This window comes from Sus scrofa, chromosome 1, assembly GCF_000003025.6.
Source record: "Sus scrofa isolate TJ Tabasco breed Duroc chromosome 1, Sscrofa11.1, whole genome shotgun sequence".
Taxonomy (NCBI): domain Eukaryota; kingdom Metazoa; phylum Chordata; class Mammalia; order Artiodactyla; family Suidae; genus Sus; species Sus scrofa.
Genome location: NC_010443.5, coordinates 232,332,075 through 232,819,661, shown reverse-complemented (window position 1 = coordinate 232,819,661; position 487,587 = coordinate 232,332,075). Strand labels below are relative to the sequence as shown.

The 487,587-nt window shown below is 39.1% G+C and overlaps 1 protein-coding gene and 2 long non-coding RNA genes across 13 annotated transcripts; 1 reads left to right on the top strand and 2 right to left on the bottom strand.

Moving 5' to 3' along the window:
- Window positions 1,086-279,988, bottom strand: LOC102167422. 3 transcript variants are annotated; one of them, XR_002336493.1, is made up of 5 exons: window positions 279,882-279,988; window positions 276,612-276,747; window positions 76,565-76,629; window positions 20,236-20,381; window positions 1,086-2,784 (listed from the first exon to the last, which is right to left on the bottom strand). It is a non-coding gene; the product is annotated as an uncharacterized LOC102167422 (long non-coding RNA). The 3 variants fall into 3 exon arrangements; XR_002336495.1 differs by lacking the exon at window positions 1,086-2,784 and adding an exon at window positions 16,434-16,660; XR_002336494.1 differs by lacking the exon at window positions 76,565-76,629.
- Window positions 235,523-286,353, top strand: LOC106509194. Its single transcript, XR_001306507.2, has 5 exons — window positions 235,523-236,767; window positions 239,956-240,075; window positions 241,427-241,563; window positions 275,472-275,661; window positions 279,048-286,353. It is a non-coding gene; the product is annotated as an uncharacterized LOC106509194 (long non-coding RNA).
- Window positions 314,896-463,703, bottom strand: TLE4 (transducin like enhancer of split 4). 9 transcript variants are annotated; one of them, XM_005660176.3, is made up of 20 exons: window positions 462,277-462,470; window positions 461,873-461,970; window positions 460,740-460,803; window positions 459,508-459,552; window positions 427,395-427,457; window positions 412,355-412,429; window positions 386,455-386,659; window positions 385,152-385,168; window positions 337,227-337,346; window positions 336,293-336,346; window positions 335,642-335,794; window positions 334,285-334,417; window positions 333,145-333,338; window positions 332,057-332,133; window positions 322,701-322,950; window positions 321,370-321,617; window positions 319,794-319,941; window positions 319,058-319,208; window positions 318,644-318,720; window positions 314,896-316,605 (listed from the first exon to the last, which is right to left on the bottom strand). In XM_005660176.3, exons 1-20 carry the CDS (start codon window positions 462,313-462,315, stop codon window positions 316,498-316,500), a joined length of 2,319 nt encoding a protein of 772 aa, XP_005660233.1. In that variant the 5' UTR covers window positions 462,316-462,470; the 3' UTR covers window positions 314,896-316,497. The 9 variants fall into 9 exon arrangements, with proteins under 9 accessions (XP_005660233.1, XP_020920825.1, XP_020920837.1 ...); XM_021065166.1 differs by having other exon boundaries at window positions 386,455-386,656; window positions 462,277-462,467; XM_001924195.6 differs by lacking the exon at window positions 462,277-462,470 and adding an exon at window positions 462,812-463,703 and having other exon boundaries at window positions 314,899-316,605; window positions 386,455-386,656.

Below are 487,587 nucleotides of genomic sequence, written 5' to 3'. Positions count from 1 at the left end.
TGGAATCTAAAATATGGAACAGATGATTCTATCTAAAAATAACAAACAAACAAACAAATGGGAGCAAAGCCCAGCCAAGAAGAGCAGACTTGTGTTTCCCTAGGGTGGGAAGGGGAGGGAATGGGAGGGATGGGCATTTGCGGGGTTTTGGGGATACAAATTGTTATATCTGGAATGGATGAGCAATGGGATCGTACTGTACAGCACAGGGACATGTGTGTGATTGGGTCACTTTGTTGTACATCAGATCTTGATGAAACATCGTAAATCAACAATACTTTAATAATAATAATTTTTTAAAAAAAGAAGATAAAAAAAAGACCAGCTGGACAGGACTCAAGTTGGGGAGGAAGGGCTGGGTGACACATGAACAGATCACCATCTTCCCACAATCATTCTCCAGCCAATGCCCATAAAACCCCAAATTCTTCCTAAAAGAACATACTCTCCAATTTCCTAATTGTTGGTGTGAATTTGTACACCTTCTTATTTTGTGGTCAATTTTGCAATGATGCCCTCTCTGCAAAACTGTTCTAGAGTACCTTGAATCCTTCCAGCCCCTGCTACCCTCTAAAACAAACCCTCAAATGCCCACAAGGTTAGGATACTAGAGAGACGTTTCCAGGGGTCAAGGATTTATATTGTACCTTCCTATGAATTCTGATTGAATATAAACACATTGGAGCAGCCATCACCTTACAAAGCCTTCAGACAAATGGCTGTTTATTTCTTAGATTAATCTGACTGATTACAGTCATCCCATACAGAAACCAGGAACTAAATATCTCACCCGAAAATTTACTCCTTCCCACCCCCTCATACACACACAGAAATACAGGAAAACAGCAAAATATAAATCAGAGTTGCTTTCAAAGCTTTGAAAAATCTGTGAAATTCATAGCCATAGTTTCTAGATCATATTTTTTAACCTGATTTGAGATCTTGCACTCATTCAAAACTGATGTGGTTAAAAAGAAAAAAAAAAAAAAACCCTTCTAACTTTCTTAAACTTGGAATTTAAAAAAAATAATAATAATCCAAATTTCTTCCAGTTTGGAAGAGTCTAATTTGCATAAATACCCCCACTCCCCACCTTACTTCTGACAGTGGAATTCTAAACAAAGCAATCAGGTTGGCAGATGAGTCAGATTTGCTTATTGTATTGTATGCATGCATGTTAAAAAATGGTGCTAGTTCTTTCTTGTTATTTATTGGTGTCAAGAGATACGATTTAAAAATTCTGCTATTTAATTTTTTTCCTCTCCTATGACAGGCAGATTGCTTCCCCCTACACCTCCTTGAGAGCTTACTAAATATTTGAGCATTAAGAAACCCTAATTTTTCCTCTTAAAACAAACCAGAAACATTTATTTTGATTTAATTTTTTTAGACAAAGAGAACCCTTTGATTTGGGGGCTTTCAGGTTTTGGAACAAAATGATTTTAGGTAAATTAGCTGCTAAAATTACTGTTATTATGCTTATAAAAGCTGCTAAAAATAATCAGTTCATAGGGCAAAAAAAAAAAATCATATACTACAGCATTTTCTTCCTGACAGATATTTCAGAAATTTGGCCTAGAATAGAATACATGCATTTTTAAAAAAGTTATAACAGAAATTACCATAGAAAATGACTATTAGAGCCAAAAATTTTTAATAACACTGATATTTACATAAAGCTGGGCTTTACAAACACTTAAAAAGACAAATGCCTAAAGTCAACTTGAGACATATCTGTCTGTCTTTGTGGCTAATTGAACTCAAGAAAAATAGGTAAGCAATAACAAGTGCCAAATTACAGTTGCTTTCTTTTCATTTTAAACATTTTTTGCTTTGTTGAGCAAATGCATCTCTTCCTGGATTGCATCCAGGCCATCCTCTACCTCTTCTCAATCCCCTTAAGGGCATCAGTTATTTAAACATGAGAAATAGAGCTCTTCAAAAAGACAAATCTTTGCTCATGTTTTCAAGCATGGAGGCAAACACTGGCAGCAAACATGAACAGCAATGAAAATAAGTCATTTGGAATTTACTTTCTTTTTCCCCACATTTAGAATCAGCAATATGTTGATTGGTGCAGTCACTACAGAGACAACCAAAGCAAGGAAGTGCATCCTGATGACATACACACATGGTCTTGTGTCTGAAAGGGATTGTCAGGGGTTGTTTTGCTCTATCCCCACATGCATTGCGGTTGGGTGGTCCATCTATTCTTCATTTCCAAAACATTACTTGTCTGCCTTTTCCTTCTAAATATACCCAAAAGTGGGGAAAGGAAACTTTGCCTTTTAAATTATTGCAACATTTCCCTATCTCAAGATAGAAGAAACTAATTTCTTACCTAAATCCCATTTTTGTCAATTCTAAGTCTGCTGAGTAAAAACATAAATTTGGTGAAATAAAACACTCAAGATATTTTTTTTAAGAAACATTCAACAGTCTAGTTTAATGTGGTTCCCTTAAGTTGTTTAAAGTTGCATTGTATTTGCATAATACTTTATAGCTTATAAGTATTATTTCATATACAATTTCATTTGACTCTACTGTAAACAGGCAGAAGGGATATTGTTCCCAGGTACAAATAAAGAACCTGAGCCTCTGAGAAATTCAATGGCTGGCTTTAAGAAAGTAACCACCTAAGTTCAGAGTCAAGACCAATATTGGCTCTTACCTGAATCCCAGGCCAGTACTGTCTACTCCAGCAAATTATCTTTCTTCCTAAGTCGCCTTTGGTGTTTCTTTCCTTTGAACCTTCTCAAACTTCTTACACTTTGGATAGTAAACCTGGAGCAGAATACGGAGGTTTTATTTATATAAAATTATTTATAGGCATTTATGTAGAAGAATGTGCATACTGCTAAATAATGGCCTTATATTTCAGCAACATAAAGCCTGTAGATATTTTTAACTTATCTGCATAGTAACTGTCCTTCAGTGATCAACAATCTTCAAACTGCATTTGTTTATTTTCTTTTCTTTATGAGAAATAGTGTCAGTGTGGATATGAATGGTGGTTTCTGGAGAAGAATGAGAGAGCTGTTGCTGAGAAGGCTAGTTTTGGTTCAGTTTTATCCTGTGTAATCAGAAAATATATATGTGAATATAGTACCTTTCTTAGGGTATATGTTTTTACGAACTCTCCTTGCAATGCCCTACAAAAAGAAAGGGATCCTTTAATGAAATGGAGATCCATCCTGTGCCTTCACAGCTGTCTTTCCATTTGGTGTGCAGTCAACTGTGTATTTAATACAAATATTGCTTCAGGATTTTCAGAGCAGATAAGGAGGCTGCTGATGTTAGAATGCCGTGCAGAGAGAATTTGCACGCAGGTAGGCCAGTGAAATTTAGCTTGGCGAATAATTACTATGATGATCATAATTAATAATTATCTTGTGCCAGTGGAGAATTGTTCTAATTGGTAATCTCTTCTCTTAAAAGTCCTAATATTTTATTTCTGCTTATTGCTAACTATCAAGTGGAATGCTAATGGAAATGAGGATGACTGGTATTGTAATAATTATAACTGTAATCACATTCACCAGCTAACCTCTAATTAAAATAAATCAGATGGCATAGTGAATTGGCTACATACAGTTGTGTTTCCAATAATATATCTTATTGGGAAAAAATTATTTTCTTTCACAGAAAGCCTTTAAAGATCAGATTAAAAATTAGGTGGATGTGGTGTATTTCTAAGATGTTTTCTGGAGTAATAAGTAGGTTAATTGCATATTCATCAGGTGATGGGGTTTTATGGTAAACACAGTTAGCATGTAATAAGTACTATTGTTTCTAATGGGATTATAATATTGTTACCTTGCAACTATATGCAGGTCATTCTTGGATGTTCAGCTAGTAATGAATATATGTGTACAAACCTGAAATTTCTAGACTAAACTCTGAAAATCAATCAGATAAAATTATCCATGTAATTTTTAAAACGTTGGGTTGTATGATTTGGGTAAGATAATTTTTTACTTATAATTCTGATTGTTTTCCAAAATAATGTCTACAATAAACAAGTATAGGATATATGTGTCCCAAATAATCATTTCAAGCTATCATTAATTATTCATCATTAAATAATGGTAAGAAAGCTGATAATACATGCATATATGCCTATATTCATGTAGATGAAAAAGAGGGCAGGACAATCTTTTGAAATGATAAATCTGAGTATTATCAAAATTCAATATTTTTAGAAACATTTTGTGCTGATCGCTCTTCTTCCATATCCCTGCCCTACATCAATTCTCATTTATCCAGAAGCAAACTTTTTCTATAAAGGGCCAGTTAGTATTTCAGGCTTTGTGCACAAGTCTTTACTGCAACTTATTACTATAGAGAAAGCATCCATAAATACATATACATAGCAACTACTCTATTACTATAAAGAAACCATCACATATGTATATCTATATAGGAATGGACATGGCTGTGTTCCAATAAATTTTATAAAAACAGGTGTCTAACTGGATTGGCCCACTGACCATAACTGATCAACCCTCAATAAGTTAAAAAATATTTATGAGGACTTTTATGCCAAGTACTGTACTAAGTACAAGGGCAGAGGAATGATTAAGAGAAATAAGGCTCCTTTCTCATCCAGTTTTCACTCTATTAAAGAAAACCCACATGTATGGCAATATGCTGGGGGATTTAACAGGGAATGAAATATTTTCCTTGCCCTCTGGAAGTTCAGAATTTTGTGAAGGAGTTAGATTCATAAATCAATGTTAATAATTGTAATAGAGTCTTCAAAGTGTCTTCAGAGCATTAGTAGAGTTGAGGTAAGAAGAGAAAGATTTCATCAAGGTAGTGTCATCTGAAGACTTTCAGCAATAGTTACATCAGGTACCATGTTGGGGGAGACCATAGCATGGTTGAGACCCATTGAGCATTCAAGAAGAACACTCACTATAGAGGTGAGTATTAATGATGATGAGCCTAGAAAGGTAGGTTTCACTGGACTGTAGAGGTCCTTAAGGGCCATATTAAAGACTCTGGGCTTTATCTGTGTTGACTGCCATGCAAGAAAGTAGAGAATCATAATATGTTTTATCCTTTAAATGGGAGCATGAGGTATGAATTCTCTCACCTTCTTTATCCATTCCTTTGTCAATGGACATTTACATTGCTTCCACGTCTTGGCTATTGTAAATAGTGCTGCAATGATCGCTGGGGTGCATGTGTCTCCTCCAATTATAGTTTTCTCTGGATATATGCTCAGAAGTGGGATTGCTGGATCATATAGGAATTCTATATCTAGTTTTTAAGGAACCAGTATATTGTCCAGCATAGTAGATGCACTAATTTACATCTCCAACAGTGTAGGACAGTTGTTGTCTTTTCTCCACACCCTCTCTAGCATTTATAGTTTGTAGACTTTTTGATGATGGCCATTCTGACTGGTATGAGGTGATACCTCATTATAGTTTTGATTTACATTTCTCTAATAATTACTGATGTTGCACATCTCTGTCATTTGCTTTTTGGCCATCTCTCTGTCTTCCTTAGAGAAATGTCTATTTAGATATTTTGCCAATTTTTTAATTGGGTTTTTTGTTTTTTGATATAAAGCTGTATGAGATGTTCGTATATTTTAGAGATTAATCCCTTGTCAGTTGCTTCTTTCACAAAGATTTTCACCAATTTTGTGGGATGTCTTTACTTTTATGGTTTCCTTTGCTATGCAAAAGATTTTAAATTTAATTAGGTCTCATTTGTTTAACTTTTTTAAAATTCTCATTTCTCTAGGAGGTGGATCAAACAGGATATTGCTGTGATTTATGTCAGAGTGCTCTGCCTATGTTTTCCTCTAGGAGTTTTATACTATCTGGCCTTATGTTCAGGCCTTGTGTTAGGCCTTACTTAATCCATTTTTGAGTTTATTTTTGTGTATGCTGTTATAGAATATGCTAATTTCATTCTTTTACAGGTAGCTGTCCAGTTTTCCCAAACCACTTATTGAAGAGACTGTCTTTCCTCCACTGTAAGTTCTTGACTCCTTTATATTAGTTGACCATGGTGCTTGGGTTTATTTCTGAACTTTCTATGCTGTTCCATTGATCTATATTTCTGTTTTTGTGCTAGGACCATACTGTTTTGATTACTATAGCTTTGCAGTATACACTGAAGTCAGGAAGCCTGATTCCCCAGTTCCATTTCTATTTGAGGTCTTTTCTTTTTCCAAATAAACTTTAAATTTTTTTTGTCCTGGTTCTGTGAAGAATGTTATTGGTAACTTGATAAAGATTACACTGAATCTGTAGATTGCCTTGGGTAGTATACTCATTTTGACAGTACTAATTTATCCAATCCAAAAGCACCATACTTCTTTCCATCTGTTTGTGTAACCTTAGATTGCTTTCATCAGCACTTTATAATTTTCAGAGTATAGGTCTGTTGTTTCTTCGGGTAGGTTTATTCTTAGATATTTTATTCTTTTTGATGTGATGATAAATGGAATAATTTCTCCAGTTTCTCTTTCTGAACTTTCATTGGTAGTATACAGAAATGCAAAATACTGTGCTAACTTTGTGTCCTGCAACTTTACCATATTCATTGATGAACTCTAATAGTTTTATGGTAGCATCTTTATGATTTTCTATGCATAGTATCATGTCTTCTGCCAACAGTGATAACTTTAAATACAAAGAAAGATATTAAAAGCAACAAGGGAAAAGCAATAAATAACATGTTAGGGAACCCCCATAAGCATATCAGCTGATTTTTCAGCAGAAACTCTTTAAGTCAAAAGCAAATGGCAAGGTATATTTAAGGTGATGAAGAGGAGAAACCTGGAACCAAGAATAGTCTACCCAGAAAGGCTCTCTTTCAGTCAGACAGAAAAATCAAAAGCTTTTCAGACAAGCAAAAGCTAAGAGAATTCAGCATCACCAAATAAGCTTCACAACAACTACTAAAGGAACTTCTTTAGACAGAAAAGAAAAGGCCAAAACTGGAAACAAGAAAACTACAAATGGGAAAGCTCACCGGTAAATGCAAACATAAAAGTAGGGAATCACCCATTAACAAACATGATATCAAGACTAGCAAGTGTAAAAAGAGGACAATATAAATGCAGAGCATTGAAAATCCATTTGAGGGAGTTCCCTTCATGGCTCAGAGGTTAACGAACCTGACTAGGATCCATAAGGATGCAGGTTAGATCCGTGGCCTCGCTCAGTGGGTTAAGATCTGATGTTGCTGTGAGCTGTGTTGTAGGTCACAGACACAGTTTAGATCCTGATTGCTGTGGCTTTGGCCTAGGCTGGGAGCTGTAGCAGCAATTTGATCCCTGACCTGGGAACTTCCATATGCCCTGTGTGTGGCTCTAAAAAGAAAAGAAAAGAATAAAGAAAATGCATTTGAAATTAAGAAATCAGCAACCAAAAACACTTCAGTACATATATAAACTGCCCTATCAAAATCCAATGGGAAGTGCAAACCAAAAAACTGTAATAAACACACACATAAAAAAGAAAAAGCAGGAATTCCCATCATGGCTCAGCAGAAACAAATCCAACAGGAACCATGAGGTTGCAGGTTCGATCCCTGGCCTCACTCAGTGGGTTAAGATCTGGTGTTGCCATGAGCTCTGGTGTAGGTCACAAACATGGCTTGGATCCTGCATTGTGACTGTGGCCAGCAGCTGTAGCTGATTTGACCCCAGGCTGGGAACCTCCACATGCCACAGGTGAGGCCCTAAAAAAGAAAAAGAAAAAGAAAATACAACATTAAATATAGTCAGTAAATCACAAAAGAGGAAGAGAAGAAAAAACTCCAATATTAACAAATTTAAAACAATTAAGAAAATGGCAATAAGTGCACGTATATCTATAACTACATTGAGTATAAATTGATTAATATTCCCACTAAAAACAGAGACAAGCTGAATAGATACAAAAACAAGACCTGTATATATGCTGCTTACAAGAGATCCACTTCAGACCTAAGGTTATATACAGACTGAAAGTGAAGGGATGGAAGAAAGTATTATATGTAAATGGAAATCAAAAGAAAGCTGGAGCTGCAATACTCACATCAGACAAAAAAGATTTTAAAATAAAGATAGTCACAAGAGGTAAAGGACACTCTATAATGATCAAAGAACCAATCCAAGAAGAAGATCGAACAATTTTAATTATATATGCACCCAACATCAGAGCACCACAATATATGTCAAATGCTAACATCAATAAAAGGAGAAATAAACAGTAACATGATAATGGAGATTTTAACACTCCACTTACATCACTGGGCAGATCATCTATACAGAAAATCAATAAGGAAACACAGGCCTTCAATGACACATTATATCAGATAAACTTAATTGATATTTATAGAACATTCCAACCAAAAACAGTAGAATATAGATTCTTCTCAAGTGCATAGGGAATTCTCCAGGATAGATCACATCTTGGTCCACATATCAAGCCTTGGTAAATTTAAAAATTTGAAATCATATCAAACAATGCTTCCAACAACAATGCTATAAGATTAGAAATCAATGTCACACACACACACACACACACACACACACACACGCACACACACACACACACACAAAAGCAAAAAACACAAACACCTAGAAGCTGAACAATATACTACTAAACAACCAATGGATCACTAAACACATCAAAGTGAAAATCAAAAAACTCTTAGAGACAAATGACAACAATACAATAATTCAAAACCTATGGGACACAGCAAAAGCAGTTCTAAGAAGAAAGTTTATGGCAATGCAATCTTATCTCAGGAAATAATAAAAATCTCAAATCAACAACCTAAACTTACACCTAAAGCAACCAGAGAGAGAAGAAAAAACAAAACTGAAAGTTAGTAGAAGGAAACAAATAATAAAGATCAGAGCATAAATAATGAAACCGAGAAAAAGAATATAGAGATTAACGAAACCAAAAGTGGGTTCTTCTAAAAGATCAACAAAATTGATAAACCTTTAACAAGACTCATCAGGCAAAAAAGGGAGAGGGCCCACATCAATAAAGTTAAAAATGGAAAAGATGTTACAACTGATCCCACAGATTACAAAGTATCATAAGAGACTACTGCAAGCAACTATATGCCAACAAAATGGACAAGCTAGAGAAAATAGACAAATTCTTAGTAAGGTACAACCTTCCAAGACTGAAGCAGGAAGAAACATAAAATATGAATAGACCTATCAAAAGTACTGAAATTGAAACTTCAATTTAAAAACTTCCAACAAACACAAGTCCAGGACCAGACTGCTTCATAGCTGAAATCTATCAAACATTTAGAGAAGAAATAACACCTATGCTTTTAAAAGTTTCCAAAAAATTGCAGAGGAAGGAACACTCCCAAACTCATTCTATGAAGCCACCATCACCCTGATACAAAAATCAGACAAAAATACAATAGAAGAAATTTGTAGGTCATTATCACTGATGAAAATAGATGCAAAACTCCTCAACAAAATATTAGCAAACCTAAACAAACAATATGTTAAAAGGATCAGATACTACAATCAAGTGGGATTTATCCTTGGTATACAAGGATTCTTCAATATCTACAAATCAATCAATGTGATATACCACATCAACAAACTGAAGAATAAAAACTATAGGATCATTTAAGTAGATGCATATAAAACTTTTGACAAAATTCAACAGCCATTTCTGATAAAAACTCTCCAGAAAGTGGGCACACAGGGAACCTACCTCAATGTAATAAAAGCGGTATATGACAAATCCACAGCTAACATCATTCTCAATGGTGAAAAGCTGAAAGCATTTCCACTAAGATCAGAAACAAGACAATGATGTCCACTCTTGCCACTTTTATTCAACATAGTTTAAAAATCCTCATATGGAGATCACAGAAGATAAAGAAATAAAAAGAATCCAAATTGGAAAAGAAGTAAAACTGCTACTGTTTGCAAATGATATGTCACCCATTTTGAATGTTTGCTTCCTTCCTAAATGCCAGACTGCATCTTCACTCCCTTTCCACAAAAAACAAGTAAAAAACCCAAAAAACTATTGCATACTCTTGCCAGTTGAGGAGCTGCATAACTTGGGGTTGTTGGGTCTTGAGGTTGCCTTCAGAAAGGAATCTGGCACCTGGACTTGTAGACTGTGATCTTTAAATTTCTGCATGCTTTGAGTTGCTTTTGAGCTCTGGAAGTATGATAAAAATTTCTAAGAATCACTGATAACATTTATCCCTTCAGAAAAGTAACAAACCAATGACAAATCATGGAAAACCACTCAGAAAAGCGACACAATATTCAATTTTAATAGGTTTGAATTCAGGTACCGTTTATTGATTGCATCTGTCCACATCATCAGATTATTTTTATTTCTTCTCTTTGTTCTCTGGGAGTTAAAAAGCCTAAAATATTACATTAACGTGGAAAATTGACCAAAATGGATATAATTTGTATCCTACAAATATATGGGGGAATGCCCTCCCAGAGAGAGACATATACTTAAATATTCATATGTTTTGTTTATTAAAGAGAAAAATTGGAAACTAACTAAATTTTAGTCATTGGGGGCCATCATTATATCTTACAGGGTTATTATAATTTGCTCTGAATTATAGTCTTAACTTTAGTCCCAGAAAGCCCTCCTCTTTCAATCTGCTTCCCTACTGTCCTCATACTCATCTTCTGATACTCAGATCTTACACCATTTACTACTTAGAAATGTTCTGCGATCCTCCACTTTTTCCCTTACCAATCACCACAGATAAAGTCCAAAGTATTTAATGTGGCACTTGAGGACCTCCACAATCCATTTCAAACTACCTTTCCAGGTTCATTGTCATTAATTATAAAATGGAATGATACATGAACCAGTTATTGAACAACATGGATGGATCTCAAAAAAACATGACATTAGGTAAACTAAGACAAATTACAGAATGCCATGTTTAATATGACATTACTTACATAACTTTCAAAACACACGATAATATTCTATTATTTTTCAGACATATAGATGAAAATGTAATTATTTAAAATTCATGAAAGTAATTGTCTTTGGACAAAGAGAATGTTAACAAAATTGAGAAGGACTTCAATCTTATCTGCAATATTTTGTAACTATTTGTTCCAATAAGATGTAAAGAAAATGTTAAAAAAAAATTAGCAGGTCTTTTTGGGATTATTATTTGATCACAGAGTTCTTAGAGGCAAGAAATACATTTTCAATCACTTAAAAAATAGTTATGTTTTGGAGTTCCTGTCATGGCTCAGTGGTTAACGAATCCAACTAGGAACCATAAGGTTGTGGGTTTGATCCCGGGCCCCACTCAGTGGGTTAAGGATCTGGTATTGCCATAAGCTGTGGTGTAGGTGGCAGATGCGGCTCGGATCCTGTCTTGCTGTGGCTCTGGCATAGGCCGGAGGCAACAGCTCCAATTGGACCCCTAGCCTGGGAACCTCCATATGCCATGGGTGTGGCCCTAGAAAGAGACAAAAAGACAAAAAAAAAATAGGTATGTTTTAAAGGTTTACTGGCTGATTTCAAGCCAATTTTGTGTAATGTATTCTCTACAATTTGTATTTATTCAATTTATGTGATTATATTTAAATATTTATATATATATCACTTAAATATTATTAAAATACAGTTTTTAATTAAATATTATTCAATTACAACTTCTTTACAATAAAACACTTTTAAGCTCAATTTTGACCAGGACTATTGACTGAGAAATTTGCAGTTTAGCCCAATAACATGGACAGTGCTTTGGAATCTACTGTTAAAAAGAAGACAACAGGCTGAAAATGGAGTGACTTATGCTAAGCCCTACATCACCAAATTGAGATTTAACTTAATTATAGATTCTGCTCTCCCAGAAATGGAACCTTAAATCACTCAGTCAGGAATCTCCTGGTCAGCACTAGCTAGATAATCTGCCTGAGAGACCTCTGCCATCCCCTAACAGAACAAAACCATAATAAGCAGCCCACTTTTTTGCCTAAGATAACATCCTTGTTCCTCCCTTCTGCCTATAAAAGTCTTGTTTTGTATAGCTCCTTGAAGCTCTTTTCTATCTACTAGACTGGATGCTGCCCAATTGAATCAATTGTTGCTCAAACTTGTAAAATTTTTTAAATGCCTTGGTCTATCTTTTAATACCACAGAAGTAGAATATTATCAGTACAATCAAGGTATATTTTGCTCCCAACTGAAAAACACAACTAGAGAGAAAATAGGCTGAGTACACCTAAAGCATCAGTCAATAAAAACACTGAAGTACTAAAAGCATCTGCAAAAAATTAGTATATGGTTGTATGACTTTATTTTTTCATTGAAATAATCATAATGGGGAAAATCAGAACACTGTACTTTCAAGTACATAGTTTTGATTATTTTTATGATTAAGTTTGAACTTCATATGATTTGTTGTTCCCCACAATCTTCAGGGTTTGAGGCATCTTAATCCAGACCTTCCATGCCTTTTGACTTTTCATCCTCACTTATGGAAAGACTCTTCTGGGCTTTTGCAGAGATCTTTGGAAAATGTCCTCTTGCTAGAAATCAACTCTCTCTGCCCTATATCAGTTCAATTTTTCCAGAGTCCAAAATCAGCACACAAATGTGGAGTGGGTTGTGCCCACAGGCACTGCAGGTCTGCACTCTAATTTATGGGGGGTTAGGGAGGTCTGCAGCACAAGGCCAAGAGGATTGTGGGAATGATGAACATGAACTAAATGTCCCATGCACACGCCAACTGAAAAGCAAAGAAGCTCTTCACCAAATGATGTACCCTGGGAAAAGAGAGATACATGAAAGGTCTGACTCCAGTGTGTCTGTTCCCCACATTGCTTGTTACCTCATGGAGCCTGCTCTTTGTTTTTCCATTGGAGATCATGCAGGAATCAACTGCCAAACATGCCTTACACCTCCATGCCATCTAATTATAGCCTGTAACACTCCTGAGTGCTGACAGTGCTGAGCTATTGACTCTTGACACTCTCTAAAGCTCTTAATTATCTTTTCACATAAGCCCCTTTCAGACCTGTCAACTTCTTTGTATTGTTTATGAAGGGGGAAAAAAAAGTAGCATATTAAGATTTCAGAACTATGCACTCAGAGGCAAACTTGCAGTTATACTTATGAGTGTGCTTGAATGTCTGTGTACTCATATGCATACAGACAAGTGAAGAGGGTTTCAGATTGTGGAATACAGCTCCAGGATGACAATTCTGATGCCAGCTTGCAATAGGGACAAGTAAACTTAATCAGGTAAAATGAAATTAACCCAAACCTTAATCAATCTGTCACAGAAGTCATTTTTAACCTTTTTCTCCTTTAGTGTTCAAATATACACATATATACACATGTGTATATATATATATATTGACTAAACTTATAAAATGTCTGAAAAAGTTTTTAAAAATTCATTCAAAAACTCACTAAGTTGTTAACACATTATGGCAGCGGGCAGTTTTAAAGGGACACTCATGCTTTGCCCTATTTAAGAAGTTATTTTTGTGACTTAAATGTAGAATTACCTAAAAATTATTTGCCCATATTCATACTAGAAAGTCAAATAACCTCGAGAGACATAGAAAAGTGGCCATTGCTACTAACTGACAACTTCAGATAAAGAAATTTCAGCTCAGAGAATCAATATGCCTAAATTCCTCTAGTAACTAGAGAAATAAGCCTGTGTTTCATCCTAAACAGGTTTAGGTTCTAAAATTAACATGCATGGCAAAACCATAAATAATTACAATTACCATTGAAATCACCATTGAATGTCATCCACGGCCATGGACTGAATGACTGAGATCTGGGGGACCTTCCTTCCCCGACTCCCATGCCAAATTCATATACTGAAGTCTTAATCCCTAACATGAAGTTATTTGGAGGTAGGTCTTTGGGAGGTAATGAGGTGCAAACGAGGGTGGAGCTCCAATGATCAATTAGTGTCCTTATCAAAAAAGGAAGAGACACCAGAGCTTTCTCTACATATACAGGATATGAGGAAGGGCCATGTGAGTACATGGGGAGAAAGCAGCTATCAATAAGGCTAAAAGAAGGTCTTCGCCAAGAACTGAACCTACCAGCACCTTGATTTTGGACTTCCAGCTTGCAAAATTTTGAGAAACAAATGTCTATTGTTTAAGCCACCCAGTCTATGGTATACTATTATTACAGTGTATGCTAATCAAGACATTCATGAAATATAATATAAAGATATACTATGTTCCATTAAGTCCAACATGATCTGTTGCTGGTGTTGTCTTAGATGTGGTCCCTGCTATCATTGCAACTGCCTAGTACCAGAACTGATTGCTAACTTCTTGGGGTAGATGATTGGCATTTTATCAGGGGGCTCTATAAAAAAAATCTGCAAACTCAAAAAAAAAAAAAAAAAACTCTTTAAATGCTAAGATGCTGACAGAGCATACAGGAATTGAGTCCAGCTGAAGTGGCAGGAGATTGACATTTCATAGAGCACCCTCCCTCTGGGGCATATCGTCACCCTCCAGCATCATTTATATTATTACTTCTCTAGTTCTCATTTTTCCCTTTGCTGATGTGTATAGCTGAAGTCAAGTAAGTTAAATGAACATACCATGCCCCTGTAGTGTATCAGGCCTTTGACTCTAATTTCAATCCTCTCTTCATGAGCTTTTGCATTCATCTCTGCCTTGTTGAGTTAGAGAAGGAAATGGAATAGAATCTGACATTAAAAGAACAATACAGCCTCCTCAGTTTTTCTCACTTGAACAGGAAAACAGTGAAACTTAGTAATGTTCAGCACTGAGCATAACAAATGCTTCAGGCCTGGAAGTAAAAGTGGGAACAAGAGAGCAAAAAGAACCTAGTGGCCATGAATTATGAAGAAAATATTCATCTAAAATACAGGATTATGCTTTTTGAATTGGGAGATAAAACTTTTTTTGACCACACTCACACATCCCAAAGCTCCAGGGCCAGGGATCAAACCTGTGCCACAGCAGCAACCCAAGCCACAGAAGAAACAATTCCGGATCCTTATCTGCTAAGCCACCAGTGAACGCTGAGAGACAACTTATTATTTGAAAAGGTTATCTCTAGGTTGATTATTTAAGTCCCACTTGAATGGTGAGGAAGAGCCTTAGTTCAATCAGTGATTGGCCTAAGAATAAAGTCTGGGTCCTTGGATGGCCAAAGTGGGGCACCGTGTACTGAGACAGCTGGCACAGTACAAAGAGCAGGGGGCCACACAAACCTAGGTATGAGCAAAGCTCAGACATTCACTATATACTGTTCAACAAGCCATCAAACACCCCGAGCATCAGTGTTCTCATCTGTAGATTTGGAATGATGGTACTTAGTTAACAACCTTGATTCAAAGATTAAGCAAGGAAATTTGTATAGAGCACTTCTAACACAAGGTTTGGCCATGTCAATTCTCACCTGATTTCATCAAAACCCTTGCTGGGGTAAAAGGGACACAGGAATTCTTAATAAAGTGAGAAAACTATCAAATGTTTCAACTCTGTAATCTTACAGTTACATTTAATATTGACTGAGAATAAAGATAAACTCAGTGACCTAATAATAACCACATTATGCTATAATGGGATTAAAATTATACAAATTATAAGAATGGGATATACAGGAGTTCCCGTCGTGGCGCAGTGGTTAATGAATCCGACTAGGAACCATGAGGTTGCGGGTTCGGTCCCTGCCCTTGCTCAGTGGGTTAACGATCCGGCGTTGCCGTGAGCTGTGGTGTAGGTTGCAGACGCGGCTCGGATCACGCGTTGCTGTGGCTCTGGCGTAGGCCGGTGGCTACAGCTCCGATTAAACCCCTAGCCTGGGAACCTCCATATGCCGCAGGAGCGGCCCAAGAAATAGCAACAACAACAACAACAACAAAAAGACAAAAAAAAAAAAAAAAAGAATGGGATATACAATTAAGGTTGTTTATGTTGCTTACATATAAAAAGCATCTATGAAAAGAGCAGCAGTCATATTCCAAGGTCAGTATTAGACTGCATTATCAATCTTCTCATTTGAGACATGATTATGGAATCAGTTTCCAGGTATTCTTTTATTTCTGGTTTGTTATAAGAAACACAATTTCTTAGCTTTAAAACACGTGTTGGTTTAAAGTCTTATCACTTTAATTGAAAACATATTACCTAATTTTAATCAAGGCAAATGGGTGGCAGTCCCATTGGATAAAGCCTTAGGATGTGAGTGGGTGTGCACCCACACTCAGGTACCAGAACACCCATGTGTATATTTCTCACTCTAACCTTTCTATGTCCCTTCAGGTTTCCCCTTCCTTCCCAAACAGATAATATACAGTAGACTTCAAAGAGGAAAGCTCTGCTACAGCTCTGCCTAGAAAAATTCACTCTTAGGTACAATTTTAGATTCTGAGTCAGAAAAGGAGAGGATGGCTCCAGGTGGGAGGTAGCAGTAGGGAGGTAAAGTAGAGAAGCAGTAAAGCTCAAAGGAACAAATGGTTGGGCGGAAAACTAAAAACCTTAGTGTTAAGGTTACGTCTGCCACTCAGGCATCAGCTCCCACCAGACCTCATTGGATGTAAAATGTACTTTCTAGGGCCGCTCCTCACAGGGTCACATCATCTCCAACAGTCTCACCTTCAATAAGCTGCTTCATGTGGCATTAGGTAATCTGGCTTTATTGGGAATCTAAAATAGGGGGATACATGACAATATATATCAGTTGGGATAATGGTCAAAAGAGATAAATGGTAGACATTTACTTTTCATCTCACAAACAGCTCTGTTAAAAATTATCTTTGTAAATCAGTGTTCAATAAAGCAATTTTTGTAAGTTCAAGAAGAGTTAAGTTTCTCCCTTTTCTCCTCTTGTCTCAGACATCATAGAACAGGAGCAAAGATAGTAAATTTTAGTTTGCCTTATCAGTGCTGAAATTCAACTTAATGAAAGTTACAGTGGTCTTTGTGAGTTGACCTCAAATCAAAATAGAATTTAAATTGCCATCTTTATCTAAAAACTTGGCCTAATCTATAATCAACATGTTTGCCAATGAATCAGTCTTGTTCAGGATTTGAGAACTGGCCATATTTGTTCAGCAATAATTATCTCCTTTAATTTGTTTACTAATCTGTGTTAATTACAGAAAAATCAGAAAATAAAGTTACACAGGGGAAAAAAATCACTAATCCTGCCTCTGGAGAACCTCTTACAATCAACTTCTGATTTTTTAATTCTAATTAGACAATATGGATACAAAACCATTCAAAGTGTTATGAAAGTCAAAGGTAAAATTATTTTGTTATGGAAACTGCAAACTATAACCAAATTTGATTTGATTTTTTGAGTATTAGGAAATCATTCTGTATCAAATTACCATTATCTTCCTACATTGATAAAGTAATTATTTAATAATAAAGGGCTGTTGGAATCCCCATTGTGGCTCAGCAGAAACGAATCTGACTAGGAACCATGAGGTTGCAGGTTCAATCCCTGGCCTCACTCAGTGAGTTAGGGATCTGGCCTTGCCGTGAGTGGTGGTGTAGGTCACAGACACAGCTCGGATCTGGCGTTGCTGTGGCTGTGGCATAGGCTGGCGGCTATAGCTCCAATTCAACCCCTGGCCTGGGAACCTCCATATGCCACGGATGAGGCCCTAAAAAGCAAAAACAAACAAATAAAAAAAAACATAATAAAGGGCTGCTTTTCTTGTTCTTCACAGACTAGAATAAAAACAAATTTATGTCCCCATTATTAAGTCATATAAATTAGATGTAATTTTAACATGATGATTTTCTCAATTCAGAATTTACTGTCTACACACATAATGACAGGAAGATATAACCCCGCATAAATCCTCACCACTCTGCCAAAAGACACACACTTTTGGTCAGGGGTCCTGTCATTTTGTTTGTTAACTTTGTATTACTTAGGATATAAGAAAGGATCATTGAATTGTGATTATGCTTTTATTACTCTATCTATCTATCTATCTATCTGGAAGTGGGCTTTATTACTCTCCCTCCTCAAATTTTAGTGCCATGATTTTTTAAATCTGACGTACAAGAAAGGTAGTGTTAGTAAAGCAAAAAATGACAAATAGTCTCTATTTCTTCCTTCACTTTGCTTTGGTTTCCCTCGTTACTTGACCTTGCCTTGTTCTTTTCTTCGCCCTCATTGTTTCTTTCTCCCTTCCTTTTCCTTCACTAGTACAAAGCCTATTAGAAGAAAATCCTTGTTTCTTCACATATTAAATTACATGATCTTTTCTGACTTTTACCTCTAATTTACTGCCACCACCAAAATGTATTGAGGGTATGCTCTAATCTTATCTTCTGTTAATCTCACAGAAAAAAAAAATGTTTGGAAAACACTGGTTTGGATTATATTAGGGAAAGAATACTGTGAACTGGAAAGAGTGGGCTCTGATATCAAAAAGACTTGGATAGTAAACCCAACTCTTTTGCTAACTAATCACTCAGGTGACTCAGGTGTCAGTTTAAATGCACTGATGCTCAGATTCCTCATCTAAATGGGTAAAGCACTTACTGGTTTGTTGTTCTTTCTGTTATTCATTATAAGAACCAGAGAAACTTTTCATGTGCCTAGATGAGAATCAGAGAAAGTTTTCATGAAGGGATTTCCCTTGATTAACTATGGTCACCAGAACTTCAAGGTAGAGGACTCATCTTCCCTTCTGCTGATGCTCTCCTACCGTGGGCCCCAACTTTTCCTGCTACTTCTGCTATCCGCTTGGCTCCCTCCTACATCTTCTGCTTTTGTCTCCTCTCTGGGTTCCATTATCCCAGCCTGAAGCTCTCCGGTTTGACCTAGGCACAATGATATGTCATTGAAGTCAAACAGAGCAAGATCCCAATCTGGACTTTGCTGTTTACTAGCTGTCTGACTTTGGCAAGTTATTTAAACTCTTTGAGTTACGCCTTCTTCAACTATGAAATGAAATCAATAACATCAACTTCTCACTGCTATTGTTAGATTTAGATATGATGACTACAAAGTGCGTGATACAGTGCCTGGAAAACAACACAGTACATATTGAAGAGTTGGAATTATGCCAGATTGTCTCTTAAAATGCCCACAAGTTATTTCAGTTATTTTATCTGAATCCATTGTTAACTTGCTGACTTACTAAAATAAATAAGAGAGGGAAGTGTCCAACTTCTTGACAATGACAGTCATGATAGTTTTATGTTAAGTCACTGAAAACTCTGTGCACACTTTTGCACAAACATGAGCAAGTCATATTAAATCCCTAAGGCTTTATTTCCTAAAGTGTGAGAACTAGCAACATAGGAATTATTGATTGTGAGGTTCATATTAAACTCATATTCACAGGCCTTGACCCAGACTTTTTGATTTAGAATTTCTTACAGGGGTCAGGGAGCCAGCAATCCGGAATTTGAACACAATTTTCCGTGAACTTTAATTTTCACTCAAGTTTATGAATACTAATAAGTGAAGGCCATTCACTAAGAGTGATGAATGAATTTAATTGGAAAGGTTCTCAGTGAACAGAATTATTCTCTGACCACATATATGCTTTTTTATTTTAAAAAGTTATTTAAAAATAAGGGAGACTGTAGCTAGCAAGTCTGTAGTCAACACTGTATATTTTTTTATAAAAATCTTAGCTGAAATGCAATTATGTGGTACTTGAAGGTGCTCATAATTCAGTGGTAGGATGCCTTTCATTCTTGTGCCAACCACCAACTCAGTGGGTCAATTTTCCTTAGTTCATGGTCCTGTCACATCATGGGTCCTTACATCCACACACCTTCAGTAACCACAGAATCATTTACTAAATAAAATACTTCTTCTCTTTTTTTTTTTGTCTTTTTTTAGGGCCACACCCATGGCATATGGAGGTTCCCAGTCTAGGGGTCTAATTGGAGCTGTAGCCACCAGCCTACATCATAGCCACAGGAACGCCAGATCCAAGCCACATCTGCGACCTACACCACAGCTCACAGCAACGCTGGATCCTTGACCCACTGAGCGAGGCCAGAGATTGAACCCACAACCTCATGGTTCCTAGTTGGATTCGTTTCCACAGTGCCACAATGGGAACCCCCAATACTTATTTTCTGAGGCTAACTCTTGATCATGAAATCTCTCCTGCCCGAGAGTTAGACCATGAGATTACTGTCCACACACAAATGGATTTGTGGTTCATATTTCTCCCAAAGGAATGACAAAAAGTTCATTAAAAAAGGGAAATCAGCAGAGGCTATGCTTTCTTACAGACCTTTTCATCATATTCCAGGAGCAACGATCTTTCAGAAAATACTGCTGGCCAAAACAAGCACTAGTGATCATGGAAGCATTCTTGTGTTGACCACTGGGGATGATGGCACCCCCTCTCCCATGTGGAGCCAAGCCAACTCATCCAGCCTGTGAGAAGACAAAGAGTAAAGAGAGTATGTCTGAATCTAGGTCATCCCCTGTTCTTGCATCTCAGAAGCACACCCATGCCCACCACCACCCAACATAAGCTTTTCTTAATGTCCTCAGGATATTTCTGAAAAATTTGGTCTTTCTATCCTTATTAACTGATACTTTAACTAAAATGGTCAACCTGACTGTATTATAAACTATATTATAGATAAAGTGTGAGTTTTTCTTCAGACCCTAATTTAGCAGACACATGCTAGCTCTTCACCAAGTCCATTTCATCTTCTCCCCAGCTGCATTTCCCGCCATACTTGCAAAGAGGTGCAGCCATGAGCCTGAATTCTAGCCAACAGAAACTGAGCAGAAGGTATATGCACCATGGCTAGAGCAGGTTCATAAACACCTCCCACTCTATACCTGTATGTTCGTCCCGTTTCCAATGGCTTCATAAGTAGCTATGTTCAAAGCCATGCATTAAAGTTGATAAAGCAAAAGCACAGAAGAAACCATTATTACTTGGAGAGCAGCCCTCCATAAGGAATACCTATCTTCTCAGGGCAAGAAACAAACTTCTGTTAAGTTAAGGCACCAAAATTTCAGGTTTATATGATATACTGCCTAGTTCTGCCTAATATACAAATCTATCTTAGAAATGTGTCACATATTGAAAAAACACCAGTTACAATCACCAGACAGTGAGTCCCCCAAAACATAGCCTCTAATTCAACTGCAATGAAACAGGATTTTAAGTATTATTACTGAAAAAAGAGTTCAGCTTTAAAATAAAGATAATCCTTGACAAGAATTTACAGAACACCTTCACACTGTCCTCAGGTAGAAATGACAGCATTCTCATTTTCATGGTAAAAGAAGCTAAGGCCAAAAAAGGAAAGTGATTATTTCAAGATAACCAAAATGACATTCAAAAAACAATGAGGGAAGCATTATATTTGCTGTGGGTTTGTAAGAAATGGCTTTTATTACGTTAAGGAATGTTCCCTCTATATACCCAATTTGGTAAGAGTTTCTATCATGAATGGATGTTGGACTTTGTCAAATGCTTTTCCTGCATCTATTGAGATGGTCATATGGTTTTTGACTTTTATTAATGTGGTGTATGACATTGATTGATTTACATATGTTGAACCATCTTTGTGAACATGGGATGAATCCCACCTGGTCATGGTGTATGATCTTTTTGACATGTTGTTGTATTTGGATGGCTAAAATTTTGTTGAGAATTTTTGCGTCTATATTCATCAAAGATATTGGTCAATAGTTTTCTTTTTTGGTGGTATCTTTGTCTGGTTTTGGAATTAGGGTGATGGTGGTGTCATAGAATGTCATTGGGAGTGTTCCTTCTTCAACCTTTGGAAAAACTTTAAGGAGGATGGGTATAAGTTCCTCTTTGTATGTTTGGTAGAATTCTCCTGTGAAGCCATCTGGTCCTGGACTTTTATTTGTAGGGAGTGTTTTTATGACATATTCAATTTCATTTCTACTTATTGGTCTGTTCAGTTGATATATTTCTCCTTATTCAGTTTGGCAGGCTGTAGGTCTCCAGAAAGATGTCCATTTCTTCTAGGTTTTCAAATTTGTTGGCATATAATTGTTGATAGTTTTCTCTCATGGTTTTTTTTTTTATTTCTGTAGTATCTGTTGTGACTTCTCCTTTTTCATTTCTAATTTTGTTTATTTGGATTCTTTCTCTCCTCCTCTTGGTGAGTCTAGCCAGAAGTTTGTCTGTTTTGTTTACCTTTTCAAAGAATCAGCACTTGCATTGATTGATTTTCTCTATTGTTTTTTGAATCTCTATTTTATTGACTCAAAATGACTGAAAGATTAAATATAAGATAAGACACCATCAAATTCTTGGCAGAGAACATAGGCAAAAAATTCTCTGACATCAACCTTACAAATGTTTTCTCAGGTCAATCTCCCAAAGCAACAGAAATAAAAGCAAAAATAAACCAATGGGACCTCATCAAACTGACAAGCTTTTCTACAGCAAAGGAAACCAATAAGAAAACAAAAAGACAACTTACAGAATGGGAGAAAATAGTTTCAAATGATGCAACTGACAAGGGCCTAATCTCTAAAATATACAAACAACTTATACAACTCGACAGCAAAAAAGCTAACACCCCAATTGAAAAATGGGCAAAGGACTTGAGTAGACATTTCTCCAAGGAAGATATACAGATGGCCAAGAAGCACTTGAAACAATGCTCAACATCCCTGATTATTAGAGAAACACAAATCAAAACTACCATGAGATCCCACCTCACACCAGTCAGAATGGCCATCATTAATAAGTCCACAAATAACAAGTGCTGGAGGGGTTGTGGAGAAAAGGGAACCCTCCTGCACTGCTGGTGGGAATGTAAGCTGGTACAACCACTAAGGAGAAAAGTATGGAGGACCCTTAGAAAACTATACATAGAGGATGGGATTAAGATGGCAGAATAGAAGGACTGGAGCTCAACTTCTCTCCTAAAAACAACAAAATTCACAACTAAAGGCTGAGCAATCTTCAACCAAATGGACTGGAAACCTTAAAAAAGGATATCCTCCTCCAGAAGACAAAGAGGAGGTGACATCAAGAGGTAGGAGGAGCAATTACATGATATAAACAACCCCATACCTCCTGGGTGGGAAGCCCCACAGACTGGAAACTAACTGGTTCACAGAGACTCACCTACAGGAGTGAGAGTTCTGAGCCCCACATCAAACTCCCACATGAGGGGATCTGGCACTAAGAGAGCCCCTGGAGCATCTGACATTGAAGCCCAGTGGGGTTTGTGTGCAGGAACTCCACAGGACTGGGGGAAATGGAGACCCCATTCTTAAAAGGCACACAGAGACTTTCATGTGCAATGGGTCCCAAGGCAAAGAAAAGTCTCCAAAGGAAGCTGGGTCAAACCTGACTGCAGTTATTAGAGGACCTCCTAGAAAAACAGGGGTGAATGTTGCTTGTTATGAGGGAAGGACATTGGAAGCAAAGCTTTTGGGAATATTCAGCAGGGTGCCTTTCTCTGGAGGTGGCCATTTTGGGAAAATCTGGCCCCACCCATCAGTCATCACTGAGAAGCCCCAGGGCAAACAACAATCCAGGTGGGATCACAGCCCCACCCCTCAGTAAACAGGCTGCCTAAACACCCCTCAGGCACACAGCTGCCTCTAACCCCATCCAGAGACAAAGCCCCACCCACCAGAGGGATTAGAATCGGCTCCACCTACCAGGGGGCAGGCATCAGCCCCTCCCATCAGGAAGCCTACACCAAGCCCCCATAGCATCTTCAGCCACAAGGGGGGCAGACACCAGAATTAAGAGAGGTTACAACTCTATTATCTATTAAAAAGGTCACCATGCCAAAAGCCTATAAACATGAAAAGACAGAGAACTATAACTCAGATGAGCGAGAAAGGAAAAACCCCAGAAAATCAGCTAAGTGATGAGAAGATTCTCAGCCTCCAGGAAAAAGACCTTAGACTGTTAATGCTGAAGATAATGCAAGACATTGGAAATAAACTGGAGGCAAAGATGGATGGATAACTTACAGGAAACACTGACCAAAGAGATACAAGATACAAAACTTAAACAAGAAGAGATGCAAAATACAATAACTGAAATCAAAAGTTCACTAGAAGCAGCTAACAGCAGAATACAGGAGACAGGAGAACAAATAAGCAAGGTGGAGGACAGATTAGTAGAAATTACGGATGCAAAACAGAAAAGGGAAAAAAGATTGAAAACAAATGAAGAGATTCTCAGAGAACTCCGGGACAATGTTAAACGCACCAACATCCATGTTATGGGGTGCAAGAAGGAGAAGAAAGAGAGAAGGGGACAGAAAACATATTCCAAGAGATAATAGCCAAAAACTTCCGAACATGGGGAAGGAATCACTCACTCAAATCCAGGAAGCACAACGAGTACCAGATAAAATAAATCCAAGGAGGAATACCCCAAGACACATATTAATCAAACTGACCAAAATTAAAGACAAAGAGAAAATCTTGAAAGCAGCTAGGGAAAAGAAACAAATAACATACAAGGCAACCCCAATAAGGCTATCGGCAGATTTTTCAGCAGAAACTCTTAAGGCCAGAGGGAGTGGCATGATGTACTTAAAGTGATGAAAAGAATAACCTCCAACCAAGATTACTTTACCCAGCAAGGCTCTCATTCAGATTTGAAGGAGAAATCAAAACCTTCACAGATAAGCAAAAGCTGAGAGAATTCAGCAACACTAAAACAGCCTCACAACAAATACTAAAGAAACTTCTCTATGCAGAAAAGAAAAGGCTGCAACAGGAAACAAAAATACCACAAATGATAAGGCTCACCAGTAAAGGTATACATACAGTAAAGATACCAAATCATCCATGCACAATTGTACCACCAAAATCACAAAACATGAGAAGAGGAGGGTACAAATGCAGGACACTGAAGATGAACTTGCAATTAAGAGAACAACAACTTAAAACAATCTCATATAGACTCTTATATCAAAACTTCAGAATAACTACAAACCAAAAATCTACAATTGATACACAAACAAAGAAAAATCAACTCAAATACAACACTAAAGATAGTCATCAAACCAGAAGAGCAGAGAACAAGAGAATAAGGGAAGAAAAAAGAGCAACAAAAACAAATCCAAAGCAATTAGTAAAATGGCAATAAGAACATACATATCCATAATTACCTTAAATGTTAATGGACTAAACGCCCCAACCAAAAGACATAGACTGGATGAATGGATACAAAAACAAGATTCACATATATGCTGTCTTCAAGAGACCCACTTCACTTCTAGGGACACATGCAAATTGAAAGTGAGAGGATGGAAGAAAATATTCCATGCAAACAGGGATCAAAAGAAAGCTGGAGTAGCAATACTCAAAGCGGACAAAATAGACTTTAAAATGAAGAATATTTTAAGGGACAAAGAAGGTCATTAATAATGATCAAAGGATCAATCCAAGAAGAAGATATAACAATTTTAAATATCTGCACACCCAACATAGGTTCACCACAATATATAAGGCAACTGCTAACAACCTTAAAAGGACAAATCAACAATAACACAATAAGAGTGGAGGACTTTGACACCCCACTTATGGCAATGGACAGATCATCCACACAGAAAAACCATAAGGAAACACAGGCCCTGAATGAAGCATTAAACCAGATGGACTCCATAGATATTTATAGGACATTTCATCCAAAAGCAACAGAATACACATTCTTCTCAAGTGCACATGGAACACTCTCTAAGATTTATCACATCTTGCTACAAATCCAACCTTGGTAACTTTAAGAAAATTGAAATCATATCAAGCATCTTTTCCAAACAAAATGCTATATGACTGGAAATCAACAAAAAGAAAAAAACTGCAAAAAACGCAAACACGTGGAGGCTCAACAACATGCTACCAAACAACCAATGGATCACTGAAGAAATCAAAGAGGAAATTAAAAAATACCTAGAAGGAAATGACAACAAAGATACCACACTCCAAAACCTATGGGATGCAGCAAAAGCTGTTCTAAGAGGAAAGATTATAGCAACACAAGCCTACTTCAGGAAACAAGAAAAACTCAAATCAACAAGCTAACATTACATCTAAAGCAGCTTGAGAGAGAAGAACAGACAAGACCTAAAGTTAGTAGAAGGAAAGAAATCATAAAGATCAGAGCAGCAATCAATGAAATAGAAACAAAGAAAACCATAGGAAAGATCAATGAAATGAAAAGCTGGTTCTTTGAAAAGATCACCAAAATTGATAAACCCTTAGCCAGACTTATCAAGAAAAAAGAGAGAGCAGTCAAATCAATAAAATTAGAAATGAAAAAGGACAAATAACAATGGACATTACAGAACTACAAAGGATCATAAGAGACTACTATATGCAACTATATGCCAATAAAACAGAAAACCTAGAAGAAATGGACAAATTCCTAGAAAAGTAAAATCTTCCAAGACTAAACCAAGATGAAATAGAAAAGATGAATGAATGGACTTCCAACAAACAAAAGTCCAAGACCAGATGGCTTCACAGGTGAATTCTATTAAACATTTAGAGAAGAGCTAACACCTATCCTTATGGAACTATTCCAAAAAATTGCAGAGGAAGGAACACTCCCAAACTCATTCTATGAGGTCACCATCACCCTGATACCTAAACCAGACAAAGACACCACAAAGAGACAAAAGACCTGTACTCTGAAAACTATAAGACACTGATGAAAGAAATCAAACATGACACACATAGATGGAAAGATATACCATGCTCGTGGATTGGAAGAGTCAATATTTTCAAAATGACTATACTACCTAAGGCAACCTACAGATTCAATGCAATCCCTATCAAATTACCAAGGACATTTTTCACAGAACTCAAACAAAATATTTTAAAGTTTGTTTGGAAGCACAAAAGACCCAGAATAGCCAAAGACATCCTGAAAAAGAAAAATGGAGCTGGAGGAATCAGACTCCCGGACTTCAGACTATACTACAAAGCAACAATCATCAAAACCATACAGTACTGGCACAAAGACAGACATATAGATCAGTGGAACAGGATAGAAAGCCCATAATTGAACCCACACACCTACAGCCAACTAATACATGACAAAGGAGGCAAGAATATACAATGGAGAAGAGACAGCTTATTCAATAAGTGGTGCTGGGGAAAACTGGACAGCCACATGGAAAAGAATGAAATTACAACACTCCCTAACACCATACACAAAAATAAACTCAAGATGGGTTAAGGACGTATATATAAGACCAGACACTATAGAACTCTTAGAGGAAAACATAGGCCAAACACTCTCCGATATAAACGACAGCAACATCTTCTCAGATCCATCTATCAGAGTACTGACAATAAATACAAAAGCAAACAAATGGGACCTAGTCAAACTTCAAAGTTTCTGCACAGAAAAGGAAACACTAAACAACACAAAAAGACAACCCACAGAATGGGACAAAATCTTTGCCAGTGAATCAACAGAAAAGGGATTCATCTCCAAAATTTATAAACACCTTCTGCAGCTCCACACCAAAAAAAAACAAACAACCCCATCCAAAAATGGGCAGAAGATCTAAACAGACAATCCTCCAAAGAAGACATACAGATGACAAAAAAACACATGAAAAGATGTTCAACATCACTCATTATTAGAGAAATGCAAATCAAAATCACAGTGAGGTACCACCTTACACCAGCCAGAATGGCCATCATCAAAAAGTCTACAAACAATAAGTGTTGGAGAGGGTGTGGAGAAAGGGAACCCTATTACACTGTTGGTGGGATTGTAAATTGGTGCAACCACTGTGGAAAAAAAGATGGAGATTCCTCAGAAAACTAAACATAGAACTACTATTTGATCCAGCAATCCCACTCCTGGGCATCTATCCAGAGAAAACCATGACTCGCAAAGACACATGTACTCCAATGTTCATTACAGCACTATTTTCAATAGCCAAGACATGGAAACAATCTAAATGTCCATCGACAGAGGAGTGGATCGGGAAGATGTGGTACATATACACAATGAAATATTACTCAGCCATTAAAAAGAACGAAATACCAGTATTTTTAGCAACATGGATGGACCTAGAAATTATCATGCTAAGTGAAGTCAGCCATACAATGAGACACCAACATCAAATGCTTTCACTGACATGTGGAATCCGCAAAAAGGAGAGACTGAACTTCTTTGCAGAACAGATGCTGACTCACAGACATTGAAAAACTTAAGGTCTCCAGAGGAGACAGTTTTGGGGGTTGGGTGGATGTGCTTGGGTTGTGGGGTAGAAATCCTGTGAGACTGGATTGTTATGATCATTATACAACTACAGATGTGACAAATTCATCTGAGTAATAAAAAAATAAAAAATAAAATAGTAAAAAGAAAAAAAAGAAAAAGAAAACTATACATAGAACTACCATATGACCCAGCAGTCCCACTCTTGGACATTTATCCAGACAAAACTTTCCTTGAAAAAGACACATGTACCTGCATGTTCACTGCAGCACTATTCACAATAGCCATGGAGACAACCCAAATGTCCACTGTAGGTGACTGAATTAGGAAGATGTGGTATATATACACAATGAAATACTACTTGGCCATAAAAAAGAACAAAATAATGCCATTTGCAGCAACATAGATGGAACTAGAGATTCTCATCCTGAGTGAAGTAAGTCAGAAAAAAAAAAGACAAATACCGTATGATATCATTTATATATTTATATTTTCCACAGAAAAGAAAACCATGGACTTGAAGAACAGACTTATGGTTGCCAAGGGGGAAGGGGAGGAAGTGGGAGGGACTGGGAGCTTGGGGTAAATAGATGCAGAATATTGCCTTCGGGATGGATCAGCAATGATATCCTGCTGTGTAGCACTGGGAACTTTATCTAGTCACTTATGATGGAACACATAATGTGAGAAAAAAGAATGTATACACGTATGTATAACTAACTGGGTCACCATGCTGTACAGTAGAAAAAAAATATATATATATACACACACATATATAATAAATGATAAAAAATTAAAAAAAAAAAAACAATGAGGGAAGGAGCTGGCATTCAGATCTTGGTCTTTTTTTTAAGTTTTTGTTTGTTTTTTTGTTCCATTTTGCTATTTTAGGGCTGCACACTCAGCATATGGAGGTTCCCAGGCTAGGGGTCCAATCAGAGCTGTGGCCACTGGCCTACACTGCAGCCACAGCAATGTGGGATCCAAGCCTCGTCTGCAACCTACACCACAGCCCACTGCAACGCCGGATGCTTAACCTGCATCCTCATGGATCCTAGTCAGGTTTGTTAACCCTGAGCCACGAAGGGAACTCCCAGATCTTGGTCTTTTGACCCTAGATCTAACTCATTGTCCCCCAAATAAATGTTGTTCTTTGTACTCTTGATGAAAGGTCTTACAGCCACTTCTCATAGAGAGAAAAATTAGGTCATCTCTGTTCATCAGCAGGCAGAGTAGAGAGCACCCCTATTTAATTTCAGAGTCTGTTTTTTGTTTTGTTTGTCTTTTTGCCATTTCCAGGGCTGCTCCCGTGGCATATGAAGGTTCCCATGCTAGGGGTCGAATTGGAGCTGTAGCCTCCGGCCTACACCAGAGCCACAGCAACACAGGATCCAAGCCGCGTCTGCAACCTACACCACAGCTCAGGGCAACGCCGGATCGTCAACCCACTGAGCAAGGGCAGGGACCGAACCCACAACCTCATGGTTCCTAGTCGGATTTGTTAACCACTGTGCCACGACGGGAACTCCCTCAGAGTCTGTTTTTAATTTGAATAGAGAAACTAGGAAGTTGGGAGTTTTCTTCTTCCCCATAAAAGTGGATGAGGCCCTACTTCTGAAATGGATGTTGTACATTTTGAAGTTTCCAGTACTGTCTTCGAATTCATTTGCTCTGATTTGAGGCTCCAAATTCAAACTTTGACTCTCAAATCATACTGAACTTTTTCCAACTACTATTCTGACTCTAAAGTGATTTCATTTCACTTAACCAGGTTTCCTGAGTTGAAATTACCAGCTTTGGAATCACTTCTTTGTAAGAGGTCAGAACAAATTTAAGCAATGAAATTTGTTTTGCTGAGAACCAGTAGAATGAATGTGGCTGTGTTTATTCCCTGATTTTGAACTCAGAAAAACATCCCTCAGTCTGTCATTGATTTTGTGTTTTCTATAAAACTTGAGCTGGCAAAGGATAAGATGTTAGTTTGTTTTGTTCCATAGACCTTTTTCTTTTAAGCCGAATAGACTTTCTCTCTATGAGCTGAATTGCTTCTCAGTTGACTCTAGGGCAATCCATCCCACTGGAACACCCAGCCTGGCTCTCAGTGTGAGAGCAGCCATGGCGTGCCAGCACTGTCATGATAATAATTTACAGCTGAGGTTGTTGCATTCCTAGCCCTTTTAATGTGACTGTGTATATAAGCATAAATATGCCTAGAGACAAGGGAAATACGTTCAATTATTTTATTGCATTGTTTTACAATATACATCATGTATCCCCAGGCATTGAAAATAGCCCAAGTAAAACAAAAATAAAGATAAATCCTGTGATCATCAAAACAGGGACCAAACCCAAAATATGCCTTGGTTTGTGGTCGGGTTGAAAATTACTGTCCTTTTCATCTTAAGTCTTTTTATGTTATATTTAAATTAATTACACATGGAAATATTTCTACCATGAGATATGGTGATGATTTCCTGAGAACAAAGCTCAGTGGAAAATTGTATATTTATTTGGGGAGACATTTGATGCAAAATTATGCTACCTTTTATTTGGTTATGACCTTGAAACCTAACAGCAAGAACAAAACTTTGCATGTGGTCATTTTCACTGTCAATTTTGGAAGGAAGAAAGGAATGCAGGGAAAGAAGGAAGGAAGGGGGAAGAAAAAGAAGCAAAATAATTTCAGTAATGATATAAAGATCAAATTTAGAAAATTATTATAAGATCCAAGGAATCAGGCTTACCAATCACAGTTTCCTTTCTCATTATTATATTATTTATCACTTATTAAGTATATTTAACTCACAATATTTTATTTACAGTATAAGAAAAACATGAATAGTTTAAATTCTAAGTGTAATATAAGCACTTAATTAATACCATGCAAATACATTTATAAAATATAGGGTCCCCACTTTGAAATGCTGACTTGAACCATATATGAGGTCAACATTCATTTCTAAGATAAAGAGATAATGCGAGGTACCCCCACAAAACTTAGCTCTACCGGAAAAGATGATCAGAGAACCAGCCTTAACACTGAATCACTGGGAAAATATACAAGTATTTCATTAGCATATGTCCTTAAATATCATAAGCAACAAAAAGAATAATAAGAATTTCTAGAAGCTTTAAAAGAATACAAGTGTACAATAACTAATTGTTGAGCAGATGAATAGAAGGATGAATTAATAAGTGGTTGAATGAAAATATATGGATTCTTGCTACTGGGTGGATCCACATCTATGCTAATGTCAAATGATGCCATAGACAGGAAGAGGTATGAGGAAATTTCCTACAAAGACCTTGTGGGAAGAGAAAGAAGGAGCCTAACAGTGATGGAGAATATCAGGACAGAGGTCTCAAAAATCTAAAAACATTTTGACTCACAAAGGCTATCTTTTGCTCCACTACATGACTCTAGAATGACATCCTGGGAAAAGAAGATGTCGTGGTACAGAGTGGCAGAAGAGGTGGAAGTCTAAAGAAGATGGGAGATTTGGTGAGTGTCATCATGAGAAATATCTATGGACCATAATGAGATAGGACTCCACACCTGCCAGCACAACTATTTTTTAAATAAATAGAACAAAACAATACTGGGAAATAACCCGCATTGGCAGGGATGAGGAGAAATTTGAGCCTTGGTACATTGCGGTTGAGAATATAAAAGCAATGTCTATAGTATCTAATTTATACTGTAAAAATAGGTATGGTGATTCCTCAAAAAAACAAATACAGAATTACCATACTATCCAGCAATTCCACTTCTGCATATATAGCCAAAAGAAATGTAAGGACCTGAACAGGTATTTGTACACTCAAAATTTCATGGAACCATTATTCACAATAACCAATAGATAGATGCAACCCAAGTGTTCATCAATAGATAAATAGATAAAATGTGGAATATACATATAACTGAATATTATTAATTTTTAATAAAGGAAGGAAATTCTGAGAAATGTTACAACATGGATGAACCTTGAAGACCTTATGCTAAGTGAAGTAAGCCAATAATTAAAGGAAAATACTGTATGATTTCACTTATATCAGGTAGATTAGTCAAATGCATAAAGACAAACAGAAAAACAGTTGTTTCCAGGGATTGGTGGGTGGTGAGAATGGTGAGATGGTGTTTAATAGGTACAGAGCTTCCTTTAGGGAACGTGAAAAGTCTCTGGAGAATGATAGCAATGATGGCTGCATGACAGTGTGAATATACTTAATGCTACAAAACTATATGCTTAAAATGGTTAAGATGACAAATTTTGTGTTATGTATATTTTATAATAATGAAAACAGATATATCCACAAGAGCAGAAGCATAATGGTTCAGTTAAATGCAATTATCCCAGAACAATCTCAAAGACTAGGATTTGATGACCTTGGTAAATGCCCATCCCCACTGAATCTTTCTGAATTTTTCTCTTGGGTTTTTCTATTTAACTGTATTTATTAAGAGAAAAACCCTAAAATTCTAATACATTATATGCTGATCCTTAAGAAGAAGGAAAGTAAAAGACTACTATCTTTAACATGAAGCAGGTAAGAAAGGTAAAAAATGCTGAAGGAATTGATAGTTGTTATTACTGCCAAGCAGGAAGGGAAAACTAAGACCTGAGTACCATGAAGAGAAAGAAAAAGCACTAGATTTCAATGGCTCTTCAGCAAGAATCCAGGAACAGCCTACAAGAGACAAAAGCTTTCTTAAATGATTAAGAAAAATAAAAGTGAAAGGAATAAAAAGGGCACTTAAGAAGCACAAAATAAAACGAAGCTTTTATCCACCAGCTTTTTGTTTTATCTCAATGGTGGCGTTCTCCTACAATGAATTACATTTTGATGCATTTGTTCAGATTGTCCTGATAGGACTAAAATTCTTTAGTTTCATGTAGTAGTCATTCAACAAACATAAACATATTGACTGTGATAAATATGTTAAGAAAGTTGAGAAAAAGTTAAAACAAACAGGAAACACAAGAAGGCTTTTGAGGGGAAGTTAGATTTCAATGGACCTTTGAAAATGAGATCTGATAGGTAGTTAACTAACAATCAGAATTCCAAAAAGAGGGGGGAAATTAGTGTGTTTTAAGAGCACAGAAGCAGGGTGGGGAGAGGATTAAGATGGCAAAATAATAGGACATAAAGTTCACCTCCTCCCACAAAGACATCACAAATATCTCTATATGTGCCATGATTCACTCATAAAATATACTGAACACTAGCAAAATGCCTTAGGTTTCTGATAGGACAAGAAAAACTCCACATAAACAGTAAAAACAATGAAAAAAAATAAGTGAAAAAGGAAGTGGGACAGGACCTGTGCCCCTAGAAGCGAGCTAGGAAAGAAGAAAAGTTCCCACACCCTGGGAAGCACTCCCACTAGCAAGGAGCTCAGCTGGGACAGGGAGGAACTTCAATGTCTTGGAGAAGAACAGAGCAATCAGTTTGAAGCAATTAAAACAGAAACAGCCCTCCACAAATAAATGGTCAGTGCTATATGCAGTCTCTCGGGATAGGCCATAATGGAAGATAATATGAGAAAAAGAATGTATATATTTTATATGTATGATTGGGTCACTATGCTGTACAACAGAAATTGACACAACACTGTAAATCAACTATAATAATAACAATAAACAAATTTAAAAATTAATAAAATGGTCAGTGCTACGGCACTCCACTCCCTGGCCCAAAATGACTGTCCACTGGTGTGGGTGGGATCTGGGAACTAAAAGTCAGGCTTTGGAGATCAGACTCAAGGAGAGAACTGGGGTTGGCTACATAAGGAAAAAACTGGGGTTGGTGGTTCAGATACAGCCTGAAGGAACTAGACTCTAAGTGACCATATTTGTGGGTGTAAGCTGAGGAAATCTGCACTGGCTTAGAGGCCAGGCACCACTGTTTTGGGGTATGAAAGGAAAGAGGTGGGATCCACCACTACAGCCTTCTTCCCTGCATGCACTCTCAGGTGGCAGGACACCACCTATATCAGTTCCAGGAGGTACTGCAAGTGACTTCTATTGGCAATGGGAAGGGTTACAGGAGCAGTTGCCACCCTCTCCAGCTATAGGGAGCAGTTGCATTAGCTCCCAGGAACACAACCATTGCCAGCTACAGGGAGTCATCCTGCTAGCTACCAGGCAATGGAAGTGGTCACAGGAGATGCATGATGACCACTCTGTTCCTGGAACAGTGCCATGAACTTCTGCTACTTCCCTCACAGACACCATCCCTAGCAGCCACCCCATTCCAGGAGAAGTAGTGAGCCACCACTGCTCCCATCACATTCTCTGGGTGCATGTGAGCCACCACTGAGAATTCCAGGATCTGGTACCAGACATTGCATCTACACAACTGCTGTCAAGGGGACCATAAACATAGAAAGTTAGAAAATATAAGATGACAGAGAAATATGTTTCAGACAAAGGAAGAATATAACAACACATAAAAACAACTAAATGAAGAGGAGATAGGCATCTACCTGAAAGAGAATACAGAGCGATAACAGAACTGATGATCAAGAAGTTTTAAGAAACATTCAACAAAGAGCTAGAAGATTTAAAGAACAAGCAAGCAAAGATGAATAATATAATACATAAAATGAAAAATACACTCAAAAGAATACATAGCAAGATAACACAGGCAGAACAAACAAATGCAGTGGAAGACAAAGTTGTGACATCATGGAAAAGAATAAAGAAAAAAGAATGAAAAGAATTGAGGGCAGTCTAAGAGTCCTCTGAGACAGCATTAAATGCACCAATATTCACTTTTATGGGTCAAAGAAGGAGAATAGAGAAAAGGCCAGAAAAAAATATATGAAGAGATTATAGCCAAAAAGCCTTCCCTGATATGGGAAAGGAAACACCCAAGTTGAAAAAGTGCAGAGTATCCCATACATGATAAATCCAAGGAGGAATACAGAGAGACACATACTAATCAAACTAACCAAATAAAATAGATAAAAATAAAAAATATTAAAAGCAAAAAGGGAAAAACAACAAATAACATAAAAGAGAATCCCCTTAAGGAGATCATCTGAGTTTTCAGCAGAAACTCTGCAAGTCAGGAGGGAATGGCAAAATGTAGTTAGGGTGATGAAGGGAAAGAACCTACAACCAAGAATATTCTATCCAGCAAGGTTTCCATTTAAATATAATGGAGAAATCAATAGCTTTATGGACAAGCAAAAGTTAAAATAATTCAGTACCACTAAATGAACTTTACAACAAATGCTAAAGGAGCTTCTCTGGGTTTGAAAGAAAAGGCTACAACTAGAAAAAAGAAAATTACAAACATGAAAGCTCACCAGTAAAGACAAACATACAGTAAAGGTAGGAAATCATCCAGACACAACTATGACATCAAAACCAGCAATTGTGAGAAAGGAGAATACAAAAGCAGGATATTTAGAATGCATTTGAAATTAAGAAACCAGAAACTTAAAAGTAATTTTGCATATATATAGAATGCTATATCAAAAACTTTCAAGAAGTACAAACAAAAAAGTACAACAGATACAAACACATTAAGAAAAGTAATCCAAATACTACATAAAGATAGTAAATCACAAGAGAAGAGAAAAAAAAAAGAGGAAGGGAAATAAAAAGACCTAGAATACCAATTCAAAAAGAATATTAAAATTGCAATTAGTACATATATGTAAATAATTACCTTGATTGTAAATGCATTAAATGCTCCAACCAAAAGATACAGACTGCCTGAATGGATAGAAAAATAAGATCCATATACATGCTGTCTACAGGAGACCCACTTAAGACCTAATAACTCATACATAGTGAAAGTGAGGGAATGGAAGAAGATATTCCATGCAAATATAAATCAAATGAAAGCTGCAGTAGCAATATTCATATCAGACAAAACATACTTTAAAATAAGGATGGCTGCAATAGACAAAGAAGGGCATTACCTAATGATCTAGGAATCAATCCAAGAAGAAGATGTAACAATTGTAAATATACATGCACCCAACATAGGAACAACACAGTATGTAAGGCAGGTGCTAAATGCCATAAAAGGAGAAATCAACAGCCACACAATAACAGTGGAAACTTTAACACCCCACTTACATCAATCAATAAAGAAATACAGGTTTTATATAACATGTTAGAACAGATAGACTTGACTGATATTTATAGAACATTCTATCTGAAAGCAGCAGAATATACATTCTTCTCAAGTGCACATGGAACAGTCTCCAGGATAGATCACATCTTGGGTCACATATCAAGCCTCATTAAATTTAAGAAAGTTGAAATCATATCAAGCATTTTTTTTCTGAATACAATGCTATTAGACCAGAAATCAATGTCAAGAAAAAAAAAAAAAAAAAAACGCAATCACAGGGAAGCTAAACACTACACTACTAAACAACCACTGGAGAAATCCAATAGAAGTCAAAAAATATCTAGAGACAAATGAAACAAAAACATGACAAAAAAAAACTAATGGGACACATCGAAAGCAGTTCTAAGTTTATAGCAATATAATCTCACCTCAGGAAACAGACAAACAAAAATCTCAAATAAACAACTTAATCTTATATCTAAATCAATTAGAAAGAAAAACAAACAAAAATCAAAGTTAGCAGAAGGAAAGAAATATAAAGATTAGAGTGGAAATAAATGAAATAGAGACAAAGAAAACATTAGAAAAGCTCAACGAAAGTAAAATCTTTTTTTGAAAAGATAAACAAAATTGATAATCTAATTTAGTTAGACTTATCCAAAAAAACAAATAGGGCTCAAATCTATAAAATTAAACATGTAAAAGGAAAAATTACAATTGACGCCAGAGAAATACAGTCATAAAAGACTACTCAAGCACTATATGCCAATAAAATGGACAACCTAGAAAAAATTTACCAACTTTAGAAAGGTACAAACTTCCAAGACTGAACCAGGAAGAAACATAAAACATGAATAGACCAATCACAGGTAATGAAACTGAACTGTGATTTTACCTTTCAAAAAAACAAAAATCCAGGACCGGAGGGCTTCATAGATGAATTCTATCAAACATTTAGAGAAGTAGTAACACCTATTCCTCTGAAAATATTCCAAAAAAAAAAAAACTGCAGGGGAGGGAACACCCTCAAACTCATTCTATAAGGCCACCATCACCCTGATACAAAAACCTGAGAATGACACCATAAAAAAAAAAATTACAGGCAAATCTCATTGATGAACATAGATGCAAAAAAATCCTCAACAAAATACCAGCAAACCAAATACAAAAATAAAGAGGATCATACACCTGACCAAGTGGGATTTATCCCAAGGATGCAAGTATTTTTCAATATATGCAAATCAATCAATGTGATAACACTACATTAACAAACTGAAGAATTAAAATCACATAATCATCTCAATAGATGCTGAAGAGGCTTTTAACAAAATTCAACACCAATTTCTGATAAAAACTCTCCAGAAAGTGAGAATAGAGGGAAAAATAGCCATATATACATACCCACAGCTAACATTATTCTAAATGGTGAAAAGTTGAAAGCAACACCACTAAGATCAGGAACAATACAAGGATGGTCACTCTTACCAATTGTATTCAACATGGTTTGGAAATCCTAGCCATAGCAATCAAGGGAGAAAAAGAAATAAAAGGAGTTCAAATTGGGGAGAAAAAAAGAAGTAAAACTGTTATTGTTTGCAGATAACATAGAAGATCCTAAATATGCTACCAGAAAATTACTAGAACTCATCAATGAATTCTGTAAAGTTTCAGGATACAAAATTAACACACCAAAATCTCTTGCATTCCTATACACTGACAATGAAAGTTCAAAAAACAGAAATAAAGGAAACAATCCCATTTATCATCATATCAAAGAGAATGAAATACCTAGGAATGAACTTGCCTAAAGAGGCAAAAGACCTGTAATCTGAAAACTCTAAGACATTGATAAAGGAAAACAAAGATGACACAAACAAATGGGAAGATACACCATGTTTTTGGATTGGAAGAATCGATATCATCAAAATTACTATACTAACAAAAGGCAAGCTACAGATTGATTGTAATCCCTATCAAATTACCAATGGCATCTTTCATAGAACTAGAACATAAAATTTTAAAATATATATGGAAACACAAAAAAACCACAAATAGCCAAAGGAATCTTGAGAAAGAAAAGTGGAACTGGAGGAATCAGTATCCCTGACTTCAAACTATACTCCAAAGCTATAGTAATTCAAACAATATGGTAGTGGCACAAACACAGAAATATAAATCAGTAGAATAGCATAAAAATCCCAGAAAGAAATCCATGCACCTACGGTCAGCTAATCTACAGCAAAAGAGATAAGAATATACGGTGGAGGAAAGACAGTCTTTTCAATAAGTAGTTTGGGAAAACTGGTCAGTTACACATAAAACAATGAAATTAGAACACTCTCTAATACCATACACAAAAATAAACTCAAAATGGATTAAAGACCTAAATACAAGACCAGATACTATAAAACTTTTAGAAAAAAACATAGGCAGAGCACACTTTGACATAAACCGCAGCAATATCCTCTCAGATCCACCTCCTACAGTAATAAAAATAAAGCCAAAAATAAACAAATGTTACCTAATTAAACTTTTGCACAGCAAAAGAAAGCATAAACAAAATGAAATGACAACACACAGAATGGGAGAAAATCTTTGCAAATGAAGCAACTGACAAGGTATTAATCTCCAAAATATATAAACACCTCATACAGCTTTATACAAAAAATCCAATTTAAAAAATGGTCAGAAGATTTAAAAAGACATTTCTTTTTTCCCCAGCAAATTTATAATTTATTAATTCTTTGAGAAGACTCTCCCCATGCCCCCATGAAATAGATTTGTTCATGAAACAGAAGAAAACTGTAGTTAATATTTCCTCAATTCTTTATAAAAATGAATATTTGGAATAAACACACACACAAACAGAAATAAAATTTTAATTGAAAGTAATAAAAAGTATTATTCTACCTTATACTGTAAAAAACTGAATCATGTATAGATGACTAGCTTAAGAAAATGATTTAGAATGTGAAGGAACAATTTTTATAGCATCATGGAGGTATAATTTACACATGATAAAATTTCCCATTGTAGGCATGCAGTTTGATGGCTTTTGTTAAATGTACACAATTGTGCAACCATAATAAAGCTATAGAATACTTTTACCACCCCAAGATTTTCCTTGTACCACTCTGCACTCAATTTCCATCCCCACCTCAATTCCTAGTCCTAGGGAATCAACAATCAACTTTCTATAATTCTAGTTTTAACTTTTATAGAAATGTTTATGAATTAAACAAAAATGTCTCTAAAGAAGACAGATGGCCAAAAAGCACATGAAAAGATGCCCAATGTCACTAACTATCAGAGAAATGCAAATCAAAACTACAGTGAGGTACCACCTTACACCAGTAAGAATAGCCATCATCAAAAAGTCTACAAGCAATGAATGCTGGAGAGGGTGTGGAAAAAACAACCCTTCTATACTGTTGGTGGAAGTGTAAGCTAGTGCAACCACTATGGAGAACAGTATGAGGTTCCTTAAAAAAATAAATATAGAGTTGCCATATGATCCAGCAATCCCACTTGTGACCATATATCTAGAAAATAAAAACAGAATTCAAAAAGATACATGCACGTCAGTGTTCACTGTAACACTATTTACAATAGCCAAGACATGGAAGCAGTCTAAATGTCTATCAACAGAGGACCGGATAAAGAAGATATGGTACATAAATACAATGGAATATTAGTCAGCCATAAAAAGAATGAAATAATGCCACTTGCTGTAACATGAATAGACCTAGAAATTATCATACTAAGTGAAGTAAGTCAGACAGAGAAAGACAAATATCACATGAGATCACTGATACATGGAATCTAATAAAAATGATACAAAAGAACTTAGAAAACAGAATCAGACTCAAAGATTTTGAAAATAAATGTATGGTTACCAAGGGGAAATGATGCAAGGAGGATAAATTAGGAGTTTAGGATTGACATATACATACTACTACACATTAAATAGATAGGTAACAAGGACCTGCTTACAGCACAGGAAAATCTACTCAATACTACGTAATAACCTATATGAGAAAAAAAATCTGAAAAGGAATGGATGTCTGTATATGTATAACTGAATCACTTTGTGTACACCTGAAACTATACAACTTTGTAAGTCAACTGTACTCCAATAAATTAAAAAAAAAAAAACACGAAGCGATAAAAATGCAAGCTTTAGTTAGAAAACAAACACATTTCTTTCTCTCTCTCTCTCTTTTTTTTTTTTTTTTTTTTTTTTTTGTCTTTTTGCCATTTCTTGGGCTGCTCCCACGGCATATGGAGGTTCCCAGGCTAAGGGTTGAATCGGAGCTGTAGCTGCCAGCCTACGCCAGAGCCACAGCAACATGGGATCTGAGCCGCGTCTGCAAACTACACCACAGCTCACGGGAACGCCAGATCCTTAACCCACTGAGCAAGGCCAGGGATCAAACCCACAACCTCATGGTTCCTAGTCGGATTCGCTAACCACTGCGCTACGATGGGAACTCCCTAAAAACATTTCTAAGTCCTATAAAACCAAGAATGTATTAATGAAGGTATTTTGGGAGCTGAGGGGAAATTTTCAATTCAAGTCACAAGCCTGAGGAACTGAGTATTATTTTCCACATAATAGGAAACTACTGAAGGCTTTTGAGTAGAAAATAGACTTGGTTAGCTTTAAATCTAGAGAAGATAACCCTGGCAGCAATGTAGATTATGCATCTGCAAGAGGGAGTAACTGGAACAAAGACAGAAAAAAAGGAAAATAATTCAAACATCCAGTAAAAACATAATGAAGGTCTCAACTAGGGCATGCAATAAGATTGGGATGGATATAAAAGACTCCTGCAACTGTGCCTTCTGAGTGTTTATGGAACTTTGGGAAACAAATACACTGAGCATGACTACCTGGTAAGATGGGATATAAAGTACACAAAAGGTAAAGTTTGAATTAATATTTTTTTATTATGAAACCATTCTAACTGCAGGAAACTACCTCCATGCAACCCACTACCATCTTCTGCTCATTCTTTTTTTTTTTTTTTTTCATCTCCTATTGTCACTACACTGATACCCCCTAAGCACTTATCAGTTTATAAGCACTGTCTTTCTAGGGGAATCTAAGCCATCTGCACTGATCAAAAATACCTGTGGTCACTTGTTTTAGAAGATGAACATCAGCAAGAACAGGACAGTGCCTGGGCTGCTAGGAGGTCCTGGCACAGGATTAAAAAGAAATGGGAACAGTTCCCTAAGAAAAGGAGGGAAGTCTGGAGAAAAGAGTTCTAACAAATAGGTGAGAAGAATCCTGGTTTTGGCTCCTTTATCTTTGCTAAACCTCATTCTCCTCACCTGTAAATACTGTCTTTACCTCAGAGGACATCTCAAGCAAGATTTTTTTTTAAGTGCTCCATAAATTTAAAAATGAAAAAGACCTTTGCAGGTTCGATCCCTGGCCTTGCTCAGTGGGTTAAGGATCCAGCACTGCCGTGAGCTGCAGTGTAGGCTGCAGACATTGCTCAAATCTTGCGTAGCTGCAGCTATGGTGTAGGCCAGCAGCTACAGCTCCAATTAGACCCCTAGCCTGGGAAACGCCATATGCTGCGGGTGCAGCCCTAAAAAGACAAAACACAAAAAAAAAAAAAAAAAAGAAAAAAAAAAGAAAGAAAGAAAATTAAAAAAAAAAAAGAAAAAGACTTGCATGCAAGTATTTTCATTGTTATAGGAGAGGGGCACTAGGGTTTCTGAAAGATCTCCACCTAGAAGAGACATAAGATGTGTTCATATCTTCTCAGAAGGCACAGGTAAGACCAGAAGTTCTGAGCCCAACCCTGGAACAATTGCAATGTGACAAGACTGCTCTGAAAACTGTGTGGTTTATTTCAGGCGATGGTTAGTAGTCTGATGCGGACATATTAAAGTATGGTAGTCTCTTGGCTGTCTGAACTAAAGCTTCAGACAGGGAATTAGACCATGTGTTTCTCATACCTCACATTCCATTATTCTAAGAAATGTTTTTCGCTCATCATGACTGAACAATGCTAGATGTCACTTTTTTTTTTTTTTGTCTTTTTGTCTTTTCTAGGGCCTTACCCATGGCATATGGAGGCTCCCAGGATAGGGGTCTAATCAGAGCTGTAGCTACCAGCCTACACCAGAGCCATAGCAACGTGGGATCCAAGCCACATCTGTGACCTATACCACAGCTCACAGCAACACCAGATCCTTAACCCACTGAGTGAGACCAGGGATCAAACCTGCAACCTCATGGTTCCTTGTCAGATTCGTTAACCACTAAGCCACAACAGGAACTCCAAGATGTCACTTTTAAATGGGAAGCCATACAGATTTCAAACAAACTAGAAAAGTAATGTCAAAAAAGTTTCTCTGTAAGAAGCTAAAAAAAGAAGAAAAATTTGAGTTTCCTAGGAGTTTTTAAATCTGGAGAACTTGGGAGATGAGAAAGTAAATTAAAAAAGTGGATATCACTTGTCCCATCTTCTTCTAGGAGAGATTTTTCCTAGGAAATGCTATGATTTGTATGCCAGTTTCAACGCATAGTGAGAAGAAGTAGATAGGGCCTGGCTTTGGAATCTGTATTACTACTCACTGGGTGTGAGGCTCTAAGCAAGTTCTTTATATTCTTTAAGGCCATGCTTGCTCCACTATAAACATCAGGTAATAATACACATCCTATATGCCTAATATAATAAGTACAGTGAAGTGAAGGAAGTATCCAAATATGTCTTAGTGGTATTCATATATAGCTTGTTGTATCTAGCAGACAGTTGGCCAAGCCTTCCATAAACACCCTGGAGCAGAGGCTAAAGAGCTTCTCATGGAAGAACCCAGGCTTATCTCACCACTAGGTTCAGATGGGCAAAGACACACCTGGTGAACTGGGGAAGCCTGTACAAACAAAATCTCTTTCTAGAGAAACCAACGCTCTTACTTCCTGGAATTAAAGACTCGTGCTAAATGAGATTGGAGCCGAGAACCAAAACAGCCAAACAATAGCAAAACAAAAATAAATAAGTAAGGGTAGTGAATACATCACATAATCATCAGTGATTTTGTGTGTTCTTTGTGTAAGGATATTTAAAATCTATTCTCTTACTGACTTCCAAGTATACAATACAGTATGGTTAACAATAGTCACTGTGCTGTACATTTGATCCCCAGAAGTTATCCATCTTAAAACTAGAATTTTGAACCCTTTAACCAACATTCTCATTTCTCCCATCTCCTGGCCCCTCACAACCACTCAATTTATACAGTGTTATATGTTAATCATATCTTAATAAAGCTGAACAGAGAGAGAGAGAGTGAGACAAAACAAACAAAACCCCCTCAGTCCATGGAATGGAGGATTGAGTAGGGGCCCCCAAAATCTATTTGAAGTGGCAATTAAGAGCTTCCTAGAGGAAAATTTACCTTCAGTAGCAATGGAACAAAGCACTTTGACCTGACTCACTAACAAATCCTGTCTTCTGAATGATGTCTGACATTCAGAGTGCCTCCTGACTTAACAAGAGGGGTGATGGGAGGGATTAGAAACCAAAATAAAATTGATTTTAAAACCCTATCTTATATCAGTTGAAGCAACTTGCTTTGTGATATTTTCAATATTGTTCAACCAACAAAAGAGAAATAATTTATCCCATTTTGCTATGGACAGCCATGTAGCTTCAGCATCACAAGGACTCCGAGAGCCAGCATGGAGGCTGCTAGTGGAAGATGGGGTGAGAACACAGTCGGTGGGGCCAGGAGGTTCCCTAACAGGTACCCAGTGAGTGCGGGCTCAACAGGGGGCCCAGGACCAGAAAGGTTGTGCCAGCAGGAGCCTCCAGGGCCTGGAAGAGGAGCGAAGTGCTGGGAAGTGTCCCTTGACCATGGTAAAGGAGAGCACTGTCCTGTGAGAAGTCTCTGCGTAATAAAAAAAAATTCTCTCAAATCCTTAATGCATAATAGAGTCAGCATTTAGAAATCCAAAAAGAAAATGTCACTATCAGAGATAAAAAGCCACAAAATGTTCACCATCATTTGACAGAGAATTTTGAGATTTTACTAATGTACGCAGTGACTGACTGACAGAACTAGATGTCCTTTCATAATTCAATGTTCCAAAGGAAGTTGGCCTGGTCATGCAGAACTGACAGAACCAGAATAACTAACACACGAAGAAACCCCACGGTTTCTGGTTCTTATGTTTCATGTGACCCTCAAGTTTAACTTCAAGTTTCAGATTTATGTGAACTTTAAAACAGATTCATGAGTTTCATTTTTAAGTCACTGTGATTTTCATGGGTTTCTTAAAAAGACATTAACAAATCACCCAGGGCTCATTTCAATCACACCCCACTCTTTTGATACCTCTGGAACCTGAAGAAATAAGGGAAGTTTGGGGAATTGTGTTTTAATGTATCTATATTTTGCCTGCAGACATGACACGGGCTGGGAGAAAGTAGTCAAGTTCACCATTATGTGACCACGGTTTTAAAGAACTCTACTTTTATTACAGTCATGCAGGAGATTTATGGGCTGATAAGACTTCATTGATCAAAAGCATACTTTAATTTAGTATTTAGTGTGAGAATTTGCAAATAAGCTCCAGATGTGTTTATGGGAGCCAGACACCATGGTAACCAGACTATAAAATAAACCTGCTTAGGTGATGTCTAGGTAAGGCCAAAACAACAGGTTGATTCAAAAATTTCAATTACCAGAGAAGACCTTGAAAAAAAAGCTATCAATTCATTGCTAAATTTAGCTGGCCAGTTTTATCAAAAAGAAATTTTGAATTATGAAATTTCTAATAAGAAAAATAGTATAATAAAATGTTAAATTTTGGGGTAGCCAGAGAATTGCATATAGCACAGAAACAGAAAATGTAAACAGCATAGCGATTTCCAAGAATGAAGCCAACAATTTCAGTAATTTCTAGAGAAGTAAACTAAATGAAAAAACTTATGAAAATTATTTAGGTAAATCTACAAACTGTTTCGTAGCAGCCCTTGATTAAAATAGCACTCCACAGCACAGGGCCAACAAGAGAGCATTTTTCTAAATCCAGATATCTCTTCCAGTCCTAGTTTTGGAGATTTAAAGAGTGAAAAGAAGATATTCACTTGCAGCGAAAGGAAATTCCTGTTAACTGGTTCTCTGCTCATTTACAAGGAGGCTCTACTCCTTGGGTAACATGTGTCCATGATGTGCTTGGTACTGTTAGCTAAAAGGTCCCTGTAGCACATCTACCCACATCTGCTATCATCTGCTGATCTGCATGCATTATAAGAACCAGTAGTATTTGTTCCCAAATCTACTTCAGCTAGTTTTAAAAATACTAAATATGAGAATAAAAGAATTGTTGTTTCTCTGAAAATTAAGTTGAATCATTAGTAAAAACTCAATAAAATGAGCTACTAAAAAAGTGTTATTTTAAGAGTTAGGAAGAAAAATTTAAGGTTTTCTCTTTTAAATTACTCTGCAAGTATCTTTAACTTCCCATTAATCTTTAAATAAGTCAAATGTGGAAAATGTATGTAATGGATTATGGACATCATTTAACCAATAAATATAACATTCTGATGATGCCAAACTTTAATCATGGCAACAGAAGAAATTTGATTGATGCCAAATAGAAAACTGAAGTATATTTGCCAAAACTTGTGTTAAAATGTGTAAGATGTGTGTACCCTGTACAATAAGATGTGTGTGTGTGTATATATACACACACGTATACACATGTTAATGTATGAATCATATTGTATGATTAGTCACTTTTTTCCTTTTTTTCTTTTTAGGGCCACACCTGTGACATATGGAAGTTCCCAGACTAGGGACTGAATTGAAGTTGCAGCTGTTAGCCTACACTGCAGTCACAGCAACACCAAATCCAAACCACATCTGCGACCTAAACCACAGCTTGCAGCAACACCTGAGCAAGGCCACGGATTGAACCCACATCCTCAAAGACACTAGGTGGGGTTCTTAACCCACTGAGCCACAGTAAGAACTCCATGATCAGTCACTTTAATTGGAACTTGTTGGCAGGTCAAACACTGAAGGTAATTATTTATATTTGCCTTTAGCAGTAAGCTTTCCCATTTGTAATTTTTTTGTTTTTAGTTGTGGCTTTTTTCTGTCTAAAGAAGTTTTTTTTTTTTAGTAGTTGCTGTAAAACTGGTGTGATGGTGCTAAATTCTCTTAACTTTTGTTTATCTGAAAAGCTTTTGATTTTTCTGTCAAATCTGAATGAGAGCCTTGCTGGGGAGAGTATTCTTGCTTGTAGGTTTTTCACTTTCATCACTTTAAATATGTAATGCCACTCCTATAGAGTTTCTGCTGAAAAATCTGCTGATAAACTTATGGGGGTTCCTTTGTATGTTATTTGTTGCTTTTCCCTCATGAATGCAACTATTTATAATGAGACAACTTCCATAGGATAATAATGCACCATCTTAAACTATCAGCATAAAATTGATAGAAATTCAAGAAATTTTTAAGACATAAAAAAATTGGTGTAACTCAAGTGATTTTTTTCCCAAACTAAAGGAAAAAAAAAATGGAAGGTGCCTGGGCAAGGAGAGTTTTATCCAACTTTCTTTCAACACATTATAGAGTAGAACTGCATACAAAGGTACAAACAAAACAAGTAAAAAAATACAAAATTTTGAGAAAATTGAAAGATGAAAAATAAAATGTCAGTAGAATAAAATTGAAGAAATTGAAGTATAGTATAATTTTGTGGACAGGTGAAAGCTCAAAGAACAGAGTTTGAGTATCAAATCTCATATATATATGTACATGTAAAACATTTGTCTTCATATAGTGTATTTGTATATATACATATATAATAAAGATGATATAAAATTCTAATTTATTACAAAATAGCATTTATAATATAGTCATGAAAGAGCATTGCATGCTACTTGTTCACAGAAACTCCTGGCTTTGGAATGGGATACTCAGAAGTCAATCAAGTCAGAGTCTCATAAAGCCTTTATCCCTTGAAACTAATGGAAAGACAAGAGCACAAAAAAAAAATCTTACCTCTAAAAGGAAAAAAAAAAATCTCAAAATTTTTTTATTTTACGAAATTCTTATATCTACCAAAATTTGATGATATTATGTACATAATTTTTAAAAAGCCTGTTGGATAATTTATTTGGAAAGTTACTAAAGTGAATTAGCAGAATCGGTATGCTACAATCTTTCATCTATTTTTAAATAAATGTGTATATAAATTTATGTGTGTATATATGCATATTATGCATACACATATTTATACATATATATAAATATAAAAATAGATAGATAGATAGATAGATAGATAGATAGATAGATGTAGAGACATGCATGCTGAATATTGGCAATTCCAAGGAGCAGAGACTGGTCAAGGATGTGAAGAAGTAAGGAGGAGGGAAATAATGAGCTTTGTATCAATATATCTCTCTATTATTTAACATATTAAACACATAATATTAGTTTAACTTTTTAAAATCCATTGTAATGAAATGAGTAGAATACAATACGGGTATTTCTCCAAAGTGACTGACTTGGATAAAATTGAGTTTCATATTTTGGGGTGGCAAGAAAAAATAGCTTTTACCCATATTTGAACAATTCCTAGGGTGTTCTACTGAAGCAATGATACCCTAGGCATTTCATACCAAATATTCTATTGATAACAACTTGAAAATCTGATCAAAATATTAAAAAACTATTTGAATGCAACGGAGAACTAATATTTCAGTGAAGAATCATGGTGTCATGATCCAAGAGGAAGAAAATCTTGCAAGTTGAAATCAGCATTTGACATTGCTTCTATGCTGGGAGTATCTTCCAAATTCCAAAAAAAAAAAAAAAAACGACTAAAAAGCTAAGCTCTTGAGCTGAGTGACCAAACTCTCAAAATCAGGGGCTCAGAAATGAGGATGGGGGAAATAGCTTTTAATTAGTGTTCTAAAGACAACATACTCCCTACTGGCAAGGGTAAACTGAAAATAAACTAATCTTGGCAAAGTTCAAACTTATCCTGAGATTATCTTAATTATTGATTAGATGAAAGTGAACTGGGATGGTTGGTATACCTAGCCAGCTAACCTCCAGACACAAATGAAATTTTTCTCAAGAGGAAAAATTATTAATTAGGCCTCAATAATCTCTTCAATTTTTCATATACAATGTCTAGCACTCAATCAAAACTAAATAGTGTATGAGAAGACAAGATGGTGTGATTGAAAATCAAAAGAAATAGAGAAACTATAGAACCAGACCTACCAGGCAGGGATGCTAATCAAACAGAGATGTCAGACAGGAGTTTTAAAATAGTCATGTTCATTATGTTCAAACATATCTAAAGAAAGAATTTCAGTGGAGAGCTGTCAGCAAAAAATAACTCTCTATAAAATAAATTACTTTTTTTTTATACTACATAATCTTGTGTGACTTTCAGAATCCTTTAACCATGTCAATAACTAGGAAAGCAATTAACCCAAACTTAATGACCCTTACAATTCTTTTATCACAGTATCTGTTTTCTCAGATTTTTTTTTAAATTTAGAGAACCCAGTATTTTATTAACAATATTAAATTCATATCTCCCAAACATTATAGTTCTTTGTGATCACTTTATATTTTGAAAAAAAAAAAGCTTTACTCTCTTAGAGAAGTGGCTCATTTCAGTACCTCCCTTCTCATTCCCACACATCTTTCAACCTGATCCCTTTCATTTTGAAAAATCCTTCTAATACTTTCCTAATTATAAGTATTATGAATGTAAGTGAGTAGCTACAGAAGAGGTATATACGCACCTCAGAGAATGTACTATTAAACTTTAAAAACTGAGAATTTAATGCAATAAGCAAGTGTTGAAAAGGCACAAAATTACATGAAAATAAATTAAAAAATTAAAATAAAGTATATTGTTTCTTCTATTTAACAACTAGGAGCTGCTTCTCTTTTATCTGTATTTGAAAAAAAATAATTATGTATTGATATTTCAGCTTTATATATATGTGTGTACATACACACTCATCATATTTATAATTCAATGGAACACAAACACACAAAAAGATGCATTGATATAGTTCACTTTTTTCTTCCAAAATACTCTTCTTTTGCCTGAAATCAAAGAATTTTATCAAAGAAAAGCAAATTCTAATATTATGAAGTTATGACATATTTAGAAGTACGGACTTCTTAAGAAATTAGGAAATTACTCTTTTCGAGTAAACTAAATGGGTAAATTTTAGAAAGAATCATATTTGAAAGAATACCTAAGTGGAAATCAACATTATCAAAGCAATCTTTGATAATAAATCTTATGTTATAAAGTTGCCCAGGAGATTTCTACTTTTTCCTTGATGCTGTTGTTTATGGCATACCAGTGCTCCCAGAGAAAAAGGTGCCATTAAATATAAAATATCTGTTTGTGGGCATTAGAGTGCTACTGTGACAGAAAGGATTGAAGGGCCCAGACTGCAGAGGAAAGGAAATAGCCTAAGATATTTGCTGACCCCTAGTATGGGAAGATGGGTTGGATAGGGAAGCAAAGGGTAGTTGATATGAGGTGGAGAGTACTTTAGTCAATCTCGTAAGTCTGGGGAAGACGAAACTTAGAGTTTAAGGATGCCAAAGAAACCAGGTACTAAGGAAACAAAATCCAGGAGAGAAGTGAGGTGCAGAGAACTAAAAGCCTGAAACTTGGAACTTATTTTCTTCTTGAGTTATTTGTTGATTAAGCTGAAGAAGGCTAAAGACTACAAGGCTAAGATAAAAATGTTTAAAGACATAGGGAATTTTAGCCACCCCTCTATAATAGGAAGCAAAAGGTGGAGAAGGTTGGACAGGCCTTAGGAAGTTCTACTACAGATGCACGAGTGGAAGAAAACCAAAGGTAGAATGGTTTTCACAAAAATTGTCAGCATGTTCTAAAATGATGTTGATTTGATCCAACCTTGTGCTACATGCCAGAGGATAAGATGAATCCTCTCTGGAAGCAGATAACATTATTCAAAGCCTCTACAATTTTTCATCACTATGTCTAACATTTAATCAGCTACCAGGCACACCAAGAAATAAGATGCAGAAAACCAAAAGAAATCAAGATACTGATAGATATTTCAAAAATAACTAATTCGTGTGATTTGGAAAACAGAAAATAATGTGAAGACCCTCAAAAGAGAACTTTCATGTATGAAAAAGAAATGGGTAGATTTTAAAGAAAAAGATTATACAAGAACAATTAGGAACTCAATACATGGTTATAAAAGCAAACTGATCACAAGTAAAAAGAGGTTTACTGAACTCAGGACAGTCAATAGAAAATATCAAAAAAATTACATATAAAAAGTGTAGAATTAATTTTAGGAAAATTACTGTAATGCTAGAATATAACATAACTTATTTTCATGTTTTGTCACCTATAACCACTCTACTAGCATCTATCAATAAGCTCTTCTGTTGGTTGCACCAAAGCCAATATGTCATCATCTAAATCACTCTGCTTATTTGTGTCATTGTTTAAACTGCACTTGTCAGTGACAGTAGCTAAATACATCACCAGCTTAGAAGACAAATTAAAGAAATTATTGACTAGGTGGAGACAAAATAAAAATTGGTTGCTGCAGATAGAGACTTTTAAGTTCCTAAGGTTAAATGTTTCCTAAATACCCTAGATTGCAGCACTGCAAAGTTAACCTGAATCATTTTACACTTGGCAATCAATAGCTCTTCCTAGCTAGACTGAGTATTTAAAAAATAAGAAAAAAAAAGGGGCTATGAAATTTGTCCAGGTAAAATAAAACAAGCTTCAAAATACTGAGTGCAATTTTCCTATTAAACTGGAATATCACCACATTATAAAAGGCTCTGATTTTCACCTGACATTCTACTGGTTGATATTTAAAATGAGTATTAAATAAAATTTAAGTGGGCATAGCAAACTTCTTCCTCGGATTTTTTTTTTTTAACAGCTGCACCTGCAGCATATGGAAGTTCCCAGCCTAGAGGTAGGCCTAAGCTCAGCCACAGCAACATGGGATCTGAGGCACATCTGCAACCTACGCCACAGTTTATGGCAACGCCAGATCCTTAACCCACTGACTGAGGCCAGGGATCAAATCTGCATCCTCATGGTTACCATGTCAGGTTCTTAATTTGCTGAACCACAACTGGAACTCCCCTCACACTATTTTTGCTATGGTATTTGCCTCCACATCAGATATCTGGAGTTCCCTTTCCTCTTCTATAACTCCATGTTCTCTTGAAATGATCTGAAAGTAGACATTTGTACTTGAGAAAGAACACATTTATGATTTTGAAGTCAGGGGCCCTATAACATATCTTATTTTTTTCTTTTAGTGAAAATAACTGACAATAGCTTTTTGTGTAGACAGAAATAAAAGGCCACACTGGAGTATATCATTAGTACCATTTGATAAAGAGGATGTACACAGAACAGGCACCGGCTAGGGAAAGAGCAAGATTAGTTTGCATTAACAAACAGAACTATACAATGTGGAATGAACTCCTCTGGGAAAGTGAAGGAAGTTTTCATCAAAGAAAGTCAGGAGTATTTCCAGGAGAGAAGAGGGTTATATGCAGAAAATTTCTCCTCCCTAAGATTTAGAGATAAGGAACTGGGTAGAAACTGTCACAGCTCAACAAATATCTAGTGGAAAGGAATAAAGACTTCAAATAAAGCCACTATTAAATTTTATGTATTGAGAAACATGATACCACTGGCTCTGCAACTAGAATATTTCACATCTGCTAGAAGAAGCTACTCACAGCAGTGAATGAAGAGAGGCATCAACTCCAGACATTGGACCACAACCAACCTGTGGGGACAGCACCAAATCACCAAGCCTCAGGATCATGACCCAGAAAGCCAGCCCTTCTACTTGACACACAGCTTCACTCAGCTAGCAGAGGCTCTTCCATCTTCCAGGGTGACTCAGGCTCCTCTGCCACCTATATAACTGCTTCTTACCATGGCAATAGTATCTCTGATGTATTTGCTGAGCATTAAGGAGAACAAATAGTGAAGTGGGACAATAAGAGATGAAAAGAAGATCAACAAGTTAAGAACCAGATCTTATATGGCTTTGTAGTCACCATATCAATTTTAGCTTTTATTTTGAGTGAGGTGGGAAGCCATTGGCAGTTTTGTGCATAGAAATGACATCATCCAATTTATATTTTAATAGTTATTCTAGCAGCTGTGCTAAGGATAAATGAATGGGGGGAATAGTAGAAGAAGAAATATCAATTTATAAGGTAATATACTAATAGAGGTAAAATATAATGACAGTTTAAAATAAGGTACTAGCAGTGAAGAGTCAAAACAATATTCATATTTTTAATGACTATAGCTTTTTTGTATATTATGCTACCTGATGTCTATCCTTACTCTCAATCATTTCTAGATTTATGTCAATGAATTTTTTTTTTTGCCACCCCAGAGCACATGGAGTTCCCAGGCCAAGGATCAGATCTGAGCCACAGTTGTAACACCACACCCACTGTGGTGAGACCAGTGATCTAATCTAAATGTTGGCACTGCAGAGACACGACCAATCCTATTGTGCCACAGCAGGAACTCTGAAATTTTTAAATTTAAAACAAGTTTTGAGCATTTTATTTGCATTTATTTATTTATACATGAATTTATTGATTACTACATATTAATTACATTTCCAGCTCTAGAGATTTTTCTTACTGGTTTTTATAGTTTTAGTATTGATTCTTAGGTAAATACATATTACCTGAAAATAATGATAGTTTCAACTTTTTGACAACATCAAGGTGACCACCAACTGAATAACATACAAAGAACTCAAAGAAATCATTATAAATATGTTTAAGAACTTAAAAATCTTTTAAACGAATCAAGTCATAGAGAATATCAGCAGATAATTAGGAAATGTTAAAAACAACCAAATAACATTTGGAATCAAAGTGTATAATACTAAAATGAAAAATTTGCTTAATGGTCATAACACTTTAGAAATCATTGAAAAATGCGTCAGTGAACGTAAAGATAAATCAATAAAAATTATCCAATCTAATGAAAAAATAAAAAATAATGAAATGAAATGGGAGCTTCAATGATCTAAGAGTTAGTATCAAGCAATGTAATTAATACATGTATAATTAAATACTCTGAAGGAGAAAAGAAAGAAAATATGGAGAAAAAAATACTGGAACAAATAATGTCCCCAAACTGTTCAAATTTTCTACTAAAAATGTAAATAAAAAGGGACTTCCTGTTGTGGTACAGTGGAAAAAAATCCGACTAGGATCCATGAGGATGCAGGTTCAGCCTTGCTCAGCAGGCCAAGGACCTGGCGCCACGAGCTGTGGTGTAGGTTGCAGATGCAGATTGAATCCCATGATGCTTTAGCTCCAATTCGACCTCTAGCCTGGGAACTTCCATAGGCCGCAGGGGCAGCCCTAAAAAGCAAATACATAATATGTTTTAAATATATATATATAAACAAAGAGACTCAAGAATCTCAGACATCCCAAGGTAGAGTAAACAAAAAGAAAACCCTAAGTGACATTCTGTAGAAGACAAAACTATGGAGACAGTAAAAGGATCAGTGTTTGCCAGGTAATAACAGTAGGAGATGAATAGGCAGAGAACAGAGGATTTTTAGGGCAGTGAAACTATTCTGTATGATAGCACAATGGTGCATACATGTCATTATACTTGTGCCAAAAAAACCCCATAGAATATACAACATAAAGAATTAACCCTAATGTAAACTAAGGACTATGGATGATAATAATGGGGTAATGTAGGTTCATTAGCTGTAACAAATGTACCACTCAGCTGTGTTGATAGTGGGACAGCTGTATATATGTGAGGGCAGAGGATATATCAGAAATCTCTGTACCTTTTGCTATGAACCTAAAGCTGCTCTAAAAAACAAAGTGTCAACTCCTAAGTCCTTATTCAGTGAAAGTACCAATTAAAAATTAAAGCAAAATAAAACACTTTCAAATAAATTAAAATTTTAAAAATTCATCAATAAATCTGCCTTTCAAAAAATGTTCTAGAAAGTTCTTTGGGTTAAAGAAAAATAATATCAGAAGGAAACTAGAGTGTACAGAAGAAATCAAGAGACGTGAAAATAGTAAATGTACAGACATACATACATATATGTATAAATCCGTATTTTTCTTCTATTAATATTTTAAACAATGTAAGATGACCGTAACACAAAGGAAGAGGAGAAATAGACCACACTGTGCTCAGAATCCAACTTATTAAAAGAAGAGGCAAGAGAAGTTCCCATCATGGGGCAGTGTCAATGAATCCGACTAGGAACCATGAGGTTGCGGTTTCCATCCCTGGCTTCGCTCACTGGGTTAAGGATCCGGCATTGCCATGAGCTGAGGTGTAGGTCGTAAACACTGCTCTGATCCCGCGTTGTTTGGCTGTGGCATAGGCCAGCAGCTGTAGCTCCTATTGGACCCCTAGCCTGGGAACCTCCATATGCCATGGGTGTGGCCATAAAAAGACCGAAAAAAAAAAAAGAGGCACAATATTAAGTATAAATTAATTATAATAAGTTAAAAATGCATATTTTGATTCTTAGAAAGCACTGAAAGACAGGCAAAATAAACAAATCCAAAAGCAAGTGGAGCAAAAACAAATAAATCAAAAAACAAGTGCTATTTGTTAAAAGGAAATAAACCACAAAATGATACACCAGGATCTACCCATATCAATAATTATGATAAACATAAATTGTCTAAACACTCAAAAAGCAAAGTTTGGCCGGAGAGATAAAATAAACATGACCCAGTTATACTATCTACAAGAGAAATAATTTATATTTTGTAAAAAATATATAGTTTTAAAATAAATGTATAGAAAAAGATTTACAACGCAGAGAGTAAACTAGAAGGCTGGAGTGGTAATGTTAGTATCAGATAAAGTAGATTTCAAGACAAAGAGTAACACTAAAGATACAAAGGGTACTTCACCGTAATAAAAGAATCAATTCATGAGAAAAACATAATAATCATAACTTAGTATGAGTCTGATGACAGAATTTTGTAATGTGTTAAGCAAAAATTGAAAAATTGAGAAAAACAGAAAAATCACAATTATAGCTGGAGATGTTAGCATCATTCTCAGTGCTAACAGAGTGAGATGCAACAACTGGAAAGTACATAAAAGATCTGACCTAAACTATCAGCCACCCCCCCAACTAATTATTTATAAAATAAGACCCCCACGAACTAAAGAATATTCATTCTTTTCAAGAACAATGTGAAGCACATGCTTGGCCATAAACAAATTCTATAAATTCCCAAACACTGAAACATTATAGAGTAGATTCCTTGACAACAGATTAATCTAGAATCAAAAAAATGAGCTACCTAGAAAGGCCCTAAAGTTAAAAGTACACCCAGAGGTTAAAAAAAATTTTAATTAAAAATATTTCTAATTGAGTGATAAACATATCAAAATTCATACAAAAGTAAATGAGAAAAGGAATGTTCTTTCTTACAGTGCATTGCCAACTAATAAAGTGATAATGATGGAATTAGAAATACCACCTAAGGCTAAAGGAAATTAAGGAGATATATGACAAATAAATGTAATGCATACTTGTGGGTTGTACTCTGGATTAGAAAAAAAAAGCTGTAAAAGATATTGATAGGACAAATTGCCTTTTGTAATAGATAATAATATTGTATCAGTGTTAAATTTTCAAATTTTGATTTAAGAAGTTAAGATTGAGAATTAAAATTCACCAAATGTTTTAAATTGGTGGAAGCAGTCACATAATTTTTCTTAATACTATTTAAAAACATTCATGTTAATAGAGTAACAAATTTTTAGTTATGACTTTTATACTGTCAAATCATCTTTGCATTCCTGACATAAACATGTATCATTCAACTAATACACAATTTGTTTCAACTTACATTATATTTAGAATGTTTTCTTCAACCCCTTAAATAAGATTGGCCTATGACTAGTAGATATGTATAATTCTGGTCTATATAGTGTATCAGTTATGCCAGCATGGCAGAAGGATTAGGAAAAGCTCCATGCTTTCACTGATCCATAAATTAAGTAACATGAAATTGATACTCTCCTTAAGGATTTAGAAGACTCTTTAGTAAAATCATTTGAATCTAATGCCATTTTAGGAATAATTTCCACATTTTCAACTTATCCTTTAGTCATTGTTCTATGCAGATGTTCTACTTACTTAAAATAATTTTATTTAATAGTTTCCTAATACTTCACCCATTTGATCTTTCAAGTTTTTGTGCAAAAATATACATAATATTTTAATTGTGTATCTTTTTATACTTACAGATATGTTTCCTGTTTCTTAAATATTGTTTTTTGTATCTTCTGCTTTTTATACTTGTTAATATTTTCCATATTTTATTCCTCTTTTAAAGTAGTTTTCAGTTCTATTTATCAATTTTTTATTTATTTGAAAGTTCACTAATTTCTTACTTTCACTTACCAATTGTTTCCTTAAGTTTTAGGATTATTTCTCCCTAATTTCTTAAGCTGAATGATTAAAACTTTTCCTCCAAGATTTTTTTTAATTTTTAACACAGTAATTTTCTGCTTTCTAATAAAAGAATTTCCTTGAATACTTTGGCCACAACACATAACTATTTACATAGCACCCTTTCTAGCCCAATAGTTATTTGGAGGATTGCATTTTATTTCCATGTGGACAGATTTTATTCTGTTATATTATACAAAAACACTGCAAATTCTAGATTTTTTTCTCTGCCTTATAGCTACATTTTCAAAGTTCTTATTCTTTTAATGTCTTGAGCTAAATGCTGGGATAATTTTGTGGCTCAATATTTCTGTTCAACAATTCATTCTCATGATGTGTCACTTCTGCTCTTGAGAGCATCAACTGAATTTTTGTTTATATTCATGATGATTGATATTGTTTAGATTCTAATTGTGCCTTTTCCATACAAAAATGTTCTTTCTTACAGAATTAAATATTCTGTCATCTGAATATATTAGTTATATATTTCTTTAACTAATAGTTATATTTCTTTTGTTTTTATACTACCTTCATTGTATTGGTCATTAATATTTCTATTGAATTTGGTGTTTTTATAAAATGATGTTCATTTTCTTTAAATTTGTGTTGTTTGTGTGTGTGTGTGTGTGTGTGTGTGTGTGCGCCTTTGTTCCTTTTAAATCTGACATTCCATGTTCACTTGCTGAGAGGGGACTACTTGCGTCTCTGTGTGTATAATGTACTTAATGTATTCTTTAGCTAGTGTTAGGGAAGTGGTTTATTCAAAGAGTCACACCTACTTGACTTCTTTATTCAGTTATTTTTTAAATTACTTAATGGCATCTTGTTTCCAAATTATTGTATTTATGAAACATCTCTCTTTCATAATTTCTAGAGATTTTCATGGTAATGAGCATGCATACATGCATACCCAGTCTTCCAGTTTGATTCATGCCTTTTATATAATGTTGTAATAATTCATTTATTCCAGTATGCAAGATTTCCATATATAATGCATAGAGTTTTTTTGCTGGTTGCTGGGATATAGAAAATATGTAAAGAACTTGGAGTTTAGGGATATGGAAAAATGTGTAAACAATTATAGAGTGTCATGTATGAAGATAATACAAATGTGCACAAAGTATATGTGGACCAATAATGTGTCAAGGAGGTGGTAGAGGGGGTATATTATTATTACTATCATTATTATTATTATTATTATTATTAATACTGTTTAGCCATGATAATTAAAACAGACCAACAGTTTTATTATTGTTTTCAGTTCTCCACAAATAGTATCAACAACAAAAAAAGACTCCTTGCACACACATAGGACAGACCACTCCCACTGTTCCCCCTTACTGAGGGCTCAAATAGGAATGTAAAACACTCTGCTTGGTCACATTGCTTTTCAGATAAAAAGTCACTGTAAACTTGGCATGTGAGGAAAGGTGGGGATGGAGAAAAGTTGAGAAACCTAAGAATCTTAATAACTAGACATGAGAATACATAGAGATGAACTGGTTGTTGAAGACAAGGAAGTGGGTGGTCTTGGAGGACTCAGAGGCTTTTGATTGGAAGACCAAAAACAGAAGACACAGATTCAGTGGGTGAAATGTATAATGAATATGGAATGCCTGTAGAACATTTAAGGGAAAGAACTACTTTCTAGTTCTATTAACAGATTCCAAAGTTCAAAAAGGAGATCTGGGTTAGAATATAAAGCTTACTTTATTAACACATTATAAATCAGAGATTCTCAGGTGTTTTAATGTGAGAATAACCAGAACTGCTTATTTAAAGAGGACACAAACAGGTGGAAAAACATACTGTGCTCAGGGGTTGGAAGAATTAATATTGTTAAAATGACCATACCACTCAAGGTAGTCTACAGATTCAATATAATCCCTATCAAAATATCAATGTCGATTCTCACAGAACTAGAACAAATAATTTTAAAATTTGCATGGAAAAACAAAGGACCCATAATTGCCAAAACAATCTGGAGTAAGAAGAAAAAAGTTAGAGGCATAATGCTCCCTGATTGCAAACTCTACTACAAAGCTACCATCATAGAAACAGTATGGTACTGCCATAAAAGCAGACACATAGATCAACGGAACAGAATAGAGAGTCCAGAAATGAACCCACATTAATTGGGCAATTAATAACAAAGGAGGCAATAATATACAGTGGGGAAAAGACACCAATATTTACAGCTTATTCTGCTACTGTTTTGGAAACAAACATGTCTTTATACCTTATTCTGCTAGAATAAGAAACAAACTAGAAATAAGCAACATTAAACTAGAAATAAGCAACATAAAATATTACCTTTTTACTAGAAAACAATCAGCAAATAAATGGTTACATTATTTATTTTGTTCACAAACTAAATATTTGCACACTTTAAATAAGGTCAAAGTACAAGTTACTGAAAGTCTGGGAAATGAGTACAATTACCTTTATACAGACAGCAAAGAGGTGAGCTTACCAGAATGTACTGGAAGGAATAAAGGAAGCATTTGGGGTAGGGGTGGAGAGAACATGAGAATTTTAGGGACAGTGACTTGCAAGCATGTGCAGGATTCGAAGTGAAAAATGTCAGTATTTTAGCTTTTTTATATGAAGCTAAAATTGTTTGCAGGAAGAATGTGAATTGCCTATAAATAAAATAACTGCTGCCCTCTCATTTCTCTTGCAAATATCAATAATGTCTCCATGATGAGAGAGAGATTCCCACCCCCTACAAATGACTGCTATACAGAAGGAAAGAGATGGATATTGCCAGTGACAGGAATTTGACACCCTGTTTTTATCTTCTTAGATACCTATTAAAATTATCAATGGATCAATTTCCTGTTGATTCAAAAAATAATGTTAAGTAGTGGGATTTGTCAACTACAGGAATTTTCTATCTGGGAAATGTGTTTCTTTGTCTCAAGAAATGGTAGTGCTGGAGTTAGTCTTTAAATTGAAAAGAAAATAATAGTGCTGGGGCAGGAGTTTGAAGATGTATTTCAAAAACTTATTTACATATTCCCTAAAGCAAGTGCCTATATTTGCAAAAGGAAGTAAGAAATACTTCTCGGGGGGGATACGTGGGAGGCTTTACATGTTGAATATCAAACCGACCTAAAATAAATGTACAGGACTCTTTTAAGAAGTTCAAAAGGGTTGTTTTCTAGCTACGCAAGGTCAGAATTTGTAGGAAAGACCACCTACTCACCCATTATTTGAATAGTGCCTTTTTTTAAATAGAGAACTACATCTGGCTATTGACTTTTCAATTAAAATACAATAGAAACTGAAGCTGAACCAGCAAAACAATACCACTGTAGTTGGGACATGGTGTCCATGAGGAAATCTTCATGGAATTGTACAATTCAGATATGAAAATAGAAAGCTAAAAAGGGCTTCTCTCCAAATTGCATTTAGGGAGAGGAATGGGGCTTGTTGGTGACCTATTCTCAAATTAAAGAAAATGGAAGAAACAGAGAAGAGGGGTTTGAGTTCTGAATGTGGAGAAATTTATTAACAAAATAATCATTAGATATTCAAGTATTTTATCAAGGAGAGTTATTACAAGTATGACAAAACCATAAACTCTCTATTATCCATTGTTAAAGCCTCAGGGGTATTTTTTTAAGAGGCAGAAAAAAACTTGATTGTCTTTCCATATTCCTTCTAGACAAACATTTTATGATTATTTATAGCAGTTATAACAAAGTTCAAGGTTTATTCCAAAGGCTTCTCTGACCTCCATCTCTGTAACAAGCCAGATGCCCTTCCCTCATCTCACAACCTTTAAATTTGTTTTACCTCATTCATTATGCACAGTGCATAGTCAGGGGCATCAATTCTCGCTTCAGAAAATCCCTCTTCTCCAGTTTTCCTTCTGTTTTCTACACCAGCATTACCTCCCTTCCCTCAAAGGCCACTTGCAGCTGGCAAGGGTATCAACATTCTTCTAGTCACTTGAAAATGAAATATTGAATTAGTTTTGATGTCTTCCTTCCTTTTTACCCATTGCTGCCATATATCATCTGAGACAAGGTCAATTTTCAGTTTTTCCTTCTTCGTTTTTTGTTTTTGTCTTTTTTTTTTTTTTTTCAATGGCCACACCTGCAGCCTGGAAGTTCCCAGGTTAGGGGTCAAATGAGAGCTGCAATTGCAGGCCTATGCAACAGCACAGCAACACAGGATCTGAGTTGCATCTGTGACCTACCTTGCAGCTTGCAGCAATGCAGAATCCTTAATCCACTGAGTGAGGCCAGGGATCAAACCTGTATCTTCAGAGAGCCAGTGTCAGGTTCTTAACCTGCTAAACCACAACAGGAATTCCCCTGCTTCGTGTATATTGAATTACTTGTCATTTTCTCTGTATGCAAGTAGAACTCCACTTCTTCTAATATGGAATTCTTTAAATTGCTATTTAATGGGTTATAACTCAAATCTCATTAGAGTAAGCAGTCCGAATGAAACCCATTCTATAGCTACAAACAAGGGCCTACTTACATCAAATTACGTATGATAGTTAAAAAAAAAAAAGTCACAGGATCTTAAATCATTTCACAATGGAAAAAGATATGTTTAAAGTCAGAAGTTGTAGATTGCGGTTTCATTCCTACCACAAATCAGTTTTGTGACTCTGAACTTCGGTGTACTTATCTGTACAATGACTGGCTAATAAGCTTCAACGGTCCCTTGTCTCTTAAAACCCACGTTTCTCTGATACAGGTTCTTGAAATTGGATCCATTAACTACTAATATTTGTTTTTCTGGCTCTTCTTTCTATAAAAAGCATGTTTCCTATTTTGGGTGCCCACTGTCTTCCAGTGACAACATTTTGTTTGTTTCTACTTTAGGGTTCTTCCTTGGTTTAGTTTGGTTTTCTTGTTGCATTATATTTCTCTTCTATTTTCTCTTCCCAAGCTGTGCAAACTCATACTGGGTTTGGGGCCCTTACCTGCACATTTATCTATCACAGTATTTACCACAGGGTACAGGGACTATGTCATACTCATATTCACATTGCTAGGGCCTAGTCTAGAGCTAGAAACAGAGATGGCTCACTAATTTCTTGTTAAAGGGAACTAGGCCAAGATGGTAAAGGCTATGGTACCAGAAATGATTGAGTCTCAAATGGATCCATGGCACTTCTACCATAACAAGAACAAAAAGCAGACTGAAAGACCCTTCTTTCCTCATGAAACTTTCACTGACATTTGATTTTGGATGATCATTCTTCTCTTCTTTCCAAATCATCATAACAAATACATCGTTGGGAGTATCAAAGGAGGAAACTGCAGCATAAAATCAGGAAAAATAATCATATATTCTCAAACTTGTTACCCTTATTTTTCTGAGTGTTTTTCTATACCTATATATAATCAGAGTTTTAAAATAAATCTTAAATTTATGTGACTTCTAGGTCTTCATATTTTGGGTTGAGATGAGTGACAAAAGAAAGTTCTACATTTTATTGGTTGATTATATTGTATTATGAGAAAAATTTAGGGAAATTCTAGAAGTTCGGTCTCTTGTTTTATTCTGAGGTATTACTTTTATAAGGAATCATGAACTCTTAGGGTTTGAAAGACCCCTTAGGAGTCTGGCAGTATGACATTACCTAAGCTGGATTATTGCAGAACACTTAAAAGATTTGGTGCGTGTCCTGAGGAAAATGTTAAATAATTTGAAAAGAAAAGAAAGAAATGAGAGTTTTTAAACAAAAAATGTTTGGGAAATGTTGATTTTTTTAAAATCAGCTTATTTTTCTTACCATAGTTCTCAGAGCCTTTAACATGAAAATATTCATGGTGAATTTCCAAGACTATACCAAAGATATAATTCAGAACTTTCATGACTCTTTGATTACAGAAACATTTCTTAATGAAATGTACATTAATATCTTTCAGAAGATTTTTCTCAAGAACAAGTTGGGAAACCCTGAGACTTTATCTATAAACATACATGATTAGCTTGTAGTAAGGATAGACTAGAACCCTGAATAATTAGATTCTCTATTCTGTCTACTTCCTATGATAGCATGTGTTCTAATAATAATCTATACTTCTCTCTGATGTTTTTTATACTGCTTTAGAGGAGAGCACAATACTCCAAAAGAAAACATGCTCTAAATCCCAGTCATTTCTAGATAATATTATAAAAATTTATACCCATTTCTAGTGTCAGTCCTCCTACTTGAAAAAGCAAAAAAAAAAAAAAAAAAAAAAAAAAGTGCTAAAATTAAAAAGTGTTAAGGATTTCTGGCAAATGACTTACAGCACTGGGGAAAAAATACATAAAATAACAAACCAACTCTAAGTAATATTTTATATACACATGTATTTGTGTGTATATATATGTGTATATGAAGCTTATAAATATCTCATTCCTATTGTAAAAAATAGATATGACTTCATGATTTTTAAATTTTAAATTAAATTTGGCAATTACAGAAGCAAAGAATAATTCTGTGGTTATTTTTCTCATCTCTCAGATATTTGTTTTTCATTATGTTGTAGAGACTAAACCAATTAACTTAAAGATTTTAAAAATATCCTTTAAAGACAAACAAAATATCAGACCAAAGTTTTGAGTTCAAGCTGTGGTTTGAGGCATCTTACTACTCTAAATTTGAATGTGCATCAAATTTCCCAAATGTGAATATTTACAAAATGGAATCACAATGGCTTATTGCCAAGAATTTAAAAAGAAATAAAGCAACTTTCTTTTTGCAATGGCAAAATGCTTAACAGCCAAAATTAATAAGTAAGGAAAGCTTTTCGCACAGTTCAAGAGAAATGGCAAAGAATCCACAGAAAGGACTCTGCTCTTCTTGGGCTGCAGAAGCCTTGCAGACAAGCTGAGTCAGAGACCCTCTTAGCCTTTCCTTTGATTTTGTTGAGTATGGGAGAGAGTTTACTTGAATACTGCTGACAACTCCTCCACATTAGGCAAAAAACAAAATGTAATGAAGAGATTCATTGAATCCTAGACCTAGAAGAAAATGTGGGAAGAAGAACATGTGAGGTCTTGATAATAAATCCCCATTAAGGTAGATCACTAAGGCCTAGTAAGATATGTTCAGGCAAATACTTGATTGAACCAAAAAATTCCCACCCATTCCTTGCTCTGGAATCTGAATACTACAGACCATATGAGTATATTGGCCAAAGTCCTAAGTTAGACAGACTCAGCCAAATAGAGTGGGGTAGGGTTGGGGGGTACGGAAAAGAGTTCTGTCAAAGAACAGCACAGGCAAATGCCATACATCACATCAGCTCTTCTAGGTGCTCTGTTGGAAAGCTTATATTTAAGAAATATTTACTGTGGGAACAGTATGTACCAGACAGTATTCTAGGTGTTGGAGATTCAGTGGAGAAGTAAACAGACAAGGTCCCCACTCTAAAAGAGCTTACATTCTACTAAGAGAGATGCTGCATAACCAATCTCAGACAGTGGGAAGCCACTCTGAAGAAAATGAAGAATGGGGTGACATGGTATGTGATTGGAAAAAGACCATCTGAGAAGATGGCATCTGAAATGACAACCAAATTGTCAAATTTGTCAAATAATTGTCAACTGTCAAATAAGAAGAGTTCATCCATGAAAGAATGTGGAAGAAAAGTATTCCAAGCAAAAGGTGGCATCATCTAAGCCCTGCCTGCAAATTATCTAAGGCAGGAACATAATGATGTGCTTGAGGTACACGGGAAAGGATGTTAGGTACAAGTACAATGAGCATGTGAGGGGAGGTGCAAGATGAGATGGATGAGATAGGTGGGGCCAGATCATGTGGGCTTCAATTACTAGGATTTTATTCTATATTATAAGAAGGTATCAGATGATTTTCTACAGAGGAATGAAATGATCAGATGTATCTTCTTAAAGAGACCATTTTGACTCCTGTATTGCTAACTAACAATAGACAGCAAGAGAAGTAGGGAAAATAAGTACAAAGTTATGGCGTAATTATTCTGAAATAATAGTTTAGAGACTTAGACTAAGGTGTTAATAGTAAAAATGTGGAGAAGAAGACAGACTCCAAATATATTTTAGAGATTGAATTGCCTGTAAAGCGATAGAATCAATTCGGGGGGGAGTAAAAGAGAAAAATAAGAATAAGAAATGACTACTAGACATTTGGTTTAAACAACTAAATGGATGGGGGAGGGAACTTTACTGATAGAGGATGACCTGGAAGAAGAATGGGTGTGTGTGTGTATGTGTATGTGTATGTGTGTGTTGGTGGGGAGAGGTTGTTTATCAAGTGATTTTTTTTTAATATGTTAAGTTTAAGATGCCTATCAACATTTAAAAGATGTCAAGTGGCACTTAGATCAAGGATCCTGGAGTTATCAGGGAAGTCTAGTTTGAAGATGCAAATTTGAAAGTTATTGGTGTAGAGATAGATATTTAAAGCCATAGACCTAAAAAAATTCACCTGAGGAAACGGGTGAAGGCAAGAGGGCTCAAGACCGAGTCTTAGAAGCCCAAAATATTTGAGTAATCATGAAGATGAGGAGAAACTAACACAGAAAGCTAAAAAAAAACAAAAGGCATTATCCACCCATCTGTGACCATGAATGGAAAGTGTAACAAGTCAACATAAAGTGGGTTTTTCTTTAGCCATGTTCACCACATTGGCTTTGTCTTCTCTAAGCAGTCTTCCAGTTTCTCTCTGAGCGGATGATCCTGGATTTAAGATTATATAGCCCTGGAATAGAGAGGGCTTCCTGGATGGAAACCCATGGCCCAATCTAAATTAGACTAGACACTTTGAGTACATCATTATGTCCACCTGGAGAAAAACACCACAAGTGCAAGAGAAGGAGGAAAAAAGGAGGGAGGGAAGGAGAAAAGGAAGAGAGGCTAAAACTCAAGGTTGGAGTACTTCCCTGGATTGTCCTTTTTAACAGCATTGTGTCTCTTTCACACTTGAGTCTTGCTCTATAGATTCTCTTAAGCTGATTCCTTCCAATTCAGTCAGCCACAGGAAGGCTCCCCTTCTGCCACACAGCCAGAGATAATAGCCAAGCATTTTCATGTGATCTATTGCTGTTACTGTTGTTGTTCCTGTGTTGATGTTTTTTAAGTTCTCATGTCCTTGGATCAATTTTCCAAAAACTAGTCAGCATCCATTTCTAAGTGCAGAAGCCTTGGGAAGAGGGTTAGTGAGACCAGACAACAGTGAAGCAGCTAATTTCTCTCTTTTGATTTTCAATACACACATCTGTTACTTTTCGGTCTATCAGATTTCATGCAGTCCAACTAAGATGTGATTTAACTAACAAGTACCCAAGCAAGAACGTATGGTTTACTCTTGTTCTCTGCTGTGATATTTGAGGAAGACTATGCAATTAGAATCTTATGATCATACTGATGTCGGATTAATTTTCTACAATGGTTTTTGAGGTGAAGATTTATGAAAATAATCCATTAGCTTTGACAGCCTCCATTTTCTTTAAGGTTCTTTTGAGGGTTGTCATGAATATTAATGTTTGTTGTTACCACTTAATTCTGTATCCCAGACCATTTCTTTCTCTGCAGCTTCCTTTTTGAAATTCACAGGGCAGTACTTTCTTACTGAGTTTGCCTAGAAGAATTGTGATTCTCAGGGCAACAGAGATGTTCTGTTTAATTAAATTTTCTTATTAACAAGGAGTTAACCCAAAACAAAGCAAACAAAATGGTGAAATGCCCCCCTTCTTATTTGAAAGAGTAATCCAGACAGTGATATTCCTGGCTGCCTCAGGAAAGCTTTTGTGTTTGATGCTAACAACAAAGGAGGAAGGGGGAGAAGGCTCAAGGCTCAGATAAGCCAGCATTTAGTGCTGTAGCCAAAAGGAATTACTCAGCCACAAAACAGAATACCCCACCACAATAGTTCAAACATTCAGGAGTTTATTTTTCTCCCACAATAAGAAGTCAGGAGGAAGGTCATTGCTGCTGTTGGTTCTGGGACTAAGCCTTAAGAGATCCTGCAGCTTCTCTTTTGCCCTTTGGAAGCTAGCCATCATGTAAAGAAGTCCTGTCTCCTCCCTCCTGCAGAACAGGCTTCATGAAGAGAGAGACCCTGAGGATGAGAAACCACATAGAGAGAGAGGCTGTATGGAGGAGACTAAAGGGCCCCAGACAACAGCCAGCACCAAATCCCACACGTGCGTGTGAGGCCATCTTGAATCCTCCAGCCCAGTTAAACTGCCCTAGTTGATCCTGTGTGAAGCAGAAATCAAACATCCCGCAATGATCCTGCCCCAGTTCCTCACTCACAGAATCAGAAGCAATAAAATGTTATTGTTTCAGGCTATTCAATTTGGGGGTGGTTTGTTATGCAGTAATGGAAAACAGAAACAGAAGGTTTGACTAAGTTCTTAGAGTGATTTATTTACCCTGGTAGAGCTCAGTCTTTTAGACAACTCTAACTCTTTACATTAGTAATGCCCATTTAGATTGCATTTAGTGTTATCAGACTCTACCAAAAGCTAGAAATCCGGGTGTGTGTGTGTGTGTGTGTGTGTGTGTGTGAGAGAGAGAGAGAGAGAGAGAGAGAGAGAGAGAGAGAGAGAGTAGGCTTGTGCACAAGACATATATATATTCTTTGAATAAAGATCAAATACTTGTTAATCTAGCAGTGAATGCCAATAGCAAGGGGAAAATAACGATAAAAATCCATGTGTTTATTTCACTTTTGTCTAACTTCCTAGTTTCGGGAACAAATAATTTACTTAAGGATTACAATCTTATTTATATTAGTAGCACTATCTGGCCTGTTTCTCTGAAACTTCTCTTCTGAAGGCTCTGCTCTGCATGAGGTAGAAATTCTATAAATAACACTGATGTTGACAATCAGGCCTTCATACTTGAACTTTTTCAAAATGGTTTCAAGCCACCAGCTAATGTCATTTCACTTTTTAAAACAATCTTATCAGGTAGAAAGTACAGATTTTATCATCCCCATTTTGCATATAAAGTAAATAAGATATTGGACACTGCAGAATGAAACTAAATATATTTAGCTACTTAACAACAGGCCTTGCAAGAGTAAAATTAGTCACACACCCAGATCTTCCCTTTTGAGTGTGGTACTCTTTCACACTACTGTCAGGAAACAGGACATGTAAGCATGCTGCTATATCTCATAGCCCTATTTGTGTTCCCAGGAGAATCAAATCCTTTATAGAACAACCTTTGTAAAGTAACATATGATGAATGTAAGCCTTTTACCTCCGTGGGAAATACCTATAAAATAGTTATGATCTTCATCTCAACACTCAGGGTCTAACATAGTTTTAGCAGCAAGCCAAATCAGTTCAGCCTTACAAAAAGCTTTCTGAAGCTATCAGGTCTGCCAAAATGCTGACCAGTCTTCTATCAGCAAATTTCAGTTTTACCTACTTAGAGTCACCCAATTTTCTGATCTTTCATTCTGTGCCACTACATATCCATGCAGCCATAAACTACCAGAGAAAACCCTGACCCCAAAACAAACACAACTCTGACACAGATTCCCAAAAAGGAAAGGAAGAGAGAGAGAGAGGATTAAATTTCCTTTGGACCCACTGCCTGATTCTCATTAAGCCCACCATGGTCACATGATTTAGACCATGGACTATATAAAAGTTCCGTTTTCATTTTACAACTATGGGGAAGAAACAGAGCGCTACATTTTGTAACCCAGATGTAATTAGGAAGATGCTCGCTTAAATGCAAAACTGAAGCTTGGTTTTTCACAACTTTATTAGACATATGAAGAAAAATGAGTAAGTCTGACTTCTATTAAGTTTGCTTTGATTTCTTTTAGGTCCTGGGAACGTAAACTAGTGTTTGTTTTCATGGCTGCCAATGTTCAAACCTTCCAAGTAATTTTGGATTCAACAACTCAACACATTAAACAGCTAATGTATAACACACACCATGTTCTCAGTCTGAAACCCACGGCAACTCCTAAAACATTTTAAGCTGTAGCTTTTGTCATGAAACTATTGTAAATCTATGTTTGAAACCTTGTTTAAATTTTGTTTAAACCTTTCTGCAGGAGGACACCCTTTTAGAAAATGGTTTCTGGAAGTGTTTATGTCAGAGGCATTCATTAAAGCTTAAACCATGGCCACTGATAGGAATTTAGTAAGGTGAATTGCTTTATTTCATTCAATTTGGAATCAATATTCCTCCATGGATTAACTAAGGTGCTAAGTGGAAAGAGAAGTCTTCCGATTAAAGAGAATGGAAACAAGTTTTCAATAGAATGCTACTTTTCTCCTTCTCTCCTAGTCCCCCTCACCTTCCCTTTCATGTCCTCCACTTTCTGCTATGAAGGTCAGATAACAGTGCCCAGGAAGGAAGCTGCTGTGAGAAAGGATGGTTGTAAGACGGATTCTCCAGAAGAAAATGGCAGAGGTTGATAACTGTTGAAATTACCTGACGGATACATGAGAGCTGTGTTAGCTCAATTTCCTACTTTGGGATATCTTTGAAAAATTCTATAATAAAAAGGAAAAATTGTTTCCTTAGGCAAAAAAGCTGTAACCAATTCACCAAAGCAGTTAATACTGGTAATGGTATCTGAATAACAGAATTAATGCTGTTTTCTATTTCCTACCTGATGAAGCATATAGTAAGTTTTGATGTCCCTCGATTTACACTGTCAAAAGCCACAGAAGATTTTAATGTCAAAATGACTTTTGAAGTCTATTGAAGACTATTTGACGCCCAAAGTTTGAGTAAAAACTATTTCATGTAGGTAACAAGGAATGTTTGTGTTTTGTTTTGTTTTGTTTTGTTTGAAGATCACCTTCTTAGTCTCGGCAGGAAATAAAATGCTAACTTATAATAACGTGTTCTAGTTATCTATTGCTGCAAAACAAACCGCCAAAAAATTTAGTGACTTAAAATAACCATTTCACTTGCTCCTGAATCTGTGGAGCAGGAATTTGGACAGCAAGAATGTCTCAGCTTCATGATGTCCAGGGTCTTATTAGCTGGGGTGATATAAACAGCTGAGAATGAACTGGACAGTCCAACTGTGGTTCTAGGTCTGGGGCTTTGCCCCTTACTGCTAGTAGGGCTGCTCAGTGCTCCTCTCTGTGGCCTCAACACATATCTAGCTGGATATATTTAGAGTGTGGAGGTCTGGAGGTAGTTGCATGTCTTACATGGCAGCAGGCTTCCTTAGAGAAAAAGAGGAAAATGTCAGGCTTCATAAAGCCCAGGCCCAGAACTGGTATTGCATGATTTTTGCTGCACACTATGTATCAAATCAATCAGAGGGGCCAGCCCAGATTTAAAGAAAGGGGTGTCGCCTGTTAATTGTTGAATCAGCTTGCCCACATAGGGCGACAAGGGATTGTCAGCCGCCATCTTCGAAGAGTATCACATATTGTATACCGGCTGGCACTGAAAGAGCTTTATACTCAAGACACATGTTAGATTTTGAATCTTGAGCATATTTGAAAACCTCATCATCTAGAGGCAACATATTCTTATTTTTAGAAGGTAACTAAAGGCGGGGAAAGCTTTTGGGTGGTGAAAGAGTAAATAACTTTAGACTATATAATAATACCCTTTATCATAAATTAAATAAAAGTTACCTAGTAATAAAGACAGAGAGCTTAACTCATACTACAATGTAGATGTAGGGGAAAATGTCATTTTTAAATTTAGTCTCTAATCTGGCTTGTTCCCCGAACACAAGCAGGGAAAAAAAACAAAAACAAACAAACAAAAAAACAAACGTATTCAACATGCAATCTGGCTTAAAGCAATAACCCATGACCTGCACAGTCACTAGGCAAAGTTCAGTCTCTTTCTATTCCTCTGTTTCCCTTCCTAAAGAGCATCTGAGTATGTGAGGAGAGAAGCATGGCATGTTTCCCTAGCACTGAAGGGACAGAGTCTTCTGGACTTGTGCTGGTCCTTGGCTATTTGCCTGATGGAGGGATTGTTTTGCTCTTCCTGGTCACTGTCCCTCCTTTTGGCCTGTGGTGCTGTCTGTAGTCCATTCTTTGGCTGTAAAAAATGCTCTGTATGGGATTCTCAAGACATCTTGGCCTTCCCTGACTCCTGCTGGCTACAGACCCTGACTCTGCTGAGTCCTCCCTCTGGACCAGTGAACCCTACGCACAGCTAACCCTGAGGCAGTCCATGCCTTTAATACAGTACCCATGCCACCTGAGAACTGAAGGCTGCCAGGAAAATCTACCATCAAAGACTCTCTGCCTTTGATAGAGTGGCACTAGGCCTGAGGCAGCAACTCTAAGGCCTGCTTGCAAGACTGACCCTTGGCTGATAGCTATGAACTTGGATCTGGGGAGAGTTCCTACCGTACTCTGACAGGAATGAATCAGTGTCTCTCTGTGCAAACAATATGGTTTATGCTGAACACCTGCTTTCTTTCTGGGAATCTGGAATTTAGGAACATGTGGAAAGAAGATGCCTTCATGACCAGTTTCCAAGAAAAATCTGGGGCACTTCTAAGTGTCTCTAATGTGCTTCCTAGAAGACAATGCTTTCCATGGCTGCTGGGGGAATCGAGCACAGATGCGTGATCTGCCAGGGAAGGACTCTTGGAAGCTCACATCTGGTCTCCTTCAAGCTTTGCCTTAGGTGCCTTTTCCCTTTGCTGATTCTGTCGTGTGTTCTTTCACCATAATAAGTCACAACTGTGAGTACAAATACATGCTGAGTTCTATGAGTCCTCCTAGCAAATCATCAGAACTGCAGATGGTCTTGGGGACCCCAGGCACAGGCTCTAGCGCCATGATTACCGTGACATGGTGCTGCATACAAAAACTGCATAATATCATCTAGGTTTCTCCACTTTTCAAGTGTTTGTCGCTTTACTTCAAAATCTTTATCTTTTCTTTTTTAATTTAGAAAAAGTGATAAATTCACCTTATAGGAAACAAACCCACTGGCCAAGTTTCCTTTGTCAAGCAGTTTTAAATAAAATATTGGATTTAGAAGATCACAAAAAAGGGATATTTCATGTTGCACATGATTCAATAAAAATGTTTTAATATATTGTCCCAAAGGTAAATTTTCTAGATGATGCTAGAAATAATAACTAGGCTAAGTCATCAGTATCACCTGGTCCACAGGGTCTGAATAATGTGGGTGGCATGAATGCCAAGAAAATGACACAAAAGTAAACTAATTAAGGACAAGCACATTCTCCATAATGGCAGTGGCCATGTCCCTGGCAGAAAATAGCACTGGGTAACAATCCCTTCTTTTTTCCCCCAGCTTTCTTGAGTTATAATTGACATGTGATATTGTGCAAGTTTAAGGTGCACAACATTTTGATCTGATACACTTACATATTGTAACATGATTACCACTAGACCATCAATCAACACCTGCATCACATCACATCATTACCATTTCTTTTCCCTGGTAAGAACATTTAAGATCTACTCTCTTAACAGCATAATCCCTTCTCCTAACTCACTCTCTCCTTACCTGCATCCCTTCACAATCAAGCGTCTACCCCCCACCACCTTATTTACCAAAACAAATAAATAAATAAAAGGACTCAGGCAAGCAGGCAGTATTTGATGTCCCACTAGAACCATCCAAACCTGAATTTCACCAGCACGTGAGGTAAAAATAGCTTGGCAAGGGTATTTCTGAGGAGGGTAGTTGTTCCCATGCAGCACAGTCTGATTTTATTATCAAACTGCTTTTGTTTGGAATGAAGGGCAATCCAAAAATAAATCAACTGGCTCAGAAAACACTGATGAAAATAACTTTGAAAGGCCCTGTCTATCGCTGGTCACTGTGCCTCAGAACTGAGCCTGGGGTCTCCACCTCCGTCTACGATGTCCCCTCCTATGTGACAGCAGCTTATATCTGCCGCCAGTGCATGTTTAATATGAAATTCTTCAAGTACCACTGCAAAGCATCCAGCAAACACACCAACTCTAAACTTAGTCTTACATATGTAGCCAGAGACATGGATAAATATAGAGACCCAGAAATACATACAGAACTCCAGAAAAACGTGCTCTCGGCCAGAAACATATTGTGAATATGCAAATATCTCGATGTCTGGTACCAAAGCTTTGCCCTTTAGCACTTGCCTAACTCCATCTTTCTCTCTCTTTCTCTCTCCACCATGGCCCCCCTCCACCAGTATCTTCCCATCTGTTTATTTTTTCCAAACTTTCATTTAAAAAAATATGGTATCACCTCTTAAAAATAAGAAAAATATGGTGCCACAAATACCACTGCCAGGTGTAACATATGATGCTGCTTCTGGGAGTTGAGGAACAAAATGTATAAAAGAGGCAGCATTCAAATTTTCCTACAAAGGTTACCGGAAATGGATTGCATCCATTTTGTCTGAACTCTGTTCGTTCCTGGTTAGATTTCAGGCCTACTTTGTACTTTAAAGAAATTGTATAATCCAGGCCTTGTCATCAGCTTTCTTAATTTATTTCCCTGAGATGACAGGCCTGGCAGAGGCAGACCTGCCTCTCAAATGTCTGGATTACAGTGTAGCTATGGAAACAGGTGTTAAAGTGCCTTGAATGTCAAGTTACACTGGTACTTTGCACATCGCGTTCTATATGGACGGCACATTATTTTACATGCTGACCAATGCAACTGCATCCTTCTCCCTGATTTACAGAGACTTTTATCACAGAGGAGATCTGCCCCAGTGAACCTCAAGGGAAGAGAATGAAGGTGGCAAATTTGTTGTGTCCTCTAAAGCTCTGACTGAAGTTCTCTATTCTGTCAAAAAAAAAAAAAAATGAAAATAAAATTCAATGAAATGAAACTGGATTAAATTAGATTAGATTAAAATAAATAAAATGAGAGAGAGGGAGGGAAATTAGAACAAATTTCTTTTCCATGGGCTAATATTTCCTTCCCTTGTTTAAAAAGGAGAAAAATGAGAAGAAGATTTTAAGAAATGATTCTACTCTAATTCATGTCCTCGTCTGTAACATTCATGAACACTTTCATTCCCAGCATTAAAGATTTAGTGAATTTCAGCATCATTATCTAGAAGTAGCTATTTTCATTAACTCATTAAAAACACTGCCTGCCATTAAATCTGACATGCTCAGAAAGAAAAGGAAGCAAAGAAATGGATGGTTCTGGAGTAGCCACTGGGTGCTGGCCCAGCGATCAGACATGAGTTATTGTATTTCATTTCATCTTTACAAACAGCACTGCAGGGGAGATATAATCCCTGTTTTATGGGAAAGGAAACTGAGACTCAGAGAGGTTAAGTAAAATGCTCAAGGCCTCAAGGTTATAAATGCAACAGCCAGAAATCAATCTGAGGTTTGTCTACAAAGCCCATGTTCTTTTCACTGAATCAACCTAGACAGCAAGTTTGGGGCATGTAAGGCCAAACTGGCATACCCTCTCCTTGGCATGTTTCCCCCTTCAGTTTAGCTGGTTTAACAAGACAAGGCTTCACATCTCTGCTCAGGTCACAATAATTAGGTGTGGTCCCCTGACACTGAAATCAGGTTGGCTTGGCTCCAACTTCTATATTAGCATTACTCAGTTGAAATTTTATCCAAACCTTGATGAGTTATTAAATAAAAGTCTCATTTAAATGGATGTAGAGAAACTCTACACTTTGGAAAAGAGTGGTGTAAAATCTAATGGATTGGTATTTGCTCCCTTTATAAATACGTATTGTGATTTGTGATGCATCACTGGCCTTGTGATAGGCAAAAACAGGAATTAGAGAAGGGATATCCCTAAATGTACCTCTATGTAAAATGAGAAGAAAAAAAATTTTTTGTGTGCTTCTGAAGGGCCGTGGTGAGATACATTTGTGTTTGACAGTGTGATCATTTGCATATACAAAATATCAAAGAGAGACAAATCTAAATGATTATAGGTGTCTATCTTGTGACTACATGGGAAGATGAGAAAAGAGTTTCAAAATAAGAGAACCCAAAAGAATAGAAAGGATGGTGGGAACTGGCTCCTGAAACCAGCAGCAACTGGAGAGGTTATAGCAAATTCCATTAAACTAATCTTGCTGTACACTTAGTGTTTCTTTTTCAAGTCTGTACTAATTCAAAGGAAAGATGTAAAGTAATATTACTCTTAGTGCACTCTGGCTGCAAGTTCCATTCTTCAAAATTCAAAAATTTCCATCCTGAGTAATTACTGCCACAATCCAGACAACGTGAATCCAGTTCAAAGATGCAACCAGGCCTCTCTAGAAGAGATACAGTTTGGAACACAGGGACTCTACTTGATTTTACTGAACCTCAAGTGAGTTCTTGGCTCACTGTACTTCTGTGCTAACAAGAATGCAAAAAAGCTCCAGTCCTCCCTTCTTGCTTTGCCTTTCCCAAAGGTCATGGTAACCACCAAATCCTCCCCCAGAAAATACTGATTTCATGCATTCCTTGTACTACATTTCCCCTCCTTCCATACAACAGAACCCACACCCCATCAGCACAAGCCATCAACATGTGCAGGTGTCCATCTATCGAGAAGTGATGAATACAGGCTACAGACACATGTCTCTGTATAATACAAGAATGTGACAAACCTACTTACAACTATAATCCCCTTGCCATTTGGTATCTGGAAATCAGCTGGTATCTAGAATAAATTTTCATTCAATTCACTGATACATATAAATGGAATAGATGCAAAAATGTATCTGTTTCATATTTCTTATAAAAATAAATATCTTGGAGTTCCCGTCGTGGTGCAGCAGAAATGAATCCAACTAAGAACCATGAGGTTGTGGGTTGGATCCCTGGTCTTGCTCAGTGGGTTGAGGACCCAGCATTGCCATGTGCTGTGGTATAGGTTGCAGACACGGCTCAGATCTAGCGTTGCTGTGGCTGTGGTGTGGGCCAGCAGCTGTAGCTCAGATTAGACCCCTAGCCTGGGAACTTCCATATGCTGTGGGTACAGCCCTAAAAGAGCAAAAAAAAAGAAAGAAAGAAAAAAAAGAGAAAAAAGAATTATCTTGTGATACTCTGAATAACATTTTGTTATTCTTAAAGATCACATGCTCTAGAACAATTATACTGATTGAGGATATGAGTTCTGAGGTAAAGATGATTTTAAATTCAGGACATAGAAGTGTTAAATTTGACTCCCCAGATCCTTTTTTTTTTTTTTTTTTTTTTTTTGTATTTTGAAATGAACGCACTTGATTTACTAGCCTGACTGACTAAGCTTTTCTATTTATCCTCTACCCTCCAGTCACCCTCAGGTGCTACTGTGCAAACCTTGTCCTTTAAACAGAAAAACACTTTGCTTTCCTGGTCAAATGGAGGGCTTCAGTGCATACTTCAGATGGCTAAAGTTTTCTGTGAAATGAAATATAGGAGCCATAACTCAGTTTCTCTGGCAATGAACCATAGAGGCCATTTATCAGGATGTGGCAGACATTTATCTCCCCAAATACTCCAAGGCAGATGGAAATAGCATCTAGCCTCCTGTCAGAATAAATAACCCAAATATTGCCCCCCCTCCAACCCATGAAAAGACCCAAACAGATCAGCAGCCATAGATCAGCTAAAGGCAAACCAAACCAGTCAGCTGTAAACCTTTGCTCCCACTGCTGTCTCGGCACAGCAGTCTCCATCCACAATGGGCCTGCATTCTGGAACCAAGGCCTTCTACCCTCTGGGCTTTTGCTCTGACCCTCCTAGTGAGGAGTCCAAAGCTAATGCTTTATTTTTTACTGTAAATTTCCAATTCTGTCCTCTCCTGACTTCATTCAGAAAAGGACTTTTTCCATTTTTTAACCTAAATACAAACATTTATTTCAAAATTACCTCCTCCAAAGGACAGTCTGGAATAAGCTGTTTCCCTCACTTCAAAGCAAATCAGTCATGTACACCTAAAAGAGGGGTTAAAATAGTAAATTTTACATTATGACTATCTTACCACAATTTAAAATCTTACCACAATTTTTAATTTTTTAATTTAAAAAAATGTCAAACTCTGGAATAGATAAAATTAGTAAGAATGCCAGGTTTTGGAGTTCCCACTGTAGCTCAGTGGTCATGAACCTAACTGGTATCCATGAGGATGCGGGTTCAATCTCTGGCCTTGCTCCGTGGGTTAAGGATCTGGCATTGCTGTGAGCTGTGTTGTAGGTCACAGACTTAGCTCTGGCATTGCTATGGCTGTGGTGTAGGCCAGCAGCTGCAGCTCTGATTTGATCCCTAGCCTAGGAACTTCCATATGCCACACCTACATAAAAAGAAAAAAAAAAAAAAAAAAAGAATGCCAGGTTTTAAAATGTTTGATTTTCCTGATTATATCACATTTATAATACACCTAAGTCCTCCAGAAGACAGGCAAGGTGGTAAACTAGCTTTTTTCCCCCCTATAATTCTGGCCTTGTTTTAAAGTTGTTTATTAAATCTCTGAGGCACTCAAAGCTACATAGTGATACTTTTAATTTATGAAATTTATAAATATGGCTAATTCTAGAACTTGAAGAGACTAACCTAAGCCAAAACAGACTAACTCAACAATTCTACTCAACCTTTCCTCGCTCCATTCCCAAAGAGGATTTTTTTTTCTTTTTGTCTTTTTGCCTTTTCTTGAGCCACTCCCACAGCATATGGAGGTTCCCAGGCTAGAGCTGCAGCCGCCGGCCTACACCAGAGCCACAGCAACGTGGGATCAGAGCCGAGTCTGCGACCCACACCACAGCTCACGGCAATGCCAGATCCTTAATCCACCGAGCAAGGGCAGGGATCAAACCCGCAACCTCATGGTTCCTAGTCATATTCGTTAACCACTGCACCATGACAGGAACTCCCCAAAGAGGATTTTTGATGTAAATTTTGCATTTGTATCTTTTAGCGTTTTGGGGGGTTTTTTTGGTGGTTTTTTTTTTTTTTTTTTGTAATGAGAAAATATTCTTTGGATTTTTGTGTCTGAGCTTTTCAGTTATTTTAAAACTAAAGTCATAAATGATCGAGGCATTTTCATTTGTGGAAAAATTTGGGTTTTTTTCTCCCAAAATTTCCCTTATCTTTTTTTAAAATAGCCTCATCAGGACTTAAGAATCCAACTAGTATCCATGAGGATGTGGGTTCAAACCCTGGCCTTGCTCAGTGTGTTAAAGGATCTGGTGTGGCTGTGGCTGTGGTGTAGGCTGGCAGCTGCAGCTATGATTTGACCCCTAGCCTAGGAACTTCCATAGGCCAAGTGTGGCCATAAAAAGACTAATAATAATAATAATAATAATAAAGCTAATACAACATTGTAAGTCAACTATACCACAATAAAATTTTTTTAAAAAATAAAAGTAGCCTTCTCAATACTCTAAAAGATTATTAACTCTTTAAGAAAAGAAGGTGATGTTAGACAGCCTCTGTAATGCCACCTTCCAGAGCACACTGCCATGTCCTTAGCAGGTGTTTATAAAAGCTTATCGGATCTATTTGCACTGGCAGGACAATTGAGCATTTCCAAAAAAGGGGTTTGGAAACACAGAAGTAAAAGCATTGTCCTAGATGAACTGGTATCCAGGTAGTAGTCAAACACTGTTCCTGAAAAGTGAAACATCCAGAAAGATGGCCAGAGGGCTTTGCCTAGCCAGATGCTTAAGCCTCTCTTTGTGAAGGGAATGAAGGGGTATAAAAAACAGCTTAAGCACATCTTCTCCAAGTGAACTGGAAGAAATTCGTAGGTGCCTAACTGTTCAATAAAGGAACCCCAGATCATTCTCTTGAAAACTAGATCCTGGGACATTTACTAAACTATTTTTAGCAGTTTGGGTTTTTTTTTATCCTAATGTACCTCTTAAAATTTAATATTGAGAAATGTGCACACACAAACATTCTGAGAAAAGCTTCTTTTAATATGAACTTTGCAAATCTAAAGAATCATTTGAAGCTGGATTTCTCCTGGAGAGCTAGATAATTCTTGAATACAACATGAGAACTGAAAATCCTTCAGTGGTCCTCCCATATCTGTAAGATAAAATCCAAGCTTTAGGCTCTGATTCATGTCCACCTCTCTAGCCTCTTACTCACAGCTCCTCCAATCTGCAGCTGTGTTTGCTTTTGTTACTTGCCAAGTAAGCCATCTTCTCACACCCTTGTGTCTTTGTACAAGATGCCCTTCTGCATGGAGTATTTGTCTCAACACTGCCATCTGGAACACACCTACACACAATTTAACACACACAATGGTCTGTGAGGCTTTCTCTGACTGCCTGATGAGACTCAAGGGACCTCTTCTTTACTCTCTCCATGGGCTCTGAGTGTGTCACAGCTATAGCACTTCGTGTGACAATTGTTCATGCATACATTTTTGCTCCACTCCCTCTAGATTATGTAGTGTCTTCAAGGCCAAGGGTCTTTCCTTGCTTATCTTTATATATCCATGAAGGAAGGGAGGAGGGAAGAAGGAAAAGACTCACAACTACTAGCACTAAACAAACATAGATCATTCATGTATTCACTTACTCTCTCATCCACCTGAGAGACTTCAGTCTAGGATGGTGTTCAGAGGACTTGGGAGAAAGTGCAACCTGATATCTTAAAGCCAAAAGATAAATCAGTGACTCACTGCTATCAAGGTAAAAATCAAACTAAAGGTCCAGAAACCCAGAAGGCAGTGAACAGGCATGAGCCAGGGCTGGATCATGAGTTTAAAGATGAGAACATTCAGGAGTTCCCACTGCGGCACAGTGGGTTAAGAATCCGCCATTATCTTTGCAGTGGCACAGGTCTGATCCCCAGACCATCACAGTGGGTTAAGGAACCAGCATTGCTGCAGCTGTGGCAACTCCTTGGCCAGGGAACTTACATATGCCACCAAAAAAAATAAAATAAATTAAAATAAAATAAGAGAACATTCAGCCAAATAGCCCCTTCTCTCTTCAGATGGGACATGTGTGGTTTTCAGTTTTCTGCAGTTCCTGCCACTCCTTAGCAATTCATCTACCCAGATTCATTTGATTATATTACCAATCTAGATTCTGTAGGTGTTTGGGTTTTGGACCTATGACCTAAGGGACTCACTGAATAAATGATTTTTTTGGAACTCATCAGATCCACTAGCTTGGATGCCAAGAATTTAGACACTTCTAAAAGAAAAATTGCTTATTACTGACAATGTTTTTAAACCACGGAGCCATAAAGCCTTTGGTAGTATCTCTAGCTTCATTTATCAAACCAGGCATTCTAATAGCTGCTTGAGGGCAAGGAGCACTTGATGACAAATGACTGGCAAAATACATAAACACACAGACACATGCACAGCCACCACCACCCTCACCACTACCACCACAAGAACCACAGGAACAAAATATACAGGCCCTTTTCCCTCATCACATTGATGTTCGTTATTTTACTTTCTCCAAAGCAAACTTCACAATTCTGAACTCTTACAGAGCTCCTGTACAGTAAGAGAAAGGGCCTTTTCTGGGTTCTCTATTAAGAATTACGATCCCACTGTTCAACACCAAAGTCAGCTGCTACAGAGGAGGTTGTTCATTTTCAAGCAAAGCTGAAAAGCAGTTGTATTTAGGGTTTTTTGTTGTTATTGTTGTTCTGTTTTTAAATGAGATGGTGTCAGAGTTCCTGTCATGGTGCAGTGTTAACAAATCTGACTAGGAACCATAGGTTGTGGGTTCGATCCCTGGCCTCACTCAGTGGGTTAAGGATCCAGCATTGCCATGAGCTATGGTGTAGGTTGCAGACGCAGCTCTGATCCCACGTTGCTGTGGCTCTGGCGTGGGCTGGCAGCTACAGCTCCGATTAGATCCCTAGCCTGGGAACTTCCATATGCCATGGGAGCAGCCCTAGAAAAGGCAAAAGACAAAAAATAAAATAAATAAATACATACATACATACATAAATGAGGTGGTGTCTATTTTTGCCTCCTTAAGGGCAGGGCTGGAGGAGATGGCCGAGAGCAGGAAGTCCTTGAAATCAATTGGCTCTATGAAAACAAAGGGGTCCAAGTCATCCTTCATTTGCTCTAACTATAATCCATTGGACTTGCATGCTGTGCTCTGTCTATCAAATCAAACCTTCCCCAAGGAAAACCTGATTCTTTTAGGCCCAGTCTGTGCTCTGACAGCACAAGCCACATGGCCTACTTCAATAAGTCCCCATTACTGCCGACTGCACTGCTTTCGGAGCCAAATCCCAAGGGCTCCCAAGATGGATCATTCAATCTTCTGAGTAATCAATCCCAAGAGCCTGCCGATCTGACCCTGCTCAGCTGAGCTGAGGAGTGGCCTGCCTCGTGGCCATGGCGGCCTTGGACTTGGGGAAGCGGCAGCAACACATATTCTCCAATTTCCAAAGCCTCTCCACAGATATTTGGAAAGGGCAGCAGGAAGGTGTGAAAAACAGAAGCAGGGGCTGGGGGAGGGGACTGGGAGATTCGATCCTAAACAGGTTTCACTTAAAAAAGGAAAATGGTTATATGACTCTTTGCAAAAACCTCACGCTCCACAGTGCCCTTTGGGGAAACTTGAACCTCCCAAATATGTTGTCAGACACTGAACCCACACCCAGAGTGTTAAGTAACACTGGCTCTTGGACAGAAAAGTGTCACCATTCCCTCCTCCTGGCTGGTGTCTTTAAATAGCTCCTCTTATTTACGGGTGTACATAGTGTTAATGTCCTTCAGTTGCTCTATTTTCAAGGATGGAAAAGCAGTTGCTAAGCATTTCTAAATGACAGCCCCAGGGTTCATTAAAAATATGGCAAACATTTGCTAAGCTCATTAAGTGCAATTTTTGTGTGTGTGTATCAGATTCCTCCTCTGCATGTTCTGCGTGACCAAACATCTATTAACCCTAATCCCATTGATGAGTCTGATACATTCAAACCGGCAATTAGACAAAACAAAAGGGATATTTATGGAGAGACTCCTAAATGGGCTTTCATATTGGTCTAAGCTGTTTCAAAACGACAGTTTAATTCCCCTCTGTTAATCCCTTGCTTCCAGAGCACTCCCTTTGTTTGATTATAGGCTGTCAGATTCAGGGATTCTGATTGAATCAAAATTTGAGGCAAACTAGAAACACATAATAATTATGCCATTTAAGCCCTGTTGCCTACTGTATAAGCAAACCAAGTGCTCTACAGATGAAGACTCCTTAAGCACAAAAGATTTCCAAATGTGCTGCTTGTACAATTAGATACCATAGAATCTGAATTAGGTGGTCATTGCCTCTGATCCTTTCGAAAATCCTCCATTTGATGAATTTGGTGGTAAAATACCGTGCATTAAATCTGTTGACTAGGCAAAAATATTTTAGGAAGAGCTCCCTCTGCTCTTCCTCCCCTCCACCCCATCGCCTCCCTCCTCAACCACAGCTGTGGACTTGTCTGACCCACAGTGGTTAATCTGAGCACCAGCTCTTATTTGGCCATTCCAGCTTTCCATTAACTCAGGGCCACGGGGGTGTTATTATTAGAGGCGGAAAGGATTCTGCATCACTTACATGGTGTAAAGCTGGACAAATAAACAAGTACTGACTATGGATGTCTCCCAATCACACTGGGCCTCAATTTTTGAATGTGCTCTTTCAAATAGCAAAATGACCCTTCTCTAGCTTGTAAAACCTCTCTTTGTTTTCCCTCAAAGAGAAGGAAACTCACCCAGAGGAGAGGACTTTTGACAGAGTTCCCCAGCAGTAACATCATTTTCAAGTGGCTCTTGACCAGCTGAGCTTTTTCAAAGTGTAACTTTTATAGCCACAAAGGATCATGTCTTATTTGGGTTCATTAAATTTCCTCTTACTTTGCAAAGGGCTGACCAAGCTCGCAGCTGCCGAGAGAGAGAAGCCAGCCCTTCATCATTCTTCAAGTTGATTCAGCACTGGTCAGGGCTCTATTTGAAAGCCCTACCCAGATTTAGACCTCATAATTTAGTCTCTGTTGGAAATGGGAAAAAGAAGAAGAAGAAGAATATCCTTGTTCTAGTAAGAACTAGATCTCCTTTGGCTACCGGTGAAAGTTGGGGTAGAGCCAGTGTTGGCAATGAGACACAAGCTGACTTATGGAAGTGTCGCCTGAGTGAGGTCAGGTGCTGAGGCTTACAGTGAGAAACTATCATGGAGCAAAGAGAAAATGAAAATGAATTTAACAAGAGTCAGACCGTTAACGCAGAAACCTCCTCACCTCCTTCTGCTCTCTCTCCTAGGAACTACATTTCCCAGCATTATCCACCTCTAAGATTTTGGGTTAGATGCTTCCAAGGAAAGCTTCCCACTTATCATTTGGAAAGCAAAGAGAAGCCTCTTCTCTCCAGAAGCTACTGTGGCCTCGGTAACTTGACGTCTCAGTGTCCTATCAAAAAATCACTGCAAGGTTGCCACAGCTTCCTACACTTTCAGATTTCTTGAGCACCAGCCATTCCCTCCAAGCCTAAGCTCCCAGACTTTCTCATGGAGATGCAAGCCTCTAATTCCTGTGTTAAGATACTTCCTACTTCAATTACTGGCTGGACCCTGACTGATACAGGTAATAGATGCCTGGAGCTAGGAAAGAGAGCTGGGCTGACTGAGGCCAGATCACTTTGAAGAATGGGATCTGAAGCTCAGTGTGGAGAACCTTCTACTTCATTCACGTGTGCAAGCATCTTTTCAACAAATCTTCATGGAACACCTACAAAATCCTAACCCCTCTGGCAGAAACCAGTGCTAAAGAGATAAGCTCCCTAACCCATAGATCTTACAGTAAAACAATAAAATGCTTCCTTTAGCATTTCTGCTAAAGGAAATGACGGGGGCAAAGAGCTACAGCTGCCATTTGCAAAGATACTAACAAGCAGAGAATAACAGGAATGTAATTAAGGAAAAAAAAATTAGTCGTGAACCAATGAGATTTAAATTGTAATCTCAGCTGTTTCATTTCCTAACCATGTGGCCTCAAAGCAGTCAAATGAGTTTACTCTCTGAGTGTCTGCTTCCCTGGTCTTATCTTACAGGATGGTTATGAAATTAGAGACAATGCACAGCAACTAAAACACAATAGCCACTCAGTAAATGGTATTTGAAACCCCACCACCACCACTAAACCCACTAAATGCTAAATTTCCTAAAAGCAGCTGTTTTACTGTCTTGATGTCCCAAGGATTTACCTAGCACAGTGACTTAGGTTTAAAAGATGTTCATGTATCAACTCATGAATGAATGATAGGATAAGTGAATATATGTATAAACTGTGTGGTACATAATGCATACTTGGTAATTGAACTATCTGTATTATAATTAAATACAATTAATATACTGTAGATAATGTACTAAGCTCAGTGGGAACAATAGGGAAGGAAGTCTTGGGGGAGGGAGAGTAGGAAGGGAGCATTTTCACTGAGATTTGAAGGATGCAAAGCAATAGGTCCTACCCCTTTTGGACATGAGGACACATCCATACAACCAGCTAAAAAGAGTTCCCTGGTGCCCCCTGCCTAGGCATTGGCTGGCCTCTCATTCCAGATGATAACAGAGCCTTCCCACCTGGGGTCAGGCTGTGCCTCCTGAGACTTCTCAGCAAGGGAAACCCACACATCACACAAGAACACCCTGTGAGCGACGCAGCCTCTCATTTCTGCTAAAGGAAATGAAGGCAGAAAGAAAATGATAATCTACAGGGAGTAACACCCACACAGTTATCACTCAAATGATCCCAAAAGGATCTGAACCTGACTGGAGCAGTGCTTCATAAACTTCCTTTCAAGGGGTTTGTCATCTTAGTAATTATAAAAGACTTTTATAGTCTGATTAAATATGTTATAATCCCTGTTCAATTTTCTACTTATTTTTAAACTATACCTATTGTTTCTCTTTTTCTAATTTTCTTTTCCTTCTTTTTTTTTCCCCCAATGCAGCTTTAATTCCATGGATTTTTGCCTCTTTTTTCTCTTTCCTATCTCTTTCTCAAAGCCCCTCTCCAAATGTCAATAAAATTCCAAGATCATTTCTAGGTGACCTCCTCACTTACGGCATATTTTTCACAGCCTTCTTTTGGAAGAGTCTCAGACCAATGCAATGACTGCAAGCCTTGCGAGTTCCCATGCTCATTCAATCATTCATTTGTTCACTCCGTAAGTAACAGAACTCTAGGTACTGATGATACAGCAGTGAGGAGATCAGGCAAGGTCCCTGCTTGTGGAACTTACCTTCTGATGGGAGCACACATATATGCTCTCTGGATATATTAAAAAATAAGTGAAGGGAATAAGTAAAGTTTGCCATTGGAAACTTCTCACTGCCCCATTTCCTGTGTTGCTTCCTTTACTCTGCTCACAGGCAAAACCTCTCTCTACCTGGATTCCCTATCTGGTCCTCAGTGGACACCCCCAGTCAAGTATGCCCACTCCATGATGAACCTAACCCATCTCACTCAAACTAAGTCAATCTGTTGTGCATCCTAAAACTTCTCAAATAAGGATATGTGCATGGTATACCAGGAGTGTGCAAAACCACAGGAAAAATTGACTGTATTTTCCTAGAGCATAAATAATCTATTTAGATGATAAATAGAGACACATAGAGCACAGATATAAAATTTTAGATATAACAAGGGAAAAGAGACATTGCGTACTTGGTGCTTTGAACTATGTATCAGAGTCCTCAACAGCAGTAAGAAAGACAAATGAGGACCAAAAGAGAAATCAAGACAGAGACAGAGGTGAGCTGGAGGGCAGGAAGGTGCACATTTGCTCTCCAGATCCCATCAGGAATCCTTTGAGAGCCATGCAGGATATTAGTTCCAAAAGACCTGGATCTCTAGCCTCAGACTACTAAGCTTCTCTTCTTGAAAGTACTCCAAAGGCTTCCTGTGGTGACCAGAAAACCATCTCAGTCTGCTCTGCACCATGTGCCCTTGCCCATCTCTCAAAACTCATCCACTACCTCTTCCCCTCTGTGTCTTTCTTTAGCCCCTGGGGGCTTCTTTTCTTTCTACCATTTTGCTCTCTCTTTAGGGTTTTTGCATGAGCTACTGCTGTCTGCTTGCCATGCTCCCATTCCACCCATTCTCACCCACATCATGTCTTCACATCAGGGTTAGGATCTTCTTTCCTTCTTGTCATTCACTTTTTTCTTAAATGACAGCTTCTCTGAGACATGTGATAACATTGATCCAAAGGAGCCTTCCAGTCAATTGCTCCAATGTTGCCCTGTTTTAATTCTCTGTATAGCAAGTATCACTATCTGGAATGATTTTAATTCACATTTGTGAATTTAATGTCTATCTTGTTCAATCTAGATTACAAGTTCCATGAAAGCAGGAATCTTGCCCGTCTTATTTCCTGACACATGCATTCCCCAAAGTGACTGTGATAAAGTAGGCACTACATTAATATTTGTTTTGACATTACAGATTGAGGTAACACAATGCATATGTCTTTCCTGTGAGAAAATGTAGGGAACTGTATTTTTAAAAAAGAGAAAAAGTGGTATGAATGAAGATTTGTTTCTCTTTCTTTGTAGTTTTCCATAGAACTACACCAACATAGCTCTTCATATGGGCAACTGAATTTATCTACAAATTCCCACGAAAGGTCCATGTACTGTCGGTCAACTTTTTAGACTTGTTTTACACATTGTCAGGTACTGAATATCTACAGATGAATACTGAATTATTTATATCTTGTAAAAAGTTACTAACAGTATAGAAAGTGCTCTAGTGGAGTTGTGTACAAATCATTTTGAGCATAAAAGGGACCAGCTAAGTCTGGTCTGGAGGAGTTGCAGAAATAGCACTAATATACATTCTGGATTTGCAGAGATAAGAAGAAATTGTATCAGCAAAGATGAAGGAAAAGTTCATTCTAGGTAGAGAGGCAAAAACATGTACAATAAAATAAAGTTTTCAAAGGTGCTGAGTGTTTTCCACGTGGTGGGAAGCCAAGGAGTAGAGAAAAGGGGATGGGAGATGGACCAGTGAAAGGTCTTTGCTATCAAGATAACAGATTTCGACAATCCTGTGATTATGAAAGAGTTATGGAGAGGTTTTAAGGGGGATAGTGCTAAGATCAAACATGTTTTAGAAAGGCAAGTGGAGGTTAGTGTGAAGAATGATCAGCCAATAACCCTGGAAAAAGACCCAAATCCACTGCACTGATACAAGCAAGAGATGATCAAGGCAATACACTGGATGGAGAGACATCAACCCAGAGGTGGAGGTGACAAGACTCCCTTCCTAATTAGATGTGTGTGGTGAGAAAATGAGAGAGATCATGGATGAATGGGGAATCTGTCATGGCGGTCATGGCAGGGACAGACCAGGAACATAGGAGAAACAGGTTTGAAGCAAATTCTCCCAAGTGCTAATCCAGCTGAATGTTACTCGTTCCAGCAGCCTTGGCATTTTATTGGTTGTTAAAGACCTCTAAGCCTTAGCCAGTGGGTATTTAAAGGCTGAGATAAAAGCATCATGACAGGCCAGCAGGGTATTTTCAAGACTGGGTGTCTGTCCCAGAATTCCTTTCAGTCACCCACAGAGACCGCTGTCTTCATTGACTGAACATGGGCCAAGCCTGCTGCCAACCACCACTAACACCATCCCCCAACATCCCCCCCTCATACATTATAAGTCGTTTCAATCCATCTAGCATAATGAGACCACTTTGCAATTCCATTACGATTTACTCTCAAGTTTAAAAGCTGTAGTCAAACCACCATGAACGAACAGCATTAAGGAAGTGCGGTGACATCCTTTAGGGTTCCACATGCTTCTCTGGCAGCCAAGCCAATCTTCTGAGCATACCTCTTACAGGGTATTTGCCAATAGCTTTCTCCAAGAGTATTAGTAAAAATCTATAGCTCCCAGTTGGATACCAAATGCAGCTGCCACATTCTGTGCTGGTGCCAGCAAAGTACTTCACACAGACAGACCGCTTTCTGAGGCTGCTTTATTTTTTGTCAGCCTTTCAAACCTCACTCCAACAAAAATCTTCTGTATTTAAGCTAGAAGCCACAAAACCAGAATAGGTCTTCTGGTCAAATGTGCCTTTTATGTGTCATACCACATTTCTTCTCTTCCCTTATTTATTTTTTTTAGGATGTAAAAAATGCAGTGGGCTTTTCCTGATGCCACTTTCATTACAGTTGCAACCATCCTAACAGAAGCACATCTGTTCACATGGAGCCTTCTTGGACCCAGAGAAATGCTGTTCCCAGTTCAATAACTGTATCTGCCTTATCATCTCTGAATACAGGCTGCCTTAGTTAAAAATTTCTGTGAAGCCACGGACACACTGTCAAAGTTTGATTAGTAAAATGAACCAATAAATCTCTTCTTTTTTCCAGCAATGCTTCGTGTAGTCCAATTCTCAGCCTGTCTTGGGTAAAGTTTGTATAGTTTTGAAAGAAGAGCCGTGAGCATTCTTCTTTAGCCCGGCACCTTCTTCCACCACCATAATGAAACTGAAGGTTATGGGTTTCCAGATCAAAGCTCTGAACTGGCAGGAAGCCTAGCTAATTACTCTGCTGGCACTGAGCCCCTTGGGAGATCAGATAGGCCTTCCTCACCTTCAATACAGCTCAGAAATGGGGAATTAAATACTGGATAAGGAACTGAGAGGAATCATTCACTGCAGACTGAGTTGAACAGAAGTATCTGTTGGAGAACAAGGCCCCTTGGCACCATATCTGAGGCTACAATTGACAAAGTAGATGTGAAACGCTACTGGGGGCAAATGGATTGGGAAAGACCTGAGGGACCTTTCCCATAATGCTAAACATCCCCAAGAGGGTATAGTCCAGAAAAATGGAGAAAATTTCCTCCAGCCAGTAAACTACCAAATCAAATATGTAAAACATTTGTATCTGAATCATAATACTCCCCTAAAAATGATTTTTAAGGGCATCGCTGGGTATTCCTTAAAGAAAACTCTCCAACATTCAATGAAACAGATGCTCTGTCCATATTTTCCAATGAGCAACCACTTTCTGTTAAGTGCTATGGGGTCTCAAAAAAATCACTAAGTCACAATGCCTGCCCATGAGAGCTTCACAATCTGGGGAGACAGCCAGCCAGCCATGTCATTATAAAAACGCATAAAGAAGTCTTTGGGAGGAAAGAAGATGGTAAAAATATGGGAAGACAGAGCATCTAGGTGTCATGCAAGAGGGGTAATTTGATTTGAGCCCTTAGTGACTGACGGATTATTTGAACTTTAGCTGACAAGGTAGGGAAATAGAAAATTGAAAAAAGAAAAATGGAGCTACCATTGTGGTGCAGCAGAAAAGAATCCAACTAGGAACCATGAGATTGTGGGTTCGACCCCTAGCCTTGCTCAGTGGGTTAAGGATCTGGTGTTGCCATGAGCTGTGATATAGGTTGCAGACGCAGCTCAGATCTGGCATTGCTGTGGCTGTGGTGTAGGCCACCAGCTGTGGCTCCGATTCAAACCCTTGCCTGGGAACCTCCATAAGCCATGGGTATAGCCCTAAAAAGCAAAAGTAAAAAAAAAAAAAAAAAAAAAAAAAAAAGAAAATTGAACCTGGAAAGAACAGTAAAAGCAGAAGGAAATACTGAGGAAGTTCAGGATATGTTGAAAGAATAGTGAACAGAACTGGTATATGGAACACATGCTTGAACCCTGTAAGGAATAGAAAATGGGAAATATAACAGGGAAGGCCAGATTCAACATCTGAGAATTGGGGGATTTCTTTTGTATGCAGTGAGGAGACAATGAATGGCTTTTGAGAAAGAGAAAAGGTGTGGCCAAATCCTAGCGGGAGGGTAACAGTGGGAAAGAGTGGGTATACTGAATTAGAGGGGTGAGGTTCTGCAGAGAGAGATAATACTCCAAGTATGAGGTAAGGCAAATCCGACAGTAACAAGATAGAGGAAAATGGTCAAGGTATGTGTAGTAGGCTAAATAAGAGCCTTCCAGAGATATCTATGCCCTAATGCACAGAACTTGTGTATGTTTTACCTTACATGGCAACAGGACTCTGGGGACTTGATAACAGAACCTGAGGTGGGTAGATTACTCTGAATCATCAGGGTGGGCCCACTCTGATGACAAGATTCCTTATATTAGGGAAACAGGGGAATCAGAGACAGAGGGAAAATGCTGCCCTGTTACCTTTGAAGATGGAGTAAGGGGCCATGAGCCAAGCAATTTGTGCAACCTCTAGAAGGCAAAAAAGCAGACTCTTCTTCGGAGCCTCCAGAAAAAAGGTAATCTTGCAGACATCTTGATTTAGCCCAAAGAGACCCATTTTGGACTTTTGCCTCTAGAAGTATAAGATAATAAATCCATGCTGTTTTAAGCCACAAAGTTTGCAGTGGTCTGTTATAACAGCAATGAGAAACTAATATGTGAGATACATTTTCCAAGTAGTATTAATAGTATTTATCAACTCACTGGATATGAAGAGTAATAAGAATGGAAAACTGAAAATGGCCTAAAATCATTGATAACATTAATTAAACCATTCACAGGAAAATTGGACAGAAGAGAGTATGGTGAAAGAGAATGAAATTTAAAAGGAAAGAAGAAAGCTTGGAATTGAATCTAGGAGAGCAGCAGAGTATTCTGTCCTTTAGAATGAGGTGGACAGATGCCTCAAAGGAGGGGAGAAAAGGGAACTAACTTCCTGGGTCCCACACTATGCCTAACACTAAGCTAGGCAACTCACATTACTCATCTTAGTAAAGAACATAAATTAATCATTTGGAAATCTTATAAAACTTATATCAGGGCTATTCACAACTTAATTTTAGGTAAATTCCTCAGCATTCTACGTATTCCTTCTCAGCAATGTCTGTTCTGAATTATTACCCTTGTTACTTGTGTAACTTAAATTTCAATTTCCCTTTGTCTTTCTCTTCATGCTCACCAAAAAGAGCCCATCAAAAAACCCTTTAAACCCATCTACTCTCCAACTCTCCGCTATGCTATGTCATCCTTGCCAGATCCAGCTCCTCGGAACCTGTTCCCTCCTACTTGGATGTTACAAGGTATCTCCAATTTCTCACCCTTTTGTTAGGTAAAGGAGCACACAATCACCTGCCCCTTCCCCCTTCACCATCTCTGAGACCCCGGGGGCATAAGTGAACACTCAGGCCTCCCTGGGGCCCCCAATTCCTTCCCAAGTGGCTTTTCAAAGAACGTTTCCAAACAAAGACCTTCCCTTCAAGAATAACACTTCCCACAGAGTATTCCATGTATATTTGTGATATGCAACCTCAAGTCTTTGTGGAATAGGGTTGAATGCAAATAAATATGCAAAATTCTTGCCTTGACAAGTCAGTGCCCAGAATTTCTGAGCACCTCTTAGGACAGAAAACTATCTATCCAGTAATCAGAAGATGTTCAACTCCTACTTTTTCTTCTGTTGGGATACAATTAAGTAAATTATAGAATCAACATACCATTGTAAAACTGATAAGATTCCTTGTTCACATCTTTTAAGAACTTTCCTTCCAAATTGCACTCAACTCTCTGAATAAACTGGCTGAGCAACTGTCTTCCTTGTAATGGGCTCAGCTGGGTACAGTTGCCTTATCCAACCTGCACCATAGGCACAGTGACAAGAGCCTGGGAGCTATCCAGGGACCCATGGAAATGCTAGAGACCTGAAAAAGAGTTATTGTCTCTAAAATACAAAGGGAAGATTGAAAATTGAAATTAATAAATGTTTAATCAAATGCCTATAAAAAATCTTATACTCCTCAGATTTACCAATCATTAAATTTAATATTTGCACAATTTCACTCAAACTTGAAAACAATCTGTAGCATATATTTTCTTACTCAGTGAGAATTCTGAATGCATAATGATCTCAAAAAAAAAATCAGTCGATCATAAATGAGTTATTCAATATGAAATAATTTTGAAAGTCAATTATAAAAATCTTATCACTTCATTTATAGCAAAATTTATATTTCACTTTGGATGTGGAGATATATTAATGTTGGATGTTGTGTAGTATGGAAAACCCCAAGATAAGATTCTTTATGAAGGCTGAATTATACTAAAATGTTCTAGCAGTTCCTGCCATGGTTCAGTGGGTTAAGAATCCAACTGCAGTGGCTCAGGTTGCTACAGAGGCACAGGCTCAACCCATGGCTTAGTGCAGGGGTTAAAAGGATCCAGGTTGCCAGTGTGGCTCATATTCAATCCCTCAACAGGGAACTTCCACATGCTGCTGGTGTGGCCGTGAGATTAAAAAAAAAAAGTTCTAATGGCTAAGAGCACACAAGCTAATTAATGTATGGTTTGTAATTGTGAAACCGTGCAGGATCCTGTGGGGTTTCTGGATACAAGCCTTCTTGTGTCCCCCATTTCTTGTTTATAGGGAATAAGCTTCAGCCTCCATGACCTTCTCTGAGTTCCAAAGGGCAGGTTCAGACAGTTGCTAATCAAGGAAGGAAGAAGATGCAGAAACAAGGGAGGAACAGTCAAGAAACAATAGAGCAGGCTTGGGGCAGGGTCATGGTGTCTCTCTTTTGCAGAACCCCCCCCCCCAACAAAAGAAAACCAGAGAGGACGACTACAAGAACCATTCCTGAGGCCACTTAACACCAACTTTGATGAAGAATGAAAGCTTCCATCTACCCTGATCCTTATCTGTGGCCCTATTTTTTCTTTCTTTCTTTCTTTCTTTCTTTCTTTCTTTCTTTCTTTCTTTCTTTCTTTCTTTCCTTCCTTCCTTCCGTCCGTCCTTTCTTCCTTCTTTCTTTCTTTCTGTTTCTTTTTCTTTCTTTCTCTTATTCTTTCTTTCTCTTTTTCTTACTTTCTTTCTTTTCTTCCTTTCTTTCTTTCAAGGGCTGCACCCACAGCATATGGAAGTTCCCAGGCTAAGGGCAGAATCAGAGCCACAGTTGCCATCCTATGTATGCCACAGCCGCAGTAACTTGGGATCTGAGCCACGTCTGTCACCAAACTACAGTTCATGGTGAGGCAGAATAATAGCTCAGGTAGTCAGTGTAGGAGCATGGGCTTCAAAGCATCCTTGGATATGTCTAGTAATTACCATTTGCAGCTTAAGGGCTCCAGGGAGTACCATCCCCACAGGCCTTATTTACTATAGGGAGTGTACCTACACCCAGATGGACATTAATCCCTAAGCTCCTGTGACTCAGTTTATAGGAAGGAAAGGGCATGATTCTTACTGGACATTTCTACCCTTAAGATCCCTATTGGACAAGGACTGATATAGGTAATTATGCAAGGCCAATGGGAGAAATCCACATCTTTCTGGACCCCATGTTGGTAACCCCCCTCATATTTAAGGGATTAAAAACCCCTATAAGACAATAGAGAGAGGGGGCTCTTTTCCCCAACTCCCAGCTGTCCTGAGAGCTATTTGCTTTCCTGTAATAAAGACTTTGCTTGCTTGCTGCCTGTGTATTCACAAAGTTCTCTCTTTGGCTGCATGAAAAAGAACCCAGATTCTGGTAACATCTTTCCACCATCAATGCCAACACTGGACCCCTGAACCACTGAGCGAGGCCTGGGATCAAACCTGCATTCTCATGGATACTAGTCCAATTCGTCTCCACTGAGCTACAATGGGAACTCCTCTGTGGCACTATTTTCTACTCCCAAACTATAAAATTATTTTATATTCTCTCCCAAAGGAGGGCATGGTCTTTAGGGTATTAGCCTGTTGTGGCCACCTTTGCCTGGCAGAGCAATAAAGCTATTTTTTTCTCCTTTGCCCAAAACTCTGTATCCATGTTTCTATTTGGCACCAGTGGACAAAGGATGAGTTTCAGCAGCAACTGGACCCATTCTCATGCCCAGTTTCAAACTTACTTGGAGTTTTATGCCACAGAAATGTACAGTCCAGATTTTTGAACAACTGCTTACATAACCCAAGGCCTCCATAAGCTGAGCACTGAGTATGCTGTTTGCTCCCATTCAGGGAACCCTGGTTCCCAGAAATGCATTTTTTCTGGAGTTCACTGGTATGCTGTGCAGCCTTCCGGAACCAGCCGTAGTTTTTGTTGCCACTTTAATTTTGCTGGTCTGCCTTCCTCTAGCACTTGGCAGCAGGAATGAGACATCCTAGTGCCCTGGGAATCTCCACCTGGAGGTTCAACTTTCTAGTCACTCCCTTGCACTGGCTTCTGTTAGGTGGCTGGCAGGTGTTCCTGTAGCCCCATCTCCTGTCTCTCCCCTTCCATGTATCTATTTTTTCAACACCCAAAACAGCAGAGCTTTTTCCCTTCTAAATCAATCTTCATTTTCTTAACCGACTCTATGTTCCTAAGGTGGTCTGAAAATGCCTGTTTCTATCAGAGGTTTAGTATTCTAGCCAAGATCTTGCCAGGCTCTTAAGATGTGTGCTGTTGTTTGCTCATTAATTCAGCAGTGGAGCACCTTCCATCTGAGCTGAGGAGAGAGTTCCCTTCAGATTTTTTTCTGGACTTAGTGTTTAAAGGTATTTGAGTTAGCTGACTATCTGTATAGTCATTCACATACAGAATTCCTAGAATAAAGATATTAATGTGACTGTGGCCTGGAAGAAAGACTCGCCCTCCCACTCCCCTCTTCCATTCCCCCCACCGCCCCCCCACCGACTCCTCTGCCTGCTCCATCTGCCACCTCCTCCTCTTCTTCTTCCTCCCCTTTCTTTGGTCTCCACCTCAAGTACTGGAAGAAAACAAAAGGGGGAAAGGAAGCAGCACTGTATGTCCTCTCAGGCCAATCAAAAGCATAAGCAGAGAAATGCCAAATAGCTACTACATTCGACTCACTCTTTTAGGAGCAGACAATCATAAATCAGGTACATATATGCATGAAGCAAGAGAGTGATATACTATGAAACACTGTGTCATAAATGAGGCAATTACCAGCAAATCCAGAAATGGCCTTCAGTGTGCTCCTTTTACGTGGCCAGGATGGCTGCAGTGGCCACTACTTCCCGATGGCATAACCGTGGTGAACCGCAGGGGGCAGTAATTACTTAGGGGTTTTATTCTTCTAATGCTATTGATATGGAAGCTTGTCTAGAGCTTGAGGATTGTTTTCTTGAGAATTCTATATCCTCTATCTCTTATATCTTTATAGTCTCTCTTTTCTTTAAATATTTGAAAGTTTATAAGCCTATTTTCTACAGGCAATCTATTCACCCCATAGGGCTTTTCAGAAGTGAGATTAGTGTAAGTGAATGGATAATATAAAATATGCCACGAATCTTAATGCAGTGTTATATTTAGAACTATAGGCAGACTCTCCAAATTATACTAATTTGCATTAAAATGCAAAATGGGCTTTTGTTTAAAGAGTTTTCATGCTCTTTCCAGAGAAAAATCTTTAGCACTTATTGAAATAGTTAAATTAGAAAAACCTTTAGCGACTCCTTCTAACACTGCCAAAAGATTTTAACATCTTACATAAAACATCCTAAAACCTTTCCCAAACCCTCAATGTAGTTCCCAAGGCCTAATCCAAAACTGTGCTCTTTTACCCATTTTATAAATCCCAAACTTGGCGACTAAAAAGAAAAGAAGATGCACTGAGGAACTGAATTACACAATGAAACAATCGATGTTGTTAAGTTCTGAATTCCATGATAAAGTAACCCTTCCTTTATGAGGAAATAGAAACACAACATCATGGCAGGTGTCATGAAAGAAATTTTCACTTTATACCCAAAGTTTGGAAATAACATATAATATCTTAAGTGTAGAAAGAGCATGTTAGAAAGGAAGGGAACAAATAATAGGATTTATTGGCAACGTTTTACTGCCAGTGGTAAAGCAGAAACAGCATTATCTACATTAGAAGTGCACTGTTCATAGGCAGCAAAGCTGCCAGCCCCTGTGGCCTTCAGGCTCAGTGATTCCAGAAGACTTGAGAGATTTTCCCAGTGGCCTGCTGAATCTGATGCTAGCAGGAATATCCTTCAACTTGCAGAGCTCTCATTGAAATGCATATCCTATTACAATGGAACAGCAAGTTTCTAGATCTTGACCAGGCTGGTATTTTGCTCCTAAGAAAAACAGAACAAAATGGTCCACAAAGGGGCTATTGATGTTCAACTGGGTCTAGCTAAAATCACAAGCTGCCTGTTAGGAGCAGATGATCAGCCTTGGTTTCCTAAGCATGCATGAGCACCAATCTATAAAGGACATGGGACCAAAGAAAGAAGGGGATGAATGTCAGTCTCTCATCATGACGCCTCTACAAAAGAGGGGCCCTGTGTCAGTGCTTGCTCTTGCCTTGAGAAAAATTAAACTACCCCGGGGAGTTTAAAAAAAAAAAAAAAAAAAAAGTCCTAAAATTTTCAGCCTCATTGCTAACATCAAATAACATTTTCTCTAGCCTTTGTTTTTTGCTCTTTGTCAAGCATCCTTGTTGAAGTAGCATTTCTGTGGTGTGCCAGGCAGTTTTACAAATATTATCTTGTGTCATCAGCCAATAAAACTATAAAATAGGCTTTTATATTCCTGCCATGAAATATAGAATTTGAAAAAGATTAAAAGACCTGCCCAAAGTTCACCACTAGTAAATAATGGGATCAGAGTAGAACCTGAGTCCTTAAAGCCAAGTCCCACATCCTTTTGTCTATAGCCCAACTACTCTCGAGGTTGGGGTACCAGAACACATGGAGCTGCATCAGCAATATTTGAGTCCCACCAGTCCTGCAGGTTATAAACTGTCCAAAATTTTTACAAGAAAATTTCCCCAGAGCTCCCATGGATCTCTCATGCTGTCAAAGAAAACATGAAAAAGCCTTGGATCAGAGTTCCAGCTGTGGCACTGGCCTTTCATGGGATCTTGCACAAGTACTTATGTTTAAAGCACCTCAGTTGTGTTACCTTCAAATCCCGGAGAATAATTGTGACTAGATGGGGTTCTCTTTATCCCTCTGTCCTTTTCCATTCTCACACCTGGTGTAGAGAGAGTTTGTAATATACATATTCACGCTAGGCCATAAGGCAGCAAATATTAGAGAGAGGTTTGTTTGTTTGCTTCATGCTTGAGAATGTGCGAATGCTCCAGATTATAATAAAGCAACTGTAAAAGTATAAGACAAAACAGAAATCTGAACACAACCTTTGAATTTAATGATGGTAAAAAACTGGTGTCAAAATTTCCAGAGGTGAAACACTTTTTTTTAATGTAAATTTCCTGGTTGTGATATTGTACCGTGATTACACAAGATGTGACTATTGGGGAAAACTGAGTCAAAGATATATAGAATTTTTTGTGCAATTACATATGAATTTATAATTATCTCAAATTTTAAATTTTTTGAAAATTTAGATATTATAATGCCATTTGGGTTATAATAAAAATTTAACTTTTAGAGAAAAAGAATGAAGTATTTGCAGATAAAATAGTTTAGAAATACGTATTTGGCAAGAGAAAAATTTTAAATGCTGTTTTCACATGAGATACCAAAATAAGATCTGATTTTTAAAAGAAGGAATTAAAGAAAATCACAGTATAAACATCTACCAAATTACTAAAAGTTCTATCATAATCCTAAAAATAATTCATGCCTTTGATCTCAGTGTTCTCATTTTTGTGAATCAATTGCAAACAAACATTATATACATCTATATGTATATATATGAATATACATATTTATGAGAAATGTATAGAGAGCAAATATAGAATCAATCTACAATCATTTGCAAGTATATCAAAATAAAAAGAAAAATAAGTGATATGTGAATAAAACAGTGCACAATTTTGTATCAATAGTATGATTAGAAATGTTGAAGAGCAAAAGCAAGCATATAAAAACATATTTCAACAAAAAATTTTTTTAAGAAAACACTGGAAATAAATGAGATGAGACTTGCTGGCTCAGCCATTAAGTAATGGCAACTTGCACTTTGGTTTCAGAGGAGAGGAAAAAAGCAAAAGAATATAGGCTCAAAATTAAATGTTATACGTGAATTATACTTATTCAGTCTTTACAACAGCCCAATGAAGTAGATAGTACTACTGGTATACCCACTGCAACGATGAAGAAACTGAAATATCAAGACGTGAAGTCTCTCACCCAAAATTCCAAAGATAGTAAGTGCCTGAGCTGGGATTCAAACCCTAAGCAGCCTGATTTCAGAGTCTACACTGCCAGACAAGATAGCTAATACTGGTAAGAGAAGGGTTTGCTCATTCTATAGACAGTCCTCTCAAGAATTTGAAAGACTTAAATCGTCTTCTTACAGTGCACAAAGGATATTGCATTGTAATTTAAACTACAATCTATTTATCAGATGAAGTAGAAATTTCCAATGGGAAGATGAAGCACACATACAATTAAGGACCCTGTGTCTCCCAAATCAATAGGAATTGATTGAAAAAAAAGCAATTGCCCTTTATCTGTTACAGTCAACTGCAGTGCCTCTTCTGCTAAATGGTAATGAGAAATGTAGATTGAACTCAATGGTTTCTCAGAAAATAGACACATTTCCAATGTGGACTGGCATGATGGAAACACAGGCAACCCACTTTATTTAAGTGCTAACTGTCTCTGGCTAAGTTTCCACTGCAGAGAAAATCAGATAAAGCATTTCCAGGAGGGAGGGAGGACAAGTTCCTTGTTCCCTACACTCACTGAGTCCATTCCTCTGCCTTGATTCTAAGCAGAGGAGTGAAGTAGGTTAAGCTTGTATCCAAAAATGAGGCCCTACATCATTTAGGTGTTGTATGACACTTGTTGGTTTTGTTTAATTTCTAGTTCCAGAGATGTCATTTCCTTTATGTTTTTGGCAGTCATCCCTTACTCACATAGAAGGCCCAAAGTTCCGAATATTTGGATATTCTCTCCTTCTTATCATCATGAAAATCTTGCTCACAGGAAATTTTCTGACCAAGTCATTTATCCCAGCCTATAACTGATTGATTAACTTTTCATATGATTAAATATTTTAATAATAAAATTTGGGGGGAATATAAAAGAGATTTCCAATTTAAAATATTAACCAACAGAGGACACATCCGTAACGGACTGCCAATGGTCAAATCTGTTCACTTTGATCTGGGTCACAAAATAAATAATGAACATCCATGAGTGTGTACTGTAAAAATAAAGTTGTATAAGTAAATAAATGGAGAAGGGAAAGTTTTTGCTATAAAAGAATTCCAATGAACAGATGTAGATGGAATGAGGGAAATAAAAAAAAAATCACCAATTCAGCAAACACTGCAGTAATAATGGCTTTGGGCATGAATAATCAATAGGCATTAAAATGGGTGTCAGTACCACCACTGATAAATAATAATTTAGGGGGCAAAAGGATGCCACTAAGGATATTGACAAGTCCCAAAGTATTTCCCTCAAGACATCTTCAAAGAGAAAAATAGTAACTTTATAGTGTAGAAACCTGGAAGACACCATTTTAACTAAGTCATCAAACTTATCACCAATGAGATATCAAGAGCATATGCCTCTGGATTATAGTGTTCTAAGAAGAATACACCACTTTGGTGATATTCTTGGCCACAATTCATAAATTTAATTTAATCATGAGGAAATATCAGAGAAATCCAAATTGAGTACTGGCCAGTACTCTTCAAATGTGTGAAGATCAGGAAAGACCAGAAGACTAAGGAACTGTCACAGATTAAAGGAGACCAAAGAGATGTAATAACTAGAAGGTATGTGGGATCCTGGATCAGACCACGGTCTAAAAAAAAATATTAACTGAACAACTAACATGGTAAGCAAATTGAATGAGGTCTATAGATTAGATGCATTGTGGCAATGTGAATTCCTTGATTTTGGTAATTATCCTGTGACTATGTTTGTTATATGAGATTTAACATTTGGGAAAGCTCAGAAATGGTACAAAAAATTCCTTATGCTGTTTTTGAAAAATTTTTAACTCTGAAATCATTTCAAAATAAAAAGTCAAATATTTGAAGCATGTCGAAGGAAAACTCTACATGAAAACTCCAAAGAAGAAAAATTAAGAAGACTGACATCTATAAACATTTATTCCCAAGACTGAATGTTATTATGCATGAAAGATGTTCACCTTAATTCCTGACCAAAAGAAGTAAAAAATTACTATTCATAACAATCAGAAAAAAAGTTATAGTAGTTTACATGGGATGAGTACTTACCATGCAGTAGACACCAGATACAGATCCTCATGTTTACTTCTGATAACTCTAGATACACTCAATAAATGCTGACACTCAAAAATGCTAAATTATTCCCAATAACTGGGAAGAAATTTAATGGAGGCGGGGATTGTGGCTTTCCTGTTTAGATACTGTGACCAGCACCAAGTTCAGAGCCTTGCACATAACAATGATTCAATACGCATATTAGCTAAATCAATGACTTAATAAAAAAAATATGTGATCTATGCATTCTTTGCATCATGAATAAGTGGCTTTGGCCACCTCTTCAAGATATAGGAAACCAATTTTCACTCCCCTATGACTGGCAATCTTTATTAGCCATTAAAAGACTTGTGATAGTCACTTCTGTACTATTAGGACTTTGCTTTACCTCCTTGCTGCATCTTTTCACATCCACCCAGAGGCCACTGGTTTCAGAAAACAGGTTAAAAAACATGGAATGGAGAATGGCATATTGCTCTTTGAGAGGCATAGTCACCCAAGGTACATTGTTATGAATAGGGGGCAAACAAAGGAAGAAATATGAAGGAGCTCATATTAAGGAGTCTACTTTTTTTCTTTTTAGGGCCACACCCACCTCATACGGAAGTTCCCAGGATAGGGGTCCAGTGGGAGCTGTTCTGCAGGTCTACACCACAGCCACAGCAATGCGGGATCTGAGCTGTGTCTGCAACCTACACCACAGCTCAGGGCAACACTGGATTCTTAACTCACCGAGTGAGGGCCAGGACCGAACCTGCATCCTCATGGATCCTAGTCTGAGCCACGACAGGAATTCTAAGGAGCTTATTTTTTACACGCCACACTACATGTTTTGATTCTCAAGAAACTGAGCAGTGATGCAGAACAGGAAGGTATTTAACTTCATTCAACAGAGCAAGCTTTGTCAGCCTGGAAGCTTGGAACTCTACAGATAATTCAGTCTGTGCAAGGAGATGTCTTAAGCAGGGCCTAGGAGGCGAAGAAGTCAATGTAATCTCATATGCCCTGAGAGCACTCTTCCCTTGCAGATGTGTAATATGAGACAAAAACAAAATTATGTTTATTCGAAACAAAAAATACCAGAAAATAAGGTAAGTATAATTTCATACTAAACAAACTTCTGAAAATGATTTGCTATAGGAATCAGAAGAAAATGCTATAAGGCTTTTTGACATTTTCAGAAAATATTTGAATTGCAAATCATCAAAACCAAAACAATCTCTCTCCTTCTTTGCAGCTGCATAGATAACTTTCTGCTTTTCTCTTTATGTCTACTGCATTCTCTTTTAGCCTTATGACTGTGTACTCCATGTAACATGAACATACAATGAAAAGAAGACAATAAGCTAAGATTAATTATTTATCATTAAAATAAGTAATTATAGTAGATGCAAGATATAAATTTTAAGCTAAAATAAAATTTTAGATAATAAAGTGTTGCACATAAGTCAATAGATTGGTCCAGTTTTTTTTCTTTTTTTTGCTTTTTAGGGTCACACTTGTGGTATATGCAAGTTCCCAGGAGACAAATCAGAGCTGGAGCTACTGGCCTACACCACAGACACAGCAACACGGGTTCTAAGCCACATCTGAGACCTCCACCAGAGCTCACAGCAACACCAGATCCTTAACCCACTGAGCAAGGCCAGGGATCAAACCCGCAACCTCATGGATACTAGTCAGGTTCGTACCCCATTAAGTCACAACTTGAGGAACTCTCAAGTTTTTCATTGTTAATGGACATAAAGGAGAGACTGATATTGCAGATAATCAAATAACCAAGGTGAAGACAAACATAAGAAACACTCTCCACATTTATGGAGGTAGGGAGAAGAAAATCTGTGAAAGAAAATGACAGATAATGAAATAAAACAATGGAGATCAAACCTATTAATTATGTATTTTCCAGAAGGGGAAAATGTGAATGATTGGAATAGAGGCAGAAATCCCAGATGAAGAATGCATCCTACTGCTAGTTTTGAAAAATGATTGAATATAATTAACAAAACTATCAAGACCATGAAACACTGTCACAGATTGGAGGATTTCAAAGAGACATGGCAACTAAATGTATTAAATCCTCGAAGAGAAAAAAAAATGGTGGAAAAACTAGTAAAATCTAAATAAAGTCCATAGTTTAGTTAATATATTGTACTAATATTAATTTCTTAATTTTGGTAACTATACCATGGATACATAAGATGTTAAAATTAGGCAAATCTGGGTTATAAGTATATGGGAATTTTCTGTACTATCTTTGCAATTCCTCTATAAATCTAAAATTATTAAAATAAAAAATTTTTGAAAATAATGGAATAATCAAAGGAGTTGATTATATTCCTGGAAAAAAATATTAAAAAGAATCCCCTCGTCTGTCTATTTTCAGGCAAACTTTAAATTATTTAATTGGGAAGATAAAAATTAAACACTGTAAACTTCCAGAGACAATAAAGCACTTAGCTCCAAAGACCTAAGTAAGTAACAAAGCATCACAACACTACATTTAAAAACTAATAGAAACTCCAGGAAAAGGATCGAAAAACAATTATGGTGGGAAACTTTTTTTTTTTTTTTTTTCTTTTTAGGACTGGATCTGCAGCATATGGAAGTTCCCAGCCTAGGGGCTGAACTGGAGCTATGGCTGCCTGCCACAGCCACAGTCACACCAGATCTGTGCCACAACTGCAACCTATGCCGAAACTTGTTGCAACGCTTGATTCTTAACCCAATAAGCAATAAGCGAGTACCCTCATGGATACTAGTCTGGTTCTTAAACACTGAGCCACAATGAGAACTCCTATTGTAGGAAATTTTATGTACCCCCTTTTGCAAGCCTTTTAAGTCTAAAATATATTTTTAACAATAAAGATATAATTTGAATAATATAGTTTTAAAAAGCAACAGAATACAAATATATAATAAAAATATATGATACATGTATTTGTATACAGATATAGATATATAGATATATATACAACATACATATATAAATATACATACTTTAGGTTTTCAAAAGATACACTTTCCAGTTGTCCATGAGATTATTTGTAAAATTAGAACATTAAGTTGCAAAATAAAAAAAAAAAAACAAAAAAAAACGCATGGGTCATAAAAGAAACCAAGAGGACAATTAGAGACTGTTAGAAGAGTGAATATAGAACTATATATAAATTTACATACTTCATCATCTCAAAATGTCTATCCGAGTTATAGTCAGAAATAAATTCAGGAGTTCCCGTCGTGGCGCAGTGGTTAACGAATCCGACTAGGAACCATGAGGTCGCGGGTTCAGTCCCTGCCCTTGCTCAGTGGGTTAACGATCCGGCGTTGCCGTGAGCTGTGGTGTAGGTTGCAGACGCGGCTTGGATCCCGCGTTGCTGTGGCTCTGGCGTAGGCCGGTGGCTACAGCTCCGATTCAACCCCTAGCCTGGGAACCTCCATATGCCGCGGGAGCGGCCCAAGAACCAAGAGATAGCAACAATAACAACAACAACAACAAAAAAAAAAAAAAAAAAAGAAAGAAATTCATGATTACTAATACTTTCATGATAGGCAAGTATATATTTGAAATAGCATAAAATTTATGATATTAAATAATTTTTTAATTTCACTATAAAAATCAGGATAAAAAGAATCCTTTTTTAAAAGGGAAAAAATTAATAAACATAAAATAGCTAAATAAATCCAAGTATAGTTTCTATAAAAAAAAACACAAAATGGTTTTAAAATGCTAATCAAATATAATAAATGATATAATAAAGTATATATTTATCTAATAAACATTAAGATAGAGGTTTAGAATATAGAAGATAATCTATGATTCTAAAACTAAGAATATCTTGTAGAATACTTTGGTTTATGAGAAAATATTGCCTAAAACTATTCCATTAAAAATTTAAAATACAAAATGACTATCACAGGGAAATTATTTAAAAGTTTATCTAAAAACTACTTTTTCAAGTATTTTTCCTAAAAATTACACAGATTTTCAAAAAACAGGTCATTCTTGTGCTATAAAAACTACTCAAATTTTTTATAAGCTAAGAAACCCTAAGGCCAAAACTAGACAGGAAGAGTGCACAAACACACACAAAGACACAAATCTTACTTATTAATATAAACACTTCAAACTGAATTCATTAGTACAAAAGAATTAGCCACCATAACTAAGTAGGGTTTATCCCAAGAATTCAGGCATAGTATTGGGAAATCTCTTAATATAATTATTCAAAAAATAAGCCTAATAAGAAAAAAGATAAATCATTTAATTTAGTCATTCAGATGTTTTGAAGGCATTCAAAAGTATTCACTATCCATTCCTTTTTTTTTAAATGTTTTTAAAACCTTAGAAAATTAATAATAAAAGAATATTTTCCAACACAATAACTTAGATAGACAATTCAGTAATACAAGGAGGTGGGTACGGGAAAGGAATATTTTTAATCACTAATAAAGGAAAATATATTTATTTATTCAGAGGGCCCAGTAAAATATACCCTATAACTCTTTGGATTAATAAATACAATAAAATATAAATACAATATAATAAAAATGAGATAAATATACATGGGTCAATTTTTTCAGACAAAAGATCAACAATAACATATCAACAAAATACACACACACAAGAAAACTATTCTGGGGAGTTCCTGCCCTGGCACAGTGGATCAAGAATCTGACTGTAGCAGCTCAGATTGCTGTGGAGGTATGGGTTTGATCCCTGGCCCACCTCAGTGGGTTAAGAATCCTGCATCACCACAGCTGTAGTGTAGGTCACAGCTGTGGCTGGGATTCAATCCCTGGCCTGGGAACTTCCATATGCTGTGGGTGCAGCTTTAAAATATATATATATATATATATATATATATATTTTTATATAACCACCTTAATTAGAATGTTAGATTGTCAATGTCAATAAAATTTAATTTTTTTGAGAAATATAAAAACAATTTGTGTAACCAAAATGGATATTCCAAATGTTTTCATTCATATCTCTGTCTATTAGGTTCTTCTCATCCTATTCTAGTATACAATATACATTGCAGACATACCTTGGGGTGGGATCCTGACTAAGGGAGATCCCATGTGCCCACAGCCATGGAAAGGCAGCTGTTCTCTGAGATTTAAACTACACAATTAACTACCAATAGCATTTTTATCGAGCTGGAGATCACAGGAACTTGCCAGGGACTGTGTAGGATAATGTGATATATCTTTCCTGAAATATGAGTTTTACTCATCATTTTGAAACATTATTGTTAGTGTAGTGGGCTGTAGAGAGCTGGATTTATTTAAGAAAACACCATACTGGGGAGTTCCCATCATGGTTCAGTGGTTAACGAATCGACTAAGAACCATGAGGTTGTAGGTTCCATCCCTGGCCTCGCTCAGTGGATTAACGTTGCCATGAGCAGTGGTACAGGTCACAAATGCGGCTCAGATCTGGCGTTGCTGTGGCTCTAGTGTAGGCCAGCTCCGATTAGACCCCTGGCCTGGGAACCTCCATATGCCACAGGGGCGGCCCTAGAAAAGACAAAAAAAAAAAAAAAAAAAAAAAAAGAAAACACCATATTGGACCAGTCTGATTTTGATGGTAGGGTCTTGAGGAAATGAAATGGAAGCAGACAGGAGAAAAAGGAGAGAATTAAACTGTTCTGAGATTCAGAATGTCCCTACTGAAGTTCTTGTTTTGGCACAGTAGAAACAAAACCGACTAGTATCCATAAGGATGCAAGTTCGATCCCTGGCCTCACTCAGTAGGTTGGGGATCCTGCGTTGCATGAGCTGTGGTGTAGGTCACAGACATGGCTCGGATCCCACATTGCTGTGGCTATGGTGTAGGCCAGCAGCTACATCACCAGTTCAACTCCTAGCCTGGGAACTTTCATATGCCAAATACACAGCCCTAAAAAGCAAAAAAAGAAAAGAAAGAATGTTTCTACTGACAGAGAGATGAGTCATTAGGAAAATTCCAAGGAGTAGGAGCATGGTATGGCAGGAGTTTGGTGTCTATGGGAGAAAAAGGTCCAGTAAGGAATTCAATTCATGATAGGATCCTGCAGCAGTTTTAGGACACAGCTGTCTAATATTCCATCCTGAATACTTTACTATAAAAGGCCATGATGTTAATCTCCATGCCATCTACCCTCACATCAACCCCACAACCCTGTCACCATCCTAAAATTTCAGTAAGCACCAGCTGACTACAAGAAATGTTTTGGGTAAGCAGTACTGATGGAAATTAACCCAAGTGCCTTTGCCCCACATACAGGTCAGTGTGGAGATGAGAGAACCCCTCAGAATAGGAGAAGCCCTTTAGAAGAAATAAGAAAAAGAAATCAGAACCACTATTTGAATTGAAGAGCATAAGCCTAGAAGAATCATACAATTCTTGAGGAGGCCTTAGACTTCCGTGTGGTCCAGGAAAACTGACTCAATTTTATATCAGTATCAGTGGACAAGGGGACAGGAATTGAAAATTGGACAGCATTATTTAATGGAGTAAGGTCTAAGGCTTTAGAATTACGAAGAAGGATAAATTTTAACATGTTGAACTTCTCACATATTCTTTTAGGCCTTCTCCCCATATCCACAGAAGAAAGTCCCTCCCCCTACACTGACGTTTGGTAGACATATCTGTGATATACTGAAATAGATCAGTAGAGCAGCACAGAATGACTTGATGTCCAGAGCAAGCTTTGCTTTCAACTTGTCTAAATATCTCAAAATATTCCAGAAACCATCTGGTCGATTTGGTGTGAAGATAAACATGTTTGGTGAATACATTTTAGCAATATCTATCGGGCACTACTCAGTGGGCAGAGAGGACCCTGGTGATGGGGTAGGAGAACACGTGCCCCTTAAGGAAGGTTCCCCTCAAATGGAGGTGAGTGCATCACAGCAGCCTGTAATACAGGCTGTAATACCATACAGGTGAGGGCAGTTCATCAAACAAAATGAACTCTTTTTGCTCAGGCCACACTCCCTCAGCAACCTTTTGATGTAATATAACACTATTCTGGCTTTCATAACAGCTCACCAACCATAGGAGAAAGTGTCACCTATGGACACGAGAGCAACAGTTTTTTTATCTGTTGGACTTTTCACTGTACAATAATAAATCCAGACTGATTTAATAGTTTCTGTGAATTCACACCACCCCTGAAAGACTGATACCCATCAGTGAAGCAGTAAAGTCTCTGAATCTGGAAAACTAAGAGCCACAACTAACTTTATCTAGATTAGATATCTCTGTTTTCTCACTTTGAATGATACATCCCACTACCATATGCATTCTTTCAAATTTTTAAAGGAACCCTACTAGCATGTCTATGTTCAAAGGGTTCAAAAGGGGAAATGAGGCACCTATACGAAAAGCTGAAGGTCCATTTAGGATGTCTTCCTTTCCTCTGTCAGTCACAGCCTCAGAAAGTTCATCTCGACTATGCAGCATTGCTCACTAATTCCCTGTTTTGATCAAATTCCATCCTTAGGGTAGAGCAGCAGTTCTCAAAGTGTAGTTGCCAGATCTTCAGCATCAGCGTCACCTTGGAAGTTTCAAAATGCAAATTCTTGGGCCTCACTCCAGACCTCTTGAATCCAGAACTCTGAAGACAGGGCCCAGAAGTCAGAGTTTTAGTGAGCTTTCCAGATGATTCAAGTGTGTGCATGCTAGAGTGTGTCAATTTGTGACGGCCTTCGGATTTTCTCATTAACTTCACTAATCGCAGGTGGCAAGAACACCACTCTCTAATATCAGAGTAAACCTGCCCTCCCCAAGGTAGTTTGCAAGCATAGGGTCATTAATTTAAACTGATTTGTCTTCTAATGTCATTTGTCAACATTAGTAAACCCAGTTGTGTGCCCCAATGGGAGAGAAAAAAAATCAATCACTACTGCTTGGTTGGAAGCTTTGGAAGCATTGTAATAACTATAATCTAGACGCCCAAATGATCCCTGCAGCTCAGCAGCACATCAAAATCTAGCTAGAAGATGAAAAGGAGGAGTTGCTAATTTTGAGAAGCTGTGAAGCGGACTGAAAAATCACTCCCTTACCTCTTCTGGCTTTAGCACCTTTATTTACTGAACATAAGAAGTGGAGCAATACATTAGTCTGAAAATAACAATTCTCTTTAAAAAATCAAGCATAAGCTCCTAGCTCCTAAATATCTTTAACTTGTCATTTCTGTGAAATGCACTTAAAGGAGTGGTTCAGTGTCTTAACTATTATGTGCTGCTACTGAACCTTAGAGGCAGGAGCAAAGAATGAAGAAATACTGTGCAGGGAAGTAAAGGTCCAGCTTGACTATCTACATTTGACTAAAGTGGTGTGACCAAGAGCAAGCATCATTTCCTACCAGCCTACCCCATTTCATACTGATGGACAAAACACTTGCAGTTGCAAATAAAGAAACGATTCTTGTAGACTTGTACTCCTGGTAGAAAAAAGAAAAGGGTATGTGTGAGAGAGTGAAGGGTGATCTATTGATTATGTAGCTGTCAACTCTGGATGGACATAACAGTGATCTGAGTGCTTAAACAATTCATTAGCAAGCAACTCTACTTCTCTTCTGGATCTCTTTTGACTACAGATCCATTTTCCTGCAGGCTTATCCACATGGCTATCCTGGCATTTCTAGGCTTCTATCCTCCTTCTGTGATGGCACTAAAAAGAGACACTGCTTTCCCAAGAGTTCCTAATACAAGTCCCAAAGTAGAATTTCATAGGTCCTGATTGCATCACATAATTGCCTCTCAGTGCAGGTAAGCTTTTTGATCATGCTTGGGTCAAAGTCCACCCCTGGAGAGAGAGGTTGGGTCAGCCTCACTGTGTCTGAACTGGGCCAGGACTAAAGTGCTGAAGCAGGCAAGCATCGAGGTTATAGTATTTAAGAAGGCACTCTCTGTTATTGACAAGTCTGTTCATGCACAAACCTGAGAGTGAGTGCCTCCAAACGGCACTCTAGGTGCCTCGCTTGCTCCACCCTAGTTCCAGTGGTCCAGCTACTCAGTTAGGTGGGTTAGGTTCCTCAAAGGAAAATCAGTCTGTCACTACCCAAAGGAGAGAAAGTAATGATGCATAGACTAAAAGGTAATAAATATCCACTCTAAGACTTTTACATGAGCCAAGGCAGGAAATTTGACCTGATTATCAGTAAGATCTTTCCTGCTCTAAGACACATAGTTCTATGATCTGTTCTTCATTATCACTACTTAAATGCAAGCAATTACCAAAGTCAAATTTCTCCAAAACAGAGAAAAAGAACAGCACACCCCTAAAGATGAGGCACCTAATATCTGGGCTACTTATAAAATACACCATATCTTCAACACTTCCTAGTCATTTGAAAATTAGATTAAATTCATCAACTTTCTTAATGGTAGTCATGAATGTAACAGAAGTAGACAGCCTAGCAAATGGATGGTTTGAGGATGATCTTTGGTCCAATGAAGACATAAGGCAAAACTGCAGTAAGTAAAGTGCTGTAATTAACATGACCATCATAAGGCAATAATTAAGTTGGGATCACAAGCATAAACAGAGACTTTCCATGGCAAACCAAGACATAAGCCACTCTAGTTTTAACACAGATTTACATGAAGTGTTGTGAGAACACAGAACCGGAGGCTTTAAATATACTCTCTAGAACTCAGTAAAGGCAGTTTTGGGGTATTTTTTATCTTTTTTTTTTTTTTTTTTTTTTCTTTTGCATTTTCTAGGGCCGCTACCATGGCACATGGAGGTTCCCAGGCTAGGGGTCTAATCGGAGCCATAGCTGCCGGCCTATGCCAGAGCCACAGCAACACAGGATCCAAACCGCGTCTGCAACTACACCACAGCTCACAGCAACGCCGGGTCCTTAACCCACTGAGCAAGGCCAGGGAATGAACCCGCAACCTCATGGTTCCTAGTTGGATTTGTTAACCACTGTGCCACAACGGTAACTCCAGTAAAGGCAGTTTTCATCAAGGTTTTGACCAGCAAGTGGACCGTCTAAAGTGATGGGAAAATATCTGATATCAACAAAAGCAAATGGATGGGAAAGAATAAAATAATAGAGTATACTTAAGAAACTATGAGTAGGTGAGGGTAGCAGCAATTTAAAGAAGAGAGAAGGAAATATATGTACATAAAAACAGGTTAGGATCAGATCAGGGAGAATATTAAATACCAAAGCAATAGAAATAAGAGCAAAAATAAACCAATGGGACCTCATCAAACTGACAAGCTTTTCCACAGCAAAGGAAACCAAAAAGAAAATAAAAAGACAACTTACAGAATGGGAGAAAATAGTTTCAAATGATGCAACTGACAAGGGCTTAATATCTAGAATATACAAGCAACTTATACAACTCAACAGCAAAAAAGCCAACAACCTTATTGAAAAATGGGCACAAGACCTGAATAGACATTTTTCCAAGGAAGATGGCCAACAAGCACATGGAAAAATGCTCAACATCCCTGATTATTAGAGAAATGCAAGTCAAAACTACCATGAGGTACCACCTCACACCAGTCAGAATGGCCATCATTAAGAAGTCCACAAATAACAAATGCTGGAGGGGGTGTGGAAAAAAGGGAACCCTCCTGCACTGTTGGTGGGAGTGTAAGCTGGTACAGCCACTATGAAGAGTAGTATGAAGTTACCTTAGAAAACTATACATAGAACTACCATATGACCCAGCAATCCCACTCTTGGGCATATATCCAGACAAAACTCTACTTTAAAAAGACACATGCGGGAGTTCACGTCATGGCACAGTGATTAACAACTCTGACTAGGAACCATGAGCTTGTAGGTTCAATTCCTGGCCTTGCTCAGTGGGTTAAGGATCCAGCAATGCCGTGAGCTGTGGTGTAAGTAGAAGATATGGCTTGGATCTTGCATTGCTGTGGCTCTGGTGTAGGCTGGCGGCTATAGCTCCGATTAGACTCCTAGCCTGGGAACCTCCATATGCCTTGGGAACGGCCCTAGAAAAGGCAAAAAGACAAAAAAAAAAAAAAAAAAGACACATGCACCCCCATGTTCATTTCAGCTGTGTTCACAATAGCCAAGAGCTGGAAACAATCCAAATGTCCATCGACAGACAATTGGATTAGGAAGATGTGGTATGTATACACAATGGAATACTACTCAGCCATAAAAAGAATTAAAATAATGCCATTTGCAGCAACATGGATGAAACTAGAGACTCTCATACTGAGTGAAGTAAGTCAGATAGAGAAAGACAAATACCATATGATATCACTTATATCTGGAATCTAATATACAGCACAAATGGACCTTTCCACAGAAAAGAAAATCATGGACTTGCAGAATAGATCTGTGGTTGCCAAGGGGGAGGGAGAGGGAATGGGGTGGTTGGGAAGCTTAGGATAAATAGATGCAGACTATTCCTTTGGAATGGATTAGCAATGAGAACCTGCTGTGTAGCACTGGGAACTATGTCTAGTCACTTATGATGGAGCATGATAATGTGCGAAAATAGAATGCATACATGTATGTGTAACTGGGTCACCATGTTGTATAGTAGAAAAAAAAATTGTATTGGGGAAATCACTATTAAGAAATAATAATAATATAAAAAAAGGCAACCAAAAAAAAAAAGAATTTTCAGTATTCAGAAGGCAATAAGGATGAAAAGAGAAGTGACATGGCTGGCAGTGTGGCGAGGGATACCATAATCTTAAATTATTCCAGGACATGTATCATTTTCATCAGAGAAGTAAAATGATCATGATCACCTAAAGAAAGGGTTGCAAACTTACTGCCCTGGCATCTGGTTGAGTCCACAAATTTATTTTGAGTGACTAGTGTGATTTTTTTAAAGTAATGAATTAAAAAACAAATTTGGGAGTTCCCATCGTGGCGCAGTGGTTAACGAATCCAACCAGGAACCATGAGGTTGCGGGTTCGATCCCTGGCCTTGCTCAGTGGGTTAAGGATCCAGCGTTGCCATGAGCTGTGGTGTAGGTCGCAGACGCGGCTCGGATCCTGTGTTGCTGTGGCTCTGGTGTAGGCTGGCGGCAACAGCTCTGGCTAGACCCCTAGTCTGGGAACCTCCATATGCCGTAGAAGCAGCCCTAGAAAAGGCAAAAAGACAAGAAATAAATAAATACATAAATTTGAATAATTTAAGTATGACATTCTAGCTTAACCATAGACCCTGCCATTCCCAATTGCCTACACTGAATAGATAAAATCCATTTCTCTGATAGGCCTTGAAGACATCTGTGTTTGAGGGAACATCTCAAAATGAATATTTGCTATTTTGGCTTCGGGTTATTTTAAAATTGTTATAGGGATAACATATTTCTTTTCATTTCCACAGATTTAAAGAATTCACAATGTCTTCATGAGAGAGTTTATTAACTCTAAGATGACAGAAGTCAAGAAACAGAGATTTGCAAAATTCATTTCTGCTGATATATTTAATGTGCTCTACTTTTACAGAGTATGATACAGAGAAAATCATTTCAATGGAAGAAAGAAGAAAGGGAGGAAGGAATTGGGGGGGGAGACAGAAAGTAAAAGAGGGGAGAAATAAATCTGAAAGTAAATTCAATACCTCTGAAATCTAAATGTAATGGATTGTATTTGCCCAGATAGAAACTCCACACAGATGGAGTTTGGATAGCACCAAATACACAATATGTATACCACAGGATCCCTATAAAACACATAAAAATAGATGCAAGTATGGCATAAATAAGGAGAGAGGGGTGGAAGGCAATCCTGTCTCCCCGATTGAGGAATAGAGTGAAAAAAAAATCACTTATCTCAGAATTTCAATCTAGGAAAAATAAAAAGATGTCAACCCCACAGTGTGGTGGATGGATGCAGAGAATAATTGGTCAAGGAAACAAACATATGTCATCAAAAAGACCCCGTGAGCTCAAGAAACACATTTCTGCACACTAAGATAAATCTGAATGCAGCTCCATATGCTGACAGTGTGGCTATTGAGTTTCAGGAAGCACCCCTGGTGTGCTAAGAGATCCACAAAGATGCCTCAGTAGCAGCTGGACTCCCAGCATCACCAATGGTGGTCCCAGGAGCCTAGGCTACATAGGAGTAAGGGCGCTCCTGGGCTTCTGCAACCCAGGCATTTGGGGTCAGAAAGGGGCAGATCCTCTGGTTCAGGCACGCTCTGATGCTCCAGTTGAAATGGCCATAAAGGAAACCTTCTCCTGCCCTGAAATAGCTATTGAGTTCTCGATTCTGCTCCACATTTATTTTTCTTTCCCCGGCCATCTGACAATTGTTTGGTTTGAGATGCTGGCTGCCTGCCCTTTCCTTGTCAAAGCACTGCTAAGAGAAAGCTCCACACTATAAATCTTCTTGGGTGGGCCCCAGGACTGTTACCTACACAAGCTGAGACATCTCACAAAAGAAGGCCATTCTTAAGTCCTAGGAGGGCTGTCAATGGATGTGGGGACTGAGAGAAAAAAAAAAGCAGGGGAAGGGGAGGGGTTTAGAAAGGAAACTTACAGCTGGGTCACTGAATGTTAAGGAGCAAAGAAACTATAGAAATCTAATCCCTATGCAACTGAATAAAGATGATTTTCCCAATGTTGCTCAATCAATCATCAACAGGCCTGGTATTAAAACTGGAGGGAAACGCTTGTCTCTAAGTTGAATGGAGCAGTGTGTTTGGAAAAGGGCATTATTCTGGGCATCATGGCAGGCCACTCAAAACTGGGTGAGTTTGGCTAAGTCACTGACCAAACCACCCCCCTTCCCCCACGCCCCAGTGTTTCAATGTCCAGGTCTTGGAAACAGGAGTCTTCAGTTATGATATCCAAGGCTACTTTTAATCCCCAGATTCCAGGACATCTTACCAGATATACTGTGCTCCTCCTAACTTTTCTCCAGGCCCCACCATACACATACACACACTTCCATCTGGGTATTTTCAAATAGAGTCCCCTGCTTGATTTTTTGTTGGACTGTGAGTTGTATCAGAGGCATGTGACATTTGCTCAGTGGATCATGGGGAACCATGAACTTTGTACGCTTTTAAAGGGAGGTCAACAGGGACCTACTTCCCGAGGATATGGCCTTCTGTGAGCCTCATCAGTTTATTCTGCAGCTAAAGGGCTTGAATTATCTCAAGCCTCTTGCGGGCTGAGTTGTTGTAGAGTTTGCCCAATGGCATTAAACTCCTCTATTATATTTGTGAGTAGGTAAACTCAGTGCCCTCCCTTATTAAAAAGGTAGGAATGGGATGTTTGTCCTAAATCCTAAGTGTACATTTGCTAGCATTTGCTTCCATCATCTCCACCTCCTCTTCCTTATACAACTGCCTCTGAAAAGACTCGCAGTAGTAGTAATAGTAATCCCTTGCAGGGATAATAGTGATACTACTAGTCATTAATATCTAAATTATTTAGTGGTTAAAATGATAAAACAAATTCACACCTGTAAAAAGCTGAGAACAGTGCCCTGTCTTTCTCTTGTAGGTACTGTGTGCTACAAGCCTAGAGGGGCACCTATATTCTGAAAAGGAGCAAATGATACATGTTATTAAAGAGAGGTGGGCTATGTGATCACAGCAAGTCTGCCAGAAATTTAGGAAAGCTGGTGAATCTGTGACCGTGAATCACAGGCTTTTAAAGAAAATGTGAAATACTCCTTCCTGTCAAGAAGGTGACAAAAGGGCACCAATCAGACCACTGAAAGAGTCAAATTTGCAGACAGATTAAATGCGCTAGAAAGGGAGGACCAAGACAGCCCAAGGGATTTAGAAAGAAAATAATAGGGCCATGTCCTAGATTCAGTCAGAGAGCTAATGTACAAAATCTAGAGAGGTCAAGATGAAAACAGTTATCTTGGCTGAGACTCAGAAACTAAGCAGGGCTGCCCCATACAGATGACTAGGCTGAGCACTGCACAACTCTGCAAGGTACCACTAACCATTCACACAGGAGTCACCATGGATTTATTTATTTATAATGACAACTTGCTAGTAGATGGAAGTCAAGTGTCATAAAGAAAGGTCAGCTTTTTCCTTTTTCTAATCCACTCAAGATGTATAAGCTGATGGCAGCCTTTGGCATCAGACAGGTAAAAGGTAAGGATTTTTATCCTCAATTACAATAAGCACCCTTGCCTTAGTCAACGGCCAGTAACTGCAGAAATAAATATTCAACCTCACAAAAAAAGAAGAGCTATGCAAATTATAATAATGAGATGTAATTTTTATTTATCAACTGGCAAAGATGTAAATGACTGTTAATACCTTAATGCTGGTGAGAGTATCGAACACAGGAACTCTATAAAGTGTGGCAGGAATACAAATTAGCATAACCTTTTTGTAAAGCACTTTAGCAATGTATATTATAATCAGAAAAGTACACACCATTTGACCTATAACTCCAACGTAAGGATTAGCAAGAAATGCTCCCACTGAAATACACACATATATCAAATACATATAAGCATATTCACCACATTATTACTTTAATAGTTTTTTTTTTTTAATGGAGCTATATACAAAGCTCATTTGCCAAAAAGTGGGTCAATCCATTTTGGTATATCTGTACCTTAGACCACATACCCTATCATAACACAAAAAAGGTGGTTACTCTGAACATGTGCTGAAATGAAAGAAATAGTTATACTGAGGAAATACTAATAAGAAATATTTAAAATGCTGCCAAAAAGTGTGTACAGTTTGGTCATCTTAAAGGAGAGGGAGATGGATGGAGGAAATAAGGGAAAAGAAGGTAGGAAAGTTGGGAGAGAAAGTAAAGGAGGATATAGGGTTTCATATGTCTAGGGAAACTTCTGTAAGGAAACACAATAAACTGTTAGGAATGGTTATCCCTGAGGAATGGAAGTATAGGACATTTTTATTTTCTGTGCTTTTTATTTTCTCATTTCCATTCTTTGCAACAGAAAAGTGGCAATTTTCTTAATACCTGTGTGTTACCTGTGACTTGCTATTTCCTTTGCAGAAACACTCTCCTACCCCAGGTATTTGCACAGCTCCTGCTTTACGTCACTCAGGTCCCTATCCAAATGTCATTTGTCTTAGATGACTGCCCTGACCCCCTAAATAAAATAAGGCATTTCACTAGGCTCTATCCCTCCATCCTGCCTCATTTTTCTTTATGGCATTTATCAAGGCCTGATACTATATATACTAACACATAGTTATGCTTGCTTATTGATTGTCTCTCTTTTCCACTGAAAGTTCTATGAGGGCAGGGGCTTTGCCTCTAGGGTCTGCATGCCTCTAAGTTACTTTAAGCTACTTGAGTACATCTAATTCAACCAGTCACTAGGGTTAGCCAAAGCCTAGGTGCTGAGAATGTGCAACCAAAGGGTAGCCAGTCAAAAATATACAGATGGGAAAGCAGATTGCACTATGATGAGAAAGAACCAGTCTCGGCCACCACAAGCCCAACTATAACTTTCCACCATCATCAACCAAGGCTTTGCTATTCATTCAGAGTGAAGGGCAGGAATGAGTTTTAACTGTGAAGTTAGCGTCGTGAATATGAGAAATAAGTTCTCTAGGTATTCAAGATATGTAGGTGAGCTAAAAATACATTCAAAACACTTCCTAACCCAGTGCATAAGCAGAATCCAAGAATCCAGTGAGTGCACTTACCTGTACCCAGAACAGCCTGCAAAATTGAGCCCTGCTCAAGCCAGGCACCCAAGAGAATTTCTATTTGTCTGACGCCAACTAGAAGATGGAGTTCTGCCTCTAGAACTCTAGGTTGGCCTAGAGACGCCCTTTCATATGAGGAATGCTGGAGCAATCTCAAATAACAGAGAGCTAGGACTTCCTTGAGCTCATAAAAAGATAAAGCCTTCTCTGGTACTGAGCAGAATCATATTGGAGCCAGAGGCAAAAGGGAAAACCAATAATGCTGATCTTGTCTTTATTTAAAATGTTTACTTTCTTCAACATGAATATACTGCATTTATTTTATTTTGAAAAATAATGCATTCAAATATTATTAATCTTGATTATTGAATGTTTTGGCATTCTCTTAAATTCTGTGCCCCAGGTAAGAATCTTGCTTACCCCATATTACTCCTGCCTTACTTTTTGATTTCTCCTTTGCTAGTGAATGTTTGCTTAAAACTCTCTTTGCATGTGATAAAGAATGTGCTCTGAGACTTGCTTTAATTGTACCAGGTAGTACTGTCGTGGGACAGCAGCTAAGCTTGTGCACCACAAGCTTATCTAAAGTTATCTACTCTTCAAAAGAACCATCAAAAGAACCATGAAATTCTGCATGACCAAACTGGCTTAGGTCAGTTCCTGAGATCCTACCTACCAACATAGCTGGCAGAAAGTCAGCCTTCATCAAGAGGACAAACACTTCTGCTATTAAAGTGAAGGAAACAATCTTCAGAGCAACTTACTCACTTGCATGAACCACTACAAATGCTCTGGAAGAAGACCTAGCAATTTTAAATTGTAATTCTATCATGTTTTTTGTTTGTTCATTTAAATAGGCTCCCCCAGGAGTTCCCGTCATGGCGCAGTGGTTAACGAATCTGGCTAGGAACCATGAGGTTGCGGGTTCGATCCCTGCCCTTGCTCAGTGGGTTAATGATCCGGCGTTGCCATGAGCTGTGGTGTAGGTTGCAGACCTGGCTTGGATCCTGTGTTGCTGTGGCTCTGGCATAGGCTGGCAGCTACAGCTCCGATTAGACCCCTAGCCTGGGAATCTCCATATGCCACGGGAGCGGCCCAAGAAATGGCAAAAAAAGACATAAATAAATAAATAAATAAATATAAATAAATAAATAAATAAATAGGCTCCCCCATTTATAAACTTCAGGCCCCTCAAGGCTTGGATCCATCACCAAGCCATGCCATGGACATACCTATTTTCAAGCTAACCAATAGTTGGACATCCAGGTTTACAAACATAAAAGTCTGCAGAGATTATTTACTTTACAAAATAATATAAAATGTCATTCTTCAGCTATCTAGTTCCTATCAGTGCATTTAAACTAATTCGACTTACATTGATTCTGTACCAACTTTTTAGTACCGTTTATTATCTAGTAAGGCATAGCTAGGAGTATATGCTTAACTGATACAGAAACAACCAGGTTGAGTCAGTGCAGCAACATGGACAACTTGGAGGGCATTATGCTAAGTGGATTAAGTCAGATAGAGAAAGATAAATACTGTATGATATCACTTATCTGTGAAACCTAAAAAATACAACAAACTAGTGAATAAAACAAGAGGATTCACAGATAGAGAGCACAAACTAGTGGTTACCAGTGGAGGGGGAGGAGAGGCAACATAGGGGTGGGAAGTACAAACTGTTGAGCATAAGACAGGCTCAAGGATACACTGTACCACATGGGGAATATACTCAATATTTATAATAATGGAGTGTAACCTCTAAAATTGTATAAAATTATTTTAAAAATAAACCTAAAAAGAGACAACTGGTTGAGCATTACAAATTACTGTTTTTTGTTTTTTTTTTTGTTTTTTTGCTTTTTTTTTTTCCCACTGTACAGCAAGGGGGTCAGGTTATCCTTACATGTATACATTACAATTACAGTTTTTCCCCAACCCTTTCTTCTGTTGCAACATGAGTATCTAGACATAGTTCTTAATGCTATTCAGCAGGATCTCCTTGTAAATCTATTCTAAGTTGTGTCTGATAAGCCCAAGCTCCCAATCCCTCCCACTCCCTCCCCCTCCCATCAGGCAACCACAAGTCTCTTCTCCAAGTCCATGATTTTCTTTTCTGAGGAGATGTTCATTTGTGCTGAATATTAGATTCCAGTTATAAGTTGATATCATATGGTATTTGTCTTTGTCTTTCTGGCTCGTTTCACTCAGGATGAGATTCTCTAGTTCCATCCATGTTGCTGCAAAGGCATTATGTCATCCTTTTTTATGGCTGAGTAGTATTCCATTGTGTATATATACCACCTCTTCCGAAGCCAATCATCTGTCGATGGACATTTGGGTTGTTTCCATCTCCTGGCTATTGTAAATAGTGCTGCAATGAACATGCGGGTGCATGTGTCTCTTTTAAGTAGAGTTTTGTCCGGATAGATGCCCAAGAGTGGGATTGCAGGGTCATATGGAAGTTCTATGTATAGATTTCTAAGGTATCTCCAAACTGTTCTCCATAGTGGCTGTACCAGTTTACATTCCCACCAGCAGTGCAGGAGGGTTCCCTTTTCTCCACAGCCCCTCCAGCACTTGTTATTTGTGGATTTATTAATGATGGCCATTCTGACTGGTGTGAGGTGGTATCTCATGGTAGTTTTGACTTGCATTTCTCTTATAATCAGCGATGTTGAGCATTTTTTCATGTGTTTGTTGGCCATCTGTATATCTTCTTTGGAGAAATGTCTATTCAGGTCTTTTGCCCATTTTTCCATTGATTGATTGGTTTTTTTGCTGTTGAGTTGTATAAGTTGCTTATATATTCTAGAGATGAAGCCCTTGTCAGTTGCATCATTTGAAACGATTTTCTCCCATTCTGTAAGTTGTCTTTTTGTTTTCTTTTTGGTTTTCTTTGCTGTGCAAAAGCTTGTCAGTTTGATGAGGTCCCATGGGTTTATTTTTGCTCTAATTTCTATTGCTTTGGGAGACTGACCTGAGAAAATATTCATAATGTTGATGTCAGAGAGTGTTTTGCCTATGTTTTCTTCTAGGAGTTTGATGCTGTCTTGTCGTATATTTAAGTCCTTCAGCCATTTGGAGTTTATTTTTGTGCAGGGTGTGAGGGTGTGTTCTCGTTTCATTGCTTTGCATGCAGCTGTCCAGGTTTCCCAGCAATGCTTGCTGAATAGACTTTCCTTTTCCCACTTGATGTTCTTGCCTCCCTTGTCAAAGATTAATTGACCATAGGTGTCAGGGTTTATTTCCGGATTCTCTATTCTGTTCCATTGGTCTGTCTGTCTGTTTTGATACCAGTACCACACTGTTTTGATGACTGTGGCTTTGTAGTATTTCTTGAAGTCTGGGAGAGCTATGCCTCCTGCTTGGTTTTTGTTTCTCAGGATTGCTTTGGCGATTCTGGGTCTTTTGTGGTTCCATATAAATGTTTGGATTGTTTGTTCTACTTCTGTGAAAAATGTCCTGGGTAATTTGATAGGGATTGCATTGAATCTGTAGATTGCTTTGGGTAGAGTGGCCATTTTTACAATATTGATTTTCCCAATCCAGGAACATGGAATATCTTTCCATTTCTTTACATCTTCTTTGATTTCTTTGATTAAAGTTTTATAGTTCTCGGCATATAGGTCCTTTACCTCCTTGGTCAGGTGTATTCCGAGGTATTTGATTTTGTGAGGTGCAATTTTAAAAGGTATCGTATTTTTGTATTCCTTTTCTAATGTTTCATTGCTGGTATACAGAAATGCAACTGACTTCTGAATGTTAATTTTATATCCTGCTACTTTGCTGAATTTATTAATCAGTTCAAGGAGTTTTGGGGTTGAGTCCTTAGGGTTTTCTATGTATAGTATCATGTCATCTGCATACAGTGACAGTTTGATCTCTTCTCTTCCTATATGGATGCCTTTTATTTCTTTTGTTTGTCGAATTGCTGTGGCTAGGACTTCCAAAACTATGTTGAAGAGCAGTGGTGAGAGTGGGCATCCCTGTCTTGTTCCAGATTTGAGTGAGAAGGCTTTCAGTTCTTTCCCATTGAGGATTATATTTGCTGTGGGTTTCTCATAAATGGCTTTGATTATATTCAGGAATGTTCCCTCTATACCCACTTTGGCGAGGGTCTTGATCATGAATGGATGTTGGACTTTGTCAAATGCTTTTTCTGCGTCTATTGAGATGATCATATGATTTTTGACTTTTCTTTTGTTAATGTGGTGTGTGATGCTGATTGATTTGCATATGTTGAACCATCCTTGTGAACCTGGGATGAACCCAACCTGGTCATGGTGTATAATTTTTTTGGTATGTTGTTGGATTCGGTTGGCTAAGATTTTGTTGAGAATTTTTGCATCTATATTCATCAAAGATATTGGCCGATAGATTTCTTTTTTGGTGGTATCTCTGTCTGGTTTTGGAATGAGGGTGATGGTGGCCTCATAGAATGTCTTTGGGAGTATTCCTTCTTCTTCAACCTTTTGAAAGAGTTTAAGGAGGATGGGCACCAGATCCTCTTTATATGTTTGATAGAATTCACCTGTGAAGCCATCTGGTCCTGGACTTTTATTTGTAGGGAGTGATTTTATGACCTCTTCAATTTCATTTCTAGTGATTGGTCTGTTCAGTTGGTCTGTTTCTGCTTGATTCAGTTTTGGCAGGCTGTAAGATTCTAGAAAATTGTCCATTTCTTCCAGATTGTCAAACTTGTTGCCATACAGTTGTTCATAGTATTCTCTTATGGTTTTTTGTATTTCCTGCTGTATCCGTTGTGATTTCTCCTTTTTCATTTCTAATTTTGGTTATTTGGATTCTTTCTCTCCTCTTTTTAGTGAGTCTGGCCAGGGGTTTGTCAATTTTGTTCACCTTTTCAAAGAACCAGCTCTTGGTTTTATTAATTTTCTCTATTGTTTTTTGAGTCTCTATTTTATTGATTTCTTCTTTGATCTTTAGAATTTCCTTCCTTCTGCTGACTTTAGGACTTTTTTGTTCTTCTTTTTCTAATTCGTTTAGGTGGAGGGTTAAGTTGTCCATTTGGGATCTTTCTTCTTTTTTGAGAAAGGCCTGGATTGCTATAAATTTCCCTCTGAGCACTGCTTTCGCAGCATCCCATAGATTTTGAGAGGTTGTGTCTTCATTATCATTTGTTTCAAGGTAGTTTTTCATTTCCTTCTTGATTTCCTCATTGACCCATTGGTTTTTTAGTAGCATGTTGTTTAGTCTCCATGTAGTAGGTTTTTTCTCTTTCCTTTTCCCATGGTTGATTTCTAATTTCATGGCATTGTGGTCAGAGAAGATACTTGAGATAATTTCTATGCTTCTAAATTTATTGAGATTCGCTTTGTATCCCAATATGTGGTCGATTCTTGAGAATGTTCCATGAGCATTTGAGAGGAATGTGTATTCTGATTTTTTTGGATGTAGTGTCCTGAAGATATCAATGAAGTCTAACTTTTCTACTGTTTCCTTTAGGATCTCTGTTGATTTATTGGTTTTCTGTCTAGAGGATCTGTCCATTGATGTGAGGGGGGTATTTAGGTCTCCTACTATGATTGTATTCTCATCAATATCTCCCTTTACGTCTGTTAATATTTGTTGTATGTATCTGGGTGCTCCTATATTTGGGGCATATATGTTGATGATAGTAACATCCTCTCCTTGGATGGATCCCTTCATCATTAAATAGTGTCATTCTTTGTCTTTCTTTATGTCTTTTGTTTTAAAGTCTATTTTGTCTGATATGAGCGTTGCGATTCCTGCTTTTCTGTCATGTCTATTGGCGTGAAATATTTTTCCCCACCCTTTCACTTTCAATCTATATGTATCTTTTGTCCTAAGGTGAGTTTCTTGTAGGCAGCATATTGAAGGTTTTTGCCTTTTTATCCACTCAGCCACTCTGTGTCTTTTGATTGGGGCATTCAGTCCATTGACATTTAAGGTGATAATTGATCGATGATTATTTATTGCCATTTGAAGCTCGTGTTCCAGTTGATTCTATGGTTCTCCATTCTTCCTTTCTTTTTTTTTTTTTTTTTTTTTTTTTGTTGGATGGTCTCCTGTTATTATCTGCTTGAGTGTATTTTTTTTTTCATTTTTTGCAAATGCAATATTTGGTTTTGGCTTGTGGTTGCCCTGTTTTTTAAGTATGTTAACCCCTTCCCATAATTGTGTGTTTTAGCCTGATGGTCCTGTAAGTTCAAACACTTCATTATTATATTAAAATTAAGAAGAGAGACATACATACAAACAAAAAGGATTATTTACCTCCTAACATCCCTTGCCCACATTTTATGGTTTTGATGACTCTTTTATTTTTTTCTTTTTAATTTTATTTTGTTTGAAGCATGTTCATGATTAAATCTGTATGCTGGCTTATTTGAGTGACTGCTCTCTGATTGCGGTTTCCTCAGTTCTTCCTCCTCTTCTTCTTTTTTTTCTTTTCTTTTTTCTTCCCTTTCCTTCCTTTCTTTTTGGTTTAGAGAAGCCCTTTCAATATTTCCTTTAACCTGGGTTTTGTGTTGCTGTATTCTTTAAGTTTTTGTTTGTTGGGAAAAATTTTTATTTCCCCTTCTATTTTAAATGATATTCTTGCTGGATAGAGTATTCTAGGTTGCATATTTTTTCCTTTGAGCACTTTAAATATCTCTTGCCATTCCCTCCTGGCCTGTAGTGTTTCTGTAGAGAAATCAGCTGATATTCTTATGGGGGTTCCCTTGTAGGTAACATTGTGTTTTTCTCTTGCTGCCTTTAGGATCCTCTCTTTATCACTAACTTTTGCCATTTTTATTATGATGTGTCTTGGTGTGGGTCTGTTTGGGTTCAGTTTGTTTGGGGCCCTCTGTGCTTCTTGTATCTTGAATCCAGTATCCTTTAGATTTGGGAAGTTTCCATCGATAATTTCTTCAAATATATTTTCCATTCCCTTATCTTTTTCTACTCCTTCTGGAATTCCTATTATGCATAGATTGGCCCACTTTATATTATCCCATAGGTCTCTTATATTGCTTTCCAGTTTTTTGATTCGGTTTTCTGTCTGTTGACCAGATTGAGTGATTTCCATTATTCTATCTTCCATATCACTGATTCGTTCTTCTGCATTATTCATTCTAGTTTTTACTGCCCCCAGTTCAGTTTGCATCTCTGCAAATGAATGTTCTAGTTTTTCTTGGCTCCTCCTTATATTTTCTAGTTCCTTTCTGAGGGTATGTGCATTATTGTTCATATCTTCTCTTAATTCCTTCAGTATTTTCACTATTTCTCTTTTGAACTCCAGGTCTGTCTGACTGCAGAGATCTGTTTCATTGTTGACTGTTTTAGGTGAGTTCTCCTGTTGGTTTGACTGGGGGTGGTTTCTCAGCTTCTTCATCTTGCTTGTTGTTTTCTTTCTCCTGAGGGAGTTGTACTCTCCATGATCAGGCAGTGTTTGCCTTGTCACTGCCGTGGAATATTTCCTGAGGGCTGGCGTTGTTGGTCAATCTTTTTTGAGGCAGTGTGGCTTTTCTGGAGTGTTGATGGGGCTAACAGTGTTTCTTTGAAGCAAAGGAGGACTTCCTGAGGGTAGACAGGACTGGGAGGTCCACACCACGATGGTAGCCGATTTCACTTGGTCATGCAGAGCTTGCTCTGGTGTTTTTAGGCTGTGGGGTTCTTGCAGGGGGTTGGCGGTGTTGGGCAGCTGCTCCTCAGGAGTGCAGCACCCCCTGGGGGCTGGAGCAGCTATCTGGGTCACTGAGAACCTAAGAGGCTCTTCCCTAGGGCAGCCCAACTCAAAAGGACAGCCTGAGAATGTAGGCAGATCTTTTCACAGTCTGGCCGAGCTTGTTGCAGCTTTTCTGGGCTGCAGGGGCTCTTCCAGGGGGCTGGTGGTGCTGAGCAGTTATTTCACGGGAGTGGGGCACCCCCTGGGGGCTTGGGCGGGTATCAGGGCTGTTGGAGACCCAAGAGGCTCCTCCCCAGGGCAGCCCGACTCAGAAAAACCGTCTGAGATCTTTTCCCGACTCGGCCAGGCTTGTTGCAGCTTTTCTGGGCTGCAGGGGGTCCTGCCTGGAGCTGGCAGTCCTATGCAGCTAATCCACTAGAGCACCCCCTGGGGGCTTGGGCGGTAGCAGGGCCGTTGGAAGCCCAAGAGGCTCCTCCCCGGGGCAACCCGACTCAGAAAAACCGTCCAAAAATTATGCCAATCTATTCACAGCCTGGCTAAGCTTGTTCTAGCTTTTCTGGGCTGCAGGCCTTTTCTCGGGGGCTGGTGGTGTTTGGTGCTGCTCTGAGGAAGTGTATCCCCTCCAAAGGGCAAGCAGGCCTGTGTAGGGACAGCCCCTGTGGTGGTAGGCTTCAGGCAATTGTTGATGCCAGCCCTCCTAGATGGCAGGCAGCCCCAGGTCCGGTGAGAGCGTAGGGAGTGGTGGGGGTGGGGGGAGGGGATGCACTGGGAAGCACAGCTTTCAGCTAGCTAGCGGGCCTGTAAGCTTGCTGTGGCGTGGGGGGTATTCTATGGGGACCCACCCCTTCTTCTCTCCCCTCCCCAGCACGGGCGCGACCAGGCTCTTCTCCCAGGTTCCCTCTGATGCAGCTTTCCACTTCCCCGCTCCTAGAGTATTGTTCCCTACCTCTGTGACAGCTTTGTTTTCTAGTCTCCCAGGCAGTCTCTGCCCTGTCAAATGGTTTCTAGACCTCCCAAGCAGTTTCCGCTCTGCCCCGCCCCCCCAGCCCGGGGACTAACCTCTGGAGCCGAGGTCTCGGTGCCCAGCCCCCACCCAGGCGTCCCCTGGCCCTTTCTCGGGGACTAACCTCTGGAGCTGAGGTCTCAGTGCCCAGCCCCCACCCAGGCGTCCCCTGGCAAATTTCTGTTAACTTAAAACTTTATGGGAAAAAAAACTTCAGCTGTCCAGTTTGAAACTTTTCCTCTTTGTTGTTGAATTTTTAATGCAGAGATTAGCCAAACTGGTTATGCAAACTAGTCTAGCTAAGTATGGATTCTCTAGAAGTGTAAAATTCCAATTGCAATGCCTGGACAGATTACAGGACTCAATACACAATTCAAACAACAAACATTTAAGAAGTCCACTATGTGTGAGCATGCTATCAGGTTCAGACAAGAAAACATTATTCAAAATAACGGTGAGGTTCTCCTCATTACTCCAGACATGTCATGTTATATAAGCTGCTTCTTCCTTGGTAAGATGGGAATGGTGATATTTGTCCTGATAACTCACTGTTTCAAACAGAGGATCAGTTGAAGTCATAATTTCTATTCTTCTACCCCCACCTTCATGCACTCTCTCCCACACTATTCTCTAGGGCTCTGCACCCTGGTGCTTCTCTTTTGCCAGCTCCCTTTCAACTGCTTTAGGCCAACAGAAAGCACTGGCAAGAGCAGTGGAGGAGAGGAGAGAGATTGAGGGATTTCTTCCCTCCTTTTCCTGCTTCTGAGCCATCCTCTACCAGTGGTGTCATTTTACAGTGACACCTCCTGTGTGGAATATGTCAGGATGCCTCTTCATGATGCCAAGTGTCACTGGATGCTGGCAATATTCTTTCCACCCTTTGCCCCTCAGACATGAGGGATAAATGCTCAGCTTCCAGCTGCTACTATCTGGGCACCTCAAAGTCCGTCATTTAATGTGCATTCTAATCCCTTCCTATGCCCCTGTAAGTAGTCTCAGCTTTCAATCTTCCTTGTTTAAACCATCTGAGGGAATTCTGTTTCCTACTGAGATCCTGACTAACATATATGATAAAGTTCTTTTTAAAATTTAAACAAATACAAAAGGTAAGGGAATGGTTAAGATAAATAATACCACCAGTGAGTCAGCCTTATGCAGAAAGCACTAAGCAAACATCAGTCACAACAGAGTAGTTTGTGAGGCCTTTCACTACCTAACTCATTTCAAACATGACATCCCACACTTGGAGGCCTTTCCTTAGTTCCAACTGTGCTTTCATCATGATTCTGAGCTTAATTGTGAACATTCACTGCGTGTTGAAATCTGGCCATGTTAAATCTACATTTATTTAATTTACTCTTCAAAAAACATTGAAACTAGAAGTTTCTGTTGTGCCTCAGCAGAAACGAATCTGACTAATATCCACGAAGATGTGGCTTTGATCCCTGGCCTCGTTCATTGGGTTAAGGATCTGGCATTGCCATTAGCTGTGGTGTAGGTCACAGATGCGGCTTGGATCTGGAGTTGCCATGGCTGTGGCATAGGCCAGCATCTACATCTCAGATTCGAACACCAGCCTGGGAACTTCCATATGCCTCAGGTGCAGCCCCCCCCCCCAAAAAAAAGACCAAAAAAGTATTGAAAATATATTTTAGGAAGTTACACATAAATTAAAAGTAGTAGGTGTCTACCAATTTGAATCATATTATGCCAGGTTTAACTGATATATTAAACACTTTGATAACCTCCTATAATATGTGGGAGGAGAAATATTTACAAATTATGAGACATGATTAAATAAAATTATATTTAATTATATTCAGATAAATACTAAGTATTTATAATTGACTCTTCTAAAAAATTGGCTAAGTATCACTGAAAATGTTTTCATTTTCTGATATTATTGATCTTGCAATATTAAATAAGCCAATGAGAGAATAAAGCCCCAAACAAGAAACTCTTTCTTCAACGAATTAGAATTGACTGTAATTTCTTTTTAAAAAATCATAATGCTTTTTAAACAGCATACTTACTTTTGAGTCAGAATTTATTATTTGGTAAGCATGTCATTCTTTGGAATATTAACATTTCTCTATTTTAATGATGTTTATAGAACTGCCACAAATTTGCCTTCAAGGATTTGTGGGGTTTTTCCTTGTTTACATTTTACCTATTTTTAAATGAAATTATACATAGGAAAATCTTCATTTCCCACTTGTCTGGCTAGTGGGATCTGGACAATCAAAATATACCAGTGGAGTTCCCATCGTGGCGCAGTGGTTAATGAATCCGACTAGGAACCATGAGGTTGCGGGTTCGGTCCCTGCCCTTGCTCAGTGGGTTAATGATCCGGCATTGCCGTGAGCTGTGGTGTAGGTTGCAGACCTGGCTCGGATCCTGTGTTGCTGTGGCTCTGGTGTAGGCCGGTAGCCACGGCTCCAATTCGACCCCTAGCCTGGGAACCTCCATATGCCGCGGGAGCGGCCCAAGAAATAGCAAAAAGACAAAAAAAAAAAAAAAAAAAAATATATACCAGTGAGAGGATAAGTCAATGCCACATAAAGTGGTTGTAACAGGGGAGTTCCCATCATGGCGCAGTGGAAACGAATCCAACTAGGAACCATGAGGTTGTGGATTTGGTTCCTGGCCTCACTCAGTGGGTTAAGGACCCGGCGTTGCTGTGTGCTGTGGCATAGGTTGCAGACATGGCTCGAACCTGGTGTCCCTGTGGTTGTAGCATAGGCTAGCAGGTGTAGCTCCGATTCGACCCCTAGCCTGGGAACCTCCATATGTCACATGTGCAGCCCTTAAAAGCAAAAAATAAATTAATTAATTAATTAAATTAAAAACTAAAAATTAAAAAAAAAATAAAGTGGTTGCAACAGTGCTCGGTGCCAGACTAATACCTAATAGTGTTGGTTATTATTGCTTTTCCATTAGCAAAATTCATTTACTGGATCAGAAGCAAATTTGCCTTGAGGTCAATGAGTTCTAAGTTTCAAGGAATTTTTTTTTTTTTTTAATTTTAATTTTTTTTTTGTCTTTTTTTTTTTTTTTTTTTTTCCGCTATTTCTTGGGCCGCTCCCGCGGCATATGGAAGTTCCCAGGCTAGGGGTCGAATCGGAGCTGTAGCCACCAGCCTACCCCAGAGCCACAGCAACGCAGGATCTGAGCCGCGTCTGCAACCTACACCACAGCTCACGGCAACGCCAGATCGTTAACCCACTGAGCAAGGGCAGGGACCGAACCGCAACCTCATGGTTCCCAGTCGGATTCGTTAACCACTGCTCCACGACAGGAACTCCCCTCAAGGCATTTCTTATACTCAAACCTGAGAGCGACAAAAGTCACCAGGAGCTGTAGCACATTCTAGGTGGCAGGGGAAGCCAGTCTCTAAGAGGAAGCATTTCTGTGAAGTCATTTCTGGTCAACTGCTTACAAGGACATGAAAAGCCAAGAGCCCTAATTTCTGAGGCACTAAACATGTGTTGCAATTTCTCTTCTCAGTTTAAATAAATAATCACATTCTTACCTATTTTTATCTGGAATTCTGTATCATTTGTCTTAAACACAGTCTACCAAACTGTATAAACTTCAGACCAGGGATTACCCAGGTCACATTTCCCGAACATAATCTGGTCCAGAAATTTGGTTCTTACAAATTATTTCATGAACAGAAAGTTTTGTTGCCAAGGAGTAATGACTTTAAGACCTTATCAGTGTCAGGAGTTCCCATTGTGGTGCAGCGGAAATGAATCCAACTAGTATCCAAGAGGATGCGGGTTCGATCCCTAACCTCACCAGTGGGTCAAGGATCCAGCCTTGCTGTGAACTCTGGCTGCAGCTGCAGCTCGGACCTGGTGTTACTGTGGCTGTGGCTCAGGCCAGCAACTGTAGCTCCAATTGGACCCCTAGCCTGGGAACTTCCATATGCCACAGGTGCAGCTCTAAAAAGAAAAAGAAAAAAAGACTTTATCAGCGTCCAACAAGAAAATTCATATAACTGCAAAAGGAACATGACTCAGAAGGCTTCAGCTTTTCAGAGAACAGTGTTGGTAAGAGGAACACCGACCAAAGCCACAGAGTGGTGTGAGAACTTGTCCTGGAAGAGGCTGTGGGCACCGGCAGGGGCCACCAAGAGAAAGTGAGAATTTATATTGCCAAATACAAATTCCTCTTGTGTTGAAAACCTTAGTTTAAACGAAGATATAAGCTCTTGTGGGCAACCTGAATATGTCTGGAACAGCATAAGCCTTGTCAGGCTAGTTCCTGAAAATATCTAAATACTCCTACTTGCCTATTTATAATTCACTTTTTCATCACACTCTGATCACGACAGTGCTGACAGTCAATAGCATTTTGCAATTTCTAATTTCACAAGTGAATCAGAGACAAGGAAAGGTAATGTGATGTTATTGAAGAGTTAACAGATACAGTGAAATTTTTAACTCATTTTCCTCCTCTGCTTCACTTCCCACACACATTAAGTAAGTAAAGGCAACCATTCATTTTCAAAAATATTGTAAACCTGTCAAACTTTCAGTTAGTCATTTATTCTGTATGCATGTCCTACCATATTGATTTCTTTGTGTTGCTTTATCCTTAGCTTTTAAAAAATAATAGTGATGAAGAAAACGATGTTATTTATTTCCAAATAAATACTCAAACATATGCATATACTTCAAAAATAATGGACATATGTGTTTAAATTAAAATGAGATGTGGGGAGGGGGGAGTCCATGAAAATACACAGACTAGCAGGCACTGTAAGGTCTATCTCGTTATGTTTGCCAAACTTTGAAGTCTGGGCGAGCTTCCCATTTCTGTGCCCGCTGGAAATTCTGTAAGTAGCTGATTCATGAGACGATGCCAAGTTTCCAAAAATGGAGGAAGGAGATTAGGTTCTGTGTAACACAAATACCATGATCCCATCAATATGATCTAGCTGCAGTCCCTCTGTTTGTATGTCTAGCATATGATTAATACTGTATTTCAAATCTGAAAGAGGAGGAGATAACAGTAACATACACATTTTAAAAAGCTATTAAAAAGAGGAGTAGGAAATCCAAGATTTGCTAATTAATCATCTGGAAAGACAAGACACTGTCTCCTTGCATCTGTGCTAGTCTTCCTATTCAGTTGTGTAGTTTCAAACAATTATCTGTTGATGAGATGAGGTATACGCAGAAGATCCAGAAGGAATCCTCTCTGACGTCTTTAAAGGCATGGCTCCTTTCTTAATTTAGGAGAAGAAACTGTTTCAACTAAACTGCAACTGGAGGTAATATAAATTAAGCATACCCAGCTGTCTTTACTTTTTACAAAGAGAATGCAATTTGAAAAATGATAGACTTGCCTGTCTACATTTTATTTCCAACTTACAGATCTGTAGTGAGCTACTGGTTTAGCATCACACTTTTCTCTCATATTTGTCACTAACAATGGGTAATAAATCTAGTGGTCCAGTATTCTCTTGCAACGTAACAAATCTGGCGACATAAACCAACAACCATTTTATTGTGCTAATGGATCCTGTGTTCTATGAATTGGGCAGGGCACAGTGGAGTAATTTCTCTGTTCTATGATGTTGGGGCCTCATCTGGCAAGATTCAAGCAGCTTCAGGTGACTGAAACAGCTGGGCTAGAATCCTATGCAGGCTTCTTCATTTACAAGTCTGCTGCCTGAAGAGGGATGATTCAAGGCTGGGCATAGATAGGACTGTCCCGTGGAGTGCCTACAGGTGGCCTGTTCATGAGGCCTGGGCCTTTTCACGGCATGGAAGCATCAGGGTAGTTGCTTTTTACCAGGTGGCTCAGGGCCCCAAGAGTAAATGCTTCAGCAAACACAACTTCCCACGACCTAGTCTCAGAAGTCACATAGCATCGTTTCTGTTGTACTCTGCTGGTTGAAGCATTACAAGCCCAGCTAGATTCAAAAAGAGTAGACATGGATGCCACCTCTTGATCTAAGTGTCAAAGAATTTGCAGTCATGTTTTAAAACTGACACATTCATGCAATGTGCTATACCTACTCTAAATGTAGATAGAGTAAGGGAAAAATCATATTTATTAAATATCTGTTACCTGCCACACACTATTAGGAGTTTTAAATTCATATTTACTCTTTATAACAGCTCTATGAAGAAATTATTAATAGCCCCACTTGACGAGTAAGGCAACTAAAACTGAAGAGTTTTATAGCTTTCGGGAAAACATAGCATTGTACAATGTCTTGGTCTGTGTAATTTCAAGGTCTGATACTTTCTCCCTATTCTTACTTTTGTTTTTTTAACAATTATTTTCCTAATGAAAAACAACCTTGGTTTTTTTGACATGACACCAAAATCTCAGACACCAAAAACTACATAATTTCAATATACTTAAGATACTTATAAACAAAAAGGCTGTTTGTTTCCTATATTGCTATAACACATTACTACAAATGTAATGGCTCAAAACAATACATTTATTATATTACAGTTTTGGAGGTCAGAAGTCCAAAATAGGAGTCTCTGGGCTAAAATCAAGGTGTTGGCAGACTAAATCCCTTTCAAGGGCTCTGGAGGAATATCTGTTTCCCTGCCTTTTCCAGCTCCTAGAGGCTGTACACATTCCTTGGCTCACGGCCTTTTCCTCCATAGTCAAAACCAACAATGGCATCACTTCAAGCTCTGCTTTTGTTCCTAGGTCTTCTTCTCTGACTCTGACCCTCCTGGCTCCCTCTTTCTTTTATAAATACTCATGATGACATTTGGCCCATATGGATAATCCAAAACATTGTCTCATCTCCATACTCTTAAATTAATCACATGCAAACTCCCTTGTGCCATATAGGTAACATATTCACAGGTTCTAGGGATTAGGATATGAATGTGGGGGTGGGGAGGAGGTATTCTGTCTACCATGAAGACACAAATACAGTGTAAGTACACATTTCACCTATATTCTCCAATGAACAGCTCTATATTCTGTCCTCCCTCCCCTGAATGTGTTGTGTCTTCCAATTATCAGGCTGTTAATTACAACATTTCCTCTCTTACATCCAAATTAACTATCTCATCAAGCTCACTAAAGCCATTCATTCAGCATCCTGGAAGCTGCAGGCAATCTCTCCCAGCTCCACACTTTGAGCACCATCACAAAGAACAGTGCATTTGCTCTGCTGAGTGCAGTATCTCCACTGTCCCTCCCTCTCAGATCTCTGCATGGACAGACACACCTGTATACCCAAGCAAACTTAACAACTCATGACATTCAACTTAGATTTGCAGAGGTGAAGTCACACTTCCTGAGGGGTAAAACATATCTGATTTTGCCCAAGAGTCAGTGAGGAAAGGCGAAAGAAATTTCAGATGGGGTGTCGTGTCTGAACAGGACTGGTAAGTTTGTGCCCTCCTCCACATTCACCACCATCTCTTGTCAGGTTGTTGTTTTCACTCCTACCCCCAGCTCTAATAAGGATTAAAAACATGGTGAGAAGTCATAAGGGTGAATCGTCAAGTCCCAATTTTCAAGCCAACATTCTCATTTGTTCAAGCTTAGCATTTAACTGCAGGCCATGACTGGAATTTATTAACTTACTAAAACTGATGTTCTGAGGTCTTCAGCCATTGTATGGTGACTGTTTGCTTAATTATCCATGTCTAAAGAGTGGCTTTGGCTGATTTGTGATTCTTTCAGCTTTCTAGGCCTGTGCAGCCCTCTGTTCAGCAAAAGCACAGGTCATTGAGTACTTACTGAGAAGTGTCCTCCAGAAAAACCTGAAGGACTCACCAGCACAAGCCTGGTACATCCTACTCTCACAAAATGTGTGGCTGCTGGGGCAAAACCAAGAATTCACTCTGTGAGGGCAGTGAAGGGCTCAGAAACCCCGGCAAACATAAGAGAGAAACAGGGTAATTTTATTCCAATTATACTCTTAGTGCCATGATGTCACAGCATAAATTTGTACTTTTGCATGCAGCTCATGCTGGTGTGATGACAGCTCTTAAAATATTGAGTGATTGTGGGCCCGTCAGCATAAAATTATTCTAACATGGTGCCTTTATTAGTGCTTCAATAAATGCCATTCTTCTTGTGTTCCGAGGTGGCATTTGCAAATGAGCTAATTTCTCTGCAGTAAAATAATTGTGTTGCATTTATTTTGCGGGGGAAAAAACAGTGCTATTACATAAAGGGGGCTCTTTTTCCATCAAAGCCACATACGCTGTAGTTAGCCAAGTTTAAAAAAGAATGCATTAACTAAATGACTAGGTAATTATTTAAATGAACTTGCTGCTTTAAAAAGCTGTAGATGGGATAAACACCTTAAAAATCCCTTGTTATTTCAAAAAGATATGGCAAATTAGTCAGAGGAGTATCCATGCACCAAGTCCAGAGGAAGGTGTTTGCTGATCACTGACAAGCATCTTGGGGTTGGATATGGGTCACTTGATCTCATGCTACACTGCCTTCATTCTCCAGAAATAGTGGAATGGGGAGAAGAGGGGAAAATAGGTATCAGTTGAATCTGACCCTATGCATCTTGCTGTCTGCATCCTCTGGCCCAGAATCCTAGGATCCTATCATCACACTAGGGAAATGACCCATTCATGTGCATCACTGATGGACGCTGCCCACCCATACTAAGCAAGCAGTGAGCGCTACACTCAGGGAGGTCTCCTGCAAATCAAGCATCAAACCCCTTCCCTTAATTTAGGAGACTGCATCAAAATTAAGAAATAATTCAATACATGTGCTAAGTTCTAATGAACCAACAATAGACACTCTGATGTTACTTTTCTACCAACTAGCAAAATTTTTAAAAAGGGAAAGAAGGAAAGAAAGGTGAGAGATAGAGGAGGGGAATGATCAAGAGCAAGAACAATAAAAATAATAAGAAAAAAAGATAAATAGGAGGTGAAAAAATACAGAAAAATAACCTGAGAAAATTTTCTCAGAGAAATGACTGAGAAATAGGAAGTTGGATTTTGAGCTAAAAACCATGCAAATCCCACTGTAAGGACTAAAACTTACTAAATGAAGTAATGAGGTTTCTCACTTCCACACTACTGTTAAGACCTCTGAAGTTCTTTTCATTCTTTCCTACATTACACCTTGTTCCTCCTTTGGCCGGGCCTGTGAACTAAACAAAAGAATAGGGCATTTGGCTTTCAGAACAATTTATTTTATTTAAAGGAAATCCATAAATCATAAAAATTTTAAATGGGAATTAAATAATGCTAGGTATCTGCCATATAACCAGGCACCAGGTTAGATGATTTGCACTTATCCGTTCATTTACCCATCCTACCACCTTACAAAGTAGTTCTCAATAGCTCTGCTGAGATTTCTATAGCCCTAAAGAACATTTTCTTACAACTTGAATTTGCAACCAGTTAAGAGGTCACACTCAGACCAAAATATCAGCTTTTCAAGTGGCCTGGAAAGCATGGCTCATATGTGAACCTTCAGCACATTTCCTAACTCTTCACCCCAAGTCATACCTGGTCACCAGCAGGATAACCAGAGGCCCCCATGGCAGGGGCAGCTGAGGGCAGAGAAACTGGCAAGGAAGCAGATGTAAAGAGAGAAAGAGCTTGAGGCTGGACACACTCAGTTCCACTACCAAATTGACCAAGCCTCCAAACCTCTTTCTCATCCCTGAGGAGGAAAGAGTGAGGGGTAGGGAAAAGTGAGAAGTCTCGTTTCATAAGCTGACAATTTCCTCTTTCTGAGAAGTAGAGTGGGAATCCCTTTTATAGAAGCATGAGGAGAAGAGAAGGCATTGTCCCATTAAAAAATTCCCATTTTGCAAATATGAAAACTGAGATGTATAAGAATTAATTTTGCCCAAGCTTGTATAGCCAGTAAATAGAGAGATGAAATTAGTCTGAGCCACTTCTGACACTAAAGACTATGCTATTATCCACTACAGTGTGTTATATTTTTAAAAGCAGAAATAATATTTATAGGACAATGGGAATAAGTCAACCTTCTTCACAACTGAGAAAAAAAAAATGCTTCTACTTTCAACATCTCCATTTCAGGCACTCATAGGCTTTAACGGTCTAGAGATACAGTGTCCAAACATCATCAGGGATGACTTCCCGTTCCTAAGAGGCAAAAAGCTGCTTACATAATCACTTCAAGCAGAATTTAACTTTTGTGTCAACCATACTTCTCACGAATTATTTGGCAATGTCTGGAGACAAACCTCCCACAACAAAAAGTTATCTGGCCAAAAAGATTAACAGTTCTGAAGCTGAAAAAACTTGGAAGTAGAGAAAGCAGGTGGACAACTATAAGGCATGATTTGGAGAAGCAGGAGGCATTTAAATCAATCTTCTCCAATGGCTGACCAGTATAAAAATTCCACAATTAGAGAATGTTTGGGTTTGAGCTATGAAATCTTGAAAAATCTTTACTTAAATTCTCTCTAGGAATAAATGCAAGCATATATATTGTTTTTAATGTGAAAGCCAGCTGAGAGAAAATGAGATACCAAAAAGGAGGGAGGAAAGGAGGAAGAAGCTGTGGCAAGCCCAGACAGAAGCTGCTTTGAGTCTTTGGAGAAATAGCACAAGGACCCTACTTCTGGAGGAACAGGAAGAACAAGTGAAAGATGAGAAAAATGTGCCTAACATTATTTTTCTCAGGGCTGATCCTCACTCCAACAACAAAAACAGTAACCCCAACTTCCCACTCACCACAAAAAAATAAATAAAAAATCAATATAAGGGGTTTTCAGAGGACTAAGTTGTATTTACCTATGAGCTGGGAAACAGAATATGATGTTTTGAAACCTGGTTCATCTGATTTTGAATCTTAGTACTGCCATTTTTTTTTTCCTGTTTGATTCTGGGAATGTTATTCAAACTACACAGGCCCTAGTTTTCTTATCTCCATATTTATAGTCTCAATACCACTAAATGAAATTATTGTACAGACTCGACAAGATACTTTGAGTCCCTGGCCCAAAGCAGAGGCTAGCAATTGTTTTTATTCTACTGCTCTGACAAGATAGTCAAATTCTAGAGCAATTAAGATCCCTGCTTAAATCTTCTGTGGAATCACAGAAGGTACAGATAAGGTTAATAGGCCAAGTGAAGCTAACCCTGGGCAAGTGTCAGACTTAAAAACACAAAGACATGTGGATTTTTATCAGCTATTTTCCTCAAAGCCCCCTGAGACAGGAGGGTAGCATTGCAAATAGCCCCAATACGGGGTATAGCTCAGGATTAGACCATTTGACTGCAAATAGCCTCAATTAAAAAAGATTTTTAAGACAGAGTTGAAACTCTACCTAATGATTTGTAAATTGTGTTGCTAAACAGGAAAAAAAAAAATCTCAAAGTAACAGGCAATTGTAACAGATTCTAGACTGACAGGACTGAATCCATGTCTGTAACACATATGGTAATCCTGAGAGCGAGGTTTTCCCTAGTAGTCTGACCAACATAATACTTCTCAGAGTGTTAATTTCAGAGGAGTAGAGGGACTTGAGATGAAACTTACTTTACACTCCAAGTATATCACATAACATATTGAACAGGCTTAAATTAAGTCATCTTTCTTCCTTATGCTTCATTTTACTTTACTGAAAGAAGAATAAAATCTCATGAAGATGTCATATGGATTAATGAGAGTCCCCTTTGAATAATGTGAAAGTTATGTCATTTTTTTATCTGTTTTTTTGACATCTCACTATAGACATAGGGACCTACCATGGCCTCATTGTTCTTATTTGTAAAATGAAGGCACTGGCTTGAAGAATTCCAAAGTATTGTGATCCAGGAATCTGAAGCATCCCCAGGGAGTTTGTAAAAAAGGCAGCAATTCAGGACCCATCCAGAACTACAGAATCAGAATCTTTACCAAGATCCCAGATCAAATCATATGCAATCTCAAGTTTGAGAATGACTATTCTAAGGCCCATTCCAGCCTTGTAATTGTATTAATCCATGAGTTATAAAAATTAAACAAAACAAAAAATTACCAAATATGGGGCCAAACACTGGCCACCATAAAAAAGCTAAAACATATTCCATCTCTCCCTTGACCTCACTTCTAGGATTTCCTTGATGCCTTTTACCTGACACTCCGCTAGGAGTTAAGGATCCTGATGGTGGCTGAGTCAGCAGGGATAAGAAAGTTAAGAAATATTTAAGTTGTTCCTTTTACTCTTCTGTACCCAACATTATACAAATGTGGCTGTAAAATACTCTGTTATATGGGCCCATCATGCCCATGCTGAGAGAGGCAGCACAGCAGAGGAATAAAAAGGGCTGACCACCAGTCCGATGATCTGCTTGAATTCCAGTTCTACCACTGACAAGCTGTGTGACTCAGAGTTATTAGAGCATCTCAGTCTGCTCATCTGAAAAATGGAAATAATAAGGGCCCATTTAATAACTAATGAAATACATCAAATTTTAGAAAATCCTCTACCAGATTCTGGTCCATGTTAAGCACTACATAAATCATCCTTGGTTAAATAAAACCCACCAACGTATAAGAAATGTTTCCATTTTCTTTTCTTCTTTTTGCCTTTTTTTTTTTTTGTTTTAAGGGCCACACCCACAGCATATGAAGGTTCCCAGACTAGGAGTCAAATCAGAGCTCTAGCTGCCGGCCTACACCACAGCCACAGCAATGCAGGATCTGAGCGGCATCTGTGACCTACACAAGCTCACGGCAATGCAAGACCCTTAACCCAGAGTGAGGCCAGGGATCGAACCCACAATCTCACGGTTTCTAGTCAGATTCATTTCTGCTGCACCATGACAGGAACTCCTGTTTCCATTCTGTTGTGTTGCTTTTAACAACAGGGAAACCAAGTTTAGCCAACACTATCTTGTGGTAAACTTCTTGATCAAGGCATAGGTCTGTTCTTAGCATTTTGACAAGAAACTGATGATTTTGCTAATTTTCTCTTCAGATATAACATACAAATAATGGAAATGGCTTACAATAGTATGTGTGCACTTATTTAATAAGCACAACCTTATGAGATAGACAGATATGATTAGCATCCCAATGTTACAGATGAGAAAAATGAATCTGTTACTCACTTAAGGCCACATGTGGAGAGTGGAGAATTTGAAATCAGGCAGTCTGGCTTCAGAATCTGTGTTCTTAGAGACTATTCTATACACTATATATGAAACACTGTACCATGCTGCCTTTTCATCCCTTCTGGTTTTAATATTTACAACAGTGATATCTGTCTTAAATTGATCCTAAATACCATATTCCTTAGGGAAAGAGATGGTTTCCCTACTTTTCTCTGTGTAAAACCAAATGAAACATGGCCATTAGTTAATAGCTTACTAAATTCCTAGTAATAACAATGACATAATATATTACCAAATTCTAATGAAATCACAGAAAAGACAACATTGAAAACATCCCATCCCTCCGAAGTTCTCTTGAATGTGACTGCTGCATTTATGCTACATTTTTTTAATGAAATATTTACATTAGGTGTGCAACATATTTGAAAATCCACTTGGATAAATTATCCCAAAAGCTAGTAAATAACTCTTTTATGCTTCTTTGAAAAGATCAGAGCCAGTGGCCAATCTTTACTGTCCTAGAGAGAAAAGGAAAACAACAAAATGATGCTGAAATGGCACATGGGGGCTCTAAAGTTACAATAGAGATGTTTCTGATCTTGTTATTCATACTATGTCATAGGCAAACGGCTTAAAAACAGGCAAGGGAGCATTCGGGCATCTTGCAAACACAGGTGGATCTAGACTCCATCAAGGATGGCTGCAGATGGGAAACTGGGGAGGAGGAGGGCAGCGGATGTTCAGGGCGCATGCGCCACAGGGCACGCGTCCGAAACCTGGGTGCACCTGGTTGGAGAATTTGTGGTACCTCCCTCATGACTTCAGGCCCTAACTCCCAGTCCTGGATGCCTTCTCTGTGGTATATTACCCCTCTCAACACACTTAGCATTGGGAGCCTGAATTCCCACTTGCTCTAAACACAGTCCAAAGATGCTGTCCATTATCTCCTCTTGTGGGAGGCAATAGAGCCTTTTTTTTTTTTTTTCCACTTTTGCTTTTTGGGGCTGAATTTGTAGTATATGGAAGTTCCCAGGCTGGGGGTCATTCGGAGATACAGCTTCCAGTCTAAGCCACAGGCACGGCAACGCCAGATCCGAGTTGCGTCTGCGACCTACACCACAGCTCACAGCAAAGCTGGATCCTTAACCTCCTGAGCAAGGCCAAGGATTGAACCCGAGTCCTCATGGATCCTAGTTGGGTTCATTACTGATGAGCCACGATGGGAACTCCAATAGAGCCTATTTAAAACGCAGCCTGGAGACACATGTTCAGGTTCTAGACCTGCCACTTGCTACCTATATGACAGTGAGAAGCTCCTTGACTTTTTTAAGCCTCTGTTTCCCTATTGGTAGAAGGAAAATAATAGTTTCCAAATCATAGGGTGACTGTGAGGATCATCCCAGCTAATGTGCATAAAGTGCTAAGTGAAGTGCCTGGGGTGTGGTAAGCACTGGGTAAATGTGAATTATTCCTGCCTAATTAGTAGTACATCCCTCCCCTTGTACTTCTTTTTCTCCAACGCAGCCACACAGAGCAGAGCAATTTGCATAACGTAGGTGCTCAGAAAATTTTAGAAAGACACACTGGCACATTTTTTTCAGGCCTTTTTCTCGGACTCATGATTTGCAAATAATTGTCACAGATCCAAGGATCAGCCTCATTCCAATCACTTGGGAAGCTTTTTAAAAATACAGATTCTTACTTACCCTTCTAATTCCCCTCCCCCAAACACAAGATTCTAATATTGAATGTCTGAGGGTAGTCACAGGAAAAAAACCCTTAAAGCAAAACCAACCAACAACCAAGCAAATTCCCCATGTATCTGAACTCTGGGCCCAGATGCTCCTCTCAGCAGAGTTGTATTCTTTCCCATCTTATATAACAAGATGCTAACTTGCAGCCTAACTCTGAGAAGTAGCTGTGAGGGCTGGAAATGTAGGAGGAGGTAGGATAATAAGGGATAAAGAGTTGGGGAAGTGGGGAGAGCAGGAAGGAGAAATCTTCCATCCCACCAGTGTCACCAAAAGCACTTCTCATACCAGAGGTGCCCATGCCCTATCTGAACCCTACGGTGACACTCCTCCTAGTCAGAATTGGTCCTGAGGGCCACACTTGGTGAAGAGTAGAGGTAAGGATTCCATCAGATCTTAAAGAGTGCAGCTTTACCAGACAATAGTAGGGACCCTCCCCCAGAAAAACCCTGAATGAATACAAACATAAAAGAAATTCTGGGTGCAGTTCCCAAGTATAACTGGCTCTGACTTTCTTCTGCAACTCTGGCTCTGGATTCTGCTCTATCCCCATTCCCCACAGGCTGAAGGGTCCTAAACTGGCAAAAATGACACCTGGTACTGTCCTTTACCCTTCATCTAGGCACAAAAATTTCAAGCTATGCTTCATGCTTATGTCTGACAGAATACTTCTCAACTTTCAATCCTTCACAAGCTAAAGCATTCCTTGGCATGAGGGAACTGCTAACCAAAAACAGTATAAAGCATATAAAAAAGTAGTTCAAAAGTAAGGGATCACCATGAGAATTCAGAGCAATGTCTTCCCATAAAATAATAAATTTATTTCGAGTAACAAGAAAGTGCTTTAGAATTTCTATATGTGTTTACAATAGGAGTCAAAAGGACCTGTTTCTAAGAAACTATATCAGACACGGAGGTAAAAACCACAAACAACAAAAGCAACGACAAGTTACTTTTTTCGGAAATTCAAATTTTAGAGTAGTAGGCAAACTCTAGATTCAGGGAAAGCATAAAAAGAGATTTAAATGGTTAGAGAAATATAAGAGATATGGAAGACAGGGAAGAAAGGGGAGTCACTTAAGTTGAAAAGAGCATCTAAGAAGACTAAAATATGGAGACGGCATTGAGGCTTAAAGGAATTGAACCATTAATGGAATAATGGAAGACAACTATTTTACCTAAAAGCACTGCTTTTGAAGATTGAAATGTTTTGCCAAAAAAGAGAAAATTTAATAAGATACCATGCCTAGACATACATCAACATTTTTTTCCACTTAACATATTCCTCATTCAGCCTGTGTGCACACGGATACATGGGAACAGTTACCACACATAAACACACATACATGTAGAAATAAGCAAAAATCAGGCATTTGCTTTCTCTGTAATACTAAAGAAAAAAGATAGCAAAGCAAAGAATATTCAATTTTGAGAGATGGTGACTTCAACTCAAGTTTGTTTGTTTGTTTTTCTTTTCAGGGCCACACCTATGGCATATGGAAGTTTCTAGGCTAGGAGTTGAATTGGAGCTTCAGCAATGCCAAAGCCAAGCCACATCTGTGACCTAGGCCACAGTTTGCAGCAATGACATATCCTGAACCCAGTGAGCGAGGCCAAGGATCGAACCCGCATCTTTATGGACAATGTATCGGGTTCTTAACCCGCTGAGACACAATGGGAACTCCAATACAAGTGTCTTATCAAGTCTAAAGGAAACAAAAAGAAAAGACAAATATGCAAGAGATTAGATAACAGACCACTATACACGGTTAATGAAAGCAGTACTCAAACACATATTCTAGCTTCAATAGATGAATTAAAGTAAGTCTTACAATTTTACTAGAGTAATTCTAGTACTAGCTCCAGATACTTTCAGTTTTTCTGACTATAAAGTTCCCATGAACCTTGATGTCATTTCAGGACTCTCAAATATCTGTATCCTAATAATAACAAAAATACAAATTAAAGTGCTAGACACATTATATTCATTATAGTAAATCTTCACCCAAATGCTGAGGTAGATTCTATTTGCTAACTTGCAGAGGTTTTTGTTTTTTTTTTTTTTTAAATCAATCCTTAAGAAAATTAAATAACTTCCTAGATGTACTCTGTTAATAAGCAAAAGGGCCTGTATTTAATTACAAGTGCTCTTGCTTCCAAAGCCAAGCATTTTCTACTATCCTGTTCTAGCTGGTCCTGCATGTGCAAGCCTGGAAGTTTGGAGTGGGGATGCCTGTGATTCAGCCTTGGGTAGACAGAATGTCTATAACTAGGTGTCGACTACTACAACAAGAATAAGTAGGCTATGTATTATAGGGCTGAATTAACCATACTTCTGGCCTCTGTAAACTTGATGCATTAACATCTTTTGTAGGTTCAGATTCATGAGTTGGATATAACTTTTTCTGGACAACCCAATAATATGCCTAAACCACCCTGCCCTAGCCTCCTGTCTCCTTCCCTATCTCCCTTAGAATGAGTCTTTCCTGGGGTGGGTGGGGGAAGAGGGGGGTATGCTTTTCAAATACAAACCAATCAATCCACAGTCTACTTTCTTGTCTGACTCTCACAGCCTGGGCCACTATATACCTGCTGAAATCACTCTAAGGGCAAGTCCCAGGCAATGAGGGATGGCCCCTATGTCCCAGAGTCCACTGAAATTATTCAAACTAGGCAATCCCAAGTTACCATTTGACTGCATTAATCTTTTACAGTTATATTTTTATAAACTAGAAAAAGTATATGATTCCCACCTGCTAGCTGTATCATGTCCAGGGTATTTAATCAGAAGTAAGGTATTTTCTCTTTGCAGTTTCACATTCACAATTAGATCTATGGCATGAATATTAATGAACCAAATACTGGATGTTACTCTCCCAATTTTACCTTGGTACAATGCACATATAAGAGGCATTAAAGTTAAAACTAGGTCATGAGCAATTCCTCAAAATGATTGGGAAATTATTGCATCGGTATATCAATCTGTGACTGACTGTCCCTTATCCAAGGAACAGTAAAACTAAAGGGAAAATGTGCATGACCCAAACCGGAAAAGATAAAGTGTGTCCCTCTACTGAATCAAACTGGTGGTCTCAGAAACCAGAATGAGAGAGGAAAGGTAAGGAAACTGTGTCTGGGCTGCTTTCTTTTCACACTCCTGGAGCCTTGAGTCTTATTGGTCTCAGCCTGAGTGTTACAAAATGTCCAGGAAAGGAGAGATGCTTTGCGGAACCAGGACTTGGAGCAGTTGATTCCTTTAAGCCTCTGATAGGCCCCAGGAAAGACCATGCACTCGACTAAGTCAAACATTGATCCATAAGCTCTAAGAGCTGTTTCAGTGCAACTTTCGCCACTTTCTTATTCCAGGAGTCTAGACATTTTTGTATTGTGTTGTATGTATTGTATTGTATTGTATTGTATTGTAGTTGAGAGTCTCCTATAAATTTGAGGTATTTTTTAATAAAAAGAAAATATTTGAATACCAACACTGTTGCATCATTCTAGTTCCAGTTAGCAAAACAGAAAAAAAAAATCATTTTAACAAAAAGAACTTAACATAAGAAATTATAAGCAGAAAAAAGTATAAAAGCAACACTAGAATATCATAGAAGTAGTCATTTTTGGAGAGTGAAAATCAGCTCCATATTTCATTAGTTTTGAGACACTGGGTATGTTACTTAGCATCCTAAAAAGGCCTGATAATATACCCAGAATTAGCCAAACTGTGAAGTTTGAAGGGAAAGTCCCTACCACAGCCCTCCCTTCTGACACCAACTAAAAGTTTAGGAGGCTTCCAAAACTACCCTCATTGACTGACCACATGGTTGAACTCTGTCTCTAGGTCAACTGATACCCAGTTACCCAAAGTCTCCACCCTAAATGCATAGTTTGTCTTTCTGATGTGGCCAGCCCCACCCTACAACTCTCAGGTGTGGTCATCTCCATCCTAAGATCCAGTATGGCCAAAATCTGGACTAAGCAAAGACATTCCCATCAGCTATCACACAGATTACATTCTAGAAGTCAAGACAAAGGCCAGACCTGTCTTTAAACAGTCAAATTCTGTACTATACGTAATACCTGGTAGACAGAGTGATTATGTATATTGGTTTCCCCAGGATGGTCCCAGTTTATTCCTAATGTCCTGGAGTCATATCCTTAAAAATGGAAAACTATTTCACTCTTAAAAGTGTTTCAATTTGGACAACAAACTATGAGGCCATCTTACTCAATGGCATAGGTAATATTAAAAATATTTATCAACTTGTACAGTTCGAACATTAACCAAACAGAACAGATACTGGCAGCAAACAAGATGCTATAATAAAATTACACACTGGTGAATATCATAGCTTGCTCATCAGGGTGTTATGAGAATTAAGTAAACATGTGCCCATAAAATTTAAAAACAGTGTAACTAGCAGACCTCTTTTAGAGTGAATAATATTTAATGCCTACCAAGCATCCATTTCCCATTTCCAGTTTCTTAACAAAGCCCTAATTTTAGTTCGAATCCATGACCCTTTTACACTCAGGACTTTTGAGCCAGCAGAAGTTGTCCAATCTCCAGCTCAATGGATAAATTCTAATAAGTATAGGCCCATGCTTTTCAAACCGTCTTGCCATTAAAACCTCCTGAGAGCACTTAAAAAATCCTGATATCCAGGCCCCACACACAGAGATTCTGACTTTTTTGGCCTGAGAAGGGCCCAAGTATTAGTATTTTGAAAAAGCTTCCCTTGTGATACTGAGCCTTGAGGGCTGAGAACCAACAATGTAGCCCAATCAGAGACATTCCATGCCCCTTGCTGGGGGGTGGTATGGGAATGGGCGTGTGACACAGCTGCAGGCCAATAAGACAGGTGTGACAGAGTCTTCCTCCTGCTTCTAGAGGAATTTCCTATAATGTCTGTAGATAGGAATTAGCAGTACTGGGACCTAACTGCTTCTGAGTATCATCCTAAAACCATAAACAAATGCACCCTTAGGATAAAGTTGATGGTTTGGACATACAAGCAGAAAGAAAGAAGCTGGGCCCTAGATGGCATGGTTAAGCCACTAAATCAGTTAATTCAGAATCCCTCCTTCCTTTGACCCACAGTCACAGAAGCCAAAATATTTCCTTGCTGAGTCTGGTTTGCTGATTCAGCTCCCTACTTCTCTTGTGTTTTAATTCATTCATTTGCAATTATTCTCTAATCACTCCAATAACAATATAGGCAGATTAACATGATGTCTACAGAACATACTTTATTCTATTTGATAATAATCCATGCTTTAAGTTTTTTCCAAATTTTATCCAACAGCATAGGGTACACTATTTAGAATTCCTAATGTACTTATAAGGCAGAGACCAGAAATAATTAGTTCATAAGTAACAAGCAATATGGGAAATTACTAATACTTTTGTGTTCATTTAATAAATGAGGAGTTCCCATCATGGCTCAGTGGAAACGAATCTGACTAGGAACCATGACGTTGCGGCCTCGCTCAGTGGGTCAAGGATCCAGCATTGCCATGAGCTGTGATATGGGTCGCAGATGCAGCTCGGATCAGGTGTTGCTGTGGCTGTGGTGTAGGCTGGTGGCTACAGCTCCAATTAGACCCCTAGCCTGAGAACCTCCCTATGCCGTGGATGCAGCCCTAAAAAGACAAAAAGACAAAAATTAAAAAAAAGTTTTATCCAGTGCAATAAGCCAAGAAAAGGAAATAAATAGATCAGAAAGAAAGAAAGAAAACTTCCCTTAAGTGCAAATGACTGATTGCCAACATGGAAAAACTCCAAATTCTCTACAAAAAAAAAAAAAAACAACGAGGAGATGGAGGCTTACAGCAGGAATTGCCTAGGTCACATAGCTACTGATTTGCAAAACTTGGACTATACCTAAAATCTATTGATGTACTTCTTGGTATATTTCTGCTCGCTCTCTCCATAATTCTCTTTTCAACAGTATGTGTATAACTTTCTTCAGACATTTGATAACAACGTAGTGGTTAAGATTGTGGGTTCACAGAGTTCCCATCATGGCTTGGCGGTAACCAACCCAACTAGTATCCATAAGGATGCAGGTTCAATCCCTGGCCTTGCTTGTCAGGTTAAGGATCCTTGTGGCATTGCCACAAAGCGTGGCATAGATCGCAGATGCAGCTTAGATGGCATTTCTGTGGTGGAGGCCAGCAGGTGCAGCTCTGATTTCACCCCTAGCCTGGGAACTTCCATATGTTGTAGATGTGGCCCTAAAAAAAGAAAATGTAGGTTCTCATTCAGGGCTTAACTATCCACATATAAATCCTAGTTTCACCACTAACTAGCTGTACATCCTGGAGATGGTCACTTAACCTCTCTGTTTTTAAATTTAAAAACCTTCATCTGGAGTTCCCATTGTGGTTCAGCAGGCTAAGAACCTGACAGTGTCCTGGAGGATGTGAGTTCTACCCCTGGCCTCACTCAGTGGATGAAAGATCCGGTGTTGCCACAAGCTATAGTATAGGTTGCAGATGTAGCTCGGATATGGTGTTGCCATGGCTATGGCATAAGTCAGAGGCTATGGCTCCAATTCTACCCCTAGCCCAGGAACTTCCATATGCCACAGATGTGGCCCTAAAAAGAAAAGTAAGTAAATAGAAGAAAAGAAAAACCTTCACCTGTAAAATGATAAAACATATTTCACAGGCATGCTGAGGGTCAAAAGAATTTATATGAGTCAAGGACCTAGAAAAGTGCTAGTCATATGTGTATTAGCTTTTTATTTTTATTTTTTTTTAAGGTCCACACCCAAGGCTTATGGAGGTTCCCAGGCTAGGGGTAGAATCAGAGTTACAGCTGCTGGGCTATGGCACAGCCACAGCAACATGGGATCCAAACTGTGTCTGCAAACTATACCACGGGTCATGGCAATGTCGGATCCCCCACCCACTGAACAAGGCCAGGGATTGAGCCTGCAACCTCATGGACACTAGTCAGATTTGTTTCCACTGCACCACAATGGGAACTCCCATATGTGTATTGGCTATGTGTTGTCATTATTTTTACTCTTAATCCAAGGGATGCATTTAACAGAAAATATGTAATTGCAAATATTATAAAGAAGTTTTGTTACCTATCTCCCTCAGCCTTTACTTCTTACCTCAAGAGAGGAATCTTGAAGTCTTGTATCTTCCAGAAAAGCCAGGCATATTACAAGATGTCTTACAGCCATATTCTCCCTTGCCCACATTTTTCAATAAAGAAAAAAAATCAAAGTATAAAATAATAAGAATAGGAAATGTGAACAGGAAAGTGATCTACAGGTATTTGACTCAGAGTGGATACATAGTACATTAATCCCTTGCTACCACCCTGATTCCACTTATATTTTCCTGCATGGTGCTTGGTATGCTTTTCAGAGAACTTTCTCTCTGGTCATTTGATTATTATTGAGCCTGAAGCTACTGAAGCCAGAAGTCAACCTTCCTCATGTGGAAACTCAAAATATGTGAGTTCTGACAATGACGGTAAGGGCTATCCTCCACCAAAGTATCATTCATTTGGGCTAAGACACTGGGTCATGAGGAACCCTAGGAATTTGCAAAACCCCTGTCCGGTCAGCAAATTTAACACTTGTCAACAATTAACACCGTGTATGAATTAGTGTATTTTCCCTACACTAAAACTTTTTCCCTAAGGCTTCTACCTTAGTGTCCTGGGAATGGGACAAAGTATAATGTGAGAGAATACAAAGGATCATAATTCCACTAGAATAAGGGGAAAAAAAAACTATATAACTCTAGAATATGTACAAGGGATGTCTGAGTAAGGCTGGATGCAGGAGGGAAAGCCAGAGGGGAGGGGACAGTGCCTACAAAAACTAAGAGTGGAAAAGGAAACAGCACACATTTCAATGATCTCTCAATATAACTGAGGGAAAAAAGAAAAAAGAAACATCTCTCATTTAAGCAATTTGTCCAGGACCTCAGGGACAGTCCCTAGTCACAGAGGCAGCCAATATCTATCAGTGAGTGAACACACTCCACGAGCAGGTCTCCACGAATTGGGAGAACTCCCACAAATCCTTGTGGAAGGGCTGCTCCAGCTCCTCGGAGTCTCATTTAAGGCTCATGTAATCATTTTTCTAATGCTCCCTGGGTTTTTTCTAGCCCACATTGCTGTCCTTCACTGTAAAAGCTTGGCTCTAGTGCTCATCTTCATGCCGAAGCCTTCATGATTCAGTTATTTTCTTTTCATTGCTCTTTGAGCCTTGTCCCCAGGGAACTATGCCCTGGAATGGACAGGCTTTCTTACTCATCATCTTGCAACAATCTTATGTATCAGTAAGTAGGCAGGCTGCCCCTTCGCTGAGCTGGGCTGATGATCTAGTGACAAAATTAAAACACGCTCCCTGCACTTGATTTCTTTCTTCACAGAGAGTAGTGACATCTGCCAAGAATGCATCTTGCGTTTAAAATGGTTTCCTAACTAGTCCTTCCATTCAACTTTGCCCATCGAGAGAAGGCACTAGGTTTGGAGACAGACCTGAGCTCCCTTATGAAATCCAACACTAGCCCTCTCCCCTCAGGAAAGCCACAGACCCTCAGACCCTCCATCTATAAAATGGGTGTAATTGCACCTACACCTCAGTGTCATTGTGAGGATTCGATGAGATCATGTTTATAACACAATTTGGGGGACTCATTTCCATTTGACACGTATACAAAATGAAAACATTTTAGCCAACATGGAGGTCAGTTTTGCACCCACCGAGACCAGCAACTCCCATTGAGTAAACAGCACCATCCCCACCAGCTGGTTGGAGCAGGGATGGTTTCTTTCCAGTTGGGCAAATCATATTATAAATCACATTTTCTCTGCCAGGAATTGGAAAGCAGAACCAATTCATTTAGTTATAGGAAGCTGTGCTAAAAGGTCATAAAAATATGGGCACGGAGGCCACTATCATGGACTAACAGATGAGTGACCAGAAAAAGCAGCAGATAGGCAATCAAAAGAGAAAGAGAGACAAAAGCTGAAGTAAACAATACACATAAAAAAGAAGAGAAAGAAATTGGGGAGCCCACCACCTCTATGACCTAAATCAGTATTAATAAATATATTTTAAGCTTCTTTAAGAACATTTCTATCGCAATCATACAAACTCCAAAACACATTTCCATGCCAGGCAGACTAGTATTAACTTTGCCACAAAAGATAAGACATATCGGTGTTGCCCTATGGGCTAGGGGAGAAGAAATCAAATTGGGTAGTGAAGGAAAGTGGGCTATTTTGGGATTGTACCCCAAAAGCAAAAACAGGAACCACAGCGAAGACCCACAGGCATTACAGTTCAAAAACATCACACATAATTCCCCTCCTCACAGTCACTGCTCTCCAAAGAGCCTTGGGTTCAAAGTCTCAGCTTCTCACACAGACATGGACTAGTTTTGAGGGCCGTGGTGGGGAAAATATCAATCAAGCCATTCTTTGGTAAATGTGAGGGACATTAAGATGTTGGCGAAGCCAGTGGTTTGTTATTACCATCAGTACTAATGTATGCGTCTACAGGATTCCTCAGATTAGGGGAATTTTATAAAAATAACACTATATTATTATATATTATAATGAGAAAGAAAACGTGTGGGGGAAGCAATTTTTAGAAAGTATTCTTATGGGATGTCAAAAGGAACAAAACTGATCAAAAATTGATGAAAGAAGGATAGCCATGAAGTTAGGGTTCTAGGCTCTGCCATTTACTAGCTTGGTGATCACAAGCAAGTTACTTTATTACTCTGTGCCTTGTTTTCCTCATGGGTAAAATGGGGATAATACTAATAAACTACTTACCTCATAGGGTTGTTTAAGCAATTAGATGAGAACTATATAGTAGCTGGCACCTAGCGCGCCCTCACCACCCTCAGTACATTTAGCTGCGATAGCAATCTTTAGCTGGGGTTTCCCTGCAAGTGACAATGAGATGAGGATTTTCACTTATCTGAGAAGTGATCTCAGAAAGTACCAATCAAGGACTGTGGAAGTGAGACAGAAAAAGTAAGGAAGCTAATACAGGGTACATTCATGAGCAGTTAACACTGTGGGCAACTGTGGTTCAATCATAGAAATAGGTAAACTGCCCCTCCACCACAGCACTTCAGACAAAGGGAAGGAGAAGATACTTAGGGGACATTGGAGCCATCTTATTATCCAAGAAATGTCACTATAGGGCATAGTCCAACCTTCCTTTGATTAATTCTGGCCAGCATTCGTGTTGGGAGAAAGAAATATTGAAAACTATAGCTTTGGGGTTAGAAAACATAACTAATAAAAATTCCAAGCAACCCAGTTGTTTCAACAAAGCATGTCCAATCCAATGGGAAATAAATCACTAAATGAATTTCCAGAGGGAAATTATTATCCCTTAACTTTCTAAACACATTCAAGTAAGGCCTCCTCAATGTAACTTGGCTTTTACCCAGGCTTTGACAACAATGGGGTCATCCTAATATTTAATGACCTTTATTTCACTGGTCTTTCATCTCTCCTTTCAAAGTTTTGTCCTGTTTTTCCATCCCTTTATTTCTGGGTGGGAGGTCTCGTACTTGTTCCTGAATCTGTCAGTTGACAACTCATACCTGCTGCAGAGCACCTCCCTGATGATCTCCTGGCCCTTTTCCACGGGAAAAACAGTGATATCTCTCCCAAAGTGTCTCTGGATATCTCCAAAAGTCCTTATCTCTAGGCTCCAGTGCAGATGAGAACTACATTCCCCAGAATCCCCTTTTCTGTGCACTTCTTCATTAACGTTTGCCAAGGAGAGGAATTTGAGCAAGATTTCAAAGCAGAAGCAACTATTCTTGGGAAGTTGTGAGAGTCAAACTGGGCAACTTTCACAGACCCACTTAGTTCTACTCTGAGAGCTAATCTTGTGCTAGTTCTTGAATTTTGCTTTGAACTCTGGCTTTTCCAGGTAAAAAATCAGTGACTGTTTCTCCAATTCCCAGCCTGAAGCTTTCCAGACCCTAACTCTCCAACTCTGCCCACATTCACTTAACTCCCTATTCCTGCAATACTTGTTTGCCAGTTTTCCTGCTGGGGAAAGCAAGGAATATGCCACCTTATCAGAAGTAGTCCCCAGTCATTCTCTTTGTCTCACCTAATTTCTCCTCAGCATGTCTCACTGGCATTTCCCTTGTTCATGGAATTGTTTGCTTTTGCCCATGGATGCCCCACCCCTTCACCACAAGAACACAAATGGGAACTTTTGGCTGTTTTTCTCACTGTTATACCTCCATTGCATGGCTTATAAGTCCTACCTGTGAGTAGAAGTTCTAATAAGATTGTAACTGTAAAACTGGTAAGATATATAAGAATAGGAAGGATACTGCTACCTGAAAATCCCACTAAATATATTCACATATAGAACAAAAACCAGTATGATTTTTACTTCCTTTGCAAAGGAAGTATATGTGTTTTCTGAGCATTTGCTACAGACATACCAGGAACTGTGCTAGCACTTTTACAGAAATTGCCTCTTTTGTTTTTGCCTATAAAATAAAGTTTCTGCATCATGTGTGCCTAGTTTAATGGAACAGTCAATTCCATTCAGCAAATTCAGACCAGATATCCTATCTTGAATTTCAAGGTCTTTTTTGTTTTATTTTATTGGTTGCCGTACCCGCGGCATATGGAGATTCCCAGGCTAGGGATCCAATCAGAGCTGCTGGTCTACACCACAGCCACAGCAATGCCAGATCCAAGCCGCATCTGTGACCTACACCACAGCTCATGGCAACGCCAGATTCTTAACCCACTGAGCAAGGCGAGGGATCAAACCCGAAACCTCATGGTTCCTAGTTGGATCCACTTCCCCAGCTCCACAATGGGAACTCAAGGTTTTATTTGGCCTTGGCCCTGTTATCTGTAGCCAGGACACAACTGCAGACTCATAGAAGGAAAAACGGACTATCAGAATCTCCTGGTGGAAGTAGAGGATCACAGTTTAACATTCTCAGAGTTGAAACTCAGAAGCTTGGAGTTGAATACTTATAGTTAGCATCTGTGTCTATCCTGATGATCTTAAAACCCAGAATTTTTGGTTGGCTACTAACCACAACAAGAATGAAATAATACTAAAACACTATTGTGACAAAGTACCTGAGATAAGCAATAAAGGTTCACCTAATTTGTAAGTGACCTCCTTTTGATGAGCTCCTTTGCATATTTCATTACTGATTTCCAAAGAACTGTGGTTAGTTAAAGAGTGCAATGTTTACCTATTCGTGGCTTCTCTGCTTCTCCCTAGACACCTAGGACTACATTTTCCTGGATTCTTGAAGGTAAATGCAGTCACATGACTGGTTGATGAATGAGAATGACTTATACCCCTTCTGGTCAAGGCACTTAAAAGCAGGTGTGCTTTTCTCTGTCCCTCCCTCAGGGAGATCCTGGAAGGAAACCATGTTTTTGAAATGGCAGCAACAGAAGACGGTCAAGCTCCTTCATCTTATTTTATTTATTTATTTTCCTTTTTTAGCCACACCCCTGGCATACAGAAGTTTCCAGGCCAGGATTAAATCTGAGCCACAACTGCGACCTACACCTGGGGCAATGCTGGATCCTTAAATTGTTGCGCCAGGCCAAGGATCGAACCAGCAATGCCACAGAGACAAGCCAGATCATTAACCCACTGCACCTGTGCAGGAACTCTGACAAAGCTCCTTCAGCCTGGATCTGAGTAGGAGTTCAGAGCAAAGCCTTCCACTGTAGATGCATGAAGGATATCCATGTAGGATATATGGAATGAATGAAAATTAAATCCATTTTTAATTTTTAAATATTTAAATAACTTAATATTATTTAATTAATAAGCAACTAAGCTGTAGAGACTAATCTGTTATTATAGCATAACCTAACTTGTCCTGACTAACCATCTACCCCAAAATGCTCTTTCCTCACGACAATTTCTACTGACAAGGGGATAATGCTTAGTGAAATTCCAGGTAATGATTTGGAAGGATAATGCACTTTTCTCTCAGGTGTTCCAAAGCACTTCATATGGATTGTCTCTTTTATGCATATGGCATTTCTGTGATAAAAGCTGGAATGATCATTTCCACATGAAAACTAAGGTAAAAAGAAGTGAATTGATTAACCATGGATAACCACAATTCTTTGGAAAGAGCTAAAAAGAAAAATCCATATGGACTTATTCCCAACGTCAGGACTTTTTCATTCACAAAACAATCTCTTGGGCTTTTCTTCTGGGCTAGCATCCATTTATTGCCTCTTATAAAGCCCCTTACCAGAATACCACAGTGCTAAAAGAATGGGGGAAAAAGTATAATAGCTTTTTGGATATAAAACCTGAAGTAATCATATTGTATGGCATGTCTGTGGCCTTAATGTAAATTATTTTTTTCTTTTGATTCCTTCCCCTTCTGCTAATAGCATGCCCTCCAGAGTAATCAAGTTACCCAGCCAACTAAGCTCTTGCATTACTAAAAAGTATTACTCAAAAACAGCATGCAACCACTAAAGCTTTTTCCCCCTTCCTGTGAAAAATGTAACACTGGCTCAAAAGGAAAGCCATTCTTGGAACCAGTTTGGAGTTTGTTGAGTTTTTCCTTCCCCTCAGCTCATACTAACAATTTAAAGGTTGAATAAGAGTCAAGAATTATACTCAATTCATTGTCAATACTCACTATTCAACTTCTTATGACCCTTTAGAAAAAAACATATATATGAATTATGAACATATGTCTATATTCAGATATAAACTCAGATGTATATATATGCTTTTCTTTAAATTTTCCAATAGAAGCCTATTTTAAAAAATAAAATCACATCAATTTTTTAAAGTTTTATGCTTTTCTTTAAATTTTCCAATAGAAGCCTATTTTAAAAAATAAAATCACATCAATTTTTTAAAGTTTGAATAAAAGTAAATAATAGGCTCTTACATGGAGCTGTTAACTTGAGTTCTAGCCAGTGGAGCATGGGTCAATCCTGGATGGAGTGGCCAGATACAGAGATCTGGTGAACTTCAAGAACCTGGAGGATGGTGAAGCCTTTGTACTGGAAGCAGCCTGAGTTCCTGAGCTGCCACGTGGAAAAAAAGCTACCTGTCAGATCCATCTAAGCACAGATATCTGTGTTGGGCTGTTTCAGTTATTAAAACACTAATGCTGGGTTAAACAGAACCAGAACTCACAGAACCTTCCAGAGTCTGTGGAACAATCCCTGAATAAAACAGAGCAACAACACACAGAACCTTCTGGAGTCCACAGAGCATACACTGAGTAAAAAGGAACCAGAATTCACAGAACCTTCCATAGTCCACAGAGCAAACTCTGAATTAAACAGAACCAGAACACACAGAACCTTCCCAAGTCTGCTGCACAAAGTCTAAATTTAACAAAGGCAGAACCTTTGTTCTGAGTCCATGGAACAAATTCTGAATTAAATGCAACCAAATGCAGAGAACATTACAAGACCAATGAACAAACTGAATTAAATGGAACCAGAATGCACAAAACCTTCCAGAGTCCATGAAACAAACTCTAAATTAAATGGAACCAGAACTCACAGAACATTCAGGAGTCTGTGGAACAAACTCTAAATTAAACAGAACCAAAACACACAGAACCTCTAGGAGTCCACTAAACAAACTCTGAATTATATAGAACCAGAACTCACCAGAAGGCTGTGGGCTCCTAGAACCTTTAGGAGTCCGCCATGAATGTTTGGAGCTCATGGCTGGTCACCGCCGCTGTGATGGGCTGTCCTTGCCTGTCCTCACAGCCCAGCTGCTCTGAGCCCCTGACAGTGCTAAGGCTGCTGACCAAATGCCTCCACTGTTTTGTGTTACTGCCTCTCACTGTAGAGGAGGGGTGGAGCCAAATCCTCCTCCTCCTCCTCATGGACCACCTGAGACCCACTGGCATCACCTGGATCTTGTTAAGTGCAAAATCCTAGGCCTCAGAGAGTGAACTGTTAGAGAATCTGCATTTGACAAGGTTCCTCAATTACCCAAAGCTAACATAAAAATTACTCCAAAACATAGATGCTAAAAAAAATAAACATTTATGATCTTGCACCATTTCTGAGGGTCAGGGAACAGCTCTGGGGATGGTTCCAGATCAGTCCTTCCTAAGGCTGCAGTAAGATTTAGCCAAGGCTTGCCTGGGGATGGAGGGGCCCACTCACACCCTGGCCAGTCAACTGGTGTAGCCTGAGGCAATAGTACAGCATGGGGCCTCGCTACCCACAGGACAATTCAAGTATCCCTACAGTGTGGCAGCTGGGGCCCCACAGTAAGTGCCCCAAAAGAAGCAAGAAGTCCCAGTGCCTCCAAAGTCACCTGTGTCATTACCTAAGTTGGCCCCACTCAAACTGGGAGGGAAGATCAGGGCCATGACTGCCAGGGGAAGGCTGTAGACTATACCCATTACAGTTGGAGGAGGACTAGCTTCTCCCCCAAGCTCACATCCCTGACACATGGGGGATGGGGAGATTTTTGAGATGTGCTGGTGGCATGGTGCCTCCTTCAGGGCCATGGGCTGCTCACACTGGCAAGTTCCTGGAAGGCCTCACTCATCCCCCACTGCAGAAGACACTTAGGTAAACAGACCCCAACTCACAGACCCACAGACACCAGAGGTCTTTGAACAGCGTGGTGGCCAGTGAGCAGCACTGTCTTCCAAGGGAGTTGAGACAACTTGGCCTCCCACCCATGTCTCCCATTCCTCCATAACCCATCAACACTTGGTTTTGTCCAATTTCTATTTTTACCCATTTGGTAGGTGTAAAATGGATCTCATTTTTTCATGTGAATTTCCAAGATTACTAATAAGGCTTATTAGCCATTTAGATTTCCTTATGTGAAATGCCCCTTTTTCTACTACATTGTTTCTTTCTTAACCACCAGCATCCTTCATATATTTTGAATATTAATCCTTTGCAGTTACACGTGTTACAAATTTTTTAAAATGCTAATGCTGGGTAAAACCACCCGATGCTAAGGGAGAAGCAAATTGCTGATTAACTCTCCCCCCATGAGCATTCAAGTCCTGAATAATGATTACTTGGCCTCACTCAATAGCTATAGTCTTGGAACAGACTTTTCTTTATGAAAAATTAGTATGAGAATGAGGTGCCACTTCTACTGTATAGCCAAGAACAGCCCCTTCAGGGATACTAATTCATGGTAGAAAAGGATTTAAAAGATCTGCTAAGCTGCGAAAATTTAAGGCAAATAGGCAATCCTGGCCAGTGAAAGTTTGTGTGCAGGTTGTACATATGAAAATGGGTATGTTTGTTGCTTAATTACATCTGCCTTTCCTCTCTATGTGCAACGAGGAGACCCTTGTTGAGATGTGCCAAGGTGGTCCTATGCAGGGGAGCAAACCAGGCTCCCGGGGAAGAATTATTCCTGCACCTCAGGAGGTTGAGCTGGGCTTTTCTCCAGCGTGGCCCACTGACACTGTGCTAAGCATGATGGGGAAAAGGCTTGTGCATGTGAGTGTGATCTAAAAGAGCAGTGTCCTCAGAGCTCAGGGGAACACTCTGGGGTGATGGGAAGAAAAGAGCTAAATCAAGAGTATCATAGCAACCACAAATAAATGTCCTGCCATCACAACGTGCAGGGCCAGCTGTAACCTCACGTGGCAGAGACCCAAGCCACGGCATTAGTGGACTGGTCACATTTCCTGGTTTTCTCTCACTTCCTGGCTTTGTCTAGCAGGACTAATCTTCTTCGAACTAAGTTTCCTAATATTCCTGCCCAAGTAGGGTGTTTGTAGGAGGCTTTGGGAAACAACATGACTTACTGTCACTGAGGGTAGGTGAGTGCTTGAGCAATAAACTGAATAAATAAAAGTGAGGTGATTGTGTTTCTATTTCAAGCTAGTAACATAGACCGTTCCAGATACATTATTGTCATTGATTTCTATCGAATGGGTCATTTGTCTTATTGTCTTTCTCCAAATGGTTTAAATGTATTCCCACAACACCTGCAGGTTAAGCCCGAGATTTCTGGGAATATAGGAAGCAAAGCACACTGCCTATCTCTGATAAAAATGGACCAAGAAAATAATAATGAGAGCTCGGAGAGCAAGAAATCTGCATGTGCTAGTCTGGTTCTTTATGCTTCTTACTTATATCCCAGCATGCTGCCTATTTGAAGCCCTCTCACAGGACATTTGCAGGATCCACTACGTTGGTTGTTCCACAAAAGCGAGAGTTCTGCATTGCTTAATGATCTAAAAGAGTTCAGTAAATATTTACTGAACAAACAAATGAATCTAGTGAGCAAATGGACATGAAGATATCTAAACACTACTATAGGGTTAAAGATTGATGAGGATTAATTTCTGTCCATTGAAAACACTACTGGGGAAGGAGAAGTTTCCTCAGAGAGGACTGGTGAAAGGAAGGAACACATTCATACAAATACAGGGGGGAAAAAGTTTGTGTGATGGAGGGCTTCAGTATAGGTCCCTATGAGCTAAATTCCAGCACATTAAAGACACCAAGGAGACAACGCCTTAAGACCTACTCCAGATTGTATATTTTCCCCCCTTTGTGGGTTATCCAGCATTGAGTAACACGTGTCCAGGAAGTAACACAGATCATGGGGAAAGATGTTTTCTTCTATTTTCTCCATAAGTTTAGGAGTCACACTGTCAATGAGGCTTGAGGTCTAAGTTTTATTATGACGTCTAGAGTATGTGAGAAGAAATACAGCTATTCCAGTGATGTAACTTATCCAAGGATGCTTGTAGCTGAACTTGTAATAATGGTTTAATTTCTTCCAGAGTGACTGAAAGGTCAGGGTAGGCTCTACTTACTAGGAAAGAGGAATATTTTATCTTTGATGTTTTTTTTATTTTTTGCCCTATCATTGAAGTTTTCAGGACTTTATCATTTTTTATGCTAATGTTGAGAATGATCTAGTAAATCATCTATGTCTTGCTACTCGTAGTATGGGAAGAGTTTTGAAAATTTTTCAATTTTTGAAAGAATTTTGAAAAGGCACAGGGTTTCTCTGGTCTGAAAAGTTTATAACTAATTCAGACAAAAAAATGGGAATGCTTTCTACAAAAGTGACAATTTCAAAGGACAGGCGTTTGAAAAACTGAAAGAGCTACAGGCTCCAGAAATCTTGAGTGGGAAAACAAACACATTTAGAAGATTCACCCGGCAGGGCTAGATTCTTACTACTGTAAAAGTAGAGGTAAAAGTTAGTAGGCAACAAAGTTTTACAATTTTTATGCATTTCCTTGTTAGCCAAACACCATTTAAATGTGTGAAAAGCAATCTTGCCAAAGAATAAACTGGTAGTGATATTATTTTCCACAATTAGCATTACTGATATTAAGAAAACTAAGTAGAATAAAGTCAACTACATTATTTTTAAAGAAAATAATAATTGAAAGATTAAATCACATAACAAATTTTATTTTTTTTAATAATAGTCCTACTCCATCCACGAATTTTGTTTTGTTTTTTTGGCCTTGCTCACAGCATGCAGAAGTTCCCAGACCAGGGATCGAACCTGTGCCACAGCAGTAACAAGACCAGATCCTTAACACACTGAACCACCAAAGAATTCCATCCAAAGCTTTTTTGACTCATATGGAATGGATTTATCCAAACAATAATAAATAGGACTGACATTTTAAGAAATTATTAACTATTATTTCCTCTTAGTATTTGTCCACTCTAACCAATCCAACTCAAGAAGCAGAGTAGGCAAGAGAGAAGCCCCCATGAAAGGTTAGGTGGAATTCCTATACCTTATCAAAGTATGAAGCATACAGCTGGACCTCAGTAAAATGAGCCATTTGATGCCATGACTGTCATTTTGTAATTAGTATGGACTTTCATCTCACAGATGATTCTGTTCCCTTCTGTCTGTCTCATTTTACATTTTCCCATCTTCTGACTTGGGTTTCATCTCCACTTTCTGAACTCAAGTTTGGTTTTTAACTCGATGACTGTGGTTGGCATATTTTGTTTCTTTCTTTTGCTTCCAGTTTTTGTTTGCTCTCAGCTCATATCCATTTGCTTTCCATCCCCTGCTATGTTCCCTTTCCAAGTTTCCTTGACAAATGACTTTTGCCAAGGCCCAGCAAGGTAGACTTTGGTTGGAGATTAAAGATGGGATAGAGGAGAAGCCAGGTAGTCTCAATGTCTCTTTCTGTCTCTCTCTGTCTCTGTCTCTCTCTGCCCTACTTTGGACAATTTCTAAAAGGGGCTTCATCTCTTTGGTGAGTCCAGTTCCTACAGTTCCCATATTATTTCCTAGAACTTTTATTATTTTAGCTTTCCTATTTAGACCTATCATTGGATAGGTCTAAAAACATTTTTTTTTTTTTCCCTGCAGGAAAAATACCTATAGAACGAGATTCTACATCTTAATATATATATTTTATTGACTCAGTACCATTTATTGAAAGGACCACTGAAAGGTCCAAAAAGTGACCTTATATAGGTAGGTCACTTTTTGGACTCTATTGGGTTCATTAATCAGTCTATCTTTATATCATTATCACACTATCTTAGTTATAACAGGTTTGTGATAAATCTTAATCTGTGCTTATTTAGTCCTAAAATTTTGCTCTACTTCTTTGAGATCAATTGCTCTTCTTACCCCTTTGCATTTTCATATACATTTTAGAATCAGCATGACATTTTCTGTGATGGGTGGGAAAGATAGATAATAGATTAACAAACAAATCTGAAATTACATTGAATCCATAAATCCATATGGGGAGGACTAAGGTCTTTTTAATATTGAGACTTACATATATGAACATGCTTTATCCTTTTATTATTTTTGGTCTTCTTCATGTCTTTCAATAAAGTTAGTTTTAGTGTAGAGGATTCCCACATCTTCCAATAGATTTATTATAATTATTTGATATAATATTTTTATCTCCTAATTTTTTTGCTAACATATAGAAAAATAACTGATATATTTGTGACATTTTACCCAGTATTTTGCTAAATTCACTTTTTAAAAACTTTCTGTCAGGAGTTCCCATCGTGGTGCAGTGGAAACGAATCTGACTAGGAACCATGAGGCTGTGGGTTTGACCCCTAGCCTTCCTCAGTGGGTTAAGGATCCGGCATTGCAATGAGCTGTGGTTCAGGTTGCAGATGTGGCTTGGATCTGGCATTGCTGTGGCTGTGGCATAGGTCCCTAGCCTGGGAACCTCCATATGCCACATAGGCAGCCCTAAAAAAACCAAAGACGAAAAATAAATAAATAAATTTCAATTATTTCCAAATGTTAAGTTAATGTTGTATTTTTGGAATAAACAACTTAGTGATGTATTAGCTTTTCCATAGGTCACTGAACTTATGAAATGTTTCTGCTTAGGGTTTCTGCATTTATGATTTATAATTTTTATGTTTTGTTTTCTTTTGTCCAATTAGGTATCGATATTGTATGCTGGCCGCATGAAAACTATAGGGAAGTTTTCTCTTTTCAATTTTTGGACAAGTTTGTCTAAAACTGATGTTATTACCTTCTTAAATATTTGAAAGGATTTGGAAGTGAAGCCATCTAGACCTGGAGACTTATTTGTGAAAATGTTTGACTGTGGATTCAATTATTTTTTAGGTGGATTCAATTTTTTTAATTGGCATAAAACTTTTCAAATATTCTATCTTTTCTTAAATCAGTTTTGGGAAGTTGCAGATTCCTACAAATTTATCTATTTAACTTGAATTTTTGTATACATTGGGATAACCTGTCATAATACCCTATTAAGCATTTTAATGACTTTATGATCAGTCGCGATGTACACTTTTTGACTCCTAACATTGGTAATTCATGTTGCTCTCTTTTTTCTTTATCAAGTCTTGCCACAGGATTATGATTTTTTTGTTTTCTTTAAAGAGCCAAATTTGATTTTGTTGACCTTTTATTATACATAAGTTGTTTATTTTATTAATTTCCTCTATCACTTTTTTACTTCCTCCTTTAAACCATCTTTGGTTTTAATGCACAGACTGAAAGCTATAATTTCCTTCCTAAATATGGCTTTAGCTGCATCCCTCAAGTTTCAATATGTGATGCTTTTCTTAATAATTAGTTCAAAATATTTTCTAATTTTATTGTGATTATTTTTCTAACCTTTTGGGGATTTCAAAAGAGAACTGATTAATTTCCAAATATTTGGATATTTTTAAGGTATCTTTTTATTATTCATTTCTAGCTTCATTCTACTGTGATCAGAGAACATTCTCTTAATTTCAACCCTTTGATAGTTTTTGAGACTTACTTTATGGCCCAGGATATAGTCAATTAGGATACTGTTCCATATGTACCTCTTTCTAAATATATTAATATCAGTATCTGGATCACCTGGCAATTTTTCTTGAATACCAGACATAACATATTTTTTTAAAAAGGTAGAAAGGAAGAAGTCTGAAATGATTCCTTCAGAGATAGTTTACTTTTTACTTTTTTCCAGTCAGGCAACTGGGTGAGGGGGTAGATCATCTTATTCCAATCAGGGATTTAGATGATTTGAGATTTGGTGTCTGTTTTTAAAAGATCAAGTCTATTTTGAGTATATCCTTACACCCAAGGTTTAGCCCTTTTGGAGACATAATTTAAAACCCGGGGCACTTATCAGAAGTCCTCATGTAGAAGAGCTATGAACTTAAATTCTTGTCTTCTGAGCACCATGAAGATGTCAAAAGCTCAATGCCTCTTCTTGAATGTATAGTTTATCCATACCTTCAGAAAGAATTTGTGTTTGTTTGTATTCTGGCATGAGCCTGGCAACACGTACAAATTGGAATTTCTCTAACTGATGAGTTTTTCTGGTCATATTAGTGATTGTGCTTTTTTTTTTTTTTTTTTTTTTGGATTTGGTGGGGGTTTTTTTCCAAACACTGAAAAGACTCAGGTTTCTTTTCTTTTTGATTTTTCTTGCCAAAGATAAAACAAGCATGTTTCCCTATGAAGGACAGATTTTTTTCTTAAGTTAGCAAATGAAGGTGCTAACTTCAGCTTTACATAGAAGATGATCACCTGCGATCCAATTCTTCTTAAGTCACAAGTGTGGTCTCCTATTTCCACATATGGACCTTTAAAACCTAGGGTCTAGCTTACAGGATTCAGCAGATGCCCTCAAGGCAAAAACCATCTCCAGTTCTTCCCTACCTCCATTCCTTTTCATTGACTCTGAGTTCCAGTTATTTCCTATACTTTAACCTCAACTCAGTTTGTTTTGTTTTGTTTTGTTTTTTGCTTCTTAGGGCTGCACTTATGGCATACGGAAGTTCCCAAGCTAGGAGTCGGTCTGAGCTGCAGCTGCCAGCCTATAGCACAGTCACAGCAATGCCAGATATGAGCCACACCAATGACTTACACCACAGCTCATGGCAATGCCGGATCCTTAACCCACTAAGCACGGCCAAGGATCAACTAGTTGGGTTTGTTTCCACTTAGCCGCAACAGGAACTCCCAGTAAATCTTTCCCTAAAAAAAAATTTTTTTTAGAGTTCCCACTGTGGCTCAGCAGTAACAAGCCAGACTAGTATCAATGAGGATGCAGGTTCAATCCCTGGCCTCAGTAGGTTGGGGATCTGGCATTGCTGTGGGTCACAGATGTGGCTCAGATCCTGGTTGCTGTGGCTGTGGCATATGCTGACAGCTGCAGCTCCAATTAGACCCATAGCTGGGGAACTTCCATATGCCATGGTGCAGCCCTAAAAAGAAAAAATTTTAAAAAGATATAAATAAAATAACAATTAATAAATAAATAAGGATTTTGTAAAAGCACATAGTATTTTTTGCATTCTCTACTATGGAATAGAATTACACCCATCAGCTATTCATAACGGTTATGGGAAAGGGAAGAGAAGGAGAGTAGAGAAAAAAATTACTGAGTATTTATGTTACTTGGTATTTTTCATATACATTTTATAAATTTGGGAGAGAGGAAAAGGATCAAGATGGCAGAGGAGTAAGACGTTGTGCTCACCTTCTCCCACAAACACATAAAAAAAAAACCACATCTACATGTAAAACGATTTGGACAGAACATCTACTAAACACTGGCAGAAGAAACTAAACCTCCAAAAAGGGCAAGAAACTCTCAACTTTCTTGGGTAGAACAAAAGAAAAATAGAAAAAGAGAGAGAAAAGGAATCAGGATGGGACTAGCATTCCTGAGAGGGAGCTGTCAAAGAGAAAAGGAGCCCACCTCCTGGGAAGCCACCTAACCAACGTGGATATCAGCCAAGACAGAGGGACCTCAAAGTCGCCAAAAAAAGCACAGCAGCTGGCCTGAGGAGGGCAAGGTAAAGAGAGAGCTGCACAGATCATCTGCACCACCACCCATGGACACCACAGCCTGAGTAGCTTGGGCAGGGGCTGGGCACTGAGACTGAGGCTCCAGAGGTCAGTTCCAGGGACATACTAAGGGGCTAAGGAGTGATGTGCCACAGGTGGGGGAGAAGTGTGCTATGGGCTGGGGAGTGGAATGCCACTGCAGATGGAATCCGGGAGGAGGTCTACGCCCACAGGAGAATCAAGGTGCCACTACTGGGGAGGGTGAGAGGATGAGAAGTGGACTGCCATAGCAATCTCCCTACGCACACACAGGCTCTCAGAGGGCGGGGTGCCTCTGGCACAGGCTACGGGTGGCAAAAAGCCACTTGCTCGGGCTATGTGAAACCAGGTGCTTCTTGTGCATGCTATGGGTGGCCAGGCACCTCTTGTGAAGGCTAAGGGCAGCTGGGGGCTAAGAGTGATGTTGTGCCTCTTGCGTGATCTACAGGCAGTAGAGATGGACCATGGGGCTTGTCTTGGAGGCCAGACAGAGGCATGGCCTACCACCACTGGGGGCCTATGAGTGGGTTCCACCTGTGGCCCCAGTCTACTCAGGGGTCTTCAGAAAAAACAGGACAGTGCAACTGAGCACCACCCATTGTTCCTCTCACTCCCTTGGGAACATACCCGCCCTGCTGCTGCCACTGCCAAATGATCTGGGAAATACCCAGACACTCAATCACCATCAGTTCCCAAGACCCTGTGACTAGGAGCAGCCTGTGCAGGACCTCCAGCATGGGCTAAGCAAGACAGGGTGTTTCTTGCATGGTCTATTGGTAAGGGGTGCAAACTACTGCAGTTATCTCTTACTCCAGAGGTGGGCATGGCCCACCACCACTAGGGGTCCCTGAACAGACACCACTTGAGGCCCCAATCACCTCAGAGGAGACCACAGAAGCATGCATTGTGATCGAACATCACCTACTGTTGCTCTCACTCTCCTGGGAGTATACCCGCCCTGCTGCTGCCACTGCCAAATGCTTTGGGCAGTGCCCACATGCTTGATCACTGTCCCTTCCCAGGATCCTAGGAGCAGCCTATGCAGCACTTCATGTGTGGGTTAAGAGGAACGGGGTGCTTCTTGAGTGGTCTACGGATGGTGGGAGCAAACAACCACAGTTAGCACTGACTCCAGAGGTGGGCAGGGCCCATTACCACTAGGGGTCCCTGAACAGGCACCACTTGTAGCCCCAGTCACCTCAGAGGAGGGCACTGTGATTGAATACTACCTGTTGTTGCTCTCACTCCCCTGAGAACTCATGCACCCTGACGCTGCTACTGCCAAATGCTGTGGGCACCTCGTAAGTCTTCCTAAGGCTCATTACCACTTCCCAGGGCCCTGCAACTGGGAGTAGTCTACACCACCTTCCTGCATGTCCTTGCTGATGTTAAGAATCCAGCAACCAGGCACTGACTACTGACTACTAGCCCTACCCATTGCCTCCTTCTCTCTGTAAACACACTCAGCACCCTGGGGATAACAGCGTGCTCACACCAAAGAAAGAGAAAGCAAATATCCAAACTCTCATGCCAAAAATAAATAAATTGTAACCCCCTCCCATAAAATACAAAGGGATGCTCTTGTATAGAAGTAGCCTTACAAGACTACAGTTTGGCTTCCCTAAACTCACAGAAAAAGAAAAACATAAGCAAGATGAAGAAGCTCAGGAACCATTCCCAGTTCAAAGAACAGAAGAATTCACCTGAAGCAGCAAACAATGAAACAGATTGCAGTCTGACAGACACTGAGTTCACAAGGGAGACAGGGAAATACTGAAGGAATTAAGGCTGAGTATCAAGGAATTAAGAGTGGATATGAACAGTAACACAGATTTCTTTAGAAAAGAACTAGAAAACACAAGGAGGAACATAGAAAAACTAAAAAATTCATTTGCAGAGACGCAAACTAAGCTAAAGGCACTAAAGAGTAGAATTAATAATGCAGAGGAATGAATTAGTGACTTGGAAGATAGAATAATGGAAATCAATCAGGACAGCAGACAGAAAACCAAAAGAAAAAACACAAAAGCAATATAAGAGATCCATGGGATAATATAAAGGAGGCCAATCTATGCATAATAGGAATTCCAAAAGGAGAGGAAAAAGGAAAGGGGATTGAAAATGTATTTGAGGAAATTGTGTCTGAAAACTTTCCAAATCTAAAGGAAACTGATATCAAGACACAGGAAGCACAGAGGGCCCCAAAACAAATTGAACCCAAATAGGCCCACACCAAGACATATTATAATAAAAAAGGCAAAAGTTAAGGATAAAGAGAGGATTCTAAAGGCAGCAAGAGAAAAATAAAACATTAATTATAAGGGAACCCTCATAAGGTTATTAGCTGATTTCTCTATAGAAACACCAAAAGAGAATGATGAGATATATTCAAAGTTCTGAAAGGAAAACATTTGCAGCCTGGAATACTCTATCTAGCAAGGATATCATTTAAAATAGAAGAGAAAATAAATAATTTATCCAACAAACAAAAGCTAAAAGCAATACTAAACCCATTCTAAAAGAAATACTGAAAGGGCTTCTCTAAATTAAAAAAAGAAATAAGAAGAAATAGGATCAAGGAAACCACAGTTGGAGAGTAATCACTTAGATAAGGCAGTATACAGACCTAAAAGGAAAAAAAAAAGTACTGTAAGAGTGAACATAAATACAAGGAACAGCAAAAGGACAAATGTGAAGATGTTAAAAAAAGACTTCAAAATCAAAGAATATAGGGAAGAAAAGTGAGAAAATCTAGACTCTTTTTTTATAAAGTGTTTGAGCCTATATGACTATCAGGCTAAAGCAAACAGATGTAGGAAGGGGGTTAACATACTTAACAGAAAGGGCAACCACAAATAAAAACCAAACATTATATTCACAAAAACTAAAAAGAAAGTACTCAAGCATAAAATAAATGGAAGTCATCCAACCAAAAAAGAAATGAAGAAATGACAAACATAGAATTCACTGAAAAACAAGGTTTAAAATGGCAAGAAATACATATATATCAATAATTACCTTAAATATCAATGGACTGAATGCTGTAATCAATAGACACAGAGTGGCAGATTGGATAAAAAGGGAAAAACCTACAATCTGCTATCTAGAAGAGACTCACCTTAAGGCAAAGTAGACATGTAGATTGAAAGTGAAGGGATGGGAAAAGATATTTCATGTCAATGGAAAAGACAGGAAAGGAAGAGTTGAAATACTCGTATCAGACAAAACACTTTAAAATGAAGTCCATAAAGAAAAAGAAGGACACTATTTAATGGCTAAAGGATCCATTCAAGAAGAGGATATTACAATTATCAATATACATGCCCCTAATAAAGGAGCACCCAGATACATACAACAAATACTAACAAAAATAAAGGGATAAATTGATGAGAATACAATAATAGTAGGAGACTTTAACACCCCACTCACATCAATGGACAGATCCTGTAGACAGAAAATCAATAAGGCTAAGACAAAAAAAATCCTAAATGACACAGTAGAAAAGTTAGACTTAAATGACATTTTCAGGACATTATATCCAAAAAAATCAGAATACACATTCTTCTCAAGTGCACATAGAACATTCTCAAGGATCAATCACATACTGGGGCAAAAGCTAACATCAACAAATTTAAGACTACAGAAATTATTTCAAGTATCTTCTCTGACCACAAGGGCATAAAACTGGGAATCAACAACAGGAAAAGAAATGAGAAAAAACTAACTACATGAAGACTAAACATCATGCTACTAAAAACCAATGGGTAAATGAGGAAATTAAGAAGTAAATTAAAAATACTTTGAGAAAATGATAATGACTACACAACCATTCAAAATCTATGGGATGCTACAAAAGCAGTGCCTAGAGGGAAATTCATAGCGATACAGGCCTTACTCAAAAAAGAAGAAAAATCTGCAATGAACAACTTAACCCACCACCTCAATGCATTAGAAAAAGAAGAACAAACAAACCCTAAAGTCAGCAAAAGGAAGGAAATCATAAAGATCAGAGAGGAAATCAATAAAAGAGAGATTCCAAAAAATGGTAGAAAAAAATGAATAAAACCAAGAGCCGCTTCTTTGAAAAGGTAAGCAAAATTGACTCACCAAGGAGAGGAAAAACCCAAAGAAACAAAACAAGAAATGAAAAAGAAGAAATCACAATAGATACTGAAGAAATACAAAAGACCATAAGAGAATACTATGAACAACTATATGCCAACAAACTTGACAACCTAGAAGAAATAGACAAGTTTCTAGGGACTTGCAGCCTGCCAAAGCTGAATCAAGATGAAATAGAGCAACTGAACAGACGGATCACTAGAAGTGAAATTGAATGTGTAATAAAAACACTCCCTACAAATAAAAGTCCAGGACCAGATGGCTTCACAGGAGAATTCTTCCAAATATATGAAGAGGAACTCAGCGTTTCTGTCATGGCATAGTGGAAACGAATCTAAAAAAAAAGACAAAAGATAAAAATAAAAATAAAAACAAAGAGGAACTTATACCCTCCTCCTTAAACTTTTCCAAAAGATTGAAGAATAAGGATCACCCTCAAAGACATTCCATGAAACCAACATCACCCTAATACCAAAACCAGACAAAGACACCACCAAAAAAGAAAACTATAGACCAATATCTTTGATGAATATAGATGTAAAAATTCTCAACAAAGTTTTAGCTAACCAAATTCAACAACATATAAAAAGATCATACACCATGACCAAGTGGAATTCATCCCAGGTTCACAGGCATGCTTCAACATATACAAATCAATCAATGTCATACACCACATTAACAAAAGAAAAGTCAAAAACCACATGATCATCTCAATAGATGCAGAAAAACATTTGACAAAGTTGAACATCCATTCATGATAAAAACTCTCACCAAAGTGGGTATAGAGGGATTACACATTAACATAATCAAAGCGATTTATGAAAAACCCACAGCAAATACAATACTCAGTGGAGAAAAGCTGAAAGCCTTCCCACTAAAATATGGAATAAGACAAGGATGCCCACTCTCACCACTTTTATCCAACATAGGATTTGAAGTCCTAGACACAGCAAACAAACGAAATAAATTAAAGGTGTCCAAATTGGAAGAGAAGAGATAAAATTGTCACCATATGCAGATGACATGATGCTATATATAGAAAACCCTAAGGACTCAACCCAAAAACTACTTGAACTGATCAAAAAATTCAGCAAAGCAGCAGGATATAAGATTAACATTCAGAAATCAGTCACATTTCTGTATACTAACAAGGAAATATTAGAAAAAGAATAAGAAAATACAATACCTTTTAAAATTGCACCCCAAAAAATCAAATACCTGGGAATAAACCTGACCAAGGTGGAGAAAGACTTATATGCTGAGAAATATAAAACATTAATCAAGAAAATTAAAGAGAAGTCAAAGAAATGGAGATATTCCATGCTCCTGGTTTGGAAAAATTAATATTGTAAAAATGGCCATACTACCAAAAGCAATCTGCAGATTCAGTGCAATCCCTATCAATTACCTATGACATTTTTCACTGAACTAGAACAAACAATCCAAAAATTTATACAGAACCAAAGACCCAGAACTACCAAAGCAATCCTGAGGAATAAAAACCAAGCCGGAGATATCACTCCCCCAGACTTCAGGCAATATTACAAAGGCATAGTAACCAGTGTGGTACTGGTACCAAAGCAGACATATAGACCAATGGAACAGAAGAGAGAACCCCAGAAATAAACCCAGATACCTACGGTCAACTAATCTTTGACAAAGGAGGCAAGAACATAAAATGAGAAAAAGACAGTCTTTTCAACCACTGGTGCTGGGAAAATTGGACAGCCACATGTAAATCAATGAAACTGGAACACACCTTCACGCCATACACAAAAATAAACTCAAAATGGCTTAAAGACTTAAACATAAGACAAGACACCATCAAACTCCTGGAAAAGAACACAGGCAAAACATTCTCTGACATCAACCCTACAAAAGTTTTCTCAGGTCAGTCTCCCAAGGCAACAGAAATAAAAGCAAATAAACTAATGGGATCTAATCAAACTGACAAGCTTTTGCACAGCAAAGGAAACCATAAAAAAAAAAAGACAACTTATGGAATGGGAGAATATAGTTTCAAATGAGGCAACTGCCAAGAGCTTAATCTCTAAAATATACAAACAACTTATTCAACTCAACAGCAAAAAAGCCAACAACCCAATTGAAAAATAGTCAAAAGACCTGAATAGACATTTCTCCAAAGAAGATATACATATGGCCAAAAAGCACATGAAAAAATGCTCAACATCAATGATTATCAGAGAAATGCAAATCAAAACTACCAGTGAGACACCACTTCACACCAGTCAGAATGGCCATTATTAATACGTCCACAAATAACAAATGCTGGAGAGGGAGTGGAGAAGAAAGGAACCCTCCTGCACAGTTGGTAGGAATGTAAATTGGTACAACCACTATGAAAAACAGTAGGGCGGTACCTTAGAGAAGTATATATAGAACTACCATATGACCTAGCAATCCCACTCTGGGCATATATCCGGACAAAACTTTCTTTAAAAAAGACACATCCACCCACATTTTCACTGCAGCACTATTCACAATAGCCAAGACATGGAAACAACCTAAATGTCCATCGACAGATGAATGGACTAAAGAAGACCGTGGTATATATACACAAGGGAATACTACTCAGCCATAAAAAAGAACAAAATAATGCCACTTGCAGCAACAAGGACGGAACTAAAGACTTTCATACTAAGTGAATTAAGTGAGAAAGAGAAAGACAAATACCATATGATTTCACTTACATCTGGAATCTAACATACGGCACAAATGAACCTTTACACACAAAAGATACTCATGGACTTGGAGGACAGACTTGTGGTTGCCAAGCGGGAGGGGGAGAGGAGTAGGATGGACTGGGAATTTGGGGTTAATAGATGCAAACTATTGCCTTTGGAATGGATAAGCAATGAGATCCTGCTGTATAGCACTGGAAACTATATCTATTCACCTATGATGGAGCATGATAATGTGAGAAAAAAGAATGTATGTAAGTATGTGTGACTGTGTCACCTTGCTGTACAGTAGAAAATTGACAGAACACTGTAAACCAGCTATAATTGAAAAGATAAAATCATTTTTAAAAATTTAAAAATGTAAAAAAAAATAAATTTGGCAGAGAAAGTTAATGAGACTTTTGCAAAATAACTGTAATATAGACAGAACGTCTTCAAAAATAGTTATGCAATCTATAAACTTCTGGAGGTACTTGCACCTTAAAGTGAGCTAAATTGCCATAAAGTTATATAATTGGCACACATTATAGTTATTCTTAAGAAAATAATGTTTAGGGAATTCCCATTGTGGCGCAGTGGTTAACGAATCTGACTAGGAACCATGAGGTTGAGGGTTTGGTCCCTGCCCCTGCTCAGTGAGTTAACGATCCAGCATTGCCATGAGCTGCGTGAGCTGCAGTGTAGGTTGCAGACGCAGCTGGGATCCCGCGTTGCTGTGGCTCTGGTGTAGGCCGGTGGCTACAGCTCCGATTCAACCCCTGGCCTGGGAACCTCCATATGCCGCGGGAGCGGCCCAAGAAATAGCCAAAAAAAAGAAAATAATGTTTACCTTCATTTTTTATCAAATGTCATCAAATAGACAAGCCATATGAAATTTAGTGTTTTATAAGTTACAAAAGTGTGACTGAGGTCAGTGTTTATTATATCACTCACTGCCTTCAAGAAATTTTATAATGGCCCTGAGCCAAATTGACAAGCCAGCTATGACAACAAGGTTTGAGCCTTATGTTGTGTATAATTATGCACTCCTTTTATTTGATCAGGATAGTTTATTTTTTTTGTCAATTTCACTTTGGTTTGCTGTGTTATAAGCTGCCTCAAATCCTCAAAGGAAAATAAAAGCAAACAGATTACTTTTAAAATGTGCATTGGACATAGCAGAATTCTGGAATTCAAAGTAAAAATTTTCTAAAATGTTATCAAGCTGAGAAATAATTACTGAACCATTTGTCTTATGGATCTTTCTGGGTCATATATAGTAGCCAGAAAATCCAAGAAAAAAGTGCCATAGTAATTACATTTGGTTGGGAACCATGTTATAATTAATATTCCCTTCTATAATAAAGTAAATATATCCTTAGAAACAAATGAAAATCACCTGTACCATGGTATCTGTCTCATTATATCATTCAACTTTGCATTAAGGTTTTTATTTTTGAAATATAATATTAAAATCAAATAACAAAAATAAAAATTTGTATAGACTATATTAACTGAATTTCTTGAAATTTTCTCTTTCTCTTAATAAATGTTGAAGTTGAGCCTCAATGAAAGTCAAAAATCTCAAACACTTTGAGCCATTATTTTCTCTTTTATGATAATTTTATATTTAATATAAGCAATCATGCAGCAAAATTGATATATTAAATAACATGAATCCATGTTGCAACTCCTGGGTTTTGAAAAGCAGCTTCACCATCCATTATAAGGGTCATTTTTTTGCTATTTACTTAACCTTCCCATTCCTCTGTTTTTTTAACTATGAAATGAAGATAGTGATAGTATTAATATCATGGGACAGCTCCAAGAATTAAAAATTTTAGTATTTGTATACACTGAGCAAAACTTTTGACACTTAGTGAGCCCCAAACAGTTATTAGCTATTATAATTATTAAGCATTTTTTTCTATTAAAAAGTATATAAATCATTAAACATCTACCAATAATCTTTGGAATTCTCTCTTAAATTAACCTACAACCTTTAGCATAATGACAAATTTTCGTTGACATAATTAGAAGTGAAGTATTTTTCATTTAATTTGGACTTCCTTATAAGGTGGTACAAAAACTTAGTATGTACTCATGGAAATAGTATAGAAGAGAAATCCTGTAGACTCAGCTTCCAATTCTGAATTAGACACAAATTTGGGCAGATTATGTAACTTCATTGTGTCTGGATTTCTTCATTTGCAAAATGAAAGTTATTGACATCTGCTTCTTCTTCCTCAAAAGATGACAGTAAAGGAATACACACACACACACACACACACACACACACACACACCTTTTGAAAAGAAAGACTGTTCTGATTCAAATGTAAGGGAGAGGAAATAACATTTCCTTCTAATTCCACTAGATATTTCATCTACATCATTTTATTTAATCCATACTGCAACCATATGAGGTAAATACTATCATTCCAAACTCGAAAGAAAAAAGCAGAGGCTCAAAACTTCTAGGCAGTTTGTCCAAATGTATGTAGTTATTAATCAGCAGTGCGAGTTTTCAAACTACATCTATCCCAGATGACAAATATATTAATTGTAGCTAATGAAGTTCACCACAGAGGAGAGGTGCTCAGGATATGTTTTGGGCTTTAGTACTTAATAGGGAAACCAGTGCCCTAGGTTGATTAATCAATTATTTTTTAGTTTCTACTCTATGATTTACAAATCTTCTTGAGACTTAAACCTTTATTAGCAGTTCATGAGACTAAGATTTTAGTGAGAAAGGACTTTAATTAAGGTGATAGTTTTTGGTTGTTGCCATAACTGCAGTTTAAGGGAAACGGAAACAAACTCATTGCTAACAAGGGTAGAGGTTGAGTTATTTCTCTAACTATCCCTAATATAAACCAATTAGTAACACTGCAATTTAATAAGTCAAACAAGGGTTTTTAACACTGAAGCACAACCATAGTTTCATGTTTAGAAGCTGGCTTGTGAGAAGCAACATAAAACCTCATGTCAAAATAACCATTCCCCCAGTCTGAGGAGACCCCCCCGCCCAATCCACATACCTCCATTGTAGTTTTCAAAGGGCAGGTGTGATAATAAAAACTCTGAGTGGAAAAATATAAAAAAGCAAAAAAAAAAAAAAAAAAAGAATTGCATCATTGACAAGGGAAAAATATCAGCCATAAGCTGGGGAGACAACAGCCTTGGATCCCCTTCTGAAGCAAACCCAGGTGAGAAAAGCAATTGGTACCAGCCACAGAGCCTGCTGAGTCCCTTTCTCTTGAGTCTTGTAGGAGAGCTCTTTGCTAAATCTTTTAATAATATCAAGCCTGAATTTTGTATTCTTCTTATACAAGAGCTTGAAATCAGTTTATTGTCTGACAACAGTGGTTGTATTTATCCCTTATTTCTCTGGGAAAATGGTTAATACCTAACGACGTTGATAGCTTCTAATTTTAAAGGGAAGGTTTGATAAAGACCACTATATGTTGGTGGAGGAAGGAGGAGGATGAATTTTGAGGCAGGCCAGCCCTGTCAGAAGCAGCATCAGTTTTTCTAATCCTGCCAAAGCAGACAACATGATTGTATATCCTCATTAATGCTGTAATTGGTAACAGGAATCTGTTTAAAAAATGCCGATTTACTTTGTAACAGAGGATTATGGCTGAATATGGAGTTTTTTATGGTCTGCAGATGCTTGTGAAATTCAAATATAAAAACTGTCAGTTAAACATCTCATGAAAAGCTGTACCTTATACTAATCCAAAGAAACACGAACAAGTGCTTGAGGGCAGGAAAATTCACAATACATTTCCGGAGCGAACCACTTACAGAAACATTAACATTCCTGGACAGGGTTGCTCACTGAGTTTCTAAAGTAACTTAGGAGCTATCAGGATTCAGTTCTTAACAGACTTCAACACAGTAGGGGGAAAATTGTCAGTCACCAGCCTCCAGTATTTATGAATTATTAATGTTGGCTTTCTGGGTATTTTTTTTCAAGTTTTGCTTTTGTGTGCATGTTCAGCTGAGTAATTCAATAGACTGATGGAGACATGAATAGATATGCTAACTAGCACCAGGGTTAACCTTTAAAGTTCGTTAAAGCTGTCAGCTTTCAATGAAATATTTTCACATTCCTTTTTTCCCTGTGAACTGGAATATAAATATTATTTGTACACTGGGATCAGAGGTGCTTGGAAGAAAAGAAGACTCCACCCTGGCATCATTTATTTAAAATCAAGACAACACAAATGGATTCATCAAGAAAGGCATCTTTAAACAAAATTTCTCATTTACAAACCATGCCACCAAAATAGACTCATGGCCTACCTTTACTACAGTATTTTCGACAACAACAACAAAAAAGTGATGACATGTCCCTATTACTTTGAAAGTACTCAGGAAAAAAAAAAGGATTGGGAGAGGAAAAGAATAAGATTTTTGGAGAGGGAAATGGAGATTAGGGTAGAACACCATAGATGTGTGTGGGTTGCAAAAGAAATAAAATCACATCTTACATTCATGGTAAAGATGGAATTTAAGGCTGGTAACAACCTCTTGTCAAAACAAGGATTCTTTTTGGAAAAACAGGGAAATGAGGGGGCCTGCAATTAAACCAACCATAGTTTTGAAAATCTTCAAAGATTTTATGTCAATACATGCTTGCTAAAGAAGCCTAAATAATAAAGCCCCATAATGAAGTCATCCTTGTCTGAAATCTTTCCTATTACTTGTTAACTATAAATTGATCTACTTTGTCTTTCTGAGATTCAGCTAGCATATGGAATCATCTGTCACCTGTTATCACATGCCAGCACACTCCTAATGACTGTTCATTTATTTCTAAGTCCTTCTTTTACTTCAATCCTGATCAAAACAAGAAGAGAATGGGAAATGAAATAGAAAAGCATGCTCCTTTTCAAAGTCTTTGAGTGGCCATCCACTTGCAAGGATTCCATTATTAAGGATACAGAATTAGAAGGTTACCCATTCTTAATGCATAATAATAAATGTTGTAATAAATTTACTACCTCAGCCTAAGTGGCTCTCGATTCTTCTTCAGTTTTTTCCTCACCACATTCCTTTGAGTTCATCAAGAAAGATATGTGAATGGTTTTATCAGACTTTGTAAAAATGAAGAAAAAAAACTTGAAGCAAAGAAATGTGGATTACTTAAATTACTAATACTCAACTCTTGAATCCCTCACCAAATCAAAGACAATCAGCTCATAGCTCTAATTTTCAAAGTAATTTATGTCTGCCAAGAGATGTCCCAAATTAGGGGCAGCCAAAGTATGGCCCAGATACCAACTATTTTTTCTCAGCATCTATGCCCTTAGGACCAAAGAAACCAGTTTTGAGTGCTTGGAGTTTACTGTTTACTTTTCCTTTTCTCCTTAAAGGCAAACTTTTTCTTTATTTTCTGAAATCTTTTATTACCATTTATAATATAGCAGTACATATCATCATTTATAATATAGCAGTACATATTGGAGACAATGTTTAAATTCTTAATGTCCTTTATTTGTTTTGCATTTCCAAGAACATGTCCTAAAGCATCCATCTACTTGGGGAAATGTGTTGAGGAGAGAAAAACAAAAATAAAGACTGATGTAATATTCAACATCTGACACACAAAATAGGATTTAGCAGAAAGTCAATAAGCTTAGAGCCATGCATTTTTTAAAAAAGAAAGGATTTCCCAAATGCTCTTATTTCCTCCTTTAGTATATCAACCAATCCTGGAGGACCCAGGCCTATTGAGTTCTGCTTAGTGTTGAGAAATTTCCATTTACACCTGTGAATGCAATGGCATGAAATCTCTTGCTCAAGTGTAGAAAGAAATCAAAATGTAGGTCGAAATAAAACAAAAAATTCCCCATTTCCAGCTTGGGGAATTAAATGAGATTCAAGTTTTCAGTCTTATGTCTCCTAATGTTCCCCCTCTCAGATTTTTGCCCAGGGAGGGTGATTTGTGCCATATTAGGGAAGAAATCTCAAAAAGAAGGGATCTTAGCTCTTTTTTCTTCATTTGAGAGTCAAGGAAGAGAAGATAGTACAGAGGAACCCATATCAACATAACATATGGCCACTCAGCCTAATAAGAAAAGCAGGCAGTGTTGTTGGAAAGCTAATGATCTGGGTGAATGCTTTTGATTCTCCTTCAAGACCCATGATGTGTGGGCATTTGAGCTGAAAGCCAGGCAGACTGATGTAGGGCCTGCTGTTCTAGGTGAGCAAAGTGACACCACAGTATAAGGTAGAACCAGTGACCTGGTCAGAAAGCTATATGCGAGACAAAGTAGAGAACAAGGGTCCAAAGCCAGAGAACACTCAAGAAACAGAAAAGGGCAGTGACACCTCAACCCATCACCACGGAGACACCTGAGCCTCTTCATAAGCCCAGGTACCATTCTAGTAAGGAAAATAAAGGGAGATAGGACCTAGGTAATTTTACCTAACAGGAGTTGAATACTTTGTTTAAAAGAATAGCTGAAAAATTTTTAATCAGACCAAACTTTATTCTAAATTTGATATTTTGTCACATTTCCCGAACTCATTCTCAAGTTTTCACCTGCTCTGGAACATAGCACAAAATGGTGATTTTAAAGGGCCAGGACCAGACCTACCTGAGGGATTATGAGGGTCTCCTGGGGAAGCATGCTGTGAGGGCAAGGAAACTGGTGGTAGAGGTCCCAGAAATAAACACCAGTAAGAACTCTCCCAAAGGTCACCATTTTGGCACTGAGACCCAGCCTCACTTGACACCTGCAACTCCCAGTGCTAGGAGGCTGCAGGCCAAACAAACAACATGATAGGAAACCAGCCCCATGCATTAACAGATAGGATGCCTAAAGACATCCTGATCCCACAGCTGCTTCTAAATACGCCTCTTGACACAGCCCTGCCCACAAGAGGTCCAAGATCCAGCTCAACCCACAAGTGGGCAGACACCATTCCCTCTCATCAGAAAACCTGCATGAGCCCGTGGACAAACCTCACCCACAGGGGACAGAAACAAAAGGAACTACAATCCTGCTGCCTCCGGAATGGAGACCACAGACACAGAAAGTTAAACAAAACAAGATGGGAGAAAATAGGTTCCAGAAGAAGCACCAAGATAAAAGCCCAAAGAAGAACTAAGTGAAGCAGAGATAGGCAACTTACCTGAAAAAAGAATTCAAAATAAATGATAGTAAAGATGATCTAAGATCTCAGAAAAAGAATGGAAGAACAGACCAAGAAGGCACAAGAAATGTTTAACAAAGAGCTAAAAGATTTAAAGAATAAACAGAGATGAATAATATAATAATTGAAATGAAAAATACACCAGAAGAAATCAAAAACAGAATAAATGAGAAAGAAAAACAAATACCTGAGCTGGAAGACAGATCAGTGGAAATCATGCAACACAGGATAGAATTAAAAAAAAATAAAAGAATGAAAAGAAATGAGTATACTCTAAGAGAACTCTGGGAAGACATTAAATGTGCCAACGTTTGCATTATAGGCATCCCAGAAGGAGAATAGAGAAAGAAAGGGCCTGAGAAAATATTTGAAGAGATAATAGTGAAACACTTCTCTACTATGGGAAAGGAAATACTCACTCAAGTCCAGGAAGCAAAGAGAGTCTCATACAGGATAAACCCATAGAGGAAAATGCCAAGACACATATTAATCAAACTGAAAAAAAAATTAAAGACAAAGAGAAAATATTAAAAGCAACAGAGACCATGCACCTACAGTCAACTGATGTATGACAAAGGAGGCAAGAATATACAATGAAGAAAAGACAGTCCCTTCAATAAGTGGTGCTGGGAAAACTGGACTGCCACATGTAAAAAAATGCAAGTAGAATACTTCTTAACACCATACACAAAAATAAACTCACAATGGATTAAAGACCTAGATATAAGACAAGATACTATAAAGCTCTTAGAGGAAAACATAGGCCAAACACTCCCCAACATAAACCACAGCAATATCTTCTCAGATGCACCTCCTAGAGTAATGACAATAAAAACAAAAATAAACAAATAGGACTTAATTAAACTTAAAAGTTTCTGCACAACAAAGGAAACCCTAAACAACACAAAAAGGCAACCCATGGAATGAGACAGGTTGGGGTGGGGGAATGCGCTGGGGATTTGGGATGGAAATGCTATTAAACTGGGTTGTGATGACCATTGTACAACTATAAATGTAATAAAATTCATTGAGTAATAAAAAAGTAGATGCAAACTATTATATTTAGAATAGACAAGCAAAGAGATCCTACTGTAGCATAGGGAGCTACATCCAATCTCTTGGGACAAAGCATGATGGAAGATGATAAGTGAAAAAGAATGAATATATAGACATATGACTGGGTCACTTTGCTGTACAGCAAAAATTGGCACAACACTGTAAATCAACTATACTCTAAATAAAAAGGGTTTGAGGTAAAAAAAATAATAATAATAAAAGCAATAGGGAAAGGCAAAAAAAATAACATGTAAGGGAACCCCTATAAAGTTATTAGCTGATTTTTTTTTTAGCAAAAATTCTGCAAGCCAGAAGGGAATGGCACAATATATTTACAAAGATGAAAGGTAGAAACCTACAACCAAGAATACTCTACCCAGCAAGGCTCCTGTTCAGACATGGTGGAGAAATAAAATGATTTACAGACAAACAAAAGCTAAGTGAATTCAAAATTACCAAACCAGCTTTACAACAAATGCTAAAGAAACTTCTCCAGGTGAAAATTAAAAGGCCACAATTAGAAAAAAATAAAATTACAAACATGAAAGCTTGCTAGTAAAGGCAAGCATACATTAAAAATAGGAAAACATCCACACATAACTATAAAACCAGCAACCAGAAGGAGAGCACGAGTATAGAACATGACAAATGCATTTGAAATTAAGAGACCAGCAACTGAAAATAATCTTGTGTGTGTATATATATAGACTGCTACATCCAAACCTCATAGGAACCACAAACCAAAAATCTATGATAGATAAACACACACATACACACAAAAAGGCAGTCTAAATACAACACTGAAGATAGTCCATAAATCTTAAGAGAAGAAAAGGGGAAGAGAAGAAAAATGACCTAAAATAACAAATCTAAAACAATTAACAAAATGGCAATAAGAACATATATATCAATAATTACCTTAAACGTTTTTATTTTGTTTTGTTTTTGCTTTTTAGGGCCACACCTGCGGCATATGGAGGTTCCCAGGCTAGAGGTCAAATCCCAGCTACAGCTGCCAGCCTATGCCACAGCCACAGCAACACCAGATCCAAGCTGCATCTGCAACCTACACCACAGCTCAGGGCAATGCCAGATCCTTAACCCACTGATCAAGGCCAGGGATTGAACCCGCAACCTCATGATTCCTAGTCAGATTTGTTTCCGCTGCACCATGATGGGTGCACCATAATTACCTTATATGTAAATGAATTAAATGCTCTAACCAAAAGATACAGATGGGCTGAATGGCTACAAAAACAAGACCTATATGTATGTTTCTTCTAAGAGATCCATTTCAGATCTAGGGACACATACAGACTGAAAGTGAGAGGAATGGAAATCAGAAGAAAGCTGGAGTAGCAATACTCATGTCAGAGAAAAAACAGAATTTAAAATAAAAAAGGTTACGAAAGACAAAGAAGGACGTTACATAATGATCAAGGGATCAATCCAAGAAGAAGACATAATAATTATAAATATATAGGCACCCAACATATGAGCACCTCAATATATAAGACAAATGTTAACAGCTATAAAAGGAGAAATTGACAGTAACACAATAATAGTGAGGAACTTTAAAACTGCACTTACATCAATGGACAGATAATCCAGACAGAAAATCAATAAGGAAACACAGGCCTCAAATGACACATTAGACCAAATGGATTTAACTGATATTTATAGAACATTCAATCAGAAAGCAACAGAATATGCACTCTTCTCAAGTGCACATAGAACATTCTCCAGGATTGATCACATGCTGGACCATAAATCAAGCCTTGGTAAATTTAAGAAAATTGAAATCATATCAAGCATCTTTTCTAATGACAACACTATGAGATTTTCAACCACAAGGGAAAAAAAACTGTAAAAAAACACAAATAAGTGGAGGCTAAACAATATGCTACTAAACATTCAACTGATCACTAAAGAAATCAAAGGGGAAATCAAAAAACACCTAGAGTCAAATGAAAATGAAAATACAACAATCCAAAACCTATGATGCAGTAAAAACCATTTTAAGAGGAAAGTTAATAGTAATATAAGCATACCTCAGGAAACAAGAAAAATCTCAAACAGCCTACCTTAAGACCTAATGCAACTAGTGAAAGAATGAACAAAATCCAAAGTTAATAGAAGGAAAGAAATCATAAAGATCAGAGCAGAAATAAATGAAGTAAAGAAAACAACACAAAAGATCAATGAAACTAACAGCTGGTTCTTTGAAAAGAGCAACAATATTGATAAACCTCTAGCCAGACTCATCTAAAAAAAAAAAAAAAGGAGAGGACTCAAATCGATAAAATCAGAAGTGAAAAAGGAAAAGTTAAAACTCACACCATGGAAATATAAAAGATCCTAAGAGACTACTACAAGGAACTATATGCCAATAAAAATGGCATATAATCTAATGACAACTAGAAGAAAAGCAAATTCTTAGAGAATTACAATATTCCAAGACTGAAACAGGAGTAGAAAATATGAACAGGGGAGTTCCCATCATGACTCAGTGATTAATGAATCCAACTAAGAACCATAAGGTTGTAGGTTCAATCCCTGGCCTTGCTCAGTGGTTTAAGGATCCGGTGTTTCCGTGAGCTGTGGTGTAGGTTGCAGATGCGGCTTGGAATCCAAGTTGCTATAGCTCTGGTATAAGCTGGTGGTTATAGCTCCAATTAGACACCTAGCCTGGGAATCTCCATATGCCACAGGAATGGCCCTAGAAAAGGAAAAAAAAGACAAAAAAAAAATATGAACAGGGGTTCCCATTGTGGCTCAGCAGAGACAAACCCAACTAGTATCCATGAGGCCGCACATTCCATCCCTGGCGTGGCTCAGTGGGTTAAACAATCTGGCACTGCCCTGAGCTGTGGTGTAGGTCACAGATATGGCCAGGATAGTGCATTGCTGTGGCTGGCAGCTACAGCTTCAATTTGACCCCTAGCCCAGGAATTTCCATATGTCACAAGTGTGGCCCTAAAAAGAAAAATAATAATGATAATAATAAAATATGAACAGACCAATCACAAATACTGAAATTGAAAACGTCATTAAAAAACTTCCAGCAAACCACAAGCCAAATCCAAACATTGCATTTGCAAAAAATGAAAAAAAAAAACCCACTCAAACAGAAAATAATCAGAGACCATCCAACCAAAAAAAGAAAGGAAGAATGGAGAACCATAGAATCAACTGGAACACGAGGTTTAAAATGGCAATAAATAATCATCGATCAATTATCACCCTAAATGTCAATGGACTGAATGCTCCAATCAAAAGACAAAGAGTGGCTGAATGGATAAAAAGGCAAAAGCCTTCAATATGCTGCCTACAAGAAACTCACCTTAGGACAAAGGATACATATAGACTGAAAGTGAAAGGGTAGGAAAAAATATTTCATGCCAATAGACATGACAGGAAAGCAGGAGTTGCAATACTCATATCAGACAAAATAGACTTTAAAACAAAAGACATAAAGAAAGACAAAGAAGGACGGACACTATTTAATGATTAAGGGATCCATCCAAGGAGAGGATGTTACTATAGTCAACATATATGCCCCAAATACAGAAGCACCCAGATACATAAAACAAATACTAACAGGCATAAAGGGAGATATTGATGAGAATACAATCATAGTAGGAGACTTTAATACCCCACTCACACCAATGGACAGATCCTCTAGACAGAAAACCAATAAAGCAACAGAGATCCTAAAGGAAACAATAGAAAAGTTAGACTTAATTGATATCTTCAGGACACTACATCCAAAAAAATCAGAATACACATTCTTCTCAAGTGCACATGGAACATTCTCAAGAATCGACCACATATTGCGACACAAAGCTAACCTCAACAAATTTAGGAGCATAGAAATTATTTCAGATGTCTTCTCTGACCACAATGCCATGAAACTAGAAATCAACTACGGGAAAAGAAATGAGAAAAAACCTACTACATGGAGACTAAACAACATGCTACTAAAAAACCAATGGGTCAATGAGGAAATCAAGAAGGAAATTAAAAACTACCTTGAAACAAATGATAATGAAGACACAACCTCTCAAAATCTATGGGATGCTATAAAAGCAGTGCTCAGAGGGAAGTTTATAGGGATACAGGCCTTTCTCAAAAAAGAAGAAAGATCCCAAATTGACAACTTAACCCTCCACCTAAACGAATTAGAAAAAGAAGAACAAAAAAGACCTAAAGTCAGCAGAAGGAAGGAAATTCTAAAGACCAAAGAGGAAATCAATAAAATAGAGATTCAAAAAACAATAGAGAAAATTAATAAAACCAAGAGCTGGTTCTTTGAAAAGGTAAACAAAATTGACAAACCCCTGGCCAGACTCACTAAGAAGAGGAGAGAAAAAACTCAAATAAACAAAATTAGAAATGAAAAAGGAAAAATCACAACAGATATTGCAGAAATACAAAAAAACCATAAGCGAATACTATGAACAACTATACGGCAACAAGTTTGACAATCTGGAAGAAATGGACAATTTTCTAGAATCTTACAGCCTGCCAAAACTGAATCAAGCAGAAACAGACCAACTGAACAGACCAGTCACTAGAAATGAAATTGAAGAGGTCATAAAACCACTCCCTACAAATAAAAGTCCAGGACCAGATGGCTTCACGGGTGAATTCTATCAAACATATAAAGAGGATCTGGTGCCCATCCTCCTTAAACTCTTTCAAAAGGTTGAAGAAGAAGGAATACTCCCAAAGACATTCTATGATGCCACCATCACCCTAATTCAAAAACCAGACAAAGATACCACCAAAAAAGAAAACTATCGCCCAATATCATTGATGAATATAGATACAAAAATTCTCAACAAAATTTTAGCCAACCAAATACAAAAAAATATAAAAAAGATCATACAGCATGACCAGGTAGGGTTCATCCCAGGTTCACAAGGATGGCTCATTATATGCAAATCAATCAACATCATACACCACATTAACAAAAGAAAAGTCAAAAATCATATGATCATCTCAATAGATGCAGAAAAAGCATTTGACAAAGTCCAACATCCATTCATGATCAAGACACTCGCCAAAGTGGGTATAGAGGGAAGATTCCTGAACATAATCAAAGCCATTTATGACAAAACCCACAGCAAATATAATACTCAATGGGGAAAAACTGAAAGCCTTCTCACTCAAATCTGGAACAAGACAGGGATGCCCACTCTCACCACTGCTCTTCAACATAGTTTTGGAAGTCCTAGCCACAGCAATTAGACAAACAAAAGAAATAAAATCATCCAAATAGGAAGAGAAGAGATAAAACTGTCACTGTATGCAGACAACATGACACTATACATAGAAAACCCTAAGGACTTAACCCAAAAACTACTTGAACTGATTAATAAATTCAGCAAAGTAGCAGGATATAAGATTAACATTCAGAAGTCAGTTGCATTTCTGTATACCAGCAATGAAATATTAGAAAAGGAATACAAAAATACAATACCTTTTAAAATTGCACTTCACAAAATCAAATTCCTCGGAATACACCTGACCAAGGAGGTAAAGGACTTATACGCCGAGAACTATAAGACTTTAATCAAAGAAATTAAAGAAGATGTAAAGAAATGGAAAGATATTCCATGTTCCTGGATTGGAAAAGTCAACATTGTAAAAATGGCCATACTACCCAAAGCAATCTACAGATTCAATGCAATCCCTATCAAATTACCCAGGACATTTTTCACAGAACTAGAACAAACAATCCAAACATTTATATGGAACCACAAAAGACCCAGAGTTGCCAAAGCAATCCTGAGAAACAAAAACCAAGCAGGAGGCATAACTTTCCCAGACTTAAAAAATATTACAAAGCCACAGTTGTCAAAATAGCATGGTACTGGTATCAAAACAGACAGACAGACCAATGGAACAGAATAGAGAACCCAGAAATAAACCCTGACACCTTTGGTCAATTAGTCTTTGACAAGGGAGGCAAAAACATAAAATGGGAAAAAGAAAGTCTATTCAGCAAGCATTGCTGGGAAACCTGGACAGCTGCATGCAAAGCAATGAAACGAGAACACACCCTCACACCATGCACAAAAATAAACTCCAAATGGCTAAAAGACTTAAATATAAGACAAGACAGCATCAAACTCCTAGAAGAGAACATAGGCAAAACATTCTCTGACATCAACATCATGAATATTTTCTCAGGTCAGCCTCCCAAAGCAATAGAAATAAGAGCAAAAATAAACCCATGGGACCTCATCAAACTGACAAGCTTTTGCACAGCAAAGGAAACCAAAAAGAAAACAAAAAGACAACTTTCAGAATGGGAGAAAATAGTTTCAAATGATGCTTAATCTCTAGAATATATAAACAACTTATACAACCCAACAGCAAAAAAGCCAACAACCCAATTGAAAAATGAGCAAAACACCTGAATAGACATTTCTCCAAAGAAGATATACAGATGGCCAACAAACACATGAAAAAATGCTCAACATCGCTGATTATAAGAGAAATGCAAATCAAAACTACCATGAGATACCACCTCACACCAGTCAGAATGGCCATCATTAAGAAGTCCACAAATAACAAATGTTGGAGGGGTTGTGGAGAAAAAGGAACCCTCCTGCACTGTTGGTGAGAATGTAAACTGGAGAACAGTTTGGAGATACCTTAGAAATCTATACATAGAACTTCCATATGACCCTGCAATCCCACTCTTGGACATCTATCCGGACAAAACTCTCCTTAAAAGAGACACATGCACCCGCATGTTCATTGCAGCACTATTCACAATAGCCAGGACATGGAAACAACCCAAATGTCCATCGACAGATGATTGGATTCGGAAGAGGTGGTATACATACACAACAGAATACTACTCAGCCATAAAAAAGAATGACATAATGCCATTTGCAGCAACATTGATGGATCTAGAGACTCTTGTACTGAGTGAAATGTCAGAAAGACAAAGACAAATACCATATGATATCACTCATAACTGTAATCTAATATCCAGCACAAATGAACATCTCCACAGAAAAGAAAATCATGGACTTGGAGAATAGACTTCTGGCTACCCAACAGGAGAAGGAGAGAGTGGGAGGGATCGGGAGCTTGGGGTTATCAGATACAACTCAGAATAGATTTACAAGGAGATCCTGCTGAGTAGCATTGAGAACTATGTCTAGATACTCATATTGCAGCAGAACAAAGGGTGGGGGAAAAATGTATACATGTAAGAATAACTTGATCCCCATGCTGTACAGCAGGAAAAATAAATAAATAAATAAATAAAAAACTTCCAACAAACAAAAGTCCAGGATTGGATGGCTTCACAGGTGAATGTTATCAAACATTTAGAGAAGAGTTAACACCTACTCTTCTGAAACTATTCCAAAAAAATTGCAAAGGAAGGAATACTCCTGCTATGAGACTGCCATCATCCTGATACCAAAACCAAAGATACCACAAAAAAAACCAAAATTCTAGGCTAATATCACTGATGAATATAGACACAAAAATCCTCAACAAAATACTAGCAAACTAAATGCAACACTACATTAAAAGAATCACGTACCACGATCAAGTGGGACTTATCCCAGAAATGTAAGGATTCTTCAATATCCTCAAATCAGTCAGTGTGATATACCACATTAACAGATTGAAGAATAAAAACCATATGATCATCTCAATAGATGCAGAAAGATTTTTTTGACAAAAATCCAAAACCTGGGAGTTCCCGTTGTGGCTCGGTGGTTAACGAATCCGACTAGAAACCATGAGGTTGTGGGATCAATCCTTAGCCTTGCTCAGTGGGTTAAGGATCCAGCATTGCTGTGAGCTGTGGTGTAGGTCACAGACGTGACTTGGATGCCATGTTGCTGTGGCTCCGGCGTAGGCTGGCAGCTATAGCTCTGATTCAACCCCTAGCCTGGGAATCTCCATATGCTGCAGGAGCGGTCCAAGAAATGGCAAAAAGACAAAAAAAAAAAAATCCAAAACCTTTTTTCATTAAAAAAAAACCCTTCAGAAAGTGGGCACAGAGGAAACCTACCACAACATAATAAAGGCTATATATGATAAACACACAACATTAGTCTCAATGGTGAAAAGCCAAAATCATTTCCTCTAAGATCAGGAACAAAACAAAGATATACACTCTCACCACTTTCATTCAATGCAGTTTTGGAAGTCATAGCCGTGGTAGTCAGAAAAGAAAAAGAAATAAAAGGAATCCAAATAGGAAAAGAAGTAAACTGTCCATGTTTGCAGATGACATGATACCATACATAGAAAATCCTAAAGATGCTACCAGAAAACTACTAGATCGCATCAATGAATTTGGTAAAGTTGCAGGATATAAAATTAATACATATAGCTCTTTCATTTCTATACACTACCAATGAAAGATCAGAAAGAGAAAATAAGGAAACAAACTCATTTAACACTGCATCAAAAAGAATAGAATACCTAGGAATAAAGCTACCTAAAGAGGACAAAGATCTACATTCTGAAAACTATGAGATGCTGACAAAAGACATCAAAAATGACACAAACAGATGGAAATATATATGATGTTCTTTGATTAGAAAAATCATTATTGGAGTTCCCATCGTGGCTCAGTAGTTAACGAATCCAACTAAGAACGATGAGGTTGTGGGTTCAATCCCTGGCCTTGCTCAGTGGGCTGAGGATCCAGCATTGCTATGAGCTATGGTGTAGGTCACAGACGTGGTTGGGACCCCATGTTGCTGTGTCTCTGGCATAGGCCAGCGGCTACAGCTCCAGTTAGACCCCTAGCCTGGGAACCTCCATATGCCACAAGGATGGTCCTAAAAGGACAAAAGACAAAAAAAAAAAAAAAAAAAAAAAAAAAAAAAATCATTATTGTCAAAATGACTATACTTCTCAGGGCAATCTACAGATTCAGTGGAATCGCTATAAAATTACCAATGGCATTTTTCACAGAACTAGAACAAAAAAAAATTTAAATGTGTATGGAAACACAAAAGACTCTGAATAGCCAAAGCAATCCTGAGAAAGAAAAACAGAGCTAGCAAAATTAGGCTCCCTAACTTCAGACTCTACTATAAAGCTACAGTAATTGAAACAGTATGGTACTGGCACAAACACAGAAATATAGATAAGCGGAACAAGATAGTCCAGAAATAAACCCATATACCTGTGGTCAACTAATCGATGACAAAGGAGGCAAGAATATACGATGGGGGAAAAAAATCTCTTCAATAAATGCTGCTGGGAGTAAGGATGGCAACATGTAAAAGAATGAAATTAGAACACCCTCTAACACCATGCACAAAAATAAACTCAAAATGGATTAAAAACCTTTTAAATATAAGACTGGACACTAAAAAACTCTTAAGAGAAAAAATGTACCCCAAACACTCTCTGACATAAACCACATCAGTATCTCCTCAGATCCATCTCCTAGAGTAATGAAAATAGAAACAAAAATAAACCAATGGGACCCTAATTAGACTTAAAAGTTTTTCTACATCAAAGGAAATCATAAACAAAACAAAAAGACAACCCACAGAATTGGAAAAAAAATTTGCAAATGAAGCAACTGACAAGAGATTAATCTCCAAAATATACAAACAACACATGCAGCTCAATATCAAAAAATCAAACAACCCAATCGAAAATCAAACCAATCAAAAACGCACTGTGACTCAGCAGAAACAAACCTGACTAGTATCCATGGGGTTGTGGGTTCAATCCCTGGCCCATCTCTGTGGGTTAAGGATGTGGCATTGATGTGAGCTGTGGTGTAGATGGCAGACAGCTCAGATCTGGCATTGCTGTGGCTGTGGTGTAAGCCAGCAGTTGAAACTCTGATTTGATCCCTAGTCTGGGAACCTCCATATGCTGTAGCTGTGGCCCTAAATTAAAGGGGGAGGCAGTAGATCAAAATAGACATTTCTCCAAAGATGACATACAGATGGCCAAAAAACACATGAAAAGATACTCAACATTACTCATTATTAGAGAAATGCAAATCAAAAGTATTATGAGGTACCACCTTACACCAGTCAGAATGGCCATCATCAAAAAGTCTACACACAATAAATACTGAAGCAGGTATGGAGAAAAAGGCCCTTACACTATTGGTGGGAATGTAAATTGGTACAATCACTATGGAAAACAGTAAGTAGGGTCCTCAAAAAACTAAAATTGGATCCACCATATGATCCAGCAATCCCACTCCTGGATATCTCTCTGGAAAAACACCATAATTCAAAAAGACACATGCAACCCAATGTTCATTGCAGCACTATCTACAATAGATAAGACATGGAAGCAACCTAAAAGCCCACCAAAAGAGACTAGATAAAGAAATTTTATGGTATGTATAGAGAATGGAATATTACTCAGCCATAAAAAGAATAAATAATTCCATTTGCAGCAACATGGGTGGACCTAGAGATTATTATACTAAGTGAAGCAAACCAACGACAAATATATATCACTTATATGTGAAATCTTTTTTTAAAATGGTACAAATGAACTTATTTACAAAACAGAAACAGATTCACAGACTTCAAAAACAAACCTACGGTTACCAAAGGGGAAGGTAGATAGGAGGGGTAAATTAGGAGTTTGGGTTAACACACAGTACTCTGTAATATTCACCCTCACCCCATACTTCTACACGCCTTATTGATAATCAACAAGGACCTCCTACTGTATCACTCAGGGACCTAAAGCATAGGACCCATAGCTCAGGGAAATCTACTCAATATTCTACAAATAACTTATATGGGAAAAAAAATCTGAAAAAGAAAGCGTATTATGTATAACTGAATCACTTTGCTGTACACCTAAAACACAATATTGTTGTGTACATCAACTGTACTCGACTATAAAATAATAATTAAATTTAAAAAGAAAATAGGGAGGTAGATGTGTAACAAAGAAAAGGAAAAAGAGAATTTTTAGTTTGAAAAAGCAAAGAGAGTCATTTCTTAGCCTAAATGTGTCATACTTTGTACACTTGACACAGTTTACACAATGGCATCACATGGATTATTACCTAAACATGCAGTCTTTCCCCAAGATCTATAGGGCCCAAGTCCCTCTGACTCACAAGACTCTGGACCTATCCATTTGGGCCTTCCACAGGTTTCATCCTAGTAAAAGCTTCAGGAACCTTAAGAGGTTAATCTAATCTGTTTGTGTTGCTATGTTGGTGGTGGCTTCTCATTCAATGTAAATATCTAATTATAGAGGATTGGTTAAACACATTTTGACTCATCTATGTAATGGAGAACTATTCTGCTTTTACAACTGATATTGTAGAGCAGCATATTTAATTACTCAGTACTATGTTAATTATAAGAAAGTTACATAAGGAGATAGTCTTATTTTTGTAATCTGTAGCACATATGTGTGACAGAACTGTCCACATGCAGATTCGCTGACTCGAGGTGCTTGGCTGGAGTATTTGTCACTGACAGCCAGGAGTCATATGAAGCAGACACACTAAGTGTATGATACGAACTAACTTAAGAACTTGGTTTGTCTTTTATCCTTTCACTCTCTTTGGCTTTAGAAACTTCAAAAGCTGCAAGACACGTAAAGTTTATCTGGATTATCTTGTCATTTGGAGCACTCAAGTGTCTGCTTCAATATGCCTTAGAATCACAACTGCCAAATGAGAGCGATACTTTGTGCTTCTCACATAGCTCCTTACCAAGGATCCCAAAGCACCAGAGAAGTGTTATTTCTGCCTTCCTTCACTTCTCTGAAGAAACTCAGGATAAATTCCTGGACAATTTGACTCATGAAATGTACCAATTAATCCAAAGCTAAATTTTGGATTCTTCTAAACAAGGTCATTCTTCTACAAATATATACATTTTTGTTCCTAGGTCATGCTTTCAAAAGATATAAAACCCACAGAACTATAAGAGGTATACAGAAATAAATAAAAATATGGTTTATCTTTAGTCTAAAGATCACATATCTATATACAAGAATAAGTATTTGTATTTGAAAAAAATACCAAACTTCTTGGCCTCTTACAGAGTACAATGAACATTTTTTTCTTCTTGCATCTTTGTTCTAGCCTTTCAACTCTTAAAAGCAGATGACAGTTCCTTACTATTTAAATTCGTAACAGAAATGTAAACCAGAGATAAATGATTTCCTTAAATATAAGTCTATAGCTGTGTGAGGCTCATTTAAATCAGTTTCAGTGATTTCTGGGTAGAAGTCATTCATTTTAGCCTCCATCTTCCACTTACCAGCATGAGGCATTCACATGGTATACATCTTGCCAAGCTACTCTGTAATCAGCGGCAATAATGAAAAGACCTTGATCTCCTCACCCTCGCCCCATACTGCTACATACCATGCTATTTTTCTTCATTATTTTAATTCTCAAATTATGATTTGGTCACACAAGTTTCATAAATGTAAATTCGTTTTATGTTGAAATCCAGGATATTTTGAAAAGAGTGAATCATCTTCATTTACAGTCAATACTTTAAGGCATTTATTTGGTAATTGCAGCAATGTATCTTTTTTTGGTTCGTTTTTGCTTCTCTGCAAAATTTACATTAGATATTTATTTATTCATATGCATAATTTTAAGAGCCTAGAAGACCAAAAAAGCCAAGAATCACTATTATTTGGACATGTTTAAGAGACCTAGTCACTAATTTAATGAAATAAATTACAATAGGTTTTATACATATTTGAATACAGGTTATATTGTAAAAACTGGGATTTCTCCCCAGCATCTGGCACTTTTTTGGTTATGTTTTTATTCTACACATTTAACTCTGAAATAAATAGGTTGCTACATACCACAGTAATTGTGGATGGACAGGGGTCAGCAGGAAACAATAAAACTGTCAACACAAACTAATGACAACTGAGCATGAGGTAGCAAATAGGACATGAGTGTTTTATGAGAAAAGGTCAGGAGGTTCGAGTCACGGGGAAGAAAGATGGGTTTTGCCATCCAAACTGAACACGCATTACAAGTTAATTAGGCTTCTAGAACTTGTTCCAGATGGTCGGAAAAATCACGTGGGAGACACATATATGCCAGCGACAGAGGAGTCAGGGATGAAACCCAAAACAAAGTCTGCTCTTGAGGAGATCAGAGAACAAGGAGAAGGTTAGGGAGATGAGAAAAGAGAGAGGTGGAACCTGAAGCATTAAGAGGAGATGAGGGCAACATAAAGCCAAGAGGTGAGGGCGAGAGCTGGCACAGAGGACTGGGAACTGGGTGAGGCACAGAGGTTTCCAGCCACTCCAGGTCTCCACTGGACATACACATTAGCTCTTCTTTACCTGCTCTGTGTGGCCACCCAGTGCAGATGGAGACAATCCCTAAACCCTAGAGCCAGATGTGGCACAGCACAGCAGACTCCCCAGCCACGTGAAGAGGTGTTGAGTCAAAAAAGGTATGTATTCTGTGTGTGTCTCAGTCTGCTGACTCAAAGTTATACTTACATTACACTTCTTAAGAATTCCATGAGGTCAAACTAATTGTGTATAGCCAACAAATTACAAAAAGATACATATTATGAAAAATGTTTATAAAAAGAGTACACATTCTATGTAAACTAAATTATTCAAAAATGATGCACTGTCGGAGTTCCTGTCGTGGCACAGAGGAAACGGATCTGGCTAGGAGCCATGAGGTTACCAGTTCGATTTCTGGCCTCACTCAGTGGGTTAAGGATCCAGCGTTGCCTTGAGCCATGGTGTAGGTCACAGACATGGCTCAGATCTGGTATTGCTGTGGCTCTGGCATAGGCCAGCAGCAACAGCTCTTAACAGACCACTAGCCTAGGAACCTCCATATGCCATGGCTGCAGCCCTAAAGAGACAAAAGACGAAAAATAAAAATAAAAAAAATGATGCACTGCAAATATTTCTTAATACAGTGTTGTGACTTATCACTACATTGGAGGCAGGACTGGGACTAAGATGAGGAAAATTAGGTGCTGGCTTTGGGTACAAACTTTAAGCCCCACTCCCTGCCCCCAATCTTAGTGATCAAGAGAAATTACATTTTAAAGTAGTACTTTTTCAAATATAAAAAATAATCTATCTATGATGAACAAAGCCTCAAAATGTCCATGATGAAGAAAATGCCAAAATTTTAAATAAAGATTCCATGCAGGACTCACTTCCCTCCCTCATCCTAATCCTGGTCCTGTCAAATCCTGATTACCCAGGGATTTTTTTCTGGCACTGCCATAAAGACCAAGACCAAGCATCTCACCCACTTCACCCTAGTTCCGGCCCTAGCATGAGGTCTTTTAGAAATGAATATGCCACTCTTAACCATCCTCTGTCCTCTTGTCTCCCTCCCTGTCATGTCCATAGCACTTCTGCAAAGCTATGACAGCTAAAGGGGCAGCTTTTAGACATCCTCAGGGGCCAGAGTCCCTTCGAAACTCCAGTTCCTGGCTGCTCTGTGCCCCAGAGAACTGGTGTCCTCACTCCAGAGATAGAAAGGATACAATAAGACTCTGCTGATTTAATATTACCTGAGGCCTGTGTTCTCTCACCAGCCCATCAGCTCCAGAGGGATTTGGCCCTCTGTGTTTACTCTCATTATATCACCAGCTTCCACCACAGTTCCCAGAGCCTGGCATGCATCCAAAAAACACTTGTTGGATAAACAAGGAGCTCCTCTGGATCACATGCAGAGGTGAATAAAAGCAACACCCAAAATAAAAGAAAAAGTTAAAGGCAGTTAGAGAAATGAATTAGTAGTGTTGCATAAACTGTAATGTAAAAGAATCTGGATTTAGAAAATCCAAATAGCTTAAAAAACAAATCAGCAAACATGGGTTTGGGACATCCATCTAAACCAGGAGCCCTTTGAGTAGGGATCCAGTAGGGAAATGGGCTTTGAAACCACAGAACCCTCAAAAGATCACCAACTGTATATGCATTTTTCAAAGTCTTCTTCAGATTTGGTTAACAAGCACCGTTCTAAAAACAAATGGCAGAGCTCATCTCAGAATGGACTCAATAAGACATTTTCCAGAAAATAAAATATCACTAATTACAATGCATCCCACTTCAACCTGGGGGGCTTTAAATCAATCTAGGGGATTTTCTGGTGGTACCAATGATATTGCTCTTTAAACTCTCTTACTATTCTCAAGCCAAGTATACCTCTGCCCATTAGTGTTCTAAAGTCAATTATTCAGCTCGTGTGTGACAACCTGGAGCCCTGCCAGAGATGGATAGCAAAATCACATCAACTACCAAATGGTAAAGCACTTTACAAGCAGCCATTGCCTCTGGCCATCTACCAACTTCACAGCCCTTGGAGGACAAATGTCCGCCTGTGACCTCTGACAATGTTTTCTTTACTTGACTGTTAGTACATTTTCCCCTCACCCGCTCTCCACTTTGCTGCCAGAGTTCCTGCACACTCAGACCTACAAGAATTTCCAAGTATATAAGATTTAATGATTGTAGGTACTGGCAGGAGTCTGGTCATCTAACCCAAAGGTTTCCACACTGAACCAGTAGATCAGCTGAATGTCAAATGGGTCGGATGGATTTTACTTCCAGCCCCTGCCACTGCTTCCACATCACATCAGAGAAATACCAGTGTTCTGTGTAATTATTGATTTAGGGAAAAAAAACTGTTTCCATTAGAAGAATGCACTCATTTTGCAGAGGAAGACAACGCATTAAGCCATTATATTACTCGTGTTTCTTAGTAGCATGATAGAATGCAAGTCAGGCTGCTTAAGGTGGAAGAAAGAGTTAAGGGACTTATTAATAAAATTGGCTTATTAATAAAATCGCAGGATCTGGGGGCTTACTGACTTCAGGTAAGGCTGGATCAGGATCTTCAGTACTGGTTCTATCTCTGTCATAAGGATTGGCTCTCTACATGTTACGGTACTTCTCAGCCTGGTTCTCACTGTGGCTGTCAGAGCTACCACAAGCCCCAGGCACTCGCCCCCAACACCTCAGAAGCTTCAACAGCTTAATTGCTCAATATCCCCAAATTAAATCCTGAAATTGAATCTCATTGTCCAGGTCTCTGTTCTATGTCCATATTGTGGGCAGAAGGCAGGGAGCATACTGATTGGCCAAACCTGAGTAACATGCCCACACCTAGAGCTAAAGCATTAGACCAGCCTTACAAGCTGTAGGAACTGAGAGCAAAGGGCAAGTATTTTCTCAGAGGAAACTCAGGGCACTCTTAACAGAAGAAAAGGGTGTAAAATAACGAACAGACTGAAATAAACAAACATACAGAAACTAGACGCCAGGAGTTCCCGTCATGGCTCAGTGGTTAACAAATTCAACTAGGAACCATGAGGTTGCGGGTTCAATCCCGGCATTGCCAGGGGGTTAAGGATCCAGAGTTGCCGTGAGTTGTGGTGTAGGTCACAGACGCGGCTCGGATCCTGCATTGCTGTGGCTGTGGCAAGGCCGGCGGCTGCAACTCCAATTAGACCCCTAGCCTGGGAACCTCCATATGCCACAGATGTGGCCTTAGAAAAGACAAAAAAAAAAAAAAAAAAAAAAAAAACTAGACCCCCATTATAAATGGGAAGATTAAATGATATGCTCAAGCTCAAAGTCAAATACAACTCAGGAGTAACAGAGACAGGATAAAAACTTGAATTTTCTTTTTTTTTTTTTTTTAATGGAATGTATTTGACCTGTATTTCCTCACCTCCAAGTTAGATGAATATATTCATTTTCTAGGGCTGTCATAAAAAAATACCACCCACTGGGTGGCTTAAACAATTGTGAGAAACCTATTTTTTCACAATTCTAGAGGCTAGAGGTCTGAAATCAAAATGTCAACAGGGCTGGTTTCTTCTGATGCCTTTCTTCTGAGGCCTCTCTCCTTGGCTTGCAGATGGCCATCTTCTCCCTTTGCCTTCCCATGGCCTTCCTTCTGTGCATGTCTGTGTCCTAATCTCCTCCTCTTACAGGGACACCAGTCATACAGGATACAGTCCCACCCCAATGACCTCATTTTAAGTTACTTACTTACTGAAGGAACCCAGTCTCCAAATACAGTCACATTCTGAGGCACTGAGGGTTAGGACTTGAACATTTAAATGTGGAAGAAGGGCACACAATTGCATCCAAATTGTGGGTTCATAACCAAGCACACTGCATGTATTTTACATAAATGAATGACAGTAAATGCCCAAGAAGTGCTCTCACACAGATATGGGTAAAGATGCACCCCTGCCCTGGCAATATGGGCCCAGGGGACATACATCTGCCTCTGGGCACTTTAGTGACTATATATGTACCAAGACGACCTAAATGGGTCAAGAAACTTTGTCGATCACAGATTTCACCAATTAAAGATTATATAAACTACACTTGCAGCAATTCTAACATTTTCTCCCAAGTAAACCACTGTAAAAAGTAGCAAGTTGCCCTGAAATTTTTATCAAATAAGATAAATCTTTTACACCATTTATACAAATGTCAGTTTCAACATTATCTTTTTCACACTCCTTATGCATAAAGCAATAAGGAATGGAAAGTACAGAGATTAATTTAGGTAACAATTACCATAATTCACAATTGCATTAGCACCTATTAAGGTTCATTGTTCTGTGGAAATTTTAATGATACATTCCTGAGTGAATAAAAGCAGAAGATGATTGGAAATAAAATTGTTTCTATGTATGCTGACAGGACTGCTGAGTGTAATTATACATTTCCGAGGCGACCTGTTTGGAGTTTACTCCATAATTTTATGTAAATGTTAAATAACTTCATGTGTTCTTCCTCCCGGGTTAAATGCTAATTTGTGTTATTCCAACAAGGGGTGTGCTGCAGGGTTATTAACGGACTTGATCTGCCAATGAAGCTGGCTTCTGAAAAATAGCTCTACACACTTCAAAACAATAGAGGTGTCTTTGGTTTTTTCTTCATTTTACATCTTATTGGTGGGCTGCCAAACGTTTAGTTCTGAAAACAGCTCTTTATTCTCAAAATCTGCAGCAAAAACCCAAGAAGTGAGAAATTATTCTCTTAAATATAATCAAGTTCATTCATAGTGTCGGTTTGCATCAACTTCCTCAGTCCCAAAAGAAAACAGGTAAAGAGAAAACCTTAAAAGACTCCTAGGTATAATCATATAATATGTAGATATACATGGCTCTCTATGTGCAGATTTCTCCCAATTCCTAGATAGAAACGAAAGCAGAGCCAGCACATAGTAGGTGCCTAAGTATGTGCTGACTGTTGGAAAACTCCCAAACTTTATAAATACTCATGAAACAAATGAGATAAAGTCTGATCAAGCACAGTAGACCTGTTTTTGCCTCAGCAGAAATGCTTGCCCTTATTGCCCCAAACTAACAGAAAATCAGAAATGACACAGATGGAAAGGGGGAAAGATATAAAAAGCGGCACATTCATTTCAAAGAGATGAAAAATAATAGCACTTTTTCCTCCAATTTCATTCTCAGATCCCAATGTGAAACAATCAAAATGTTCTGCTTTAACACTGTAAGATACATTGGAGAGGAGGTTGCAAAATATTCGAATCATTTGCTTTGGCCTCTGAGTGCCACCAGGGAGGAATTGTGCGCTGTGAGTTTTGAAGGATCCCGTGCCGTCATCTGGTAAGCAAACACACACAGTGATTTCTCTCAAAGACAGACAAGGCAGAAACTAGTTCTGGTCACCCATACTGCCCAACTCCCAGGCTCGTATCCTCTCTTCCACACACAGTCCAACCCCGGGGTGACCAGGCTGTAATATCATCCTTGTTTTTCCAGGGATCAGTGTTGTGAGGTAAAAAGAACAGCAGTTAGGGGTTCAGAGGAGTTAGTGTGAGTCTCAGCTCTCTTGTCTGAACTGTACCAGACCTTTAGCAAGGACACGGAAATGATCAAAACAGACTTTGTTATTATGAAATAGCGGCAAGGATCTGGTGATCTGGAATGGACTGAAAACACAGGGCAAAAAAAAAAAAAAATCCTATCTTTATCTGCCGAGGCTCTCCTGGAATTGGTTCAAATTTTGGTCACAGAAGAAACTGGGAATGGGAATTTGTAAGATGAGATATAATTAAAAGGCTTAACATTGATTTGAATTCTTAGAAACAATTATTAACAAAGCATTACGGAACTGCTCTGATAGCTATCCAACATTATGTGTATGTATATCTATATTGTCCAAAATTGGCATAACGTGTATTATGATTTGCTTTATTTGTTTGCACAATTTTTAGTTCCACCAAACTCTGGAGACTGATACACTATGCTTCACAATTACTCAGTCATATCAATGATTTCTCTTCCTCATATGTCAATATCTAAAGTGTCATAGCATCCATCTCTCTATCAGTACAAATGTTTGTCAAGTCCCATTCCTCAAACACAATGTCATCATGAGCATTGTCATCAAAATCACCATCAATAAACATTAACTGATTTTCCTCTACTAGGCAAAGGCTTTATTTCTAAAGGAGATTTTGTATCTATTTGCTGCAGACCAAAAATGACAATAAAGGTCTACAGTTGTGTGAACTCCAAAGATTGTTGCCTGAATGGCATTTAGGTTCCCAACTTGTATTTGACTTTCCTTTGTGAGATCCTATTTCTCCAAAATCTCTTTGCCTCTCTCCATTCCCAACGTGCTTATGCCTCCTGTTCTACTAACGCAAAAACATGTTTTATAGAGAGTTTCCTCCATCTCAAGTTTTGCCAACTTTATCCCAGTTTCACAAACACATATACAGAGATGTCACATGTAGTGATAACATGGCCTAGAGTAAGATAAAACATAAGCCAATAGTGGATAAATTTTAAAACAAGGCACTATTTTGGTGATTCAGATAGCAGATGTCAACTCAGAATACATAGTGACACATATCAGGAGGCAACTGCTGTTGAGAATTTAGGAACTACAAATAACTATTGAATCATTTCCCAAACAACTCACCATGCTAAAGAAAAAGTCAAAAATAGAAGTACATCCAGTACTTCAGTGTGCCTCCAAAGTTAGGGGCACTGATTATACTTATTTTTACTCTTAAACACTCTTTTCCTAATATAAGCTAATGTCTGTGTTTATTGCCACTAGACCTAAAAGTGTTCCTTCCTGTCAATATCTCTCTCTTTACCCACTTCATTTTCCAACAAAGTACTTAAATTCTTAAAAACTTAATAAAAATGTATTTTTAATCAGTCTGTCTTTCCCATTAGAACCAAGATGAATGAGTACAGGGATAATCTCTGCCTTGGTTATAACTGTACTTCCTGGACAAGAAGAGGCTCTGGCATGTAGCATATGCTTGGTAATATTTTTGAAAGAATTAGCTGAAGGATGCATACTACAGAGTGACAAAAGAATTACCTATATTATCACCTGAGGATATTTGGAATCAACTACCTATGAAAGACAGGGCTTGGGTGACCAAGCAGTCCCGGCCATAGGACATTTTAGTGGAAATAAGGGACATAATGGGACAGCTTAGTTGGTTCTAAGTAAACTAGAGAACTTAGGGGGGAAATGGTGAATTCAAGGCTGTGAACTTTCAGCATAAGATGTGGATAAGAGATCAGAATGCTTCTGTGACATCCCTACAAATACTCTTTTCTTTCTATAGACAAGGGCCAAAAATTCTTAAAAACAAATAGACAATCAAATCTTCCTAAATTACAAGACAAATTGAATTCACCACCCTAATGGGTTTCTTATGTTAAAGTTGGGACATAACTAAGAAAAGTAGGATCTGAAAAATTGACATTGGACACATGGATAAATTCTAGTGAAACTGAAGACCAAGAGTGGCCCCCGCCCCCCAGTTCTGCTGAGGCTCCTGTGCAGGCAGAAGCCCTTCCTCCCTCACTGAGGTCAGGATCCCCTTGCCCAAAGACTCTACATAACTTCTGTTGAGCTATTCACCTTGCAAGGGGCTGCTGATCCTTCTGGAGACCCTCATTCCAGACCCGTAACCACATTCAAGTCTCACCAGGCTCCAGAGCTATAAACTGTGAACCATGAGAAAACGAGAGTCACATCAAAATATTACCGGACTTCATCAGTTTACATAGAAATAAATCTGAGAAGCATGTATGGAAATGGGCTCAATGGGTATTGAATGAGGATAAAAGGATAATGATGTTGGACAAAACTGAAATCATTGATAGGGAGCTCAAAGCCAAGATCTTGGATACAATGCACCAGCTTGAACAGCTCTAAGAATCTGCTTGATTAATTAACTGAAATCTGGTAGCTCACACTAAGATGAAAACGCCAGGACCCCACTGGTGTGTTGTAGAAGACAGTCTCCAAGACCCAGGGAGATTGCTAGAGTGGCTTATGGTCCAAGAACTGCTCGTCCAACCCCAACTATATCCAAAACAAGTTCCCAGAAGACCCTTCACCAGAGCAGTGAGAAATACAATTGTCAAGGGAGCAGTAGCATTCTGGAAAAGCTCTTCAGTGGCTATTCTCTGTGGACCAGTAATGACAGTGAGAAAACTGCTGCTACTCAAATGGGCTCCCTGAATTCAATGCAGATGATGGCATCTAGGGTAGAAAAAGACAAGCTGAGTGTGGTTACAGTGACAGCTAGTTAGCTGAGGCAATAATTGAATAGTTTTACCCACTGAAATCTTTGTTGTCTGACTAATTTATCGCAGATCCTTAGAAATGATCTGATCAAGCCAGAGTTCTGGTGTGGTGAACAGAAATCTAATATCAATCACCACAACAGACATTTGCAGCCCCTCTTTGAATTTCCACACCTGAGCTTCCTTTACTTCCCTTCTATCTTATTTGGTGACTTAAGTCTTGAGTCAGCTTGGGTTCTATGGAAAAATTTTTTAACATTTTATTTAGAAATAATTAGAAACTAACAATAAAATTACAAGAGTAATTAAAGAACAACCCTATGCCCTTGACCCAGATTCTCATATTTTTAACATTTTGTCAGATTTGTTTTTTTCTCTCTCTCTCTATATATATATATGTATATATGTGTGTATGTATGCATATGTGTATATCTATATGTATATGTATATAGTTTTAAAAGGTAAGTATAATGATCTTTTTTCCTTAACATTGGAGAATAAGTCCTTTACCTCTCAGTACTTACAAATGTATTCCCAAGATAAAGATTTTTTTACATACTGAAGTTATCAACTGCAGTAAATTTATCACTAACAGAGAAATTTTATTTCATCTACTCTCTGTATTTCAATCCTGTCAATTACCCAATAATGTCATCTATAGTACATACTGTTTTCCCTGGAATACAGTATCCATCCAGTCTAAGATTACAGGACATATTAGATATTATCTCTCTGAGGTTCTTTTAATATTTAAAATTCTTCACCCTCTTTTTGAAGTTTTTTAGAAATAAATTTGAAAGGCCTTTTCATGGCCACCTTTCTCATCTTGGACTTCTTTCTAGAGCTTATTCACATTTAAACTTTGCAGGATGTTTTTAGATAAGGGCATCCTGGGTCTTCTAGGTCAGTCAGGAACAAATTCAGGCCACAAATACAAAAGCCAGAGTGCTAGAATTTGTCCAGGGCCTTTGCTGAACAGAGCATCATCTTGCAATGAAAGAAATCAGAGAAGGAGGGCCTGAAGCAGGCATGCTTTACAGGATAGGGGCTCTGCAAAAACTCTTGCTGCCAGAGAAAACAAGCAAAAAGGAGCTGTCGACTCTAGTAAGGCTTCACCACATGGGATGGAAAGTTTGAGCCCAGGGCAAGGAAATCAAGGCCAGGAAACGATACTATACTTGACCTTGGCAGAGTAAATAATGAAGCTGTAAGTGTAACAACCCTGTGAATAGTGAGAAGACAACTATCAAAACACACACACACACACACACACACACACACATATGCATGCACAAAGCAGCCCTTATTTCTATCATTTCCAGTTTTCCATTGTATAAATATTCCCACCAATGCCCATTCCAGGATGCTAACAGTATCATACTGCTATGGAGCACTGGGAAGGTGTGCACAACAGCTTCTGCAAGCCAGCACACAAGTGACCTGCAACCTTCTTTTGCTGAGCTAATCCAATATATTAATATGGAGAGATAAAAACACATGGGTATGTGTGCATATAGGTATATATGATAGTATTATATGTATGTGTGTGTACATATCTATGTATTGTGTGTGTATATGTATATGTATACACACACCAGAAAACACTTCACAGAGTAAATCACTATGGATATGATTTTACACAATGGAACAGCAGTGCTCTTTATTACTGCAACTCAGGGGGTTATATTAGGATGGAGAGAAGGCCTTACACTGTGTTTCAAATCAAGATGGCGCATTAGGTTGGGATAGTGACGTGTGAGAGTTGAGTTGCTTTGTATAAAAATGGGAAAATACTTTATCTTGGTGGGAGGAGGGGATGGATGATGGGAGGGAGGAGGGATGTTGGCAAGATGGGGTCTGAATGGCCAAAAGTACAGAGTTGAGGGCCCTCGACGGCATGGCAGTGCAAAAGAGACTTCCAAAGAAAAACAAGCAAAGAGGCTTTTAAATATTGGACCATGGGGAGAGTTTGAACCTCTCTTCCACTTTGTCACTGACAGTGTCCTTAATAAGGTCTCTTTTTCTTTGCTCCCTGATGCTGCTTTGTGGAAGTGAATCCTCTAGGGGAAAGTGGGAAAGTGGGTGGCTGAGTTCTACGTCTAGGTTGATGTAAGGCTGATAAAGATTTTATGAGGAGACTGCAGTTGAGGAGAGAAGTCCTGAGAGTGTAATTCCTGGAAATTAGTAAAAATTCCTGGGAGACCTCAGTGAAGATGTTAAGGAGATAGCTCAAAGAGCCCATGAATTCATAGAAATATTGAAAAATCAAGAAAAAACTTTGTAAGGACTCTGGGAAATACTCAAAGGAGGTTTACAGCAATCAAGGAAAAGCTGGGGAAAAAAGGGGGGTGCAATTTAGAAACAGTAGAAGAGATCTGCAGCCTTTTTTTTTTTAATCTGCCCTTGCCCCGCCCCTCCCACGGAGGCCTGGAAGAAAGCAGCCCTCGCTCCCCAGGTGGACCCTGTTCCTGGTTTCAGAAGGAGCAGAGACCATAATCTCAATGAACTGTGTTGGTCTGTCCTCACCACCTGGGACTGCCTATAGAACCCACACAAGGCATCAGCCTATGTTTCGCCTAATTTGGAACTCAGTCTGTACAGAAAAGCAGTTCTCAGAGTCCCCAATGTGGCTCAGGGGTAATGAACCAGACTAGCATCCTTGAGGACGAGGATTTGATCCCTGGCCTCGCTCAGTGGGTTAAGGATCCCCGTATTGCCGTGAACTGTGGTGTAGGTCACAGATGTGCCTCAGATCCCTTGTTGTTGTGTCTGTGGTATATAGGCTGGCAGCTACAGCTCAGATTTGACCCCTAGCCTGGGAACTTCCATATGCCCTGGGAAGCCCTTAAAAAAAAAAAAAAAAAAAAAAACAGCTCCAGCTCGGTGAGGACATTCCTGGACTGTCCTTCTTGCACTGCATTCTGTGTAATTTCACCTGATAGAGCTTTCCGTTCATTAAATTTTTCTTCACCTGTGCTAATTTGTTGTTTAAATAAGCAAATTTTTTTGACACATTTTTCATTTCTAAAAATACTACGTTTGCTTTTAACATCTGGTTAAGCTATGTTTATAGTCTCATTTCTTGCGTAAATTTGTGGCAACTTTTATTTTTTAACATAGAGCCAGAGTTATTTATTACTATGTATCTGCAATATTTAACATCAGTAGTCCCTGAGAGTCTGTTTCTGCTTCACTTTTGTGCCTTATTTGGTATGTATTTGATGATCTTTGGTTGTGAGTTTTACTTGGTTGACATTCCTCTGTGTTTTTACCTTTGTTTCTGCAAAGAACTGGTGGCACGTCCAACCTTAGACTAATCCCCACTTGTCAGAGTTTCTGGTTTTACATAAGCAACTATGGGTCAGTTTTACTACTATATCATTATTAGCCTGAGGCTTAGTTTGCCTGATCTAATGTTGATATTAGTAACTGCTATTAGATAAATACACTTTTTTTGTTTGTATCACTGCTCTGGTTTTAGTGCACATATTTTTGCCTCTGTTTATTTAGAGGTGCTGAGATTTCCTTTATTTCCTGGAAGTTCAGTACTGAATACCAAAGTATGTATTATTTAGAATCCAGCTGACTTCTAGCAAGACCCTTGAGGGTACTTGCTTCGCTACAGCTGCCTTTGAAGCCTGGAGATCCTTTATCTATTCAGTCCAGGAAGGTCATTACCGATGTGCTCCTCGCTCCTCACCTATAGAGACTCTGACTCCCAAGCTCCTAGAGCACCTAATTTCAGTGTTTTGACACCCAAAAGTCCTCACTAGCTGTCTAATTATCTCCATCATTTACTTCTCTTTCATTTTCTAAAAATGCAGGACATTCTATAGTAAAACCATTAAGGTCCCTATTGAAACAGTCCAGTCTATTCCATCCAGAACCCTCTGGAAAAAAGATCAACCTTCAAAAGGACTTAGGCCTCTAGCACCATGACTCTTTGATTTCTACCTGCAACACTCTCTTTTTAGCAAAGTGTTTAGGCAGTCTAGGAAGAAAGAATCCAAAGTATCACCATTCACACACTGACTCTATATCCAAAATCACTGCTCTTGTTTGAAGGGCTTATTCTGAGTCAGCCCCAGAACATCCAATTCCTTCCGCATATTCAGAAATTTCTGCCACAGCTCTTCTCTGAAAATAACTTCCATCATGACCTTTCCAATTCACTAGTTTACCTAAATCTCAGTAATGATCATGTTCAAGTTCCTTTACTTAAAACAGTCTGGAGTTCCCGTCGTGGTGCAGTGGTTAACGAATCCAACTAGGAACCATGAGGTTGCGGGTTCGATCCCTCCCTTGCTCAGTGGGTTAAGGATCCGGCGTTGCGTGAGCTGTGGTGTAGGTCGCAGACACGGCTCGGATCCCGTGTTGCTGTGGCTCTGGCATAGGCCGGTGGCTACAGCTCTGATTCGACCCCTAGCCTGGGAACCTCCATATGCTGTGGGAGCGGCCCAAGAAATGGCAAAAAGACAAAAAAAAATAAAATATAAAACATTCTAAACCCCAATATAATTAGTGGGTATGGCTTTTTAAATTTTTGATTAGTGGTATTATTTGTGCAATCACAAGGAGAAACTTTAGGGGGGTGATGGCTATCCATAAATAAGTAAATATAAGCCTTAGTTCCAGCCCAGTTAAAACTCAAGTGCATAATTTTACCCTGGGTCAAAAATTCATTCCTGGTAGTCCATAAATTCAGAGGCACACAAGTAAATTTTTCAGAATGCTGGGAATTTGTGAATACTAGCAATTTTGTGAATTATATACTAAAAAAATTTTTATTATGCTTGCTCCTAAGAGTGGCATTGAAACTGGGCAACATAAGTGCCATATTATCTATGTTTAAGCTATATTGATCAGTGGGGAATATAGCAACATATGTGTAAAGATGAGATGGTACAGGTATAGATTCACTATCCAATAACATATTTACTTATCCCACTTAAGACATTTTAAAATATCAGAGCAAAATAAAGTTTATGTGAAAAATTAAATACTTCAGAATCAGAATAATTGTGTAAAAGAAATTTCTAAAATGAACAATTAACCCTGAAATTTAATTTGGCAAAGGTTTCTGTATATTTTTATAGTGAACAAAAATCTAAAATAGTAATATTCCCCCTTTCTTTTTAAGAGTAAAACTGGATACACAAAAATTCAATTTATTGTATTTTTTAAAATTCATAAGCATTATTTAAGTCTCTGCAATTTTCTTGCATTTTGCAAAGCCAGCATTTCTGTTAAAAAGACATCATATATTAACCTGAGACTTTTACTGTAGCTTCTCACTGGTTAAAAGCTTTCTGGAAAGGAATAGGACCTACAAGTTTGGTAACTTTATAAGCAAGAGTTAAAAAGGGTTGATTGTGATTCTATTTCAGTCTAAACATCTCTGTTGTCAGCTATGAAAATACAAAATGCAACTCAAATTCCAAAAAATCTATGATAAAATTTTTCCCCTACACATTCAATTGATTCAGTAATGTTCTTTTAGGAGAATGTTTTCTTCCTTCTCCTTGCTGCACTTAAACTTTTTGATGTTATGGTGTTCCCATCATGGCTCAATGGTTAATAAATCCAACTAGTATCCATAAAAACACGGGTTCAATCCCTGGCCTTGCTTAGCAGGTTAAGGATCTGGCATTGCCGTGAGCTGTGGTGTAGATTGCAGATGAGGCTCAGATCCTGTGTTGCTGTGGCTGTGATGTATGCTGGCAGCTACAGCACTGATTCACCCCTTGTCTGGGCAACCTCCATATGCAGCGGGTGCAGCCCTAAAAAGACAAAAAAAAAAAAAAATCTGATGTTAAATCAAAAAAAAAAAATCCAATGAATTTTTAAATCCTCTTCTATACCCACCATTTAATATATTATGTGGAGCACAGAACAATTATCAAGTCCAGTTTTTCAGAAGCCTTAAATTCATGTAATTTTACTCTTTTTAATAAGGAAAATTCATCAAATGTGATTTAAATTTTATATATTTGTAAGACTTCTTATATAAATAAATTCACAAAGCAAAAAATGATCATTGGCTTACAAATAAATCATGACCACCTTCTAAAGAAGGTTAATTAGGGTCACTTGCTATAACTCAGCAAATAGATATTCATCCATATTTCCCATAAGATACTTCTGTTGTATTCATATAAAGCTTGACTTTTGATAAAACTTCAAGGACTTTTCCAAGCTGAGCTTGGAAATCTCAGTATAAACCACTCTTTCTGTCCTCCATCTAATCACAGAGAGTTCTGGTTCTCAGGCCCACATAAGCTACAATATGGTTTTCTATTGTTGCAGCCATTTGAATGTGAATTATTTAACTGAAGCTCAAAATACCAAATGCCACTTCTTTTTTTCTCAATTACAATATGAACCGTAAGTGTTGATACACTGCACATGGTTTTACATTTTATGTTTACTTTACAGTCATTCATTTGATAATATATTAAGCTTGGGAATAAATAGTCAAATTAGGAAAAGCTTAAAACAAACTTTCAAAAATATCTCTGCTTCCTATATGAAAACACATATGCATGTGCACGCACACACAAATACATACCCAACTTAATCACAGTATATAATGTCAAATAACAAACTGTTTACTTTGATTACCTTTTATTTAGCTCTATCACATGCAGCATGATCATGAAGGTGGTAGTGAAAACTCAAAAAGACCATTGCTTGCTCCCTACAGAAACTCTCCAAATGAGACTGAGACAGCCCATTAACACCAAGTCAACATCCATCGAAGTATATTCCATGCAATTGTGTTGATAGATTTTAAATGGCCAAATGATCTGCAAAATACTATATCATCCAAGTTAAGTCTTTAGTTCTCGAGCTGTGATAGGCTAGTGTGTCCTGTGATTCTGCAGAAGTGCTTGAAGATACAATGTGTCCTAGTTTGGTTTTACTTTAACCCAGGACATCTTGAGTCTGAGCAAAATCCACTTTGGAAAAGAATGAATTCAATAGACTTTCTAGGACTATTGCAAGATTTAGATAAGATAATGCACATAAGTGCTTGTCCCTGTGCTTGGCACATAGAGGTGCTCAATAAATGGTTTTCTGATTAAAACATTAGATACTATTATGAAAAGTTGTACCACTGCACATTAACACAAGCAATATGTAAGGGTTTTAAGTGCCCCACACCTCATCAACAAGTGTCCTTTTTCTTTTCTTTTATTCTATTACTATCGCAATCCTAGTGGGAGTACAGTGCTATATCATTGCTGCTTTTACATTTCCCTAATGTCTAATGCTTTTAGGCACCTTTTCATGTGTTTACTGACCATCTGTATATCTTCTTTAGAAAAATGTCTTCAAAACTTTTCACATTTTAAAATCATGTCTTATCTTTTGCCTGTTGTACTATAATGATTCTTTAATGTTTTGATTAGTAGTCCTTTATCATATATGACTTGTAAGAATTTTTTCCCATTTAATGGGTTGTTTCACTTTCTTGAGAGTGTCCTTTTATGCACAAAAGATTTTAATTTTGTTCAAGTCCAACTGATCTATTTTTTCCTCTGGTTGCTGGTGCTTCTTAGAATCTTCTGATTTTATAGTTCTTCCTCTCACACTATCCAGTTGCTTCTAAATGAGATCGGTTATGCAAAGTCCCTGCCACAGCATCTGACACATCATAGAATTTCAATAAATTTTAGTTCCTTCTTTCTGTACTCAGGAAGCCAAGAAGAGAAGGAGCTTGGATGGGACAAATGGCTAGACTCAAACTAAGGAAGATATCCAAAACTAGAGTGAGGACAGAGGGAATAGGATAGTAGACTGAACTGAATGGAGCAGCTGATTAGGCACAGTGGGAAAGGACACTCAAAGCTGCCAAGCTTGCTTGGCCAGACATCTGGCAGAATGGAGTCAGGTTTTTGTTCCTTTGTTTGCTTGTTTTTTTATTGAAGTATAATTTATTTACAATCTTGTGATAGTTTCTGGCATACAGCAAAGTGATTCAGTTATATATACACACATATACATGTACTTTTTTCATATTCTTTTCCATTATGGTTTATTACAGCATACTGAATATAGTTCCCTGTGTTATAAATAGGACCTTGTTCTTTATCTATTTTATATATAGTAACTTTCAGCTCCTAATGCCAAACTCCTAATTTATGCCTCCCCCTTTTCCCTTTGGTAACGATAAATTTGTTTCATATCTGTTTATAAATAAGTTCATTTTTATCATATTTTAGATTCCTTTCACTTAGTATGATAATCTCAAGGTCCATCCATGTCCTGAAAATTGCATTATTTCATTCTTTTTTATGGCTGAGTAGTATTTCATTGTTTATATCTTTTTATGGTCAAGTAATATTCCAATGAGTGTGTTTGTGTGCATGTGTGTGTGTGTGTGTGTGTGGTATAATACACCACATCTTCTTTATCCATTCATCTGTTGATGGACATTTAGGTTGCTTCTATGTCTTGGCTATTGTAAATAGGGCTGCTATGAACACTGAGATGGATACATCTTTTTGAATTAGAGTTTTCTATATGTATATGCCCAGAAGTGGTACTACTGGATATATGGCAACTCTATTTTTAGTTTTTAGTTTTCCAAGGAACCTCCATACTGTTTTTCACAGTGGTTGTGCCAATTTACCTTCCCACCAACACTGGAAGAGGGTTCCCTTTTCTCAGAATGGAGCAGTGTTTAAGAGGAGTCACCTTGAGGTACAGACTGAGATACTAGGTAAAGTTATGGAGAAGTCAATTAGAAATAGAAAGCTGTGCTAAGGAATAAATAAATTTATTTATGCATGTAAATCAATGAAACTAGAACACACCTTCATATCATACACAAAAGTGAACTCAAAATGGATTAAAGATTTAAACATAAGATTTAACACCATAAAACTCCTAGAAGAGAACACAGAAAAAACATTATCTGATATAAACCATATAAATGTTTTATTAGGTCAGTCTATCAAAGCAATAGAAATAAAAATAATAATAAACAAACGGGACCTAATCAAACATATAAGCATTTGCACAGCAAAGAAAACCATAAAAAAAAAAAACTACACAATGGGAGAAAATAGTTGCAGATGATGCAATCAACAAAGGCTTAATCTCCAAAATATACAAACAACTTATACAACTCAACAACAAAAAAACACAATCCAATAGAAAAATGGGCAGAAGAACTGAATAGACATCTCTCCAAAAAAGACATACAGATAGCCAGTAGGCACATGAAAAGATGCTCAACATCACTAATTATTGAAGAACTGAAAATCAAAACTATGGTATCTGTCTTTGTGTTTCTGACATTTCACTCAGTATGAGAGTCTCTAGTTCCATCCATGTTGCTATAAATGGCATTATGTCATTCTTTTTTATGGCTGAGTAATATTCCATTGTGTATATATACCACATCTTCCTAATCCAATCATCTGTCAATGGACATTTAGGTTTTTTCCATGTCTTGGCTATTGTGAATAGTGCTGCAATGAAATCATGGACTTGGAGAATAGACTTATGGCCGCCTGGGGGAAGAGGGAGGGAGTGGGAGGAATGGAGAGCTTGGGGTTATTGGATACAACTTGGAATGGATTTACAATGAGATCCTACTGAGTAGCATTGAGAACTATGTCTAGATACTTATATTGCAACAGAATGAAGGGTGGAAAAAAAATGTATACATATAAGTGTATCTTGGCCCCCATGCTGTACAGCAGAAAAATAAATTAATTAAAAAAAATCAAAACTACAATGAAGTACCACCTCACAGCAGTCAAAAGGCCATTATTAACAAGTCAACAAATAAGAGACACTGGAGAGGATGTGGAGAAAAGGGTATCCTCCTTCACTGTTGGTGGGAACGTAAATTGCTACAACCACTATGGAAAACAGTAGTGAGGTACCTCAGAAAACTAAATATAGAACTACCATATGACCAAGCAATCCCATTCTTGGGCATATATTCAATAAAACTTTCGTTGAAAAAGATACATGAACCTGTATGTTCACTGCAGCACTATTCACAACAGCCAAGACATGGAAACAATCTAAATGTCCATCTACAGATGAATGGATTAAGAAGATATGGTATACGACACAATAGAACACTAGTCAGCCCTAAAAAATAATGAAATAGTGCCATTTGCAGCAATATGCATGGACCTAGAGATTACCATATCAAGTAAAGTCAGAAAGAGAAAGACAAATACCATATGATATCACTCATGTCTAGAATCTAATATATGGCACAAATCAAATGAACCTATCCACAGAAAAGAAACAAACTCATGGACTTGGAGAATAGGCTTGCGGTTGCTAAGGGGGAGGGAGTGGGATGGACTGGGAGTTTGGGATCAGCAGACACAAGCTATTGCATCTGGAGTGGATAAGCAATGAGTCCCTGCTATATAGCACAGGGAACTATATCTAGTCTTGTGATGGAACATGATGGAAGATAATGTGAAATAAAGAATGTTTGTGTGTGTGTATGACTAAGTCAATTTACTGTACAGCAGAAATTGACAAAACATTGTAAATCAACTATAATAGAAAAAAATGAAAATCTTAAAAAAAAAACAAAAAAAAACCTATGATACGACCCAGCAATCCCACTCCTGGGCATTTATCCAGACAAAACTGTAATTCAAAAAGATACATGCACCCCTATGTTCACTGCAGCACTATTCACAATAGCCAAGACATGAAAACAACCCGAATGTCCATCAACAAATAAATGGATCCTCAGTTGTTTTTTTATCCTCAGTTTAAGGATTAAATGAATTAATAGAAATAGCATACTTTGAGCAATGCTCAAAACAGAAATAGACTCACGGCACAGAAAACAAACTTACGGTTACCAAAGGGTAAAGGGTGGGGAGGGAGGGGTAAATTAGGAGTTTGGGATCAATAGATACACATTATTATATGTAAAACATATATAAAGTAGTTAATCAACAAGGACATACCACATAGCACAGGGAACTCTACTCAATATTCTATAATAACCTATATGGGAAAGGAATCTGAAAAAGAATGGATATATGCATATGTATATCTGAATCACTTTGCTGTATATCTGGAATTAACACATCACAGTAAGTCAACTATACCCTAATATAAAATAAAATTTAAATTAAAAAAGAAATGAAGACGTGGTACACATACACAATGGAATACTAGCCATTAAAAAGAATGAAATAATGCCATTTGCAACAACCTGGATGGACCTAGAGATTATCCTAATAAGTGAAGTAAGTCAGAAAGAGAAGGACAAATACCATGTGATATCACTAAAATATGGCAAAAATGAACCTATTTACAAAACAGAAACAGACTCACAGAAAACAGACTTGTGGTTGCCAAGGGAGAAGGGGGAGGGAGTGAGATGAACTGGGAGTTTGGGGTTAGTAAATGCAAACTATTAATTTAGAATGGATAGAAAATAAGGTCCTACTGTATAGCATGGGGAACTATATTCAACCTCCTGGGACAGACCATGATGGAATACAATATATTTTTTAAAAGACTGTATATAAAACATAACTCAAACTGACTGTCAATAATAAGTATATGCAAAATAAACAAAATGCTAATGAAAGTAGTATCCCTGATATCTCAATGCAATGGTCTCTATATTTAGACTTTGGTTTTTGCTCCTAATTCATACTGCCATTAATTTTACTCATAGATCAAATAAACTTCTTAACTTTTCAGTATGAAAAAATAAAATTAAAATTAAAAAACATAAAAATAGGTAAATATTTTAAAAGAAATTTATTTATGAATTTGAATTTGAACATAAATTCCAAAGGTCAGAAATGGAAAGTGATGTGCTATTTTAAAATCATGAATAAAATTTCATCCTTTCCTTGCTTCAAAACTGCCAGGTTTCCACTGCACTTAGAACACAACCAGGCATGTAATCTTGGTTCTGCCAGTAGATATACCCATGGAAGTTTTGGAAGTGAGCAGGCATCAAATGGGAAGATCATCTGGCACCCATGGGGCAGAGTGTGAGCAGGTTTTCCTGGGATAGTTGTAGAAGGTTTCTGGCATCCAGGCTCTAGTGTGCTGGCTGTTAAGTGGAGGCGGTGACAGTGGTGGTGTTTTACAAGAGTGATATGGAGGGGTGCTTTGCCGTTTTTTTTCCTGGCTGCAATGTTTCTCGCAGTCTCCCATAGATTCCATAAGCTACCTAATACCCCTTTCTGGGAATATTTATTATCCTTTGTCGATTAAATACCAAGAATGGATTCCATCATTTGCAACAAATTACCTGAACCAGTATTAAACTTCTCATATATTATGATTTAATTGTATTCTCTTTATGTATCTGTCTCTGCCATTAGACCTGAGAGTAGAGGTTCTCAGATGGGGGTGATTTTGCTTCATCCAAGTGTCTCCAGACATAAGATTTTTTTTTTTTTTTTTTTTGCTTTTTAGGGCCACACCGGTGCCATATGGAGGTTCCTACGCCACAGCAACAGCAATGCCAGATCTGAGCCACATCTGCAACCCACACCACAGCTCATGGCAATGCTAAATCCTTAAGCCACTGAGCAAGGCCAGGGATCAAACCCTCAACCTCATGGTTCCTAGTCGGATTCGTTTCCACTGTGCCGTAACGAGAACTCCTACAGACATAAGAAATCTTGATCAAAAGTACTTGAGGACCAAAACCATGCCTTGTTCATCACTGTGTCTCCAGGAGAGTGCCTGGCACCAGAAGGCATATGATACATCTTTGGTGAAAGAATAGAAGAGGACCAAAGGCAACACTTGATTGACAAACATTGTTTAGGGAGTGGTTGGAAAGAGCATATACATTCTCTTCATCTGATTTCAACTGATTTTTAGGTCACTCACAAGATTCTCTTCCTCCTCAGTCAATTAAATGTTCATGTCCCCCAGAATTCGCCCTTTGTCCCTCTTTGATTCTCTTACTCCCTCTTTTCCTATTCTATTTTGGGTCTTCTTCTGCTCACAGACTTCCTAAATAATCTTTTCCATGTGCATAACTCTCCAGTAAATACATATTAAAAGATCACAAAGTTTTATTTTCAGCTCAGACATCTCTCCAGGGCTCCAGAACTGCTGATTAGCATGTGGTGGTTCATGGACACCTTCTGACACCAAATACATGACATACACTAAATGTCAGCAGAGGCACAAGCAGAATCTCTTTCTCAATTCACTCTTTCAACAAATAAATGGCCAAAAACCCTGTTCCCCAGACCAGACAGCTGGCCTTCTATCTCTAAACACTTTAATCCTGACCATGTTTGTAAATTCTGCTTCTTAAATATTATAAATGATGGTGAATTTATACCCTGCTCTCCAGCTTTAAACCCCAAATACATTCTGATCTGGATCCTTTTCGCTCTTGCTTGACCAGCCTTTTTGTCTCCAGTGTTGCCTCTCTCAGTCCCTTTATACAGTCACCTGCTTGATCTTTCTACAACACATATCTTATATCTCTGTCTACCTAAAGATCTCAAGACTTCTCATCTGGATAAAATTCATATTCATTCTCTCTAAAACTCAAGGGTACTTAAGATTTTACCTCTACCTACTTTTCAATCCACCTTTATAACTATTTTCTTCCTCACTCTGAGTAGTTTCTTCCAATTCCTCTTAGCATATGGTGCTCCCACTCTCTGAAACACCCTTCCCCTCACATCTGCCCAGCTGCAGAAAGGCAGACATTTCTCCTTATTTTTTGTGATAATCAGTTTTATGTGTCAAACTAGCTTAACTCTAGTATGTAGTTACTCAAGCACTAATCTAGGTGTTGTGGCAAAGATATTTTATAGGTATGATTAACATCTATACTGTTAACTTTAAGTAAAGATTATCCTGGATAATCTGGATAGAACTGATCCAAGCAGTTGTAAGGCCTGAAGAATAACCGAGGTTTCCCCAAGTAAGTAAAGACTTTCCCCATGGATGGCAACATCAGTTCCTGCCCTAGAGTTTCTAGCTTGCCTTTCCTGATGACCCGTCCTAGAGATTTCATACTCGCCTTGCCAGGAGCCACAATCATACAAGCCAGTTCCTTGCAATAAATACCATTTTATACATAAATACACACAGACACTACTGGTTCTGTTTCTCTGCTGGATCACTGACTAATACACTACTCATGCCTCTATGGCATTCTGCACAAAGGAAGAATTATTTCAGCAAACACTTGGTGCTCTCCCATTCATTCATTCTCTCCCCCTCTCTCCCTCCCTCCCTCCCTCTCCTCTCTCTCTCTTTCTCTCTGTCTCTCCCCACCCCCACCCCCCGACACCTCCCTACCTCCCTCTGTCCCTCCTCTCTTCCCCGCTATTGAACTTACTCTTCCCCTCTATTGAACTTACTCTTCCCCATGGGAGAAGCACTGGCCAGTCTAAATAGTCAGAACCTGATATTCAATGACTTGTGTTTTAGTAAATTGCCAATTTACAGTTACTATATCTTGTAATTTGAAAAAAGACCAAAATCCCTTTCCCAATTCCAAGCCCAGTCCTACACATCCTGGAGGCACTCACAATCTGCTCTTTACAGCAAGCCTCTAGTCCTTGCCTATGGAACTGTTGGTTCTGAGGACCAAACATTCATTTGGCTATATGTAGTAATAGCCAGGACTGTCAAGTGCTACAGGCAGAATGTTTGTGTCCCCCCAAAATTCATATGTTGAAATCTTTAGGCCCAAAGTAATGGCATTGGGAGGTGGGGCCTTTGGAAGATGAGTAGGTGATGAAGAGAGAGTCCTCTTAATTAGTGTACTTACAAAAGGGTCCCCAGAGAGCCAGCTTTGCCATGTGAGGTTACAGTGAGAAGGGAGCCATCAAGGAGGAAGCAGGCCTTCGGCAGACAATAAATATGCTAGCATCTTGGACTTCCAGCCTCCAGAACCATGAGAAATAAATATTTGTTGTTTATAAGCTACTCAATCTATGCTAATTCATTACAGCAGCCCCAACAAAGACACCAAGCTCCAATGCAGGAACTAAGCCACTACTTCCCTTTTTGTTTCTCACACACTCAGAAGGAACACTCACTTATTTCGTGTTTCATTTGTTATGGTGACTGAGGTGCAGGTCAGGCCCTTATCCCTCTGTTCCAGTTCCTCTGCCTCTTGCAGGTGGTTGGCTAAGGCAGATCTAGATGGCAAGGCCAAGGAGAGTGGACTTGGTGATCAAAGACCTCAGCAATTGAGAATTATCTGCTTCTGTCAGGAATCCTCAAGTGGGCAGCCAAAGGGGGAATTATCACTAAAAGTACCCCACTGTGGATTTGGAACCTCATGCAGAATGGGCAGGGATCTGGTGGAGAGCAGAGATAGAGACTCTCATGCCATCAGTAAAGTCCTCTCTGGGTCACCTCACTCAGGACATTTAGGAGTTCCGGGTCTCACAGAGCTTCTGCCATAACCATGGCCCTGAAAAAGCAGGGCTCTTCAACAGATATAAGCAGGATCTCCTCAAAAAGGCATGCAGAACATGTGCAAATATAGGGATGCATGACATTTTTGGAGGGCTGGGCATGTGAGACACAAAGGGTATATGCTTGGTTTCTCCCACTTGTCCACCGCAGTGGTCTTAATGCACCAAGAAATGGGTGCTTAACAAAGGGATTTTTCTGCTGCCTCTTGAGCAGTTAAATCGATTCTGATCCTGGGGGATTAATTAAAAAACAAAAACAAAAAACTGAAAGAAGAAAAAGCTTTGGGAGTCCACAGAGATCCAGGTATGGGGGATTCCAACAGCCACAGAAAGCTAAAGGAATCCACAGCTACTGCAAGTTTGGGGGACAAGCACATGCAGCAAAAAGAGGTCTTCGCTACTTTTCAGAAGTATGAGGAAGAAAGTTCCAAAAGCAGTGGCTCAGGCGAGAAGCTTTGGCCTTATGTAAGGCTCAGGGAGGAGCATATGGCAGTATGTTGAAGCTCATGATGGAAAATTTTCCCAATTGAGTTTAAGTGAACATGTTGTATACTCCAGACAGCTGGCAGAGAGTAACTGGCATCCTGGCAAATCTAAAGACAAAATGGTTTTTTCCTTCATACTTTCTTTCTCTGTGTTACTTCCTCCACCAACTCTCAGCTTTGATCCATTGCTGGCTCAAAAAAGAGGGGAACATTGCTTCTATTTGTGAGATGCTGTGTCTGGGGATTATCTGTGAATGCTATTTATATGGGTCCATGGCTCTGATCAATCATCTTAGGATTTAGGTTGACTTTTTGACTCTTGGGGGGCATGGGACACATTAGAGTTCTGGGGCTGGATGGATCTGCTCAGAGGAAGAGGTGGCCATGGGTGCAGGTGTCCTGGGAAGATGGCACAGGCTGCAGCAGCCACACAGCCTCTCTGACTCTGAGCAGAAGGGGGAATGGAGAAGGAAGACACTTTAGAATTAAGTGTCCTGGTGTACAAGGGAAAGGGAATTTCTATTTGGATGTCACTTTTGAACTATAATTTCTTCTAGGAGTCTAGTAAGTGATCCATTGTTCACATCTGGGGAATCAATGTTGTATTTTGGATCCATTTCATAATCTCTAGGGAGCTATTTTGGCTAATGGGCTTGGGTAGAGTTTGAAATAAGAATTCAGCCTAAAAGTCAACTGGTCCTTTGAAATAATGTCCTTTTGTGACTCTATTTCATAAAAGCTGAATTACACAGTTCACTTGTGCCAGGAGATGACCCTCAGAGTCTTGTTGGGTGTTAGAGCAGTCCAAGAAAAGCAGGGCTGCCCTGATATGCTACTGGCCCCTTCCTTCATCCTCAGTTCACCATGGCCTTGAATATTATTCTAAAGGTTTGGGATGAGGTTGATTTCACTTTCAAACTCTAATTTCAAAAGACAACAGAACAGAAAGCTAAGGAGAATTCTGGAATACCATGCCACCTCTCCCCATGTTCATGCCTGGGGACCTTCTCTATTGCATCATATGGAAAAATGCTGGCAAAAAGAATTCTGTTGCTTTCTTCACTCACATCTTTATCCATTCACCCTGTGTGGAGGAAGGGGAAGTTGCTAGTCCCAGAGGAAAGAACTTGAGAGAATGAGCTTCATCCACCACTAGTTGTACTTACTGGGTTCACATTACCTGTCCCAGTGCCTGGGCCCAAGCAGGTGGCTGTGGGAGATGGCAGGAGATTTCCAAGCTTGCCAGGAGGAAGGCCATTATCACTGACATTGTCTAAAATTATCAGCACATGATGATAATAAAAAGCAGAGGACTTCTGGTCAATGTTATTAATGTCTTTAAATTCTCTGCAGACCATGCACTTCTCACTGGATGCATCACCAAGACGTATCACCAAGATGTACCACCTTGTCTTGGTATATCACTGAGGAGGGGTCTCCTAGGCTTCCCTCAGCCACCCCAAACCATATCCCACATCAGTTAACTTCTCAATCTCCCTCTCCACACTCTAGCTGACACCATCATCTGTTCTTTCTTCTGGACTTCTGTGAAGGTTTCCTCATGTCCTCTCTACATCCTCATTGCCCATCCATTCCATCCTCATCAAAGAAACCAGAGCAAGATTTTTAAATGTTTCTCCCATACCTTCCTATTACACTTAGAATGGAACCCAGCCTCTTAACCCTGAAAGGCCTGACCTCTTGGCTCCTGCCTCAATCTCAAACTCCATGCCTCCCTTTTGCCTCCTGTCTCCTAAGCTTCAGTCACAATGGTTGTCTTGGTGTGACTGAGCTGAAATAACAAAACACTAGACTGGTGGCTTAACCAACAGACATTTATTTTCTCATAGTGCTGGAGGCTGGAAGCCAAAGATCACAATGGTGGCAGGTTTGGTTTCCCCCATGACCTCTCTTCTTGGCTTGAAGAGGGCTGCCTTCTCAAGTGTCCTCACACCCTCACATGGCCTTCCTTCCATGCACATGTTTGGTGTCTCTTCCTCTTCTTATAAGGATACCAGTCATACTGGCTAAGAGCCCTGTCCTCATGACCTCATTAACTGTAAGTACCTCTTTAAAGGCTCTGTCTTCAAATATAGTCACATGGAGGGGTTAAAACTTCAATATACCAACTGGGGAGGACACAATTCACTCGATAACACTGGTCCTCCTGCCTGCCACAGGACCTTTGCCCAAGCTACACCCTCTGCTTGGAGGGCCCTTCCAGGTCTTTGCATAGCCACCTCTTTCCTGTTATTCATTATTCAGCCCAAATATCACCTCTTCAGATAGAGACTCTGGCGTCCTAATTAAATAGCTACGTCCCCCACTATGTTCCCACTAGCACATAGTAGATGCCTAATACACATGAATTAAAAGAAGCAAACAGAATGCCTTCAGAGTTAAACTAGTAAATCAATCCATAATGAGGTAAGTAAGAAAGCTTTCAAAAGTGAAAAATAAACTACAATTAGTGCCTAAAGATCTTTCTCTGGTGAAGTGAGCAGAGTATAGGTCCAGACCAAGTGGCAGGGAATTAGGGAGTAAAAATATTGACAAAGCTATTGCTGAAGCACCTTCCAAACAAATGGCAGTTGCTTATGCCACCACCAGCAGCACATGCATGTGCTGGGTTCCCCATCCTGATGATGAAATGTGGGATCAAACTTACAAATATTTATCAATTTTATGAGTAAAAGCACCTTGTTTTGATTTTCATTTCTTTAATTATGAGTATGCATTGAATATCTTTTCATTTGCTTATTAACCAGTTGTATTTCTTTTCCTGTCATAAACCTTTACCATTATTTAGTTTTATATATATTTTTATCTTCTACTTATTGATGCATAAGAACACTTTGAACCTAAACAAAATACGTTATCAAGCTAAAAAATATGCATGTATTCTTTGACCCAGGAATTATACATCTAGGAATTTAGCCCACAGACAGACTTGCCATCATGCACAAAAACATAACTGTAGTTTTGTTGTAATAGTCCTAGATGAAAGCTGTTTAAAGGTTAATAGGGATAGGTTATATAAATTATGTCATACATATAGACAGAACATTAAACAGCTGAACAAAAGATTACAGTAAATCTCCATGTTCAAAATACATTAAAATAAAAACAAACTGGAGAATAATAGTTATAGGTTGATTCCACTTGTGTTTTTCAAAATGTTATTTTCTAAACATAGAAAATACCTAAAACGAAACTAATAGTGGTTGGTAGTAACAGTAATAAAAAGGGAGTGAGTGAGAAAATTACCAACATTCCATTTTAAAGGTAAGTCCTCCTTTTAGGCTAAAATGGGTTTTGGGGTTGTCGTTTCATGTTTGTTTTTGTCTTGCTCTGTTCACTAGCACAGGCCTTGGAGAAGCAAATCTCTTTTGTCTCTCCATTTCTCTGCAGACACTCAAAGTTTCAGCAACTGTCCAGAGATTCCTCCACTACCCATTTCCTTAAAAATATATGATTTTTCTTCACATTTTTCTAGAATCGATCTTTACTCATCAAGAAGCATTATTTTTGCATCAGCCCCTCCCCTTGCCACACATTAAGCATAGCTGGGGTGAGGCTGTGTGCATCTTCTCATGGGACTTGCCAGTCTGCAGACAATATTCTGCCACTGAAGACACATTACAGGAATTTTAATTGCATGAGAGCATTTCCACAAAAAGCAACGGCTTACAGTGTGAAAACTGAGTGTGTATAGCCTGGAGACCTTGGAATTCTTGCCAGATTTAAAGAGGTTTCCACTGGAGTAAGCTGTTCTGCAAGTATCTGGCATCTAAAACAACTGCTTTTTTGGTAGTCTCTGTCTCCACTTTCCAGCTGTGCATCCCCAGAAAAGTATGACTTACTGCATCCAAGACACACTCCTCACACCCAGGACCTATGCTCAAGCCATTAAACCATGCTGGTTCCTAAGAGCATCTCTTCACCAGTAAACAAACCAAACACTCCATCGTATGTGAACATGCCGGGGGGAATGAATGGGGGCCCCAACATGGAATAAGTGGTCTCTCTTGCTGGGAATTATACTAACAAATACACTTGAGGCACAATCACGGAATCTCACAAAACCAAAGAGATAAAGGCATAAAAAATGTTTTGTCTTCTTTTTTTCTTTTTTACTTGCAAGGCTTAAAGAAGACAAGAATAGGTAAGTGGAACCTGTATGGCAAAGTATAACTTTGGAGTAGGTGTGGTTCAGGGTGTTGAAATTAAAGCAGCCTTACCTCATCTCCAACACCATTTTCCAATAGATGCTTCCAAATCTACTCTGATTAGAGGGTTAGCCTCATGTCCAATGAAAGAAAACCACCCCTCCCTGGCATCCACACCTCTCCTAGATTTCCAAACACTGAGAATAAGGCTGCCCATCTCATGTCTTACGCCATCATTGACAGGAGTAAGAGAGAGTCTTAGGATGCTTCTGGAAAGACCTCCACAGCCCATTGCTCTACAACATTCCAAGCCTTGTCCTCAATATCTACTTTGAGAACATTTAAGTAAACCTCATTGTGCTGTTTCTTCAGATGGATATCAGGTCCCACAAGAAGTCAGAACTCCTAATTTTATCTCTAATCTCCCTGGACTCTTTCTTCAACTATTTCTGTAGTTTCCTTTATGTCATCATGCCCAATTCATGGAATCTTTCAACACTGCCTTCTGGAAATCATGCTCAGTGATTACCTTCTTCTAGTTCTTCTCAGAACTTTCCTTTCACTTCTTGCTCTAAATGAACTGAGTCTTCTCTCAGGAAACTACTTGCCTTTCACCCAGCCCTCTGTGGTAGTGGCTGTTTTACCTTGCAAGACTCTTGCAATATCAGGCCTAGAAGTGTGGTAGGTGTCTTTCTGGTTTCATATTGTCTCCCTCCCACCACACGAACAACAACCACCACCACCCTCATCTCTGAATTTAAAACCATTAGTCTTTATTGATCACTGTTTCAACTTGTTGCAGTCACCTACAGACCCCCCAGGTTATTCTCCTAATACCTTGAAATTTTTAACTCCTGGCTCACTGCCATCTCTTCATCATATTTGGTGACTTTCTAACATTTCTAACATTCTAGACTCTCAGTTTCCTGATGCCCAATCCTCCAACTCTCAAATCCTCTATTCTTCCTAAACTACTTATGCCAAGGTGACACCCAAGACTTGTCATCACCAGCAAATATAACACCTCCAACATTGCAATTTCAAGCATTGTTTCTTTCCAGCTCATTCTTGCTAAGACCCCAACTCTAAGGAACTCTGGCTCCACTAGGAGCTATTAGGCATTAACCACATATTTTCATGGTCCCTGGGTCCCCCACCTCACCTAGTTTGTGATAGCCCATCATTATATTACACCTTTTCACATATTCTTAGCAATCTTGTCTCATAGTTTTCACCTGAAAAATCCCTAGGCCAGATTAAATCCTATCAGCTTTCTCTATGCACCCACAGAGAAGGTCATGACTGGAGAAAGCTACAAAGCTTGCTGACTAACATCATTTTAAATTCCTAACCAGGTCCTCAAAGAGGTCCTTCTTTCTGCCCATCAATCACAAAACATTTCCATAATCCATCACTCTCCTATTACCCTGAAAAAGTGGTCATCAAACTTGAGACCTGAGACAGAGTAAGCCTACCACAGATGTATATCTCATGACTTTTTCTTTTCTCTTAGTCTTTTTTGTTTTGTTTTGTTTTGTTTTGTTTTTCAGGGCTGTACCTATGGCATATGGAAGTTCCCAGGCTAGGGACTGAATCAGAGCTGCGGCTGTCAGCCACAGCCACAGCCACACCAGATCCAAGCTATGTCTGCGACCTATACCACAGCTTACGGCAACACCAGATCCCCGACACAATGAGCAAGGCCAAGGGTTGAACCTGTATCCGCATGGATACTAGTTGGATTAATTTCCACTGCACCACAACAAGAATTTCCACTCTCAGACTTCTAACACATTCCCCATCTTCACATGCAATGACTTTATTTCTACGCACGCGCGCACACACACACACACACACACAATATCTGAATATAGTTTTTGAAGCTCCCAACACTAACCTCCTTTGTTATCTGGAGTGGTGCCCTTGTGATTTCTTCCTGCTTCAGTGGGTGAACTGTTTATTCTCCTCTCTATAGCCAACCTTTCACATGTATACCAGACTCCATCTCCCCTCTCTAAGGTCACCCTAACTCCTGAAACTTCCTCTCCAAGCTTTCTCTGCATCATGAATTTCTCCCTCTCTACGGGTCATCTCTGTGGATGTCAAGCATCTTGAAGAAAACCCTCTCATGACCCCACATTTTCTTCTATCTCCCCATATACAAGAACATCCCATGAATATATGGTCTCCTTTCTATAAATTCACTGGGTACACTCCTGCCTCACAGCCTTTGACTTGATATTATCTCTAACTGGAAGATTCTACAAGGCTGACTTCATCTTCTCCTTAATGGTCTTCATCAAGTGTCATCTTCTCATGACACTTTCCCTGACTCCAGCCCCTCTGTCCCTTACTGATTACCAGTCCCCACCCCTCTTCTCTCATTTATTGCTTGGGATTCAGCCTTAGTTGGAATCAGGTAATAATTGACATTAATCAAACTAACAACATCTTTCAGGTAAGGCCACTGAGAACTCTTTCTGACCACATGTGAATTGTCAAGGCCTTTCTAAAGAAAATATGTATCTGCTATTCCTTCATCCTCTTTGTTTACAAAATTTGTGATGAGTCTTAAAACCAAGTGGCGGAGTTCCTGTCGTGGCGCAGTGGTTAACAAATCTGGCTAGGAACCATAAGGTTGCAGGTTCGATCCCTGGCCTTGCTCAGTGGGTTAAGGATCCAGCGTTGCTGTGAGCTGTGGTGTAGGTCGCAGATGAGGTGTGGCTGTGGCTGTGGTGTAGGCCAGCAGCTGTAGCTCTGATTAGACCCCCAGCCTGGGAACCTCCATATGCAGAGGGAGCAGCCCTAGAAAAGGCAAAAAGGCAAAAAGAAAAAAAAAAAAAAAAAAAAGAAAAAACCAAAACCAAGTGGTCATTTTGCAACTTTGTCCTGAATGATAATTAAATGTCATTGGATCTTAGGAACCGCAGATTTCTCCTAAGGCTACTTGAAAGTTTAATTCTTGATGTTCCATGTGGCTATGATTAAACTAAAGCCCAGATCTCTGAGAACTCCTCATCTTCCTTCTGTTCACTCACTCATTGTTATATTAATTCCTACCTGGCTAAGCCAGGAAGAAGGGAAAAAAAAAAAAGACTGTGGCATGACTTATCCTAAAAGAATCACCATGTCAGTGGTGTTAGAGGAATTCCTATGTCATTCAGGAAGTGCTCAAGTGCTCTTAAGCAAACCAGCACTGGCTGCAAGCAAACTCCCTGGCACATCATGTCACCCACAACACAGGAAAACAGACAGGAATGAATCAAGCTGAATCCAGCAGAAAGTGTTATGCAGTGTGATACATGGGAAAGGAAATAATCAGTCAAAGTGACATGACAGATGGATTAACCTTAAGATTAAAGAACATGCAATTTCTCCTCTATGCAGTGTCCAGGTAAAGAAGACGTCATACAAAAACGCCAGTGATTAAAGAATGAAAGAATCACAATTGAAATATTTGTGGATTTTCCCCATAATTAGAACTCAACTTCTTTGGCTTATGAAGATAGTTGCTCAGTAATAAGAAAAATAAATTCTCTGTTTAAAGGATGAAAAAAAGTAGATGGATTTTAAATACCTAGAGAGATCTAAAAAATAACTTAAATAAACAAATAAATAAGAACTCATTGAGGTTTCAAGTGCTGTGTGTGCCCCTGGGCAGAAAGATCTGACTTGGCTAAATCATTACATAGTCCATCATCCGTGTGTCATGCCACTGAAGGTGTCATGGAGAGAAAAAGAAATGTCTCTTCCTTCGTGTTGGCGGAGGTGAGAGAAATCAGTGTTCAGAACTGAAATAATAAACCCTTCACATTAGAAGAATGTCCATCTTGAACATTTTGCCCTTTTAGTTCTCTCATGTTAAAATAAAATAAAGAAAAAAAAAAAAAAAATCCTGGAGTTCCAGTTGTAGCACAGTGGTTAACGAATCTGACTAGGAACCATGAAGTTGCAGGTTCAGTCCCTGGCCTTGCTCAGTGGGTTAAGGACCTGGCGTTGCCGTGAGCTGTGGTGTAGGTTGCAGACGCGGCTCGGATCCTGCATTGCTGTGGCTCTGGTGTAGGCCAGCGGCTATGGCTCCAATTAGACCCCTAGCCTGGGAACCTCCATATGCGAGGGAGAGGCCCTAGAAAAGGCAAAAAGACAAAAAAAAAAAAATCCCTTAAATTTTAAAAAGAGGAAAATGTAAAAATGACTTGATGAGGAAGACAAAATCTCCTCTCCAGCACTGTATGGGAATATTCTGCACTTGTCAGAGGAGTCTGTTTCCCAGTCCTTTCCCCTCAGGGAGCGTGTGTTTCCCCAGCAGATATAAGAAAGACCTGACTCTCCCAAGGTAGCAAATACTCAACCGAGGCTCTGTTTGCAGTAGCCTGTAGGAAACTTCCTTTCCGTTATTGCACCAGATGAGCATTAGACTAATCAGAGCCCCTTGGGAAAGAAAAAAAAATAAGAGGCACCCATCCCCTAGAGCGAGGCTTTGAACTGCATTTACAGCCTTAATATAACCCAAGAGATTTCACAATCCATGTGGGAACCAAATACTTCTTATAATGGAATATTTACTGAGTTTATCATAGAGAAAAGGAGGACACATCTGATAAGCCGTATTCTTCCATCTATTGTGTTCGTTAAAGGTGCCAATGAGAGATTTCAAAGTAATTTTGTTTATTGTTGCTCGGACAAAGCACGTAATGTTCATCATAAGCAAGATGGCTATAAGTAGTATACAATTCTTGCTTCCTACTGCCCATGCGTTTGATGAAGATGAAGAAAACATGTGTCAAAGGCCTCCTCCTGCATCTTAAAAGAATTGACAAATCCTTACTTTGCCACCCAAGATTTGGTGTAGATCTTCCCCATTCTGTAGCTGAGTGAAGGATTTTATTAGGCCAAAATAACATGACACAAACAAAGCAAGTGCCTAATGAAAAACACAGGAGATGGCAAGCTGACTCTTAGAGCCCTGAGAACATTGAGAGTACCAGCCACATGGTCCTTGGCCTCCAAGAGACCAAAATCACCAAGACCATGGAAGGAAGAGTTTAAAATTCCTCCCATTTCATGGCACTTTTATCTGATTGGTGTGTCTTTACGCCTCACTTTATACTGAGAAAAAGTAGCAGACTCCTCATTTTATTACAGGCAGATATTCTTACTTCTGCTTTTGTTTTCATGAAAAGTTTGCCAGTACGGCACTGAGAACTCCTCAGCCTGCAACTGCCACCTCTTCTCCAAGGGATAAGAAAGCTGTTATCACTTCCATGCTAATAATAGAAAACTTAACACAACTGCCTTCTGATCTTTCAAACCACTTCAATACTTTGAAAAACAAAAAACAACCACCACCCCCCCCCCCCCGGCTCCAGGGGAAAAAGAAAAGAAAGATTACAGTCAAACAGATCTGAAAACAAGTATCTAACATTTTTATATAACAAGTAATTGTACTTTTTTCCTGTAATTAAAAAAAATATTTTTGCTCTCTCACTTCTGTTTTTTAATTATGAAGACACTGAGAAACCAGCATTATACCCAAGAAGCCTTCCTGTATTTCCGGTCCATCCCACCAGGCTACCTTTAAGATATTTCTTCCTTGGATATCAACTCTTATCTCAAAAATGCTATTATAAAAGAAGTTTGATTTATAGAAACATTCATGCAATGCATAAGGAATTTGCTAAAAAAGCAGATGTAAATTTTAAGGGTGTCTATCTATGATTCATATTCCAAGGAAGTATAGCTAATTGGGTCACACCAATTCTTTGTCCACTAGTATTAAAAATTCATATTGTATAAAAACATAGTCATGACACCATTTGAAATCTAGATGACACTTTTCCTCGTAGGACCTCAACATACCTGTAAATAAACAGATGCCTTTATTTCATCTTCATTATAATCCTATAAGCCAGAAGAGGTATAAATGCTAATATTATTCCTATATTATGAAGGGAGAAAGAGGAACCTAAAAACTCAAGCAGCATGGAATGAAATCAAAGCACCAAAGTTAAAATACTGTCTGGGAAATTTATTGAACTAAGGCTCCTCAATCATCTGTTGAGTTGGGGGTTTGTAATGACCCTCAAGTGGTGCTGAAAGCTTATGCCTCCAAAATGTCCTGAAATCCCCAGATGAGCACATTTGCAACTGTGGATTTTCTGGCCCAAAGAAGAAGCAGCTGAACCAATCGAATTAGAGTTCTACATGATCTGATTAGCTGGCCTCAGTGCTGCTCCCTCAGGGTTGTCCTGGATGCCGCCTGACTTAAGAACCTCCACCCTCACTGGCAGGATGGGAGGGGAGGAGGGGGGCTAGGAGAATCCTCAAGATCTAAGGGGGAAACTGAAGTGATCTGAATATTCACTTCTCATTCCCTTCACTCCTCAAATGTTACTGTAAATAAGTCAGAATACAGTATGAATGAACTACAAATTTTTTTTTTTCCTACTGGAAGGGACAGCCAGACTGCTTTACCCTGGCTAGCTGTGGTTTTTCAACTCAAATTTAAGAAGCAGTGCAGGTATGCAGTCATTTATTTTCAGCCTGCAAGTCTTTTTGATAAAAGAAGCCCTTTGCAAGAAGCATTTCTCTTCTGTCCTTATAAATCAAATAAATAAAAATAAAACTTTCTGCCAAGCCATATGCTTCTGTTCCTATCCTTCGACTGGCCTAAAATAAAAAAGATCACCCTTTTCTCTTCTTTTCCTATCCTTTTATTAAGAAAAAACAAAAACAAAAACAAAAGAGCTAGAGAATGAGAAAGAGAGTGAGAAATCAAACAACTGTCTAAACAAATCAATCCAACATTTCCAAGGGCTTTTGACCTGCGGCAATGTCAATTCCGTCTTTTTCCCCCCTTTCTTTCTTTGAATCAATATAACCTATGATTCTGATCGCTCCAATATGTCAGTGCCTGCTGAGGGCACATTTTATTGTTCATAAAGTTCCAGACGATAATGAAAAATAAGCAAGAAAACGATAAATTCATCAAAGTTGCGAGAATATTCGAGGAAAAAAGGAATTTCCTGAGGTAACTGTCCTTGACCTGGCTCTTTAATCGAGTGAAATTTCATCACTTTATCTAATATCATGCTTCATGCTTCAGGCACCCAGCAATTCTATTTTAGTGTGGTCTAATGGGCAGCTGACACATCCACTCAGCCCCAGACTGCATAATACGTGCTGACATACTGTGTGTGCAGCAAGCAGACTTATTTGGGTTTCACCAAGAAAAAAAAAATGTCATCCAGAAAAGCTTCTTCCTAATAATTTCAGATTTGGCTCTGTGGGCCTCAGTGGACTTCACTTTAAGAGGTACAGGGCCCGTGCCAGAAGGCAGTCACTAACTTGGGTAGCTGTGCGTATCTCACCGTAGGTGAGAGGTTAGAAAAGGTCTGGTTATAGTTGCCTGAAACCCGAATCTAGATAGTGTAATGAAGAGTGTCATTCTAACTGCTTTGCAGACGGCTCTTCTCAGAACCCCTGATTCAATTTGATATTCTGAGGTTAACGTACTGTATTGGGCCTGAAAATAGGAATGCACACGCAAAGCTTTTATACTTATTCAGTTCAGTAAGCATGGCAAACTCATCAACAGCTATTTGTACACTGTAGGCATGGTGGGACTTACTTTGATGTTCTGATATATGCTTGCTATTTTCCCCCCAGTATTTGGAATCAAAATGCATTTTTTTAAAGTAAGCTTTTGACATAGTAGCTGAGGATATTATCATATGAAGAACACACAATTACAGAAATTCTGTAACTTCCACAAATAAACTCCAAAACTTTATTGAAAATATAAAAAGAACTAAAGAGATACTATAAATACAGAGATCAGATTGGTAGTGGCCAGAGGGGGAGGTAGGGGTGGAGGTGGGGTAAAATGGGTGAAGGTGGTTTATTATAAAATAAACATTTCCTAGGGATGTAATGACCAGCACAGGGACTATAGTTTAATACCTTATTGCATATTTGAAAGTTGACAAGAGAGTAGATCTTAAAAATTCTCATCACAAGAAAAAAAAATTGTAACAATGAATGGTGACAGACGTTAACTAGACTTACTGTGATATTTATATATACAAATATCAAATCATTATGATGCACACCTGAAACTATATAATATTGTATGGCAATTATATCTCAATAAAAAGATAAGTATAGAAAATACATGACCTTGAACTGAATTCAGTACTAGAGAATGAAAAATGCCACCAAGAATATTATCAGAACAACTGACAAAACATCAATTGTAGATTAAAATATTATATCAATGTTAAATTTTGTAAATTCAGTAACTTGCTATGGTTTTATAAGAAAATGTGTTTTCTCTCAGAATTACCAGTGAATTAAAGGTATTATGGTCATTGGGGCAAGGGCCATGCAAACTAAGCTCAAAGCATTAAGGAAAATATAATCAGAATAAAGGATCTGTGGCAAAATGCTGAAAATTAGTCTTCATAGAAAGGCAAGACAATTCTTGTACAAAAATTCTGTCAAGTGGAGGTACAGCAGACCTCCCTCCCCCTTTGTGGAAAAAGCCAGTTTTGCATACATTTGCAAATTCATTTCCATATTTTTGATCTATAAACAAACCTTTGAATCAGTTGTGACACTGTGTGTTTCCCTCATTAATAACGAGTTAAAATTTAACATGTGTTCAATCAAAACAAAATTGGTCAATCTGGGCAAAAGCTATACAGTTCTCTTTAAACTTGCAACACCTCCATAAGTTTGAAATTTTTGCAAAATGAAAAATTTCAAAAATCACTATAAACAGCAAGTGGCACTGAGTAGGGACTGGTGCAAGGATGAACACCTGCTGTGTGCACATAAGAAGCAGAGATTTTCTTTACAGGAAACAGTGTGCTCAGTCCAGAATCATGGCAAGTGTAAGGTTAAGCAAGCCATCGTCAGTCTAACACCATCATGGTTCTAATCACAGTGAAGTTCTGAGATCTGCGGCCTCACTAGAAGTCTGCGGTGCCTGGGTAGGTCTCCCTAAATGTTATGCCTTACTTCATCTCACATCTTTTTTATTTAAGAAACTAAAGTATAGCTGCCCTACATTCACCAAAAAGATTAAATTTAACCTCAACTGGAGTAGGAAACTATTTTCTTGTGGGAGGTAAAAAGTCACACTGGGACTGGCCCTGTGGTTCTCATGGTCCATCTATGGAGGAGGGGTCTTTTGTCACAAAATACTAGTGGCTGCAGTTAAGGAAGAGGAGCATTTAGGCCAGAGTGGGGGGTGGGATGAGAGTTAAGCAGTAGAGGCAACAGTGGAATCTATCAAGGGTTAAAAGCAGGACATCTTATCAGGGATGAAATAAGGACATTGTTCTGTCTCTTAAATGCAATACTTTCCATTTTAAGAAGGAGTACTTTTAATACAAGTGCACAAATGCTCTTTCCCAGGGATTTCTAACTTTGCTTCCTCTAGAGATTAAGCAATAGGTACCAACCAAAGTACAATAACAGCTATCATGATAATAGCCCATATATTATACCTAGCCTTTATAATGGCCCATACACTCCATACCCACATCACATTACCCCCTTTTACCTTCTCAATTATCTGAGCCGGACAGTATTAACGCCATATTACAGATTAGTAAAGTAATTCAGTGAGCCTAAGTAACTTCTCTAAGGATGCCCAGAGCTACCTTGTGGCAGGGTTAGATTTCCTATCAGGTTAAGTCTTGTTCCAAATCCAGAATGCTAACCCTCTACACTAAACAACCTCTAGAACAGATTTGATGTAAACAAGCTTAAAAATTGCTTTATTAAAAGCTTGTTGAAGGAACAATACAAATTCGATGTTCACAATATATAGTACTGCCTGTGTTGTGGCCAAGTGTGATCAACCTTCTTGTGTAGCATCAAGAGAATGAAATAACCAGTTTAAATAAAGCACTTAGACTATTTAGAGCAAAAACACGCAAAGCAAGGTCATTTTCATAGATTATTTAAAGTTACTAAGAAAAGAAATGAGGAACTACTCTTTAATTTTCCATTTTGAAGATTTTAAAACTCCAGTTGGCAAGATCTCATACTTTCTAAGACTATAAAACAAAACTGACTGCCTAATTGTGAAAGATTGAAAATGCAGGTTTTAAGTAGTATTGTTTTCGTAATGGTAATACACTATTTCTCTACTAAAAGCAACAATTTTTCTATGTCAAAACATTCTAATTTAAATTGTTTTTGAGCCAAATCATAGCTAGAAGTATTCGAGATCTGATATTTTAAATAAATTAGTTGTATCTTAAATACTAATTCCCCTCTCCCATTTTCTGAGAACTCAAGACTCACTAATGAAGCTTTGAAAAGGTCAAAATGAACCCTTTAGTCCATTAAAATGGTAACGTCGGATGCTATTTCATTTGTTATCTGCCTAGTAAGTTCCTCACTCAGCTAACATTTACTGCTTCAGCCAACATTCATGGAATATGTTGATACTTGCCTTGAAGAAGCTTAGAATTAAAAAGCTAAGACACACTTGAACAGTGAGCTACAACAAAGGGCAAAATTAAAATCTCCAAAAGAGAATGTAATAAATAAATATCACTTCCTTTGGAGACTCCTTCTTCCTCATTCTGAAGTGTTTTGTGTGTATATCCATCACATGGCTCTGTCTCCTTCCCCAGAAAGAGCATGTGGCTTGGACTGATGAATCAAAGAACCCCAACGTTCCAGAAACAACGAGAGAACCTGGGTGGACAAATGACCCAAACGGAGACAATCAGTGCCCAAGGAAAAGAGACGTTGGTACCAGTGCTGTGGAACAGGGTTTCTTTCCTTCTGAGATGAAGAACTAAAAATACCACGTAAATCTGGGGCTTCCGAAAACCACTTTCCTATTATGCTGAGTGAAGGGTCTGTTTCAGATCAGAATCAACACGGAGGAAACCAGAGCCAAGAAATAAGACAGATCCCTGAGAACACTAGCTGGGCACTGCATTTAGCCACCTCAGCCACTGGATTTTTGGTTACATGAACTAATAAATACATCTTTTATTTCACCCGATTTATGTTATGTTTCTTTGACTGAAAACCCAATCATCTAACACCATGATTTCTCAAGGAAGTTTGAACTGTAAAACTTTATCCGTGTCTAACATATTAATTTACTCCACATGCTATAGGAGTTTATAGGAAAGAGCAATTATGTTCAGCTGTGGAAGGTACCCAAGGCTTCATAAATGGGGGATATTTTAGTTGAGCTAGGATTTTCCATGTAAAAGCAGAGTAAGGACATTCCAGATGAGGACTTAGTGTGAACAAAGACCTTCACAAAGAAATGTGAAAGTGTCTGTTGCATTTGTGGAACTCACTGATACAAAAAAAAAAAAAAAAAAAAAAAAAAAAAAAAAAAACCATATAAATAGAGGGAAGAAGGAGTTGAGGTGGGGAAGGTATTTGGAGCTGGATGACAAAAGATCTCAGAGTTCCCATCCTGACTCAGTGGTTAATGAATCTGACTAGGGACCATGAGGTTGCAGGTTCGATCCCTGGCCTTGCTCAGCGGCTTAAGGATCTGGCTTGCTGTGATCTGTGGTGCAGGATCACGGCTCGGATCCTGCAATGTTGCGGCTGTGGCAAAGGCCGATGGCTATAGCTCTGATTAGACCCCTAGCCGGGGAACCTCTATATGCCATGGGTGCAGCCCTAGAAAAGACAAAAAAAAAAAAGGATCTTCAAGCAGTTTAGACTTTATTACATAAACAAATGAAAGCCATTGAAGGCTTTGGAAGAAAAAAGAAACTTCACAATTTATCCTTTTTCTTAGGAAAATAATCCTGATGACAACCTAAGGAAATAATTAAATCAGGAAAGATTGGAGCAGAGGTCAATCCAGGACCTAGCAGCAGGTCTGGCGAGAGGTGTTCTGGATATAAACACAGGGCCTGAGCAGAGATAAAAGGGGACATATTCAAGAGACATTTTAGAAATAAAATTAATAAGGCAAGGTGACTAATGTTAAACTGTTGAATAGTAATATCTGCCAATAACAAATTTTTAAAAATTTTTTAAAAACTCTGACCTGATAAAGTTTTGATGAAACAGTTTTCAACGGTTCAAAACACCATCTTTCAGGCAAAGTGGAACTAACCTTTGAGAAATGCTTAGAAATGATCCAAAACAGGCAGATGTACTACGCTCATTCTAGTATCAGGAAGCGAAGAATTTTACTTCTAAGTTTTGACTTTATAACACATTTTAAACTGCAGACAAATGAGCTGGCATAATGATAGAGTCACAAAATGAATTGCAAGTTGAATGTTAAATGATGCTTGCTTCCTTTGGGTTTTTGTGTGGTCGGGCTTAATCTCAGGACAGCAACCAAATGTGAATGCAGACTGTCTTCACTTCCTTCCTTCCTTCTCTTTTCTTCCTCTTTCTCTTCCTTTTTTTCCCTTTTCTTTTTTTCTTCTCTTACGCCCTCATTATAATTAAATTTTTAGCTCAGTTTAGAAGGAAATTTTTCTTTTCATAATGGAAATAAATCACTTAGTTCTAAAATAGAAAAAGAAAAATCAGAAAAGCTTCCCATGGTTTTGGGAATGGGCTAACTTTTAAATTTTCATGCAACAAATATTTACTGAGCACTTTCCACATGGTGGGCAAAGTGCCAGCTGTACCTTTTCATCCAAGGTAGCCATTTTCTCCAAAGACGCAGTGCTTAAAAACTGTGCTTGAGGAATTGTGACTCTTCTAATTTAATAATTAGAATTTTCTCTTTCAGCCAGATTACACTTTTAATCATAATATGAAATTTTAGGATGATTTTCTTCACTAGATTGATTATATTATCATTTGAAATCAAATACGGAGTATAGATATTCCAGAAATTTCCATAATAATTTTCCCTAAGGGGCTACAAATGTTGATTTCAAGTTGTAACCCCTGGGGTGGGGAAAAGGAGGCCTCATAGCGTGTTTTAACATTCAGATGGATATTAATCATTAGTCATTAGTATATAGTTAGATATTGAACTTAATAGCAAACTATACTATTAGGACTGAGTGTGAAATAATGCATGCTCGTGTCAGGGGATGGGAAGCAGATGGTAACTTCAGGATGAGAGGTTTTAAAGATAAAGGGAAGGGAAAAGTGGAAAAATAATAGAAATCTAGTTATAAATTCCAGAAACCAGTTGGCAACAACAACATGAAGTCCACCTTCCAGAGTACCACATAGGCATTTTTCTGAATGTACCCAGATTCAATACCATTAAAAGGAAAATAAGATTTAATTTTTTCTAAATTTATAGCATCTTTCATAAAGGCCACATACTATTATTACTATCCCACATAATAATCTAGAAGTTTATACAGATTTTTTTTTCATCTTCAAAATGCAAAGAGGGGGGAAAATTAAATACTGTGACCATCTCCAAATCTCCCCATACAAAAAAAGAAGTTAGAATATTTGACATAGAGATATAGAGAAAGTTCATAAGTTAAAGATCAAGTGTAGAAGCCAACAGTGAATAAAGCATCCTTAAGGAGACCTCAGGCTTAGAAATGATTATGAGAAATTTGAATATGGTTTTCTTACAGATAAAGTTGAACATGGCTTAGCAAACAAAATATTAAGAGCAATTTCCAGTAAAATATGAAATTCTTCTAAATACTAATATCACACAAATGCATTAATTAAAAATAAAAGCTATATTTCATAGAAATCAAGGATACTTGAGTATTCAGATCTCACAGAAGAGTATGTTCTTATAATCTCCTTTTTAAAGACAATAACCAACTAATAATTTAACAAATGGGAAAGGGAAAGAAAAGTCTGTAACACATATTAAGCTTTCGCTTTTGTTAGCAAAACAAACATGGAGAGAATGTGCTTTTACCACATCTGCTTAACCTTGGAGACACACAGTTCTGTTCACTCTTGCTCTGGAAGTTTGAAATGGCAAAAACACTCATTTGCAGCCTGAATGAGTAATGCAATGATAACAGTGATATTTGAAATATTTGTGGTTTTGTGTAACATTTCCTCCAAGAATTACAAATAAGTAAAAAAAACTTTAAAAAATGGAAAGAGGACCGTCCTTAAGAATCACAGAGGAAAACAAGATTCAGTGAAAAAGTCATTTGTTTTGTAGTCTCATAGTGGGAAAGACAAGACCCAGACTTGTCTTTTGGCCAAATAACTCATTACAAATAAATTTCAGTAGGAGTCCTGTCGTGGCTCAGTGGTTAACAAACCTGACTAGCATCCATGAGGATGAGGATTTGATCCATGGCCTCGCTCAGTGGGTTAAGGATCTGGCAGTGCCAAGAGCAGATGTGGCTCAGATCCCACATTGCTGTGGCTCTGTGCTACAACTCTGATTCATCTCCTATCCTGGGAACCTCAATATGCCACTGGTGCGGCCCTAAAAGACAAAAATAAAAAATAAATAAATAAATAAATAAATAAATAAATTTCATTAAACATCAATGAGTTGTCATCTAGTTCTCCACTTCCCAGCTAGTTAACAATCATTATTCGGTAATGGTAAAAATCAGGGTTTGTTTGTTTATTTTAGGTTTATGTAGATTCCACAAAATGTTCACAGGATACAAAATGATTACCAAAAAGGCTTTTATATTGTCTCCTTGTTAACCAACATTTAAGCATAAGGGTTAGAGGGTGGTATGTAATGTGCTAGATAAAAAAAACATTTCAATAAACTAAGCCTAAATCTAGTTGTGTTGTATGTAGGCATACTTTTCACGTGTGTGCAGAGTATTAATCTTACGAACTATATATTTTTAGATAGTTAAGAATTTATAGTAACTACAAACCCTTTATGAATTAACCAGACCATCAGCCACAATGTCCAAAAAACCATTTTGTCATTTAAGAATCGACTAGAACATATTGCCTTGTCAGTTAACGATTGTGTAGGTTGAGCCCAAGCTTAAATTGTCTCCTTTAATTCTGGCTAAATGAAACAAACAAAGAAAAAGGAGATTTCCCCCAAGCTAATACACAGGCAGAAGGTAAAAGACTTCAGAACTCCAAGAGGAATGGCACACATTTTAAAAATAATATTGGGTTTTAAATTAAAATCTTAACTAAAGTCGGCTCTAAAAAATCAATGTGCTCTGCGTTGATGTGTTTCTGTGTTGGAAGGAAAATTCCAACACAGTTCTAAGTACACAGTAGGTGCTCAATAAATCACTGTTGATTGACCAAAAAAAAGTGACAAGAATCATGTTTTTCTAGAAATAGAGGGAGAGTGAAAGTTTTCTCTTTGTCTGAAAGTTCACTTTTTTCTATGTAATGTGGATGATCTAGAGAATGTGACTTTACAAGGGCAAGGAAGTAAGGAAACATAGAAAGATGTGAAACAGGGACTTCAGAATCGACAAAGATAAGAAGACCAGCTTCTCCTTTTCATGCCATAAATTTTTTTAAACTAAAGGTATTTTCTCTATCTTCTACCTAACATGGAGAATAAATCTGAGAAGGGTCTAAGATCTCCCTAATCAACTGGTCCTCATTATTCTAGGAAGTAGATGGATTAACAAGATGGCTTCCAATACAAAGAATGAAATAATGCCATTTGCAGCAACACAGATGGACCTAGAGATTAACATTCTAAGTCTGAAAGGGAAAGACAAATATTGTATGATATCACTTATATGTGGAATTTAAAATACAACACAAATGAACTTATGAAACAGAAACAAACTCACAGACATAGAGAACAGTTGCCATGGGGGAGGAGCCAGGGGAGGGATGGATTGGTAGTTGGTATTAGCAGGTACAAAGTAGTATATGCAGGATGGATAAACAACAATGTCCTACTCTATAGCACAGGGAATTATATTCAATATCCAGTGATAAATCATAATGGAAAATAATTATGAAAAATAATGTATATATTTATAACAATGATTTTGCTATACAGCAGAAATTAACATTGTAAATCAACCATATTTCAATAAAAGTTTTTTAAAAAAGAGGTGACTTCCAGTTTTGAGTAACTATTATTTCTTCATCCTCTGTATCCAAAAAGTAACCAAAATGAGGTCGCAATGGGAATATCTGTGGAATTCCCCCTCTGCTCCTTTAATCTCTGACTGAATGGCACCTAACAGTGCCCAGACACACACCACTGCTCCCTGTACTACATATAGCTTTGGCTGTATGTACAGAGGTATAACTCTGGAGAGACTCAAGTACAGAGAAGCTAAATGATTACTGTTCTAGACACCACAGAAGATTACAGATGACACTTCCATAAAAATGAAGGCATTTTTCCAAGAGCACTGTCCAAGTAGGTGGACATTATTTAAACATTCATTATATCCTATGCAAAACCACCAATGTCTTCTTATTTCAAAGCATCCCCATTAAAAGGGAATTAGACTACCTAGGAAAGAGGGCTGTGTGTATTTAACTTGAAAACAAGATTTGACAAGGTGACCATCTGCTTTCCCTTTCCCCACTTAACTACAAAAGGAATGGTACTTGAAGCCAACCAAAATAACCCAAGGAGGAACTGATACTATGACACACTCATTTTCTTCGCAAAGTGCAAAAAAACAGCCACACTGAAGAGCAGCACAGTTAGTGCCCCAGAGACTGATCTTCCACTATAACCACTTGGCTTAAAGCCAGTCACCCTGAAGATAGTGACATTACTCAAGCCATTGGTAAAGGCTTCCTCTGGGAGGGACGAATGCTCATTGAGTGACACCACATTCTACCAGCTTGCGTGGAATCATCTTCACCCAAAGTCAGAGCTTCTTCCTGCAGAGTTTTTTTGGCATGTATTTGTCATTAAATAAAAAATGCTTGAATGCAAATGTGAAGAAAAAGCTCCTTGTATGGAAAACACAGCAGACTGAATGTCCGAAGATCTAGCTCCAGGTAAGTCACTCCTTACTGTGAGATCCCAGGCAATCTAAATAACCTCTCTGAGTCTTAATTTCCTCATCTGTAAAATAGGGATGGTAATGCCCATTCTACTTATAGAATGTTTGATAAAGTTCATAAGATAACTGGAAACCAGTAGGTAAAATGTAAAGTACTTTTCAAATGCAAAGCATTAATAACAACATCAACAAAAACACATCATGGTAGACTTTAAGAAGAATCCCATAAGGAACCTCTCTACATCATAAGCAAGTACCCCATACAGTGTTAGGATAGTTTTCTAATTGCCCCTTCTTATTTAAGATCTGCTAAACAGCTTCCAAAATGCCAGGAGAATAGCCAAGTTGTCACAGAGAAGTAATTGCTTTCGAATATCTGCACTCGTGTAGACATGATTTTTGTAGGCATAAAAGTGAACTTTGTGTCCTTAAGTCTTTGGAATTTTACTTAGACTCAGTGAGCTTCCTTGTACTCTCCAGGGTGGGAGCCACATGAGCCCATTTAAATAAAAGCTAATTAAATTTAAGTAACATTAAAAAGTTAATTGCTCAGTCATACTAACTAACCACATTTCAAATGCTCAATAGCCCCAGGCAGAGAGCGACTGCCACACTGGACAGCACAGATAGAGAACATGTCCATAACAGAAAGTTCTATGGGGCAGTGCTAAGAGTGCATTAAAAAAATAAGGCTTTACTGAGAGAGAACTAGGGAATTAAAGATCCTAAGTGCTATCAAGTTCAAGGTTTGACTCAATTCTGTCTTTTCCTAAGGCTAGTGACTTAAACTCCCTAAGGCTCAGTTTTATTCATCTGTAAAATTGAGGAAATAACAGCATGGCTTTATAGGGTAATTGTGAAAATTAAGTGAAATAATATAGGTAAGCTATCTAGCATATTATACATACTCTATAAATGTTATTTATTACTGTATTTCATCAAGTCTGAGTGCAGAACTTTTCACATTTTAACATATCTCAGATTCGTTTGTAATTTACAGTCAGTGCCAAAAGAAACTTGGCAGAGGAGTGAGTTGTGACATGGATGTCAATGCCTGCACATGTGCAAATTAGCATGTGTGTAGAAGGTTACAGATTCATCTGAGTCTTACCTAAGCTAAGATATAAGCCTTGTTTGCATGGTACGTAGTTGAACCTTATTTTAAGTCTGGATCCCAATTGTCATTGAAAATGTCTTCAAAAAAGAGTATACTAAAATTTAACAGAGAAATAAATAATAATTGTCTTTGCAGAACACTGTCACACTCTACACAATACAATTAAAGGCAAGAGAAACTGCCAAATCTCTTGGAACAGGCATAGATTTCTCAGAACTATGAAGGGTTGATGATGTCTTTTCATGAATTCCAGTAATCACTCTGGTACCAGCATCCATCTTTCAGAAATACCCAGGTGATTCTTAAGAACAGTTTAATGTCCATTAATATATAATTCAATTAAGAGGGCAAAGTATAATGATGATTTTAACTACACAGAAATTGTTCATCAAGCCTGGAATACTGGGCTAGGCCTTGAATGTCTTTTGCTCTTAAATATGTTAAAGAGAAACAAATTATACAAGACAGGTTTTTTGGTGGAGTGGAGGAGGTTACTATAATGCTGCAGATACTGTCCAAACCAAAACAGACTCAGGAGAACATTTAGACTTTGAATGTGAAAGAGCTCAGGCTCAAGCCAAACTTATAAACTGAAGAATGTACGTCTATCAGGAAAAAAAAACAAAAAAACAACAAAAAAAAAAACTTCTGTAATTTTATAGCTGCTTCTGTTTTTCTGAAAAACTGTTACAACATCCATGATGTATACAACAACTTACGATATCTGGTATCAAAGAAATATGGGCTTATATTAAGAAGAGACATATGAGAAAAGAAGAGACAAATTCTTAATCTCCTCAACTTAGCTCTAGAAGACAGAAGGGTTTTTTTTTTTTTTTTAGTTTTATTGTTAGTAATACATTTCATCAAATCTGGTAATTTAGTTGAAAAACAATTATTTTTAAAGCAACTAAGGAGAGAAAAAAAAAACCTGTCAATTAACCAATTAAACTGATACCCTCCTATCATTTTATTTTACATTTATTGGAATGGTTTCTTAAAACTTCTTTTTACAGAGATTTATATCATTAATCACTCCCACATGTCCATAAAAAAGGAAAACATTAGCAAAGATGCTGATGATTAAGACGGTACAAAAAATTCTTCACCTAAGGAATACAACAGGCTTTTCTAGACTCCCAGGTCATCATGAGAATGTTTAACAAGGATTGGAAAACATCACTCACATATACCACTGAAATAGTTCCAGAGTTGGGGGTGGGGGTGGGGGGTGTGGCAGGGATGGGGCATTCCCCAAACAAACAGAGAAATAAATAATAAGGCAGTAGTCCATTAACAAGGTCAAGAACTAAAACTCATCTCCCAGCCTACAAGCCTGAGAATCTTGCAGCCTCCCCTACAGAAGCCATCCCAAAATCTGGTTAGTCACTTCTCTGACATGGTGCTTTTACAACAATAATATTTAGTGAGGTTTCTTTCCTCGATTTTAAAAGGTATTCTTGTTCATTGTAAACATTTCAGGAAAACAATAACAAGATATAAAGGAAAAATACATGTCCCGGAATCTCATCACATTGGTAGCAATTTGATGTATTTTCTTTCAGTCTTTTTCTGTGCCTTAATTACACTAACGCTGGTGATGCAATTTTTTTAGTATTGTTTTCACTTAGTATTTACCAAAGCCAACAGAATATTCTGAAAAACTAAAACTAAAAAGAATCCAAAAGGAATCACTTTTATATTCAAAGCCATTAATGTGTGTTTTTCCATACTATTTTATTGAAACATAAAAAATATCTTGAAAACAACTTAAAAGTATTCTGCTATTGACTATGAAATTTTCAAGGATGCTAATTTCTTGATCCATTTCAGACATCAGGATTTATATTCCTTCTTCAAATGTCCTTCATTTGGTTTACAGTCTGAAACACCAAGGGATCATAGTGGCCCAGTCCTCAATGAATCAAATGCACTCCCTCTGTTCTGTTCTGTTCTCCTACCATCACAGTAACCTTTTCTTTCAGTGTAAAATCACAGAATAATCTTTTTGCAAAAAAAAAAAAAAAAAAACCTTTAATAGTAATTAAACTCAATCTATGTAATAGGATCAATGCACATAATTCAACTGAAGTGATAACGATAAAGTCAAGACAAGTTTGCTCATGCTGAAGCAATGAAAACAGTATCAAAACTGACACCTGAGAAAATACATAAAGCCTTTGATGGTAAGATGCACCTTTACTTCAATGTGTAAAACTGTTGCCTTTGGAATGGATGGGCAATGAGAGTCTGCTGTATAGACTGGGAACTAAGTCTAATCACTTCTGATGAATCAGTACATGAATGTGTAACCGGGTAAACACGCTGTACAGTAGAAAATTGACAGAACACTGTAAACCAGCTATAATGAAATAAATAAAATATCCAAAAAAACACCATTTTAAAATCTATACTTATCAATTTATAATACTTATCAATTTATATGTGAAACTTTAACCCAGGATTCCAATCAGCAAAACTCACACTGCAGGAAACAACAGGTCAAACAAACTACTGTCTGGGAGTTCCCTTCATCGTGGCTCAGAGGTTAATGATCCATGAGGATGCAGATTCAAACCCTGGCCCTGCTCAATGGGTTAAGGATCCTGCTTTGCCTTGAGCTGTGGTATAGGTCGCAGATGCAGCTTGGATCCCGCGTTCCTGTGGCTGTAACGTAGGCTGGCAGCTATAGCTCTGATTCAACCCCTAGCCTGGGAACTTCTATATGCTGCGGGTGCAGCCCTAAAAAAGCAAAAAAATAAAAAGTAAAAGGAGAGACTTAGAAAACATTTTTCTTTTTGCTTTTTTTTTGTTGTTGTTGTTGTTTTTGTTGTTGTTGCTTTTTACGACCTCACTCGAAGCACATGGAGGTTCCCAGGCTAGGGGCCAAATCGGAGCTAGAGCTGCCAGCCTACAGGACAGCCACAGCAATGCAAGATCCGAGCCGTGTCTGTGACCTACACCAGATCCTTAATCCACTGAGCAAGGCCAGGGATCCAACTCACAACCTTATGGTTCCTATTTGGATTATTTTCTGCTGCACCATGGTGGGAACTCTGAAAATATTTAAAAACATATCAGTCTATTCAATGGGTTACTATATTCATGAGACAGTTGGAAATCTGAACACTGGATATTTAAAAATATTAGAGAATTACTATTAAATTTTAGGTGTAATAATGACACTTCAGTTATGTATTTTTCAAAAGAATTCTATCTTTTAGGGATACATTCCAAAACAGTTACAGAAGATGTGATATGAAATTGGGGATTGCTTCACAATAATCTGAGAGGGTAGAAGGAATGTGAATATGTGTGTGTGATGAACAGACTCTTAAAATAGCCCCCAGTAGTTCCTACCTTCTGGTAGTTACACCCATAAGTAATCCCTTCCCCTTGAGTGTGGGCTGGACTTGGTGACTTTTTTCTCAAGGGTAGAATTTGGCAAAGATGATTGGATACTTTTCTATGATTATGTTCCAAAGACTGTGACTCCCTGTCATGCTCACTCTCTCTTGCTCTCTTTCTTGTGGGCAGTCTGATGAAGCAAGCTGCCATGTTGTGAAATGTTCTACAGAGACGTCCACATGGGAGGCAACAGGGGGAAGCCTCCACCAAGAGTTCTCCTGAGTAACCAACAACCACTTGAGTGAGCTTAAAAGTGGACCCCGCAGGTAAGGTCTGAGGTAACTACCGTCTTGTGAGGGACCCAGCGCCAGAAGACTCACATAAACCCTAAATGGAGACTGTGAGATAGTAAATGTATGTTGTTTTAAAGTGCGAAATGTGGGGCAATTCATTTTACTCCAATAGATAACTAACACAGTATGTGACAAAACTGGTCAGGGTTTGCTGACTTTTGGGGTGAGTGTAAGTGTATGGGAGTTCACTTACCAGGCTTTCCACTTTTGTATATGTTTAAAATTCCCCATGATAAAGAGCACTTCAAAAGCAATCAGTGAAATGTGGTAATAACAATTCACTGCCCTTGCTGTGTTCCACCACTTAATGGCAGCACAGTTATCTTCCATATGGATACACTTGCCTGTATCTTCTGTTTTGCTGTGTTTCCCACTCTGATTTGTTTACTGGACTCCATAATATAGTAGATATTTACAGAGTGTCTGCTGAAGTGCTAATGAAAAAAATGGCCTAATGGACTGATTTTAAAATAACTAAGAAAGAGGTTCTTTTTCTTTCATTACTACTTCTAGGATTAATCTGGGGAGTGGCAACAGAAGTAGTGAAGATAATGGCAACTGAAGTAATGATTAAAAGGATGTATAAATAAAGACAGGGTGGGAGAAGGAGCTCTGACATTGGATTAATTAAAAATAGAGGGGGGCACAAGTGTTAGTTCACTTTCCAGGCTGTGGATTAATAGGTGTCTTTGTTTTTGTTTCCTTTTGTTTTGTTTTGTTTTGCTCAATCTGCCTGACTTTTGACAATTCCACTTGTCTTTAAACCTCTACCAGCAGGGCAAGAGAGAAAATGTGTGATGTAGTAGTCAGATATTTCCTCTTGTCAACACATGTAGAAAATGTTAAAGACTATGGAAACAAACAGAAAAAATTAAACATTGAGTTAATTAACACAAATTAAATATTGAGTGGGAATTCAAATTCCCACGGAGCATACAGCTTGCTGAGACATTAGAGGTCTAAGTTTATAAGGTCACATCTCGATAAAATTTAACAAGTGTTTTAGAAGAGATATAAAATGTTTTTTATCAAACCCACACGTAATTTTCTTATCTTCTTCTGACAGGGATAATTTTAAATTAGCTATTTGCCACTTTGTTCTCATAAAACGATTATAGGATGTGACTCACTGAGATCTAAATTATGTGAAAGTGCTAGAAAGAAATCTGCTGAGCATCAGCTGTGGAGGCCCAGCAACCATTCAGTCCTTGGGAGCAGCTATAATCCAGGCCACAAGGGGAGAAACTGTATATAAGTAGTTCATTATGCAGGTTCTGGGTGGGACCACCTGGATTTAAACATAAACTCTGTGTTTCAGTAAGAGTACAAGTTGAGGCAAATTCTTTAAGTGCTCTAAGCTTCAGCGTGCTCATCTAAGTGAGTATGATAATGTAGTTAACATCTACATATGTTACAAGGATCAGGTGAAACAGCACATGACTTAGCGCAGGATGGGGCAGGGTAATTACCCCTCCATAAATGAAAGCTGTTATTGCTGTTATTATCAAAACCAACAAAAGATAATCTTAGGCCCTTGGCTACCCAAACCCATACTTTTAGGTTGTATGAATGTGAATTTCTGTATGGAGTACAATAAACCTCCCACTCCTTTTCAGTTGATACTTGGATATTAAAACTAGGGAGATAAAGTTAGAAAGATGGGTTTATTCATATAATTTACTTCTTTATGATACTGCAATGTAATATACTGTAGGAACCTAGTGTCCTACTAAACTAGGTGGTTCTCAACCAGAGGCAGTTTGGCCCCCCAGTGGGGCCCAGGGGATGATTGGCAATTTGGGACACATGGAGACATTTTTTATTGTCATGACCAGGAAGGTGCTACTGGTATCTAGTGGGTAGAGACTAGGGCTGCTGTTCAGCATCTTTCAATCCACAGGACAGCCTCTCGACCGCCAAGAATTATCCAATCCTCAAGGTCAATAGTGCTAAGGTTGGGAAACACTGCCTAAGCTAAAACCAAGAACAGAATTCTCCTTTTAGTTGGCCTTTGAAGGTATGGAGTAAGCATTTAACCTCGGCTAAGACTGACTCTAAGCTCTTACTTTCAGCCAATGGAACTACTCGTGATTCTTTACTCATACTGACTGAGATCTCAAAAAGCATCTTCCTAATGCTATTAGCTAAAACAGACTTCACTTTCTGAGAAGAAAGAACAGATATTCCATGAATAAATAAAAATATCATACTGTTCCTTAATACTGTACTTGGAAATGGATGCATACATGGGAAGACAGGTTTATGCATATAATTTACATTATACATGATATAAATATCTGACATATAAATAAATAAATATGATGTACCATTTTACATTTCCCTATACCAAGAGTCTGTGGCCCAAACAACCAACACCACTGTATGTTTGGGGGCGGGGGGGAAAAGGAGGCAGTAACTGAGCACCTTTATGATTTCTTCAGTGGCTCTGATCTTCCAACAAACCCTCCTCTCCACTCCAATCAAAACACTTCTAACAGTCTCTGTGGACATTTCCACTAAAAACCAACAACAGACCCCCACCACCATCAGCTACCTCAGCACTTCACACCACCTATTATATTTGCAGAGGTGGAAACCAGAAGCCCTATTTTTCCACACTGAAAATATTTGAATGGGCTGTCAAAAAGCCTCTCAGAAATCCGCCCCATCCAACAGCAACAAACCCTGTGCAAACAAATCAAGTGGTGCAGAAATCCTTTGCACAAAAATGATAGGGGAGGCCTCCATGCTGACACTGTAGGCGAGCCAAGTTTTCATGTACTTGGATGGCTGACCTCCAACTTCTGACATATTCATTATATTCCAGCATGTCGGCTGCAGATTGCATTGAAGTGATGACAGCTACAAGACAGCCAACGAGGAATATGGCCATTCTGGCAACAGGTGGCCTTTCACTTGTACTGGGAAAGTTAATCTAGTTTATCACCAAAGTATATTATGTTCAAGGAGTGTCATGTTTTGAGAGCTCTACTGACAGATCAAATAGAGAAAGCATTCTTCCATGGAACGTGACATTGTGGAGAGACCAACCCTTTCAAACCACTTCATTGTTTATGCTTGGCTCAGGTCTGCTAAGTTACTTCGTTGTCTCAAGGTTTACATTACAGTTTCCAAATTATGGTTTGTGTCCCCTGTCAAAGACTGATGGAGGTATCCACAATCTCACTTTAAACAATCAAATGCTTCTACTGCAAGGAACTTTTAATGGCCCTAATTTGCCAACAGAAAAATATATTGAAGAAAAGTCCAGCAGTAAATGTATATCCATACCTATTCAAATTGACCATCACATTTCTGGGTGAATTTTCAAATTAAAGATGTTCAAAACCAGCTTTGCTTACCCCTATTCAAAATACAATTTTTATAATAATCATTGAAATGAAATCATAGCCAAGGCTCATAATGAAGAAAAAATGACCCCTGGAGAGTACTAACTTCTCTTTGGGTTTAACCTTGGATTTTGGCAGGAAATCCCTCCCCAACCTCTCTCCCATTCCCACTAAAGCCTCAGATAAATGATGCTAGAAGTAATATTTATTCAGTCATCCCATTCCATGGCTGCCTTCCAAGTTGGATGATTATGTTTTGCTGCACTTTGGACCTCATTTGAAGAACTCTTAACAATTCTAAAACATAGAGAAACAATCAAAATGCTCATGTGCCTGTGGAAAATAATTTTAATTTGCTTGAAAACCTAGCCTATTGGGTCATTCTTTATGAAGAGTCTTAGAGTAAGAGAAATGGAGTAACAACGTTTGTATTTTCTTCATCCTACATGAACTACTTTTGCCCAGGGACAGTACAAGATATTTAATCTCTAAAAGCAAGCCAGTCCTTCTAATAAACAACCACTCTCCTGTACTTGAAAGGATGGCAACAGTCCCACAAACATGTACAGAGAGGTTACCTATTCATAATACAATCATTAACATCCCATCCTAGCATTGTGGCAAGTACCTGTTTAGGGACTGGTCAAACTGGAACACACTTCAGACCAACAATCTCTGGTTACTAAACACTCCAAAGAAAAAGAAATGTTAACACATGCGAAAAATACTGAGAACTTTTCAACAATGACACGAAAAGTGACATGATTTAGTTTTGTTCTATAACTACTTCATCCACCTATTACTTAAAATATGAATCGAGTGTTTTATTTGATTTAATAAATCACACAGGAGTTCCCACTTGGCACAACTGGATTGGCAGCATCTCTGCAGCACCAGGACACAGGTTTGATCCCCATCCCAGCACAGTGGGTTAAAGGATCCTGCAAGTGGCGAAGGTCACAACTGCAGCTTTGATCTAATCCCCGGCCTGGCTTGGGAACTCCATGTGCCGCGGGATGGCCAAAAAAGAAAACAAATATAAAATATGAACAATCACACAAACAGCACTAGGTATGTGCTACACATTATTCTCAGTACATTTCACATATATTAAAATATTAATTCTTATGAAGATCAAATATTAAAATTTTTGATCCTCATAAAAATCCCATGGGGTAAATACTATTATTATCTTTTGTAATATAGGAAAACAGGCACAAGAGGATGAGGCATTCCAAGGCCATGGAACTAGTAAATGGCAATCCAGGTTTAAACTTAGGCAGGCTTACTCCAAAGTTGACGATATTAACCACCATCCTATGCTACCTCCACCCGTGGCATAATAACAATATAAATAATACAATACTAACAATATAAATTTGATGAGCCAGGCTAGACACTGTGCAGGACATCCTTAATAACTGCCACAACCCAAGGAGAAAGGTACAATTATTAGTCCCATTTTACATATGAGAAAAGTGAGGATTAGAGAGGTTCTATCATTTGTCTAAAAATCCGCAGCCAGATAATGGTGGTGCCTGAGCTGAATATTGTGATAAAGAGATGAGAAAGAAAATAATTCTATTTCTGAAGTTTTTAATAGTTTATAAAAGGAGATGTTCATTGGTCTGAAAGTACCGGGGAAATTTTTAGAAGTAAAATCTTTATCCTCTCTAGAAAAGGAAAATGAAACTGAAATTCTGGTTTGCTAGTCTTCCTCAGACATTAGAAGTCTATTCCTAAAGAACTGGGAAATTTAGTGGTTATTCCATTAAGTTAATAAGACTCTAAATCTTTAAAAATTTCCAATGCTAATTCACTTATGATAGAAAGGTAAAAATATTTAATCCTTTCACAAAGATAAAGTCATATTGCTTTTAAGAATTCCAGCAATCATAATTCTTCTTTTTAAAAAATAATAATAGTTAGAAACATAAGACAATTACTTGAGAAAATGCAATGATATCATGAAATAAATAATACCAGCAAATGTCACTGTTTTATCAGGAAGAAAATAAGGTTTTCAGGAGAAAAAATAGCACAAATTAAAAAACAGAATAAAATATTAAATTTAAAGGCCACGCAAATGCTGAAACAGCATGCAATCACTTAAAATTGTGTTTATAAAGATTTTTATGAGGTTGGTATAATATTTATTCATGTTAAGGAACCAAGTAGCAGAATGTCTGAATGTAGAGTATAATACAATTCTTCCTTAAAATTTTATTCATTTGGTCATTTATACACATATAAATTTCAGCTAGTAAATGCCCCAAAATATTAACAAAGGATATTCCTAAATGGTAGGATTACAAGTGGTATTTATTTTCTTCTTTATATTCTTTAGGTTTTTTAAACTTTCTACAATTCAGTGTGTATTTTATGTCATGAAAAAATAACACAAATTAGAATGCTAGGGGATAATTATATTACTCTGCACAGATCCCCACCTCAAACATCTATTGTGAACACTGTGCTTCCACGAGACCAGGTCACAACTGGACTGGAGACAGTTTCTCCAGATAGACTGAAATCTAGCTAAGAGGGCTATTTAACTGAAGAAAATAAGGGATAAAAGAACAATGGAAATCATTGCCAAAAGAGCCAGAAAACAAATTAAGTCAATGGAGGTGGCCAGATCAAATTTGGGCACACAACGGTATCTACCCACAGGTTATGTGGAGCCAAGTCTGGAGCCTAGAGCACTAGAGCAGAGTAGAAGGAAGTTCAGAAAGAGGACAAGGCATGGCAGGAACCAGAGGGGCTTCCCTTTGGTGCCTTGGGCCTTATTTCTGAGGTGGTCATGATAGTTTAAGGAAGGCACACAAGGCTGGACAGGCTAAATTGGGGTTCCCTAACACAGTCAGGTGAGCCAGCCACAAAATGGGAAGTACAAGTCACTGACACCCAGTACAAGGATAACCCCAAGCTCCCCATTTCCTGCAATAACATAAAATACAGCATAACTCTAACATCCAAGAGCCACCTAGACTCAGGCCTAGAACAAGCTTGGCCAATGCAATAGTCATAGCTACTCGCAGGATGCTAAAATGACATAGATTTTAGGACAACTCAAAAAGAAGAAAGAAGGAAAGAAAAAACCTGAGATTTAGAGATTCCAAAGAAAGAGTCATGTTCAAGTAAATTTCCCAGGTTACAGGAAATCCTGGGAAATTTCTGGAGAATACCAAAATTAACCTAGTTCAACAGAACTCCTAAGAACCAGGTAAGAAGACTATACCAAAAGTATAACAAAAGACATTGAGCTTGTCTAGATGTAGATATAGCTTCTCAGAAATGTAGTAACTTGTGACTACATGTAATGAATATGGTCAGATGGTCCAATTCTAATGAATATGGTCAGGTGGTCCAATTCTACAATTAAACTGAGATTCAGATAAAATATTTAACTTTATATTTTTATGCTTTGCATTTTTCATTTCAATTATTCTTTGAATGCAGTGAATTTACTTTGTATTTCTTTGTAGCCCATCCAACACAGATGATTATTAAAGATCTGATGTCAAATTAAAACCTAAGAATGATTTACTTTCCCAGTGAATTCTATAGATTTATTCCTGAGATTCCTCAAAAATTAAGCTAATTTTTTTAAAATGTGGGGATTAAAATATTTTTATTAGAAATGTTCAAAAATTGAAATAATTGGAGTTCCCATCGTGGCTTAGCAGTTAACGAACCCAACTAGCATCCATGAGGACACAGGTTTGATCCCTGGCCTTACCCAGTGGGTTAAGGATCCGGTGATGCCATGAGCTATGGTGTAGGTTGCAGATGAGGCTCAGATCCCAAGTTGCTGTAGCTGTGGTATAGGCTGGCGGTCACAGCTCTGATTGGACCCCTAGCCTGGGAACCTCCATATGCTATCAGTGTGGCCCTAAAAAGACAAAAAAAAATTGAAATAATTATTTTTATTTTATAGATAATTCAAAAGAAAATCTTTACTTTTTTTTATACAAGTTGGTTCATATTTTCACATCATTCATAGGTGTGATCTTTTCAAAAAATGTAATATAATACATTTTAGTTTGTTAGCTATTCAGAAAATCTATTCAAGAAATAATCACATAATTCAGTTTATTTCTTCTAATTAAAGCATTTTACTATTAAACTGCAATCTTATCTAATTTTCAATTAAAAGAGTGCACTATTACTTGGATAAGCAAGAAGTTAAGTTTCACCAATATGTTCTACTAAATTGTAACGACACACAAATAGGAAGAAAAGATAAAAGGACTAAGTATGATCCTTTGGTATTACAATGAAAAAATATTAGTTGATTTATTTTTAATAAAAACACCAAAAAAATTACGTAGATTTCAAAAAAAAAAAATCAACACAAAGAAAATGATAAAAAGACTATGTGTTGAGAGAGCCTCTTTTTATTGAAAACTTTTTCCTCTGAAATACTACCTTAATCTTAAATTCAGAAAACCATATACCAAGCTGTTCATGGCAGTCTTGTTTATAGCAATTTAGTTGACCACAACCTAAATATTAGCTATGGTTTGAAACACTAAGCAAATTATTTAACACAGATGGAATGGGATTAGTCAGAAAAAAAGTATGTTAATTATATTCTGCTAATGTATAAAATATTTATGATGATCATTGTATTTGTGGGATAATTATCCATAATATTCATAGACCCTTTTGCATAATTACCAGCTAGAGCAGCATTCTAGAACCTCCTATGGCTTGGTAAGATGAGAACTGATTTGGGATGGGCATCTTCGTGGTCAGTCCATGTAGAAAAACTTTGTTCTACAAATTCCCATAGCATGGAGAATGAAATACTGTCATAATAACAGTATCAAGCTCAATACTATTAGTTCACATTGAATAAGATAAAAACACTGGGAAAGAAGGAGGAAAATTTGCCATTACCACGAAAGAAGTTTTGAAAATTAAATAAATTCTAACTATAGTCCAGAGTCAGAAGCTCTTCTTTTTCATCACTCCACCCCTTAAGCCCTCTACAGAGCTAGCAGAAACCAGAAAAGGTTGGGAATCTTTGACCTTCATTGGACAGGTAGAGGTTATAAAATGGGCAAAAAAACAAGAGGATTCTCTAAACATCACTATTTCTATACTGAGGGGTAGCCTATTCTGGGAAACACAAGAGACAGGGAGAAAGGAGCACTGAGGGATGGGGAGAAAGTACTTTAAAGGAGCCAGCAATGGGCTGTGGAAAATGAAGAAGAGAAAGGGCAAACTCAGAGAAGGGACGTGCAAGAAACTCTGGACTGTTTTGTTAGTAGTTGCCTTAAGGTGACATTTGCCTTTGCTATGAAGACCTATGACTCAGATTTATTTAGATGTTTAATTGGCTCTTGGGTGACAAACATAACTCAGAAAGTCCTTTTGGATTTAAATCAAAATTTTTACGAAATTCACTTCTGGAATTTTCAGAATCTCTCCCTTCCATGCTGTCTCCCTAACTAGTGCTTTGGTATTGAGGTTCTTGTGTTAAATGAAGTAACCAGATATAATACTTGATCTATCTTTTTTTTTTTTTTTTTTTTTTTTTTTTTTTTTTTTAATAACAGATATAATACTTGATCTATCATCCACTCTCATCCTGCCCCCACTCTATCTCTTTAGGGCTTTAGTAATATCACTACCTAAACCCTTGCTTCTGGAGAAATGCTGGTGAGAAAATATTTTGCCCACGGAGTAGAATGATCCCTTTTCTCCACAGCAATTGAGAGATCTTGACCACACCCTTGGAAATGGTTAAGGATATCATTCTGTGAAGAGCTACAGTCCCCTGGGTGTTAATAAGTCTCTATCCATGGTTGATGGTCAAATCCCCAGTAAATACAATAAATTCAATATTTCTGAATTCCTCCTTACCACTCTTTCATAACTGAGAATAGCTAAAAAGAAAACAAAACAAAACAAAAAACCTGAGAAACAAAAGGAGGAGGAGGAGTAAATGAATTTAAAATGCCAACACAGCAAAATTCACACTACATTCAACAACTTAATATTCAGGTCAAATTGCATAACATTTGTTTATAAGCATAGAATGTTTTTCCACATAATAAAAGTATTTTCAGTCACACCAATCAATGTATAACTCACTTGTTCTTTTGTAATGTTATAGACTACTCAACTTCATTGTCAATGCCTAGGAAACTGGGAGAGGGGACAGAACAGGGAAGCTTTAGCAGAATATGTGTATATCTTTGAAGACCTACATAGTTATATGGTTAAACAGGCCATTTCCCCTTAAATCCTCCTGAATCCAGATGTTGGGAAATAGAAGTACAGCAGCAGACTTCAATATGGTCAAACAGCCGCCTTCTCACCTTATTTTACACGTGAGATATGTAATGAATATAAGATGAACAGGACAGAATTAGAGATAATTTTTTGAAGAAATTTTTTTCTCTTTTTAAATGGTAAGTGGCAAGTGTAAACTAGAAGGAAGTGATGAGACAACAAATTTAGAAAAACATTACAGCTCTATCTACATGTTATTTTATTTTATTTTATTTTATTTATTTATTTATTTTTGTCTTTTCGCCTTTTCTAGGGCCGCTTCCGGGGCATATGGAGGTTCCAGGCTAGGGGTTGAATCGGAGCTGTAGCCACCAGCCTACACCAGAGCCACAGCAACGCAGGATCCAAGCCGAGTCTGCAACCTACACCACAGCTGACGGCAACACCGGGTCCTTAACCCACTGAGTAAGGCCAGGGACCGAACCCGCAACCTCATGGTTCCTAGTCAGATTCACTAACCACTGCACCACAACGGGAACTCCCTACATGTTGTTTTAAAATTCTCTCCCTGGGAGGGGGGAAGACTAGAAGGAATTACATCCAGATAACACTGTTTTCTTTGTGTTTTAGGGTTCTGAGTAAACTTTCTATCTTCTTTTCACTGTTATATTTATTCCAAATTATCCATGCTGAGAAAATATTACTCAAAACATTTAATAGATTTAATAAAATTTAATAAATACTTGTTTAAAAACTAGTTTATATAGTGACGTGCATAGATTTTAAAAAAAAAATCGGTATTTAATTTTTTTTCTTAAAAATAACCAACATAGGAATTCCCATTGTGGCTCAAAAGTTAAGAGCCTGACATAATCTCAGTGAGGATGTGGGTTCAATTCCTGGCCTCACTCAGTGGGTTAAAGATCCAGCCTTGCTACAAGCTATGGTGTAGGTCACAGATGTGCCTCAGATCCAGTGTTGCTGTGGCTGTGGCTGGCAGCTGCAGCTCCAACTCGACCCCTAACCCCAGAACTTCCATATGCAACACATGCAGTGGTAAAAAGAAGGGGAAAAAAAAGAGGAAATTGAGATGAACTCTGCCTCTTGGAATGACTGTCTATGCAGTTTAAATGCAAACTTCTAAGTGGAATATATGAATTTTTTTGTTTTACTTTGTGTATATATATAATATAGCAAAAGAGGAGTTGCTAGAATTATTGGAGGATTCCTTTATGAGAATATAGTATAAGTAGGATTTTAATGGCCTTAAAGTCAAATGGTGGTGGTCATCCTACTGGTGAGATGCCACAGCTTTACCTTGGAATGTTCCTGAAGTATAACCACCAGGATGTCCTGACCTATATTTGTTGCCCAGGTATCATTGTTGGGCTGTTACCTCCAGAATTCTTTTTCACAGTTTGTGTAGGCAGCATAGTAAGTATCCAACCTCCAGAATCCTAACATTTGCTTTGTCTTAATTTTCTTCTTGTCCTTCTTGCTGTGATGTTTTTAATTCTTGGAGGTGTTAAGAAAATTCAGTAGAGCAAAGGAAGTAAAAATAAAAGGGGGGTTCATTAGAATGATCCCAGAGATGCTCAAGAACACAACCCCTTCCTTTTTCAATGTCATAGATCCAAACACCCAGAAAATACCCAGAGCAGTGATTTCAACACTGTTGTCTTTATTTTGCAACATTCAGGAGGCATAAAGGAAGGACTCTGTAATTATTTTAAGTCATTTTGTAGAAGTTTTAAAAATTGTCAAAACAAAATATTAGCATAAGATCTCAGAAGGCATTTCTAAGAGGAGTAGTAAAAGGAACATCATAAAATTAAATAGCCATTAAGAGACTAAATCAACAGACAGTGACTGGACCCATAGATAAAAATAGAACTCTGGAGTTCCCATGGTGGCTCAGTCGGTTAAGAACCCAACAAAGTATCTGTGAGGATTTGGGTTTGATCCCTGGCCTTATCAGTGGGTTAAGGATCTGGCATTGCCACAGGCTGTGGTATGTTGCCACAGGTCGCAGATCCTGCTCAGATTTGGCATTGATGTGGCTGTGATGTAGGCTGGCAGCCGTAGCTCTGATTAGACCCCTAGCCTGGGAACTTTCATATGCTGCAGATATAGCCATAAAAAGAAAAAAAAAAAAAAAAAAAAAACTTGTACAACCTTCAGAAGCCAACCTCTTCCTTATTTACAATAACCAGCCCATGAAACTGGCCTGCTATAAGTCCAACTTGCAGGAAGTTAGACTGCTATCTTTAGAAACAATCCTAGAAGCTAAACAATAACATCTGTAACAATCAGTTCAAAATGACTAGGACTTGATCAATAACCCACAGCTTCCCAAGTTTTTGCCCCTGCTTCCAACTCAGGACAAAACAGAGAAAGCCAAAAATACACCCCTAACCAGTTACCTGGGATGCCCTGCTTCTGGCTATCCCATCTCCACCTTCCCCAGGCCAACAACCTCAAAACAGGGCACCCCTGGAGCCTTATCTTTTTTCCACCACAAAGCTTTCCCACTCCTCTGCCTGCATTTGAGTCTCAGCCAAATGCAAATGATGGTGGCTGACTCCCTTGGTACAGCAAGCTCTAAATAAATACCCTTTGTTTTTCTCATTTGATTGGTTTTCATTTATTTCCACACTGTGGAAGAACTGCGAAAATGCCATGACCAACTTGTAGAAGACATAAAAAGGCAAAGTCATTTAGTTATTGCAAAGTGTGTTTTATGGCATTTATACCTAAATATGACATACAAGGTAAGAAATACACATAAACATTACAGAGCACCCCCTTAGAGGATCTCTGCAGTGTCTCTTTCTCACATAGTCTCTCATGCAGTGATCTCCAAGCATTTTTAATTCTGTATGACATTAATAAATTTTGACAAGCATTCCTGAAATATATTTATTTACACATTGTACATGTAACAAATTTAGACAATTTAGAGGATAAGATAAAGTGAAATAAAACTACTTTTAAACATTTGATGTATCATGATGACTTCACACTATCAGTAGCTAATCCCTTTGTTCACATGTCAAAAAGTTTTCTTGATAATTTCCAAGCTTTATGTCTAGTAATTTGATGATTAGATTGTTATTGCTGTTGTATATTAAACAGCTAAACATGAACTCATGTTAGGGGTGAGTAAAATGCCAGCTCTGCCATGTTCTTAATGCTTGCCTGTGCTTAATCATTGTTATTATTATATTTTATCTTTTGTGTCTCTGCCAGAATCTTCTCAGTCCACTTTCCAGCTAAAGAATGAAATGCAAACATGATAATATCCTCTATAAAACTACTAAAACAGGCCCATATAGGCTATAAGACTTTGCATGATGCTAGAAGCAAATAGTCAACTACTACCAACATCCAATCTTCTGTAGAACACTCCAAAATAAGTGTCAATCAATAAATTAAATATTAGTAAACTTAATTCATTTCTCATTTTAGTTAATATGGTAATAGCAAATTAACAGATAAATAGAAGTGCTAATATTTTCTTCTCCCTGCTCAATAGATACTCAGGTGGAGATAAGCTTTGTAGACCAGTTGACTATATTATTTCCCTGAATTTAAACAACAAACACTTTTTTTTTTTTTTTGCAAATAAAAGTGAAGAGGAAAGGAAATGGCAAGTGTATTTACATTTCCTTAGCTTAAACTGACATTAAGAAAGGGATTTTATGCATAACTTTTTGTGACTCTTAGCCTCTTGAGCTAAAGGAAAGAGTGGTCCATCTTAAGAATACAACCACAAAGCCATCAAATATTGGTTATTCCCCTTTCCCTGCTTTCCTTCCTTGAAAATTGGCAGCTCCAGAGTTCAATGCATTTCAGTATTTAGTTCATGTTAAATCAGCACAATTACCTTATAAAAATTATGCATCATAAGTGGTTTGGTAAGCACATTAGCTGATTCTCATATTACCCAGGAGGAGGTATGTCAACCAGATGTGCTGATAAACCTAAGTTCAAAACTTCTCAGTATGAACAGTCACTTATCTGCATTTTTAGTAACCATGTTTGCAGTTTCCTTCATTATTCATTACTGCTCTAAGCTTCCCTTATTTATTTCTCTTGGTAATAGAACTTAAACACCAATATTTCAGCCACTTTTAGAGTCATTCATATTATGCATATCTCTACTGATTACTGAACTTTTTTAAAAAAACTTTTATTTCCTTCTACCTTGATATATTTGTGAAAGTTCCATTATCATTATCTTTTTCTGCTAACAAACTCCATTTGCTTTTTTGCTATTATCTTTTCCTTGTCAGTCATAACTAATGGGGCAGAATCTTGTTTAATTTTTTTCCATCTATTCTATTCCTGTCCTGTCATGCTTTATGTATATATATATATATATATATATATATACACACACACACACCTTAAAATAAGTCAAAGGAACCAGTTCATTAAAAAATTATTTGAATGCCTCTCACAGCATACAGGCTTTCATTTTGGTGTCAGCTCAGATTCCTCATTTCATTCTAATTCTCCCAATCAGATCTTTCACCTCTCACAGGATAAAAGGAAATGTTTTAAAATCACCTTTCTTAAAGTCTGATACCCAATGTTATGACCTGTAAAACTAATGTGTATGATAGCTGGTCTTTAGTTAGCCATGGCAACTGAGGAAATATTGGCCTGTTATAATTAATTGAATGCTCTTGAAAGGAACCAGAACTCAAGGAGCACACAGCTCTTTACCTTCCACCACACCTGCTCCAATATTCGAGTAAATTATTTGCATTTGAGAGATAGTATCCTAAACTTTTCCATCCATTTTCCAGGAGACGTGCTAACAGGTATTAATTTAAGGGTGAAGGTCCAAAAGAGTAACCCAAAAGGTGGCACAGACAACTAAAGCCAATTCTTAGAAGTGGTTACTTCTGGCAAAGAATGCAGGATTGAGGAGTAGGAGAGATAGTAAAGTGACATTCAATTTCTACTGTGTCCCCTTCTGTACTGGTTTAATATATTATAGCAAGTACATATATTCTATAACTTAAGATGATAAAAAGAAAAGGACGTAAATGAAAAATAATCACCTGTTTAAGAACTAAAAAATAAATTAATTAATTGCCTGTGTAAGTAATTAGCTATTTCCAGCAAACAATATATATTAAAGTTATGGTCAAAGCACTTTGTTTCTGTGAGTTAAATACAGCTACATTTAAAGTCTATTAAATTTGTATTTTGAATATATTAGGTATACTTAAAATATCAAAATGTATGTTTAAGAGTCAAATATATCTTTTATACAGATTCCATATTATATCTTAAGACCTTTTATGACTGAAGTCTGAAGAGGCAGTAGTTAGATCTCCAGATGCTGGTTCTGCCTAGGCATTCAGTTCTCACCTATTGCACCCAGCAAAGAATGAAGGGGTTTATTCAGAACACTTAAACAAGCAGCTCTGGAGTTACTGGTCAGGGCAGAGTTGATCATTGCGATCATACAAGAAGCTGAAAAGTAGAGATCACAGTGAAAATGCACATTCTAAACCGTGATCTCCCAGTCTTTTTCCTGGTTGCCTTTCAGATGGACGGCAAGCAGACCCCTAACCTATCCACACTATAACTGAGCAGGGCCCTGTAGGCTCCTGGGCACAAAAGCCTTTCTGTGTCCCCCATTTCTTGTTTTAGGAAGTGGGCCTCATTCAGACTCCATGACCTTCTCTGAGTTCCTAGGGACAGATTCAGACAGTTGCTGATGAGAGAAGGAAGGGGATGCAAAGACAAGGAAAGAAAGTCAAGAAACTATAGTAGAGCCTTGGGGCAGGATCCTGGTTCCCTCTCAAGAGCTACACATAATAATATAGGCATCTTATATACCTAAGAAAAAAGTTATATTCCTTATGCTTCTTTTAGAAATGAATATTTTAAAACTGAACAGCTTAGAGTCCTTCCTTGTCTTTCTCCCCGGCTTAATTGTACCCTAAACATAATCACCCGTAAGCTAAATATTAGTCATCCTAAGCACAACTGCCGATTATTATCACGTGATGTTTTTCAGGAACTTTCCTAGTTTATTCTAATCTCTGATCAATATGCCCTTTCCCAAGTACTGTTACTCTAGGCAATAACCCAGAAGACCATCATCATGATCATGCTGAGATCTGACATCAGCTTTGATGACTAAGGTTCCCCCAAAGAAAGAAGATTGCATGTCTGCCCCAATCCTAATTCCTATCTGAAAACCTGTTTTTCTCCTTTTCCTAAAAAACTTCCTGCAATTCTTCCCAATAGGGGGCATATTGTCTTCAAGGCATTAGCCTGCTGTGGCCCCCATTGCCTGGAAAAGCAATAAAGCTATCTTTTTCTCCTTCTCCCCAAATTCTGTCTCCAAGTTTGTATTCAGCACTGGCAGACAGAAGCCAAATTTCAGCAACACTACTAGCAGGTAACTAGAGAAATGTAGATGACCCAAAGGCTGTATCAGAGAAGCTAAGTCAAGGCCACCAGTTGGCAAAGCCCCATCACATTCTAGAGCTTCCATTCACCCTGAATGCCAATGTTCTTAAATACGATCACCAGGGTTCACCAGCAACAAATATGAAAGTCTAACATCGAAACAAAAATATAAGAAGACATTTCAGAAAAAAAAGCAAGAACACTTTAAATATTATAGTTAAAATTTCAGGACATTGGGGAAACTCATATCTATGGAGCAAGAACAGAATACTATTTTTAAAAAGGAACATGGAGAGAAGGGAAAAAATCTTATAAACTAAAAATATAACAAAAAAAAAAGAATGATCTAAAAAAACTTAAACTCCTGTGCTCATTTTCTCAGACAGCAACTGGATGATACATTCCACCAAAATGAAGACACAAGCTAAAAATGAGAAGCACTTGTCAGAAAATTCATTTTTGTCCTGATTTACATCAATCTATCTAGTATTTTATGTACTACCTTATAGGAATGCTATCATACTTTACATGCTATTTTATAACTAAGTTCTCTCACAAAACAACTTATCAATATCCTATCATGGCAATCAGTACAGATTTACACATTTTCATCTTTTTTTTTTTTTTTTTTTTTTTTTTTTTTTTTTTTTTTTTTTTTTTTTTTTTTTTTTTTTTTTTTTTTTTTTTTTTTTTTTTTTTTTTTCTTTTAATGGCTGCACCCATGGCATTCAGAACTTCCCAGGCCGGAGACTGAATCTAAGCCATAGATGCAATCTGTGCCACAGCTGCAGCAGCAATGCCATATCCTTCAACCCACTGCATTGGGCCAAGGACTCAAACCTATATCTCCACAGCAATCCAAGCCACTGCAGTAAGATTCTTAACCCACTGCACCACAGCAGGAACTTCTCCATCATTAATTTTAAACGCTGTTGTAGTAAGGCTTAGAAACATTATTACTTATTAATCCCAATTGTATTTACATAGAAAAAACTACAGCATACACACTATGGAAATGGATTTAGTTGGGCCTCCTGGTGGTCTTCGATGTTTAGGTACACAGGAATCATTGCAATACCTCTGCCCCATGCCTTCTATGGTCCACACATTGGAAACCACTTTACAACAATCCCATTAGCAACAGGTAGGGATAAAAATCTCTTTGTCATATGTGTCATTTATTCACTCAACAAATACTCACTGAAGACTACTGCCTAGCCAAGCATGGTGCATCTTAACGTAACAGGACCTACAGGACAGCAAGGCACCATGAACAGCTTGAAGCGATGGAAATGGGGGTGGGGATGGAAGTAGAAAAATGAAAGCTAAAATAACAGCCAAGATGTTACCCATGTCAAACTTCTGTGACTTGGGCATTTTACTAAGGGCCAACCCTGCTTAGGATTGCACATAGCCACCCAAACAGACACTTTCTAGACTTTCTTTCTTCCTCAGAGGAGACAGGCATATGTTTGGATCAGGCCTGGTGGGAGATGTGCTGCTGCTTGTGTTAAGGACTTGGGTCAGAATGTCTGTAGCTCCTCTGCAACAGTTTTATGGGCCCTTGGTAGGATCACCAATATCACAGGAGGAATTTTTTATGCTTCCTCACATACCACTATTTTCTTCTTTGAGAAAATTTTACAAAGTCAAGTTGGGTGGAGAAGACAATGAGAGGAGAGTGAGGTAAAAAAACTCTCCTACTGATGACTGAGATTTTAGAAAATACTATCAGACCTGGCCGTACTCCCCAGACAAAATGCTTTCTACACAGACTTCTCAGTGAGATAAAATAACAAGAACAAAGCCAAAGTCAGAAGCAATATGGAGCAAAGAGGGAAGCATTCCTGCCTCACTCAAAAAGATTAAGCGCTAGCAATTCTGTAAATTCATCCTGAAAATGACATCTTTACTTTGATGAGAGACAAATATCATCTTAAGTCATAAGATGTATATATGCATATGCCCCCAGGATTAAATGGTTGAAAATTTTAAAAATCTGTAGCCCCATGCCTCCTTATTAATTATGTTGCTAAGTTTGATGACAACATGCCTTAATGCTTTTAGGTGACAAAGGGAAAATTACACTGAGGTGCATCAGGAGAAGGTGATGGGTAAAGTGTTGGGCTACCCGTAAGGTATAGTATATAATACAGTATATGATATAATAATTGGAACAATGTCCTGTGAGCCATAAAAAAATCCTGCCTATCCAATTCAGTTACCAGAGAAAAAGACACTGATGATTAGACTGACAGGAAGGAGGCAACATTTAATGATGCTCATTTGAACTGAGATCACTCAAGGAGTAAAAATATTTGTCCAGTGCAGTCAAAGTTCCATACCCTCATTCTCTTGGCCAATCTATCAGTCAGCCAGTTGACATATATTACACCAAGCATTTTATCTAATCCTTACAAATAAACCTATAAGCTTGGCTTAGGATCCCCATTTTAAAGATGAGGAAAGGAGTTCCCATTGAGGTTCAGCAGTAACAAACCTGACTAGTACCCATGAGGACACGGGTTCAATCCCTGGCCTTTCTCAGTGGGTTAAGGATCCCATGTTGCTGTGAGCTGTGGTGTAGGTCGCAGACGTGGCTCAGATCCTGAGTTACTGTGGCTATGGCCAGCAGCTGTAGCTCTAATTTGACACCTAGCCTGGAAACTTCCATATACTGCAAGTATGGCCCTAAGAAAGAAAAAGAAAAAATATGGTAAAGATGAGAAAAATAAAACCAGAGAAGTTGAATGGGACAACCTCAGGAAAAGCCCTTCCATCCTACTAGCTTTTCCTTCCCTGCCCCTTGACAATAACTGGCAAAGATTTCAAAGCTTTTCAGTCATTTTTAGGCATCAAAAGAGTTTCATCTCCAGGCATTGAGAAGTCTAACCCAGTTTAAATAAAAGCTTCCATCTTTCAACCAAGTAAGAACTTCTCCCCTCCTGCACCCACAATTTTACAGACCATGAGTGAAGAGGATTACTCTTAAATCCAACACCTTCCTTAACTACTCATGGTCACCTTACATCCTCCACAGTCAAGAGCAGTAGGTGAAATAGTGGTAAAGGAGTAAAAGCTTCTTTTCTTTGTTGATGCTTTTCATGGTTCTAGTTAATATGTCTAATAACCTCTATAGAGTAATCATCAAATTCTGGCTCTTCTATGGGGTTCATTGTACACTTCTCCAGATCCTCCTCAGAGACCTCCCATTATACCACTCTTCAGGGAAGGGAATGCACTTTCAGGCTGACCTCTTCAACTTCACCTTAATTTCTGCCCTCTGTACACTTCATGAAAACTTTCTGTTAGGGCTCCCTTACTCCAGCAAATCCTCCTCCAGGACAGGATTCTTCGAAAAGAGTTCACTCCTGGCCCTCTTGTTCATGGTCAGCTTGGCCTCCAGGAAACTGTGTGAATGCCTGTTCTATAAACCATTAAGGTATAGGTCTCTCTCTGTCTTAGCCTAAGTTCCCAAAAAGTGGGCCTAAGATGTAGGTTTGCATACAGGTGGTTTACTTGGGTTTATGATCTCAGGGAGCAAGAGATCAGGAGAAGAGGGAAAAAGAAGGAGGCAAAGCCAATACAGGTATATGTTTCCAAGCTGGCCATCATGAAGAACAAGGATGGGGATCCTGTCAGGATGGACTGCAGACTTTTAAGAAATGTATCTCAGAGCTGCAGGGTCACAGCCACAGAGGAAAAAGTAGGACGCATTTATCTACTGTTTCTCCTCCCCCTTTGGTCAAGTGTGGCCCCATTGGTATTAACTCCCCACAATTTCAAGCTGAGTGTAAGTGAATTCAGAGTCACTGTATCATAGGAACCCTAGGGCAGAAAGGAAAGGCTATGCAGGGCGGGCCTGAGGCCAGGCTCTCTCTCATTGTACTTGTACAAAACACCAGTAATGACTGAAGTAGGAGGTGAGGGGCCAAGAGAATTTTGTTGAAGTGACACCCTAAAAGTGCCCAACAGACTTTCTCTAACATCTTTCCTGGATGTTAAAAGACAAAAGTATGGCTCTTGTGCAAATATAAAATGAATATTTATCAAAGATGTCCTTTAACACGTGAAATAATGAGGTAATCAGTAAGATGTTAGAATCTGTTCAAAGGGGAATTCCAAGAGCAGATACATACTTAGGCCCTTGGGAATACCAGAATGAAAGGAGTTTGCTTAACTGATATCAAACTAGCTTCTTTGGAGAAAAGGAGGGAGGAGTCAATTGTATCTCCCTCAGACAAACTCTGTATCTTTATGTACAGGAATAATCTGCATTACTATCAACTGGCTATAATTTACAGACTTATGAAGTAACTCAAAGAAAATGAAAGCTGCAAGCCCCAGAAGGAGAGTGTTCTAGACAATGTCTAACTTCTATTTAAAAAGGCTCAGTTATCTTTTTTGCCCATTTCAAAATCCTTCCCCATTTTTCTTGACAAGGCCATCACAGGATACCCTAGCCTTTATTCTCCCATTTGCTCAACAAACATTCTTCTAGGAATTCACTTGTGATCCAACCCAAAGAACTAAAAGGTGAATCTCTAAGTCAGGGGTCAGCAAACTGAGACCCACAGGCCAAGTCTGACCAATAGACTTTTAAAGATAAAGTTTTACTAGAATACAGCCACACTGACCTAATGCCTATGACTACTTTCACCTACAACAGCAGAGCTGAAGAGTTGCAATGAGGACTGGGTAGCCCACAGCCTGAAATATTTACTATTTAGCTCTTCAAAGAAAGTTTCCTGACCTCTGTTTTAGGTCATCAAGCAAACAACAGTATTGTGAAATGTCAACTTTCCTTTCCATCAGATGACCCCTGCCTCTAACAACAGTTTTCCAAGGGCTTGAGGCCAACAAGGAAGCACAGGAGAAATATGTAGCATTTTTTTTCCTTTTTTTGCTTTTTTGGGGGGAGAGGGGGAGCACCTGCCACATATGGAAGTTCCCAGGCTAGCAACTGAATCAGATCTTCAGCTGCCAGCCTACACCACAGCCACAGCAATGAGCGATCCGAGTCGCATCTGCGACCTACATCAACAGTTCACAGCAACGCCAGATCCTTAACCCACTGAACAAGGCCAGGGATCGAACCCGAATACTCATGTATACTAGTGGGGTTCATAACCTTCTGAGCTACAATGGTAACTCCCATATCTGGCATTTTCTAATCCTGTTCATACCCTTCAGAGAATCCCCCTGTTCACTACCACACCACCTAACTTTGTCCTATGGAAACTGCAGCTGTGCAATGAGGGCCAAGAGTTCAAAGACTAGTTTTATCATTTCCTAATAAAGTCCACAAAGAAATGTTTGTCTTATAAAGCATATAAACCACCGTCTTCAATTTACGAGCCTTAATAAAATTCCAAGAGAACAGGAAATGTCTTGTCCCATCACTATCCCAAGACAAAGCTGCTGATACACCATTAGGGCTCAAACTCAAATTCAAGTCTGACCCCACTCAGAGAATGTCCTTGCCTGACTCTCCGGATAGGCGTGCTTCTTGGGGGCTCACATCACAGGAATGCCACCTACTTGCAGAGCCATTTTGCTGTTATTTTTAAAGACACTGGATGTGGCAAGAGCACTGAGGTGAGAAAAAAATGTTTTAGGCAGAATGCTTGATACCTCCTTGCTGCTTCCCCACCATGCAGATGGGGGAGGAAACATGGGTCGGCTTCCACACCAGCCTGGCAGAGGAAACAGACATCTGTCTCAGGACTGTATTTCTTACTTTCGATAGCAGCCAGGAGTGCTTTCTGATCCAAAAGGAAAAATGTGCCTCGGCTAAGGAATAGATTAAAATTCAAGCATATTGAAACTAAACTCTGATTTAAGTTTTTCTTTTTTTCTCTTTCTTTCTTTTCTTTTCTTCTTTCTTTCTTTCAAGAACTGCTTAACAACGACAATGAGAAAAGAAACTTCACATTTCTAAAGCACCAGATAGGATTTTTCTAATTAAGTCTTGGAGGTAAAGCATTCAGAAGCCAATTAGTGGAGGTAAGGGGTGAACCATCAAAACGTAGCATCTTCAACAATAATTCATCTGATCCCTTCCTTTCAACACACAGGAAAACCAGCATCATGCCTCCCTTTTTCTTTGGTTATAACAGGAGACTAAGAGGCTCAAGTTTTCATCTCTGATGGCATAGACAGGGACTGTCAATCTGAGTGTCAAGGCTGTTTCTTGAGCTGATGTTTGCAGACCATAAATTGTTTTCCTTCTTTTCTATGAAGGTCTTCCCTCTGGTTGTTTTCACTTACCAAGGTCAAGTGTCACATTTCAAGCAATTGTGATGATGTCTTGGTCCACTCTTTCTTTAGGCATTGTGCAGTAAAACAGTTGGTGGATACCATATATAGTTTGGTGTTCATGGCATATTGGGGAAAAGCAAAGCTTTGGGACTAATATTTGGGTTCGAATACTGGCCCTGTCCTTTTCTAGCTGTGGGATCTAGCACCAGTTGAACTTTATCTTTGAACTTTAGCTTTTTCATCTGTGAGTTAGGGATAATTATCACTTCCTAATTTTCCCGGTGAAATTTAAATAAGAAAGAGTAGGAAAATCTTAGCACAGAGCCTGACACATGGTAGGTATTTCAGTAAGTGTTCACTCCCTCCCACTCTATTCTGTTATACTTAGCAATTACCATGCTTCAGATAAATTTTATGAGTTTTGATATTGCTACTATTCAAAGATGCACTCCACTGTATCATTAATTTCTCCTGTCTATTTTCTACCCTATACATATCACAAATGCACTTGTGTTTCTCCTCAGTTTAACTGGTAACTTTTTGACCAAGTAGCGCAAAAGGAAACTCAAACTAGCTGCCTGCAACAAAACCAATCACTAGGGTTGGGTGTGATTTAATAATTGTTCTGTAGGTCTTGGTATTAAAATATTAGAGAGCACCTCAGGAGACAGCATGATATAGCTGAAGATAATTAGTAATGACTAGCATTAGAGAATAGTAGAACCTGGATTAAGAAAAGGATGCTGAGCTGTGTAAAAGTTAAGCACTCTTTTTGTGTGTAACAGACCACCAGCTGCTTTGGTGGAAGATAGTTTTAGAACAAAGCCCTTTAAAAAAAGTAAAAAATACCCTCCAAGTCTAGAAAAGATGTTGGCTTTTTATTTTGATTTAGATGGACCTTTTTTTTTTTTTTTAAATGAACTGCTGTTTGTTTGTTTTTAAACAGCACCAGTAGGATGTGGTTTCATGATGACTATAAAGCTCTTCAAGAGATTGAAAGTAAAAGTTACATGACAATTTAAAATTTACTTTCCTGAATCTTTCCAAACCAAATAATTTTGCAAATTACATTAGGGGTGGTATTTGCTGGAAACCAAGAATGTCCTTCTATACAATCCAAAATAAGGCACAGTCTCTGCCCAATATAAATATCACCAAAGACGTCTGCTTTCACATGCATGAGTGGTTTTATGGTATTTTTCCTAGTTATTTCTCCGGAAAGACCCTATTAACATTACCAAATAACTTCAGTCCAAGAAAGAAGTCAATCAAGATAACCTAAAGTCTGGAAACCTGGCTCACAGTTTTCCAATACAATCCGCAAAGTCTTAGAGCCAAGGAGACCAGAGTAAGATGACACTTCCTAGTTCTTCCCCTCTTGGCATCTGCCTCTAACAGGCTTTCTGCCATTAATAACTGTCATCATCGAAGATTTCCCAACTGCGTCCTACCCAGTGCAATATGTGTCAAAAAGGGAAAATTATCTCCTCATCAAGTGAGCTACCTTAATTCCAAGGATAAACAGATACATTTTCCAAGTTAAGAGGTAAGAAAAGTCTGCTGGCTCAAGGTGCTAACCAGTTACTCATTCTTTCCTAAATACTCATCGTCTTCAGAACACATATTTTATGTTAATATAAATGTATACAATAATACTTAAATTTCTATAGTGATTACTGCCAGTTGAAAATAAAATTCACAAGCATAAAACCACTAAAAATGTTAAGTTATAACTGTACCCCCAGCTCTCAAACAAATGCCTGGCACACAGAGAGCATTCAATAAATGTTTGTGGAGTTCATGACTATCCACAATAAATGGTATTAAGCCAAAAGAGGGGAAAAGATCATCCTTGGAGAGAAAGGAAGGGAAGATATGGAAAGAAAAAGGAATAATTAGGAAGTGAAAGAGAGTTTTGGAGGTAACCATAGAAACAATGAAAAAGTAAGAAATGGACATAGTGCTGCAATGGACATGCAGGTGCATATGTCTTTTTTAAGGAAAGTTTTGTCCGGACATATACCCAAGAGTGGGATTGCTAGGACACATGGTAGTTCTATGTATAGTTTTCTGAGGTACCTCCACACTGTTCTCCGTAATGGCTGTACCAGCTTACATTCCCACCAACAGTGCAGGAGGGTTCCCTTTGCTCCACACCCCCTCTAGCATTTGTTATTTGTGGATTTATTAATGATGGCCATTCTGACTGGTATGAGGTGGTATCTCATGGTAGTTTTGGTTTGCATTTCTCTAATAATCAGGGAGGTTGAGCATTTTCTCATGTGCTTGTTGGCCATCTGTGTATCTTCCTTGGAGAAATGTCTATTCGGGTCTTTTGCCCATTTTTCAATTGGGTTGTTGGCTTTTTTGCTGTTGAGTTGAATAAGTTGTTTGTATATTTTAGAGATTAGGCCCTTGTCATCAGTTACATCATTTGAAACTATTTTCTCCCATTCTATAAGTTGTCTTTTTGGAGTTTTTTTTTTTTTTTTTTTTGTTTCCTTTTCTGTGCAAAAGCTTGACTAGGTCTCATTGCTTTATTTTTGCTTTTATTTTTGTTGCTTTGGGAGACTGACCTGAGAAAACATTTGTAAGGTTGATGTCAGAGAATGTTTTGCCTCTGAACAAAATAATGCCATTTGCAGCAACATGGATGGAACTAGAGACTCTCATACTGAATGAAGTAAGTCAGAAAGAGAAACACACATACCATATGATATCATTTATATCTAGAATCTAATATATGGCACAAATGAACCTTTCCACAGAAAAGAAAATCATGGACTTGGAAAACAGACTTGTGGTTGCCAAGGGGGAGGGGGAGGGAGTGGGATGGACTGTGAGCTCGGGGTTAATAGATGCAGACTATTGCCTTTGGAATGCATGAACAATGAGATGCAACTGTGTAGCACTGGGAACTACGTCTAGTCAATTATGACGGAACATGATAATGTGAGAAAAAAGAATGTATACATGTATGTGTAACTGGGTCACCATGCTGTACAGTAAAAAAAAAATAATAATAATAATGTATTGGGGATATAAAAAAAAAACTCATCTCCATTAAAAAAAAAAAAAAGTAGACATAGCCAAAGAGGCCACCAAAAAACTGAGTAGGAGGAGCCAGAGAGATAGAGAAAAACCTCAGAAAACAAGAGGTTATGGAGAAGTAAACATCAGCCTATTTTAGAATAGGTACAACATTTCCCCCTTTTTCACCAAGTCTTCTTCCTTCTGAACAGTCTTCTTAATAAACAAATGGATCCATTTTCAACATTCTGATCCTTTGTATCAACACATTTCACATATCCATAATTCAACTCCAATGTTGAAAGAACAAAGAGATTAAAAGTAAGTGCAATAGAAACATGTTCTCTCATATTAAAAAAGAAAGCTGGGAGTTCCCATTGTGGCACAGCAGAAATGAATCCGACCAGGAACCATGAGTTGTGGGTTCAATCCACGGCCTCACTCAGTGGGTTAAGGATCCAGCATTGCTGTGAGCTGTGGTGTAGGTCACAGATGCGGCTTGGATCTGGTGTTGCTGTGGCTCTGGCTTAGGAGGGCAGCTACGGCTCTGGTTAGACACCTAGCCTGGGACCTCCATATGCCACAGGTGCAGCCCTAAAAAAAAAAAAAAAAAAAGAAAGAAAGAAAGAAAGAAAGCTAATAGATTGTAAATGATCAGACAGATGGATGACAGATAGGTAAGGATAAATATAGATAGTCAACGGAAAGAAAAAAGATACATAAATGACTTAGTTCATCCTTAACAGTGTAGATTTCATTTGACAGGAAGTAGCCTGAATACAGCAAGAGTGGTCCAGCAAACTATGCTGCCTTGCTGTTTGTGACCAGTCTTGGAAATCGCCCAGCAGCTCTTTTGTATCCTCTATTGGTTGAAATAGTCACAAGTCTTCCCAGACTCACTGGAAGAAGAATTAGATTCAACCTCTTGATAGGAAAATAGAAGGTCACACTGGAGAAGAGCATGGGGGACAAAAGATATTGTTGTGGCCTTCTTTGGAAAATACCATGTGCTGCAATGCCTTTCTGAAGCTCCAAGTAAGGTCAAAGGTCTGGAACCATTGTCTCTATAGACCTTAACTGCCTTTCCCTGGGAATGCTCCTTACTCCCAGGCTAAGAATTCTTCAGTTGCCCCAGACTTCCTTGCCTAGGTGGAGTTTCTGTACTCAATCATAACCATCTACTTAATTCCTCAATCTTTCAGTCTCTTGACCACCAGAGTCCGCATAGGGGTGGGGACTTTTTTCAGATATAGGTCTTATGGAAGAGAAATACTGTCATGAACCAAAATACCTCCTAAATACAAGAGCTTAAACTCCTCCCACTCCCACCCTTGAAAGAATTAGGCTCTCCTCTCCTTAGTGCCTCATTCAATAGCTCTTATGAGTATCCTTACAAAGCCTTAGTGCAAGGGTTTCATGCCTGACTAACTTCCAGCTCCATCTCCCATCTAGTCCTTGCAAATAGGGATGGTCTCATCAACCTATGTATCCCCTAACCATAAATAATCACTTCTGTCTGGAAAATCATAATGCTATAATGTAAAACATCAGGACTTAGAGAAAGAAAATATGAATTCCCATCTAGGTTCTTCAATGTACCATTAGGGTGACACTGGCCCATTCACTCAACCTCTCTGAGCCCCAGTTTCTCCATTATTAACAGGGGATTATGACAATGTGACCTGCCTAGTCACATAATGGTTCAGCACCCACTGAGATAATAAACTATAAAATTACAAGGCATTATTTTCTAATATTAGTTTCTAAATGAATAGAGATCTCTACCCCTTATTGCCAAAGCTTATAAAATCTCAGTACTTTGCACTCAATATTCTCTCTGCTCCATCAAGCATACAAGACTTGATATGCTGTTGACTTTAAATTTTTAAACAATTCTAAGCTACACAGGAACTCTTAAAAATGCATTTTAATGAACCAAGCAAGAGTTTAAAACATATATAAAGTGGCTGCTCCACAGATAATTTCAATTCAAAGCAGAAAAAATTCCTAAGTAGATAGAGAAAGGATTCCTAAGGATCATGGAAGAAATAAAAGGCACAGTGGAACTCTATGAAATTACTAAAAATATATCAAGCTCCTTCCCAAGATTTCACTTGGCATTTTGGATTTAGAAATTACCTTCTTGGGAGTTCCCATCGTGGCGCAGTGGTTAACGAATCCGACTAGGAACCATGAGGTTGCGGGTTCGGTACCTGCCCTTGCTCAGTGGGTTAACGATCTGGCATTGTCGTGAGCTGTGGTGTAGGTTGCAGATGCGACTCGGATCCCAAGTTGCTGTGGCTCTGGTGTAGGCCAGTGGCTACAGCTCTGATTCGACCCCTAGCCTGGGAACCTCCATATGCTGCGGGTGCGGCCCAAAGAAATAGCAAAAAGACAAAATGACAAAAAAAAAAAAAAAGAAAGAAATTACCTTCTTAAAAGGACTTGTCAAGAAAACATATCCTCAGCCCTCATTTAGTGTATACTACATTTTTTCAGAGAAATAAAAGTTTACCTTCCAGTCAATGAATATTTGCTACTTCAAAAGCAAGAAAAATTAAATCATGCTAATAGCAACTCCTTCTTCTTTCAATCCTCCAATCTTATTATTTTCACAAAACCAGAAGTTAAATATCGAAAAAATGGTGACATTACTGATTTGACAAAAGCTGAAACCAAATTCTGAATGTTGCACACTAACATAGAATTAGTAATGATAGCTCTCTGGGAGAATTTGCAACTCAAAAATGTATGCGAATATATGATGAATCAAATACAATTTTTGTATTCATTATCTCTAATGCATAGAAGTATTGGTTATAAATGTAACAAAATATAACTAAGAAAAATAGAGATTAACAAATATGTTAGACAGTTGATGCTGAAGATGATGCAAGACATTGGAAATAAACTGGAGGCAAAGATGGATAACTTACAGGAAACACTGACCAAAGAGATACAAGATACAAAACTTAAACAAGAGATGCAAAATACAATAACTGAAATCAAAAGTTCACTAGAAGCAGCTAACAGCAGAATACAGGAGACAGGAGAACAAATAAGCAAGGTGGAGGACAGATTAGTAGAAATCACGGATGTGGAACAGAAAAGAGAAAAAAGATTGAAAACAAATGAAGAGATTCTCAGAGAACTCTGGGACAACGTTAAACACACAAACATCCATATTATAGGGATGCCAGAAGGAGAACAGGGAGAGAAGGGGACAGAAAACATATTCCAAGAGATAATAGCCAAAAACTTCCCGAACATGGGGAAGGAACCACTCACTCAAATCCAGGAAGCACAACGAGTACCAGATAAAATAAACCCAAGGAGGAACACCCCAAGACATATATTAATCAAACTGACCAAAATTAAAGACAAAGAGAAAATCTTAAAAGCAGCTGGGAAAAGAAACAAATAACATACAAGGGAACCCCAATAAGGTTATTGGCATATTTTTCAGCAGAAACTCTTAAGGCCAGAAGGGAGTGGCATGATGTACTTAAAGTGATGAAAAGAATAACCTCCAACCAAGATTACTTTACCCAGCAAGGCTCTCATTCATATTTGAAAGTGAAATCAAAACCTTCACAGATAAGCAAAAGCTGAGAGAATTCACCAACACTAAACCACCCTTACAACAAATACTAAAGGAACTTCTCTAGGCAGAAAAGAAAAGGCTGCAACAGGAAACAAAAATACCACAAATGATAAGGCTCACCAGTAAAGGTATATATACAGTAAAGATACGAAATCATCCATGCACAATTATACCACCAAAATCACAAAACATGAGAAGAGGAGGGTACAAATGCAGGACACTGAAGATGAACTTGCAATTAAGAGAACAACAACTTAAAACAATCTCATATAGACTCTTATATCAAAACTTCAGAATAACTACAAACCAAAAATCTACAATTGATACACAAACAAAGAAAAATCAACTCAAATACAACACTAAAGATAGTCATCAAACCAGAAGAGAAGAGAACAAGAGAATAAGGGAAGAAAAAAGAGCAACAAAAACAAATCCAAAGCAATTAGTAAAATGGCAATAAGAACATACATATCCATAATTACCTTAAATGTTAATGGACTAAACGCCCCAACCAAAAGACATAGACTGGATGAATGGATACGAAAACAAGATCCACATATATGCTGTCTTCAAAAGACCCACTTCAATTCTAGGGACACATGCAAATTGAAAGTGAGAGGATGGAAGAAAATATTCCATGCAAACAGGGATCAAAAGAAAGCTGGAGTAGCATATCAGACAAAGTAGACTTTAAAATGAAGAATATTTTAAGGGACAAAGAAGGTCATTAATAATGATCAAAGGATCAATCCAAGAAGAAGATATAACAATTTTAAATATCTGCACACCCAACATAGGTTCACCACAATATATAAGGCAACTGCTAACAACCTTAAAATGACAAATCGACAATAACACAATAAGAGTGGAGGACTTTGACACCCCACTTATAGCAAAGGACAGATCATCCAGACAGAAAAACCATAAGGAAACACAGGCCCTGAATGAAGCATTAAACCAGATGGACTTCACAGATATTTATAGGACATTTCATCCAAAAGCAACAGAATACACATTCTTCTCAAGTGCACATGGAACACTCTCTAAGATTTATCACATCTTGCTACAAATCCAACCTTGGTAACTTTAAGAAAATTGAAATCATATCAAGCATCTTTTCCAAACAAAATGCTATATGACTGGAAATCAACAAAAAGAAAAAAACTGCAAGAAACACAAACACGTGGAGACTAAACAACATGCTACCAAACAACCAATGGATCACTGAAGAAATCAAAGAGGAAATTAAAAAATACCTAGAAGGAAATGACAACAAAGATACCACACTCTAAAACCTATGGGATGCAGCAAAAGCCGTTCTAAGAGGAAAGATTATAGCAATACAAGCCCACTTCAGGAAACAAGAAAAACTCAAATCAACAAGCTAACTTTACATCTAAAGCAGCTTGAGAGAGAACAGACTAGACCTAAAGTTAGTAGAAGTAAAGAAATCATAAAGATCAGAGCAGAAATCAATGAAATAGAAACAAAGAAAACCATAGAAAAGATCAATGAAATGAAAAGCTGGTTCTTTGAAAAGATCACCAAAATTGATAAACTCTTAGCCAGACTTATGAAGGAAAAAAGAGCACTCAAATCAATAAAATTAGAAATGAAAAAAAAGAAGTAACAATGGACATTACAGAACTACAAAGGATCATAAGAGACTACTATATGCAACTATATGCCAATAAAACAAGAAGACCTAGAAGAAATGGACAAATTCCTAGAAAAGTACAATCTTCCAAAACTAAACCAATATGAAATAGAAAAGATGAATGGACCAGTCACAAGAACTGAAATTGAAACTGTGATTAAAAAACTTCCAACAGGAGTTCCTGTTGTGGTGCAGTGGTTAACGAATCCGACTAAGAACCATGAGGTTGCAGGTTCGATCCCTGGCCTTGCTTGGTGGGTTAAGGATCTGGTGTTGCCATGAGCTGTGGTGTAGGTTCCAGATGCAGCTCGGATTCTGCATTGCTGTGGCTCTGGAGTAGGTTGTTGGCTACAGCTCCATTTAGACCCCTAGCCTGGGAACCTCCATATGCCACAAGAGTGGCCCAAGAAATAGCAAAAAGCCAAAAAAAAAAAAAAAATCTTCCAACAAAGGTCCAGGAACAGATGGCTTCACAGATAAATTCTATCAAACATTTAGAGAAGAGCTAACACCTATCCTTATGGAACTATTCCAAAAAATTGCAGAGGAAGGGATACTCCCAAATTCATTCTATGAGGCCATCATCACCCTGATACCAAAACCGGACAAAGACACCACAAAAAAAGAAAATCACAGGCCAATTTCACTGATGAACATTGATGTAATAATCCTCAACAAAATACTAGCAAACCACATCCAACAATACACCAAAAGGATTGCACATCATGATCAAGTGGGATTTATCCCAGGGATGCAAGGGTTCGTCAATATCCGCAAATCCATCAGTGTAGATCCATCATATTAACAAACTGAAGAATAAAAACCATATGATCCTCTCAATAGACACAAAAAAAGCCTTTGACAAAATCCAACACACATTTCTGATCAAAACCCTTCAGAAAGTGGGCAGAGAGGGAACCCACCTCAACATCATAAAGGCCATATATGACAAACTCACAGCGAACATCATTCTCAATGGTGAAAAGCTGAAAGAATTCCCACTGAGATCAGGAACAAGACAAGGATGTCCACTCTCGCCACTACTCTTCAACCTAGTACTGGAAGTCTTAGCCATGGCAATTAGAGAAGTAAAAGAAATAAAAGGAATCCAAATGGGAAAGGAAGAAGTAAAACTATCACTATTTGCAGATGACATGATACTATGCCTAGAGAATGCTAAAGACTCTACCAGGAAACTGTTAGAGCTCATCCATGAATTTGGCCAAGTCACAGGATACAAAATTAATACACAGAAATAGATGGCATTTCTATACACTATCAATGAAAGAGCAGAAAAAGAAATTAGGGAAGAAATCCTGTTTACTATCGTATCCAAAAAAAAAATACCTAGGAGTAAACCTACCTAAAGAGACAAAAGACCTGTACTCTGAAAACTATAAGACACTGATGAAAGAAATCAAACATGACACGCATAGATGGAAAGATATACCATGCTTGTGGATTGGAAGAGTCAATATTATCAAAATGACTATACTACCTAAGGCAATCTACAGATTCAATGCAATCCCTATCAAGTTACCAAGGACATTTTTCACAGAACTTGAACAAAATATTTTAAAGTTTGTTTGGAAGCATAAAAGACACAGAATAGCCAAAGATATCCTGAAAAAGAAAAATGGAGCTGGAGGAATCAGACTCCCGGACTTCAGACTATACTACAAAGCAACAATCATCAAAACCAGTACTGGCACAAAGTCAGCTATATAGATCAGTGGAACAGGATAGAAAGCCCATAGAACCCACACACCTACAGCCAACTAATATATGACAAAGGAGGCAAGAATATACAATGGAGAAAGGACAGCTTGTTCAATAAGTGGTGCTGGGAAAACTGGACAGCCACATGGAAAAGAATGAAATGAGAACACTCCCTAACACCACACACAAAAGTAAACTCCAAATGGATTAAAGACCTAGATATAAGACCAGATACCATAAAATTTAGAGGAAAACATATGCCGAACACTCTCTGACATAAATAGCAATATCTTCTCATACCCACTCTTGGCGTATTGACTATAAAAACAAAAATAAACAAATGGGACCTAATCAAACTTAAAAGTTTCTGCACAGCAAAGGAAACCTTAAACAAAATGAAAAGACAACCTACAGAATGGGAGAAAATCTTTGCAAGTGAATCCACTGACAAGGGATTCATCTCCAAAATTTATAAACACCTTCTGCAGCTCCATACCAAAAAAAAAAAAAACAAACAACCCCATCCAAAAATGGGCAGAAGATCTAAACAGACAATTCTCCAAAGAAGACATACAGATGGCCAAAAAGCACATAAAAAGATGTTCAGCATCACTCATGATTAGAGAAATGCAAATCAAAACCACGATGAGGTACCACCTTACACCAGCCAGAATGGCCATCATCAAAAAGTCTACAAACAATAAGTGCTAGAGAGGGTGTGGAGAAAAGGGAACCCTATTACACTGTTGGTGGGATTGTAAATTGGTGCAACCACTGTGGAAAAAAAGATGGAGATTCCTCAGAAAACTAAACATAGAACTACTATTTGATCCAGCAATCCCATTCCTGGGCATCTATCCAGAGAAAACCATGACTCACAAAGACACATGTACTCCGATGTTCATTGCAGCACTATTTACAATAGCCAAGACATGGAAACAACTAAATGTCCATCAACACAGGACTGGACCAAGATGTGGTACATATACACAATGGAATATTACTTAGCCATTAAAAGGAATGAAATACCAGCATTTTTAGCAACATGGGTGGACCTAGAAATTATCATGCTAAGTAAAGTCAGGCATACAATGAGACACCAACATCAAATGCTTTCACTGACATGTGGAATCTGAAAAAAGGAGAGACTGAACTTCTTTGCAGAACATATGCTGACTCACAGACATTGAAAAACTTAGGGTGTCCAGAGGAGACATTTTGTGGGGTGGGGGGATGTGCTTGGGTTGTAAGATGGAAATCCTGTGAAATTGGATTGTTATGATCATTATACAACTACAGATGTGATAAACTCATTTGAATAATGAAAAAAAGAATTTAAAAAATAAATAAATAAAAAATAAATGAAAATAAAAATACAAAACCAATATGTATGTGCGGTTAGTTTTCATACAGGAAGGTTTTCAACAGGTCTTAATTCTATCAAGGGGCATTGTCCTGTGCTCTATGGCGGGGTCAGCCTGCATCCTCAGGGCCCTCTGGACAAAGGATCAGGGAAGTGATGTGAAATGTGTCAGACAGAGACTCAGCTTGTCTTGTCTTGGTTTCTGCCCAATAGGGTAACACAGAAGGTGAGAAGACTTGAGAGGAAGGAGTTGGAAGGGTGTCACAGGATGCCAACAGGCTGAAGGAGGAGTTATAAATGGCCTGCTGAAATAGAGATGAATTCGCATGTCTAGTGGAAGCTGAAAGAGGAAGAGTTCAGCAGAGCACCTCAAAGAGCCCGGAAAAGCAGCCATGGGGAAAAGGTCTGTTTTTATTTATTTATTTCTTCATCTATTTATTTTTAGCTTTTTAGGGCCACATGTGGCACATGGAAGTTCCTGGGCTAGAGGTTGAATCGGAGCTACAGCCGTCAGCCTACACCACATCCACAGCAATGTAGGATCTGAGCCATGTCTGCAACCTACACCACAGCTCACGGCAATGCTTGATCCTTAATCCAGGGATCAAACCCACATCCTCATGGATACTAGTCAGGTTTGTTTTTGCTGAGACACAATGGGAACTTGAAAAGGTCTGTTTGAATCATCAGCAACTAACTAGGGATGACAGCTGTAGGCTCAGGGATAACAAAGGTGTCAGCCTAGAGAAAACCATAATATTCCCTCTCTCTCTTCCTATCTTTGACCTTGGCAAGGAACCAACAGGAGGGGAAAACTGTGCAACAGGAAGGGCAGGGTGAGCAGGGAGGGGTAGAAGGGAAGGAGTAAAGACTGGAGGACCAAGTCTGCAGCAGGTCAGAGCTGAAGGAAGGCAAACGACTGAACACTGTCACGTTCCAAGTTTTGATTAACATCTTTACCATGACATTCTAATTACTGAATTGAGATTGTGTTTGCAACCTAAAGTGACCTTGGAGTATCTTTTCTATAAGACTGGAGGCAAAAATATAAGGTCTGCCAGAGCTGACATCATGGGGCAGAAGAAAAATCAATCCCACTGAATCAAGCTTAAAGGTATGTTGGGTGAAAGACTGTAAGGCTGTGTTTGGTTTATGTCAAGAGTGAGCCACAGGGTCCTACTGTATAGCACAGGGAATATATTCAATATCCTGTGATGAACCATAATGGAGAAGAATATGAGAAAGAATGTGTATGTATGTATTTGCTGTATAGTAGAAATTAACACAATATTATAAATCAACTATACTTCAATAAAACTAAAAAAATTTTTAAGTAAATCTCATTAAACTCACCAGGTACACACTGCTGAAGCTGTATTTTCTACTCCTGATGACTGATTCACATTCTTTCCAATGTCTTGTCTACACTTAGGAATAGGTGAAATTCTTTCGCTTTCAGTCACTAGATCATGATTGTGGCCAAAAGAAACTGTAGAAGATGAGAACTGTTAGGGATCAAAGAACACTGGAGTCTAAAATATATAAGGTGGACCTGAAGGCCTAAGGGACATTTCATGCCTCCTTCCAAGTTTTTACTGACCATGTTGACTGAATGAGATGTGGCCACCCCAGCCACCCACTTCCAAAGCCCTCTCTTCTCTGTATCTTCCCTACCCAGATGCTCCAACTGAGTTGCCAAGAGCTGAGGATATATCACTTGCCCAGGCCTTCATATTTCATCTCCATGTATTTTTATTTTTTTGCTTTTTAGGGCCTCACCCACAGCATAAGGAAGTTCCCAGGCTAGGGGTCGAATTAGAGCTGCAGCTGCCAATGTACACCACAGCCACAGCAACCCAGGATCTGAGCCATGGCTGCGACCTACACCGCAGCTCATGGCAACACCAAATCCCCAACCCACTGAGCAAGGCCAGGAATTGAACCCACATCCTCATGGATACTAGTCGGGTTTGTTTCTGCTGCGCCACCACAGAAACTCCTCCATGTATTTTCATAAAATTTATCTATCATAAGAATCCTGATAAATAGCCAAAAGCCAGGATGTCTAGAGAAACCAGAGATGGAAATTGGTATCAAGATTTATAGACTGTCTAATACTTCATTAGCTAGGGGCCATTTCAGGTATAAAACATCCCCTAGGTTTTAAAACAAATGTCCTCCCCCTCCCCCTACTCCCCCAAATTAAAACATAAGAGTAGAAGCAGAGGAACAATCTCTGTATTCACCTAATATTTTTCAACTATTGAGCCCTGAACTTAAAATATAGAAAAAGGGTCATATATTATTATGTGAAAACAGCAATGGCAACTTTGCCTTGGCACTGGTGAGGCTCCTCCTTGACCAGCTGATATTAAAGGTAACTTGTTGGTTACATTATCGCATCATCCTCTCAGTCCACACCAATCCAATCCCAGTGGCCAGATCAGAGCTTCCCTGGCAGGGAGAGTTGGCCTCCATACTTCAGACTAAGTCTAACAGAGAGGAGAGGAGAGGAGGGTGGAGCAGAGCATTCCTGATGGATGCCTGAGAGGTCCTCCCCTCTGCTGACAAACCAAGTTCACCAAAAACCAAAGGAGATGTTAATGAGAGTATTAGAGCATGCCAAGAAAAAGAAAAAGAAAAAAAGGCTATATAGTTAATCTCTGAAAAAGCAAGAAGGACTAAGAGACCATCTAGGGGGAAAAATGAGAAGGACTGGTTGCCTGGAGAGGAAATGGATCAGGACCGGCTTGGGATAGAAACATTAAGACCTGCAAATGTCTCTCTTCCCTGGGAAGGCTCACCTGATGCTGCTTCCATCCACCACACAAATCTTCGGGTTTTTTAGAAACAGGTAAGGGTCACAGTTCAGCCTGGACCATGAAAGATTTTTAAACTACTACAACTCAACAAGAAGTTATTAAGCATCCACTTTGTACATGGCATTGTGCAAGGCAATATGCAGGCAGCTGCGATAAAGAAAACATGAAACCTACCCTCAGAAAGCTTTTGGTTAGGGTAAGACAAGAACAGAAATAATAAACATAAATATAAGGTAGTCTTTGGTGCATGCTATAACACAGAAAGCACAAAGGAGAAAGCAATTAAAACCAGCTCAAGATAGGAGGAAACAGAATATTGGGGAAGCCTTATAGACAAAGCCGCCTCTGGGATACACAATGAAGGGTATAAAGGATTTCAAGAGGTTGGGGAGTGAGGGAAGCAGAATGCAAGAGCCAGTCAGACTGCCATAGGATATCTAAAATATCAGCACTTTCAACCTGGATTGGACTAACCCATCCTAAGAGGCCAAATAGACAGAATTCCTGAAGATCATGGCACTGGGGTAGAATTGGAAACACGCAATGTATTGTCACTAGGGGCCTGGGGTAAGAACAGAGCAGAGCATCAGGCCCCACTCCTTCTCCAACCTTAAAAAGGTTGGTTGTCATGGATGCCTAGACATTTCTTTGGCTCGTATCCTTTCACTTACTCCCATTTCCGAATATTGTCTGTCAGCAATTTCCCAATAAGCTCAGTTTATCATTCCACTGCAGTATCCTTGGTGTTTTGGTAATACAGTCCTAGTTCAACCAGAGCTTGGTTCTGGGACTCTGATTTCAGTAACATTTGCAATTAAATCTCACACCAGATTCTAGGGAGTTTCAAGGGCAGGAATGGATCTCAAATGCTGTGTGAGAGCTATTACCATCCTGCTCAAATTATTCATTGCCAATGGAATAATTGGATACTTAATTTCATTCTTAATCTCTCTTTATTTGTTTTAAGGTAACCATGAGTGAAGATATGATATGCAATTTGGAATTTGCTGCACAGATGTATTCAAAATGCATGGGCTACTGAAACCCCTTTTAAAAGTGATCTGAGAAGGGATGCAGGCTGATTCCTTTGCTTTGGAAGGAAATGAAGTGTTTCATAGAACCATAGGCCTAAGGTCAGAGACTGATAAAAGATCTGAAAACTACAGGTGTCCTCTATAAACACGGTCACCCAGGCCACCTGTTCCGTGGCATGGAAGGGTCTATTATCAGTGATGCCTCCCTGCAGGGCTCTCCTTGGCCCTGTCAGGTTCATCGCCATTGTCCGAAATAAGCACGTTAATCGTTTAGTGAGTACATAGTTCAGACCCAATCATTTGAGGAAAATTCTCTGGAAATCGCCACCTTCAAGTCAACAACTGCAACATTTAAACGATTCCTAGTAATATAAGGACATGAAGACAGCTCCGCCTCCCTTTGCCTCAGTTTATTCCCTTCTGCAGCTGGGAGAAAAATGGTACCCACCTCAGAGCAGTGCTGTGAGGAGGTAATGAGTTAAGACCAGCAGAGCGCTTAGAAAACAATACATAGCATATAATAAGGACTCAGAAGCGTGCACACAGGATGAATGAATAAAAGGTCAGCCATCAATCTCTCTGCAGCAGCCTTAGATGCAGAATTAATACCCAGTGCACTGCAGGATGCCTGGCCTGAACACCACCTGGTGGTGAGGGCGGAGCAGAATCTGATTCCCCCCTCATTGAGGCTAACCAGCACACGCGAGAGAAATTGGAAGCCCTTCTAAAGAGAAAAGAAAGGCCTTCAGTAACAGCTTCAGTCTCACCTCATATCCAAAGCCACCTCTCTGAGCCGTTGCAGTCTCAACGACAGTTGAGAAGCAGTTACGAAGCTTATCAAAGGATCACTGCCCTGTCAATCTAGTTCCCGGCTTACCCTCATTTTAGGTGTGCGCATGCTCCGTGGCCTCCAAACGCAATCACGGGAGAGACACCGGAAGTGCCGAGAAGCCTTGCGAGGATTCACTCACGCTTTCCCTCGTTGCTCCAGGACAGAATTAGATGTGTTGGATTTTGTTATACCCTTTCGCTTGAAGGGACCACACATCATAAGCCTGCTCCAGGAGAGCAAACCTGATAGTCAGCATGTTCAGCCTGGGGATAGGATACTTTGATTTCTTCAGGACTTCTTCCCAGAATCTGGAGATGAAGATGTGACCACTGGACTCCGCGGTGGACGCTACACTGGAAAGGAGAAGAGGACCAAGCTCTGGGAGCTTCCACCACGCAGCCAACTCCCCCAGCTCTTCTGGCAGTTAACGCATTTGAACTTCATGACAGCCAATCATTAGAGAAACTTAGAGTTTGATGCTAACTTCTATTTCTGCATTCTTAAGTTTGGCTTTTAGCTATTATGCAGAACACGCGTGGTAAATCTTTTTAAAAACTATACAGAGACTAAGTCTGAGGGGGAGGCACCTGGGGAAGGGGTTTGTGTTGGTGCCTGCTGACTCATGGTGGGGGAGACATGTGTTTGTCCATTTTACAGACGAAGGAACTGAATCTCAGAGAGGCTAAATGACATCAGTAGATCACCCAGACACTACGCTTGCAAGCCAGGGGGATTAAAAATACTATCTGACTTTAAAGTTAAAAGCTCTCCCCAGTCCACTCCACTGACTTCCACCCCAAGGGCATCTGTGGTTCATGCAGGAACTAAACAAAAGCAAGAACAGAAAGTGATTACTGGAGCTCCAATGCAGGGGTTGGTCAAACAGAAGAACGAAGGCCGGAAGCACCTGGCCTGTGGTTAGGTGGTGTTCTGCTGCTCATTTCTGAAGCAGAGAGAAGAATTGCTTGAATTTTTCTTGTGTCTTTTTTGCCCAGTGTGAAGATCGATGGAGGCAGGAGATAGGCTAGCTACACAGTGGCAAGAGGAAAAAGCAAAGCAAGACTTTAGAAGTGAACCTGGGGGTGTTCTCTGTGCTTCTTCCTTCCAATTGGAGGACACTGTAGTTCAGCAACAAACAAGGGGAACTCGGAAACTAGGCAAGCAAAAACCCCAAAGCAGAGTCCACAAGAGTCCTGGAGAAGTCTCAGACGACTCTGGCCAGGTCAGAGATGGGAGTGTAAACCCCCAAATCAGGCAGCCTTGGATGAGGAGCCCTGGCAAGGGAGCCTCTTGCTTCCCAGAGGTAGAGAGTGAGGAGAATGAGCTGGAAAACAGATAATCTGAGCAGAAAAGAGCTTACAGTTATGAGTTGTTTGTATATTCATATATTACCTTCATCTATGTATGATTTTCCTCTGCTAATTGAATTTCTTTCTGTAAACTTGCATTTTTTTTTTTTTTTTTTTTTTGGCTGTGTCTGGGGCCAGGGATCAAACATGTGCTATAGCAGCAGTGACCTGAGCTATAGCAGTGACAACACCAGATCCTTAACCTACTAAGGCATCAGGGAAGTCCTATAAACTTGGATTTAGAGTGCTGATAAAAAAAATTTTCTAATCCCTGCCTATCTGGAAATGGAAGAAAAGATAATACACCTGAACTTGAGGCTGGATAGTGGTTCTCAATGGTTCACCTGCCCTGGCATGATCCAGTAGAGATGGTACTCAATACTCTTTGCAAATGTTGGGGTTTTTTGCCTAGCATGGGGTCCTGGACATGTGCCAAGGCCTTTCTCCCCATGAAGTGGCAGCCTGAGCTGCAGAGGAGACTAAGGCTGCAAAGCTGATGAGTTATTTGACTGCTCACAAAAAGTAGAATGCTACATAGATTCATGGAATAGACTCAAAAAGTTATGAAATGTGCCACATTCAAATTCAGAAAATTTTCTTCCTAAAGAAAAGGGAATAAGTCATTAAAGCAGTTTTTTGTTTTTTGTTTGTTTGTATTGTTTTGTTTTAAAAGAACTCATAACAAAAAGCCCAGATGAGAGGCTGGTTTCTTCTTGTAGATGCTTTTTCTATTTCTCTGTGTTATTAGAGGTTAAAGCTGTTAGGTATGAAATCTGGCCTACTTCACAAGCTGGAGGTCTTGCCTTAAGGGATCATAATTATTTTATTTTAGTTCCAACCTTCTGTGGTATCATAGCTACAGTGTAAAAAGGGAAAATGTCTAGACTTGAGATTTTTTTTGATGACATTAAAAATATACAAGGTATAACCTATAAAGTACACAAGGTATGAACTCTAAAATGTGAGGGGAAAAAGACATGTCAAAACTATGGTAAAATGTAGGGGGGAAAAAAACGAGAAAGTCTTGATCTTGTGCAGACTGGAATACCATTTTCATTCCTTTACCATTTCTTCAGAAAGTGTTTTGTTTTGTTTTGTTTTGTTTACTGTTCTTTCAGGTTATTCATACAGTCTGTTAATGTCAAAGCAGTTAATGTCAAAGCAGGGAAAAACAATGTTATATTGATAACATTTCATCTATTCAGACCTATGATGAGTCTTTGAGCCCATGGGTCCCACTTTATGTAACAGATATATTAGGTGAAAATTTGAAGAAATTTGGGCACAATATTATAAATGGGTAAGGAAATATCACTATTTAAAGTATTTAGTTATTCAATGAATGATTAGGTGTTTAGTAAATTATTTTTTAAAGAGATCTTTTTTTTTTTTAAGGTCCGTACCCGCAACATATGCAAATTCCCAGGCTAGGGGTCAAGTCAGAGCTATAGCTTCAGCAACACCCAGATCTGAGCCACGTCTACAACCTACACTACAGCTCATGGCAACGTTGGATCCCTGACCCACTGAGCAAGGCCAGGTATCAAACCCACATCCTCATGGATATTAGTTGGGTTCTTAACCCACTGAGCCACAACAGGAATTCCTAAAGAGATCAATCTTATTGTAGAGGTGTTATCACTTTAGATATATATGAATTTTCACACGCTGAGATTTCCTACAGTGGGCAGGACTGTGTTTTTCATCTTATTCTGATTGGGTTTTTTTTTAAGAGCCTCATACAATTTTCACTGCTAGTATAAAACATAAGTACATAAGGCCTGATCCTATAAGTGAGAAGAGGGTAAACCGAGGGTAAACCAGAGAATAGTGGGGTTAACTCACCCCTGATTTAAATTTTAGCCTAATAGAATGAAGTCAGTGTAGCTGCTGACTCAGAAGAGAGAGGGACCACTTGCTCCCCTTTGGGAGGAAAGGCTGAAGTTCCTTAATGTCACACAGAGACACCAAGATCCACCTGCAGACCAGCCTATGCATTATTTAGAATATAGGTTCAGTTGTGAATAACAAGGATACAAAATAATAGACGTTGCAAGAAAACATACTTCTCACACATAAAAGACACATTAAGACTATATGGAGGCTCTTCATTTATCTGGGAATCAGGATGCTTCTAAACTTTCTCTGCTCCATCACTGGGAAGTAGCTGCCGTCCTCATTGTCCAGCATAGAAGACCAGCAATCATTCCACTTTCCCAATAGTGTTAAAAAAGAAAAACTGTGGGAGTTCCCACTGTGCCACATTGGGCTAAGGATCCAACTGCAGCAGCTCAGGTCACTGTAAAGGCATGCGTGGGTCAATCCCTGGCCCCTTGCAGTGTGTTAAAAGACCCAGCATTGCCTCAACTGTGGCTTGGATTCAATCCTTGGCCACGGAATTTCCATATACTGTGAGTGTGGATATTTTAAAAAAACAGGAGGGGAGGGAGGAGGAGGTAGATTGTGGAAGGAACTTCAAGTTGTTTTCTAATTATCTAGTCTCCCTTGCCAAGTAATGGAAGCCACTTGGGCACCTGGAATAAAAATTCCTTTCCCAGTCACCATTGCAGCTAGAACCTCTCATAATGGGAAGTGAGAGAAGAGAAATATGTGGCTTTCTGGCTATGTCATTAAAGGCAGGGGTGATATACCACCTCTTACTCCCTTTCCTTCATCTTGGGCAGCAAAGTCAAAGGCCAGTGGGACACATAATGGAGCCATTACACCAGCCTTGCACTGTCTATTAAGACTTTTCTACATGATCTTTCCAGCCCAGGTCATTTAGGTCTGTTAAATTCTGCTAAAACTAAGGTCTTCCTAAGACACCAACTTAAGGGAAGTTTCATGAAGTGAAAAAGGTCCCTATTTTCATTTATTAGGGTCCAAGAGTTAGCCCCAAAGTCTCACCTTTGCCCTTTCATTTGCACATTGAATAAGCCTATATGGAGTATCTGCAGTGTTCCAGATGGTGTTCCAGGCCTTTGAGGCAATGCAACATGAATGTGCCTTGATTCTTCCCTCAAGGAGCTTACTATCAAATAGAGGAAGAATTAAGGGCACAAATATGACTGTATGCTGGTCGTATGACAGGCACTGCTGTAGCTGTTTTCACCTCTTTTATCATTTGCATCTCACAAAATTTCTATGGAATCTCATTTTATGGATGTAGTCATCACAGCTCTGAAGGGTGATAGAGTTTACTCAGGGAAATACCTATAACAAGTAATGGAATCAACATTTAAGTTTCAATTTCTGACTCATAAGCCAACCAGTGACCAAGCTGCTTCTTGGACATACATTCAAAAAGCAAGGCTACAAGGCTCCATGTGACAAGACTAAGGACTTCAAATGCTTCAGCTGATGTGGCACTAACTCTTCTTGAGAGGTCACCCAGCCATTTTAGTTTTCTCAATGTCATATGTGTCCTGGACCAAGAACAAATTCATTCTTCCCCCTCTATAAGGAAGAGTAAACCAACCTAAGGTCACCAAACCTAGATCATAGGCACAAAAATGTCACTTTCTAGGTCCCATCACTATGACTACAATCTGCATTTTATCTTCTTTTCTCATTGACTTTCCCTGCCACCCCTCAAAAAAATTCACTGGAAAATTCCCTTCTTGACCATCATTTTTGTCTGCTCATCCACTTTGGACTCCAGCCCTTTTCCCTCTGGACATTTCTCTATATATATTCCACATGTATAAAATAGCTTTGGAGCCTGTATCCTTCTTCATCCAATAGGCTATTATTCCCATTGACCCTAAAGCATATAAATCATCCTGTACAGACATTTATAGAATTGTTGTGTCATCTCTTCAATCATATCACACCTTCTGCTAAAAGTAGCCAGCTCTTACATCATTTTCAGAGGTAATTCAATGTTCAAAATCCCAAACAACCAGAAAGTCTAAGTGGGATGAAATTTTTTAAATCAGTTGAAGCCTATATATGTCCCCAAATTATAATGCCAGCTCGGTATGATCACCCAACACATGGGCAAATCCTGGCTTACCTAACCATTTTAAGGGCAGTAAGAACAAATGACAAGCCTTTCTTATATACCAGGGGCACTTGTACCAGATAATTATCTAAACTCAGCCCAGCAGAGTTCTTTGCCAGCAGTAGCTATGAAAAAAGGGGCTGTGATCCCTTCTATTATTTATGGTAAAATAATCCAACTGATGAAACTAACAGCCCCCAGATGTCACTGCCTTCACAAAACAAAGACATTTCTTGCTTAGGTCATCTTCTAATTAGGTTTTCAGTGGTCAGCCTTCATGAGGTGATTTGGGCATACAGGCTCCTAACACCTGGTTGGCTTCTCAGAGTGGATCCCCTGCATTTGTTCCAAAGCAAGGGAAGTGGCAATGTTTGGACATTGTGCTGCTATTTTATGGTCAGTTATCTTTATCACATCATGTGCCCTTGTCCAATTTCCAGAACCCAGACCCTATAACCCAAACCTATCTGCAAGGAAGGTTGGGAAATGTAGTTTTCCAGTGTGCTCTGAACAAGAATGGGACTGGAAAACAAAGGGCCAGCCTCTGCCCCACCCCTGGGAACAAGACTTTGAAGACTGGATGTTCCCAGGTCGGATGGTTGGCACATATTTTCTTACTCCCCTGATTGCCTGGATGCAAATATGCTCAACACATATGAGGCCCCGGCACTCTGACATAAATAGAGGGGCATATCTTGGCCATGAATTTGCAACTGCTGGTTGCTGTGTTTTCAAATAAACTTGGGTTTCTATTGTTATCCCTACCAGCCATCCCTTATCCACCCCACTGTTGGTGGGAATGTAAATTGGTGCAATCACTATGGAAAAGAATATACAGGTTCCTCAGAAAACTAAAAATAGAATTACTATATGATCTAGAAATCCTACTCCCAGGAATATATGGGGACAACTGTAATTCAAAAAGATACATGCACCCCTACATTCACTAAAGCTCTATTCAGAATATCCAAGACATGGAAACAACCTAAACATCCATCAACATATGAATGGCTTAAGAGGTTGTGGTACATATATACAGTGGAATACTACTCAGCTGTAAAAAAAAAAAGAACAAAATATTGCCATTCACAGCCACATAGACACAACTAGAGATTATTATGCTAAGTGAAGTATGTCAGAAAGAGAAAGACAAATACCACATAATATCACATATGTAGAATCAAAAATATGGTACAAAGGAACCTATCTATGAAACAGACTCATAGACAGAAAGAACAGACTTGTGGTTGCCACTGGGGTGGGGGGGGACAGAGAGGAATGGACTGAGAGTTTGGGGTTAGTAGATGCAAATATTATATAGAAGAATGGATAGACAACAAGGTCCTACTGTATATAGCACAGGTAATTATATCCAAACTCCCGGGATAGACCATGATGGAAAAGAACATTAAAAAAAATGTGTATATAGACACACACACATGTATAACTGAGTCCCTTTGCTGTGTGGCAGAAATTGGCACAACACTGTAAATCGACTATAATTAAAAAAAAATTTTTTTTGGAGTTCCCGTCGTGGCTCAGTGGTTAACGAATCCGACTAGGAACCATGAGGTTGCGGGTTCAGTCCTGGCCTTGCTCAGTGGATTAAGGATCCGGCATTGCCCTGAGCTGTGGTGTAGGTTGCAGACGCGGCTCGGATCCCATATTGTGGTGGCTGTGGCATATGCCGGGGGCTAGGGCTCCAATTTGACCTGTAGCCTGGGAGCTTCCATATGCCATGGGAGTAGCCCTCAAAAGGCAAAAAGACCAAAAAAAAAAAAGCTTTTTTTTTTAAAGAAAGAAACCATTCACAGTTATTTGCTGTAGGCTTTTTGTTTTTGTCTTTTTGCCATTTCTTGGGCTGCTGTCGCGGCATATGTAGGTTCCCAGGCTAGGGGTCGAATCGCAGCTGTAGCCTCCGGCCTACACCAGAGCCACAGCAATGCCAGAGCCATCACAATGCGGGAGCCGAGACGCGTCTGCGACCTACACCACAGCTCACGGCAACGCCGGATCCTTAACCCACTAAGCAAGGCCAGGGACTGAACCCGCAACCTCATGGTTCCTAGTCAGATTCGTTAACCACTGCGCCATGATGGGAACTTCGCTGTAGGTATTCTTAACAACTGGATAATTTCACAAACCAGGCCCCTTCGTAAAGAAGAGGTCAAATAATTGAAAAAGGCACAATTATTCATTTTGGATGTTAGAAAATACCAAAGGGCTTATGCTACTGTTTGTGTTGTAGGTTAAACAACTGTTTCATAAATGGCTCTTTTTAGGAGGTTAATGGTATTATCTAAAGCCATGGGAAAAGCAAATACATTTCAGGGAATTTATAAACATTTATTTTATCTTACCAGATAAAGAGATTTCATATAAAACCTAATGCACCCACTTGGCTATACACAATTTATAGCAGATGAAGAGTTTGAAACACTTTCATGTAAACAATCATAGATTTTTTTTTCCAAAGGTTGCTAAAAGGCTGTTTGACACTCTTTGTAAGTGGGGAGCATCTCAGAGTAAGAGCTGGTTCTGGATAATATCAGAATTCATTTCCTACTAACACAGCAGCTCCATTAAGCAGGGTTTTCATCTCTGAAGCCTTTACTTTTATGTTATGTTTACATCATTGACACCTTCTCTTACTGAATCCCTAATATAAACAAAGACTGTAATAAGCCCTAATGTATTTTAACAAAATTTTAAGAGATGTGGCTATGGGATGAGGATAACCAAACGTAGGAGAGGTTAAAGCAAAATTTTTATAACACCTCCATGTCATGTGACAATGACAACTCTATAATCAAGTCCAGGAGAGAAACATTTTACCTGTGTTTATTCATCAATTAGAATTTGATAAACTCCAAATGTCTTCTGACCAGCCAAATTCTCTAACACAGCCTTTCAACAGAAAATTAGAAATTCAGCCCTGTTTGGAAGAGAGACAGGAAAATAAATTTACTTTGCTCCGTAACATTAACAAACTCATGGAAACTGTGAGTCTCATGAACCACAACAGTAAATGCTACAAGAAAAGCAAATTTATGTAATTTACCATCTTTATGCAATAAGCATAAGAAGGTGATCCATCCATAACCAAAACATTGCCTGATCTTGTTCAGATGAAATGGGTTACTTGGAAGCGTGTTTAGTAACTGTTTGACCAACCCAGATAGAAGAGGTGGTTTCTGATTAACTTTCATCTCCATGTTTTTATTCTCTGTGTGGCTTCCTGGTGTTCCATCACAGAGATGCATGAATTCCAGGGAGCAATAGTGATCCTTCTGGACTGAGGAAGGCTGATGTACTCGAGAGCTATGGCTTAGATAAGTGCTACTCAAAGTGTGGTCCATAGACTGGTGCCTCCCATGAACTCATCATTATCAATCTCCAGTAGAAATGATTGACAAGTTGAAAATAAGTGTTTACTACTTGTACAGCAAAGGACATTGCTGGAACAGCCCAGGGGATGATTACTGAATTTGTCTCACAACACGTTTTACAAAAGAATAGGTTAGTGACTAAAAACAACAAACATTTTACCATAGATGCTTTGAGAAGCACTGGCCTATGGGTGTGGTTAAAATGCAGATTTTTTAAATTTTTTTTAAATTATTAGAGTACAATTGATTTACAATGTTCCTTCAGTTCCTACTGTACAGCAAAGTGACTCAGCCACCCATACACACCCATTCTTTTTTTTTTTTCTTCTGGATCACCAATCCTGGAGATTCTGATTGAGTAGATCTGAAGTGAGATCTGTGAATCTTCATTTCTAGCATGCTTCCAGGTGATGCTGATACTACTGATCAGGACCACACTTTAAGTAGCAACTGTCTTGATCCATCAAAATGCAAAATATTCCCCACTATTTGTTGTTCATGATTAACAAACCTAGATATTTTAGTTTTGTAGCCCCAGAAGGTACCATCTTTAGATGTTTATATTTAACATCTTTCATGCTTTTCAGAGAATGCCAGAGTTACCATTTGCCATCCTCAGAGTGTTCAAACTCTTCAAAACCTTCCCATGTTATCACCTTCTAACCCTCAAGGACTGGCACAATTGTGACATTCTCCTGAATTTTTAGAGCTTCCTCTTTTACTGTTTGAAAGCTTTGCCAATGTGTTAACAGTCTACACATTCTGGGTTTCATAACCATAGCAGGCAATGCCTTCTGGAAATAGATGTGAATTATAACCAAATCTTAAGGCACACTCATAAAAGAGGGGAAAGGCTTGATCTCTGGTACTGAAAACCAACAGTGCTTACCATCTAAGCTGCTCAAGTAAGTTTCTAACAGCTCACCTGAATTTTTTTGTTGCAGTTTCTAGAACACCAGCCAATCCAAGTTCTCTTCAAAATGAACAAAGCCTAGCACTTAAGAAATTAACTGCTTCTGAATGCAGTAGTCACCTTCTCTCCTGTGAATATTTTGGAAGAACCCAGCAATTCCTGGGCCTCTTCAAGACTTCCATCAGCATCACTGCCATAGAAATGCAGAAGCTTTCTACAAGGCAATTCCATTGCTAAGTCAATTATCACAGGATGTGGCAGGCTTTTAGAGAGATTAAACTGCCCTTTCTACTGAAAGAAAATGATGAATTCTCAAATGGGACCCCTCTAATAACCCATTTGCTCAGCTACAGTGTACTCCTGTTGGCCAATTATCTAGTTTGATCCACATTGTTTGAATAAATGCCTTAGAATTCTGGGAAAGGATGCACAATTCAAAAAGCTGCTTGGGCATGGAAAAGGGGCCAGTGTCCTTGGAGGGAAATGTTCTCAAGAGTCTGAGAGAGTGAAACCAAATCTCTAAATCAAAGCTATTTAAAGAAAGTTCTGAGTGACTAAGTTTTAAATTCTGAGTGTATCTCAATGGCAGTGGTTCCTTTACTTGGTTTAGCTGCAACTAAATATCAGTGTGTGCACTACTGTGCCTTAGCTCCTCATCTGTAAAATGGGGATAACAATATTACCCACCAGTTCCCTGGTGGTCTAGTGGTTAAGACTCCACACTTTCCTTGAGTTCAGTTCCTGGTCTGGGAACTGAGATCCCACATCAAGCCTCTGTGCACTGAGGCCAGAATAAATGAATAAATAAATAGCATCTACCTCATAAAGTTGTGGTAAGGATTAAATATCCTTGAATTTATAAATGTCAAGACTATAAAGTAGTCCCTGGGACAGAAGTGCTACATAAAATTTCCCAGGATCTCATAGTTACAAATCATCTTAATAAGCTGGTGCACACCCACCACACCCCACACCCACTCCTGGTAAATTTTATCTTTAGCCTAAATATGAAAATATACTTGCTAGGGTACACTGTTGAGAGTATAGGCCAACCCTGTCCAACAGAAATACAATATGAGTCACACATGTAATATTAAACATTCTTAAAGTAAAAAGGAGGGAAACTAATTTTAATATTGAAAAACATAGCTCATTATATTCAAAATATTATCATTTCAACATTTCATCAATATAAAAAGTATGAATGAGATATTTCACATTCTTTTTCCCAATGTCTTCAAAATAGGTTTATTTTTACACTTACAGCACATTCCAATTTGAATGCTAGATTTTCACTGGGAGTATTTAGTAAGTATTTAGAATTCATAAAATTCACTTTTGAAGAAGTGCTTTCAAACATACTTGAAACTTTTCCAATAATTGAAGTGAGTTTTCTCATAACTGAATTTAATATTATTCTGTTTAAAATTAAATTCAGTTAAATTATAAATTCAGTTCCTCCATCACACTAGCCACATTCCAGGTGCTCCAGAGTCAGGTGTGACCAGTGGGTGCCATATTGGATAGCACAGGTGCAGACTTTGAAGACAGGCCTGGCACTTAATTACATGGCCCCAGGCAAGTTATATGACCTTTCTTATCCCCAGTTTCCTGATTTACAGTTTACAAATTTACAAAAGGAGAAAATATAGTATCTACCATAAATTATTCTCTTTGGTATTTGAGGTAATATATCAAAAATGCACAGCAGAGTGACTAACAGATTGTAGTAGGTCTTCAATGAATAGTGACTGTTTTTTCCTGAGTATTCAATTAAGAAACAATTGAAACATCAAAAAAAGCTTAAAAAATTATACAGTGAATCTCCATATACTCATTAACTAGATTCTACAATGGTTAACATTCACTTCTATTTGCCTAACTGCATTTCTCTATGTATATCCACTCCTGAGTCACCTTACTTTCTCATGTATTTCAAATAAATTGCAAATATCAGTACAATTCACCCCTCAAACTCCAGCATGGATATCATTAACTAAAATTTATTTTTCCTTTTCTTCCTTCCTTCTCTTTTTTTCTTTCTTTTTTCCTTTCATTATTTATTTCTAGATTATATATGTATTTTGAAGTGTACAAATATTAAATGAACCATTGGATGAATTCTGACAATGTATATATCTGTGTAAGCCTAATCTCTAGCAGAACATGTCCATTACCCCAGAAAGTTTCCTCACATCCCTTCCTCATTAATCCCAGACTTCACCGCCCTTCTCCCTTCCACAGGCAATCATTATTCTAGTTATCTGCTATAGATTAGTTTTGTCTAATTTAGAATTTCAAATAAATGGACTCATATAATATATAGTCTTTCACTTGGCATAATGTTTCTGAGATTCATATATGTTGTTGCATGTCTATTCCTTTTTCTTTTTTTGTCTTTTTAGGGCCGCAGCCACGGCATATGGAAGTTCCCAGGCTAGGGGTTGAATTGGAGCTGTAGCCACCAGCCTAGGCCACAGCCACAGCAGCACCAGATCCAAGCTGCACCTGCAGCCTACACCACAGCTCACAACATTGCCAGATCCTTAACCCACTGAGCGAGGCCAGGGATTGAACCTGTTACCCCATGGTTCCTAGTTGGATTTGTTTCCACTCTTCCACAACAGGAACTCCATGGCTATTTCTTTTTCTTATTGAGTTGTAATTACGGCTATTTTTAATCAAGAGAACTCCTGACATGCTCCCCTCTACCCTTTGAAAATAGCCTATTCCATTCTTTCCCAACTCAAAAAATTCTGCATCTTGTCCATCTATCATAAATCTTACTAAAGCTTCCAGCTTCTGATTTTGTTCAACTGTTTAGAATTAATGTAAGTAGTTTTTCATGTGAAATTCTTTAAATACAGTTAAGAAGTTCTGAGCCTTCTCCATAGAAGGCTTCCTGAATCTTTCAACTCTTCATACAACCATGTTTTGTTTTTTTCAACTTCCTAGTCAATCTCTGTGTTTATATATATTTGTTTTATTGTTTATGACTATCTCCCCCATTAAACTACAAATTCCATAGGGCAACATCATGCATATTTTATTCACCAGTACCTAGCACAATGCCTGGCAATTAGAAAGCTCTCAACCAATATTTGTTGACTAAATAAGTGAATAAAAGCAGTAAAAAAGAAACTCACCTTTAAGCATGTTTAGTTTTGTTTATATTTTAGTATGTATAGGACAGCAGGCAGATGTTGGAAAAGGGCAAGTTTGGGAACTTGAAGAAAACACTAAATTCCAAGAGAGGAGTTCCTGTCATGGCCCAGCAGTAATTAACTCGACTAGTATCTATGACGTTGTGGGTTCCATCGCTGGCCTTGTTCAGTGGGTTAAGGATCCGGCATTGCTCTGAGCTGTGGTGTAGGCCAGCAGCTATAGCTCTGATTCAACCTCTAGCTTGGGAACTTCCATATGCTACAGGTGTGACACCCCCCAAAAAAATTTTTTTTTAATAAATAAATAAATAAATTCCAAGAGACACACCTCGGGGGACGCACCAGCCAAATGCACCGACTTCATTCCTGGGTCAGAAGTACAACCTCGAGTCCCTTTCTCCATCGCTTTTCCAGTAAGTTGAATGGATAGCCTAGACCAAAATCTGAAATTTCCATTAAAAACTAAACTCAATTCTAATTAGCCAGGCCCCTGCTTTCGTTTTCCAGTCCTCCTTAGATCTCCAAAATTAAGCAGACACTGCCCTGTTCTCATGCCTCAAGTCCAAATTTGTGAGAAAAAAAAATGTAAAACATTGATTGCTTTTGTCCTCCCTATAGTTTTCTTTCCCCTCTCCCAAGCAGAGAGCCTGGTCTTTGTGTCCAGTTCCTTGAGTTGCAATTCATAAAAGCAGAAATTGCCTTTAGATAATTTGATGCACAGGCTTATTTTCCAGAAGCATAGGTTTCCTGAAGGAATCATCCTGTGGAAAGGAAGGGAGGAAGAATCTTAAGGTATTGAAGGAAGCAAAGATATTTGCCCTAGTCTGGAAAGGGCTTGGGGTTGCAGACCTCTCAAAAAGTGTGATGCACACCCAGCTCTCTGCACCTTGGCAAGAATATTTTAATTTCAACATATAGGTTGTCATATCATGATTTTCTCCATCTCTTGAAAGAACATCTAGAGCTATGTAATACTATAAAGAAAAGCACTTTTCACATTACAGCTAGATCCACATCTATACAGATTAGTAATAATTTGGATTATTTAATTTTAGAAAACGTGCCTCAGACTCTGTGTGCCAGTGCTCTGAACACTGAGCTAATTTGTAAATACCTCTGGAAGCACAAAGAAAAATAAGAAAGTGGATGCTCAGCACTACTGGGAAATGATATTTGATTGCACAAGACTCCATTGCATTTATGCGATCAGAGAAAAATTATTTGACAAGTTAATTAATTTGTCTTTTCTCTTACCTAAGCGCTTCTGCTGCTCACATCTTCTCCCACACTCCAAAGTAGTGTCTGTCTCTGATGGAAGGAGCAGTTGTACAGCCTGTAAGTCTTCGTGGCATTTGGATGGCATCACCTTTTTTAATTTTAAGAACAGAAGACAAGGATAGAGAAGCAATTTCCTGGAGCTTGAACTGAGTGAGTTCTGAGGGTAAGTGTTTAGGGTTACACTGTCTCCACACTGACCACTGGACCCCAAGTGACAGAGATGCTCACATGTTCTTAAAGGAGCTCATTTATGTCATTGTGGTAAGTAGGGCTCTCTCAAGTGGGAGGGCAGGGAAGGACCCCTTTTGTCTGGTGTAAGCTCAGTACTGAGAAGGAGAAGGGGGAATGAAGAGAGGGAAACAGAAGAGAGGGAAAAAAGGAATATAGATGCAAAAGAATTACATCACAATTCCTTCTGTTTTAACCTTCTTAGAATCGCTCTATTGATGGAGTTTGGGGGATGCAGATGTGGGAAGATAGAGACACAAACATCATATTTGGCATTACTGATTCCCAGATTCAAGATTTCAAGGAATGGTAGCAATTTAGGGGATGATGGGCAATTGTAGGAATCCGTAAGGAACTTACCATTTGTTTAGGGGGAAGGGTAAAATACACCATTGAAAATAAACATTGACCAGCTGCAATTTCCATCAATTGATGAAAAAGACATTTCTAATATACATATACACAATTATGAAGAACATAAAGATGATTTCTTTAAGCCAAGTAGCTTTAAAAAACTTTGTTGTATTTATGGATTAATTGGTTTGTTTACTAACTTGTTGCCAAGATCTAGTGAAATCTCCATCAGAAACATGACCTTGTTCTTGGACCAAATTTCAGGATCCAGCGCCTGGGTGTGTTCAACCAGGCTGAGCCAGTGGAACTCGTACAAGGTCCCTGCTGAAAGACACTGTAGAGCTCTGATGCCGTAGGACATAGTTTTTGGGGGCTGTGCCCTTGCATGTGGAAGTTCCCAGGCCAGGGATCAAACCTGGGCCAGAGCAGTAACCAGAACCACAGCAGTGAGCATGCACGATCTTTAACCCACTGAGCCACCAGGGGACTTCAGGATACCCTTTGTGTGTGTGTGTGTGTGTGTGTGTGTGTGTGTGTGTGTGTGTGTGTGTGTGTACAGGTTGGTGAGGAATTTATTACCAAGCTAATAGAAATCTAGAAATCAATGCATTAGCTTCAAAACATCCACATGATTACATCAACTAATCAAGATGGTTTGGGCTTATTTAGACATTAAGCATCAGAAAATAGTAGTATATCCATCTATGTTGAACCAGGGACTAGGGAAGGAAAGAGAAAGAAACACAGCATTGCTCTGAGAAATATGGCCAGGTGAACAGCACAAACATTTGTGCTCCAAGGACCCAGATGACAGCTGGATGACAACAGTCCCAGAGGAATGAATAAGGACTTTTTGCTCAGCCTAAAAATTAAAAGGCTCACAGAGTGTTGACAAATGGCTTATAATCCCCTCTATAAAGCAGGCCTGGTGTGGAACTATTTGGCCTCTCAACAGAGCTGTCAGAGAGTGGCTGGCTGCTAAGCTCCCTCTGCTCCTCTGAAGAGGTGCAAAGACCTAGATCATACCCCAGGTTACATGGCAAAGGCTCGTTGGTCTCCCGGGATAATCAGGCTCTCTGTGCAGCCCACAGATGTGCTCTCTTCGGGGAAGCAGCGGATCATGGGCTGTCAAGGTCAAGTTGGGTAGACTGATCACACCACTTACTGGTTTTAGACACAATCTTTTCACTTCCCTGAACCTCCATTTTCACACATTTCAGTTGAGCTGATGCCACTTACATAATTGTGTTACTATGGGAATTAAATAAAATGTTATAAATGTAGTAACCTACTCAGCAGGTCCTGCTCTTTTCTTTTCTAATGATGCTATGTTCCTACCTGAACGTGAACTTCCCATAATTGTCTCAAAATTTCCATAGGTCAATCATCTTATACAATGACAACTGCTAGCAAAAAAATAAAAAAGAGGAAGTATGTGCCTGTCATCATGGAGGATGAGTTGTCACCAAAAGGCTATGGGCATCTCTGAAGCTCTGTGACACTCTAGCCAGCCCCAGAATCCTAAACCAAACTCCAGGATTACTGCTGCAGGAAACATCCCAATGTACCAAGGAAAACATTCAGAGAATGGCTATTTGTTGGGTCCTTTTTTCCTTCTATCACTACTTGCCAGCTCATGACAGCTGAGCTGTCCTGTCATATACACACTAGCTGCCTTCACACACGTGCAAAAAATCAAACGGAAGCTCCCACTCTATGGCATGAACCAGATTCCTTCTATTTATAAGCTGCAGCCCAACAGACAGGCTTCATTCTGTAACTTGCAGTTCTCAGCAAGCTGCACAAGAATAGAGATGTGTTCATACTTTCCAGTCACCCAGATTGCCACTTCAAAAAGAAAGTGATAGACAAATATGGTGCAACTCGTTTATAACATTTTCCCATGTTTAACTTCCAAATTTGAGAGTCTTAAGCACAGTTGCCAAAAGCAATTTTTTTCTAAATGCAATATTTTTTCCCTTGGTCTCTTAAATGGTAACTGATTTTTTTCCCCCTACTGTTTCTTCTTAGAGGCCAAGAGTTTTTCACTCCCGGTCTGCAATACCCTGCCTGGGCTATCACCCAAATGGCTTTCACACTTAAAGTGAGAAAGAATTAAGTGCTTCTGCAGTTGAAAAATGGTTCTGTCTGCCTTGGAGTCACAAAGCTCTTTACTGAACTATTGCTTGGAGACTCCAGAGCTAAGTGTACCAATGAGCCTATGATGGTGCCAAGAAAGTAACTCCAGAATAGAGAAAATCCCATCATTTCTCTATCCAGAGTACAACCAGATATATTCACTTAGTTTTTACCCCCTAGTGTTTTGGGGGAGGGAATTTTCACAGCTGTTCTCTGGTTTTCCTATAAGTGAGTTCAGTACAATCTCAAAAGTTGTCATCTTTGTATCATGTCTACACAATCATAGTCTAAGCTGGTTGCTGACCACATTTTCATAAGCTAGTTAGATTTCATCTGTGCTTCTAATATGATATTGAACTTAATGAAAGGAAAAAGCAGGTACACCGATCTCCATTAATGATTATTCTTTTGAGAGGGCTAAATAAATCCTGTGCACGACACTCGGTCCTGTCCAAAATGTCCATTGAGACATTTGGTCCATGCGAAAAAGGTCTTTGAAATTTGGTCCTGTCCAAAAATCTATGAGACATTTGGCCCATGATACATTAAATAATACAAATATTGGACTTTGTTAAAATTTTATTTACATTATTTTTGTGGTAATCTATGATGAATTTTGGATTTCACTTTCATTCTTGTTCTTCCTCATCATGAAGTTCAGCAAGGCTACTCTAAGTTGATAAGCAATTGCTCTTAGGTGTATATTCTCCTGATTACTGGCTTTACATTTGTTTTATCTGTTAACAATTGCAGTTATATGAATTTGACTTTGTCTATATTGTCATGAAGTTGGTGGCCGTATTTGAGTGTGACCACCAAGAACCTGGGTGATTAACTGTTCATCACCTTTTAACACTTCAGTAAATCTCCAAATTGAAGGACAATGCATTACTATCAGCTTTTGGAATGTGGTATGCCAGCTTTCCCATGCATCATTCGTCCTGTGGTTCAGTACATATATATGAATATTCCTAGTTTCCAGTGGAAATCTTAGAGCTTCTGATCCTCTTCTGCCTCCTCTGTGCCTTCCATGAACACATTTTCTCAACATAATCCATTAGGTCATCTAAATTTTCTCCTGCATTCTCTACAATGTACTCAAAACTTTCACGTACACCTTCCAAAGAAACAACTGGAAGTCCAAACAAGATGCACACTTACAGGTGTTACTTTCCATTTTCATAAACTCGTGTGTTAGACCCAAAGAAGATATGTTTGGACAGAGTGGTGGTGTAAAGTGGAACAAGCACATTTTAACTTGTGCGTTTGTTTGGAGCAGTCAAATCACATTCATATTTGCAATCTTGAAATTCATCATGCACAATGAAGGGTTAGTGCCAAGATTTCTTCTCCATGTAAATGCAAGTCCTTTCTCATATATGTATATCTTTAAGTGTCTTCTTGCCTTTTCATTGCTAGTGCACAAACTAGTGATATGGTATGACCCAGTACTGTACTGTGTGCAATAAATAACTGAGTGGACCATGCTGATGCCGTCTTGGAGGTGCCATCACTGAGTAATGTGGAAATGACAGTTAAATATCAAACAACTTGTATAAATAAGAATTTTTTGTCATTATCAGCACTGGAATCATGCATAAGAAGTCGTTAGCCGCCTCTGGTCACTTGATACTTCTCTGGAATTTCAATTCCACGCAATGAAGTTGGGTTTGGAAGTTGATGTCTACTTTTTTTTAATTTATTTGAAATATATTTGTTTACAATGTCATATTCTTTTGAAGTGTACAATGTTGAACATTTGATATTTTTATACATTATGCTCCATTTAAAATTATTAGAAAATATTGGTTATATTCCCTGTGCTGTATGTTATATTCCTGTATCTTATTTATTTATTTTTTAATTTTTTTCCAGGTTTTTCTTTTTTCTATTATAGTTGATTTACAATGTTCTGTCAATTTCTGCTGTATAGCAAACTGACCCAGTCATACATATATACAGACATTCTTTTGCTCACATTATCATCCATCGTGTTCCATCGTAAGTGACTAGATATAGTTCCCTGTGCTACACAGCAGGATGATGTTTACTTTGAATTCTATTTACCTGCCTCTTTAATGAGTTTCTTTCCGGTAGCATTACTAGGACCTCTTCATCATGACAATCCTGGAGTTTTCTTCAAAGTACCTGCAATGTTGTTGCATTTGATTCTTCTTCTGAGTGTTGTTTTAACCTGCTTGGGGTTTTCCTTACTTTTCCTTCAACACCAATATGGTGCATTTTTCTGTTCCTTCTTAAGTGACTATAATGTTATGGTGTTTTCCAAATCCTGACTAGTTGTATGATTCTTCTCTCTTCACAGCACCAGTACCTTTTACTTCTACCTCTGTTAAAGGAATAGAAATGGTAACAAAACTCATTATTATGTAGCATTGGCTTTTCTCTCTGTAAGTATATTTTTTCTGCCATATTTCACTGAGAAGTTTTAGATAAAGATGACATAATGCCAAGCAACAAAAGAAAGGTGTTTTTTTCTTCTTTTGTAGCTGTCTGACTAGTGGTCACTGGCTTACTGGTAGGAGAAAACTTACCGATATCTAATGGATTCTACACACCTGGTTTGGCCAGGCAGGATGGGCCAGTAGGCAGGCACCAGCTGAGGGATACGGGGTCCACACTCCTGGGAAAATAAGTGTGGGAGTCACTTCCACTAAAACCTCTTCAAAGAGAGACACAGACTTCTTGTGATCTACCACAAATGTGCCTGTACTCTTGTACAGTGACTCAAGGAAAACACCACCTATTAACCCTGAGCAGTGGGATCATTGTAGGGGGTGAATTAGATACCCAGCATGCCCTCATGGTGGCTCTCACACCCAAGAGCTATGTGGTAGAAGGGATACACCACCCTCCTTCCAAGCAAACTGGCTGCCCTGCAAAGGGTTTACACTAACACGATCTCTGCCAGTTGTACAAAGTGGCGTGGCCAAGCCCCTCCTTACAAACCTTGCTGTTACTGAACAATCCAGCCACATCTAGCCAAATGTCCAGCAACACATTAAGGTACCATTCATGGTGAGATCCATCCTTGACTTGCTGTCCCCTGAGCTTTTCTCTAATTTAGTTAGGACTCTTCCTCAATTTACATAGTTAACATAAATCCAAATCTGGAAGTTTTGTACCCTGACTGGTCTTCCTAACCCCATGTGCCATTACCAGCTACCTAACAGAAGCAAGAAGGGTTATTACTGGCAATACAACCACAACACAATTATTGGACCAATGGCATGTGATGGTAATTTTAATGTATTATTCCTATAAGCCAAAGTATAAATAAATCCTGTGGAGTATTTGAACCCAGTGGCATTTCCCAAGCATTGATGTTTTGACAGGACAAAATATTAAGAGCCATATTTAATATTGGCATAAGCTAAATACACCCACGGAGGAGACTTTTTTTTTTTTTTTTTTTTTTTTTTTGCTTTATTATGGCCACATTCACGGCATGTGGAGGTTCCCAGGCTAGGGTCGAATTGGAGCTACAGCTGCTGGCCTACAGCACAGCCATAGCAACTCGGATCCGAGCCGCATCTGTGAACTACACCACAGCAACCCCAGGATCCTTAACCCACTAAACAAGGCCAGGGGTCAAACCCACAACCTCAGGGTTCCTAGCTGGGTATGTTTCCACTGCACCACGTCGGGAACTCCTGGACACTTTTGATTGGACCAAATTTCAAGGACCTTTTGTCTCAGTGGACATTTTGGACAGAATCAAATGTCTGCTAATTTACAAGTCTCTTTATATCTCAGAAGTATCTATTATCCTATAATCTGCTTATATCTTTTACAAAGCAAGCTGCCAAGGGGAAGAAATATTTCAATCAATTTCCTTAAACATCTCTGTTTTGCTAAGCATCACTTACTGTTATGCCCCCATAATGATAATCTTATAAATTCTAAGTTTTGTTTAAGGCCAACCTTAGAGCTATGGATGGGGCCCAGTAAATCTTTTAAGAGTTTGCCGATTTATAAGAAATTCCAGATTTCAGTTTTTGTATTTTTTTTTTGAAAAAAAAAACTGTAAATATTCAAGACACCATTTCCTTTAAGCGTGTCCCCTTACATTACTTTTAAGCAAGCCTAATGATGTTATGCAAAAGCAATTTTAAAAATTTGACAGGGATTCATGGGGCCACTAAACAGTCAAAAAGTAGAGTTAACGTCTATATTTGAAACTGAGAAAAGGACAGCCCTGAAAATCATAGAGTAGTCAACTTAGTTTTCATACCTGGAAAATAAGAGAACAAATCATCAAAAAATCAATTTGCAAACACCCATATGATCAGAGAATACTAGGTAATAATCAACATTGCTTTGTGAAGAACAGTCTTGTCAGAACCATCTAATTTCCTTCTAAAAGAGAGTGACAGGCCTGGTACATCAGAGGGATGAAATAGATTTTACAGAGCTTGAATTTTACAAAGCTCTTGATTCTGTCTTCCACGATGTGCTCTTCAGCAGATGACTTCAAACCAGCAGAGAGGTACTGCACTGGGTTACTGAGAACCACAGCCCTCTGTGCTTCAGTTGGTAGGTGGGGGGTTGGGCAGGAGGAATTGGGTGTGATGTTTTGTACAAGAGTGCGTTGCTCCTGGACTCTTCATCATGCTCATCATTCCCAAACTCAGTCCAAGCACATGATCAATCAACACTTGTCCAATGAATGAATGGTGGGTAGGGTAGTAGCCACTGGGTGAATCACATGACTCTAAGAGGGGTGGGAGGCCAGAGACCAGACATTGGAGAAGAAGGGTATTTGTTCCCTGTGAAGAGCCAACTCTCTAGGGACACCTGGGACAATTGAGGTACAGAATTTACGTGGTGTGGGACAGATTTCATTACAAATTTGATAAGTTTGATAAACAGGCAGAAATGACAGTATGCATTTTATTTTGGAGAAAAATCAAACTTCACAAACTCAAGCCTTCTAAAATGCAAAAGGAATGGTATATTAAATGCTGCTAAGTGCAAGACATGCCATATTCTTAAACCATCCTGGAGTTCCCATCATGGCTCAGCAGAAACGAATATGACTACCATCCATGAGGACAAAGGTTCAATCCTTGGCATTGCTCAATGGGTTAAGGATCCAGAGTTGCCATGAGCTGTGGTGTAGGTCACAGACGGCTTCGATTTGGTGTTGCTGTGGCTATGGCATAAGCCAGCGGCTATAGCTCCAATTTGTCCCCTAGCCTGGGAACCTCCATACGCTGCAGGTCTAGCCCTAAAAGACGACAACAACAACAACAAAATTCCTGAGGTGAAAATTTTGAGACAGATTAGATGATATAAGGAGCCAGCACCTAGGAGTCAGGGTTTACAAACAGGCTTGAGTACTCCCTAGTTATACAACTTTGGGTACGTCATTTAAATTTGCTCAGTCTTCCATGTCCTTGTATGTAAAACCAGTCTCCTTCATCTTATAGGGTTGAAATTGGAAATGAGATTTCAGAGGGAGTTCCCATTGTGGTGCACCAGAAACAAATCCGACTAGTATCCATAAGGATGCAGATTTGATTCCTGGCCTTGCTCAGAGGGTTATGGATCCAGCACTGCCATGAGCTGTGGTGTAGGTCGCAGATGTGGCTCAGATCTGGTGTTGCTGTAGCTGTGGCACAGGCCGGTGGCTGCAGTTCCAATTAGACCCCTAGCCTGGCAACTTCTATGTGCCGCAGTTGTCACCCTATAAAAGCAAAAAAAAAAGAAATGAGATTTCATATATGATATAGGAATATATGTTGTATATTCACATATACAATGTATTCAGGTATTTAGGTATATAAGTACCTTCCCCAGAGTTAGGCATACTATAAGCATTTAATGAATATAAGTTCCTTACTTTCATTTACATGCAGGAAAGTCCACCATAAGAAAGTGTCTTATCCTAGATCCAGTGACATACCTACCAAATTCCTATCTTCTGCCATCAATCCAAAGTCACCAACAGCTGTCTGATATTTACTCCACATTCCTCATCCCCTGCCCTCGATTTCCATATTTCACATACCGCATTCCATCTAGTGTTTGGCTTATCACACTGGAAAAAAATTCCAGTAGATATCCCTGGGGTTGCCTGCCCAATCACTATACCCCTCCCCCTTCTCTAAGACCACACAGCTATGACAGAAATCACCATATTTTCTCATATCCTTGCCATCTTAGCCACAAACAATCCATCTGCACTTGGCACCTAAGTCAAATTGAGGCTAATCACTACCACTCCATGAGTGAGCTTCTGATCTGGACTGAGCCTTCAGAGTCTTTCTGTAGAATGGTTCTGAACTAGAACTCACGGAGTCTGAGATTAGTCACCCTGTCCTTTGCTAGGAATGTCCACTGGACCCACAGAGATGGTTCCCACAGGGAGGAAAACCTAGTCTGTCCTACACATAGAAGAATTCCTGGAGAGCAGCTGATAAGAGTGATGAGACAAGACCTGGAAACATTCAAACCCTGATTCCAATTGGTCCTGGGACCCAGGTACATCTCTGCCCTTCTGTAGCTCTACTCTTCAAACCTTCAGATTCCCTAACCTATAAACTGTTTTTACTCATGCCTTTCCAGGTTGAGTTTCTGTCATTTGTAACCAAATTTCAAATAAAGACTGCAACCAAAATCCCTTGAAAAATATTTGATTATAGATAACCTCAGAGTAAAATCAAAGAAATTTTATTTTTTAGTCAAAGCTAACAAACATTATTAAAATGATTGAAGCCCATTTCCAAAAAGTCTTTCAGAAAAGTTTTATTAATTTCAACTCTCATCTGCAGTATATGAGAATGTCTGTTACCTGCCTCTAACACTGAATTCAGGAAAAAATTTGTTTTTTGGGTTTGATAGTTGAAAAAAGGTATTTTAATTTTTTCTTTATTAATAATTTGGAGGGAGATCAAGCGAAATGTGATGCAAAGAGAACTGAATAGTGGAAAGGAATTAATGTAGGAGGAAAAACATCAGTAAGATTCAAGCTGTGCAGGGCCAATATATTTATTGCATGTAACACATTAACTTAAAACTTAGTGGTTTAAAGCAGCGAAATTGTATTATCCCACAGTTTCTGCAGGTCATAAATCTGAGCAGCTGAGCCATAAGATGACTGCTCAGGATCTCTCATGAATCTACAAACGAGGTGTGACCTGGGCTGAGTCATCTAAGGTGTGACTGGGGTTGGAGGACCTGCTTCCAAGCTCACTCACATGGGAGTTCCCCAAAGACCTGAGATACTCCTCACATGGGCCTGTCCATGGGGTGCTCACAATGACAGCTGGCAGAGCAATGGTCCAAGAAGGAAAGAGAGAGCAAAACAGGAGCCAGTGTCTTTCATAACCTAACATGACATCACTGCTGCACATTCTGTCAATCACACAGATGGATTCTGGTGCAATGGCAGAAAGGGGGGGCTATACACAGATGCGAGTACCAGGAGGTGGGGAATCATTGGTGGCCTTCTTAGGGCCTGGCAACTACTGCTTGGGTTCAATGTATTTTAGCTCCCTTTCCTTTCAGATCTAACCCATCTTAATTCTGAAGACTCTGTCCAAGCCTCTCTTCCCCTCATACTACACACTGTCTTTACACTATCTACTCCGTTCTCATGGAGTCTGCTACAATATGGATATGGAGGACTATCTCCTCAGCCTAGAAATTTCTTTCTTGATTCTGGATTTTATCTTCACTTTCCCTGCAAGATCGCTTCATGTGTGTGTCTAGTACTAAATGCCACCCTGCACTGCACCCTTCAAACTCCTCCTTCTCATACTACCATCTACCTAGTTGTCCACATCAGGGATCTGGGTCTCACACTTGACCTCTCCCTCTGTTCACCCCTTCCACATCCCTGGGGGCTACTGTGTCAGCTGGTACTTCCCTCTTACCTCCACTGTTTGGTCACAAAACATACCAAACCTGGCTGCCCAGGGTGGGGAGTTGGAGGGAGGGTGTAAGCCGGCCCATGCAGATTTTCTCTCCTGAGACTGAACTCTGAGTGAGTATATCTGAGAGAAGAGAGATGAATAGAAGCAACACATTTTATGGTCACTCTCTAGAAAAAAAATGGCCCCTTGGACTTTTGAAGACTGAAGAGATGAAGTCTGTTGTGACCTATCCTGAGAGCCTTCCAAGAAATTCCTTTGCTACTTGAGCTAGTCAAGGACACTTTCTGTTGTTTGCTAATAGAACAGAAGAACAAATACAAAACAACTTTAATTCACTGTGCACTAAATCTCCCAGTCCTGGCCAATTCTATTCCCATAGTCATTGTCTTGATGTCTCACCTGACTTGGTCCTATAGTTTCCTAAGTATTCCCTGCCTAAAGTCCATTTTCCTGTTCTTTTCTTTACATGTGATCCCCTCAAAATAAATACCCAACATTGTCATCCTCTCTCTGCTCTAAATCCTTTACAGGTCGTCACTGCTCTTAGTAAAAGTCGTAAATCCTTACATGGCTCACCAAGGTCTTAGGGTCTAACTGCCTTTAGCTGTTAAGCACCACGGCTTGCACAGTAACTACCAGCCACACTAAAGGGCTCCCAATATTTCCATGGAAGTCTCCATGTTCTCTGTCACCTCTGGGCGTTTGCACTTGTTTCCTCTGCACTGAGTTTTCTCCCATATCCACAAACTCCTTACTTGACCAATCCTTAGGTATTCTTCAGGTTTTAGCTTAGACGTCATGTCTTCTCAAGACTCCCCTGACCCTTTAAGTCTGGGTTATGTTTCCGTCCACGTGGTCTTATAGTGTCCTAAACTCCCCTGGCATCCAACTGTGCTGTTATCACTTAATAACTTACATGAAGCCCTCATTTATCCTCTGTGAATCATCTCAGTTCTGTGCATTTCTGTACCCTCAGAGTCTAGCCCAGTTCCTTGAAACACAGAGTAGCTATGTAATAAACATTTGTGGAATAAATAAATGGACATTTAACTCTTCTCAAATTTTTTTCTCAATCATCTATCAACCTAATCAACCTAATCATAAAAACCTAATAATTTCCCAAGTCCCTATGTTCCATAGGATTTTTATACATCAGCTTCAGCAAACTTTATGTTTTAAAGAATTTAATTTGAGGAGTTCCCGTCGTGGTGCAGTGGTTAACAAATCCGACTAGGAACCATGAGGTTGCGGGTTCGGTCCCTGCCCTTGCTCAGTGGGTTAACGATCCGGCATTGCCGTGAGCTGTGGTGTAGGTTGCAGATGCGGCTCGGATCCTGCGTTGCTGTGGCTCTGGTGTAGGCCGGTGGCTACAGCTCTGATTGGACCCCTAGCCTGGGAACCTCCATGTGCTGCAGGAGCGGCCCAAGAAATAGCAAAAATACAAAAAAAAAAAAAAATTTAATTTGAGCCACATGTATAATGCAAACAACAACAACAAAAACCCCAAACATCTCTCTTATAGAGTAGCAAAGAAAGCAAACTTTTTAATTAGGATTCAATATTGGTAGCCATACACATCTCACAAGGTGTGCATTTGCTTGGACCTTAAAATTTGGTTTTATGAGTTCCTGTCGTGGCTCAGCAGAAATGAACCTAACTAGCATCCATGAGGATACAGGTTTGATCCCTGGCCTAGCTCAGTGGGTTAAGGATCCGGTGTTGCCATAAGCCGTGGTGTAGGTCACAGACATGGCTTGGACCTGGTGTTGCTGTGGCGTAGGCCGGCAGCTGCAGCTCGGGATTCTAACCCTAGCCTGGGAAACTCCACATGCCACAGGTGACGTCCTAAAAACAAAAACAAACAAACAAATAAAACTTGGTCTTAGAAAACATTGGAATAGGAAATTTTCTTTTAAAAAAGTTTCTTCTATCTTCATTGTAAAAAGTTGTACAAAATTTTCTTTTTCAACACAGTTGCTAACCTACTGGATTAGCACATTTTACATGGCAACTTCTATACACATAAGTTAGTCCTATAATAGTCCAGAGAGAAAATATCCACTGGAAATGCTGTCTTATCTAACTGTGTGAGAGGAGTTGGGTTAATCAGGGGAAGAACTAATATTTACTACTGCCTGCTGTGCCAGTCACTGGCATCGTGTACAATCCTTATCTTCAAAGAGAGGGTGATGTGAGCAACGAGTCAGTGTTCAATTCTGGACATAGTGATAGCTCCCTGGACTTCTGGAGATTTCAGGAAAGATTTGTCAGGAACCACAGATGAACAGGATTATAATTTTGCAACATCCCTAAAAGATGACCAATTTTCCTCAGGGAACCAATTATGCAGTGTTTAAATAGCTATGCATGCCTGCCCTGGCTCTGGTAGCCCTTGTTTTTTCACAAGAAAGCAATTCAGACAGTAACTCAACTGGTCCAAGTTCTGTGATGAGATCTTAATTAAAACTCTATAGAAAGTCATCTCTTGGAAATCCCTTTTTGGCGATGGAGAGAAGCAACCTTTTTAATACAGGTGTGTGCTATTAAGCGCTCAGGGTACAGAATCAAACTGTCCCGGAACTAGAGCATTAGATAAAAATGGCTTTGTGGACACAGATTAGTGGCTCCTGGGATTTCAAGCAACCTCTGTCCTTCGCCTTGCAGCTCAATCTATCCTGTGAGCTGGGCCTTCTGCTATCACGGTGCAATTTTAACATGACTGTAAACAATTTTGTTTTAACCACCATGGTTGGGCTTTTATGAGCCCATGAATCAAAACACACAGTAGTAATCAAAGAAAATCTTCCCGTGTGACCCATCTTTCAAACAAGACTATTGCACATGCTACAAAGTGCTTTTCAAACAAAGCAAAACAAGACAAAAACAAGGCCAAAACAAAACACACCATTTTATCAAGAGTAATATGGAAAAAAAAAAAAAGCGCTAAGCATGTTTGAAGTTTGGAAAACAGAACATGTATTAGAACATTTCCAATCAGAAAATTATTAGAAAGATATTTTTGATGCTACATGTTCTTTTGCTGATGTTTTTGTTACCATTTTGTTATTGCTTTTAACAATGCTGCTTGTCTAAAGAGTAGACTTAATATTCATATAGAAAATAGCATCAAACCAATAAGCAAGAGGATCAAATCAAGAGCTGAACACACTGTGGCAAAACCCAGGCCCTATTTTTTCCTTTTTTTTTTTTTTCTATTTAAAGAAAAAGTATGGAATTTTGCTTGGGCATAATGAGAGCATTTTTCAATAACTGGGTAGAAGAAGAGACGCAGAAGATATGGAAGGGGTGTATCGGAGTGAGATGGAGCCATATAAAAGAGGGAGCCACAGGAAACCTGGGCAGCCTCGTGTCAGTCACTGACATGCAGACAGTAGGAAAATGTGATGGACATTGGCTTTGGTATCACACAGAGCAAGCTCCTACCACTCAAGTCACTTGACCTCTGTGGATCCCACTTCTAATCTCTAAAATGGGGACAACAGGAATACAGGTCCACAAATCACTTATTTCCAGTTCAAAGAATACGAGATACTTTTTTGTGATGCATTTGGGGCTAAACTGCCCTGAACTGAAATAGAGAAGCATGTTCACTTAGCATGAACATTTGTATTTTGCCCCAGATATATTTATGTACTTGATTATGGAGTGCAATTGGATGGGATGTAATAAAATATATATATATATATGAAAAATTGAAGAGGACACAAGTAAATATAAACCTATATACCACATTCATAGAATAGAATATTGTCCCCCCCCAAAAAAATCCATACTACCCAGTATCTATTGATTTAATGCAATCCCTATCAAAACTCCCATTGCATTTTTCATAGAAATAGAAAAAAACAATGTTAAAATTTGTATGGAACCACAGAATACCCTAAAATAATAGCTAAAGCAATCATGAGAAAGAACAACAAAGCTGGAGGTATCACATTCCCTGATTTCAAACTATACTACAAAGCTATAGTAATCAAAACAGTACGATACTGGCATAAAAACAGACATAAGCCAATGGAACAGAAGTGAGAACCCAGAAATAAATCCATGCCTATAAAGACAACTAAACTTTGTCAAAGGACCTAAGAATACACAATGGGGAAAGAGAGTCTACTCCATAAGCGGTGCCAATACTTAATCACATGCAAAATAATGAACCTGGACCCCTATCTTACAGCACTCACAAAAATGAACTCAAAATGGATTAAAGACTTAAATGAAGACCTGAGACCATAAATTTCCTAAAAGAAAACAAAGGGACAAGTTCCTTCACATTGGTCTTGGCAATGACTTTTTGGACGTGATACCAAAAGCAGAAGCAACAAAATTAAAGATACACAAGTAGAATTACATCAAACTAAAAGGAAAAATCAACACAATGAAGAGGCAACCTACAGAATGGGAGAAAATATTTTCAAATACCACATCAGACAAGGGATTAATATCCAAAATATTCAATAAACTCGTAAAACTTAATAGCAAAAAAGACTTTGATTTAAAAGTGAGTAGAGGACATAAATATTTTTCCAAAACACACATACATACAGCCTAGATGCTCAACATCATTGAATGTTAGTGTAATGCAAACCAAAACCACAATGAGATAGATATCACCTCATACCTGTTAGAATGGATATGATCAAAAAGACAAGAGAAAGATGTAGGTGAGGATGTGGAGAAAAAGAAAAACTGTGCACCATTGGTGGGAATGTAAATTAGTGCAGCTACTATGGAAAACAGTATGGAGATTCTTCAAAAAAATTAAAGATAGAATTACCATATGATAGATCCAATAATCCTACTTCTGGGTATATATCCAAAGGTAATGAAATCACTGTCTCAAAGAGATATCTGTACTCTAATATACACTATAGCATTATTCACAATAGCCAAGACACAGAAAGATCCTAAATGTCCCCCCCCCCCCATGGACATTATCCAGCTATGGAAAAAAAAAGGAAATTTTGCTACATATGACAACATGGATGGACTCCCAGGGCATGATGCTAACTGAAATAAGTTAGACAAAGATAAATTCTATATGATCTCACTTATATGTGGAATCTAAAAAAGGCCAAACTCATAGAAACAGCATAGAATGGTGGTTACCAGGGGCTTGGGGGTAAGGAAAGGGGAGTTGGAGGGAAATAGGGGAGATATTGGTGAAAGGAAACAAACTTCTAGTTATGAGATGACCAACTTCTGGGGATCTAAATATTCAGCATGATGACTCTAGGTAACAATACTGTATCATATACTTGAATGTTACTATGAGAGTAAATCTTAAATGTTCTCAACACACACACACAGTCATTCCGTGAGGTCGGGGACATGTTTACTAATCTTACTGTTGTAATCACTTCACAATATTATATGTGTTAAATATAATCACATTGTACACCTTCGACTTACACCATGTTACATGTCAGTTACATCTCAATAAAGCTGAGGGAAAAAAGTGATAAACCCTTATAAGCTTGAGCAACACCAACTTGCCTTCTTTCTTCTTCTTTTGTCTTTTTAGGGCTGCATCCGTGGCATATGGAGGTTCCCAGGTTAGGCATAGAATCAGAGCTGTAGCTGCCAGCCTACGTCAGAGCCACAGCAACACCGGTTCTGAGCCATATCTGTAACCTACACAACTCATGGCAACGCCAGATCCTTAACCCACTGAGCAAGGCCAGGAATCAAACCTGCATCCTCAGGAATGCTAGTCAGTCATTTCCGAAGAGCCACAACAGGAACTTCCCCAACTTGCCCTCTTATTTACCCCTGCAGGTCTGAGGTCAGGTTCCAAGTTTACACGCGTTCTATAAATCTGTAATTGTAATATGAAAAAGACACCATAATGCTGTTTGCGTTAACTCTCCCAAAGCAAATTTCTGGCAAGAGAAAGATATGCAAACAAACACCAATACTGTGGGGTGGAAATGCTGTCAGAAGCCTGAAGTGTTCAACTGAAGTCCATTTGGTACTCCTGGCTCCATGCTGCACACAAAGGAGGATGTCTGCAAAGCCAGTATGGGCCCTGGGCAACTACCTCGGACCAAGCTGCTTGATGCGGATGCAAGCCTGCCCTTCAGGGACTGGAGCCAAATTCACTTTCAGGCAGCTTGAGAACCACCAAAATCCTCATTAAGGGTACTTAGTGACTGTCACTCAGGAAAAAGTATCTGTGAATCAAGGCCTTTGTCCTCAGAGTAAACTTTATAACCACCACCCTGGGACCAGGAGGCTGTTCTTGTTCACATGAAAACTTTGAGGCTTGAAGATGCACATGCAGTAGGGTTGACTGGTCACCAATGTAGAAACCCTAACTCTGAATTCCCCAACTCAGCCAAAAGCACATTTCATTAACATGGACTGTCTACTTAGAAGAAAAATTAAAGGGGTTATGGTAATGGGCAGGAGATTGAAGAACAAAGCTTAACAGGTGATTTCTTCCATTAATCCAAAAACTCTTGTTTTCATTCACCTGGGAAAGACGACCAGATATGGGGGTGGTGCTGTGTCTCAGCAGTACCAGGCTTCTGAGGTGGATGCTAAGACTTGACCCAAGAGACACTGAGGTGAAAAGTATTTAGGCTAAACTCTTTGGGGCAAAGAGACATCTGACTGAAGTTCTTCAAATAATGGTGAGTTGTCCTAAGGAAGACTGCTCTAGAGGCTTGATGCTTGGCGGTCTGGGGTCTCACTCCGTCTCTCCTGGTGGTTCCGGATGGTGTCGCTTCCTGTTCATGTGCTGCTGGTCCACAAGGAGGAAGGGTGCACAATTTTCCTTGACATAATTCCCACTACTAACTCATTCTCTTGCTACTTTCCGGCCTCCTAGGAGAAAAAAAAAATCATTCTTTTGGCTACACGAAATGGCTGGGGTACCACCGATGATAGCTTTTCTTAGACAGGCTGTGGAGGCATCTAGTAAAGAAATGACAACCACCTCCTAGGTCTGGGCAGAAATGCTGGGCCACTAGAAACTATGTGGGCATTAGTTTCGACTCCACCCAAACAGAGTCCAAAAATTGACTGAATTCTCAAAACCCAAAGACCGCACGCAAACTTCTTAGAGTGTATCTGCTGCACTCAAGTCAAAGAAAGCATGATTTTATTTCTACTTATTTATTTATTTAAAGAAAGCATGACTTAAGTCTTCTGCCAAAACAACAGAAAATGTGTTAGTTCTGAACATTCTCATCAAACTACAATGTCAAGTTAATGGGGAGGCTCCTTGCCTGAGGCAGTGAGAGGTCAGGGTCAGGCGTGGGTAAGTTTACCAGCCCGTGGTGGGTCTTGGACTTGTGTGCAGGGAGTACTCACACTGCAGCAACTCAGAAGACACTTCGTGATTAATTTAAGGAGTTTTCAAGAATTGCCGTGAGGCAAGTCTCCAAGCCAGTTAATGTGAGTGAAACTGAGGGGGTGAAGAGCAGCAAGGTGTAAGCCACTGCAACCCTCCCTTCCCACTTGCCTTCCAGTCTGCCACCATGGGCAGCCGGCACAGAATTCCACCTGCGAAGTCTAGAGCTTTGGGGTTCAGCCTGACTTGTCTTCCCAGGGAGATGGGAGTTTGGAGAAAATTACTTTTCTCCTCTGATACACTGTTGCCCTTCAGTATAAATTCAGTATTATGGCATCCAGCCTGTCTAGGTCTGCTGTGTGACCAGACACAATGACTTTTGTGAAAACTCTGTGCTCATGGTTTTCCTCTGGACTAGAGGCAGCCCTGTGGGAATTCTCCTTCCCTATAGGCCAAATACCTAAGATCCCAGCTGAGATCTTCCTTCCCTGCAGAGGGGTAAACTAGAGCTCAGCATCCCTGCTAATTCCGTATTTGAGACCCCCGAAAATTCTGTCACTTACTGCCAAAAACTCAAATAAGACTAAACTGTTAACAGCAGCTTATAATGAAAGTTAGTACCTACCATGAGGACAGCATTGGTGTTAAAATGTTCTGACCCAGGTTTTCTGATGTGCCAGGGTGGTCAAAAATAAGCTATTTCTGTTGTCAGTTCTGAACAGAACTTTAAACTCAAAGGCAAATAAATGCCATCAGCTGAAAAAGAACAGAGATGGTTGTGAGCCACTGTTTCTGCCGATGATGTCCCAGTGGGAAACCCAAGGGTGGCAGGACTCAGAGTTCATTGCTGAAGGCCAATCTCCAGGTTGCCCAGGAGCTGGGGAGCTACAGAAATGTACATCCAAGAAAGTCCAAAGGATTTCTTTTGGTACTGACATCTTTATGATTTTGTAATTGCTTACTTAATGCTAGGCAAAGAATTCCAGTATAAATCCCCTTACAACTGACCCAAGTATCAGTTGACAGATCCTTGGAGTTGTATGAGGCCAGCGCAAGAATATCCAACTAAGGGTACAAAACCTGTGGCCCTGCGGACAGCTGAGGGTATCGCTGATGGGCCAGCAGCTCAAAGTCTCATTTGTGCCTGTGCCTCTGTCCACAACACTGCCTTCTGACTGTAGGACTTCAATTTCTCCTGCTCTTGGCTGTGGGGTCCCAGGATTTCGTGGCTATGTAAAATGGCTCGAAGCTGAGTTTCTGGATATCCCATGGCTGGGGAGTTAAGAACGTGCAGCTGTTCCAGGGCTGAGGTGAGTTTCAACACACACCATTCCAGGATAAGACTGATCCTTTACAGCTCATGGGCCAAGATGCCTGTAAAGAGTGGCTCTCAAGTGAGGCATCTATCTGCAAACACTCAAAGGTACGTCTGTCATTTTACATTTGACCTGCCAGTTTTGCATGGTTTTCAATCTAGGTTTCTTCCTATTTCTTCTAGTTCTATGCAAGTCCATCTTCCAGTTAACACCACTCTGTTCTTTCAATGGAATTAACTTTTCTCTGGTTCAAAGAGATTCTATCTCTGACATTCTTCAGACTGTGTAAAACCATACTTGGAATAAAAACTATGGTAAACCAAGTTATTAAAACATCAACTACATCAAAACTATTGTGCATATCCATCCAGGCCTGAGATTTATGAGACATAAATGTCAAATCTGATAAAAACTCAGCAATGAAGGGAAAAGGTGCCCATTTATTTGAAAAAGCTAGGTTTATGTATGCATTGATCTCAATTTTTAATCCAGTACCATGCCCAGTGGTTTCAGCTCTCTAAAAGAGAGAGCTGAAGGGTATCATGAACTTGACCCATTAGGCACCAAACAATTCCAACTCCTTGAGGCAGGCACTTTCTTCTTTTCTAAGTGTCAACACAGTATGTGAGTGTCAGTCTTTGTGCCAAAATGATTTTTCTTTTACTTCAAATCTTAATTACTTTTAAAGAAACTATAATAAGGATAAACAGAAATCAATTAAGCCAAGAATACTTTAAAATAGTTATCATCTGACGTAGCAGCACTCACAGCACTCACAGTTGAAGTGCTGCTTTCAAGCCCATCAATGAACACCGCAGAACTCTTGGTACCTAAAGTCAACACCTCTTACAGCTGATCAGAGAGACTGCAGACTGCTGTGGAGCTCCCAACCCCTAGCCTTCTTTCTACCCAATGGATCCCTAAAATGTCAGGTACTGGAGTCCCAAAAGTTTAGAATTCTTTAAGTGCCTTCTTATGCTGAATCTTCACACACCAAGCAGGTAGCAGCCTGAGGGACCTCACGTCTTCAAAAACCTCAGGGTATCACACTGGAAATGTTTCACAAACCCTAAAGGCTGGCAATGGTGCATGTGGGCTAACTCTAAAGCAGTGGTGGTCCCACAGAAGTCGGTGATGATGGAAATGTTCTATAAATGTAGTCCAGCACAGTAGCTGTTAGTCACGTGTGGCTAACTGAACATCTGGAATGTAGTTAGTATGACTGAGAAGCTGAATTTTTAAATTTAATCAAGTTAAATACCCACAAATGGCTAGTGGTCTCCATATGGAACAGAACAGTTCTACAGCATCAAGGCTTTGAGTAACATGACATTCTGGTAGACAGTATTTTTACAAACTAAAGAGGCACTTCATGAATACTCGGTAGCAACCTGCCATGGCTAACCTCTACCCACTCTCCCTTTTAGCTCTTCAAGTGAAAATAAAAACAGAACTAAAATAGCAAGAATTAAAAAGGTCCACATGACTTTTAACACCAATCTCTCTTGAATAAAACTAGTAATTTTTAATATATGAGTGGCAGAGTCAAAGATTAAAAAAAATCAACTAAAGCCAGCAAAACCAAGAATTAGAAATAAGCATACTAGAAGTTATTTATGTTTAATGCTTAAAAGTCTGAATGCACAAACAATCTACCATTATAGAAGGACTGGTGGTCAATACAATGCATTAGAACTATGTACAATGCACAGTTTAGTATCAAAATCTTTCTACACTGTAGAGTTTTACGAAACTGTTAATGACATCAAACACTAAGCACTTAAGACACCATCTTTTTTTTTTTTTTTCTGCTACCACGTTAGGAACGTCAATGGACAGTCCATTTCAACTTGCAGCATCCATCCATTTCTAGTAAGAAATTAAGTAATTTTCTACTTATACAATAAAGTTTATCTACACAGTTCTCTTGATTTTGATCCATAGCAGCAAAGGCACTGTACATCAGCAGATCCACAGACTTAAAAGATTTTTAAAGCATTCAAACAAACAAACAAAAAATTATTAAAAAAAGGAGTCACACATCATAGTTTAACAGCAACAACAACAACAGAAAAGGTAACACAATGTTTCTGGCACAATGGCACAGCCTGTGTCCATTTCAGGAACATCCAACTAAGACACGGAAAGAACCAGAGGTAAAGAAAGCAAGTCCTCATCACAGGTGAGAGTCCATTCTTTCTGATTTTCAGAGAGAGGCCCTTGCAAATCCTCCTCTGCTGTCCTTGTCTTGTCAAAGACTTGACTTGCACAGTGGGACGAAGCCTCCCCTGAATCTGTACGGCTCCCAAAGAACATGCCAAAAAATAGCCCATAATTTCTTATCATGACCAAACTGCCCAAAGGTATGCATCTCCCTTTGCAAAGAAATGCAGGAAAAATATCCAGAAGGGATTAAGCTCTCTCTTTGAGGCCAAATTTAATTTGTTCATCTCTCTATAATACAATAAAAAGGGATTAAAAACATATTACAAAGACACTTGTCAACAAGTCAAAAAAAAAGAAAAAAGGAAAAAGTCCAATTACTTTTATCGAATATAATCTAAAGCTATAGATATATTGGTTTAAAGTTGTCCAAATAGACTCAAATGAATATGACGTGGTCTGTCACGTCCTAATTGTTCAAATTCCCAAACATCTTTAAAATAAGTAGAAAACAAAAACAAAAAAATCTAACAACACAGCAACATATTGCTTCCATATGTAATTATACATTTCACATCTCTATACAGTCATTAGTCTACATTTAGTGACATTTTTAATCAGTTATTTTAAACCTTCCTTTCCCCTCCTTTGCCAAAAAAAGGGGGGGCGGGGTATCAAATACAACGCATCTTCATTATCAATGCAGGAGCAGACAGCTTTATTTAGTCAGTCATTGTTAGAAAGCCTTCTTTAAACAAAATAAATATATTACAGATATAATACATAATTAAAGATTCCTTTCACTGTTAAGTATGGTTATTCCATGTTCTTCCAAGTAGATAGCTGAAGATTTGGTATCACAGGTTCTTAATGAGTATTCACAATTCAATAGCAGGGAGGAAGTGGGGGGGAGGAGGGGGCTGAACTCCACAACTGCAGTGAGTATTGGATATCCTTGGTTTTAGATGCGGGGGAACAGAAGGATGATAGAACAAAGTGCTACAAGGAGAAGGAGTCCAGTTCGCATGAAGATTTGTCCTTAATAAATAACTTCATAAACCGTGGCCTTCTTATCTCCAGAGCCAGTGACAATGTATTTGTCATCCACAGAAATGTCACAGCTGAGCACCGATGAGGATTCTTTGGACTGGGAAAGAAACACACAAACACATTAAAGACTGGAAGACAAACTCATGAATACCGAGAGGCAGAACTGGAGGACTCAGAGCAAAAAGAATATATATAACATGTTCCACCGAACAAAGTAGGAACCCAAGCCAGGAAACGCAGTTCCTTAAGTCCCTTTAAGGCACTCCCTTAAAACAACCGAGCCAGGAACACACCACCCTGGTCCAGGAGGCTCCCACACAGGGGACATCGATGCCAGGCAGGTCCATGGTGTGAGCCCCCTGTACTGACGAAGGAAGGCTGGACTTCAAATCCTAGTCTCCAGCTAAGAGTAGGGTTCTTAGGACGAAAACCTGAGATGAGCCTCACTCAGATGGCCTGCATTTAGATGGAGCTGCAGAACACTGGATGTGCTAAACTTTCTGAGCCTCAGCATCCTTAAAAAAGGTCATTAGGTAAAGACAGCTCACCCATCTCCCACCTCAGAGAGCAGTCTGAGTCCAGATGAGGTAATAATGGGAAGCAGTATTGAAAATACTACATTGTTAAGAGATAGGGAAGGGAAACACATGCCTAACATAAAGCCTAGTTTTCCCTTATGTAAAAACAATATCAATGTGCAAGCGGGGAGGAGTTCAATAGTTAGAAAAGTGCACCATTCTGAGAGTTCCAAATACCATGTTCAGCTACACCAATTTCAAAGCATTCATGGTTAACTTTTAACTAAACTGTGCTCAACAAACAAACAAACAAATCCCACAGGATTTTAACCAAGACTTTGAACAGTTAACAAAAAAACAAATGTTTGACATGCAGATGCTAATCTACTACCACTGTTTCTCAAACTTTTTGATTGCAAACTATAATAAATATCTTTCCCTTAACAACTTAGAAGACAGGCGTAATATTTATACTTGCTACAAAGGATACACTCTAATATTTTATTTCCTTTTTTTTAAAGGTGCTGGTTGGGACCATCTAGAAGATTGTGATCCCCAATACAAAAACCACTGTTTTACATTATAAATGTCATGACGACAAGACTGCTATTTTTGTACAGCTCTTTCATTCAATATATGCAAATTTTAAGATTCAACTAAATTAACCTACTCTACGATGACTTAAAACCACATAGTCAAGAAAACTGCAAATGTGTTATGTTATTCTTAAAAAAAAAACCCACCACCTAGAAAATCACATCCTAAATCCAGGTTTAAAAAGGAAATCATCTTGGAGTTCCCGTCGTGGCACAGTGGTTAACGAATCTGACTAGGAACCATGAGGTTGTGGGTTCGATCCCTGCCCTTGCTCAGTGGGTTAATGATCTGGTGTTGCCGTGAGCTGTGGTGTAGGTCGCAGACGCAGCTCAGATCTTGCGTTGCTGTGGCTCTGGTGTGGGCCGGTGGCTACAGCTCTGATTCGACCCCTAGCCTGGGAACCTCCATATGCTGCAGGAGCGGCCCAAGAAATGGCAAAAAGACCAAAAAAAAAAAAAAATAAAAAAGGAAATCATTTTTAACTTGCCTATGAAATTCTCACAATAAGTGAGAGGACAGAGATGTGTGTGTGTATATATGTGTGCAAATGTGCTTACCAAGCTCAGAATTTGGTTCTCCCACAAATAATTTCACAGGCTACACAGATTACCACTGAGTTAATAAGAATACAATTCTATAAAATTAATTGAGATTTATTAGACTTTTTAAAAGCATGCTTTTTGAGGAAAAATATCAGAAATAATAACACTAATAAGTATTCAAGCAATATGCTCAAATTTTAAACAGCCATAATGCAAAAAAAATAAAAAACAAAAATATAAATAAACACCCCAGAACACACGAAACTGCTGTTCTAAATGTAAAAAGGAATTAGGGCATGAAGGGCTGGTTAATGCCATGGGCATCTTGGCTCCGAGCTTGGAGAGCTCTGGATGGACACAATTCCCAGCTCCACAGCTTGCAGCTGGGATCCAAGCCTCCCACATCCTAGGATCATCCATGAAGTATTACCCTGCAAGAACATACAGAGTCATGCACTGAGCACACAGTGAGAGTTACCTGGAATATACTGGCCCCGTAAGGTGTTCTCCAGGCATTCAGAAGGTTGTCCTTTCCCGTGCTTACAAACCATTTGCCTAGGAAGGTTTTGAAAACGGAGGTGTTTGTTACTTTCTCAGAGCCCTGGGGGATTTGCTTTATAGAGCACCAAACCATACACAGAAAACTCATCTAATTTGCAACAAATAAGACTTTCTTTTCACTGGAATAACTCTCTCAGACTTAATGAGTCATTTATACTTAGGACAAGGATAAAGTACATAAATGCCAGAGAATTACATGGCATTGAGGAAGTAGGCATGTGTGAAGAAGTAAAATAAGTTTGAAGGGAGACACGTCAGTGAACTGAAGCACTTGACATGAAAGAAGTAAGCACAAAAGTGAATGACACATGGACATGACAGGCCTGCTTACCACAATGGGCAAACTTGAGGGACAACACACAGCTCTCGTGGAGATGAAGCTGGTACTTGTCGGGCTTGGTGACGTGCAGCACTTCCACATTGCTGTTCTCCATGCCCACTGCCAGCCACTCTCCGGTTGGGCAGTAGCCCAGAGAAAAGATCTAGAATTAAAACAGGTGATGATGATGGGTGGCTACAGAGGGCACATTTCCTTTAACCAGCAGGTACTGCTTCCTCTGGCGACACTACTCAAATTACAAAGGAAATCAAGATAATGTGAATTATACCAGAGGAAATTAAAGTCAAGTGGGCAATTCCAACTAATCAGATCTCTACAACCTAACTTACTAATCAATTGTGTGAAATTCAAAGAGCTACAGAGTAACAGTCATTGAAATAAAAACCAGCTAAAAGCCTATAATAAGACTTTAAAAAAAAAAAAAATCCTTCAATACAATATATACTGCTGTATTTTGACAGAAAAAAAAAAAAAAAAGTTTAGTTATCACTTTTTTGGGGGGCTGCGCCAGCAGCATGCAGAAGATCCCTGGCTAGGGATCAAACCTGCACTATAGAAGGGACAACGCTGGATCCTTAACCCACTGAGCCACCAGGGGACTCCAAAATGTTTAGTTATCAATAGAGTCAAAAGTGACTCTATAACATGGTAAACGAGTTGTGGCTCAAGTTTCTCATGTATCTCACAAAACCATGTCTTCTAAAAGGTCACGTGCACGAGCCCGCACCTGGGAAGTGAAGTCATGCTGCTGCAGCTGCCGCCCTTCACGCAGGTCCCAGGACCGGACTGTGTTGTCCAAGCCGCCTGTCCAGAGCTTGGTGCCATCATTAGAAATGTCAATACAGCTGGCCCCGTCCGTGTGGCCCTGGAATTGCCTGCAGATGTCAACATGGAGAAAGTCCTTGAAAAGTTAGTTTTGAACTGAGTTTAGAATTTCGTGGCCATCAACTTACTGCAGGCTTTACTGGCAGATTTCTTTTTGGCTTATTATGTTTTCTATTGTTCAAAGTAATAACGCAGCATATATGTAGAGAGTTTAAAGTTTAATTCAGATGCTGAATCTACTGCACGTTTTATTTTTGAACACTTAGGAAGTACACTTCAAAATACTCTCACACTAAACCACGAATGACATAACTGATGGAAAAACAAATCTGTTTGAAACAAAACACATCTACATGAAAATGAACTACTCAAAGATATAATCTGAGACCTATTCTATCACTGCGCTATGAAGGAAGGAAAGAATTTCAGAGGCTGTAAGGAGTATTTTCCTGTCTGAAAGTTCCAGGGGGTGGGAGTTGGCAGAACAAACTCACACAGCAAGCAACAGTGCAAGTGTAGGTGGCTATGCGAGATGAAAGGCCAGGCTCTCAAATAAGGCAAGTGGATAAAACCTCCAAGTGACTCAGCTGCCCCAGGAGCAGTTAAAATGTACAAAAGACACACAGGGTGGGGTGGGGATTAGAAGCAGTTCCTCACAAGAATCTTACCCACAAGGGGATAAAAAAAAAGGGATGACATTTTTTTCATTTTTTTTTTTTTTTTGGAATCATTTCTAGAGCCCTGTCCTGCAAACTTTATTACAGACAGACAGCAGAGGCCTTTTTCCTTCCACCCTCCTCTGGGCTTGAGCACAACCTCCTCACACCCTTCAGCAGCTCACTCTCTCACTTCCTGCTTTGTGCTGGCATCTGCAGACGATGCATTTCTCTGCTCTTCCTATAGATGCCAATCCTATGCAATCTCATTTTTAAACAGACACAGTTATGCCCCTCAGTTCTGAAAGGTGGGACTGGGACTATAGATTATCTGGACCATATCAGGGTGAGATGCATCCAACACAAGGCCTAGGCCCAGGGGAGAAATTCAATGATTATCTGTCGAAGGAAAGAACGTGTCAGATATACACACAACACCAGGGATAGCGCCAGGAACCACAAACCTCAATGAGCGTCTATCTATAATGACGGTTTGTTGGCACACATGACAAACACAGATGTCCAATGAGCTCGTGAGGTCATGAGCACCTTATTATGTACATTAATTATGTAAAACTGATCTCATATTTAAAAAACCTGTATCAGTGGTGTTTAGTATAATTTTAAAAAGAAAGAAAGCAACCCCTTTTGTGATAAAGTTCAAATGGTGCAGAAAACAAGACTATCAGCATCTTTAAATGGCACTATTGTTAACAATTTTAAGAAAGATAATTATGTTTCATCTTTTTAAAAAGACACACAGAGGTCTTTGGCAAAGCGCAATAAAATTGGCTGCCCTGGTGAGGGAGCCAGCTGACCCACCTCACCAGTGTCTGGTTGTGGAGGTCCCACACGGCGATGTTGCCGTCGCTGCAGCAGGAGAAGCAGACCTTGGAGTCGGGGCTGATGGCCAGGGCATAGCAGGCAGGGGCTGAAGACGTCAGCTCTGCCTTGATGCGCGGGGTGGGAGCCGCCAGGTCCCAAATGGACAGAGTACTGGCTTCCCCTCCCACTATTAGGGTGCGCCCATCAGGGAGCAATCGGCAGGAACGGATGTAGTTATCCCTGTTCTGCAGAGACAAAAACCATCAAGAGGTTACTCATGAGGAAAGGAAAACAGCATTAACACGAGAGCAGAAATCCATAAAAGTATTGTGTTCCCTCTTGGTTTTAATGAGCCATTTTCACTTATGACAATGATAAAGTGGATTAATGCTAGTAAATTACATGAAATTAAGGAAGTACTTAAACTTGATCTACAAAATTTAGTACTGAGATATTTAATCTTAATTAGCATGAAAATGCAAAGATCTAGACCCACTCCCACCACCACAAAGTCGGCCAGCTGCCTGAGTCATTTGCACACAGATCCAGCTGTCCTCAATCCAGGAGCAGCCACGCCTGGGAACCTAGACCTGGCTGGTGAAAGGTGCTGCTTCTGCTGCCAACAAAGTGCCAGGCAGTTAACGGCCTTGCAGTCCCTTCCTTTCACTCGGCCCTACTTTACCTGGCTAAAGGACATCGTGGGCTTGATTAAGCAGCGGCAACTGGAGGTAAGGCCTGATCCTGATGAGGGAGTGTTAAATGACAGGAAAAAAAAACCATTTCCTCCTAGCTCATGAGGTTATGGGAATCCTGTGTAATTGCGTTAAATTGACCTAGCACTGTGCTACTGCAAAAAATTCTACACTCCTCCAGGGAAGCAAATCAAACTGAAATTTTCTAACCCAAGGATGAATACCCATGAAATAGCTAAGGGGGGTATCCAGAGTCTATCCCATCAAGTATGTTACTCTTGTCTTAAAAGGTGACATATTATGATACTTAGATGCAGTCCCCCAGAAACCTTGATGGGCTCTTACTTCTCATAAGCTCCTTTATCGATAGGAAAACAAGTGGTCGGCTTCTTCCTGTGCACTGGGCGGGGCCAAAGCCAACTGTACTGGAGTAAGAACCACACATTAAGAGCAGGATCAATCTACCTTAAGTAACTGAAAGAAGACACACCTTGTCGGCACTCTAAATCTCCAAGTCAAAGACCACAAACCACCGAAGACAACTACCCACTTGGGATCAATTCTGTATACTGCTGGTACAGCCAAGGTCCTATCTTCTGAATGAAGGTTTAGCCGTGTTCATCCATGTTCACTCACCAGACAGTCGAGCTGAGAGACGGGGCTCTTGTTGCCAGGGTGGCTGATGTCCCAGACCTTGACGCAGCCCTTCCCCCCCGTGTACACATGCCTTGTGGGGTTGCTGATGGTCACTGCACACACCACCTCCCCGTGGTTCAAGGTGTTGATCTGGCGAGCGTGGCGGGGGATGCCAGGGCCGATGAGGGCATCTGGGGGGAAGGGCACAGGTTGCATCTGACCGTCTGCAGTAACATGGAAGGAGTACGCTCTAAGGCAGTGGAGAGGAGAAAAGACAGGAAAAGGAGAACGCAAAAAAAAAATGTTACTTCACTGATCGCTGTAATGAGATGAGAAATAAAACATTTTCGATGATACTTATTTGCCAACAACTCAAATTTACTGAATATGGTACAAAGAACATAACTCTCAGAGTCACAGAGCTAAATCTATGATCAAATATCAGGTCAACTCTTCACTAGCTGCTGTGTGACATCTGTAATTACATAGCTTCTCTGAACTTTAGTTCTTATCTTTAAAATGGAGAGAATGCTACCTACACTTCTGAGAGAATTAAGTAAGGGAGCCAACACCCAGAATAGTAACTGCTTCTCCGGGGCACTCTACAAGTTTGCACTGCCTTCTACTTCAGGTGATTCAGAAGCCTGTGGTGAGATTTTTTTGACCTACGGATCACTCTATTCCAATGAGGAGCTTACTAATGGAGACTAGTAAGCTAAAACTAAGAAGTTTGAAGGAGTTAAGAGTCTCCAGTCTAGATGGTGAAATGGCTTATGAGCCACCAAAAAGAACAGAAAAAATTTTTGGAAAAGCCCCATCAGACTTGACAATAATAAATTCTGGTAAATTCCCAAAGGAATTAGAATCTAAAAAAGCAACCTGTGTTACTGCCCTAGAGGCCCAGCTCTAAGTACTTATCATCAACTCTATCTCCAGTTGATTTCCAGGGGAAACCCTCCAGTTATGAAAGCATTTGGTTCTAATGCAACTTAAGTTTCAGCATCTCCCTCAACAAACACCTTTATTCTTAAGGCACTGAGGTTGGAGAATGGATAAGTAGAGGCTGTAATGTACATTTTGGGCTCCACGAGGCAAGAGATGTCCATGGTGGGCAGGAGGAAGCAGGGCTGGTCTTGAGAACATCACAGGACTCTTTGGAAATAATGTGATGTCATTTTCTTTGGCACAGAGCTTTAGAATATGCTGTTTACGGGAAAGAGTTTATGAGACGTACCAAGGGAAAGCATCTGTGGGTATACAAAGGACAGGAGCTTGGAACTATGGGGGAAGTTTTAGAATCAAAACAATTTATGCTTACTTAATAGTGCAAAAATCTACAGCCTAGCCACATTCATCAAAATTCAGGCCTTTACCGAAGAGACATTAGCAAACAATATCCTAACTGTCCCTAGAAACGATGAAGCATGCACTGTGGCTGTGGAAGACGTGGGGACCAGATGGCGGAAGGCTTTCTCTTCTCTGCAGACCACATAGAGAACTGAGTTGTAGGAGGAAAGTAGTATGTCAGATTGCTGAACGGACGGTTGTGGGAAGCTAGAAAGACAATGGTAGGTCAAATCAATAGAACATGAGACATGATGGATGTGTGGCCTGAAAGAGAGAGAGAAGCTGAGAAGGATCTCAGACTGGAACCCAGGTGACTAGGAAGGCCACAATACCTTAGTGAAGGTGACAGGGAAGCAAAACCAAAGGTGACACACATGGGGAGGTAAATGGTGTAGTTTTGTTCAACTTGAGGGCAGGTGAGAAGCCAAAGAGCTTAACCAGAAGTGATTCAGAAGAGAGCTCAGGTTAGAAAGATCAATGTGTGTTCATCTACAAAAAAGTGATAGCTGAAACCTAAAGGAAGAAAAAGAATAATCCTGGGGATTATGCAACGAGTTGATCAGATGCAGAATTTAAGAAAATGCTTCCATTTAGGGAAACCTCCAGCAAGAGCAGTCAGAGACAGATAATCGGGAGAGATATTAATGTGGAAATGAGGGGAAGATGGTCTATCACATATTTCTTGGGTATTCTAGTATGCGAAGGAGTTGAGAATACAAACAGAAAGGACTGGAGATACAACAGAGAGAAAAAAATCCACATACCACCTGTTCTCCTTAAGTTACAGTCTGGGAATGGGTGAAAGTAGCAGGTGGGCTGAGGGGCTGATTCATGAGTGAGACAGTCACATATATAAAGATAAAATGTCAGATAGTCAATGCTATGAACAATAGACATGCCACATACTGTGGGAATCTGCAGAGTGAGAAAGACAGGGAAAATGGCAGTGGGGCTGCAATGTAAAGACTAGGTATTAATTACCTTGGCAAAGAAAGGAAGACAGTATGAGGAGCACAATATGGCAAACTGAAGGCCAGAGGGAGATAGAATGCTTACTGTTTATTTAGTCAGAAAATATTTATTAAATGTCCAATATGTGCCAGGTACTTGAAGGTACTAGGTAATCAGAGGTGAGTTAAGGTTAAGACAGACCAAGTCTCTATCCTCCAGAGTCTACAGCCTAGAAGGGAAAGGGGTGTAACATAAGAGATTTTAAGTAACCTCGGACAGTAGTAAATGCTATCTCTTCCTTCCCCACCCCCCACACGGTTTCAGATAAGAAACTAAAGGTGCACTGCAGGTCTGAGATAGCATACAAGCTGAGCTATGAAGGCAGGACCCAGTCTCGCAAGTAGAGAGGGGAATGTGCCAGCAAAAGTAAAGTCCTTGAAGGAGAAGCAAGCAAGTGGACCAGAGAGCACACAGTGGAGAGTGACAGGCTGAAGAGAGCAGTAGGTAGGGGCCATGTTAAAAAGGGCCTTGGAGTTTCTGGTGACCTAGTGGTTAAGAATCCGGCATTGTCACTGCTGTGGTTTGATCCCTGGCTTAGGAATTTCTGTTTGCCATGGTGAGCCCAAAAAAAGAGGCGGGGGCCTCAAAGGCTGTGATGAGGACTGTGGGCTCTTATTCCAAGCAGAATGGGGTATCACTGGAGACTTTCATGCAGAGCAGTGAGTGATATGATTCTGTTAATGTTTTCAAAGGATCGTTCTGGTGACTGGAAGAAGGATGGATAGTAGGTGGAAGAATGGAAGAAGGAAAATTAGTCAAGGGGCTAGTATAGCAATCTAGGGGAGACTCTGGCAGCCAGGGCTTGAGACACAGTAAAAAGCTGGGAACGGATTCGCAGTTCTAAAGATTTCTCTGTCTGGGTAGAGGCAGAGAAAACGCTATTGGGTGGCATGTGTGGATCCTGGAGGTCACACAGTAAGGGGTAATAACAAGGTCTTCTCTGGGCTCTACAAGTTGGTAACTGAAGACGAGATGGCAGAAGTTCACTAGAGATGATGTGGTCCATGATGTGGTCCCCTGAGGGTGAGGTTACCGGGGGGGCTGGTCTTATAAACACCAGTGACCCCCAGAATGATAGTAGGCTCTGAGTGGAGGAAGATCCTAAGCCAAGTGTCAAGTCCCTAAATAACTGAGGAATCTCCTAACGAAGTAGAGGAGAGGATAGAGATATATGGCACAAACCTTTTCAGGGGCTGGGTTTTCACAAGAAGGTAGGATGAGTTCAGTTCGGGAAGAAACTGGAACAAAACAGGAGGTGGGGAGAATGTCAACCATAGTCTTTATCAGTTCTGCTACTGGCTCTGAGAACTGACGATGCGAAATAAATAAAAAGGTCAAAGGGCACCCTTTGAAGGGCTGCAGGTGAAGGGGTCCCCTGGGGTGTCAGTTTAGGCAGGGTGGAAGAGGCAGCAATGCTCGCAGAGAAAGGCTGAGATCCTGAGGGATGACTACGGTGACAAAGGCTAATTGATTTAGCAATTAAGAGGTCATGCAGACTAAATCTTCAAGAGAGAAAAAGGAAGATTATTCCAAGTTTAGAGATGGTATTATACATACTTAATGATAATCTCCTTGAAAAGACATCCTTTTCTCTCCCCTCTAGAATAACTAAATGGTTTTTAAAGAGCCTTGAGAATTTAAATAGTTAAGAAACCAGGCATACAATCTTTTTTGAGGTTTTCAATATGACATTCTTCAACTCAACTACAACCACTCTTCTAGCACCTACTATGTTCCTCGAACTCCCTTATTAAGAATCTCAAGAGCCTACTTGCATTAAGGGTATAATGTAGCACTTTGTTTACTATTAATATACATGAAACACTTAAAACTGGGAAAAAATAAAGCTCTAGTACATACTTATTATCAGATTTCAACAAACTCTTCGATGCAAAGCTAGCAAAGAGTACTGGAATGTGTAATGAAAGCCAACCTCTCTAGAAATTAGAGAAGCCCGGGCATAAAAACCTATTCTTTTTCTGTCTAATTAAATGCATCAATACTCTTTATCCACATATATATAGGTGTCATGCCAAGATACAAAAATCAGGTAAGACACTGGTTATACCCAAAAGTGGCTTATAACATAGGAAGCATGTCTAGAAGTATGTAGGACAACAAAACAAAACTAGTGCAAGACAGGAAGCATGAAGTTCTGTGGTGGTTCGAAAAGCAAAAATAAAGCTTATGTTTTATGAGAGACATGGTACTGGAAATGGGTTTTAGAGAATGGAAGGATTTCACCAAAGAAAGCTCTATATGTGTAAGCACACGTGCACGTGCAAAGGGAGAGAGAGAGAGGCTGGTTAAGAAGGCCAGCGTGAGAATTTCACAAACAAAATTTACTGAATACTGAAGTAGGATATTATTGGGGCGAAGCCATTCATAGAATAAATTTGGTAGCAAGGAGTATAAGGGATAGGAGGAATAAGAGACAATTATCCCAATAATCTAGATGAGAGGCAACAGGGGACCTGAACTAGGCAAGGAGAAGGATGATACACTAGAAGTAATAGTGGATATAAAATTCTGAAGGATTTAACTAATGAGATGTGAGGAAGGAGCCAATAATTACTGTGTTTCTGAGCTCAAGGAACAAAGAACAGAGTACTTGTAGTTACTGAAAAATGGGCAAATGGGGAGGAGGATCTAGTCTGAGGAATAATTTTGTGAATATTATACATTTGTAGTGGAATATATACTCAAAATGCTGACAAACAGCTAAAAAATACAGAGTAGGTAGGTATGGGGAGCCAGAGAAATATGTAATCTGAACTCTTCTCTCTCTCTCTCTCTCTCTCCACACACACACACACACACACACACACACACACACACACACACACGGCTGGTACAGTTACTAGGAGCTAAGAGTAGTCTCCAAATGAGATGGTGAAGAGAAGGGATGTTTGGACTTTCTGACAGAGGTATACTTCAAATGTTTCAGACTCTGCAAATCACTCCTTAAAATATGTGTATTGGGGAGTTCCCGTCGTGGTGTAGCAGAAACGAATCTGACCAGGAACCACGAGGTTGTGGGTGTGATCCTTGGCCTCGCTCAGTGGGTTAAGGATATGTATTTGTGTATGCAGTGGGAGTTCCCGTCGTGGCTCAGTGGTAACAAACCACCTGACTAGTATCCATGAGGACACCAGTTCAATCCCTGCCCTAACTCAGTGGATTAAGGATCCGGTGTTGCCATGAGCTATGGTGTAGGTCGCAGATGAGGCTCAGATCTCAGTTGCTATGGCTATGGTGTAGGCTGGTAGCTGTAGCTTGGATTTGACCCCTAGCCTGGGAACTTCCGTATGCCATGGGAGTGGCTCTAAAAAGACAAAAAGAAAAAAAATATGTATAGTGAAACTGTTATTTTATTTGGATCACCATCTTCTGATGAAATACTTCAGAAGGTTCATGGTCTTCCCCCCTCCTTGCCTCTTTCCAAGAAGCCCAGTTCTGTAATGTCACATTCATCATTTTCACGCTTCACAACACCTTCCCCAAGTTTTCGGCTTCTCACAAGATGGAACTAGACCTTGAATTCACAATTAAAGATCTGGCTGTTGTACTTCATGAAGAAGGATAGAAGACTGGGTTTAGTAGCATATGAACCCACTAGCGGTTTAGCCAGCCCACAAATACTTGAGGGTTTGTTGCATGTCAGGAATTGTTCCTATTTTGAAAAATCTTGCTTTATAAAAGCAAATAAACACAACAGAGAAGAATTTCTGAATTGTGAGCAGCCTATAACCTGTAAGCCTGAGATCTTTTGTCACAGCTGAATTCACATGCCATGTCCCATAATATAATTAGTGCAATGCTTTTAATCATATAGTTTTACACTATTTATAGAAGTTTCATTTAAGCAGCAGGTGAGGGAAGAAGTCACTTTTGGTTTATGTTGAAATTAAACTATATTGTCATTCCAGTTACTTACTGAATGAAAACTTTGCTAATTCACCAGAATAAACAGGAGGATCCAGTGTGAATTATCGAATAAATGCTTTTTTACTCATTAGTTTGGAACATGCATTTAATTATAATTTTTGATAACATCTAGCAATTATTCTGTAAAAATAATTAAGACAGAGATGCATGACTGTTTTGAGTCTTTCTAAAGAAAGGCAGTTACTTTGTGTGTGTGGTGTGGGAGGCCTTTAGGTGATTTATTATGTTTTTATGTTCTAGTACCAAAAATAGTTTTTCTGTTGAAAAAATATGCACAAGACAAAATTTCACTACTCTGTATCCTGTGATCTGGAGAGATATACAACTGTTACAATCATTTCTTTTGTAAAAATCTATTAATAAGAAGTATTTCTCTCTGTACATAAATGTGTGTGGATTTATATGTCTTGGTGCCCTGTTAAAAGACACACCAATAACAGGAACAGGGAGTCTAATATACTAAACGTAATCTTCTTGGACCATCTCTGTCCCCCATTATGTTCTACTGCATAAGCAACTGAAAAACTGGTAATAGTCTGGGCAAAGCTCAAGGGGAAATGCTGCAGCAGTTGATTGGATAGGTGCCATATACCAAACATGGTACTAAACACCCAAATGCTCAACACATTATCTCATCCCCAGGCCCTCCTTGTCAGGGAGGTGGCAGCCCTGTTATCTTTTTTTTGTTTTTTGTTTTTTTAATAAGACATCTTTGGCATGTGAATGAGAAGAGGACACAGTTGTCTATTCAAAAGAGACCTAAGTATACATGTAGGCAGCCACAAGAAGGCAAAGGAAACAAATACCCCCTTTTCCCTGGAAACCTGAGGCGTGCCAGTTTTATTCCAAGTTGCTACTTTCCTAAGAGGGGCACTAGTAAGCCCCCTGGAGAGGGAATCAACTTGGATTAAGCCTGAAGTGTTTTTTTTTTTTTTTTTTTTTGCTTTTAAGGGCAGAACCCGAGGCATATGGAAGTTCCCAGGCTAGGGGCTGAAGCAGAGCTACAGCTGCTGGCCTACACCATCCCACAGTGACTCGGGATCCAAGCCACATCTGCAACCCACACCATCCCACAGTGACTCGGGACCCAAGCCACATCTGCAACCCACACCATAGCTCACGACAACATTGGATCCCCAACCCACTGAGCAAGGCCAGGGATCAACCCACATCCTCATGGTCACTAGTTGGATTTGTCTCCACTGCACCAAAACAGGAATTCCCAGCCCTGTTTTAGAGATGAGCCAACCAAAGCTCACAAAGTTAAGAAACTGCATTGAGTCATGTCTTTCCTAGTATCAGTTGAGAGTCAGGATTCAAACATGGACTGTCACACTCCAGAACTCATATACACCATGCTCTTTGGAATTCCTCATGTCATTTGCCAACTGCGTTAGCTGTGATTTCATCACTCCAGGAACAAAAATTCTCAACTACCCTCCAACCATCAACCCTCCCCAAAGGATCTCAACAATTTTATATTGCTACATGTCAGGACTGGGGGAAGGGAGGGAGCCCAGCTCAAGGGTCTCAAGGCTCAGAACCACCTCCTGAATCAGACCAGCTGTGACTCTTCAACTGGCCCAACTTCCCAACTCTAGACTGTTGTTGCTTCTTTAGATACACCTAACACACTTTTACCTTGTGTGGCCTCTGGGCAGCAGCAGAGACGAGAAGCATGGCCTTATCTGGAAGTGTTACACTAAAGCTCTGAGTGCAGTGTCCGGTTATATAGGTGGTCACTATAGGGTACCTGTAATTGGGACAATACCGCTTCCCTCAGGTAACCTCTCCATCTCCACAGGTTCATATGGAACTTATAGATATTCAGTTATTTGATTAACCCTATGACCGTGTGTTATTTAGTCACTGCTTGAAATAGACCAAACTTTCACCTTCAAATACATCATGGCTCTTGGTCAACAAGACTTGTCAAGTCAGTCAACAACTATTTGCAGAACACACACAAGTACACAGAATTTTATGGTAATTTATATTTATACCTTCAACTCTCAAGGAACTCCAAGTCTAATTTGCCTTGTCTTCCTTATTAATCAGTCAAATATTTACTGAGCAACTAGGCTATGGAGCCAGCACTGTGTTTCATGCAACAGGGAAGTTGAGGATAGAGTCTGTAGAGAAGTTACAGAAGGAAGAACCAAGAATAATGATGCACTAGGTGGAAAGTGATGGAAGGGTCAAGGTCAGGCATGATTAACACTGTGGGGCCAGCAATATGGGGAAAAAAGAAGACACACAGGAAACAACACTTTGACAACTGAGTGTAAAGCAGTGAATAAATAAACAAAGAGTGGTCAGAGAAAGATGTGAATAGCATATATCTATCTTTAGTCATTCATTCATTTGCCCACTGCACAAACATAAATTGTGAGCACCGATTGGGAAGATGAAGCCAAAGAGGGAAGAGAATTGTGCATAGGAAGTAATAAAAAGGTATACCAGATTGAAATGAAAGATGTGGAATGACATGGTGAGAGATTACAACACACAAGAGGCTGGAACAACTGATATGAGTATTTTGCCTTTATAGCTCGAGGGAACTATGAATACAGAGGCTCCAAATACTCAGCTCACAGGATAAGAACAACTAAGCAAGCCATCTATTCCAGAAACACATTCAAGTGTAAGACCACACTTCTTTCTTTTCAGCCTTTGAAGTTTGGCATGTCTTTTCCTAACATGCTCAAATTTTGAGCATCCAGGTTTGAACATAAGAAGACATTTTTTTTTCAAGGCAACAAATGAACTGCCTTGAAATCAGTAAGAAAGAAGACCTGACTGCTGGAATGCCTCGGCAATTTGAATTTCCATATTAGAAGCTGGAGATTTTAAATTGAAAATACAAAACCTCACCTCATTACCTCTTTCCTTGTGCTAAGAGAAAATAAAAAATACTTTGCGAAATAAACAAATAAAGACATCCGCAAGCCACAGGCACTTGCCAACACTATCCAGTAGCACTCAGAGTCTAGAGGGCCTGTGTGGGCCCAGATGCAGAGTAAGTGTGAGGCACACCGGAAGGTACTCACGGTTTTCCTCCGGGAATGCCTGTCAGGTTTGGAGGTATCGCAGGCACACGCATGTGATGGTGTGGATCAAATCCAACCTAAAGATTTTCCCAAGCAAAACAATAAAATCAACAGTCACATTAACTCATTTCATCCTACTCAAAATCTTTTCAAATCCTAGTAGAATAGATGCAATTAGAGAAATATATATTTATTTACTGATGGAATGATAGGATATTTATGATTTTTTAAAAAATATATTTTATTGGAGTTCCTACTGTGGTGCAACAGGATCAGCGGCATCTCTGCAGCACCAGGACGCAGGTTCAATCTCTGGCCTGGCACAGTCGATTACAAGATCCAGTGTTGCTACAGCTGTACCTGCAGCTGCAGCATAGGTCACAACTACAGCTCAGATCTGATCCCTGGCCCAGGAACTCCATATGCTGCAGGGAAGCCAAAAGCAGAAAGAAAACCATTTATTGAAGTACAGCTGATTCACAATGTTGTGTTAGGATGTTTATGATTTAATGGTGACATACTTGGGGTGGAACACACATGAAAAAACTGGTATTATTATTGAAGCTCATGATGAAAGGGAAGGGTTCACTACATTATTTCTCTACTTTTGTCGATTTAACACATTATTTATTTATTTAGCTTTTTTTTAGGGCCACACCTGCGGCATATGAAAGTTCCTAGGCTAAAGGTCAAATTACAGCTGCAGCTGCTGGCCACAGCCACAGGGATGCAGGATCCGAGCCACATCTGCAACCTAAACCACAGCTCATGACAACAGTGGATCCTTAACCCACTGAGCAAGTCCAGGGATCGAATACACATCCTCATGGATACTAGTCAGGTTCATTACCACTGAGCCACAATGGGAATTCCCCATACTTTTTAGAAAAGAATATAAAATAAAAAAGAAATCCCCTCACCATACAAAAGAAAATGAGTCTCACAACATAATTACACATAATTTAATTTACAAATATGTGCAGGTTCCTTTATAAGTACCTCAAATTATATAAGCTACCATAAAAAATATGGATACCAATTCTCTGAGTTCTGAAACACTTTTATTCTGTAAAAGCTCACCAACGTACCACGGGGGATCGGCCATAGGCAGCAGCTGCAGCTGCAGCTGCAGCAGCTGCGCTCATTTGCGGGGAGATGTTGTGTAGCCCCGCATAGGCAGCTCCAGGGCTGGTCAGCTCCCCATTCATCCCGGCGTGGGGCACAATTCCAAAAGGGGTTGGATATGGACAAGGTACTGCCATGGGGGTCCTTAGGCTTGAGGCTACAAACCAAAGCAGAAGGGAGGAGAGAAACCAAGGACACAGGAAACAAAGATCAAGTATAATGAAATCAGAAGTAAGACATTCTTACATATGTTTTAAAAAAAATAGGACCCATAATTCAAATAAGCATTATTTCATTTACTAAAAATTTTTTATTGACGTATAGCTGTTTTATAATGCTGTGGTAATTTCTGTTGCCTCAGTTACATATATAGATACAGATATATACACATACATTCCTTTTCATATTCACTTCCATTATTGCAGGATACTGAACATAGTTCCCTGTGTTACAAAGTAGGTCCTTGTGGTTTACCCACTCTATATGTAGTAGTTTTGCATCTGCTAATCCCAAACTTCCAATCTCCCACCTGCCACCTGCCCCTCTTGGCACCAAAGTCTCTTCTCTCTATTTGTGTGTCTGCTTTTGTTTCATTGACATGTTCACTTGCGTTGTTTTTAAATTCCACATATAAGTGGTATCATATGATATCAAATGAGATGTATTTACATTTTTATTTATTTTTGCTTTTTAAGGCCGCACCCGCAGCATATGGAAGTTCTCAGGCTAGGGGCTGAATGACCTATACCACAGCTCATGGCAACACCTGATCCTTAACCCACTGCCAGGGATTGGACCCACACCCTCATAGATACTAGCTGGGTTTATTTCCAATGAGACACACAATGGGAACTCCGAATAAGCATATTCTAATATTTTCGAAAGTCATTCAAGCCTATACCAAGGTTCACACATTCTCGTATTTTACTGAACACCGACTGTATTTGCCAGACATGGTTAAGTGCCAGGTGCTTGACCCCAATTAAATAACAGCCACCCAATGCTGGTCATTAGTACTCTTAATGCATCACACTCTTTAAATTACTTTAGTTTCTTTAAAAACAAGAAGCATAAATATGTAGAGAAACTTGTTTCTTACTAACCCAAGGGGTCGACTCCTGGTGGTTTTCCGGGAACAGGCCTCAATCCGGGAGTGGAATTACTGCCTGGGGTGGGTGCATCGGTTCGTGGAGTAGGGGTATTGGACTTTGACACAGGAGTAGTAGACTTTTCATTCTAACAAGAGATGTAATGGAAATACACTGGTAATTAGAACACAATTTTAACAATTATGTTAAAACATTTAAAAAGGTTAAAAAAAAGGAAAGGAAAAAAAGGAATGGAAAAGATTCTTCAGCATGGGCCTTTATTTTCATCAGTTAACAAGAGTTACAACAAAGAAACAAAAAGTTTCCCTGAGACCACAAAACCAATGTTTAGGAGGTCATAAATCGAAGCTGAATGTGGGGTAGAGCAGACCATTTCCAGGAAACTGGTCTGAGTCAGGCAGAGGGTGACAAATCATGATGTCCTGATATGATTGGCCACATGCTAGTTGCTTTAAGACTGAGTGGTTTGAGTTGGGTTCCTGATGGATTGTTCTTGACACAAAAGGCTCCCTGATTATTAACAGGTCCCATTAAAAAATATTCAAGCCTGAATCATCAGAGATCAGCACAGAAGAGCTGCCATTACAAGAGGGCCGGAAGGCCAAGAGAAAACAGAAAAAAACTTAATATAGCCCTACGTCAGACATCCTTTAAATCTCCAGACAATCTGAGGAATTTTCTTTCCTTCAGTTGTGAATTCAAAAGGTTATCTGAAAACTGAATTTGCCTTTTTTCTCTTTTAATGCTATGTTACAAGGAAATAACTGGTGAGGAAAAAGGAAGACACACCACATAAAAATGCAATTAACTACACAGCCGCAGTAGAAGAGGGTATGGGGAGATTATCTTGACTTGCAAGCAGTTTCATTTTTGCATTTGTGATTTGTGGTGTGAGACAAGGTAGACTTTTACACAAATGACAGATTACTTTTTAGATAGGAAAGGAAAATTATTGCAGTCATATATATAGCTTGGTAATTCAAACAAAGCTAGCAACAAAATCACATCCAAGCCCCAAACTAAATTTACCATAAACCACAGGTGACAAAACCATCTCTGTAGCCCCAGTGTGCATTTCTTCATCTTCGCTGAGACATGTCTCACTCAATTTCCCCACGTCCCTCCTCTATCATTGCAAAAAAGACTAACAAAACAAACATCCATCACCAACAAGTCTGTGCACCCATTCTGTCCTAGAAGTACTTTTGTCAATTAAACTTTAATACTGAACATATGCATGTATTTGGAAAGAAAAGTCCTATGGAAAAATGTGGAAAGGAAGAAATTTTAAGAATAATTAAACCTAACCACCTGGAAATAACGCTAAGAAAGATGGTAGTAAGCTGCTTACAAGGCTGAGCTCTTTTGATTTGGAGGAAGGAGTACTACTGGAGGATGCGATCGAGGCCGGGCTGACTGGAGCATCCTTCTTGAGCAAGCGTGTCTTGTCTAGGCCATTCTCTCTTGGGGAATGTGCTGGGCTCCCTCGAGGGGACGACGGATCCTACAAGAGAACGACAAGGGCGTTAAAAGCAGCATGGTGCATCCACAATGTCAGAGTACTTGGTGTGGACGTTTCTAGCCAAAAGTCTTCAATAGCTTAAGAGTGAAAAATGTTCTGGATTGATTAGATCTTAAGACTCATCAAACTCCTGAAGAAAATATTCAGTACTGAAGTCCATGAAAAAACCCACAATATTTGTAGTATTTATTCAAAACAGAAGCAAAAATCAAAACTCTACAAATCTGCAGGTCACTTGTCAATGAGACCTGCAGGCTGACCACAGACATCTGGTGTGCATTCATGGTGGTAACAAAACACACGTGCACTTCAAAGAAAATAATAGCAATAAAAAAAGGATCAGAAAAACATAAATTTTTCAGGTAAGTAAAATGTGGGTGTCTTTAGAAATTAAGGCAACACCACAGATACTAATTGTTGGGACACTGGTCATTGTGGTAACTGAGTAAGAGCAGGAAGTTAAATGAGCCACAAACATACCTCATTGGAAACGTCAACCACCAAGTTGTCATCACTCTTCTCACCATCGCTGTCCTGCATTGACAATTGAGAAGCATTATCTCTTCCCCCAGCGCAAAAAAAAAAAGAAAAAAAAAAAAAAAAGAAGGAAAAAAAGCAGCCAGATTTACCCTAGATAAGTCCAGACTAATCCTCACGTTATAAAAATGAACTGCACTATAGAGTGCTAAATGCTCTACAACGTTCTTTAACCCTCACAATGATGTTATGAGGCAGGTAACAGTGCGATTCCATCTTACAGTTTCAAAAACTGCAGCTCATGGCTTGTTACTCCACTGTGACAAGTGCAAAATGGCACGCCCACACTACATAATCCAGCCTACAGATGGGTGGACTTGTTCGGTCAGTGTTTTTTAAAAATGGGTAAGTAGCCACAATTTTAAAATTGGGAGGTTTCACATGAAAATTCAAATTCTCAGGTTTTTTTCTTTTTGTTTTTTCCTTTTCTTTTTTGAGACCTTGCAGGGTACCACCATAGGAAGAGGAGCAGGGTCAGCTTGCCTTCATTATCGGTGAGGCCCATCCAGCTTGCTCCCTTCACTGTGTGACCTGAAGAACCAGTCGCTGAAGGAAAGTGAGCTTCAAACCATGCTAGGGCCACATTTGGATGTCTAAATTATATTCCACAAAACTTGCTATATTCCTCAGCACACGAGGTCATCTACACATATTAACAGGTTTTCTATGAGTTTCACATTTTTCCTTAATCCTAGGCTGATCACAGAAGCAAATACATCTATAAAAACACTATGGAACACCCAAGTCTTCCATAAGTTGCCAGACAAAAAAGTACTGTTTTCTGGCTCACATACACTCACTAGTAAGAAAGTGAAAAGGCTGCTGATTAAAAAGCCAGGTAAACTGCCTCCTCCCAAGCAAAGGTGAGTAAACCTACATAACGAGCTGCAATTTCCTTTTCTTCAGTTTTCTGCTTTTTGCTATCAGAGGAGTAGTCGGTGGAGTTTCTGTGCTTCTCAGCACCTCGGAAACTGGCCGATGGGGATACTGAAGAGCTCTGCAATTAGAAAGGAAAGTGGGATTGAGAGATGATAGGCCATTTAACAATGTCATTTTTTAAATCTTGAAACTTTATTTCCTTTTTGTTGTTTAGTACACACTGCTATGAGAGGAGAGAGAAAGAAGGAGGTAAAAGGAAGGAGAGAACAGAGCTACTGAGAGAAAAGCAAGGAGAAAAAAAAAAGGGTGGAGAGAAAAGACTAAGAAGTAAAGACGGATCAGAGGGAGCAGGGGAACAAAATGGGAGGCAAGGAAGAGGTTAAATGCAAAAGGCAGAGAAGGTCTGGTCTTAAGAAGAAGTTTATATTTTACCAAGAAAGGAAGCAGCTATCAGAGAAAGAGGAGGAAGAAAAGGCAGGCTCCCTCACACCGCCAAATTTGCTGGCTGCTGGGAAGCCAGTACTTTAAGCCTCTACAGGGAAACTGAACAAATCAGAGTCCAGCTTGAGAGATAATTACTAATTCTTCAATGAAAATAAGAGGAGAGGTATTCTTTGGGGACTTGAGCACATAAATACGGTGATCGTGACACAAAGGTCATATTTACAGAATTCTGCTTGGTTGCACAGCTAAGGGCTTGAGAGGTAGAGAGTAGCAGGTAATACAACAATAACAACAAAACCATACTTCCAAAAATAAGCTTTATTCTCTGATTCCTGGAGTTTCCATGACCCTGTTCTTTTTTAATCTCTGGAAAGCCAGGTACCCCATTACGACAGGGGAATGGCGAAAGATGGTCCTTCCCTCTTGGGATCACAGGGGAAAGGTAATCTTATAGGCTCAGGCCACTTCTGTCATCTGTCTGCTCTTCCAAAGAGCTCTCAACTGGAGGAGTACCACACACAGAAAACCAACACCAGTGACAGAAACTGAAGCACAAAGAATGAGCCTGCCATCAAGACCAGGTGGTTACTGCACACTTTTACATGATAGGACAGCTTAAAACCATGGATGGAGTTCCTGTCGTGGCGCAGTGGTTAACAAATCTGACTAGGAACCATGAGGTTGCGGCTCGGATCCAGCGTTGCTGCGGCTCTGGCATAGGCCGGTGGCTGCAGCTCTGATTCAACCCCTAGCCTGGGAACCTCCATATGCCACGGGAGTGGCCCAAGAAATAGCAAAAAAAAGACAAAAACAAAACAAAACAAGAAAAACAAAAACAAAACCATGGATGAAGAAGTAAAGAAAGTACTAATAAAAACTGGAACTAACTTTAAGAAGTGGCTAGTGACTCAGTCCCAAAATGACCAAAGATAAGCTCTAAATAAAGGTGAGGTGCAAGAGAGGGAGCAGGGCTGATCTGCTGAGGGTGAATTGCAAAGGCCTGAGGAGCCAAGTTCCTCAGGAGAGCACCAGTGCAGGACTCCTAAGCCCTAAATTAACCCAGTCGGGAAAGGGCTGGTCTTGGAAGGCAGAGGAAAGAAAACTTGAAAAAAAAGTTCTGGGAAGAACAAAGAATCACCACTCAAATCTTTGCCTGACATCTAAATCAATTTAGAAGACGGTTCAGTAAAGCTCTTCCTCATTTATAACTTTATTCATCTCATATAAAATTTACTCCTTGTACTTTTTTCTTTATCTTAGTCTGTGAGCAACAATTAACATTCTTAAAGATGCACAATATTTACAAGAGCCTTTTAATTATGGGAGACGGTGTGATATCCAGAACTTTTGGCTCTATATTCTGTTTTACTTCCACTGAACCATAATGTCACATTCTCTTTTGTGACTAAACTTTTGTTAGAGGAAAACCAATAGGCTTTTTTCACCCCCGGGTCAGCATAGCTACCAAAAGATCACCCCCTAGTGGTCAGCAGTGGTGATGGCAACTCCACCATTAGCTCCAAAGGCAGGTAGGGGTGCAGGGTAGGAGTTAGGAGGAGGAAGAAAATGAGAAGGACCAGTGAGTGGGTTCCCATTGCTGGGGGCTCGAGAGCTCTAGACCCTTCCTTCCTACATCACTCCCTCTCAAGTTTTCATATGATTATTCTAAATGTATGCACCAAACCCCGTTAACTATCCCTACTCAAACCTTCACTCCTATGCTTGGTGGCAGAAGAGGTGGCAGGTATTATTCATCAAGGCTAAAGACTGAAGCAAAGCATTAGAACCCAAATGATTTTTAAACATGGATTGATTGCTTCTTGGCTTTCAAATCTGTCCACTGAGTTCCAATCTTTATGTCATAAAACTTCGTTCAGTGTTTCTGCTTTGCTTTCCTACCATGACCAAATGAAATTAGGTCATTATGACCATTATTCTATTGACACCATGCACACAAACATCATGGGTGAACTACCACATTTAATGCCAAAACCCTGTATCTAGCTTCTCCCCTCTCCAGGCTATCCCTCCACATTTCTGGGATTCATTTCCCAAACAGAGGTTCTCACTTTTCCTTAAACTTCAGACAAGAGCTGTTTTCCAAAGTGCTTCATTCCCTGACCCAATCCAGGGCCTGGCCTCAGCTCAGACCTTTGAGCTTGTTGATTCCCAGTTTTCAATGCACTGGGAGTCTTCCTTCCTGGCTTTCGAGAATTTCTTTTCCTCATTATCTTATTTTTCTCATCATTCTTAAGAGCCACCTCTAGTGTCACTATTCAAAGCTCCCTCGGACAGTGTCAGGCAGAATTAATCATTTCTCTTTGTTTTGATGAGAGAAGCACTCTCAATTTATAGGTATTTGTTTAAAGGGACACTTCCCCCTCCAGGCTGTGAGTTACTGGGGGGAGGGGCACCCAGCACAGTGGGTGGCATAGAACTGTCCAGAAATTGTTATGAACATAGTGACGGAACAATCCCTCTGCACTCCCCAATCTTAATCCAAAATTCATGTGACACGTTCTTTTTCAGAGGGCTCTTGGCCCAATAGATCCACAGGAAACCCTTCATTGGAGTAAGATCTGAGGTATGGTGCCCCTTGGATCTGGCAATATGGCAGCTCTGCCCCTTCTTGACCTGACTGCTCTCTTTCTTCTACATGCCTCCATCCTAACTTGATACTTCATAAAAAGAAGAAAAACTGAGGGTACATGTGTATGATTAACTGAGTCTTTTGACTCTGATACTCTAAACTGAACATTATTTCCACTCTGTCAAAAAGGAAAAACTGATTTTTAAATGACAACAAAATACTTGCTTAAAAATACTAAATGGTAACGCTGATTTATTGGCACACATGTACAAATAGGTTTTTTTGTTTGTTTTTTAACTGGCTGTTTCAGGCACTGGGGACATTATTTTAGTTATAAATTTTAATGTAGAACAGAGTTACATGTTGGAATTTCATGATAGAATGATTGGGTAGTTAATTATCACTAGCATTTAAAGGTTAAGCTGCACAATAGGCACTGGAGCAATCAGCAATGTTCTAATGACACAATTGCTCTAGAATCAAATTGGACTTGGCATGGACTCTCATCATGAATCTTACAAGTCCACCATTCTGCCACTGGAAGGCTGTTTAGATCTTTGCTAGACATGTGAACAAGAGGAATTAAAGAAATACTGATAAAGACATGCTTTTTCAAGAAGAGCTAATTTTTATTCCCTTACTGCTATTTTATTGTATTATTATTTTATTTTTTGGCTGCACCCACAGCATATGGAAGTTCCCAGACCAGGAAGTGAATCCAAGCCACAGCTGGGACCTATGCTGCAGCTGCAGCAATGCCAAATCCTTAACCCACTGCATCACAGTGGGAACACCCTCCTATCTTAGCTAAGTTAGATATTTTCCTAACTTATTACATAAGAAACTTACTGGAACTACATTATCACTCTTCATAAGTCCACAAACTTGGAAACATTAGCATACATCTTTATCGCTACAGTTTGATCACACAAATATACCAGCAAACTTATCATTGCAGAGTCACAATCACAAAGCAGTGGCTGGGAGTTCCTACTGTGGCTCAGCGGAAATGAATCTGACTAGCATCCATGAGGATACAGGTTTGATTCCTGGCCTCACTTAGTGGGTTAAGGATCTGGCATTGCTGTGAGCTGTGGTGTAGGTCCCAGATGTAGCTCGGATCCTGGGTTGCTGTGGCGCAGGCAGCAGCTACAGTTCTGATTCGACTCCTAGCCTGGGAACCTCCATCTGCTGTGAGTGCGGCCGTAAAAAGACAAAACAAACAACAACAAAAACCCCCACAAAGCAGTGGCTGGTCTGGAGAGGGCAGTATAACCTTAAATGCGAATGGCTGTTAAAAATCTCTCAAAAATAAATAACCTAGAATTAAAAAAACAAAAAGTTCTGTATTTTTAGAAAGTGAACACATATTGGGATATTGGGGAAAAAAAAAAGCTAGATGTCTAATGAAAGAAAAAGAGGAAAACAGAGAAAAATTATTACTCTTATTATATGGAAATCCTAAGTGCTTTGGTAATAAAACATAAGCTTTGAAGTCAAGTTATTCCTAACATTAATAATCACGTTATCTCAAAATGAGAAAAATTCTAGATCCTAGTTTGAAATCTAACCTGGACTTTACTAAGGTTGTTAATTAAGTCAGTTGCAAAACTGCCTCTCTAATTGTAGTTCATTCAGTACAGGAATTAGTTTGGGTAAGGAATGTTCAGGAGGAGTTTGTTTATGGTGGTGGGGGTGAGGAGGACAAAGAAGACAGGCTTAAAGCCCCATAAAACCTTCTACTGAGGCCATAACCAAAGCCCTCCAGCAATCTAAAGGGATGGCCCCACCCCTTCACTGAGACTCCTCTGCCACCTCAGGATCAAAGATGACCATGTATGAGAAAGAGTTCTATAAAGTACTCCCCCACCCCCAAAGAGGTAGTGTTGTTATAATTAGCTAATTATAATAAAAGGTAGCACAGATTTTACTAGCAGGCAAGAGCATCTCTCTGGAGTCACTGCTAGGATTAAAAGTCTTCTACTTAATAGCCCTGTAGCCTTGGGGATGTTGCTCAGTCTCAGTTTGTAGTATGTTGTCAACAGCACCCCACCCATGCCCTCAATTGAGCTGCTCTGAGGGCCAAGGGAAAGAACCACATAAAGTATAACGCACAGTCCCAGGCAAATCACTGAGCACCCCAGCAACAGCAGGTAAGCACTGTGACTGTAGGCTGAAGGCCATTTACTATGAGCAAGTGTGGATGTTCTGTTTTAACTTCACATAAGAACTATTCTAGGCATTAGGGTAGCACTGCCCCTCAGTGTAGATATGCAAATGGTCCATAAAGATGGGGTTCAAACAAGCTGCCATTAACTAAAACACATCTTCTTTCAACAGTTAGAATAAGGTTTTGGTTCAATGTTGCAGGGCAGAACTGTAAACACTACCTCTACACTGGACTTTCTCATCTGATTTCAAGTCATCAAGCTAATTCTGCTTTCCACTGGCATAGGTACAGTGCTCAGATGTCCCTGCTCACTTACAAATTCCAACAAGAATATGCTAAAGAGCATGGACAACCATGATCAAGAACTCTAAAACTCATTCATTATGGTTTGTTTGCTCATTAGCTATGGCCTTCAGACACCCCATCTACTTGGCACCAAAGGGTAAGTCCGTTTTCAAACAGATAAAGAGGATAATGACAGGGCGGAGGGCACCATGAAAATCAGGCCAGGGTGCCTGAAGTCCTGGAGTGTCCCCACTTTACACCTGTTGTCCAGGTCTCTTTACTCTCAAAACTAGCCCAGTTTATAACAGAAATATATTGCTACTCTTAATGGTAGTTCTTTCAGTACAGGGATTAATGAGGGTGAGGGACTATTCAGGGGGAGTTTGTTTAGGGGTGGGAAGATGGAAAGGCAGGCCCAATAGCCTTGTAGACTCTTTATTGATGTCATAACCAAAGTCCTCAATCATCATTTCCTCTGCAAAAGACTGACGTCTAGAAGTGAACTGAGTATCGGCGACTTTCTTGAATACAGAAAGGCCAAGGTACTGCTACAGATCAGCAGGAGCTCAGCCCACTCCTTCCAAGCAGAAGGGCCTTTAGGAAGAGCCACCCAGACTCAATTACAGTCACTAGTTCCCAGAGTACTTTACAGTTACAAAACACTTTCAACAAGTTATGAAGGAAAGGTAACCCTGAGCTAACTTCTGTACCAAACTAACAGCACCATATTCTGGAGAACTTTTGATTGAGATTTTCTGTACCGTATTACACAAGATGTTTATATTCCTGTTCACAGAGCTCTTTTTAACAAAACATTTTAACATTTATTATCTCATTTTATAAGGAAATAACCAGGAAAGATAGAGAAATAATCCTCAATTGGGAAAAATTAAGTATAAAAACTTTGAAATGAAAATTATTTGGTCAAAATGCACATGTCTTACATACTGGCTCATAACACATGCAAATGTATGTAAATTAGCTTAAAATTTATAGCATGCTGGTGGTGAAAAGCCTGAATATTGTAGGGCTCTGAGCCAGTCACTGGTTGTCAGTTTACTGCTCATTACAGTAAGCCTTTTTTTTTTTTTAATATAACCTGCTTGATTAAGGAAGTCATTAAAAACACAATATGTATATAACCCTCACAGAACTTGCTTTTTCCAAATTTACATAAATCAAAATTCACCTTCAAAAACGACTGGGACTGTCTGAAGACCTGCCCTTGTTAAAACAAGATTTAATATAATCTCCATATAAAGTAATGAGTTTCTTAATAGATGTTTCACCTTCCATAACATTTTGTGAACAACATGTTCTTTAAAATGGTCTATTGTCTTTGTCTTTCTGCTTCTCTCCTGGTAAGAAAAACTCTGTTCAAGATAAATCTCTTTGGCAGGTAATCAAAATTCTATCAAACCCAAGGAATGATTAAGAAAGAGGCAGTATCCACAGTGGTCCTGCTATGGGTACTCGAGTCAAACAGCTGTGGGTTCCAGACCAGACTGCTGTGTGACCTTGGACAAGTCAATGAACTTCTCCAAGCTTCCATGTCTCCAATAAACAAGGTAAGAGAGTGCTTCCTTAGAAGGTAGCTATGAGGATTAGAGACAGTGCAGGTCGTGAAGGAGTCTGTAGCATCATTAAGAGCTAGATATCTCTTTGGCTACTGTGGAAACCACCACATAATCTTAGTCCATTTATAGACTCTTTCAACAAGTATCTCCTGAATACCCCCAGAGTATGAAATACCCCTTGCCCTCCAGTAAATATTCAGAATACACCAAAGTCCTACATATTATTTTCCTTCATGCAGCAGAACACACAGCATTGCAATACTTAGTCATTCAAAGCATGTTTTGTTTCCGAGGCTTCAGCGTTATGCATTACTTGGTCAGGATAAAATGCCATAATAATTTATAAGGTATCAATAAAATTGATTTTAGATTAGAACATTATCTTAATGTCCTCTTGGGGTTTCTTGACTGTTATTTCCTTTTCCTGGAATAAAGCTATTGGCTCCACCCCAGAAATTTAATTAAATACAGCTACTTTAGCTGGCATGCTAAGCTGCTAGAACAGGATGCTTTGATACCAAATATAAAGGTTTGATTTGTATTCAGGCACCTTGGCTTCCCTCTCTTGACAACCACTGTCTTGTGTGGTCCAAACTGTGGGCCACATATGGAAGCAACTGGGGTCATGGGGACAAGTACATCCCATCACCACAGATGGAGAACTCAAAGTACAGGCTGAATTAATCAAGTAATCTCACTCCTGATTATTAGAGATGGCACAGTAATAACAGTCACCCAGAAAATGTAATAAAAATTGCCAAGTGCACACAAACACTGCACAGAAGTAACTTTTACATCTTTTAAATTGTCTAGTCAACCCAAAGCCATTTGGTGCCCTTTAATCCAATGAACCTCCTTAAAGTTTGCAAAACCTAACATTCGTGTGCATTTGTCCTCCACCAAGAATTCCTTCCCCTCATTTATAGATTCTTTAACTCTTATATGCAGACATTATGTAAATTACACACATGCATTTGCCACCTTCTTCTGAGATTACATAGTACCTATAAAATATATCATCAATCATCCATTCCCCTAACATTTTATAGTCAATGCTACTAAGTCTTACTAACAAATACGATGTACCTGAGTCTGATTGCCCTAAAAACAAATGGGAGGCGGGGTGGCTCGCAAATTTTCCTTCCTATGTTTTCTGGAAAGGTGAATTGGCTTTAGACTCATTCTTTAATCAAAATATCAACACACTTCTAACAGATGCTTAGAAAGAAGCTGAAGTAGGGTAGGTGCTCAGAGAAAAAAGTGACTCAACTCTAAGACTTGGCAAGCTGTATCTTAATGGACCAGAATGCTCATTTTAGTAACTATTAAAATTTATTGGAAAAGAAAATCTTTTCATGTTGCTATTTTTTTTCCAGTAAACCATCTTAATCTATTTGAAAGGCTAAACTTTTTTTTTCTTCCAAAGAATGTTAACTCCACAGAGCCTAGTATATATTCAAATGTATTACATATGCAAAAACATCTTCTACAACACCAAAGGGTAACTCAGAGAAGGAAACAACAGTGCATCAATTTAAAGGTAGACTCCCTAACAGTTTTAAGGCTGCTAATAGGAAACTCAAAACTTTAGGTCTTCTTTGCATCACCTCAAAAGGGCAAAAGTGTTTTCAGTGATCACTCAGCTAATCTGGTCTTAACATCCTTCATTAAATATAAAAGTGAGTCGTATTTTAGGATGGAACTGACAAAAATATTATCAACATTATTAATGAAACATTTTACTTTAAGTACTAAAAAGGTCTTTAAAATCTGCTGTGTACTTTACACTTATAGCACATCTCAATTTGGGCTGGCCACACTTCTGGTGTTCAATAACCACATGTGGCTTTTGGCTACCATATTAGATGACACAGGTCTAAAACTCCTTGAAGTCACAATGGGAATCAGCACCAATTAATATAAGCATTTAGCAGTTTATAGAAGTCCAAGACTGATCTGACTGCTGTCTATCTTCTCCAATCCAGCTGAAAGTCTCATTCTCAGAGTGCTGGATACTCCATACTCCCCTAGTGTAGGCTTCTGCCAAGAACTCCCTTCCCTAGCCTCTGAGCCACCTTCTCAGAAAGGTCTTGGTGATGTTATCCAATGAGATGCCTCCTGGAAATATCTAAATCTCATTCACTTCCTTCCTAGCATTTGTATCATGGACATTACTTTGATTATTTTCTTTTCTCTTCTACTTGACTAGAAGTTCCAAAAAGACAGGGATCATGCCTGGTTTGCCACCTCAATTAAGGCTGATAACACAAGAATACCAAACTCTGCTCATGTGTCAATATGCCCTACTTGTTCTCATATTATTTTCATTATCTTGAGAGTAGAGATTATACATTCCTAAAGGGCATACATATACTCTTGAGTTTTATTTCTTTGTATTTTCAGCACTCAATATAATAACTGACACAGTCAGAAGAAGAGCCTGGGAGGGGTGGGTAAGGGTGAATGTAAGTGCATGCAGTAGGCACATCCAAAGGAGGGAGGCAGCTTTCAAAAGTGCTAACTTGGAAAATGATGTAGTGATAAGAAAATTTTAGGACTATGCTGAAAAGACAGTAAGAGGAAGGAGAGCAAAAAAAAAGCTGAAACAAAAGTCACAATAGTGCCAGGCAGAGGTATGTTCCAAGATGATGTCTTTTCCTTGTTTTGTTTCCCAACCCATGAAGGGTACAGGCTCCCTCTCTCAAAGTCAGCACCAACTTTGACCTTGGGTGGGCACTCAAGAAATATCTGTTGTTACATAAATGTATCAAGCCCACCTATTTTTCTTATTCTAAAAGAGATAAATCTTCAGCCTAAGGGAGACATTTTTCAACTGGTTCCCCTCTTCCTCCTCTCTCATCATGTACTCATCAGCTGTCTGCAGCCAGGGAGAAACAAATCTTACTAAAGTCTGACCACCGAAAAGGCAGGATCTAAATGAACCCTGCCTGACAGACTCAATACGTGAAAAATGCAGGCATCAGCAGTTCTTTCTGTGGCCACTCAAAAAAAACAGTGATCCCCAGGGATCTCCTTGAAATGCTCATCTCCCAAGGAGGTTGTGGTAAAGCAAAAAAATTCTCAGTACTCCCATAAGTCACCACACACAGGTGATGAAAGAAAAAACCAAATATAGGGCAGACAGATATAATATTTTTTTTAAAAAGAGCTTTACATGGGTTGATTTTTAAGTCATAGATGACTATAGAGTTTTATGTAAATGTTTAGTACATAAAGCAACATAAAGCATTAACATTAATCAGGTTAAGAAACTGACTTTAGCATACTGAGGAATGAAAACAGATGTGACACAGATACTTAGACAATTTCAAATTGGTTCAAACAATTGATTTCAAGCAGCGGGTTACATTTGACAACTAGATCTAAAGATGCAAGGGTTGACCGGTTATGTAAAACATTGGAAGTTTGGGTTGATTCACCAAGCTTGTGCCAAGATCACTCAGGGCTAACCAGGAAGCAGCACTCCACTAAAGGAAGCCAAGATGTTAAGGGAATCATGTCTAAGCCCACCTCCAGCCCTCTCAAAGGATCAGAGGTCAGAGAGCTAAATTACAAGGGAACTATAGAAAAGGTCTCCGAGCTCTGTCTCTTGCCACCTCTGACAACTATGAGTGCTGCTCTGCTGCTCCTGCTGACCTTTCCCCCCTCCTGTTCCTTCCTCTCCCCACCTCCAGCCCCACCCGGCCAGGAGAATCTCTGTCATACTGTCTTCCCTGTAGCACCAAAGGCTAAGGAGGTTGTTGACCCTTATTCTAACATGTCCTTTTAGGTTAATTACTTTTGTATACTCGATGTACCCGGTGACATTTAATCACTACAGCGCTACTTGGGTAAACAGAACCTAAGGGAGTCAACTGCAATTTGGCATTGAGCTAAATGGTACGGTAATAGCAGCACACTCAAGATGGGAGGGAAAATACTCTCTCGCGCCACCCTGAGAAATGAGGGGAATCCCAGTCTATCGATCACTATTGTATTAAAAAGGAAGAACCCTAGGCTCAGTTTTGCTGTTTAATACTAAACATGACCTGAAGGAACCTTGCACTTTGTAACAGAAGGACAGTCCAGAAAAGTTTTTGCTCAACGAATGAATGAAGATAAAAATAACTCCAAGTGTAGCTGAGTGTGGTGTGCCTCCTCTCTGTCTGCCTCTCTTCACATGTGCTCACACAAGCACACAAAGCCCATTCCAGGATAGCCCTCTGCTAACAGCCAGCACTCCATCTTCTTGCTGGTCTTTTGGTTTGTATGTATTCAGGGCACAGGAATCTATATACACAAGATCGCACAAGCTAGTATGTACAAGAAAGCATCCTGGAGCAGGGAAAGCAACCAAAGGTCACAGCTCAGGCCGCTGAGCCACTCAGAAAGTTTGCTAAAACACACGGCTATGGACTTCCTTCCACTGGGAATGTAGAGTGGGGCAGAAAGGCCATCAGCAGGCTTGACAGAGCCTGCCTGATCATTGGGGGCTGAGGGTGCCTCTACAGAAGTGCTTTCAATATCACCTAGTGGATGGAAAAAGGAGGCTTTACTCCTCTACTGGAAGAGTAACAAAAGACTTCTCAAGCGGAGCCTGGAGTTGTGACACCGTCCCAATTGTACAACTTTAGCTGAATGGCTACTCTGTGTTCACTGTTCTAGATGCCAGGTCACAAAGGGAATAAGGTACAGTTTTGCACTGCAGTGGAGTCTGGAGTGAAGCAGGTGGAATGGAATAATCACAGACTGTAGAGTGAGAGTGCTCTGGTTTCAAGTCTCAGTTCCACACACAAGAGTTGTGTGATTCCAGTGCTTTAACCCTGCCAGGCCTCAATTTTCATACCTCTAAAATGGAGATAAGGGTATCTGTTCCACAGGATAGTAATGAAGATTGCATGAGCTAACTAGAAGTGGCAAATCAACTGCCCTTTCTCTCATGTTTATTTCTGGAATCTGCTCTAGAGGGCAAAGACCAAGCCTCTGTCAGCAACCCGATCTGGGCAAGTCTCCTCTTGCCTTCCTTTGCAAGAGGCTCATAGGTAGCTCCTCAGGTCTCAGATTCTGGGGAAAAGCCACCCTATCTGTCCAGACTCAAATATTTCAGACAGCATATTCTATAGGCTGGGTACCTACCTGCCCTTGTGACTTGGTGTCTTATTTTTCCTTATATGTAGAATTCACATCAAACATACCTTCTAAGAGCATGACCTTGATTTACAGTAACAAGAGTGAAGACTACACCTGCAACCCCAGCTTCACTGGAACCTCACAAATGACTCTAAAGTGAGTGAGGTGTCAGGACTAATGGGGTGTGGGAATATAGCATGTATCCCCTTGTTAATAAGAGAATACCATCATCTACTGACCTGAGTACCAACTAGGTGCCAGGTGCTCTGCTGGGCCCTAAGACAGTGACTTGGTATACAACAGAAAGGATGGAAGAGGACCTATCCTCAGAGAGCCTTCTTTCTAAGTAAGAAGACATAAAGTGAATTAAGTTATTATTAAGACATAAATAAGAAATCAATAATGTAAGTGTAAATGGCAATGTGCTACAAAGGAGCTAAACCAGATGTTATGACTGAGGTTAATGATGGGTGATCAGGGACAGCCTCTTCAAAGTGACAGCATTCCGGCTGACATGGGAAGCAAAAGGTGGAGCCGACCATGTGAAGAGCCAGGAGAAGACTGTTGCAGACAACCGAGGGAAGAAAACATGCACAGGCCTGCAGAGAGGGAAAGCTTACAGTGATGCTGGAGGGACAGAACGGTTGGGTGCCTGCCGTGAAGAGAGCACATGAAAGGACAATACTAGGAGAGAGAGGGGCCGGGCTGTGCAGGGCCCAGTAGGCCCTGGTGAAGTCTGCATTTCATCCTAAGTGTCACTGAAGGGAAGTAATGAGATGGCACACACGTTCTAAAGAGATCTCTGAAAAGTTATGTTAGAGAAGGGCCAGAGTCAGAGGTAAGGCTTTTAGAAGCACTTACCAGCAGAAAAGGTTACATTGCCTACTTCCACCGCTGGTAATTAAAAAAGAAAACAAATATGAAGTGTACAATATAAACCTAACACAAATGCTGAATTTAAAATAGCAAAATTCTAAGTTGGATCATTAAAGCTGAGCTCTCATCATTTTTGGTATCCCTGCTTTACTAGCACTGTTAGCATGGACTTAAGTGGGTCTACCAGGTAACAGAGCTCTGAAGGTTAAATAAACAGTGGTCCAGGGGAGATGCTAATGGCTCAGACTGGAGAGGATGCTAGAAAAGGTAAAAGGGGGATGGATTTGGGAGAGGTGTAGAGGTCTAACCCAATGTCTTACCAACTTATTAACATATATGTATGTATGTAGGGGGGGCACACATAAGTATATGTGCATGCAGGTACAGGTATGTGTGTGTATATATAAAATTAAATATATATATACACACACACACACACACACACATACATATATATAATTAAAATGGAATTAAGTTTGTCAGCATACTGATGTCATCTTTAGGCATCCGCAATCTGACCTAGGTTTCTAAGAGAAGAAGAAAGGCATGAGTCTTAGGTATTTGAGGAGACCACTCCTAATCTTCAGGGCTCATGGGACTGCATGGTGCATGTAAGCAGTACCCTCCAGGCTTATCACAGAACGGGGGTGGGGTGTGTGTATATGTGTTAGAAACCACTCATCTCAGCATCCCAAATTAAATCCCTACAAGGCAGTAGACCAGGTATTTAAGATCCATGCTAAAAAAATAAATGCTGATTCTTACTCAAAGAAACCTGGAAGGAAGAAGGTAAGATCCACTTCTGTGATCAAAAGAAAACCAGATTCTAAGAGCACCGGGACTGTTTCAGAAAGGGTGAGATTTAGCTGCCCAGAATTAATTCAGGAGAGGTAAGCGAGGCACTGCTTGGGAAGGAGGCGATAGCACTGAGGACTTTTCAGGCATAAGAGGAGGCCAGGCTAGGTCTGGGAGAAAATGGAGAATAAGGCATGGGGCAACAAAGAACCTCCCCCCACTGCCAAGGTGTCCTTTCTCTGGGATGATGTTAAGAGCTAGGATGAGACAAGCAACAGGGAACAACCAAATCAAGGGCTGAGCAGTGGTTCTAACTCTGGCTGCAAGCCCCAGTGTCAGAATCCCCTGTGGAGCTTTAAAAAAGCCCCACCTGGGCTCCACCCCAGCAAGGAAGTGGGGTGCCATCAGAGCAGAGGTGGGCCTAGGCAATTTTATTTATTTATTTATTTTGTCTTTTTGCTATTTCTTGTGCCGCTCCCGTGGCACACGGAGGTTCCCAGGCTAGGGGATGAATCGGAGCTGTAGCCACCAGCCTACACCAGAGCCACAGCAACGCTGAATCTAAGCCGCGTCTGCAACCTACACCACAGCTCACGGCAATGCCGGATCGTTAACCCACTAAGCAAGGCCAGGGACCGAACCCGCAACCTCATGGTTCCTAGTCGGATTCGTTAACCACTGCACCACGATGGGAACTCCTAGGCAATTTTAAAAGCCCCCAGGTAATTCTAAAGTTGAGACCCATGGTATATGCAGTTAACCAAGGGACCTGTGACTCCTGTCGATTAAAGCTCCTAATCAACTAGAACTGCCTACCTATTACTGCCAAGTCACCTCCAGCCCTTTCAGAGAGCACAATTAAATACTTAGAAGCAGTGACAGCAGCCTAGACTTTATCTCCTTCTGGCTCTTCTCCCCAGGAAGAACCACATTTAACTGGTAAGACAAACAAACAAAAAAACCCCATGTGTTTCAAAATCATAGTTTGGAGTTGGGAGACAGAAAAACCATGCCCACGTCACTAGATGCAGCTAGATGCTCTCTGAGCGCCTGAATGTGGTGTTCCCATGCACAGCTCTACAATGCTGACAAAGTGATGTATTTTGAGTGCCATAATTAAAACAATAATCTCAATAAAGTGGGCATTATGAGATAATTGGCCATCCTCAGGTATTAAGCAAACTGTGGTAAAAGCCAAGGATACTCATCACCAAGGTCAATTACAATAGTGGCTTATCTGAATTACATTATTGCGATTGTAAACCCTGCTTGACTTAAACACACACCACAAACAACAGACACAGACACAGACAGACAGACAGACACACACACACACACACACACACACACACACACACAAAACTGATATAGCATACACCACACGGAAATGACCTGAGAAGTTCTTATTGGTTCTTGTTGCTTGACTACTGCAATGTCGCTTGCTCATTTGAGAATTCACATAATCAACTAACTTTGGAGTATCTCCACTTACCCCCTCCCCCTTTCCTTTAAAACAGGTAAGTTTCCTCAGCTTTGCATTTTGAGCTTATTAAGGAAACACACCTATCAGGTATTTGAAAAGTGGCTCAGAAGGGTAACATATGGTAACATATAGGAAAATGGAGTGGCTCTAGATTATAATAAAATTAGAGGGAACAAGAGAAAACCAAGTACCCATCACTCTGAGTTGTGTTTTCCCCCATCAGCAGAGTACAGAAGTCTTCACTGCCTTCTGCAGAAACTGAGTCTCTCAATTAGTCAGTTTATAGCTTGTGGGAAGATAATCCCCCCAACACATACCACTGTCAGCTTGTCTAGATTAACACTTGGGCTCAAGTAACCAGTAACCAATGGTCAATCAGAAAAAAGTCAGGAAAAGCTTTGAAGACCAGAGGAGGGGAAAACAGAATTTCTGACCTTCCTTCAGCTAATTGGAATGTGTTTGGCAATCAAAGAGTATAAAACTTCTTTTTTAAGCTGTGATTAAACATCAAGACTTTGATGTTTTATAAAGCATTCTTCCCACTAATTAACTTCATTAGTGCAGTTAATTACTGGGGAAGAATACCATATAAAACATCAAAGTCTTGATGTTTAGTGTCACCATCAGTTCAGCTAAACAGTAATAAAGAAATCATTTCTTAAAGCATATTTATGCATGCTCAGCACTTCTATTTACAAGCTCAAATTGTATGATAGGAACATTTCTCAAAATATCCAAAGAAGCTATCCACAAAGCAATCCAACTGCAGTGACAGCAACAACATACCATTTAATGTAGTGTAATTAAGTGGCCAAGAACACCACATAAAGCAAAAAAATTGAGATATTTAATCATAGTTATGAGAATGGTTATAAATCTACCATTACTGTGAGAGGAAGGAATGGGGGAAACCCAAGGCAAATAGCCACAAAAAGAACTATGTACCCTGAAGGTTAATGCTAATTATGCATTAGATAGTAGGTTCAGCTTCAGTCTGAGAAAAAAAAAAAAAAAAATCAAAGGGCCAAATATAAACAAGAACTGCAGACATCAGGTCCTTTCAAGCACTACTGGAGAGTACTGAGTGTACTATGCCCTTTCCATCAGAACACAGGGTACAGGGATGGGAAGAATACTGGGAGGGGAAGACTAATGGTGGGCCTTTTCTATGTGGGCTCACAGCTACGAAGAGGCTCTTCTCAACAAGGCAGGAATGTTCTCATTTTTAGGTAGCAGGGACCAGGGAAGTTCTCTGTTACTCAAACATGGTTCACTGTCCTTTTGAAAGCCTGTGAGAAATGCAGCATCTCAGGCTCCCCAATACCTCCTGAATTAGAATCTGCACTGTAACCAACATCTGTGTTTTGATGCTCATTAAAAGTTCTGAGAAGCACTTACTTCAGCCTTCTCACTTTTTGCTGAACTCAGGCAAGGTAACACAGGGCAGATACTAGAAGACAGTCCTCTGATTTTAATAAGAGGCACAGGAAATGATGCCTGCTATGGTAAAAAGAAACCAAACATGGATATACACAGCAACAATGCCTCATCAATAAGAAAGGATACAAAGGGGTCAAGGGAATGACAAAGGGGCTTGCTTCATTAGGTCTGACAGATCTGGCCGGCTTCAAACCTATTTGACTTAGAATAAGAACCCCCAACAAACATGTATGAAGTGAAAACTTAATAAATTCGGTAAACAGGAAAGATGAAAAGGACATTAAAATGTGTAAGGACAAAACCAATCCCAAACCCAGAGAAGGAAAAGCTCAGACGTCTCCACTTAATTCTTTGAAGGGAGATGGAAACAAGGGAAACTGTGGCATTCGTGTGGCCACCATGTGTGACTGGGGAGGATGTGGCCTGCACAGCTCTAGGGACTGTGAACAGTGCTCCTGCATAATCATGAGTGGCCAGACCATCCCCAGCCTCTGAGGATGTGAGAAGCATGGGCAGGCTTGCTGCATCACATAAGGTTGGGTCCAAAGGTAAATGAGGATTACAGAGGATGAAAAAATGGGAACAAGAATGTAGGGTACATAAAAGCCACCAAAGCAATCTCATCAGAACTGTTAACTGTATAATGAATGCATCTCTCCGTCAATGAAATGTGAGCTCTAGAAGGGCAGACGTTTTTCTTTTTCACCACTACATCCCCAGAGCCTAGGTACAGTGCCTGTATTTGGCTAGCCACTGAACAGCACATTTTAAAAACATTTAACAGACAACAGTTTTGTGGCTAACTATATGTAGACTGTCACTGTGTTTAGCATCATACTCCAACTACTAACTACAATGATGATGAAACAAATAACCAATAAACTTAACTCTGGGGAGCTGTATTAGTTTCCTAGAACTGTCAAACACATTCCCACAAACCAGGTGGCTTAAATAACAGGAACTTGTTCTCTCACAAGTCTAGAGGCTGAAGTCTGAGATCAAGGTGTCAGCAGGGACACACTCCCTTTGAAGGGGGTTGTGGCAATCCTTGGTATTGCTTGGTTTGGGCGGCACAGCTCCAATCTCTGCTTCTGTCTGTTATGTGGCCTTTCTCCTTCCGTTTACATAGTTACCTGCCCTCACCCCAATAATGATGGCAATGTCAGTGAAGTGTCCCAGAAACTATTTCTTCTAGATGATTTTCCCACCATATTCATGTAGCCTCAGTGTTAACGAAGAGGTGCTGGCCTTTTAAATTTTTTTATTTTTAATGGCCACACCCATGGCAATATGGAAGTTCCCAGGCCAGTGACTGAATCTGAGCCACAGCAGTGACCTACACAGCAGCTGCAGCAATGACAGATCCTTTAACCCACTGACAGAGATGCTGCAGTGGGATTCTTAACCCAATACGCCACAGTGGAAACTCAGCACTGGCTTTTTTAAAGGTAGGATCTCCATACAAAAGATCCCCTACTCTCTCTCATTTCTTTCTGAGTCTTGCCTCATCTCCACCTTTGGAAGTACTAAGGAATTCAAGCTGCAGCGCTTCTCCAAAGGAATGACATTTATAATGGAAAATGATGAACTTGACCCTCCAAAAATTTCTCTGACTCAGGACCCTGAATGAGTGAGGGCAGCAACAGACAAGATGTCAAAGACCCACAAAACCACACCTTATGCAATGGATGGCCCCTTCAAACAGAGGCTACTGAGTTGAAGATTTACTAAGAATATATGCGCTTTTTCTTAAAAAAAAAAAAAAAAGTTTTTTTAAATATTAATGATACGCCTAAATGATATCATAATTGTTCAGAAGTACATATCTGAAATCAACAGTCTCCATCATGAAGTTAATTTTGACTTGAAAATACTTTTGGGGTAAGTAAGAAGCAAACTCAAGACATTTTTAATTCAAGGCAAAGTAGCTAAAAAAACAGAAATCAAACTCTTACAACCTAATACTCTGCCAAGTAGTTAAGCGTGATAACTGACATTCAGACATATGACCTTCTGTTCAATTCAAATGAGTTATCTTTAGATATTTTGTGACGACTCTTCTTATGATTTAAGTACCTCATAACACAATCCATCTTTCATTCTGCTGTTGTTTAGGAAAGGCTTGAATAATCCCCCTACAATAGTGCTCTGGCAAACACTCTTAAAATATGTAACTCACCAGGTTCAACTCTGCTGGTACAATCACTTTCAAAGAAGATAGTTATAATACATTATCATTACAGCTATACAATCCAAGTTGAATTTTCCTTGGCTGAATTCCTACCATTTTAATGCTGAAATTGATCTGTTTTAAAAACATCATGTGAAGGGTTTTTAAATACCATACATGCCCAAGCTCTTTATTTTAAATGCTTTAGAAATGAGCTTGCATAAACAGAAAAAAAATTTGCTCTCTAATCTAGCATTAAGCATATTTTAAAGAACAACAGGCATGTTTCCAAACAAAGTACTGTAGTATACAAATTACCCAGCAGGGATGAGGATAACAATGCTTCTTATGTGGGTTTAGAAGCTAGAGAAGGCTGACATTTCATCAAAGTTGTCTTGGAAACAATATTCTTTGTATTATTTAAAACACAAGAGGGGCATATTTGGGTGTGGGCTATTTCTTGCAAAACAGACAGATTGTGAGGCTGCTATGGTAGAGTGATGAAGAATGGGAGTGTGTAAGCACTGCAATTATGCAAGGTGTTCTAAAGAACATGGGATCGTTGCGATTCACATGCCAGACTACAACCTGGTTCTCACCTGGGCTGATTTCCCTTTACCTCTAAGACCACTGTGTAGACTGATTACAATAGCGGCCATAATTTTCACACATCCCTGTATTCATATGTGGTGATACCCTAATATCCCAATGCTAGACTCGGACATGTGCCTTTCTTTGGCCAATGGTATAGTTGCAAACTTGATGCCAAGAGAGGCTCTCTCCTGGACTGTGCTGCTGCCAAAGGACAAAGAACAAGATAGCCTGTAGGAAGGCGAGGTACAAGAGATAAGTAGAGGAGAGTCAAATTATCTGAGCTGAAGACATTTTAAACCAGGCAGCTGAGCAAATTCAGCCAAGATCAGCCCAGCACAGTCCACGGAGAAGAACTCCCCCTGCTCCTCCTGCCCCTAGCCAGCATAAAGACTAATAAGTTATAACAAATTGTTTTCACTTTATAATAAAACACTAAGTTTTGGAAGGTTTATTATGCAGCAACTGCTAACTGACAGCATCATTTAAATGAGAATATGTACTATAGGAATAAATGCCTCTTTCCCCTACCCCCCCACCCCTCTTAAACCACTCATACTAGGGATAAATGAAAATAATGCAAATTAAAAATAAAAATCATTCCTTTATGGTTCTCAGACTTACGACTTCTAATACTTTAAGAAATGAATTGACATGTATAAATGGTAAACTATCATATATTCATTACCGTTTCACCAGCATCCATTAATATTTGAAAAGCACTCTGGAATTCCCGTCCTGGCTCAGCAGAAACAAATCTGACTAGCATCCATGAGGATGCAGGTTCGATCCCTGGCCTTGCTCGGTGGGTTAAGAATCTGGCCCTTGCCATGAGCTGTGGTGTAAGCCAGCGGCTACAGCTCCCATTTGACCCCTAGCCTGGGGAGCAGCCATAAAAAGACCCTCCCCCCAAAAAAAAGAGAGAGAGAGAGAGATACAGAGAGAAAGCACTCTATAATTTTTAAGTCACTTCTACTTATATTACATTTGCTCTTCCCAAAACTTTGTCAGGATCCCACAGTGTTAGTGATGAGCAAAGAGAACTCTTAGGAGATAAGTGACTTCTTAAGGTCACACAGCTACAGAGAAATAAAGCTGGTATTAGAATGCAGGGCTTTGACTCCAGACCTCAAATGATTTTCATAATAACCTGACCCAAAATAAGGAGACTATGACAAGGTCAGTGAGATTCCTTATACTTTATCAATTCATGGAGTAACAAGCACGATATAAAAAAAAAAAAAAAACCTGTATACTGATGTAACTGAAATAATTTAGAAAAAAATAGAATGGCTCACAGTCTGAATCCTAAATCACACTGATTTTCCAAGATTATATAACTTAGATGTGGTTATTTAAAAAATATCAAAATCTTTGAAAAGCAATGAATTATTATAATTATTATTCAAATTATGTACACAATTTTGTCAATCAAAGGAATTTTGAAGGTAAAGAGACCAGAGAAATGACATCTTCATAAAAATCAGGACAGGCACCGTGGAAGCTCTATAACTGATTCTCTCCACATGTGAGTATTAGAACAACTCTCGATTTCATGTTTATGCTCAGCTTAATTCTACATCTCTTCATTTAAATTTCTTCCTGAGATTTTTAAAAGGGGGTAAAAACCATCTTTAAGGGTTATCATTTCATGAAAAAAAGTATCATGGAAGCCCTAGAAGAATGACCATGGAGTCAGTATATTCCTGAAGGGAGAACAGAGATAGATGGAAATAATTCTTTCTAAGGACAAGGAGAGGTAGATTGGGAATAAATTAATGGGTCCATATTAAAGGCTAGCCAACTTTTTCTTTAAAGGGCTTGAAAACAATCAATACAGGCTGTGTGGGCCATATAAGGGGCCTACTACATACTCATTATTTGTTTACAACCATTCAGAATGTAAATGCCATTGATCAGCTCATAGGATACACACATACACAGAAATGGATTTGGCCTGTAGGCCAAAGCTTGCCCAACCCCTCACGTCTGGTCTCTCCAACAGCAAGAAGATATGGTATATTCCCATACTTTCTATAATCTAAAGAAGAGCACCACAACAATCAGACCAAGTTTCTGGCATTCTGTCCTCAGGGTGCTTGCAACAGGAGCCAAGAGAAGAGAGGTGCGGGTCTACATGGTGTGATCTGCAACTCCACCCGAGGGGCATTTCACCACTCTCTCAGATGCTTTAGCATTTTGATTTTCATGATTTTAAATTCAAGGAGGTCATAAGTTATCTTCTAACTTCAGTTGTCAGTCAGTTCAGTTTCGTGACTTGTGCCTAGGATCCTGGAGAAGAAATTGTTTGCTGACTGGTTTGGAGGATAATGGAGTAAAGGATGCCTGAATGTCTTCCCTCCCTGCCTCGATTTATTCAAGAGTGTAACAAATGCCTACTGTAACAGAGGCACTTGACAGGAATACCAAAACGTTCAAAGCTGAAAAGGACAAGGTCTTTGCCCTCAAAGAGTTTTGTCCATGAAAAAGTTAGAGATAAGATAAAAGTACAGAAGTTCCAAGGCTGTGCTTAGAGAGGGCATGTCAGGAAATTCTTTGTGGCTAGAGGTGCTTTGGAATTTAGTATTTTAGGAATTTAAGAAAGGCAGTAAGATATATTTACTGTAGCAGGCTCTGAGATAACACTCCATAATCAAGTATTAATATTCTTAGAGTAAATTCAGTCGTTACTAAATGAGATACCAAAAAAATCTGCCCCCAAACAAACAAACAAATCCCACCACCACCCCACTTGATTTTCACAGATTTTTAGATTTCAGAGTGGTAGATAGGAAATGTGGGCCTGCTTAACCTTGTAAGAGTCTGAAAAACCATTTTATCTTTCTCTTTTAAAATAAAATTTTAACTTAGGAAAAGCACAGAATATGGTAATTCCAGATTCAAACTAAGCACTTCTGTTGCACCAGGGTGACCTTCTTTATGGCAGCAGATCTTTACAACAAGAAGTTACCTGAGATGCATGTGAGGTGACTTCAAGCTAACTAAGATTTGACTCTCAATAACACTGTCTTATGCCACCCAAAAGTCATTTAAAACCAAATTTAAAAGATACATAAAATAATCCTAGTAAGTAGTTAATGAAACCTTGGAAAGGATGTATGTAGCATGGCTTTCTTAATAAATTTCCCATCGACTCACTAACTACCCATGGTTATGTGGTTAGAAAAGGCAACATGTTTTTAGAACGGCCATCTTAATATGGACATTACATCTCCAATTCCCAAAAGAACAGGCTCCAACGCCCAATAACATGAAAGCTGGAGATTAACTGACCTTCTCAGTACGTACGTCCTTTTACTCTGAAGAAAGAGTCTGCCCAACTGACCTTTGCTTCTGCTACAGCGCCCTGTACAAAGCAAGCACTTTATCTAACAAATACCTAAATATCTAACAAATATATAAAAGCTATTTTAGTCTGTATATCTAAAACATGAAAAACAAAATATAGTGTTTATCCAATTGGCAGGTAGAGAGTTCCTTTCACCACAGTGGATGAAGTATACTCAAAGATTCTAACTCATCAATACATAATTTTCCCCAGATTAAATCTGAATTCTTAGATGCATACACAAGCTTGCACAGCTCCTGGTCCAACTACTTTGATGTTAATACTCAGAAAAAGAGCAGGTGAGGGACTTGTCTGAGGACCTATAGATAGTAAGAAGAAAAGCTAGGATTAAATCAAAGTCTGCATGTGCTTTCCAATTCAAGTTAGTAATGGAATTCTGCTGATACCTAAGTACGTTTGCCTGAGACAATGTATACAGATTAAAGCCCACACATTATTTCTGGTCTTACTGCCATTAGGCTCACAGAGTCAGTATTATGAGGAAACAAAGGTCCCAATTATCAAAGAGGAAGGTTAATACACATAACTAGATGAAGCTTATAGTCCCTGGACCTAAGCATCCTGGATCCCTGGAAGGCTGTGCACAATTTCTCTCCTACCTCATATTTCTCATGTATTTCAGAACACAGTTCACACATTTCCTACTAATTTCTATAACGGACACAGAGCCTGTATACAGTATAAATCAGTTCTCTTAACATTGCATCACTCACTACTTGCTTTGCAAACAAGTTACTGATTTGATACTCACCTTATTCACAAATAGGAATTCAAAAGAGAAGTTTTACTAAGAGCACCTGGCTCAGTTAATCTTTCAGTAATCTTCCTTCTGTAATTTCTAAGTTTGCTAAACGCAGAGAACCTCCTACACTGCCCACTTCTGATTCAACAGGCAAAAGAGCACCCACAACTGTACTATATTTATACAAGTATGAAATTAATGACAAGCCCACAAAGCTCAGAAGAATGATAATTGCAAGGATGCCACATCTGTAAACTTCCGTGATAGTACAGGCTCAGTGTAAATTTGTTTCCAGAAAAGAAAATGAAAAGTTAAGTTTATCACTAGTTATATTGAAATTCAAAATACAGAAGTGTCTTACAAAAAGCCCAACGAAGATATAATTACGTAACAGGTTATCAGGACCTGTGTTTATCAACTTTAAAAGTTCCTACCATGTCATCTTGTCCCTTGATGTTATCATAGTCCAGGACCTACAGATAATTAAAATGAAGAAAAAAGGAAAGGGCATCCTAAAATGAGACAAGGCATCGAAAGCACATGGATCCAATGCTGGCCCACAACATGTGTCCAGATGCTCTAGTGGTCTAGCTATTACTATTATTTCTGCTGTGGATATTTTTCAAAAGGACAGAAAACTCATAAAGATGCCAGAGATTTAATTCTAGGTACTTCAACTGTTGCATGCATATAGTGTTTTGAATTAGCAAGAATATCATTTTGAATATGTGCTAGTAGGATTTCCTGAGAATTGACTAGAAACCAAGCACTTGCAAGGTACTTTATATACATTGTCTCATTTAATCTTGTAATAACTCAATGAAATGGCTAACATTATTATTACTATAATTGGAAGAAACTGAGTAACTTGATAAACCATCTACCTCTAGTCTAGGAAAGACTGATTTGAACCTAGATCTATACGATTCTAAATCCACTCTCCTTGCATTATATTATTGTTTGATACATAGCTAAAACCATCATACTGTCACATGGATTTGGGATGGGAAATGCGTCTTCAAACAGAGGAAATAAATTAAAATACTGATAAAGTCTTTGATGCACATGTCTGAGGCAGCTCCCATGTTTCATTTAGAATACCTGAACATATAGGAGAGTAACCAACTAACACACTGGTGCTTTTGCAAACTAAAGTACTGCCATTAAATATTAAACAAACAAAATGCTTTACAGAGTACATTCACCATCAATTCCAGGTTCAGAAGAACCCAAGCAGTTATGTGATCTGATGAGAATCCTAAGGCTGAGAAAGAAGAGAGGGCATGTCCAAGGTCAGATAATACTGGCAGATCCCCTGAATCTAGCGCTCTTTCTACTATATCCCTAATTGGCTCCCCCCCAACTTTCTATATATTTTATTTCAAAAAATAATAAAAAAAACACTCAATGAGTTCGACTACTGAACTGAAATAGTTTCAGTGGTAATAGCTTATTTACTTATCTATTGTGTCCTTTGCTAGAAAGGTCTTGGGGAGCAAAAACAGTTAAAAAAAAATCCCATTAATTAGAGTATCTAAAACAAACAGCAGTGGCAATTAACAGACTATCAAATATGATAGAATAAAATGAGCATAAAATAGTGTTCCCTTCCTGCCACACTATCAGGGTAATCTAGCTTTAAGTATCTTGCATGATGCCTGTGATCCAATCAGATCAAAGTGGCTGGTATAGGATTCTAAAATACCACCCCTCTCACCTCACTTTAGCTCTGTAATGTAAAGCTGAGAATTGCGTTTGTAAGAGAGGCAAATGGCTAATCAGGGTGGCACTGACATTGCTTAGTGAAAATGATTAAAGCCCCCAGTCAAAAATAGCTGCTAATGACTACAGACTCTGAATTTACAGGATAGACTGATACCATGCTTTATTTTCATTTTAAATAAAAGTGGTTTGTTAAATGTATAATGAAGTAAGACATAGGAATTATGTCTCTCTTCTTTGGAGGCACATTTACAAATCAGCACGAAAATGCTTCTGTAAAGTCATGGGCCTCAATCAGGTATTTTAAAAGATAAATCACTGTCATACACAGCCCTCAACTTTTCAAGTTATCTTCAACAAAAGGATATAACACTGGAATCGAACATTCATTCCTCTGTGATTCCCATCCAACTATGCTGTTTTTTTTCTAAAGGTATCAAATTGTCCTTTTTGGAGGGGAGGGGTTAGCAACAGAAGGTGGGGATGGAGGGACTGAAGAGGAAAACTCAGAACAGTTCAAAGGGGATCTAAGTTATTAAACACAAGAGATCCCTCCTCATAAAGCTCCGTAAGTCAGCTGACAGGAACAACAGCCAATACACTGAAAGCATGAGTATTTGTTTGATCATCAATTAAGGAAGATGGGCAAGCACAGATATAAAAGTTGTAAAATATTATAGACACTGAAGTTACAGAAACTATCATCACTAAATGCAGTTTGGTGACCACAAACAAACGCTACCCTTAGTCCCTTAGTTCTCCATGAAATAAAAATGATGCTCAAACCATAAAACCCAAATTAGGGAATTCTGTTACTACAAGAGTATGCCTATTAACCTCTAACAAGTGGATAAGGCTGCAAGTTAAATTCTTTGTCAGATTTTCATCTGCATAAATTTTAATTAATCAGATAACAGATTCTGAGCTGTAAGAGGAAGAGGATACATCTGCTGGATATGAGAAATTTAACACAAAAACACACACAGGACTGTGTGATGACATTCGAAAATGCTGTGAAATAAAAAATGGCCTCAAATTATCATTTTGAAAGTCCACAAAATATGAAGTATTAAACACACATACACCTCCTCCCCCTGTGAAGAGCTTACATCCTAGAGATAAGTGACAGGGAAGTCACACAAAAGAACATATTACAACAGCAATATTACAGATACACAAAATCAGCTTCTATATACTTTGGACTACTATGGATTTGACAGACAAGAAAGGTAAGAAGTGCATATACGATTGATGAATTGCCTTCTAAGTGGCAGGCACTTAGCTGGGTCTCCTCATACATGTCTCTAATTCTCACACATAAAACCCTACACCAAGTAAGGTCCAACCAGATGAAGTTTAAACTGACCCTAGTGTAGAGACGAAGGAAATGGGCTCTGGGTACTAACTTGGTTCTCATCAGTTCATGTGACAGATTATCTTCTGGGGGATCTGGGCAAGTCACTTAGCCAACTGTGTCCCAACTTTCCCCAATCTAACTTAGAGATAGTTACTAGTGAATTAGTAAGCCCCACCTTAGTGGGAGTTTTTTTTTTTTTTTTGTCTTTTTGCTATTTCTTGGGCCTCTCCCGTGGCATATGGAGGTTCCCAAGCTAGGGGTCCAATCGGAGCCATAGCTGCCGGCCTATGCCAGAGCCACAGCAACGCAGAATCCAAGCCGGGTCTGCAACCTATACCTCAGCTCATGGCAACGCCGGATCCTTAACCCACTGAGCAAGGCCAGGAATTGAACCCGCAACCTCATGGTTCCTAGTTGGATTCGTTAACCACTGAGCCATGACATGAACTCCTAATGGGCAGTTTTGACTCAACAGAAGGATGGTTGTAAGAACCTGGCCAACAGAGTATATACACCCTCCGTAGTGATTATATTTACTATTATTGTCCAAGGTCACAAAGCAAGCAGAGGCAGAGCTATCTTTAGAACCCATGACAGTGACTACAAAGTGCATGCTTCTCCCTGTACACTAAGCTGCCTTCATCGATTTCATCAACATCCAGAAAAACAACAATCCACCTGTCAATTCACTTCTTATCAGGAAAGGGAAGCTTGAGGTATGTGTCATACAAGAGGACTGGAAAAGGTAAAGGGTATTGAGCCTAGGGACAGCCAGAGACAGGAGCCACCAATCAGAACTGCCCAGTGTACAAAGGAGGGCATACATAGCCAGGATGGGAACCAACTGCCAACCAGGGCTCAGAGGCAAACACTACCACATGTGACAATGGCCAATCGCTACAGCTGTATTTTGAGCCTGTGGTTTTGGTGGCCACAATGAGTAAAATGCAAATTACACTACAATTTTAATTTTTTTAGAGGAAAGTTACACATGAAAAACTTTCTAGACATAAAAATAAGATAAACTCAAATATGCAAAAAGTAGGGAATTGGAAACATTTCATTTGGAGTGGACTCCTCCCACAAAAGGAAATACTTCAATATGGACCCCCACAAAAAATAATCTGAAAAGGAAACACTTTGCAAATCGTATAATATATTCCTAAGATAAACATTTCTGAAATCACTGCCAATCCATGTATATGGATTCCAGAAGGTAAGTAAATTGTGAAGGAAAAACCTCCAAGACTAACCCACATTATTTTGCCTTAATGCAATTGGGTTACATTCAATATTGTTTTAAGTAAGTGGATTTCTGGTTGGAGTCTAGAAATTGTGTGGTTATGGGGATATTTTTGTTGTAATGGTATTTGTTATAATCAGATTTGATTTGTACATCTCCTAAAACAAATGTTGTGACAACCATAAAAAAATTTCAGAATCTTAGGCCAAACAAAACCAGCTCTTTAAAAATCTCATTCCTTGTAGGATGCAAAGACTGTACAATTTTCTCTGATATTTATTCTGAATATCAGTGATGTATCCTCTATGTTTCTGAAAGCCAAAGGCACATAATTTATAGCAGGGTTTCTGAAACTGTGCCCTTTTCACTGGTTGCTGGCATTTAAGGCATGTTTTCACACATCTTGCAATGTTCTAAGACTACTCAAATTGATTGGAATTACATTTTTAAAACATTTTTAATTGAGTCCCTGGTCTGAGAGTGTTCTACACCCCACCTGCCCTCACTTGCACTTATTTCTGTAGGAGAACTCTAATTGTGGCTATAGAAACTTCCCACTTAATCAGGATTTTCTGAGTTAGAGCAACATATATTTCCTTTCCTTATCTTTTAAATAAAATAAACCTCTACAAAGAAACACAGTTGGTGTTTAGTTTTGATAACCAGAGAAATGTGAGATTCCAAATGTGAGCTAACATGCTCTCAAGTGGCATCTCAGGTAGGAGAAAGGAAAAAGACACAGAAACCTAAGAATTGTCAAGCATAGCTGACCCTGCAAAAGCTTCTTGAGCCTTCAGTGGAGATGTCACTTTTCTAAAAAACAAAGGTTTGGTTGGAAGTTCCCATGTGGTGTGGGTATGATGGGTTAAGGATCCAGTGTTGCTGCAGCTGTGGTGCAGGTTGCAACTGTGGTGTGGGTTCGATTCCTGGCCAGGGAACTTACACATGCTATGATTGTGGCCAAAAAAACCCCAAACAAAAACCCACAACAATGGTTTGTCTGACTGGCTAAAATGCATGGGCTGTCCCAAACATGGCTCAGTGGTTCTCAGGTCCTCTCTCTCACAGAAACAGATCATCCAGGATGATGGTTCTAAATATCCAGATGAGGTAATTCTCTAGAAAACAGTCATTTGAAAAATATCTTCAAAGCCTTTACCAGGTAGGCCATGGCCCCTGTAGGGAGCTGAAATCCTATTTGCTCAGATGCCCCCACTGCTTGCCCCCAGTGGGAAGCCTGGCTTTGCCAGCACTCTCCCCAGGAGGGCAAGCACTACCCTACGCACAGTGTGTTACCTTGCTTTCCAGAACGCTGGCCCTTTTGCCCTTTTGTCCTTCCTATTAAGAAAACATGGGGAGTTCCCCGGTGGTCCAGTGGTTAGGACTCACCACTTTCACCACTGCTGCCCGGGGTTCAATCCCTGGCTTGGGAACTGAGATCCCACATTAAGCCACTGCACGCCACATACAAAAACAAACAAACAAACAAACTGAAAAGAAAATATGGATTGTTTGAACCCTGTTGGTACTCACTGAGTAATCTCAATTTACAATCTGGGCACTCACCCCACAATGGGAAGGGCCCCTCAGTTTTCTAAGCTCTTTAAGTCAGCTTTGTGGCAGAGCACTTCTCACTGAAGGGACACACACCAGAAAATAAGCAAAAGAAGTCAAATATTATTCCCACATGCTAAAAGTATGAAATCTTTCAGACTGACAATTTTTTAGAGAAACTGAGGCTAATCTCACTTCTGGAAACACAGCAAACGGGTAGCAACATTCACCTCCTTGAAAGTACTCTCTATGGGGTGGGGCACAGTTCTCCACCTGCCCTGCTGGAGCCAGACTTGCAGCCCCAAACAGCCAACCTTACTGACCAGGTTAGGGAGACAAGTGGTAAAATAATGACAAACATTGGTAGGGTAGAGCCCTCTCCCAACACAATTAGAGGGATGTTGGGATTGTGAGGGTTTACAGCCCTGAAGGGAGATGTGCATTTTACAGATAATCTGACCAGAGAATAAAAGAGACTCTGCAAAAAGCAAGATAAACCTCAGGCCCAGTCCTCAGGCCACTCCTGCAGGACTTGTCAGGCTAGTCAGGCTAGTTAGCAGCTTCTACAAAAAGCACACAGCATCAGCAAAACATGGGAATGTCTTCTAAAACCAAGGTATGTCTGACTCACAAGGTTCTCCCTGTTTGGTTTCCAATTTTTACTATCATGAGAGGCAAGTGGTTTCTGCTGTAAAATGTATAAAAGTTAAGCTCTCAGCTGAGGTACATGGACATAAAATTCACTTTGGATTTAAATGTTTGCTCATGGGAGTTCCCTGGTGGCCTAGCAGGTTAAGGATCTGGTGATGTCATTGCTGTGGCTTGGGTTTGATCTCTGGCAACTTCCACATGCTGTGCGCATGGACAAAAAAAAAAAGGGTGAGCTAAAGTTAATTATCAACTATCTTGTAGCATGTACAAGATCCATTTTGCAGATTTTTTTGCAGCAAGATTTTAATCCCAGAAATAATTTCCCCCACAGGTTGGCACAATTCTAGTTTGCTGCTTTCTGCTGTCAGTTTGGTGTTTGCTTGTGGAATGTAAGTTAACTTAAATATTTAACCCCAAAAGAATAAATGGAATCAAGTTACTTTAAAAGTATCTACATTGTATACTGGGGGTGGGGAGGGGGAGAGGAATCATTAACCACCTACTGAGTGTCAGGTACCTCTACCATTTCTCTTGATAGGAAGTAGGGAAGCAGCTTGCCCAGTCACAAAGCTGGTGAATGGCAAAGGGCAGGGTTTGAAACCAGGCTACCTGACTCCAGAGTTCGCATTTCTAACCAGCATCCCTGCACCGTCTTTCACCTGTAGGCTGGCTAGAGTTCACAGCGTGTCACGTGCACAGATTTGGACAGGTCGTAACACCCATCAGCTTCCCAACACTGAGAAATGTGGTTCAAACCAGAGTGTACAAAGAGCTGCCTTGACTCACCCTTTACAAGGATGTTATTTTAGCTTTAAGAGAAGAGCAAACATGAATACTGCTCCAGTAGTGAGTGGAAAGGAGGAAGAAGAAAAACCAAGTCAGATCTGTCTATAAAACAGGTCTCTTCCAAAATATGCTTATCTTTGTGGCCCCGGCCACAGCCTGAGGGTACAGTGGGTTGATCTACTGGTCTTAGCCTAAGTAAATTTCTCTAGAACTCATTCCTTTTCCTCTTAAGCCTTTTATTGTATTTTTGCCTAGGGTCTCTTATAATTTTGGAGTCATGCTGAGCTAAGTCTGTGTAGTTTCGGTCTCTGTCTCTTTTCTTCCTGCTTGTTAACAATGACAACTTCTTGCCTTACTGTCTTTCCATGTTTGCAAACTTGCATGATTTCCCCACCTCCTCCCTTTCAGACTATCCTTTGTCAGAACATCACCTACTCAGTCACACAAATGCATTTATCCCCACTCAGTACAGTGCCTTCAGGGATTTCTTCCTTCTGAACTTCAGATCTAGGTCCCTACATTTGATCACCCAATAAAGAAATAAACAAAATATCACCCTGAGTTTTAACCTGGGGGGCATCCAGGTTGCAGTTTTTTTCAACAAATTTATCCATGAAGTTGCTCTTCCACCTCCCAACTGATTACTAATCTCTAGGATGAGAAATGTGACCAAGATAAAACTACCCAACAATGCCACTTTTAACATAAACTCAGTAAATCCTAATCTTCTCCACTATTAATTTCTTAAGATTTGGTCATATGCAATAACTGGAACCAAAACAACAATTACACTGAGGTCCATCTATTACACTGAGGTCATTGGTAGGGAGGAGAATCTAGTGCATGATGTTGGAGACAGAACACAGTCAAGGGGAAGCACCAGCCATCTCTTGGCTTCTTGTCTCATTGCCGGGTGAAGCAGTACTGACAAAGGAGGTCTTAGGGATGGCACCCAGAGTGCTTCGGACCAAAACTGGACACCAAACACAAAGACTTAATAGAACCATCCAAATACATCTTCAGTAAATTTTCCATTATCATAGCACAGAAACTCTCTGTCCCAGAGGGCATTTTAACTTCCTAAATACAGTTTCCGTCTGTCATTCTTCATGTTTCATAAACATTTACCTGGCCTTACCATGTATTCCAAATCCTTTAATTGCCAGGAAGGCAAATTCTGTGACAGTTACCCACCTTCTGCATTGTGGTAAGGTTTGCTGGTTGGTGCTTTTTCGACAACTCGAGAGACCTACTCAGGTGAGTTCTTAAGAGAGCTTTCTCTAAAGCCTACCCACCTCCACCGACCATCTGTGCCCTGAAAACACACTCAGCAGCCTTTCAGTCAATACTCAATGAGAACGTTCACTGTGAGGCATTTTAAGGGGAGAAATACACATATGATCCTCACTGAGAAGGCTACATTGTGGTTTGTGATAGGGAAAATACATGCACAAATGAAGCCTGAGGAAGACCAAATGCAAAACGAAATCATCAAGCATAAGGACAGCAGCTTCTCCAACACTCAATCATTTTCAGTCACACTATGTTGTCCAGTAACCTGCATTGATAATTCCTCATGAATAAAATGCCAGCATTATCATCTGCAGTTATGTTGTTGACATGCTTTTGCTATTTCACTAAAAATACCATTAATTTTCTGGCTTCACAACAGCTGAGCTTACTCCCCATTTGAATATACAAAAGAGTATTTTGTTTAAACCAAATTAAAAGCGTTCCAGTAAATGACTTCCATTTTGCTAGCTATACTACTTTAGCATATACTGTTTTTTCTTAATCCTTCCTACCTCAACGTCATGCCTGTCATCTCATGAATCCAAAATACTTCCATTATTAAAAAAAAATTTTAAGGTGGGGAGGAGGAATCCAGAAACTATTTCCGTTATAGCATTCCTGGACAACAAACACAGCCAGAGGGCACAAGTACTGTGTGGCTTTTTTTTTTTTTTTTTAAAGGTTATAAGACATGGTGGTCTCCTTGATTCTCTTACCTCTGTGAGTGAGCCAAGGTAGATAAACAGCAAACTATTTTCCAGTTAGGTAAATGAAAACAGCTACACACACACACACACACACACACACACTCACTCACTCACTCACTCACTCTCTCTACCTTCCATTTCCCATCTAGATAAGTTCTGACATCCCCCATTTAAGTCAGAATGAAAACCACTACTCCTGCCAAGCCCTCCTGGCATCTCACCACTTTATTTGTTCCCATTTGTATCTAATGCTTTTGTCAACAGTTCAACAAAAGTCAAAGCAAACAACCCACTGCAAACACTGGGGGTAATAGCAACAAGCATGAATCCTTCACAATTACCCAGCCCAGCTGCTCCAAGCTGGTCCATCCCCGGCTGCTTTCATTTACAACAATGTCAACAAAAGGCTGAAACCCAATAACAAGATGGGTCAATACGGCCACTGTATACCCTCTGGAGGAGGAAACGCTGTGCTCCTCCTTTGCTGCTTCCGCAAACATGTAGAATAATTCAGTCAAATGGACAAGTGCTTGTCTAATCATTTGTTATGTGAATTATTCAACGACTTTCCACGTAAACTACTAAACAGGGCTCTTCAAATATCTGTGGCACTTCCAGCTGTCCGACTGCAGAAGCACATGAAAAGAACAAAAGCAGATGGAAAGAGAAATCATGACTGAGTTAGTTCCAAGTGATAATCTTTAGTCTAAGAAAGCAAAAGTCTTTACAACTAATCCTTTTAGGGTTAACCTTGCTGGGCACTGTCACTACAGGCTCATGCTTCACTGCAGCCCAGACTAGGGGTGGGGCTGAGCCGAAAGCCACTCAGCCATTCAGGGCAACCCATGACCACGGTGATCCACTACCTTTTTACCTTACTCAGCTATACAAGTTTCCCCCTGCCTTTCACAAACACTGCAAACAGGCACAATATGCATTTATGATTATCAATGGAGCGTTTTAGAAGCATAGTTAGATGTATTAGATACATATTAATTACCTACAAAGCATAGTTTAAAAGCACCCATTCCTAAAGATTGTATTTTACAATGTCAATTCCCTGACCTAATTTTGATTAAAATGTTGATGTTTATTTAACAAAAAATTATTTTGAGATATAAGAGTTCCAAATCCCCACCTCCCTTTCTTTCCCCTTAAATCTATGGCTTGTGGAAACCACATACAAACCAAACAGCTTGATAAGAGGGGCCTGACATGGGGTGTGTGGGCCCTCATTCAGCAGAGCCCTGCCCTCAGGACCAGGAGGACACATCTTGGTCCTGAGGGCCATACACATTCTTGCCTACCATGCCGAAATGATGTGCTGAGTACCAGCGCCCATACACATCCCTGCCTACCAGGCCGAAATGATGCGCTGAGTACCAGGACTCTGAAATTTCCTACCTGGAGGCCCACCTTCAGAGTCTACTTGGTCTTTTTCTGGGAGCCTCCTCGAGACAGAGGACACTGTTGGTGTGGGCATACCTAGACCAGAGGGAGCCACTGGGGTAAAACGAAGCTTGGTTATGAGAGCTGGGGCATTTACAAGAAAATATGAGAAGGCCCATGTGGTCCAGCAATGAACTCCTAAGGAGCCTGAGAGTTTTAAATTCAAACTTGGCCTTTCAGATAATCATGAAGGTGTAATCTTGAAAATACTTAGACATAGGTATGAGAGTCTCCATTTGTAATCTTTATCAGGACCCACAAAGGCTAGGGGTTGGCCCAATAAGGAAGGTAGCATGTCCAGTTTTGGGAACCCCACCTTTTGAGACCACTCCTACCACCAAATGTTCTACTGCAATGCCATATATAAGAAAATCATGTGGAGTTCCCGTCATGGCTCAGTGGTTAACAAATCCGACTAGCATCCATGATGACGCAGGTTGGATCCCTGGCCTCACTCAGTGGGTTAAGGATCCGGCATTGCGGGGAGCTGTGGTGTTGGTCACAGACACAGCTCGGATCGGGTGTTGCTGTGGCTGTGGTATACGCTGGCAGCTACAGCTCCAATTTGACCCGTAGTCCAGGGAACCTCCATATGCTGCAAGTGTGGCCCTAAAAAGAAACACACACACACAAGAAAATGTGAAATTTTTTCCTCTAAATACTGTTTGTTTTTATAGATCCACATATCTACAACAGTAATGAAAGTATTGATTTTATTTCTATAAGTACTTTAAAAACACAGTAAGAGTTAAAAAGTTAAAAATAAAATTTGAGGATTATTCCTGTTTGCTAGGCCAGTACGTATAGTAAGGATAAAACACCTGAATGCTGGAAACCTTTTCCATTCTTTATTATTTGTGTTCCCTTTCCTTTTCCAGCTTTTAAATATCCGGATTACAAAATTACTGCTTTTAACACACTCTGTCAAACACAGATGCAGTCAACAGCAGAGATTCAAATTCATTTCCTCTCCTCACTATAGCCAGCTTACTCACTGCCATTTACTACTGTGGAATTTTTACTTCTTACCACATGTGTCTAAGATTTCTTAGTTTTGGGGCATAAACAGTGCTTTCAAAAAGCAAATACCTGTCCAGGCCACGAAAAATACAATTTGAAAATTCCACTTCCCACTGAAGGTCCTTAATAGTAATACCTCTAACTACTGTATTTTTGAGGCTGCCTTCAAGTAACAACTACAAACTTGGTAATAACTTTTAAAAAAGACTCTTGAAAGAAGAAAATTCCATCTGAATGGGAAAGAGGCTATTTTACTGGGCAGTGACAGCAAACTTTTTTTTTTTTTTCAATCAGAGAAACTACCTGAAAAGCAAATGAGTGGGTTCAAACACCCAGAAATCGATGATAGTATTTTAGCTCTGTGCTCCAATTGTTTCACTGATTCCTGCAAAACAGTACCAGAATGAGCCTAAAAGGCACCATCAGGATTAGGAGACTACAGAATGTTGCCACTGGCACTGCTCTCAGGGTGTGCTAAAGGTTCCATGTTTGCATGTATTTGCACATCAGCACTGGCAGCTTCCTAGGAAGACTGCCTTCAGAAGCTGGTCCTCCAATCAACATAAACTAGTTCTACATGCACATTTTAAGAGAATTCAGGACTAACTGGAAGCTCAGAGAAATGAAAGGGAACAACCCATTAATGTATTTTATTCTACTCAGAAAACAGCATATCTCAGTTCCATACTTTAATAGGAAAATGATTTGAGGGAAGGGATTGTATCTAATCTTTTCTATGCACCCCCAAAGACACAGAGTAAGGCCTATTTGCCTTCTGGCTGTCAAATCAATACCTAGTGACTCGCTTTAGTTTATTTAGACTGTATTGCTCAATTTTCGACTTCATCTATTATTACCAATGGGTTACGAATTCGGAACCATTAAAACAATAATTTTTGGTTAGCTGTCTAAAAGAAAATCAGGAAAATCACTCAGCTACAGAGGTACAAATGTGCCTTTTTAATATCCAAAGGAAAACATACAAATTGACAAGTAGTCCTTCCTATTTAAATGTCCCTCAGTATTAATGAAAATCAATTAAACCTAATGGACTAGCAAGAAGCACAGACTTTTGTCTTAATACATGTATTAACGAAATTTCTCAGCCTACCTGTTAAACCTAACAAACTATATCCAGCATGAGATATCTCCTATGCAATATTCTTCTTTTCTTCCCTGAAAACAGGGCTGACTTGTAAGGGAGAATGGAGTCCAAGAAAAAAAGGGCAGAAGGAGATTAAAAAAAAAAAAAAAAAAAAAGGAAGAAAAGAGAATACAATTGAAACTGACAAGGGTGAGCAAAATGGTTTACAAGGGAACATCTGGCACTCACAAGAGGAGGAATGGAACACACAAAGGAGTGGAGAGGTGCTACAGGCTGAGGGAGGGGTGCTGTTTGAAAATTTCCTGGAGCTCAGGGCAAGATTTGAAGACAATTCCGTTAGGAGTTGGGGGGTAACTATCTAACCAAAATATTGTTCATGAATGCTCTTTGATTTAGTCACAGTTTGCTCTCTTCTCCCAAGGGCAAAACTGTCACTAGCTCAATTTGAAATTCTCTAAATAAGGTCAGACTAGGTTACTACCAGATTTTATTATCAAAACAAATTCCAGCCTAAGCATCTAATTCAGAAGGCTCATTCTGACTAGTCCAATATGGTTTGGTCATAATCCCTGGAGCAGGGACTGGGGCTGGGGCAAGGGTGTGGAATAACCCAGAGACCTTTCAAGTCCTGATAACTGTGGTATAAACACAAGCGATTATTTCAATTTTCTCAAAAGATGATTTTTTTCAGGGCAGCCCAGTAAGCCCAGTAATGCCCAGTTTTACTAGAAAATTTTTTATTCATTTCCCCATGCACCAGAAAGTAAGCTAATAACACCCCACTGAGAGTGCTGTCAGGCCAAATCCCTGCACTGCTGAACGCGCCACTGGATAAATCCCCCCACTTGCCATTCCACCATCCACTTGAGGGCAAGGCCCTGGGACCGCTCCAGTTTACCCCTCCACACACAGTGTCACAGGCACAAGCCTAGAGTGGCCCAATCAGTGCCAAGAAAAGAACAAACTAAAAAAGATTAATTCACAGATGTTCATGCATTTCACATACACTGTGCCCCATGGTCCGTTGCTAGGGCAACAGGAGACCACCAGTGTGCGCTTTATTGGCTTTATGAAGTGCGTCTCTGGGACTATAGTCCGAGAAATGCTGCATTATAATAGTGTGGCTTCTCTGAAGCCTTGTTTTCAGTGTTTATCCACATTTAACCTTCTGAGTATTATAAAAGGCATTGTTATGCATAACCTTCAAAGCCCTCTACCACCACCATCAAACTGCCTCAACTGTCTATCTAGAAACATTAAATTGTATCTCCTGGGGATCCATTTTGCGAAGATCCACATTAAACTGCTCAACCAATTCCACCAGGGGAAAAAAAAAAAAAAAAAACAGTAAGAAAAATTAAAGATCACTGTATTAGTGCAGCTGACTATATCAACCATTTCTGAACATTAATGATAAACCAAAATACACACATGCCCCTTATTTTCTCTGCATCGGGAGGAGCCCTGCTTTTGAATAAATATCAGGAGTCGGTTTTAACCGGACAGAACAGCACAACCAGAGAGCTTTATCAGGCCAACGTCCCTCTCTATCCAACAGAACTTTTTGTGATGATGGCAATGCTCCATGCCTGCACTGGTATGGCAGTTGCTACAGCCACATGTGCCTACTGATCACCTGAAGTGTGGCTTGTGCCATAGAGAAAAGCTAGATTTTTTAGTTTATGTCATTTTAACAAATATACAGTTTCATGAGGCTACTGCTATCATACGGACAGCGCAGGTTTACTGGCTTTCCAGACAACTATATAGGTTTTGAAAAGTTCATAAAAACATTGTCTCTTCATGCTTTTAGTTTCTACTTAATTTATAAAACTCTTAACTCCAAGTAAATGTACACCCGAGCAGTATTCAGGACTGTGGCTGTCTCTCACTGTGTGGTTCCAAACAGCCCCTGGTACTCAGCCTAATCAGCCTGGTTCTTTGTCCAACTGGCCCCTGGATGAAGAGTGACTTCCCTCCTCCCCCACCCAGGGTGGGAGGTTAAAATCACAAATGTCACAACTCTCAGAGCAGTAGCACAGATCAAGTGTTAATCTAAAGGGAAGGGGTGGGTGAAGAGGAGAATACAGGCTGGCGGGGCGAGGGAGGATCTGGAATGAAGAGGAGAAAAATAAAGCCAGTGAATAGATCAATAGAAGCAACAGCTTACATTCAGATTCACAGGAGAAAGAACACACGGAGACAATCATTTCCTGGGAAAAGCTCAGGCCTAATGAGAATTTACTCTGCTCCTTTATGTGACAACCAGCCCTTTTGTGGCACGGGCTTCCTGACTGACAGGAACCCGGGGGCCCCTTAATAGGATTTCCATATTATTTCCAACACCTGCCCAGAAGTTATTTGTTTACATTGAAGGAGGCAAGATTCTCAAATCAGACATCTGCTTCTAGTTCAGGCATATCTTAGGAAACCATCTAGAAAGCAGCTTTGTTACCATGGTGACATTTTTATTTTCCTCCTTTAGTTGGCTCAAAACATTAGCATTTCCAATTTTATATTGTTGTTCAAAAGGCCAAATGTCGCTCAAGAAAACAAAAGTTTATAAAAAGATAAATGAACAGAATACTCAAAAATTTTCTACAATAATTAAAATGACCGTAAGAAAGAATAAATAAAAACGAAGTGCTATTGTGTTGCCTATTGGCTTCTCTCATTGGGTGGCATCATAACCTGTTTATCTCCCCTTCCTCTCTTCCCCTTAAATATGAACACTCAGCAACCTGAAAAGTATTAATTCAGAAAAGAAAGATCTAAAAATCCTTAGGGTCTGATACAATTAAATATGAGCCCATTTCTATGAAAAATAATCTTCCATGCTTAGAAAAAGAATTTCTGGAATTCCCATCATGGCTCAGGGGAAATGAATCCCACTAGTATCCATAAAGATGTGGGTTCAAGCCCTGGCCTCACTCAGTGGGTTAAGGATCCGGTGTCGTCTGTGAGCATGTCTCGGATACAGTGTTGCTGTGGCTGTGGCATAGGCCGGCAGCTGTAGCTTTGATTCAACCCCTAGCCTATGAATTTTCATATGCCCTAAAAAGAAAAAAAAAAAAAAAAGAATTTCTAAGGTAACCTAGTACCTTAGAAAGTTCACTTACAAGAAGAATGCATAAGCCATTTTAACTTCCACCTCACTGCCTCCAACTCAGTTCAAGGAGAGGGTGGTAAGAGACAGGAAAGTATAAGTCTTTCGTGAGCATTAGTGGTTCAAAGGGGGATGGAGTAATAAACCATGTAAGGGAAGAAAGGCTGACTGTGCATGAGTGGATTTCATGCATGTGTATATATAAATGCTGTTTTCCTGTTTCTAGTGAAGCAAAACTGGAGGCACCACTGAACCTGGGGTGGAGGAGGAAGGGACTTAGGCACCAATTACAACCATCACACATAAACACGAATTAAAGTGACAATACTAGTGCTTGATGCTTCCTAAAAAATGCTTCTTTAAAGTAGTATAATTTATCACATACAGAAATATTTGGATTAGTTCTGAATAATGGATCTAATAAAGTTAAATATTATTTTGTTCACTTTTTAGATTCAAGGTAAAACAACTAAGTATTCAACTTTAAGATTTAGTTTTGAATTGCCAGATCTCAGCAGCATTATTTAGTCTTACAATATTATTTTCTTAGTTTCATTCATCTACCAAGTTTATTTAAAAGAATCCCAAACTCTTATGAGAGGTACTACTTAGCCCTCAGCAAACTTCCTTTCCAGTCCTCTTTCATGAAGCCAGAATTCTGTTCAACCCTGTCCCAAGGCAGCTGTCATGGTAATTATTAGATATGACTTCTCTTCATGTCTGAAATTACAGCTCTTGGTAGTGGTAGGCCCCAGGTGTAGTCTTTAACCCAGAAGATATCTGAATTACTTCAAACCACCATAAAACTAAATATGCAATTGGATAGGGGTAAGCATTACAGCAGAAATGATTCAAGAAATGGAGAAGTGAGGATATTGAGCGCTCCCCTGTGTAACTTTATGATTTTTCCGGAGTGGGTTACGGTTAAGTATCACTATATAAGAATATGAAAAAGATGGTGAAAAATTATTTCATGTAATTCTTTTGGAAGAATGATCTACATCTTGAGAAACAAATTTTTTTGAAATTCAAATGCCAATTAAAACAAATCTTAAGCCCTTTAAAATTTAAGAAAAAAGTTAACTTTAGATGTGATATTTCTGCAAGAGATGAAATGCATTCTAATTAAAATTAGAGACATTAAACATCAGGATGGAAATGTTTTTCTAGTAATGAAGAGGGCTGGTTTATGGAGGAAAAGAATTAAACCACCCTTGCCAAAAAATCAGCTGGGGAAGGACGACCCCACAACCCGTCTGCCTTTGTTAATTAATATTTGTTCTGCCTCAGCAATTGGTGAAGAATGGCACAGAGAACACAGCTCCCCCAGTCTCATCACTAATCCATTCATGCTCACCACCTGAGGACCAGTTGTGCCCTAAAGATATTTATTCATTTGTTAGGCAAACAAACAATTACAACATATTTTCTGGAATTAGGGCACCTGTTACATTTCACACAGTTTAACATGCCTAGAGGCAGATATCAATTAATACTGAACAAGTTACTTCATCATAAACCCACAGAACAAAAGTCCTGATTATTCTGTGATAAGGTAACACTAAATAGGAAAATACATGGTAGAAAAAAATACCTCTACAAAGAACTTAAAAAAGAGTAATACTGAAACACTCATTTTTAAATTACCATCTTATTTTTGAAAATTCAAAGTTTTAAATTAAATCCTTGAAAGATGTATTTTAAAATACTAAACTACTCCCCTACTACTCAACACCCAAAAATATAATTACCACTGTGTTTATTTGGCTAATGGTATGGCCAACGTTATTGCCAAAACATACTCTATAGTATAAGATTTGTATTGTTAAATTCATTTCTAGGATAGGACTGAATAACATCTACATTCCAAATGCTTGGGGGGGAAAAAAAACCATCTAGAGTAATAGCTGCGAGAGCCAGGGAAGTGACTTGCCCAGGGACACAGAGCTTACCCAGAGAGGGAGAGAGGATTCCTGGTAAAATTAGGATTTCTCTAATTACAACTCCCTTGATTTGTCCTCCTACATACAGTTTCACAAAGAAGATAAAGATTCTTGCCCTCAAGGAGCTAGAAATTTAGTGGGAGAGACCTATGTTCTGTTGGAGCACAGGGCATCTAGGATACTACACATAAGAAAATAAATGTACTTAATATATTTTTAAAATCTTACTAGACTTTGATAACTCTATAGAAAAAGAATGGATATGAGTTTGTGTCTAACTGAATCACTTTGTTGTATAGCAGAAACATCACACTGTAAACCAACTAGACTTTAATAAAACCTTAAAAGAAAAAAAAATTCTACCTGAAAAGGTATTTTTAAAAGGCTTTCTTAAACAATATTTATATTATTATTATTTACATTTGGAAAGTCAAGTTGGATTTCAAATACATCACAGTCTGTGTTTGAAAGTTAAAGGATACAAACTGAATTCTACTTACTGATAATCAGTGTAGATTTCTAGAAATTTTACTTCCCTGATTACTCGTAAACCTCATTAAACTGTTGATATCATCAACTTGTACATGCAAACCTAGATGTCATTCCTCTACCCATTCTTTCATAAAAAGACTTTTCCTAACATGATTCAGGAGAAAGTCTTGATATCACAAGGAAGCGCACAGAGACATCTAATATATGTGCCATTTTTTAGGAAGGCTGGCCCAGGTTTATCAACCAATCAGTGGCATAGGAAAAATTTTAAAAGGAGGGAAACTGTTCGATTAATAGAGACCCTAGAGAGATCACAACAAAATGGAATGGATCCTACTTGGACTCCATTTCAAGCAAACCAATTGTTTGAAATAATCAAAGAAGGTTGCTTATAGGCTGGTTATCAGAAGCCATCAAATAACTTTTTTACAAAGTAATTAAAGGCATTATAGTTACCAAAAAAAAAAAAAAATCCACTCTTTGGGAAAATGTATTTATTTCATGCACTGAAGTACATAAGGGTAAAAAAGCATGCTATCTACTTTGGCTTGAAAATATTTTAGCAAAGAAACAAAAGAACAGATTAAAATGTGGCTAAAAGTTGATAACTCTTATACCTTGATGTTAAGTATGGAAGATTTTTGCACTATTATTTCTACTGTATGTTTCAAGTTTTTAATAACAAAGAATGAGTCAGAGTTGCCCATGAAGCTTTCTTTTTGAGGATGGCAATGGCTATGGTGACCTCTAAACTTTTCCTCATATGTGAAACAAATAAATAAATAAACCTGTCCTCACCACCTACCTTCACAAGTGAAATCTAAACCACGAGCTATACATGTTCATCAGTGGGGTTGACTGGGTAACTAGGGCTTTACCTGATTTTTCGATAGGTTACAGTGGAGAAACTGGAGTGTCCAAGTCACAACCCTTAATTACATACTTTCTTTTCTCAGATTACTGATGCCTAAGGGGAAAACAGGAGATAATACAAGCCCCATCACAGCTTAGTTTGTTGTTGATGTTTGGGGTTTGTTGGAGGTTTTTTTTTTTGTTTTTTTGGTTTGTTTTTTTATTATACCCTCTTTATAGTATTTTATGGACTTCAACTTTAGGCTTTTTGTCTTTTTATAACGTGTCCTTCTAAAGTCTACAGGCCATTAATCCCACCAAGCTTTCTCACAAAGCATAAGATTACAAGCATTCCTTTCTTTCACAGGTGTATGGGGAAAAGGGAGTGAGTGTTAAAATCCAAACCGCCTGGGCAGAATAGTTATTCCCTCTTCTACTGGCCCATCCTTCCTCCCCAAGTGGTTTCTTCTCTGCTTTCTCCATGCCAAGGGGTGAAACATATTAAAGGCTCATCTCTTCTCAGACTGATAATGCTTTGCAATAGGAAAAAGAGGCAGAGGGGAACAAAAACCAAGTCACAAATGTCACACAAATCCTGGAACAGAACCTTAACCATTAAGGTTTTTTTTTTTTCTTTTTACCATACCTGCACAATATGGAGGTTCCCAGGCTAGGGGTCGAACTGGAGCTGCATCTACAGGCCTACACCACGGACATCAGATCCCAGCCGCATCTAGGACAAACGCTCCAGCTTGTGGGGACACCAGGTCCTTAACCCAATGAGTCAGAGTGAGGCCAGAGATCAAACCTGCACCCTCATGAATACTAGTTGGGTTCTTAACTCCACTGAGCCACAAGGGGAACCCCTTGACCACTAAGTCTCGATATACCAAGTGATGTGGCAAACAGAAGTAATAATTTTGTTAACAAGCTAAAAGCCCACTTTCACCTATAACACCCAACTAATGAGGCAAAAGTGCTTTCTTGGCCTGAATCATACACTTCGATTTGAACATAAAAACAGCCTTAGTCTAATTCTCCATTGATAAACCTTTTCTGCCAAAGAGAATAAGTGTAGAGACAAGAAGAAAAGTAATGTATGATGTTTTAGTCATCTACATAAAATAAATTCCAAAATATAGCTAGGGCAGAATAAAAAGGCATTGCCTTAGATAGAACTAATAAACAGATCACCATAATATCCCTTTAACAAAAACAAAGAACCCATACAGAAAGGCAGGGGGAGATATAGCATATATATATACCCATAGAAAAGCACTGAGTTTGAAAAATAGTTATATGTACATTTTAAAAAACTGTGCCATCCATACTTATACTAGCAAAAATTACAAAAACTATAAAGTTCAATATTGGCGGATTATAGGGAAACAAACTCAAAGATTGCATTTGGCATTTTAAAATGCTGCAGTGTTTCTGGAGGTTATTTTGGCAATGTACAAATCACAAAAAAATATCATCCTCTTTGATTATGCATACGGCACTTTGGGGAAGACAATGCAATGAAATAATAAAAATAAAATCACCACCACTTAAAAGGAAAAAAATGTACTTATGCTATATTTTACAAATAACAAATGGCAAATCCTTCAAGTGCCTGACTTGAGATTACTGCATTCAGGATTAAAAAAAGAATAAGCAATAAACATAAAAAGGACTTGGGAAGTAAAAAGGTATGCATGATAATACCAACTTGGGAGAGCTCATGGAGTTAATGAATCATTGCAGATAGCGAATTTTCAAGTTGGTCTTGATTTTAGCCCTGTTTTTTGCTGGAAGGTGAAGACATATGGGGTGTAATAAGATTAATTTCTCATTCTCAGATTCTTACCAGGTTTTAGGCAACTTGGCCTTCACAGCTCTGAATCATTAACCTCATGTCAAGCAATCAGAGGGAAACAGAGTGATGTAAGGAGCTAATGACTCCTGTTGAACTGGGATCTCCACCAACTAGGAAGCTCCAGGCAGCATGTGGGAATGTCTGCTCGGTCCTCTCTCTGGAGCCAACCAACTTCTACCCCTCAGCCCATAAGAAGGATGGGCAGTGGAAGGCTTCATCACTTTGGAAAATATTTCCTTGGAAAACTCCAGAAGTTATTGAGAAAGTCTCCATTCAGGAAGGAGAAGTAGGAACCTATTTTGGGCTTTCCACTCTATCACTAAGGATGGGGGTAGACTATGGTCAGTTTAACATTTTCAGCCCCCAAATAAAAGGCTTACTATTGGCACATGGATGGCCAAGTGACAAGCAGGTGATTTGGCTCCTTACTTCAACAGCCCCCCTAGAACACACATACCATTCTGGTTTCTCATCACCAAATAAATTGATTCTTGGACTCCTACAGTGCTTCCTACTTTAGGTCCATATTTACATTCTCTGTCTTTGTTGAAAACTCAGATACAGTTCTGCAAATAACAGCCTTAGGAATAAACTTGGCTACTTGGGCTATAGAAAACAAGATCAATAAAGCCAATAGCATGTGGTTTAGTGGCTAGAGAAACTTCCAAGAAGAGAAAGGCCCACTTTAACAAGGGAATTTCTTTCATTTTTACTTGACACCTAAGGGTAAAACACCTTAATTACCTGAATCTTTACAGTAAGTTTAAATTTATATTTTATGAGCTATTCTGAAATGTGCCCTGTTCAATAATCTGTAACATCAAGAAAACATTTTAAAGTGTCTCTTACAATTAAAGCCATCCACAACCTTGTATAAATCAAAATTTTGCTGCCATATCAAAATGTTACACTGGGACTGTATAACATTGCCCACATCCTCATTACATGCAACACTAATTACTACCAGCAGATTCAGAATTTTCTGCACATTAGAGGCTTTTAGAGGAGCTATAAAAAATTTCAGGCACCATTAATTTAAATTTGTATTGAAATTTCCTTTTGACAGATGGCCAAAAATTACTTATTATTTAGAGTACCAGAGCTGCCTGTTTGCACATTAGAAGAGGAAAGGGAAAAATTAAAAGCAAGAAGGAAATTTATGTCACGTTCATTACCTGTTAAATGTTAAGGAGCATTATCTTGCATGAATAAATTATTTCATACAAGCCTGACTCCAGCTGCAGGCAACTGGCATGCTCTGGCTGACAAAAACCATCCAGTCACACAGCAGACAATCATAAAAAGTCCCTCTTAACCAGGAACCACTTACAGGAGGATGAGGACGATCGATGAAACAAGCAACTAACTGCTTCTCTGAGCATCAGAGAACACATTTACAAAATTAGCCAACTATTTCACCTCGCAAAGCCACAGGACAGCCCTAGACCTGACACAACACGACTTCAAATTCAAGAACTCACAAAAATAGCTATTTATAGCCACCATTCCATAATAAATCAAGGCAAAATCATCCGCCTCTATTACCTTTTGTTTCTCCCCTGGCTTCCAAGCTATATAGATACTCACTCCCAGGCTCATCCTGAATGATTATAGATGATTTCAAAATATACCCTCCTCTGGCATGAGGGACTATAAAATGTAACTGACACAAAAGTGTGCACTGGAGTATAAATATTTTCACAGCCTTCTGGGAGTGGGGCATGGCGGAGGCTTTTGTTTAGTTCACTGGCCTGCCTGAAGCTATGTATTCATCATATGAAGGCAGGGAATGTTTATGTTATTGGTCTCAGAATAACTAGACAGGCTTTCCAAGGGCTGCTCTCCCCATCAATGCATTTCCTTACTACTGCCTAAGTACATATGTGTGGAGTACTTCCTAGACTCTGATTAAGAACGCTTTTTTAATTTAGGTATTGAAGTTCATATTATACAACAAAGTACACAACTCTAAATGCTTAATTAAATAATTCAATGTGTGCAGTTCCGACGTAAATGTTGACATTTCTATGGGTGTGCAGATACCCTTTCAAATTACAAAGATTCTTGAAGAGCAAAATAGATGGATTTTATTTTCTATTATTTATTGAATTCTGGTGGGCAGGGGAGGGCTCTATTTCCCTTTTACTATAAAAGGATAAGGAATAAAGAGGCATTCAAAGTGAGAGCACAGGTGGTTTTCAGGGGAAGATTTTAGTCTTCACATACACAATTTCATTTAAAACTACAGGAGATGTAACTGCCGATGCTCCAAAACATATCGTTGTAAAATACAAGAAAAGCAACTGACAGCATCTATGCTTTGGCCAATGCTTGGGAAATGCCCTTGCTTTCTAATCTATACAAAATACAATGGCATGCGTAAGACAATTATCCAACAATACAGTGGTATATTTCCATCATGCCTGGCTCAAAAGTTATCAAGCAATTTCATATTTTACTCATTTTCTGCCATGGTAGCCTGTTTTTCTTGTTTGTCTACTATATAAATTCAGGCACCCTTAGAACACCCCATTATGGTATTACAAAAGCATATCCAAAGTATTAGGCCCTAAATAATTTTTCCTCTTCTACAACTTCTCTATAAAGAGATGGAGAAGGCAGATAAGACAGATATAGAACCTAAGGAGAATAACTTGCTGTACTGGAAACCAAGATGTCACTAAAAAACCCCACAAACTTTCTGGTGAAGACAAATACTCTTAAATGTTTTGACAGTTTTCTAGGATGGAACTGCTTTCCAAAATGTATTTCCTTATAAACCAATATTTCCCATTATTTTTCATCTTATAGCCAAAGCTTGACAGAAGAAAAGCAGTTATTCTTTTTCACATGATGAAGACAGAATAAAATGAGCAATGCAAGTCAGATCTTATAATTCAATCTTGGTCTATAAATCTGATTCCGATAGAGAAATAAATGGGACTAATATTTTCAAAAATCTCAAACACATAACTGAAAGCAATCCCAAAATGCAATTAACCACTCTTTGGTAAAACCCACCAAATCATCCTGTAAATCTCTAAGAATCCATTACTAGATATACTCAAATCATTTAGAGCCCACTTTTAAGCCACTCCTTCATCTATAATCTCGAGTCTTACCTTGATGGAATCTCTGTCTATAGGCAAAAGAGCAGCAACATGGGCAGAGCAAGTGGGGAGAGAAAGGGGAAAAAAGAAAGGTACCAGTAAGTTTACATAGAATATGTTTATCAAATTTGATCTCTGCTAAATAATAAATAGCACAGATGTCAACTTTGCTATGAAGTTAATTATTAATACTACTTGACCAGATCCACAAAGAGCCAATCTACCTTTGACACAATTTCAAAAACCAAAGCTGGATATTCATGTTATTTATATTCCTTATTGACTTTTCCACTTATACAAGTGTTTATAGACATGCCTCAGCTCTGTACCATAGCACTGAGATATCTGATGACAAATATTACAGTGTTTCTAAACATCGGAGATGGAAAATTTATGTTTATGCAATAAAAATCATTTACCCAAGACTATATTTCATGGTAATGACACTGAAACAAGAGTATATATGAGGTTTTAATTTTAACCACACCCTTCTGACCCATGAACCACCCATGTACTAAGTAAACTTCCACAAAGGAATGCTGGGAGAGACTTTCATTTGCTTTTCTGACATTAACCAATAAAAATTACTAATAAACACCGTACAAACATATAGTCACATCAAAATGTCTGCATCATCATTTACTTTAGTGGCAGGGAGACATCAACCTTTAAGGAGCACAACTGACCTTTAAATCGATTATTTACATAAACAGTTGTGCTGTTCTTTTAGTCAGAAAAGAGTTAATTTCATGCTTCTAAACAGAAGGTGATAGAAGTGGTTAAACCAACAGATTTCATTAATTTGAGTTGCACTGTTTCAATTACTAAGACTACTGAAATTGTTCTCTTACCAGCAAGAATTTCACTGCACTATATAGGCTGATCTGATTTATAAATAATAATTGAGTCTGTCAAATTATTAAGTGAGCCTTTATCAGCAAGTCTTTCCCCAAAATAGATTCGGTCAAAATTAGCTATTAATGCCAGTGACTATTCCAAACACAGACTACTGTGGCACTTCATTACTGATTTAGACTTGGGAACACAGGAAGGAGCAAGGGATCAGAGGCAATAACCAAGAAATGGGGACCCCGACCCCTCCCCATCCCCCTTTGGAGAGTGCATTAACTCTTGTCAACCAGTAGGGTATCATTCAGCAAAAGACTGTTCCAAAAATTAATTCACTTTCCAGCGGAAATCCTTTGTTTAGTCACTGGTAAAATGAAATCCCAACACAGAATAAACAATGACATCCAGACCTACCCTCAGCAGCAGTCAGGTAATATCAGACTGACATCCTGAGAAAATCACTCACCTCTTTGGTGATCGTTGTCGTGGTGCTTCTTCTCATCTTTAATTGGAAGGTGGGACTGGCCTCCCAGAGCACTGGAGAGGGCCAGAAGGCCGGCACTGCTACCAATGGGTGGAATGGCAGGGGGCTGAAGCCCTGAAGGATGTGGAGTCAGAGGCACTGGCAGGCCATGTCCATGTGACAAATGCTGGGCCTGGAGTTGTTGCTGCTGTGAGAAACGGGACAAAGATATTGAACTTGTTCCCTATATCCGAGACACCCCCAGCCCCCATTAGCAGAAGGCAAGAAAAGAGGTGCAAACAGACAGTGGAAAGCCGAACACCTATGAAGGAAAGATTTGTCTTTTTTATATATATATATATGTATATATATATATATATATATATACACACACACACACACATATATATACACACATATATATATATGTATATTTTTAAGGAGAGGGAGATGAATAATAGAAAAATACTATCTTTTTTTACTTGGATCTAGTGGTTCTGCAATGCATTGTAAATAACCTAATTTTTAAATAGTGAAATTATCTGTTACTTTTATAGTGGAAATTAGACTTTTTTAACAAAGTATCTGTATCTTGGTCCCCAAAACATAAGGCCTCACTATCGTACATCTCTAATCAAAACATACATGACTGTTAAAGCAGTTACGCTGAACAAAAAAAAAAAGCCTGAAAATTGAGAAAATTAGTGTTAAACAGTTCTCCCAGAACTGCTGCACAGCATGCGGGGAGAGTTAATTTGAAAGAGAAAACCTGAATTAACAACCCAGAAAAGGAAACTGGTTGCAGCCACCGTTTTAAGCCCTTTAAGTGTCCTCAGCGGTACTTGAGCAAATTACTAAAGAAAATCTAATGTAGCAAGGCTTGGGTCCTCCTGTAGGCTTGCTCAATAATGCTGAAATAATTGGGCACTCTGTGCACGTTTAGTGATGCTCGAATGAAAAGCTAGCGGCCTGCCCTTGTACTCTTCTCTAGCGGCCGCCTCTGTGTTGTGACAGGTTTATCTGAGTGGGACTGTGATGCATGCACCAGTAACTGTGCTGACAAGAGTTTAAAGTCATTTTTACCAGCACACTGGCAACACATGGAGAAAGCCCTCGAGAGGCTGGAAGGGGAGTGCTTGACCTCAGCCAAGGCTGCAGCAAGCTGGGCTACAGAAACTGCGGCAAGCAGGCCTTGCTGCCTCTTCCTAGTGGGATGAGGAGATGGGAGGTGATGGAGGAAGCTAAGTTAAACATGCCCCTCAATAGGAATCCCGTCAACGGAGACCCTACACGAACAATGTTCTATGAGAACACATGTTTGGAAATTCTCAGACTAACTTTTATAGTGGCTACATTTTAATTAACAACCTTTAAAATCACTTTTCAGGCCTATTCTATGGTAGCTAAACAGACTTTTATAATTTTCTTTCAAGCTGCACAAAAGCGCTTTCTCAAAAATGTACGGGGTAGCATATTCTACTCCCCTTCGCTGGAAAGAAGGACCTGGAAATGACTTTTTTTTCTATTTTTAAAGAAAATAATTCAGAGAGTAAAGTAAGGTTTTTCCTCCTCCCTAAATTACTTTATTTCCTTCTTCTTCCCCTCTTTTATAGTCCTGTGTCTGACTATAAAAGTCAAACTGTAGCACTACTTAGTTCTTTTCTACAATTGTTCTGCACCTACTTTCTGGTTACAGGCTCTTAAAATACAGTAAATGAAATGAAGTACTAACACTTTAAAGTCACGTTTACATACATAAAATGGCAAATCGGGACAGTGATGCAGACACCCCATCAACCCATGCCCACCCTTAAGTCCTGGCAATGTACCTAACTGGAGAGTTCAAGATAATGCCTTTCTTCATTTGAGGGGCCAAAATCATGCTCACAATTCTTTATGTACTGCTATTCAGTTGTGACCAAAAAAATACAAGCATAAAATATTTTCTAAGTGTGTAGAAAATACGTCTATAAAGAAGCAAGTTTTAGGTAAATATATGGCAAATTTATTTAGAAACCTTGTCCAACTGAAAGAGCCAGAAAACTGCTCCAATGTTCTTTCTCCTCTAAATCCCCTAATACTTCATGTGCAGGGATTGGGCACGTAGCCACTTTCTACCTCAGATCAGAGGTTCAGTCGGCAAGCATTTATTAAGAGCCTGTATATGTCCCTCTTATCTATCACCCTTCTTCGACTCTAAGCTCTGTGAGAGCCTGCATCTGACACACCTGAGCTAACTGCAGGCACTGAGACATAAATATATCTGAGCAACTGAAAAATGTGTGTCTATTTCATTAGCCAGTAAACAACAACAAAAGCAACAACAAACCCTCAACCAAAAGCACTGTCTTCAGTGGCCCAGATTATTTCACTTTTATTTTTCTCTTAGGGGACCAAAAATAAGCACTAACAACCTCATTTTCCCATTCAACCAGGAACCTTCCAAAGGCAGAAAACATACCCCTGGGTCTGTAGCACATGACCTTCACAGAAAAGACTTCCTGGGTTCCTCACTTGTGCTCCGTTCTACTTCAGAACAGCTCTAACACGACATCATTCTCTTCTTCACTGTGCTCATCTTAGAGAGAGGAGGATCCCTGTTCCCTTCCAAGGCCCAGGACCAACCCTCCTTCACCTGCACAAGCTGCATCATCTTTCCTTCCCTTCTCCCTTCCTTGCTCCATCCATTCTCCATCTTCTCCAACTCTCTCCCCCGCCTTCAGTGTTCCCTCATGGATTTTGTTCTTCTGCTTGCAAGCCTAATTCCTGTGCCTCTAGCATTTTGTTTAAGATGAACTGCCTATCTAACATTGAAAGAACTTGAGGTAGCACTTTTTCGGGGTGGGGGGTACCCACTACATTTTAATCACTTTTTTGTGTCCTCCATTGCTCCTAACACAATGCCTTACAGATAACTGGCACTTGATAAATGTTTGTTACATTTAATTAAAATAACCTTCTTTTGACCTCTTCAGTGACTAGACTGTATAACAAACACACATACACATATCCTTGTCTACTCACAGCCAAACTTTTTTAAAAACTAGTGTAAATCTGCAGTCTCCACCTCAATCTCTCACACACAAACCCCTAATCCTCAACCCCCTATAATCTGGATTCCGGGCCCACCATTCTCCCAAAACTGATAACCATTCAGGTAGCAATTATTTCAAGATTTCACAGTCCTTTTCTATCTATAGCCAGAGCTAGCATATCCTCATGAAACTCTCATTTACCTGCTTCAGGGGACTACAGTGATGGTCATGGGCTCTCTTTAGTTACCTCTCTGAAAGCTGCTGTTAGATTTTCCTCTTGGCTTTTCCTTTCCTGCTCACTATAGAGGAAGAGTCCTAAACCTTTGGCTCCTTTCTGGTGCTATAGTACCCCTGATCTAACTTCTACTTGGAGGTCCAGTAACACATGATAATGAAAATGTTGAGCACAGACTCCCTAACTAACTTTGGCTGGCTCAAGTATCAGTCATACTGATTTGTTTTTCTTCTGTGCTCCTATATCCATCATCATCTAAACCTGTCAGTTCTCAATTTCTCGTATTTCTACTGCCTCGTCAGCCCATATTTGATCATCCTAAGATTGCATTATCTCTTCAACTCCAGTGAACCCACCCTGCATCATCACAGTATTTTTTTCTCAACTCATGGCCTCTGCTGTTTCTTGAAACAACTTTCCCATTACTTATCTAAGTTGACTCATCCACCTTGCTCAGTTCATGCTTCACCTGTTCTGCAAAGGCTTCTCTAAACATGTCATGTGTTACCATCTCACAGGATTCCCTATGTCATTCATTGGCAGAGGCTGCCTCATAAAGGTACTGTTACTCATCTTTTTATGGATAAGGCGACCCTGACTTGCCAACAAGACTGTGACACTCCAGTGACAAGAGACCAGCTGCAGGACTCTGTGTACCCCACCACTACTTAGTCATGTGGCCATACTATTTAAAGCTTTTGGTAAATTAAATTTCTAAATATAAAGAGAATTCTTATATATCCCTTACCCAACTTCCAGTAATGTTGAAACACACCTTAGAGAACCCAGAGAATTTATTAAAACTCAAAAAACAACAACCAAAAATTCTTACATAGCCATAGAAAACCAATATACTTTATCTGGATTTTTCCAGTTTTTCCATTAATGTTACTTTTCTGTTCCAGGATGCCACACAGCACTGAGAGGTTTTCTTTTTTCCCTTGTTATTATACCAAAATTATAAAGCCCTTGCAAAGATCTTATGAATGACAACATCCAAACTACAACTGCATTGTTGAATAGAGTATGCCTTAAACTTAGGAAAGAGAGGGAAAAAAAAAAAAAAAGAGAGAGGGCTACCATAAACCCATTCTACAAGTCATCAGTTATACATATAAAATATCAAACAAAAAGCATACTCAGGGCATCCTGTAGAAAGGAGCAATTTTTACCAAGTATTTAAGATATACAACTCTTAAGATAAAAATGAGGTAAGTTACCAAAGGGTTAAGCAAGTTTCCAAAAGGTAGATGATAAAAATATAAGATAGAGATACTCAAATACTTTGGCAGGTTTTTTGTTTTTGTTTTGGCTGACCCATGACATATGGAGTTCCCTGGCAAGGCTGGATCCTTTTAACTCACTGTGCTGAGCTGGGGATAGAACCTGTGTCCTGGCCACTACAGACACACCCTGACCCTGTTGTGCCACAGCAGGAACTCCTTTGGTAGGTTTTAAAATACTTACATCAGGGAATTCCCGTCGTGGCTCAGTGGTTAATGTCCAACATGGAACCATGAGGTTGCAGGTTTGATCCCTGGCCTCGCTCAGTGGGTTAGGATCTGGTGTTGCCGTGACCTTCAGTGTAGGTCAGACGCGGCTCAGAATCCTGTGTTGCTGTGGCACTGGCATAGGCTAGAAGCTACAGCTCCGATTTGACCCCTAGCCTGGGAACCTCCATACGCCGCGAGTGCGGCCCTAGAAAAGAAAAAAAAAAAAAAAAATTTACATCAATAAAATAAACCACTTCCGTATTCAGTGGTCATTTTTAAGTTTCTTTGTAAGTTTCCTCCTTAGAAACTATCCTAGCAAGAGACAGGTAAAATTGATAACAATTCTTGATTAGTCAATAAAACGAATGTATTAGAGACCATCTTCTTTAAATAAAAACAATTAAGTCACCAACAGCTAAACTGAAGTTTACCCTTTCCTCCATTAAAAAAGGCTGTAATTTATCATATTTCAAATAACATTCAAGAAATCAAAATAAGGGGAGTTCCCATCGTGGCTCAGTGGTTAATGAACCCAACTAGGAACCATGAGGTTTCGGGTTCTATCCCCGGCCTTGCTCAGTTGGTAAAGGATTGGCGTTGCTGTGAGCTGTGGTGTAGGTTGCAGACGCAGCTCGGATCCCGCGTTGTTGTGGCTCTGGCGTAGGCCAGTGTGTGGCTCTGATTAGACCCCTAGTAGCCTAGGAACCTCCATATGGCACAGGTGCAGCCCTAGAAAAGACAAAAAGACGGGAAAAAAAAAAGAATTCAAAGTAAGAAAGAATCTCTAGCTGGTCTTCTCATCAATAGAGGAAAACTCAGAGCAGATTCCCTGGAAAAGGAGGAAGATTTCTCTGAATTATTGCTCAAAGAGCTCTAAGTAGCATAACCTAACTGTATGACTTCCCAACACAGCAAAAGCTTGCTGATATTTCCCAAAAGCATTATTACTGTCCTCTGATCTCCACCCCATCTGTGTTAATTACAGAGCAACTCTGACCTGCAAAGGTTTACTACTTTATCCTAAGATACATAAAACCTCTTGCTTTTTAAAGACAGAAAGAAGGAAAGGAAACTGATCTTAAGAGTATACCAGTTCAAAGAATTCCTGTCATGGCTCAGCAGTTAACAAACCTGACTAGCATCCATGAGGATGCAGGTTTGATCCCTGGCCTCACTCAGTGGGTTAAGGATCTGGCGTTGTCATGGGCTATGGTGTAGGCTGCAGACACAGCTTGGATCGCATGTTGCTATGGCTGTAGTGTAGGCCAGCAGCTACAGCTCTGATCTGACCCCTAGCCCGGGAATCTCCATATGCCGCAGGTGCGGTCTTAAAAAAAAAAAAAAAAAAGAAAAAAAAGAGTATACCAGTTCAACATTGATTGTTACTAAAACAATTTAAGATCTATCACCGCTTTAATCACAAATTAGCAGGTTAAAAAATATTTACCTTACAAGAAAAATAAAAAACAAGCCAAAAAATGAAAGAGGGCATAGACTGGTAGTACCAATTAAACATTAGAATAAAACATACTCTATGTAACTGAAAAAGAACTTATTGAGAAATATATAATATCTTGGAAAAATTCTTCTGACTGGGCTTCCTAGGCCACTGCTATCTTTTGTGCCTTATTAAAAAAAGACGAGGAGTTCCCGTCGTGGCGCAGTGGTTAACGAATCCAACTAGGAACCATGAGGTTGCGGGTTCGGTCCCTGCCCTTGCTCAGTGGGTTAACGATCCAGCGTTGCTGTGAGCTGTGGTGTAGGTTGCAGACGTGGCTCGGATCCTGCGTTGCTGTGGCTCTGGCGTAGACTGGTGGCTACGGCTCTGATTAGACCCCTAGCCTGGGAATCTCCATATGCTGCGGAAGCGGCCCAAGAAATAGCAAAAAATAAATAAAAAATAAATAAGTAAATAAATAAATAAAGACTTTGTTTAAAAAAAAAAAAAGACGAAAGAAAAGGCAAAACACTCTCTTATCTCAAACCACAACACAAAATAAAAATCTTCCCAGCTCCTTTGATAGGTCATTCAAGAGAATAAACATTAAAATGGAGTGAACTTTAAACTTAGGCGAGTAAGAACTCCATTAAGATAATTAATTTAATGTTGAAAAATAGTAATTAATTCTGAAAATATATAGCAATGAGGTAGGAGATAAAGCCTCAATTCTGTTAACTGCTTTTTATTGGAGTTTCTATAAATAATTATCCCTCACAGTTTCAAGTTTAGAACAAAGGGCAGAAAAGGACCACTAGCAAATCAAGTTCACAGCAAATAGCTTCTGAAGTATCTATCAGCAAGAAGAGAAATACCTTTTTTTTTTTTGGTCTTTTTTAGGGCTGCACTCATTGCATATGGAAGTTCCCAGACTAGGGGATGAATTGGAGCTGTAGCCACTGGCCTACATACCACAGCCACAGCAATGCCAGATCTGAGCCACGTCTTCGACTTACACACACTGCAGCCCATGGCAACACTGGATCGTTATTAACCCACTGAGGGAGACCTGCGATCAAACCCGTATCCTCATGGATACTAGTCAGATTCGTTTCTGTTGAACCACAACTGGAACTTCCAAAAAGAAAAATTCTTTTAAATCAAATGTGCCCAACTGCTTGACCACCGGGGCCCGACTGGCCCATGACCAAGCAGGAGCACAGTGAACACAGAGGCACATTCCCACACAACTCCCTAGCAATTCTGGATAACCCCAACTGGAAACTAAACAGAGGTTTTCTTGTCTACCACCTTTCATCTCTACTATGCTATCAACAGAAAAATCCTCCAAAGAAAGCTTCTTTCTTAGAAGCAATGAGCACACTTAGTGCCCTATCTTTGTGTCTTAAAAAAAAAAAAGGAAAACAATGCAAGGTGAGGTTGCTACACCTCGTTCTAGAAAGCAAGAAACCTATCTAGATTAATGGGGTGTGACAAATAGGACAAAAGGCCAACCTGAAGGGGTCCTCACCAGCAAAACTTGAAACTATTCAAGCATCATAAAGAATAATAACTATAGCAGATTACAACACATTTTTAAAAAACAGTTGCCAGGAGTGGAGTCCATGGTACCCCAAGAAAACAGGTGGAGCTGTAGGACCTGCTATGAGGTCAAGGACTAGAGAATGGCTCTCAGGACTACACCTACTCTTCCAACCAGATGGCCTTGATCCAACCAGGAGTCATTATTCAAGGAGAAAAGTAAGGGAGGGACTAGCAAATTCAGGAGCGGGGCAAGGAGGCAACAAACTCTGAAATAAAGCGACAACATAGAAAAGAGCCTGGGATGGGACTAGCATCTACACTGGACTGTGAATATGCCCATTAGGAGCAACCCTGTCTATGGGGGATGAGCTAAGCCTGAAAAAGAAGATCCTGGATGATATTTGGGGATGCATCATAATGAAGTGACATCAGAGCCACCTGCACTTGTGAGCAAGAGCAAGTTACTTTATGATTTCAGACCTCAGTTTCTTAATGTAAAAGTAAGAACAGTTATAAAGGCTGTTGGGAAAATTCTGAGACTGTGAATATAAAACCCTTAGCATAGCACTTGGCAAATAATAAACACTCAATAAATGGTTATTATTTGAAAAAGCCATCCAGAAGTCTATATTCTCTCCCTCTCTCGTTCTCGCTCTCACATGAAAGAGGGGAAGGAGGAAGGGGGTTAGGCAGGAAAAGCTCTTCTTTAGAGAAAAGTATTGATTCAAAACAAAACAAAACAAAAAATTAAAAACTTAATTGCTCCAAATACATTAATAGCATCAGTCAATATTAAAACCACTGGGTAAATTGTTGGGGAACGGGTCACTCACAGTGTCAAAGTATCACTCCACAGATTACTAGCTTCATCCATAGTGCGATAAACTGGGAAATAGACAGGTAGTATTTTTACTAAAATACTTAACCTGAATCTAAACATGAGAAAACAATCAGACAAGTCCAGCTTGCAGGACATTCTACAAGATTAGCTTGGAATCTTCAAAATGCCAAAGTCATAAAGTGAAATCACCTGGGGACTGTTTCTTGGGGCTGTGAGAGAAGACTGGAAAGAGCACAATTAAGCCACTTTTGAATGTGAGTACTAGGACTAGGGACGACTGCTATGAAGAAAGACAAGCTATTAAGGACATTTTGTGGACAAATGGAGAAATACGAACATGACTATACACTGGATACACAGATGTGTTAACTGTATTGTGCTTATGTTGGAAAATTGTCTATAGAAGATGCACACTGAAGAATTAATAAGTGAAATATTAACACGTCTGCCTCTTACAGTCAATCAATCTGGCATACACCAAGTATATGTCTGTCTGTATACACAAAGCAAAAGTGACAAAATATTAACTGGGGAGTCTAGGTGATGAGTACACAGTGTTTGTTATTCTTTCCACTTTCCTGAGGTTGTAGAGGTGGGGAAAATAGGATGTGCCATTCCAGCCAAAAGATAAGAGATAAGGGGTTCTTGCTTTGGACAAATATCTCTAGCAAAAGCTAAAAGTTAAGTGAATAAATGGAAAGGAGCAAGAATAAAAAAGAACAAAGGGAAGAACTTTCAACCTAAACTTAACTGTAATTCACTGCTGACGACTTAAAACATGAGATTTATTACAGAGGCAAGACTGGTATTTGTAACAACCCAAGAAAGATAATCACCACAAGAATATGTTTCTCATGCTAAAACCAGAGATCTCTGTGGTCCTCAAAATCTCTAGACTGGTCTTTAAATGGGAATACAGATAACAAGCAAATAAGCAAATCCCATGAGTCTTGTGCCAAGGATTCAAATGTTTTAACTTGCAGTTTAACTCACAAAGTAACAACAGCAAGAAAAGCAAAGGAAGAAAATCCCCCATACCTGAGTTATTTTATTAACTTTCCCATCGGAAACCCTATTAGAATTTTTTCTGAAGTGGTCCACAGTTTACTAGGAAAAATATTTCTAAGCAAATTAATAATTGAAATGCAATTTCCTGGAGGCTTGTTTTTAAAAATTTTATGAAGTGGTTTTAACACATGATCTTACTGAAACCAATTCTTCTATATTTTGTTGTATTCATTACAGTTACCAAGCTAAGGGATCCTGCTCAGAAAAGCTTTCTTTAGTTACTTCAGAGTTTTTTTTTTTTTTTTAAAGTAAAGCTACATTTACTTTAGGTACTTCAGTAACCTTGCAGTTGACTTTAGATCTTCAGAAGTAGAATGAATCTCAAATGACCTCTAGATGTTGCTTTCCAACATTCTGACCACAACTCATATATGTGCTGCACATGTGTGTGCATGTTGTATATCTGCATAGAATCCACATGTAAATAAAACAAAAATTTAACAAATATTATGTGCAGCACACTTATGTTTTCTATCCTTTTATAAATAAAAAATGTTGACTACTGATTTCACTGCACGGTCATTAGCCTCATAAACTGCAATAGGAGAAACAGTGAATCAGGCTGTGATGTTGTGATTTATAAGAAATATACCTTTGGTCTTAGTTCGCAGATCAGGACAGAGCTCCAAAAACTCTCAGAATGTCCCAAGTGAGGAGAGCAATAAAAGGTGTCTTTTGTTATGTTAATGTGACTTTCAGAGGACACTTAAGGATGGGGGCTGGTTGCCAAGAGGACCAACCATGTGATCATTAGGCTGGAACTTGCAGTGCTCCCCCATCCCCCTAAGGAGAGGGAGGGTAGAGAGGACAGAGAGCTGAGTTCTATCACCAATGGCCACTGATTTAGTCAATCATGCATATGTAATGAAGCCTCGAGAACAACCCAAAGGACAAGGTTTGGAAAGCTTCCATTCTAGTGAACACAGGGAGATTTGGGGAGAGTAGAGCACTTGGAGAGGGCATGGAGCTCTGGGCTCTTTCCTCATAATTTGCCCAATGCACCCCTCCCATGTGACTGTTCCTGAGTTACATCCTTTTATTTAAAAATGGGTAAATAGTAAGTTAAATGTTTCTGAGTCTGTGAATTGCTCTAGCAAATTAATCAAACTCGAGGAGGTTGTTAAAAACACAGGAGATAACCTGGATTTGGAACTGTTGTCTGAGGTGGAGGGAGGACCGGCATTCTCATGGGGCTGAGCCCTTAACTTGTGGGATCTTATGCTACTTCCAATTGAATTGTAGGACACACACAGCTGGTGTCAGAACTGCTTGTCCATCTGGCAAAACCACACCACATTAGAATTGGGTACAGAATTTTCCCTAAGGCCCAAGGTAAAAGTCAATGGGAAATTGTATCCGTGTCAAGAACGAAATACAAATCCTCACCATCTAGTCATGTGAAGTACCTGCTGCCACATTAGGACAGGATCTTTCTTATTAACTGGGGGGGCGAGGGGAGTGTAACATAACTGTAAATAATCCTTCATTCATTACAATCAAGAAACAGCCTCTCTGAGGAAGACCTGAAGGATGAGAAAGAGAGTGCCTTGCAAAAAGATGGGAGAAGAGAATTGGAGATGAGAAAAAAGTAGCTGCAAAGGCCCAGAACTGGGAAGGAACGTGCAGAGACCAAAGAAGAAAAGGACATCTGGTGGCAACCCAGTAAGCAAAGAGGGAGTGGGGTTGGTTGTAACATTATGGGAATCAGATCATGGATAGAAAGGACTTTACACTTTCACTTAAGAATAATGAGAGCTTTAGGCAATGGTGAGTTTTGTTACGTTGAACTTTTAGTTTGTCCATAACTGGTATAAGATAGATAATTATTTGTTGAGTATATGTGTTAACAAATATCTTCTCTCAGTTTCTTGACTAATCTTTTCATTTTAAAATATCTTTTAATGAACAGGTGTTTTTAATTTTAAGTGAGCAATATTATCAATCTTTATTATTATTATTATTTTTTTTTATGGTTGGAGCTTTCTGTGACCTATTAAGAAATCCTTCTCTATCCTAAGATAAAAAGTCGTCTTAGTTATTTTTCTTCTCGAAAAATTTAAAGTTCTGTCTGTTTATACTTTTCAGACTGACTTCTGCATATGATAGGAAGATCCAATTTCATTTTTTCCCACAAAAATAACCAACTATCCCCCTAGTGTCTATCTTTTCTCCCCAATGATTTGCCTGCCTCTCTGACATGAGTGAAATGATTTGAGTACTTTTTCCTATTTCATCAGCCTATATAAAGACATTATAATATTTTAAGCAACAGTATTGCAGTTTAAACATTTTGGAAGTTCATAATGGTATGTGGAGACTGGATCTGAGAGCAGCCAGGATGAAAGGAGAAACCAGGCATGAGGTAATAAAGGGATTCAAAACAAAAAATGATGACTTTGATTAGGGTTACGGCAGTACAAGATGCAAAGAACAGAAGATCTATTTCAGAGGAATTCCCTGATAGCCTAGCGGTTTAAGGAAGTATTGTCACTGTTATGGTGCAGGTTTTGACCCCTGGCCCAGGAACTTCGGCACTGCCATAGGCGTGGCCAGAAAAAAAAAAAAAAGAAAGAAAATAGCTATTTTGCAGATAGCACTGAAAGTTATGGACCAAGGAGATGAAAATAACTGGAGAATTCCTGGCCAAGTTGGGTCCCAAGCAACTGGGTAGATAGTTGTACTATTTACTCAGATGGGTCAGAAGAGAGGAGAGATGCACCTACAAATACAATCCTGTTTTATAATTTTTAATACTTTGATAAAGTGGTTTTGGGTCCACAATTAAAACTTTCTTAGATTATAGAAAAGTTACATGTATAATGAAGCAAGCAGAATGGAAAGAAACTGAAAGTCACACATAATCCTACCAGCTGAAGAAAACTACTAGCATAATGCTGATGAGTCTCTCCAGCATTCTTTCAATGCACATATAAGCATTTTAAAACACAGATAAGCCATGCTATCTTGTAGTTTAAAATGCTTCCTTTCCTATTCAGTGTATATGAAAGAGTATTTTACATACCCTTAAATAATGCTTTGACAACATTACTTGTAATGGCGGAACAATACATGCCACTGTATAGATATAAAAGTTCACCTAAGTGGTCCCTCAATTGGTTGAAGATTAGGCTGTTTCCAATTTTGAGATATGTATAGAGTCACCGTGGTTTAACAATTTATCAGTTAAGACAGTTCCTCTGCAAGTTACAGAATACCCAAATAAAAGTGGGCTAAATGATAAGAGTTTTTATTTCTCATATAAAAGGTCCAGGGTTGGTTGGATGACTTACTATCAAGGCTCTAGGTCAACATCTCTGATTCTCCTAGCCTCTCTCACATCCCATTTCCCCCAGGATGGCTGCCACAGTGCTAAACATTAACTCATCCTCACATAACCATGGTCAAGCACAGAAAGAGGGCAATTCTCTCTTTATGAGTCTTTCTGTTAAAGAGAAAAAGACATCCTATATCTTACTGTCCTGAACAGGGTCACATGCCCACAACTCTTCCATGAGGAAGGCTGGATACAGCACCTGGATGTTTTAGCTTACATAGTAAGAGGTCAGTTCAGCCGCAAGAAACATCTAACAAAACCTGCCTTAGTATCTATCTTTGCTCATAGGCCATTTGAGGTTATGAGCTGAAAGAAGCCCCAAAACAACCTCTGAATTTTCAATCCAGGTAGACAGAAGCTTAAATTGTTCTCCTGCCCTCAACAGTTTCTTTTCCCATTTATTAACTTGCACAGAGCTGTGTCTATAAGATTGCTTTAGGGTCAACTCAGAAACATCTGGGGAAATAAAAAATACACATGATTGCCACTCTGCTTTGGGATCACAGTGGCACTACCCTTGTTACTCACAGAAGACAACCTGGGCACCAAGATAAACTCTCCCCCTTTATCTGAATCTACCAAGGGAAAAAAATGCATGAGAATCCCAAAGAGCAGAATAGCCATGGAGTTGCCTTAAAAAGGATTCAAGAATGTTCCATTAAGATTGACCTAAAGGAGTTCCTGTTGTGGCACAGTGGAAACCAATCTGACAAGTATCCGTGAGGCCAGGGTTCAATCCCTGGCCTCGCTCAGTGAGTCAGGGATCCGGCATTGCCATGAACTATGGTGTAGGTCACAGATGTGGCTCGTATCCCACACTGCTCTGGCTGTGCTGCAGGCTGGAAGCTGTAGCTCTGATTCAACCTCTAGCCTGAGAACTTCCATATGCCTAGGGTAGAGTCCTAAAAAGAAAAAACAAATAAATAAATAAATAAAACTTTGACTTTAAAAGGTTTTGCGGGGGGGGGCCTTAGCTCCAGCTCTTGCTTATTTGGTCAACATCATTGTTTACATTTGCAATACTACTGTATCCGATGAAAGAGCATTATTCACAAGCAGGATGGATAAGATTTCCTCAAGATGGAAAAATGAGACAAAGAGTACAGTTTATCATAAGGGAATGAGATAATTTCAAAAACAGGACTCGCCAAAATATACTGGGAATCCCCATGTGTTTGAATTTAGGTCTCTCCTTAGTGGTCACAAGCCCTGTGTTGCCCCCTACCAGTTATCCTCCTCCCTTACCCACTACTGCCAACAATTAGCTTACCCTGACGGTTCTGCTTTGAACAGGTAATTGCTACCCCATTCGGTGTTCCCACGTTCCCCTTGGTTCACAACTTCGTTTAAACACGATTTATCCATCTACAGTCTACCTCCCTCTTCAATGATCCCACGAGCACTGACGAGGCAGGGACCAGTTCTTGGTCATGACCGTGTTCCAGAACTTTAAAAGGTGCATGTAGGAACAGGAGCCTAATAAAGCATTCTAAAAGATGTACTTGCCTATATTTTCTTTGATACAACTATGTGAAGGTAGCTGCTAGCTCTAGTTAATACCTCTTAATATAAAAGATGTCCCATTATCAATGATTGTAAAGCTCAAATATTTAATGTGGTTGACTTATTTTCTACAATACATATAACATTATCAGCAAAATGCAGGGTTTTTTGTTTTTTACCAGTCAATAATTCAAGAAACTCCCACAACCCTGGTCAATACTTAGAAACAAATTCTTTGTAAACTCCTGACTTACAGGTTTCTGAACAATTATGCAGCAATGTCTCCTTATAATGCCACAGACAAGTGCCTTCTATCTACGTGCTATGTATACTTTACAGAGTTCCGTCCTCGTACAGCCCAAGCTCAAACATTTTTTATGTCATGGGACTTTTGTGAATCTAAGACCAAAATTTTTTCTCTGGACAATGTACATCCTCCACACCCCAGACCCTCAACACACAATTTTGTCATTTCAGGAAGCTAATGGACAGCCTGATACCCAACATGAAATCCAAGAAGATCCAAGGACCTAGGTTAAAAATAGCTGTCTTAGTAGTGGTGTTTATAACAACTTTTGATTCTTATGTATGAGAGTACATTACAACAGACTGGAAGAAACATACTATGAGTCAGGAGTACCCAGCTGATATGTGGAACTAATACACACTTAAGCTTGGGCTAACCAATTAGCATGTGCATCAGGCTCACCCAATTTCACTTTCCTCACTGAGCCCCAGACCTAAACCCTGCACCATACTATAAATGGATCTCTGGATAAAGAGACTACTGATCCCAGCATAAAGGAAAGAATAGAGTTGCGGGAACAAATCAGGGACGAATGTAACATAATGGTTAAATGTGTGAGCTCTGAAGTTGGTCTAAGTTTGGTTCCCAGTTCTGACACTTCCTCCCTTGTGGCCTTCAGAAATATATTTAACCCTTCAGAGCCTTGGTTTCATTGTTTTTAAAGTTGGGGGAATAATACTCCCTTCCACATGGGGTTGATGGAAAAATTACATAAGATAATGTCTGCAAATGTGAAGCACAGTACTGACACAAAGCAAATACACAATACACATTTGCTATTTTAAATTACTCATTTAGGGAAAAGAATATAAGGGTAAGGATATTAATCTAGAGAAACAACTGTGACACAAAGGCCCCCAAATTTTAAAATAAAAATTTCATAGTCATCAAAACAAACAGGCAAACCAACTATACAATGTTAGAAAACTGGTTAATACTTTAGTGACTATTAGCTCCAGCCTTGCATTCTACAGATGAAAAAACTTTTAAATGAAATTCTTAAGATCATACTACAAGTGACACCCAAGGACTGTGTATTTTCTACCAGTCCACACCTTCGTCCTCCTAATCTTGGCTCAAAATTGGGGGGAGGAGGGGAGGGCAAAAAAAATCAAAATGCAAAAATAGGTCAAAACAGAATTATTGTTCACTTAACAAATATTTATTGAGCACTTATTTATTAAATATAATAATGCTACTTCATATTTATTGAACAATTGCTAAGTATTTATTATACAAATATTTATTGAAAATGATGAGCTACATATTGTTCTGGGCACCATGGCTATAAAAGGGAACAAGATCCCACCTGCTAGTGAAAAGAAATTAATACACACATAAACAAATAAATGGTAAATGCTTTGAGGAAAATAACAGCCTACTGTACAAGGAATGAACTGGGTGAAAGAGCTACTAAAGTCGGCCAGCCAGGGAAATCCTTTCTCAGGAGATAACATCTGGGCTGACATTTTACAGAGGAGCATGAGGAAGACCATGTTAAGACATGGAGGACTGGGGTTCTAAAAGGCAAAAGAGCTGGTGCACAAGACCTAAGTCAAGCAGATATTCCCAGGGTATCCAGGGACAGAAAAAAGAGACCAATGTGGCTAAAAGACACATTAAGAGAGTGAGTAGTATGTGAAACTGGAGAAGTGGGTTAAGGGTCAGCTCACACAGAGACCTGGAGGCCATGTAAGAAATTGAGACTTCATTCTAAGCAAAATGTAAGTCATTAGAGACAGGCTTTAAGCAGGGAAGCAATAAGATCCAACTTATACTTTAGAAAAAGATTGCTTGAGCTGCTGTGCACAGGATGAAGAATAGCAAGACATATGCACAAACAAGAAGCCCCATCAAAAGAGGTTGCAGAAGGAGTACCCAGGACCAGGGGGAGCTGGCAGAAGCCGTCACCCTTGAGAGAACAGTCCAGAAGTGGAAGACACACCATTTTTGAAATGAGAGAGTTGGTCCATTGAATTTAGATTCTTCCCCTTCATCCATCAGCCAGTCTCTCAGATACTGACAGTTACGGACCTAAATTCTGAGGGGTACTGGAAAGAAGGCAACTAAGAACAGAAAAAAAATTACCACAAAAGGGAAAGGGGAGTATCAACAATAAATAATAAGCTACAGTGTGTCATTGGCAAAAACCAAAAAATAGGACATCCAGTTTAATGGGACAAGAAAATGGACCCAGCACAATATGCTCAATAGATTTTTGACAATGATGCAATGGCAATTCAATGCAAAAAGAGAGAGTCTTTTCAACAAATGGTGCTGAAACAACTGAATTGTATATCCATCTGTGGAGGGGTAGGGGAAGAGAAATGGAAAGAAATAAAAAGAAAAGGAAGTTCCCATTGTGGCTCAGCAGGTGAAGAACTCAACTAGCAATATGAGGATGCAGGTTCAATTCCTGGCCTTGCTCAGTGAGTTAAGGAGCCAGCATTGCTGCAAGCTGAAGCCTAGGTCACAGATGGGGCTCAGATCTGGCGTTGCTGTGGCTGTGGTGTAGGCCGGCAGCTGCAGCTCTGCTTCAACCCCTAGCCTGGGAACTTCTATATGCCACAGGAGTGGCTTTAAAAGAAAAGAATAAAATGAAAAAGAACAGGAACTCAACCCAAATCCCCACACCATAAATAAAAATTAGCTGGATTATGGGTCATCTTAAGGCAAAACTTAAAAAAAAACAAAAAAACTAAGAGAAAATATTTATCTTAGGTAAGGCAAAGATTACTGAGAGAGAATGCGAAAAGTTAAGACTAATAAAAAAAATTCATAAATTAGACTTTATCAATGTTGAAAACTTCAGATCTTCAAAAGACACTATCCAAAAAAATTAAAGGATAACTAGATTGCAAGATAATATTTGCAAAATACATATAAAGTACTTAGATCTAGAATTAAACAAAAAAACTCTAAGCGATTAAAAAAATGACTGACTCAAGAAAAACAGGTAAAGATTGAGCAAATACTTATCAAAAAATATCTACAGATGGCAAATAAGCAGCACATAAAGATACTCAACACATTAGCTATTATGGAAATACATTAAAGACAAGTACCATTATACACTTATCAGAAATGTCTTAAAAAAACCTCCCTAAACCTACAATTTCAAGTGCTAGTGAGGATGTGAAGAAAAGCTTCTCTCATACATACTAGTGAGACTGAAAAAATGGTATGATCATTTTAGAAAACAGTCTGTCAGTTTCTTTAAACATACACTAATCATATAACTGAACAATCCCACTTCTAGAGGAGAACTTACAAAATTTACAAAAATCTGTTACTATTTATTTGGGCTTTTATTTGCAAATCCTTCACAGGATGAATGGCTAAACAAATTGGTATACCCATACAATGGAGTATCATTCTGCCATACAATGGAGTATCATTCGCCATACAAAGGAACTAACTGTTGATACAGGCAACTCATCTGAAATGTGTTATGCGAAGTGAAGATGAAAGCTCAAAAGGCTACACAGTGCATAATTCCATTTATAGGACATTCTCAAAAAGACTTTGTGAGGAAAAAAACCATCATGGGCAGGTGTCAAGGTCCTGGGTAGGGAAAAGGACTAACTACAAAGAATGAAGGGATTTGGGGAGACAGGGCAAGGCATGGGAGAAATATTTTGTATATTGATAGTGGTAGTAGGGACATGACTGTATTAGGTTGCCAAAACTCATAGAACTATAAGCTAGAAATGGTAAAATATGTAAACCATACTTTGATAAATCTTCAAAATTATATAGAATATTAATGACTATGCATAGTTATATTCCTAATTCCAAATATTAAAAAATCATAAACGCATATAGCCTCTTTCTTATTGTGTTTTTTATTACCTGCTTCTCTTTATTCTGCTATCCTTAGTCACTAAAGTTTTACTAAAATTAAAATGTGTTGAGGAGGAATTCCCATCGTGGCTCAGTGGTAACGAACCCGACTAATATCCATGGGGATTCAAGAGTTCGATCTCTAGCCCTGCTCAGTGGGTTAAGAATCCCGTGTTGCTGTGGCCGTGGTGTAGGCCAGCAGCTGCAGCTCCAATTGGACCCCTAGCCTGGGAACTTCCATATGTCTCTGATGTGGCCCTAAAAAGACACACACACACACACACACACAAATAATGTGTTGATGAAAGTTGATTTATGTGTAGGTAGTAAAATACAAAACCAGAAAGCTTACAAACACAAAACCTTAGTGAGATGTTTTTTTAAGCCACACCCTTGGCATGCAGAAGTCCCCAGGCCAGGAACTGAACCCATGCCACTGTAGTGACAATGCTGAATCCTTAACCATTAGGCCTCCAAGGAACTCCTTTATCCTTTAGTAAGATGATTTAAATGAAATTTGAGGATCATTTCAGTGTACATTTCAGAAATTATTTTAAAATATTCAAAGTGAAAATGAAATGTACCCCTTTAATACGATTTGGTGAAGGAATAAATAAGTAGATGTAACCATTACTCTTACTATTCTATAAAAGATTCTAACCTTTTCACCAAAGTCCTTAGAAGAGAAGATCACAAATGCATTTTTTTAGGCAGAGTGATTTCCTAGGGAGCTTTGAGGCAACACACACCAATAGTCCTTAAAACAGACTAAGTCATCAATCCTTTAGTTCACCTGCTAGGGGTGAACCTGCCTCCTCTCTCTCAGCTTTGATGGATACAAGCAGGCTGGGTCCACAAGCGAAAAAAGGTCAGGCTAAATAGGAGCTGGTGATGCTGCTTGTAGAAACACTACTGGGAAGAAGTCAGTAAGAGAACTAGAAAAGGGGAAGCAAAATGGTGGCAAAAAACCACATTAACCAATTTAAAAAAAAAAAAAAAAAAAGGATAACAAACACGCAAGCTTGCAAGCTGCCTTGCGTGAAACCTGCTTTTCTGTTTAACAGTCCCATCCGGTCCTCTGGACCCCCTACACAGGCTCAGCGGGCTGTGCTCTGGTGTGAATGAAATGCAGATGCACAACTCCAGGCACTCCACTTTCTTCTTAGCCCAAGTGTTTTAAGCTAAATCAGAAGCACCCACCCAGACACATTCTGCAACTTTTGTAACACTGTGTACTTAACTCTACCTAGAGCTATGGAAATGCATTTACTAGGGGAAAAATGGAGAGAAGGGCTCCTCCCTTAATAGGAGCAAAACAGTAGCATTTCAGGCTAGCGACAATTAAAAAAGAAACAGAACAGACTAGCTTCTAGAAATGTCTTTTCAGAAGCTTTATAACAGAAATTAACAGACTGCACACCATAAACACAAATTAGAAATCCTGTTCTATATCTAGGTTTTTCAGGTTGTTCTGAAATAGAGACAGAGTTTAAAAATTACTTAAATATATGAGAGTCTTTGTCATGAGAAGGGAAATTATGGCCTCTTAGAGCCTCATCAAATTATGGCACAAAGATTAGATTATGACTACATCACTCAATAACATAGTCCCCCAATCCACAGTAAATGAACCAGTTTATAAAAACAAACCAAAAGAAAGGTGAGGGTCAGACATACCAATATATAATAGAGGAATGTGTAGAATGGCGTTAAAAACTGCTCTCTCTGGCTTAGATGTAATCACACGTTTATCATATTTTGTGATAGCAGGTTAGCAAAGCCCTACAGTTGCAGAAACCAGCCTCCACCCACCCCCACCCCTTATCCCATCCAGCTGTGTACATCAGTAGACAGCATATTTTATAAAGCCTTTAAGCTCCAGGCACACTATTGAGTAAAGACAGTAACAAAGCTGGAATCTCTGATAATACACAAATCTATTTTTTAGCTTGTTTTTAAGTTTATTCCGTATTATATACATTTAGAAAATACCAACAGTAACTGGTTGGGAGAAAAACAAGAAAAGGAAGCTCACCTTTAAGTTCCCTGAAAAGAATTGATTTAAAAAAGAATATAAAAGCTGAGATGTGAAAGAAAATGTTATTTTGCATAGAACTCACATCAGCAAACAAACTGTAATTCGAGCATGCGAGTTCAACTGCCCACCTACATCAGAAAGTCCCTTTAAAGAGCCTGAGGCCTATAAGGTCAAATACTGAGTGTCTTAGATCCTCCAGGAAAAGCTGAGACAGGGCTTGGCTGCGTCACTTATCGAAATGATTCCAGAGCAGGAGTGGGGCTGAGAGAAAGGGGATCAGGAAAGCAGGGATGCTCCAAAGAAGGCAGTTTGATCACTACCTCGGTCAAGTGAACTCCATCCTGCTAGCACCCTTTGAGAATGAAGTAAGGTATGAAAGTACCTCAAAATTGCCCACTAAGGGAGCCAGTAGAAAGGATGCATTCCACTATTTACCTGGGAGTCCAGGATCATGCCATGGTGGGGAGAAACTCCCTCGTCCTTCCATGCTTCACATGCCTAAGTTAAGAGTGGAATCCCCAGAAAAAGCACTGGGGAAATGCAAGGGGAAGGGAGGCTTGAGGGGAGGTGCAGGCAAGCCAGGGAAAACATTTAAGGGCAATGGCTACAGAAAGGCAGAGAAGGAGGCTAGGAGGTGGGTCCAGGAAGGACACTGTGCATTGCGGGGATATATGCCCAAAGGGGGTTAATAGCCCAACTACAGCAACATTAACAATACCTCTAGAAAGTGCTTTATTAGCAAACACAGAAGAGGTAAAAGTATGGCTCTCGGATATTTCATACATTTTTGCTTTTGTCAAAAAACGAAGTTGTATTTTAAATTTTATTTCAAACTGTGTTATTGGAGGCTGTGATGTAAGGGAGGGGTAAACACATATTTACACATGTTTAAACACACACACACACACACACACACCATTTACACCTTTCAGTTTTTTGCCTAAGGCCTAATTAGTTTAAAAAGACAAGGAGAATATCACAATTGCCTATCTAAATGCCTCTGAAATTTAAAATGGCTGTTTTGAAATCTATAACAGAAAAAGAGGGACATACTATTTTAAAAACTGTCATACTACAGAAGCCTTTGCCAAAATGTGAATCTGAAGTGTATGTGTGTGTTGTGTGTGTGTGTGTATACAAGTATACACACACACACACACACATATATATAATTTAAGGGCCAATCATATGACAAGGACAATAAAACAAAATGCTTAAAGGAAGGGAAAAAAAACCCAAGGGTATTGTCTTTCTTTTTTTTTAAACTAACTCAAACACACAGGATGGTAAAGGCATAGTCATTTAAATCATTTCCTTAGTAATACAAGTAATATTTAAATAGATTTAATAGTGCTGCTCCAAACCAATGAATTATGGGTTTAAAACCTATTAAAATGTAATGTTTTTTTCCTGAGCTGAGAGGAGAGAGATTTAAATCCACTGAATTTTAATATTTCAGCTTGAGCTGCAGGAGGTAGAGAAAGTCCAAATGAACTATTCCATCAGCACCATTCAAGCATGAACATTTTAATCAGTTTTACTTCCTTGGAGTTCTCTAACACAGTTTACGCTGTCATTCTGAAAGCACTTAACACAGAGAGTGTGAAAAACCACCAAGGCTTGTTATTGCCTTCACAATTGATGGCAAATAATTTTGCAGACTTCCTATCATTAAAATGTCACTGCTAAAAATTGAGGTTCAGCATTTCTTGTGCTAAACTGCATTTTCCTACAACACCATGGCATACCTGTTCTTAAGGATTTTTTTAAGGGGGTGTTTCTGGTTTTTTTTTTTTTTTTTTTTTTTAAAGCATATTTTCTATCGTTTCTTTCCTCAAAGGGTTAGGTTAAAAAAAGAGGGAGAGGGACTCCAAAGAGACTGCATTTTCTATTTTTACAAGCCAAACACTCCCCCCCCATGTTCATACTAACAAAACTTTTTTCTTAATGATAAGTATTTTTTGGTAAAATTCTTAGGAGGTTCCAACTTAGCCTCCTTTATTAAGCATAACCATATTCACACAGCATGTGCTGATTATATAGTATAATAGATTTAAAAAGCATTTTAAGATAGTCAGATGACTCAACTTAATATTACAAGAAATGAAAACATCATTTCTAATTAGATCACATTACTGATTTAAAACTACAATTTGTCTGTTGTTCCAACAGTGTGATCTTAGAGATTCTAATTTAAAAACACAGTGGCTAGCAGGACACATGACAAGATCTAACTAGATGCATAACATTCCCACAGCCATTTGGGGAACTACAGGAAAGGTGCAAGAACAGAAATGTGAGATATGAACAATTCAAAACAAAACACAAAATGTTAACTATAGAAAACAACAAAGGTATTTTCTTGCTTTTTTTTTTCCCTTTAAGTAAAAGATAAATGATATTTAACTTATTTCAATCTATCAACAGTTTTAAACTGAACATGACCTGTGAAAGAAATCATTATAACTGTGTTTCATTCCATTAAACACAACTAGCTTATTGTCAAGAGAACAAGCCGCCTCTCCAGGTTTCGGGCTCACTTGAGCTTTCTGCATTTAAACTGCATGGATCACTGGTTTGGCTCATTTACCAATGAAGGTAGAATAATATTGCAGAGTTAAAAAGGTGCTTCATCAGATTTCATTAAATTTGGGAACATTTGCGCTTGTGTGGATGGTATGCATACATATAAAACAGATACATATGCAGTGATAAAGAAATGGGGGTCTGCAGAGGCTTAGATGGGTCTTTGCCTCTCAGGAAGAAATTTATTTTCCCTTGGTGCAGAAAAATCACTGCCGACTACCTAAAACTCAAGTCACAAAAATTTAAAATTGACCCCTCATCACTTTTGGTAGCAGGTCAAAATATTACCAGCTTACAACACAAAGGAGACTTAAAACAGCAAGTGCATTTATAATTCCACAGCATTACAACTCTGAAAACTACTGGACTCTGAAAACCAGGGCTGAAACAGACAAAGACTGGACAGTCACAACAGAAATGCATCAAGTGAGTTGGTTGTAACGGGGCTCTTTCCTTCTTATATGCTTTGCGGCTACCTAAAACTGCCAGGTTTGTTTTTCTATTACTGCAATCTGTTTTTCAGAAGAGTCAGATTATGTGATTTTGATTCCATTTTTGGCTCAGATACAAATAATGTGGAATTCCCACCAGATCCACCAACTACAGCACGCGGTGCTTTGATAACACACAGCTCTACTGAGTTAGTTCTTCAAATAAGTTTTTAGGTCACCAAATTAGCTTTCTTTTAATAATTAAATCCATATACACAGTACGTCTGTCAATTACCCAGCTACAGTCTAATAAATCAGCCTCTCCCTGAGAAAAGACAATCTGCCATCACATTCAAAACAAAGTATGTAAAATGAAGGAGATATAAAAGAGTATTAAAAATACACCTGATGTGATGAAAGGAAGGGAACTTGTTCTGATTTTATATCTTCGCTCTTATTTTCAAGCAACATCCAACACAAAACAATGTGGTTTCGATTTCGATTAATCTTGCCACTGTACAGACATAACTAATAAGCCTCCAAAAAGAAACATAAAAGCATTCTGTTTTCCTAGAAAAGGCTGCCAACCAGACATAAGGTAGGATGGCTACCTGTATTTTAGCAGTTCATGCGGCAATAAACACCAAGCCAGAAAGGACCCAGTGAGCTCTCAAGGGGTCCTCACCCATGCATTCTCTCCCACAACAGACAGTAAATCATGGGTGAAAAACAAAGGTCCTATCCCCAGTGACCTTGGGAGATTTGGTAACCAAAATATATCCCAACAGCAACACAACGCTTGCTTCAAGCAAACACAGCTGGTATATGCATACACACTAACTTTAAAATTCAAGCTCTCTCAATATTTTAACAAATGTATTACACTGCTGTTCTCTGGAATTTTTGGAAATAAAAACTAATTATGAAATGAATTCATCTCTCATCTCTCCCCAACCCCTGGAACACAGAAAATGTACAGCAAATGAATCTCTATATGGCTTGTTCTGATTCAGCCTCTTCTTTCCAAGAGACACTTCTGAGGAAATAAAGGTTACTCTTTTCCATTTTATTATGTCTTCTAATTTACTACCGGTATTTTCTTGTGGTCAGAGGGACACAAAATAGAGCTCAAAATAGCCCATTAAAAAACAAGCTACAATCAGACTATTGCTCCACCACCTTCAGCAGTCATCTCAGAGTTCTGATTTCCTTGCTAAAAGACAGAGGCATAATTGAAGCAATATCTTCACTTCAGATTGATTATCAGGCGACCCTTATCCGCATCTTCACTCAGCAATTTGAATTTTAATGAAAGTAAATGGAATAATTAGCATTTCAAAGTGTGTTTGATACACTGAGGGGAAAAAAGAGGAAAGACTTTTGTGTATAATCTATACACAAAAGAAAGTATTTGGGAGGGGGCAGAGAGAGGAAAGTACAGTTGTAGTGTCTTCATTAGAATCTAAGGAACTGCTTGTACCAGCTGCACAAAAGAGATGTGAATACTGTGCTCTTTTCAGCTAATATTTCTTGCCTTTATTATTGCTAAGTTTTAGCACCTTATTTCACTACTTGTTACCTTAAGCTGGGAGAACAAAAATATAAGTGGAGTTGGAATGATTGCTCAGACCCACGAATTCCAGCAAGGTTTCTATGCAACATTAATGGTACTACGAAGGAGTTTCTAACTGGGCCACTGATTTTGCAAAAAGGTGTAGTTCATCTATTATTTCTACTACAAATGGACACTAGTTCTTAAGAACCACTCATCACAGGGGATGAAGAATAAGTAGCAGGGAGATGCAAAAATGTACATTTCACTAAAAATGATATTAAGATATTCTATATTTGGGGAAAGATAAAAGAAATCAGGTCATTTTAACAGCAGGGCAATCTGGGTATTTTTTCTGGCATAGGCTAGCAGCAGAGGCTGATTGGAAAGGAAAGAAATATTATGAAAAAGAACTACCCAGTCTCCTTAGAGGGAGAATTCTCAGGAAGACGTCAACCTGAATTAGTGAGACTGTGTCCAGTTTCTAAGGTAGCCATCAAACTTCATGTGAGATTGAAGGCAAAGTGCTTCATTTCACTCTGTGGTAATCTAGTGCCTTTTGCCCCTGTGACTGAACAAAATTTTAAAGGAGAGCAACAGAGAGCTGATGACAAACACTAAGATGATCAGAGCTAAAATGGAAAGGCCACGTACCCCAATGATGGCGTTCAGTTCTGCCATGGTCACCTGCTTGGCCCGTTCCACAGCCTGCACCACTTGTTGCTGGTGCTATAAATGAAGATCAGAAACAGAATACAATTATTTGTTTTCTAGTCAGTCAAGAACAGCTTTTCCTAACATGTCCTCTACCTTTACTTACATGCAAAACATGATTCAGGGGTCTCCATATGGCAAATTAAAGCCCTGGGTGGTGGGTAACTAAATGCCTGGGGTACCTCTGTGCCTAGAGTGCTGAGCAGTAAATGGACATCCAACTGCAGGGATCATCCCTACGCCCCCCTGAAGGATGCTCCCTTACAACTGGTAGAAGCAGCTTAAACTTTACTTTCAAGTTTGTGGTGCACTTTAATACATCTTCCACTGATACTAACGAAACAACACAATCCATCCCACCTGCTTTCTTTGCATCCCTGCCACCTACATAAAACATGTTTTGAAAATGTTTCCTACTAGTACTTATTTTTAAATTTTTTACCATGTATTTGTTAGAGAAGACACTAGAAGGACATAAAGAATTTAATATTTATGTTTCCTCTGTAAATGCTAAAAAAAAAAAAAAAGCGCTCATATTTTCATTCCTGTCATGAAGTGCTGCATATTTAAAAGATATTAAAAATGTACAACTTCTGCCAGCAGTACAGTCAAGGGACTTCAGGTATTTCTTTTAAATGCAATAGGAAAACTTAAACCTACGAGTTTAAATTACTTTTCTTTTGAAAACTAAGGGTGGATAGTATAGGAAAAAATCCTTCTGATCACGATTCAGCTCTAAAGAGAATGAGCAAGATCTGATATCAATAATTTTTGTAATATTAGAAAAATTAAACAGCACAGAAGTCTCTACATGGAGGCATTCACATCTGGACACACACAAGGGCTTATACAAGTACTCCCAAAATGTAAATATTATTCCCAACTAAATACACTTGAACACTCTAGTACATACACACTCAAATCTGGTCTAAAATAGGTATCTTCTGGACTCTTTTCAATTGGTTTAGTAAATGAAGAGCCAAAGAGACTGTGCTGTGGAACAAGTACTCCTCTGTGTGGCTGGGAAGTCTTATTTTAGTTGATTCCAAGTGAGAAAGTTACTAACATTATGTACTGATCTGAAGTGAGTATGAACTCATCTATCATAATGCTTAATACATAGAGAGAGCTACACCAGCAGTTATACATGAAATTCCACCTGACCTACCTGGTACTACATTCCAAAACCCCCAAATACACAGTTACTGGGATTAACTAGAGTGACTACTATTTCTACTTCCCAGTGGTACAGGAGCAGTAGGGAAGGTGATGTGGGAAGGGAAACTGCTCTTTTTCAATTTTTTTTGGTGTTTTCAGGGCCACACCTGTGGCATATGGAGGTTCCCAGGCTAGGGGTCTAATTGGAGCTGTAGCCGCTGGCCTATGCCACAGCCACAGCCACGCGGGATCTAAGCCGCATCTGTGACCTACACCACAGCTCACGACAATGCTGGATCCTTAATCCACTGAGCAAGGCCAGGGATTGAACCTGCAACCTCATGGTTCTTAGTCAGATTTGTTTCTGCTGCACCACGACAGGAACACTGGAAACTGCTCTTAATTAGTTTATCTACATGGATGTGTCCCCTGATTTCCTAATAGATATTATATTTTATGCCTATGAATAATGCAAAGAAAACTGTCAAATAATCTGCATTTTACTGTCAAATCACTGCATTTTACACCTTTAATGGACTCTAAGCATTAAACTACATACCGTGATTTTTTTTTTTTTTTAATTTTAAGAGCATTTCAAAACAAGGGCTTAAAAGGCAATCCCAAAATCTTTAGGTATCTCCATTTGCCCTCACTAATAAAATGTTTGTTGAAGTGAAATAATTCATTTTCATCTTTCTCTGAAGTGAACATCCTAAAGGCTCATGAACACACTAAAAGGAATAGAGATGCAGTCAATAAAATGGCCAAATAACAGTAGCTCTCCCTTGAGGCCAGCCTGACCATCCATGTTTACCGAGCACCTACCAAGTGCCAAGCACAGAGCCCAAGTTTAGATTTAGGACAAATCTGGTTGTCAGGGTAGTGAAAACTGGAAAACAGAGAAAAAGACAACATACAGGACAACCCCAGGAATTATCTAATACTCAAAGTGAGTTTACAGACAAAAATTTTTATGGACTTTCCCACCTTTTACTTTGCAACACTCAACAATGGCTGCTCAAAACTTCCAAGAAACTGAAAACCAAAGGAACACATGTACACATATCCAACATGCATCTCTCTCATTTCATTCAAGCATTCATTCAACTAAAGTTTTTAAAAGCTCCTACTCTTGTGTCATTTCTATATATTGCTGAAATACCTCCACATCACTGAAATATCATCTCCTTTACATTAAGTATTCAAAGGACAGAGACAGAGATGCAGAAAATACATCTAGTTAGGGCCTTTCTACCATGAAGATCACTCAACTCCTGCTTCATAAACTGGATTCCAACTGCCAAGATGAGCAAATATGCCTTAGGCAGTAGGGATATCTTTCTGACTTGGCATTAAAATCAAGTACATATATTTAAAAAAACAGAAACACACCAGTGAACCGTAACACTGACATTAGATGCTTTTACAGAAACTCTTGCTAAAAAGCTAAAATGACAATGGAAGTCATGATTCAGCTCTTTCCTTTTCACTCATGGCAATGGCCATGGGCTAATACCACATCTGAACTTTACCTGTAGTTTAGAATTTTACTTCTCTTTTTCTGCTTACAACTGTGAATCATACAGTGCTTAAGGATTTTTTTGAACAGAAGCTCCCTAAGGCAAAGAATGCCTCCTTCCCTACATGCTCTCAAAGCACCAGAAACACTCTGACATTGCTCACTCAGCCACACAGTAGCACGAGGAATAGCAAATGATCACTGAAGAAAAAAGTGAACACTGGAGGAAGAAGCCCAAAGTACTCTCATAATCAGACCCAAAGAGGCACCTTTTTTTCACTTTTGAATTTTAACATATAAGCTCTCTGACTCAGAAAATACGGCAAGTTTTTCACGACTTCTTAGAGCTGTGATGGCTTTCCCATTATGTCTGCCATCTCCCCGCCCCCTTCACTCTCCCTTCCCCATTTGCTCCTCTCCTCCCACTCCACCCACATCTCATTTCCTCTCCCACTTCCTACTGATCCCCTCTGTGGCCTCGCCACAAGTGGTGACAGCCACTCCAGCCCCAGTAAATCTGTAGGAGGAAGAGTTCAGTGGCCTCTCTCATTGCTCAAGCTGCTCACTCAGATATGAGCTCCCAGTCTGAACTCTCTACTAGCACCATCAAATAAAGTGCCACCAGGAATGTATTAACAAGCCCAAAGGTCTCTGAGAGAAGCCTCTAACTAGGATTTGGAAAAGAAAAGAAAAAAAAGCTCAAGTATTTATTCTTCAAAAATACTGTGATTTGTAATTTTTTTTTTTTTTTTTTGGTCTTTTTGCCATTTCTTTGGGCTGCTCCTGCGGCATACGGAGGTTCCCAGGCTAAGGGTCCAATCCGAGCTGTAGCCACCAGCCTACGCCGGATCTGAGCCGCATCTGCGACCTACACCACAGTTCACGGCAACGCCAGATCCTTAACCCCTGAGCATGGCCAGGCATCGAACCCGCAACCTCATGGTTCCTAGTCAGATTCGTTAACCACTGAGCCACGACAGGAACTCCACTATCCCTCTTATTGATAGGGGTAATATAGGGTAGTAAGGACAGATATGTAAAATGAACTAGGATTCTTATCCTAACACATGGAGATACAAAAGTGAGCAAGAGATAAATGCCTCCCACTTCCACACACAGGCACACAATTCACATAGAGCATCTTACAACACAGGAATGCAGGATTGAAAGTGCTAGGGAAGGCACTTAGGCAGGAATGGTCAGCATACTTCCTGGGGCATCAGGAAAGACTTTGCTTTCCTATTCACTCATTCAATTATTTATCAAGCACCTACTGTGTGCTAAGCACTGTGGTAGGAACTGAGATAAAAGAACAAGACACTGAATTAATAACAATCAAGACACTTTATAACTACAATTGGAGGGTAATTTTCATGAAGAAAATGACAGGATGCCACACAAATCACTCAGAGAAATACCTCATCAAAACTTACAACTAGAGGAACATCCCATAAGGAAGTGGATCTGACAACTGAGACCAGAAATATTTGAGGAGTTCTCTAAGTGGAAAGCAAGGAGAAAAGAACTGGAGGCATAAGGAACAGTTTGGATAAGGCCTCTGAATGATAAAGAAGCTTGTCTATCAAGGAAGAAAAAGTATGTGTGACTGGAGGAGAGTAGGGTGGGGGACAAAGTTAGAGAGACCAAAGCAGGATTTTGAGGACCTTCTTGGGTACGGCAAGGCACACATGGAAAATTCTTTAAAGTGGAAGAAGCATTCGCAAAAAGAACAACGAAAGCAAGCATTTGAAATCATCTGAGTATGGTGTAGGCATACTCTATAGAACCACGTTCTAGAGGGAAGTGAAATCTGTCAGGAGAAGGCCAAACGGTGAAAAGTTTTGCATGACATGCAAAGAAGCTGAACTTGACTCTGGCAGGAATTTTATTTTTATTAAAATTTGTTAAGCTGCTAAGTGCTATCAGTTCTGCATTTACTAAGATGGAGCTGGGAAGAGTAAAGAAGAAGCTGGATGGCCAGGAGGTGAGCCAGACTGGAGGGAAAACAGAGGGCCAATGAAAGATTTTAAGGCCTGAAATCACGAACTCATGGACAAACTTTTTCCATTTTAGGATATGGACTCAACTTCTTCCTACCCAACTCTGTCTCCAAATTCTCTTCCATTGCAGTCAACTTCAAGTATTTTAAAATGGTACAATGTATGTTTTCAATTTTCTCTATTCCAGGTTAAATATCCCCAGGCCACTGGCTCTAAGCCACTCATACTTCTGGCTACTCCTCTTGTTGTCCTCACTGTGATGAGACACAATTTGATTCTGAGAAGATCAAAGCCAAGTCAAAGTGTCACCCCATGTCCATTAGGTAGGCTAAAAAACCTGCTATGCCTTTTTTCAGCAATTCCACCAAGTTAACACAAATAAGCTTTAAATTTAACCAAAACTCCCTAGTCAGACTTTCCCAAGGAATGTTAGTCCCACAAAAAATTAAGTATTACTCATATAAAATAAAATATAAAAGCTCAAAAGGTTTAATCTGGCTAATACCTGGCTAACTGATGGTCTCCTCAGAGCTTCCAATCTCAAAAGAAGGTGACTATGTGTAAGCAAAACTTTCCAAACAACTTTGGCTATGGGCTTGGGGTTAGGCTCTCAGGAGACACCTTGGGAAATATCCAAGTCTTTCTCATACTGACCATTTGGCCTTGTCTTCTCTGTTCTCACATTCTTCACTGATAGGGCCAATGAGCTCTACAAGTCCAGAGTTTTCCAACAGAACTTTCTGCAATGGTGGAAATGTCCTAGATCTGTGCTCTAATGACTAACTGCATATTGGTGGATGCACCCAAAATGTGATTAATGGGACTGAGAAACTGAATTTTTTAACCATATTTAACTTAATAATTAAACTTAACTTAAATCTAGATAGCCACATATGTCTATAACTGCTATACTGAACAATGCAACTCTACCTTAAGGTACTTTAAAGCTTAGTTCCGGTAATAATTATCCAATATTACCTAAAAGTCAAAGAAATGAGTCAGTCTCTCAAATATACACTAATTTTTTTTTTTTTTTCCAGACACACAGAGATAAGTCCTGGCATTGCTACCTCAGGAAGGAGGATCACATTGAAACCTGCAGAAAAAAAGTCCTCCTTCCTGAGAACCATCTTTCATTTCCTGAAGGGGAGCAGGACACAATGCTACCATAAGGATCTAACCAAATATCCAAATGTCAACCAAACCATGCAGTCATGCAGAACAAGGCAATTAGTGAACCATGGAACATGGGTCAGGGTTAGGCTCTGTGATGCCTCATGCAGTATTGTTAAAAATAATAATAATAATAATAATTAATTAATTTTTTTGGCTGCAGTTATAGTACATGGAATTTCCCCAAGCCAGGGATTGAACCAGCACCCAAGTTGCAACCTGCACCACAGCTATGACAATTCTAGATCCACAACCTGCAGCGCCACAGGGGAACTTCCAAAAATTATGTATTTTAAATGAAAAGCTGTCTGATGTAAAAATTAGAAAACTGGTCCAAATCCTCTATAACCCCAATCGGGTGTTTAGTCATTTTAGGACATTCCCTAGATAAACGGCACTGTCATAACACATTACCAGCACTGATAAAATGGCCTTGACTAGGAAGCAGACCTGTCCTGTAAAGGCTGCTGGCACTTAATAAATGATCTCAGAAGATGGTCTTGCAGGTGTCCCTGCATACTTATCAGGGGATCTCTGGTGATTTCAGCTGAGCTCTCCTATAACAAACCATGTTATCACAAGCCATTGATTCCTTACAAAGTTAACAAGCAATAAGACAGTTAACCTGGTGCCATTATGAGGCGAGAACACTGCCACCAGCGCATATAACCACAGTATTTTGTTCATTTCCTCCCTAAGGCACCATATGAAAGTGACTGATTATATTTTTCAACTTCTATTTTACAATTATTTTATACATGCAAAATGTGACTCAGAATAATTCAGGACTATATTAATCCAGGTGCCAAATAAATAGTACTTGAGATACAACCATATCTCATAACTCAGTGAAAGGGTTTGTTTTCCATTAAATTAAAAGCACTAAATTTATGGAAAGTCCAAAATAGAAATTCATGTTATCACTTGATTTGACTGGCTATTTTTTGCCTACTGGAATTTAAACAAATGCATATTATTACTATTATGTAACTGTGCATTATTTTCCACTATTTAAATATAATGTAGAACACCCGAATAAATCTACAGAATTCTGGGGACAGCACAACTACTTGATACTACTCATTACAGAAGCTAACAAAGCAATAAAAACACAGTTTTGAGTTAAAATTAAATTTGCACCGAAAAGCGTTTAGGTTGGAATGTTCCCTTTTCTCTAGGTAAATACTAAAGTAAAAGTAGAAAGAGGCTTAAAAGTTTCACTCCTAAAAATTCTAGAATGATCAGAGTTTCTGTTAAACATGGGCAAAAGAATGATTCAAATTCTTTGTTCCATTTCTTTATATCCAGATACAAGGAAGAAAAAAGAGCTGCTCACTCCAATCTAGGCTCCTCCACAGCTTCTAGGCAGCCTGCTTTTGCTCACAGAACAGAGCAAACAAGAAAACTTAATGGTAGGATTGCAGAGAACTAGGGGAGGAAGGCAATATCCATCCTCCTCTTCATTAAATAACTAGAAACAAGTTGTTAACAATCTGCTGATAAGATTAAAGATGGATAATGGCATTTCTCCAAATTTATAGATGACCATGGTTTAATAAATAAGAATTAGGAAGCCCTTTGTCTTAAGGAACCACTTTCTGTTCCCTCTTCAGTACGGTACATGCATTTCAGGTTACTGCAGGCTATGGTTTGGAAATGGTTTGAGGCTCAAAACATTAATAACTGATAAAGTTTGGATTTCCCTCTGTGGTTCAATGGTAACAAACCTGACTAGTATCCATGAGGATGTGGGTTCGATCCCTGGCCCCACTTGCTGCACTAAGGATCTGGCGTTGCTGTGGCTGTGGTGTAGACCAGCCCCTGCAGCTCTAATTTGATCACTAGCCTAGGAACTTCCATATGGCACAGGTGCGTCTCTTTAAAAAAAAAAAAAAAAAAAAAAAAAAAGATGGATCAAGTTTGATCACATTTGATGCTGCAAAACAATCAAGCTGCTAAGCTACTTTTTCTGAGATGTCTTAAAATTCCAGAAAACTGGGAATGATTTAGCCAACATATCTTCCACGATTTGTCAAAAATCTTGATCTCTTTTTCTCCAGTTAAAGGACAATATATATGCACAAGAGAGTATGTCTGAGATAGATAAGGGGAAAAGAACTTTATTCACAAATGTTCCACTTAGAATAGATTTCTTTAACAATAACTGTTCCAGCTTCAAGCAGCATTTTCCTTCCAACAAGTTTATTACAGGCCTATGTGTGATCTGCTATATCCCCTCTGCCAATTGAGAGGTGTCTTCAAAAATCTTTGTTTTTCAAAATAGAGGCTTAAACATAAGCTGTGTATCTAGACCTAGCTGGCCCACAGGGCCCATCATGGTCCATGTGGGTTCCTCCCCGTGCATGTACGAATGGTAATACCTGATGGGTGACATTTTCCTTACAGTGCAGACCTTCTATGAGGAAACTTCTATAACACGAACTATGCTTTGTTTTATATTTTATGTGATAACATATGACCTGAGCTGATTATACAGTCAGAGCTAGTTTGTCATGTAGAAACACCAGTAGTTCAATATTACCTCCCTTCAAATCAACACTGGCACTAATTTTTTTTTTTTTTTTTTTTAATGGGGGAGAGTCACACCCACAGCATGCTGCAAGTTCCTGGGCCAGGGATTGAACCTGTGCCACAGTGACAAGGCCAGATCCTTAACCCACTAGGCCACCTGGGGACTCCAACACTGGCAATAGTGGTCACTATTTTTATTTTATGCACAGAATGTGCCTAGAAGCAATAGCTAGTTGTCCCTTGCTATTCTCTTTCTCTTACATTAGCATCAGGTATTATTATAGGTAGGTGTGAGGCAGACTGGGACCTGGGATCCTTTGCTGCAATGTTTGCACCTGGACAAACAACTCCTCCAGCAAAAACAAGCAAAAAAAAAACAAAGAAACCAAATGGGGCTAAAAATAACTGCATGAATGCTCATAAGTTATCTACAACAAGATACAAAAAGACCAAAAACCCAACTGCCACTTCTGAAAAGCTGGGAGCAGAAGCAGGATACCATGTATAAAACCAGGGTGCATGTGTCCCCTGCACAGAACACCACCATCTAAACTACCCCTCTTGCCCAAGGGCTGGACCCGCCTCTACTCTCATCTCATATAAGGAACCAGCCCCACCCCCATACTCCACCAGTGAGGAGCAAGCAGGGGAACCTGCTACTTGTTTTCACTCCCTCCTGCTGCCCCAATAATTTCCTGTCTGGCTTTTTAGCAATTTCTATTGATTAAGGAAGGCCAAGAACCCTGGTTGGTAACAGGCATTTCCACATCTCCCTTACCGCTAGCTAAGGGCAGGTAACAAGATTATCGGCCACTGCAAAGAAAGCAAAACTGTGAGTATCAATCACATCATGCCCTTAAAATTTAGAAAAAGTCCATGTCCTCTCTCATCGTTCCTTCTAGCTGAGGCAGGATCTGGTAGTACTAGGGAGATGAACAGCAATATAGAAGGAATTTGAGTTTACAGCATCATGGAGTCACCAAATTAGCTACAGCTGCTTCTATGTAAACTGTCATGTAAGAGAAAAACAAGCTTTTATCATGCCTAAAACACTACTCCTTTGATCTTGGTTAAAGCAGTCTAACACCCAGCTAGGTCCTTTACATTATCACAGACACCCTACAGGGCAGGTGTCCCATTTTCCGGATGAGGAAACTGAAGCCCAGAAGAGTAAAGAATTGTGCTCAACATGATAAAAGAAGCAAACAGCTGAGCCAGGATCTGGCCCCAAGTCCACCTGACCTCAGGCTCTTATCAAACTGCCTATGCATAACACAACTCTTGCACAGAACTCTGCTCCTTGTTAGGGGAGCAACAAGTTTCTGAAAAATACATATGGTACTCTGGGGAAAAAAAGACTTTCAACTATCATGTAATACATTATCACCTACTGACCTATATAGCCTGTTAGGGGTTTGAAATTCTCAAAGATTTTAGGAACACCCTGTTGTTCATTAAGAAACATACCCTGACCAACCCGAAAATAAACTAGCATAATCCAGGGGGGAAAATGAGTCCAAAAAGTACAACTGTACTCCAAACCAAGTCCTCAGCTAGTGCCCAATACTTATTTCATGCTTAATCTAATAAAACGATGTTTACTCGCCCTCCAAAAAACTAAAATCTTCCCTTTGTTCTGACAGATCACCTGTGTGGAGCTAAATGCCCACTGCTGGAAACAACCCCTGGAGCTTTGGGCCTAGCTCATTTCATAGGAAGACCGCCAGCCAACCCATTTGGAAATATTAACTTCACCTCTTCCCAGTTTTTACCAAGTCCTTCCTCTCCAAATGTCTTGGGACCCAAAAACCCATTTCCCAGAAAAGGTATAAAAACAAACATACAAATAAGCATATACCTGGCATTTACTATCCCAAACAATGCTTTACTTTTTTAAAACACATAATATACACTATAAAGATGGGGTACTTACCACTCATAGGGATATTAAGGCTCAGAGAGATCAAATTTCTCAATATAAAGCCAGTAATAGGCAGAATTGGTTTGATTCCAAATTAGCGGAAACACTGTGCCTTGCTGCCAGGGTGTGGAGCGTAGTTTTCAATCTACATTTAGAATCTCCTTAAATGTATGTTCCTTGCAAAGGGGGGAGGGGTGAGCACTGGAGACAAGTCAGTACTTACTGGCCTTCTTCAATTTTGCTCAAGGTCTATGGGTCTGCAAGCTATATCCTAAAATCACTGATGAAAAAAGTGAGCCCACCCACAGACTACTTGTAAAAAACAGAACTAACCTCAGCTAGGCCACCAGGTATTTTGAAGATAGACAGTCCCCAAGTGGATTGAAAAATCTGTCTTTCTGGATAGCTCTGTGGGTAAAACACAGCCCTTATCTAAAAATCATTACATCTTCTGAGGTAAGCTCTAAAGGTTGAACACCTTGAAGAGTTGTCATCTTTTAGATCTATGCCTGCTGGCTGGAGAGAGTCAGCTGTTTATTGGGAAGCTCATTTTTGGAGCTAGGAGAGAGTCACCTTTGGGGCTACCTAATGTGCCTCACTGAGATTTTTTAGCTAATTCACAGCTCTGGGTTGTTTTAATTTCTACTTTCTTCCTCTGCAAGGACATTAGAGAGGATTCACATTCTTCTGAAAGGCAATGACTGAAAGAGGAGGGCCAGGTCTACGTTCTCTCAAAAGGGAACTTAAGAGATTCTTGGCTGCTATCGCTGCAATGAGTGCAAATGCTGGTCAACATCAGGAGCTGCTTATTACTATGTGCTGGGCTGCGCATGTACAGTGCCAAGTAAGCCTCACAGCCATCATAGGTGTTCTATGCTACTATTAACTTCATCCTACAGATGAGGAAACTAAGACTTTAAGAGGCAAATCACTTGCTAAAGATCACCCAGCTCAACTAGATTATGGTAAGCCATGCAGTTTTTAACAAGGAGGCCAGGGCTTGACCCAGATATGACTGTCATCATTGTCATTAGCCTTGGCCATCTCTTGCTCATGGAATTGCCAATAGGAAGCTGATTATAATTCCTTCTCAGCAAAAGAGACCCCAAGTGAGATAGAGAAGAACTTTCCAATTGCTACTTTGAGATCTGCCTTTTAAAGAAGAAATCGGAGAGCAGCAGAATAAGATCAGTCTTACCCATTCCTAAAAGCCAAAGGAAGGTGGGAAAAAAAAGAGCTTCAGATAGGAGGAGGACTCATACCAAAAATTTCTCTAAATCCTGATTTTAAAGATCCTGTGAAATTTTACGAACTGTAAGTGATGGTTACTCACTTAATGAAAAGAGTTGGCAGTATCTCTGTTTAAAGCCTGGGACTTTGGAAGTAGCTGTGAGTACAACAAGCACATCAGTAAAAGAGACACTGGCTGTAATTTTTTTTAAGTGTTTCAGTGAAATCTAATGGGAAAATACTTTTCTCTGATTGTTACGTACATAGACACACTTCAAGTTCTTGAGCTACAATTATAAACTTATTTCAAAAGAAAAGGTCTTGCAGTTAAAACTAAATTTACCTAAGAGTTGTCATTCTGTACACTACTTTTTTTTAATTTTAGCAAATGTGATACACTAGTCACAAGCAATATAAAGCAGGTACTTTATTTATTTATTTATTTTTGGTCTTTTTGCCATTTCTTGGGCCGCTCTGGCTGCATATGGAGGCTCCCAGGCTAGGGGTTGAATTGGAGCTGTAGCCACCGGCCTATGCCAGAGCCACAGCAACGCGGGATCCGAGCTGCGTCTGTGACCTAGACCACAGCTCACAGCAACGCCAGATCCTTAACCCACTAAGCAAGGGCAGGGACCGAACCCACAACCTCATAGTTCCTAGTCAGATTCATTAACCACTGTGCCACAACGGGAACTCCTAAAGCAGCTACTTTAATCGGCACATGGGAGCTAAATTAAAAAGACTTATCTAGATGTATGTAAATAAATTTACCTCTTGTTCTTGCCAAACTCCAAAAAACCCCCTCCAACCACTGTCCTGTGGCTTATGCATTCATCTTTGAAATATCCTTTTTCCTAAATGATCGTTTAATTTTTAAATAAAAATATCTTAAAATAAATTCTAATGCTGCAGCTGCAGTTTTTGGCAGTAAGACTGTCACACAGAGAGATGGCGTTAAAAAATCAGATCAAGAGCTTTAGTCCTAGCACCAAGTGACACTCGCAGCCATGCAAGAGTGATTTTCCATGCCTCTGAAGAGACAGGAAATAGAATTCATCTTCCTCTAATAACCTGCCTCCTCCCTCCAGATTACAGTCCATCTGGCCTCAGGGTAGAAGCGAGGAGGGTGATGCTCACAGAATGCCCAAAAGAGGAAACAAGGTGAGCAGCAGAGAGGCCCAGAATGGACAGGAACAAACATGTCTGTGGCCTACACATTGAAAGACATACACACACCTTAGGAAACTTAAAAAAATAGAGCCAATTAAATTCAAAGCAAGCAGAAGAAGAGATAAACATAGAATCAGGATTTAGAAAACCAAGACATAAGCTATTCATTACACATGTCAAAGGCTTTCTCAACCAAGAAATGTCAAAAGTATTAGGGAAATAAATAATAAGTAGTGAGATTATGATGCCTATCCTCCCAGTTTAAAGAAGAAAACAAGTTGCCGGTATCTCCCCACGGCTTTCCTCTACAGGGTATGACTTCCTTAGCCAATTAATTCCAATCCAGTCTTGTTTAGCACACCACCATTACACATTCTGTTCCTACTAGACAATACAACTCACGTGGGAAAACGACTTACTGGCAAATCAGCTAGCTCCACCAACACCCCTAAGACCTCCTCCTAAATCTGAACATAACCCCACAGATCTGGTACAAATGCCAAGGGAATAAGCTCTACCAGTGATTCTACATGGGGTCTATGTCTGCAGAAGCCTCAAATCTAATTCCACTCCAGGGAAAATTCCAACTTTTCCATCTGTCTCAGGGTATGACACCTCAGCCTGCACAGTCATGACTAGGAGTTCCCACTGTGGCACAGCAGGTTAAGGACCTGGCATTGTCTCTGGAGTACTACAGGTTCCATTCCAGGCCCTTTGCAGTGGGTCAAAGATCTGGCAATGCCACAGCTGTACTGTAGTTCACAGGTGCGGCTTACGATTCAATCCCTAGCCAGGAACTTCCATATGCCATGGGTGCAGCCGAAAAAGAAACGAAAAAAAAATTCTTCTCATTCTCCATTTACATAAAGCAGAGATGCTAAAATTAAGAATAAACACACAATGGTCTGAATCAGACAAAGGGCCACCATATTTCCTAAAGAAATGCAAATAGGGCCCTTGCCTCTCCTTCACCACTCCATGTAATCTAGTCAATAAGCAATCCTGAGTAGAAACAGGAAAATGGGGATATAGTGGGTGTGGTTTTTGGTCACTGGCTAAAGGAGACAAAAGACAATATATCCTTTGTTGTTTGTGATCCAGAAGAGCATCTGAATGCAGGATGTTAACTTGTTAGGTCCTCGATTTGTGAATCTGAGCACCCCCAAAAGATATATTCCATGTGAAAGGTATCCATGGTTACTGAGATCTTATCTTACCCGGTTCAGACCAAGTAAAAAGTCAGATAGGGATCCACATTCAAAAACACACATGTACACTCCAATACTGGCTGCACGCCAATGTTCACTGCATGCCTACTGGCAGGCAGGCAGGCAGGTGAACTGCTCTCCTGAAAATCAGTGACACAACTGAAGGGTAGGAGGAAAGTGCCTTGGTGCCTTCCAGCTCAAAACACCAAACACTGTGGTCACAAAACATTTACTAATTTCTCCCTTCTCATAGCTGATCTTACCTGAGGCAAATGAAGGATTCAGTAATCCTGAAGCAAAAGTTCTCTCCAGCTGGTACACCTAAATTTTCTAACTACCAAAAGCAAGCAAGCAAACAGAAGGGGGTTAAAAAAAAAAAAAAAAAAAAAAAAAAGGCCACCAGGAAGCCACCACTCACTAGAAATGCACCATCTCATTCCACTATCTGAGCATTTGCAGACAGCATGCAAGCTTCCATTGGTGGGAGCAGAAGAAAGCCAGTGAGCTGCACCCCTGGGCTTGGAAGCGTGAAGGCCATGACACTCAGGGCAGAGTCCACTGAGTTCATCTTGTGTGTCTTTTCCCAAATGCACCCACAATATAAAGACCTCATCAAGTAATAAGAAGTAACTTTTTCAAAGCTACTAGCCAAAAGTTCCATTAGTTTGTTTCCTATGTAAAGCCCTTCTATTTGATATAGCTTCTGCCAACTCTTAATGCCCAATGACAAAAGTGTAGAACAACCTCTTGTCTTCTGTGTGATTTTTCAATCTCCCCTAGTAGCTGCCAATATGATAAAGTCATTAATTCTTAACAACATACATCGTCCAATGACAGCGAAATATTTTAACAACTGAATTTTGCTTAGCACATTAGAAAATACGCCATTATATAAACATAATTCTGTTCCACTGAACGTTAATAAGGTGTAAAGGTGGAATGCGAACATTGTATTTCGGAAACGTGCAATACAAACACCAAGAGACAGATAAGGCCAAAGAGTCAGTTTTGTCTGCAAAACCACTAAAATGGTACCTTCGAGCCCACTGCTTGAAACCAACTGTCTTACCTCTTGAGACAGGAAAGGAATGACTTGTGCACAGATAGCATTCAGCCTCTTGACAATCTCTGCCTGCAAAAAAAAAAAGGAAAGCAATAAAGAGAATAGTCAGCCGGTTACAGATTCCCAAAATATTAACAGGATGATATTAAAACACACTTTATATTCAGGCTAGTGTATTTCCAAAGGAAAAGAAAAACTCATCAGCAAGCCCATTAAAAGGAGGCAGCGACAATAGTGCCACATTAATAGCACAATTTATTAACCAGCATTCATCTTAAAAAGTTAACCTTCAAGCACAGGACAACATAAAAAGGAATTTAATTTTCATGACTGGAAAACAGTTTTCAAAAGTCTTCAACAGGACCTTTGTTCATTCCAATACGGTTTTTTATAAAACCTTGTGTTTTTTGAGTTGGATGGTAAAGACACATTCTTCCCTACACTCCAAAACTACTCCCAATTAATCTCTCTGGAGTTGTACATTTGTGGCCTTTACTTTAAACAAAGGCACTAGGATTTCATAATCAAGTCCCCAACCTCCCCAAAGAATAGCATCCAACCAATCTAAATGAGCTGATTAATTTGGATCCTTAGTGATAAAGTGTTAGAGAATGGCATGTTTTCCTCAACTTCCATATGTATATGGAGACTAATCTCGGGAATATTAATTACCATTGTACTATAGATATGCAAAAGTCGAAGTAATGTCAGATTAATAGTTTATTCTCTATTAATTTTGTAAGTATTCACATCTTATAATACCAATAGGATGCTACAGTAAGTTTTTAAAAAAAGAAAAAAAAAAAAAAATTCCACCATGTTTTCTTTAAAAAGCTACCAGGAGCTCCACCAATCTTCACCTTAGTTTATATTATCAAATGGCTCCTTAGATACTTTGGTATGTAAATGTAGGTTGTTTTTTTATACACAAACATACAAAATAACTTTTTTTCCAGTTTTACTGAGACATAATTGACATATAGCACTCTGTAAGGTTAAGGTGTATGCCTTCATGATTTGACTTACAGATATTGTGAAATGATTACCACAGTAAGTTTAGTAAATATCCATCAACGTAGCTTAATTTTTAATGATGGAGTGGGGAAAAGGAGAGGCCAGAAGCGATGAGACAGAAAACGTAAAGCAATTACTATTCCTGAGACATTCTTAACGTAAATTCCATCAAGGGTCAGTTCCTCATTTTATAAGAGGACGAAAAATGCTCCTTTTCTTGCTAAGTCATTACCAGAATGACAGTGACACTCTACTTGTGCAATCTAGGTTTCCTTCTTTCATCAGCAACCCTTTTGACTTTGTGGCTCTGCAATCTTTTAAATGCCAGCATCTTAAAAACTTTGCCAGCCAAGAGAAAACACAAATTCACCATGAAGTTTCAAACCTAAGCTTTCCACTCCAGGCTGCATTCCTAACAGGATGGACAAAAACCCAGTACCAATAAGCAGCAATGAATAAGGACCCAACTGTGCTGACCTGATTTAATTTACTGCCCTGGCCCTGTGGAGCATTTAGCTATCCTTTAAGAATGCTTAAACCACCATGAAAAGCTGCAATGGGAATCACCAAACCACTCTCCACCTGGACGAACATACCACAGTGGTTATAGGGTGAAATTCCAGTGCTAGCTGAGAAAATAGAGTAGCATTCACCACACTGAAAGCACTAGTCTCAGAGGCATTTGGTTGTTAAAGCTTTTTGTAGGGAGAGGTGGAGGGGGAGAGAATAAAAGATAATGAGATACTCTGGGGCAGACCAAACTGATGATTCTAATGCTTAGAACCATCTGCCAAGCATATTTTCCTCATTATGTTGTTTACATAAATAAAATAGTCCCTTGCAAGGAGGGTTGAAAAATGTGTGGGCACATAAGAAAACTCAGTTCTTTAGTTTGCCTACATAATCTAGGCAATAAAAACTACTCTAAGGAAACTCACTCATCTGACAAAATAAAGACCAAGAGGTATTTATTTGGCTCCTTTAATTTGGGACCTAGGCTACGTGAGGTCTGAGCAACTATGAAAAAAACTTTCTTAAAAATCAATGTAGAAAAGTAAAAAAGTCATTTTATTGATTCATGTATGTTAACACACATACATACATAACAGGAAAAGGGGTTGGTGGAAATACTCCAAACTTTTTCTTTAAAGGTCTCCTTTTGTTTAAAAGACTTCTTAATTTCTTTAAGTTGTCATGCCAATGGATTTTTCCTGGTCAGGCTAATTGGCAGCAGCGGGGTGGGATGTGTGTGTGTGTGATTTCATAAAATTAAGCAGGTCATTCCTCACTTTGAAAGCTCAAGTTGCCTCGGAAACACTGCTGCTTCCATGGTCATCTAATTTTGCCTCTTTTGTCCCAGAGGACCCAGCTTTAGGGAGGCATCATTTATTTACAGGCCTTTCCACTGGGCTTCAGCGATCAGCCAGTAATACTGTGGACACACACTTCTAATGGCCTATGTTTTGAAACTGAGTCTAATCTAATGGCGTGGGGCCCAAACTCCTTTTCCAGCACAGCCATTAAAGGATGTAGGTTATTGCTGTTGTCACCATTGATATTTGTCATTGTAATGTAATTAGGGCCCTAAAATGATGCATTACAGCCCTTGGCACAGCTTCTATTAAAATCTTTTCTTCTGCTCACTGAACTGCGACCTGCTTTCTGATGAATAACAGACAGACGGCTTTAGGGTAAGGAACAGATTCATCAAAGAAGTATTTTTCAGCTTTGGGGAAAGAGAGGAGGAAAAAAGGCAACCTAGGAGGGAAAGCACCAGGGGAGGAAAAGCCACAATACACATTTGAATTTCATCTGACCACTTGAAATTCTGATTGCGTCTGATGAATCTTGCTTAGACAATATATTCCCAGTCTCCGAATCACACGGTTAATCAGGGCTCTAATCTGCTATCCATCAGCCTATGCCAGCGAGGTAGCTTCCAATCAAATTTATAGGTGATGTGGCTCATGCATCCCTGAGCAAGTACATTCACAGAGAGCCCATTTAAACAGGCAGAGATTCTGAAATACTGCTGTTAGGGTTACTGGATATTATCACAGTATTTGATGCTTTACGGAACTGCTAACTATTGTCTTTAGATGCCCATGATATTCCAAAACAGCATTAATGGCCTCCACAGAAGAACAACTGCTCATGCTAAAATATAACAAAATGATTGTTTTGGCAGCCATGGTTTGTAAAATACATTAACAATTTTTACACTTCTATTATGTCTTCCTCTACCCATCAAGATAGACATTTAAAAAAAAAACTTAAGTTCCACACATAGTATTTTCCTATCCTCAATTCACTACTGTCTATTTCCTCCTCCTATAATTTTCCACCTTTATGCCATCCTCCAACAAAAAGAACCAATAAAAACAATGACCATTCCACTTAAAACAAAACCCAATATGGGCAAAATATTTTAGAAAAAGTCAAATTAACCAAAAAGACATTCTCTGCAAACAGCCCGGTTATGCACTGGACACTTGGCACATGAACATGACAGAATAAATCTCAACATGGTGATGGCCAGTGGATTCACAGCATGTCCAGTTAGTAACGAAAGAGCTAAATACTGAAAAGAACCTTTTATCCCTTTTCTCTTCACACTCCAACTCAAGAATCAATGCAAAATTTATTAACTACCTCACATCATGGAAAGCAATGTCATGCACTGAAAAGAATGCCACAATTCAACCCCTTAATGAAAAAGTAACAATATCAAATTTTTTCTTTATCACTTACAAAAAATTACATTAGTCATTTAAGTAAGACAAAAAGCTAGTTAAGCCTGAACTTGAATTGAATTAGATCCCCTCAAATAGTCCTAATGTAATAAAAAAATCTAATTTTTATTTTGATTATTTCCGCCTATATGATTTCCTTAAAAAATGAAATTTTACTTTAATGACATAATAAACAAGAGAAAGTACAGATTACTTTATCAAAGATATGTATCAAAAGAAATTGTTGCTTTAAAAAATACTTGAGTTTTTGTTCTCTCAAGATAGCAGTAACACTACTATATAGTATTGTTGAAAGCGAATAACAAACATTACTAGGAAGCCATTTCAGCAGCCAAGAGAGTGGGGGGAAAGGGCAAAAAAATGTTTCAGGAAACATTCTTGAGGAGTAACATTTCATGATTAATTGGTTTTTATAGTTTTTAAAGATGAATCTATTTAGTTTATCAAGTGTTTATCAAAAACATACACCCATTATAAACAAACACCAAAAAGTAAAGGAAAAATTCCCACGTCTATCTGAAATTTTCAGGATAAATACAAATCTATCTTGCAACCCTTTCCTTCAGCCTTCTTTTACTACTACCAAATCAAGACTAACTTTTTATTTCAATCTGAAAATAAATTATCTTGATTTCTTACTGATTTGTTCCAAATGATCTGAGAAACAGTACAACTTCTGGAACTGATCCTGCCTGTCCACAGGTTAAAAAGTCAAAAGACTAATGAGAAATTCCTCCCAACTTAATAAAAATCGACTAAATATGGGGAAAAAAAATTCATGTAGTACTGTTTCTCTAAACTGACAACTCAGTTTTTATCTTGTCATCAAAATTCACCTTTACAAAAGAGGTAAGAAATGTAATAGATAAAATTAACTTATGTATTTAAAAAGCCAGACTGGAATAAGGATTAGAGATTTAGATCAAAAGTACTGTCAGCATTGCTAGCAAGCTGGTAAACCAGATGCCTAAGTTATTTTAATTCAGGTGATTATTTTGCACAAAATATTTTATATTGCTTAATAAAGCAATAAAATAAAGCAGTAACACTGTAAGAATCAATTTACTAGAACATCTACCAGCTCCCTAAAGGACTGATTCAAACTACTACGACTTTTTTGCAAAGTATTAAGACAATTTTTAACAGCTCTCATCATCCCACTTCCTCTAACAAGAAAGAGGTACTGTTTAGGAGTATTTAATTAGTATTACGTTGAACAATATGAAAGTGCCAATATTTCAACCTTTTTTTTCCCACCCCTTCTCCCCCAGGTAGTTTAAAGCAATGAGCAAGAATTCTACTGATTGTAATACCTCAAGCAATGTCAATCCGCTTTGTGTTTTGAACTCGTATTTATGCTACTTTACTGTGTGCCAAATGTGCTTTTAAAGTACCTAGCAGGCTGTTAATCGCATACAACAAAGTATCCCATTTGTTTGTCCTCACAAGATATACAGGTGCTACTGTTTGTGGTGCTAAGGCAGGAACATGCATGCAGGATGATGTCTTTCCCAAAGAATATCACAGAACACCTACATTCCATGAAACTATTGCAATCTGTCCCCAAAGGTAAAGCTGGTATTTTACTGGAGCACTTTTGCAACGGTTGGGAAAAAGTGCCATTTCCTCTCACTTCTTGAGCTTTCCAGAAGAGCTTTAAGGGAATTCCCAGACATTTGCCTATCATCCTACCTACACCTTGTGAGCTCTGGCTGTTGTATTTAAATACTGCTCAAAATGATAAGAGTGATATATTATCATGGTTCAGAATGACAATCACTTTGCCAGACAAATGTCCAATTAATCCCACAAGGTCAAATCATTTCAGTACTCAAAGCTAAAAAGCACTGCAACCAAGGTAAGGTTGTACTCAGCTCTACCAGAGAGGTGAGGCAAAGAAAATGGAAGAAAAAAGATGGGAGGGAAGAGTGGGAAGTCAGGAGTAGGGCGAGTTTAACACCAGTGTCCTCAGAACTAGGTAAAGCTGGTCAGAGACCCAGATGACTGGGTACCAAGACACTCAAGTTTTGCACATGCTCATTTCCTCAGCACTCCTGGGCCAGTGTTTCATGGCAAGCTCTGCCTGCTCTTTTCTGATTTCTCATTCTCTCTCCCTATCTCTGAACTTGATCTCTCTTCTTTTACGCACTACTATTTCCCACTGACATAAATGTACAGGTGCCTTGAATGATGATTTACAATTAAGCATTTTCGGAGTTCCCATTGTGGCACAGTACAAAACGAATCCGACTAGGAACCATGAGGTTGAGGATTCGATCCCTGGCCTTGCTCAGTGGATTAAGGATCCGGCATGGCATGAGCTGTGGTGTAGGTTGCAGACGCCGCTTGGATCTGGCATTGCTGTGGCTCTGGGGTAGGCCAGTAGCTACAGCTCTGATTAGACCTCTAGCCTGGGAACCTCCATATGCCGAGGGTTCGGCCCTAAAAAGGACAAAAACAATTAAGCATTTTCATATTTAGCAACAATGGAAGGGATAAACATGTGCTCATAGTAGGTGAAGATCATTCACCTTGATTTTCCCCAGCATGACCTTTATGATTTAACTGTATGTGAGAAATCTGAAGACAAGAGGAATTTGAATATTGGAATAAAACCCAAAAGAAAAATAAAGATACTAATGGGTCTCACCCAGTTCTCATTAAGGATACCTATCTCCAGGAAAGCAACAAGCCACCTTTGATACACTTAAAGCCATGCTCTACTTTTTAGTCTATCCTCTTAGGTTGGCTAAAGGCTCCCTTGTCTGTTTCCTTCTTGTTTAACTCCCTTTCTTAACAAATCCTCATCTGGATCTGCATTGCTCAGCACTTCCTTTTCTCTTATCCTTTCAATTCTAGTGTGATCTCTACTGATTTCCTCTTCCTCTTCCTAATTATATAAAATTTCAACTCTTTGAAGCCATCACTGCCAAGATACCCTCCATTCCCTTCAAATGTTTTCTCTGTTAAATAGAGTCAGCTCTTTTCATAACCAAAGTTTTGGTCTTGTGCTGTTTGCACTCATATTGCTCTGCCAAATACTTTTACTACTGTCCAGGTCCAGGCACAGCAAACAAGTACAGACCCAGGGCCTACCAGAAGTCTAATCCTGGCATCAAAAAAAAAAAAAAAAAAAAAAAAATGGGGGCAAACAAAGTCTAGCAAGGATAAGGGAGAGTCCCTCTACCTAGAACCACCTTCTCCAGATCTTCTCACAGCTCACTCCCCTACTCATCATTTCAGTCTCAGTCCACAGGACAACTCCTCAGATGACACATCCTCAGGTATCTTCATTCACCATCCTCTCTGACTCCTCCTTGTCACTCTCTGGCCCATTACACTCTTCTTCACAGCATTCATAATCATCTGAAATTATCTCACATGTTTTGGTTTACATGTACTAGAGTAGTTTCTCAAACTTTAGTGTGCCTACTAATCACCTGGGAATCTGCTTAAAATCCAGCCTAGCAGGGGGTGGGTCTGAGTGTCTACACTACTAACAAACTCCAAAGTGACACTGGCACTTGGGGTCTGCAGAGTATGCCAAGTAGCAAGGTTCCAGAGAATGGGAGGCTCAATGAGGACAGGGATATATTTATCCATACATCAGTCCTGCTACATAGAAGACACACAAAAATATTTGTTACATGATGAGAAGAAACTGAAGTCCAGGTTAGCCAACTGGAATCTCCTGAAGTTTTTTTGCTAAAATTACATTTGGGAATGTTTAAAACACTTCCACCATAAAGGAATACCTATCTAGAATACTTGCTTATATTGACTTTGTTTGCTTACCTTCCCAACACACATCTTTTCTGGCATTTAAGATGCCACACCACTCAGGAAGAATAAGTAATCACAACAGGCCACAAAAGGAAATGCAAATTCACTCGGGACAATTCCTGACTGATAAGTAAATGATTAAAGCTTCCATTCTGAAACGCTGACAGGAAGTGTACTGAATATTACAAAGGAGATGCCACTCAATCGGCTACCCGAGAAGACCAGATAGCAATCACTGGGCCCAATGGTATTGGGGTATTTGCTAGAGAGCACACTAAGAGGGCATCCTGTACGCTGAGTCATGATAAATCTCCACAATAGTTATCTCCAGAGTGAACTAGTGAGGATTCTAACAGCCCAAGGGTAGGCCCTGGCAGTGCACCTAGCGCCCCTCACAGGTCTCATAGTATGAGCAGTTCCTGACAATTACAGGTACAGTGGTCACAGGGTACAGATACATGCTACCTCAAGTACAAACCAGCTCCTGCTTATCAACCCCCTCCAAACTCATAACACTCAGAGCCAGGCTTCGGGAGTAAGGGACCCAACCTTGGCCAGAGGACCTGTAAAGAGAATATGCCATTTGAATCCCTTCCAAACTAGGCCCAGGAAATGAGGCGGCATCACATTTACTAGACCCCATGTACAGATTTAGATACACAAATCCACACCCCGGACAAACCTGTGTGAATATGCTCACTGTAAGAGGGTTCTAATAATTACCAAGTCTTTACTTAGAATATACTAATTCTTTGCCTGTTTCTGGGAGTTTCTCTGTTATTAGTGCTGTGTATTCCACACAGAAGTTCACTATCACTCACTGATTCCTCACCCAAACTCTTCTGATGATCCACTGGGCATGACCCTGTATACTGGGAGAAGCAGTCTCTATGACAGGCTGGTTAAGAAATATAAAAAGTCCCATACCACAGACTAAGAGTGCTATATAATCAGAAAAATAATAGCATTTTTCCTATCATCAGGCTCCCACCTACCTCTACTTGTTTCCTTCTTTAATAACTTTAATTTTTCTCAACTGCCTAGTAAAAGCACAGAACACTACTATTATCCATTTGTGCACCTATACTCCTGGTTACTTGTTTTTAAAACGTTATGTCAAGCTGCTTTTATTGTGCAAGCAGTTTAGAAAATTTAAACATGTTAACCATAGAAAAAGCTAAAACCACGAATATATTACTGCCTTCTGGCCAGTCAACAAATATTTATCAGGCACCTACTATCTGTCAGGCCTATTTGAGGTGCTGACACAGGGATGGAGACAGGGGTGAGCAAGTCAAGTCATGTAAGTCCCTGCTGCCATGGAGCTCACACTGTAGGGGCAGAAACAGAAGAAAACGTTCAACTATATGAAGAGGAATTTCAGATACTGAGAGGGCTGTGAAGAAGATATAATGTGGGGGTGGGGGTTGAAGAGAAAATCCTGGGGCAGGGGGGCAGATCTGATTAGGACGAGACAATCAGGAAAGACAAGGAAGTGATTTTTTTTTTCTTTTTTCTTTTCTTTCCTTTTTTTTTTTTTTTGTTTAGGGCATATGGAGGTTCCCAGGCTAGGGGTCTAATCGGAGCTACAGCTGCTGGCCTACACCACAGCCACAGCCACGCAGGATCTGAGCTGCATCTGTGACCTACACCACAGCTCACGGCAGCACCAGATCCTTAACCCACTGAGGGAGGCCAGAGATCGTACTCACAACCTCATGGTTTCTAGTCAGATTCATTTCCACTGCACCACAATGGGAACTCCAAGGAAGTAATTTAAGAGCTGAAATGTGGCTGAAAGAAACATGGCCCAAAGCAAGATCCATACCAAGTTTTGCAGATGTTATTAACAGGTATTCTATACATAAAGAGCTCCCTGATCAGATGGCCTGAGAGCCTAAACAAAGTTAAACAAGTTTCTTTCCTGTTGCCATCCCAGAGCCTCTCAATTGATAATAAGTCTTTGAAAAAGTGTATGTAAAAATGCAGTACTAATCAAACAAATTTCTTGGACTATGGAACCTTTTCTCCTCAAAGCTCTTGAAGGAGATCATATGTCACGGAAGACACTGAGCCAGTCACCGGTTTCTAGCCTTGGCTTTACACTAGCATCAGTAGTGGATCTTTCACAAACACCAACGCCCAGGCCTCACCCCAGGCTGATGAACTCACACTCTCAAGAGGGTAGAACCCACATGTCTATATTTTATTTTAAAGCTCCCCAGGTGATTCTAATGTACAGGCAGGATTGAAAACCATTAAGCTGGAGTACAGGGCGCATGCAATAAAAAAGAGAGTGGAAAATCAGGACAGAAAAGGTTCACTGGGGTCAGACTGTGGAAGGTCTTGAATGCCACACTAAAGAGCTTGAACTTTATGTGGAAGGCGGCAAGGACCTATCAAGGACAATTCCTAGGAAAGCTATGATAAATACCAGACAGGAGGTCAAGACACTCTAGGGCATTTCTGCTCTCCACCCCCTTTTTGCCACTGATTATATTTGAGTGGCTGTGGAAGGACTGAAGAGATTTATAACCACAAAACATACCACAAGAGGAAAGATGGAGGATGAAAGATAATTTCAGAATAGGAAGAATATGAATTCCCAAAGCACCACAAACCTAAGAGTCAATAAGACGTTTTCAGATATTGGCTCATTCATTCACTCCTACTCCAAGCTAGGAGCTATGATATGCCAGAGGTGAATGCCAAATTGATCTGGACCCTCTGAAGTTTTTATAATCTAGTACAGCTGAAGACTAAATAGAAATAAACAATAATGGACAGCATGTGGTACCTAGGTGGTACACTGAGAAGCTCGAGCAAAATGAGGGTAAGGACAGAAGAAACTCCTTGCTGAAGTCATTACAGAGGCGCGAAGAGCAAGCAACACGTGTGCCATATTAATTCCAGTTTTCAGTATGTGTCTCTGTAGTGCCAGGAACCACGTTACACTCTAAAAGTAGGGGAACAGGACAGGATTTCTAGAGCCCATAATCTAACAAATGAGACAGGCACTGGAAAAAAACAAAATGCAGGGTATTTTTAAATGCTTTACAGAAGACAGTTTCCCTGAGTATGTGAGTCTGCCAGACAATGGAGAAAGGGGCAGGGGAAAGGGCAAGAATATTCCAAAAAAGGATGAGCCTGCTGCCACAGTGTGAGACATTCAGATTCTACAAACAGGACAAGTGAAAGAGGGCAAGATAAGGCTGAATAAGCAGATTCATAAGAACCTAGTGTACTGGGATTATCTCTACACAGGTTAGACCAGTTAGGCGACAACAGATTACTCATGGTGAGAGTCATCTTAAATACAGTGGCTGAAGGTACTATTCATAATCACGATCAGCATCACCTCCACATTCCAAAATTCATGGATGGTTTACTCTGTGCCGGATATTTCACTTAAGTGTAGAACAATTTTAAGAGGATGACTTCTGTCCCCATTTTACAGATAAAGGCACAGAAGAGTAAACGGGGGAAGTAATTCTCCATGATCAGATAGCTGGAGAAAAGTAGACAAATGCAGAAGTAGCTGAGAATAGATTCCAAGAGACCAGATGAGTGACTGGGTGTGGCTGATGAGTGAGCGGGGAAAGGCAATCATCACCTGTCTCCAGGTTTCTGGCTTGAGAAATTGGGTAGATGGTACTGGCATTTCCTGAGATAAATATCACTGAACCACAGGCAGGCTTATGGGGGCGATGTCATTTAGGGACATGTCTAGTTTAAGTACCTGTGAGACATTTAAGAGAAACTACGACTTGGTTACATGCAATGGTCTCAGAGGAGAGACTGAGGCTACAGCAAAAAAGTGGGGGTTCATCGCTTAGCATAGAAATGGCTGGGTATCCTGGAGTGGAGAAGTGCACCCAATACAGACAGATGACAGGAGTGTACCCTGAGCTCCTGCAAGCTCAGATAAGGAAGCACAGAAGGCCATCAGCAGGAGGCCAGCACAGCTGTCCGAGCAGGACACCAAGGGTCTGATGGGGAATGACAGGGAGGACAAGGAAAGGAGACAGGCTGCACAGGAAGCATCAACAGCATGCTTTGATTTCACTAGATTTGGGCAATGAAAGGAAGTAAGGAATCCACGATTCCAACATGTAAAGCCCAGATAGGGTGCTACCATTCCTTAAGACAGGGAAGTCACAAGGCTGCTTTCAAGGTTTATTTAGGGGGACAGTTATGGAGGGGCAAGGGAACAATCCCAACTCAAGTGGCCAGACACTCTGGAAAGCACATGATATTGTGAATGATAACTATGGAGTCTCAAATCCCAGGCTGACTCTAATTACTAATTTAGCTGAACCACGACTTTAAGCAAACCCTAAGTGATTTGGGACTCCATTTCTACAACCATGAAATGGGAAGAATAATGCTGCCCTATATCTCATTGGCAGAAATATTTATGAGAGGAGACTTATTAATATAATCCCTTAAGGTAAGTCGAACTGTTTGTTCTAAGACAACTGAGATTAGATAGTGCTACAAATTGAGTAGCTGTATTGTTAGGTATTGATTGAAGCTTAGGGCTCTTCCTGTCTCTCAATTAAGAAGATATCCCTCACTAATTTGTACTACATGGGGGAAGGGCTGCAGATCTAAAGGGGCATGCAGAGACAGACTCAGTGGCACAGTAATAATAAAGGATGACAGTGCCTCCCAACTGATGGGAAAGAGGAGTGAGGTCAAAAGCCTGGCCCCAGAAAATTTGCTGTTTCTCCACTTTTTTTGCACTGTGACCCAGAAAAGACATTCTCAGTATTTCTGTTTCGCTACTGGCAAAGGATCTCTCTTCCTCTTTACTTGGTAAACAGATACTTGCCCTGGATGCAGTAAATTTTATACATAGTATTATAGAGTAAATTATAGGAGACTGGGGAGAGAGGAGAAGAGGTGGAGGGGGAAGTCAGGGCTCAACTTCAAAGCTTCTTACAATTTAAAATATAGGTAACATTTAAGGGAGACTTATAGAATATTAAGGAGATAGTGAAAATGACAAACAAAACTTCTCTATAAAGCAAATTAGTAAATTAAGAAGAATTCACAAGTACTCAGAAGAATCTGAATGAGTTCTGCATTAACCAAAATACAATACGCAGCGCCTCTTACAGCTTCCTACTTTTGACTCTGTCAAATGCCTTGATTTAATATTTTATATGTGTTCATAGCACCCTGAACTTGATCTTACCTTTCACCTAAATTGCCTTTGAATTTATTTTGTGGGTTACATTTTATACTTTATGAACTTCAATTCATCTATTCCTAACTTATAAAACAAACCCAATAAACCTTCAGCTTAAATATTGTAAATAAATGCTCAATTTCTGTGCTACTGAAAGTAGTCCCCTAAGTGATATCCTTCAGCAAGGAGATAATGGGCTTGTGCCACAATTAAGTCAACTACTGTTTAGTTCAGCTAGATGGGTTTTGTTGTTCTTCCTCAGTGTTGTTTTTTCAACAACAGACATTACTGATGAACAGAGTAGTGCACAGATTGATAGTATGGTACAAGCTCTTTACTGTACGACCATTAGTAGCAAATAGTTCATGGACCTGCACCAGTTCATGGACCACACTGAGTAGTACTGCTCTAAAGCAACACTCCTACAACACAAAACTATTAACTTCTTTCTGACTGGAACTTTAGAATAAGTGATATTTTCCTTCAAGGCAACAAAATTCTCCAACACTTCCGTAATAAATGGAGCATTCTCTGATTCCCAGCCTCTTCTGCATAGATAGGCTAAGTGATACAGTTATATTTTTTTAAGGGTAGGTGATAGCCTAGAAATCAGTTCTGCAGACACCCTGGCCACAGGGTCTTCCCATGAGACCATGCTGCCTGCTAGTCTGAAACTGTGCTACAAGAAACTAAACAAAAATTAACTACTACAGTCATGTATTCTTATTTCTTTTTTCCCTTTTTACAGCTGAACCTGTGGCCTATGAAAGTTCCCAGGCTAGGGGTCAAATGGGAGCTGCAGCTGCCAGCCTATACCACAGCCACAGCAACTCAGGATCCGAGCCCCGTCTGCAACCTACACCACAGTCCATGGCAACATCAGATCCTTAAACCACTGAGCGAAGCCAGGGATCAAACTCCCATCCTCACAGACACTATGTCAGGTTCTTATCTCACTGAGCTACAAGAGGCACTATGTATTATTTCTAAATGGCAGGGTTAAAGGAGAGCATGACATGTTACAGCTTAAGGATGTCTGTGCTTCTTTCACAACAAAATACACTTCAAAACTGGAGTTTTGCTTGCTTTAACTTAGGTTTAATTTTCTGCAAAGAACATGCTAACATGAGAAACCAAATTACAACAAAATATACTTCTTTGTGATTCTTTTTGCCCATTTACCCAGTGTACTGCTCAGGAATTTAGAGATCAGTATAAGCAGGGCAGCCACTGAAGGATAAGAAAGGAGACAATTTGAAAACGTAAGTACGTATTAGGGTCTCAGTGGGCAGAGGAGGAAGACATGAAAGCACCCCTTGTCTCTAGCAATGAAACAACCCCCAGATGTCAGCTGGAGATCGGACAGGCTACCTAAGCAAGGTACCATTAAAATTACTTCAATCTGCTGAAATATTCCAGAGATACATGTATGGAGGTTAAGCAAGGAGCAGTTTTACAGAGACACCACACCACCTATCAATTTTAACATCCTAAGTTGGGAGTCTCATTCAAGCAGCATATGGATTCCCATGTACTACAAAAACTACACCATGTAAACAAAAAGACAACAGACTTGGAAGAAATTTTGGGGATGCTGGAGAGTCTCTGGCTTCTTGCTACTCAAAATGTAGTCAGTGGACCAGTGACATGACCATCACAATGGCATTAAAAATGGGGACAATCAGGCACCAACCACTCCAGACATGCAGAAACAACTTCATTTTACATGCTCCCCAGTGATTCTAGAGGCAAATTAAATTTGAGATGTTCTGCTTGAGTTGACTGGTTTTCTCAACCCTGCTGCTGAACATCAGAATCACCCCTGGAGTGTTTAAGAAAACAGTGATGTCCAGGTCCCAGGTTATGGAGCCCAGGAAGCTGCATCTAACACAACATACTCACCCAGTCCTCTCCCCTTATTTTATGGATATGGATGCAGAAGGGAGACTGATGTACCAAGATCACAGGAAGTCAGTGGCTGAATTAAGAGTAGATCCTAAGAAATATTTAGGATTGTGTTGCCCATAAAAAAACAAGTCGAACCAACTGTAAAGTTCAATGAATCAAACTAATGTTAAAGACCTAATGCTTCATTTGAGTATATACTTTTTTGTACTTCTATACTTTTAAAAGAAATACAAACAAACTTATGTTTATTTTATGTTTCATCCCCTTGAACCTTGGCCAGTATTTTTTGATGGTGAGAGTGGTAGGGTGGTAGGGGGACATAATTATCCATCAACCACAGACAGCACAATTGATGGAGACAGAGTGAGGTCTCAATCTTTGGGTTCTGCCTAGGTCAGAGTGGTAGTACCATGGAGTGATTCTTTTTCTTTCTTCTGCTTTATAAAATCTCTTTAATGTGAATGTATTACTTTTTTAGCAATAAATAAATAAATAAATAAATAAAACAAAAAAAAAAACCCAAAACACAATGCACTTTAAAACTACCTTTTAAAGATCTCAATTTAACTTACATTGAAAATTCAAAAAACAAGGACAATGGATTATTCTGATCATCAGCTTTAGGAGTTCTCTTGTGGCACAGAGGACACTGCAGGGCACTGTAGGGGGGGACTTTGGTTACTCCTGTGGCATGGGTTCAGTCCCTGGCCTGGAAACTTCCACATGCCAAGGGTACAGCCAAAAAAATTAGAAACTTTCCAAAAATACAGAAGTGATACTTGGTATACCTAAAACAAGAAACTTCTGCCACAACTGCTGACCCTTTTGGTGGTTAATGATTATGTCATTACATTTAAATCATCCACAATTAGCACTAGATACATAGAGGAGTGGTGGGAGGTGCCAGTGGAGTGAAGGAAATTAAAAACTGCGGTCAGACTTGAAAAAAATACCCTACAAAGCAACGCATGTTTCTGACAGTTGAAACAGACTGCATGACAGACAGTGAAACCACATTTCCGCATGTTTTTTTTTTTTTTTGGAATGGATCTGTGGCTTTATGCCACCAAGCAATATTTTGGTTTACCAAAATGTACTCTATGGCCTTTTTAATTTCATGTTTATTTAACTTTCCTTACTATCACTGCTGTTCTCAACTACAGCAGCTTAAGACAAGTGTCTTAAAGGGAAAAAAAAAGTTTAAAATACAGAATATGCCTTACATTAAAAAAAAGAAAATTAACCACACACACCATTCACATTGGTTAAAGCACCCATTGTAATTTTAGTATTTAGCTCACATGTAATGAACAATAGGAATAAATATTTGTATTGAAATATAGTGGTTTCTCAAGACAATTACAGACTCAGCCTCATGTTTACATCAAATTTCTCAATACAGAAAGAATAAAGAACCACTAACCTAGCCACAGTTGTTGGCCAAATGATAGAAAAATTAAAAAGCAACAGAAGAAAAGAATGACTAGAGCAAAGAGTTTCCCATAGCTGATGAATAATTTAGAGGATTCTGTACCTATTTTTACTGTTAAAGAAAAACTTTAAAAAGAAAAAAGCCAAAATCAGATAATTTGCAAACTCCCACTATTATATCTATATAAAGGTAATGGCAGTATCAAGCAAAATGATGAAGAGAACTCTCCCTCATACACTGACACAAAGGTCAAACATCTTCCTTGAAATGCCAAGTTCCTAAAGCCACTGTCCACAAAGGGGTGCCTGGCAAAGTCCATTGTGGTCTGAGTATAGAATTAAGGCACAAATACAAGTTTTGCTGAAAAAGAATCCTTGAGCTTCTTGGCAGGAGTATAGATTTGGCAGGAGATGAAGGAAAGGTGCTAATATGAAGGCTGAAGAAAAGCAACAAACTCAGTCCTTTGCTTCTCTTCCTTCTATCACTCCCTCCTCCCCAGACATAATCTAGATCAAGTTCCCCCTCCAAGTTCTCTTTTTCTATTAATGGTATCTTGATTCTGCCAGTCTGCAGAGGTCTATGTCTTAGGCCTTTCTCTGTTCATTTCCACACCCCCTCATGAGCTGCTGGGTCACCTGGATTCCTACTTTCCAGGACATGTAACTTCTTTAACCCTACCTCTCTCCTTCATGTCCCTTTTCACTCCTATCACTTCAACCAACATTTGTTGAACTGCTGCTGCCAAGCCCCATGCTAGCTGCTAAGAATAAAACAAATTAGCACAACAGAAATGATCTCTGCCCTACTATCTTTCCTATGATTTCTGTCAATAGTCCATGTAATAGAACTAGTATTTAAGGCCTTCTACAATAAATGCATCCCAATCCACCTTCTCAACCATTCTCTCCTCTATCAACAAACTATACTGGAAATGCTAATCACCACCTGAATATGCACAGCACTTTCATGTCTCTGTGCCTTCCACTTGGAATCCTCCCCATTCCTTTCCTCCTTCCTAAGAGACCGCCTCTGAGGTCCCACTGAAAAGTCCCGACACCCTCTGTAACAGCATTCTTAATTACTTTCAAGCCAGAACGACTTCCTCCTCTTCTGCCTATGTCACAATTATGCCATCATCACACACTGCCATGTACTGTTCACAGTAATGGTTCAAATGCCATTAAAACATCAGAATCTCAGGAAAGCAAGTATTCTAGTAACTCACTCCCTAACCCTCAAAGCACCCTGCGCTAAACATGAGGTCAGTTAGCATTTGTTGCAGGAGTGATTATAAGCCACCACAGCCTTTGCCTTCCATCTGAGGTATCCACACCACTGACTCTTAACTGTGCAGTTCTCAATGAAGGAAAAATAAACATCTTCATGAGGATTCAGTTCTTTTTCAGGCTTAAGTGTTTAGGTTATAATCTTTGTAAGCCTAGTTCTGAATATTTGAGAAGCTAAAAATTTCTATTTAGAAGGTTAGTTTTACGCACTGAGTACAAACAAACAAAAGTGGCAAAGGCATGCCCCAAAACTGCGAAATCAAGTATCAAAGAAAAAGTGGAATTTATCAGTCTAACCTGGGATACTGGCATGAATACCATCTCACAATGCAAATTCAACAAAAATCTTTCAAAATTTTTTCCCATATACCTCCTTAACAGATACAAAACATCCTAAGATTTCTTGATGAGATTTTTAAGATCCTGTCAACTCTGCTTAGATCTGGTTAAAGGAGTTCCTAACCATAAACCTCCTTTCTAGGCCAGCCATACCAAGCATCGTTTGTAAATGATATGCCACTTAAAAAGGTTTTGTACATAAATGTACTATGTCTGACCTGGTTTTTCCTATATCTGAAATCTAAGGAAAAAAAAAAAAAGCTTAAAAGGAAGTAGAGCTATCTGTCATCTCCACATTCCTGGAGCCTAAGAGAAAGCTTAAGGATACTCTTGAATTTTGTAGGACATAATTTCTCCATTAAAAAGCCCCAACAAGCACTTTGTATTCCCCAATTTGGCCAAAAAATGTTTAAGCAAGTAACTGTGGAATTGCTACCATGTCTTTTATTGGCCATTTTAGGTGAACTATAGTATTTTTTCAGGTTAACCAGAGTAGACCTACTTAGAGATAAGCCAAAAAGGTGTATGTCCTCCCCAAAATCAAAAGTCTTTAAAATAGTCCCCCCACAAGCACAGCATGGAACAACAGAATATGCAAGTAAAAAAAAGTAAGCCCAGGTAAAACTTAAGTTCACTGATCAGTGCCCCTTCAAAAATGTGATAAACACATTTTAGAGACTCACAGGCTGCTTAGAAAACTCAAGATCCCATTTTGTTTATCATGATTTGATCAGGACTAGACAAAGTCAAGTGCAATGCACTCTGACTTAACCAAGAAGCTAAGTGAAAGAGCAGAGCAACTATTTTGTAGCAAGATCTGCCCTGATTCCTTAGCTGGGGCAGATCAGGCCAATGTGTTATGGTGAATTCTCAGGTGGCCCAGCCTATTCCACCTCGGTAATAACCCAACAGCTATTCCAGAAAATGGCTGAAACATTGGAACTGCTCAGCATGGACAAAGGAAGGCTAATGCAGGACAACACTTTCAAAAACCTGTTACCTAGAAAGTAACTAAGGACTGTGACTAAATCTGAGACCCTCAATAGGCAGCCAAGACAAGTGGACCTCACTTAAAGCAAGAAACTTCCAATGAAAAAAAATTTTTACAGAAGACCATGGAACATCCCCATTCTGAACCTCAAATAAGAACCCACTACCACCAACTCTATTTTGTTCATCGTGATGAGAAAGGGAGGAGAAAACCTGAAAACACAAGTATAGTTTGAGAGGTTCTCTTAAAATGATGTAATTAACTATAGAAGCCAGACCAAGCTAATTCTTGGCCTCTACCCATTAGATGCCAGTGACACTTCTGAGTTGTGACAACCAGAAATATCTGGAGACACTGCCAAATGTCCTTGGGGAAAAGGAACTGCCCTGGTTTGACACCACTGCTCTAGAAAAGTAGTTTCTAAATGCCCTTCTTTTGGGTCTTGGTTTCCTCACTGGATCAATGAGTGCTATGAACTCTCGTACCACAGAACATGGCACCTAATTTTGCATATAAGTTCAAGGACTTTGTGGATACTTTAAAACCCAGCCACGGACCTCCTTCTCATTCTCACCTCAGGAAGGCACTCAATGGATTTTCAGTCCTCTGGATACTCCCATGTGGTTGTAAAAGGTACTGTGCCTGTTTTAGAAATTTCATGATCAGAAGTACAAAAATATCTATAGAACTGTGGTCATCAGCCATCAGCTGGCAGTGCAATCTAGAACAAAGATGAACAACTGGTTCACTAAGCCAGTACGCTGGTTTACCAAAGAATTACACTATTTTTCCCCGACCTGGAATAACTAACCAACTCATGGCCATGTGCACGGCCCTGTAGTACTGGCTGAAAAACTACCTATGAACCCATATTTCCACTCAACGGTTACAAGAGCAAAAAGTCCCAAAGCAAATATAAAGGCATTGTTCTGCAAATCAAAAACTGAATCTGAAGAACAAAGCTATTTCCACCTGGTTTAAAAAAAAAAAGGTCCTTCCACATGTGGCTGGTGAAGCAAGCAGAGCCAGAGCAGGATTGCCCAGGCAGGGGACAGACAGCAAGGCAGAGGAAGCCGCTTCAGTTAAGAAGGCTGCCCTCCTCACCACTTTTCAACAATGACTAGGGGGCAAAGAACTTCCTGACCTGGGAATACAAAAAGCATTTTTCTGATACAAATATATATCCCACAGTAGACTTGCTATTACACGTAACATTAAAGTTCACTTTGTAAGAACACCAGGGACTAACTAGGTCACTTACACCTTAAACCAAAACCAGACCAAAAAGCAACAAAAAAAAAAAAAAAAAAAAAAAAAAAAAAAAAAAAAAAAAAAAAAAAAAAAAAAAAAAAACAAAAGCTTACCATATTAAAATGGTCCCCTAGGAGGCAGGTATTGCCAAGGGTTCAGAACTTGGGTTCTGAAGCTGGCTGATTCTGCAGCTTTACTCGCTGTAAAGCCCTCTGCAAATTTCTTAGCTTCCCTTTACCTCATTTTCCCTGACAAATAATGAGGACAGCCAGATGCCTTCCTTAAGGGTTATGAATTAAATTAAAACATCTTAAGAACTTAGTGTATCACTTAGCTTGCAATAGTTGCTCAATAAATGTTAACTGGCATTATCATTAATATCTGCCAAAGATATATATACATGGGAGTTCCCGTGGCTCAGTGGCTAACGAATCCAACTAGGAACCATGAGGTTGTGGGTCTGGTCCCTGGCCTTGCTCAGTGGGTTAAGGATCCGGGGGTTGCCCAGAGCTGTGGTATAGGTCACAGATGCGGCCGGGATCCTGAGTTGCTGTGGCTCTGGTGTAGGCTGGCAGCAACAGCTCTGATTAGACTCCTAGCCTGGGAACCTCCATATGCTGCAGGAGCGGCCCAAGAAATGGCAAAAAGACAAAAGAAAAACAAACAAACAAAAGATATATATACATGGAAAATCTGTAACTACATGGAATACTGAGAGCTCTTACCCTAGAGAAGGAAATGTAAGATGTTGCAGGCCAGCCAGCCACATCTATGAAATAAGCAACAGAGCACATGGTCTTAGGTTGTAAAACACTGGCAATACTAAGGGGATTTTGTTTGTTCCTAGGGTTTTTTTTTTTTTTTTTTTTTTTTTTTTTTTTTAGCTATCTACAATAGCCTAACACTCTCAAAGAAAGGTTCTTTCAGTCCTTGGCCTGGGAACTTTAACATGACACGAGTATGGGCGCTCCCCCCAATAAAAGCTCTTTAAAAAATTAATATTTCACCACATAGAAAACTGATTCAAAACCTTAGCTTTGGAGTTCCCATCATGGCTCAGTGGTTAATGAATCTGACTAGGAACCATGAGGTTGCGGGTTCGATCCCTGGCCTTGCTCAGTGGGTTAAGGACCGGCATTGCTGTGAGCTGTGGTGTAGGTCTCGGATGTGGCTCAGATTCCGAGTTGCTATGGCTCCGGCGTAGGCCGGTGGCAACAGCTCCAATTCGACCCCTAGCCTGGGAACCTCCATGTGCCTCGGGAGCGGCCCAAGAAATGGCAAAAAGACAACCCCCCCCAGAAAAAAAACCATAGCTTAATTGACAGCATGCCTCTAGTGTCAAGCAATGAAATTAGGGACAGACCTTCTGCTACCACTGGTCATTTTAAAATCATAATGAGAGCTGAAAGATACCTTTAGAAATGACTCATTATCTGGAAATAAATCCAATCCTAAATTTCAGAACTGCCCAACTGCCAGCTCAAGGACCTGTAGTAGAACTGTGATAAGAACTCCTAACTTGTATATTGAGGTCTTTCGTTGCTCTTCATAAAATAAGTCCTGCCCAAAAGCTCAAAGACAAAGCTTAGGTATTAGTGGCTGACATTCTACTGTAGGAAGAAGTGCAGTGCAATGAAAAATTACACCATCTCTTCTGTTGCTCCAGCGTTCCTTCACTCATTCCGCTGCTAAATTCAAAAGATTGTTTTAGGTGTGTCAGAGATATAGCAGTAACAAAACACATTCTTCCTTTTAGGAGCTTTTAATTTAGCAGTGAAACCTGATCTTTACCATGTCCGTGATTCATCAAAGGCCAAGATTATACATTATATACATTTCCCCCTTCTTTTATTAACCTACGGTTAACTACTGATAAACTAAGCTGAAAAGTCCAAACCTTGCCTAAGTAAAAGACAATACAAGAAATCCAAGAACTTAAGATTTCAAGTTCACTTGTAAGCCAGTTTATAGATCTGCTTTACCATGAATGTCATCAGGTAAACCATCTGCACTGGATTCTAGAAGAGTAACTAATCCCAGGAACCAATTACACAACAAGTAATAAACTACCATATATTATTCCCCCTTAGCGCTTCTGGGAGAAAAGTCACTGGATCATATTGTAATTTGTGTGATTTCCAAAGTTGTATGATTAAATTTTTATATTTTACGTGCCAAAGGAAAGCATTAAAACTGATCACTCTAAAAAAGCAGTGAAGTTATATTCTACATATTATGTATTAAATGTACATGTATAAAATACCTTTAATTTTTATATTACATGTTTTATAATAACTATTCTAGTTGTGCATCAACATTACTCTGGCCTCAACAGATGGTCTTAAGAGCACCAGTGAATTCTAATCTATCTACTAATTAACTGGGACTTTGTCAAGTAATACTGGAGTCTCATTTTACTCATCCGTAAGATGGGGAAAATGCTTTAGCAACACTACTGGATTCCAAATAAAATCATGGATGAGAAAGTCCTTGTAAAATATGAAGTACTATATAAATATCCATTTCTATTCCTAGCTTCATTAGGTTACCTTCCTTTCTTAAAAAAAAAAAACAAAACACACACCTCTGAAAATAGTTGTTAAAAGGGACTTTCTGAGACTAAAACAAAAATCTCAATTTCTATTCACATTAGGTCACAGAAAATACATTTACGGTCATTTTTGGACCAAAGGAACTAAAAGAGATCTCGCTGTTCACTTACACTCTAATTTTATGTTTTATTTTTTGGCTGCCCCACAGCATATGGAGTTCCCAAGCCAGGGATCAGATCCAAGCCAAGGTTGCAATCTATGCTTCAGCTGCAGCAATGCTGGATCCTTAACCCACTGTGCCAGGCCAGGGATCAAACCTATGTTCTAGTGCTCCAGAGACAATGCTGATCCCACCTTGCCACAGCAGAAATGCCACACTCTAATTTTTAGCTGATAAAAGCACAGTCCTGAGAAGTTAAGGTACTCAGCAATATCACACAGCTGGTGAAGGGCAGAAAGAGAATCTCAATCTCCTATCTCAGTCAAGTACTGCTACAAGGGGAAATAGCAGAGTATTACAAACACACAGCATTTGGAATGTTTGGAGATTTGATAGAAAGATCTACCAAATTCGCAATCTGAAACTGAGTCAAACCCAGGATCTATTTTACTAGCTGATCTATTTTACTGGCTAATCTATTTTACTATTTTACTTTGAGATCTATCTCGAGAAGTTATTTAATTTCTATGTATTTCAGCTTCCTCACATACAAAATGGAAAAAAAAAAAAGTAGTCATAATCTCAGAAGTTTGTTGTGAGAATAAGTAAAATATTACCTGTTCACTAAGCTCTCTAAAATCACTGTTATGATTACTACTCTTGTAACATCTCCACCAATAAAAAACTAAGGTATCTTCAAAGTTCCTTGTCCCCTGAAGAAAACCAGGACAAGGACTTGCATTTTTACTGATATGGATAGAAGTTAGCTAAACATACCACAGAATGGCTAAGATCAATATCTCCCCACACTCACTCAAACCACATGTACGCAGACCTATTAATAGTAAACGAATTCTTCAGATACATACTTACTAGTGATAGAGTGATGTTCAAACTGAATTTTAAGTTCAGTTAGGAAAGATTCCTGTTTTCATCTTTAAGAAGACAAATTTCACATGCTAAAATACATATATTCTGCCTTAACCAGCCTAACTCGCTCCTGAAAAGCAAACCAAGCTCAGTTGCTTTTACTTCCCCTTTTCACCTGTCATTTTCTCACAAATTTAACAAGTAGGTACCCACAGGCTTAACTAGGCTTGGAAGCTCTGCATTTGCTACCCTACAACCTAAATATGCCTTCAACACAAGTATTCTTGGCTAGCTCTACCTAGATACAGGTATTCCCCTCATTCACCAAGTATCTCATGAGTACCTATTGTGTGACGGGCACAGTTTCCAGCACCAGGGACACAGCAGAGAACAATAAACAGCTCTGTTCCCACAGAGCCTACTTCTAGTGGGAGAAAGGAGACTTATACCTAGCATTTGCACAGCATATTTTAGGAATGTGAAAATGGCCAGTTTCATCAAGCACTCTGCTAAAAGTGGATGTAGGCTTTGCATTTTAATTTGTGATCCCGGGCTTCCCCTGAGGCAGAGCCTGGACACTGGAAGGACAGAGGTCCGGGAGTAGAGGAGGCTCTGTGCTTGCATACAAACACAAGATCAAATCTCTAGTTAGAGATGACACTTCAACACGTCTTGGACAGCCAGTAGCATCCCTATCTTCTCATGTTGCACATGGCCAAGAACATCACAGAAACAAGTACACTATTTGCTCTTCGGAAGCAGCATGGTCAGTGAAGGGAGCCCTGGAAGGGAAGGCAAGAAACCTACTACCATTTCCTTTCCTGCCAGCCACTCTCACTGTGCCACCTCGGGCGTCCGCTGACCCCCATGAACCCTGGTCTCCCTGCCCACATGCTGATCCGCCTGTACCATGACACTGGACTAGCCTTTTAAGCCCTTAAGCCTCTGTGTCATCTGTTCAAGGAGGCCAGTGGAATGACACTGCTTGGCAAACTGTCGGGTACTCCACTGACAGAAGCTATTTAAATAAATACATGGATCCAAGCTTGCTACTTGCTTTACAGGAACATCAGGAAGATTAAGGAGAACATATAAAACGCCTTAAGCTCTTTGCAAAGAAAGGGTGTGACAGAGTACTAGGGCTCATGCTTTGTACAATTATTATTCTTTCCACTTATGTTTCTTTGCATTTTCAAGTTCTTTAACCAAAATAATCTGCAGACCTTTAGAAGGAGAATACATTATTTAGAGACCAAGAACAGAATCCTAATTGGAATGATAACAATAAGGGAAATAAACTTGTGAGTAAATCAGAAAGTCAATATCTATCTTCCTCCCTCAACCTCTCCTGCCTGCACTACTGCTGCTGCTACTGCTGTTGCTGCTGGGAGCCCTGGGTGGCCTCAGAGGCTGAGGCACAGCAGGCCAGCCACACTGGAGATGGAGCCCTCAGCCTGCACCAGGACAGCAGCTAGCTTTTCCCCTCTTTTTTGAAAAATTTATTTTATTACAGTGTAGTTGATTTACAGTGTTGTGTTAGGTTCTGGTGTACAGCAGCAGCCATCCTTTCTTTCCATCCAACACAGAGGCTCCCTTCACAATACACACCCACCATGAAGTATTTGTGGACAAAATCCGCAAAAAAATGATGACGAAGTGAACTACACATCAAACACCAGAGGCCCTGAGGGGCATTTGGGAGTATTCTTCTTCTGTTTCTTTAACAATCCAGCTAAGAAAACCCACACCTTCCCTTCATCCCCCTTACTCTGAGGAAAGTTGGGCTTGGTGGTAGAGAAACGGCAAAAGCTTGGCATAAACCCTGGGTCAAGTCTGATGACAACAGAAAGTTGTACAGACTTGTGTTGATGAATGCCAGCTAAATCCCTTTTTACAGACAGAAAGCAAGGACCACTGACAGCAGTTACTAAGGCAGAGTCAAAAAGACTAATTTTTGTTTCTAACTAAAAGTTCTGAGTTCCTTCCCCCTTGGGGTACAGCAATAACTTCGTGAACTCTGTTTGCAGTGAACTGACTCTGACCAAGTCCGAAGCCTCACAAACTGTCCTTATCAGTGTAAATACTCAGTTGTCCACAACTTGCTGCCTCCTGTTTGTCTCCAACAGCCCTGTTCACAAAACTGACAACTTAGCCACAGGACCACTGGATCTGCCACCATTGCTAGAGTACTGGAGTTTTTTAAGAGGAGATATGGGGAGGGATCAAGGGAAAATACCTTTGAAAAATCACATCCCTGTCACTACCTCAGAAGCCAAATATATTACTGTTGTCCTGGAGTGATAAACCAGTCTATCCAGCCAGGTCAAATAAACATGTTCTCACTAAAAACAAACACAACTTCTAAATACACATTTTAAACATTTAGTTCCCAACTGACTTTACCTAATCTATAGCATAAAAGAAAAAAAAGTAAAATTCTAGGAAGGAATGAAAACTGTGTGGACAACAGGCCAGCTCTTGCACTATCTCTGCTTCACTGAGGCTACAACAGCACCTAAAAAGATGCACTTTATTTGTCAGTCCATTAGTTTGACCTGACTCAAAGTGGTATTATTTAGTATACAAAGAACTCTCCCCAGCAAAACAAAAAATAAAAATAAGCAATATCCAGTAGGGATTAAGGGGCAGTGAGAAAGGAAATCTCCTTTTGTTTGAATGCTGCAAAGAAAGTCTTTTTAACAGCACAAGCAAAACATTTGTCTTCATTTAAAAGTTTGAGTTGTGCGCGATTTCCTGCATCTAAGAACTTCTCTCTGAACTACAAAGAGCCCACAAAACATCACATTTTCCCCTCCCAGCTTCCCCCTTCAAAAACCCACAAGATGGTGATTAACAAACAGCCTGTTGTCTTTAGGCATAGTTTTAGAAGCCACAAGGAAAAGATAAAAGTTAAACGGAAAAGCAAGTTTGTAAACAAATAAGAAATAGGTTACCCAGGGAAGCAAGCTCATCTTGATAAACAAGCAACCCTCCTCGCCCTGTGGGAGACTCCGATTGAAAGGGACCCTTGCCCTCTCACCCTTGAAAGCAGTCTGGATGGAGAGAGTCCCGGGCCTGACTCCAGGCAGAGCTGCAGAGACTGCCCGGACACTCCAGGAGTCTGGGTATATGCCTAAAGTTCAGTGCCTCAAGGACAAACCCAAGGACTATCCCAGTCTCCCTGGGGGCTCTCATTCCAGAAATGAGCTGGGGCCTCAACCTCCAAGCCAGGGTGGACTTATTTCCCAGGAAACACCCTCCCAGGCAAATTCATCTGGTCCCAAAACCACTACCTAATAACTATATCACCTTGTGCAGATTTGATCCTGTTTAATCATCGTTGATGGGACATAATCCCTTTCTTAGGATCTTTGTGAGAATTAGAGAATTTTGGCAATGCGCCCAGATCAGTGGTAAGCAAAGCCAGATAAATAATAAACATTCATATCCATTGAAAGGAAATTCCAATTCCACTCAACAATCACTGCTTCAGGTAAAATAATCTTCATATAGTCTGTAAGATCTCAGAAAGAAAATTAAGAACCCAATATGCAAAAAGAGAAAAAGGGGAAACCCACGCTATCCAGAAAATATTTCTAATTATGCACACACTCTGACAGCTTCAATTTCCTCCTCCAGATCTGCTTCTCCTGAAGGTCCTGTGACATGTAAAACTACAACTCCATAGGTCCTGCCCAAGGCACTGCCCACTTGGTACCAACTGTCCTAATGCTGGATCCCCTCAATTCTGGAAAAAAGTTTAATTAAAATCTACATATATCTAGACTTACAAACTAGGAATGAAATCGGCCCCCATCCCCAAATGTCCAAATCAGAGAAACAGGGGAAAAAACTACCAATAACCTCCATTTAATTAACTTTAATTACAGAATATTATTGAAGGATAAGTAATCTTAATGTGGAAAAGGTAGCTTTAAATCTTAATGAAAAACAAAAACATTAAGACTCCCTCCCCCCGCCCTGAACTGTATCTGGAGTTTTTCTGCACAATAATCAACATTTCACTTGTAATCCTTCTTTGAGAATTTCCCATCCAGCAGTGTCCACCACTGTTCAGCCCCTCTAGATTATTATTTCCCAATGTCAATACATCAAAAGAAAGTTCTGTCAGCACAATTTTCACAATTTTCACTTTATTAGTTACATTCAACTAAAACATCCCACCTTTGAGAATTCACTTTCATTATTATACAAGACTTCAATCACATCCATTTCTGAAAAAAAGTCACTGCGTAAGAATACAACACATTTTTACCCACATTCTCAAATACCTACTCCTACATCCACTCCTGCAAATCCAGGCATATACAATCTAAGAGATGTACAAGAAATTAGTAATGCTCAAAAAAAAAAAGTTTTCTTATGGGAAATCTGGTCTAAACAGAACTTTAAACAAACTGACTTCCATTGCAAGCACTGTCCCCAAATTTATGGCACACTAGAATCAAGTACACTCAAGGCTGGAATGCCATGCCCGTCATATATTACTTCAACCTCAATAAATCTCTCTTTACTCTCCAAATCCTCAGCTGCTTTCTAAAATAGTTCACGAAAAAGCACCAACCTAATTAACAACAGCTTCCTCTGTAACTGTGGCCTTGATTTCACTTATTTACACATTAACTGCAGCCTCCTTTTGGCCAATCCAGTCTATTCTCTGTACCATGCCGAGCCTTTCATCTGCCCTGGACAGCATTTTCTCCAGCAGATGAAGTAGATGCCGATTGATTTGCTGTCGAGCATGGTAAATTAATAGCAACAAATTGCTGAGGGCCCGTCTCGCTGCTCCACCATGCTTCGGCAGTTTTGCTTTATTTGCTCCATGATGGGCAGCAGTCGGCCTCTTCAAGTCAATTTCTTCTTAACAACCTGCAATACTTTTCAATGGTGAAAATAGAGCTGTTCCTTGTAAGTCAGAAATCAATATCCTATTGCCCTTAGAAAATGCTAAACAAGCAGTATTGGCAATCCACTTGGTACTAGAGGGTATCAGATATAATGCAAATCCATACTGCTTCCCTCCTTGTAGTTATTACAGTTTGCTAAAAGGTTCCTAATGTCATTTATCATCATTTACCATCGACCAGAGAGGCTATGATTATGATATCCTATCAGCTGGCAAGGCCCTTTCATTTCTATTCAATTAATATTTTAGCAGCACTCAAATGGTTGTGGCCCAAGTCTCATAATAAAATTTACATGGCTTCTAGTGAAACAGGAGTTTTCTTGCTCTGATTTGAAACAAATAATAATTGTATATATGCACATATACATGCATACTATACACAAATATATTTATACATAAACACAGACATGTATAAATAAATGTGTAGTATTCACTTGTTATAGCCTTTAAGTGTTGCAGATTTCTAAAATTCAAATAGTAAGCTAAAATTACAATATGCAAAGAGATTTTCAGATTACAGAATATTAACTACGAGAAAAATCACAGGATGTTCTCAAAATGTACTATGTTCATATCCATTTACAATTCCTATAGGTTGAATTTCCATACCTATTGTTCCTAGTCTGCATCCAATATTCACTTTTTAAAGTGGTAACTGCCCCTGTCAGATTAAATCAGGGCGGTCTTCTTTAATTACAGCATTACAGGTGAAGGATGGGAACAAGCAGTATTTAGTGATGTTATCAACTGCATGTATCACCCTGTTCTGCCCACGGTCACTGACCCATTTAGAAGCCACACTATATTTATAAAGAATAATCAACCACCCCCCAAAAAAACCACCTGTCCTATCCAAAACAAAAAAAACAAACAAAAAAACTCAACTTAGAGAAATACTTAGGAATAAAGGCCAATGTTGTTTCATTAAAAAAAATTCCATTATGAAGACATCACAATAAAACAAGTGCCATTTCTAACCATGTCCCATTTGTCATCTTCACTTTCAGGCTAGAACTTAAGGCAGTGGCAAAGCATTAATTCACATTACAGCCTAGAACACTCCACTCTATCCTTTCTGGGTTTTTTTCCCAGCTTCATCTCTCAGCTCTATTGATCCTACTAAATAAAGATTACCAGAAATTAGACTCATATTTTATGCTCTAATTCCATGTCATGTCACTGAGTTCCCCTTTAAAAAAAAAAAAAAAAAAAAAAATCAACTAATTCTACCAGACTAATGCTATTTACTCAGTTACCAAAATTTAAATTAATTATGTTCTCAAACATAATTGTTAAAAATTGGCAACATTATGCAGGCTTAATTAAGATTAAATCCAATTTACTAAATGTACTTTAATTGGTACTAATTACATTAGCTTTCATTTCAGAATGACAAATTCCCCATAGGTTTCACTTTATAGTCCTCTATCAGAACCAACACAGGGTGACTGACAATGAGCATCATATAGAAAGAGGAAGGACCACAATACTGGACCCCCCACCCTGCTTGTCACTGCTCTGTGCTTTTATCCTTTTATCAATTTGCTAAGTCACAGAGTTATGACTCCATCATAGCCATCATTTTCTGTTCCAATGAAAAATTTCTCTAAAAATAAATACTCTGGCTGGCAGCAGCCAAGAACAGGAGCATTAACCAAAAAATACACAAAGGTTTCAAATATCAGGGCCACCAATTACTAGGGTACTTCCAAGGACTCTGGGGACTCCTACTCTTGAACCCTTCAGAGACACAAATCTAATAAGTGAATAAGCCTAACCCGATCTTGAGAACGAGGCCCAATTATGCCGCCGGGCAACTTCCCTGCATTATTGCTGCTTTCCATTACGGGGGTATCCAGCTATTGCATCTGGAAGAGAGGCCAAGAGGAACCAAGGCTGTCTGCCTAGGAAAACAAATAAAGACAGATATGCCTCTGTGCTTAAGGGGCAAAGAAAGAAAATATAATAAGTAGGTGGTTTGCAGGGCTGTCTGTATTTCATAATGTGATAAACTGCCCTCAGGATTCTTGATATGATTGAATTTAAAAGCAAGAGAAAAAAAGGAAAATGTATTCCATTCTCAATTTTAAACGGATGGCATTTGAGGCTAGCTGGACAAGAAGATGATGACAGAATTACAAAGTAAAAATGTGTAAATTAAGGGATCTCACATACGGCCCCTGTCCCCCAAAAATACATATAGCCAAATACAACCTCTGTGCCTCTCAAAACTATAAACGGTGTAAAGAGATCTGGAAACCAAGAGGTTATGGCAAATAAAATACAGGAGGAGAAAAAAAGGGACATTAATCATCTGGTCCAATCTTTAAAAAGACACTAATTAGTCTTGGGTGGTGGGTGAGGACAAAGAAAAAAAAAAGACATGTCCAAGATCCAGAAGTAAACTGACCTGTAATGAGGATAATTAACAAACTATTTCATGTAATTTATTCCTATAAGGTAGAGCTAAAAGTAGCCCATCTGTAAACTTGATTTTGTTTAACCTGGTGATGTTTACATTGCTAATCTAAACAGAAATGGCCAAGATGCCAAAATAAGAATTTTCTATAATTTTAATACTGACATAACCAAATAGTATATAAGGTTAAAAAAAAAAAAAAAAAGGTGTCTGAAATAAAAAGTCCTCAATGTAAGGACATGGGTTTTTTCCCCCATGTTTTTGTTTTCATTCGATCTGATTGTTTTCATTGCCTAGTAGTCATCTTCTAAAGACCAGAGTACATTTCCAGTATGTGATAATTAACTATATCCAAAAAGGAACCCATAAGTAGTAAAAGCCTAATAATCTGTGGTCATGTCATCGTTTTTAACTTAGAAGGTAATGACATTCACCATGAGTATAAATAAGAGATGAAAAGCACAAGGTTTTCCCTGTCTTTTCCCAGCAAGTAAACACACACCTATTCTGAAATGGTTGATGAAACAAACCTGAAGCACTTTCACTAGGATATCACTAAAAATAAATGCCTCCCAGAGGAATTATTATTGCCAAACAGTACGCACACACACGCGCGCACACACACACACACACACACACACACACGTGTGAATATATATATATGTCATTTTTCTTTCCAGGAAACTTAAACCAAACCATTTTATGCAGTCTTCTGCAAAAAAAGTCTGTTTCAGTCATACCTTTCGCAGCTTTCTGACTAATCATTGTTTTTTTCTTTCTTTCTTTTTCTTTTTTTTTTTGCTGAACTAATTGCTAGATGCCAAGACCCAGTGTTGAACCTTATCACATCCTCCTATCAGGCTCATTTACTCAGTACAAATTTTGGAAGCAACAGTTACAGTTCCTGGTAAGATCCAACTAAGTAGCCTCAGGGGACCAGTACAAGGAATTTACATCAATTTCTTTTGTAGCTCCACAGATTTCATTTCGGTCCTCCAGGCTCACCCTCTATGCACTCTTTCACACCAAGCCAAGGAAAGCTCCACACAATTTACAATTTTACTTTTCAATATTTCCCAAGAAAAGCTTTCATAAAACAAGTCAGCAATGCCCAAAATACATAAATTACAGTAGCCACAAGAATGTGCAGAATAAAATTGCAAAACATACAATTTTCTTTCTAAAGTGCACAGTATCTCTGACTATCATTTAAAATGCTTATCAAGAAATAATAGCTTACCTGCTTGTGCATTTCTATATTCAACCCATAGGACATCTCGTAATACTGTCAAAGAAGGAAAAGCAATTAATTTTGTGCCTTTCATCAAACAATCTCCCTAGTTTGTTCAAAACGTCCCCAAGCAAACATAAAAGCCTCATCTAAACCAAGATATACATACTACCTATGCTGTTGATTTAGGAAGAACACTCTACTGCTATCTTTAGCCTAATAAACTATAAGCCACCTTAAGACACAGAATCTAAGAGAATCACTCACAAAACTAAGAAAATCAAGTTCAAAGATAGCATTCTTAACATCTCCAGTTGTCTTTATACATCACAAGCAGAAGACTCACAAGGGTCTGATGAAAATTTGGTACCCTACGGGCTCTAATTCCTAGGCACAGCTGGCAAGTTAATAACAAAAACAACATGTCTCATACAAGTGCTGATGTTCTGAAAGCACTGTTCAAAAAGGTGATGCTACTTCAGAGTTCCGTTTCTCATTTTTATCGCACTGGTCATGTTCATACATTCAAAGGAAAAAGGCTTGGTAGGAAATGAATAAGTTACTCTCGAGTCTTTATGAACAAGCATAAAAATGCACTTGGTAATACTTCTGAAAAATCAAATCTCATTGTTTTACACATGTAGTATAACTGGCATGACAAAAATTCTGGCAGAACAAAACAGTTATACAGGGGACTACAATACTCTTCAAACCAATGTAACACTATAGAAACTGAAAACACAAAACGCACATAAATACACACACACACACCACGAACAAAGAGCAGGGGAAAACTGGACAAGATGTCTAGTGTCTTAACCATCATTCTTTAAAAAAATATAACATTAAAATTTTAACAGTTTACAGAAAAACTCTGGTTAAAATTTTTTAGAGCAAGAGCAATAAAACAACAAAGAAAACCACTAACACAGAAACATTTTGTTTGTGACTCTAAATGAAACATAAATGAGGTTTTTACTTTTTTCAATCTGTAAAAACTGAGGACAGAAAATTATACCCCATGCAGCTAAACTTTTTGAAAATTCAAATCAAAGCTGGTTGTCAGAGGCAAGTTCTAACATCCTGGAATTACAGGTTGCTAATGGTCATATTCCCACGACTTCCAGTATCCCAGCACTTTGACTGTGATCTATCCTGCAGCCTCCAGCAATCTGAACATATTCTTGCTTTCGGCATCCCAAACTAATAGGCACTTTGAATCTGTGACACAGTTTTCTTACCATCACATAATGCCGCTGCATCTCTGTCTTCTCACTGGCAAGTTTTTCACATTCCAGCTTCAGGCTGTTCCAGAAAAAAGGAAATCTAAGTACATTGCAGAACCTGACTTACATCCCTCAAATGTAAATACACATTCCCTCTTCCAAATCACCACCTACAAAACATCAAATCAACTATCTTAAATACCACCCTCATTACTGAAATAGGCAGAAAGAGAAAAGGGTGATTGGAACCAGCCTGGACTTGCCCTTTCAACAAGGATCAAATGTGATGGTTTTGTTTGCTTAAAAGAAAAAAAAAATGACCAATTTAACGCGAATTGCATCCAGAATATTCACTAACTTAATAAAACAAAGAGGAAATAATTATCAATAATGTCTACATCTCCAAACACAAAGTCCCCTGAAATGTCACAAGGGAGTTTTTTCTTTAATGTTCCACGAAGAGATTAAAATGAAAACATGAATCAAGCAAGCTTTATGAATGATGTCTTATTTTTTTCCCTCCAAAACACAGAGACAAGTTGAATACCACCACCCAGGGGCAAGGCATGGATCCGGTTCAGTGGCTTGTTTTGGTCTGGCATTTAGGAAGTAAAAACCACACGTCATCAAAAATCCAGCAAAAGAAAAATATTTCAAAGGCATTCTAAGTCTAATGATTGTCTTTTTAAGACAATAAACATCTTTTCAGTATAAAAGTAATGAAATCACCTGCTTGGCGACTTCCCACGGCTCTGTGCCCCTGGTAATTCAGTGGAATGGCAGAATAAGAAGGAATCAAAAGCAGAGTAATAAAGAACCAAGGAAGTCAAAAGGCCCCAGAATCTTCCAACCTTCCACTCTCCTTGCCCCAATAAATCAATATCGAAAGTTTGGCCTCAGCGTTTTCCAAGTCTCCCCAGTTTCGATTGTTCGGCCTTTTAAGGTTTTGGTTTTTTAATTTATGGGAGAAGGAGGAAATGCTTAATTTCTTTACACCTGCCAAAGGAAAAGAGGCCTGGACTTGCCCTTTCTGCCCACAAGGAAAAATGACAATACCTCTGCGGTGGCCAAAAAAAGGGGGGGTTGTACGGGGGTGGGGAGACAAGAGCTAAGCAAACAGAAGAATCAGCTAAAGTCAATATCGTTACCTGTGGTATTGAGCCTGTAAAAACTGAAACTCTTCCTTAATCCGATCACAGGACTCGGAAATGGTAAATTTAAAGGGCTGAGCAGGCTGGTGCGGTGCCTAAAGAACAACAATAAAATATTTAATTAGCCCACAGTAGAGGCAAGGCAGAGAGATGCAGAAAACACAGCACGCCGCGCTGGCGGGGGGTTGGGGGTGTCATCGCGCTAGCAGGCAAAGAGCGATTAAAACTCTCCTCCTGCCCCCTCCCCTGGCCGCAAAGCCCAGTGGAGGCTGCAAGCGGGCTGGCCAAGGGCCCCCGCGTCCTCTCGCCCGCTCGGGCCCCCCAAGGGTTCGAGACCCCCGCTCTCCTCCTTCGCCGGCCGTGAGCAACCACCCGGAGCGCCGCGCCCACTGCCTCCCCACCCGGAATCGAAACGGGCCAGTCGGGGGGACGCGCGCCATGGCGTCGAGCCGCGGTCAGGTCGGGGGAGGGGGCACGCAGCCGCCACCCTCCCCGGCCGACTGGTTCGCTCTTCCCCTGGGCGTGCGGCGCGAGTGGAAGGCGTCCCGCACTCCCGAGCCGCTGCCGGACCCGCCGCGCCGCCGCTGAGGGCGCCCTCCCCGCCCCGGCGCGGAGTCGCGCCTCCTCCATCGCTAGCCACCCCTCCTAGAGGAGTCGCGGCGCGGGGACGACAAACGGCTCCGCGCGCCTTCCAGGGGCTTCAAAGACAACAATAAGAAAATGGCTACAACTCTGTTGCCTCTCCGCACCCTGGCTCCGAAAGTGCCACTGAGCCCGGGGGGAGAGGTGGTGGGGGCGGGCGACTCCCCGGGCAGGGAGCCGGGTTCGGGCCGCCCTCCACGCCCCTCTGGTCACAGACACAACTCGGCACGCAGGGGGCGACGCGGGGAATCCCCCGGCGCTCGGCGAGCCCGCGCCCCTGACGCCCGCACTCACCGGGTGTCTGGTCTGTGGGTACATCTTGCTCAGGTCGCGAATCATCCAAACCGATTTAGTTGGCTACGCTGGGCAGAAGCGCGCGGCTCATTGGCTTTAAAGGCCCGGAGGAAGAGGCGGCGGAGGCGGCCGGCCGGGTCCGAGGGGCGGCTCGGGCGGTCCTGGCCCCCGCCGGGTCTCGCGTGACGCGGGCGGCAGGAACGCGCGGCAGCGGCGGGCTGGGTGCAGACAGCCGGGCCCCTCTGCATTCCCCGCGGGCGTCACTGGCCCGCCGCGGGCATTGTCCGGCGCGCGTCTCCCGCGGCAACGCTCCGACGTTCGCTCCGCCGAGGCGCGCCCGCCGAAGCTGGCGCCGCGGCCGCGCCGCTCACCCAGCCGGGAAAGTGCGAGCTCCGCGTCCCAGCGCTTGCCGGCAGCGCCGCCCGCTCGCTCACTGGCTCGCTCGGCGTCCCACTCCAAACTTTTTTTATTTGTCTTTTAATTGGTTGTTATTCCTCCGAATGAATGATCTCTCTCTTCTTTCCTAAAAGCAAACACAAACTCCTTTGGTTCGGAAGAGATCTCGGCGGTGCTTTTTGGTTTCTCTGGAGATTTTTTTTCACCTCACAGCAACGATCTTTTAAAAGGCACCTTTTAGCTTCTTTTACCACATCTCATTTCCTTATTTTTCTTCCTTCCTGTTTTCTTGTCTTTTTAAACCCCAAATTGGAGGGGATTATAAAAATAAAAGAGAGTGAAACGCTTGCGGCTTTAAAAAAAAAAAAATCTCTCTCCTTTCAAACTCTGCGAACACCACCTCAAAATAATATACAAGTGTGTGAGAGGGGGAAGAAAGCAGCCAACAGCCCAAACACCCGCTCGGAACAGCTCTAACAACACGTTCGGTGTAGGTGACTTCTTTGACCAAATTTAGCAGCGGCTAATCATTAACATTCTGATACATATTCACAACCGTCCGTGGAGGGCCCGCGAAGCATCCCGGGAGATGTAGTCCGCCCCCGGCGGCCGCAGCTGAGGATTCCGCCAGATTGACTACAATCACCGGCCCGCCACGCGACCACTCTGGGGTGCTCTCCAAGAGCCCCTCCCACCCCCTGCGCAGTAGGCGTCTCCAGCAACCAATCAGAGATGGCTGAACATTAATCGCTGTTCTGTGTTACTGCCCATCATTTCACTGTTGACAAATGGCAAGCTAGGGGGGAGGAGCCGGCGGGGTTGGAACCCACGTGGGGGCCGGGCGTCGTCCGCGGCTCGGACCAATGAATGGAACGTTATGGGGTTAGCAGAGGCGGGGCGGAGATGGCCCGCCCAAGGCGGAGCTTCGCCTTGGATGACGTTCCTTAGCGCGAGCGTTCGAACCGAGGAAACATTTGTTCGGCTGTCAATCAAAGTAACGTGGGCCTGGGAGAAGCGGTGGCTGCTGCTGCTGCTGTTGCCTCTGCCCTGGCTGTATCTTCAGAACTGGGTGTTGGTGGCGATGGTGGCGGCAAAATAAAGAGGGTGGAGGGGGCGGTGAGACTGGAGGCTAGTCAGAAGATCTTCCGAATTCGGGTTCTCGCACCCGCCCCGCTCCAATCTAAACACCCTCGGCCCCTTGCTCCCGGCCGCGCCAGGAATGCGGACTAATTAGGGTCCAATGTCTCCTTAAAGAGACAAGCTCGGCCTTGTGTAATGCTCCGAAACCCCTGTTGAGACAAGAGAGGGAAGATCACGCCGATCCCACTTCGTTCAGTTCACATCAATTTTACGCGCCGCTGGAGCCGGCATAATTTTCCGTGTGAACGCTGATTCAGGCCCCTGTTCTTGTTTAGAGCTGGAGACTAAGCTGCAAGATGCTGACTGGGACGAGGGACGGGGACGCGGGGCGGGGCAGGAGGGGGGGTTGGGGAGGGCGTCTCTCGGAGTCCCTAGTGGGCTACGATTGCAGTTTAATCCGGTAGAGGGGCCTCCTCCCCCAAGCAACTCTTCAAGGAAGCTTTCCTGGACGTTTCGACCAGGGGTCCCGAGGGCGTAACCGTGGAGTTTCGGGGTGGGGCTGGAGGCCCCAGGGGCAGGGGTCGTCAATTCCCAAAAAAACTTTTTCGAGGGGGCTACCCGCAGTCCACAGACTGTCAGTCGGTCCACACGAAAGTAGCTTCATCTAGGTGCTACCCTCCAAGCACTGAAAAGAAAACGGCCCAGCGCGCCCAGAGATGCTCCCTCCTCTGGGTCAGTAGGATGAAGATTACCCCTCATTTTCCCGCTTTCTGGAGGAACAAGTTGAGTTTGTCGCCGTTGAAACGGGCAGGAAACCACGCAGGCCACGAGAGATGGCGGGTCGGCCACAGCTGGGACCAAGGCTAGAAAGGTGGGGGCAGTCGGAGGAGCAGAGGTTGGGGGAGGGGCATCCCTATGGTAGGCGCTAAGGAGGTAGACGTGGACTTGGTGGCAAGAAGGGGCAGGCAAAGTTCCCAACCCCTAGTCCTCATCTAACTGGGAGCAGCTCTCCGATTTAAGAGGAAGCTGCGCGGCCCGAAACCTTTCCTAGCTAGCCTCTATCCTTTGGGGGCCGGTAGGATTGCAGATAAAGTCAACTGGGGGCTTGGCTGACTTAAGGATCTGAGTTTTGGACGTGTGTTTGAGTGTCCGTTGCCTACTCTAACTTGAGACGTTGGCTGAGATGGCTCAGCATTTGGGAATACTATTTTTAATATTATCCCTTGCCTCCGTTGACGAATGTAACAATCATTTACTGTGGAACCTAGCCCATTCCATGGTCCTCTCTCTGGGCTGGGCACTTTGTAAGGCTGGCACAGAAGAAGGCTATGGTGGTCTTCCCCTTTCTCTAATTCTTTTTTTTTTTAACTGAAACCCCTGAACTAGGGTTCCTAGAATGTTTCAAGTCAGCAAATATCTTCCCCTCCATCCCGAAAATGGGAGAAAGGGGGACTCCATGGACAGTTTGCTGAACCTCTTCTGTCCAATATCCAGACACACATGTGACTAGTCCAAAATGAGATGTGCTGTAAGTACACATAAACACCAACTTTGAAGAATGAGTACAAAAAAAGAAAGGTGTAATAGATTAATAACTCATCATGAGTACACCTTAAAATTCTAATATTTTGAATACACTCCGTTAAACAAAGTCACTAAAATTAGTCTTGACTGTTTCTTTTTACTTTTTTTAAACCAGATACTAGAAAAATTTGTTACATATTTCTGTTGGACTGCACTATTTTTGAAACATTCCCAAGAACTAAAAATTAGAAGACTTGGGTGATACAATTTCTGCCCTAGGACAGTGAATCCTCTAAGAAGACCGGCAACAACCATGTTTTATTCTAGAGTTGGCTATTTGCTCCCACTGGAGCTTTTCAGTGGTTTGTTAAATTACCCATAGTGCCTCTGGAGGAAGTTCTATGTTATCTGTTCTAGCCAGAATGTTAGCAAGTTCCATGAGAACAGGGACCTGGTGTGTTCACAGCCTCACTCCAATGCCTAGAATGATGTCTGATACATACTTGGTGCTCAGTAAATATTTGTTGATGACATTAATAAGTGAAAGCCATGTTGTGTCAATATAGAAGACATCTGCATCATTTGAGCCATATTTATGGAAATTCTGTGTGATTATTTTCCAGGACAGAGAATGAGAATTCTAATTCCCTGAAGAGCCAATGAAAGGCTCAGTGAACAAAGAGGAAACTATGCTCTGTTAGGAAATATCAAATACTTATAGTAGGGACCTTTCTCCTAATCTCTCTTGAATTTTTGTGTCAACAGAAAAGTGGCTAGAGAAATCAGGATGTGTCTTTATTTTTCATTGAGCAGAGTTTAAAAATACAGCACTTGGATATGTTTCACAGTTTGACCATGTGGCAGATCTACATAATTCACAGGGATGTCTCAGAAAGATGCCAAGTGAAGCAGCCCATAGCCCAGCCCGGCCTCCAACATAGAAAGTGTCTTCTCTGCTCTCTGCTTGTTCTTCTCTCATTGCACTTCTCCCAAAATGTTGAGCCAAGCTGTGAAGTCCCCTGATGGCTTGCCTTATCCCTACCTCACAGCTGGGAGGAAGGACTCAGGTTGGGAGCTCAACCTAGAGCTTTCAATCTTAAAGTGATATGCGAAGCAATCATATTGTTTTCATTTAGGTTATATGCTACATCTAACTGATTCTTACATCAAATATTTATTGAACATTAAATAGGTGCCAGTATAAGGGAATTCAGCTGTAAATGTGGCTATTTTTGATTTATTGCCTCTGAACTCCAAATGTATCCGTCCTCTTTGTCTGCCTGTGAAAGTGGATCTGGGCCCTTTATACAGTTTTGTTTGTTTTGCCCCAGATACCAAAGTTTTGTCAACAGAGGGCACTGGAGATACATTACAGGGGGTATTGTTTCTGATTCTGCTGTGTAAATTTGCTCTGGGGGTTCCTACAACACAGGTGGCAATCAGTAGCATTCAGCAGCTTTTTCCAGGATCCTCCTTACTGGTTTTAGAATGCTCCTAAAGAGGCATTTTCCTAAACAGCTTTACCTGGTATCTTGGAGGATGGATTCCTAGTAAGGTCTGGAATGTGGATTTCCAGTCAGATCCAGAGGCAGATTTCCATCACAGTCCACCTGCTCCAGCTGTGCACTCCAAAACAAGGTGTTGATTTCAGCCACATGGTGGGTGTGGGTATTGGGGAGGCTCTTTCTTGAGTTCTCTCTCTCAGCCCTAGTGGTAATGGCTACTCCTTATATCTGCTAGTTTATATTCTTTAGAGTTCTCTTTATCTCTACTTCACCAGTCCCTCTTTATTCCCTTTTCCTGTCATAGTTAATAATCCTTTATATCGAACTTTCCTTGTTCAAATTACTGTGTGCTTTCCCCTCTAATTGGACTTAGATAGATACAGTAAACAGCATAAGCAAAAATATCTTCCCTGTTGGAGTTTACATTCTGATCCCAGGAGGTAGAGAAACAGTTGAACAAGTAGCAGTATAATGTGAAGGTGGTGGTATGTGATATGAAGAGAAATAAAGCAGGGTGGGGGAGATAGGAGTGACTAGAGTGGTTTAACTAGTTTAGGTGGGAGGTTGTGGAAGGCTTCTTGGGGAGGAGGTAACCCAGGTCCCAGAGGCAGAGAGTATGGGTCTTTCTCATTCTGAAAGAACTCCTGGTTGAAGATAGGTGCTTACCTTGGCACTAACGGGGTGCCTTGGGACAAATGGCTGGGTGTCAGGGGATGACAAGTAGCATCCTCTCTTTACTAGTCATACCTTATGTCAGCAATAGTCATGTGTGTCTGAGAGAGATCCTGAACTTCTAGCTAGATTGATCAATGGTCTGAATATTTTAAGAGAGCAGTGAATTTCTTTATACTCCACACTGATAAGGCAAATCATAATTAAGAAATACATTACTGGGGAGTTTTTTTTGTGGCTCACAAGGTTAGGAACCTGACATAGTATCTGTGAGGATGTAGGTTCAATCCCTGGCCTTTCTCAGTGGGTTAAGGATCCAGCGTTGCCTCAAGCTTCAGTGCAGGTTGCAGATGAGGCCTGGATCTTGTGTTGCCTTGGCTGTGGCATAGGCTGGCAGCTGCAGCTCTGATTCAACTCATAGCTTGGAAACTTCCATATGCTGTGGTTGCAGCCATGAAAAGAAAAAAATACACTGTTAAAAATGACCCTTTTCCTTGAGAAAAATTCATGTTATCTTTACTTTTCTCGACCCTAGGAGAGACCTTTAAGATATTGTTCTGCTTCATTCCCCTGCCTTTAAGCAAATAAGGTATTAATATCCCCACTTTAAAGACTAATCAACTGAGGCTCAGAAAGAAGGTGCTTGCTCAAGGTTGTACAGCTTGTAGATACTGAAACAGAGATCAGAACTTCTCTCTCCTACCTCCTAATTTCATTTCTGTATAAAACCTGAGTTCCACAAGTGGGTATTCAATTAAAGTATGCAATTTAAGCACTCCCCAACCCAGCTGCATAGTTTACTCCTTTTCCAGCAGCCGTTTTATTGCTAAAATAAGGGTGGAGGGTGAATTAGGGAGATGACGGTGTTGCAGCTGCCAGAGGGCAAAGCTGAACCTGAAGATTCCCAAGGCTGCAGGAAGCCAACCTGACTCCCTTCTGCCCATCAGCCCCCAACCTCAGAGTCTCTGAAGGCTTGATAAGCACAGTCCAAGAGAGATGAACGGTGCTTAAGCTCAAGTCCTTTTACTTTTCACAACAGCAGGGCTCACACCTATTCAGCTGCTCTTACCATACCTTCAAACAGGCTCCCACTTGTGCTAACTATCCTAACAGCCTGCAGGGGAGATATTACAGGAGAAAAACTGTGGATTTACTTGCTGAAATGGGTGGCATGGGAATGGAGTAGGTACAAGAAAGTATAACTAAATACCACACTGCTTTGTACGAGAAAATAATTCATGAAAGTCCAGTATAATTTTCACTGAGCTGTGAAAATTCACAATCAACCATGATCTGGTTCACTTTGCTGACCCTTTTTAACCTTTCTGATTTCATCCATGTGGTATCTCATCCATAAGGAACTCTGATTTCTAAGCCCGTCCATGCTAAATGCAAACATTTGCAACTTGAAAAATATTTTATGATGTGGGATTTGTATGGGTTATATAGAAAGGATTTGGATTCCAATCATCTGCTAAGCTTGATCACTTTTTCTTTCCTTCTTCCAAAGAAATGAATTTCTGGAATGAATAGTATTTTGGGGAAGTGGAAGCAGACACATTTTGTTGAAACTTGATCAGTTGTCCTATAAAGTGAGCAAAACTGAAAGGATCTCTAATCTTAATGAGAGGATGTGGGCTCCCACTGCCATAATTCAATTCAGGATTTGTCCTCAATATTAGCCTGGAACAATTCTAGTACATCACATGACTTCCTTCATAGAAATCCTTGTAAAATAGTTCAAAGGGGGCATCATTCACAGTGTATTACCTAGACCAGTGCACTACTATTTTAAAAAAGACTACCGTATTCTGGAAATTTTTCATTCATGGAGACACCCCCACTGTCACTGTTTGGTTTTATTCTGAACAAGACTTGAATGATTTTAGCATAGATTTGTATTAAATATGTCTGTAAGAGAGAGACCATCTGATACCTTAGCTTTCTAAGGACTACAAGGGTTTATATAGCACTGCCACATATTATGACATTTGGTAGTATGTAATGTAGTGAGAGATAGGATGGATGGGTATTAAAACCCCATTTTATAAATGAGGAAACATGTTCAGAGAAACCAATGGCCTCCTGAAGATTATACTGCTAGCAGACAAGCAAGCGAGGAATCAAACCTGAGCTTTCAAATTCTACTTCTTTCTACTCCTCTAGAGCTATGACCTGAACTACTCAGTCGTAGACACTAACTAGCCACAGTTGGGTCAAGCCACATCCCTTCCTCACTTCATTTCATTTCACAGCAAAGTTACCAACAGCATGATTGGCACACCCTTCCCCAAGACTATGCAGTGTTTTTGTAGCTTAGGGTTGATTTCTGAATCTAATCTAATCAAATGCTCCCTCATTCTCCATTCTCAGTTTGTAATCCAAACTGGGGCACTTTTTATAATTTATCCAGAGAGAATTTAAAGAGAAATTAGGGGAGTTTCTGTCGTGGCTCAGAGGAAACGAATCTGACTAGTATCCATGAGGGCGCAGGTTTGATCTCTGGCCTTGCTCAGTGGATTAAGGATCTGGCTTTGCTGTGAGCTGTGCTGTAGGCGGCAGCTGCATCTCTGATTCAGTCCCTAGCCTAGGAACCTCCATATGTGGCAGGTGTGGCCCTAAAAAGACAAAAAAATAAAATAAAATAAAGAGAAATTAGGGATTTTAAAAGGGAAGTCATACTGGAAATAATTCAATCATATTTAGGAATGATGTTCATCAAGGATTTAAATAGCAATTTAGACTAATTTTCCTTTACAGTCTTAAGAAATGTGGTGCTTATGTTTTCTTGAAAGGAAACAGTTTGTTTTTAAATCCTTAGAGGATTTCATATCCTCTGAAAATGTTAAGATAAATAATTAATCATGTAGAAAATGATTTATTATGATGGTAATTGTCCTGTATATTTTAATAAGACATTGAAAATGTAAAATAAAGAACTGTCAAATATTTATGGCAAAATTGTATTTATAAACATTTTTATAACATTTAGACTGCTATGCAGCAATCAATGTTCTCTAAAAATGTGCTCCAAAAACAGTAAACATGTGAATCATGATGTAAAAATTAGTCAGATTCAGAAATCTACTCTAAGATATAAAGCAGTAGATAGTAAAAACTGTTCTGGCAGAAAGTATTCTAACTGTACATTTTCTATCCATTTGAAGGCAGAATGTTTATAATAGGCTAGCACAAACAACCATATTTGACACTTAGCTTCTGAAAATTTGCTTCTTGTTGAATGAAGTATGTTAGTCACATACATGTTTGAATTATTTATGCAATGCTTAGGAAAATTTATAATCAAAGTTGCATCAAAGTAAGTTTAATTAAATTTTTATTATCTGTAAAGCTACTGCATGCAACTAGAACTTTACTAATTATTAAAACCAAATATATACAAACTCATAACTTAGGAAAGAGGAATTGCCAAATAAAGTACTAACTAGTCAATTCAACTGGAAATTTAAATAGTGGTAAAAAGGGATGTGTAGTTTTGTTTTTACCGTTTTGAGCATCAAGACTTAGGATGTTGGAAAACCTCTAATTTCTGTTATGCTAACTTTGCCTCATGGAATTCTGTTACCCCCTGGGAAGGACCTGTATTTATTTCACAGCCAGGTTACATGTAATCAACCCCATCGATAGCTAATTTTTTTTTTTTTTTTTTTTTTTTGGCAGCACCCATGGCATGTGAAAGTTCCAAACCAGGGATCAAACCTGCTTCATAGCAGTGACCCTAGCCGCAGTAATGACACCGCCAGATCCTTAACCAACTGTGCCACAAGAGAACTAGCTCACAATTACTGAGTGAACCAGACACTGTCATATAAATGACCTACTACAATGCCTTAATTTCCATCTCATCTTGAATTTAAAGGTGAGCCCATGGACAGGTTCCCTAACATGCATAGATGCACCCAACCTGCAAATTACAGAGTAAGATTCCAAACCAGGACTTTTTCTCTAGATGGGTTTTTGTTTTTGTATTCTGTTATTTCCAAACCATCCTTTTCTAGGTCAGAAAGGAGTATGACATTTGGATACATAATTTTGATATAAAGTATCTTTTGCTTTCTTCATTGTATTTTCAGGGAATAAGCTGTGGTTAGTAATACATTTTATAAATCTCTCTATGCTGTGGGCTCTTCTTTAGGAGAATTTTGATATGAACCAGTGAATCAGCAAATGGCTGCTTAATTTATATTTCCTCCATTGAACAAGATTAAATCCTAATTCATTCAAAATGTTTTCATGTTCTGATGAATAATCAAATGACCCAGTCTCTAAGCCCATCTTTTTATTTTTTATCTTTTATTTTTTAATTCTCACTAGAGGAAATAATCATTAAATTAATGTTTAAAATATAGAACTAGGAATAACTACCAGAGCCTATTGTCAACATATTAGCCTGGGAATTTAGAAATATTTAAGTTTCAGGCATGGTAACATGCAAAAAATCTAATCATAAAGGAAGTTATCATGAATAGTGGATACACACACACCCACACACACACACACACACACACGCACCATGAATATCAACAGTTGATTTCATAGATAATTTCCTGCGCACTGATGACTGCCCCAAAATCTTTCTTTAGTTGTGGAGGAAAATTGATAATACCTAATAATATAGTTTAATTAGCTATATTTTGTATATTTAGACCGAATAAAGAATGTTCTAACATACTTGTTTTGATTAGATGAAAAATATGTGAAGCAAGAACAAGGCATTATATTATTTGAGAAGATCGGTGACACGTTTTAGGTTGAGGGTTTCATGAAGTTTCTTTTTTTTTTCTAAGGTTCACTTGAGATAGTAGTCTAATGTAAAAAAATATATATAGTCATATATCATATTCTCAACTGTTTTTTTATAACAAACTTAGATCTATGAGAGCTTTGAATGTCAGAAAAATCAAAATTTCATATCAAAATTAAGACAGACATAAGCCAAATTCAAGTGTTTGCCTTCTGAAGCACTGCTGAAGACATTGTCAGGCTTGTACCACGGAAGGCTGAAAGCAAAACACGGGTGGGTCTATCAAACAATCCCTGACTCTGTTTATAACAACTGAAGCTCTGCCTTTCATATCAGAACCCAATCAGAATGGGGAGGGGGAGGAAGAGATAAGCTCATCAGTGAAATAGTAGCCTTTAACAACAACCAGTCACTTCCTACAATCAAAACCATGCTAGCATGTGGCTTGTTCAAATAAAAATTACTGGACTGGAGCCAAACAAGGAAAAAGTAATTGATAATGCAGTTTTTCAGAAACCATCCATCCATCAAATGTGTCAGTCCTTCATAATACTTTATTTCCCTCTGAACAAAGATCTTTAAAATTCATTGTGTATACTTAAAAACAAAGTGTCCTTGTGCTGGTTTATAAAGATTCTCTTTTAGTTTGGGTTTGTTTTGTTATTTGATTACATTCCCTCCCATCCTGCATTTTTTTTTTTCCAGATAGTTGCTGGAAATTTCTGCCATTCTTAAACAAAGCGTCTTTGTGCTGTATCAGCTTGCATTTTCCTTGGATTGTATTTGGATGATGCCTTTTCACTGACTTCAGCATTGGCGTATTGTAGCCACAGCATTAGACTGTAACAAACAGATTCACTGGCCCTTTTTGGGTATTGCATCCTATTAACCTGCTGGTGGGAAATGCTACTCAGAGAAAGGGCACAGGAGTTACTGCAAAGAAAAGAAAAAAAAAAAAAAAAAAAAACTGATGAGGAAATACTGGATCATACTTAGAGCTGGGAAAAGGCATTAACAGTTAGTTACTATTAAAAAAAAAATTCCACCTGCAGTAACCCCTCCAATAATGCAAATGTCTTTTAACCTTTTGTTCATTTTAGAATCTAAAAGATCACTTTGCAAAACTGACCATAGCTTAGCTCATCATCGGTATCCAAAAGAAAATTCTGTAATGTGAATTTCAGCAACATTTACTCACTTCCACTTTTGATGATTCACATTAAAGTGATTTCATGCTACACACACACACACAATTTTCCCCCAAATATGGTAAAAATCACATTTCAAAACGCATAGGTAAAGAAATAGGATAGTTTCTTTTAAATCATATTTTCAACAACATTTATGTGATTACAACACTGCAACTGAAAAAGGAGAAATAATTTGTGAAGTTTTGGAGAAGAAAATTACGAAGGAAAAACGTCCATGTGATCTGTAAGTTTTTCTTCTTTCAGCTACCTGTTTACAAGTGCAATCATATTATGATCTCTTCAGTATTCCTCTAGCGCTATCAACTCTTGACCTTCCCATTACTTTACATTTATATTTAGCTCTTATGGGCAGGACACTCTAGCCAGGAGAAAGGGCTTTGAGATGGTTGCTCCTTGTACAACCAGCTAAGGCTAGGCCAGAGAAACCACTCCTATTACCTCACCAGCCATCTCAATAAAATTTCCTATTAGAGAATGCCTGGAGGGGGAGCTCCCGTCATGGCTCAGTGGTTAACAAATCTGACTAGGAACTATGAGGTTGCGGGTTCGATCCCTGGCCTCATCAGTGGGTTAAGGATCCGGTGTTGCTGTGAGCTGTGGTGTAGGTCACAGATGCGGCTTGGATGCCGTGTTGCTGTGGCTCTGGCACAGGCTGGCGGCTACAGCTCCAATTAGACCGCTATTATGGGAACCTCCATATGCTGTGGAAGCAGCCCTAGAAAAGTCAAAAAAAAAAAAGAATGCCTGGAAGAAAAAGCTTCGAGTAGCACCCCCAAACTCCTCCATTACAGTACATCCTGACCCTGGAATTTCTCTTTTGGCCTGCTCCAGAAGAAAAGTAAAAATAAAATAAAATAAAATAAAAGTCATATTTATACAAGATAATAAAAACAATTTTCATGTGTAACCTCTTTTCCGTCTATGAGACACTAGTACTAGAATAGCAAAAAGAAGCAAATATTCACTCCTCATCCAAAGATTGCAACCCTAAGAAATACAAAAGTCTACAGGGCTCCAGGGTTTTTTTTAGTGGGGAAAATATTATCAATTTGCAAATGGCAAAGAGGTCAACTACTAAGTCAACATCACAGTGGGTCCCTTGAAAAATGAAGAGCTAATTTAGTTTTTTGATGGGAACTTGCCAAGAAAGTCAATGTTCCAAATTCTGCCTTCAGAGGTACTCACAATTGGGGCTGTAGGAACAAATAAAATATCTTCATTGTTTTTCTGCTGAATTTACTGCACATTCAGTTTTGTTCATGGCTTCATGCTAGGCCTTGAGGAGAGATAAAAATGAAACAGGTTAATTTTTTAGTAATATTTTGATGTGCTTGATTTTGTTTGTTCTGTATTTTCTTATACCGAGCTTCTCCCCATTCTGCCAGGGGCATCCAAAAAGCATGCCTTCTAGAAGTTTAGGATTTTTAAAGAAATGATTCAAAAAGAAAAAAAAATAATGTATACACATGTATGTGTAACTGGGTGACCATGGTATACAATAGAAAATTGACAGAACACTGTAAATCAGCTATAATGGAAAAAAATAAAAATCATTTTACAAAAAACAGAAAGAAAAAAAAGCTAATATTCAATTTCTGATATCCAAAGAAAAAAGGATTTTTTTTTTGGCTGCACCTGTGGCATGCAGAAGTTCCTGGGCCAGGAATCAAACACGTGCCACAGAAGTACCCAGAGCCACAGCAGTGACAATGCCAGATCCTTAACCTGCTGAGCCACCAGGGAACTCCCTCCAAAAAAAGGATTTTTGCCACAAGTCAATGTGTTTTTTTTTTTTTCTTTTTGCTTTTTTAGCCCCACCCAAGGCATATGGAAATTCTGAACTGCAACTGCTACCTATGCCACAGTTGCAGCAACGCAGGATCCTTAACATACTGCCCCAGGTCCGAAATCAGACCTTCACTGCCACAAAGACAATACTGGATCCTTAACCCGCTGCACCACAGGGGCATTTTCACAAGTCAATGTATTCTTGAAAGCCACACTTTTTCAGAACAGAAAGGACTTTCCAAATTCATCGTTTATCATTTCATCAAGAGCTAGGCATGGCTGAATAGACGAGTTTCTTCCACAATGAGAGGAAGCTAGGTGGTGAAGCTCCTGCCCTGGGGTAGCAGGAGGATGCAATGACAAGAAACAAGAAGCTAGAGCTGGAGTTCCCTTCACAGAGCAGTGGTTAACGAATCCGACTAGGAACCATGAGGTTTCGGGTTCGATCCCTGCCCTTGCTCAGTGGGTTAACGATCCGGCGTTGCCGTGAGCTGTGGTGTAGGTTGCAGAAGCGGCTTGGATCCAGCGTTGCTGTGGCTCTGGCATAGGCCAGTGGCTGCAGCTCCGATTCAACCCCTAGCCTGGGAACCTCCATATGCCATGGGAGCGGCCCAAGAAATGGCAAAAAGACAAAAAAAGAAGCTAGAGCTTATTCCTCTGGGTGTGGAGGAACTGTGGAGAGAAGGAGGTAAGAGCAAAATCTCAGTCAAGGTTAGGCCCATGTCTCTATCTTTTTGGGGCCTATGTTCTTCGGACAGGAATATGTTACACATATAAAATACTCATTTCTTATACACATATTTTCAGAATGCATCAGGATGTGTTCATGGATTTTCCTAAGCACTTAATTTCTTTTTGAAAAAGCATACAGAAGAGTGGTATATCTTAAAATCAGTTGCATCTTAGATTCAGTAAAATGTGCTAGGTTGAGGAAGGGGCTTTTGTCCTTTTTCTACTTGGGGCTCTGCGAGGACAGAGCCCACTCTCAACACCAAGAATGGCCATATCGAAGTAAATTCACAGATGCCCCTAAATGAGGTAGAAGGCAGACCCTCTGAACTGCTGTCTGCTTCTCTGTGGCATGAATGAGACCCAGAAGAACCAAGGACGTGCTGGCAGGAATTTTCTAGAAGGAAGGCAGTCACTGTGCTAGGAGCAGCAACTGAAGACGGCCAGGAAGACTGGCTGGCCCAGGTTCCATGGGCATCCTCAGCACCAGCAAGGGCAGTGTGGGACTAAGTCAACTCCAGATCAAGATGGAAGAAAAAACCAACCAGCAGTCACACTAGCCCCAGACTCCAGGATCACTTCCAGAAGAACCTCCTAGAAGGAAAGCCACTAACCCCTGTAATCATCAGTTCCTGGGCAGCCCAGGCCAGTTTCTCTGCAGCAAACCTCATGGAGATCCAGGGTAGACTGCTGACCTGAAGATTCTGTCACCCTACTACTACCACAAAGCCACAAAGCCCCATCTCTTCTCATGTCCTACTTAGATAGGAAAAACACAATGAGAAAAAGCAGAAATATGAAAGATGGGGCATTTCCTACAAAACCGAATGAGCATTTAGGTAGGGAAAGTGTGAAAATTACTAAGGAGGATGAAATGGCCTGGGTTGTTAAAATAAATTTATTATTTTTTTCTTTTTCCCTTGCTATTCAGTTAAACATTTATAAAAAGGATCACTTAATAGAAAAATGAAGGAAACTGTGCTTTCTATCAACATTTGAGTTGTAGTCTAAGTGAATATGTGACTCTAGGACCCTAGAATGATGAAGACACTACCTCAAGAAGTCTAGAATCTTCAGAGTGATAACATGAAAACCTACATAAATATAACATAAAGTACCGATTAACATAAGATTCTATGAGATAAACCATCTTTCAATGATGTGTACATTAGCAAATTGTGATTCTATGACTTATGCTGTTATACAAATGATGCTTTAATTGAACCAAAGTATATTGTCATTATTAGCATTGTTTCTACATCCAGTATTCCTTGAATCTGGTTAAGAAAGCAGCAGATCCTATGGGTGGATTACAAACCTTCAATAACTGTCAAATACACGTGAAAACAGAGATCTCAGCATTGGAATAAATTAGTGTCTGCTTGTTGAGGGGCACTTTCAAGAAAGCATAAAAAATAGTACAAGAAAAATGGTGTGCAGATGTTAGGGTCATACAGGCAGGTGGTCTTGAGGGCATGACAAAAAAGACAAGCCCAGAATGACTTTATCAAGGGAGATAAGCAGAACTGGGGGGGGCGGGTAGAGGCGGTACCATGGTTCTTTTTTTTTTTAAGGCTTTTTAGTGCCACACCCAAGGCATTGGAAGTCTCCAGGCTAGGGTCAAATCAGAGCTGCGGCTGTCAACCTATGCCACAGCCACAGCAACAGCAGATCTGAGCAGTGTCTGTGACCTACACCACAGCTCACGCCTGATCCTTAACCCACTGAATGAGGCCAGGGATCAAACCTGCGTCCTCATGAATACTAGCTGGTTTCATTACTGCTGAGCTATGGTGGGACCTTCCATGGTACCTTTTTGGATGTGTCAGTTCAGTGATCTTCCGCTGACATCTTAAGTCCCCACCTGTTCTCCCTCATAGCTGTGCTTCAAGGAGAAGGAGGCAGGGGCTCCCTCCCTTGATCTGGAGTTCTGATATCAAGATCTCTCCATCCTCAAGAGTCTCATTGCTCACTGGGAAATGCTTCCTGGGTGCTGAATATAATTTGCTGTGTTCTTCCTTCAGCCCCAAACTTGGGATTCCTACAGCCCTCCTGCCACCCCAAGATATAAGAGGTGTTGGGTGAACAGGGTAGACACCAAGTGAGGGACTGTTCTGTGAGGAGATAGAGTGCACCGAACATCCCTATTAATGCAAATGAGTCCCCTCTTTGAAAAGCTGGGCTTATTGACTAAAGACTATTATCACAGTGAGACCAAATGAGAGGAAGCAGTTAAACATGTTCCCCCCCTTTTGTGTTTATAGCTGCCCAGAAATGAACATCAATATTTAAATGTCTGAATTATCTTAGGCTTGTAAAAAACCAATTAGCCGCTCCCTGGGCCCAGTGTTTGGGGCCTCTGTGGGGCATAATATGAGACTGTTTAGTTCTTGCGGTCAGAGGCAGGGAACTCGGGAGAGGTCAGAGTGGCAAGGGTCATCTTGGGGTTAGTGGGGTCTCCTGAGACCATCTATCCTGAAAGGGCAGGAGTCTGTGGCAGCCCTTTAAGGCCAAAAGAAAGGATTCAGCAGGACTGCTGGCAACACAAAGGATACTTGGCCAGAATAGCTGTACCACGGAAAACACATTACAGACTGGAGCCTGCACATTCTGAGCAGTTCAAGGCCATCTCTGCTGACAGGTAGAAATCTCTAGGCTTATACGATTGTGGTCTGCCCTGGCAATTCTAGTTTCTCTGAAGAAATAGGTCCTTTTCTCCATCCAGAGCTTATATGTCTGTATCTGAGAGTTGGGTCCCATCTTCAGACCTAGCACATTCTCTGCAGGGACATCTTTCTTGGCCTGGAACAGAGAATGAACCACAGAGAAGAGGGCTCATGTTCATTAGGAAGGTTTCCTGTTTTCTTAGTGGCCCAGATTCCCATGGTGTCTAACTCACAGAGGGCCAGGATTATTATCCCTTTGGTATTTAATTTTTTTTTTTTTTTTCTGGCAGCCAGCATTACCTGCTTTCCCAGTCTCTAGTCCCCTGCTTTTTCCTTTCTGACAGAAACCCTTATCTGTCTGTGGCAACAAAGGCCCCAGCCCCAGGTGGGATACCTGCTTTCCAATTTCCATGGCATCTGAGGGTGCTGATGGAGGAGCTCTACTTACTAGCAGTAGAGCTCAGGATGACAGTTTTGGGGAAAGATTTGCCTTCCTCGTCAAAGAGGACAGACACAGCAGGCATGGATCTTCCAGCTTTCATCTCAGACATACTGTCTAGAGCTGCATGGGGATCAGCATGTGGCTGATTAGAGTACAGAGGTCAGAGGTCAGTTGTATCCCATACCTTCTTTTATTTCCCTTATTTACTGAGAACTTGCTGCATTTCAGGCTTAATGAACAAGACACTGACACATGTCTGAGGTCTACATAGTGCTCCTCTCATGCCCTGCATCACCCATGGCTCCTTTTGCAAGAGAAATGGCTGCAATGCATACATGAACATGTAAAATAAAAGGGGGAGGAAATTTGCAGAAGATACTAGATATGGAGAGTTGAACTGGGAGATTGGAAAATGTGACTTGGAAAATGGACAGAAGACAAGGAGGGAGGTTGGGCATCACAAGCCATAGCCATGGTCACCCCCAAGAATTGCCAAGTCAGAATAAGGCCATAGCCTCCATCACAACCCCCCTAAGGCTGTGACCACATCTATGGCTACTGCTGACTTCTGCCCATATTCTAGAGCCAGGATCTTGGGAGCAGGCCTCACGTTTGGTTGAGCTTCCTCATATGCTTACACGTTGGCATTTTCAGAAATAAGTGGTGCCTCTACTCTTGCCCAACTTTGTGTGGATGGGAAGTACTAGAATCACCCTCCTGCCAAGGCTACATTCACAGCGCCTGAGAACAACCCCTAAAAGAGATTGGAACACTCTGGGAGGAACACTCTGGAAGGATCAATGTTAGGTAGCCAAAATTTAGAAGTACATGATGGTAAAGCAGCTATTTACATAGAGTATCAGTTTTCAAGGTAGAAAACAGTAAAAATTACTTTCATACAGTATTTTAAGGTATTCAAAGTACATCTGATTATCACAACACTGAGATGCAGGCTGAACAGGTGTTATATCCGAACCTCAAAAAGATGAGATATTTTAATAGAATGTAAGGTATTCAGTTATTACCTGACTTTTTATTTAAAAAGAGAGATGTGTAACCTTAAGTATGTGACAGTTGCAATTGGGGATGACATTAGCATATTTGGAGAGCAAGTAAAATCTTCTATAGACGATACTGATTTATATATACAAATGAGCTAGTTTTCCAAAAAGTGAAGGTATTCTAGTTGGAAGTTAAGGTGATTATTTCCCACATTAGATTCTTCTCTAATTTTACCTCAAATGCTCATCAAATTCTCAAATCCATATCTTGTAAAGACAAAGCCACACAGCAGAATTGATCTTGCACTTAACTGGTATAGAACAAGAATGTCAAAACAGACATATATCTTGTTACTCGCCTATCTCTTGACCTTCCCAGACATGACTAAGCAATCATGGCATGCTTTCCCAGAGTCCAGACATGGCCTCAGAATCCCTCTCCACAAGCATCCCCTACCAATCAATCAGAGTTGGCAACCCTAGAGGAGGAGTGTTCAATGTGGAGTTGTAGTTGTCAAGGATTTCTTTTGTTTGCCCAGAATGTTGAAGTTCTGGAAAGATCTCCCTTCTTCCTCTGGAAAAGTCTTCCAAGCATGTGGTCTAAATCCTGGTGTTAAGTGGATTTGAAGCTATCAGTTAAATTGTAGCTGTGGTCTCTTGGAATTCAAACTCCATCTCCATTAAGACTAAGTTTTGGAAGATGTGGTAGAAAATGTCATGAGAGTAAAGTGTGGGGGGATGCCTCTTAGGGTGCTCAGGATGGAACTGCAAGAGAAAGACATGCTTTGCCCATGGTTGCCCAAGGCAGACCAACAGGAGAAAGAAATTGAATGTATTCAGCCAATTCCTTTCGGTCCTTCCACCATGGTCCATTCTGCTGAAAGGCTGGAATCCAGGCTGTGGCAAACTGAAAAACTCTATTTCCCAGCCCAAACTAAAGTGCCATACTGTGGGAAACCCAAGGGCATCAGGAAGTCTGATCTCTCAGACCCCATCCAAGCATTAGCTGGGTTAGAAGAGAGGTTAGTTTTGTCTCACTTCTCCATTCACCCTTCCAAGCAGAAGACAGGCAGAGATCCAAGTCTTTAAACGAAGGCCTAGGAAGATACAGGCTGGGAGAAAAAAGTGAACATGATGTTCAGTTCAAATATCAAGCTGGACCACATTCCTGGCACTGAAGACTAGGCAGTTATAATGCTGCCAGAGAAATATCAAATCTAGTCACAGGAGCCAAGATCTTTTAAGCCCTGAGGAAATCCTTAGGCCTCTATGTCTGCACCCATTGTAGGTGAGCTAGATGGGTGAAGTGTTCAAACTTCCCAAAGCCTCTCTCCCTTCTCTTGAGGTTGCTCCTGATGGAAATGGAGGAGGAAAAAATCACCTACCTGGCAGAATGTGAGCCACCAGTTGGCCAATTAAAGAGCTTAAGACACTTCCAGGGAAATGATTCAATACATAGATGCCAATGAGACCTACTAAAATCATCCTTTATCTTATTATCCCTGACCAGCAGGACTTTTGTGTGTGTGTGTTTGTGTGTGTGTGTGTGTGTGGATGGAGGATATTGGACTCACCATCCTGCCAAGACCACATGCATACAATGTCTGGGTGCAAATTTCAAAGGAAATCAAACATTCTGGGTAAGGATCAATAGGAAGGCTGAATGCTAAGTAGCATTTTCTCCTACACGTGTCTTCTCTATCCCCCATTTCTAAGTGGTGAGTTTTGATCGACACAATCCTAATTTCCTCACAGGTTAAATGTTAGTGTCTTTCTTAAAGTTTCATCTGTACCTAATGGTACAGACAATACTCTGTGACACTGGACATTCAGCTATTTGCACTGAGGTGAGTTGGATAATATCTGTGTTTATATGTGGGATTACTGCATTTGTAAACTGGTGGCTATATTGGTTATCTAGTTCCACAAAAATTCTGTTGACATGCAACCACAAAATCCAGTGCCTTAAAGCAACAACCACTTATTTAGCTCCTGAGTTTGTGGGTTGGTTGGGCAGTTCTTCACTCTTGGCTAGACTCAACTGATCTTGGCTGAGTTTACTCATGTGTCGGCGACTCAGCTGGTGGGTTAATGGGGTGAGGGTGGGAAGTGGTGGTGCGGCTGTCTGGTCTAAAATGGCCTCACCTAGAATGAGCTGGCTCTGCCGCCAGACTCTTTCGTCTTCCATCACACTAGCCTGGGCTTGTTTTAATGTTGGTGGCAGGGTTCTAACAGAATATCAGAAGCACACAGGGTCTTTTCAAGTACAGACTCAGAGCTAGCCCATGGTCACTTCTGTTCTATTTGATTGACCAGAGTTAAGTCAAGCCAAAATTCAAAGGTCAGGGGAAGAGACCATACATCTTAATGCACATCATTGCAAATCACATTGCAAAGGGCATGGGTAGAGGACAGAGAGGGGAATTGGAGCCATTTTTGCCATCAGTCAACCATAGGGGCCTTGGGGAAATTATTTAAATAGGAAGAAGAAGGTACATGAGAGAACTAGGTGGCTAGGAGATGGACAGTGCTAGAGATTTATCTCTAAGATCTGCCCAGCATCCCTCTGTCCTTTTACAAGCAGACCTCACTTCCTGTCTTCTAAGAAATGTTTATTTTAAACACTGACCTTACTTAAATGAGGTCTAAGGAGTTCCCATCATGGCTCAGTGGTTAACGAACCCAACTAGCATCCATGAGGAGCCAGGTTCGATCCCTGGCCTCACTTAGCGGGTTAAGGATCCAGCATTGCCATGACCTGTGGCATATGTCACAGATGTGGCTCGGATCCTGCATTGCTGTGGTTATGGCGTAGGCCAGCGGCTGCATCTCTGATTCAACCCCTAGCCTGGGAACCTCCATATGCCACAGGTGTGGCCCTAAAAAGACAAAAAGGAAAAAAAAAAAAAGAGAGAGAGTCTGACATCTTCCTACTGATTCTGCTCCCTTAGCCATGGTGATCCGAGATCGGTACCTGATCCTTGGGTTAACCAGAGAATCCCATATCTTGCCTTATTGCTTGGTCTAATTTTGGACAAGGCTGAATTCAGGCTACTCAAAATGCTTCCACAGGTGGGACAGCTGAGAGCTTATGAATCCAGGAGTTGACATCAGCCATGGCAGCATCAACAAAGCAAGTCTACAACAATGAAATTTGATGTTCAAGAAGAAGCAAGGAGGAAATGAGAATAGAGTTGGTGGAGGTGGGGCTGGGAATCCCAGTTCCTGGTGTAATTATCCTAGAACACTGTTACACTCATCCTTCCTATGAGTTGGTTTTATTTTTTTATTTTATTTTATTTTTTTAATAATTTTTTTATTTTCCCACTGTACAGCAAGAGGGTCAGGTTATCCTTACATGTATACATTACAATTACATTTTTTCTCCCACCCTTTCTTCTGTTGCAACATGAATATCTAGACATAGTTCTCAATGCTATTCAGCAGGATCTCCTTGTAAATCTATTCTAACTTGTGTCTGATAAGCCCAAGCTCCCGATCCCTCCCACTCCCTCCCCCTCCCATCAGGCAGCCACAAGTCTCTTCTCCAAGTCCATGATTTTCTTTTCTGAGGAGATGTTCATTTGTGCTGGATATTAGATTCCAGTTATAAGTGATATCATATGGTATTTGTCTTTGTCTTTCTGGCTCATTTCACTCAGTATGAGAGTCTCTAGTTCCATCCATGTTGCTGCAAATGGCATGATGTCATCCTTTTTTTATGGCTGAGTAGTATTCCATTGTGTATATATACCACCTCTTCCGAATCCAATCATCTGTCGATGGACATTTGGGTTGTTTCCATGTCCTGGCTATTGTGAATAGTGCTGCAATGAACATGCGGGTGCACGTGCCTCTTTTAAAGAGAGTTTTGTCCGGATAGATGCCCAAGAGTGGGATTGCAGGGTCATATGGAAGTTCTATGTATAGATTTCTAAGGTATCTCCAGACTGTTCTCCATAGTGGCTGTACCAGTTTACATTCCCACCAGCAGTGCAGGAGGGTTCCCTTTTCTCCACACCCCCACCAGCACTTGTTATTTGTGGATTTATTAATGATGGCCATTCTGACTGGTGTGAGGTGATATCTCATGGTAGTTTTGATTTGCATTTCTCTTATAATCAGTGATGTTGAGCATTTTTTCATGTGTTTGTTGGCCATCTGTATATCTTCCTTGGAGAACCATCTATTCAGGTCTTTTGCCCATTTTTCCATTGATTGATTGGCTTTTTTGCTGTTGGGTTGTATGAGTTGTTTATATATTCTAGAGATTAAGCCCTTGTCGGTTGCATCATTTGAAACTATTTTCTCCCATTCTGTAAGTTGTCTTTTTGTTTTCTTTACAAGGCAACTCATTCTCTCCTTTTAGAAAAAATAACTCAAGTTAGATCTGGGCCATTGCAACCAAAGTAGTCTACTTACAGGTGTAATTTGGGACAGTCTTCCTGCCTCTAAACCTCCTCTCATCCTCTCACAACTAAGAACTAGGCAGATAGAGTTGCCACATTCTCTGTTACCAATTATTATTATTATTATTATTATTATTTTAGTTTAGAAAGTTGCATGAATTGGAATGACCATGAACTTTGTCACCTCCATATATAGCCTGGAAAGCCTTCCCACTCCTGACCTTGCAAATATGTTTTCACCTTTCAATACTCAGCCCAATGTCACCCACATTTTGAAGCTTCTTTTCCTGTTATTTTTGTGCAGCTTCTAAATTAGGGGGGTTTTCCCCTTCATGAACCAAAATACTTTAGATCTATGTCTAGGATACTACACAAGCATCATATATTATGCTTGAAAATCTTATGCACCTCCTTAATTAAATTATGATTCCTACCTTTAGGTTAAACATTAAAAAAGTCTTATTTACATTTGGATTCTTGGATTCATAGTATTGCACTGCTTTTAATAAAAATGCAAGTCTTCTAAAGGTTAGTCTATGAAAACGTTAAGCCATTAATATCTTAGCTTGCATTTGCTGATAAACATTATTTAAGAACATACTCATTCAACCATCAGTTCTAAATCTTGGCTGCACATTAGAATCACCTAGGGAGCTTTTTAAATATATTGATGCTTTAGCCTCACCTCGGACCAATTAAATCAGAATTTCTGGGAGAGGGGCCCAGGCATCAATATTTTTAATAGATTTCCAAGTGGTTCTAATATGCAGCCAGGATTAAGAACTCCTGCCCTAGATGAAGGAGGTTTCTATCTCTTACAGAGAGCTAGAGCCAAAGGAAAGATTCCATCTAGTTGGAAGGAAGCCTTCGTGAAAGCAACGACTTCTGAATTAAATTTTAATGGGTGGGTGGAATTTCAGTAGGGAAACATAAGGGAAGAAAATGGAACGTGTAAAGATGGGGAACACCAGCTATGTACAGGAAATGATATATCCTGCTTATGTGCAATACAGGGGTATAATGAGAGTAGCATTTACTGAGTATTTCTCTGTGTAAAGCATGATATACACCTTTCTCAATGAATCCTCACAGTTACCTTCTGAAGGAAGAACTATTTTATGGATGAGAAGGCTGAGCCATGGACAATTTAAACACTGGCTTAAGATTGTCCCACTAGCTGGGGTAGATCTGGGACTTAAGCCCAGATCTGGGTTGCTCTCCAAGCCAATACACACGACTCCACCTTGGGGGCTAGAAGTCTGGCTGCACCTGTTCATGGCCACCTTGTTTCCCAGCCTGTTTTCTCCAGCTGAAGACACTAAAAGGCTCATATGGTGGGTTCCGGACCATCTGAATTCTTGAGTGACTATTACTGGATTAGTGCATCTGGAGTGGCCTGTGTTCCCCTTCCAGGTGAGGCTCAACATGGTTGCTGTCCAGAGTGAGCTCTGGTGGTCCCACCACATGGCTAGCTGCCTGCCTGCCACCAGGCAGAACAGATGGACTGAGGGAGCTCACCTAGCCTTGAGCTGCAGTGTCACTGCTCCTCCTTTTGGTGACCGAGATTTCCCAGAACAATGTCTCTGAAATATTTGTTTGCTGTCTCCAATTATCCATATTTATTTTACTCCTGATTTTAAAAATGACCACAGGGCACTGTTCCCTACGGTCCTCGTCCAAACTGGCTATGGCCCTGACCACTTCCCATCAAGTCCTGTTTGTTCTTCCTCCCAACTGGTGCTTAGCATGGTGCTAAGCCACATGCCTGAGCCAGCCAAGGTAAGGCCAAGACCTGATCACAACATCAGGCTAAGCACTGAAGACCTACTGTTAAACATTCTTTAATAGGTGACTGCTAGATCAAATGGGGATTTTTCTAGAAGAACTAGAGGAAGGTAAGACTAAATATAGTTAGGAGATAAATTATTTAGAATCTTCTGTTGCATGTGACAGAAATCTCAATCCAAATTAGCTTAAGCAAAAGGAGAATAAATTAACTAATATAACATAGGTCTAATACTCATAGCTTCAGGAATGTTTTGATCCAGGGACTCAAACAACATTATCAGGTATCGGATTCTCCATTTTTTTTTTTTTTCCTGCATGGGCTTCATTCCTGAACTCCACACAGGGGCCCTATAGCTCCAGGATGATATCATTGTTAGTGCTAGTCATCCTAGCAGAGAAAACTTCTGGACAGCAGGGGTGGGGAATGGACTCTCTCAAGATTCTGAATGAACTGTGATTGAATCAAGTTGTGTTTATGTTCATCTCTTTAAACAAATCCATGTGCCCAGAAGGATGGAGTTTTGATGCTGGGGCAGGCCCACTTTTGAACACATGGCTATGGAAGTTCAGTGCTTTGGTAGCCTAAATGATTCATCTCAAACTACATGATCTGAAATTGAGTATAGAGTAGATTCCCAAAGGAGAAGAGAGAAAAGCATTGAGGTAAAAAGAACAAATGACCACTATGGGAAACTGTCTCAAAAGTGTAGGTCTGGCCCAGATAAAGCCTCTTGTAGCATGGGGCAAAAACAAGGGATATAACAGAATCATCTCTGGCAGCCTACAATTCACACATCTGC

Bases quoted from the DNA above. Each gene is read 5' to 3' on its own strand.
- TLE4 (XM_005660175.3), bottom strand. From the start codon at position 462,856: ATGATTCGCGACCTGAGCAAGATGTACCCACAGACCAGACACCCG. The intron at 460,804-461,872 runs GTAACGATATTG...TTTCTGGAACAG, and splicing joins TTACAGGCTCAATACCACAG to CCTGAAGCTGGAATGTGAAA. The intron at 316,606-318,643 runs GTAACTCTCACT...TTTCTTTCCCAG, and splicing joins ACGGGGCCAGTATATTCCAG to TCCAAAGAATCCTCATCGGT.